Genomic DNA, 554,346 nt, shown 5'->3' with positions numbered 1-554,346 from the left:
AAACAAATAGGCAAGCTGAGGAATTGGAGGGGCAAAGATGTAATTCTATATAAAGAAACAAGGAACAAAAGGATGAGAGAAAGAGACCTGGGAGAGAAGTAAGTTCCAAGTACAGAAAGCAGAAGCATAAAGATCAGAAGATGCCTGTTAAAGGCCATGTGAGGGAGTGTAGCTTAGAGCATGTAGATTCTGTTATATACGATGCTGAGTCAGGGGCAGGAGTTGCTCTGAGAAAAGAACTTAGAGAGGAAGGCGGAAACGAGGTCATAGAGCACATGATATGGCACAAGAAAGAGCTTGGACTTGATCTACTAGGTGATGGAGAGAAGATGGAAGGTTGAGAGCATGGTGTGACACTGTGAGGTTTCCCATTGGCAATGATAGAATGGACCCTGCATTGTAAACGGTGACACTGCACAAGAGACCAGCTCATTGACTGCCTTCCATCCATTCACTCATGCATTCAACTATCTACACATTCATTCTTTAATTCATCATCTATCCATCCAACTCTCCATCCGTCTATTCTTTATCCAAAATACATATAGGCATTCATCGTTTCATTGCACTTTGCAGTGTTGTGCTTCACAGATACTGAGTTTTTTTACAAATTGAAGGTTTGTGTTGAGCAAGTCTATTAGCACCATTTTCCACAGCATGTGCTCACTTTGTGTCTCTGTGTCACATTTTGGTAATTCTCACAATCTTTCAAACCATTTTATTACAATACATACATATGTACATGCAATTAACTAATCTGTCTATTCTTTAATTTCAACATCTTTCCTTCCAAATGTCCATTCATCCATCTGTTCATTCAACTATCTAGTCACTCTTTAATTCATCATCCGTCTACCCACTTATTTTTCCACCTGTTCAACTGTTTACCCATCCATTCTTCAATTCATTCATTCTCAGTCCTTCCATTCATCATGTCTCTATTCAATAAACACTTGTCTATTTATCTTCTTGGCACTCTGTTCAGAACACAAGTGCATAAAAGACATAATCCCTATCTTGAGTAGTTCAGCTTCTAAAAGAATTGAAAGTTGAACAAAAACAAATTACATTAAGTGTGATAAGCATCAGGATAGAAAAATTATCAGGAATAGGAGGAGATGTGGTTGAAGGAGGCACATTAGCAGGATACCTAGTTACCCAGAGTGTGAAGTCAGGCAAGACTTCCTGGAAGAGGCAATGCCTAAACTGAGTAAAGTTGAGTAGGAGTTAAAAAGGCAAAATAAGAGAAGGTTGGGAAAAATGTTCCAGGTAGAGACTACACTTAGAAGCATTAACAAGCCTGATGGGCTCTGGAGCTTTTCAAGGGAACCGTAACAATAAGATAAACTAAGCAAGTTGCAGAAGTTACCATCCATGTACCCACTAGAATGTCAGCTCCACAAGGGCAGAACTTTGCCTCATTCATGGTTTTATCCCCAGAGACGAGAACAGGGTCTGATACATAGTGAGTGCTTAACTAACAGTGATTGATTTAATAATGATGAAAATGAGTGGCTGGATTTGAAAATTGTTAAGGAGGTAGAGTCTACTGGACTAACTCAATCTAACATGTGCAAACCTGTTACTGATTTTCTTTTCCTTAAGAATTCTCACTTTCCTCTGTTATCAGCTCCTTCAACCGACTGGGGGAACTGTTATCTCACTAGTCCGTGTAATTTCTGTCAGAGCTGTCTATCAGATTATCTCCCAATCCACAGGAGTGTCCACATGACTTAAAACCACTGTAAATCGCAGAACGGTGGCCATATCTCCCCACAGGTTGATGAGAGAACTAGATACTGTCTAGAGTCTCTTCTCTTTGTGGCAACAGTGTCAGCCTGAAAGTTCAAGATCTTGTCACCTTAATTGGGGAAGAGAAGGTGAGACTACATCCTCTTTGCTACCCTGGCCTCCAAAGTCATGCTGCATCCCTCCTGCCACATCTCATTCACTGAAGCAATCACAAAGACTGACCCAGATGCCAAGGCCCTGGGAAAAAAAGACTCCGTGTCTGAATAGACTTTTTAGGAAGATCACATGGAACTGGGAATTACATTGCAGGCTTTTCTTAAGAACTCACATCTTGTAGTATATTACAATCTTCGATTGTAATATAAAGCCTGTGAAATAGGATGGCAGGATTATAATTTCTCAAAAAGCAAAACTGTGACCCATTTAGATCAATTAGTTTTTCAAGGACCACACAACTAATAGGTAACAGAATGGGAAATAGAACCTCAATATCCAAAGTCATAAACAAGAGAATCTCTTCATTACCAAGAGATGGTAGAGATGGGATTGTTGCCATTCATGAGGGATCTGCCCCCATGATCCAAATACCTTCCATCAGGCTCCACCTCCAATATTAGGGATTATGGTTCAACATGAGATTTGGGCAGGGACAAATATCCAAACCATGTCAGGTGTGATCTCCAGAGTCTTTTTAAATAAAAAATGACAGGGATGACATTAGCCAGGTCATAACTCAAAACAAGGGTAACTTTAAAGTTCAGTTTCAGCCCTCACAGTCCTCAGAACAGGAGCCCCAAGATGTGGGGAGGTTAGGCAAGCCTGGGACCAGATAGAAGCCCCTCTGACTAAAGCTGGGCCCTCTCCACAACCCCATTGCTCAAGAGACCACAGACCACCCCAGTGCTGGAGGATTGGGCTTCTCTGGACCACCCAGTCCACGTGTCCTTCTTATGCAAATGTCATGGTCAATCTGCCCTCTCTAGGCAAGCGAGACACTGCAAGGAAGCAGACAGGCTGAAACCAGCAGTGAGCATTAAGGGTTCCAGATACAGAAAGACATTGATGTGGTGGGTACCTGGCCAAGGGGAGGGGCAGGGGGACACTTTACGAGTCAGTGAGGAATGCAGGAGAGGCATCTCCAGAAGGAAGGGGGCTCTCTCAGGGAGGGAAACACTGGGGAACACACTGGGCCCTGCCTCTATGGCTCTATTCCAGCAACATAGGGGGCCCGCAGCTGTGTGCTGGGACAAGCGGCTGACATCCTCTCATCAGTTCCCAGACACCAGTGCCTTGTGTGTCAGGCTGAGGTCTTTGAAAATCTGGAGACCAAGGATTGTCAAACAAACAAACAAAAAGGCAGTTTTGTGGTTTTTTTTTATTTTTTTATTTTTTTTTTTTTGAGACAGAGTCTCACTTTGTCACCCAGGCTGACGTGCAGCAGTGCAATCTGGGCTCACGGCAACCTCCACCTCCCAAGCTCAAGTGATTCTCCTGCCTCAGCCTCCCGGGTAGCTGGAACTACAGGTGTGCGGCACCCTGCCTGGCTAATTTTTGTGTTTTTAGTAGAGAGAGGGTTTCACCATGTTGGCCAGGCTGCTGTTGAACTCCTGACCTCAAGTGATCCACCCACCTCGGCCTCCCAAAGTGCTGGGCGTGAGCCACCATGCCCGGCTGGTGTTTTTGTGAAACTTATGTATGATTTTTCTTTTAAGTTCAAGCAATACTGTAAAGAAGAAAGAGATCGTAAAAGGTCATCCAAAATCCCACCACCCAGAAGAAAAACTGTTGTTATTTGGTAAACATCATCGCATACAGTTTATGAATGGACCGCAAGTCTTTCCTACCCCGGAGACCCCACAGCAAGAGCGCCTGGAGAGAGAACGGCTGTCTGCCTTCTTCCCTGAGGCATCTCCAGCATCTAGAACAGCACACGGCACAGAGGAGGTGCCGAATACATAGGCGTTGAATTAATAATAGAAGTACTTTGACAAAAATGAGATACTCTAGATCACTAGAGTATCCCTTCAAATTTTAAATTAAAATGAAGAAAAGGAAATATCAATGAAATTCAAGAGAATGCGGAACTTGATAAAAATTTGTACAGCAAAAGATGCTATTTTCTGAATATTTTTTCTACTAAAAATATATGTCAATAGGAAAAACATTGAGGTTGCATTTCTTTTTTCTTTTCTTGATTTTGGCTACATGCTCCAATGTCAAGCAGTGGCATTAAGTTCGCACTACGTAAAATGAGAAAGCCTGTGCCCCTACCTATGTTTATAATATTCCTCTGTTTCCATCACCTAGTTATTGTACTTTTTATTAGTGATTTTTAAAATTACTTGCAGTCTGTTTCCGAGCCATGAGTCTCACGTTTGTTTTGAACTACTTCAACATTTGAATGAACTCAGTGTTCATCATTAGCCTATTTCTGGCGTTCTCTCCACCTCTATGTCCTATGCTGACAGTTGCCTTTCCTGTGTCCCTGGGGTAAGATATATGAGGAGCTAAGAATGTTTACGAGGCTGCAGCAGAGCCAGCGAGAGGTGTGAAATCTTAGGTTGAGCTACCCAAGAATCAGACTCTAACACAGGGATATGTGGCCATAGTTTACTCAGGAAATGATCTCAGGAAGCACCAGGAGCAAGAAAGTGAGGCAGGGAAGAGAACGCCGATGCAGAATGCACCAACGAGCAGTCACAACTGTGAGCACCATGGCTCAGTCCTATTGGGTGTCTCTGGGAGACAGCAGAGAGCTTGACTCAGCACTGGTGGGTGAAAGAGCTGGACGTGTATCCACCAAATCCTATCTGTCATTGTCTACGGGCTGCTCCTGGACTCCAGGGCTCCTCTGGTCTGCTCTCTGCACAGGACGAGCAAGCTTCTGCTCAGACATACATGCAGGTGCTTTGGGAAGGAAGCAACAGGCCGCTGAGGGCATCTAGACAGGACATTGACAGCATCAGCTGCAGGCAGGATGCAGAGAATTTTTCCTAGGTTGCTGTTGCCTATGGGTGAGCATCATATGGGCCCTGATGGATTGCATATCATCCTGTCCCAGCCTCAAAACAACTCTTCCACTTCTGATCATTTTGGATGCAATGGGAAGAGTAACTCTAGCCTAATGGGCTCAGAGACCCTCCCCCCTTGCTAGGTGATGGTTTTCTGGGAGGAATGCTCATTTTTCAGCTTGACAGAGGGAGCCCTGAAGCCAGCTGCCACTGCAACCATGTCCCACTCATGCAGTTCCCCGTCAGTGCAAGTGGATGTCTGTCTTTCTCCTCCATTTTTATGACACTAGAAGTAATCCTTGCCAATTAGGTAAAATATAGGAAACATAAAAATATGCAAAGAAGGAAGAAAATGCACCTGGAATCTCATCAGCCAAATATAAACATTGTAATTATTTTTGTAATTTATCTTTCATATTATTTTTATTGCACATATGTTTTACATGATTGAGGTCATTTTGTACATACAGTTCTCTGCCCTATTTTTTTAACCTAATGCATCTTTGTTGTTGCTGTTATACAGGTTGAACATCCCTAACCTGAAAATCCAAAATTGGAAATGCTCCAAAATCCAAAACATTTTGAGTGTCAATATGATGCCACAAATTAAAAAATGCTACACTTGACCTCATATGATGGGTCACAGTCAAAACTCAGGCACACAACACATAGTTTCTTCAGTGTCCCCAAGGGAAAAAAGATCCTCCCAGCCCTGTTTAGCCATGATGTATCTTTTCTGAGTATGCCCAGATTTTCTCATGAAAGCAAGCACACAAAGGATAATTACCTGACATGTGTGCAGGCTGGAGGCACCAGCAGCAGATTCTCCATGATGCACCACATGGGGCCAAGACCATCATGCATTACTCATGGTTTATTTGCTTATTTTCTGCTCTGTAGTGTAAAGACATTGATGAAAATGTCAACAAGGCCTCCAGATACCCCTATGGATAAGAATGATAAGAAAAAGAGAAAGCATTTATGCTTATAGCACAGAAAGTCAAAGCTGTTGGAGAAACTAGACAATGGTGTAAGTGTGAAACGTCTTATAGAAGACTGTAGTGTTGTAATGTCCACCATATAGAACCTGAAGAAACAAGATGATAAGTCATTAAAGTTCTATGCTGAAAATGATGAACATACATTAAAAAAATAGAAAAACACTAAATTTTTAGCATCAAGCTGAAAATGAAGGTCTCAGTTATGTTTTGAAAAAAGTGGATCTCTCAGCATTGCAGTGAACACATGCCACTTAATAGTATGGTGATCGTGAAACAAGCAAACATCAATCCCAGTGAACTGCAAATCGAAGGAAACTGTGATAATTCAACAAAATGGTTGCAGAATTTGGAGAAAAGACATGACATTAAATTTTTAATGATTTGTAATGATAAAGCATCTGCTGATGATGAAGCAACAGAGAAATTAATTGATGAGTTTGCCAAGGCCATTTCCAATAAAAACCTGATGCCAGAACAAGTCTGTGAAGAAGAATATACTGAAGAAACATCCTGGTTTTTGTGTTATTGCCCAGAAAAATATTGACTATAACTGATGAGACAGCCTCTACAAAAATTAAGGATGCCAAAGACAGAATAGGTGTGTTGAGATGTGCTAATGCAGCAGGCATACATAAATGTAAACTTAGTATGATAGGCAAAAGCTTGCATCCTTGCTGTTTTAAAGGAGTGGATTTCTTACTAGTCTATTATTATGCTAGGCGCTTCCCCAGTTGAGCCTCTGATGAGAACACAGCCAAAGTCACCTGGATTTCAGCTTCATGAGAACCTGAAGTAGAGAGCCCAGCTAGGCCATGCCTAGACTCCTAACTCACAGAACCTGATGTAATACAGGCATGTTAAGTTGTTAGGTTTTGGTAATTTCTTATACAGCAATAAAAATTGTGCATAAAACTTCCAGCAATTTACCTTGAAGGGAAAGAGTGCCCCTTCTCACCTGCCCCACCCTGTCGTTGATGTGGAATGTGGATGTTATCAGTAGGGCTTAGAACAGTGCTTAATACATGTTTCACTGGAGCTATATAAGCTATATAGGCCATCTTGGGCCATGACACCTCGAAGACAGAAGCTATATACTGAGGGAGGCACACAGAAAACAGAAACTTGGGCTCCTGGTGAAACTGCTGTGTGGCCAGGCCAGCCTGGGCTGCATTCCTCTGGGCTTCATTTGCATAAGAGAGAAATAACTTTCCTCCTGTCTAGGAAACTACAACTTGGGGTTTTCTGTTACATGCAGCAACCCCTAATGCTAACTGATGCAAAGGTGAGGTGGGTTAAAAACTCAGTCTTGGAATTGGCTGACCTGGACTTGAATCCTGGTCTGCTATTTTCCATTTGGGTAAATTTCAAAATTCCCTTTACTCCTTTGAACTTGAGTTTCCTTATGTGTAAAATAGAGATAATCATAGTCTCTATTTTGTAAGTTTGTGGTAAGAATTGAAATAAATAATGTAAGTAAAGAGCTGCACACTGCACCTAGTCCAAGTGTTCAATAAATATTAGCTACTATTATTCTCATCTATAGTGTTTGTTTAATAAAATGCATGGAGTGGCTGCTAAATGCCAGGCACTATACTAAGTGGCTGGAGAAATGGCAAAATTCCTGTTCTCAAAGAGCCACAGACTTAAATGAAATATTGAGATTAAACAAATACAACAGTCTAGTAGCTCAAGTGCCATGCTGGGAGATGTGCAGGCTCTGAGGGCACCAAGAGCTCTCACAGTGAAAGGGATGGTTAAAGAAGGTTCCACATAGATTAAACTCCCTAACCAAAAGACATAGATGGACCGAACAGATATTTTTAGAATAGGATCTAATAATATGCTGCCTATAAGAGACTCACTTAAGCTCTTAAGGACACACATAGGCTGAAAGTAAAAGGATAGAGAAATATATTTTATGCAAATTGTAACCCAAAGAGAGTAGGGATAGTTTACTAATATCAGACAAAACAGACATTAAATCAAATATTGACACAGGAGAAAAAAAGAAAGACATTATATAGTGATAATGGGGTCAATTCAGCAGTAAGACATAACAATTATAAATATTTGTGTACCAAACATGAGCGATTCTAGATATATGAAGCAAACATTGGCAGAACAGAAGGTGAAATAGCAGAATTCAAAGAAGTTTCCATGGAAGAATTAACATTTGAATGGAGTTTTGAAATACCGGAAAATATTTTCTTAGCTAAAGAAATGAGATAGCAACTAGAATATCATATAACACATACCAGGCACTGTTCTAAGACCTACCTATAAAAATTCATTTAAACTTACCCCTGCCCTTAAGAAGGAGGTATATTATTTTCCTCATCAGAGCAATGATGAAACAAAGGCCCAGTGAGGTTAAGTCATGTGTCCAAGACCACACTGCTAGGAGATGGAAGAACTGGGATTATGACCATTAACGCGTGCCCATGTAACCATTGCTCTCTATCATCTTCATGGGCTTGGCATGGTGGGCAGAGGAAAGGGTTGGAGGACAGGAAATCCAAAGTGGATCAGGAGCTAGAGACATCTCACGTGGCTGGAATAAGAGGGGATGTCATGGGCCCATTGTGGGAAAGGGCATGGATGGAGCTGGGAAGGCCTGGTCAGTCATGCTTAAAGGCTGAACGTTTAGCCTGAGATCAATAGAAAGCTTTCATGAATGTAAAGCAGGGGAGAGTTAATGTTCAGCAGCCTAGCTTTTTAGATCACTCCTGTTCCAGAGGAGAAGAGTCTGGAGGCCAACAGAGAAGGGTACAGGTAAAATGTAAAGATGGTGGCTGGGTGTGGTGGCTCATGCCTGTTGTATTCCTAGCACTTTGGGAGGCTGAAGTGGGAGGATTGCTTGAGCCCAGGAGTTTGATACCAGCCTAGGCAACATAGGAAGACCCCATCTCTACAAAAAAAAAAAATTAAAATTAGCCAGGCATGGTGGCACATGCCTGTAGTCCTAGCTACTCAGGAGGCTGAGGTGGGAGGATCACTTGAGACTAGGAGGTGGAGGCTCTAGTGAGCTGTAATTGCACTACTGCACTCCATCCTGGGTGACAGAGCAAGACTGCCTCAACAACAACAGAACAACAACAACAAAATGAAGATGGTGATGGGTGAAGACAGGAAAACATGATTTCCAGAGATATCTGAGTTAAATAAATAACTGAAGGCTCAGACCATTAGCACTAAGAATGCTTTCGTGGAAATGAAAGCAGTAACAAAATCAAAGCTAAAGGGAGCGGTCTTTGCATGAGCTCTCTGTATCACACACGTTCTGCTCTCTTCCAACCCTGAAGTCATAAATGGGGTGGCCTCTATGATCTATGAACTACCATGATGCATACAACTGTGGCCAACTTTCTCAGGAGGATTCCAGGCTCTGCTCATCTTTCTCCTGTATTTTCTCTAACATTTTCTTTTTTTTTTTTTTTTTTTTTTTTTTTTGAGACGGAGTCTCGCTCTGTCGCCCAGGCCGGACTGCGGACTGCAGTGGCGCAATCTCGGCTCACTGCAAGCTCTGCTTCCCGGGTTCACGCCATTCTCCTGCCTCAGCCTCCCGAGTAGCTGGGACTACAGGCGCCTGCCACCGCGCCCGGCTAATTTTTTGTATTTTTAGTAGAGACGGGGTTTCACCTTGTTAGCCAGGATGGTCTCGATCTCCTGACCTCGTGATCCACCCGCCTCGGCCTCCCAAAGTGCTGGGATTACAGGCGTGAGCCACCGCGCCCGGCCTTCTCTAACATTTTCTTAAAGGCAGCTTAAGGAACCTGAAAACTTGCATTTGTTACATCCAGCATAATATTCTTCCTCTGAGTGTTTGCAACAAGTCCAAACAAACATCATCAACACATGCCTTATCAGCTATTATGAGTCAGAACTGCCAACCTAAATGTGAAATAAACAACCAAAGGAGCAACCATGTGGAGCAAACAGCACCACACAGGGTGGAGAACATGCTCCGCTGGGGAAAGTACAGTAGAGCAGCTCTTCAGTGGAGCATGGGCAAAATGCAATATCAGGAATCTTGCAGAATCAAAGAGAAGGCCGGACAGGCAGGCTCAGGAAAAGGCTGGAATCAGGAGCTCCAGGGCTTCAGTGCCGATGTCTCATCAGGGCCTACATTAGATTCCCCTTGCTGTTGTAATAATTACTGCAAATTTGGTGGCTTGAAGTAACACAAATTTGTTCACCGATAATTCTTCAGGTCTGAAGTCTAAAATCCAGTTGTCAGCAGGTTTGCTTTCCTTTTGAGGGCTCCACGGGAGAATCTATTTTCTGCCTTTTCCAGCTTCTAGAGGTTGCCACATTCTTTGGCTCATGGCCCCCATATCAAATGCCCTTTTCGCCCTTGCTTCCATCATCACATCACCTTCTTCTAGTTCTGACTGTGATCCTCCTGCCTCCCTCTCCTAAGGACCCTTGTAATTATATTAGTCTACCAGGTCAATCCATATAATTTCCTCAACTGCTATAGTCTGAATGATTTTGTTCCCCCAAAACCCATGTGTTGAAACCTACTCCGTACAGTGGTGGTAGTAAGAGGTGCAGCCTCTGGGAGGTGATTAGATCATGAGGGCTCCATCTTCATGGATGGGATTCATAAAAGAGGCTTGAGCAACCTGTTTGCTCCTTACACCATGTGAGGAGACAGCTAGAAGTTGCCATCTATGAATCAGAAAGCAGACCCTCTCCAGACACTGAATGTGCTGGAGCCTTGATCTTGGACTTTCCAGCCTCCAGAACTGTGAGAAATACATTTATGCTGTTTATCAGTTACCTGGTATCAGGTATTTTGTTATAGCAGCCCAAATGGACTAATACATCACCTCAAATCTTAACCTAATAACATCTGCAAAAATTTTTTGCTGTTTATTTATTTTTATTTATTTATTTTTTTTTTGAGATGGAGTCTCGCTCTGTCACCCAGGCTGTAGCACAGTGGCATGATCTTGGCTCACTACAACCTCTGCCTCCGAGGTTCAAGTGATTCTCCCGCTTCAACCTCCTGAATAGCTGGGATTACAGGTGTGGACCACCACGCCTGACTAATTTTTGTATTTTTGGTAGAGACAGGGTTTCACCATGTTGGTCAGGCTGGTCCCAAACACCTGACCTCATGATCCACCCACCTCAGTCTCCCAAAGTGCTGGGATTACAGGCATGAACCACCGCGCCCGGCTTTTTGCCATGTAAAGTAACATATTTACAGGTTCCAGGGATTAGAAACATGGATATCTTTGGGGGCTGTATTCAGATGACCATGGGGCCAATCACTGGAACAAATGACCTCTGTTCATTCCTCCATCTCATATATTTCTGCCAGAGATTCAAAGTCTGGTAAGATAGTGTAAAGGGCCTGGCTTTGGCCAAACACCGACAGCTCATCCAGGGGTGTGTATCCCATCCTGACTTATATCCCACCAAACTGGCCCACAAGTGAGGGAGAATAACTCTTTAAACAAAATTCTTCTTTTTTTTATCCTCAAATGAGTTATGTTTGCCTCACGCTAATAACTTTCACTCAAATTAGAGCAGTAATCTTCCATACATAAGTATATTCCCTGCCCAATAATTCAAAGAAAAAAAATCCAAAATGATTAGTAAAGAAAAATATAAGAATTAACAGACCCTTTACATTTGTTTTAAAAAGTGTTTAAAGTTTGTAATTCCTAGTAGTAAAACATTATCTGAATGAATACCCTAATGGCAAACCTAATGGCAAACTGTAAAATGCTTCAGCTGTATTTGGGGGAGAGGGGTAGGGATTATCTTAAAGCACCCCAGCTCTCTTGATGAGAAGGTACATTGGTTTGTATTATTGTGACATCCATAAGGTGATCTAGGTTGCTTTTCCTTCAGCAAGGGCTTTATTTATCAGAAGGGCATTACACTTGACCTCCAAATTTGGCTGACAATTTACTGATGAGATTCATAACCTTTGGGTTGCTCTGGTATTTTGACACATTTGCTGGGTTCTGAGCCACATCCTGGAAGGCCACCATAACTTCTGGATCCTGCATGGCTGCAAGAACCTCTGGATCACTAAGAATTTCATTGAATCCAGGCATTCCAGCCATTCCAGACATGCCCCCTCCCATTCCAGGCATTCCTCTGGGAAAATTACCAGGCATTCCCCCAGGAAAGCCACCTGGAAAAGAGCCATACTGAGCTCCTGACTGTCGTCTGGCTTCTTCCTCCCTCTGGGCTCTCTCATGCTCTTTTCGAGCCTTCTTAACTCGTTCTACTCTTTCTTTGATCTCTCGCTCTTCATGTTTTCGCTCATACTTTCTCCGATGTTCTGCAATTTTCTGTGCCCTATGTTGAACTTCTTTCAGCATTGCACTAGCATCTTCATCATAATCCAATTTACAGGCAAGGGCAAGATCATGGTCTGCTTCTCCCCAGTGGCCTAGAAGTCTGTGTGCTTTCCCCCGCCACTTGTGAGGCTGAGCTGAATCAGGATTTATTTCAATGGCTCTGTCACAGTCTTGGGTGGCAGCATTTGGCTTCTGTAATTTGACGAAAACACTGGCCCTCTTGGCATACAAAATGGCCAAGCGAGGATTCAGCTTGATGGCGTCTGTCAATAACTCAATGGCTTTCTGGAGTTCACCATCATTTAGGGCTTCAATAGCAGCCACTTTTTTATCATTTGCCTGATCCATCATCTCCTCCGTTATCTCCGCATTTTCATCTCCCATTTCTTGAGGAGCATCAGTGTCTGGTTCAATCACACCTTCTTTATCAATTTCTAGATCACTTTCCTCACTTGATGGTTCGTCTGCCTTTAAGTCTTCCTCCACCTTCTTACTATCAGGTTTTTCTTCCTCGGTATTTTCTTCTGATTTAGCTTTCTGAGTAGCAGGTGGTACTTTACCTCCCATGCTCTCCACCCACTCCCTCAGGAAGCGCATTTCCTCGGTGTGCAGAATGCTCGGATCCTGCTTACACATTTTCACAAAGGCCCGAAGCTCGTTCACTTTGCAGGGGTCCATGGTAGGGAGGCGGTGGGCGAAGCTGGGGGGCTGCGGCCCGGTTCCAGGCCCAGGTGCTGGCTTGGCATGACCACGCAGAAGAGGGCGGCTGCCGCGAGGCAGAACAGACTAGAACCTCCCTGGCTGCTGGCTCCTCCCACCCAACGGTCTCGTGACCCCGAGTCCTCCGCCTGCTCATTCCTACTCCCTCTGCGCTGCTCCTGTGCGCTCCCTAGAATCTTCTAGAAGCGTGGCTGTTCGTGCTGTTGCCTGCCTCCCTTTGCATACATTCTCATATTCTTAACTAGGAACCAGCTCCCTGGATGGGGCAACCCCAGAAATGGGCGCCTTCAAGGAGGTGGGAGATAACATCCCCTCTAGGAAGCCACGTCCAAAAGCATATTGTGTGGCTGCATGCACTGAGCAGAGCTCAATGCCCGGACCCTCTAAACAAAATTCTTGTCAGACTCTAGGGGGAATGGATACTGAAGAGCCAAAACATGCGCTGCCTCCATTTGGGTTGGAGAAGAGGAGGTTAACGTATGAGGAGAAGGACGTTATAGCTTTCTGAAAATATGCAAAGGCCACGCTGGCTCTGAGGATGTCACAGCTGAACAACCCCTCAGAGGTCACTAAGCCTCTGCTTGTTCAGGGGAGAAAGTTGTGGCCCAGAGAGACCAGCAAGTGAGCAGCTGAGCAATCGTGTGGAGAAGAAAGAGAACTTTCTGGATGAACACAGAAATAGGGCTAGAGCCAAGAACTGTTGCAGGAGACACTGTGGCAGAGTGTGAAAAAGGCTGTCCACGGCAACAACAACCAGTTCTGTCATACCGTGACCACTGACGTCATACCAAGAGCTGTGCTGCACGCTCTCGGGCATGGCTCACTCGCCCTTTAACACAGAGCAGGAGCTTCATCACTGAACCCATTTTACGTGCAGGAAATGGGGAAACTGAGCTCAGAGGGACTGAAATATCTTACCCAGGAGACCCAGTAAGGAGACAGCGAAGTGCAGAAACCCAGCTTCGAGAGACTTTAAAATCCATGCACTAACTAAAGCAAATGTTAGGCTACTTTGTTTTTTTCTTCTCTATTTTGTTTTCCATGAAATTCAAGGCTGGGTGGGTAAAGAAAGGAATTTGATAAACTTGCTCAGGCCTGGAACTTTTCCCAGATCCCTGGGGGCAGAGAACCAAGTTGTGTAGACACACCCTCTTGGCCAGAAAGTTCTTTCAAACAGCCATTCCAGCCTGCTCAGTTCCTGTTTGTACCACTAGGAAAGGACCGCCTTGAGTTTGAAGTGGAATGGAGGAAACTGGCTTGCATGGAGGACTGTGCTGCTCCTGACTCCAGGCAGGGTGTGTCTTCTCTTCAGTGCATCCCTGAGCTGGGAGTACCAGAGACTGCAGAGAAGTTAAGCAACCCACCTGAGGTCACACAGCAGGGAAGAGGGGATCCCAGGACACAAAGTTGATTCTTCCAGACCTCAGAGCCCGCATAGCCTGCCTCCTGAAATGACTCTCAGAACAGAAGTGGCCTTGGGATCAAGGAGCATGAACCAAGGACTGGATCTGGGGGGCTGGAGGAAGACACCCTCATTCTACTCCAGACCCAGAAAACATCTCTTTTCTCTGGCTTGCGATGGCCTGAAGTTTAATGACTCAGAGGGGCCCAGAAAGAACTCTGCCCCAAGAGATCTCAGCTTGTGAGCAAAACAAGAGTCTACACAACACATTGTTTTTATTGTTTTGTTCCCAAACCAACAAAGCAATGTTGAGCCGGCAGCCCCAGCTTGCTCGTTTGTAGAATGAGAGCTTTTGGACTGGGAGAACTGCGTGCAGGGGCTGTTGGCTAGAAACAGCGCAGGATACCTGTAGGAGTCTCGTGGCTTGGGTCTTGACTCTGCTACTAACTCACTGTGCGACTTTGGCAAGTCGTATCCCTTCTCTGAATCCAGCATCCTTACGCATTGGAGAGAGGGGATGGGAGAGGGTTCAGGAGATTGTCCTGTAAGTGGAGTCTTCTCAGAGTCCTGGTCTGAAAAAGCCTGCACCTCTGAAGAGGTCAACTCTGATTGTCCCCATGACCCTTTGTGCCTTAGCATGAAGGAGTTCATTGTGTCTCCCTCAAAAGCATGTTTTGATCTGGGAAGATAGGTAGGGTCTGCCCCTCTATGGGACAGGTCACCAGATAGAAGTGAATCCTGGATCAGGGGCTCCTGCTGTTCCAGTGGGTATAGGAAGGTCTCCCCCAGCCCACCCAGCCCACCTGTCAGCCTCACCCAGGGTCCATGTCACGTCTGCCACAATAACTTCTTTCAGTTTATCAAACTACTTTCTCACCTCTGGGTCCTACTCCAGGTAATACAAAAATCCAGAGTCCCAGTCCCTAGCCTCCTCATGTGACCCAGGCCTCAGTTTCCTCACCTGTTCATGGGGCACTTGGGCGAGCTGCAACTACACCATGCTCATATTAGAGGACCCCATTACCCAAGGGGAGGAGGCAAGAGAGAACGCAGGAAGCTCCTGCAGTCCCTGCCCTTCCAGTCCCTTCTGCATGGTGGCTCGCGGGGCCCAGCGCAGGAGGCACCATTCTGCTCTCATTACTGCTGTGACCTGTGATGTGTTTGGGCAGAGTCGCCAAGTGAGAAAAGTCATAGGGCTCAAGCTCCAAGACTTCCTTTAGGAGTCTGGTGAAACCCATTGACCCTGTGGGTCAAAAATATAGCTGCCTGGAACCTCATATGGAAAGATATAGCTGCCTGGAACGTCATATGGAAAGATACAGCTGCCTGGAACCTCACTGGAAAAACCTTTATTTGGAAAAAGTATCTTTGTAGATGTAATGAAGGATCTCATGATGAGATGGTCCTGGATTTAAGGGTGGGCTCTAAATCCAAAGTCAGATCTACTTATAGATGAAAGGAGAGGGAGATTTGAGGCACAAAGAGGGGAATGGCACATAGAGATGGAGGCAGAGATTAGAGTGGGTGGGCTGTGTGTGCAGTGTGGTATGTGTGTGTGGTGTGTGTGGGTGTATGTGTATGGTGTGTGCAGTGTGTGTGGGGGTATTTATGTGGGGGGGTGGTGTGTGGTGTGTGTGGGAGGGTATATGTGTGTGGTGTGTGTGGTGTGTGCGTGGTGTGTGTGTATATGTGTGTAATGTGTGCATGGTGTGTGTGGGTATATGTGTGTGGTGTGTGTGTGGGGTGTGTACTATGTGAGCATATGTGTGGGGTGTGTGTGTGGTGTATGGTATAAGTGTGGGGTGTGTGTGTGGTGTGTGTGGTATGGCATGTGGGTATTTATGTGTGGTGTGTGATATATGTGTGTGTATGTGTGTGTGGTGTGGTATGTTGTGTGTAGTGTGTTGTGTGACTATTTGTGTGTGGCATGTGTGTGGTGTGTGGATATATGTGTGTAGTGTGTGATGTGCGTGTGTGGTGTGGTGTGTGTGTGGTGTGTATAGTGTGATGTATGTGGTGTGTGATCTGTGTGTGGTATGTGTGTGGTGTGATATGTGGTGTGGTGTGTGTGTGTGTGGTGCGGGTGTGTAGACTGAGAAGGGTGGAACACAAAGGGAGGCCCAGCTGAAGCCCCGTCTGTGCTTCCCCCACCTCTCCCTGCCCCCATCCACCCACTGTCAAGCAAAACACTCAACCACAAGCCTGGACATTGTCACCCATCAGTAGCTGTCACAGGGGACAGAAACACAGTCTGAGAGAATAGAGGAGAAGAGTGTGTTTGCACAGCCCCATCCCAGGCCCTGAGCCTTGCTGGCCTCTGGTCTTCATGGGCACCATACAACACACTATTTTTCCTGCAGGCTTGTGGGAGGGAGGACTGAAACCCTAGCTGGGACACCACTGAGGATCCCAGAGTCTGGCCTGGCCTGGCCTTGGTGTCTTATGAGGACATCTGAGTCACTCCAGCCAGCCCTGGGCCTATGTCTCCTGCCCTGCTGGAGCCTGGCAGGGGTGAGCAACTGCAGGCAGCTTTCTGGTCACCAGCTGCCCCTACTTGGGTCTCTGCAGGATCCAGAGTGGGGCTAGAGCCCGGAGAGGTGCCTATGGCCAGCGTCCACCTGACCAGGGCCTCAGCCAAGCAGGAAGAGAGGAGTGTTTATTGTACTGTGTCAAAATTACCGTGGGGAAGTCACGCTTCCCTTTCTCTGAGGCAGCCGTGAGGCCTGGCATGAGCCTTGACATCTCTGGAGCTTATGCCCAAGAACAAGGGATGTGAGCAGCTTGCTGCACCGCCCCCAGCCCAGCAGGAAATGGGAAGCTTCCCAGAGGACTCCATTTCACATCCCTGAGCACTGGGGGGGCCCAGGTGCCTCAAATAAGCCCAAGCCCTCTCCACAGGCTCTGAGGCCCTGTGGCCTGGCCCCCTCCTCACACCATCCTCATCCTGGGGAACCCTCCCCTTTCACTTCTCCCTGCTATGTGGCCTCCTTTTACTTCTGCAGTGAGCCAGCGCTTCCTTCTCTGGCCCTCTTATACTCTGTTCTGCCCTCTCACACACTGTTCTACCTTCTCACACTCTAGTCTGCCCTCTCACACACAGTGTCACTTTCTCATACACTGTTCCACCTTCTCACACTCTGTTCTGCCTTCTCACACACTGTTTCACCCTTCTCACACACTGTTCCACCCTCTCACACTCTGTTCTGCCTTCTCACACACTGTTCCAGCCTTCTCACACACTGTTCCACCCTCTCACCCTCTGTTCTGCCTTCTCACACACTGTTTTGCCTTCCCACACAGTTCCTCCCTCTCACACACTGTTCTGCCTTCTCACACACTGTTCCACCTTCCCATACACTGTTCCATCCTCTCACAAACTGTTCTGCCTTCTCATACACTGTTCCACCCTCTCACACTCTGTTCCGCCTTCTCACATACTGTTTTGCCTTCTCACACACTGTTCCTCCCTCTCACACACTGTTCCAGCCTCCTCACACACTGTTCTGCCTTCTCACACACTGTTCCGCCTTCTCGCACACTGTTCCGCCTTCTCGCACACTGTTCCAGCCTTCTCACACACTGTTTCATCTTCTCACAAATTGTTCTGCCTTCTCACACATGTTCCAGCCTTCTCACACATGTTCCAGCCTTCTCACACATGTTCCAGCCTTCTCACACTCTGATTCACCTTCTCACACACTGTTCTGCCTTCTCACACTCTGTTTCGCCTTCTTAAACTCTGTTCTGCCTTCTGACACTCTATTCCAGCCTTCTCACACACTGTTCCACTTTCTCACATGCTGTTCCAGACTTCTCACACACTGTTTTGCCTTCTCACACACTGTTCCACCTTTTCACAATCTATTCCACCTTCTCACACACTATTCTGCTTTCTCACACTCTGTTCTGCCTTCTCATCCACTGTTCGACCCCAGGATGCTTTGCTTTTGCTCCCAGGCTGCCTCAGCTGTCTTCCTTCCACCCTCCATGTCTTGGCTTCCAGGCTTCCTTTCCAGAGAGGCTTGCCTTTAACCACGTGATCTGCATTGATTCCCTTCTTTCACAATCCCTCTCATTCCTCATTTCTTTTTCACTCCAATTCTTTTCCTTCACAGTACAGATCATAATTTACATGCTTATAAGTATACATTTATTTGTTCACTTGTTTTGTATTTTGTTCTCAAAAGACTGTGAGCTGACCAAGGGCAAGGATTGTGCCTTTCCTGTTCACTGATTTATGCCCAGTGGATAGTCTCTGGCACATAGTAGGGGCTTGTATCTGTCAGGATATAACAAGTTATGATGCAGTAATAAATAGTCCCAGATCTCAGGGACTTCAAGCAACAAAGGTTGTAGCTCTCGCTCATGCTACATGTGCAACGTGGGTGACAGAGGGCCTAGGGGATGGAATTTGATCATCCCAGTCATTTATGGACTTGGGGTCATGGAGGCCCCTGTTGTGATCCTCTGCTATCCACAGTAGAAGGAAGGAAAAGAAGAGAATCACACATTGGATTTTTAAGTTTTCACCCAGAAGTGCCGTATTTCATTCACTCTAATTTATTGACCAAAGCAGCTCACACAGCCCTAAAGAGCCAGACAGAAATAGAATCAAAATTTTTGAACAGCCTCATGGTAAACTATAAAAGTGACTACAATTGTCCAGCCCTCCTGCATCCATGCCTTTTGGCACTGGGATTTTGTTGTTGTGTCCATCAAGAGGTAGAAGCTATTTCCCCTCTCCTAGAATCATGGCCAGCCTTGGACCTTGCTATGGCAAAAGAATGTGGTAGAAGTGATGTGGAGCTTGAAACCTAGGGCTCAGAAGCTTTGAATCATTTCATCTTCTCTTGGAAACTTTTCTCTACCATGTAAACAAGCTTGGACTAGCCTACTGGAGGGTGAGAGATATATGACCCAGACACCTTTGTCACCACAGCCCACAGCAAGCCAACTGCAGGACATGAGTGAGGCACTTTCATGCCAGCCACTACCAGCTGATCTGGCACAAAACCCAGCCAAGATCTGCCAATCCTGACTAGATGACCACAACCACCCACTGAAGGACCCATAGACTTGTGAGCAATAATAAATACTTTACGGTTTCAAGCCACTGAGTTTTGGAGTGGTTTGTTACACAGCAATGGCAAACATTACAAATTCTAATGACAATATGGTTTTTAGTAAATAATTTTTGAACTAATGGAGAGCAAAACAGCTTCTTTCCCTACCTTGGCCTTTCTACCAAGCCCAGGCTCAGCTCCCAGGAACTAAGAATCATGATTTGAAATATAAGGACTCCTGGGAGTTGGTGGGAAAAAACTGTAAAGTGGAAGGCCTAGGTTTCATTCTAATTCTTTTACAGGCTCACTCAAATAGATCCTTAGCTAAGTCCCTTTTCCTCTGTGCCTCAGTTTCCCTGGAGGAAAAATGGGCCAGGTGTGATGCTTTTCGATGACCCTGTCAACACTGTAGGCTAGAAACTTTGAAACTATTCCCTGCAGGCTGAGATCTCCTGGAAGAAGGACCACTGAAGGATGAAACTTTCCAGTGGTGCGTTGGGCAAGCTGAATTAAATTGGAAGCCATAGCTTTATCCAGGGAGGTGAGTATATGTTGCCCTTGCATTAACCCAGGAGAAGGAGATTTCAACTTCTCTAGAGGCTTCATCTACCCGTTAGTGGCCTCACAGCCAAAATCAAACTCCACTAACACTTAAGCAAGCCTCTCCACTGAGCCACTCCTGGGGTTAGCCCCCCACGGTACAGAGATGGTTATTCCCAGTTCCCAGATTTTCAGGAGCCATTGTTATACTGCAGGAGACAAAGGAGATTAATCCTGAAGTTAGGATTATATTCCACTTCTGCTGTTGAGCCCATTGGTGGATGGGGTTTTTATGTAAGTTTTTATAGTTTTTCATTCTAAAATCTCCATCTGATTCTTCTTTATCTCTTTTACTTCTGTTAATCCAACAGCTAGGCCTTCTCTTCAGTCAGGATGCTCCTGCAGGGGGCTTAATATTCTGAGTATTGGCCCTGATACTTATCATGTTTATGTAGTTGGATAAGAAAAAGTCTTTAAGCTACAGTCGAGTGGAGTTAAATCAATAGGTACACAAATAGCCATTTAGCAGAAAAGTGGTGATGAGGTATATTGGAGAGATTCCGAGTGTGACGAAGACCTGGGGAGGAGAGAGAGGGACTGTCAGGAAGGAAGGGGAATTTCGAGGGTGAGTTTTGGGTTTCCTGGGCTGGGGGATTAATTCATGCTGAGTGTTTTGGGAGGTAAACTACTTCCTCCTCCTGGTTTGCTGGGTTTTTTCCAGCTGTGTGTCAGAAAAAGTCACAGAAGGTCTTGGAGCAGGGGTGGGAGTGCTCCAAGCTGCCATTAGCAGGGCCCTGCAGAGGACGGGTCAGCAGCAGGAGAGGCCATCGCCAGCCATGTCAGCCAAGGGAGGGAGAAGAAAAGTGACAGGAGATGAGGCACAGACAGGTGGGCCAGAAACATGGGGAGAAGGCAGGATGGGGGAGACGGCTGGTCCAGAGGCAGGCCAAGGAAAAGAACATGACGGGAAGCCAGTTGGCCAGTTGGGGAGGAGACCCATTTGAACATGCGGGGTCTGCAGGGTCTGCAGAGCCTGCAGACATGCCAAAGAAGATGGCAGGAAAGTGCCAGGTCCTGGAAATCTACAGCTTAAGAAAGCCTGGGCGGCTGCTTACAGAAGAGGGGTTCAGGGCTGCTGGTAGTCCCTGGCTTCTTGGCTACATCAAGACCTGGACGCCCAGCTCTGTGTCTGGCCACAGCAGCTGGAAGATGAGTGGTCCCCAGCCCAAGGCAGGCCCAGCCACCATTTCTGGTTGTTTCCCATGGGCCCTGTCAGCTCCTGCTCTGGAAGCTAACCTGGCTTAGACCCTTGACCTGTGGGAGCCTTGACTTCTCATGGATACCAGTTTTTGAGTCCTTATTTGAAGGGTTCCTCTATTTGGTCTACTTCCCACTTTTTCCCCTTACCCTTGACTTCCCCCTACCTCAGGCCTCCTGGACTTTGTCTCCACTGAGCCCTTGAGGAAAGACTTTCTGTGATTACCACCAGTAAAGACACATGCGTGGGTATGTTTATTGCAGCACTATTCATAAGAGCAAAGACATGGAATCAACCTAAATGCCCATCAATGATAGACTGGGTAAAGAAAATGTGGTACATATCCACTATGGAATACTATGCAGCCCTGAAAAAGAACAAGTTCATGTCCTTTGCAGGGACATCAATGGACCTGGAGGCCATTATCCTTAGTAAACTATCATAGGAACAGAAAACCAAATACCACATATCCTCACTTATGAGTGGGAGCTAAATGATGAGAACACATGGACACATAGAGAACAACACACACTGGGGCCTTTTGGAGGGTGGAGGATGGGAGGAGGGAGGGGATCAGGAAAAATAACTAATGGGTAATGGACTTAATACCTGGGTGATGAAATAATCTGTACAACAACCCCCATGACACAACTTTACCTATGTGACAAACCACACTTGTACTCCTGAAATTAAAATAAAAGTTAAAAAGAAATAGTAGTTGCCATTTAATGAGTGCTCAGTTAGAACAGATTTCTGTCAAGCACTTTATCGCATTAGATCATTTAATCATCACAGCAGCTGTGTGAGTGAATGAGATCATCCCCATTGACAGATGAAGAAAACTGAGGATTCAAAGATGAACTGGCTTATTGAGGGTCCTGATCTCTGTCCTCAAACAATTCATGTAGCGGCAGAAACAGATACATGAATACCTACAAGGTCATCACATTCCGAGTGAATCCAAACCCTGTGATTTTGATGTCATGCAATGTAAAATGAGAAAACATTCTCAGTGTGCAAAATCTGAAGTATTTCAAATTTCCCACTCCAGCCCCACCATATATGAATCACATAATTTCAAAGTTGGCACGTGGAGTGTGCTATGAGCTGTGTTTATGCTGCCCCACATGGCTGTGCTGCCCTAGCTGGGAACCGACATGCTCATCCCCACTCTTTGCAGCACTGCTCTTGAATTCATTTCCTATGTTTACAGTTATGAGTGATCTTGACGAACACATCTCTCTGATGATATCTTGGCAATGAGTGCTGCAGGTGTGCTGCTCTGTGTCTGCACAGGCCATTGTGGGTGGTGGGAGAGTGAAACCAGGCCTATCTGGGAAAACTGGGGAACAATGTTAGCTAGCACTTACTGAGTAATTAGTATGTATCTGCTCCTTTGCATTCATTTTCTCTTATAAACCCTTCCCCAGCCCTATGACTCGAGTGTTACTGGTATTTTATAGATGGAGAAATTGCACTTCAGCTAGCAAAAATGACTAACTTGCTCTGCTGGTTTTCAAATATGTCCACAAATTCTTTGATCCTCCTTTCTCAAAAGGTGGGGCTAATTCTCCTCCATTTGAGTGTGGGCTGCCCATGGTGACTGTAATGGATAGAATACAGCAGAAGTGATGGTGTTAAAGACGGACTCATAGGAGGTGCTGGGCTTCACCTTTGCTCTCTCTGCTGGATCTCTCAGTGTGGGGATGGCAGCTGCCATGTCATGAGGACAGCCATGCAGCCCTATGGAGACGTCAACATGGTAAGGAACTGAGGCCTTTTGCTAACAGCCATGTGGATGAGCCTTCTTGGAATCCATGGTCAAGCTTTTTGGTGACTATAGCCCCAGCCAATGTCATGATTACAGTTCATTCCATGAGAGACGCTGAGCCAGAATCACCCAGCTACGCTGCCCCCCAAATTCCTGACTTGTAGAAACAGTGAGATAATAAGCACTTGTTCTTTTTAGCCAGTAAGTTTTGGGATTATTTGTGACACAGCAATAGATAACTGATATACTTTTGCTAGGTCACACAGCTAGGAAGCTATGGCGCTGGGGTTTCAGTTCATGTTTATAGGCCTCCAAGTTCATATCTTGACCTCTATGGCAGACATGAGTTGCCCTTCAATATCCATTCACCCCTTCTTTTAGAATTGCAGAATTTTTACCTAAGCAGAACACTCAGCTAAAATATACATTTCCCAGAGTCCTTTGCAATTTGATCATGGGACTAAGTTCTCATTCATGGGATATGAGGGGAAATATTATGTGCAACTTCCTCTTTCCCCATGCGCATTAGATGGAATGAGAATATGATAGATGGAACTGAAGCAACCATCTCTGATCATGAGATATAAGTTACATATTGAGAATTCTAGAACAATGAGACAGAAGAAGCTTGAATGCTGATTACTATAGAGTCACTGTATGAGCCCTGGGTCACTTGCCCAAACTTTTTTTTTTTTTTTTTTTTGAGACAGGTCTCACTCTGTTGCCCAGGCTGGAGTGCAGTGACATGATCATGGATCACTGCAGCTTTGACTTCCCAGGCTCAGGTGATTCTCCCACCTCAGCCCCCCAAGTAACTAGTACTACAGGCACGGGCCATCATGTCCGGCTAATTTTTTTTGTATTTTGTTTGTTTGTTTGTTTTGTTTTGTTTTTTTGGTAGAGACGGGGTTTTACCCAGGCTAGTCTTGAACTCCTGACATCAAATGATCCTCCCAGCCTCCCAAAGTGCTGGGATTACAAGCGTGAACCACCATACCTGGCCCACCTACCCAACCATTATGGGAAAGATAATTAAATTTAAATTTCTGCATTATTTAAGCCATTATTATTTTAGGACTTTATGTTACAGCAGCCAAACTGATATGTTAACCAACACAATCAGTATGTTCTACTGACCTGTGGCTAAGTTTGCCAAAGCATTAGAGAGTAGTGGAAGGGGTTCCTAAAGCCATATTCCACCTGGCATGGCATGTACACTAAATGAACATTTTCTCACACAAAATGTACTACCGGTTTTCAAATATACATATGTATGACTAGTCAAGCACTAATTTATGTAGAAGTGCCACTGAATTCAAAAGTCTGCAAGAGGAGCAGATGAGAAAAATAATGTAAGAAAAGCACCTGGCATAGAATAATCCTTCAATAAAGAGTATCACTATGAGAATATAAATAATAATGCTTCCCAATCAGCATTTGGTTCCATATGAGGGTTAACAAAGTGTATTGGTAACAAAGGTAACACAGCCACCTTACTCCAAGGACTAGGGCCGCTGTATCTAGGCCTAGCTGTTGTAGACATCATCTGCAAGAGTCTCGGTTGTTGCAGACATCAGCTGTTTATCTGAGATCTTCAGTAACCCACACTCACCCGAGCAAGCAGAGATCTTACAACCTGGAATCCTCCTGCTTTGCCAAAGCAGAGATCAGGCTGCTAATTGATCACCAGCATGTGATAGGCCAAGCCCATGGGGGGGGGGGGGGGCTTAGGATTCTCATAAAAAATAGAGCAAGACCTTAAAAGGCAAAGGTACAGCCTGATGGGGGCTGAGGTAGAACAAGGGCCGCCTAGTATTCTCTCCACAAAGCAAAGGCAAAAAACTCAACTCCCTGGTGGTCCCTTAGATGGGCTATTCTCACCACCCATGCAGTTTGTCCCTATGAAACCTTTACATTGTTACCACTAAATAACTTTCTGAACCGCTTCATTGTTGCATTCCATAGAATTTGTGAAGAATTCTTCAGGGAGGCAAGAAGAGGGTTAATACCCCCATTTTACACAGCAGGGACCTGATACTCTGGTTAACTGACTTGCTCCAGGTCACACAGGTCACCAGAGGCAGAACCAGGACAAGACCTTAGCTCCCTCCCTTTCCTCCCCCACTTTTTTTTCCTTAAATCCATTGCATTTCTCCTGTCATCTATTGACTTATGTAAAGTGCAGTCAGCCATATATATGATAGAAGAACCCAACCTGTGGCCCAGACCCCCTGGCTTGGTAACCTTACGGGCCATCTATGCATCACGGGATTTGGGCAAAGGCCCAACACAAACTGTCCCAGTCAATTCAGGTTGCTATAACAATATACCTTAGATTAGGTAATTTATAAACAACCAAAAATTTATTGTTTATAGCTCTGGAGGCTGGGAAGTCCAAATTCAAGGCATGAGGCTGGGCATGGTGGTTCATGCCTGTAATCTCAGCACTTTGGTAGGCCAAGGTGGGCAGATCACCTGAGGTCGGGAGTTTGAGACCAGCCTGGCCAACATGGTGAACTAGTGAAACCCCATATCTACTAAAAATACAAAAATTAGCCAGGCGTGGTGGTATGCACCTGTAGTCCCAGCTACTCAGGAGGCTGAGGCAGGAGAATTGCTTGAACTCAGGAGGTGGAGGTTGCAGTGAGCCAAGATCACACTACTGCACTCCAGCCTGGGTAACAGAGCAAGACTGTCTCAAAAAAAAAAAAAAAAAGAAAAAAAAGAAAACACACCAAACGAACAAAAAAAAACCACAAATAAATTAAAAAATTCAAGGCACTAGCAAATTCGGTGTCTGGTGTGGGCCCATTCCTTATCAATGGAAACTTCCTGCTGTGTCCTCACAGAGTGGAAGGGGCAAAGGGTCTCACTTGAGCCTCATTTATAAGACAACTAATCTCATTCATGAGGTTGGAAGCGTCATGATTTGATCACTTCCCAAAGGCCTTAACTTTTTCTTTTTTTTTTGAGATGGAGTCTCGCACTATCTCCCAGGCTGGAATACAATGGCATGATCTTGGCTCACTGCAACCTCTGCCTCCCAGGTTCAAGAGATTCTCCTGCCTTAGCCTCCCAAGTAGCTGGAATTACAGGTGTCCATCACCATGCCCAGCTAATTTTTTGTATTTTTAGTAGAGACGAGGTTTCACTATGTTGGCCAGGCTGGTCTCAAACTCCAGACCTCTTGATTCGCCCGCCTTGGCTTCCCAAAGTGCTGGGATTACAGGCGTCAGCCACCGCGCCCAGCCAGGCCTTAACTTTTAAAACTACCACATTGGGTATTAGATTCCACTATATACATTTTGTGGGGACACCAACATTTAGACCATAGCAGACACTTTGGACCCCTGAGAACTGTGTAGAGTTTTGTGCCTTTTCTGATCCACATTCTTCATGTATTATTTTCTGAAAATTAAAGCAGGACCTCAGCCACCCAACAAAAACAGAGAGAATGTTCTGTGTATGTGCCCAAACTATGGCAAGTGGAAATACATTCAAGGGGAATGTCCACAGGCACTTGCCACCTCCAGTGGGCTAAGCACTTTATAGAAGTTATTTATTTTATTTTATTTACTCTCTTGCAGACACCTTTTATGTAGGTACCATTCTCTCCTTTTTCTACAACAAGAAAATGAAGCTGCAAGGAGAAGTGACACAGTCAGATTCCCCAGCCACAGGTGACAGAGTTAGTATTCCAACTCAATGCCCCCTGCTTTATACCTCATGCTTTTTCTACACCAAAGGACTGCCTGCTTGCCTTTTGCTGTTTAAGATTTAATTTCTATAGATTTCAACCATTCATTTTTTTAACTTTTATTTTGCCACCAAATTACCTAATGTTTTAATAAGAGGAAAATTTAATTGCTGTAATGTCTCTTAGTAATGACCAAGTCAAGCAGACTTTCTTAGAATGTTGGGAGGGAAAAGCAGATAGAGCCTGTGCTCTTTCAGTTTCTTTTCTAAATTCTCTCAGAGAGAGAGAGAGAGAGGGACTCATGAGAATGTGACTTTTTGTGCTTTTGAGTAAGGAGTATTTCCAGAAAAAGCAAATCACTTATAGCAGAATTGATTTCTTCCTTTGGGTGAGAACAGGCTGCCCTCTTCCTCATCCAACTTTATTTCCAGTTATTTCTCTCAAATGACCTTTTAGCCCCACCAGCATGCTTTCCTCTCCTCCCTCCAAACATCCCCCTCCCCCCTCTGAACATTCCTCAAGTAGTGCCCTGTGGCCATTATTCTGGGTTCTCAGGTCACCCCAAAGCTGAGTTTGTCAGAGGATGAGCTACACCTCTGTGAGTTGTCCCCCAAACCCTGGATAGTAACTACCTTGAGGTCAAAGACCATGTCTTATTCTTCTTTCCATCCTCAGACCCATGCTCCTTGCCTAACCAGTAGCATACACTCCACATGTGAGAAGTGTGGAGCGCCCCAAAGAGACAATCCTCAATGCCTTTATCACCAAGTGCCTGCCTTCGTGAGTCCTACCTGTCCTTTGGGGAAGTAGATCAGTTCTCCAGTACCCCAGAAGTCAGAACAGAGACTAGCAAGTGGAAGTTTCAAGAAATTAGATTGCAACGCAATGTAGGAAGAACATTCTAGCAGTTGATACTCTCTTTTTCATCAGATATGTTTAAGCAGAGTTGGTGGAACAGCTTTTAATAGAGATTACTAGCATATTCTTTCAACAAATATTTACTGCTACAAAATACAGGAAAATAGGGGTGTGGACCTCAGATTCTAATCAGGAGGATTCTGGAGGCATTGTTGGCTTTGTATTTCTCTGTTGTCTTTGGCACACCATCTTTCAGGACCTCTCTTGCCTCAGCTACAAAAGGAAGGGGTAGAGGAGACGTAAAAGTGAAAAGAGCTACTCACCCCACTGTGGACGTCTGTGCTAAAAAATAAAAGCAGTATTGGCAAGGCTATTTGTACCATGTGTCTATTGTAGCAAGGTTTATGTTAGCTGAAAAACAACTAGAAACCTTCTCAGTACAGCAATAGGACAATTATTGAATGAATTACGATGTATAATTGGCTTATCTGTATTTTAAGAGGAGATGGGACCTAAATTTCTGGTCAGTTCTTTCATTACCATTTGTTGGAGTTCAGGTTTTCAGGCTCTTTCTGGGCTAGAGAGTTCTTTCCCGGCTATCTTGCGGCAATTTGAAAGTCTGATATCAGTTTCCGCTGGGTTCCAAAGATCCAGGAGGAGCTTAGTGCTGTGTCTAGATTGCCAATGGACCCATCACAGAAGTTTAACCCAACTTTGATCCCAAAGCCTTCAAAAATGCTCACTGAAGAAAATTCCCAGGACAATTCAGGGCCTCTCATAACTTCTGCTCCGAGACATTGATAAAGAACCTTAAACTTGATTCTCAGCTCTGGTATCAAATTCCCTTCCTCTCTACCAGAAGGTTCACTCCAACAATAGGAGAAAAGAGAAATGATCTTCCAGGACATCAGAGATGGCTTACCTTACAGGAGGAGGGAGTAAGAACATTGCTGTCTGTATGGAAAGAAATGATGCTAAAATGTAGATACGTGTCACTTAGCAGGCTTCCTAGGCTTGAAAGAAAACAAACACTGGGCTTAAGGGAGTTCAGAATGATCAAGAAGTGAACCATTCAAATGTGGCTGTGGTTTCTATGTGTATCATAGATGGGATTCTTCTGAGAATGCTAGAATAGGGAATTATGGCACTGAGCCAATTCAGCCAGAAAGCTTATTCTCATACTTTTCTTTCTTGCTGGCAATTTTATGTAGCAGGTTGAGAAAGCTACTCTATGCTAGAATGGATTGTATACAAATAATTTTGATAATGAGTTCTATGATATATTTTTCTTCTTTTTTTTCCTTCCTACCATGAAATCAGTAATGTATGTAGTGTATGTAGTTTGAATGTATTTGGATAACCTCAGTATACTTTACCTTTACTCACTGTTTTGACCCGAAGAAATACGAAAAGGACATAAGTATTCCCATGTATTTTAGAAGGCTAAAGTCAGTGAGATGAAACCCAATATCAAGAATTTGATGCAAAGTAACTTGTGGGGAAAGAATGTAATGAAAACATTGGGTAGTTTGGCTAGAGCATAATAATTAGATTTTCCGGTTTTCAAAAATTTGGATACCAATGAAAGGAAATTTGATGTGCTATTTTTTTTTTTGCAATATTCAGTATCAAATAAATGTGTGTATAGAGAAACAATAAAATTGACATATTTGAGTAACTTAAAAAAAATAAACTACGATGCATCCATACTATAATTTTATAGCCTAATGTTAAAAGGATTAGGTTAGAAATCTACATACCCTGATCTGGGAATTTTACCTTGATATGTATATTACTAAGCAATGAAAAAGTATGGTATAGAGCATGATACCATTTTATACAGGTGTGTACATAAAAATATCTTTGCTATGAACATAAAAAAACGTGTAGAAAAACGCAATTGTTAATGCCTGTTATGTCAAGAGGGGGGACTAGAAGGAAAAGACGTGTCATCAGTTATAATTAGATTCAGGTTCCTACAACAGAAATCCCCAAAATAAGTGGCTGAGTAAAGAGGAAGTTTAGTTTTCTCTTGTAAAGGAAGTTCAGAAATAGATGGTCCTGAACTAATATGGCTGTAGCTCTAGGTCATCACTCAGGCTCTGTCTGCCTTTCTATTCCACTGCCCTTAACCACGGCCTTCCATCCTCAAGCCACCTGTGGTCTAAGATGACAGTCAGTGCTTGCAACATCATGCCCGGGCAGGAGCATGGAAGAAATAGTTTATGCCTCTTTTAGGGAGCTATCCCAGAAGTCCCACCAACCACACCTAACTGCAAAGGAAACTGGGAAATGTAGTTTTATTTTAGCTGGCCACAGTAACTGTGTTACATTGTATTGTATCATGTTGTATGCTACAGCGTTTGGGCAGCCCAGATAATATAAGAGTTTTATTACTAACCCAGAAATGGATAATGGATGTTGGATGGCCAAATAGCATTCCCTGCCACAAAAAGTTTATCAACTTTTTTTTGAAACAGACTTTCTACTGTTTAGCTAAATACAATGAAAAGTATTTCACAATTTAAAAAATCCAATTAGGAAAGTTTCTTAAAAGAGAGGAAGGAAATAACTTTGTATAAAAGCACTTATCATGAGCCAAGCTCATTTCCTGAGCATTTCACATGCAATCTCATTTCACCCTCACATGATCTCATGGAGAGGTGTGACTGCTCCTTCCCTTTCACAAGAGGAGGAGCCAAGATTCAGAGGGATGACACGGCTTTCCCAAAGTCTTGTCACCAAGAAGCACAGCCAGTATTGAAATCCAGGTGCGCGTGATTCTAAATCCTGTGGGGGCAATCTCTAGGGTCATTTTCAGGAGGGAGGAAAAAAACAGCAATTCATGTATGATTCTAGAATCCCAGATTTGATGGAGGCTATATTCCCTAACCAGATCATTAAGCTGAGAACAGGAAAGTGAATACTGGTGCTTCTCCAGCTGCCTGATCTCTGATGGATATTATCCAGTGGGTAGGCTTACCATGCCAGCCTATTTTTCTCCTTAAGATGTATTCATTTCCCAGCAACATGAATCCATCTTTCTTTCCTTTTTTTCTTTCTTCCTTCCTTGATTCATTTTGTTATTTTTCATGCAAACATACTTACTCATGCAGAGAAAAGGAGATGAAATTTTTTTAAATTCTTTTTTCTTCATTTCTTAACTAATTTAATCTAACTTCATAAGAGGAAGAAGAATAAGCTCAGGGTCTTACATAAACACTGAGCTCCTCTTGGATTTTCATGAGGGTGAATTTATGAGGAAATCATGGAAGGAACCTACAGAATAATATTATCCCAATCAAGATGCAGTCTGCTGCCTGCTGCCTGCTGCCTGCTGTGTGGGGAAACATGAGTGCCTTGGGTATTTTCCTTACAGCACTTACAATTTTAGACAGGACAGAAACAGATGCAAGAAGATATTGCATTCCTTCGTCCTGAGCTAACCTGGGGCTGGATTCTTAGTCTCTCTATACCACCAGAGATACACTGTAGTCCCTGAAACACAAGCTTTTCTCAGAAATACATGAGCTCCCCTCCATGAAGTCTGCTCCATATTAGATCTCTGTTTGTCCCCTCTAAATCCCAACCAAGGCTGTAGTCCTCTCCTCTGGAGTCGCAGAGAAGAAGGCAGAACTTCTTCCCCTCAAGGGTCCATCAAATATTAGCACACAGCTGTCATGTCTGCCAAAGTACATTCTCTAGTGGCTTGGGAGCGTGGAAAGGAGGCAGCCTGACCTGGGGTAGAATCCCAACTTTACTCCCTGCCTGTGGGACCTTGGGTCGATTTCATGCCTCTCCTGATATTTCATCATCTGTCAAAAGGAGAAAGTGAAATTATAGCTTCATTTTTCCTTCTCCAGTAGAGCATAAGTCCTTCAAGGGCCAGGGAAGCTATCTTACTCATCTCTGGACCCATATAAAGTTGCTTTGAAAATTCAGAAAAATAATAACATTGAACAAGGAATGTTTGTCTGTTAGTATCATGAAAAATGATTCCCTTAACCACAGAAGAATTGGCTAGAGACTGGCTTGTGGGAGGCAGCAGGGAAGGAGGGTTACTAGAGAACACTATGAAACCTGAAAGCCCAAGTTCAAACCTCACCCATCTCCACCACCAGCTAGCTGTGTGACCTTCAGCAAATTATCTGACCTCTCTGTACCAGTTTCCTCATCTACAAATGGGAATAAGAATAGTGATTATCGGGTGTGGTGGTTCATGCCTATAATCACAGCACTTTGGGAGGCCGAGGAAGGCAAATCACTTGAGGTCAGGAGTTCAAGACCAGTCTGGCCAACATGGTGAAACCCTGCCTTTACCAAAATATACAAAAATTAGCTGGGTGACAGAGTGATACCCTGTCTCAAAAAAAAAAAAAAAAAAGAATAGTATTTATCTTACCCAGGAGCTGACTCATGCAAAGTGCTTAAAACAGTCTTAATAATAGATTTTATCATCATAGGCTGTTGTGTGTTATTATTCCTGAAGCTGCTGAGGGAAGAATGAGGTCTCACTCTCACCACATTCTCTCCAGGCAATAGCTACTCCCAGAAAACATGGTGCTTCTGTGGCCAGAGCTCAGAGTTTCAAACCAGTGAGAAGTATTGCCAGGACTCGGCCTTCCCCTCCCAACTGTGCCTATGGTGGTACTTCAGGCTCAGACAAAACATCAGTTGAGTAAGGCAAACAGCCTTTCCAACCATTTTTCTCAGTGGGAAAGATGTTCTTGGACTGGATTTTCCGCCCCTCCAGGGCTAAGTCAGGACACTTGAACTTGATGCATTTATTGAGCATTCTGTGCTGTTGGATTATGTATGGCTTTATCTCAAGAAAATCTGCCAAAAGCCCTAAAGGGCAGCTCCTTTGAGGAGCTACACACTATTTATTAAACTCCTACTGAATACCATACCCTGTGTTAGGTTCTATATATACATCACTTTATTCAATTCTCTCAACAGCCTCAGTTGAACGTTGAATTCCATCATTTGATAAGTAATTCTGGAACACATGTAGTACCAGTGTAGTGGGGTGGTTAAGCTGGCGGGTTCTGGAGGCGTCAGCCTGGCTGTGATTTGATGGCCACCATGTCCTAACTCCATCTGGGGCATGCTGACTTCCCCTCTCCAAGCCTCTGCCTTGTCACGGGTAAAATGGAGATACTAACTGGGCCAGGGAGGGTAACATGAGAAGGTCCTTGCGGGGTACCTGGCATGCACTGTGCACTCAACAGTGCCAGTAAATGGGGTACCTGGAATGGCCCAGGCCCTGGGGATAGGGAGGTGATGGAATTGCAGTCTGCAGTACTTAGATGCTCAGAGTTTAGGGGGAAAGGTGGTGAAGTGAGCCTGAAATCCCAGTGCTCTCCGTTCACCAAAGAGGATCTTGAGGCTTAAAAGCCTCAGCAGCTTGCCCAAGACTATCCGCACCCCCAAGTGGAGTACTAAGTCCTACTACCCTTGGAGAACTGTATGCTGACCCCGTCTTCCCTCATGAGCCAACCCTGGGTCCCCAGTTACACACATTCTCCACCTATTCCTGCCCTCCTCCCCCACCCCAGAGGGAGAGCATCGCATGTGCAGAATCTCCTTGGGAGACCCTGCCTGGTTGAAGAATATATGCTTTTCTGGGCATGCTTCTCTCTGAGTCTGGGCGAGCCCCCAGGGTGTGGTCAAGGCAACTGGAGAGGCCTTGGCACATTTGCCTTTGATATAGGAGATGGAAAGAAATTATTTAGGCAGATAGTAAGGACAAAAGAGTCCCCAGCAAGGTTTCTCTTTTAACAAAAAGCAGCCCCCAAATCATTTCTTTTCTAACAAAGAGCAGCCTGAAAAATTGAGCTGCAAACGTAGATAAGCAAGCTGCAAACTTGCACAGGTGAATGCCGGCAGCTGTACCAATAAAAAAGGGCTACCTGGAAGCCAGGTATGTTCAACATGGAGGCTCCATCTTCCCTTTTCTTTGTCACCATATGCACAGTAAAGGAACAGGCAACATGGCACTGACCAGGTAGAGAACCCATCTACACAATGAAAGATTAGGCTGGGGTGGCCAGCTTCTTTGTGTGCAATGCAACGGCACACCTAATCCTAACCAGTTTTTCATGCACTTTGCAAATGGCACACCTGGTCTGACCAATCTTTCGTGCCCTATGTAAATCAGACACCTCCTCAAGCTCATCTATAAAACCTTCTGCATTTCACTGCCAAAGTGGCAACCCATTTCTCCAGGACCCCTCTCTCTGCAGCAGAGAGAGCTCTTATCTTTCTTTCACCTGTTAAACTTCCACTCTGAACATCACTCTTTGTGTGTCCTCATCCTAGCTTTCTGTGGCCTTGAGACAAAAGATCTCAGGATTTATCCCAGACAACGATGCCATTTCACCTTAATCAGGAGGCCTTCTGTTTTGCACAGCACAGTGCTGGCAGCCCATAGCCCCACTGCTTTGCCTCATTGCTTTGGAAGAGGGAGGGGTGGGGGATGGGAAGACTCCATCAGAAGAAAGCAATCAGTGAGGCTGGCCTTGTGTGGGAACAGGAGAAGGGGGCTCAAGAGAAATGGAGAGGGATAGTTTCTAGTGTTCACTGATACTTGGGCCACATCAGCCCAAGGCTTCTGAGTGACTCAGGGATGCTTGCTATGTTGGTTTTGGCAGGGAAACAGAAAAGAAGGCACAGGTGCTGGCATCAGGACTTCCTCAAACTCCCTCAAAGTCTGCAAGCCAACCAAGTACATCGGTTTCCCCTTTGAGACATCTTGGCACCCAGCCTTTCTCTGCTTCTGGTCCTCACAAATCTGAATGTGTGGAATCACATGAAATTCTCCAGCTTCCTGATTTCCTCTGGTCATTATCCAGGCTACATGACTTCCCAGCTCTACCTCCATCCCATCTGGACTCCAGTGTGGGACCTTGACAAGAAAGAGCCAACCACCATGCCAGCTCTAGTTCCTAGCAGTGAGATGCCCTTGGGCAAGTTACCTAATTTCCTTGCATTTTAGGGCCCCACCTGTAAAATGGGAATAACAGCAGCATCTCCCTGAGATGTTCTTTCAAAGATGAGAAAACATGAACAACTGGACTCTCTTGCCCAAGCCATGGTCTCAGTGTTTCCTAAGATTTAAAACATTTCATCCTGAAGACAGACTCTGAGGTAGGTAGGATTGTTGGTGTCTGTATTTTACAGAAGAGGAGAGTGAGGACCAGGGAGCATAGGAGCACTTAGGTGCCAGTGGTGTGGTAGTAAATAAAAGGATGATGGAGCTGGAAGCTGAACTGGGAGGTGTAGGTACTGATTCTTGATCCTCACCCAAGGAAGGAGGGTACTGAGCCTGGATCCTTACCCAAAGCAGGAGGGTACTGAGCCTGGATCCTCACCCAAGGCAGAAGGGTAGAAAGTCCAGGGGTCAGATTCAACCACTGTAATTGGAAAGGCACTGAGCTCTCTATGCCTCAAGCTCCTCATCTGGTGAGCAAAGTGGAGCCTTGAAGGGCTTGAAGCTAGGTGGGGGACACAATGTTAAGTGTGGCTAACTAGCCTGGCCCTGAGGGACTGTTGTGAGGATTATCTGCCTAAGCCCAGCATGGTGCCTGGTCTTTGTTAAGGGCTCCCTAAGGTCGGTTCAGCAGACAGGTTGTTTTTCCGAGTGGATTTGGATCAGTTGAAGACCTCCCTTCTCTTTTGATCCCCAGATGCTCTCTGCACTTGGCTGGAGGAGAGATGAGCAATGCTCTGGAAGTGCTGAAGCCCTGGGCTCTTGGAGCTGCCTGCCTGAGGCTGAGCTGTGTGGGAGGAGAAGAAGAACAGCAACAGCCTGGGGAGACAAACACACAAACAAACCTACAAACAAGGGATGTGTTTGTTACTGAAAGAGAAAGGGCCCATTCAGCTCTAGGCCCTAGATGCTCAATGCTTCCTCCAGGCCTGGAGCCCAGGCAGCTGTCACATTTATCTATCCCCAAAGCCACCTGTGACCCCTGGCTGCTGCACGGGAGGTCCCTGGGCCTGCAAGGGTGGGGGTGGTGACCCTTTCCCTCATGGCTCATGGGTTGGCTCCTCAGGCCCTGTCCCATGGCCTGGGTGGGGTCTCCTTCTCCTTCCTCTTCCTCCACTCGGTGGCTCTATTCTTATCCTTCACCTCTGAAGTCCCAGGGACAAACAGTGGGGCCCTCTGGATGAAGAGAGGGCTTGAAATGCTGATGGCTGGAATGGAGAGAATTATTCAAACCATCCTGGGGTGAGAAAGAGGAGAAGGCAAAGTAACATTTTTTGAGCACCTACTATGTGCTTGACACACTGCTGAGCCATTTCATCTAATACTTCCAGCCAAAAGGAGTGGCGGCTCAGAGCTCGAGCAGCTGGCTCTGACTGACAGTGCATTCCCTTTCCAGGAAAAGATCCACCCCATGGGGCTGTGATGTTAAGAAACAGGACAGGGAAGCATAAAGGCTACAGTGAGTGAGGGAGTAGCTGACACACAGTAGTGTTCAATAGATACTGTGCCCCCATCCTGAGTCCCTATGCATTTTGTAGAAGACTTGTTTAATGGAAAGGAAAAAACCATGCTATAACTGATCCATTTATTTTATTCAATAAATATTTACTGAGCACCTACTGTGTGCCAGAAACTGTGTAGGGGCTGAAACACATCAATGGCCAAGATGGAAACTGGGAAAGTGCCCCTGCCCTTGCGCAGTTTACATTCTAGTGGAATGGCCAGGAGAGGGACCCTTCACGTGCACTTGTCCAGCACAGCTGTGTTGAGTGCTGACTATGTGTCGGGCTCTGGTCTCTGCATGGTGTTCTTCAACCTGAGTGTCAGGCTAGGAAGCAGCACTGACTGCCCTGGGCTGTACTGAGCCTCCATGGGGATTTCAGAAAAGGTGCTCTTTCTTCTGACATCTGCCAGAAAAATGTCTCTAATCAGTATGCAAATTGATAATGATAATAACATATAAACACCAACCTCTGGGGTTGTGCAGTGAACAAACTACCCAACTGTCCCCAACAGGGCTGCTCAGAACCACCCAGGAGCCCCTCCAACCCTGCGTGTATGTCCCTCCAGTGTTCTTCCACACACTGCAATAGCTCCATCATGATGCGTACGAATTGTGATGAATGAAAATAAGAGCTTCCATTGGCTGAAGACTCACTAAGTTTCCATAAACCACTAATATTCCAAATTCCCAATTCCATTCAGTCCCCGCATTCCCCTATGAGGTAGCATTTATGGGTTCAGTCACGTGCCCCCAATATTCATATGTTGAAGTCCTAAGCCCTGACCTCGGGATGTGACTGCATTTGGAGATGGGGTCTTTGAAGCTATAATTAAGGTAAAATGAGTTCATTAGGGTGGACCCTTATCCAACGTGGCTGATTTCTCAAAAGAAGAGATTTGAACACAAAAGCGTGCAGAGGGAAGACCAAGTGAGGACACAGGCCAGCTACAAGCTAAGGAAAGTGGCCTCAGAAGAAACCAGCTATGTAGGGACCATCCCTTGATCTTGAACTTCTAGCCTATAGAACTGTGAGAGAATGAATTTCTGTTGTTTAAGCCACCCTGTCTCTGGTACTTTATTGTGGCAGCCCTTGCAAACTAATACAGATAGATTCTATTATTTCCCCCGTTTTTACCAATAAACACACTGAGTCAGTGAGAGGTTATGTACCATGTCCAAGGTCACGAGCTAAGAGGTAGGGACGTGGGGTTGGAACTCAGCTCTGATTCCACACCCATGCACTTAGCCCCACTGCACTGCACAGATTTTTCCTTTTTAATCCCTTTTTGGCCCCTTCAGAGGGGCATGTCTTAACTGGATCTCTGCAGGGTGAGCATGTCAAAAGAGAGGTTGGCACTGAGACTCCACACATCCACAAACCCTTACCCTGGGCCAGCCCTGCAGAGCCCTGGGCCATGGGCTGTCTGCCCAGGCATCTGGGACAAGCTAAAGAAGTTCTCTACTCATTCTGTTTTATTTTCTAAACATTATTGGTCTTTGGAAGTAGTGACCTTTGAAGAAAGAAAGAAAAATTCCAGATATTCCAAAGATAGTGAGTAATCTCTGCAGTCAACCCTAGACCAGGGAAGAGCAAGGATTCTCTGTGAAGAGCCAGACAGCAAACCTCCCAGGCTCTGCTGGCCAGAAGCGTGTGGCAGCCACTCCACTCCACCACCTCAGCTCAAGACCGCCATAGGCAGTGTGCAAATGAATGAACACAGCTGGCTTCCATTATAGCTTTATTTATAGACACTAATATCTGGATTTTATATCATCTTTCCATGTCACAAAATATTCTTCTTTTGATTTTTTTAAACTATTTAAAAATGTAAAAACCATTCTTAGCTTTCGATCCTTACAAGAAAGGGCTTTGGGCTGGATTTGGGTTGGTGTAGATTGTTGTATTCATCATTTCTGAGAAGGAATTTTTAGACTCTCAGAGCTGGGAAGGCCTAATGACCCAATGAGCCCTAGTTTGGTTTACAGATGGAGACGCAGATGCTCAGAGCTCTGGTGACTTCAGGATCATGAGCTCTTGAGGGCCATGGTTCCACCTCCAGTCTCATGGCTCAATCCCTTCTTCCCACCCTGAGAACACAGCCCCACCAGGAGAGTGAGGATGTTTCTTTCCAAAATAAACTCTAAACCCAGGGGCCAACTGGCTCAGCTCCTATCTGACAAATTTCCTGAAGCAGTCCACTACTAAGGCTGAAAGGCAGTACGTTACAGCAGGTAGATGCTCAGAGTGGTGCGAGATGCACAGCGTGTCCTATGTTCAGGTTTGTGGTGATGTCAACACAGTAACTCAGGCTGAACTCACAGCCCACGCTGGGCTCTGCACAAACACCTTCTGGAGCATTATTGCATCATCACCATTAATCCCCCTGATAACCCTACAAGGTGAGTGATGTCTGTTTTACAAATAAGAAGATCGAAGCTCAGAGGTTAAGTCACTTCACCAAAGACACACAGCTAACAAGTGGCAGCCCAGGCCTCAAATCCAGGCCTGACTGGCTTTCTTGCTGGGTGTTCAGGGGTGACAGGACCAGGCCCCCCTCTGCCCTGCTGGCCCCAGGAGCATATTCCTTCATGTCAGACCACCAGGCCTTCTGTTGGGGTTGGTCATGTGGTCACCCTCGCCATGGGGCTGATGCAGGTGGCATGTTCCCGGTGTGTTCACAGGGATATTTCTCAGAGAAGATGAGTCATGCAGAACTCCATCACTGAGACGCCCCTACAGGCAGTAGACTCAGAAGCCAAGATGACATCACCACCATCTTCCCTCTCTCCTGCCCAGACTGTTTAAAACTGATCCTGACAGATAAACAGTCACGTAGGAAATGACACGCATATGGAGATGCCTGTTGTTGTGTTGTGTCTGAAAGCAACAACGTGAAATTAACCCAGATGCTAAAAGAAGGGCTGAGTTTGATGAATGATGGTCTATTCAAACGGCAGGACAATGCACAGCCATTAAAGTGTTCCTAAGGAATATTTGTATTTATTGCCCTGGAGCAACAGTGTATCAAGAGATGAAACTGATTATAAAATCATGTGTCTGGTAGAATGTCATTTAAATGAAAAAAGCATGATATATGTGCATAGAAAGTAACTGGAATTTGACCAGGCATGGTGGCTTACACCTGTAATCCCAGCATTTTGGGAGATAGAGGCAGGCAGATCACCTGAGGTCAGGAGTTCGAGACCAGCCTGGCCAACATGGCAAAACTCTGTTTCTACTGAAAAATTAAAAAATTAGCTGGGTATGGTGTCGGGTGCTTGTAATCCAAGCTACTCCGGAGGCTAAGCAGGAGAATTTCTTGAACCTGAGAGGCCGAGGTTGTAGTGAGCCGAGATTGTGCCACTGTACTCCAACCTGGGCGACAAAGCGAGCCTCTATTCCTCACCCAGCAAAAAAATAACTGGAATTGTATACACCAAAATGTTAACACATTATTTTGAGTGTATTTATTCCTTCATTCACCCAACTAACATTTATTGAGTTAACAGCCCATTTATGTGCCAGGAAGCACACTAAGTGCTAGGAACAGAGTAGTAAATACAACCAGGGGATGGGATGATGACTGATTTTTTTATTAGACTATTTTGTAGAGCAGTTTTAAGTTCACAGCAAAGCTGAGAGGAAGGCACAGAGATTTCCCATATACTCCCTACCCCTAAACATGCATAGCCTCCCCCATTATCAACATCCCCCATCAGAGGGTACATTGTGACAGCTGATGATCTTACAGAGACACATCATCATCACCAAAGACCATCATTTACATTAGGGTTCGCTCTTGGTGTTGCACATTCTATGGATTTTGACAAATGTATAATGACATGAATCTAGCATTAGAGTATCATGCAGAGTTTCACCATCCTAAGCATCCTCTGTGCTCTGCTTATTCCTCCCTCCCTCCGCTCTAGCCCTCGGAAACCACTGATCTTTTTACTGTCACTAGTTTTGCCTTTTTCAGAATGCCATATAGTTGGAGGCATATGATATGTAGCCTTTTCAGATTAATTGCTTTCACCTAGTAATATGCATTTCAGTTTCCTCCATATATTTTCAGGCTTGTTAGCTCATTTCTTTTTAGTGCTGAATGATATTCCACTGTCTAGATGAGCTACATTCTATTTATTCATTCACCCCCTAAAAGACATCTTAGTTGCTTCCAAGTTTTGGCAATTACGTGTGAAGCTGCTACAAACGTCTGCATGCAGGTTTTCGTGTGGACATTCGTTTTCAATCCTTTGGGTAAATACCAAGGAGCACAGTTGCTGGGTAGTGTGGCGTATTAGTTCATTTTCACACTGCTATACATACCTGAGATTGGGTAATTTATTAATAAAAAGAAAAAAGGCTTAATTGGCTCACAGTTCTGCAGGCTGTTCAGAAAGCATAGCGGCTTCTGCTGGGGAGACCTCAGGAAACTTTTACTCAATTTTGCTGGCAAAGGGAGAGCCAGCATTTCACATGGCCAGAGCAAGAGGAAGGGGGGTGCCACACTGTTTTAAACAATCAGTTCTCATGAGAACTCACTATCACGACAACAGCACCAAAGGGGGATGGTGTTAAACCACAAGAAATTGCCTCCATGATCCAGTCACCTCCCACCTGGCCCCAGCATTGGGGATTACATTTCAACATGAGATTTGGGTAGGGACACAGATCCAAACCATATCATATGGTAAAATTATGTCCAGTTTTGTAAGAAACTGCCACACTGTCTTCCAACATAGCTGTACTATTTTACATTCTCACCAACTGATATGGTTTGGCTCTGTGTCCCCATCCAAGTCTCATCTCCAATTGTAATCCCCCCATGTGTCAGGGGAGGGACCAGGAGGTTGGTGATTGGATTATGGGAGCGGTTTACCCCACGCTGTTCTCGTGATGATGAGTGAATTCTCACGAGATCTGATGGTTTTAAAGTGTGGTTCTTCCTCATTCTCCCACACACTCCCTCCTGCTGCCTTGTGAAAAAGGTGCCTGCTTTCCCTTCACTTTCTGCCATGATTGTTAAGTTTTCTGAGGCCTCCTAGCCACACTTCCTGGTAAGCCTGCAGAACTGTGAGTCAATTAAACCTCTTTCCTTTGTAATTACCCGGTCTCAGGTGGTATTCTATTTATTTATTTATTTGAGACAGAGTTTCACTCTGTTGCCCAGGTTAGAGTGCAGTGGCATGATCTCTGCTCACTGCAACCTCCGCCTCCCAGGTTCAAGCAATTCTGCCTCAGCCTCCCAATTAGCTGGGCTTACAGGTGCCTACCATCATGCTCAGCTAAATTTTTGTATTTTTAGTAGAGACGGGGGTTTCACTATGTTGGCCAGGCTGGTCTCAAACTCCTGACCTCAAGTGATCCACCTGCCTTGGCCTCCCAACGTGGTGGGATTACAGGTGTGAGCCACTGCGCCCAGCTTCAGGTGGTATTCTTTATAGTGTGAGAACAGACTAATTCACCAGCAACGAATGAGAGTTCCTTTTGCTCCACACATCCTCTCCAGAATTTGGTGTTGCCAGCCAGTGTTTTGGATTTTGGCCATTCTAATAGTGACATCTCATTAGACTTTAGTTTGCAAGTCTCTGATGACTTATGATGTTGAGCATTTTTTATATGCTTATTTGCCATCTGTGTGTCTCCTTTGGTGAGGTATCTGTTCAGGCCTTTTGCCCGTTAAAAAAAATTGTATTGTTTCTTTATTAAATTTTAAGAGTTCTTTGTATATTTTGGATAACAGTCCTTTATCAGACATGTCTTTCGTAAATATTTTCTCCCAGCCTGTGGCTTGTCTTCTCATTCTTGTGATGACAGGTGATTTTAAATTTCTTCTTCTTGATTATCTCATTTTAATAATTGTTTTGCAATACGTGTGCATCACTTGATTATTGATTTTTAATCTTTTTAAAAAGAATTTAAAAGTTGAGCTCAAAGCAGGAAAGGGAAGCTTTATATGTATGCCATTTAATAATATTTACACTAGCCCTGTGAGGCAAAAATATACCACTCTCATGTGTGTGTGTGTGTATATGTGTGGGCACATGTTCATGCATGCACAGGTGCAGAAAACCAGAGTCTAGAGAGGAAAAGTACCTGGCTCCAGGTCACACAGCTCGGAAGGGCCACCGGTAGATTTGAACGTGGCCCTGTCTGACTCTAGAACTTGTGGTACTTGTTTTACACAGAAGCGCACTCACAGAGGAGATATGGCTCTGCTGGCCCCTCTGTGGCACAAGCTGCCCCTTTTAGGACTCTGTGTCCACCACAATCAGCTTGGCATTGTCTTGCCTCTTGCATCTCATCACTTTCTTCTCAGCTCTAACTCCTAGAAATGATTCCGGATTCTTTGCAGTGACCAGCCCAGCTTCAAATCACTGATGACTGTCTCCAGGGCAAAAGGGGAAGCTCGGTGGGGTATGGGAGAAGCAGACAGGAATGGCCAGCACATAAAATAGGCCAGGAAGCCCCTCCCCTCCTTGCTCAGGGCAGCTCTCCCTGCTATTTCTGCCAACAGCCGGGCTAGCCCGGCCTGCAGCAGGCAAACCTGCTCATCACCTTGCTCATGGCCTTGAGCTGAGCTTAATGTGCCTCACCTGAGACTAGCCAGATACTGTGACTTAGCAGACAATGTTCTCGCCTGAAACCTCTCTAAAGCTCTAGCCCAGGGCTGGTCCCTAGCAGCCCCCGAATGCATGTCACATGCATGACACCCGGTGATTGGCTGGCCTCACAGATGCTTCCTCACCTCCTTCCATGGGTGCCACGTTATCACTGTTGCATCGTTGCTTTCTTGTTGCCACCCTTTCGTTCATTTATTGAACAGAAACGTATGGAGCACCTGCTATATGCCAGGCACAATTCTAGACTCCAAAGGTTCAATGGTGAACAAGAAAGTCCAAAACATTCCTTCTCTCATGGAACTTACTTTCCAATAGAAGAAGATAGACTTTAAGCAAAATAAATTTGTATCTTACATAAAGCTGCATATGAAACCCTGATCAGTGCCACAAAGGAAGAGAAATGGGAAAGAACAGGGCATGAGGTGTGTGGGAGGTTTGCAATTTTAAATAAGTAGTTCCTTTAAATAAGTATTTTTTTGTCCTGTTACCCAATAAAGCTACTTTTAAGCCTTCTTCAAAGTTAATCATACGTCAGCCTTTTACAAGCAGAATCACCTGACGCTTTTTATTTGTTTTCCCTTTAGGTTTTTGTCCCTCTCTTAAAGTGAATGGTCACAGAGCCATGAGCAGGTGGAAGATGCAGGTGGAGGCATCTTCCCTGTCACCGTTGGTATGTCTGGTTGAAACCTGCAACAAGGTATGTTTGGTGTTCTTGGTTGGGTAGGAGGCTGCAGTTGCAGCTTGGAGTTAAACAGGGGGCCTCAGGCCACCAAGGACAGAGCCATGTGGAAACCCTGTGCCCTGGAGCCTCCTGTCTGCAGTCTCTGTGTCCTCCTGCTGGGTCACCGGCCCTGGGCAGCAGCCTGCTGCACCATAGGGGGCTCCACCCACAGACCCCGCCTGTTCCTCACCATGCACCTTTGCCTCCAGCCACATTCTGCATGGGCCTTCTTGTTCCTCCACGTGGCAGTGCGGCTGCCGCCTGGGATTCCGGGCTGTGTCCCTTCCCTATCTGTGCTGGGACAGCATCCTTGCACAGCCTGACTTTGCAGCCAAGTCCTTTAACTAGTCATTCTGTTTTTTCCTTTCTGTGGCCAGTGCTTGGCTATTGAGCAGTCTCCCCCTGCGCCGCCTGTCCTGAACTCACCCCAGCTGTCCCTCCCCAGACCTCAGCAGAGCCCTCTCCTAAAGTCCCATGGTCTGAGCTTAACACCTCCCAGTGGCTTCCCAGTGCTCAGAGACTCAGGCGTCACCCAAGGTGCTCAGCGACAGGAGCATTGCTGACTCCACACGCCCCACACACCACTCAAAGGCCACTCACGTAATAACAAAGGTCGGAGTCCAGCTCCAGAACCTCAAATGCAAACCCCAGCTCTGCTGATTTCTAACCAGGCAGCAGTGGGCAAAGAATTCAGCTTGTCTGTGTCTCCTCATCTTAGAACTTTAACACTGGTGTCCTTTTCCCCTAGGGAAATGGATGGAATCATTGAGGTAATGCAGGCATAGCACTGAGAGGTGGACCTGCCATATAAGCGCTTGCAACTGTGACTAAAGCACAAAGTGGAAAGGGATTTGGCAGACAGTCAGGGTGGCCAGGTTCTCTGGCATTGCCACTTCCTGGCTGTGTGATCTTGGGCAAGTCTCTTGACCTCTCTGAACTTCACATTCTTCTGGAAAGTGGAGATGTGGGTCTTGGTGAGTTTTGAGAATCGAAAGAGCAGATGGAGGCTATAAACTGCTCTGCAAGTGCTAAAGCATGGTGCAAATGATGCTGTATGTCTTGAAATATATCAACTGTAGACAGTATTGATATTTTACATTTAAAATAAAATCAAATGAGATATTCAGTTTCTTTGTCACATGTCAAGTGCCCCATAGCCGCATGTGGCCTGTGACCATCACGTTGAAAGAGCACACCCAGCACCTACTCATTCATTCACCACACATTCCTAGGGCAGGGAGTCTGTCCCAGTGTCAGCCACAGTGCCCTGGGGACACAGAGAGCCACCGTTCTGTCCTAGGACAACATTATGCTGGTCCCTTCCCTCCCCCACCAGTCACCTCCCTTCCCTGTGCCTCAGTCTTCCCTCCCACTCTGTAAAATGCGCAAAAGGGGGTAGAGTTTGTCAATGATCCCACTCAGCATGGCTCATGAAAGAGAAATCACACAGTCTTCAGGGTTAGGCTGAGCTAGGTTTGAATCTCGGTTCCTTGCATAAGTCACAAACTGTCTCTGAGTCTCAGTTTCCCCACTTGGCCTGGCAGGATTGCAGAGAGGATTGCAGGAGGTAGCTTTTGTGGCACCATCAGCACAGCAAACTACCAGTCCTGCGTTTAATGCCTGTAGAGCGAGGTGAGGGTTGAATGGAGGCAGAAGGAACATGTGAGGTCCCCACAAAGAAGAAGAGAGAGATTGGGAGGGAGAGGCAGGGGCGGCTCTGTTGCTGCAGGCTGAGCTGCTGCAGGGGTGCACGTGGCGGGTGGCACGTTCCCTCCCCCCACTGGGCTCTGCATCTGGCAAGAGGTGGGGCACAGCTCGGACAGCTTAGCTCACGTGTTGCTGAGTCACCTCTGGGCCTTGAGGGATTCCTGGGAGGGGCGTGAGGTGCTGCACGTCTCCATGTGGGAGGAAGATGGGAGGTGGCTTCCAGCCTCAGCCCTCCCTTGCCTTCAGCCTTCCCACTGCCCTCCCCTTCTCCAGCCTGGAACAGTGGCCTTGGGATTGTGCCAGGCAGTGACAAGCACCCATGGCCTGGGCAAGCCCCGACGGGGAAAAGACCCTGGTTTCCCAGGTCCCAGCTAAGGGCCCACTTGGGGTTTAGGAGTTGAACCCAGGCCCTGCCCCAGCCCTCCTGGAGCCCAGCTCAGTGGAGGAGACAGGCCTATAATTCTACCCCAAGGTGCATGGATGTGAGGTGCCAGGCCCTGCCACCAGCAACGGTAACCCTGGGTGGGACTCTTTGCTCTCTGAGCCACAGCTTGCAGGTCTGAAAAATGGATACGAACACCTGCTCTGCCCAGTCTCTTCTGGACCTGAGGGCATGTGCTGTGCAGATGGCAGGGCCTCCGTGAAGTCAGAAGCTGAGGCTGGCTCAGAGGAGGCTGACTGCAGCGGGCCAGCCTGGAGCAGGGAGGGCACCTGATTCTCGCTGGGGAGAAGCCTGGCTTTGCCATGCAGAGGATTTGGATGATGGAGGACTTGGGACCTCATTTAATACCCCCGGCTTAGTTTCCTTCTCCCTCTTAAGGCAAAGTGTGTGCTGAAGGTGAGGAGAGGATGGCTGTGAGCAGCAGGGGCTTCCTGGGTGCCCAGGTGGCTTCCCCCTTACATGGCAGGTGCCTGGGTAATCTGTGGAGTCATATGGTTTCTCATCTGGCTACTGCGTGTCTCCTGTCTAGACTGTCAGCTGCCTGAGGGCAGGGCCCTTGAGGCCCCGTTTGCAGCTATACCCCCAATTCCTGAGCCCTCAGGAAATGCTTGTTGAATGAATAAAAGGGAGTGGATAGCAAAAGGCATGCTGAGAGTAGGTACACCCTCACCTCGTTGCCCCAGGAGGTCTTGTGTTTCCATAGGGGCAGTAACAAGGGTTGCTGTGAGACCCCAGCTGGGCACCAGATCCTGAGAAGGTGAGTGAGAGCAGAAGGTGGGTGAGAGCAGAAGGAGAGTGAGAGCGGAAGGTGAGTGAGAGCAGAAGGTGGGTGAGAGCAGAAGGAGAGTGAGAGCGGAAGGTGGGTGAGAGCAGACGGTGAGTGAGAGCAGGTGAGTGAGCGCAGAGGTGAGTGAGGGATCGGAAGTTTCTAGCAGCCTAAAAGCACTGAAAAAAAGAAGAGACTCATGTTTTCTCCCCAGGAGGCCCCAAGGAGTAACTGTGACATCGGGCGGCAGGGGTGGGGGGGGCAGTGCCGGTGAAGGACCCACCCCTGCCTGCAGAGCAGGACACTGGGCCAGCTCAAAGCAGTCAGAGCTGAGGAAGGGCATGGCAGACAGGCTTGGGTCTGGCTACATGACTCTGCCTGTGCTCTGCACCTCACCACGTGGGCCTCAGTTTCCTCCTCTGTCAAATGAGTGAAGATTGAGATGAATGAATATTATTATGGCACAGAGAAGACAGCTAATTGGGTTCAAATGGCAGAGTTTTGCTGCCATGAATTATCCCTTCAATAACTGCTGTTTAATTGAGGAATGACTCACCCAGAGAGAAAAATGCACAGAGTGTGTACATCTTAAGTGGATGTACATCTTAAGAGTGAGAATTTTTTACATATGTATACATCATGAAGCAACCACTGAAGTCAAGACAGAGAACATTCCCCGGCTTCGCAGACTCCTGGTGCCCCTTCCTGGTCAATATCTAGCCCTTCTCTGAGAAGCAACCCCAGCCTTTCTTTCCATGAGCTTGTTTTGCCTGATCTTGAACTTCCTACGAAAGGAACCCCACAATGCCTCTGTATCTTTGTGACTTCTGCCTTCTTTTTCGCCAGCCCATCTCCTACCCCCCCTTTCTTTGGTAAAGGGGCTTTGTTTGCCTTTGGTTCCTGTCCCTCCTTCACACTCAGTCCATCTAGTTTGGGGGACTCTCTCTGTCCCCCAGCCCCACCTCCAGAGATGCACACGTGAGCCAGCCTGGTTCATGAGCTTCCCACAGCTGCTGTAACAAATTGCCACAAAATTAGCAGCTTACAATACCACCAGTGTATTTTTTCTTTCTTTCTTTTTTTTTTTTTTGAAATGAGTCTTGCTCTGTAACCCAGGCTGAAGTGCAGTGGTGCCATCCCGGCTCACTGCAACCTCCGCCTCCCAGGTTCAAGCGATTCTCCTGCCTCAGCCTCCTGAGTAGCTGGGATTACAGGTGCGCCAACACTGTATTTTCTTAGAGCTCCAGACATCAGAAGTTTCAAATGGGTTTGGCTGGATCAAGAGGTGTCAGCAAGGCCAAACTCCCTCTTGGAAGCTCTAGGGGAGAATCATTTCTTTGACCTTCCCAGCTTCTAGAGGCTGCTTGCATTCCTTGGTAAAGCCGTTTCCTCCATCTTCAAACCATGGCTCAAACTATGCTTCCAAGGCCACCTCTTCTCTCTCAACTTCCCCTGATAAGGACTATTGTGATTATACCAGGGCCACCCAGACAAATGGGGAGAACGTCTCCATCTCAGGATCCTTAATTTAAATCTATCTGTAAAGCCTCTTTTGCCATAGAAGGTAACACATTCCCAGGTTTCAGGGATTAGCATGTGGACATAGGAGAAGGGGATGATGGTGCGTATACATTATTTAGCCAACGAGTGCATCTGGCCATGGCGAACATTCCTTTCCCTGGTCATTGTGACTGACTCTAATTGGACCATGACCCAAACCAGTCCAGTGAGAGTTGCCCAGAGGGCTTTTGCTGAAACTCTATAGGAAATGGTAACTGGGTAGGATACAAGCCTGAAGCTGCTGCGAGACCGAAACTTAATCATTGCTTGGGAAGTTTGCCTGACATTGAAGACAACATAAAGGAGAGCAGAGCCATGGCACATGGACATGGATACATGCATGAGCACACGTGTGCACACACAGGCACACACATGCACGCACACACATGCACACACACACGTACACACACACACACACACACACACATGCTATTCTGATGACAATGTCTAAATATCTGAATCCAGCCCTGCCTGAAGCTCGCAGCCCCTTCAGAATTTTGGGCCACATGAGCCAGAGTATTTTCCTTGTGTCTTAAGTCCATTTGAGTTGAGTTTCTGACACTTGGAATAGAAAGACACCTTAGAAACACATACCTATGATTCTGTTTCCCCAAAGACTCTGGAATTCAAAATGGGAACTTCTCAGACTGTGGCACTAGCCACATCATCTCTGATGCTCAGAACTTTCTGCCATGCAGTTTTAGGCTCCCTGGTTTATGGATTTCTCCCCCGTACTCCCCATTGCCAGAGCTCCTTCCTGCTCTACAGGTCACAGGATCACCCAACAAATCCCATCAGTTACACAAGTCCCGGCAAGAGGAACTGCACGTCCTGGGCTGCATTCACACATCTCTGAGCTGTCACCATGCTGCTCACAGGAAAAGAGCTACCATTTTCCTAGCTCCCTCCCACCTTGTACCCCAAACTCTGCTTCCATCATTTCATTTAACCCTGATAAGTTCCCTGTGGCTTGGGAATTACTAGTCCTGTTTCATGGTGGAAGAAATAGAGGCTCAAAAGGTCCTAGTAGCCTGCTCACTGTCACACAGCCAGCTGGTGCCAAAGCCAGCCTCAGAATCTGGGCCCACAGCTAGGCTGCCCATCACAGTGTGGTACCAGACCCTAGGCAGGTGCAGGTTTCCACCAGCAAAGAGCCTACTGGAAACAGCTTCTCCATGGCCGACTTGCATCAGCCACACAAGAGCCTCTCTGTGGGCCTGGAACAGGGGCACCTGGAAACAAGGCCCTGGGAAGCCAGAGCTGAGCTGGAGAAAGACCTGCCCGGGGAGGCACATTTGAACCTCAGTCAACCCTGTTTTCACTGTGCATTTTATATGCATTAAGCTTCCTCCTTCCTTTCTGCTCTTCCTCATTCTTTTCCTCTTTCTCCTCTCTCCCTCTTCCTCCTCTTCCTTTCTCTCTTTTCCTCCTTCCTCCTCCTCCTGCTTCCTCTTCTCTTCCCTCCTCCCTGTCCCCAACTTTCCCAGGCTATGGCAATCCCCTGCCCCTCTCCCTCAGCATGTTCCCCTCCTGCCTATGCCCCCAACCTGTGGTTTGGAAACTGTCAGCCTCAACCTAGTTGTGGCTAGGAAAAGTCTGGCTAATAGACACAAAAATGGTTTTTAAAATATTTTAAAGTGAGGACAGCCCGCTAGGGAGATGAGGCAGAAACCTAAATGACTGTGACCCAGGGCAGAGCGAGATAAGGTCTGAAAGATAACAGATTTGCCTCTCAAGTCAAGGTCTTGGACTTTGGGCAGCTCCACATCAGGGGAATGGAGACATAAACAGGTAATTAATGGTGGTTTTCCAAAAGGCCATAATAGAGCCACGTGCAAGGTCTGCAGGAGCTGAGGGGAAACCTAAAACTCTGCTAGGACCTACAGGAAGCCCTCTCAGGGAGGACCCTGTGAACTGGGGCCTGCAGGAAATGCTGGAGCTTGAACAGCCAGGAAGGACACTCCAGGAGCAGCACCATGGGATGCACGGATATGTCTGGAAATGGCCCAGGCACCATGTCTGTGGAACCGAGAGGCTTGGACTTCATACTTTTTGCTGCTGCATACTTTCCGGGTGGCCCTGGACACACTACCTCTGTGTCTATACAACTGGGGAGGATAATAGCCCCCTCAAAGCTACTGCTGTAATAAGGGCATGGGGGCTGAGTGTGAGGCGTGCGTGCATGCAGGTGAACGTGTGGCCACAAGGGTGTCTACATTTTCAGTGGGACCAGCTGTCTCCCTGCAAAGGAGCAAGTTGCTAATACCAGGGCCTCCTGGCCTGTGGGATGCCAGCAGAGATACCCTATAATGTCAGAACTTTCCAGAGCTCTCAGACCTCTTCATGTCTTAAGGAATGATGACAGTTAGCATTTATTGAGCACTTCCAGTATAGAGGGAACTTTGCATGCCTTATCTCTGACCCTCACAGTAACTCTGAATTCTCACTTTGTAGATGAGGCACAGAGATAAGCTATGTGTCCCAGGTTGCACAGCTGGCGAGAGACAGAGCTGGGAGTGGAAGCCAGCCCCGTCTTTGCCTGGCACCCAGGGGCACTCAGCGAATGCTTGCAGACTGATTGGCAGTGAATAAACAAGGAGGTAGACACCGAATTCGGGCATTAGACCCTGTGAGGTTGGAGACTGGAGGTTGGCTGGTCCCAATTCTCCCTGACCATCTCTATCTTTCCACGGTCGATCCTTGATTACCTTTAGTGATGGGAGACTCAGTCTGGAAACCTACTTCCAGGCCTGGTGGGACCTGAGGGACCTTGAGGGAGGTCCCTTTCCTTTCGCATCTGAGGCACTGTGGTGAAGATCACTCCAGTTATCGGGCCCTGCCCTACTGGAATCTGGGTGTGAGCAAACATGTTATTGTGGGCAGGGTACCTATGGCCGAGGTTATCAAGTCAGCAGCCTGCTTTGGCCCTGGAAAGTGGGTCATGGGAGGAAGGAGAAAGTGCCTTTTGTTTCCTTGCAGGTAGGGTGGAGCAGGGAGGGGAGGGTGCAAAGTGCTGAGAGGCGGGTGCAGGGCGCTCATGTGCAGTGTGAGGGGCAGGCAGAGGGGCCTCCGCTGGGTGCTCAGGTGGCCAAAGGCTTGGGGTTGGGGGATGGTTCAGAGAAAGATGCCCCTGTCTCTGCCTGGCATGGAAACTTCTACAAGCTCCCTGCTATAGGGAGGAGGCCAACTTCCTCGCCTCTCTTCCTCTCCTTCTGCTCCTTCCCGTCTTACTTTCTCACTCTGGCAAAACCGAAATTCTGTGCCTCTTTACCCCCACACCACAGGCATGGGGCTTCCTGTTCCCACTCCAGCTGTTGGGCTGCCTGGGACACGTCCTCTCCCCTTCTGCCCCTGGTTAGTCCTCCTCTGTCTGCCACTTCCTCCAGGAAGGAACCCGGGCCTCCTCTGAGCCTCCCCATCCCCTTGGGCCTCCATCTGTCAGAACTTTGGCTCCCTGCAACTGAACTGAAGTGTGTGTGATGTCTCCCTCCCTGCGGGCTGCATCTCTCTTCCTAGGGGCGGGGCTGGGCTGCCCCAGTTCTCTCTGAATGTCCAGTCCCTAGCCAGTGCTAGGGAACCACTGCCAAAGTAACCCATGGACACAGAGAGCAGGGGGTCTCCATGGCTCCCACTGGGGAAGTGGTCCCTTCACCACAGGGACCAAGACACACGTGTCCAAGAACCGTGGAGTCTCCTTGCAAACTGTGGGAACTGGCCTCAGCTGGCCCATATGGCATGAGAAGAAAACCAGCAGGGGAATCACTGAGTTCAGGGAGCCTGTGCCAGTTTCCTGGGTTTTCCCGGCAGTGCTGTGTTTCTTGTTTAAGGCTAGAGTTTAAGGCCCAACAGCTGTGAAGTGGGAGGAAGTTGAAACCAGCTTGGCAGAGGAGATTCTACATTGCCATGGGGCAGGGGGAAGCCTCATGATGAGGACCCCTTGGACTCAAACCCTGCCCATTTGCCTGTGGTTGCTGGGCAGAATGGGACCCAGGGGACATTGCCGAACATATGGCATCAAGGAAGTTGTACTTTATGCAGCAGTTAATTTATAACTGGTTATGTCGAAGTCTTGTGTAATCAAAATTACCCTTGGGAAGCTTGTAAGGTGCCCATGCCATGCAGCTGGGGGAAACCATGCCATGCAGGGATTGCCCATGTCTGTTCTTATTGCCTCATGACTACCTCTCTGGGCCAGGCTGCCATCTTCCCATGCCTAGGGTACTGCAATCGCCTCATACTTTGAGTCTTCCTGCCTCTTCTCTTTTGTCTATTTCCTGATTGTAGCATGGAAATTCCCATATGCCAGGAATCGTCTCCATCTGGTACAAACTGGGTCAGCTGGTTACTCTACACTACATCTTCTCAGGGTTAAAACCAAGTCCTTTCATAGCCCCTAAGACCCCAAATGCACTGATGCCATCAATGCCCCATGGCCAACCTAGACCCTCTCCAACCTCACCTCCATACCTTTGGCCTCACATCTTCTGCTCCAGCCCCACTGGACTCCCTGCTGGTCCTCAGTTATGCCAAGTATGTTTCTGACTCAGGGCTTTTTGCACCTGCTATTCCCTTTGCCAAGAATTTTGTTATTTTTTGAGATGGAGTCTCACTCTCTTGACCAGGCTGGAGTGCAGTGGTGCAATCTTGGCTCACTGCAACCTCTGCCTGCTGGGTTCAAGCGATTCTCCTGCCTCAGCCTCCCACGTAGTTGGAACTACAGGTGCATACCACCACACCCAGCTAATTTTTTTTTTTGGTTCTTGTATTTTTTTACAAGAGATGGGATTTCGCCATGTTGGCCAGGCTGGTCTTGAAATCCTGACCTCAAGTGATCCACCCACTTTGGCCTCCCAAAGTGCTGGGAATACAGGCATGAGCCACCATGCCCAGCCTGCCTAGAATTCTTTCCTCCCACATATCCATATTGCTATCTCCCTTACTTTTTTCTGGCCTTGCTTTATGTGCACCTTTATCAGTGAGGCCCCCCCCTATATAAAAGAGTGCCCCTCTGTGTGAAGGATAGTTTCCAACAATGGCTGCCTCCAACACCTTCCCTCTTTGTATGTGCATGTCACTCCTTATAGCAAAAGGCAGCAAGATTTTTCCCACTCTTTGACTCTGGGCTGGATTTTGACTCCGCCCACCAGGACATGTGGTGGAAATAACACTGTACCTGCCCGTGTCTCACACTGACAGCTTCCCCTTCCTCCCTCTTGAAATCCAGCTGCCATATGAGAAATCTGCCACTCCTGAGACCACCATGCTGTGAGGAAGCCCTAGCTAGCCTGGTGGAGAAGCCACTTGAAAAGAGATGCCCAAGAACCCCCAACTGTTCTAGCCATCTCAGGTTAGGTGCCAGAAATGTAAGAGGAGATGCCCACTCGGTTGGTGTAGCACCAGCAGGCTCCACATGGAGCAGAAGAACCACTCAGCTGAGCCCAGCCCAGATGACAGAATTTCAAAAAATAATAAATTGGTGTTGTTTTAAATGATTACATTTGGGTTTTGTTATGTGGCAATTGATAACTGAAACCTCCCTTCAACCTGACTCACCAGATCTCCCTTAGTCTGCTTTATTTTTCTTCTGAACTAACTTCCAACTAACAAGCTGTTTAGTTCCTTATTTCTTGTGTTGCCTGGCTCCCCCTGTTAGAATGTGTGCTCCCTAAGGACAGGGTCTTTGCCACTTTGTTCCCCCATAACTGTTCAATGGCTCTGCACAGTTATACACAATACATACCAAAAACAGTTTATGCCACATTTTATCAAAACACACTTGGCTAAATCCTGGAGCAGCACTGGTGTTGTGAAAGGTCCCACACCATGTGAGCACTTGGAAACTTAGGGAACAGGCTCTTGTCTCCTTTTCACACCCACTGGGGGCACACTCTCATGGAGGGAAGGAAGAGCAAGCAAAACCACCCACATAATTCAAGTGGCAAGTGTGGATTATTTTCTCTCCTTTTCTTCTATAGAGCAGGTGTTGTTTAGGTTATTTTAATGCGTGTACACTGTGTCTTCACTCTACATATGCAGATGAAAATATAGATAAAAACTTTATATGCCCAGACATTGTACCCATCCAGCCTTCTTCCTTGGAGATTTCCTTTGCTCCCAGCTTCCCTGGGTTCTTCAGTGGTAATTGTCTCCCAGGCCTGCTGGGAGGGCCAAGCTTGATGTTGATGATAGAACTGGAGCTCCCCAATCACATGCATCACCTGGCAGCTTGTTAAAAATGCAGCTGCCCAGGGCCTACCCCCTAAACATTCCGGTTTTGTATTTCTGGGGTGGAGCCTGGGAATCTGAATTTTGGACACACATTCTAGGTGCTATTTCAGAGCAGTAGACTTTGGGAGGCTGGGTGTTCTCTCATGAACTCTAAATGTGCTAGGCGATGCTTGCATTCATTTTCTAGAGCTGCTGTAAGAAACTACTACAAACTGTGTGGCTTAAAACTGCAGAAATGTATTCTCTCACAGTTCTGGAGGCTAGAAGTTTAGAAATCAATTTCACTGTGCCAAAATCAAGATGGCTTCAGGGCTGTGCTCCCTGCAGAGGGTCTAGGGCAGAATCTGTTCCTGGCCTCTTGCAGCTTCTTGTGGCTGCTGGCACTTTATGGCATGTGGCCGCATCACTCTGATCCCCATATCTGTGGTCACATTGCCTTTTCTTCTCTGCCAAATCCCCTTTGCATTATAAGGACACTTATGATGACAATTAGGGCTCACTTGAATAATCCAGAATGATCTCTCCATCACAAAATTCTTAGCTTGGCCACATCTGCAAAATCCCTTTTGCCATATAAAGTATCATTCACATGTTTAAGGGCTTAAGACCCAGATGATCTTGCGGGCCATTACTTGGCCTAACACAACCCTTTTCCCCATTCCTCAGGAAGAACAATGGCTCAGAGAAGCTAAGTGACTTTCCCAAGGCCACACAGCTATTCAGAGACCCAGTTTGAATTCACCTTCATCTACACCACAATCAATTCAAATGTGACTGAATTTATAACCCCAAGGTATTTTTGTGCAAGATTTCAAAGATTATGCAAGCTGTGTATAGCAATGGAATAATTCACAATAAAGGCTGATAAAGTTAAGGCATTATCAGAAAATAAAATATATTTTCATTTTCAATAAAAGAATATGAACACCAAAAGTAATTACCCACCCACCCTCAAACAAAAATAATCATCATTACAAAGGGACTAATGCTTCCTACCCTTGGACAAAGTGAAGGATCACATTCAGACCAGTGTGCATGTAGCTGACTCTTGAGAAAGAGATGACTATCTCCAGGGTTCACGCTTCACCCAATTCTTGCAGAGCCATGTGAAGTTAGAGCTAATTTCAGTAATCACCCCATCTTAATAATAAGATGTCCTACAATCTTTGGCAGTGACTCAGAGAAGCAGCCAAAAAAATAATAATAATAGTAATAAAAATAAAAAGAGAAAGAAAAAAAGCAGAAAGCTTATATACTAGCACCACTGACTGCCCACCCCAATCAGCTCTACCTTCAAGAAAGTAAAAAAAGGTTAGATAGCCCCCTCCATAATACTGAAGAAGGCTAAGGATTTCTGTGCCCACTTAAGACCATCCATGGTATTCATTTTAACTTGATTTTGTCTATATAAAAATGCTGAGGGACAGATGTGTTGGTGGCATGCATGGTTTTCTGACCCTGGCAGTCTCTAGGGCATATGGTAGCTAACTTGAGCATGTATCTTCTATGTTCCAGAACCTACTATAATATCTCACAAAAGCTACAATGGTTTTAGCTATAAGAAACAGCATATACATACAACAACCAGACTAAATGATGAAGGGAATTTGTTCGTGTAAGATCTGAAAATCTTGGCAGTTAGAAAGGGCTTCAGGAAAGGCTTGATTCAGCATCTCCATGGCTATCAACAAGGCCCAGTTTCTTCCATGTCTCCATCCTTCCCTCCACTGTGTTGGCTTCATCCACAGGCTCATTCCCCTCTGATCACAAAGTGGCTGCCAGCTGCAATCTGGGCTGCATTCTTCATCTTTCACAACCAGTGGGGGTGAAGAATCGTCGTCATCTGGGGTAATACCCAAGGTTCGTTCCCTCGTGCCAAGGAAATCAAGGATGTGGACACACAAGGAGTGAGGTTAAGAGCAGAGGTTTAATAAGTGAAAGAAAGAGAAAAGTTCTCTCTCCTGCAGAGAGAGAGGGGCTCCTGAGTGGGTCTTCCAGTCTGTGGCAAAGTGCAAGAGGTTTTACAGATGAGCTTGAGGAGATGGTGTCTGATTTACATAGGATACAAAGGATTGGTTGGAGCAGGTATGCCATTTGCATAGTGAGGGAAGAACTGGTTTGGACTAGGTGTGCCGTTTGCATAGCTTGCGAGGAAGCTGGCTGCCTCACCCTAATCTTTTATTATGCAGTTGGGTTCTCTACCTGGCTGACGCCATGTTGCCTGCTTCTTCACTGTGCATGTGGAGCCTGAGGGGAATGTTTCAAGGAAGAGGGGACAAGCAAGTCAGCATCTGGAGGAATGGGTATGTGAACAGGGATGCAGGGAATCAAAGAATGATTCTGTCTTATCCCAATAAAGGGTCATTTGGGGTATTAACCTATAAACACAGACTATTAAATGGATGCATATACATACATAAATAAATACAGAAAACCCACTATAATTAAGGGCATACAGCCTTTGTAGAGGGAAGTTAAATTACAGCTCCAGATAACCACCAAAGAATATCTTTTGTTTCCCCCCTTCTTTTTGACATTGCTGTTTAAACCTATCTTCCTTCCCCTCCCACTACAGAGAAACTTGCTGTGGATTGCATCTTCACAGTACACTTGGTGATCAATTATCAAAGAGTTGACACCTGAGGGCCAGTAGGACGGAGGCTCCATTTCGGAGGCAGTGTGGCAAGCACTTGTGGATGCTGAGTGTTTATGTCAGGCCCAGTTTTTGTGCACCCAATACTCAACATTTCAATGCATACCTTTGCACACCTCCTGTTCACTATGGCTCAACTTTCAGCTCACTGGCCAATAGCCGAAACCTAATACTTTAAGGGAAAAGAACTAAACCTGGGCAATGAGTGGGGGCTTTACAAAATTCCTGATGCTTCAACCCTACCACAAACAAATTAAATTGGTTTTTCCGGCAAAAAGCCTGGAACATCAGTATTAAGAGCCTCCCCTATCTTCATCCTCACCCCTCCAGTGATTCTGCTGAAAAGTTAGAATTGAGAATAATGGATATAATTCTAGAAGGTTTGCAGAGAATTTTGATGGGGTAAAATAATTGTCCACAAGGAAATATCTGTATCTCTTCAATAAAAAAAGGAGGGAGGCAAGGCGATGGAGTAGGACATCTTAGAGAGAATGGCTACACAAAACTTACTCTAAAAGAATGAAGTAAAAGAGGATAGATTGCATTCATTAAGTGGCTGGGGTTCAGCTGAATACAAGACTGCCAAGAATAAAGATGACACATCCCAACCTCTATTGCAGCCAGCTGAGGCCACAGGATGGTTTTAGTCTGTGGTTTGTGAGCAGAAGTGAGGTGCACAGCTTCCAGGGTGAGCCCTAAAAGGGAAGGGATGTCCTCTTCACACTCCTTTCCTGTTTCTCTCCTCACAGAGGCAGCACTGTGTTGCATGGCTCCAGAGAACACCACTCTCTTTGTGTTCTATGCAACATGCCCACGAGTTATGCATTGCAGCACCTGGCCATAAATCATCACCAACCCTATGGATGAAGCAACACCCCAGGGAGGGTGGAGAAGTACAGGGGAAGGAGCCAGGGCCCCCATGAAACAAACATTTCTTCCAGGAATTTCCCAAGCCCAGACCATTGCATGAAAAGAGAAATAAAATACTCTTTTGTTTCCATCACATTGTTTTTGGTCTCAGTTGGAGCAGCAGACCCTATATTGCAACAAACAGACTCAATCACCCTCATTATTAGGAAAGTCAGCTCTGCAGCAATTCTTCCCTTAAACACCACAGGGTGTTTTGGGCGTTAAAGGAAAAACCTTAGAAAAACTAAATGTAACAGAATTTAATTGAGTGAAAAATGGTTCTTGAATTGGGCAATCCCCAAAACAGAATAGGTTCAGAGATGCTTCCAGGCTACCGCGTGGTCGAGGATGATTTATGGGCAGAAAAAAGAGAGTGACATATGGAAAACAGAAGTAAGGAACAGAAACAGCTGGATGGGTTCTAGCTTGGCGTTTGCCTTCTTTGAACATGGTTTGAAGAGTTGGCTGTCTGTGATTGGCTGAAACCCAGAGATTGGTACTAGAGTTGGTTATAGCCTGTTTACACATCCAGTTAGGTGATAGTTCACTATGTATGAAGAAACATTTAAACCAAACTGAATTTAACATGGATAAGACAAGGTCTTTCGTTAAAGGGCCATGAGAGTGAAGGCAACTTTCACCTCCAGAGCCCCTGCCTTCTGTGCCTGGATGCCCAGAGGGTCATCAGCCTGTGTCATCACGTGGAATGTCATCCATCCTCCTCTGAGAGCCTCAGCAGGGTAAAGATATGGCAAAACCCAGACTGTTGTATTCATCGCTGTATACCTAGAGTCCATCACTGTACTAGCACACAGTAGGGCTCAGAGGTGCTGCTTGCTCAGTAAAGGACTGAATGAACACATTGATGGCTATAGCCAGTGAGTGATGCACCAGATGGGTGCTCACATTCCTCCATGCTTTGGCTCCATCCAACCTATCTGCTTCCTCTACAATGTCTTCTTCCCATGTGGACCAACAGCAGCAACAGCACCTGGGGACTTGTTAGAATGCAAACTCATAGGCTGCTCTCCAGACTGCCCAAGTTGGGAACTCTGGTGCTGGCGCGGGGTGCAGTAGTCTGTGTTTTAATGCACCCACCAGGCGATTCCAATGCTGACTCGAGTTTGAGAGCCGCTGCTCGCCATGAGTGTTTCACAAATTGCATAGCACAGCCATTCCTTTGTTGTTCCCTCTACCTGGGATGCCTTTCTCCCTATCTCTGTCAGTAGCAGACTCACTCATGTTTGGGGGACTCTGAACACGCCACCTCCTCCAGAAAGTATCCCCAGATCCCCACAGTCTGGAGGAATAACTCCCTGGGGATACTCACAGGCTGTGCTTGTCTCTTCAATCCCTGGTTTATTCAGGCCAGAGCTTCCTGCCTCCCCAACTGGGATGTGAGCTCCTTTCTGCAGTACCAGGTTTTCTTCAACTCCCCAGCCCCTGGCTCCATCGAGCCAAACTTACATTGGTATTCAATAAATGCTGTTGGTTTGGTTTTTTTGTTTTTTTTTTTTTTTTTTTGAGACGGAGTCTCGCTCTGTTGCCCAGCCTGGAGTGCAGTGGTGCAATCTCCGCTCACTGCAAGCTCTGCCTCCCGTGTTCATGCCATTCTCCTGCCTCAGCCTCCCGAGTAGCTGGGACCACAGGCACCTGCCACCACCCAGCTAATTTTTTGTATTTTTAGTAGAGACAGGATTTCACTGTGTTAGCCAGGATGGTCTCGATCTCCTGACCTCGTGATCCACCCGCCTCAGCCTCCCAAAGTGCTGGGATTACAGGCATGAGCCAACATGCCTGGCCTGCTGTTGGTTAGAATAATACCACAGAGCATCAGTCTAGTCCACTCCTAGATATAGACTCACAAAGAAGAAAGCCAGGTGGCACAGTGATTTCTGTCACATTCTCAGGAGCGACCTCTTACGAACGCATGTCTCTTCAAAGTGCATTTCTGAAAAAGAAACAGATAAAATTGCTCCTAACAGTGAGGAAAGGAAAAAGATTAACATAAATCAAGCATTGCCCATCTGTCAGCACTGTCTTTGCTTTTTTCTATCTTATTATTCCTCACCACTCAGGTGGATATGTGTAATTATTCCTCTTGAAGACAGTAATACTGAGTGATGATAAGTGACTTGCCTGATGTCACACAGCCCAAACCCAGGCACCTGTCACTGCAATGTTCTTCCAACATGCCAGTCCACATAAAAGGGATGGATACAGTAAGATGAGGAAAAAAAGAGCTTTTGGGAGGCTGAGGCGGGTGGATCACGAGGTCAGGAGATCGAGACCATCCTGGCAAACACGGTGAAACCCTGTCTCTATTAAAAATACAAAAAATTAGCCAGGCATGGTGGCGGGCACCTGTATTCCCAGCTACTCGGGAGGCTGAGGCAAGAGAATGGCGTGAACCCAGGAGGCGGAGCTTGCAGTGAGCCAAGATCGCGCCACTGCACTCCAGCCTGGGAGATAGCAAGACTACATCTCAGGAAAAAAAAAAAAAAAAGCTTTGCAGGAATTGACTTTTTCTACCCTTGTTTATGTCATCCCCAAACTACCATCTCTTTTACAAAGGGGCAGTTTCAGCCAATGGGAGGCATCATATGCAGCCATTGCTGGCTAACAGAAATGTTTGTCATTCCATAGGCTGTTTACTGGGTCGGGCCTCATCGGGTTAGACTCCAACTCGGTTTAAAAGTGAGAGTCACAAAACAAGTGCTGGTGAACAGTCTGTTACTCATTTGGCATTAAGTAAACTCTAGCAACATTATAAACAGTCCAGGGGCAGACAGCCCAGGGGGAAAGGACATGGACCCAGGCAATGCCTGCCCTGAGTCTGCATTTCTGAATTCTTATGTAAACACTCCAAGTTCATGGGCTGTGCTGTGTCATGAACTAAATGGTCAAATCTAGCATTTACACATGTCTGCCGACTCACCTGGGTTGAAAATCCACTCGCAATGCAGTTCTTGTGTTTGGAACTTCAGTTTTCTGATCAGGTAGCTGTGATGACAGTAACAGGATCTACCTCTGGGTGGCTGTGAGGATTTGGGATATGCATTAATGTACCCGTTCCACTGCCTGCCCTGGGGCAAACTCAGTGAATCTTCACTGCTGATGTCTATCTAGTACCCAATCTGAGCTAGGGTTTTTACACGTGCTGCTTCCAAATTCTCATAGCAAAACCATTACTGAAGTGCGATTCCTGAGGCTCAGGGAGAGAACACAGACAGAGGCAAAGCTGGCAGGTAAACGCACCTCTTCTGACTTCATGCCACTGCTCTTTCTCTTTCAGGCAAGGTCTTCAGGCCAGTGAGGGTTGGTGTCATTTGTGGGACAGAAGAGCCCAAATCAAGCTGAGTTGAGGCAATAAATATGCTCTCCTGCTTCCAGATCAAAGTCCTTATTTAAAATGCATATGCCATGTGTAGTAAGGCAAAGCCTGCCACCTCCAATGCTTCTCCTGTTCCCCCAGCAGTGCTGTGAGAGAGGTGGCAGATGTGGCATGGTGGCCCGCATACACATTTGCAAGCTTGAGTTCTGATGTCAGCTCTGCTCCTTATCTTCTGTATATCCTTAGGCAAATGTCTGCACCTCTGAGTTTCCACTGTTTCCTCCCCTACAAAATGGGCAGAAGAAGAACTAAGCTTCCTTGTTCGGAGGATCCACAGGTGCAGAGCAAGGCAAAGTAGACACTCAGTAATGGTGGCCAATTATCCCCCAATTCATGCTAGGGAGGGAAAAGAAAAGCAGAGATGTTAAGTGCCTTACCCAAGGATATTGGCTTAGTGAGAGGTGGGACTAGAACTAAACCCTGGAACTGGTCCATGATAAAGCCTCAACTCCAATGTCCCCAATCTCACCATCTGCCAATGCTCCCACCCCCATTACACCAACCTCTGCCTTTAGGGAGTTGCCAGTCTCCTAAAGAGAATAGAAGTAGCTCACAGATGGTTGAAGTACAAGTGGAATCAAAGCACCTGCAAAAAAGGCACAAGCTAAAAGATGTGAGAGGTCTTAGGAGGGAATAATCCTAGTTTGGAGAAAGGTTCTAAGCTTCCAGGAGGAGGTGGTGCAAGTGTTGGCTCTTGAATGAGCAAGGTTGGAAGTGCAGGAATGCTGGCCTGGCATGTGGGAGCCTGCCAGGGGCTGGGCATTGGGACGGCCCTGGGGCAGGCCTTGGAGAGTTTGGCAAGGCTGCACTGGGAACAAAATGTGTGCTTCTCTCTGGATTCTTCCACCTCCCACCTCCCTCCTGGGGAGTGACCCAAACCCTCACCTTCCATCCTGTGCTGAGTCCTAGTGCCCTGAGTTGGGAGAGAAACCAGTATCCACTGTGCAGTTCCTTGCCAGGGACACTGCTAGGTCTCCAACATAGAAACAAACCTCTGCACAGTAAAGATCAGATCGGCAAAGGGAGTTGCTTGAAGTCACAAGGATGGAAGGGAAAGAAGCCGGGATTCCAGCTCCATTATCTCTGGTTCCCAAACCCAGCATCTTTCCATTAAAATGTGCTACCTTGAAAGCCCAAGGAAGTCTTTGTATTTGGAGAAAAATAAAGCCTTGGGGCGGAATAGTAGGGCCTCCTTAAATAATGGCACAGTAGGATTATTAATTGCTTAGTAGCAAACATCTATGGAGTGTTTATTATATGCCAGGTACTCTTCTAAGGGCTTTTGATATTTTAACTTAATTCCTCACTGCTGCTGCTGTGCCCTATAAGGGAGGCACTATTATTATAATCAGCTTCTATTTCACACTAGGAAATTGACACACACAGTTTAAGTAGCTTGTCTAAGGGCATATGGTTAATAGGCTTTAAAGATTGGATTTGAGTCCAGGCAGCTGGGATCCAGCTTACAGCTCTAACTAGAATAATGTGCGAGGTTGGTCAGGCTGTGCACTGCACAAGGGCACCTGGCCATGGGGGCACAGAGAAGCTGAAATCCAGCTGGGATTCTGCTCCCTGGGGCTGCTTGGAGGAAGAGGCACCACTGTGTAACTTACACACAAGAACTGCCAAGCCACGACTAGCCTCCTGGAAATGCCAGCTGCTGACTGCACCGTGGCTTTTGCTGATAGCATGATTGATTTTTTTTTTCCTTTTTAGATCATGACCTTCCCAAAGCCATCTAAGAGTACAGATAAAAATGCACAGTGCATGAAAACTGTGAAATGGGATCCCGCCACCAGCCATGGTGGGGAGGAGCCTTTAAACACCACCCGGCTCTGACATTCTTTCTTTAGGTGATGAAAATGAGCCCTGGAAGTCTTTGCATGGGGCGCTGGGCAGGTATGCCAGGGCATGCAGGTGCACACCACTGACCCAGCCATCCCTTTTCTAGGAATCAGTCTTCATGCAACTCTCAGCAACCTCTACTGAGATCTCTGTTGAAGCATTGTTTGCAAGAGCAGATAATCAGAAACCACCCAAAAAATCATAAAGAAGACATTGGGCAAATCAACAATGGTATGCTGAGATTTGGATTGCCAAATTGACCTTGAAGTGAAGGAGGCAGATTTGCTTGTAATAACAATGAAAGCGATACAAGATCTTCTATTTGAAGTGCAGAATGTCCCATTCACCATGAGACGCTGGTAAATAATGTTTTCATGTAAGTATATATATTTAATCATTAGGTTGAAGGCAGCAAAGAGTGTGGTTAAGTCCAAGTGTTATGGAATAAGACTGCTTGGGTGCATACCTTGGCTCCTACACTAGCCAGGTGAGGATGGGGGAGTGACTGGACTAATTTTTTTTTTTTTTTGAGACAGGGTCTTGCTCTGTTGTCCAGGCTGGAGTGAAGTGGCACAATCACGGCTCACAACAGCCTCAAACTGCTGGGGTCAAGCAATCCTCCCACTTTAGCCTCCTGAGCAGCTGGGACTACAGTCATGCACCACCATACCTGGCTAATTTTTATTTTTTTCTGTAGAGATGGTGTCTCTCACTATGTTACCCAGGCTGGTCTTGAACTCTTGGTCTCAAGTAATCCTTCCGCCTCAGCCTCCCAAAATGCTGGGATTACAAGCCTGAGCCACCATGCCCAGCCATGTTTGACTTCTTCCCTCTCAGGATTAAGGGCTTGGAGGGAGCCTGATATCCCGGGTTTGAGTCTTGGTTTGCTATTTCCTTCCTACGTGATCTGGACCAAGTGACTCATTCTGAGTGTGTCTCAATTTCTCTGCGTGTAAGCTGGACACGCAGATGGTACTTACCTTAGTGAGCAGTTGCATGCTGCCTTCTTAGGAGGTCTGGGGCACGGTAAGCCCCCAGGAGTGTTAGTTATGCTGAAGCCTGCAAGAAAATGCTGAAGAAATGCACACAGCCAACATTGGTTATCTCTGAGGAATGTTTACTGTTGGACTCACACATTTCATAGCATTTAAGATTTCTGAAAGTAGGAATAAGTGAGTCTTGCAATTAGGAAAAATAATCACGAATTACAAAAGAATACCTTTGCAAAAGGCCCTCTTGGAGAGGTAACTATGTCCTTCTAGCACATTCCCTAGAATAAAGGGCCAGTGCACTCAAGCAGCCCGGAGGCCACCCCTCTGCGTCACCATCTCTACCCTACAGTGCGCTGGGCTTTCCGCTGTCACTGTTCTTACCCCTGGGGGCTGTCCCTTGATAGGTCAGCCTCTCCCACAGTCCTGGGAGCTGTCCAAGGACAGGGATTATAGCTAATTGATCCTCTCTGCATCTCTTGGGCCTGGTGCAGTGATTGGTATACAGTAGTAGGTGCCTAATGAAGGTTTGCTGAGTACTTGAGGGATTACTGAAGGAAGTTACTTGTGTAGCCTGACAATAAACACCCTCCCTTCTGACTCCTCAGGAATGCTCTTGGCACCCGTTCCCAAGTCAGGCCCTAAAAATGAACACTGTGTTAATGACACAACAAAACAAGACATTCCAGACTCAGCCTCGGGCGGCTGACTCTTGGGGCTGCCATGCCTTTGGCCAGCAGCTGCAGAGGCTGTCCTCAGGGAGGGGACCTCCAGCCCTTCCAGTCCAGAGCCACAGCCTCCCGGGACAGGCAGCAGACCATGAAAATGAGGAGTGCAGCCGTGGCCACAGATTCACTTTGTATATTAACAGGAAGAGTTTTCCTTTCCATACATGCATCAGTGTGCCCTCCCCCAAAACAAACAAACAAACAAACAAACAAGCAAAGATAAAAGAAAGAAAAGAGGAGGGACAGAGGGTGGGACATTAGAGGGAGGGAGGAATGGAGGGAGAGAAAGGAAGAGAAAGGAATAAAGAGAGAGAAAAAAAGAAAGGAGAAGGAAAGAACAAGGGAGGGAGAGAGGGATCAAGGAAGGAAGGAAGGAAGGAATGGAGGGAGGGAGGGAGGGACATGTACCTTTTGTAGACAGACCCTCTATCTGACTCCCCCTGACATTACTTTAGAGAGATTAAATAATGAGAATTATTCCTCTTTTGTAAAAAACACCAGGACAAGCTTGTGGGCCATATGATGCCTGCGAGTTCAAAATTCCTGAAGCTCTTTTCCATTTTACAGATGAGTAAACCGAGGGGCTACAGTTTGCCCAAGGTCATTGGGAGTGAGTAAGTGTCCAGCAGAGAGATTTCTGATTTCCCAGTCCAGACCCTTCCCTCTGCTCTGGCCCCTTGAGGCCAAGGGTATGAACATCCCAGAGGCAGGATCTCTCATGGGAGGAGCCCGGCCTACCTGCCTCCTTCAGATCCCCAATCCCACCTCTTCCCAGGAGCCCACTGTCATCATGGGAGTCCACATGGCCTTTTTAACAGATGCTGCTAAATACAGTGCTTCCAGCCCCAGGAGGGAGATTAGGGGTGAGAAACTCAGGTTACTGCAGAGATAGTGGGGTCAGGGAAGACTGGGGCTTCTCTGAAATTGTAGGTCAAGGGCAGGGATACTGATGCTGATGTCAGCATCGGAGCCAGACCAATGCGAGTGGGAATTTCAGTTCTTTTTCTTCTCAGCTGGGTGAGTTTTGACAAGTTATAGAACCAGTCTGGGCCTCAGTATACTGAGGTCTAAAATGGGCTAACACACAAGGCTGTATGCAAAGTCAACTTAATATAAATGAGGCCCTAGCTCCAAGTAGGTACTCCTTGGCACGTGGCTTTTGTAGGAGAAAATTGAGTTCTGTGGGTTTAGGAGGTGAGTCAGCATTTGGTTGTGGGTCAGTACAAGGAGAAGTTCCACCCTTCATGTCAAGACAAAGGTCAGCTCAGGCCTTATATACTCAGCTACCCAGATGAGCAGGGGAAGGAGAGGGGGGTTTGGGGTGAGGGGTTTAGGCTACAGTTCTTTCTAAGAACATATGCCCAGGAAACAAGGCCTCTGGTCTTGCCTGTACCTCAATTAGCTGTGTGACTTTGGAAAAGTCACCCAACCTCTTTGAAACCCAGTTTGCAGAACCATAGCAGGGAAAATAGCATCTCACAGGCTGCTTGTGTAGAGTAACTGGTTGTGTACAACGCTAGTGCGTAGGGAGCCCATAACAAATGTGACTCCCTCCATCGGCCCAGTTCCACTGAGTATTAGCTGAGAGGAAGCCCCTTCCAGGGCCTCACTTTCTCCCTGCCTGGATTCCTGTTTGTGTCCAAGTAATGTTTCCCAAATGGTAGTTTTTTGTGTACCACAATTATGATTTTTGACATAATCCAAGTGCACTTTGTAAAACTCATTCCTCTATATTTTTGAAAATTTAATGGATCCCTTTGTATAAATTGAAATATAAAAATTAAAGGATAACCAGTGTATAGCTGTTCTGAGTGGAGAAGCAGTTTGGCTGGTCATAAATCAAAGGCCTGGGTAAAAATAAACACAATCAAAAGCAAACAAGATATTAACTTCCAGCTAGGTCTAGCTGCTGCGGGAGGTGCCCAGCCCAGAGGCTGCTCTTTCCTGGTTAAAAGGAGAGCAGAGGAGGTGTTAGCATCTGCCCTGGTGCGAAACTGAGGCCTGCTCCTCGATGTAACTAGAAGGATGCAAGGAACTAGGATGAAATTTTGTCTGCTGTGGCTTGATTTTATTTAACACCTTATGCATGTGCCTCAAAAATGATGTTGGGGAACCCCAACTGCATCCTCCTAAGGCCCCTCTCTGGGATATGCAGGCCTTGGTGGTCTTGTTGGTCATTTCCTGTGTAAAAGGTGAGTGGGTCTGGAAGGGCCTCTTATGGGGTGGGGGGAAGGGAAGGCAGAGTGGAATGGAAGACATAAGGGGTGTGTGGTTGGTAAGGTGGGGTAGGGACCACCTAGAGTTCAGCCCCTTCCCTAGTATGTCCCAGTTGGCAGAGAGTTTCCTCTCAGCAGAAGCCCGTGGGCCAAGCAGAGCCTGATCCCCATCCAGTCTGTTCTGGGCGGCCATGATGCTTGGCTGAGGGCGGCAGGAAGTGAGTGGGCGTCAGGCGGAAGTGGTTCTGAAGGGCTGTAGGGTGGTGTCGATGACAGCCATAACTCACGGTAACAAGAGTGGGACAGAAGCACTGAGATGCTGGTCACATGAAGAGTGTGCTCAGGGAGGAGATGACTAGGACCCCAGCAAAGATAATAACCACAACCAATGATCCAGCCAATGCCTTCAGTGGTGGCATAGGCATGGTCCAGGAAATAAAACTGTGAGATCCACCATATCTGTTTTTCCCCATCCTAAAGCTTGCAAGAAGCCTCCCACACAAAGTTTAAGTAACTTTTATTTTCTCACAAATAGATTTTGATGTTAAAATTGTTGCCCTTTATTGGGTCCTGACCGTTGTATGAGCTCATCTTGTTTATTCTTCACGGCAGCCTGTGATTCGATTATGATTATGCTTACCTTATGTCTGAGGAAAGCAGGACCCCAAGAGGTGATGTGACCAGCCAGGATCACACAGTGTCTAAGAGCCAGGGCTGGGATTCAAACCTCCAGGCCAGGCATGGTGGCTCACGCCTAGAATCCCAGCACTTTGGGAAGCTGAGGTGGGAGGATTGCTTGAACCCAGGGGCTCAAGACCAGCCTTGGCAGCATGGAGAAAACCCGACTCTACATAAAATAGAAAAATTAGCTGGGTTCAGTGGTGCACACCTGTAGTCCCAGCTATTCGAGAGGCTGAGTTGGGAGGATAGCTTGACTTCCGGAGGTTGAGGCTGTAGCCTGGACAACACAGCAAGACCCTGTCTCAAAAAAAAAAAAAAAAAAAAAAGCAAATACAAATCTCCAAATCTCTGACTCCATGGTATCCTGCCACAGGACAGGAATACAACAGGGGGCTCCCATACCCGAAGGGACAGGTGTGATGTGGACTTGCTTTGGTGACTCAGAGAGATAAAACTGAGAAATAAGGGTGGACATTGCTGAAAATCTAACAGAGCATCAAGGTGTTGGAATGGACTCCCTGGGAGGCACGGGAGATACCCCTACAGGGAGTGGATCACCCCCAACGTGGATGTCGGGCCCAGTGTCTGGCCTGGGGGGCATATATCAGATGCTCAGCATCACTACCCATGAATGCGCCTCCACGGAACACCTTCCACACATTACTTCCCCGTCTGCCAGTGAGCTGTGCCTCCTGATTCAGATTTTACAGACATCTCAGCAGGACCCCAGAGACATGAAATCACCTCCCCAAAGTCACCTCACCACCATGAGGCTGAGCAAGATTTGAATCCAGTTTTCCTTTATGTCTTCTGTCTCTCAAATCCTCCATCCATCCACTTGTCAGCAGGACTGTCATTTCTATCTCTAAACTTACCCCGCTCCAGCCACTTCTCCCCACCTTCCCCAACCTGCCCTGGTCTGGCTACCATCATCTGTCCACTGGGCCACTCCAAGGGCCTCTTCTTTGTTTCAACCCTTAACCCCCTGGAAGCTGAATCACCACACAACAGCCATGGGGATCTTTTTCAAAAGCAAATCTGGTACTTTATCTTTTGGCTGAAAGGCTTCTGCTGGTCTCGCAGCAACTTGGAATAAGGTCCAAACTCCCTGGGGCTCTGCAAAGCCTTCCAAGGCCCTGCCTGTTATGGGATAAACTGTGTCTCCCAGAAACTCCTATGTTGAAGTCCTAAACCCCAGGACCTCAGAATGTGACTGCATTTAGAGAGAGAGTCTTTAAAGAGGTAATTAAGATAAAATAAGGCTGCTAGTGTGGGACCTAATTCAATATGACTGTTGTCCTTATAAGAAGAGACTGGGACACACACAAACAGAGGGAAGACCCCATCAAGGCACAGGGAGAAGATGGCAAGCCAAAGAGACAGGTCTCAGAAGAAACCAGTCCTGCTGACACCTTGGACTCAGACTTCCAGCCTCCAGGACTGTGAGAAAGTAAGTGTCTGTTGCTTAAGCCCCCAGTCTGTGGTACTTTGTTACAGCAACCTGAGTGGACTAACACACTGCCCTGAGACTTTCCCTTTGGTCTCTGCTCCAGCTACACACTGGCCTCCTCCAAGTTCCTAGTACTGACTATGAACACTCCTGCCATGAGGCCTTTGCATGGGCTGAACCCTCTACCTACCTTACCCTCCTGTACACAAACAGAAAGATAACTCTGGAAGCAGGATGTGGAATGCATTAAGAGAGAAAGTTAAATAGATTTAATAAATATTCCCTTAGCACCCGCCTTAGGCCAGGCACTGAACCAGCTCCAGAGTTGCAGAGAGAGATGAAGAGGTTCCTGAGCCCCTGAGGAGTGTGCTCAGGACCCAGGGAGGAGACAGACTGATATTGACAATAGAGTGGGAGGGGTGGGATGGAGATTTTGCAGTTGGGTGAAGAACCAAAGACGCACAAGGTATAACCCAGTCTTGGGGAGTGCAATGGACTGAATGTGCCTCCTCCAGATTTGTAGGTTAAAGCCTGAATCTCAATGTGACGGTGTTTGGAGGCGAGGCGTTTGAGAGGCAATTAGGATTAGAGGAGGCCATGAGGCTGGGACCCTTGTGATGTAACTGTCCTTTTAAGAAGAGGAAGAGACACAAAATCTCTGTCTCCTTCATGTGAGGACACAGCAAGAAAGTGGCCACATGCAAACTGAGACGCGAGCCCTCATCAGACACCAGATCTGCCAGTGCCTTGATCTTGGACTTCCCAGCCCCCAAACTTGTGAGAAATGAGTGCCTGTTCTTTAAGCCACCCAGTCTGTGGTATTTGTTTATGGCAGCCCGGGCAGACTAAGCTGGGGAGGATAAAGCCCACAACTGGCTGTCAGGAGACTGAGTTTACATCCCTATTCTGCTATGGTGACACTAGGCAAGGGTTTCCCTTCTCTGGGCCTCAGTTTCCCCATCTGTAAAGAAGAGACAATAAACCTTCCCTCTAAGCGTTTATGCCCTGATTGTAGAAGATTTCTTCACCTCAGCTGTTCAGTGCTGAGGGTCTGGAGAAGTTTTCTTTCCAGCAAAAGATGGATCCTGCACTTTTCAGGCTTGCAGCTGCTTGGAGACACCCCCAGACCACAGTGGTAGGGGACAGGGAGGCAGATTCAGGCAGAAATCTCACACAGCACTTTTTCCAAGTACCTGGGGTCATCGCTAGGGCTGAGTCGTGCAGGTCTGGGGAAGCATGGGACCTACCCGTCCCCTCCCTGGTTAAATATTTGCCAGCTTTGGCCCCGTCTCCAGAGGAGTTCGACCAACCAGCCTAGCGAATCCATCTGGATATGGCCTTGTGCGCACGAGGGCTTAGGGCTTAGGTAGCACCTTTGTTATTTGAGCTTTTATTTAACTAGAAGAGAAAAAAAGCAGATACTGGTTCTTTCCCTCCCATATCCCCCACCTCACTGCCCAGCTGACCTTGGCTCCTCTCAGGCCCAAGGTTGACCAGGGCTGGCCAGGCAGCCCCTGCAGAGGAAAGAGCAGCAGTTTTTTGCTTGTTTGTTTGTTTTGTTTTTGAGACAGAGTCTTGCTTTGTAACCCAGGCTGGGGTGCAGTGGCGCAACCTTGGCTCACTGCAACCTCCGCCTCCCAGGTTCAAATGATTCTCATGCCTCAGCCTTCCATGTGTCAGGTGTGTGCCACCACACCACACCCGACTAATTTTTTGCATTTTTAGTAGATACAGGGTTTCACCATGTTGGTCAGGCTGGCCTCAGACTCCTGGCCTTAAGTTATCCACCTGCCTCAGCCTCCCAAAGTGCTGGGATTTCAGGCATGAGCCAGCACACCCAGCCAAGAACAGCAGGTTCTCATGCAGAGAATGCTGGGTCAAAATTCTTGCTCTGCCCCTGGGTTCATGCATCTTTGACAATTCCCTTCACTTCTCTGGGCATTGCCCCACCCTGAGCTAATGGAGGCTCCAGGCGAGAGCCCTTAGGTCTCAATCCTCCCCCTCTGCCCTACCATATCTCACCCTTTCCCCTGCTCTGCCATGCTAACTGCAGCTCTGATGGGCTGCTCTTCCCCTTCTCAGCTTTTGAGTTTCTGTCTTAGTTGCATCTGCCCCTTCCTGATTGTCTGATGGTAGTGGCTGGACTCAGCATCAGGCATCTGGGTGCAGATCCCATCTGCATCATTTTCTTGTTAGGAAAAATTACCCCACCTCTGTCAACCTTGATACTCTGTCTGTAAAATGAGGGCTGAGAATTAAATCTTGTTGGAGTTCTTAGGAGAATAAAGATGATGGTGTATATGCTGTATTTTCATGAGCAGGAACCTAAAGACCAGCACTTCTATTAATTAGACCATCCTGTCCCCCTGCCCCCTTCCTTCCCTTCCCTCACACTAGGTTGGTTAAGATGCTGACCCCTTATTCCCCCAGTGCCATACCTGGCTCTGCAAAGCACACACCACTGTGGGCATTTAGCGTCATGCTTGTTTGTGTTTGGCCAGAAGTGTCTAGAGGGCAGAGACCAGGTCTCACTTATTTTCCAACCCCCAGGTCAGCAAGCACTTGATCAGAGCATTTCTTGAGTGAGTGAATGCATGGGTGAATGAATAAATGAATTGCCAATGACCTTTTCTGCCCTGTGAGGAAATGCTCTTGGTCTTCACCAATCAATAGTGATCTATGTCCCAGTTTCTAAGTCGTGCCCTAGAAAACGATTGCCGGGCTTCAAATGCACGATATAGTGTTGAGTAGACTGGATGTTGGCAGGGTAGGGAAGGGAGGTCACAGAGGTGGTGTGGGCCAGCCTTGGCACCCTGGATGCTTCCCGTGGTGGGAGAGGAACATCACACACACATGTCTTTTCACACCCACATGTCTTTTCTTTCTGCCCACCCTACTAGTGGACTTATGGCACTTCCAGCCAGAGTTGGCCCTGTCCCTTGGAGAGGTTCCTTAAATTACATCTGAGGGCCACCCCGCATATGTTTGTGTGAATCACAAGACCTAGAGTTCAGATCCCATGAGAGAGAATACTATACCTAGGCCACCGACCCACTTTGAAGCTCAGCTCTGGAATGGGCCAGCACCCTGTAGTACCACAAGGTCGACTGGCATCTTCTTAAGGAGCTTAATAAAATTCTAAATTACTAAAATAATAAGAGGATTCCAGGAGATTATATCTAAAAGCACAAACAGCATCACAGAAGTTTCCAATCAGATTTGTTTTTCTATTTACTCTTTCCACTTGAATTTGTACAACCCATATTTCCCAAGGGTCTACTAGGAGCCAGGCACTGAGCTGTGCTCTGAAGATACACAGCCCAGTGAGACTCAGCCCCTTGGTGGCCAAGATACCTCTTAGGGGAGAGGGGGATGCTGCTGAGGCCAGCCCAGAGAGAAGAGCTGCCCTGGGGCTCCTGCCCTGAGTCTTCTGAGTTACTGGGTCCCCCTTGGGGCCAAGCTCTGGGCCATGAGCTACAGCTTTTGTCTCCTGAGTTCCCACAGTTACTTCACAAGGTTGAGAGCAAATGAATCTTCTCCATGAGGAAAATGAGGCTCAGAGAGGTTAAATAACACACCCAGCTTCACACAGCAAACCCATGGCTAAGTCACCAGGAGCTCAGATCCTGGCCAGTTTAACTCCAAATTCCATGTTCTTAACCCCAATATATGTGGCCCAGAGAGGACAGAAGTGTTGAGTGAGGGAGGGGTCATTTATTGGTCCTCTCAGGTCTGGAGAAAATTTCACAAGAAAGTGGGGCAGAGGGCAGGAATCTTATACCATTCCCAGTCCATACAACATTCTGAGTATGTTGGTGTTTCTGTTGACATTTTTTGGAGGACAGTTTGGTGTGGGAGTTTGACATAAGACAGTTTTTGGTCTGAGCGTCTGCTCTGCCATTTTCTAATAGGATGACCTTGGACAGGTGACTTAATCTGTTCTAACCTCACCTTCTTCACCTGTAATGTTTAATGATAAGGATTCCTAAACGCTGGGAATGTGTCACAGATTAACTGCTATATTAGTTTGCTTGTGCTGCCGTAAGACATAACACAGACCTAAACAACAGAAATTTGTTTATTTTCTCACAATTCTGGAGGCTGGAAGTCCAAAATGAAGGCTTTGGCAGGGTGACCTTCTTCTGAGGCCTCTCATCGTGGCTTGCAGATGGGCTGCTGATAAAGACATACCTGAGACTGGGCAATTTACAAAAGAAAGAGGTTTAATGGACTTATAGTTCCACATGGCTGGGGAGGCCTCACAATCATGGCGGAAGGCAAGGAGGAGCAAGTCACATTTTACATGGATGGTGACAGGCAAAGAGAGCTTGTGCAGGCAAACTCCCCTTTTTAAAACCATGAGATCTCATGAGATTTATTCACTGTCACAAGAACAGCGCAGGAAAAACTCGCCTCCATGATTCAATTACCTCCCACCAGGTCCCTGCCCCAACACATGGGAATTCAAGATGAGGTTTGGGTGAGGACACAGCCAAACCATATCAGATGGCCTTGGACAGGTGACTTAATCTGTTCTAACCTCACCTCCTTCACCTGTAATATTTAATGATAAGGATTCCTACATACTGGGTGTACATTAAGGATTATCAGCTATATTAGTTTGCTTGTGCTGCCGTGAGAAAGTACCACAGAACTAAACAACAGAAATTTATTTATTTTCTCACAATTCTGGGGGCTGGACTTTGAAATGAAGGCTTTGGCAGGGTGACTTTCTTCTGAGGCCTCTCATCGTGGCTTGCAGATGGGCTGCTGATAAAGACATACCACAGGCCAGAGCTGGCTCTGAAAATGACCATGTCCGAGCCCAGCTGGAAACCAACTGCAAGTGGTTGAGGAGGCGGCAGACGATTCTAGAGGAGACATGCTTCAAGACTTCTGGCTTCTCTCCACCAGGACAAAAATACAAAACAATCAAGCTGCAGGCTGGAGACATGCCTCCAGGTTAAAAGAGACTTACAGTGCATCACGCACAGAATGTACTGTATGAATCTTTCTTGGATCTCACCTTGATATCTAACCATGATAGTTAACTTCTGACAGTTAACACAAATCTTAATCTGTAGAATTCTTACACAATGTAAGTGTTTTGGTTTTTTAATGGTAGTTTGGTGTGTAACAAACTACCCCGAACTAGTGGCTTGAAATGACAGTTGTTTTACTTATTTGCTCTTGATTCTACAATTTGGACAGGGAGTGGCACCTCAGGTGGCTAAGGGAGGCTGGGGGACCCTCCTCTGAGATGGCTCACACACGTGGCTGGCTGGGAGTTCAGGCAAGGCTATTGACTGGGACGTCAGCATTCTCCCTCGTGGTTTCTCCATGTGGCTGCTTGGGACTTCTCACAGTCTGGGGGTGTGAAGGTAGCTGGGCTTGGTATATGGCTGCTGGCTTCCAACAGAGCAAAGGCAGATGCTACCAGGCTTTCTGAAGGCTTAGCCCTGAAACTGTCCCAATGTTACATCTGCCACTTTCTGTCAGTTAGAGTGGGTCACCCAAGCAGCCTGGCCAGATTCAAGGGGGAATGGAACAAGGGCACACACACCAGGGGACGTGGTTCATTGGAAACCCCACAGTGACATTCTGCCAGGAAAGAACTAAGGCAAAATCCCAGTGGAAAAATGGGCCATGGAAATGAACAAATAATTCACATAAGAAATACAAATGGCAACACGCATGTAAAAGTATGCTCGACAGAACTAATAATTGGGGAAACACATGTCTACATTTCACATTTTTCCCTGCTCAAGGATGGAACAAGGTATGGCAAAGATTCAGAGGTCCCTGTTGGAGTGAAAATATCTGCAAATCTTCTAGAGGAAAAAATCAATCATATATATATCAAAAACTTCTAAAAACAGTGAATGTTTTGATTCAGCAATTTGTCATTTAGGACTTTCTAGAGCTATTTCATAGGAAAATACTCGGAAAAGTACACAGCATTGTTTATAATAGTAAAGGATTGAAAGGAAGTTAACCAGCCATTAATAGAAAGTGGATTAAATGAATTGTTTCATTGATTTGGTGGAATATAATGCAGGAAATATCTTAATCAATTGGGCTTTTAAGCCACTGACCTTGCTTCAGAAAATATTTGCCAACCCTTCCCAACTCTTATCATCCAGGTTTGAGCACCCAGATATTCATTTACCCATTCATTTCAGACATGTATTTAGTGCCACGTGAGAGCAGTAATTGTGTATGATATTGTCCCTGTCTCTGAAGTATTTTCACCGTGGTTGGCAAAAGTATTTAAAAACATTAATTATTAAGTAAACACAAAGCAAATAGAACAGTTGAATGCACATTGACTGACAACACCATCTCTTTCATCCAGAAGTCACCAGCAAGGTCCAAAATGAATAAAAGAGTACCTAATGCTAGGGAGGATGAAGGCTAAGAAGCCCTGGAGTTGAGAATATTAATTGGCATGTCATCCTTGTCTTCCAATAGAAGCTTGGCCAAATAAACTATTATACATACGTAAAAAGGAACTCCATAACTCTGAACAGAAAATGGTGTGGAACGATCTCCATGATATTGTTAAAAGAAACGAAAAGATTTCTTTTTATTTTATTTCTTTTATTTGAACAGTTTGTGCAGCATGCCTCCAGTTGTGTAAAGAATGTAAAAGGGAAATGTCTCAAAACAGAAGAAGACGCCTGTGGGCAGCACCTTCTGCAGAGTGATCCTGGGAGCTGGAAAGAAGACTCACTTTTCATTTTACAACCTTGGGCACTGTAAGGATATTTTGGGCTTGGTATGTGTGTTTTGTTGTTGTTGTTTTTTGTTTGTTTTATTATACTTTAAGTTTTAGGGTACATGTACACAACGTGCTGGTTAGTTACATATGTATACATGTGCCATGTTGGTGTGCTGCACCCATTAACTCATCATTTAACATTAGGTATATCTCCTAATGCTATCCCTCCCCCTCCCCCCACCCCACAACAGGCCCCGGTGTGTGATGTTCCCCTTCCTGTGTCCATGTGTTCTCATTGTTCAATTCCCACCTATGAGTGAGAACATGCGGTGTTTGGTTTTTTGTCCTTGAGATAGTTTGCTGAGAATGATGGTTTCCAGCTTCATCCATGTCCCTACAAAGGACATGAACTCATCATTTTTTATGGCTGCATAGTATTCCATGGTGTATGGTATGTGTGTTTTATAAAAATAACTTAATGAAACATTTTTAATGTCTCAGAGATAGTGTGTTCATGACAGTTCACCTCACTAGCATCTTCTGAATCCACTCATTTATTCATCCATTTGTCCATTGATTCAGCATTTTGGTGGCAGTCATTTTAGGAAGGAAGATATGAAAGCAGAGAAGACAAGGCCCCCACTTCCAGGACAGGATCCTCAGAGTCTAAGGGGGAAGGCCATGGGAGCAGGTGCTGAGAGGAGGAGGGTCTCCCCAGAGCTGAGGAGGGCTCAAGAGGCAGTGACTGACCTCACCTAGCTGCATGTGTGCAGTGGGGGCATGGCTGGGCAGCAGGGAGGGTCCAAGAAAAGGGGCTATCTAAGCTGGGCTTTGAAAGGCACATGAAGTTGGGTCAGATGAGGAAGGCCAGGCAGGAACCTTGGCATCCACTAGAGCAAACAATTAATGTTTCCAACTCAACCGACCTATTTGGCAGGAATGAGAAATTCATGAGCCAAAGGGGAGAGAGAAGGAAGGAGGCATTCAGACTGGGAGACTATGAGAGAGATTTTATGGTTTTTCATGGAAGAAATCACACCTCGTTTTATTATTTTTGATTTTTATTACGTTTACAAAAAAAAATCTGTACCCATCTTCAGTCACATGGCAACCAAAGACCCTGCTGCTCAGAGCAGTGAACTTTGTCTCTCCTCTTCCAGAGTAGCTCATGATATTACAGGGTCCAGTCCAGGGCTGCCGGGAGGACAATGCAGTTTCTCTTAGACACTGAAATACATTTCAATGACACAGCAGCAGGCCACTGAGAGCTTCTGGTAGGGCTTCTCAAACTTCTGTCATTCAAGGTCCCAGTTAATATAGGGCACTTGTAATCATAGCTGGATTCCTGGAGGTGTGAACTTGGGCAAGTCACTTTCTCTCTCTGAAAATCCAACATCCCCAACTTTCAGGATTGACACAAAGACTAATGTGACATTGTCCTACATCAATTGCCCATCATCATCTTATATCTCAAATGCCTTACATTTATCCTCTACGTGTCTGGGCAATATTCCCTGCCCAAGGACTTGTTGATAGCAGCCACCCAGGCTGCCCTCTGATCTCCCTTTTCTCTTCTTCCTCCTATAGTATCTTTCAGATCAGTCTTGCATTGACTCCCATAGACACAGTCGTGGTTCAGTTTTCATTCTGCCTCGCATTTTCTCCCTGACTTGGTGTTTCCACACATAGTGGAAGACATCAAGGTCTTTTGAAAATACAGATCTGATTATGTCAACCTCCTGTTTCTAATTCCTCAATGGCTCCCAATTGCCTAAAGGCAAATCACGACTACTCATGAGAGTATACAAGGGCCTTCCTGGCCAGCCTCTATCTACTCAATCAGCCTCAATTCTAGATTTTCCAAATCCCCTGTTTTATGCCCAACAGATATGATTATTAATCATTCCTAAAACCCACCGCATTTTCTCATGCTTCCATGCTTTTGCACAGGCTGTTCCCACTGCCTGGAACTACCATGCTTTCCAAACTTTCTCTTTATCTAGAAGTATTGTGCCTCCTTGGCATTTCCCCAGACACCTACGTTCCCTGGCTAGGTTAGGTGACTCTGCTCTGTACTCCTTCCTATAGTTGTCTGAGCTACCTCAGTCATCACAGTTAGCACAGAGCCTGGGCTCAGCTTTTCTCTGTACCCGCTTCTTTTGTTGACCTAGAGTGGCCTAAGTGGTGCATCCAGCACGGAGCATGGTTAGAGAGAACAGATGTGAGTCAAATGAGAGAATGTATGTCTCTGGTGCTAACCCAGGGTATGAGTGACAGCCCTTTGCCTGTGTTTCAGATACAATGTCCCTTGTCTGAGAGCTTCCACGGTATGTGGAAATGACCACCGTCACCTTCCACTAGGAGACTGTTTCTTCCAATGCAATTACCAGACATGTGGAACAACTGGGGCTTAACATCTTTCCATCATTAGAATAGAAGGTATTATGGCTCTCCAAAAAAACAGAACCAATAGGAAAGACATATAGATATATAGATATAGATATAAATTAATGAAAAGATTGTGAGGAATTGACTCATGTGGTTGTGGAGGCTGAGAATTCTCACCATCTTCTATCCACCAGCTGGAGACCCAGGAAAGTGAGTGCTGTAATTCCAGCCTGAATCCAAAGGCCTGACAACCAGGGAATTTGACGCTATAAGTCCCGGTCCAAGGGCAAGAGAAGATGAGATGCCCCAGCTCAACCAGGCATGCAGGAAGCAAAAGGGATGAATCTTTCCCTCCTTCCTCTGCCTTTTTGTTCTATTCAGCCCCTCGATGGATTGGATGGTTTCCACCCACACTGGGAAGGGCCATCTGCTTTACTAAGTTCCCCCACTTGAATGCTAGTCTCATCCAGAAACATCTGCACAGATACACCTGGAAAAAATTGGTGAATCAGAGCATTAACCCGTTGGCCCAGTCAAGTTGACACAAAATTAAACCATCACAGAAACTATCTCTTCTGAATAAATATATTTCTCCTTTCCATGGACAAATCTACCTTTAATTAATTTTACAGGGCTTCTGTGGGCAAAGGAATCTTAGAGTTCATCTAGTTAGTTCTGCCCCTGTGCCTGCTTTGCAGATGGGGAAACTGAGGCTCAGAGAGCAGACCTGAGTCCCAGGGCCTGCTGTGGGGCAGAGCTAGTCTGAGCTCCTTCCAGCACGCCTTGCTCTGCAGTGAGCCTGATTTATTTCCAGGGGCTGTGGTCTTGGCCCTCCTGGGCCTGCTGCCTTGTTTTCCCGTGGCCCCTTACAGAGCTCAAAACACTCCCCGCTCAGAAATGAGGTGATTACTCTCACTTTTGCAGATGAGGAAACAGAGGCCCAGACAAGTGCAGTGTCCCGAGGTCACCAGCAGAAGACTCAAACTGAGGTCCTCTGTCTCCTAACCCAGTGCTGTTTCTTCTAAAAAAAAACAAAAAAACCCAAACCCATTGGGATACAAGGACCAAGAAACGTAATTGTTTCTAGATAATTTAAAAGGCAAAGATGCATAGATACTGCCTGTGTCTTAGAAGCTGGAAGAAAATACAGTTCAGAAGGCTAGGGAAGAATGATAGAGGAGCATAGGGTAACTTCTCTAAATGCTGTTTACATACCTGGAATTCCACCACACCCTCTGCCAGTGCAAGCTTCCTCTTTCTGACCCATTTATTTCCTAGAAAAGAACTAAAACTCATGACTCCATTCCCCTTTGTAAAGTAGATATTCTTTACTATCTGAATCCAAATTATAGATCCTATGATCTCCTTACATATGTAATTTTAAGACAATAGATATGATGTGCTTTTACATATAAAGGAGAAATGGAATAAAAATGATTTGTAGTATATTTCTAAATATGCAAGTGCTTGGGCATGACCACACTGGAAGACATGATGAAACAATCAGATTCCCAACACCTATAAATAAGGAACCACTGTGAATGCACACTTACAAACACAGACCAACTTGGGTGTGTTTTGCTGGTGATTCAGAGACTATGAGTAGAATTGCTGAGAGTGTTGTAATTTTCCCAAACAGCAAGTGACTCTTGAAAGAACTCCAGACCAAACAAAGCACAAGCTTCTCTCACTTTACACTGTAGTTGCTTCCTAGAACATTTAGGAAATATTAACAGTGTGCACAAAAGCCCGTCTGAGTGTCTATGTAACATGTAGCTAGGTTCTGAGCTTAGATCATCATAAACGACTGTTTTACTTGCATGAATGTCCACCGGCACATTTTTTTCATACCCTTAGCTTGACTTCAGTAGCACATTTTTAAGTAGGGTGGGATATGAAGTAATTTTTGTACAGTAAACAAATGATGGATGCAGGGTAGGGTAGTACACCTATGTAACTCACACTAGCCAGACCGTGGTTAATACAGGGTTTGGCGGGAGATAGGTAGATAATAGTAAATAATGATAATAAAAATAATAGCTAGCACTTGTATAATTTGTGCCAGGAACTTTTTTTTTTTTTTTTTTTAGACGGAGTCTCACTCTGTCACCCAGGCTGGAGTGCAGTGGTGCGATCTTGGCTCACTGCAACCTCTGCCTCCCGGGTTCAAGCAATTATCTGCCTCATCTGCCTCAGCCTCCTGAGTAGCTGGGATTACAGGTCCCTGACACCATTCCTGGCTAATTTTTGTATTTTTAGTAGAGGCGAGGTTTCACCACCTTGGCCAGGCTGGTCTTGAACTCCTGACCTCATGATCCATGTGACTTGGCCTTCCAAAGTGCTGGGATTATAGGCGTGAGCCACCGCGCCAGGCCATGTCAGGGACTTCTAAATGCTTCCTATATATTAATGTATTGATTCCTCATAACAATCCTGTCAGATTGATGGCAGTATTATTCTCATTTTACAGATATAGGAACAGAGACATAGAGAGGTTATAGGACTTTCTGGAGGTTACACAGGTAAAAGGCATTTAGTTCAGCATGACAAATGCCCAAGAATACCTCCTACCTGCTGTCTGCAGGGGCAGTATGGAAACTGATCATGCTCTGGGTCCACAGGAGAGGGACCTAATACACACACACACACACACACACACGCACACACACACACGCATATATATGGAGAGAGAGAGAAGAAAGGTTTATTATGAGAAATTGGCTCATGTGATTACGGAGGCTGAGAAGTCCCATGATCTGCCATGTGAAAGCTGAAGACTCAGTGGATCCCATGGTATAATCCAGTTTCAGTCCAAAGGCCTGGAACCAGGGGAGCCAATGATGTCAATCCCATTCTGAGGGCAGGAGAAGGTGAGATGTGATGTTGCAGCTCAAGCAGTAATGCTGTAAAAATGGGGGGAAGTTCCCCATTCCTCTACCTTGCTCTATGCAGGCTGTCGATGGACTGGATGGTGACCACCCACACTGGGGAGGGCCATCTACTTCACTGAGTCTGCTGATTCAAATGCTAATCTCATCCTAAAACACCCTCACAGACAAACCCCGAACAAATGTTTAATCTGGGCATCTCGTGGCTCATTCAAGTTGACACTAAGACTGACCATCCCAGATCCAGTATGGGGCCATGTGTTTACTTCTGGCCAATGGACTGTGAGCAGAGTGGCTTTTGTCAGTTACAAGTCAATCTGCTGCCTCCCTTTTCTCCTGTTACAGCAGCCTTGCAGGCTATGTGTCCTGATGGCAGAGGTACAATATAGAGCACAGCCACATGACTCAAATCTGACTCTGATCTGAGCACCAAATAAATCCATCTTAGCTTAGGGAATTTTTGTTGTTGACTAAACTAGCTACACCTGACTAATACAATAAAATGTATCCATCTTTACCCTGAAAAAAGAAATTTCTAGGGGTTAAATTGTAGACTTTGTGAGTTAGGTCATTTGGGGTTGGGTGGTATCAGTCAGGGCACACTAGATTATGCTTCAAGGAAAACCCAAATCTCAGTGACTGTAACCAATAAAAGTTTATTTCTTTCTTTCCCTATGTAACTGTCATGGAGCAGGTGAGGGCTCACACACTTGTCCTACCTTTAGGGCCCAAGCTGGTGGGGCCGCCACCATTAGGAGCATTATTGCTCAGCGTTGCAGCAGGAAGTGGGGAGCGTGCAGAGTGGACACTGGAGATGCCAACTGCAGGTGCCACCAGTCACTTCTGCTTGCACCTTATTGACCCATTGGCCACGCCTAGTCATGTGACATGGCTTCAGGGGGCCTGTGTACCTGGAGCCTTGGAGGAGAAGGGAAAATTCTACCTGGGGCCTTGGAGGAGAAGGGAAAACTATGGGTGGCATTAAGAGAGAGTCTCAAGTCACCTAAGAGGGCACTCTGTGTTTTCTCAGCTTTCTCATTTTGACTTGAGCATTCCAGACAAGCTTCTTTAGACCAACTGCCTCCGTTTCTCTAACTCTATAAAGATTTCTTTGGTTGTTAGAAACCCCACAAATGTCTTTCCACCTATTGCCATCAGGGTGAAGCTGTCCCCCATGTTTGCCTCCATTGCTGGACTGTGAACTCCTCAAGATCATGGACAGCATCTTATTCCTCTGTGTCTGCATCCTTCAGACAGGAGGGATGCTCAGGAAATTACTTTTGAACGAATGAGTTCTTGTTGAGGGTTGGGCAGAGGAGAATGCTTCCTGATAGCCAACACTGGAGCAACCTGGGTAGTCCCAGAGACAGCTTTGAGCCACCATACAGTAAAGGATGCTGCAGCATTCAAGGGGCTGTTTTGAAAGACAATGCTGCAATTTTAGTAACAGGGGTGTGAACGAAAAGGCCAGTAAGAATGACCTTCTGACAAATAAATGTGATTCTAAACTTTCTCTGCAGTCCTGGTACCTCCCTCTCCTTACCTCTCCTTGTGGCTTGGGCAGGTCTTGCTCCTCTGCAGATCTGGGTATTTTCCTGAGCAGCAAGGAAATGGACTTACTTATCTGTGGATGCTCTTTTAGTTTCCACCAAGCAGGAGCTGAGCTCCAAATTCTTCTACACTAAGAAGGTCAGGCAGACAGCACCTTCTGAGGTATCTGAAGCTATGTGCATCTTCCCTCCCACAGTTTATTCTCAGCTCCCTCCAGAGCTCTGAGCTCCAGGAGCTTGGCCTTATATCTAGACCTGCTCCAAGTGTGTGCTCCCCAAGCAGGGTCTTTGTGGCCAATAGGCCACCTCCCCCTCCTCCGTCTCTGTCTTTGAAGACACTCAGCCCTAAGTCACAGAGGGCTGTGACTATAGCTTTGCTCTGACGGGTTTTTGTTTGTTTGTTTTGTTCTTAAACTGGGGCAGAATTATTTGTGTATTTATTCATTTCATGTGCAAAATATGTATCGAGTGCCCATGATGTTCTAGGCAGTGTTTTATGCACAAAGAATTCTAAGACAAACAGGGCCCCTTTCCTCCTGGTCTTACACTTTGCGGGAAAGCAAGCAACAGGTCAGCTAGCAAAGACAGAAACGCCATCATTCTGAGTGCCATGGTGAGCATGAGACAGATTCATGCGATAGAGGGAGAATGGGAGGTAGACATCTTTGAATAGAGGTGATGGAGAGCCCTGCGGTACAGCCAAGAGTTGACATGAGGTCTGAAGACCACTGTGTCTGCCACCACCTGCCACCTAGCTCCTGATTGAGGAGGATTGGAATGCCCAAGCTCCCCATGGAAATTAGATTTCTAAGGTAGGAGATTTGTAGGGTAAGAGAAAAAAAAACTAACATTGGCTGAGTACTTATTATATACACATTTTAATGTGTAATTAAGTATCCTACAAAATTAATGATGTAAGGATGAGTTATACCTTTTTAAAAAAAAATTTATGAGACAAAGTTTTGCTCTTGTCGCCCAGGCTGGAGTGCAGTGGCGCAATCTCGTCTCACTGCAACGTCTGCCTCCCAGGTTCAAGCGATTCTCCTGCCTCAGCCTCCCGAGTAGTTGGGACTATAGGTGCCCGCCACCACACCTGGCTAATTTTTGTGTTTTTGGTAGAGACGGGGTTTCACCATTTTGACCAGGCTGGTCTCAAACTCCTGACCTCAAGTGATCCACCTGCCTCAGCCTCCAAAAGTGCTGGGTTTACAGCTGTGAACCACCACACCTGGCCTGATTTATGCCTGTTTTTAAAGACAAGAAAACTGGAGGCCTGGGTGAGCAAGTAAATTTCTCAGCTGGTCACCCAGGTGGGAAATGGGATTTGAGATATGATCTCACTTGCTGAGGTAACACACTGAGTCCTTAATCATTAAGATCTCACTGTTGCTTTATGGATCAGATCACTTTATTGACAATGTGAACATAGTTCTTTGTTAAGGGGGTTGCCCTATGCATTGTAAAATATGTGGCAGCATCTTTGGTCCCTACCCAACAGATGCCAATAGCCCCTCTCATCAATTATGTTAGCCAAAAATGTCTCCAGATATTGCCAAGTATCCCCTAGGGGCAAAATCATCTTGGTTAAGAACCACTGGTCCAGAACTTTTATGACCATATCTTAGGAAATACATTTCTAATCTACGGAAGGTAAAATATGTGCCCTGCTTTCAGATGCCACCTACAATATACTGATCACTCCAGATCAGATATTTTCCTGCTCCAGAAATATGTTACCAATCATCTATTGGACATTTCCAAGGTGTTTCCTTTGCCATGTCCCCAAGGCATCTGAACTCATCTGACACCAGGCCCACATCTTCCCTTGTGTTTCTGGTCTCTGTGAATGGCTTCTCCAGGCTCATCCTTGCTCAAACCAGAAACCTAGGGAGTCATCTTAACTTCTTCCTCTTCCTCATCTGTCTCAGTCAACCAACTGAGTCATGCCATCCTTTGTCTTAGAGCTGTTCACTCTTCACTCCACTGGGACCAAGGGTTCAGTTAAGTACACGGTAGCCAGCAAAGGGCACTTAGCTTAGGGGCAGTGGGGCTGGCAGGAGCCCTGATCCACATAGATGCCGATATGGTTTAGATCTGTGTCCCTGCACAAATCACAAGTTGAATTGTAATCCCCAGTGTTGGAGGTGGGGCCTGGCGTTAGGTGATTGGAACATGGGGGTGGATATCCCGCTTGGTACTGTCCTTGTGATGGTGAGTTCTCATGAGTTCTGGTTGTCTAAAAGTATGTGGCACGACCAGGAGCAGTGGCTCACATCTGTAATCCCAGCACTTTGGGAGGCCGAGGTGGGTGGATCACCAGAGGTCAAGAGTTTGAGACCAGCCGGACCAACATGGAGAAACCCCGTCTCTACTAAAAATACAAAATTAGCCAGGTGTGGTGGTGCATGCCTGTAATACCAGCTACTCGGGAGGCTGATGCAGGAGAATCACTTGAACCTGGGAGGCGGAGGTTGCAGTGAACCGAGATCACGCCATTGCACTCCAGCCTGGGGAACAAGAGTGAAACTTCGTCTCAAAAACAAAAGCAAATAAACAAACAAAAAAAGTAGGTAGCACCTCCCCCTCTCTCTCTTGCTAGGGCTCTGGCCATGTAAGATGCACCTCCTTCCCTTTAACCTCCCACAACCGTGACTGTAAGTTGTCTGAAGCCCCCCAAGAAGCAGAAGCCACTATGCTTCCTATACAGCCTGCAAAACCATGAGCCAATTAAACCTTTTCTTTATAAATTACCTAGTCTCAGGTATTTCTTTATAGCCGTGCAAGAACTGACTAACAGAGAAAATTGGTACCAAGGAGTAAGGCATTACTAAAAAGATACCTGAAAATGTGGAAGTGGCTTGAAACTCAGTAATGGACAGAGGTTGGAAGAGTTTAGAAGGCTCAGAAGAAGACAGGAAGATGAGGGAACATCCTAGAAACTTGTTGAATGGTTGAGACCTGAATGCTCATAGTAATATGGACAGAGATGGCCAGACTGATAAGGTCTCAGATGGAGATGAGGAACTTACTGGGAAGTAGAGTAAAGGGCACTTTTGCTGTACCTTAGCAAAGAGTCTGGCTGCATGGTGCCCCTGCTCTAGGTATCTGTGGAATGTTGAACTTGAGATTGATGATTTAGGGTGTTTCTCCACCTCCCAGCAAAATACCCTAAATCATCATGTGGTGTGTGTTTACACGATGAAAGCACACACCACATGATGACCACACATGGGTATTTAAGGATAAGGTGTGTGACTTACCTATTTTTGGCATTACTTTGTGCTTAACTGAGAGAAGGCACTCATTCAATACTTTTAAAATAGTAATAATAATAATGGTAATTTTATTTCTGAAGATGAAATTAGACACTGAAACATGTGGTTCCCATGCATTAGCACAGGAATCTTCACAACCACCCTATGTGGTAGAAACTATTAAACACAATTTGTGAATATTGAGATTAACTTATTTATTTTCCTCAAATAAGAGAAGACTTGAATCTATATATTCAAAGGGTACTGTATATCAGAGAACACTGATCCAAAGTAGTCAATACTGATAATATATGCCGATAAAGTTATTGAACTAAAGGTAAAGAAATAATTATTTGGCCAGCCAGGCAAAAAGCTCAAGTCACATATAATAAAGGGTTAAAAATCAGTCTGATTTTCTACAGGCCACAGCAACTCAATATCAGAAGATTCAGTATCAGAATATGAAGTGGAATGACACAACACCACGATACCTTCAAGAAAAGAATGTGTGAGACAAAGATTTATACCCAGCAAGGCTGGTCTTAAAGACAAACAGGTTTAACAATACAAGAACTCAGGAAATGTTCTCATGAGTCCTTTTTGAGGGAAAGAAGTACTGAAAGATGAACCTCATTTCAGCTCACCAAAATGTCATGGAGAACTTTGACAAAAGTTGATTGTGAGCATGGATATATTTAAATATATTTAACTGGTAAGTTGAGGCTTAAACAAAGACGGAGTTTAGGTGACAGAGCTGAATGCAAATATAGCTAACAAAAAGTGGGATGGGAAGATTGTAATTTTGCTGATCTGCAATAGTTGCAAGTGTAAGAATTGTTGTTAACAGTTGACACATCAAATAGTAGAGTTCTAAGCATAGTTAATAATTAAAAGGTACTGCTAAGAAAAATAATAGTCTTAACTGAAATCTGATCAGGGACTGTGAATTTTATTATTACTTATGGGAGTGAAATATAAAAGAAACTAAAGAAATAGACCAAGATATAATTATGCAGATAGGTATTATAATAAAAATATTAACTTTCCAAATTTTATAAGAATCACTCACACACACACACACACACACACACGCACACAGAGACCACCTGTTAAATTTTTAAACTCTTAAAATAGAAAAGAATACATAAAATCATATGACAAAAAAAGACTAAATGTTATTTGTCTTATCAGTCACTATAAATGAGTTTAGCTTGCCTACTGAAGGAAGAAGTTCCCAGACTGAACTACAGAGAAAAACTCGATGTGTAACGTATCACATTTAGACATATTTAAAATAAAGTGGTTCATACAAATTGAAAATGCAAAGATGTGCAACATTTGCAGGCAAAAGCCACCAAGAGAAAGTGGTGGTCACAATCTTAATATCAGACAAAGTGGAATTCTTGCAAAAAAACCATTAAATAAGACAAAATTGGAAACCTATAATACTAAAGGGTATAATTCATGACAAAAATTAAAGTTATAAATATTGATAACTAAATATAATAGTAATAATAGCCATAAAGTACAAATTATAGAAGCTAAAAGGAGGAAGAAACAAAAACACACTGGTTATTAGGAGAATTTAATTCATTTTTGTTTAAGTCCGTGACAGATCCAAACATTCAAAGAGAGAATTTAAAATATAATGTATAAGCTATATTTGGCATATATTTCAAATGCCATACCGTGAAAATAGAATATATTCCTTTTTTATTTTTTAGATTTTTTTTTTTTTTTTGAGACAGAATTTTGCTCTTGTTACCCAGAATGGAGTGCAGTGGCGCGATCTCGGCTCACTTTCACTGCAACCTTCGCCTCCCAGGTTCAAGCAATTCTCCTGCCTCAGCCTCCCTTCTTAGATGTTTTTAAAACATCTACAACTGAACATACTAGGCCAAAAGGAAACCTTAATAAATTCCAAAATGTCAAAACAATACAAACCATTTTCTGACCATAATTCAATAAGACTAGAAATTAATAATAAAACTATAGGCTCTTTTACTTGGAAACTCTATAAAGTGTTATCTTCTAAATAACTCTTTGGTCAAAAAGGAAATACAAACCCAAACTGCAGAATGTCTAACAGCCGAACATATGGATAGAGATAAAAAGTGCTCGTAGAAAAATTCATAGACTTAAATAATTATGTAAAATTAAATAACGTATGCATTAGACACAAAAGTTAGAAAAAGAACATTGAAATATATGACTAGAGAGAAGTAACTTTAAAGACAAAAGCAGAAAGCAAACTAATAAGTGAAACTAACATGTATTGATTTGAAAAACAGTAAGATAAAATAGATGAACTATAATCCAACCTGCTTAAGAAGAAAAGGAAAAAAAGTCAATAAATAAGAAATGATAAGTAGGAAATAATCATGAAAAGAGAGAAAATTCATGAGACCACGTTGCTCAACTTTCAAATAAATTTGACACACTTCTATTTATAACGTACTCTTAGCCAAAAACAAACAAACAAACAAACAAAACCTGAATTTGATCTAGCCTCCAGATGAACCAATACAGGGGAAATAAGAACATTCTAAATGATACCTAAGGAGAAAATCAGCACATTTCAGAGTATAAAAAGTCCACCAGGAAGTCCAGGTACGGTGGCTCATGCCTATGATCCCAGCACTTTGGGAGGCCGAGGCGCGTGGATCACTTGAAGTCAGGAGTTCAAGACCAGCCTGGCACACATGGTGAAACCCACATCTCTATTAAAAATACAAAAATTAGCTAGGCGTGGTGGCATGCGCTTGTAGTCCCAGCTACTCAAAAGGCTGAGGCAGAAGAATCGCTTGAACCTGGGAGGTGGAGGCTGCAGTGAGCCGAGATCATGCCACTGCACTCCAGCCTGGGTGACAGAGTGAGACTTCATCTCAAAAAAAAAAAAAAAGTCTGCCAGGAAGATGACCTTGTTTATTCAACAAATAAATTTTGAGGAAAGATATCTGGGAGAGGAGGAGGTGAGATTTATAGAAAAACCTATAAATGAAGAGATTTAAGACACATATCCAGCAGGTGTAATTGTCTAGAGCTTATTTGGACCCTGATTTCAACAAATAACTGAATGACTTCCTGTTTAAAAAATAATACTTATGGGCCGGGCGCGGTGGCTCACGCCTGTAATCCCAGCACTTTGGGAGGACGAAGCGGGCGGATCAGGAGGTCAGGTGATCGAGACCATCCTGGCTAACACGGAGAAACCCCATCTCTACTAAAAATACAAAAAATTAGCCAGGCGTGGTGGCGGGTGCCTGTAGTCCCAGCTACTGGGGAGGCTGAGGCAGGAGAATGGCGTGAACCCGGGAGGCGGAGCTTGCAGTGAGCCGAGATTGCGCCACTGCACTCCAGCCTGGGTGACAGAGCGAGAATCCGTCTCAGAAAAAAAAAAAAAAAAAAGAATACTTATGTTTTAGTGACACAGCCTGAAAGTTCTGCAAGCAAAAGAATACAATATCCCAGGATTGCTACAAAACACTCCAGACTCAGGAGGAGGGTGGGGGGAAGTAGGGTGGGATTCCACATTCAATAGGAGTGATTGTGAACCGATAGTTGCTGGGTCCTGGGTAGCTGGAGCTCAGTATACTATTCTTTCGTAACTTTATATATGTCTAAAATTTTTCATAATACAAATAAATTTGTAAAAATGTTTGGAACCCAGTTGAAATATAAACCTTTCCGGAAAAAAAAATTTATGAAATTTGACCCCAGAAAATAATGAAAATTCAAACTTTGTAATTACCAGAGAATAAATATAAAAAGTTGCCAGAAAGTTAACCTTCTCTTTTTCCCCACCTCCCAGCAAAAGGAAAAAGATGTTTTCACAGAGGACGTCTTCCAAATCCTTAGAAGGTAAACAGTTCCAACGCGATTTATATTATTCCAGTACATAGAGAAAATGGAAATTCTATGATTCTTTCATGAAGTGAAAAACACATCAGCACCAAATATCGAGAAAGATTTCACAAAAAAAGGAAAAAACAATGTCTCCCTAATAGATGTTAAAGCAAAAATTTTAAATAATATATTAACAAATAAAATCTAGCATGACACTAAGAAAATTAAACATCATGACCTGGTAGAATTTATGCAAGAATTCAAGAATGTGTTCAATATTATAAAATCTGTTAACATAATTTATTACAATAATTATATAAAACACAAAGGTACACTTGAACAAAGGAAATTATGTAATCTGTTCTCGGTTAGGGAAATTCAATCGTGTAACAATGCCAAATCTCTCTAGGTTGGTTTCTAAATTTAGTGTAATCCTAACAAAAATATCAAGTTTTGGTTTTGGTTTTAGAAGTAGACTAGATGGACCAGGCACGGTGGCTCACCCCTGAAATCCCAGCACTTTGAGAGGCCGGCAGAGGCTGGGGGATCACCTAAGGTCAGGAGTTTGAGACCAGCCTGACCAACATAGTAAAACCCTGTCTCTACTAAAAAGACAAAAAATTAGCTGGACGTGGTTGTGGGCACCTGTAATCCCAGCTACTTGGGAGGCTGAGGCAGGAGAATTGCTTGAACCTGGGAGGCAGAGGTTGCAGTGAGCCGAGATCGCACCATTGCACTCCAGCCTGGGCAACAGAGTGAGACACTGTCTCAAAAAAAAAAAAAAAAAAAAGTAAACTAGATGATTCTAAAGTTTATATTGAAAACAAACAAGGACAAATCTGAACAAAAATAACAATGACTAGGGGTCCAGTCATATCAGATATTAAAATATGTCATGGAGCTCAATAATTAATGAATTTAATTAACCATTAATTAAATTAGTATTGCACTATTACATAAATAGTCTAATGGAACAGGAGAGAAAGTTGATTAATACAATGAGATACATTCTGTAATGTAGTATAAAATAAGATAAAAGTGGTATCTTAAGTCAGCAGAGAAAAGATATTCAATAAAGGATAGCAGGTCAACTGAATATCGGTCTAAACATAGCTCACTTCATACACTAGAATAAACTCCAAATAGATAAAATAGTTAAGTACAAAATTTCAAACTATAAAAATATTAGAAGAAAATATGGAGTAAGAAGGCTTATTTAGTTACAGTTCAGAATCCAATATTTATAAAAGAATTGATTGATAAATTATATGATAAGCAATTTTTAAAAATTTCTACCTAGCATAATAAAACCATTAGCAAAATCAAAAGACAAAATCAAGCTAGGCAAAATATTTGCAAGTCATATTACAGATCAAGCTTTTAATCTTCATAATATGTAAAGAGCTCTTAGAAATGATAAAAAGAGTAATAACTAAAAAGAAAAATGGGCAGAAGATATGAATAGAAAGTTCACAGTAAAAAACATAAATGGTTTTTAAAATACAGAAAGACACAACATAAGAGATAATCAAATTGAAACAACACTGAGATGCCATTTTTCATCTATCAGGTTGGTAAAAAAATTAAATATTGACCACACATTGTGTGTGTGAGGTTGGGTAGAAACTGGTAAATTGCAGGAGAGAGTGTAAATTGGTACAAACTCTATGGAGGGCAATTTTGGAATACTAGCAAAGCCATAAAAGCATATATACCCTTTGAGCCATCGATCTCATTTCTGGGAATTTACCCAACTGATAAGCTTGCTCAGTTACTAAGTGACAAATTATTGCAGTATTGCTTGTAGTAAAACCTTGGAAACATACATAATGTCCCTCAAGAGGAGACTAATTAAATAATCCTAGTATATCCATTCCGTGGAATATATGCAGATGCCAAAAAGAATACAAATATTTTTATATATTATAAGAGATTCGGGATGTATTGGTACTTGAAATAGGACGCAAGAGGTGTTTAGGTATGCTACTTTGTGTGATGGAAGTGCGTGGTGATAAGCATATACCTTTATACATGTTTGTTTTCTGTAGGAATCTCAGGAAGATAATAAAGGTGGTTATTATGGCGGGGGTGGGGAACTCAGTGGATAGCAGGCAAAAATGGGAATAAGAACTTTTCCTGTGTGCCTTTTGAAACTGCTTATTTTGTAAGCTATTGAAATGTATTTCCTATTCAAAGTTACTTGATAAGCATTGAAACCTTTGCAAAGTTAGCACAAAGTCACTGTGGAGATGGAGGGGTGCAAGGCAGAGGGGAGAAGTGGCTCCGGTTCTCCAAGGAGGAGCCTGGATAGGCCCCTCAGAGTCTCTGCTCACAGGTGAGGGGCTGGCCAACAGACCACAGGTCATAATACTCCCAGTTGTGTGAGAATGAGCAACCCCAGACCATCCAGGCAGCCCTGAGTCAGCATCCAGGCCTGCCTCTGCATGCAGAGAAGTGGTTTTCTCAAGGTGAGTCCATGAAGAACGTGCTTCTGGCCTGAGTTATCTGTCTGGGGCAAAACGCAGGCTTTACCAAACTTTCCCAACTGGAGGACACACCCAGCTGTCTGTGGCGAAAGCCAAGGTTGTGTCCCACAGTCGAAGCCAAATAGAGGCCCGAGGAGGCTGTCCAGAAAACCCAGCAATGGCAGAGGAAAAAGAGAGCTTCCATCAGCCATCACCTAGTCAGACGGTTCACTCCCTTTCCTTCCTGAAAACACAGCGTAGCCCAAGGAAAGACAGTGTGGGTTTCTGTGTTAGATAGGGGAGCAGCTTCCAGCTCTGATGCTCAACAGTTAAGGGTAACTCCGGACAAGTCACTGAAGCTCATGAGAACTCAGTTTCCTATCTATGGAATGGGTACGCTTGTGCCCAACTCACAGAATTCTTGGGAGGATTAGAAATAATGCATGTAAAGTGCTTGGCATTTTGTGCTCAGTTCAGGGTAACCACGTGGGATCCATGTGTTAACATATCTTTCACTTCCAGCTCTGCCTAGTGGAGACTTTCACCGGGGAGAGATCTCTGAGCAACTACCTAGCTATTATCTAGCCTCATTAGATAATTGGTTATGTTTACATAGTCTAGGTTTAGCCAGATGGGGCAAAGGGACTAGTTCAGGAATGGCAAATACCCTGACCATGTGTACATGTCATATTTCTACTCTATGCCTAGGGTAGACATTGCTAGTCTACCCTAGACATTTCTAGTCTACCCTAGACATCACTAGTCTACCCTAGACATCGCTAGTCTGCCCTAGACATCACTAGTCTACCCTATGGCATGGAGAATTCTTCTCAATGCCGTGTTCCAGACAGCCATTGTCCATTGACTGCCGTGCAGAAGAGGTGAAATCCACTTAGCAATTCTGGATAGATATCTAAAGCCCCATCACAATCTTGCTTCCTCTGATTTCTCAGTTTCTATCAAAAATGACAATAAAAAACACTTTTAATATTTAATTTTAAAGAACATTAAAATAGATGACCACTTTCACATTATTTAATTAACATCAAAACATTTGATGTGATGTGGACCAGGTCACAGGCAGAGCTTTCCCGCAAGGTTCTACTATACCTGGAGGGACTGTCACCTGGCATGAACTCAACCCCTGCCTGGCTCACCTTTCGTCAGGAGATTCTGTAGGACCAACACATGTTCTTCTGCATTCGCACTTTTTATTTTGTTTCTTTATTTTGGAGACAAGATCTTGCTGCGTCACCTAGGCTGGAGTGCACTGGCACAATCACAGCTTACTGCAGCCTCAAACTCACAGGTTCAAGCGATCCTCCCTCCTCAGCCTCCTGAGTAGCTGGGACTACAGGCATGCACCACCCCATCCAGCTAATTTTTTTGTATTTTTTGTGGAGACGGGGTCTCACAGGCTGGTCTCAAACTCCTGGCCTCAAGCTATCCTCCCACCTTGGCTTCTCAAAGTGCTGGGGTTGTAGATATGAGCCACCGCACCCAGCCTACATTTACACGCTTGAAATAAATTCTGTGTATCCAGTTCACTCGGCACTAGTTCTCTAGGCTTTGTTGTGGTGGACCTGCGGGAAAGGGAAGGGACAGAAGATATTTATTTAGTACTGACTGTTTGCTAAACAATCTATTTAATCTTTTCTTTTTAGTCATCTTTTGAGGTAGATGTTACTACCCCCATTGTACAGTGGTAAAATTAAGGCTCAGAGAGTTTAAATGGCTTCTTCCCAAGGTCTCAGAGCCAGTAAGCTGACTGAGTAAATTTCTTGCATGTTTAAACAACAGTTATGAGGCAGAACAAATCCTCCCAAATAAAACTTGTCTGGATCTGATTTCTGTTTGTTCCTTAACTTGAAGTGTTGGAACATATCTGGGGCCATAGAGTGGTAGAACTGTTTAATTTGGATGCACAGTGTACATGGTTTCACGATTATAGCTCGTTTTGTTTTGTTCTGATTTCTGCAGCACTGTGGAATAGTCAGCCCACATCCCTATGGAACCACCCACCTTTCCAAAAAATCCTCCAAGCTGGTAAAGGCTGGATTGTCAAGGAAGTCCCCCACTGTGCCTTTTTCTTTCTGGCAGCCCTCTGCTCCATTGATGAAGGTTCAGCCAGGAGTCCTGGGCTGCCCCTCCATCAAGACCAAGCTGGCTCACGGTCACTTGTGACAATAAGTAAAGCATCCCCATCATCATCATCAACTGACAAAAACTGATCCCACCCCAGTCCCCATGCTGGGGCCTGGGTGCTAAAGACAAGATCTCGGCTGAGCACGCCACTGCCTGGGCCTCAGAGTGAGCTATGCGCTTGTACTTTATAAGATGTACCTCCGTTTATCCACACCATGGATTATACCAACTCATGGGATAAATGCTAATTCTTTTGGCAGTTTTTACAGTTTTATTTAAACACAAACGTGCACATGAGCTGTCTACTCATTTTCTTTGCCACGCTGCCTGGCATTAGGGTTGGTGACTCTGATGGCTAGCTGGGCGGCTCTTTCCATGTTGGCTTTGTGGTTCTTGGAGGCAACATTGTGAGCGATGTCAGCACAGTAAGATTTATTGCACATCAGCAGCACTTCCAGCTCCTTGACATTGTGGACCAGGAACTTCCAGAAGCCACTGGGCAGCATGTGCTTTGTTTTTTGGTTGCTCCCATAACCAATGTTGGGCATCAAGATCTGGCCTTTGAACCTTCTGTGAACCCTGCTGTCAATACCTCTGGGTTCCCATCAGTTACACTTAATTCTGACATATCAGTCTGACTGGTGACGGATGAACTTCTTGGTTCTCTTTTTGACGATCTTGGACTTCACAAGGGGTCTAAGGGCGGCCATGATGCTGAGGAGATGGCTGCCACCTCATAGGCAGCGCTGAGGAAGAGGATAAATGCTATTATTAAACCCATTGTACGGATGAGGAAACTGAGACTCCAGAGGGTGAAGTAGCTTGTATAAGGTCATGTCCTTAGCAAGTGCATCTGGATTTACATTCTGAGCTCTTGACTAATCTATATTGCCTCCAATGGGCTCCTTCATTAGAGACTTGTAGTAGTTAGATTATGTCTAATTATGAGTAATAGAAAAAAAACCCAAATAACAGCAGTTTAAGCAACATAGACGTTTACTTCTCTGTTGTGTCCAAGGCATTCCAAGGAGCTGTCTGGGCTGGTATGGAGCCCCAGAGTGTCAATGAATCAGGTTCCTTCTCTCCGTTGTTCTGTGCTGCATTGGTTTCATGCCTAAGGTCACCTTCTGGTCCACAGTAACTGCTGGAGCTCCAGCCATTGCATTTCACTCTTGCCAGCATAAAGGAAGAAACAAATTAACTTGTGCATGCTTTTTCTTGAAGCATATTTTCTAGAAGTTTTCAAACCCTTCTAATTAGATCGCTTTGGCCAAAACATTGTCACATACCAGGGAAACTGGGAAATATCTATTTAGGCTGGTTATCTGTTAAAATTTGGTGTTCTGTTATGAAAGATGAAGAGGAGATTGAATACAACCCATTATTTCTTTATTTGAGGCCAAAACAAGGGCCTGGGCTGGGAATTAATGTATTCATTGTTGAATAATTTATTTATTCTTAAAACTAATATGTAGGAAGGGTTTCCTTTGTGCTCATCTGATTCTCCATCCTGGGGACCCAGGGTAACTAAGACAGACACAGTCTCTGCTGCCATAGTCTTGCAGTTCATAGTCACACAGTTAAAGTCATGCCTCTGACTTTAACACGCTTTGTGACTCCAATACACCACGTCCTTCTTTGAGCGTTGGTTTTGTTATCTACAGAATTGTTGGATCCTGTAACTGATAAGCACTTTCTAGCTAGCATATTCCCTGATGAGGTGTCTCTGAGATTTAGGAGAAAGGTCAGATGATAAAGAACCTGGCTTCCATTTTCTCCTTTGGGATAACAATCACTAACTTGCTGGGTTATTATTTAAATTGGGTGGGTCCGATGGGGAAGTGCCCAGAAAGGTGCCTGGCAGAGAAGGGGGTCTTTTGTTTATATGTCTCCCTGTCTCTTAAAGAAGAAGGAAATTCCCTGGCCATGTAAGGAGAATGCAATTGGAACTTCAGGACATCCAGGGAGTATGGGGTGCCCAGGGTTTGGAAGCTGTCGGGGGAGGTTGGAGGGCACCAACAGTCTCCCACTCACTCCCCACAGTAGCCTGGCTCTGGAAAATTTTCTCTAACCCTAGGGTAGAGGATCACTGCAGCCTTTTTACCCAGGATGGGGAGTCTCTCTGAGAGGCAGCACGTGGATTCTGGAGCCTGTCAGCCTGAATTTAAATCCTGACTCTGTCACCTACTAGCTTATAGTATGGGCTAAATTGTGTCCCACAAATTCATAGGATGATACCCTAACCTCTAGTACCTCAGGATGTGACTGTATTGGAAGACAGGTCTTTACAGAGGTCCTCAAGTTAAAATCAGATTACTAGGGTGGCCTAATCCAATGTGACTGGTGTCCTTAGGAGAGGAGAAAACATGGGCACAGGTACAGAGGGAAGACCATGTGAAGACACACAGAGGAGACAGCCACCTACAAGCCAGAGAGACCTCAGAAGAAACCAACCCTGCCAACATCTTGATCTCAGACTTCTGGCTTCCAGACCTGTGAGACAATCAATTTCTGTTGTTTGAGCCCCATAGCCTGCAGTTGTTTATTATGGCAGCCCTAGCAAACTGCTACGAGCTCTGTGATGTGACACCTTTTTCACTTAAACTTTCTGTGTTCACTTTCCTCATTTACAAAACTGGTAGTACAGTAACATCTCCCTCATAAGAATGTTCTGAGGCTATCAACATGGAGAGTACTTAGAACAGGGCCTGGCACAGGATTTGCTCTCAGTAAGCATAAGCTACAATTATGATGGTGAGTACCCGCCCACCTCCTCTCCAGACCTCAAAGGCCGAGGTTCCTGTCTATGCCCCTCCCTCTAGCATTCAGTGGAATTGGGGGCTGTGCTCCTAGTAGGGAACACTCCTGGACAAACCAGGCCTGAGCTGACTCAATGCATGATGAATGAATGAATGCAGCCTTGAACGTTTACTGGAAACAAGTGTTTCAATCAACACCGGTGGATATCTTAATTGTAAATGCTTAAAGGCAGAGATGAAACTGTTGGTAGTGGGTACGGTATGTGAGTGCCCAAGGGTGAAAATAGGGGATTTCTTTTAGGGGAGAGGCAGTGATGCTAACAGTCACCTACCCGGCAGGTGAGCCAGGCCAGAGACACCGGCCCCAGGCCAGAGGCTTGCCTGTATTTTGGGAGGCTGACACAGCTGCCTGGGGAACGCGGCCGACGAGGAGGACGTGACTGAGCACGCGGGCAAGTGGGTGCAAGGTGGCAAAGCTGTCGGAGAAGCTAGGGAGACACCCGTCGGGCTGGGCCACCTGGCAGAACAGCGCTCTGCACCAGCATCCTGCAGAGAAGCCCCCAGATGCTGCCAGCAGAGCCGACAGGGGCTGAACAAGGCCCTTGGATAGGGGGTCACCCGGCTGCCTGGCGGGTCGCCCAGGGCAGGGCCTACCCTCCAGACTTGGGACTGACTCCTGGGCCTGGCTCCTCCTCCTGCCCTGCCCCAGGAAACTTTATAAAAGGCTTCTCCAGCACCTATCTGCAATGGAATTTCTGTTGTTTGGATATAAGACACATGTGAAATATTCCATTGTATTCTCCCTGCACAAATTTTAAAAGATTCTGAGCAACACAAATAGGTGTTACCTGGTACTTACTTCCCCCCACTGCTGGGGAAACCCCTGGACAGAAGGGCCTGTCCACCCCCAATGTCCCCCATGAGGCTTTCTTCTTCTGCCTTGTCTACTGAGTTTCTATCTGAGCCCTCCCCTTCCCAACCTTCCCCATTTTCTGGTTATGGATCGTCAGTTTTTCCACCTGTTATACCACAACCCATTCTGGGAATCTAGGAAAGCAATCACGGAATCTAGGAATACCATGGCGCCCAGAGTTGGGGATTGGAGTCCACAGAGATGTTCTGGAGAAGATGAAGTTTACACCCAGTTTTGTTGGAGGTCAAAGGCAGCCGCCCCAAGTCAGCCTGCCATCTGCCAACGTGCCCATTCATCTCATCAACACTTATTAAGCCTCTACTGTGTGTAGCCAGGCTCTGGATGCTGGGGATACACTGGAGATGTTTCTCAAAGAACTAACCCCCACAGAGGAGAGATAGGCCTGCAAACAGAAAATGGGGCTTACACGTGACATTGCTTTTCCAAAATACCTTTTTTCAGAGTCATCACCATGAGGGGCTGGGACACGTGGGCAATGGAGACTTGGCTGGAGAGGCCAGCCTGGAAGGTCTCCAAAGGAGGGCCCTACAGATGTGTTTCGAGGAACAAAGTGTCCACAAACTTCCTGTGCCTGCCAGGTAGAAGTTATTTGCACACACATCCTTCCTCCGCACAAATTGTATCCACCCCCATGCATAATTGTAGGCCTCCTCCTCCACATTGACTGTTAGGAATCATTAAAACTGTCCCTGAAAACAGAGGTAATCTTCACCTGTTGTGCAGAGGGTAAAGAAAGTTTTTTTCCAGTGCTTTTTGGGGAATTGTTCCGTGTTCCTTACTCTAGATGGAATTGTCTAGACAAATAAACCGGTAGACCAATAGAACATTCTGCAGTGATAGAACTGTGTGCTGGCCAGTCTCCGTAGCCACTGGTCACAAGGGTTATTGAGCACTTGAAACATGGCTAATTTTTAATTTCATTTCCTTTGAATGAATTTAAACACAGACCTGTGTGGCTACCGGTTGTTGTATTAAACGGCACAGGTCTAGCCTTCTCCTTCGCAGAACTGCAGCCACTGTATTATCATGGACATTTCTTCTCAAGACCTGTTTTCTACATGGGAGCTTCATGCACTGTTGCTCTGGCCCTTGCAGTGAGGCAGAGGTCCCAACACAGGGGTGGTGGGCAAAAATCTGAGGTCACAAGTTCAGGTGTGCAAGAAATATCCATTTTTCTTACTTTTTTTCAGTCCGTGGGGACTTGCAGTCCTCATTCCGCTGGCTCAGTGGGGAAATTCAGTCTCTGTCATGAGCGGACACCCAGTTCCCCTGCACCAATGTCAAGCAAAGTTTCACGGGTTGTGTTACAGAGCAGGCAGGCATTGGGGAACTCAGGGTTTCTTCAGAGCAGGGGTTGCTGCCTGGGCACCAGGCTCTCCAGAGAGGGTGGGCTGAGGACATAGCAGCCTGTCTACCTCCCTAGGGCAGGAGCAAGGGTCCCTGCTGCTAACAGAACCCCAGACCCTGCCCCCAGCTCAGGCAAAGTGTTCTTCCTTCTCCAACTTTAAGTTTCTCTCCTTCCCTTCTGGAATTCTTGATCAAATATTTTCATGCCTTAAGTTTTATCAAAACAAAAGCCAGCAATGACTGTGTCTTGCTTTAGGCCCAGTCACCCTGACCCCCAGGTAAAGTGGGCTCAAATGGCCAGGTTTCTTCCCAAGAGCCCTGCTGAAAAAAACAAAAAGAAGAACCTCACTCTCTAATATTGCAACACATTATTCTTCCCCATAGGACCGTCACTCCCAATGTGAAGAAAAGGGGGAAAGACCTGGAAAAGACATTTGCAGCAAAGGAACAGTTTTGTTAGGGCCTGTGGCCCGCAGGTTCCAGCGTGGCAGCCTCCGAATGGTACTAGTCACAATGGTGGCAGCTTCCTGAATGTCTGCTGTGCAATCATCTCCATAAGTCCTCATGAGAAGTTGGATGTTGGCATGCCCATTTCAAAGATGAGGAAACTGACGTCCCAAGAGGTTAGACAATATAGCTAAGGTCTGCAAGGATTAAACCCAGGTCTCTTTGTCTAGAAGCTTCAGTTCCTGCAGGCAGCCTGGAAACAGATGATGTAAATGAGTGTAAGGAGAGAGGCAAGGCAGCAATTTGCCTTGGGAATGGGGTGTCTCAGAAGTAAGAAGCCAAGCCCTCAGCCAGGAGATGAGTCAAATCATTCAGATGACTCCAGAAACCAAGAGACCAAGCCAGCCTGGCATCCCAAACTGCTGGCCTGTTGCTAAACACGCACACCTTCTCCAGCTTCTATTAATAATCAGCCAGGAAGCCTCCCATGGTTACTCACCTAGTGATTAAACCATGATCACTGTTTCAGAGAGAGTCCTGGCCCACCACCACCGAGGGGGCAGGGAGGAGGTGAGATCAGCAGCAATGCCCTTTCTCCCTTTGAGTAGAGGCAGTGTGGGCTGGATTGTGGTAAGACTGGATCTGCAGTCATAAGACCTGGGACCTAGAGCCAGGAACACTCTCTCTGGGTGTCAGGTTCCTCAGACTACACAGGAAGAATGTTGACTTCAAGCATTTCCCCACCAACCTTTGCATTCAGAAGACACTTGGTTGCTTAGGAAAAAGAAACCATGGAGGTTTGGGGTCATCCAGATAATGGTGGTTAGGGACACACTTGACTGACTGCCTGGGTTCCAATCCCAGCTCTACTGGACGTCTTCGGCAAATTATTTTTTTTCTGCCTCGGTATTTCCATTTATACAGTGGGGATGTTAAAAACAGTACCTTACCTTTTGGAGATGTGTTGAAGACTATGGTTATTACATACAAGTGGTTTATAACCATCCCTGGTACTTATATGCTAAATAAGTATTAGTTCTTCTCATTCGCCATGAACACTTGGTCCAGAAATTTACCTGCCTGAAGCTTAGCTTCCCCATTGGCAAAATGTGGATATAATAACTCCTACAGTTGGAGTGCTAATTGCATGAAATGATGTAGGTGAAGTCCCTGTGTAGGGTTGACATTTAGTCATGGCAAGCCCTCTCTTCTTGTTCTTTTCTTCTGAAAGGTCTTCAGGTTAACTCTGAGTTTTCATCATGGAGGGCTTCCTGGACAGGTGAGACTCAGAGAAGCCAAGAGGTGAGGAAAGTGGTGGTAACAGGAGGTGAAGACAAAGAACAGAGCCAAAGGAGGGATGAGCCTCCTCTCATTCTTGCAGAGCTTAACTAAAGTGGGCCCTGAGCCGCGGAGAGGTGTTCCAGCAAGGAAGAGTCCCCACCACATTCTGGAGGGGTGCATGGAAAAAACAGCAATAGGACCAGCATAGGGGAAAAAAGGGATTCCCCAAGAACATTTCTGATAAGACATGCTCCAGACACCATTTAATGATAGTCATTCCATATGCCTGTCCAGAGATGTTGATGGCACTGGGTCCTCCCAGAAAGAGCAGATTCTTGGGAATCAGCCAGGCCTGTTAGTCTTCCCAGCGGTGGGACCATGGGCAAGTCACTTCACCTCTCTTAGCCTCAGTTTCCTCATGTGTAAAATGGAGATTATAATACTTGCTTCACAGGGTTGTTACAAAATTCAGAAATGAAGAACGCAAAGTATCTATCACAGTACCTGGAATATAATAGATGTTCAACATATATTAGTTTATTAAAGTTAGAGTTCATAATTCTATTCCACTTCCACGTTTCTCTCATTTGCTAAGCCTTTGTCAGCTGAGGCTCAGAGAGGGGAGTGACTTAGCCCAGTTCCCGGTAGCTGCTTATTAGCACAACCAAGGACTTTGCAATGAGGTCAGGTTTGGCTTCAAGTCTGGGAGCTGATAAATGGTTCCAGACGTGGAGTGGGGAAGAGAAAGGGTGGGGTGGGATTTTTATTACTTATGGGTGGACATAGAGACAGGACAAGCTCTTGAGATTATATATTTTAATAATAGGATCTCTCACTGGTAATTCCTGGAGGACAAATATAATTACATGACATAAATGATGTCATCTCATCAACAGAAAAGATATGCAAATGCATCAAGACAATGAGATACTTTCACCTATCAGATGAGCAAACATCCACCAAGCTGAAGGCCTGGTGAGACCCAACCCTCCTACTGCTTGTAAAAAGGCGGCCAGGCGCGGTGGCTCACGCCTGTAATCCCAGCACTTTGGGAGGCTGAGGCGGGCGGATCACGAGGTCAGGAGATCGAGACCATTCTGGCTAGCACGGTGAAACCCGTCTCTACTAAAAAAACACAAAAAATTAGCCGGGCATGGTGGTGGGCGCCTGTAGTCCCAGCTACTCAGGAGGCTGAGCCAGGAGAATGGCGTGAACCCGGGAGGCGGAGCTTGCAGTGAGCCGAGATCTCGCCACTGCACTCCCGCCTGGGTGACAGAGCGAGACTCTGTCTCAAAAAAAAAAGGCAACTCGCAACAATGTATCAAAAGCCTTAAAAAATGTGTACACCCTTTGAACCAGAGATTTCCCTTCTATGACTTTACCCCCAAAAAATCATTGAGAGACACAAGTAAGTATGCGGAAGTACCTATGGAACATTCATTCCAGCAGAAACCAGAAACACTCAAAATGCCCAACAATTTGACACATTACATTAAATGAACTGTGGTTCATCCATGTGGCAGAGCAAATATTATGGGTTCTTAGAAAAGATCATGTAGCCTTATGGGTGGTGGTGGTGGTCCTGGAGGGAGTCGGGAGCCCCTGTGGAGTGGCCGTGTTCTCCATCTTATCCCAGGTAGCTGCTGTATCCTTCAGCGTTCATTTTATATTTATTCTGTTATACTGTATACTTCAGTTTTACGCATGTTGTATTTTATAAGAAAGTTTTTAAAAAATGTGGTCAGATTTTTAAAAATGCAAAGATGTTCATCATGTACGGTTATGGGAAAAAAGAAGCAGGTTATTAAAAAGTCGATATAGTATGAGAGCATTTTTAAATGCTGTCATCAAAATACCTATTTATGGCCGGGTGTGGTGGCTCATGCCAGTAATCCCAGCACTCCGGGAGGCTGGGGCGAGCAGATCATGAGGTCAAGGGATCGAGACCATTCTGGCTAACATGGTGAAACCCCATCTCTACTAAAAATACAAAAATCAGCTGAGCGTGATGGCGTGTGCTTGTAGTCCCAGCTACTCAGGAGGCTGAGGCAGGAAAATCGCTTGAACCTGGGGGGCAGAGGTTGCAGTGAGCCAAGATCTTGCCATTGCACTCCAGCTTGGTGACAGAGCGAGACTCCATCTCAAAAAAAAAAAAATTCTATTTATACTTGAATACTATCAATATATTTTAAATATATATTTACACACACACTCGTAGAATAACATCTGGAGGGATAAGCATAAAAATATTAACAGTGATTATTTCTGAGTGGTAGTTTATTTTAATTTTTGTGATTTCCTTTTTTGATGCATGTACATATATATGTATATGTGTATGTATTTTGTGAGTATCTGAATTTTCTAATAGTTGTACATGAAGCATTTCTTTCTAAAAGCTTAAAAATAGTTATTATGGGCCGGGCGCGGTGGCTCACGCCTGTAATCCCAGCACTTTGGGAGGCTGAGGCGGGTGGATCATGAGGTCAGGAGATCGAGACCATCCTGGCTAACAAGGTGAAACCCCGTCTCTACTAAAAATACAAAAAATTAGCCGGGCGCGGTGGCGGGCGCCTGTAGTCCCAGCTACTCGGGAGGCTGAGGCAGGAGAATGGCGTGAACCCGGGAAGCGGAGCTTGCAGTGAGCCGAGATTGCGCCACTGCAGTCCGCAGTCCGGCCTGGGCGACAGAGCGAGACTCCGTCTCAAAAAAAAAAAAAAAAAAAAAAATAGTTATTATGACAGTAACAATCATTTCTATAGCTTTTCTTAGTTTACTATCAGCTCAAGAAAAAAACTAAGTCTAATAGCTGGGTGTGGTGGTGGGTGCCTGCAGTCAGTTCCAGTTATCCAGGAGGCTGAGGCAGGAGGATCACTTGAGCCCAGGAGTTTGAGGCTGTAGTACGATATGGTCGTGCCAGTGAACAGCAACTGCACTCCAGCCTGGGCAACATAGTGAGATCCCATCCTGTCTCTTAAAAAAAAAAAACTTGGTCTACTTACACTAGATGCTCATGTGCTGAAGATAAAGTCTCTGTCTACCTGGCCAAATATAAGTATTGACCTGCTATAAAACTACGGATGGCCCATTTGTTTTAGGCAGATGTGCAATTCAGAATCCACCCTGTCCTCAGCTTCGTCCAGCTGGCTGCTTGGGCAGCTGTAGCCACGTTTTCTCTTCTCCTGGTGCTCGCTGGCTTTGCTTCCTCCTCCATGGTCACAGCCACTGGTTGCATGTTTCCTTAGGGTCCAATAGACTGCCCATGTCACCAGATCCTGTCCAGCAACTATGCAGCCCCTGGGTCATTGGGACCCCTTTCCCAAGCCTAGGCCAGGAGTTGGATTTCTTTTTGGTGCTAGTCAAGTGTGGCTTCAGCTTCCTCATCTGTGAAATAACAGGACAGATGGGAATTCCCTCTGAAAACTCCCTGTGCTCTACACTTGTAAGGAAAATTATTAGGTGCAACCTCCCCACCTACTCAGGTGAACTCTTTGAACCTGCTTAGGTTTAAGTTAAGGGCATCATCCTTAGGTTTAGGTTTAAGGTAAGGGCAGAGTTTGCAGTGAGCCAAGATCACGCCACTGCACTCCAGCCTGGGCAACAGAGCAAGACTGTGTCTCAGAAAAAAAAAAAAGGCTTAAAGGCAACCAACTGAATAAATCAAATGGCCATGGGGAATTAGGTGAGAATAACAGAGAATAACAGAGAGGGAGACTTTCTAAAATAAAATATCATTTATTTGCGACCGAGCATTGTGATGGAGACGCATGTGTCACGGTAAACTATGTGTGGATTCACGGAGGCAAAGAAAGATGAAAGTTTTTAAAGGAATAATGAGGAAGACTATATAATTGTTTTAAGATCATTGTTCTTGACTACAAGGATCAATAAGAAGGATGGAATCAGTCCAGGGTTGGACAGGCAGTTGCTAGACAGATGTCCTAGCAGAAGCATTCTTTTGTGTAAAGTTGCAATGGCTTTGGATAAGTTGTGTTTTTTTGTAGAGACTTTTGTGATAGTTTTTGTTATCAGGCATTTGTGCATGAGAACCCTTCCTTTATGGTTTTCCTCAGCTCTACTTTTTAAGAGTTTGTTTAACACAAGTGACTCCATTTTGATTCTGACAACTTTCGTATTTCTCCCTTTTGATTAAAATCTTTTTCCAAAGCTGGGTGCAGTGACTCACACCTGTAACACCAGCACTTTGGGAGGCTGAAGTAGGAAGATTGCTTGAGCCCAGGAGTTCAAGACCAGCCTGGGCAACAAGATGAGACTGTCTCTACAAACAATACACCTGCCTGTGGTCCCAGCTACTCAGGAGGCTGAGGAGGGAGGATCACTTGAGCCAGGGAGGTCAACGCTGCAGTAAGCTGTGATTGCACCACTGCACTCCAGCCTGGGCAACAGAGAGAAAGACCCTGTCTCAAAAAATATTTTTTTTTCAAAGGTGTCACTGATGAATCATCCTGCAGTTGTGATCTGATTGCTCCTCAATGCTGTGATGGACTTGTCCTGGGTTGTTGGTCTTAGCCACATTTGAGCAACAAGGCATCTAAGGTTTGGAGGAAGTGACATTTAGGCTAAGTCTACCTGAAGTCCACTGTTAAGTTTAATTTTGTCTGTTCTGTAGTCTTTGGGCCATTATCTCAAAGTGCAGGGACAACATCATTTTGATAGGAATCATACTTTTGCAGAAATTAGACAAGTAACACGTACAAAGTTTCAAAGAAAAATACAAAGTAACATTTAGTATGTCATAGTAATATGACAACTCCAGTTCGTTTAATAGTTTTGAGCTATAATAATAGACTTAAAGGCGGCTGGGCACAGTGGCTCACGCCTATAATCCCAGCACTTTGTGAGGCTGAGGTGGGTGGGTCACGAGGTCAGGAGTTTGAAACCAGCCTGACCAACATGGTGAAACCCTGTCTCTACTAACAATACAAAAATTAGCTGGGCGTGGTGGCACGCACCTGTAATCCCAGCTACTTGGGAGGCTGAGGTAGAAGAATTGCTTGAACCCGGGAGGCAGAGGTTGCAGTGAGCTGAGATCATGCCACTGCACTCCAGCCTGGGCAACAGTGCAAGACTCTGTCTCAGAAAAAAAAAAAAAAAGGCTTAAAGGCAACCAATTGAATAAATCAAATGGCCATGGGGAATTAGGTGAGACCTATCATAACCATGTGGCCTGCTTTTAAAACAAATTTTGTGTATTGGGTCTCAGCTTTCATGGAGGAATGTATCCGGGTAAAGCACGAGAAAGGTAGGCATAAGAAAGAAAAAAATAAGAAGGACAAGACTGTCATATGAGGGGTGTTGTTCTGTTGTCTTGGGAAAGTCATCCACAGCATGAAGTCATCAACTACTTGTGTCTGGTTATGACATCAGGTTTGGTGAGCTTCTTGTGTGGCCCATATATTAGGCATGAGACTTGTCCCTTGAAATTTATATTAAGTTAACTAGCTTTAGCATTCAGGACTTTAAGAACAGAGCAATTTTTGTTCTTATTGGAGAGTTGTGGCTGAATATTGGAGGCAATCAAGAAAATTCAGGATCTACGTCCACTCTACAGGTAAATGAGAATGTGGAAACCATGTACAGGGTTGCAATCTACGATATGTGTATTATAGCTTTTTCTTTCTTTCTTTTTTTTTTTTTTTGAGACAAAGTTTCACTCTTGTTGCCCAGGCTAGAGTGCAATGGCATGATCTCGGCTCACCACAACCTCCACCTCCAGGGTTCGAGAGATTCTCCTGCCTCAGCCTCCCGAGTAGCTGGGACTACAGGAATGCACCACCACACCCGGCTAATTTTGTATTTTTAGTAGAGACAGAGTTCCTCCATGTTGGTCAGGCTGGTCTCGAACTTCTGACCTCAGGTGATCCGCCCGCCTCAGCCTCCCAAAGTGCTGGGATTACAGGTGTGAGCCACGGTGCCTGGCTTAGTTTTTTCTTTAGAGTCAAACTTTTTTTCTCTATAGACATCCTGATTTTTATCAATCAGAGTAAGACATTTGTTTTTTAGATAACCTTAGTTTTAGCAAATGTTGTCTGTGAGAATAGTGATTTGACCACATATTATTCTCAGATTTAAAAACCTTTTGAGGGCTGGGCACGGTGGGTCATGCCCGTAATCCCAGAAGTTTGGGAGGCTGAGGCGGTCGGATCACCTGAGTTCAGGAATTTGAGACCAGCCTGGCCAACATGACGAAACCCCTTCTCTACTAAAAAAATACAAAAATTAGCTGGGTGTGGTGGCACACACCTGTAGTCCCAGTTACTCAGGAGGCTGAGGCAGGAGAATCACTGGAACCCGGGAGGCAGAGGTTGCAGTGAGCTGAGATTTCGCCACTGCACTCCAGCCTGGGCAACAGTGCAAGACTCTGTCTCAGAAAAAAAAAAAAAAAGGCTTAAAGGCAACCAATTGAATAAATCAAATGGCCATGGGGAATTAGGTGAGACCTATCATAACCATGTGGCCTGCTTTTAAAACAAATTTTGTGTATTGGGTCTCAGCTTTCATGGAGGAATGTATCCGGGTAAAGCACGAGAAAGGTAGGCATAAGAAAGAAAAAAATAAGAAGGACAAGACTGTCATATGAGGGGTGTTGTTCTGTTGTCTTGGGAAAGTCATCCACAGCATGAAGTCATCAACTACTTGTGTCTGGTTATGACATCAGGTTTGGTGAGCTTCTTGTGTGGCCCATATATTAGGCATGAGACTTGTCCCTTGAAATTTATATTAAGTTAACTAGCTTTAGCATTCAGGACTTTAAGAACAGAGCAATTTTTGTTCTTATTGGAGAGTTGTGGCTGAATATTGGAGGCAATCAAGAAAATTCAGGATCTACGTCCACTCTACAGGTAAATGAGAATGTGGAAACCATGTACAGGGTTGCAATCTACGATATGTGTATTATAGCTTTTTCTTTCTTTCTTTTTTTTTTTTTTTGAGACAAAGTTTCACTCTTGTTGCCCAGGCTAGAGTGCAGTGGTATGATCACTGTTTGAGGCTCACTGAAGCCTCAAACCCCCAGGCTCAAGGGATCGTCTTGCCTCAGTCCCAGAGTAGCTAGTATTACAGGCAATTGTCAGTATGCTCGGCTAATTTTTGTATTTTCTGTAGAGATGGGGCTTCCGCATGTTTCCTGGGCTGGTCTCCAACAAACTCCTGGTCTCAAGCAATTGGCCTACCTTGGCCTCCCAAAGTTCTGGGATTACAGGCATGAGCCACTGTGCCCAGCCTGCTATAAATTATAGGTAGTTTAAGACAGAAAGTTTTCTTAAATCTGGAAGGCAAAACATTTAAATAAAGAATCAGCATTGTGGTCGGGTGTGGTGGCTCACTCCTGTAATCCCAGAACTTTGGGAGGCCAAGGCATGCGGATCACTTAAGGCCAGGAGTTTGAGACCAGCCTGGCCAACATGGTGAAATCCCAACTCTACTAAAAATACAAAAATTAGCCAGGCATGGTGGTGGGTGCCTTTAATCCCAACTACTCTGGAGGCTGAGGAAGGAGAGAATCGCTTGAACCTGGGAGGCAGAGGTTGCAGTGAGATCACGCCACTGCAGTCCAGCCTGGTCAACAGAGGCCATAAAAACCATACTTTTTTCATTAGTTCAGTTAGTTTCATGTAATTAATTTTGTTGTACTTGAACTTAGTTAGCAGTTTCATGAATTTATCAGGTCTTTTAAAAACCAGAATTTAAAAAATTTTTATTTAATCCATTGATCTTTAAGTTTTTAGAAGCCTGTATTTAAATGTACTCATTAGAGGTTTTTTTTCATGAATCTGATTGCAGATGCCTTTAGAGAACTATTTTAAATAATAACTGTAGATACAAAAACTTAGAATAACCATGGTTAAAAACCTGATGAAAATTTATCAGAACCAGAAATTGACAAGGAAATTTGGTTATTTTGTGGCATACAGCATAATAACCAGAATCAAGTCTGATAAAATATTTTTAAGAGTTTTCTATAATTTTAGAACATTTATATCAATAACATACCCATATATGTAATTAAAAGAAAATCTAGCATCACTTATCATTTGGCAATGTTTCTTCCAATGCAATCTACAAAATAAACCTAATTATTTAATATCTCTACAAACTGAGAGATATATCCTTTCAGATTCTCCAGGGCCCCAACTGGAAAATCTCAAAGTTAATTTTAGGTCAAAATGACTTAATTTAGAACTTGGTCCTGGAAAACCCTGTCAGAGAAGTCAAAAGTTTCAAAACATTTGATCAAACAAGTTAACAGGTCACGGCAATAGTAGTCATTTATTTAACCAGAGTGACAATCAAAGACTTCAAAAGCAATACAGAAAGTTACATGGATATTAAAAAGAAACCATAACCCTTATAAAGCTTAGTTTTTTAAAGTAATCAGAAAAACTAATAAAAGCAACATGAAGCAAAGGAAATTATAAATTCTTTATTTTATAGGCCAGTTACCAAAAGGTAAAGAAAAAATGTACAGTGTGATCGTTTTGCATTAGGGAAAGTCTGCTTAGATAATCTGGAAGTTAAACCTGGTGAAAAGGTACTTAACTTTAATCAGGCACAAGAAAAGTTTGTGTCTAAGGTTAACGTTTACACTATATCATAGAAGAAGTAAACAAGAAAACTACTGCTTTAAGCAGAGGAGTACATGGCTCTTAAAAAAAGTAAAAGTGTGTAAAATTTCCTGCTAAATGGAACAATCAAAACATACCAAGAAAAGTCAACAGTACAGAACCAAGTTATACTGGAAGAAAGTATTGCTTTTTTAGGCCTTTAAGACAAACATTTTCACACTGGGCCATGCCAACAGTTAGGACCAGAGGAAAAAGTTACTGCAGCAGACAAAAAAAGTTGAAAGAGAGTGTTATCACCCCAGCCAAGCAAAGAGAATCTGTTTAAGGGGAGAAAAAGGAAGAACAAAAGGCAATGATGTATGACCTGTAAATTCTGTGTTGCGAGATACAGCAAAATTGAATTGAAAAGTTTATAGAAAAACACTCTACCTCTAGAAATGAAATTGCCTTTTTAAGTGAAGAAGACAGTATTGTTAGCCTGAAACCAGGGACATTAAATGGAGACTATAAAACAAATAAAAGCTGTGGTTCAGATGATGGCTGAAAATTTTCAGAATTAAAAGTCAAAACTTGTAACTTCTTGTAAATATTACTATAGAAGATCAATATTGTAAGAAAACTTTGTAGTTATAACATAGAAAACTTGTATCTGTGTGTGTGTGTATGTCTTAATCTTTAGAAAGACTTATAAATAATTTTCTTTTACTCAACTTGATTAAACACAAGTTTTTTTATTTATTTATTTTTAGTTTACTTTAAGTTCTGGGATACATGTGCAGAACGTACAGGTTTGTTACATAGGTATACATGTGCCATGGTGGTTTGCTGCACCTATCAACCTGTCATCTAGGTTTTAAGCCCCAGATACATTAGGTATTTGTCCTAATGCTCTCCTTCCCCTTGCCCTCATCCAGGAACAGGCCCCAGAGTGTGATGTTCCCCTCCCTGTGTCCATGTGTTCTCATTGTTCAACTCCCACTTATAAGTGAGAACATGAGGATTACACACACATTTTTAAAAATAAATTTATCCTTTAGGAATCTTCATGACCTGTGCAGATCTTTGACAATAGGCTTAAGTCTTTAGTTTTGTTTCACTTTTCTTTTATAAATAGCCACTCATTTTACCATAGAACAAATTTTTAAATTATTGTTTTGAAAATTCCTTTTTTCTTTTTAATTTTTCTTACCAAAAATACATTTTTGTATCTGTAACAGTTTTTTTTTTTTTTTAACCTCTCTCTCTGTGTTACTTATTAGCTTCCTTATGTCTTGGTTTGATTTTCTTTTTAAATTCATACTTTGAAATAATCTTTAAATAATTTATGAATTAGAAAAAAAGGTTTTTTTTCAATAAAGAACATGTTTTATGTCCTTCTTATTACTTTTCTCATTTAAAAGATATTTTACTTTTTTGGTATACTTTGTATACAGTAATATATATAAATTAATAGAATTTTAACTCGGCCGGGCGCGGTGGCTCACGCCTGTAATCCCAGCACTTTGGGAGGCCGAGGCAGGTGGATCACGAGGTCAGGAGATCGAGACCATCCTGGCTAACACGGTGAAACCCCGTCTCTACTGAAAAATACAAAAAAATTAGCCGGGTGCAGCGGCGGGTGCCTGTAGTCCCACCTACTGGCGGCCGGGGGCGGGCAGGAGAATGGCAGGAACCCAGGAGGCGGAGTTTGCAGTGAGCAGAGATCGCGCCACTGCACTCCGGCCTGGGAGACAGAGCAAGACTCCGTCTCAAAAAAAAAAAAGAATTTTAACTCTTAGTAACCTTAAATTTTAGTGAAACATAGGAAGTAAGAAAGTTTGAACTTTCTGTCACATATCAATATTTTATAGATGAGAATCATTTTATAACATTAGAAACATATTTCTCCATAACATAATTTTCAAGGAGTATTAATAGACATAAATTTATTTGGTCTCTTTATAAAATTTAAAAAGCCAGGAACAAATATATTTATGTTTAGCAATGTATGTTTTAGTATTTGATCTTATTTGAAAATGACCCAGATGCTTAATGAGTATTTATTTCTTAATTTAATATAATTTTGAGATTTAAAGTTACCAAAAAGATTTTTTGAAACTATGAAGAGTTTATAAACATTTGTGCCATTTACGTTTACCTAATTTATTTATTTTTCACAATTATACTTAGATTATTTATGAAACCTGAGATATTAGACAAGGCTAGTCATTATCGTAAGCTATTATTTTGTTAACCATTTTTATAGCCTGTGAATAAATCAGGCGTTTATCACCCAAGTAAGGACCTTAAAGTTAAATATTTGAGCATTTTGTGGATAACTTCAAAACTATAGCTGTTTTCATTAAATCAATAATATTAAATTAGTTTTAATTACCAAAGACTTACATAAACAAAGATCATTCTCTTTTTAGGCTGGGTTTATCGTTTTATGACCTTAGTGTTAAACCTTGCCTGACATGTTAAAGCATCTAGCAAAGACAAATATAAAATGATCTGATCACTAAACCCAGGGAAAAACATATGTTGGCAATTCTGAAGACATTTCTATTTTTATTTTACCAACAATTTTAAAATTATTTTATTTACCAAAGATTTATCTAAGTTTTATGAACTTAAAACCGAGTTAGTATATTTTTGATGAAATACTTGATTTAAGTACTTAAGGTTTCAAGTCAATTAATTAATTAAGGCTTTGTAATATATTTTGGTAGAAAAATATACAAACAAAATGAAAACAGACAGACAACACAAATACACAAAAGCAGATTCTCTACCAGTAAAACACAGCAATATAAATTCACTGATTTATGCAAGGACAGTTGGATCCAAATGATATTTCTGATAAACTGGAACCTGTTTTTCTGGCTACATTTTACTTTACTCCGTAGGTAATCTCACGAAGGCTGTGTACCAAAGCTTCAAGTAAAGAGGTTTTCATTGCAGTTTGCTTTTTAAAAACCTCTTTTTATCATTTTTTTTAGCTTAAATGAGTTCAGGGTTTAAATATTTAAATGTTTATATTTCAGTTATGACTGGCTAAATTGTACAAGGGAAAAATATCCAGGTGGCCTTGAATTTTAGCAACACATTTATCTTTTTGTTTATAGGTCTGGTTTGCTTGATTAGTTGATGTGGGCAGGGAACATTTTAGAGAAAGATGTTTATAGTTTCGGGGTTTTTTCCTTGGCTTTTGCTGGTGTATGTGTGGCAGACAAAGCAAAATTTTTACGCTGGATAGGGAAACCTTATATTATTGTTCTGATCTCAAGACTTTGACCTGTTTGATCTGAGAACATAACTTTTATAAACATGCTGTCTTGTTGTTTCTCTTTTAGATTATCAATCTTTTAATTAACTGTTCCATCACACTAAGTGATTATAGCTCAGTAAACCTAAATTTGCATTTCCAAAAGGGATGGCTCTTAGGTGTGCAAGGTTAGGTTGTTGGTTATCATGGAGCTGTTGTAATTTCAAAGCACTCTCTCGCTTTTAAAGTCTTGGCTGAAGTGCCCTAAGAAAAACCTTTTAGTGTTTTTGAAATTAACAACAGTAGATTATCTTAATAACAGTGAAAAAGAGAGCAGATTTAAAGCAATGGGAGAGGAGGTTAAAAAAAGGGAAATAAAGAGAGATAGATCAATTAAGAGCTTTTACGTGCTGGCATTTTATTTTAACCTTATAGTTGCAGTTTTAAAATTTGGTACCAAGGAAAACAAGCTTGGGGAGTTCTGATGATTCCTATGAGGGCCACTGATTTAAAAATGTGCATGAGGAAAAGCCATGTAGCTGGATGGAGTCCCAGAAAACTGGCATGCCTTAATATTTGAGAATCCCATTTCATTTCTTATTCTCTTGAGAGCAGAGTAAATCCTATAAATCCTGTCAGGGAATGTCAAGAGTTTAGACCAGTGTTTTAGATGATGGCAACCTCCCCAGTGGCTTTTAATTGGTCATCTCACATCCACCATTTAGAATGTTTATTTTTGTTCTCAGAAAACGCTCAGAAACAAGCATGGGGGAAAATAATCCAAATTATATATAGACATGCATAGCCAAACTAAAATAAACCAAAATCAAAGTGTTTACAAAAATCTTAAGCCAGGCACGCAGATCAAGCAAAATATTAAACCAGGTATGCAGAAGGAATCAATAGTGAATGCACCAGTAAAGGCATGCCTCACTAACAGAACATAAGTTCCATAGAAACCAGAAAAGTATACCCATCAGAAAGACAAGATCACTTTGTACTAGAAGGGACTTGTCAGAAAAAAACAAAAAAAATCTTATTTTTCCCAGGAGGAATGCAAGGTCTTTTATTTGAGTTGGGCTTGCCCAAATCAGGTCTCAAATAAAGTCAAAGAGCTTTTACCAAAAAAATGGAGTCTTGGCCTAAGAGAATGCTCACCAGGGATGAAAAGGTGAGCTGTGGAAGAAAAGAGCTCAAAGGACTCAGATGTGCTGACTGCACACCACTTCCAAGAATCACACACTTTCTCCAAAGATTATCGGGCTTCAAATCCCACTTCTGACACCAGTTACGTTATCCTAAATAATAGAGAGGGAGAATCTCTTAAAGAAAATTATATTTCTTTGAGAATAAACATTGCAATGGGAATACATGTGTAATACTAAACTATATTCATATTTAGGGAGGTTAAAAAAAAGCCAAAGACTTTTAAAGGAAAAATGAGGAGGACCACATAATTGTTTTTGGTAATCATCCTTGGCTACAAGAATTAATAACAAGCATGGTATCTGTCCAAGGCTGGGCAGGGACTTGCTGGGAGGATATCCTTGCAGAGGTATTTTTGTGTGTGTGTAAGTTTGCAATGGCCTTTGTGTAAGGTTGTGGTTTTTGTGGTCTTTTGTGATACTTTTTATTATCCGGCATTTTTGCATGAGCACCTTGTCCTTATGGCCTTCCCTCACTCCATTTTCAAATTTTTTTTTTAACACAATTGACCCCATTTTGATTCTGACAATTTTCACAAAAGCCCATTGGTTTCTCCTCTCCTTTTTGCTTAACAACAGGGCAGCTGTGCTTTGGTCTGTCTTGTAATTTGAAGATAACATCAGCTCTTCTGTGCTGCAGCCTGTCATTCCCTGTGCATATGTCTGATTTTTTTGCAGCACACAGGGTGAATAGTCTTCCCTGTGTTGCCTAGAATTGGGGTGAATTTCCCCTCTCTTCTTGCATCTTGTCCTGGTGGGAGCCAAAATTACACATTGCTGGGATGCCTGGATGGGGTAGACGTTTCAGTCTCTTTCCAGAAAGCGGGAGCAACAGGCTCCTACAGAATCAGTGCTGTTGCTGAGCTGTGGGTTAGTAGGCTACATGTCAGGAATGAATCTAAGAGCCATTTAGACTTTAGCTTCAGAAAGCATTACAAGTGAACAAATAAAAGGCTTACACTTGCATTTCTAATTCTAATCACATTGAGCAGGATAATTTATTGACCAAGATGGAATGTACCTCCAGGTCCAGCAAAGGTATGTCCTACTTGAAATTTAATTATGTACAAAAAATGCAAAGTCAGGTGTCATTATCCCACAATCAGGTTAGGGAATAAGTTGAATGATTGCTACAAAATCCTTTTGCAATGCTTAAGCCAGATCCCAGGTGATGGCGGCAGGGAATCATCAGTCAAGAGCCAGGTGGGAGATCCAGTGAGGCTAAATCTAACTTTTCTCTCAGTAAAGACAATCATTCTCTCTACAATCATTCTCTCTCAGAAAGTCATTGAGCCCCTCTCTTAATAAGGTAAATGCAGCCTTGGAGGCAGGATAAAGCTTAGAAAATGCCAAAGAACCATCCTGTATTCTAATCCTGGATGAATGAGGGTAGTTTTAAGCCAATTGTCTGTATATTAGACTGAAATCTATCTCCCTTCCTTCCTTCCTTCCTCCCTCCCTTCCTTCCTTCCTTCTCACTTTCTCCTTCCCTCCCCTCCCCTTCTCTCCCTTCCTCTCTTCAACCCTCTCTTTTCCTTCTTTCTTCCTCTGCTCCCTTCCTTCTTTCTTCCCATCTCTCTCTCTCTTCTTCTTCCCTCCTCTCACTCCTTTCCTTCCCTTTAGTTAACAAAGATCACTTCAGTCTTATCCATCCTATGTAAGGTATTGTGTTTCCAAGATAGAGGAGCCTTTGCCCCCCAACAACGAGTTCCACCCTGCAGAGGCAACAGCAAAGGCACAAAGACATGAAGTTGGCTGGCCTGATGGAATGAGGCAGGCAGGCAGTTTGACTGGAAGGTGCAGTTGGTGGTGATGGTGGTGGAGGCAGATGATCAGGGGAGGCAAAAAACATGAGTAGAGTGTGAAGGGCCAGTAATTTCAGAACAAGTGGCTGCCAAGTATATAAGAAGGCATATCAAAGCTCCCCCAAACCTCTCCAAAAATGAGGAAAAATTTTCAGGGATCTACTTTCCTCAGAGATGAGGTCCCTAATTAATTGACCTAATACAACCTGACAGCCTTGTGATTTAATCTAGAAAGAACCTGTCAGAGAACAAAGCCAAAACCAAATAAGACTAACCTGGGTGATGCTGAGATCTAGAGACAGAGTCCTGGTGATATCAGCCCTGGATCCTCCACGCTGAACCCGCCTCTCCTCTGGACCTTACTGCTGCATGAGCCCATAACTACTCCCTGCCCCCCTTTATCGCTCAAGACATTCAAAATTATATCGATGCCAGGTATACATTAACGAGTTCTTTTTTTCTCTTTTCTTTTTTTTTTTGAGATGGAGTCTCACTCTGTCACCCAGGCTGGAGTGCAGTGGTGCAATCTTGGCTCACTGCAACCTCCGCCTCCTGGGTTCAAGCAATTCTCCTGCTTCACCCTCCCAAGTAGCTGGGATTACAGGCATGCACCACCAAGCCCAGCCAGTTTTGTACTTTTTGTAGAGATGGGGTTTTGCCACGTTGGCCAGGCTGGTCTCGAACTCCTGACCTCAAGTGACCTGCCTGCCTCGGCCTTCCAAAGTGCTGGAATTATAGATGTCAGCCACCACGCCCGGCTGCATTAAAGACTTCTAACTAATACAAATAAAAATACACAATACTCAGGAGATCTGAAGGTGTTAAGGTCATGCTCATCCATGAGGGCTTTTCCTGACTTTCCAGAGTAGGTGAGATTCTTGGGTTATATAGTCTTCACTTGCAACAATTGCAATTATATAATTATGCCATTTTTTTGGTCTGATGTGGCTGTCATGAGGGTAGGGAATATGCTTTTTTTGTTGCTTATCTGTTTATTCTTAGTATCTCACACAGTGCCTGCTGGGATATGAATTCTCAACAAATGTGTACTGAATTTTAAAAAAAGAATTTCATTGCAGGAGAATGAGAGGTTAGCTGGGGGAGCTGGCAGTTTGCATGGGCCCTGGAGGATGGGGATCAGTCAGGATGGGCCATGTTAAGCTGCAGTAACAACCTCCCTCATAATCTTAGCAGCAGATGGAAACAGGTTTTCTTTCTTTCCTGTCTACTGTTACAAAATATTATAACCAGAGTAGCTTATAAACAGCAGAAATTTATTTCTCATGGTTCTGAAGGCTGGAAAGTCCCAGATCAAGGCCCTGGTGCCTGGTGAGGGCCTGTTCCTCGTAGACAGTCATCTTTTGACTATAATCTCACAAGGCAGAAGGGTAAAAGCATCTCTCTGGGGTTTCTTTGATAAGAGCACTGGTCCCATCCAGGAGGGCTTCACGCTCATGACCTGATATCCTTCCAGAGGCCCCACCTGCTAACACCATCACATTGAGGGTTGGCTTTCAATATGTGAATCTGTGGGGCAGTGGGGACACACACATTCCTGCCTTAGCAACTGCCACATTACATGTCCATTTTAGGTCAGTTGCAGGCTCTGCATTGTGTTTCCTTCCTCCAAGCCCCAGGGAATGGAGCCTCCACCATTTGGTGTTTGGCTAGTTACAGCGGCAAGAGTCAGAAGAGCAGCTGAGTCACACAGTGGTTACAAAAGTTCCCACCCAACAGTGACACAGGTCACTTCCACTCATCATCCATCGACGGTGGAGGACATGCCCGACTTCAAGGAGGGAGGGGCAGGAAGAAGGGGAACGGAAATGGGTGGTGATCAACCCTGCTGTGTTTCCAGGAAGAGTGAATGAGTGAAGTCACCATAGGTGAAGGGGGTGGCAAGGCTCTCTAGGAGGAGAAAGCAGCTTAGTCAAAAGTTGAGAGATGTAGGTGAAGATGAGTATTTTCAGGAAAAGCAGTGAGTGACTGGCTAGAGGAGAATGTGGGGAGTCAGACACAAGCTTGGGCTCACCGAGGAATATCCCTATTGCCACACCACGGATGGCGTGGTGAACTTGGCAGGCAACAGGATCAATGAAAGCCCTAATAAGGCAGAACCTATGATTTAGATGGATCAAGATGACAATGGAACCGGCCATGTGATCAAGTGCATGGGAGGGACAGAGAACAAAAGGGGGCTGCTGTGGGATCCTACGACTGCAGTGTTGTCATGGCTGCTCTGAGCAGCCCCTTGAGTACATCTCTCAGCAAATATGGAACAAATACTTGCTAAATCCATATTAGCCATGTATGGGGTTGAACAGTTTCTCTCCAAAAATTCACGTCCATGCAAAACTTCAAAAGAGCCTGGTGTGGTGGTGCATGTCTGTAGTATCAGCTACTTGGGAGGCTGAGATTGCAAGATCTCTTGAGCCCAGGAGTTGGAGGCCAGCCTGGGTAAGATAGCAAGATTCCATCTCTAAAAAAACAAACAAACAAAAATTACCGTATTTGGAAACAGGGTGTTTGCAGAATATAATTAGGTAGGTTAAGATGAGAGGTCACAGAGAGATGAGAGAGGAAGGAATGTGCTGACAGAGGCCGAGATTGAAGTGATGCATGTATAAGCTAAGGAGCAGCAGGGACTGCCAGTAACTACCAGGAGCCAGGAAGGGGCAAGGAAGGATTTTTCCCTGAGACTTCAGAGGCAGCAGGTCCCTGTCCACATCTGGAGTTTTTATTTCTAGCCTCCAGAACGGTGGGAGAATACATGGCTGCTGTTGTAAGCCACCCAGTTTATGGTGATTTGTTATGACAGTCCTAGGAAACTCATGCAAGCCAGGAGTGAGGAGAAACTGATTTTCTAAGGGCCAAACATTGCACAACTCTTCATTTATGTTCAAAGTAAAGGATTTATTACACATCCTGAACATAGCCTACCCTTCACCCTCATTTGGAATTGTTTTCCTTTCATGGTTTTTTTTTTTTTTAATTTTCATTGCTCACAACATGATATTACAGGCCAGGCATGCTTGCAGATAACTGGGATAATTTACTTTTACTTAAGTAAAAATCCCAGATGGCAGTCCCTCCACCTGGGATCATGAAGCAGGTAGGATCCCCTTTTCCCTCCTAACAGAGTCCAAGCAGTAAGACCGAATAAGATGGGATGAATTCAAAGAGAAACATCTGCATTTGCTCAGTTCTTCAACCAATATTTACTGAACTTCTCTACGGTCAGGTGTGCAAGATGCCAGGAGGGATGAGACAAGATGATGATGATGATGATGATGATGATGATGATGGTGATGATGACAGTGAGGATGAGGGTGAACACTTTAATGAGAGCCTTCTATATGCCAGGGACTGTTCTAGGCACTTTACATATATTAACACATATATTTATCACAATGACCCTGTATTGTTATGTGTATCTTATACATGAGGAGGCAGAGGAAGGAAATGAAATAACTTGCCCAAGAGCATAGAGTCTGCAAGTGGCAAAGATAAGATAGAAATAATTCTCCAAGAGCAGAGAGTGGTGACTTCTGGGGATAGGGAAGTGGAAAAGTGGGGAGACAAAGGCTGTTGTTTTTCCTAACAAGTTTTGAAGACTTATTTGACCAGGTTCAAGAAAAACTTGATAATCACTACAAAGTAAAAGGAAGAGGAGATGAGGTGGGCCTTTGGGTACAGATGCTTGTTTTGGAAAGTTTAGGGAGGAAGGGGTGAGAGGAACTGGGCTGCAGTACAGGAATGGGGGACTTGGGAATCAGAGGGGATTGGTTAGGGTGGGTCATTGATTGCAGTGAATGTTTACTTGTTGATTGGGCTGCAGTACAGGAGTGGGGGGCTTGGAATTAAGAGGGGATTGGTTTAGGGTGGGTCATTGATTGCAGTGAATATTTACTTGTTGATTAGTTTGATCCAGAAGAAAGGGAGAGATGGATGCTGGAGGAGAGAGGGGGTCCCGAGGGAGCCCAGGACTGGAGGTGGGAAGACACTTTTACGGACACTTTTTCATTTTGACAGACAGAAAAGATGATGGTCTGCAGCAGTAGACCCATAAATTGTGATTGAAAGGTCTGATGGTTTCTCTCACTCGTTTCCTCCATGCACAGAGAGGTGGAGTAATTTGCCCCAGGTACTACAGCTCATAAGTGGTGAAGTTGGAGCTGGGGGCCACAGACCACCGGGTTCTTCTCCATGAATCCCTGCTGCATCTTGGTCTCTCCCAACCCCGAGTACCCATGAGTTTTAAGAAAGACAGTTGGGAACAGGTGATTCCTATGGTCATTTTTGGAACATTTGGTTAGAATATTCTAGTATAAAATCTAAGTTGTTGTTAAGTAGAAATTTCCAGTGGACATTAGTCCAGAAAATCCAATCTCATCCTGTGACGGATTTGCAGCGCGTGTGCATTTACTAAGCAAATCTGATTCTACTGCTGACCAGCGAGAAAGAGGAATAATGTAAACAGTCAGTGCAATTGCACCCACATTCAGCTCCGTGAGCTTCTGCCACCTCAGCTGGCTGCGGTGGGGGATGTGGAGGTGCATGCAGCTCCCAGGTCCCAGTGAGGGGCCTCTGTATAGGGTGGGCGTCCTCTATGCTTTATGTGCATCCAGGCCTGTACTAAAGACAGTCTTTCTCCTGCAGCGTGACACTTAGCTAAGAAAACTACTTCATCTGGTGCTCAGCGGAAGAAAACATCCTTTTCAACAGGGAAGGAAAATTGGCTGTGTTGGGCTGAGGGAGGGGAGTGTGGAATCCAAATGGTGTCTTCCTCAGGCCTTCTCCAAGGTGATGTGGACTCTGATTTTAGAATGCCATCACTTGGAAAATTGTGTTCCATTGCTCAAATTCTTGCCTCCCTTCTCTGCTCTTTTCTCTTCACTCCACTCTCCTTCCTCTGTCTTCTGACCTATTCAATGCTAATGGTCTTCCAGAAGGTTAGGCTTCCCACACAAGCCCAGCCTCCTGCCAGGCAACCTCCTCGGGGTTTCAAGCTGCAAATCTGGGCTGCTCTTCGCATTCTGTCCTGAGGACCTCCTCAAAGAGACAGGCAAGGGCCTCCCCTGGCAAAATGCCCTTCTAATTCCATGCACTAGTTCCATTTGTTACTGAAGAAGTGGGCCGCCTTCCCTGCGCCTTTGAACTTGACATTCCTTATCTTGACACTCCGCACTTTTGAACTTGACACTCTTGTATCTTTAGCAGGTAAAAAACCAAAGGTGCTCACTCAATAAATCGCCGCAATGGGGAGCCTATGGGAAAATGGGTATGTGTAAGCTGGCTAAAGGATAACAGGCACACAGGCTGCTTGATCTGGGAGGGTCTTTAGACAGCAGGATGGCTCCCAGAGATGCACTTTTGTTGTTGCTGTTGTTCATGATCATGTCCCCAGGGTCTAGAATGGTGCCTGGGCATAGTAGGTCCTTAATATAGTTAGGGAATGAATGAGTTCATCTCAACCACGCTGTATGGATGGAGAAACTGCGTCTTGGGGCTGTACCATGCTATGCACCTGTAGAAAATGTTTTTGCCTTTTCAGTCCTTTCCCAGTGGCGGAGTACAGGACCCAGCTCATAAGAGCAGCTCAATTCTGTCATTTGTGGAATGACAGAATAAATAAGTTTCAGGGCCTAGGGAGGCAAGGCTCCTGCCTTAGCCTCCCAAGTAGCTGGAACTACAGCTGCATGCCACTAAGCCCACCTGATTTTTTATTTTCTTGTAGAGATGATGTCTCATTATGTTGCTCAGACTTTTCTGGAACTCCTGGGCTCAAGCAATCCTCCCACCTCTGCCTCTGAAGTAGCTGGGACTACAGGTACTTGCCACCAGGCCTGGCTAGCTTTCATCTTTTTTGTAGAGATGGGACATCACTATGTTGTGAAGGCTGGTCTCAAACTCCTGGACTCAAGAGAGGCTTCTGCATTGGCCTCCCAAAGTGCTGGGATTACAGGTGTAAGCCACTCTACCTGGACACAACATTTTATTTGAAATAAGAAAAATTTTCCCTCACTGGGAATGCTGCAGTTGAACTAGTTCAAATCCATAAAGAATGGAAGACTGCCCAGTGGTCATTCATTCACTTATTAATTCTAGATGTTAAATTTTCTAGGGTGGGGGAATGTGCTCCTACATTCAAGGCATTCTTGAATGTAGCCAAACTTTGTAGTTTAGCCAAACTTCATAGCTAATAGCCAAACTTTGTAGTTTAGCCAAACTCTTCTAGCAGCAAAACCCATGACACTGGAACTCTGTTCTTCACACTGGTCATTTGTAATAGAATAACAGAGCTTTAGCACTAGATAGGTTCTGAAAGATCATTGAATCTAATCCTCTCCCTTTGCCAGTGAGAATTCTGAAGCCCAGATTTGTTGATTTGTGATCGATAGTGTCAAAGACAGGCCTGAAACACAGATGTCCTGGGTCCTAGAGGTGCTGTTTGCCCCTCTCCATATTTCTTTTGTTCCAGAAAACCCTTCTCCAAAACTGGCCCTAATAATCAGAGGGGAAAGCCATGGCCCCTGCCTTGGGGACAGCATGGGTTGGCACAGAAAAGAGGTTTACAATTCAGCAGGAAGTGTTGTGCGTGCGCGCGTGTGTGTCTGTGGAGGCGCAGGGAGGGTCACCTGAGCTTGCCCTGGGTCTGGTCCTGGGCTCAGTGGCAAATTCAACGCTGGGCAGGTGGCCTGAGGACAATGACGGTGCCAGCTGTGAGTCAGACTTCCTTTATTCATAAAATCATGTTCCTCCATGCAGTGCTTCTCAACCTGGCTGCACGTCAGGAGCCACCTGGGTAGCTTTGTAAAAACCCCAATGCCCAGTTGGTTTGCACCCCCTGAGATTCTGATTAAACTGTTCTGGAGTCCATCTCTCTCTTTTTATTATCTATCTATTTATTTATTTTTTAATTTGGCGGCTCCTCTGGGACTTCTCATATGCAGTAGGGGTTGAGAATTGCTGGTTTCTTTGGCCAGATGGGAACATGCAGGCCAATAGTTACGCACAAACAGAGCAGCAGAGCAGGACGGTGCTAAGGTTGGAAAGGGTGAGTCATGAAAGTTCAGGAAATCAGAATAGGAAGGGGTGAGAATCCTCTCATCTGGGCTTGTGGGGCAGGAGAGAAGAGCCCAGTGGGCAAGGTCCAGTGAGTGTGCTTAGAACTGGGAAGATGAGGGGAAGGGTAAGCGCTGGGCGGCGGTGGGCAAGATGGACGAGATTAAACGGGAGCGAGGATTTCAGCGAGAGCTTTGGCGACACGGAAGGCTGAGAATCGGAGGGAGCCTGTCGGGCGAAAGCGAAGGCGGCTGCTGGGCAGGCAGCCGAATCCGGCTGGAGAGCCGAGCTGGTGAGACCTACAGGAAGTGAAGGGAGTCGCTCAGGGCGTGGCGCAACGAGACTCTTAGAAGAAACTCTGAGGCAGAGATGGGGGGCCTCCGCCCATACGGAGACACAAGGAAGTCCACATGCACACGCACGAGCGCGCACATGAACACGCACAAGCACACAAACGCCTCCTCCGGGCAGGGCACACGCGCCCGCTGCACAGGCCGAGGCCCTGGACTCGGAGGGGACTGCAGAGCCGACCCACAACCCGGGCCCCGATGCCCCTCCCGGCCGCGCCCCTACGACTGCTTGCGCAACAGGCGGCGGCTCCAGTGGGCGCCCGCCGCGCGCTGCCGGAGCCCAGCCCAGCCCGGCGCGCCCGGGAGGAGGGAGCAGGGAGCGGGGAAGGGGTGTGTCCCGGCTGCGTGCTGGGACTGCGAGGGTCTGGGAGGGGCGAGGCGCGGGGGCGGGGCCGCGGCGCCTATAAAGTCGCCCTCCGCCCGGACGTAAACAAACCTCGCCTGGCTCCCAGCTGGTGCTGAAGCTCGTCAGTTCACCATCCGCCCTCGGCTTCCGCGGGGCGCTGGGCCGCCAGCCTCGGCACCGTCCTTTCCTTTCTCCCTCGCGTTAGGTAAGCCCGCGCCCTCTTCTCCCAGGCGCGACGCGGAGCAGAAAGGGGCCGCCCGTGCGGTGCCGCTGGAGCGCCAGGACCGCCCTTTGTAGCCCCGCGTACTCCAGGAGTAAGCGCCCCGGAGCTGCAAGTGCGCGGTCACCCCGGGGCGCGGGCGCGAGGGGGCTTTGGGTGCAGACACCGCTGAAGTGGGGGGTTCAATTACGGAAAGGGAGGAAAAAAAGACAGGGTCCCATTCATCTCCCCCCTAGCTGGGGATTGGGGTTCTGGAGGTCGGGAAGGGGGCGATGAGACGGTCCGAAAAAATACCAGGATAGCGTTTCCTGGCGTCGTCTCCGAATCCCAGCTGGCGCCGCTGGCAGGGGTGCGCGCTGGACGTGGGTGCAGAAGGGACTAGGTGAGTGTGTGTGTGTGTGTGTGTGTGTGTGTGTGTGTGTGTCTGTGTCTGGGAACGGAGAGATTGCGCGCGAGTGTGTAGATGAGGGGTTGGTAGAGGTGAGTGGCGCTGGCAAGGAGGCTGGAGAGGGGGGCGTGGGTGTGTCTGGCTTGCAGACTGGGTCGGGAACGGGTGTGGATCCGAGAGGCTGGTGGCGCTTCAGTCCCGTAGCACACACAGGGCGGTGTGCATGTGTGAGTGTAAGCGTGTGTGTGGGGGGAGGGTCCAGGGTGTGTCACAGTGCAACACGCGAGCCGGAGCAAGTGTCTGCGAGCGCCACTGGGCAGGGTGCGCCCCCGGAGGAACCCGGGATTGGCGCATCGGCGGCGTGGGAGAAGTGACCTGGGCGAGAGGGGTCTCGCGGACATTTGGCGGCCCCTTGAGCTGGCTGGAGCTAGGAGTGGCGTCATTTTCGCCTCCGCCCACCCTCCCCCGCTTTCCTCCCCTCCCCTGCCTCTGGTGCTGGCCGCTCCTGCCCTCCACGGGGGAAAACAGCTGGAATTACTTCGACGTTCCTGGGGGATCCGCCGCGGTCTCTGATTCAGCCTCGGGAGGAGATTTCGGGCTGGGCTTGGGGAATGCGGCTGGTTCTGGGGGAAACACGCTGTCACGCCTCTGTCAAATTAGTAGCTGGAGCTGGGATTTAGTGGGTCGGTTCCTTACCCACCCCTCCCCCATATCCCCCGCCTGTTGTCCCTGCTGTCCCTGGGGGTCCTGAACAGCACGCCTCTGTGGCTTGGAAGTGGGAGATGCCTGGCAGTGGGTGGGGGAGGCAGGGCCCTTGGTTATCTTATGCCCATCCAAGAACACCCCTTCCTCACGGACGCTGGGGGCACTTCAGTTTGTTTGGTTTCTTTAAGCTACTGGGAAATATCTAATATTCAGAAGTCAGCCAGTGGCCAGGCAGGAGGGCGGTAGACATCCTTATAATACCCATCAGCTGCACGGGACCTTCTCCTAAGCTGCCTCAAAAGAACATATCTAAATACAAACCCCCTGTTCTTGCTGCAGAAATGTAGTTTCAAGGCGAATTTTTCAGTCTAGACTCTTCCTGTTGAGAAATTCTGGCGTTCTTATTGAGTTTCACAAATGTGATTGAAATAAGCAAGGTACAGAGGGGGCAAACCCCAGCGCCTTTCTTGGAAGGGCTGCCTTCTGGTGGGGAAGACACACGGCTGGAGACGCAGACCGGTTCTGTGTGGTGTGTGTGGCGGCAGAGCCAGCCCCAGGCTGGGGTGGCACAGTGTCGGGGATGAAGGAAGGTGTAAGGGAGAGAGAGGGTTTTGGTGTGGATGGAAAACTGGGTGTTCCCCTGACCTGTGACTTCTTAGCTTTGTGGGACCGTGTCTCCCACTGCATCTGGGCAAGGAGGAGGATTTGCCTGCCCTGCCCTGTAACCTGGCCCCTGGCCCAGCGCCTGGCAGGTGGGAGGAGTTGAAATATGCACATGGGATGAAGTGGATGGCTCTGGGTCTTCTGCCCCATTCTCCTGTGAACCAGCAGGTTGAGTTTCGGGCGAGGTAATAGACTGTGCATGGGTGGAGGTGTTGGCTTTTGCTTTTGAGGGATCCTGGAGTGTCTGTTTGGGTCTCTTGTGAGGAAGTTCTTTTGGAGCAACAAAGTTTGATCATTTGGAATGGAATAAAAAACTCACACAGGACCTACCTAGTCCAACTTCTTTCCATTTTACAGATGGAAAATGAGGCACAGGGATGGGGAGGGATGTGCCCAGGCCGAACTGAGCTGGAGCTCAGCTTTGTGAGAGGCTCCTGGGTGGGACTGAAGGCAGTGGAAAGGGTTCCTGGCAGGATTTTGCCTGCCTGCTATGGAGGGGCGAAAGGAAATTGCATCTTCATTGAATTTCTGGTGAGGAAACTTTTGAGGCCAAAGGGGCAGAGCGGAATGATTTTTTTTAAGTGTAAATCAGGTGTTCTTGAGAGATTAGCAAAGCCAGCCTGAAGGGCAGGGGCTTAGAGGCTGCAGCCCCCTGAGTTGGCCTTTGACTGAATGGGGCTGCCCCCCCCCCATGACAGAAGACAGATCTCAACTGAGCTGAGGGCCCCCCTGGGTTACGTTGAAATCCGCTGGCCTGAACTTGCCTCCTCATGGACCTGAAAGAAAGATAGCATTGTGTTTTTCGGGTGGCCCAAAGCTGCAGTTCTTCCTTGGGACCCAACCCCAGAGAATCCCATTCCAGATGTGACTCAGAGGCCTTGTCCTGGGAGAGAAAGCGTGATGACTCAGCATCTGAGACTCAAGCAGGGTTCAGGTTTGACTCAGCCTGGAAGGAAGGCCAGGGAGGGACACGACATCTCTCTCCCTCCAGAGCAGCCACTGTCTCCCTCCATCTGCCTTCATCCTCGCAAGAACGTTGCCTGGATCGTATTGCTCCATTGAATGGATGAGGCAACTGAGGCCAGGAGAGTTTCAGGATTTGCCTGTTGCCATATGGCTCAGGTGGGAGAGCCAGACTTTGAACCCGGACAGTTGGACTTCAGAGCCTTTGTTTTTTTTCCATGACAACATGTTGGGGCGCCTGAAGAAATCAGGCTCAAATGAAAAGGCAGTCAGGAGCTCCATGCCTCAGTTTGCTTTTCTGTAAAATGAGAGTAACAGACATGATGCCATCAGAATGTGTAAATATTAATCTGTGTAACCTGAGAACAGCACTGAGCATGTGGAAAACAGCGTGTAGGTGTTTGCCGTCAGTAGCACCCGCAGAAGACATTCTCAAGGCATCTTCTTGGCAGGCAGAGTCTGGGACCCTTTGTCCTAAACCTACCCAAGGCTGTGAAAGTGCCTGCAAATGCTTGACCTAGGTATTGCTTTTTGCTAAGCTTATGTAGGTTGCATAATAGTGTCATGAAAATCTTGTCTGAAATGCACATTTCCAGGCCCGGTCTCCTGCGATTCTCTCTCCATCAGGGGATATGCTGTTGTTTCAAAGCTCCTTTGGCTGGGTTGGGAATGGGGTATCCTGCAGGCAGACAGAGTTGAGAACCTCTGCTCTGGAATGACAGGGGAGAGAAGAAGGAAGGTGTAGTCATACATGCCGCTGTACCTTCAGGCCACCCTGTGTCCACAGTGCCAGGGAATTAGTGAGTGCTCAGTAAATAGCTCTTGTTTGCTATAGTGCCTTGGAGGTTCAATGCATCACATCAGCTAACTGAGGTAGAAGACATTCTTTCCACCTCTCAGGTCAGAAAATTGAGGCTCAGGCTGGTGACTCTTCTGTCCAGAGTCCAGTGAGTGGGGTTCTGCCCAAGGTGAGCCTCCTGAGCCCTTTCCACCCTCCAACATTGCGCTTGGAGGCCACCCACACCCTCTGGGCCCACCTTTTGAGAAGGAGCTTGTTTCCTGGATCCACCCCAGGCTGTTGTTCCTGCCTCCCTTGATGGCTGTGTGATGGAAGTACCGCGTGTCCACTTGCTTTTTATCTTTCAACTTGGAGATAGAGGCAGGCTAGATAGCGGTCTTGGCTGAGAACTTAGCCCAGGCAGGTAGGCAGAAGGGCTGGGGACACTGAGGCCCCACAGGAAGGCGGCTGCAGAGGTAGAGGGCCATGAGTAGGTGCCAACCTGGAGCCGTGTTCTCGGGGTGGGGGCCATGTGAAAAGAAACCTGGGCTCCCTCGGGTGGGGCGTAAGCCCCAGCACTACAGAATGGGAATGGATTACACAATCGGGGCCATAAGCAGGTCTCTTTGACCCAGATCTTTGACTTTCCCACCTAACATTGTTTGCAGACCTGCCTATGCCCTACCTGCCTGGGCTCCATCTCTGACCTTTTGAGTCCAGCGGGTTTTCTTGCAACTGAGCTGGTAGAAAGTGAGGCTCCTTAACAGTCTGGGGGCCTTGAGTGCCCTCCCCAGCAGTTTAATCTTTCCTTTCTTTAAATCTGTGGGGAGACTTTCTGCAGCTATACATTTTAAATCTGCATAGAGTTCTGTTTGAAGAGAGGTGGGTGGGGGCCCAGGTCTCCACCTTGTTCTCCTGCCTTCACCCTCTGCCCCACCCCCACGGAACCTAAGAAGATTCCAAGTAACCCTCTTCAAATATGGATGTGAGAGGGCCATTTAAGAGGTGGGTCTATGGCCTCTCTCAGCTGGGAATGCTTACCATCTCTCCTTCCTCCTTTTTAATCATGGAACTCTCCTCCTTTCTCCAGAAAGGCCTCCTTGGCTGTCCTCTGCTGGAGGGGAGGCTGGGTTGGGTCCTTCCTGGGACCTGTCCATGTCTCCCATGAAACCTGAGAGCCTGTCCTTAGTAGGTGTTGTGTTAGTGGTGGTGGAAAGGACATCTCCACTGATTAAGGAAGTAACTTGGACCATCTTGCATAGACAAGATCGGAGGCCCATTCCGGAGGGTGGAAACTGCAAGACCATTCTGGGGAAGGATCCTGTTAGCGTGGCTAGCATCCCATCTCGGGACAAAGGGTTCTGTATGAGGAAGCCATTTCCTCGTCCTCTGCTAACACTGGCTCCGTTTGTGTGATTTCCACAAATTATCTCAGACCATCCAGCGCAGCTCATGCCTGTCTTGCAATTTCACAAAATAATCCTCTAAGGAGACCAGTGTCCTCCTTTGGACTTCCAGTTATTCACCTCGTCCCCTCAGACGGTCGTCTTCTGTCTGCCAAACAAATTACTCGTGCTGCCAAAACTCCACTGAGAATCTCCAGGAAGATCTCGGTTGTATTGCAGAAAAGAGGTGGGCCCTGACGAGATTCCTGACACCTCCCTCTTCCTGCTGTTGTGTTTGGGACACTCTTGCTGACCTCCCTGGTGCTGTGCTCAAGTTGAACACACAGCAGTTCAGTTTCAGCTCCAGCCCCTCTGGACCCACACCCAGGGAGTGAATGCGGCTTTGGCTTGTTTGAGAGGGAGACAGTGGGGTTCACCTTCTTAGTGATCCCTTTTTCATTCCTTGAATATCAAACATCACTGATGCCTCCTGGGTTTCAGGCTCCACTGCAAAGTACAGGGGCCCTCGAGGAGTTCCTACTGTGGTTTTGTTCTCTGACATTTGTACTGTTTCCTTGATTCTGATTGCTCTGATACAGTTCCCTAACCTCTAAACTAGGGAACTTTCTTGAAGGTCCAGTGAATCCACCCATATTGTTTGCTGAGTTGATTAGTTAAGAAAGACAGTTCGTGAAGACTGCCAACTTCCTCACCCTCCCCAGGGCCTTGAGTTTCAGAAGGGCCAGAAAACACCAAGAGAGCCCATGAACTGCTTTGTAGCTTGACTTCAAAATCTCTTTGGGCAAAGAAATGACAAAGGATTGTATCCACAGTAAGGCAGGGCTATCCAGGGCCTATCTCAAGGTGGTTTTCCTTGAGGTTCAGGCAGAAATGGTGCTGTTCTCGGCAATTTTCTGGGGAAGTTGCTACAGCAAACAGCCACAGCACATGTTGATTTTTTCCCTCCTTTTAAAAATCTGTTCTATAAAGAGCACAATGTGCTGGAGAGAACACTGGCTTTCATGTGGCCTTAAAACCAGGCATGTTACAGAGGGTGGAATCTGGGCCAGTTGCTGTTGGTGACAATCGATGCTACCCTTGTCAGCAATTCCCGCCTGCTCTCCCTTTATCTGCTTCACTGAAGGCCTCCAGGGGACTGTTGTCCGCCCTCCCCCGAGGGAATGAGTGCCACACCTGCACCCACAACAAACCAGTGAGTTTTTCACCTTTCCCTCAGTAGGGAGGAATCTAGACATGTGGCCTTTGGAAGTCAAGTGGGCCTTTGTGTTTGTTTTTGAGCCTCAGGTTACCCATTTGTGAACTGGGTATAATACCCAGCCTCTCCCGGGGCAACCTCCTTGAGGAGCAAGTGAAACAGTGTGCTGAGTGAATGCTTTTCCAAAGCATTGAGTTGGCCGTCTTAGGAAGGTACTATGGGGGAGCTGAAAACAGAGAACCTTCTGGGTGTTGTGAAGGGAGAAAAGTTCAAGATGCTGGTTTTGCCAAAAGCTCAAGCCTGCTCATGATGGCTCAGTGGTGACTGCAGGGTGGAGGAGAGGCATGTGACTGTCCCAGCTGACCTCCACACGCTGAAAGCCTCATGGTCACGTGCAGCCCACCTTACAACGTTGTATCTGGGCCACGGGTGGTGGTGAGGACTGTGGATATATTTAGGGCAATGTGAGATCATTGTCAACATTCCCTTTAAGGTTGCTTTAACCTTAAAGCAGCCAGCTTGATGCTTGCTGACTTGGGGCACACATCTTAACCTCTTGATGCCTCAGTTTCCCCGTCTGTTAAATGGTGACATGCTGGCACCTCCCTCCTAGGGTTTCTGTGAGGCTTAAAGGAAGTACCGGGTTTAGAGTCCAGTTAGTGCCACAGATACTGTTCCTGGTGCTGTTTTTGTGGTGTGTCTGTGTAGGGTTACATTGTTGCCTTCCTGTGGCTGCTCTTCCTGGTGGGCGGAACCTGGAACTTCTAGAACAGATCATGGATGTTTCTCTGCTGGATACCCCTTCAGCCTCACCCTGTGGGAGTTGTGGCGGGGCCCAGGAGAGTTTGCTCAAGAGGGTGTGCAGGTGGGTGGCAGAGCTGGAGCAAGGCACTAGTCTTAACAGACAGGAGTCTGAGGCTGGCAGAAGTGGGGGCCTTGGTCCAAGGTGCGGGGCTAATCTGGCCAGAGCTGAGCCTGGCAGGGCCTTGGTAAGACCCTGTGGCCCTTTTGTCTTGGTGAAGCACCTTCCTGCCTGGGTTTCCATTTGCCTGTAAGTTTGTTGTGGACAGCGTGATCTCCATAGACGTACACTGTGCCTACTTTACAGATGGAGAAACCAAGGCCCAGAGAGGAAGTGACTTGCTCAGAGTCATGGAATAGGAAAGTGGCAGGGTCCCCATGCCCTGATTCCTAGGCCAGCGTTCCTGCTGCCCCACTGAGGTTTTTGGGAATCACAGGCTCTGTGTGTCCCCCTCAGTCCCCCAGGGGCTGTTGAACAGTTCTCAAGTGGTGTCGGATTACTGAAGATGCCTCTGCCCACTGCCCTCCCAGGTCCCAGGGTCACGGGTCACGTTCTTTTCTTCCTCGGGCAGATCCTGGCCTTGGCTTTGCCTGGCACCTGTGATCCAGCTCTCCTCTGACTCTCCTGGGTCTGCTGGACTGGAAGGGTATTTGTGTAGCCCCTCTTGGGCCCTCATTACTCATTGACAGACAGTGCTGGTGGAGAGAAGGGCCCCAGTGGTGACGCACTGGGCCTGATAATCAGAAACCTTGGTGGCATTTGCTGAGCATTTTCCATGTGTCCCTCTCCTCGCTGGGACTCTAGGACTGAAACCCAGGCCACATCCTCACAGATGTCCTGGCATCTCCAAGGCAACCCTGAAAGGAAAGTATGTTGATGAATTAAGCAACTGTTTGCTTAATTCTCCATGCCATTCTTGAATTTAAGCCCCACTGCTGATCATTGGGAGCAGGAGTTAGCATGCCCATTGACAGACAAGCAAACTGAGGCAAAGAGGTTAGATAGCCAGGCATGGTGGCATATGCCTGTAATCTCAGCTACTCAGGAGGCCGGAGTAGGAGGATCACTTGAACCCAGGAGTTTGAGACCAGTCTGGGCAACATAGCAAGACCCTGTCTCTCTAAAAAACAAGATGAATAATACATTTTTAAAAAGAGATTCGATAAATTATGCAGGATCACAGAGCTAATAAATGGTGACACCATGGCCTGCAAGCCTTCCCCCAGCTCCTGGCTACCTTTCGCTTCTCTGGCATTGGTCTTCTCGGAATTCCTCCCAGGCAGGTGGATGGGAAAAGAAGTGAAGATACAGGCTGGCAGCTGGTGCTGTGACCTGGAGCCCTGTTTTTGGTGCTAAGCTGGGTTTTAGCTGAAGGAGACCTGCTGGAGGGGTTTCTTCTGTGCTTCTTGGGGAGCAAAGATGGCCTTGGAGATGGAGACACGGTTTGTCAGTCCCAAGCCACTCCAAAGGTGGGGCTGGTGGGCTAGGAGTCAGCCCTGGTTCCCCCGCCATGCTGTGTGTGGCCCTGCCTTGCCACCCCACCTGCTGGAGGACCTCTTTGATGCTTTCTAGTGGGTCCCAACATTCTGTGATTAGGACTTTGCATGAGGCAGAGGGAGGGCAGGAGCTGGAGTCCAGCAAGGACCTCAAGCCCAGGGACAGGCTCCACCTGCCACACTTGCTAAGCCGTGAGGGCCTCAGGTGCCCGGGAGGAGGGAGCAGGAGTGGAAGCACCAGCTCGAGCCGCCAAACCAGGTCACGTATCACCTGCCATTTCCTGCTGGCAGAAGGAGATCACAGACACCAGAAGACAGCAGCTTCTGCCAGAACTGGGTCCTTCCATGATTCTCAGGTGGTGACTTTGAATCCCAGAAAAAGTGTTTTGGGGAGAGTGGAGTGAAGGAAGAGTGTGAACATTGGATCTGACTCCACTCCAGCCCCTGTGCTGCAGCCAGCAGGGTGAGCTCAGGACAGCTGGCAGCCGCTTGGGCCCAGCCCCCTCCTCCGTGAATGAAGGTGGTGGGGAGTGCACGTGTGCGTGTGAGTGCGTGTGAGTATAAATGACTGTGGATGTGAGAGTCCATGAAAGTGAGAATGTATCAGTGTGTAAGAAAGTGTGAGTATGTGAGAATGAGTGTGTTTGTGAGAATGTATGTATGTGTGAGTATAAGTGTGTGAATGTGAGAATGTCTGAGTGTGAGAATGAAAGTTTGCAAGTGTGTCAGTGTGAGGGAATGTGTGAGTGCATTTGAGAGTGTGTGTGTGTGTGTGTGCGTGTGTGCACGCATGCACTAGATTAAATAAGAATGCATCCAACTGACATTTTCTGGATACTGTTACCTACTAGGAATTACTAAAATCAGCTATTCCAGAGGAGGGTGGATGTCGCACCAGGGGACATTTGGCAACGTTTGCAGATTCTTTTGCTGGTCGCAGCGTGGGGTGTATGCTGTGGGCATGTGGTGGGCAGAGGCCAGGGATGCTGCTGAGCCTCCTCCCGTGCTCAGGGCAGCCCCTAAGGCAGAGGCTGCTTGTGGGGCCCAAATGTCAGCAGTGCTGAGCTGAGGATCTCTGTCCAGGAGGCACAGACGCTGTCCTGGATGCTGTCCAGACAGCATCTGCTCTGCCCTCCAGGGGGACAGACAGACAGTGGACACAGCCCAGATGCAGCCTGATGAGTGAGCCCAAGGGAGTGCCTGTCCCCTCGGGACTGTGAGCTCCGTGGGGGCAGGAACTGGGTCTGTTTGCTCATGATCCCCAGATGAGTCCCATAGCCAGTCTCATCACCATAGCTGGTGTTATTTTTGTTCTGAGCTCTGTGTTGGGCACATAGAACCTAGTGGGTAGAAACCTCTGAATAAATCCTGAGTTTTCCATCCTGCTTCCGTGAACTCAGATGTTCTTTGAGGGCCAGCCTGGTGGCGTGGGGGCTGGGAGTGGGCAGATTGTAGGGAGCCAAGTCCTGGGGTGGAGTGGGGTTCAGGCCCCTTTCCCTGGCTTGAGCCGAAGCACCTTGGCTTTTTAAATTTTAAAATTTTTATTTTTTAACATTTTTATATGTTGAACTTCCTTACATGATTTCCTTTGGATAAAAGCTCCTGCAAAAAAAGTTTGAAAAGTTTTTTGGTTGAGGCATCAGGGACAAGGTAAGGGCTGCTTGATGGGCCCAACTCGGGAGAACTGAGGTGAGGGAGCCGCTCTCCTCCCACCCTACAGGCTGGCCAGATGGTGGACCGCCAGCAGCTGGCTGGGTCAACCTGCAGAGAGCACCTTCTGCAGTCCTTGGTTCATGCGGCCTTAGTATTGCAGGACGCGACCAACATGCAGGCTACCCCGAGGCCTGCAGCCCCCACAGTCCCCCCAGACTAGTGCAAAGCTTTATCCAGTCTCCCGGCAGACTTCAGAGTCTAGGACACTTCCTAAATGGTTCAAAATCAATGGAATCATTTGGGGGACAATAAATAATGTCACTAGACATTGCCAAATGTCCCCTGGGAGAGAAAATCCCCCCTAGTTTAGATATACCCCGTGATCATCCTCAGCAGTTTTATCTCTGGACTTCCCAAAGGCCTTTAGCAGTGAGGGGGCTGGGTCAGAGAAGGCCCCACCAGCTCCCAAAAGCAGATGCTCAAGAACTTGATATTTCTAGGACACACAGCGATTTTTTTAACCCATTGCCTCATGTGGTCTGGGAAGCTAAGCTGTAGGAATAAAAAAGGTGCCGGGTAGGGTAAAGAGGTTTCACCAGATAGAGGAAACGGGGAAGGTGGACATTTCTGTCTTTTCTGTTCTGGAGAACGAGAGAGCTGGTGGAGACTGACAGACACTATGTCCTAATGTGATCACGGTTTCTGGAAGCCAAAGAGAACTGACCAAACTGGGCTGAACCACAGCATTTCTCGAGTCCTTTTAAATGTAGAATTTGTTTTCCAGACATTGCACTCTTGGGGTTTAGCAATGATTTAAAAGTGAATTTTACTGAAAGCATGCTGTTGAGCTACATTGCTCATTTATTCAGAGAGGGAGTTGCAGCCTGACTTTCTGCCTAGGAGAGTCTCTCGTGCTGGGAGCTAGAGGTAGAGAAAAGAACAAGCTACCTGCTTGATGAAGCTCACAGATAGGACTGCTTGAACCCACCTGGTGGGACAGTGAGAGCCCCCTGACTTCACCCTGGCGCGCTTTGCTGAGCAGGGTATGCTAAGAAGCTCCTGTGAAATGAGAAGTCCTTTCACTCCCAGAATGAGGGGTGGCGTTGGCAGGGCCCTGGGTTTCTGGAAGGCTCCCTAGGCCATGTAGGCGAGGTGTCCCACAGGCCAGGGTCTTGGGACCACGAACCTGCTGAATTAGCAAGGCTAACAGACGCGGGCCTTTCATGCCTCCTGCCTCCAAGCTGGCAGCTGCCCAGGAATGCTCACAAATATAAAACCGACTTTGTTTTCAGAATGTTCTGGAGCATAGACTCCAAAGTCTGTATAAAGCCATTCTTGTGGGGCTGGTTATCTACTGGGGAAAATCATGCTGGGGCCCCAGACCAGAGCACCCCAGTGGAGAGCAGGATCTGCCCACGGAATGCCATGTGTTGGCACAAGGGATGGACCCGGGGTGGATTCGGGGTGGCCCGCACTTGCCGGCTGACCTCTAAGAGGTGTTTCACCAGGTTCTTGGGAGTTCCTGGGTCTTCAGAGGAGCCCTAGGCAGGAATTTCAGAGGCTTGCATTCTCTCGACCATTGCATCCGAGGGGCCTTGGGCAGTGCGGGGCCCAGGTTCCCACTCTGAAGCTGGCTGTGTGAGGGCTTTGGTCAGGCGTTTTCCATTCAGAAAGTCTGGATCTGTGAACTGGGTGGGTGGCCTGGGCTCTTCCCTCTTGTCACTTACTTCTTCTCCGCCGGTCCTCTGCTGCTGTCTGTAAGACTTGACCTTATTCTGCATTTTTTATGCTTCACCCCAGGGATTGATGGGCATTTAGTTTTTCTAACTTGACTACTGATCTAGAAGAATACATGCTTATACTTCTGGTTTCTAGATTCAGCTCTTGGAGGCATGCTTAATAGATAGCACCACCTGCCCAAGCCTTGCACCCCAGGGAGTCAGTGGCAGCATTCCAAGTCTTCCTGGGCTGTGCTTCAGTCTGGTTTTGCAGCCCACACTTCTGCACCTGCCCTGTGTTAGAGCACAGGTAACCCCTCTGGTCCATCCCCTGCTTTGATCCAGGAAGTGCTTTCTGCCTTGGAGGTCTTTTTTCTTACAAAATTGTACTGTGCGTTCAAATGCCTGCCAAACTCCTTGACTTAAGGTTTTCCTCTGCCCCTCTTCCCTTTTAGCAGGCAGCCGAGAGTCCTGCACCGTGGGGTGTGTATGTGTGTTCACGCGCATGCGTGTGCCTGTGTGTCTGTGCGTCTGCATCACCAACCTTCTGTTAGGGCTAACTGTGAGGCTGAAGCTTGCACTATGCCTATACGTGGTAAGCATCGTGTGAGCTTGTGTTCCCCTTTCATTGTCACACGGGGGCTGCCTGACTTTGGGATCAGCAATGCAGGTCCCCTTCTAGAATGCAGTGAGCTGCATCCTGGGTATGGTGGGTGGGCCTGAACTTGGTATGGGGACCTGTTTGTGAGGCTGATCTATCCATTTCATTGGGAGGGTGGTGTCTGTGAGCCTCAGTATCCTCTCCCAGGAAATCCACTGCGCTGGCCCCAATGGGAAGACTGGGTTGGGTCCATGGGCTGTGTGTACAAGGGACCTCCTCATCCCCTGCAGTGCATCACGAGGGAGGTGAAGCTGCTGGGCAGAGCGCAGGCCTGGCCTTCTTGCCATTGGTCTTGGATTTGCTTCCTTTAGGAAACCTCTCAGCAGGAAGTGTTGACCTTTTGGCCTTTGTCTCCTTGCAGGCAGGTGACAGCAGGGACATGTCTCGGGAGATGCAGGATGTAGACCTCGCTGAGGTGAAGCCTTTGGTGGAGAAAGGGGAGGTGAGTGGAGATCTTCCTGGCTACCCCATCACAGGCACATGTGCACATAGACACACACAGGCACACCGGAGCTCACACTTGTACTTATGGGCATGCAAACACTGCACAAATACACATGTATACAGCATACACACGGCATACAAACATGCTGCACACACATGTACATAGCATACAGACACACATGCGTACACACATAACACATTTGTCCACTGCTTCCTTGAAATGCAAAGTTGTGAGAGGCTCTGGTTCAAGTCCCATAGGATCGAGGGCTGGGCCCCTTGCCCACTTCTCTGGGCCTTTCTGCTCTCATTTGTAAAGTGAAGACATCGAACCAGAGGTTCTCTCAGCTTTCCCGTCTCTAACATTCTGTGGTTATAGAACATGCAACATGGGGCCCAGTTGCCCATAGGGACTGCCTGCCTCAGCTCTCATTAAAGCCACATACTCTGGGGCCGCACTGTCTGGGCTTAAATCCCAGCTGTGACACTTTGCAGCTTGGTGTCCACTTGCTAACCTCTCAGTATCTTCATATTCTAGTTCTTCATCTGTAAAATGGTGACATTAGGACTTACCTCATGGGGCCAAGTGAGGATGGAGTGACCTAATTCATAGGGAACAGTTAGAACTTTGCCATAGAGGAGATGGGCAATGCATAGTCACTTTTTCACTTGCTATTATTATCTTTTTGGGCAAACCTCTTCTGTCAACAGAGCTCTTCCTGTTGGAAACAGAAGCCCCTGTCTATAGGCTGGGCTGGCAGGGCCCAGCCTGGGCTGATTGTTCTGAAGATGAATGAACCTTTACATTTGCACAGTTGACACCGTAGCTTCAAAGCATGTTTACATCCCAATTCTCACTTAGCCTCATAACTGCCTCTGATATGTCTTTTTAAAAATGTGGAAGCTTTGGTCCAAAAGTGAAGTTAGTCTAAAGCCAACTAAATGCTTTTAAAAGTGATAATTACCATGCACTAACCACATCCTGCATGCCTGCTTCTCCGCCGACCGTATTTCAACTTTGGTTCATGCAGGTCCCAGGTTCTGTGATCGTACTCATTTTGTAGAGGAGGAAGTTGGGTCTTAGGGAGGTTAATTTGTCTTCTTTGCATAGTTACAAAGTGTGGGACATGGAATCAAACCCAGGCCAGCGGACGTTGGTGAATAGACTGTTCATTTAATTTCCTTATGACTCTACATGTGGCTGCTCTGTTTTAGGTTCATAATTTCATAGACTTTTCTTTACAAATGTGTGAGGCAACCATCTCTTTTCCCCTTTTGCAGATTTAAAAATAAAAACAAACTGGTCCTAGACAGGAAGGGGATTGGTCAAGTTCATCCAGATAGCTGGTACAACTAGAGTTAGAAACCAAGCCTGGGGAGGCTACAGATGCTTGCTTATCATTCCACACTAAGGTCTGCAAACCTTTTCTGCAAAGGGTCAAATAGTAAATATCTTAGGCATTGAAGGCCACATGACCTCTGTTGCAACTGCTCAACTTTGCCATTATAGCAAGAAAGCAACCATAGACAGTATACAAGTGAATGTACTTAATGTGTTCCAACAAAAATTTAAAATGTGGTGAGGCGGATTGCAGTGTGCCAACCCCTACTGTATACTATGCAATTTCTAAATCTGTGTCCTCTAAACTCTGGGTCTGTGACATAGTCTTCTGAAATAGTCAAACAGAAACTTCTAGATAGAACAAATACATATCACCATATTCTTATTTCTCCCTTTTAAAAAACCCTGTGAAAATAGTATCCCACACTTTGCTTTATTCACTTGACATTTCTGGGAGATCTTTTCAACATCAGTCCATAATCCACTTGCTTTTCTCTTTTTAGGTACATAGTATTCCACTACATGTATTTGCCCAGTGCCCAGTATATGAACACATGTGTCTTTCCAGCCTTTTGCTATTACAGACAGCACTGCAAGAAATTTGCACCCTTGTATCTTTCATGTGTGTCATTACATACATGTGCAGGTACAGCCCTAGAAAAAAGTTCTCAGAAGTGGCATCGCTGGGTCCAAGGGTAAATGCATTTAAAACAACATTTTTTATTTATTTCGGGCAGCCTACTGGAATCCTTAGAACATTTTATGTATGAAACACATGTCTAAGAGCTTGCCCATTCAGGGTTACATGCCAGTGCATCTCTCAGTGAATATTTACCCTTTCTTTCAAGGTTTAGACGGAAATAAATTTCTTTCAATTCCTTAGATTGACTCAGCAAAGTATTTAGAGTTAGGCTTGACTATTGGGAAGTTCTTCCTTGTGTCTGTCCTCAATCTAGATTGCCACTATACTCTGATGACGTTTTGAAGGTTGGTGTTTGCTGTACAGAATGGCTTTCCCCATTCTTTCCCACCAGTACACACTCACATGCACATATACACACACAGGGCAATGGTATAGGTGCCAGCCACGTTTGTTTCCACTTGAATTTACCCAAAGTCCCTGATGTTCTTGCCCACAGCTCAGGGGATGTGGGGCTATTTGAATCCCCAGCACGAGGGCCTGTGTTGTCATCTAGTCTTCCAATCCCTGCCATCTAATGGGAGCTCCATTCCATCATCCTGTTCCCCTCATCGCTTTTGCATTTCGCTCTGCTGAGCCGTCTTGTTTTCTGGGGGTTTGTGGTGGGTGAGGCTGGGGCTCAGTTTTCACAGTGTTGGGACTCCATCTCTGGGTCAGTAGGAAAACATGCCAGCAACATCTCTTAGAAATGTTGGCCAGCCAAGACTCCAGTTGGTCCTCCGAGTCACACTTTCACCAGGCCAGAGGGGACACAAGACTTTTCTCTGTCTTCCTGGGCCTGTCCTGCCATGGACAGCTCTGGTAAAAGATAGAATTTGGGCTGAAACTCAGATTTTTTTTTTTTTTTTTTGAGACGGAGTTTCACTCTTGTTGCCCAGGCTGGAGTGCCATGGTGTGATCTAGGCTCACTGCAACCTCTGTCTCCTGGGTTCAAGGAATTCTCCTGCCTTAGCCTCCCGAGTAGCTGGGATTACAGGCATGCGCCATCATGCCTGGCTAATTTTGTATTTTTAGTAGAGACGGGGTTTCTCCATGCTGGTCAAGCTGGTCTTGAACTCCTGACCTCAGGTGATCCCGCCTGCCTCAGCCTCCCAAAGTGCTGAGATTACAGGCGTGAGCCACAGCACCCAGCCTGAAACTCAGAATTTTTAGATTGAGGGAAATGCTTAGAGGTCTCCACTGCCTCTTCTACTCACAAGAGACTGAAATTTAATCCAGGTCCAGATGACAGCAGCCATGGAAAAAATGTAAGGAGGACCATGATGTGGTCAGGTTTGAGTTTTAAAAGTATAGCACATGGGTGGAGCCGGGGAGACCAGTTAATAGTCAGATATCACATTTCTGTATCTCTCAAGCTTGTGATCAGCTTAGACCTTCAGCTTTTTATCTATCAAGGCTATTGTCAGAAAGGAGTCCAGTTAATGTGTCTGCTTTTCTGCTGGACTTCTATTTTGAGATGAAAAGGAAAGTCTCGGCTGGGCACAGTGGCTCACACCTGTAATCCCCAGCACTTTGGGAGGCCGAGGCAGGTGGATCATGAGGTCAGGAAATCGAGACCATCCTGGCTAACATGGTGAAATCCCGTCTCTACTAAAAATACAAAAAATAAAAATAAAAATAACTGGGCGTGGTGGCGGGCACCTGTAGTCCCAGCTACTCAGGAGGCTGAGGCAGGAGAATGGCGTGACCCTGGGAGGCGGAGCTTGCAGTGAGCTGCGATCACACCACTGTACTCTAACCTGGGCGACAGAGCAAGACTCCGTCTCAAAAAAAAAAAAAAAAGAGAAAAGGAAAGCCTGCCTTTGTGAGGAATTAAGGAGACCCCACAAAGGAGGAAGTGTAGGTACAGATTCAGGTCATAGAAAGGCCCATATGTCCCAATATTATTTCTCTTACAGAGAAAACAGATGAAATTGACAATTTTTTTTGTCTTTTCACAGACCATCACCGGCCTCCTGCAAGAGTTTGATGTCCAGGCAAGTAGAGGATGTGGCTTTCCTTCCCCTTCCTCATCCCGTCTTCTCTTTTTCCTTTTTCTTTCCATTGGTTTAAGTAGATCATTGTGCAAACATTGCGGGCAAGGGGAGAGAAGGCAGTGGTCTCAGCTAGGTCCTCACCCTCAGCTGCTGCTCCCAGACAGAAGCTGACTTGAGTGCTGGCCAAAGAATCAGGAACCAGTCACTTCCCACGAAAGCAGGACAGAGACACCGCCTGTTTCAGTCCCAAAGAGCTGGCCAGAACGGTGGGGCGTGTGTGGGGAAAATGGTGTGATGCTGGGCTGGCTTGGGACCCTGTGAGGGGAGGGAACGGAAGCAAAAGCTTGATGTTCTTGGCTCCACTTGGGAAACTGAAACCAGCCTTCTCTGTGGTTTACTGGCCCAGAACTGAAGTATCTCCATTCCCACTCAGGATTGCAGGGTGGGCCAGGGGGTGCACCTCAGCTGTGTCCAAGAATAGGCTCTCAGGAGAACGGGCTGGGCTCTCTCAGCCGAGGGCTGGGTCAGAACTTCAGGAAATCTAAGTCCTGGACTCGTTAGCCCCAAGCTGGGGTGGGTCCCATGCTGTGCTGGCCTCTGGAGGGTGGGGCAGAAAGCCTGAGCATATGGCGAGCTTGTGGTCTCCTTGAAGGAGGAGAGGCGCACTCCTGGACCAGCCAGAGAGCCAGAGGTGGCTGAGGTGTTCTCACCTGAACCGCTACCCATGTGTTGCACAGGTGTCCCCAGTTTGGGACCCATTCTGCACTCTGCATCTCACTCCTCTATTCTACCTCCTTACCTCAAAACAACTCCGCTTTTCCTCTTGAATCTCTGATTTCATGAATGCTCCCCCATCCATCCCGAGGCGAGGAATCTTGCACTGTCTTTGGAAGGAAAGGAAAGGATGGGAGAGGGGCTGGAAGCATTGGCTAGTAGATGATCGAGGCTTTCTATACCACCACCAAGGTGTGTATTTTCTCATCATCCTGGTTGTGTCAGGCTGTCCCTAGAGATCACCCTGACCTCAGTGTTTAAGAAGAAGGGCCAGATGCAGTGGCTCATGCCTGTAATCCTAGCACTTTGGAAGGCCGAGGCAGGCAGATCACCTGAGGTCAGGAGCTCGAGGCCAGCCTGGCCAACAAGGAGAAACCCTGTCTCTACTAAAAATACAAAAATTAGCCAGGCATGGTGGTAAGCACCTATAACCCCAGCTACTTGGGGGCTGAGACAGGAGAATTGCTTGAACCTGGGAGGCAGAGGTTGCAGTGAGCTGAGACCACGTCGTTGCACTCCAGCCTGGGCAACAAGAGTGAAACTCTGTCTCAAAAAAAAAAAAAAAAAAAAGAAGAAGAGAGACAGCACTGGGAAGTGACTTGCCTGGGGTCACTCAGCAGTGATTGGGGAAGTGGTGCCAGACTCTGGGCCTCACCTCTTCCAGCCCTGAGTGCTCCCCTTGCTGCTTGTGTAGGTTTTAATGATGTTGGTGAGGGCTTCTTACCTGCCAGGTGCTGTGCTGAGAGCTTGCCAGCCAATATCTCATGTAATGCCTCAATATCTCATGATAACAGGAGAGGCACCATTAGCTTTATTTTTCAGATGGGTATACTGAGGCCAGAGTGGAGGGACTGGGAGCCACACCTAGCTCTGCCTGACCAGGAAGGAAGCCCATGTTCTTCCCGCACCACTCATGTGCTGAGGTCCAGGCTTCTCCCATGCCCTGGCCAGAGCTCCATCCCGTTCCTCTCTATGTTGCAGGACGCTGGGCATGCGAAGGTGCTCCAGGAGGGTGGGAGGTGAATGTACTATCTTGAGGTTTATCAAGTCCAAGCCTTCATTTTACAGCTGGGGAACCTGAGGGACAGAGAAAGGGGGAAGTCACTCATTGAGGGTGGCATGGTGGGGCAGCTAAGAGTTATGGTAGCAATCCTCTTTTTCACCCTCCTGAGAATGGGAAAAAATGCACCCAGGGAAGTCAGAGCTGCAATAGATGCAGTGGCTGTGGCACCAGCACCATGGCCTTGGTTATTTGACTGGTTCTCTGAGCTGAGAACAGCTGGAAGTTAGCCCCAGGGGTCATCTGCTCATTCAGGGATGGGCCGGGCCACCCCAGCCTCCCTCAGCCTGATCGAAGCTGCCCTTGCCAACCTTCCCTGTGGCTGAAATGTCAGCTCCTTGTGTTCCCCAGGGGAGCGGCTTGCTGGCACTGAGGTTGTATCTTCCTGCAGTGGGGATGTGATTGTCCATCCTCCTCAGGTGAAGGCCCCATTCCAGAGCCAGGAAGAGTGAAGCGCAAGCCCCATGGGTGCCCTTTCCTGGTGATTGACCCTTAGCACAAGATGCTTCACCTCTGTTTCCCCACCTGTGAAATGGAGACAGTGCTCCAGGCTTGTTAAGTGGTGGTGGAGAGAGGACACTGACAAGGGCCAATGATGTGGTGCTTCCCGCATCAGTGCCGGGCCAAACATCACACACCCTATCCACTAACTATCATGGAGTGTTTTCCCGAATTATTTTTGCTGTTGTGGAAACATACACGTAACATCCAATTTACCAACTTAACTACTTTTAAATGTACAGTTCCGTCATATTAAGTACATTCATATTCCTGTGCAACCATCACTATCGTCCATTTTCAGAACTGTATTTATTTATTTTTATTTCTGTTTAGACAGAGTCTTGCTCTGTCATCCAGGCTGGAGTGTAGTGGTGCGATCTTGGCTCACTGCAACCTTTCTTTACCTCCTGGGTTCAAGCAATTCTCATGCCCCAGCCTCCTGAGTGGCTGGGATTACAGGTGCCCGCCACCACACCGGGCTAATTTTTGTATTTTTAGTAGAGATGGGTTTTTCCATGTTGGCCAGTCTGGTCTCGAACTCCTGACTTCAAGTGATCTACCTGCCTCAGCCTCCCAAAGTGCTGGAATTACAGGCTTGAGCCACTGTACCCCTGGAACTTTAAAACCTGCAGAACTGAAACTCTGTCCCATTAAACAACTCCTCATTCTAGCTTTAGGCAGTCATCCTTCTATTTTCTGTCTCTGTGATTTTGATTACTCTAGATTTTGATTCCTCTAAGTACCTCATACAAGTGCAGTCATACACTATATTATTATTATAAAACTGTATTAATTTGCATTGATTTGTTCTTTGCCAGTGTCTGGCTGGTATAAGTTAGCATCGTGTCCTCAGGGTTCATCCCTGTTGTAGCAGGTGTCAGCATTTCCTTCCTTTTTAAGGCTGAATCATATTCTGTTGTATGTATGCCCCACATTTTGCTTATCCATTTGTCCGTTGGTGGACACTTTGGGCACTTTGGGCTATTGTGAATACTGCTGCTGTGAACATGTGTACAGATATCTCTTTGAGATCCTGCTTTCAGTTTTGGGGGACATATACCCAGAAGTGGAATTGCTAGAGGTATCAGTCCATTCTCAAGCTGCTATAAGGACATATCAGAAACTGGGTAATTTATAAAGAAAAAGAGGTTTAATGGACTCACAGTTTCACATGGCTGGGGAGGCCTCACATTCATGGCAGAAGGTGAAGGAGGAACCAAGGCACGCCTTACATGGCGGCAGGCAAGAGTGTGTGTGTGCAGGGGAACTGCCGTTTATAAAACCATGAGATCTCTTGCTCTTTATAAAACCATGAGATCTCTTGAGACTCATTCACTATCACGAGAACAGCACAGGCAAAACCTGACCCCATGATTCAATTACCTCCCACTGGTTCCCTCCCACGACACGTGGGGATTATGGGAGCTACAATTCAAGATGAGATTTGGGTGGGGACACAGCCAAACCCTATCACTGGATCATATGGTTATTTTGGATTTTAAAATCTTGGTTACCAATTCTGAGAAACCTAGAAAGCATAGTTTATCTGCTCCCTGCGAAGATAATTCCTCACATTTTTGTTTCTCTGGAAAGTCTGCAAAACACTTTTACATTCTCCCATCTCAGGACACAGGCAACTGACCTACTCCCAGGGAAGGTCAACCTATGTGGCTCAGGCTGGGGTCGGCTAAGGCGCTGCCCCTTAGGACATCATTAAAGTGGGGGCCACACAGAGAAGCCTTTGGAAGGATAGAGCAGAGGTCAGGATAAGATTTCCCAGCATTGTGCACCAGCCTGGGCTGAGCCGTCTGAGTTAATTCCCCAAGCTGTCCTATGAGGTCGGAGCATTTTCCCTATTGTGCCTTCCTTTATTTCTTTAACAAATGCCCACTTTGTGCCTGGCATTAGTTTAGGTGCTGGGGATGCAGTGATGAGCATGACAGGCAGTGACCTGTGTTTTCAGGAACCTAAATTCTGGAATAATAGCTCAGCACTGCCGAGCACAGAATGTGTCTGGCAGCATGCCAAATGTGCCCCACGTGTGCTTACGGCGATCCTGTCCCCATCCTACGGAGAGAGAGGACCTGAAGCACAGAGAGGTTAGGGAACTTGCCTGAGATCGCAGAGCTGGAAAGGGGACCTCAAGCCATTTGCTTCCAGGGCACATATTTGAAACCAATCCCGATTCCTCAGAAGAAAGAGTCAAACAAACATACAAACAAGCAAATGTGAGCATTCCAGCTTCTGTAGGTGCTTTGAAGATAACAGTGAAGGGTGATATGGAGCCAGGTGATGGGATAGGGCATGGCTGGGGTGCTGTCTTAGGTTGAGGCTTTTTTTTAAGTGGTGACATTGCACTGAAGTCTAAAAGATAGATAGAGCCAGTCACGTGACAAAGAGACTGGGGATAGATCATTCCAGGCAGAGGTAACAGCACAAGCAAAGGCCTTTCTGATCTGAATTCTGAAATTTCCAAGGGCAAAAATGTGTTATTCCTGTAAGCTGTTAACAGGCTCAGTGTTCCCAGTAAGTCACAATATTTGAGCTGAAATCTGAGTGTTGAATGACACTTTTCAAGGTTGTTACCAAAAGAAAATCTTTGTCTAAAACTGTATTCATTTAGATTTGGCTTCTTAGATTGGAAGGTGTTAGGGACTCAAGAGATTGATGAAAGCGTCCCCCAGATTTTCAGCAGTCTCCAAAATCTTGGGTGTAGGGTTGCTGTAGAATTTCCTTCAGAAGATGCAGTGCAGTGTGACGACGGAAGCTCTCTGGGGCCTGATGGGTTCCAGGGCCAGGAACTGAGAAGGACAGAGCTTTGGTCAAGGGGGCCTACAGGGCGTATCAGCCCGGGGACTGGTCAGCATAATCTGACCTCAGATTCACATGGGAGTTGCAGCAAAGCGACAGGACAGCACCTGTCTGCCATGCACTTCAGTGTCCTCTGATGAGCCAGGCCAGCACTGAGGGCCTCCCACGCCCTCTTGCTGAATCTTTGGGGACCTGTACCATCATCCTTCCTTTACAGATAAGGAAACTGAGGCTTTCCCAGGGGCGGCAGCTGTGAAGTGAGCCACATTGAGCCCAGGGCTGTCTGACGTAGACAGTTCTCTCAACCGTGATGCTTGAGTATAGCCCTGTTCCTGGAAAGGCTGATCAAGCCCTTATGGACTAGATTGTGGTTCACCTTTGACACGTCTGCTTGTCAAAAAATCTAGCCAAGCAGATAATCTAAGCAACACTTCATTGGGCTTATGTTCAGCCTACTGACAATGAGTTGTTGTAGGACTCAAGAGTTGCTGTGCCTTAATGGCAAATGAATTTTATCTATTCATTTAGTTGGTTTCTTACCTGCTTGTTAAAATAGGGCTCCCTCCTGGGCAGTTCTTGCCCTGGGCATAGCTTCCCTCCTGGTCCAGTCTAAGGAGTCTGAGTCGCTTTATTTTGTGTATCTGAAAGCAGCCGATGTCATTCCTTGAAAAATAATTACTGCTTCAGCACTTTGACTAACTCAGGCAGATTCCTACTTCCTTTACCAATGTAGTCAATAATTTAGGCTTTTATTGTTTTTGTTTTTTAAATGAATCAAAACACACACACTGAGCCCAGAGCTCGGCACTGAGGAGCTGCTGGCGGAGTCTGCATTGAGCTGCTGGGTGGCCTGTCTCTGGAGACAGCTCGCCTGCCAGAGCAGATGGCATCAGGCCTTATCTCTCCATCACTGGCATCGCCTTTAGGCGGTCTCTTTGTTTTGTCCTGGGTGATGTTCGGGCAAAGTGATTGGTGATTTGCATATGAGGTTCTGCCAGCGCTGTCAGGCCCCCACCTGGCTCTGGTTCCTGAAAAGATTCCAGAACCCTCAGGGCACGGGGTGGGCGGGCTGCTGGCCTAGGTGTCCGGGTTGCAGGAAGGACACGGTCTGATCTGGCTCGGCTGAGAGGCCTCCAGCATCAGGTTTTAGGCAATTGTGTTTGCAGATTTGATGAGTAGGGAGGGGGGGAGTATTTTGGGTTCCAGCTTATTTTCTTTGGCTAGAATTCTAGAGTCCAAGACTTCTGCTCCAGTTGGAGAGCTTTGTGGAAGGCCACCTGGGGGAGGGAAGAGGAGGAAGAATGAATATTTGCATACTCATTGTCTCAGGGCTTCCCTGCTAAGGTGAGGGGTGTTGGCCTCTTTTGCAGATGAGAGACCCATTTGAAGATGTTAGGGAACTTGCCAAAGGGTACTGTAGAGATAGTCCTAGACTTAGATCCATCTGCTTCCGAAAAATGTTATAGTCATGGAAGTCGTAATGGCTGGCCTCTCTTGAGCTCTGCTGTACGTCAGAAACCGTGCTGGGCTATTTTCCTGCATCCGCTCATGTGATCCTCATGAAACCTTGTTGAGGGAGGTATCCTTGCCATCTATCCTTGCCATCCTTGTTTTATGTTGAAGATACGAGGCCCAGAAAATCTGGAGGGATTTGCCCAGTGTCACGCCATGGTGAGATAGATGGTGAAAGCTGATTCAATCCACACGTCTGGAGCCAAAGTTCATTTAACGAGTTTTGGGGAAGGGACAGCAGAGTTGACTTCATCACCGATAAATTGTACCTCGTGGGCCGAGTGACTTTCTGTGGCTTCAAATTGCTTTTTCTGTTGGATTTGCTGCTTCTAATTCCCTCCACCTGGATCTTGAGTTATTCAGATGGTTAGATTTGATTTGGTTTCCATGGGAATCTGTGTTTGTGTGCTCACCAGGGCTCTGTGGGAAATGAGCTGATGTGACCCACAGGGCCTCCGTGTGGAGTGGTGGAGGGGGCTGGGGCAGCACCAGGGCCGGGCAGGGCTCTGGAGGTCTGGCTCCCGTTCTGCTGCAAGGCCTCTTGTTCAGCAGAGCTGAGCTGGTCTTAGGGATGTACAATCCCATTCGGTGGGGGGGCTGTTTTCCCTCCTTTTCTTGGAAGCGGACCAGCTCACAGGGAAAATGGAAATGGTGACCTTTTGCTAATTTCTCTCTTTCCACACAGTTGCTTCTTGTTTTCATGCCCCATGACTGAAGGTGGGCAGAACTCAGACAGAAGCCTGGAAATCCTAAACTCACCATTTCCCATTCTCGCCCTCCCCCAGCCCTACTTCCTAGCAAAGCCATTGGGACTTAGAGCAAACCCTTAGAGTGACAGATGGCAGGAACGCTCATCTGGATCAGCACAAAATGAGACTTTGGAAAATAAACACAGCATACTTCTGCAATTCTGCTGTGGGTTTCCTAGGAGCACCCTCCAATGGAACAGGAGAGGTGGGGCTCATACCCAGGCCTCCGAGGTGTGTCCAGGCCAGGCTCTGCCAGGCTGACCTCACTCATCTCCTGGTGTCCCAGAAAGGGTGCAGTGAGCGGCAGCGAGTGCAGACCCAGCCCTGTCATTTGCTACTCGCGTGTCCTTGGCCACTCGCTTGACCTCCCTGGGGCTTAGTTTCCTAATCTGTGAAACAGTGGGGAGCATCGCTGTCCCTGAGCACATTGCAAACACTGAATGCACACAGCAGCGGGCTCAGCTCACAGGTCTTTGTCGCCCTCCCCTGCTCCATGGATGATGGGGTCTGCTCCATCTCTTCACCCTAATCCAAACAAAGATGTTCTTCCTAATTCTTGTTTCCTTGGAGAACTGAGGTCTTCAGCGTGGGTTCCAGTTGCATGCTGTATTCCCAGGCTGACACCTTCTGCCCACTGCAGCCTGTTCCCTGACCCTCTGTAACTTTGTTTAATTCTCTTGACCTGATGTCAACATAAAAGAAGACTGGGGAATGAAGCGAGAAGTGACAGGCCCAGCTTGACCTCTTGAAGGTCTTCCATTGTGTGAGGCTTGCAGGGGAGTCTTGGCTTTGGAAGCCCAAGGACCTATCTATCTTGAATCTTAATTCTGTTATCTCATTGGGCACCTATACTTCAGCCCCAAAGGCTGTTCAATGGCTGTCATGATATAGCACAGGAGACAAAGCTGGCTTTATCAGACTTGCTCAGTAAGTGGGTGGCTGTCTTTTTATCGTGTTCCTCCTGGCTACACACACACCTCCCCTGGTTATCTCTGGTACTTTATGTGTTCTTTACTCCTTTTTTTTTTTTTTTTTTTTTTTTTTTTAGACAGGGTCTCCCTTTGTTGCCCATGCTGGAGTGTAGTAGTGTGATCTCGGCTCACTGCAACTGTGACCTCCTGGGCTCAAGTGATCCTCCTACCTCAGCCTCCCTAGTAGTTGGGACTATAGGCGTGAGCCACCATGCCTGGCTAATTTTATTTTTTGTAGAAAGGAGGTCTCATTATGTTGCAGATGCTGGTCTCAAACTCAAAGTTACAGGTGTGAGCCATCACACCTAGCCTATGTTTGTTACTTAATGGAATGGATCATTAAGATGAATGGCACTGCTGTGTCTCCACCTCCTCCTCCATGGGCATAGGCGATGAACCAGGAAAATATAGGGGGAGGAGTGTATCATTTTATGAAAAGATGGTGGGGAGGGGGCAGGCCCCTGACATTCTCTCTTGAGCCTCTGTTCCCATGATTTGCCTTTCTTGCTGCCATGGGCCTTGACTTTATGCTGATGAGCCATAGTCAGCTTCCTGGACAGCTGTTCCAGAGGGCACCGTAACTGCTCTGGCCATGCTTGGACCCCACTTGCTAGACTGAGGGAGGGTCACCAAGCCCACCAACTGACTTAGATCCTGGGTATGCGGTGATCCTCTTAGAGCCTAGAACGGTCGGCATCTGCCCAGGGCCTGCTGGGAAGGAGGGGATTACCAGGGGCAGCGGGGAGACAGTCACAGCTGGCCTCCAGAGCCCCTCCGGATCATCCAGAGAGTTGACTTAAGCCAGTGGGGCTGGCCCTGGGAGCTTCACACTAATCATCTCTGGAGCGGTTGTCCATAACAACTGACATGGAGGGAAATGCTGCAGCTTGCAAAACACATTCAGGTCTGTACCATGGTTTTAGTCTTGGGAGCATCTTAATGGAGCAGGAGGCCTTGTCATTGACCTCAGCTTACAACTGATGGCAGGGATTGTCAGAGAAGGCTGATAACTTGGCCAAGGGCACGTGGTGGTTATATCATTAGGATAAGTATTGCTCAAAAAACAGTGCTGTGCCAAGGAAATGTTTGCTATTCTCACCAACCTAGAAAGCTAACACCCCAGCTATGAATGTCACCCAGCCCAGCTGGAGTTAGTCCTTACAGCTTCCTACTGTCACCTGAGCATGCGGCTTTGGTCCTCAGATTGGTAGGATAGCCACCGAACCCCCAAGCATCTCATCCATGTTCCAAGTAGGATGCAGGCAGGAGGGTGAAAGGACAAGAATCAAAAGGTCAAGTTTGACCCTTTTTAAAAAACTCTCCTTGAAGCTACAGGAATTTTCTGCTGGCATTTCATTGGCCAGAACTGAACCTCCTGACCATCTTTGGTTACAAGGGAGGTGAGTAAGGAAGGGGACCACTTTATCAGGCACTTTGCTGCTTAGTACATCAGTTGGAATTCTATCCTCAAAAAGAAGGGAACAACAGATGTTTGGGATGCCAACCAACAGAGTCTGCCATAGTTTTAAAGCTCCCAAGCCAGGGTTGACAGCCAAAGAGATGAAATCTTTAAGGCATGCTTGGTGTTAGGTCCTGTTTCCCCACTTGACAGCTTCCAGGCGGTGTAGACCATAGTGGTACGTGCCATGGTTGCTACTTGCCAGCATATAGGCAGTGTAGACTGTAAATCTCTAAGTGTACCCTCCGGGCCAGACTCTGTCAATTGGAGAGCCAGCCTTTCCCTCTGGGAATTGGCGGCCTGGCTGGGGAGGCAGCTGTTACACATATATTTGTAATTGTGGTCGTGCTGCAAAGAAGAGAACAGGGTTTGCATGGCATGTGTATGGTGGGTAGCAGGAAGGAGGAGGTGACGTCTCATGTCTGTGCTGAGGTGTTTCCAGTGTTGGCACACTTCCTCACAAAGACACACATGCGTGCAGTTTGGGGGCAGGTGCCTGTTTTAGGAGGATGGGAGCAGCAGATATTATTTCTCGATTCTGTTTGGTAGTGGAACAGCCTGTGCTGCATGGATGGCCAGTCCTTGGAGACGCTGGGGAGGTACGAGTGTTTTGCAGTCAAATAAGTGTGGGAAATCTGACTTGCTGCATCCCCTTTAGGGAGTCACAGTGCACGTTGCAGAGAAAGGTTTCCTTCCCCTCTTCTGCCCGGCACAGAATGTGAAACAGGATGTTAAAGAGAACAGGCTTTGGATGCAGACATTCGAATCCAAGCTTGGTTCAGATCCTGCCCCATTATTCCAGCTGTGTGGCCTTGGATGAAGTCCTTAATCTCTCTCAGCCTCAGCTTTCTCATCTCTGCAATGGTTGTTCCGTGTATTTAATGAGAAAACACGTGTGAGAAACTCAAAGCAGGCATGGGGTAAGATGCAGTGGCTGTTTATTACTGCCCCCATCCCTGCCATCACCTCTAGACTTGAAAGAGCAGCTTTCTAGACTCTTCCAGAGCAGGTGAGAGGAAAGTGTGTGCAGCCAGGTTTTTGTCTTTTCATCCTCTTGTCTGGATCAGGCCCTGTGAGCAGGGTCTTCTGTGGCCTGGTCCTGAACTGTGGAAGAGCTGGGTGTGGGGCTCTGGATGGTGGAGGAGTTGTGTTTGTGTTGCCAGCCTTGTCCCAGCCAGAAGTTGGGGGGTCCCTCATGAGCTTCGAGACAGGCAATTTGCTCTCTCAGGCAAGAGGACGAACAGTGCACCTTGCAGTTCTGATGTTCTGGGTTCCTTGTGCTTTCTCTTTGGGAAAACATAGAAGACACGGGATGGGTTCCTCTCTCCAGAACACTGAGTGATTGATCCCCGCAGGGACAGAAGGACAGAACATTCCTTTGGGACTGAATAGGACAAAGGCCTGTGTTTGTGAGTGTTGTAATTCTCCCATTCAATCTCAGACAGTCTTCTTGACTGGCTTAGAACCGCGTGCGTGCACGTGTGTTTGTTGGTGGGTGTGTTTGTTGTGTGTGTGTGTGTGTGTGTGTGTGACTTAGGGGATGGGACTTGGGTACAGGGAAGATGACAACACTTGCTTTTTTCCTCCTCCTCCTGTGTGTGCTGGGGGGCCAGGAACTGAGTGGAGGACCGATGGGGGCCAGCAGACCCTGGCACAAAGGAGCAAGGGCCCAGCGGAGAGAGTTCGAATCCTAGTTCTACCACCACAAACCTATGACCTTGGGAGAGTCCCTTCAACTTCTTTACCTATAAAATGGGATTGATGGGCCTCCCGGTGGCATGGAGGTCTGATACCCTGCCTTACTCTTCGTAGGCGCTTAGCAAATGTTCTCCCTCACCTCTGCTCACCTATGCCTGGGAAGCAGCCCTGCCCCTGTGTGACCTTCACCACTTCACTTCCATGTTCTCAGACGGGGTCTTTGTCCTTCCCACCAAGGCTAGCAATGTCGAAAGCCTCTTTTTTGAGTCCTGCTCAGGCTGAGGTTTGGGGCAGTGATGAGGCAGCAGCCAGGGTCCTGACACTCATGAGCTGGGGTGAAGTGTTAGTGCTCTGTGAGGCTCTCACCAACCCTGGGGGTCTTATCAGGAGGGAGCTGAGCATCTCATGGCCAATCCAAGAGCAGAGTGGGGAAGATCCCAACATGGATCGATGCCCTTAGGAGAGAAAGTTCCTTTCTAGGGTGTAATGCTCACCATCATCTGTCGGGATCAGATCTCTTATCCAGCAGATACCGGGTGCCCACTGAGAGCAGGCAGCTATGCAGAGGCCTGTGGACAGAAAGTGAGTGAGACCTAGGCAGCCTTTCCTTCTTGGACTGAGGAATAGATCCTCCAGTTTAGTTCTGGTTCCATGGCTGTATAATTTTAAGACCTTCAAAGAGATGAGTCAAAAATCTGCTACCCACTCGCAACTCCGGGGGCTGCCAGGGACATTCTTGATGCCAGCTGGGGTGGCGTGTCCCATACCTGCTGCCACATTAGTACCCTCTGCTGCCTGCACCGGGAGTCCCCATCCTGCCTGGTGCTGTGCTCTGGGCTCCGTGCAGGTGACTCCTCTCCTGCTATGGAGTCTGGGGTGCAGGCGGCCCTCCCAGCTCAGGGGTGAGGACCTGGAGGCTCGGAGGTTGGGGAGTGGTAGGACTTGGATTTGAACTCCGATGTCCGTGGCGGTGGGGACACCGCCTGCCCTGGCCTGTCTTTTAGAGGGAGCCATGTGGGTCAGCTGGGGAGACAATGAAGAATGTGCCCCCACAAACAAATGGACCTTTGTTCCCACAGTGGCTTCAGGGCTGGGCTGGGCCCAGCAGATGATCTCCGGCCCCCTGGAAGCTGGGCCACTGCTCCCTCATCTATGGATTTTTCCAGTGCCTGTTATGGGCAGGAAAGAAGTGTTGGGCCCTGAGGGGCAGAGAGGGGAGAAGGGAGATGGGGCTGAGCTCTGTGTGCCAGGGGACTTAACGGTGTTGGGGGCTAATGCAGGTGCCAGGATGACCCCGTGCTGGGCGGGCCCGGGTGCTCCCAGGGGGCTGGGCCTGGCCCTGTACAGTGCCTCTTTATGTGTCACCACCCTCACCTGGTAACCACTGCTGCGTCCCTGTGCCATTCAGGAACAGGGAACTTTTAGGTAACCTTGAGGAGGGCGGAAACCCAGGGCAGGCGAGTGAAGTGGCAATTGAGAAAGAGTCACGACCACCCTCTGCAGGAGTTTAGATGAACATGGCAGGTGAGAGATTGGTCCATGAGTGAGCTGGGGTGCTTGTCTCCTTTCTGCAGAAGCACGATGGTGGCCTGGGGCTGGCTGGCTTCGGGGTTCTCCAAGTGAGTGTCGGGAACCCCTGCACTCCTCCGCTGGGGAGGGGGAGGTGGTGAGTTCTTGTTGGAAACTCAGTACGGAGCTTTCATACGCTGCGGGGGAACCTGGGAATTGGATGCCATTTTTCTTTATTTTTGAACTTGTTCCTCAGGTTGAGAATCGTTGGTCTTAAGGGATTCAGGAGGCTTTCCTGGTCCCATTCCCAGCAACCCCCCAGTGGGTTAAATCCTCTTTCTCCTTTCTCAGAGGACCCAGAGGAACTGCAGCCCCCCGGGGCCATTTCCACTGCCCCCACTAGCTTGTGAGTTGTCACCCACTCGTCCCTGCGGGGACAAAGGGGACCTGGCATACAATAGGTGCCTAATGAATGTTTCTCAGATGAAATTGAACTGCCTTAAGTATCAGGGGTAAGAAGTAGCAGAGGTGGAATCCGATCACCAGCGGGTGTGGATGGCGTGGGGGTGGCTGCCTCGTACCACTTCACGGGGGGTCACTCACAGATGGAGCAGCCTACATTCTCTGGGCCTTCAGCACCTCTAGGAGGTAGGAAGGGCCAGGCTGTTCCTGTTTTAAAGATTCAAGCTGGGGAGGAGGTGACTTGCCCCCACAGGGTGCCTAAGTGGTGATCTGTCCCATCCCTTCTTCTCAAGCGTGAGTTTGTGAACGCTGACCTTCCTCTCTGCTGCCACACGGCAGTGATCTGTATGGGTCGCATTTCTGCCAGCTTCTAGAAGCAGGTTCAACAGCATTTAGAGTGTTCTGTGTTCCACTTCACTGCCTCATTTAATCTTTGGAAAATCAATGCAGCGTGCTGAGCTGAGGTGGCCTCGTGAGGCCTGAGTGTGCGCCGCTTGCGGGCGGGTCAAGTGCTGAGAAGCCTGGGGCCCCGCGGAGGCTGATTGTCTGGGGGACCTGCCTCTGTGCTGCCTGCCCGTGTGACTCTGGGATACTGACTTCACTTCCTCAGCCAGCTGGGTCACATGGCTCTGGCAGGGCTCCTGTGAGGGTGAGGACATGGAGGGACATGGTTCAGCACTGCCTTGACACCTGGCAGGTCTCAGCAGCCTGATGGCCTTGCCTCCTGCTCCCCAACTGCCCTGTGGGAGCAGAGCCCAGAGTGGGGCACTTCAAAGGGGAGGTCACTGCTCTCAGATGTGGAAATTGCTCAAGGGAGATGAGTGACTGGGGTCCTCGGGAACTTCTGGTTGACCTTGAGGAGGGCGGAAGCCCAGGGTAGGCATGGGGTGAAGGGTGAGTGGAAGTGACAATTGAGAAAGAGTCACGACCACCCTCTGCAGGAGTTTAGATGAACATGGCAGGTGACAGATTGGTCCATGAGTGAGCTGGGGTGCTTGGAACCAAGGCAGGGTGCCTTTTTTTTTTGTTTTCCAGAGGAAGAAAGGTGAGCAGGTCTTCAGCTGTTAGGAAGGTTTGGTGCGGAGAGGTGCAGGGATGACTGGGAGTAAGCTGGCTGGGGGTCACTGGCCGAGCTGGAGAGTTGGCCTTGACCCAGAGAACCATCTGGCTCAACAAGAAGGAAGGGCAGGAGGGAGGATGGGCATGGTATCATTCAGAATCTTTTGGTCAACTCAACATGGCTTACATGGGATTGGAAGTTGGTGGGCCGTGTAACTGAAAATCCCAGGTGGTGGATGCCATCCCCAAACCGTCTTTCACTCTTTTCCATCCCTGGGCTGGCCATACTTTCAGGCAGGCCCTTGCCTCACGGTGACAATGTGGCTGCTACAGATCCAGCCCTCCCAACCTTGCTCCATCAAGTCCGATCCAGTTCCCCAATTACTAGAAATAAGTGCAGCTGGCTTTAGTTGGCCTGAGCCAACCCATGTGTTCTTTCCTGATCCAGTCCTTGCAACTGGGAGGTGGAGTGCATGAATTGGCCTTGACTTGTGAAACGTGGGGAGGGGGGTCACTGTCAACAGAACACTTAGGACTGAGGGTGAGGGTTGGGTGGGTTCCTGAAGGAAACTGAGGGCTGTTCTTGGAAGTGGGGAGTGAATTCTGTGTAGCCCCAAGCCAGCAGATGTTAGTCACAGGTACAGTAACCTGTGGGGCCAGTGGGGCCTGAGGGCAAGGAAGCAAGGAAGCGCAGGCTTGATGGCCTGTTTTCCAGATGGAGCAAACAGTCCGGGGCAGAGATGGTGGCGGGCAAGCCCTTTCCCCAGCATTTGGTGCATTTAACAGCGCAGTCTGAGCCAGGCCTCTGTCCCCTGCCTCCTGGGAGTCCCCTCCTAGCCCTGGTCCTTGGAGTGGCTTCTGGCCAGAGAGAGCTGCTGCCCGAAGCCGGGGCTCTTATGGCCAGATGAGAAGAGAGCTTCCTCAAAACACAGTTGGAAACAGGCTGGCTGTCTTCAGCCACGCGGATGCCATGAACCCCACATGACCAGCCCACTGTCTGCTGTGTCTCCTCAGGAGCAGGACATCGAGACTTTACATGGCTCTGTTCACGTCACGCTGTGTGGGACTCCCAAGGGAAACCGGCCTGTCATCCTCACCTACCATGACATCGGCATGAACCGTAAGTTCTGAGGAGCTCTGATTCCCTGTCAGCCGGTTCCCAAGAGAGTGGCGGAAAAAGGCAGCCGAGAAGGGCTGATGGCCGGGAGCTGGTGGTTTCTTTTTGCCTGGGACTTCCTGGGGCTGTTCTGGGAAGAACTCTTGCCACAGCCTGGAAAAGCCAGAAATGCGCTGCATGTGGGCACGGAGTTGTCTGTGTGCCCGGAGGCGCTGGGAACACAGGAAGCTGTTTGCTATCTGTGGCAGTGACTTCTATATTAATGCACGCATATGGTTTTCAGTCTTTTCACAGAATTGTGCAACGATCAGCACAATTTTGGAACATTTTCATCCTTCCAAAAAATCCTGTACCTTTTATCTGTCACCCCACCCTCAGATGACTGACCCTTCATTGACTTTCCTTTTCTGTGAATTTGCCTGTTCTGGAATTTTGTATACATTGAATCAAATAATATGTGATTTTTTTTTGGTAACTGGCTTCTTTCTTAGTGCTTTCAAGGTTTATCCAGGCCATGCATTAATATTTGTATTTCCTTTATTCCTTTATTGAATAATAATATTCCATTGTATGGATTTACCACACTTTATTCGTTCTTTTTTCTTTTTCTTTCTTTCTTTTTTTTTTTTTTTCTGAGACAGAATCTCGCTCTGTTGCCCAGGCTGGAGTGCAGTGGTGCGATCGTGGCTCACTGCAATCTCCACCTACTGGGTTCAAGCAATTCTTTTGCCTCAGCCTCCCAAGTACCTGGGATTACGGGCACCCACCACCACGCCTGACTAATTTTTGTATTTTTAGTAGAGACGGGGTTTCACTGTGTTGGCCAGGCTGACCTCGAACTCCTGACCTCAGGTGATCCACCCACCTCCACCTCCCAAAGTGCTGGGATTACAGGCATGAGCCATTGGGCCCGGCCATCTATTCTTCAGTTGATGGGCATTTGGGGCATTTTCACTTTTTGGCTGTGTGAGTAACTCTGCTACGAATGTTTAGACTGTGAATTCCAAGATTACCAGGAGGGTTTTCTTAGGTGGGTTCCCCATTTTTCATAGATGAGAATGGAATGGAAGCTACTGAATGTTGAAATTTCATGGAATAGAGGTGAATTCTTCTGTGAGGAATCAGAAGACACAGGTTTCACTGGTCCCGTAATTTTTATGAACTTGAGTATTGCAAGCTTGCTTGATTTTTGACGATGGACTGCCTGATTTTCATTTGTTTCTATAAAGCTTATTAATACCTTATTAATACCTTGAGGCTGGGGATGGTGTCACTGAAATCCACTGAAAACACTTTTTCACTTCATTCTCACCTTCTTTTATCTCACTTCTTCCCCTGTCTGTTTCCCTTATATCCATTTTGTACCAGGTCCATGCTAGGTATTTTGATTTACACTATCTCATTTTATTGACTCTGACAAGGAACTGGAATTGCATATGGCAGCGTCTCTCCCCATTCGGAGAGGCTCATTGTTGGTTTATAATAGGCTTACCACTGTAACAAAAGATGCCAAGCCCTCTGTGGCTTAACACAGTATATGTTTTATTTCTCGCTCATGTAACAGTTTAGTGGGTGTTTAGTGGGACATGTTCTATTTGGCAATTCAAGGACCCAGGCTCCTTCTAGCTTGTGGGTTTGCCATCCCCTGGGGCTGCAGAGCCTTCTGCTGGAAACTGTGCTTCTGGCAGGTAGATGAGAGAAGAGAGAAACTTAGAGGATCTTAGAGAATCTGGGTGGCAGGTATGGTGAGGAAATGGTGACGGTCACAGGCTATCGGCCAGAAACAGATCACATGGCTGCCTCTCATTGCAAGGGAGCTTGGGATATACCGTCTAGCTGAGTGCCCAGGAGGAAAAGGGACAGGAGGTAGGGTGAGCAGCCCGACTTCCTTAGGCTTCAGCAGTGAGGAGACTCATCCAGGCCACATGAAAGGAGGAGGCACGCCTCACCTCCCATGCTCCTCCTCGTTTGAAAATTATGTGTGTCCTGGACCAGTACCCCAGATGGGAGGGTATAGTGGACCCAGATGGAAAGAGAGGATCAGGAGGGCAAAGCCATCTCATGCCAGGGCCATCCTGACCCTGGCTGACTGGAGGAGCTACAGGAGCCAGCCTGGGAACCCCTTCCAGCACCAACTGCAAGACTCATCTGCCAGCTACCACTCCCTTGCCCCATGAAACTTACTCTTGCTTTTTATCAGCAGAGGAAAGTGGGCATGGGGACAAAACCAAAAAACAAAAAACGCCAACATCTGTGTTCTTCTAAGTTCACTTCCTACTTCTGAATAGGAATGAAACAAAATGAATGTGCTTTGCCACCGAGACACCTAATTTTTTTCTCATCTTACTTTTTTCTCTTCTCTCCCTCACTGCTGTTCTTCAGACAAAACCTGCTACAACCCCCTCTTCAACTACGAGGACATGCAGGAGATCACCCAGCACTTTGCCGTCTGCCACGTGGACGCCCCTGGCCAGCAGGACGGCGCAGCCTCCTTCCCCGCAGGGTGAGAGGCCTCTTGCCCTATGAGCTCTACAGGGTGGAAACTGGGTGTCGGGGAGGGGTTCAGGTGCTTTGCTCTTTTAAATACTTTTTAACTGTGGTAAAATATAAAACGTATCATCTTAAGCACTTTTTAAATTGTGGGAAAAGATACATAACATAAAAGTTAGCACTTTCACTATTTTTAAGTATATAGTTCAGTGGCATTAAGGACATGCAGACATTGTTGTGCAGCCGTCACCACCATCCATCTCCAGGACTTTTTCATCTTCCCAAACTGAAACAACATACTTATCAGATACTATCTCCCCATTCCCCCAGCCTTCCTGCAAGGCTGGCGTTACGATAGGTGTGCTCAGCCTGGACAGGACTTCAGTGGAGGAGGACTTGACACCACCAAATAGTGTGAAGAAAAACCTAGAAGTCTGGGGAGAAACAGAGAGGGAGAGAAGTAACATTGATGGAGCCCTTCCTGTGGGCTAGGCTTCATCATTTGTGTCTAACACTGGGCTTAATCCTTACAGCTAGCTCTGTGTGGCTGCTGTTGTTAGCTCCATTTTCCAGACAAACATATTGAGGCATGGAGGCATTAACTACCTTGCTGAAGGTTGCACAGCTGAGGCCGGGCATGGTGGTTCATGCCTGTAATCTCAGCACTTTGGGAGGCCAAGGTGGGCGGACCACCGAGGTTGGGAGTTTGAGACCAGCCTGGCCAACATGGTGAAACCCTGTCTCCGGCCAACGTGATGAAACCCTGTCTCCACTAAAAATACAAAAATGAGCTGGGCGTGGTGGCGGGTGGCTATAATCCCTGCTACTCGGGAGGCTTAGGCCAGATAATCCCTTGAACCTGGGAGGCAGAGGTTACAGTGAGCCAAGATCGCACCACTGCACTCCAGCCTGGGTGACAGAGCAAGACTCTGTCTCCAAAAAAGAAAAAAAGGTTGCACAGCTGATGACTGGGGAGTTGGCTTTGATCCTATCTACTGAGACGTGTATCCTCTTTGGAACATCAGGCTGCCTTAGTTGAGAGTATTTGCACTGCCTGGCCCTTGTCAGCTCGTGATCTGTATGGGCATGGCCTTTCAATTTCCCCTTGTGCAATTATGGTCAAGCTTGTTGGATCCCCCAATCAGCATCATGTGGGGGTGGCAGACCTCAGAGATAACCCCTCTTGTCCCTGCACCTGACCTGTGTTTAAACTAGGGCAGGAGCAGGTTCTTGGGCTTAAAGTCTTCCAGAAGGGGCCTTCTTGGCATTTATAAATAGATATCCTTTTTTATTAGTGTTCAGAATTATCCTTAATAATTAACCTTTATCAGAGAGGAAGGGAAGGGACAGCCAACCGTATGGGGCCAGGACCAAAAATTAAAAGTGTATTAAAACAGTGGGACGTGGTTAATTGTTAACCAGCAGATAAAGCCAGAGGTGTGTCCGTAAATCTTTGGTTGGACCAGTTGTGTGAAAGACTTGGGGGAAAGCAGAGACTCTTAGTTCCCCCTGGTGAAGTTTTACAAATATTCTGAGGCCTGAGCCCCACCCCCAGGAATTTTTATTCCGTTGGTCTGGGTATTACAGCGCATTTTCCCCCTAGTTTACTATGTGGTTTTCGTGTGCATCTGGTGGGACCCACTGTCAGAGTGGGACCTGACTTGTTTCTTCCTCCTGGAGTAGGGCAGAGGAGAGTGTGGGGCTTGGGAGGGGTGAGGGAGCATCTCCCAGGCCCTTTAAGGGTGAGCCCCCTGTATTCTGAAGCCGAGACAGCAGAGCAGGGTAGGGGATCCCTGGCTGGGCTCCTCCTGGCCCCGGTGTCCACCACCTACACAGGAGGGACCTTGGAAGTAGAATTCTGCTGCTTCCTCGCCTCACACCAGCCCTGGGGAACAGGGAAGAAACAGAGGGCCCTGCAATTAAGTGGCTTCTCCAGTGTCACACCTTAGGAGCTGCTGGCTCCAAATTGAGCCATGGCCATTTCAGAGGAGCTTCATGTCTTTGCCGCACTTCTGCCCTGCGGCTTCTCAGCTCAGTGGCTCTGTTGATGTGGAGCCACACCATACGGGCTCTTTCTGGCTCTTCCCAGGGCGTCCGCATACACTGCTTCCCTGCCCACACGCTTTACTCATCAGGTTCCCATGACCCCTTCAGCGTCACTTCTTCCAAGAAGCCCTCCCTGATCATCTGAGCACGGCAGGTCTCTGTTTCGATAGGCTTTGTTATGAGTAACACCCCCTGTTTCTGTTGACTCGAGGGCTGGCTCCTGTCCTGGTTTGCATCTGCTTTGCTCACAGACCCCTGCCATTGCCTCACCAAGAGCCCGGCATGTGTGAGGATCAATCACTGCTTTGCGGATGGAACTCATTCATGCCTGTTTTAATTCCTTCTCCCTGACATTGGAATTGTGAAATGCCTTCTAGTCAGTTTCTGCAACACCCTAGACCCAAAACCAGACAAACACAGTGAGGACATGTTTCTGGCTAACCATCTACTGCTCTTGTGAGGCCAAGTGTCTCATCTCTCAGCCTCAGTGATGTTTATAATCTTGCTATGAGGGGAAATCCTAGCAGCCTCCTAGAGTTATTGTGAAAATTGAATGAGCTAATTCCCAGAATGTGTCCATGGGACCTGGAGCGTAGGAAGCAATTGATAGAGTGTGCTGCAGGGGTCTTGGAAGGAGGATGCGAAGGGACTAGACTTGGGGGTGGGGGGGTCTGGGTGCATGGGGCAGGCTGCTGCATGGTCCCCACCCTTCAAGCGTGTCCCTGTTTGGATTACCCGTTTCTGTCCGGGCGCTCACTAATGGCTTCTCTGTGTCATCCCCAGGTACATGTACCCCTCCATGGATCAGCTGGCTGAAATGCTTCCTGGAGTCCTTCAACAGTTTGGGTAAGAGCGAAGGATCAGCTCCTTCTCTGTCTGCAGAGAAGCCTGGTTTCTAGCATCTTCCTGCCCCTTGGCTTTGATCTGGACTGACCACTAAAATTAAGGTTGCAATTTAGAGATGAGGCAAGAAATTAGCTCGTCACTCTGTGAACACTGTTCTTCACACAGTCTCTGAGCTCTAGTCTGTCTCCTCTAACTTCAGTTTTCCTCTTGCGTGAATGTTATATTGCATGATGGCAGCTGCCCCACCCATTTGCTCTTGCCTCCTGTTCTTCCATTCCCTTCTCTTTCCCATGGAATGTTCTGGAATGGAGTTGCCTGAGTCCTTAGCTTTTCTCTCCACACCCTCATTTTTCCAGTGTTCCTCTCTGTCTTGAGCTCTTCAAAGAATGATAACTTCATGGTTCTTGCTCAATTTGTTTTCATTCCAAGTTTTAGAATCCAAAATAAAGCTTAAGAGTGGGAAGAAATGATGCCGTAACGGGCCTTCCCGTAAATGTCAGACGGTCTCTCAGAGCCTGGGTGGCGGCCAGGAGGGAAGTGAGGAGAAGGGGCGCGGCTCTCCAAGGTCGAGGTCTCTGTCCAGTCCTAAAGCATGGTGACCTCAGAGCTGTGCAGGCAGTTACGGCAGCATGCTCCCGCATTGCCTAGCCAGGCGGTCACCCTCAGGAAGTTCTAAGTGGGTCCTTGGAGGCTCCCGTCACTCTGTCCTTGTGTGACATGCATTTGTATTTTTGCTTCCAGGCTGAAAAGCATTATTGGCATGGGAACAGGAGCAGGCGCCTACATCCTAACTCGATTTGCTGTGAGTGCTTTGGCATTTTTTGAAAATCGCATTTTAAATAACATTTTAAGATGAAGGAAGACATTGGAAAAGCATCAAAAACCCAAAAGGGAAAAAGAAATGACCCGTATTCTCCACAGTTGTGTGTGTGTGTGTGTGTGGTGCATGGGTACTCGTATATATATATACTCACAGCCTTTTCTCTTCCTCCACTCAAGGATGATACTGGACACATTCCTTTGTCATGGGCTTTGTCCGCTTAGCCATCTAGTGAGGACGCTCCTCACTCACTGAGTACTCTGCTATGACACTGCTTTGTAACAGCTGTACAGGTTTTTGTAGTCAGGGCACTCCTGGGTCATAACTGATTCTAAACTAGAATCAGACACGGGAAGTTTTCATGACAGTTGTCATTGTTATTTCTCTGGGCTCAGGTCAAGAGCCACTGTTCCTTTGTATCCTCACCGAGCAATTGTGTAAGAATGCAACAATACTCATTTTGTACATCCATTGGTATTTTGACTACCTATTATTTGCTGGGCTTTGCTGGAGGTTGGGAATACTGACATGATTCTACAACATCCATCTTACAAAAAAAAGAAAGGAATGCTGACATGAATACAAAATGGTCTGGCCATATAGGCTCTCAGCAAATTAAAAATGGTCTCAACTGTACCCCAGGTGTACATATCTATATCTGTATGTATCTGCATCACATAATGACATTTTGGTCAATGACAGACTGCACATTTGACAGTGGTTCCATAAGATTATAATGGTTCATTTTTACTGTACCATTTTTATGTTTAGATTTGCTTAGATACATCAATACTTAGCATTGTGTTGCAATTCCCTGCAGTATTGGGTAGCGTCATATGCTGTACAGGTTTGTACAGCAAACCTAGGAGCAAAGGGCTGTTCTATACAGCCTTGGTGAGTTGTAGACTATACTGTCTAGGTGTGTGTAAGTATACTCTGAGATCTTCACACAATGACAAAATCTCCTAATGATGAATTTTCTCAGAAAGTATCCCTGTTATTCAGCGATGCATAACTCTGTCTCTCTCTCTGTGTGTGTGTGTGTGTGTGTGTGTGTGTGTGTGTATGCATGTGTTTATCCTGGAAGTAAGTAATACAGTTGTTACTGCCACAACTAGAGAGCATTTGTGCTGTGCGCCTTGTTTGATTGATGAGGTCGATGGTGTGTTACACCCATTTGATAGCTGGAGAAGCTGAGCCTCCGTGGGTTGAAGTGACTTGCCCAAGGCAGGCCTGCAAAGCAGCGGGCTTCCTACTTCTCCTGCACTTCCTCTTTCTCCTTCCCACTCTCTCTAGGACCCGATACCGTGTCTGCTGTGCTGGAACCTCAGTTTTGCATGGGGTGGGGCCGGGGAGCAGCAGCCTGCTCTGCTGCCCACACTGCCTTTTTCTGGGTACTTCTCTCAAGCTTTGGTTTGCCTTGGAAAGTTCCTAGTGTTTCAGATTGCTGGGATGTCTGTCTCACTTTGTGTCTTGAATTGCAGCTAAACAACCCTGAGATGGTGGAGGGCCTTGTCCTTATCAACGTGAACCCTTGTGCGGAAGGCTGGATGGACTGGGCCGCCTCCAAGGTGAGGTGGGGGCCTGTCAGGCCGGCGGGATCCCTGCAAGAAGAGGGACAGGTGCACACAGCCTCTGCCTGGGGGATCCCTGGAGCTACGAGCTCTCTCTTTACCCACTCCTCCACTACCCTCTACTGCCCACTCCAGTTCCCTCTGCTTTACTTAGAACAGTACACATGACCTCAGCCGTTTGCCATTCAGAAGACTTAAATACCACCAAGCTGTCTAAGCCAGGGAAAGCACTGGGACACAGGTCCCTGAGGCAGCTTGGAGAAGCATTGCTTGGATTAATGAGTATTAGCTGGGTACATAACTTGTGCCAGGCTTTGGTCAAGATGCTGAGCATCTTGAAGAACAAGACTTCTTGAGATGAACAAGACAAAAGCCTCTAGGAATGAATCTTAGGAATCCATTCACATATTATTAAAGAAAAATAAATATGTATTTAGTACGGACTGTGCCACAGAATTTTACGATAATAATTAGCTAACGTAGATTGAGAGTTTACCATGTGCTAGTTTCATTCTACGTTGCTGTGTGTGCATGATCTCAGTTAATCTTCATAGTAACTCTAGGAGGTGAGAATTTTTATCACCGTTTCAGAGGTAAGGACTCGGTGTGGCTAAGGGGATTGTCCAGGGTCACATAAAGCTAGGCAGTAGAACGGGGACTGGATGCAGCTTGCTTTGACTTTGTGGTTCGTGGACCTGACCACCCGTGCCCCTGGGGCTCCTGTCCAGGGTGGGAGACAGGCAGGCCTGGCAAGCAGGGTAGGCTGCCTGGAGGAGAAGGGACCTGTGCTGTCTTGGGAAGCTCTGTCCTGGCTGGTGTCCTAAGGTTCCTTGTTTATCTTTTAAAAATTATCATTGTGGTGTTTTTGTTTTTGTTTTTTTCCCTGTAAAGGCCTCAGTGTTGGCCAAGGAGAGGGGGAGGTCATTCCAGTTGAAATAGGACAGAGTCTTTCAAGCTGAGGTGATCGCAGCTTCTCATTCTGCAAGTGCATTTTTGCCCAATTTTGGGTGGCTGCCAGGGACCGATGGTTTGAAGGGGCCCTGCCTCTTGCCCCATCCCCTGCCCTGTACCAGCCACTGTGATTTTGCATTTGTTCTTTGAACATTCCTCCAGAATGCAGGAGCCCTTCCGTCCAGCCTGTATGACGTTCTGGAGTGGAACACACTCCCTGTTTTTTATTTGATTTTCCAGCAAAGGAAGTGACATTCCAGTCAACCCGCTGGGCTTCATGATAGCTGTCCTGAGTGAGACTCGAAGGTCTGGGGATGTCGACCACTGGCTAATGTGAAGCCTGAGGATTGTCTTTAATAGCTGTACTATTCCCTTCAGTACAGCTTTAATAGCTGTACTATTCCCTTCTTTTTCAACTCCAGCCTTTCGATTACCAGGCATTGGTATTAGATACTGTGATGTGTGCAGTTACTTCTTGCAGTCCTTCCCTTGACCTTGTGGCCTTGAAGTTCCTGGCACTCCCAGTTCCAGATTAGAAGTCTGAGACCCAGAGGTATGCAGACTGCCCAGTGCCACACAGCTAGGCTGTGGCAGGCAAGGGCCAGCCAAAGACCCTTAGGTCTAGAGCTTCTCTCCTACTCATTTTTGCCTAATGCTTAGGTCAGCACACATTTATGGAGCTTCTGCTGTATACTAGGACTTATAGAGCTCCTGCTGCAAACCTAGTCACTGGGGAGAGGTAGGAAAAGAAGATTGTCAGTGTCTTTGGTAATATCAGTATACTTAGAAAGGGGAAACTGGCTTGGAGATGAGAGAGGAGGGATAGTTGGGAGCCAAGCATATCTTGGGGTATAGACTGGGGAGCTCAGTGTGTTTTTAGAAGAGGTGAATGGATGGCCCTCTTTGCTGAGGACTTGGTGAATGTTTGGAGCAGGGTAAGCTAGCAGTAGCTGGGTCTTTATTCAGCACTTATTTGCTGTGCATCTTGTGCATGGGCCTCTGAAAATAAGGAACTGGATATAGTCCCAGGCCCTGCATTTGGGGGATCAGGTCCAGGAGGGAACTGGAGACAGGAACTGAGTTTCTATCAAGGGGGATGTCCTTGAGGCCTGCATGTAGGGGGGAGTCCAGCAATGCCACCCTGCACCCAGGGAAGTGGGGTTTTGCTGACCTTGTTAACTACTGTTAGCTCCTGGTTTCTCATCCACCCACTTTACTCCTTTCCAGATCTCAGGATGGACCCAAGCTCTGCCGGACATGGTGGTGTCCCACCTTTTTGGGAAGGTGAGTTGCGTGGTCTGGCAAATCTGTTGTTCCTGCTGAGCAAGGCATTGTGTGGTGCTCAGCACAGGGCCCCATGTGGGGGTGGAGAGAACAAGACACAATCAACTGGGGGCCACCGAGCTGGTGCTCATGAGATAATGTGACATTATTCATTCATAAGCAACAAGTCATTCATTCTCTCTCTTTTTTATGTGTCTTTTAAAAACAGCTGATTGAAGTACAATTAACTGCACATATTTAAAGTGTACAATTGACATGCATATACATTTGTAAAACCATCCCTGTAATCAGGAGAATAACGTCTCCATCACTCCAAGAGTTTCCTTGTGCCCCTTGATAGTCCTCCTCTCCCTCCTCCTCAGGCAACTTCTGATCAGCATTGGCCTCTATAGATTGCTTTGCAATTCCTAGAATTTTATATAAATGGCATTATATAGTAGGTACTCTTTTTTTTTTTTTTTTGGTCTGGCTTCTTTCCCTCAGCATAACCATTTTGAGATTTGTCCATGTTAATGAGTGGATCAATAGTTTATTCCTAGTCGGGGTGCAGTGCTCATTCCTATAATCCCAGCACTTTGGGAGGCCATGGCAGGAGGATTGCTTGAGCCCAGGAGTTCAAGACCAGCCTGGGCAACATAGTGACACCTTGTCTCTACAGAAAAATTAAAAATTGGCCAGGCATGGTGGTTCTGCATGCCTATAGTCCTAGCTACTTGGGAGGCTGAGGCAGGAGGATTGCTTGAGCCCAGGAGTTTGAGGCTACAGTGAGCAGTGAGCTGGGATAGCCCACTGTATTCCGCCTAGGTGACAGAGAGACCCTGTCTCTTAAAAAAAAGTTTATTCCTTTTTAGTGCTGAGAAGTATTCCATTTTATGTATGTGCAACAGTTTGTTTTTCCATTCACCTGTTGATAAGACCTTTGAGTTGTTCCCAGTTCTGGGCTGTTATAAATCTGGTCAGTAGCAAACATGTCCGTGGAGTTAGCTGTGTGCTGGGCTGGGCTCAGTCCTAAGAGCTTCACAAGTGTTAACTATAGGAATAGGATTCCACCCAGGTGCTCTGTGACCTGTGTGATAAATTCTGTTCTCATTCCCAGTTTATGGAAGAGGAAACAGACCAGAGAGGTTGAGTGACTTGCATAGGGTCTCAACCAGGGAGAGGTGGGGCCGGTATTAGAACCTATGAATCTGGCTTCATTCTGGTCACCACAGCAGGATGGCGGCTGCCTGTGCTGCTGCCTGGCTCTGAGATGAGCTGCTCTTCTGCAGAGTTACCCCACTAAAGGGGATTGAGCCAAGCCCCTCACAGCATGCTAGAAGTGAGCAGTCATCTTATCAGCCCAGCCTGCCTGGCCCCAGACACTGGTTTTGTGTCTCTAGCTGGGGCCAGCTACCCTCGGGAAGGGTATGCCATGGGCTTGGTTGCAAGCCCAGGGTCTGGAAAACCCCTTGGTTGCCTGAAATTGCAGTGACCTGCTTTGCTTACATACCACTGTCTGCTTCTGAGCTAACATGTGTGACCATCTGACACTCCCATGAGTCCTGGGGACACAGCCTCCACTCTGGAGCTGGCGAGTACACCAGGGGAACAGACGCCCCACTCTGGAGTTGACGAGTGTACCAGGGGAATAGAGGCCCCACTCTGGAGTTGACGAGTGTACGAGGGCAATAGAGGCCCCACTCTGGAGTTGGCGAGTGTACGAGGGGAATAGAGTCCCCACTCTGGAGTTGGCGAGTGTACGAGGGGAATAGAGCCTCCACTCTGGAGCTGGTGAGTGTACGAGGGAAACAGAGGCCCCACTCTGGAGCTGGCGAGTGTACGAGGGGAATAGAGGCCCCACTCTGGAGTTGGCAAGTGTACCAGGGGAACAGAGGCCCCACTCTGGAGTTGGCGAGTGTACGAGGGAAACAGAGGCCCCACTCCGGAGTTGGCGAGTGTACGAGGGAAACAGAGGCCCCACTCCGGAGTTGGCGAGTGTACCAGGGGAACAGAGACCCCACTCTGGAGTTGGCGAGTGTACCAGGGGAACAGAGGCTCCACTCTGGAGTTGGCGAGTACAACTGCTAGGTTTGCCTGTTGTGTTGGTTTCCTGTGGCTTCTGTAACAAATTACCACAAACAGGATGGCTTAGAACAGCGAAAGTGGGATGAGCAGGGTGGCTCACACCTATAATCCCAGCACTTTGGGAGGCTTAGGCGAGTGGATCACCTGAGGTCAGGAGTTCGAGACGAGCCTGGCCAACATGGTGAAACCCCGTCTCTACTGAAAATACAAAATTAACCGGATGTGGTGGCACGCGCCTGTAATCCCAGCTACTCGGGAGGCTGAGACAGGAGAATCACTTGAACCTGGGAGGCAGAGGCTGCAGTGAGCCGAGATCGCGCCATGCACTGCAGCCTGGGTGAGACAGAGGGAGACTCTGTCTCAAAAACAGAGAAAAAGGAAAACAAAAGTGTATTCTCTCACAGCTCTGAGTCTAGAACTCCGATGTCAAGCGCTGGCAGGGCCGCCCCTCCGCCACAGGCTCCAGGGGAAATTCGTCCTTGCTTCTTACTGCTCCAGGTCGCTGTCGGCATTCCTTGGCTAGTGGCTGCTCACACCACTCTCTGCCTCTGTCTTCACATGGTCTTCTCCTCTGTGTCTGTTTTATTTCTCCCTCTCCTTCCTCTTTTAAGGATACTTTCCATTGGATTTCATCCCGGCTCATGTAATCCAGGATTATCTCATCTCAAGATCCTTAATTAATTACACCTGCAAAAACCCTTTTTCCCAGCAAGTTTGCATTCCCAAGTTCAAGAGATTTGACATGGACATATCTTTTGAGGGCCACAGTTTAGCCCACTAGAGTCCTCTTTCCCCTTTTACGATTCATTCCACAGCGTGTGACACATTTTCCCTGTCCTGAGTGTGTAATCTGAAACTGATAGGAATTGGGAAAAATTCACAGCCACTGTCTCTGTTTCACTGGAGGAGGGATGTCAGACATAGCGTTGAGCATCTGATCTGATTATACCCCAAGTTATTTGGAGACTGGTTGGTCCGGCCATGGTGTCTGAGGGTACCCCCAGATCGCTATAGTTGGTTTTGATCTGAAATCCCAGCGTGATTCCTGACTATTTTTTCCAGAGTTTGCTCTTAGTAGCCAGTTGACCTCCTTGCTGCCTAAATGATCCTGGACTGTTTGATGCAGCTCAAGCTTGACACCGGCTTTCTTTGACCCCCAACTCCAACTTCTCATCTGGTTGCCACTGGTCATATCAGACCCTTGTGTGAAACCTACAGTGTCTGCCCTCGTACAAATGAGAAACAGAGCAAACAAGTTGTTTGTCGCAAATAACATTCAAAAAGCACCCAGAGACGGGGAGGCTGAGGCCGACTTCCCCAAGGCTCTGGTTGGCCGTGGTGGGAGTTGCAATTGCCCTTCTTTTCAGTAACTTCCTGTGGCATGAGTTGATTTTGCTTTTCAAGCATGAAAAACTTCTTTTCAGCTCTTCCCATTGGAAAACAATTACTAACATTTGCCTCCAATTTTTACTGTTAGTAGAGGTGAGAACACAACCTCCATTAAGTCCTACAACCTAGTGAAGTAGGCAACATTCTCTCTCTTCCCTTTTTTTTTTTTTTTTTTTTAAGAGATCTGAGGCTCAGAGAGGTTGAAAGATTTGCCTACGAAAGGGACAGTGATGAAGCTAAGCTCTAGATCCAGGATGTCTGACTTCAAATTGAAACTCCCAAAGTAATGAGTTTGGAAGGGTGGGGTGTGGCCTTTCCAGGATGGGGGTCTTTTCTGCTCCCAGCGGATAGTGAAACCCCTGTCTGCACCTGGTTGGGCGTGTTGCTTTCCCAAAGGTTTTTTTTTTAGGTCCGTCGCTGTCTTGTGGATTAGGCATTATTATCTTTACTTTGTCTCCAAATAACCTGGAGAATGGAGAGAGTAGTGACCAGCTCAGGGCCACAGTGCGATGAGGACCATCTTCTCACCTCTCTAAATGCAGGAAGAAATGCAGAGTAACGTGGAAGTGGTCCACACCTACCGCCAGCACATTGTGAATGACATGAACCCCGGCAACCTGCACCTGTTCATCAATGCCTACAACAGGTATTGGGATGTAGTTCAGCCACATCATTGCTATTTATGAGGTGTCTTCTGTAGATCCGAAATGTGGGACAGATGAGAGGGAGAGTATAAAATGAGCGGAAGAGGCAGGCTCTGAGTTTGAGCAAATAGATTAATAGGACAGGTGTCCCCAGGAAGGACACCTGGCCTGTAAGCTGGTTCCTGGCATTCAGCTCGCCTTGCAGGGATCTGAACAAACACTCCAGACCACTGGGGGTGCAGACGTGAGAGGGACGCAGTCGCACACTCAGAGGGTTGAGAGTAAATATGTGTGCCCGCTGCTGACCTTCACGAAAGGCCAAATGTAAGAAGAGCTAAGTGAGAGAGCAGCAAAGCACTCCTGGAGGCCGGGGATAATCCAGGCAGGCTTCTGGGAGTTTGTCATTCCAAGGATAAGGAGGACCTGAACATGGCCTTTGCCTAAGGCGTGGCCCTCTCAACCAGCACTAGGTGCTTATCTGGAGCTCAGCTAGGGGAGGAGACAGCTCAGGGCCATTGGTGTCAGCCAGAGACTCTGTAATCTTCCAGGGAGCTCGCTCAACCTGCTGAGCTCGCTCTGCCACGCTCGCAGAACAGGAGATAGAAATGAGCCTCATAGTGTTTATCTCTGCTCAAATGTTAATAAAGTGACTTCTTGAAATTAACATTTGTAACAGAGCTTAGTATCTGCCTCCTTTTACAATCCTGCCCTCATCTCAGTGGTAACATCCTCACTGTGGATGTGACTGAAGAAACCGAAACCTGGCAGTGCGGTTCACTTAGTAAACACTTTCTGAGAACTGGAGCGAGTCAGGCATTCGGCTGGGCGCTGGAGACACAGAGGAAACCAGCACAGCCCGCAGACTCCACACTGTTAACTTGCCCGTGTAGATAGCACCGTAATTAACTGACCCCTCTCCAAATCCCACTGTGAAGGTCCTGGAATTACTGTCATTTCCTGTTGAGGAAGCAAAGGCGCAAAGAGATCCTGTGTTCTCCCCAAGGCCACACAGCTAGAAAGTGGCAGAGCATGATTTGGATCCTGCTTGTCTAACTCCAGGCTGTGAGCTGGGAAAGAGCTTCTCATGTTGGGAGCTGCAAGATAGCAGAGAGGGTGGGTGGCTGCGTGCAGGAAAGGTGGTCGGCACTGGGCTGGACCCACACTGGGCCTCACACGAGTGCAGTGGGAAACCACCACAGGGTTTGAGACAGGGAATGGAAAGATGAGGCCTGAGTTTTAAAGAGATCATTTGGGTGCTTTATAGAGGACTCAGAGTTGGTGAGGCTGGGACTTAAACTAAGAGGCTGCGAGAGCATTTGGGAGGTGGCCCCTCTGTCAGGTGGGGGCTCTGACTAGGGGGACAGGGAAGGCGGGGACCCTCTATGGTGGAGAATCTGACTTCTACTCCTGGAAAAAAAAGCCCCACAAATATTTGTGACAAAATGAGGGGGCTCTGCTTGAAATGCATGTGTTGTGCTGTCCCTCTAACCAGGTCTGTGGACACCAAGAGGGTGTGGAGTCCTGAAAGCCACAGGGCCTCTCTCAAGTTGGGGATGTGGGTAGCTTACCAGAATGGCCACTGGCAGGACCTCCTGGGCTTGGCTGGATGGGAGTGGGAGATTTCTCCAGGGGAGGGGTCCTCATGCTAATGATGCATTTGTTTCCTGCAGCCGGCGCGACCTGGAGATTGAGCGACCAATGCCGGGAACCCACACAGTCACCCTGCAGTGAGTGGCTTTTCTCTCCCCCAGCACTTGCAGTCGGGGCTGCCCACTATAAAGGTGGCCTTGCTGGCAGGGCCTTCTTTCTGAGTGTGGCAGGACATTGTGTCAGTGAGACCTGGATATATTCCACCCAGAGACTGAGCATTACCCAGCCTGACTTGGACTTCTCCCTGTGCCGGTGGCATCCGTTTCTAGGGTGTCCCCATGACCTAGGCCTTTGATCTTGGAGAAGGATGGTTGATTGTACTTGGGACAGCATTTATTAAGCACCTACTACATCAATAACTGTGTGAGGCTTTGCTCCATGAAGCCTAGGGATGGATAGCACAGGACCCAGCCTTAAAGTGCTCCATACACCTAGGAGGAAAAGACAGTCATGGACAGAACTAACTGGGTTTCCACCAGTAATGATGGTGTCTTTTTGTGGCTGAGTGCACCGCGTTGTGTGACACTTGGGAACCTGGCACGTCATTGCCTTTGTCCTTCATGCTGTTCTTGTTTCGGTCTTGATTGCCAGCTAAGTCCTGCTTAACCATCCTTGAGGAGAAGATGCTTTAAAACAAAAGCACTGAGTCACAGAAATTCCCTGGCTGAAATTCATACTAAGTTGTGAATGACTAGTAACCAATGTTATCCTAAGATCAAAGGAGAATGAAGTAAAAGAGCAAAGGGTGTTGGGGAAACCAAAATGACATTGTTTGTAGAATGCAGGCCCCAGCCTGGCAGGCCTGGGAGTGGGACAATCTTTAAAGGAACCTTGTGCTAATTCTCTGCTCTATCCCTGACCCCAGGTGCCCTGCTCTGTTGGTGGTTGGGGACAGCTCGCCTGCAGTGGATGCCGTGGTATGTAGAAATCACAGCTGATTTCTGTGTTTAATTCAACAGGCAAAGTCTGGTTGACTTTGTTGAAGTGGCCCTGCCTGCCCCTCCTCTCCTCTGCCCCATCAGGGCAGGTGATGTTTTTTGAAATGCCATATTGGCCTTTGGGCAGAGGGCCCAGCCACTCAGTCTCTTTCCCTGGTGGCTGCCAGCCCTGGTTGCTTGGCAGTGTCTCCTCTCCCAGGTCCCCTCACCCGCCAGTCTGTGTCCCATCGGCTTGTTTATATGGGCATGTTTGCCACTTGGCTTCCTGGCCAAGAGACTCACCTCTTATTTGGGAAGCAGCTGGATCTTTCCAAACTGACTGGTGCCTGATGAGCTGGCAGGGGAGAGAGGCACTGGGAGGCAGGGCTTAGCAAAGCTTCCTGACTCCTTTCACCCCTTAACTCCCACCTGCAACTTTGTGGCAGCAAAGAGAGGAATCTGCCTTTCAAACAACCCCACAGCTGGGGAGATGGAAGACTTAGGGGCTATGGATCAGAGTCCTGCAGTACTGCCATGCTTTGTGCAGTGATCTGCAGAGTGACATTTGCAAATGTTCATGTAGTAAATACCTGGCATGCCTTAGTGAACCATGAGTTTCTTACGGGCTGACTGACTGGAGATAATCATGGGATACATCAATAGAGATACACTGTTCAAATCAAGGGAGGTGATAGTTTTACTTTAAGCATTTTGAACATCCTGGGTTACATATGGGTATTCTGCCCAATTCCAGATGCCCCTTTCAAGAGGTTCACTGACAAAATGAAGAGAGAAACCAGTGTGATTTTACATGAAGAATAGTTGTTAGATCTGGGAATATTAAACCTGTAGAATCTCTGGCAGCTGCTGGTTAAACAAGGATATTTATTTAGCAGGTATTTCTACAGTACTGTTTACATTTCGGCTAATCTTCATAATAACCTTTTGAAAAAAGATATTAGCTCCATTTTATTGATGAGGAAACTGAGGCCCAAAGAAGTTAAATCACTTATCCAAGTTGTCACAGCTGGTAATGGCAAGGCTGGGATTTCAAGCCACATCTGCTGAATCCCAATAACTCCACATACTTTCTTCTTTGCCAGCAGAAATACTGGAGTTTCTGGTGACGGTGGCAGAGTGGCGGAGAAGGGGGAGATGTTTTGGCTTTGGCTTCACGTAGAAAATTAACAGATTTCCTCCCTCTTGTGCAGGTGGAGTGCAACTCAAAATTGGACCCAACAAAGACCACTCTCCTCAAGGTACAGGGAAAACAGTGGGGGTTCGTGTTTGTTATTTCTTAGAAACTCTCAGACGTTTTCTGCAACATTGAGTTAGGCTTGAAAAAGGCAAGGCACACGATCAGAAACTATAGAATTAATGATTTAATCTATCTGTTTATGAACATATATTGGGTGCTGACTGGTGATCTGAGGCTGCAAAGATGAGGGATCCTTCTCTGGGACTGCAGGAATCAATAGGCTGCTGGTCTGGGGGCTTTGGGGATAGAGGGACCAGGGATGGCTTGGCAAGGGCCCTCCATAGGCTGGGGCCAGGACATTCCTCCAAGAGGGGCTCTCTGCTTGTCACAATAAGAAGAGACGTGTCCCACAGCCGGGGAAGGTCAGGACTTTGTCCAGCAAGTTCATCTGAGCACATGGTGAGCCAGCTCACTCGCAGCTGGATTTGAGTGTCTGTAGCAACCTCCGCCAGTCCTTTGCCAGTTATGACTGATTGCACAATGCAAACCACTGGCTGTTTGTGGCGGCCTCGTCCGGAGATGCAGCCCAAGAGTGGGAACCTTTCAGAGGGGCCTCTCAGCCGGGGTGCACCCCTGCAGGGGCAGATGACCAGGCGGGACCTGGGTGGAGATGAGGCGGCTCCCTCGCACTGGGGGAAGGACAAAGAGGTGGCATCTGTAGGTCACCGTGCCCTCAACTTCCCCCATAGAAGTAGAATGCCTTTGAAAGGCATGTAGGGGGTGTCCGATACTTATTGAGTGGGAGGCTGTTTTCCTGTATTGGGCTCTTTACATAGATTTTCTTTCAAGATTCCCTCAAAAGGAAATTGCAAGATTAGAAGCTGCTGGGCGTCAAGCTTGCATAATGCCGTACTTTGAGGGCGGTTGTCACAAGTATCACAAAATGGGTGGCTTAAAGCAACAGATATTTATTCCCTTTTAGTTCTGGAAGCTAAAAGTCCGAAATCAAGGTGTGGGCAGGGCCGTGCTCCCTCTGAAGGTGCTAGGGGAGAATGCTGCCTGCCTCTTCCAGCTTCTGGTGGCTGCTGGCCACACTTGGTTCACCTTAGCTAGTAGACACATCACTCCAGTCTCTGCCTCCATCCTCACTCAGCACTCTCCCGATTGTATCTCTGCGTCTATGTCCAAATTTCCTTCTTCTTTTAATAACATCAGCCGTTAGCTTTAGGGCCCGCTCTAATCCAATATGACCTCATCTTAACTTGATTTTACCTGCAAAGACCCTATTTCCAAGTATAGCCACAGTGATAGGTACTGGGGTTAGGACTTCAGTATGTCTATTTTGGGGACACAATTCAACCACAACCTACAGCAAAGGGTAGGTGGCCTGACTGAGGTGGGGTGGCCGATTTGATGGTAGATCCAGAAACAGAACTCACTTAGGCCTGATTCTGGAGACTTCCACAGCGTCAGTCTAATGTGCTGAGTGCCCCGCCTGGAGGAAAAATTCGGGCATCCTGCTCCCTGCGTGCTGGTTGAGCTGAGGGCTGCCCCAGGTCAGTGTCGCTTTGTGGCTAGTGTTGGGGGTCCAGACTTGAGGCGCCCTGGGCTGTAGGATGCCCACAGCCTCACCACTCCCATGAACTCCTCCAGCCCCGTTTCACCCCAGGCCACCCTCCCCGCAGCCTCCCCCTGCTCCCTTGCCGTCAGCGCTGCCCATTTCCAGGCTGGCTGCACAGTCTCACAGCCTGCAATGGCCTCTTGCGGTTCGGTGATTTCACAGGGACTTTGAACGTCCACCATTTAGGAAGGGTACTGGTCAGCTGAATCCGGCCTGAAGACCCAAATTCAACCACTTCCTTTTGAGGGAAACTTTCAAGGGAATATATGAAGAGGGTCTTGTTTATCAAACCCTTTCGGGTCAGAGAGATCCTGGCCTGGAACCTTGCGAGTCCCTCAAGCTCTTCCTGGCCCAGTTTCTGCCTGTAAAATGGGACAGCTGTACCTTCCATGGTTCTTGGGGAATGGAGTGAAATTATCTGTAGGGCCTAGCATAGTGCCTGGCACGTAGCAAGCTGCAAGTGATGGTTGCCACGGAGACACCAGCAGCCTTGCCTGGTGGGGCTGGAGTGTTCCCTACCCACGGTCCACCCTGTTCCTCCTTTGTAAGGCAGGACAAGGCAGGGCAGGGCAGCGGGCGGATGGGCATCCTTTCGGAAAAAATTCATAGAGCGCAGAGGGCCTTGGCTGTGGTGTTTGGCACTAACGAGCTTCCCTCTCTCCTAGATGGCGGACTGTGGCGGCCTCCCGCAGATCTCCCAGGTGAGTGCCATGTTGGCTTTTGCATTATACAGCTGTCGCTTCCCCCTGGGTGGAGTGCATGTGCCTCTGTGACACCTGTTCCCTCATTACCTTGCTGTGACATCGGATGACAGTTTGTGGACTGTTGGGAAAAGGTGCTATATAGGAGGACTCTGATTCCCTAGGAACCAACCCCTGTGGAGTAGGTGATACTGCGGTTCACAGAGGTTGGGGGATTTGCCAAGTAGACACACCTTGGTCATCATGGGTCAGAATCTGGGTATGTCTGCCCCAAAGACCACGGGCTTCTGCTGGAGTGAAGGGCCGCAAGGAGCTCCAGCCCAGAGCAGAGGGACATGGAGGAGATTAAGCCAAATTGTGTGTGTGTGCATGCATGTTTCTGTGTGTGCATGTGTACACGTCTGTGTGTGTGCATGTGTACACATGTCTGTGTGCATGTGTAAATGTGTGTGCACATGTACAAATAAACACATTGATCAACGTAATGTGTTTGCTACGTAACTGATCCCTTCAATTTCCCCTCCTATAAAGAATCTCACCAACCTAACAAGTAAACTTTTAATTTGTTGTCTTATAATTTTATATCCTGACAGTTTTGTGTTCCATCTTAAAATGAAATAGAGTTTTTTGTCATCTTTTTTATCCAAAACCTGCCCTGCCTCCTTTCTTCCTCCTTTTTTTCTTTCTCTACTTAAAATGAGAACAGATGTAACCCTGGTCATAATTAAAAGAATTTTCAGAGCTTCAGAGGAGTGCAACGAGCACAGGCTTCGAGGACACCAGCACAGGGGGGAGCAATTCCTGTGTGACACTGTCGTCCTCATGCCGTTGCAGGTTGGGTGTATGTTTACACAGGGTTTTCCCATCCTTGATTAAATTAGGTCCTTGCAATAGTCCTCAGAGGTGGGAAGAGCAAGCATTTTATCCCAGTGTCACAGAAGAGGAAACTGAGGCCAAAAGTTGAGAGAGATTGCCCATGATTACTGGAGCTAAAATTGGGCCCAAGTGTTCTCATTCCCAAGCGTGTATTCTTGGTTCTCTCCACCATCTCGAACACAGGCGTCCCTGTTCCCTGCAGCCCTGACCTGCTTCTCTTGTCTCTTTCTTCCACTGTCACACAAATTCCAGAGGGCAATTTGAGCATAGCCGCTCTTTTAAATGTCATTTGGCTCTTTGTGGAATCCTGGCAGGAGTTAGTGGAGAGCAGGGAGGGGGGTCAGCCCAGCCTCTACCAGTGCCCTCTCACTGCCTCAGGAGAATAGGACCCAGGGCACTGGATAGAACAGTTGGGATTAACTGAAGAACAGATACGCCTTGCACGTATGCCCTTGATATTTGAGCATTCACCTCCAAGTTTACATTAAATGAACTGAGAGAACTGGTAGAACTGGATGTGGTCTCAGCATTCCATACGCATTTCACTTAAAGTAGCCCAGTTAGTTGTTAATTAATTGGTTTGTTTACCCATCCAACGAACCATCCAACCATCATCCATTCATTCTTCTTCATATCCTTTCTTCCTTTTATTTGTCCTTCTTTTGTTCATATTTCTCTTTTTTTCTTCCTTTTGTCCATCAATTCTTTTTTTAATCCATCTTTCCTTCCTTCCTTCCTTCTCTTCCTTTCTTTCTTTTTTCCTTCCTTCTTTCCATCCATCCTTTTCTTTCCACCCATCCATCTATCCATCATCCCTTCTTTCAGCCAGCCTGCTATTGAGGCTGACAGTGATTTGCCTCAAGAACAAGTGTTTTAGGTTTGGAGAGCCCTGGGTTAATGTACAGGACCCACCACTTACTTGTTGTGGGACCCTGAGTGGATTTACCTGTCCAAATCTGTTCAGCTATGAAATGTATCTAAGGTAGCACTGACCTCGTGAGGGGTTGTCAGGAGTAAATGAATGAACGCAGCAAAGCCCCTTGCATTGGGAGTGGCTCATGATGCCGATGCAGTTATGTTCCACTTGCTGGGTTAGACATGTCCCTTTGTGGATGGTAATCTCCTCAGAAACACACAGAAATAGCTGTGATACTCTGCCCTGTATTACAGGTGAGGAAACTGGCTCAGACAGGTCATGTAACTTGTCCAAGTTCCACAGCTGTGGGGTGAATTTCCCATCATTGTCCCATACTCTTACTTTTGTGTTTTGTCCTGTCAACACGTGATGGCTTTTGTCTTGAGCCAAACTCTCAAATGAAGGTGACCACAGGCACAGCCCCCCATGGCCTCGGGTGATCTGGCTCCCCAGCAACTGACTGCATTTTCTCTCCTTGTCTCTCGCAGCCGGCCAAGCTCGCTGAGGCCTTCAAGTACTTCGTGCAGGGCATGGGATACAGTGAGTATGGCATTCCCCGTGTGCAGTGGGTCGGGGCATGTGTCGGAATTGGAAGTGCTCTGTCCTGAGCCAGGTTTGGATGAGCAATTCTGTGTCCCCCTGGCCAGCTTCAGCTTTCTGGGAGGAAACAGTTAGGTGTGTGGAGGGCATGTGGCAGCCTGGAGGATCTAGCCTCTCATTTATCAGTGAGGCTCATTTTTCCTCCTTTGTTGAATAGAAGTTGTTTCACACCAGGGATTTTGGGGGGTTTAGATGAGGACTGTCCCTTTAAGCACCAAGACAATGACCAACAGTGAAACAATAACATTTTTAAAAATTTTGATCACAAGTTTTAAGAGACCACTAGCTACAGTGATGATGAAGATGGTGTCGATGATGATGAAAGATTACTAACACATTATTTTATCTCACTGAACCATCACAGTACTCCTTTGACATATTCTTAGCCCATCTTATCAGTGATGAAGCTGAGGCTTCGGGGTTGTAAGCAGGGAGCAGAGGGCGGATCTGTGGAAATTCTTTGAAGACTGTGAAGCTCTGTGGAAGTGGCTAACAAAGTTGCTTACATTCAAGGTGGAGCATGCCATAGTCAAGTCATGAGCTTTGGGAAGTGGAGGATACATTGGAAGCATCATTCAGGAACTCACTCGTTCTTATTTTGCAGTTATAGTTTGTTAGACACATACAGCCTTTTTTCCAGAAGTGCTGTCCCAGGACTAGGACAGACCCTGGCGAGTTGTAACTCGGCTGAACAGCAGCCACACTCAGTGCTGTGGGCCTGTCAGCCATGGTCCGGCCCTGACATGACTAGTGGCTCTTCTGACCCTACTGCTTGGAACTATAATTCGTGTGTCCTCCCTTACTAGGAAGTTATTGAACTTCTGATCCCTTTTATCATTTCCTTAAACTGTTTGCCCATGTATAGTAAGAGTATGCTTGGTAAGCTGACTGCAGTCCTAGCATTGGCCTTAGCCATGATTAGCTCTAGCAAGGCGAGGCTGGCAGGTTTGATTTCCATGCCTCAGGCTCAGGCAGGATCCACATCCCCAGGTGCCCTCTTCCAACAGAAGCTATCTGCTAGTGGGGCTCCTGCCTTTCTAGCCTGCTTTCCCCGACGGAAGTTGCAGGCAAAGGTTGTCATTGGAGACAGCCATGGAGACAGCCGCGGGGCAGTCCTGCTTTACCCTGCACGGTGTGAATTGTGGCTCCCATTTGTCTTGGTCCCGCCAGGGTTTGGATTTCTGCTTTGAGAGTGTGTTCTGGAGAGAAAGGAAGTGAATGCTAGACCTCATCTTTCTCCCCAAATCGGCTTCTATTACCAGAAAGCTGAAGCCTCCTGCAGGTCTTGGGGGGAAAATAACAGGAAGAGCTATGGTCTCAAAGGCATCAGCCAAAGAGAAGGAAAGGAACCGGTCACTGGCCTTCTGCACACCACGGGGTGCTGGCTTGATGAACCCTTTGCACACCTGGCATCAGTGCTCACTGTACGCTTCTCATCCTGCTCAGTAGACATCCCAGATTTGTGGGTGAGAAGTAGGGGCTCAGAGAAATATGTGAGCTGCGGATGTGGCATTGACCCCAATTCTTTCTGAATTCAAAACTAGCTCTTTAAGACAATTCAGCAAGGATTAATTCTGTTTGGGAGTGCCTGACATCAAAAGCCCCTCCCTGTGCCTATCAAGGAGATAACATAAGCCCTGCATGCTTGGTGTGGATCAACTGCCCCTGTTTCTGATGTCTGACTCAGTGTGGCCTCCTAGCCATGATGCTTCAGTTGGGTGGAGTACTAGTTTCCTAAAGCTGCCGTAACAAATCTCCACAAACTGGGTGGCTGAAAACAATAGAAATCCATTCTCTCAAAGTTCAGGAGGCCTAAAGTCCAAAATCAAGGTGTGGGCAGGGCCTTGCTCCCTCCAACGCTGCTGTGGAAGAACCTTCCATGCCTCTTCCTGGCTTCTGGTGGCCCCAGCAATCCTTGGCTTTATGTGGCTTGTGGCTGCATCACTCCAATCTCAGCCTCTGTCTTTGCGTGGACTTCTCCCCTGCATATCCCTGTGTGCTGTTTCTATAAGGACATCACAGTCATTGGGTTTAGGGTTCCCTCTCAACCCAGGATGATTTCATCTCAAGATCCTTAACTAATTACATATGCAAAGACCCTATTTCCAAATAAGGTTCCCTTCTGAAGTTTCAGGTAGGTGTGAATCTTCCGGGACACTGTCCCACCCGGTACAGGTGGGCAGGATTGTTCCTCCTCATTCCACCCCATCAGCACGTGCTACCCCATCAGCATGTGCCACTTGCACGTGCCATGTGCAAGAGCATTTGAGGTCTCAGAGAAGATCCCAAAGAATAGACAGCGCCCTTGTTAGCACCTGGGCTGACAGGCTTCTTTGGGAGAGATGACAACGAATAGCCATGCCGGGAACTTGCCGTGTGGCCCCTCTCCCTTTCCCCACCTGTGATGTGCAGGGCCACTGACCCCAGGTGTCCTCCCTGCTCCAGTGATCATGGACAGCATGGGGTCATGGGCGTACACACAGGTGCTGATACCAGGGGTCAGTATTTAACATACTTGCTTTACAGATGGGAACAGGGAGGCTCAGGGGGACACTCTCAAAATTACACAGCTTTTAACAGGTGGCAGAATTGGGGTTCAGACCCAGATCTGGGTTCAAGTCACTCATGGTGTGATTGCGGCAGTTCCTTCCCGCATCTGGGCCTTGCCATCTCTCTCTCCGAGTGGACATGGAGAGGACGGGGGCCCAGCAGCTGGATGGCTGCAGGGATCAAGTCTTCTCTGGGGCTGGCACGTAGAAGAGCATGTGGCTGGTGGACGGGCATGCCTGGCTCCTCACCTGGCAGTCTCCTGCCCTCTAACCGGCTGTCTCTTGTTCCCCTAGTGCCCTCGGCTAGCATGACCCGCCTGATGCGGTCCCGCACAGCCTCTGGTTCCAGCGTCACTTCTCTGGATGGCACCCGCAGCCGCTCCCACACCAGCGAGGGCACCCGAAGCCGCTCCCACACCAGCGAGGGCACCCGCAGCCGCTCGCACACCAGCGAGGGGGCCCACCTGGACATCACCCCCAACTCGGGTGCTGCTGGGAACAGCGCCGGGCCCAAGTCCATGGAGGTCTCCTGCTAGGCGGCCTGCCCAGCTGCCGCCCCCGGACTCTGATCTCTGTAGTGGCCCCCTCCTCCCCGGCCCCTTTTCGCCCCCTGCCTGCCATACTGCGCCTAACTCGGTATTAATCCAAAGCTTATTTTGTAAGAGTGAGCTCTGGTGGAGACAAATGAGGTCTATTACGTGGGTGCCCTCTCCAAAGGCGGGGTGGCGGTGGACCAAAGGAAGGAAGCAAGCATCTCCGCATCGCATCCTCTTCCATTAACCAGTGGCCGGTTGCCACTCTCCTCCCCTCCCTCAGAGACACCAAACTGCCAAAAACAAGACGCGTAGCAGCACACACTTCACAAAGCCAAGCCTAGGCCGCCCTGAGCATCCTGGTTCAAACGGGTGCCTGGTCAGAAGGCCAGCCGCCCACTTCCCGTTTCCTCTTTAACTGAGGAGAAGCTGATCCAGTTTCCGGAAACAAAATCCTTTTCTCATTTGGGGAGGGGGGTAATAGTGACATGCAGGCACCTCTTTTAAACAGGCAAAACAGGAAGGGGGAAAAGGTGGGATTCATGTCGAGGCTAGAGGCATTTGGAACAACAAATCTACGTAGTTAACTTGAAGAAACCGATTTTTAAAGTTGGTGCATCTAGAAAGCTTTGAATGCAGAAGCAAACAAGCTTGATTTTTCTAGCATCCTCTTAATGTGCAGCAAAAGCAGGCGACAAAATCTCCTGGCTTTACAGACAAAAATATTTCAGCAAACGTTGGGCATCATGGTTTTTGAAGGCTTTAGTTCTGCTTTCTGCCTCTCCTCCACAGCCCCAACCTCCCACCCCTGATACATGAGCCAGTGATTATTCTTGTTCAGGGAGAAGATCATTTAGATTTGTTTTGCATTCCTTAGAATGGAGGGCAACATTCCACAGCTGCCCTGGCTGTGATGAGTGTCCTTGCAGGGGCCGGAGTAGGAGCACTGGGGTGGGGGTGGAATTGGGGTTACTCGATGTAAGGGATTCCTTGTTGTTGTGTTGAGATCCAGTGCAGTTGTGATTTCTGTGGATCCCAGCTTGGTTCCAGGAATTTTGTGTGATTGGCTTAAATCCAGTTTTCAATCTTCGACAGCTGGGCTGGAACGTGAACTCAGTAGCTGAACCTGTCTGACCCGGTCACGTTCTTGGATCCTCAGAACTCTTTGCTCTTGTCGGGGTGGGGGTGGGAACTCACGTGGGGAGCGGTGGCTGAGAAAATGTAAGGATTCTGGAATACATATTCCATGGGACTTTCCTTCCCTCTCCTGCTTCCTCTTTTCCTGCTCCCTAACCTTTCGCCGAATGGGGCAGCACCACTGACGTTTCTGGGCGGCCAGTGCGGCTGCCAGGTTCCTGTACTACTGCCTTGTACTTTTCATTTTGGCTCACCGTGGATTTTCTCATAGGAAGTTTGGTCAGAGTGAATTGAATATTGTAAGTCAGCCACTGGGACCCGAGGATTTCTGGGACCCCGCAGTTGGGAGGAGGAAGTAGTCCAGCCTTCCAGGTGGCGTGAGAGGCAATGACTCGTTACCTGCCGCCCATCACCTTGGAGGCCTTCCCTGGCCTTGAGTAGAAAAGTCGGGGATCGGGGCAAGAGAGGCTGAGTACGGATGGGAAACTATTGTGCACAAGTCTTTCCAGAGGAGTTTCTTAATGAGATATTTGTATTTATTTCCAGACCAATAAATTTGTAACTTTGCAGCGGCTTGTGTCTTTTTTCTGTCCCTGAGAGATTGTGTGTGTGAAACATTGCAGTGCAGGGATGGCTGTTTCACTGGGGGGTTGCCCGTCCTTGACACCTAGGGGACCCCAGCCCCTCATCTCTGGAATTCTTTCCTCGGAGCATCACGTCCAGCAGAAATTTAAGTCAGCTCATATGTTAATTCTAATTTCCCAGTGGCCACATTTTCAAAAGTGGAAAGAAACAGATGAAATTAATTTTAATAATACATTTCATTTATCTCAAGACGTCTAAAATATTACCACTTCTATAAAAACTATTGACCAGGTATTTTGCATTCTTTTTTCATTCTAGGAACTCTAGTGTGTTTCACACTCGCAATGCATTCAGACCAGCTGCATTTCAATTGCCCAGTAGCTTGGGCAGCACAATGATGAGGATAAAAAACTTTCCAACCTATAATTCGAGGAAAACAGCTTTTTTATTTTTAATATTTATTTTTATTTTTTGAAACGTAGTCTCACTTTGTCACCCAGGCTCAAGTGCAGTGGCACAATCTTCGCTAATTGCAACCTCCGCCTCCCAGGTTCAAGCAGTTCTCGTGCCTTAGCCTGCTGAGTAGCTGGGATTACAGGCATGCGCCACCATGCCCAGATAATTTATTTTTATTTTTATTTTTAGTAGAGATGGGGTTTTTGCCATGGCCAGGCTGGTCTCGAACTCCTGACCTCAAGTGATCCGTCCACCTAGGCCTCCCAGAGTGCTGGGATTACAGGCATGAGTCACCGTACCCAGGCTACATTTTGTTTGGATTACAAACAAATGTATGTGGAAAGATCATTCCTTTTCTCATGCCCAGTGACAACCATTGTAATGCTTGTTTTCTACTCTACATTAAAAAAAAGAGATTTTAGTGTAACCTCTTATTTAAACTAAGATTAGTTTAAAATATACAGACAGTTGCAAACAATACAGAGAGTTGCCATATAGCCTGTACTTAGTGACCCCTGTCACTAATATCTGACGTTACTGCATACTTGTCACAACCGGGAGATCAGTTGGACGTTGCTGTTAACTAAGCCCTGGACCATATTGAGAATTCACTGGGGTTCCCCTAATGTCCTCTCTCTGTCCAGGATCCCATCTGGGACACCCCATTACATTTTGTCATCATGTCTCAGCTTCCTCTGGTTTGTAACAGTTTCTCAGATTTTATTTTATTTATTTATTTATTTATTTATTTTTACTTGAGATGGAGTCTTGCTCTGTCGCCCAGGCCGGAGTGCAGTGGTGTGATCTCGGCTCACTGCAACCTCTGCCTCCCAGGTTCAAGCAATTCTCCTACCTCACCCTCCCAAGTAACTGGGATTACAGGCGCAGGCTGCCACGCCCAGCTAATTTTTTTGTATTTTAGTAGAGACGGGTTTTCACTGTGTTGTCCAGGCTGGTCTCCAACTTCTGAGCTCAGGTAATCCACCCGCCTTGGCCTCCCAAAGTGCTTGGATTACAGGTGTGAGCCACCGCGACCGGCCAGATTTTCCCTTTTCTTCAACAGCGTTGAGAAGCACTAGTCAGACATTCTGTCACAAGTCTCCCCACTGAGGTTTGTAAGTAGTTTTTCTCACAGTACAACTTGGGGCTGTGGGTTTTTCGGGGAAACCCACAGAGGTGATTTGTCCTGCTTCTCACATCATATCCAGGCCACACGCTATCACTGTGGTTTATCACTGATGGGATTAATGGTGATGGCGTGGCTGGGGTAGTGTTTGCCAGATTTCTCTATCGTCAGGTTACCCTTTCCACTTTTCCATATTCATTCTTTGGAAGTGTGAACCCCCAAAATTTGAGACAGGTCTCTGTTAATTTAGAAAGTTTATTTTGCCAAGGCTGAGGACAGGCGCCTGTGACAGCCTCAGGAGGTCCTGACGACCTGTGCCCAAGGTGATCGGGGCACAGTTTGGTTGTATACATTTTAGGGAGACATGAGACCGCAATCCATACATGTAAGAACCATACAGCCGGGTGCGGTGGCTCACGCCTGTAATCCCAGCACTTTGGGAGGCCGAGGCAGGTGGATCACGAGGTCAGGAGGGAGGGAGGAGCATGTTGGCTTGTGATTATTCAACAAACATAAGAAGTGCCTTTCCTACTTTGTGTCCTGTGTGAGTCGGGAACTAAGATAAAGCGGGTGGTGAAGGAACTGGCGAGGAAGCATCACAGCAGGGGGGCTGTGCCAGCTTTGAGGAGTCAGTGTGGCACAGAGACTTGCTGTGGTCTGGCTTCCTCGAGGAAGGAACTGTTGCAGGTGTTCACATGTATCAGTGCTATTTAGAGCTACATGCCCAAAGGCTGTTTGGCCAGCTGGGGATCTGATTCTGGTCTCCTAGCTGCTTGTTTTGGTTTCAAATCTCCTGACTCTTGGGTTTCAGCAGCATCTGGGAGGCCAAATGCGTGCTGAGATTAGCATGTGCAGGGTCTGTCCTTGGCCCTTTCCATAGTTTCCCTAAGAGAGTCATTAGGTTGACCCCTAGATCTGGCCTAAATCCATCGGCTTACGTATTTATATTGGGCTTCACAGGCTGCATGGAAACCCTTCGCTAGCGTCCCACATGGAATCCAAGAGCAGAAGGTGAGGCTTGGCCTTATGGGGTGGGAGACAGGACTGGGGAGGAGTTAGCCTCCTCCTTTCTAAGATCTGATTTTTGTGTAACTCTGAAGCATAAAATGGTGGCCCTAACCCAAGGGCTACCTGACCTTTTGGTTCTTGAACCCCAAACTAATCAGGTGTTTCTGTCTCTTAAGGGGAAGAATCTCATCGGTCCAGCTCTACTCAGGTGCCACTCCCTGTCTAATCAACTGTGACTGGGCTCATGTTACTCCTGCCCCCTTCCCCCCACATACATGCTGCAGGTGTCTGAGTAATTGATGTAGTTGTGGTGGTGAATTGAGTGTATCTGTTGCATGATTGAGCCCATTGACAGCCAAGCTCACTGTGGCAGAACATGCCCTTTCTCATCCCTGCTTTGAGAAGTGTCTGCTGAATGCCCAGCCTGCCCCACGAGGCAGGCGCCACCCTGCAGAGATGGGACATCTAGCATTTGTAACACATGTCACTGTGGGTGTCCTTTCTCTCGCAAACTAGGGATTTTTTCTTCTTCTTCTTCTTTTTGTTTTTTTTTTTTTAGATGGAGTCTTGCTCTGTCACCCAGGCTGGAGTGTAGTGGCGTGATCTCGGCTCCCCACAACGTCTGCTTCCCGGATTCAAGCGATTCTCCTACCTTAGCCTCCCAAGTAGCTGGGACTACAGGCGTGCCACCATGCCTGGCTAACTTTTTGTATTTTTAGTAGAGACGGGGTTTTGCCATGTTGGCCAGGCGGGTGGGATTTCTTCTGTATTGACAGGGCCAGCATAGAGCAAGGCACATAACAGGAGACTTTTGTTAAATTAACAGATGCACACTTCCTTTAATAATATTTAGTGTGCTTTATAGATTCTTCCCCGTTTTTATTATTTATTTGTGAGGACTTGTCCTTGCTTCATAGATGAGAAAACCCAGGCTCGGAGAGATTAAATCGCTTGCCCAGCCATTTCTAAAATGGATTAAATCCCTTGTTGTCTTGTTGTCTTTTGAAGCAGTTCACTGAGCACGTGACTCATGCCACCACCTATTGATGTCTTGGGATTCTGGAGCATCAGTAAGTTCCTGGGACTAACTAAGACTGTGGATGCCCGTAAGGTTGTTATTGACTGCGGCGGGTGTTTGTCCCTCTGTTATTAGATAGTCCCACTCTGACTTGGGTGACCTGCTTTTATATCTTTCATCTGGTTTTTAATTTTTCCACCTCCTCCTCTGCTGCCAGGCTGGCCTCTGCTATCAATAAGCCTGCTTCGGGCAGCTTCCTCTCCCTTTTTATGGAATGGACTAAGAAATCTACATGGTTGGGGTTGTGCGAAAATCAAGAGCAGTGAGGTTTAGGCTGGAGATCTGGAGACATTCGTTACAGAATAAAACATATGAAACAGTGCACGGGCTTTGTGACAGCTTGTTTGTCTCCTCAGAAGCCATTTTTGCTCAGTCCTACATTTAGAAAGAACCCAGATTCAACTAGAAATTGGCTCTCTGAATACAGAGGATGCCTTTGAATTCCGATTTTGTCAGTAGGGGTGATGGAGAACACTGGCATCTCTGCAATATGCTTTTGAAAATAAAATGCTTCATAATAAAATGCTCTGGCCGTTTCCCCTAAATCCCATTTCCCCCCCCCAATTCAGCCGCCTGACGTCCTAAAACATTGCCCTAACATCTATACATTCATCTTAATCTGAGGCACCCACAGGACTCCACGATCTAAGTTCCAATTTTGAAACCAATATGCTTCAGGATAGAGGTGTTCCTAGAAAGAATTCGTGTGACAATTATATTTTTATTGGAATGGAGCCTCCCCTTGACTCTTTATACTCTCATCATGTGTTCTGGGGGCAAGTAGATGAGAGGGATTTGGCCAAGAGGTATCAAAAGAGGCATTCACTTAATGTGCCCCAGCCATCTGCACATCTGTTCATACAGCTCAGCATATGCTGTGTGCTGTGTTGGGCTTGGGAGACACAGAAAAGTATAACACACCCTTCCTGCTTTAGAGAAGCTGGGTTTCAAATCAAGTTACAGCATAAAATGAAAACATAAAAAGCAAAAATTTAAGGGGCTAAGCAGTCTATGGTTGAGGTAAAAGAGCATTCAACTGAGTATAGATAGTGACACTATAACTGAGTACAGATAGTTTTCTTTACATTTGCTATTTTAAATAAGGGCTACGTAAAGTAAATATACAAACACACACGTTGACATTAATTCTTACTGTTGCCTTGCTGATTACCTCCAGTTTATGAAGAAACTCAGCTAATAGTAGATGTATTTAGTAAGTGTTTAATGTTCTAAGTTTATTAAGTGCTTAGTATTCTAAGTTCTATTTTAAAATTTTGTATGCAATACGCATCCCACTGAGGGGTAGGTACTATCATTTTCTACATCTCACAGCTGGAGAAACTGAGGCTCAGATGGGCCTAGTCAGGAAAAAGGTATATCAAGATCCACTTGAGGCCCAAAGTCAGGATTGTTTCCATTGCATCTGTACCCTCCCTTAGGCTTCTTTTTCCTCCTCTTGTTTCCTGAGGCAGCTGGCAATAGATACTCTGTCCATCCATCCAGTCCTTGCTTACTCAGTTCTTGACATGCGCCTGCTTCTGAGCTAGGCTCAGAGGACGCAGTTACAGTCCCTGACCTCATGATACTCAGTCTCGCTGGGGATGTAGACAGACAGTGAATATGTGAGTAAGTGAATGAATGAATGCCAAAAATTTCATTTTATATTTACATGAGGTGTCTTCCAGCCTGGATACATTGGCAGCCCTTGTCTTCTCTGAGTTCTAAAATTTGTGTTTCTAAGCCCATTTCCAAACTTTTTTAGCCATTTTAATTTCAGTATATAAAGTATCTGGGACCTCGTTTCCACCATCTGCACATTTATTGAACATGCTCAATGCTCCATCATTGTCTCATAACAACTGCCTGTACAAGAAAAGCCACCAACTCCAGTATGTGACTTTGCTGATGGTTTATTACCTTAAGGAAAAGACTTACACAGAGAAATTGAGCAATGAAAACCCTTCACATTGAGCAAACACATTCCACGCTACACAAATCATGAGAAAAATGAGAACTGTTGTGAAACATGACAGATTGCCCAAGTGTTATTTTTCCTCTATTGGAAAATTCTAAGACGTTTCCTCATGTGTAGTTTTTCAGTCACAAAAATGGCAGTAGGAATATTTAAATATTAAATCACAGTTTGAAAATAGATACATACATACATATATATACACACACAGGGATACATAGTTGACTTATGATTCCCAGATATGCAGGGTTATCATTGTGACTGCTTTGGATCAAGACAAGTTTGTAAAAAGCAGCGACATAGTTCAACATAATAGTCAGGAGCTAGATTACTTCCCTGTAATTGCTATGCACACACAGTACAAGGCTAGCGAGATTATAGACAATCATGTCATTCGAATCTACTATCTTTGATAATTCTGAATCATTTTCAAAGTTAAAATTGCAGCTATTGTCAGTAAAGCGCCTCTTATAAAGGTCATGCCTTTTGATTTGGGGGACAGAATAACTAGGCGTAGCACAAGAAGAGATGGCTCAGGTATCAGACTATCCTGGGTTTCCAGTCTTGGTCTGCTGTTCACTAGCTGGTAAGACCTTGAGTACACGACTAAACTTCTGTGAGACTCAGATGATAATGCCATATTCTATAGGTTTGCTGTGAGGATTAAATGAGATATGGCAGGAAAGCACCTTCCACAAGGCTTGGTGTATGCTAAGCGCTCAAAAAATGCTTATGATAAGGTTTAGCAAGATTTAACTTGGTGAATTCAGGTCTCCTTCCCTTTTGCACACCTAAGCACACCTGAGTAATTCACTCTAAGTATGAATGTAAATTTCCTCAGCAAAGGTTAACTAACCCTTAGGGTAGCTTTCCTTTGTCTCAGAACATATAGTTAACAAGGGACCACAGAGGTGATGATCTATTTGGTCTGTTTGAAGCCCCTTGTAGATGTAATTCTCCAATAGGTGTCATTCAGGTCTTTTCCAGAGGCCTCCGCAAGAGCAGGGGCTGGTAGAATAAGCTGCTGTTTGAGCTCTAACTTTTTGGGGGCACTTCTCTTTTCCACTTATAAAATAGTGAAAGATGCATACTCAAAATTGCTGTAACAATTAAATAAAATAATGAACAACTTAGCATAGTGCTTGGCACCAAGTAAACACTCAATCAGTGGAGATTTTTTTCCATTATATTTATTATTCTTAATTTTTATTGAATCAGGCCACACCATTGCAGGGAAATTCTGACTTAGAAAGCGCTTCATTACATTGGATCCAAATTTCCTTCTCCATGGCTTCAACCCATGGGTCTGAGACTTGCCCTCCGGGCTCTGCATAAGATAGTTCCGTTTCTCAAAACCAATGGCGACTGGGTTATTCTGACCACCTTCCTGCACCCATTGCCAGAATAATCCCTAGTTTCTCCAACCAGACTTCCTATGATCTTTGAAAGCTAAGTTCAGTTTCCCAAATTGAGATGCAAATTCAGTAAGAACCTAGCTCTTGGGTTTCCACTGAATTTCAAATGGAGTGAGCTGTTATCCAGCCTTGTAATTTGTAGATGGCAGGTGTTTTCACTCTCAGAAAATCTAACATGATTCACACTGACTTACAGAAGAGATCATTCATGGAGTGAATTCTCTTTATACAAGAATTCTTGCATACGCATACACAAATATATGTATACATACATATGCATTTCTTTGAAATATTAAATGTCTCTTTTGCTAAGGCACTTAATATAAAATTTTGACTGTTAAAATTCTATTTTCATGTAGCTTTGGAAGAAGAGAGCTTCGAATAAAAGTAGGAACACATGCACAGCTTCCTGTATTCATCAAGTATTTAATGAGCACCACTGTATACCTTGCACTGGACTAGGTTTTGGGGAGGTCACAGTAAGGAGGATGTATTCCCAGTCCTTTTCCCGTTTAGGAATCTCTCTGCACACTGCACAGAATTCCCTGTGAATAACTACACAACATTCAATATGCAGCATTGGGTAAACAGAATCATCTTTTAAATGTGTGATGAGAGCTGGTTCCGATGGGAAAGAGGGAATAAGCTACAGGGGATTCCTGGATTTTTGTGTGTCCCATGTATTTTGGATGCTTAAGCACCTAAATTATCAGAAAATCAGATATTCTCGTCTTTTGAAAAGGAGCTAGAAAGACTATAAGAGGGAAAAATGACATTAAAAAATCAAGCCATTTATTGCAATGTTTTCCTATTCTGACACATTTGGAAGCTCTAAAAACAGGGGGAAAATATGGGTTATAAAGACAGTCCAATTTCGATCTGAATCCTAACTTTCCCAGTCACCAACTGGGTGACTCTGGTTGAGTTTTCTCACCTCTATGAGCTTCCGTTTCACATTTGTAAGAACAGAAATAATAATGGGAACTTCTCAACATTGTCGTGAAGATTCAGTGAGCTAATACATGCAAAGCACTGAGAGCAATGTCTGGCACAGAAAAGGCCCTAAATAAAAGAATTCTAACAGTAAATATTATATTTTCCTAATACAATAAATAATAGCCTGATATTCATTAACAACAACCTTTTCCTTTTAGCTTCAACCTCTTCAGCTTTAAACCTTTATTAAGTCTATTTCTGTTTCTAAACAACCGGTAAACCTCCATCTTCCTACCAGAAAACTGGCCATTTGGTCAGCAGAACGAAAGGCTGTGAAATGAGTCTCTGCAATAGATGTGTCCTGAACACGGGGGCCCCTGGAGTCCCACAGCCTCCAGCTCTAGAGGTCACCCCAGGCTGCTACCAAGGGCACCCACTTCTTGGTTTGACCCACACCCCTACCTGAACCTGTCTTGGTCATTTCAGTGGGTCTGGCATGGTCTGCAGCTGGGTCTCTCAAGGCTCTGTAAGAGTAGAGGAGTGTTCCAGGGCACCACTCTCAGGGGCCAGACAGGCCAGTCCAGAGGCCTTACCAATTCCTATGAACCCCAAGCAGGACAAGGGAGAAGATTCAAGGAAGAGCCTGGCCAACTGCCCAAAGCCCTGCCAGTCAGCAGCTGATTCAGTGTGAGAGTCAATTGGTCCTTCTGAAACGGGCTGACCTTTCCCTGTCTCTGGAGTATTAACTGGGGGCTTTTCCCATCAACAGGAATGTTTATCAAATTTTATTTCTGACTGGGACAAACCTAATCTGTACCCTTCACAGTGTAGGGGTGAAGAGAAACTTAACCTCAACAATGCCCAGGTTAATGGATACAACTTTCCATTAAAAATCAAAATTAAGCAACTATTCAACTCACTTGGCAAATGTTTGATGACCTTGAGGTGCATACATATTTGGAATCAGGATAGTTTTGGTGCGCTGACGTCAGAATTACCCATTACAGTACCTCTTGGCAGGCTCCAAATAATAGATTATTCTATTGTTCCAAATTCCATCTATTCATCTGAATGGACCCAAAGAGTCTTGTGGTTTGGCATCTAAAGAAGAAATTAGTGATATTAAAAGTCTACCTGATTCCATTTCTTGGGATTTAGGCAAGATCCAGCAGGACTTCTAGTGACTTGGAAAGGCTGGATCAGGCTTGGGTGTAGTCCAGAACAGCTAGAGACAGGCATTTTTCTTTAGAGTAGATGCTGAATGATATCAAGGAGAAAACTCATAGCATGGGCCTGAGCAGCACCATCAGGCGTCATTTGAATGGTTAGAGACAGAAATGGAGGCCAAGGGTCCAGATCAGGGTAACTAAGGCTCATTGGTGAAAAGTTATTGGCCATAAGGGCTGACTGCTTCACAGGCATTGGGTTAGTCCCCAAGACCCAAGATTTGTGCCTGCCTAGTTGGCAATTTCTGAGAAGTCAGGGTAGGATTCCAAGTCAGCAAAGATGTCATTGGGATTCCTACAGCTCAGGTTACAGAAGCAGGCATTAATCCATAGGACCTGGCGGGAGAAGCCAAGCCCATCAGGACACTGGAAGGACACGTCGATAGTCTTAGACTTGTAGGGGATGCAGCACCTATTGTCCATGCAAACTCCACAGTACTTGGGTTGATAGGAGCGTGTGCTGATGCAGCCCGCAAGTGTGAAGTTCATGGATGCCTCTGGCTGGTACACAGCCAGACACTTCTTCCCTGCCTGAAGGAAAGGAAAGGAGCTTTCAGTGGGAGTGCTCAGAGAATGGACAACCACCTTCTTCCCCTGAGCCCCCAGTTTTTCCCTTCTCACTATGTGGGAGCATTCCACCTTACTTTCAGCTTCACAGCATCCTCAAGCAAGGAGGGACAACAGCAAACACAGTGAGATCCAGCATACCGCACAGGGGTAAATGGAGGACCACAGAGAAAAATGTTTTGTTTGGGTTGTATCTCACAGCCTGCAGTTTCTCTTTTGTCCTGCATTTTTGTCTTGCCTATGGCCAGTCATTCATCATGGTTTCACCAACATGGGGAGCCTATGTAGCTCCTTCATCCAAGCAAGTTCCCCTGGCTAGCTAGTGGCAGAACTGGCATCGGGACTCCACACTCAGGGGACACGCTTTGCCCTAACCGCCCCTCCTGCCTTTGCCTCTCGTGGCCTTTCACACATACCTTTAGTATTCAACGTATTCAAATGGTTGACATTAAAGGTAACGCTACCTTCCACTGGGCTATGGGCCACTTGAGATTTACTGTTCTTTCTGTGTTTCTGTGGTATAATTCCATGCCTAGTACAGAGTAGGCACTTACTAAACCCATTGGATTGAGGGTTCTCAGGGTCTACTGTGTAAATAGTATGCTAGATCTAGGCTGTATGGCGGCATGAAGCTTGCCCAATTTGGGAAACCCTCTGAGGGCACATAATTCTGGAAAAAAATTGGTTGGAAATCAAAATTGGCTTGGACTTGCATTACGTGGTCCAGTAATGGTAGAGCCATCTCACTCAGCTAACGACCTTTGCTGTCATTCCTCTGCAGCTGGTACCTTTTCCATGTACGTTTTCAGTTAAGAGATGTCTATGGAATGCTTACTGTATACCAAGCGCAGAAAATACAAAAGCTAGTATTACAGGGAAAAATAATCAGAGAGGAAGAAGAAAGAAGAGAAGAAGGAGAAGGAAGAAGAAAAATGGATCCAGTTGATCAATATATAGATGACTGGAGAAGGTGTCTAGGGGATGAGGAGTGATGTTGGATGTCTGAAGAGGATCACAGGAAGCTGTGCTGTCTTTTCTACATGGGAGGCAACCCTGTCCTCAACATCCCTAAGAAACCATCAGCATTCCAAAAATGGAATAACTGTTGAATTTTTTGTTTTGCTTTGTTTTTCCTGTGACAAAAGGCTGACCACTCCTAAGGCATGAGTGAGGAGGACTTGAATTAGATAAATCAGATCCACTTTTAACTCTGAGACTGGGGCTCAAACTAATGTGGCCCAATTTTCTTTGATGCTTTATTTTAATTATCTTGGACTCTTAAAGCTGAAAGGGATTTCAGAGATCAACTCCAATATGTTAATGATGAGGGAATGGGGGCTCAGTGATGAGCAGAGATTGGCCACAGTCACATGCAATTAATGCAAGCAGACATTTGACTCTAGGGGTCCTGAGCCTCATTTAGTGCTCTCTATATCACCCAGTGTGGCTGCTGTGTGGGGGTGGGCTGGCACAGGAGTGAAGGGAGGATGGAAATTGGTAAGGATCCCTCAGAATCATTATAGAAGACCACTCCTGAGGGTCTCTGAGGTTTCTCTGGAGTGATCCTGATTCTAATAATATGATACCTACCAAAGCTTCCATTGACTGAAATTCACAATGCACCAATCTGGTGACCTGCATTATCCGAAATAGCTGTTACACCAGACCTACCAGGTGAGCTTAACTATTCCCACTTTACAAATGCTCCCCACGAGGAAGTTCAGGAGCCAGGCTCAAACCCATATTTGTCTGCTTGTGAAGTCTAGACATCCACACCTGCTCTGGACCCACCTTAATGAGTGTATGGATGTCCACATCGCATGGCCGCAAGTTGCAGAGGCGGCTCTCTTGCTCAGGCCAGCACTGGGCGTTAACATTGGAGATCCGAGTGGAGACCCCCAGGCCGCAGCTGGTGGAGCAAGGGCTCCAGGGGCTTGTGTAGGCTATGCAGTTCCTGTGCCATGCCTCCACCTCACCCACAGCATCTGTGTGTGGGGAACAGAATCTGCATGAATCTACAGCTCCCACCAGCCCCCAACCCTCACTTTCACCACACTAAGGTCTGCGGTCCCCAGAACTCAGAGGAACACAGAAATTGGCTGTACCTCCCCACAGGACAGCAAGTTGGCTTCTAACCAGCAAAGGTACCCAGGGAGTGGAGGACATGTTCTCAGCTCCTTGTATGTTTCTGATCAAGAGAGGCAGTGTGGAAGCATGGGAGGAAACCCATCTTTAGAGACAGGTGGATCCCAGTTCAAATTCTGCTCTACCACCTACAAGCTGTGTGATCTTAGATAACCCACCCTGGGCCTGTCTCCCTATTAGAACAATAACACCTGCCTGTGCGGCTGGCAACACAATAATAAGGCCTAGATTTTTACTGAGTATGCATCAATCATCTTGCTAGGTGCTGGGAATGGGACTTTTTTTTTTTTTTTTGAGACAGAGTTTCACTCTTGTTGCCTAGGCTGGAGTGCAATGGCACAATCTCAGCTCACTGCAACCTCCGCCTCCTGGGTTTTAAGTTATTCTCCTGCCTCAGCCTCCCAAGTAGCTGAGATTACAGGCATGGGCCACCATGCCCGGCTAATTTTGTATTTTTAGTAGAGATGAGGTTTCACCATGTTGGTCAGGCTGGTCTCAAACTCCTGACCTCAGGTGATCCACCCGCCTCAGCCTTCCAAAGTGTTGGGATTACAGGCATAAGCCACCACGCCTGACCAGGAATAAGAGTTTTAAAAGACATTCTCCTGCCTCTGCAGAGAGAAAGTTTATTTGGGGGAAGTTCAAAGGCAAGTAGCTACATGCCAGCACCTAACATTTTGTCGCAGTGATGCCGAGGGCATAGTGGGTAAGAGGGCACACAGGCTTCTTTGGGAGGCCAAAGCAGGTGGATCACTTGAGGTCAGGAGTTTGAGACTAGCCTAGCTAACATGTTGAAACCCCATCTCTACTAAAAAATACACAAATTAACCGGGCATGGTGGCATGTGCTGTAATCCCAGCTACTCAGGAGGTTTAGTCACAAGAATTGCTTGATCTGGGAGGTAGAGGTTGCAGTGAGCCAAGATCGTGCCCGTGCACTCCAGCCTGGTCTAAAAAGCAGGATTCTGTCTCAAAAAAAAAAAAAAAAAAAAAAAAAAAAAGGACTTACGGGCTTCAAATTCAAATCACCAGGGTTCAACTGGCAGCACTGCTACTTGCTGGCTATGTAACTTCCAATAAGCTAGCTCACACCTCCTTGCCTCAGGATCCCCACCTGCACATGGGGTTGGCTATAGCATCTCTTTCTAGTGCCATGATAGAAAAGATGACTTCACGCCTATGAAAGCACCCAGGCTGTCCCTGGCCTTTAGTAAGCTAAAGCCCTTAGTTAATGTGAGTCTGTGTGGTCATTTGACTGTCAGCCAACTCAACTACCCACTCTTGGATGTTCCTATTGATGCATGTATCTCCCGCATCTAGAAGATAGTAAGTGCTCTCTAACTATCTGAAAAACGGAAAATGGTGGTGAGCTCGAGACCAAAGCAGGTTAAAAGCTGTTAAGACAGAACTGCCCACAGAAAGATGGAACAAGATGCAGTGGAGAGGAGGCCTGTCCCATCCAAACACACATGTGCATGAGGAGAGGAGGGAACAGGCAGACAGGGAAGGGATGGAAAGACAGATGGAAGCTCAGAGAAAAGAGAGAGAAAGAAGGAGAGGAGGAGAGAGAAAAAGCGTGTGTGTGTGTGAGAGAGAGAAAGAAACAGGAGGAAGGTAATAAAAGTAATAAAAAGAATGAAGGGAGGGAAAGAGAGGCAAAAAGATAAACACAGAAAAGAAGAGAAATCTAACTAGGATTAGAAGGATAAAGAGGAAAGGTAAGTCAGTTCCTCTAAGCTTATAGGTGTGCTGGGAACATTGATGAATGAATGCAGGAATCACTGAGTGAGAGAGGGAAAGACCTGAAATGGGAGGCATCCAAGGACAGGAGGGGCAGGGCTGACAGGAGCTGGAGCTGCAAGCATCTTGGGAGGTGGTGGGGAGGGAATTGCCCAGGAGGATAAAGAGGCTTTGGTTTTTGGGTCACCTCGGCTAGGCAGGGGCTCCGCTTGTGCTCGGTCAGAACAGGGTCACTGGGCCAGACACAATGGCAGACAGCTTCTGCCTCCCTGCTCCCCCCGTGACCCTCGTGTGGCCCTCCTGGGGAGGTGGTGGTGGGAGAGCTGCCTTGCTGCCCTGGGGCTGCTGGGGACAAAGCTTTCCTCCACGCCTCCTCCTATCCTCACAGGACTGCTTCTCCACCGAGCAATTTTGTCTCCTAGGGTGTATTTGGAAAGGTCTGGAGATGATTTTGGTTGTCACATCTCTGAGGGAGCGGGCGCTTCTGGCATCTAGTGGGTAGAGGCCAGGGATTAGATTGCTGGGATTTAGTAGTCATGCATTAGATTGCTACTAAACATCCTCCAGTGCACATGACAACCCCACCACAAAGAATTCCTTCATCCAAGATGTTGACAGTGCCGAGCTTGAGAAACCTGCCCCACACCGTCCCTGAGCAATCTTTAGCATATATAATTTTTTTTAAAAAAACTACCAATACTCTTAGAACTCCCACTCTATTGCCATTTTTCTACTGCTCTCTACTGCTTGCCTCGTAAGCACTTTCCTCTAGAAATGTCCTCATCTGCTGCCTGCCATGGCATCAGATGCTCCTGGTTTTCTTCATACATCCCAACCCTCCTCTCTGTTTCCCCATGCCTCCTCTTATTCTGCTCACCCTTCACATGTCAGCATTCCCAGACCTCTGCCTCAGGCCCCCTCTGTCTCACTGTGGATGTTACCCTCAGGCCATCCCAGCCATCACCACCAGCAGCTCCAAGCAGATGACTTCAGAGCTCTCCTATTTCGTCTCCTTCCTCCCCATAAAGAGAAACTGGAAGCTTCTCTTAAGATCCCGTGGGCAGGGCACTCTGCCTTAAACTCAGTCTGTTTCAAACAGAGTAGATCTCCCTTGGCCCAAATGTGCTCCTTCTCTTGTATTTGATCCTAGGCAATGACAAGCCCTGGGAGTCAGCCTCTGTCCCTCTTTCTTCTTCACCCCATGCATTAGATTGACATTAAGACCTTCAGTCTTACTCAAGCAATGCCTCTTGTGTCTGTTCCTTCTTCACTGCCTCTACTCCCACTGCCCTAGTTCAGATCCTCATTAGCCCATCCATCTATCCACCTACCCACCCATTCATCCATCCATCCATCCTCCATCCATCCATCCATTAATTGATCCATCCATCATTCACCTATTTGTCCGTCATCTATCCATCCAATCATCCATTTATTTATACATCTATCTACCTATTCATCCACCCATCCATTCAGTTCATCCATTCATCCATCCATCCATCCATTCATCCATCCATCTGTCCCCTCGTCTACTTATTTATACATCTATCCATCCATCCATCCATCCATCCTCCATCCATCCATTAATTGACCCATCCATCATTCACCTATTTGTCCATCATCTATCCATCCAATCATCCAATTTTTTATAAATCCATCTATCTATTCATCCATCTGTCCATTTATCAATTCATCCATCCATCCATTCATCCATCCACCTGTCCACTCATCTAGTTATTTATACATATATCCATCCATCCATCCATTCATACATTCATCTGTCTATTCATCTATCCACCCATCTACTCACCCATCTATCTATTTATACACCTATCCATCAATTCATCTATCCACTCATCAATCCACCCATCTATTCATACATCCATTTATCCATCCATCTATTAATCCACCCATTCATTCATCATCCTTCCATCCATCCATCATCCACCTATTCATCCGTCATCTATCCATCCACTCATCTATTTATACATTCATCTATTTATCCATCCATCTCTTCACCAATCCATCCATCCATCCATCCACCCGCCCATCTATCTATTCTTCATCCATCCATCTGCCCACCCATCAGTATGACAAACATTAATTGGATACCTGCTAAGTGTATGGCACTGGGCTAGATTCCAGTAAGCAGCAGTGAAACAATTGGGCCTGTCCCCACTCTTCTTTTCCAGGGCTTCCTCTTATCTGGTTTACCTGGCTGAAATCTCACCTGCCCACCCATCTTCATAGCAAGGGGGAAGCCCCAAATCATCATGAAGCTTCTACTAGACCCATCTCCTCTTGCTCATACCTCCTCTCCTCAGGTACCCACATACCTACCCTTCTTCCACCACCCATCCCTAACTCTTTAGTAGGATAATAATGGATTGCACTTTTAGGGCTTTGTTCTTTACAAAGCACTCCTCATTTTATGCTGGGAGGATCCCACAGGACAGACTAGACAGATGGGATTATTTCTGTTTTACAGATGGGGAAATAGGGTCTCAGGGGAGGTATGACTTTCTCAAGGTCACAAAGCTAGTAGGTAGTGGACTGGGGAATGAGTCATTCTATGGTGGTCAGAGTTCCAGGAGGGTCCACAACCCATTTGTAGGGTCCCACCCCCAGCCCACTCGGGCCCACACCCACCGAAGGCTCCTGTGTCACGGGGTGCGGTCTTGCGTGGCCTCTTGGCGTCGTCCTCACATACCCACTGCTCACAGCAGTGGCCAGGTATGCTCACGCGCCGCGGGTGGGGGCACCAGAGACGCGGGGGGCGCACTCGGAGGCACAGTGGTGTGCAGCCCACCGCGCCGTCGATGCACGTGCAGTTGTACTTGCAGTTAGGCTGGAAGGACTGGCCGTTGTTGTAGCGCACCCCATCCAGGACGCAGCCCACACCGACCACCTCTGCAAACACAGGTGGCCGGTCAGGCCCAGTGGCCTTGGTGCCCCTGGCTGGCCCAGCTGCCTTTATAGGGGCTCCATGTGGACCATGCCCCAATCCCGGGGATGGCTCCCAGCATGGAGGAGGAACAGAGGCACAAAGGCAAAGGCAGGGAGGTGTGAGAGTGCACAGGGCAGGGCTGAGTGTTTGGTGGAACTTCAGCAAAGGGAGTGCAGGAGTTCCTTTATAGCTTCAGCCAGCACCCAGGGAGTGGAAGGACGCAGCCTCCCGAGGGACTTGGCTGGTTTGCTCCCTGCAGGGTCCCCAGCACCAGGCACAAAGCCTGGTACTGACAAAGACCTGCCATTAGGGCTCATGGTTCTGAAGGTGACCGACTTGTAAAAAAAAAGCCAGAACACTTCGAAACACGTGTTCCATTCATTCCATACACATTCATGGAGCCTTCTATGTGCTGGGGACTCAATAGTGGACAAAACAGACAAAAGACATGCCCTCAAAGAGCTTATGCTGTGGAAAGGTCATATGGAATGTTGGCAGTTACAAGTGTCTGGGAGAAAAGTGGAGCAGGGAGGGGGAGTTGGGCGGGGGGAGACAGTTGCAAATTTATTAATAACCCTTTCCCTGTTTAGAAAAAAATGTTCAGCTAGCTGCCAGAGCTCATTTAATTTTACATAAACACACTTTTTGAGGTTAAAGCAAATCTGACTGATTTTCCATGTAAAAATAAAATATAAAAACTGTTTCTTGGAGTTCTTTCTAAACAGAACTAACATCAGAATTGTCTGAATCATCAGAATAATCTATTTCAGAAAAATCAGATTCATCAAGTGAATCCCAGCCAACTGTTGAAGAACAATTATGCATAGGAATGCTGGGTTTTCTAGGATTTGACATTTTCAGTGATCGAGAATTACTATATTTTGTAAATGGAAATACCACTCCTAAAAAAACACAATGCTGTAAATAGAATGATATCTTTTGTTTTTCAAAGTTGGTATTCTAGAATGATGTGAATAGAGTAACAAAAGTGAGATATTTTGTGGCAAAATTATTTTGGGGTAAATGCTGCAGCCTCTAGTGCTGCTGGTGAGTATTCTCAGCGCAACTGGGAATAGGGTTAAATCAGGTGGATGGGGAAGGCCTCACTGGGTGATGACGCTCAGCAAAGCCTGAAGGAGGTGAGGAAGGAAGCCCGCCCAGGGGTTGGGGGAGGAGCTTTCCAGGTAGGGAGGGGCCCACTTAAGTAAAAAGACCACAGGTGGGAGCAAGCCTGGGCTGTGGGAGAGGTCTGAGGAGGGGAGACAAGAAGGAAAAGGGAAGGAGAGGAGGTCCGAGAAGGCTTCCTTGTAGGCTCAGAGGAAGTGCAAAGCTGTTAGAGCCTAGCACATAGTAGGTGCTCAGTAAGCAACTGCTGAATGAATGATGAAAAGTATGCTTTGCAAGAACACTCATGGTGCTGAGTTGAGGACATGAGAACACTCACGGTGCTGAGTCAGAGGGCAAAGGTAGCATGGGGGACCACCCTGAGACCCAGGTGGGAGAGAGCGGTCTGAAGCCAGAAAGAGAAGAGCTCGGCTTCCAGACAGATTTGGAAGGAGAGCTGCCAGGACTTACTGACAGAGGGGCTGTGCGGGGGAAAGGAGAGGAGTCGAGAAGGAGGAAGATGCTCTGTCCTCTTTGGACAAGCAGGGTTTGGGTTGGGTGGACTCAAGTGTTCTCCATTATGCGTGAGATGGCTGGTTGACAACCAAGTGGCCATGTGGAGTTAGTTAAGCCAGTTTGGAGTCAGGGAGAGTTGGGGACTTCTGGACCAGATATCACCCTTGATACCATGCTCTCTCTGGAGGACAGCTTCTGGAAATGCAGGTAAAGAGCCCCGGACATCATGAGTGGCCACCCAAGGAGAAGCAGTTTGGAATCTGCAGTGGGCCAACAGTTCTGTCCTTCAGGGTTTGCCCGAAGGTGGCTGTTAATAATAGCAGTAATCCTAATGTCTAGCAGGCATGAAGGTTTTCGAAGTACTGTCTCTGTTATTGGATACTGGGTCTCCTCTGTATTGTGCATTGCATTACTTATTTTATTCTGTACAGAAACACTATCACATTATCATCTTTGTCTTTATATATAGCAAAACAAAGTCTCAGCAAGGTGAAGACACATAGCGTCCAAGGTGACCACAGCGGGAAGCAGAATCCCGGTTTGTGTGAACCTTGCTGCGGCTATTGTTTTTTTTGGGGTGCGGTTATCCGTGCAGGAGGTGCAGAAAGGAAAGATGCTAACATCAACTGACCCTCTGATCTAGTGCCAGGTATCATCTGATACATTATCTCATTCAGTTCTCCCAATGACTTCATGAAGAGTTTTATTTTTCTCCTTTGATGGACAGGAAAGCTCTCAGAGAGGTTAAATGATTCGTTTGTTCAAGGTCACGAAACTGTTGAATGATACAGCTGGGACTCAAACCCAGGAGACCTGACTCCACAGCCCATTTCCTGCCACCAGACACCAGTGAAGGAGGGGACAGAGGAAGGCAAAAAAAGCAGAGGAAGCGCTGGGTGAATCACTCATCTTTGCATTCTGAGTCACCCTGCCTCTGCCTGCACGCTGTCTCTCCAGGAAGAGTGTGTGTGTGTGTGTGTGTGTGTGGAGAAGGGAGTGGGCTAAGCCCGGAACTCTGTCCCTGCATGTGGAGACTTTGGAGGGAGAGGTCAGTGCTAGATGCCCGGAGTCCCCAGCACAGTGGCTTTCCCTACCAGCTGCACAGGGGAACCCCAGGGGAACCTGGGGAGCTTTTAAAAATTGTGATGCTCATGCCAGGCCTCAGAATATGGGGGTGAACCTGGGTGTCAGTATTCTTCTTTTGTTGATCTCCGTATTTTAAAAGTTCCCCAGGTGAATCCTGTTTGCAGCTAAGGTTGAAAACCAGTGCAACTAGAAGGCGCGCCAGTCTCTCTCCTTGGGGCTTTGGGTGGGGAAGTGAGATGCTGCTACTGGCTCTGACCAGCCTGCCCACCACAGGCTAGTGGGATGCATGACGGCTGCAGATGGTCCCTTCAGCTGACTCATTAAGTTTCTAACTAATCAAAGGCGAGATGGTGAAGACAGTTGGGTTTCCTTCACTACCTCCTATCTAATCTCAGATCTGCAAGTGCAGGTGTGATCGAGTTAGCTTTCCTCTTACTGAAGCACTTTCAGGAATTCAAGTCAACTTGCTCTGCCATCGGGGCCTTCCCTCCCTTCACACCTCCCATGGACTGTCAGCTCACGCTGTCAGCAGGGACAGTGGGCCATGCCTTGTTGTAGCTCTGTTTGTTTTTGCTGCCTCACTTATGTTTATTGTGTGAAGAATCAATGGAGGGATGGATGGATGGGAACTGGGGTGAGCTGTACTCTTTATTCAGCTCCTGCCATGTAGCAGGCACTTGACATTCTAACCACCCAGAGATATAAACTTTCTTTGTCACATTTTCCTTGAAGAAGAAACTGAGACTTAAAAGGCTAAGTAGTTCGCCTAAAGTCATAGTAATAGTGAGTGATGATGCTGGGATTCCAGCTGGGTTGTCTAGGTCCAAAGAGCATGCATGAATTTACTACTCCCTCACTCTTCAGTATGGGGGATCTAGGCCAGGAGCTAGACCTGCTCCCTCCTCTAAAGGTGGCCGTGAATAAGACTGAGGTAACTTTCCTTGCAAGGCAAGCCAAGAGCAGCCAATTACTTTTATTTTTATTTTTTGACATTTCCTTATTTATTTTGCAACAAGCATGTGAGGTTGGTTTTATGACACTCCTTAAGTGATGTGCACATGGTCACGTAGCTAGCAAGTGGCAGAGCCAGGATCTAAAACTCAAGTCTGTCAGCTTGTAAATATCATAATCCTTCCACCAAACCACACTGACCTCAGGCCTGACCCAGCTTCATTTAAACGTAGAGTAGTGTTTGTGCAACTGAAATAGCCAAATGATGTAACTCAGAGGTCACCCTCTGCCCACAGATGTATTTAGTTTGGCCCACAGAGTGGTTTTAAAAATATTTTTGAATGTATTGCCAATGTTTACAAATCATACACAAATCTATGTACCTGGATTCTCTTGAAAACTAAGCATGCTGAACAAGACCTAGCTTTTTTCTGCTTGGCCAGAGTGGCTGGGCCCAGTAGGGTCATCTCTGAAAGCCAGGGCTTGCACACACCAGATTGCCATTGTCCCCATCATACTCTGTTTGAGTTATATAAGCCAGGGTTGCAATGGCTCATTTTTATTACCTGCCTTGTTCTGGTCTAATTACATGCAAATCTTTAAGGACAGATTTAGCCTGTCCTAGGAACTGTCCATTTGCTTAGCTGACCATTTGTGGAAAGATTGTTTCTTAGAGGAACCGTTTGTTCTGTTTACCCTCTGGCCCAGAGGTGTATTCTTTTGCAGACCCCACACTCTCTTCTTTCCTGCATTAGGGTCTCATGAATTCAGACACTATGGTAGCACTTCCGGGAACATGTTCAATAGAGCACTAGTGAGTTGTGTTTGTGCATGTGTGGGCACATATGTGTGTGATGTGTATATGTATAACTGTGTGTTTGTGTGTGTGTGTGTGTGTGTGTAGTGTAATGGGTGGGTAAGGAACTATCTGACTGAAAAAATTTAGTATTAAATACATCTAAAAAATTTATTATGAAGCTTATGATACCTCTCTTTTGGAATTTGGCAATGGACATGAAAATTTGAAGCCTCTGAGAATTTCTATAGCTCCTGGTTAGCTTTATTTATCTCAATGCTTGTAAAACTTCATGACCAGGGAACCACTGGTAGGCGTAAAATCTATTACAATCTCCTTTAGCCTACAGTTTTTGTTTTTTTCAAATAAAAGGAAAGGAAGTACACAGAAGCCCATGGTGTTGGGAAGTTAAGTGGCTGTACTGGGTCAAGGCAGGACCTAAGATGCAGAGATAGGGGGTGAGGAGGACAGGGAAGGGGGTTTTCCAGGCCACCGGTGGGGAAGGCAGGCAGGACAGGCAGTTTCTGGGTTCACACAATCTTTGGATCCATGACAGAACATCTATAAATGAGTGGTGCCTGGCAGATGACAAGATCTCAATACAGCTTTAGAGATTAATGCAATGGTAGTGAAAAGAAGTATCTTTTTAATGACCTTGAAGAACAGTTTTTACTGGAAGAATAAATTATGAGACAAGCTCATATAACTGGAGGTGGTTCTAGTGTAAGAAGTCCAGGCCAGGTTTCCCTACCTGGGTTATGGGGAGGGAACAGATGACTGAGTATATTAGCAGCAATTCTTGAACTTTAGCATGCATGAGAATCACCTGGGAGTCTTGTTAAAGGACTAGATCCTCATTCCCACTTCCAGAGACTCTGATTCAACAAGTCTGGGGTGGGGCTCAAGAATAACATTTATAATCAACATATCAGATGATTCTGTGCAGCGGATGCTGCAAGTTCTCTTTGAACATACCATTTATGTGGCTGCTAATGAGTTTCAGTAAAAGAAGAAAAATTAGAAAGATGGGAGAAGTGGGATGGTTATTCACAGAAAGCCAAAGACACAAGGATTCGTGTGAAAGTTGAAGCATGAACCAATGATAAAAGAGAAGAAACTGTCATAAATTAACCATGTGGTTCAGATAAAATAAAATTGTCTGACTGCAAATGATGTACATAACCCTCATGGACAATCCACCTCAAAAAATATAATGGTTAGCTGAGGATGAGAGACTACGTTGTGTGTGACTATGTGACGGGGTGTATATGGAGTCATAGTTAAGGGGAAGGCTTGATTCAGCACTAAGGGAAGAAGGGAGTTTTTGGGTTTATGAGACTTTGTGGAAGTTTTCAGAAGTTAGGCTGCTGCATCATAATACCTAGGTAGCTCTCTTAATCTGATGAGTCATATATTTTGGGTAATGCTTACACAATTCAAGGGAATACAAGTCCGGACAGAAGCAGGGGGTCAGAAAGTTTCATAAAGGAGGTGTCTTGGAACAAAAAAGGATAGAATACCCGTGATGGAGCACTTGAAGACCAAAGAAAACAACAACTAACAACAACAACAACAACAACAACCACCTCCAAACAGGAGGATATCAGAATACACCAAGAATAAAGAAAAAGCAAAGGCCATTAGAAAGTCCAGGAAAAACAAAAGCATCATAAGGAAGTGAATTAAAGCCAGTTCCTGATCTCATACTGCAGTGAACAATATTTACCTGGTCATAATATTATAAGTACTGATGATTGTATAATCAAAAATTATGGCAATGTCATTTGGAAGGTAGGGGTTATATCAGGTGGTTATTGAGGAGCTAAATCATCAGCTATCTTAGAATATTAATATATTATCCAAAAATTGATATATCAAGGCAATTAATATATAGCAGAACACATACATTTTATAGTAGCAATTATATATATATAGTAGTTATATATAACTACTGTTATATAGTAGTTATATATAACTACTATATATACTATATATAGTTTATATAACTACTATATATAGTGTATATATAGTATGTATAACTACTATATATAGTGTATATATAGTATGTATAACTACTATATATAGTGTATATATAGTATATATAACTACTATATATAGTGTATATATAGTATATATAACTACTATATATAGTGTATATATAGTATATATAACTACTATATATAGTGTATAGTATATTTAACTACTATATATAGTGTATAGTATATTTAACTACTATATATAGTGTATATATAGTATATTTAACTACTATATATAGTGTATATGTAGTATATTTCCCCCTGTGAAAACTGTTCTTCAAGTTCATTAGAAAGATAATATTTATAGTGTATATATTATCTTTATATTATATTTCTATACTATATAGAATATATAGTATATTTCTATAATATACTATATTATATTTCAGAAGAAATAACTAGAAAATTTAAGTGACTGAAGTAACTGAGAAATGTAGGTAGCTGGTGGGAAGGGATGACTGCAGGCTGCTGATTTTCATTCTTTCAAGGCTACTGGATTTTTAAAACCATATTTTTTAATTTACAATATTACCAAAATATCTGGAGTTCTGCAGTATGCTGGTGTGTCCTAGTAGGCCATGGACATTTGTTAAAAGATCCTACCACTAAGAGAACAAAACCAGGCTTAGGTATTTCATGGCGTCTCCCTCTTCCCTGGGGACAGCCATGAATGTGCCTCCAGGACTGAGAATAAAGCAAGAAGCAAAGTTCTGGAGGCGAGAAGAGTGCAGGCATCCTTGCCTCCCCTTCCCAGGAAGGACCCAGCCTCTGGCCTCTGATCATGGGGTGTATCTCCTGCTGAACGGAAGCCTGGCCAGGTGAAAGGCTGTGGGGGTGCCAAGGGAGAGGGGTTTGGGGCCAGAGCTGGGGGTGCTCAGGGGCTGGTCAGAAGGTATGGAGGACTCACTTACGTGCACACACTCCTATTGCGTACCTCGGGCGGTCCCCGCTGTAGTCACAGTAGAGGCCCCGGTGGGGGTCACAGATGGCAGCCTCCGTGCAGTTGTCCCCAAGCTGCTGAGCGCACATCTTACAGCACTCACAGCCATCTGTGATGAGGCTGACCCCCAGCGGGCAGCGGGGTGGGGATGGCGGGCACTCACATGGCCACTTGCAGAATTGGGGGCGTGAGGAGGTGTCCTCCAGTGGAGCTGGGGTAAAGTCCATGGTCGTAGGGGCTGGAGAGAGGGCCTGCGGGGGGAGGGCAGAGGGAAAGGGGGGCTGCTGAGACAGGGGTTTCAACGCCCAAAGGGCCCTGCCATTGCATTCCTGTCCTCATGCTGTTCAAAAGGTTTTCATAAAATTATTTTTTCTATCACGCTTTTGATAGCCAAACATCTCCTTTATTCTCAGTAAAACAAATAGAACAGAGGAGCCCAACATGCAGCGAAGTTAAACCAATTGCCCGAATCCTTCCGCTGGTCAGCGGTGGGGCCCAAATTCCACCTCAGACCCTGCTCCTTTCCTTTCTTGAGTGATTGTCGCTGCAGCCCCGAGGTAAGGGAGGTGGCCTCACTTTACAGGGAGAAAGCCGAGGCCCTGAGCAGGTGGAAGCTGGCTGTGAGTCATGTGGCTGCGCGGGGCTCGGATCCCATGGCTCTTCTGTGACGACCTGCAGGGCCAGTTCCTTCACTCACCGAGAGTTCTTAAGGCCTCTCTGAGTCAGAGGACTCCTACTTAATACCGGTTTCGGCCCGCTGACCTATTATTATTTTTTTCCCCTCTGAGCATCCGGAAAGGGCTGGCGTGGTGCAGCGGCAGGTATTCAACTTTATAGCTCCTGGCAGCTACATGGGCCCCAGCCCTTGGGGAGTGAGTTGGCGCTTCCTTTGCCAGCACAAGCCCTACATGGAGGAGCCCTTTTATTTTGCTGTCAGGGCAATGAGACCCCCCACCCAACACATACACACTCCACTCTACCAACCCGCACTCCTCCCCAGCATCCCCATTCCCATCCCCCAGTCAACAGCTTCATCTTTATTTTGGCAAATATGATGGACACAAGAGGCCAGCTGGGAAGGGAAACCAAGGCCCTAAGAGCTGCCCAGGCCTGAGGAGCGGCAGATGGAGATGCCTGGGTGTCTGAGTGCAGGAGCTTCAAGCTGCCTGTATCTCCAGCACCCAGTCACCTGCTGTCCCATCTGGTTGCCCCCCTGAATCCCATCTGTGCCCTTTGCTCTATCTCGAAAGAGACCTGGGCCTGCAAGAGGAAGAGAATCGCCTGAGGACACAGGAGCGGGGACGGGAGCCAGGCTTTGAGTCAGTCCTCCCTCTCCTGGGCAAGCCATGGATCATCCTGCCCAGCACTTCTCGTCCTTGACGGCTGAGTTCTGAAGTAAGCAGAGGAGAATCCAGGGCTTCTGTGGGGCTGGGACAGGGGGCTGGCTGGGCTCTGGGCTGCTCCCTCCATCTGGAAGCAGAGGAGCCTGCTTTGTGGGATCACAGATCTGCTTTCCACTCGGAACACCAGGCTCCGGTGCTGAGCTACTCAGACAAATTCTTTCCTCCTTTACAGGGGAGGAAGGCAAGACCCGAAGAGACAGATGGACACTCCCAGGATGACACAGTTCACAGCAAGGCCAAGATGCAAATTAATCTCCTAACTCTCATTACAACAGCTTCTACTTTTGCCTCTTCTGGGTTCTTTCATTCACTCAACAGACATTTGCAGAGTTAGCTCATAGTCTCTCTTAAGTTTTAGATATTTGAAGATAAGCGTTAAAAGTCCCTATGATTGGGGAACCCACAGCTTATGGGAGAGGCAAGTATTAGAGGTGATTTACTACAACTCGAGGGATTTACTGCAACTCGAGGGATTTACTACGCAAAGTGCTGGGCATTCCAAGGAGGCATGGAAGCTCTCTGAACACCAGGGCAGTAACTGCTCTGCCCAGGAGAGTGGGGTCCACTCTTGCACCTTGAAGGACCAGGGATGAGGAAAGTGGTTCAGATGAATTTCTGAATTAGTCTGACTAGGCTCTGAACCTGGCGCACAATAAATGTAGTAAATATTGATGCAATAAATAAAGCCCTTGCAAGTCAACAGACAAAACCCGACTTGAAGCTTTCATCTCCCATAGGCTTGATTTCAGAACTTGGTCAAATCCACCCTTTCCCTACCTCAAGGCCGCTGCGATGCAGTTCCCTGTGGCTGAGAGGCCCTTCCTATCTTTTTCACCTGGGGCCCCTTTCTCTGGGCGGACTCTCCTGACTCGCTGACCTGCGTGTGTCTGGCTTTCCCTTAAGCCACTAGGCAGGCTCAGAAATTAGACATTTGTGTGTGTTTGGAGGTTAATGCCGGTGAACTCCATGGGGTGAGGGCAGGATGGGGCAGGCCCCCACAGAGTGCCTGCACATTGCCAGTCTTCACTGGGGACATATGGGTGACTTCTCTGTTATGGCCCAGACAGACACCAGAATGGCCAAAAAAAATCTTGCCTGCAGCCCCCTGCAGGGAGGAAGGCTCTGTGGGCGATGTGGCCTTGGAAGGCCTTGCTGGTAGGGAACAGAGAGCTCTTGGGGTTGGCAGTTCTGGGTGGTTCACCGAGGAGGCACTAGTTAGCCTGCCCTTGTTCATATTTCCTCAAAAACACAACAGGATGCAAGAAAACCCTACATATCCGAATCAGTAAACACACACACACACACACACACACACACACACACACCCCTCTTTTTGACTTTGGGGAGAGACATTTCCTTGTTAGGCCATGATTCTAGAAGCCTCAGAGCCTCATGAGCACTAGCAGACCATCTCTCAGAGCCACCACACTCAGGACGTGCTCTTGGCAGAGGAAATAAAGATGCCCTCTCCTCCAGGAAGGCTTCCCTGCCCTTACCTCGCTCACTGGAATGTGAACTTGGAAAGGGCAGGGCCCGGGCCTTGCATCTCTCTGTGCGCCTGAAACACAGCACAGAGCACACAGTAGGGCTTCATATGTGTTGACTGGTGAAATGGATGGATGGGGGATTGTCGGCTAAAAAGGCTTGGATATCTATGATATTTAAGGCATCATGTACTGGAACCTCTCCTCTGGGCCCTAAGTTTGAGTGTCAAGAAAAGAACATGCAACCTGAGACAGTCCGACGTACGTTCTTTCCGTGTGGCCTTGGAACAGCATCTTCATCTTTCTGAGCCTCAGCATTCCCATCTGTGATATGGGCACAATCACACTCACCTCCCTTTGGGGGCAGTTGGAAGGGTGAAGGGGCATTGTGGATGTGGCAGCACTAGGTAGGGCCTGGCACATGTCACATGGCACACAGAAGCCTGTCTCCTCTTACACCCATTTGGTTGTGTGTCCTCCCTGACCCCACTGTGCCCAGAACAGAGTTGGGGATCTGGACACTTTGAGCTGAGCTGGAATGGGTTGGAACCGGGTGGGTATCCCACTCCTGGGATCACTATCCATCCTCCTGTCTCCATCCCAAGTTAAAGATGCCCAGAAGGAAGCTTCCTTTCTAAGTGCCTGGAGGTGCCAGGGCACACAGCTGGTGAGGGGAAGCTGCAGAGAAGTCCTCCCTTGGACAGGGGAACCATTTATGGCATCCCTGGGCAGAGGAGGGAAGGGCTGTGGGCAGTCGGCTGAGCCAGCCTTTGCAATTGGCACCATCTAGTGGTAGAAAATCTCCCAGACTCAGGAGAAGGTGCTGGACAAGATCTGTGCAGGGGAAAACCCTCTGGACCCCAGGGCATGAGGACTGCTGGGTTTGGTGTGTGAGCCTCTGAGTGCCAGCTGCCTTGTCCAGCACTGACACATACCTAGGGTATGTCCAGCATAGACGCTTACCTAGGATTTGGGTCTGCAGGCCACAAGTGAGTCCTGACTCGTGATAATCGATCAATCCTCACCTCTCTGTGTGAGCACGAGGGAAAGCAGATGACTGGCGCAAGGGCGGTTTCCGCCCTCCAGCACTGACAGTTTAGCTGGGGATGTGCACGATGACTGAGTCATTCTAGGGACCGAGGATTATTGAATCCCTACTATGCACAGGATTTGTGCCAGGCTGGGAGGAGACGAAGGTGCCTAAGACAGAGCCCCTGACTGGCTCCCCACCTAGTGAGGCCAACAGACACATAAATAATGATTGCAATTCAGTGCAATCAATGCTATAACAATGGCATCCACTCATTTATTCATTCTCCCTTTCATTTATTTATTCAACACACCTGTAGTCAGCTTTTATTTTGTGCCAGGTGCAGCACTAGGTGCTGGGGATGCAGTGTGAGAGCCAAGCAGACCTGCCTGTGGGATGACAGGGGAGTGGCTGGGCTGTGTGTGTGCTGGGGCTGAAGAGGGCTTCCCAAGACAGGAGGCACTGGGAACGGGTTTTGAAGAGGGGGTGGGAATAGATCAGTGAGGAAGCAGGAGAGGGTACCCAATGCGCAAGGACCCTCAAGTGCACAGGCACTGAGCTGGCAACATGTGCCAGGGCCTGGGGCCTGCAGAGCCTGGTGTAGGGTGCAGGGTGGAGGCAGGAGGAGGCGAAGGCTAGGACGGATGAGGATGGGTTCAAGGCACAGCATACATCAAGGAAGACCTTGAATGCCTTGGTTTGGGCTGAGGTCTGGAAGAATGGTTTATTGAAGGATTTTAGCAGGAGGATGGCAGGGTTAGATTTGTGTTTTAGAAACACCACACTGTATCCAGTCCAGGCTTTGTCACTGTTCATGTTACTCTGGGAGTTCACTTTCTGAGCCTGTCTTCTCCTCTGTAAAACGGCATTGCTACCATCGCTTAGCTCGCAAGTGACTGGAAGTGAGCATCATATGAGGTCACAGCTGGAATTCCTCCTGCTGGTACATCCATTGCAAACCATCACTCTGATGACCACTTGGGGACTGTCTTGCCCTAGCCCTCAGTGACTCTGGCTGATCTCATTTGTCTTCTGCACAGTGACTGGTATTATTATTCCCATTTAACAGATCAGTAAAGTGGCTTGCTTATGCCCAACACCTAGTAAATGACAGAACTTGGATTTGAATCTGGAACTGTTTCAGTTAATGTTTTTCCCACTACTGTACATGAGGGAGAATTTTCTGATGAAAAAAAAAAAAAACAGCTGAAAGGTAGTGAGTGCACCATCAGTGGAAGTAATCAAGAAGCAGCTAGACAATTATTTGGGCTGGCAGTTGTAGAGGGACATCAAGCCTCACAAAGCCTGACACATAGTAGGTGTCAATAAGCATCTGTTGATAGGGTGAATACATGAGTGAATGTTCATTTCCCCAACCAATCTGCCATCCTTTGAAGGCAGAAACCACATGCCGCCCATCTGTTCCCCTGCATGCACAAACTCACAGGCCCTTATAATCAACATACCTAAGATCTGAGTGAGGGCTCATTCTATATGGAGAACTCTGTTTGCACTATCTCATATAATCCCCTAACAAATCACAAGGCAGGTCTGCTAATGTTCCCCTGAGCAGTGAGAACACAGAGGCACAGAGAGGTTAATGTCTTGTGCAAGGCCACACAGGTCAGGTAGTCAGGGATGGAACCAAGGTCTGCCTTGTCCAGAGTTTTCGAGCCACTAACTCTTCTGCCTCTGATCACTGCACAGGGAACACCGTGCACATGTGAATTTTGGGGACATGCTCCCATCAGATCTTGAGCAAAACAAATATTTCATGGGGGCTGGGAGCTCAAGGAGAGGCTTTGGGATCCTGGGACATAGCTGGATCCCCATGTGGGGGTACCTGTCCCTTCAGGGTTCTTGTTGCTGCCAAAAATGAGCTGATAACGGCCCACTGCCCTGCTTCTCCCCTGAAGTCCAGCCTAAGCTGCCATTCGGGTGGTCTAGTGCATGAGCACTCAGCTTCCAGAGACAACAAATGATGCTCATTGCTGAAGAGTGAGGGTTGGGAGGGGCCTCATGGCCAGAACTTCTCCTGGAGAGCCGGTGAGTCTTAACGCTGTGAGTCATCTTAGAACTCCTTTACCCAATCTGTCCCTGCATGAGCAGGGAACGGCAGAAGGACTCTAGTCTGAAGTGCTTGACTCTAAGCCTGTGCTTACACTCTCCACCTCTCCCTGAGTGAAGCCATAGTTTCCCCCCCGCCTTCCTGCTCCACTCCAAAGCTGCTCTGGGGCCCTGATCAACTGGAGGTGCATGGTGCCATGGCGGCTTTCACTCCTCCTGGGCCGGTGGCATATACAGTGAATGATACCAGCTTCTAATGAAAAAGCCTGTCCAAGAACCCCCTGGCAGTGGCTTGGAGTGTAGGGGTGGCGAGGTCACATCTTAGAACCTCCCAGTTAGTTCTGGGACCTTAATTCCAGTGTGATCCCTGGCACCTTGTGCCCATCCACTGGCAGCCTCCCTCGGCCCCAGGCAGGCTGAGGCAGCTCATCCCCTGAGCATCCCTCGAAGGCTACTCACTGGGGCTTCAGCTGCTTGGAAGGCCAGTGTAGGGTCTCTCTCTCTGTCTCTGTCATACACACACACATGCGCACACACCATCAGCCTCCTTCAACATCCAGGATGGCATGACATCTCTACCTGTCCTTTGCTTTGGTTCACAGCTCTTTTCACTGAATGGTTCTCTTTTTCCACCCCCCAAAAAAAGGAGTGGGGGAAGCATCTCAGCCAGAGAAGGGAGATGAGAGTTTCCCACACCACCTTCTGTCTGTGCATCCTATGTGGGCTCTCAACTCCTCATTCCTTGCACATCCGCTTGCGGAGTCATCCAAGGGCCCAGGTACCACCAGCCCCACCCTTTCCTGCTGTCTGGGGACCTCCTCAGTGCACCCAGGTCTGTCATGATGGGGAGTCACTGGGGGAATATCTGGGGCACGTATGTGTGTTGACCTTGAGTGGTTGGTCTGGGGCCTTTCTGGGGGTGTCTCTGTTGGTCCAGAACATCAACACATCCTGAAGGAAATGTGTGGCGCCTCTGGGTCAGAGCTGTGGCTCCATAGGTAAACCAGCTGTATCATCCCAGCCTCTAGTACCCTGGTTTGGCTGCTGGTGGGACTCCCATGCCGCACCTGTGGTGCTGTGCAGTGAAGAAGCCCGGGAGCTCGGGCCCCTAAGCCACACCTGGCCCTTATCTTTAGTGGACAATGAGAGTATGGCCTTTGTCAAAATAAAAACGATAAACCCATTTCTGTGTAAGCAATGGGTATTTGTGCAAAACAAATACCTATTTGCTTGGCTTGCCTGGGTTTGGGAGAGAGAGGTAATTAGTAGAATATGAACATTTAGAGGAATCTTTTTGCAGCTAAACAATACAAAAAAAGGCCTGCACATTTTCCAGAGGCTTCTGTAGGATCTCAAAAATAGTGCTTTCCTTCTGGGGGCTGGGGCTCATCCTCAAACCCCAGGATGCTTGCTTGGGCCCCTGGGACCCTCTGAGGTTTCTACCAGGCTTTCATTTTCCTTGGGGATTGGAAGCTATTCCTGTTTTCCCCAGCCACAGGCAGGAGCCTGCCCCATATCCTATCCTGTAGAGTCCCCAGAGAGCCCTGACGGCTATCTTCTTACCCACCATGAGCTACCTGAGCTGGGGTGCCTGGGCCTGTTCTGCAGATGGAGAAAATGATCTTTGCAAACACACTGTCATATGGAGCCTGCATCATTCTGTCCAACAACAGAAGCCAAGAAGGCAAAAAGGAGAAAAGATCGTAAGTCAAGGAGAGTGTTGTCTAGGGAAGGCCAGAGGAGGGGGAAAAAAAAGACAAAGACAAAAACAAACAAACAAGAACAACAACAAACCAAAACAGCCTTGGGATTTCCAAATTGCAGATGTTCACATAAAAGTCTCTTTCATGATGTACTTCTGGAAATAGACTCTGCAGATAACACTATGTTTATGGGGAAGACAGAGGTGGTGGCCACTCTGCGGTGCTTCTGCTGGCAAGATGCCCAGGGCTTGCCCAGGCACAGCCTGGTCCTGCTCACTTCTGCCTGCTGCAGCCTCTGAGCCCACCGGGCCCCACCTACCCCACTGAGACTCCTCCTGCCATACCCCTCCCTCCTCAGCAACCCCTCCTAGCTACCCAGGTACTATGATGATGATTTCCAAACTTTACTGCAAAGTACAACTACCCTGGGGCTTTAATGGACACTCTACTCAGAGATCCCAACCTAAGGGGCCTGGGAGGAGCCTGGGCATTGGGATTTTTTCCAGGTGGTTCTGAATGCCCCAAAGTTTCAGAATCACTGGCCTGTGAAACTTGTTAAAATACAGATTCCTCAGCCAGGCATGTGGTTCACACCTGTAATCCCAGCTGTTTGGGAGGCTGAGGCAGGTGGATCACTCGAGGTCAAGGAGGTCGAGACCAGCCTGGCCAACATGGCAAAACCCTGTCTCTACTAAAAATACAAACATTAGCTGGATGTAGTGGCACATGCCTATAGTTCCAGCTGCTCAGGAGGCTGAGGCAGGAGAATTGCTCGAACCTGGGAGTCAGAGGCTGTAGTGAGCAAAGATTGCACCACTGCATTCCAGCCTGGGTGACAGAGTGATAAAAACCAGATTCCTAGATCCCTCTTTGAATATTCGCCTTAAGTTTCTCTAGGCTGAAGCCTGGAATCCGTAGCAGTTTGACCAGCAACCCTTGGGAATTTTTATAGAAATAGGAACCACTGCCTTAGAACATTGGGCAGGGATAAGAGAAAAGTGTGGAGATTTTAGACCATCTTCCTTTTTTAACATCTGACTTTTGTACAACCCACACCCATGTTCATTACCCACCGACACTGCTAAGCTGCTTTCACACAGCAGTTCACGCAGACCTGCAGAACATACCGCATTCTGTGATTCATCAGGGTGACACAACTGCTCTGTAAGCAGGTCTTGTGCAGTTAAGTGAAAATGATGTATTTTATCCTTGATATTTTAAAATGACTGAAAAATGGGAGACAACCAAAAGGAGTATCTCCCGATGATAAGACCCCTAAGTCCTTAACCCCACTGGACAAACAGGGTTATCAGTAGGTAGGTGAACAGTGATGAAGTGATCCCTTCAATCATACTTATTGGACAAACTTAAGCTGATTAAAATTGGGAAGGAAAAAAAATAAAGCCCTGGAGGAAATGTTTCACATGTATTTTTGAGATAATATTTAAAGGTGAGTGGTAACTGATTATTATGGTGTATTTCAGCTCTTTGAAAGTGGACTTGGGAAGAGGTAAGTCTATAATTTGACGTTTGCATATCAGTATTCATTTTTACAAAAATGCTTAGCAATAGGCATAGGAGCAGAACGTGGGAGGCTAGCAGCGGTGGGGTGGACTGCCCAGGATATCTGAAGCGTCCCGTTTGATGAAGGAGATAGATCCCTTTCTCTTCTAAGAGTGTGTGCAGTTTATTGTGAACAGGGCATGGAATTTGCAGAAAGGGCACGTCATCTGCAATGAGGGGACCCCATTTGACAATTCCCCAACCTCCTGCCACTCCCAGCTTTGGGATCTGGAGCCGTGCTCACCTGCTCTGAGCTTGTTTCATCATTTGTAAAATGATGGTGATGTCAACATCCTCCAGCAGCCTTAATGAGCAGTTATTAGTGTCATCCCTAGTTCACAGATGAGGAAAATGAGGCTCCAAGAGCTCAAGAATCTTGCTCAAGATCTCGCAGCTGGAAGGTGGTCTATTGACCCAGAGTGTCCCTGCAGAACCCTTACTTGTAATCACCTTGCTGCACGGCTCCCTCATTCATTTGTTCTTCCCTCCACCCGCCCATCACACACATGTACCAAGCGTCTACTATGTGCCTGCTGTTCAGATGAACAAGGCAGGGTCCTCACCCCCTGGGAAGATAGCAATGGAATTGAGCCCAGGTTGCCAAGGGCCCCCAGAAGAGGAGTGAGGAGCCCTTGTGGGGATTCTCAGGGACGGGTTGCCCTTTCCCGCCTCCTGGGTGCCCGGCACTGCGCCTGGCACACCCTGGGCAAGTGCTCCGTGAGCAGTGTGGACGGTCGGAGGCCTTGGCTTGCCCTGTTTCGGAGGCCGCACCTAGATACTCCACCAGGGGGCAGGGTTGAGGCAGGAATGGCCGGAGCCGGCCCTAGCTGGGCCCGGGAGCTTTCAGGACAGGGTTGTCCTGCTGGAAGCAGCTTCTGTTCACTGCTTTGCTGAAAAGAGAAGCCCTGGGGACCGTGAGAGAATACAGGCCTGGCCGGTGCCCATGTCTTCCCCACGCTTGTTTCAAAGCGCATCGGGTGCCTCTGAGTCAGCCACAGGTAACAAACACCTCTTTTCCCAACACCTCCGGCACTTGCACCCCTAGGCACCTGTATCCCGGGCCCTGGTGGGGGCTCCCCTTCAAGTGGGGCCTGGGACAGTGGTCCTGGGTAGATCACCTTTGAAAGCTCTTAGCTCCAAACCCGTGAAAGGTGTATGAGCCAGGTACATCCTCCTCCTTCCCCCACCGCACTGCCCAGAAACTCCCAAGGGTGGTTTCCAGAAAGTTGTTGGCCAGGCTGCATGTTATGGGATGTAGAAGGTTTTCGAGATTTTCTACTAATTGGTTTTATAAACATGCAGGCGGGGAAAGTCAACTTTACATGATGAGGGTACAAGGGGCAAGAAGCCAGGTTTTTTTTCCAGATAACGAGCCCTAGTCCATGTGTTCACTCATGCATTCACTCATTTGTCAATCTGTATATAAAGCATCTACTAAGTCCCACATGCAGTGGCCAGTGTCAGAGACAAAGCCTCTGAGAACGTCCAGCCTCCAAGGAGACAGGAACGTAAAACAGGCAACCGCATTATAAAGGTCAAAAACTACAGCCCAAGAGCCATAGATGGCTCATGACATTTTTATAAGGGCCTGCCCACTATATGATAACCCTGTTTGTCCAGGGAGGTGAAGAACTTAAGGGTCTTTTCATCGGGAGCTACTCCTTTTGGTTTTCTCCCATTTTCAGTCATTTTAACAAAACATCAAGGGTAAAATACATCATTTTCATTTAACTGCACAAGACCTGCTTACTGAGCAGGGGAAAGAATGCTGAATGTTCTCACAGTTTTAGAGAGTAGTGAGAAAACCACAACAAAAAACACTGAATACTGTACACAAATTTAAACTGTGTTCTTTGCTAGAGACATATTTAAATATTCACCCACGTTGAGAGAATAATATAACGAACCCTACATACGCATCGGCAGCTTTGATAATTATCAACACTTAGTTGGTCTTGTTCCTTCCATTTTCCCCACACATGTATGGGTTTTTTTCTTTTCTTTTCTTTTCTTTTCTTTTTTGAGACTGAATCTGAGTGTATCGTCTAGGCTGGAGTGCAGTGGCGTGATCTCGGCTCACTGCAACATCTGCCTCCAGAGTTCAAGTGATTCTTGTCCCTCAGCCTCCCGAGTAGCTGGGATTACAGATGCCTCCCACCAGGCCCTGCTAATTTTTGCATTTCTTAGTAGAGATGGGGTTTCACCATGTTGGCCAAGCTGGTCTCAAACTCTTGACCTCAAGTGATCCACCCACTTCAGCCTCCCAAAGTGCTGGGATTACAAGCATGAGCTACCACACCTGGCTGTATGCTTTTTTATTCTTAAAAATCTAGCGAATCCTAGACAGCCTGAGATTTTACCTGAAATTCTCCAGTGTGTCTCTAAATTATGAGGAATTTTTAGGAAAAATGTAACCCCCATGCAATTATCACACCAATAAATTAGTTACAATTTTGTAACTTTCTCTAGTTAATACCCAGTCCACATTCAGATTGCACTCTCCCAAATAATTTTTTTTAACAGATGGTTTCTTTGAATCAAGATCATCTACATTTTAAGTAAGTAATTTAATCCTTGTGATTATCCTAAGAGGCAGGCTGCTGTTATTATTAGCTTCCTCATTTGTTAGATGAGCAAACTGAGTCACAAAAAGGTAAAGGTCAGATAATTTTTCCAAAGCCACTAGCAAATGGCAACGTTGAGGTTTGAACCTCAGCCCTGGGACTCAAAGCATCCGTTTCTTAAGGCTTCACACCTAAGGGCCACACTGTAAGGTAACTTAGCATAGTCTAAGTAAGGGCTACGAGGATGAGATGAAGAGGGGAAAGGGCATGGGGTTGGGAATAGGACCACAGAGTGCTCCCTAGAGGAGCAGACATTTGCACTGAATCCTAAAGGATGAGTGGAAATTGATGAGAGGGAGGGCAGAGAGGGCCCTGAAGCTGGGGATGACATGAGCAGGGGTGTGCAGGCAGAAGCAACGTGGCATGACACGTGATGACCAGTGGGCCATGTTGCTAGGGCTTAATGTTCAAGGACACGGAGATGGCAGTCAGGGGCCCGGGACAGAGGATGCGTGCTCCCTCCCCTGGGGAAGGCAGTGGTCTTTCCTGAAGTCAGTTTCCTGATCATCAAAACAATCCCATGAGGTCAGCATTGATGGCCCCAATTTGACAGATGGGAAACTGAGACCCAAAAAGGTTGAGACACAACAAGAAAATGACACAGTCAGCTGTTTTGACTCCAGGTCCTATCCTCCTCCAGCTACCTCTAAGGCACCTTGTTCTTGCCCACTGTCCAGTTCATTCAAATAACCATATGTAACCGAGGGCCTTTCATGTCCCAGGCCTGGGCTTGGCGGTGGCTATGGGGAGACCACGGAGGGGGCCAGCCCTGGAGCCACAGCGAACACAGACACGGGTGGAAGAATGAAGCTCTTTGCTGTCATTGAGCTCGGGCTTGTTCCACCTACAAGGGCAGAGTGGGCATCTACCCGATGGGGTAGTGGGGATCGTCTTCCAGTCTCCTGAGCTCCTTCCCTGGAGGGGAGAGGCCCTGGGCTCCAGTCCCCATGCTGAAGCTGGTGGCCTTGGACAAGTCACTTTCTCTGTAACAAGAGCAGGCTGGGATGAAGGGATCACTGTGGGCCTTCCACATCTGGCAATGGTTCGTGGATCAGGGAAATAAAGCAGGGGATAAAGTCTATCTGTCCTCCCTCCACCGCCCAGAGCGTGACTCCATCTCCCTTCCCTCCTCCTGCACTGGATCCCTGGCTCAGATAGGGAGAAACAGAACTGGCCTAAGGGACTGACACACAAGGATACCCCTAGGAGCTGGTCTAGGCAGCCTGCTTGGGGCACACGGTGGTGTTCTGAACCTTGCATGCCATGGAAGTGCGTAAAACTCTCGGCGCCTCAGTTTTCTCCTCTTTAAAATGAGGCTGATAGGAGCTCCTGCCACATAGGGCTCTCGTGAACATCAGATGAGACCTGTGGGAAGGGGCTCGCCGTGGGCCTTGGCTCACACTAAGGGCCCAACAAGGGCTGGCTCTTTGATCATCTAAGAGCCAAAGTTTGCAAGCATCAGGACTTGGCACTGGAGCACAAGGCCAGAAACAGCTGTCAAGGAAGTCAACTGGCATGCGTGCCTGTGTGTGCGTGTGTGCATGTGTATGTAGGCGACAGATTTAAATACAAATAGCATGGCTGGGAAGACAGGTGGCTGCAATCTCACTCCACGCGCGCCTGCCAGCTCTGTTATCCATGAGCTCCCAAAAGGACCATGAGACAACACTGTCTAATCTCAAAGCAGCTTGATATTCCCTGTCTAATTATGGCTCCTCCAAGCCCCTTCTCGACACATGCTCCACACCCAACCTCTTTCTAAGTCCTCTTTCTTAGTCCTAAGGTCTCTGTGACACGGGCATTTACATCCATTTTACAGATGAGAAACTGAGACCCAGGAAATTTAAGGGCTTGGGGCTGGGATGTGGTGGAGCTGGCTCTTGACCCAGGCTGTGTGCTGCCCGCCTCCTCTTCACCACCGCACTACCCTGCCTAGAGCACAAGCCTGAGCAGAGGGGCATTCTTCTTGTTTCCTTTTTCACATAAAGACATTGAGGCTCAGAGATGCAGGCAGAGCCTGCAGAGACCCCAGTCTCCTGACTCCTCGTTCTGTCCTTGCTCCAGAACCAAGCCCGTAAGCTGCCGCTTGCCACTCAGTCCTCTTAGCAGTTGAGTCCAGGCCCTCTTGCCAAATTCCCTCCTTTTCCTCCCCAGCATGAAGCTTCTACTTCAAAAAAAATCAGTGGTGTTCCCTCCCAGCCTCCCCCATCTCCTATACACATATTCTCCCCAGCCTATGCCAGGTCTGGTTCTTGCTTTAATTCATCCTATCAGGAAGTACACTGTGAGCACCTGCAATATGCAGGCATAGACAGTGACAGAGCAACAGAGCAGGGAAGATGTATGGGCAAGCCTGGTAGAGGGCACAGCATGTGCAAAGGCCCTGGGGCCTGAGGGCACAGGTGGTCAGGAAGCGACAAAGGGCTTGGCTTTGCAGGAGGGTAGGGGGAGGAGGGAGGGTGGCTCAAACACAGGGCAAGGCCAGCAGAGAGTCCCAGCTGGGCGACGTGTTTCCCTCCACGTGGGCAAGAACAAGAACCCATGGGTGCCCACTGGAAGATGTCTGCAGCTCCATTTGGAGGAGGCCACCAGTTCAGATGGCTTCAATTTCATGAATCAGAGAAGCATGGGGAAGGCATTTCAGAGCAAAGGAACAGCTTGGCCACGTGCACAGAGGCGGAACTCAGGAGTATTTGACAGCAAGGCTCATGAAGTAGAAAAGAAGGTGAATGGGAGAAGAACCAAAGGAAGAGACTGGGAAAACAGGCTTGTGTAGGAAGAGCAGGGAGAGGGCCTAATTGGGAAACCACTGAGATGGTGGGACCCCTCGGACGTCCAGGTGCTGATGTGATTTTCAGTTGTATGAGGCTGCTGTGGGCCAGAAACACAGCTACACTTTGAGGATTGACAAAAGAGACGTGGGCTGAAAGGAGAATATTTTTGGACACTGTAAGAGGGACAAAGCACATCTAAATAGACACCTAGAGCAAGGGACATACATTTTGGGTGCCGACAACCCCTTTCTAGAGAAGCAGCAGCGTGAGCTCCCCTGCTGCTTGTTAAATGATGGATCTGCCCGATGAATGAATGAGTGGACTCTTGGAATATATGGCAGCTCCAGCTGGAAGCCAGCTTTGGGATCAAGTCCAATCTCCTCACTTTCAAGATGAGAAAGTGAGTACAGAGAAGGCAAGTGGCTTGCCTAAAGCCACACAGCAGGAGCTATTTCCCCCTGGTCTTCTAGCTCTCTAGGCAAGGAGTCTGCTGTTCTGCTCTGAGGGCAGGGGTATGAGTCCCTGCTCTCTCAGGATATTCCCCTACTCTTAGAATTACCCGCCTTCATCCCCTCCCAGCCATGGGCAGGCTCATAGCACACATGCCTTTCTCCACTCCCAGACTCAGAGCAGGATTCCTAGAGCTGCAGGGTGGACCCCTCCCTTCCTTTCCTTTGGGCCTGGGCTTTCATTTTCTCTCACCCTACCCCCTACCCCTAATCAAGACTTAGCAGATCCACACTCAAAGCCCCAAGCCTGAACTTGCCTCCAGATTGGAGACGGTGGGGTGGGCGGGCTCAGATTTTATCGCATCCCCTGGAATGCCCATCGTTCACATTTGCGAGGCAGTCTCTTCTCCCTCGACTCTGTCTCTCTTCCTTCTTTCATAGAGAGGAGGAGGAGGAGGGGAGCTGACTGGTTAATGGAATGTCAGAGCTGGGGGGGAGACTAGAGTCTATCTCGGTCACTGGTGTTTGAAATCAAGTATACATAAGAATCATCAGGGTGCTGGTTAATGTGCAGACGTGTGAGGGTGAGGTCTTTCTAGGAATTCTGGTTCAGGGTTCCAGAACATGTTTTTCACCATCTCCCATGTTCTCCGAGCTTCCCCCTCTGAGTCCTAAACATACCCCTCTCTGCTAATATAAACCTCTGTTCCACACTGGAACCATCCTCCAGTTTAAACACAGAGAGACCACTCACCACCACACCTCTAGAAACTGGAAGTGGCTGGGCATATAGTTGGGTCTGTTGGGGTCCATGGAAAAAGGAAATAGGCTCAGAAACTCACAGTTGGCATTGAGGGACATCCTGACTCAGGTTAGTAAGATACACATCTCACCTACAGGCACCACCACCACCACCACCACCACCATCATCATCATCATCATCATTTCTTTCTCCTACACAATAACCCAAAAGTGTTCACTGACCCTCTAAATGTGCCAGGTAAGCTGGCCAGGCTATGGAATCTGTGGGATCTTTAGAACACATGCCCAGCACTGAGCCAGGACAGCCTGCCCATTAGTCTGCCCCTCAGCCTGCCCCTCCTCCTAGCCAACTGGTGCTGAGCCTGAGGTCTTTATAAACCCCTGCTCATTGGATAGGGCCTTGCCTGCAGCTGGTGCATCCACTCAAGTTGGAATTCCCCTGCCCTGCTATTGGAACAATAGAATCCTTCCCTTGGGTGTTCTGGGGCCTTGTGGGCTTTGTCTCTGCTTCATTCCCCATTCAACACCCTTAACAAGCCAATAGTACTAATGTTAATATATTCCTTTATACAGAGATGATCCTGGCTCAGAAAAGCTGGGCTACTTACCTGAGGGCACAAAGCCTGTAAGTGGAGACACTGGGATTAGAACCCTTGGCATTTCTCCCTCCCTACCTGTTATCATAGCCTTAGGCACACTTGTGTCTTTCTAGGCCGACACCATCTAGTAAAATACAATAAGAGCCATAGATGAAATTTTACATTTTCTAGTAGCGGTATTAAAAAGTAATACGAAACAGATGAAGTTTAGTGGAATAATAGATTGTGTTTAACCCAGTATATTCAAAATATTATCATCTCAATATGGAGTTAATATAAAAATTATTAATGGGAATATTGCGCTCTCACATTCATACCATGTCTCTGGAATCAATGGTGTATCTTATGCTTCCGGAACATCTCAGCTGGGACCAGCCTCATTTCAAGTGCTGAGTGGCCTCCTGCCACACGTGGCTACTGACTGGCTGGTCTAGATTACAGCAACACCGCTGCCTCATAGGTGTGTGCAAAAGGGCACTGTGCCCAGAGTAGAGTGGGCACATGCTCAGTGTGAACCCTTGCCACCATCCACATCACAGGGATGCAGGGCCCACCACAGTGTCCTTGAATGAGGGGACAGCTGTGCTGAAGCCTTGCTTTGAAACCTCCACGGTGACCCTTGCTGGCTCGCTTTGCTTCCTGGTTGTGGTTGGCACCCTTCTCAGCCCCTCCCAGGAACCCACCTGGACCATGGCTGCTTCGCCACCCTTGCTTCCATATCAGAGCCCACCTCCCTTGGAGTTTGCCTCCCTGCTGCCCAGAGGATGGCTGAGGTTCCTGGGAAGATCCCTGGGTTGCTGTTTATACAAAGCCAAGGGCAGCCTCCTGGCATGTGGGTGCTTTGCTGGCACAGGGCCGGAGCCTTTTCTAAAACCTGGGGGTGGTTGGTGGGGCTTGCTGTGGAGCCAGGAGTGCTGCTCAGCCCACAAGGTAGCGTTTTGTCTCTCAAGGAGCTGGTTGGGCGGAGGCCTGTTCCCGTGCCCACTCCTTCTCCAAATGCCATGCCGAGGGGGAAATGCCTTTCAGTGCCGTCCTCGTGCCAGCCTCCAAGATAAGCTGTCGGCTGGAGGGGCCCTGAGCTGGCAGCAGGGGCTTCAGGGAGCCCAAAGAGGCTCTGGGTGGGGAGTTGGGGGTGTGGGGCCTGGATGGGGTTTGAAATCTTCACTCAGATTCCAACTCTAAACAGGAGGTGTGAAAAGACATATTGTTCACATTCTCTGTTTTCTAAAGGGGATATTTTGCCATACACTTGACCCACATTATTCTGCAGTTGCTTCTGGAAGCAGAGAATGAGTTTGTATCTCACACCCAAACACAAGGTTCACACACACACACACCACACACGCAAACACAACACATACACACTCAACACACACACACCACCCACACACTACAAAAACACACCACATATACACTCAACAGACACACACCACACACATACACACACCATACACACACCACACACACACCACATACACAAACACACCACATACACACTCAACACACACACACCACAAACATGCTCACACCATACACACACCATGCACAAGCACCACGCACACCACACACACACAAGCACACTACATACATAATACACACCACACACATACACACCATGCATACACACGCATACCACACACCACACACACAACACACACACAAACCACATACACACTCAACACACACACCACACACATACACAGACACCACACACACACCACACACACAAACACACCATATACACACTCAGTACACACACCACACACATACACACACAAAAACACACCACAAACACACTCAACACACACACCACACACCACACACACACGTACCACACACACCACACACAATAAACACCACACACACACACCACACATCCCCCCCACACACCCCAGGCACATACCCCACAAACACACCACACACACACTACACACATCCCCACACACACCACACACACCCTCCACACACACACCACACACACACCACATCCCCCACCACACACGCACACACGCACACACCCCACACACCCCACACACACTACACAAACCCACACACACACACCCCACACACCCCACACACCCCTCCATACCACCACCCCCCCACACACACCACATACACACCACACACACCCCCACACACACCACACTCATGTTCCACACACACCACACCCCCCACCACACACACACACACCCCACACACATACCACACACACACCACACACACATACCACACACACACCACACAAATCCACACACACCCCCACACACCACACACACACCCCACACACACACCCCCACACACCACCACCCCCCCACACACACCACACAGGCACACACATACACACACACACCACACACACACACCAGACACACCCCACATACACACCATACGCATACCCCCACACACCCTCTCACAAACACACCCCACCCCACACACACACAGTGCAGCTATGCACATCCCACATGCACTGATACAGGAGGGAGGATGTGGGTTTTACCTGTAGACCTATACATAGACCACCACAGGCCTAATGCTTGCCCAGGATTTTATCACTCAGCTTTCGTTTGCTGAATTACACACTTCTGAGAGGTTTTCCTCAGGCACATTTTCACGTTCAGCAGCAGGGAGCTTGGTGTGGTGAGACAGTTAGTCCCAATTAACAAACGAGGAAAGTGAGGTCTGAGGTGCAACGGGACTTAGTGCGGCCGACACAGCCAGTGGCAGAGCCTGATTCCAGCCCCTCTACTCTGGCTGACGTTACCCCTGTCACCTGCCCCACTAGCCAGTAAACTCTGTCGGGCAGGGACTACATGCCCCTGGTTTCTGCCCTTGGACCAGGGAGGCAGGAGGCTACATTACCAAGAGCTGGACCAAGGTTCAAATGTCAGCTTCCCTGATTACCAGCTGTGTGACCTTTGACAAATTACTTAACCTCTCCGAGTCTCAGTTTTCATATCTGTTAAGGAGGATAATTGCACTTGCTAAATAATATTGTTATGGGAATTGTAGAATGTGCCTAATAAATGTTTGTTGGGTGAACTGAGGTTGGTCTTATACATGTGTTGGCTCAGTGCTTGCTAATGCACATTAAATGGAGTCCCTTTCTCTTAGCACATGGCGGACATGCTCAACAAATGCAGAAGAAAAGAATAAAGAGATGAAAGCATAAGTCATATTTGCAATACACCTTTAGCACAGATTAAATTCCCAAATACACTCGGCTGTTCCTGAGATCACTCCAGTGCCTTCCTCCTTGGCTGATCTCCTTCTGGGCTGCCATCTTCCTCCTTCCACTGCAGAATCTTTACAGAGTGCTTTCATATCTCCCAGAGAAGTCCCCCTTGTAACTCTACTTCCTCAAAGTTTTCTTGGCAATTCTCACATGCATTTTCTTCAATATGAACATTTACAACAATTTTTTCCATTAAGATCTCACTGAGACCCTGGTTGGACATGTGCTCCCTTTGCATATTAATTCGGGAGGATGACCATGTATGGAATTTGGCTATGAAACAAGGCTGGTTTCCAAATGGAGTCCAGCTCGTTTCTATCAGTCTCACAGCCCACACAGGGGGCGGGGCTTTCAGGACATCCTGAGAACTCCAGTGCCGTGCACACCTCTGTCCCAGAAGCATCTAAATCATGAAACAAGCATGGGGTGGGTGGTCTGGGTTCCCCAGGCAGGGGCTGCCTAGAAGAGAGGTACCTTGTGCTGGTCCCGGGAGCCTTCCCTCCAACCTGCTCCCTGGGTCCCTCCACACGCTCTGCTCCTTTGCTGGTCTCCTCTGGCTGAGTCCTCGGCTCTGTCCTTCACTCCTCCTCAGCACCGGCTGTTCTGGGAGCTGACTGGGGCTCCAGAGTACTTGGACTCATGCTTAAACCTCTCGCCTCCTCTGCCCACTCAGACTTTGGCTTCTCTCAAACGCTCACCTTTTCTCCATCCTCTCCCTGCCCTCCCAGACATAGCAACCTGCAAAGCTATACCCAAATAAAGGCGCAGCCATACCCAGAGCCGAAATAAACAGCGACTTAGCTCCTTCTGGGCACTCCTGTAGGACACAGTCAGCTTCCCCTAAGTAGGAATGGTTAGAAATTGGCATCAGAAGATCTAAGTTTGGGCCCTGGCCACTTATTAATGAGGAGCTCCTGGGCAAGTCCTTTACTTGCTCTCACTTTCCATTTCTTTCATTTGTGAAATGGAGCTGATAACTTTCTGGTAAGGTGGTTCTGAACCAACTATAGTCAGGCACCATGCCAGGCGTGAGGATTTAACCAAGATGAAACAGACCCACTCCCCGCCATCATTACACACACCGAGGCATTGAGAGGAATTCCTATTTCCCAGGTCTCAGTTTGCTGTCGGCTCTCGGCCTCAGTTCTGGCTGAAGCAGACCTAGAGTCTGATTCTGGCAAGTGGTTTAACCCCAACACACGGTTTCCTTATCTGTGAAGGGGGCTTCTTAACCCCCAAGGAAGCCATCAGTGTCATTTGGGGATAAACACTCTTTTGCCATCACCCCTCCGTCTCTAGGCTGTTCTGCCAGGAGCAGGTCCTGCCCTGGGCTGTGGAATCTGGGGCTCAGAAGCTGCCAGGTACCCACCTCCTGCCCTCCTTGCACTGCCTGCCTCTGCCTTTTCCTCACCATGCCTGGCCCTAGCAGGCTGGCTCTACACGGTCACATATGTGACTCCCCTGGCTTTTGGAGGTGCAGACCTTTGTCCCTTCCCCTTGGTGTACCCTGGGGTGCAGGTGGAAGAGAGAGAGACTCTGGGGTGCCCACATCACCCCCACCCTGGAACAGCAGGCTTCATAGGCAGGACCCAAGTATGGACACTCTGCAGACTGCAGAGGGCTGTGCAGACCGGAGGTGACAGCAGTTGGGGTTAGACATCACCCTGAGCACTGTTTGCTCAATAAGGAGCTTTTGTTGAAAGCTGGCATTTTTCTTTCCAATTTTTTTTGGCTTTTTCCATCTCCCATCTTCGCAGCATCTCCAATGCTTGGAGTCTTGGAGTTTTCAAACTCAGAGACTCTAGAAGTCACCTAACAACTTCGTCGCTTTACGCTGCTCCTGGAGGGTGAGTGACCCACCCGAGGCCACACAGCCAGGTTAGGCGAAGACGGGTCTGGAGCCCGGGCCCCTGACTCCCAGTTCTGCTGAGGGCCCCGTTCTTTCTGCACTGTTTCAGGTGGGGAGAGAGGGCAGGCTGGACCTGTGCAGTTTGTTTCCCCAAGTGTCGCACCGTCCTCCTCACCCTGCCAGCTTCAGCCAACCTGGGCAGCTGACTCCTCACCCTGGGCTCTGTCCTTGCCCTGTAAGTGGCCACCTTCCAGCCCCAAACCTTCCTGGCCCTTTTCATCCTGCCCACCAGCCCCCATGTAGCAGGACCCAGTAGAGAAGGGAGCTGGGTCTCCCTCTGAGCCCCTCCAGGCAGGACTCACCGTGGCCAGGACGGTGCTGGCGGCTGCTGCTGTCACTGCTGCCAGCGTCCAGGGCAGGAACCACCTCATGCCTGGACGTCAGTGGCACAGGCATCGACCGAGCAGCCCAGAGGATCCGACCACCTCTCGGGGGAGCTGGGCCCAGACTGGCCGGCCCATCAGGAGCACCAGATATGCCTCTTCCGCAGCCCTTGGGGGGTTTTATTAAAGCAAGATCTGACGTCAGGGTGAAGGACAAACCCTGCATTTTCCTCTGAAAAAACTTTTCCTGCCTCTCTCTCTTTTTTTTTTTTCTTTCTTCCCTCTGTCCCCACCTCCAGCCTGAGCTTGGCCAGCCTCCCCAGCTCTGACAGTTCTTAAAGGGAAAGTTACAAGGCTATGACTTCACACTAGGGTGTGAAATTCTCACAGAGGAGCTGGGGTCATCCTGCCTAGGTCTTTCACTACTGTAGGGAGGGGGGAGCATGGGAGGGTGCAGGATGTCCGAGGAGATACTGTTACCCCAGGCAGGCGGGTGTGTGGGCTTTGAGAGGGCTCCCAGTGGGAAATCAACTCCCTGTCATTTCTTCAGGCTGCTCCTACTTCTGGTTTTCTTTTTCCTTTTCTTTTTCTTTTTCTTTTCTTTTCTTTTTTTTTTTTTTTTTTTTTTTTTTTGAGACAGAGTCTCGCTCTGTCGGCCAGGCTGGAGTGCAGTGGCGCGATCTCTGCTCACTGCAACCTCTGTCTCCCAGGCTCAAGCAATTCTCCTGCCTCAGCCTCCTGAATAGCTGAGATTACAGGCATGTGCCACCACACCCAGCTGATTTTTGTATTTTTAGTAGAGACGAGGTTTCACCATGTTGGCCAGGCTGGTCTCAAACTCCTGACCTCAGGTAATCCGCCCACATCAGCCTCCCAAAGTGCTGGGATTACAGGCGTGAGGCATTGCGCCCAACCCTACTTCTGGTTTTCATTTGCCCTCTTGCACTCCCCTCTACCTAGCTGCAAGCGAAAGAGGTGGCTTTCAGTCCACCCATCTAGAGATGATAGGAATTCACAAATAAAATGAGCTCTGAGGCTCAGGTTACAGCATCACCTTCATGACACGTGAAAGCCACGGTAACGCATTTGCTGTTTGCCGTCTCTGCTCATTGGTCAGAAGCCGTTTGGTGCTGGAGCTGTCCCCACGTGTCTCTGGATGCTTGCTATCCCTGGGGGGTTGGGTTTCCTGGCCTGTACCCTTATTGCACTGCTGCCACTGAGTCTCTTCCTTGGGCAAGAAAGGAGATGGGATGTCTTCTATGGGCTGTCCTAGTCCAGCCCTGTGCTCCCCATGGGGACCGCTGCCACAGCCTCCTGACTGATACCCAGCCTCCCTGCCCACCTTCTACCATCCACACATCTCAGAGCAATCCTTGAACTAGCGTCATGTATAGATCATCTTCTGGATACAACTGTCCAAAGCCTGCCCATCACACAGCACAGAGTCCCCAGTCCTGGCGTGGCCCCTGGGCCAGCCAGCTCCCTGTACACTTCTTCCTCTCTCCCTTTCGTGCACCATGCCCAACCACAATGGCCTCCTTGCAACTCCTCTCACACCTTGGCAAGTTCTCAGCATCTCCAGGTCTCAGTAGGAATACTCGACACTGAGGTTTAAATGACAGTTACTCCTTCTCTTCTCTTTTCCTGTAGCTTATTAACAAGGGATGCTGAAGCATGTGTGGCTGCTTGGAGGTAGCAGCAGGCTTGTGTTCATGGAAGAGGTTTATGATCCCTATAGACATGACCCCAGAAGAGATGGTGCTCATGATTTCTCCATTTACTGACCTGGGGATGTGCCTCTGATCCAATTCCGGCCAATGAGACATAAGGGAAACCTGCTAGGGTCTTCTAGAAAAGATTCCCTTCCTCAGGAAGAGAATGACCATCTACTCATTCTTTTCTTTCCTTGTGTGCAAATGTGATGGTTGGAGCTGCAGCAGCCATTTTGGGTATATGAGGCTGAGAATAAAAAGTCAACAAATTGAGGATGGCAGAGTGGAAGCAAAAAAAAGGTCTGAGTCGTTGGGACTTCATGTTGTTGTTGGAGCCACCATTCAGACTTCTCATTACATGAAATAATTTAATATTTTATTGTTTAAACTGTAGTTAGTCTGAATTTTCTTTTGTTGGAGTCAAGTTGTATACTAATTGATACATGAGGATTACTAAAATCATATATGTAAAATTAAAGGGCAGGGTATGTGGGGGGCATGTAAGGACTGCCCAATAAATGTCAGTCATTTTCTTCTCATTAATTTATTGATGCTTAAAAACAAATCCCAGGCTGGGCACGGTGGCTCACACCTGTAATCCCAGCACTCTGGGAGGCCGAGGCGGGCAGATCACAAGGTCAGGAGATCGAGACCACCCTGGCTAACACAGTGAAACCCCGTCTCTACTAAAAATATAAAAAATTAGCCAGGCATGGTGGCGGGCACCTGTAGTCCCAGGTACTCGGGAGGCTGAGGCAGGAGAATGGCGTGAACCCTGGAGGCAGAGGTTGCAGTGAGCCGAGATCGCGCCACTGCACTGCAACCTGGGTGACAGAGCAAGACTGTCTCAAAAAACAAAACAAAACAAGCAAACAAACAAAGCAAAAAATAAATCCTAGGAGGCCAGCATTGTTGACAGGTGTCATTAATAAATAACCCAAGGTGTTAGGGGCCAATCTAGGCTCACTTGGCTTTTGATGAACACTAAGTATGAACGGGCTCTGTGCTGTAGAGCATCTCATGACTACAAGGCAGACAGTGTTATGAAATAGGTGGAACACATCTCAGAGATGCTAGATGGTTTCAGAGCACACGTATGAGTAGTAGATCTGAGGCTGAAACTAAAGTCTCTTAACCTCAGACAAGGCACAGAGTCAGGACCAGACATTTCCAAGCCAGCTTGACCTGCCAAAGCCTCTCAATGTTAAGTGTAACAAGAGCCTGCAGAGCTGGAAGCCATTGAACTCCACCATCATTTTTAGGAAATCCAATTGTCTCGAGCAATTGAAGCAGGCACCCCAAAACATGATCAAAGTGCTGACCATTCCACCTGTGGGTGAAACCTCACATGACCCGGTGAGCCTCATGGGCACCTGCCATTCTTCAATGTCAGTGAAACTGAAAACAAACGGCCCAGTGACCTGGCCAGGATGGTAGATTTGGAGGCAGAATGCCAAGGTGTCCCCCAGCTCTTCCATTTACTGGGGGCCTCGGACAATCAACAACCTCTCTGTGCCTCAGTTTTGCTTGTTTAAAGAAATGATGTTAGTGTCTACCAGATAGGGTCCTCAGGAGGCCAAAAGGGGATAATTGGTATGTCCCCACTTTCCTGATTAGAGGAGCCAGTATGGGCCGCAGCCTAGGCTGCTACGATTGGGTTGTTGTGTGTCCATCCCCACAAGAGCCGGGCAAACACTAAGTGTCTGGCCAGTGGACCAGAACAATAGTTGCTGTGTTCCAGGTGACACCATCTCACCAAATCCTCATCTCAATTCATTCTCACAACCAGTCTCCCATTAGACATTATTATCCCCATTCGACAGATGAGGAAATGGAGGCATGGAGAGATAAGTAACATTTCCCTGCCATTCGGCTAGTACATGGCAAAATTGTGATCTGAACACAGATCTGTGCAGCTTCAAACAATTTTTTTCCCCAAGTAGAGCCAGCTTCCTCATGTGTTGAACAAATAAATGAATAAGTAAGGAATGAATGAATTCAGTAGATGATGGACGGATGGGCAGAGGGATGGAGGCACTCAAGTATGGGGAGATCATACCACTGTTTGGAATGTCCCATTTCCCAGGACTTCCAGGGACAGTCTTCCGCAAGGATGTCCCCCTGTCCTAATCACTTCGTCTAAATAGGCCCTCCGGGCTGGTCTGTAGCTCAGTCACCCACTTTCTTCCTTCATGGTTCTAGCCCTGTGTGCCATTGTTTGTTTATTGAGTATTGATCATTTCCCACATAGATTTTGAGGTCCAAGGGTGAGACCAGGCCCACATCTTCTTATCTATACTGTGTCCACAGCATCAGCACAGAGCCTGGCATGCAGAGGGTACTTGAGACATATTTTTTAGTGAATGACCAAATGAACCAATGAAGAAGTAGATGAGTGAGGTGGTGAAGGGATGTATGGGTTGAAGAATGAAGGGAGGAAGGAGGAAATACTTGGAGGAGAAGACAAATGTGTCCACACATGCTCCTCAAGAGCCAAACTCTGCTCCCTCAAGGTGCTGAGAGGAAGATGAAGCCCATTTCAGGTCTCCAGGAACCACTTATGGAGGGAGCATCAAGGCGTAAATGAAAGACGGAGGTGGCCGTCATCCTGGCTGAGCCCAGGTAAGAGTGTGCAGGTTGCAGGTCCTGGGGGTGATCTTCTGCCTTTTCTCCAGGAGTCGGGCCCATAGGCATCACACAGGGTGACTTATTTTCATTGTCAATGGTGATTTATTGGTACCGGTGCTGCAGAGGGTTCATGGCATGCTGCCAAGGCTACACAGGGTCCCTCTCTGAACAGGGTCCCTCTCTGAACAGGGTCCCCTCTAAACTTAATTTACCAATGTTCTCCCTTGATCCTAATTCCCCATGCCTCTCCTCTGCTCCCCACTGACAACAGGATCTGCATCCCTGAACTTGGATGATTTGTCTGCACGTGTCCTTGTAAACACTGTGAGGTTGTTCATTCAATAATCACATATGGAGTACATACTATGTGCTAAGCACCTTTGAGATAGGTGCTCAAACCACGTCCTCCTTATATTTGAGGAAATCAAGGCACAGAAAGCTAAAGGAACTGGCTCCAGGTCTCACAGCTAGCAGGCATTTGACTACAGACTGGAGCCAGAGAGTGGGCTCCTGAGTCCTGCGCCTTTGTGAGTTTTTAATATAGGTAGGTGGTGGGTGCTACAGCCTCCTTCCATTTTTCCTCTTTTCCACTGAGTTCTATATTTTTCAGATCTGTCTGGCAGCCCCTTCCTAGTGAGTGGCTCCTGACTGCTGCCTTGGTTTCCCCAGTGTGACTTCATCCCATCCCCCATGAGGGACCCTTAAGTTCCCTCCAACTCCCACCAGCAGACCCAGCCACTGCTACTTTCAGGCCTGTTAAGGAATTCCTCTGGGATTCAGGGCTTGCCACCTTGGCTGATGTCATTCTCATGTGGCTGATGGTTCAACGCTGTCCACACAGGCCTGGGTTGAACTTCTACCTCCTGCTACTTACTGCTGTGAGCCCTGGGAGAAGTCACATAACCTCTCTGTGTTCTGGTTCCCTTGTCTATAAAGTGGAGATGAGAGAGGTACTGATCACTCTTTTTTTTTTTTTTTTTTTCTTGACGGAGTCTTGCTCCATCTCCCAGGCTGGAGTGCAGTGGCGCGATCTCGGCTCACTGCAAGCTTCGCCTCCCAGGTTCACGCCGTTCTCCTGCCTCAGCCTCTGGAGTAGCTGGGACTACAGGTGCCCGCCACCACGCCCAGCTAATTTTTTTTGTATTTGTAGAGACGGGGTTTCACCGTGTTAGCCAGGATGGTCTCGATCGATCTCATAACCTCCTGATCCGCCCGCCTTGGCCTCCCAAAGTGCTGGGATTACAGGCGTGAGCCACTGCGCCCGGCCAGTACCAATCACTCTTAACTGCTCCCGGCACTGAGTAAGAGATGTAGAAGGATTTATTACACAGCTTAGCACATGGTACGTGCTCAATAAAACCCCACATCTAGGATGCATATTCTTGTCACTTGCCCTTGCACCTTGAAGTCAGGGTCCGGCTTGGGTCACTTCTGTGTCCCACATTTGGGCCTGGCACATAGTAGGTGCTTCTGATGTGTGTGGCAAGGACAGGCGAGCCCATGGTGGGGACATTGTTTGGGTTCCGGCCTGCATTTAACCTTGCACTGGAGGTGGGGCCTCACACTTCCTCCTCTTTGGGCCTGGGATCCCTGCATCCAGCTCTGAGCAGGGCTTCCAGGCAGGTCCTGCAGCAGATCTCTCAGGGCAGCTGTAAATAAATTCCAGAGAGGGGCTGGTGGAGGGGGCTCAAGAACAGAGGCCAGGCAAGAGCATTCCTATACCAAACAGTAAGACCACCTTGACCACAGACAGATGCACAGAAGATTCCAGAGGCTGTCTCAGGACCAGGCACCCCAGAGTCCCCTGCAGCTCCCATCTGCACCAGATTTACTCATAGCCTATTTGTTTGCCGTTTATTTGTCCCATGAACATGCACAGAGCCCACACTGTACAGAAGGCAAGGTGCCCGTTCCTGGGTGACTCAGATGCACACAAAGCATTTCTGCTGAGCCAATGCAGTTGCTTTGGAAAAGCAGAGGGGGGTGGGGATGGGTTCTTCTTAGACCTTTGCCTCCCGGCAGTGCAGATGTGTGGCCCAGATGAGCCTCTGCCTCTCTTCTTGGGGCCCAAGCAAGAATGGAGGAACCATTGAAGGGGCACCCTTGACACCAGGCCTGCCTAGAGGCCAGAGGGGCCGAGGTGTGTCCCTTATGCCCTACCTTAAACAGCTAGGTCTACTCTGGGAGGCTGGCAGCACTAGGAAACCCCTGACTGGCTCCCCTTCTTACCACTCAGATCCTGAGCCACAGCTTATTTGGGCGGAAACTCACCTGTAGCCCCAGTCTTGGCCACAGGTGAGGTCTCCCAAGCCTCCTCAAGAGCTTTGGCGTCAGGATGGCCTCTGCTAAATATACAAGGAAACCCTTGCTGCATTGCATGACAGCTGGGAGATCCTGGAAAGGCCACTGTCCTCTCGGAGATGCGGCAAGACCACATCTCTACAAAAAAAATTAAAAAGTTAGCCTGGCATGATGGTGTGCACTTGTAGTCTTAGCTACGTGGGAGGCTCAGGCAGGAGAATTGCTTGAGCCCCAGAGGTTGAGGCTGCAGTGAGCTATGATCATGCCACTGCACTCTAGCCCAGGTGACACAGTGACACCCTGTCTCTAACAAAGAATACTATTTATTAAAGTATAACTTACATTAAAATGCACACATCTTAAGTGTACAGCTTGATAAATTTTATACATGATTTATGAGAACTTCTATGTGTATCACTCACCCAGTTCAAGATAGGGAGTTTCCCTCATGCCTCCCTCCCCGCAAATTGCAATGACGACTTCTATCACCCTAGATTCACGCTGTCTGTTCGTGAACTTCACACAGACAGAAGCGTACAGTACATGCTCTTTTACATTTAGCTTCTATGGCTCAACATGGTGCCCGTGAGATTCGCTGGTGTGGCTGCTCCAGCCACAGTATTTTGTGTTTTCAGGGCTGCAGTGGGAGAGTCCACTCCTGCTGTCCAGTTCTGGTCTGCAGTGGGGCCTCAGACTCTAGCCTTGGGACTTTGTCCTTTCCTCTGCTGTGGGGGACTCAGCCAGGGCTCTGTGTCCAGATTTCAATTTCACCCCTGTTGCCCCAGGACCTGGACTCCAGCCACATAGATCCCCAGCTGGATGTGAGGCTCCTGCTGTGGGCCACCATGGCCACATCGTGCCCTTTCATCTTTGTGCGCCCTGTGGTCTGGCCCCATGACTTGCATGCAGTGGGTGCTCAATAGATGTTCAATGTAAGAATAAGTCCTGCTCACCCTCTTTTATAAAAAGAGGATGGTGTCATCTACCTCATGGGGCTCTTGAGAGTTTTAAATCACAGAAAGTGTGCACCTCTCTGTTTCTCAGATCCCTGTGGCAAGAGCACTGCTGGCTGCTTCTAGAATACGTGCTGGGGGCTCCACCAAGCCCTCCTTGGGTTTTGATTCTTTAATGCAGAGCCACAGATGAGGCAGGTGTTAACATCCTCCCCATTTTACAGAGGCAGAAACAGTGTTTCTGGGTTCACCTTTGGGCTCACAGAGGTAAGTCATTGTTCAAAGTCACGTGCCAGGCAGGGGCCGGGATCGGATACCTGACTGTGGTGTTGCCATTGCGCAGGTGTGGGCCTCTCTGAGTGAGAAGCACTCAAGGTTCCAGAGCCTTCCAAGTGTTCCTAGGAGGAGGAGAGTGTGGGTTGGAGTGTTTGGCAGACTTGGTGGAAGATCTGGGTGCACGTGGGGCTTGGAGGCTGCACTGGTTTGGGTTGGCAGCGAGCAGGAAGCAGGCATTCTGGGCTGGGAAGCAGTGAGCAGCTGCCATGCGACTCTGCCACGGGAAAGGGAGTGATATTGTGCTTGTCCTGGGTGTTGAGCGTTTCCAAAGCACCCGTGGAGAAAACGGCAGAGAAGCGGTTTCAAAGCCAGACTGTGCCAGGAACCTAGAGTGACCCCAGCCCCTGAACCATGCCTAGGGAGCCACCTGGGGGCCTGGGCCGGGGGTTGGGGTGGGTAGCGATGAGAGTGTCTTCATTCTTGAGCTCCTAGGGCTTAGCAGCTGGCCCACATCAAATGCAGCACATTGTGGAACGGACGTTCTCAAAGCCCTGGTGCATGGAATTCACCTGGAAGCTTTTAAAACATAAAAATTCCCAGGACTGTGACCCAGAGGTTCTGAGTCAGTGTGTCTGGTAAGGGTTTGCAAATTTGCTTTTAAACAAACACCTCCGGGTGAGTCAGAGGAAGAGCATCCTTGGAGCCTGCTTTAAGAAATACGGCAGAGTGGAAAAGTGTGTGCTGTGGATCCAGGCAGGGGCGGGATCTGACTCCACTTCCTGCCAGTGTTTCATCACAGAGGAGCTATTTACCTTCTCTGAGCCTCAGATTTCCCATCTGTAAAATGGGCTGATAATATGTTCCATTGCAGGTTGTGGGGATGGAATGAGGCAACTGGATGAGTTTCCTGGTGCTACCATAATGATTTCCATAAACTCAGTGGCTTAAAACAACAGAAGCTTGCTTTCTCACAGATCTGGAGGGTAGAAATCAGAAATTGGGTGTTGTCTGGGCAGCACGTTCTCTGAGAGCTCTAGAGGAGACGCTTGCCTTGCCTCTTCCAGCTCCTTGTAGTTCCAGGGGTTCTTGGCTTGTGGTTGCATCACTCTAATCCCTGCCTTGGTCCCGCCTTTTCTCTGTCCTCAATGTGTGTCTCTTATAAGGACGCTTGCCATTGGATTTACAGTCCACCCAGATAATCCAGGATGATCTCACACCAAGATTTTTAACTTAATCCCATCTGCAAAGAATTCTTTCCCAAATAAAGTCATGTGCCCAGGCTCTGGAGGTTAGGATGTAGACATATCTTTCTGGGGCCACCATTCATCCTATTATGGCAACATGCATGAAAACTCTGAGGACAATGTCAGGGGCATAATAGATGCTCAGTACATATCAGTCTCCTCCATCTGCCCTTTCTTGTTTATCTGTTATTAAATCCTGTCATCCCCACCTTAAAATGCACAATTTGATCATTTATCACCTACACTACCACCATATAGGCATTGTGACCTACACCCAGCAGGGATGGTGTCACCCCAGGAGAGTGGCCACCCTGAGAAGAGCTGAGTGGCTTCTCTCATGGCTGAGGAACCTGCTGAGGCTAGAGGCATAGGTTCAGGGCAGTGGCCATGGTGGAACTCAGAGCTTCACCAGATATAGGGATGGAGCCTGGCTGGCCCTCGGGGAAATCAGGATTATAAGAGTCAGCCCAAGTGCCCAACAGTTCCTGAGGGGCAAACAGTGGCAAATGGTTCCTGAAATTGGGCAAATCAGTGGCCCCTCTGGGCCTCAGAACCCCATCCATGTGCTGAAGAGGCCACCGCTCTCTGCACCTTCCCAGCCACATAGCTCTCTATTTGAATGACTTATGTCTACTGTATAGGCAGGAATGGTTCAGAGAAAAGGGAGATTAGGGAGGACTCCAGCAGAAAGTGGGGTTTTCTAGATGTGAGAAAACAATTTCCTTACTCTTGTACCCCAGACCATCTTGGACTGCCTCCTGCCTCCTCTCCCACCACACCCACTTCTCCTTCCTCTCAGCTCAGATAAGCCTGGCCAACCCAGAGTTCCCGCAGGACCGGTCTCTGCCTATGACCTGACTCTTCCTACAATGCCCTTCACCACATGCCTTGCTGCCAACTCTTGCTCATCCTTCAAGATTCTGCTCAGACTTTTGTCCTCCGGGAAGCTTCTGTATCACTCAGGATTCTACGAGACAGGAAGAGTCACCATAAAGGGACACTGGATTCCATTTATTCCACATGGCCATTTATTTATGAAACTTATTCCATATGGGAATTTTAGGCATTCAGGCTTACACAAATGGGAAACAGGGGCAGTGAAGATCTAGGAGGAGAGAATAGGGGTGGAGTCAGAGAACAGCCATTAATCAGTCTACTGAATTTTTATTTTATTTTTGCTGCCCATTTCGGTACCCACACCCTCCTGATCTCTTGCAGATTTCAGCCTGGGACTTCATCATCTTCAGCGAATTCAGGGAGCCCATTTAATGGGAACACATCCCACTATAACCATCAGCTTGCAGAGGATGACCCCAGCAGAGGCCTTCATGGTTGCTGGTGCTCTCTCCACCATTGTATCCCATAGGCTTGGGAAAAGGAGTGTCCTCTGGACCTTCCTGGGGGGTATAACTCAGCTGTGGGTGAGCAGATGGTATGAAAACTCATGCTAGCAATCTGACCTCCCTAAGTCCGTTATGGAACACGAAAGAAGTTCTGTATCTCAATCTTACTCCAAAGTGGCCACTTTGGGGTTCAGGTTTCAGTGAAACTACCAAACAAACTGTTAGAACTATTCCCAGTTGCTTGAGTTGATTGATGCATTAAATCCGGGATCTCTAGCTAGTGAGCCCATGTCAATGGATATGGCCTGTGCCAACATCGTGTTCCTTTTACCCTGATCCAACATTCTTAGGATTTATTTAAATTCATGTGCTCCGAGTGTCTGTTGATGCAAATTAGCAAAATTTTGTAGGTGGTATATTGTATCCCCTGGTGCTGCTGAAGATTGCATCTGGTGATGTCTAGATGAAATCAGAGGCTATGGGGTGCATTTTTAGTAGGATTAGCTCCCTTGCAAGGCAGCTATCTCAGGATGTTTCATAATATGTTCTATGGACATGGAGAACTCAACCTCTCAGATAGGGAAGAAGGGTGGTTTCAACTGGAAAGAAAGCTTACAGAATTTGGGAGTTCCAGGTCCTCAAATTCATTTGGAATCTGCTCATATGTTCCCAACTCAATATTGAGGGTTCCACTCTCCCAATTCCTCCTTCCTTGCAAATTTGTGAATTCAACTTGCATTATAATTCAGCCATCTCAGGACGTGGTGTTGTGTTTGGCTTTTATAAATGTCAATCCTTTGGCTACAAAAGACAAGGATTTCTTTCAGGACCACAGTAGAAGCTTTGTGGTTCAGTATTCAGATTTTGAGCTGGGAACTTAAAGTCTGAAGATCAGTTTCTTTCCTTAAGTTCTCCAGTGTACTGGAGAGCAACCAACCGACCCTAAAGTACTTAGATTCTTTGTTACTACTAAAATATTGTAGGAGAGCAGGTGCCAGGACCTTTAAAGTTTTGCATGTTATCAGTTCTTGACCCAGGTAGAAGTTAAAATAGTCATGTTGATCTTCTAGAGTTATCACTTCATCCTTACTTCTGTCCTTCTAATCTCATTCAAGTTTTACTTTTGGATACATCTATTTGGAATTATACAGAGAAGGGGGTTCTAGTTGTTAACATTCTCAACCTCAGCCAAATTGGCACATGCAATCCAACTCACCTTTGGAGACCCCAGAGACAGAGTTAAACGCTCTGTCTCAATCCTTTCACTTAACTGTTATTGTATTAGTTCATGGCATTTTTCCATGTCCACTATGTATTGTTCACCCACCTAAGTTCTCCTGCTGTCTTACCTTCCCACAATGAATTGTATTTGTTTCCTTGTTCTTCATCCCTTTTTACCTATAGAAGTAAAGGCTGTAATCCTTGTTCTTGTCATAAATACTAATATTAACTCCTATTTACTTAGAACTTACCACGAGCCAACCCTGTTCTATGTTCCTTTTATGTGATAAGCCATGTAATTTTAGAAAAACCTGATAATGTAGATTCTATTGCTATTATCCTTGTTTGGCAAGAAAGAGATGTGAAGCACAGAGGGGTTAAGTAACTTGCCCAAGGTCATCCAGCTAATAGACAACAAGCTAGGATTAGAAGCCTGGGAGGCCATGCTGGGTTCACTCTACAGTGTCTGTAGTCTCCATCATTGTGCTGTGACTGAATAGCACGGGGATGGGGAGATGGATGGAGGAGAGAAGGGAGGGTAAGGAAGGAAGAAAAAAGAGATTGGGAAGAAGCTTGAAATTTGATTAATGAGGGCCAGAATATCCTAGATGGGTATATGGTGGAGGGCTAAGAAAGGGCCCAGCATTGAGTGCCTATTGTCCTGTCTGTAGGGACAAGTCCAAGTAGACAGTTTTTCCCTATTCCACATTTAGGTGGAAAAATGTGTACTTCAGTATCCACTCCTTCCTGAAGGTCTCCAGTCTGCAGGCCTGCCCTATGGATTTTGGACCTGCAAGCCCTCATAGTAACAGAAGTCAATTATATATAAATCTGTCCATATCTCTACCTCTATCTCTAAATGTATATGTATATCTATATATCTCCTACTGGTTCATGTCCTTGCTCTAGGGAGAAAAACATTCTAGGCACATGATATTCTATTATAGATCCAGTTCTCCCAAGCTCTGGATGGGAAATGTGGTATCTGCCATGGGTGGTCTTGTTTGTCAAGTGCTGGATGCTTGGGACCAAGGGCTGGGATTCATTGCTTTCTTAAAACCACACCCTCTCACTCCCCCTGCTTCCTGGAGATGACCCACTAAAAATGGGAAGCCTGCATGGCCACACCCCTCCTCCCAATGTATGTTGGGCAGCTCTTCTGCAGAACAATCTAGCATTGCTTAATAAAATGAAGCAATCATGTGCCCTATGGCCTTCTGTGTGTACGCCCCTGAGACATTTTCCCAAGGACCATAAAAGGACATGCAGGAAGATACTTATCCAGGTATTGCTTGCAGTGACAAGGAGCAGGAGGCAGCCTAGGCATCTGATTTGAAGGAAAGGAAAGTAAAAGCAGCCATTCAAAACAAGAGATGGATGTGCATAGAACAACAGGGAAACAGTTGATACCCAGAGCTGAATGAAAGAAGTAAAACGGGGAGGAGACCTCCAGTCAGCACCAGTGATGTGAATTAGAATCAGATGCACCTCATCCTGCAATGTACATGTACATGTTCAGAGACACACATGTTAGAGATGCTTCCTATGGCTGTGAAGGAGAGGATTGGAGAGGGACTGGGGTGGAAGGGCAACACAGGAGCCAAAAGGCGAACAAGTGCTGCATGGATGATAACGAGCTGTAGACTGGAAAATTCAGTTAGCCTCACTCCTCTGCATCCAGGACAGTGCAACAAATTTCAGAGAGGTTGGAAAAGGAGAAGGAGCAGGAGAGGAGGGGAAAGAGATGTAGAAGAGAAATAAGAGGAAAAGGAGGAGGATAAAAGAGGAGAAAGAAGAGGAGAGGGAGGATGAAGAAGGAGAGGAGAAAGAAAATGAAAAGAAGAGGAGAGGGAGGAGGAGATGGGGGAAAGAAGACAAGGGAGAAAGAGGAGGAAGGAAGGAAAACTTACGTCTGCCCAGAAACCTTTACAGGATCATTCATAGCAGCTTTAATTGTAATAACCCAAAACTGGAAGAAACCATGATGCCTTTCAATGGGTAATTGTTTAAAGAAACTTTAGCATAGCCATGCCATGGAATACTATTCAGCAATGGAGAAGAACAAATTAAAAATTGGTCACAGAAAAGAAAGGGAGAGGAACTGAAATTTGGGGGAAATCTCCCATGTTCCAGGCACTTTTAAGTTTATGATTCATTCTATTTTCAAAATAATCTTACAATATCAGGTATTATGATGCCCATTTTACAGCTGTGAAAACAGGAGATCAGGGAAATAAACTGAGGCTCAGAGAGATTCCATGCTGTGTTAGTTTGCTAGGGCTGCTGAAATGAAGTAGCACAGACTTTGTTGGCTTGAACAACAGAAATTTATTTTCTCACAGTTCTGGAAGCTTGAAGTCTAAAATCAAGGTGTTGGCAGGATTGGTTTCTCCTGAGGCCTCTCTCCTTGCCTTGGAGATGGCTGTCTCCGCTCTGTGTCTTCACATGGTCTCCCTTTTGCACGTGTCTGTGTTCTAATCTCTTCTTATAATGACACCAATTATATTGGGTTAGGGCCCACCCACATGACCTTGCTTTATGCAATTGCATCTGGAAAGACCCTACCTGCAAATACACATTCTGATGAACTGGGGGTTAGGACTTCAACATAAAAACTTTGAGATGGACACAATTCAGCCCATAACAGATGGCTGAAAAGCAACAGAGCTAGAATTTGAAACCAGACATTTGGGTTAGCTCAGCCCTTTATCCACCCACAAACAAATGTTGATTGGCACCATCAGGATTTTTTTCTGGGCATGGTGCTAGTATGCACAGTGTGCAGGGCACCTGCTAGACAATCAGAGCTATAAATCGTGATTCAGAATCTGTAGTCACTTGGCCCCTTCGGGGAGATTGTAAAGCTGGTGTGCTGTACACACAAAGTGGAGATCTGACCCCTGGACCCCCGCCATCCTCACACACCTGTTGGATTTGAACGTGCTTGAGCCTCTGGACTGGCACTCTGGCTCTCTGCATGCGCTCTCGCCAAATTCCCTTAAGTCAACCACAAGTGCAAATTCTCCAAGGACTGGCAAGTGGATGTGGGGCAAGGCAGGGTGGAGGTTAGACCAGGCTTGACTCAACCCAGAAGAGTGTGGCCTGAGGTCTGGGGAAGCCTGGTCGCCACTGGGTTTCTGTTTCCTCCACGGAGCATGGGGAACATGTTCTGGGTTGACAAATGACAGGTCTGTGGCAGGATTGTGACAAGGCACTCTCTTCCCTGAGCAATGATGCTCAGATTGCCTCAATATTAGGGGTCAGCCGCTGGAATCAGACATAAACTCTGAATTTGGCCAAGGGCTCTTGAGTTTCGAACACTAAGAAGGCCTAAGAGTCAGACAGCATCTGTGGCTTGGAGTCTTTTCCTGCCAAGACCATCTGGGATTTTTGGACATGGCTGTGATATCTCCCCAGTTCATCTGTGCAGCAATGTTCTCTGGGGTTAGGGTCATTGAGTGCTGGATGCCTTCAGAATTCTTCCCAGCTCTGTGTTTAGCTTCCATGTCACAGATAAGATGCTGATGTCACTGCGATGAAGCGATCTGATGGCCTCTTGTCCCTCAGCACCAGCCCAGACACTTGCCTCTCTAGTGTCTACTCTTTCACTACTGTTAGCATAAGGTGAGTCAATTTAACTCAACAAGTGTCAGCAGACCCAACAGTCCATGCTGGTACAGAAGGGATGCAAACATGAACAAAGCGACAAACTCAGGTCCCAGCCACTGCAGGGCCATGGGGGATCACAGCAGGTCCACACACAACTTCTCCATAGGGCAGACTGGGGTGGACCAAGGAGAGAAAACCTAGAAAGGTCATAGAAGGGCCATAAAAGGCATATAAAGGATGAATAGGAGTCCGGTATCTGGGTAAGGGGATATGAGGGGACTCAAATTTTAGGTGGAGGAAAAAATGTGCACATTCACAATACAATGTAGCATTTACCAAGCTGTTTGTATGTACCAGGTGTTATTTAAAGCACCTCACACGTAGTCATTCACTAATCTTCACCATGAAACAAAACACAGCTTTCCTTCTTTCAGCTCCATTTGGTATGTGAGAGAACAGAGATGCAGAGAAATCAAATCACCTGCCCCAAGTTCCATGGCTGGAAAATGGCTCAGAGTCCACTCCTCAACTCTATTCTGGTCTAGCTTTCTATAATGCTGATGGTGAATCTCCCATTTGTCATACACAGTTCACTGAACACCTCCTATGTGCCAGACACTGGAAGGAGCTGGGATTACAGTGCTCAAATAATTACAGTCTTGGCCCCCAAGGACATTAATACATAAGCAAATAGTCAAGTTCAATCCTATGCCATAGGTTTGCAGTTGAGGCAAGCCCAAGAATTATGAGAATACAGGGAAGACCCTTCACTCAGCCAGGGGTAGCCATGGGGTATGAAGCCAGAGGTGGGTGAGAGTTTGCAGATGAAGGAAGCTGAGACTTGAAGCATAGAATTAAGTTAGGTGGAGAAAGCAATTGTGGCTTTCCAGGCAGAAGGAAGAGTAGGTGGTCCAGGGCGAGAAAAATTGCCACTTGATTGTGGGGCCAAAGGAGTTCAGCCTGGCTGGGCAGGACACTCTGGGAAGAGGGAAGATAAGAGAGCCACAAAGGGATCAGATCCCAAAACCCCTATGAAAAATTGTGGCATCCCTCTGGGGGTTATGGGAGTCACTGAAAGGTGTCAACAGGAGGCTAATGTCAGATCTTCTAGAATATTCCCTAGGGCTACCTTAGGGAAGGGGCATGGTGCGGAGAGGGTTGGCATCTGGGAGTCCAGGTAGGAGGCTGTTCCTGGGTGGGGTTTGGAAGTGGGGTGCAGCAAGGGTGGCTGGGGCTCAGGGCACATGAGAGAATTAGTGAAATAGAGGCTCCACTTTGAAAGGAGACAGTGTCAGGACAGAGGTGGACTTCATCCTCTGGGTGGTGGATCTCCAAGGGCTTCTGTGCAGGGATAAAATGAGCGATGGATGAATGAAGTCATCAATGCAGGATTGGATGAATGGATGTGTGGACTAGTCGTGTTGGAAAGAAAGAACAGAAGTGGGGAGACAGCCTACTGGCCTCCGTACTTCCATATTTCCCAGGATAACAGCCTGGAGAGGTGACAGCTGATGAAAGCTCACCTCTAACAGCTGCTGAGTTGATTGACTTAATAATCTGAACATTCTGCCCATGTGGGCTCAACGCTGCATCTGTGAGAAAAGTAGGTGTGAGTGGAGAGTGAGAGGAAAGATGAATAGCTCAGTTAACTGTCCAACAGTGTGCTTGGTGCTGGATACAGTTGGGGAACAAGTCAGCAATGGCCCATGTCCTCATGGAATGCACAGTGCCTGGAGGAATGATGGGAGCAGAGATTCCGTATTGAAACCCAAGGCAGAGTTGGGGATAGATGACTTCTCTTTATTGGGTTTCTATCATAATTCCAAACGACATGATCCTGAAGGTTGAAATCCCAAAGGATCAAAATCCCTAAAGATCAAAATCTCTAACGTTTAAATCCCTAATGTCTAAAACTCCTAATATCTAAAAGACCAAAAATCACAATCACAGGATAACTGCATGGTGTTACGTGGAACTATTGCCTTGTTATTGTCTTTGTTTGGCTTTGTTATTGTCTTTGTTTGGAAATTAAGTGTAGTATAAGGAGATGTGTATGGATGACAAGTTGACAAGCAGTGGACTTAATTTTAGGTGCCAACCTGACTGGATTAAGGAATACCTAGAAACCTGGTAAAGTCTTATTTGGGGGTGTGTCTGTGAGGATATTTCCAGAGATTGATTGCGAGCCTGAGTGGACTAGGTGAGAAAGATCTGCCCTCAGTGTTAGTGGGAGCCTGGAGGGAAGAAATATAGAGGGTAATTGATCTCTTTCAGAGCTGGAATGAATTTTTCTTCTGCTGTCTTGAACATCAGAACTCCAGGCTCACTGGCCTTTGGACTCCATGACTTACATCAGAGGCCCCACTGGTCCTAAGGATTTTAGACTCAGAATGCAAGTCACACCGTCGACCTCCCCCGTTCTGAACATATAAACCTTGAAGCTTCCTCAATAAATGAAGAGATTTTCTTTTTGAACATGCAAATTTATGAAAGATAAAATTTCTCCAGATCTCAGCTCTGGGCAAACACCTATACAGCAGTGACCCACTGTGGTTTTTGATTTATCTCATCAAAAGACTCAGGTTGTTCATTCTGATATTTCAGTTGACCACAGTTGTAAAGCTGGGTGCATACAATTACCAACCATAATGATAGGCATTTTTACATTTTGATTTTTACTGATTTCTTTACAAATATGGCTCATCTGCTCAAAAACATTATACTGTGAGACTGTCATTAATACACCTGTTTATGCTTGCAAAGATATGTATGTTTTGCCTTATTTTGTTGTGTAAAGTGGCCTATGAAGTGTTCTGTCATGTTTTTATGTTTCTCAAATAAATCTCCTTTTATTTATTTTTATTTTTGTAGAGATAGGGTCTCTCTCTGTTGCCCAGGTTGGTTCTGAGCTTCTGGCCTCAAGTGATCCTCCCACTTCAGCTCTCCAAAGTGCTGGGATTATAGGCATGAGCTACCACACCCGGACAAAATCTCCTAAAAATGTAAGTAAGTGTCTTTAAAATAATTTTTTTTATTATTTTTTTTCAGAATTATATTTTTGGGGTTTTGATATCTTGGGATTTCAGTATTCAAGATGATGGCATTCAGGATTGTGTCTTTGGGATAACAATTGGCTCCTCCCTTCATACAACTTTCCTGCTGCTTTGAATGCTTTTAGGTCTTCTCATGTCCAGTGTGTCTCCTCCATATAGGTTTCCCCAAGCCTCTAGCCAGAGGTTTCTCTCCTTTTGATTCTTGTAGCATTTTGGTTTTCTCTGTACAGTTCAAATGACAGTTACAGATTTCATACATAAAATATACATGTGTCTCACATGTATTATAATTATTTGGATGTACTGTCAATTCTCTCAACAGATCATGACCGATCTGAGGACAGAAACAAGGGTTCATTCACCTGTGTATCCCCTGTGCTGTATGTCTGACCTGTGTTCAGTTAAGTGTTTACAGGAAGGAAGAGGGGAATGGAAAGAGGAAGAGAGTGGGCAGAGAGGAAAGGAGAAAAGGAACAGAGAGCATAAATAGCAAAAATAAGTATAAAAAAAAGAATAAATTGGGAAAATAAATATATGGATAAATGAATGAATGGATGATGGATGGATGGTGGATGGATGGGTGGATGGGTGGATGGATGGGTGGGTGGATATAAGGATAGATGAATAGTGATTACATAGATGAGTAAATGAAGGAACACATATCTGGGAAACTGAAAAAGATCAAATTCTGAGGTTTGTAAACCAGGGGATGGCAGGGCCTGCCCTACGATCTATGCTCTGGGGGTCTCAGAGAATGAGACGGTCACTTGGCTGCTAGTTTGAGGACCCAGGCTTAGAGACTGACTCCTGACTGAATTTATGAATATTTCTACTTATGAGTTTTTGTGTGTACAAAGACAGTAGGGAAGACCTCAGTATTCCTGCTTACGTGCTCCTGGAGCAAACTGCATAATCTGTCAGCACTCGGTTTCTCTTTCTGTTAAATGGGCACACAGTGCTCATCACCTGGGTGTGCAGCCTCTGGGTGAGCAATGACCTGTGCACCTCACCCACTGCTGGTTCCCTGGTTCCATGGTGCCTGGTATAGAGTCCATGTGCCTTCCTTTTGGATCCAGCTGATGCGGTGTTTGGGTTCTGCAGCACACTTGTGTACTGCCTCCCTGTGGGTCCCTGGGCTGGTCCCTTACCCTCTAGACCTGTTTCCTATTCTGTAAACTGAGGGGTTGGACAGACTCTCTAGAAGACCTTCTGTCTCTGGCTCTCCCTGACTTCGCTGCAAACCTCAGGTGGCTTCCCTGAGTTGAGGGGAATCAGGGACAGCCTCTTATCTGGCTGTGGCCTTTGGCTGGAAGGCACCAAAGGCACCTGATCCATTTGCCTTTGCAGAATCCTGGGGCATCGTTGACTCTGCGTGGGCAGCCTTTCCAGGGGGTTGCCAGGTCTGCATTGTCCCCAGTCTGCACGCCTCTCCAGGGCACAATGCTGACTGTCTTTCCTTTTCAAGATCTGGGTTGGATAAATTGTCTGCTTTCTTCTCCTTCCTTCTTTTCTATGAGTTTCAACAAATTCTGCCCCCGACAAAGCTGCCAGGTCAGTGAGAATCTGGCATTTGTCAACAAGCCGAGCTCAATGTGATCTTCCACAGGAACAACAACTGAGACTAGTTTCCAAAACAACTCACTCCACCCACGGGCTCACTCAGCAGATGTGGCAGGTTCCTGGGTATGAGGTGTGTGGTGTGGGGAGTGGGGACTCAGGCTCAGGGCTGAGCACCTCGGGCTTGAAGAGAAGTGAGGCTTAGGCAGAACTGAACTGACTCAACTGCTCAGTTGCTGGGTGCCTTTAAACAAGCTCCTTAACCTTCAAGTTTCTTTATCTATAAGTGAAAATTGCTAATAATTAGCCAAAAGGGGCTTTTGTGGAAATGAGAATAAAACATTTATAGAGTCTGGCCAAACATCTGGCACATGGAGGCATGCTGGCTATTTTTAATACTGATTTATATTTGTGTGTGTGTGTGTTTAGGTACATCTGTAAGCATATGCAAATGTATATATTTATATATATATAAATAATATTTTTTTATCAAAGAAACTTTTTTTTTTTGAGACAGAGTTTTGCCCTTGTTGCCCAGGCTGGAGTGTAGTGACACAATCGCAGCTCACTACAACCTCTGCCTCCCCAGTTCAAGCGATTCCCCTGTCTCAGCCTCCCCAGTAGCTGGGATTACAGGTGCATGCCACCATACCCAGCTAATTTTTGTATTTTTAGTAGAGACAGGGTTTCATCATATTGGTCAGGCTGGTCTCGAACTCCTGACCTCAGGTGATGCACCTGCCTCGGCCTCCCGAAGTGCTGGGATTACAGGCGTGAGCCACCGCACCCGGCCCAAAGAAACTTTTTAAAGAAAGAAATCAAAAGGTGCCCATAGACTTATTCTCAGAGGTAAGTGCTGTTACATTCTAAGGGACTTTCAGTATGTTTTCTGTATATATGTATATATTAGATGTATATTTAGAAAGTGGAGTCATGGTACTTGTATTTATTTGCTTTTTACTTAACATTATAAACTAAGCATTTCTGTGCCTTGAATACCCTGTGGGTGCTTGGTTTGAAATGGCTGCATGGTGTCCCATGTATGGACCTGCTATGATTTGTGAGAACGGTCCTCTATTGTTGGACACTTAACTTGCTTCCAGCTTCCCACCACTTTGGCAGGGAAGGCTCAGGATTTAAACCCAGTTCTGTCTGAGTCCAAAGCACATGACAATTTAGTTACCCAGGAGCCCTTCCTATAGGGCTAAGGTGTCAATATCCTGTCAATGTATCTGAAGTTTCTCAAACTCTATCTCTGCTTTTTGTTCATTCCCCCCGTTCCCCATACAACTGTGGTGTCTCTCTGGGCCTTTTTCCAGAAACGTAGTAGCCAGGTCACCACCCACATCTCACTAAGGAGCTATAGATGTGCACTTTTCAGAACCTGCACCCATTCCCTGCCCACATGGCCTGCCTGGATGGGAGGGGAGAGGGAATGGGGCTTAGGATACAGTGGGCAAGGCCACAAAAGATTGGGCAAGAATCTTTTTGTATTTCTTGAGAATCTTTGTTTTTTGATCCCTTAGGGTTTGGCCCAGAGCATCAAAGCACAAGTTCAGACATTTCTCTTGTAAACCCTCAAGTCTGTTGTTGTTTTTCTAAGTGAAAAAACCCAGCACCATGTGTTTCTCATTCTATTTACTCCACAGTTAAGAAAACATTGCAAAGGATGGGGGAGGACTCAGGTCTAAACAGATCTGGGTGCTGGATGAAGCCCCCTTCTTTCTCCTGTACACGGACAGCTCCCTAACATGAATCTCAGGAAGACTCAGCAGGGCTGTCATGTAGAGGTCAGAGCATCCAAATGTGCACCTTTTTTTTTTTTTTTTTTTTTTTTTTTTTTGAGATGGAGTCTCACTCTGTGGCCCAGGCTGGAGTGCAGTGGCATGATCTCAGCTCACTGCAACCTCTGCTTCCCGGTTCAAGCAATTCTCCTGCCTCAGCCTCCTGAGTAGCTGGAATTATGGGCACACATCACCACACCCAGCTAATTTTTGTATTTTTAGTAGAGTTGGGGTTTCACCATGTTGGTCAGGCTGGTCTCGAACTCCTGACCTCAATTGATCCACCCACCTTGGCCTCCCAAAGTGCTGGGATTACAGGCATGAGCCAGCATGGCCAGCCCAAACACGCATCTTACAGCAAACCTCTCTTTGCTACCTTTGCAGGAATCCTTCTCTAATTCATTCTCTCCCAGCTGCAATAGTGATTGGTCTAAAATAGACATCTGATCATTTTACTCTCTTTCTTAAAATCCATAAAAGTTGTTTTATTTTCTTCCATTATAACACAAAGTCCTTGAGCTTGGTTCCCAAACTCCTAAGCCCCTATGAGGTGCATCCTCTGCTAAGCCCTCTGCTCTCGTGTCTTCTCACATTCTGTGCCCCACCTGAGCAAGTGGGTTCCTGCAGATTCTCCATTCTGTCTTTTCATCTGGACTCATCCATCCCCTCCTTTCAGCCCAGAAGATGCATCCCTGATCTTATATTCTGTAGTGGGTGAATAGCATCCCCCCAAAATTCATGCTTATGTGGAACTTCAGAACATGACATTACTTGGAAATAGGGTCTTTGCAGATGGAATGAGTTAAGAATCTCTAGGTAAAATCATTCTGAATTTAGCTTGGGCCCTAAATCCAGTGACTGACATCATTGTAAGAAAAGGAGAAGACACAGAGAGATGCAAAGGGAAGAAAGCCAAGCGAAGACGGGCAGAGATTGGAGTCATGCAATACAATCAAGCCAAGGAATGGAATGAACAAGCCAAGAAATGCCAAAGATTTCCAGTAACCAGCAAACACTTAGAGAGAGGCAAGGAACAGGTTCATCCTCAGAGTCTCCAGAATAAGCCAACACTGAAAATACTTTGATTTTGGACTTCTGGCCTCCTGAACTGTGAGAGAATAAATTTCTGTTGTTTTGAGCTACCCTGTTTGTGGTATATGCTATGGCAGCCCCAGATAATGCATCTACTTTCTCTTCCAAGCCTCTTCACCTGGCCCATCCTAAGAGTAGCACTACACAGTGCAGGCCCTCGATCAGGCAGCCTGGGTTCTACTCCTGACTTCGGTTCTACTCCTGACTTCACCAGCTTTTATGCCTATGGCATTTGGCAAGTTACTCAACCCCTCTGAGCCTCACTTTCAGAAACTTAAAATGGGGCTAATAATTATACCTATATCATAGGTATACCCTATCATATTATCGGGCTCCAGGGGAACTTAAGGGAGTTACCACATATAAAGTGCTCAGAACAGTGTCTGCCACCTACAAAGTGCTTGGTGCATGTTAGCAAATCCTTGAGTTTGGACCTCACTCTGTGGTCAGATTAATGATGGCTGTAAATTCACTGATACTTCTCCAATGAGAAATGGGGTCTAATTCTACTTCCATTGAGTCTGGACTGTCTCCATGACTATTTTGACTAGTAGAGTAAGGCAGAAATAACTCAGTTCTGACTTTAGACTTTAGAAAGACAAGTAGCTCCCACCTTGGTCTTGGAATCTTACTGGAGAGGTACTAAGCCTATGTGGAGGACAGAGGTGCATGCAGGCCAGGCTTTCCAGCCATCTCTCCAAGATGTCCAGATGAAGCAGCCATCTTGGAAGTGGGTGCTCCGACCTCAGCTGTCCCAGCTGATGCCACGTGGATCACAGATGAACCACCTAGCTGAGCCTTTCCCAGCTTCTTGAACCATAACATTGTGAGCAAAAGAAAATGATTGTTTTAACACACTGACTTGTGGGTAGTTTGTTATTGCAGCAAGAAATAGCTGAAATGCCTCCTGTAATGAAGCTGCCTGGATTTTCCAAGTCTCAGATTTGTGGCTTTTCTGTGTGCTTAGTGCTGCTGGCTTGCTTACACAAGACTCAGTCTATATTTAATAATAGCACCTATGATAATAATAACTGATATTTAGCTGAGTGGATGGTTCAGTTCTTTCTGAATTGAAGGGAGGGGTGGTTTGAATTTTCCATGGGATTCACATGGAGGCCTTGCCCAGATAATAGTTGGGCTTAGAGAAGCCAAGCAGAATGCCTACTCCCAGTGAAAACTCACTCTCCAGAGGAAGTGGGCAAGAACTGCATTGAGCATGTCCAGGCTTTCCTCCCTGGGCAGGACGTACGAGGGGCCAGGGAGACCAGGAGTGATTTCCCATAGGAGGAACAACCAGGAGTTCAGAAGGACTCTTGTTCTACCTGCAGCTGTCACCTCCTTCTGCCACCACTGCACTTTTTTTCTATATTCTACAAGTTGTCCTGGCATGGACTCAAATTTGGAACACAGCCCTTTTCTTCACCAAACATGCTCACATACACATGCATGCACACGCACACACAGCCTCTGTTTGTAGCAGAATTTAGTATAAAGCTTTAAGTATATGGAAGAAAAGTTATTCACAGTAAGACAAACAATTTAGAATTGTAGTTGTCTGGCTCTTTGTCATGATTCTTTGTCTTTTTTTTCTTTTCTCCCCACCCCTCAGTCATGAATCCATCTTTATTTTTAACACCTTCTGATTTATTGTGTCTTACTTATGTCCTCGATATTCCAATACCAATCTCATGTTGCTGATCAAAGTCATTTCCTTAAAAATCATCTCTGCTACATGTTACCTCAGTAGGCTTCTTGGACCATCATATCAAAAATGACCAATTTCCCCCTCTCTACTTCTTTATTTTATTCCAAGCACCAATCCTTAACTGATATTATACATATTTTATGATTTATAATTGTCTTTCTCTGCATCAGAATGCAAACTTGAGTAGGACTGGAACATTGTTATCTTTACCGTTAAATCTGCACAGCCCAAAAGAGCACAAGCACATCCCAGGGGCTCAATAGATGTTTGTTGTAAAAATGAATAAATGAAGTGAAGAGACTCTGGTGCCAACTATTAATATCTTTTAAAAATTTATTTTGCTATATAGTAAATTATGAGGAGACTGCTTATTACTAAAAATTGAGTGTCCGCAGGCTGAGTCTGAAAGCTGAGTCAGAATTAGCAGGATCAGGTCTGTGTAAGGACCGTGGGTGAAGAGCAGTTGGGCCATGGCACCCCTCCTGCATCAGCCCCTGCCCACCACTGCCCCAGTTCCACAATGAGATACCCTTTTCTCTCCCTCTCCTGCTGCCTCCCCTGATGTCAGCCTAACCATGGTCAGGGCTGAGGTTTGGCAGATAATGCTTCAGGGCTTTTGCATCTTTACAGCAAACCCACAGGCCAGGGCTATTCAATGGATCTGTAAGAGGGAAATTCTGTCTCGTGGCTGGACAATGTGCTGGAGCAATCTGTGCTGGTCCTGTGGTACCCACAGCTCACCCACATGAGCTCACTCATAAGCCCTGCAAGACCCCATAAATGTTGAGTAAGACCAGCCTGCCTCGGGCTTGGGATAGATTTGTGGTTGATTAGAGGCACCCAAAGCCAACACTGGAACTCAGACTTAAATCTCCTGAACCTCATGTTCTTCAGTTGTTGATTTTGTTTCCCTGCCATGAAGAACCCTGGAAGGATGACCAGATATTCCAGGACTTGAGTGAAAACCTGCCTCAGTCTTGATTGTCCTCACAGCCCATCCGTGGACCATAGACTTGGAGCTGGTAGGTTTCAGACACTATCTAGATGACTCACATATTTCACAGATGGCAAAGCTGAGTCCAAGAAAGGCTAAAACCAAACTAGCAAGAAAGGCTGGCTTAGAGGTCTATTTCCACAGGCCCAATGTCAACTTGAGGCGAGGTGGAGGGGAGGCCTCAGCAGTCCTGTTAGCATTGGACAGAGCAGGGGCAGATACTGCTTTGCCATTTTCAGTATGAGTGACTTCCAGGGGTTCAGTCGGTTGCTCTGAACATCAGTATTCTCATCTGTAAAATGGGATGAAAACACACATTTCAAAAGAGCTTGGGAAGATTGAATGAGAGAACTGTCAGTATGAAAAATCCAGTTGACTTTCTCAACTCCAATGCCCTTTCCATCCCCACTTCCTTGAAGAAAAGGCTGCTGTTATTCCCATTTCACTCAAAGAGGTTCAGTAGGTTGGGCAAAACACACAGCAAATATGGGCAAAACAAGAATCTGAAATTCAAATTCCCCCCAAAGTACCATCTCCCCCAGTATACAATGAGTGGTTATTAAACATTAGTTCTCATCACTACAGTTAATAACCGCTCAACAATGATTTATTAAGTGCCTACTCTGTGCCAGGCACGTCTCACACTGAAGATATGATAATGTCAAAGGCAAACTGAGCTGCTCTTACAAAGGAAATTCAGATCATAAATATCTACCAAAATCAATAAAACAATGTGAGGTCTTATTAAGTGCTGTGATGGCAAAAAAAATAAGGGAACGTGGTAGAGCATGGCTAGGAGGCAGCACATTCCTTAGCTAGGTTCAGGGAAGACCAGGCAAAGTGGGTGCCCTTGAGTTGGTATCTGAATAACAAGAAAGAGGCAGAATGAGATAGTCTGGGGGAAGAGCACTTCATGCAAAGAAAACAGAGGACACTAAGTCCTGAGATGTGAGTGTGGGATATTTGGAGACAAAAGAAAAGTAGCTGTGGAGAAGGACAGTGAATGGAGGGGATGTGGAGTAAGGTGAGGAAGGGGAATTAGGCAGGATCCAGATGCTCAAGGGCCTTGCTGACCACAGAGATAGCTTAGGTTTAGTTCTAGGTAGAATGGGGACCCACTCAAGAGCTCTACACATGAGGGTGACATAATCCACTCACTTTCACAAGAAGACTGCCTTGTGTGTGGAGAAAATAAAGAGAACATTGTTTAACCCTTGCTCTTGAGACACTGAGCTGAAGGATTTTAGGGGCTGAGCCTGGTTCCCTATTTCCATATTAACCCCCAGAAGGCAGAAATACAGAATGGAAATCCAGAAGGGTTTTTCTCCGGCTGTCCCAGTCATCTCAGACACCTGAATTCTCTGAGTTCTCTACTGGAGCCCTAACTTTTGGCCATAACTCATTGTATTTATCTATGTGTGCACTCAGTGATGCTGCTCTTTCGGTTTGAGAGGCAGGATCCAGAGCCCTGCACCCCACTTGGAGAGGGGCACATCCAGTGGAAACTGAATGTTGCAAGAGTGTGGCCATTTGGGGACAGGGGTGATCAGCTCAGCCCTTGATGTCTCTTTTGGGGGAAGCCCATGGTAGGTAAAGAGATCACCATCAAGGAGTGAGTGGTCTTAGGAAATCAAGAGGCCTCAATTAATTAGTTAACTAAGACTTAGTGGAAGACCTGGTGCTTAATTCTGGGGGTCTAGAGATGAGCAAGACCTGGTTTATTAAGGATCCCACAGTCCCCTGAGGAAGACAGGCAACTAAGCCAATAGGAATGATCCCCATGTGCTGGGCGATCACCATGGGTCCTATAGCTCCTGCCATGCAGAGTGGCCCACCCTCCACAGTCCAGCTCCTGCCCCATTCCAGTAGGACCGTGCCCTCTTCTAGCCCCCTTCACAGAGGTGAAGTGATGCCGTGTGCTATTGCTGGGTCCCTGGTGCTTCCACATCCCTTCTTTACAACTCAATCAACTGTCCCTCCATGGATGCCTCTTCAAGTCCCCTTTGGACATGCTTCCTATTTCCTTCAGGTATATTGCCTGATGTGTTCGGGGTCAGGCCTTGTGGGAAGCACAGGAAGCAAAGTCCAATCAGATCCAGACCCTACCTTCAAAAAACATGCAGACAGGTTGGGGGTGCAGCTCATTCCATTACAGAACAGATCACAGGGTGAAAAGGGTCAGGATAGCATAATAATGGGATCACAGAGGAGACAGCATAGCAATCAGAGATGGGGTGGCGAGAAGGGGAGGGAAACAGGGAGGGATAAGAAGGTGTAGCTGGACAAAGAAGGTGTCTGGGCAATAGAAACAGTGTGTGGGCAGAGAATTAGAGGAGCTACTTGAACCTCACTAAGATGAAAGAGAAAGTGTAGGAGGAAACTGGGGAAGATTAGACTGGGAAACCAGGTAGTAGCCATGCCACTGAGACCCTTAGATAGCTAAGGAACTTGGAAATTCTTCTGAGGGAATGGGAGAAGGCTGTTTGGGTTTTATGGTAGAGACAGAATCAGATTTGTGATTTGGAAAGATCATATATGGAAGGTAGATTTTGAGGAGTTAGGAGGAATCAGATAGTGAGACTCCAGGCAAAGAGAGACAAGCAAGGATTAGTGGAAGCTTGGGCTAAGGTAGTGACAGAAGATGAGGAGCGAACAGCCATGAACAGAGACAATAGAACTTGGAGACTGATGGTCATGGGCCACGGAGATGGGGAAGGGATCTCTGTTGGTTATCCATCTTTTCCTTCTGATTCAACAAATTTGATGAATGATGATTTTTATTAACAGAAATTAGGAAAGTTGAATAAGAGTCAGCATTGGAGAAAAAAAAAAACATCAAAAATCTTGTTTTGGACATAGTAAGTGAGAAGAAGCCCACGAGACAACCTGAGAAGGAATATCAAGAAGACAGTTGGTGACATGGGGTGGCATCTGTTCTGGAAAAGAGCTCAAGGGGCATGAGAGGCAAGGCTGAGGAGAGCTAGTTTCTGCAGCCACGCTTTATCTGAGCAAGGGGCTCACACCAGCTTTCATCCTCTGTAGCAGAAGACAGAATCTTGTAAAATCCATAGTCAGATAATTCACACACTGACAAACCTTATCTGTCCTCTCCAAAGCCCATTCCTATTCTGTATAGGCCCTCATCTTGTGAGATAACAGAAAACATAATTTCTATGCAGCCTCATAGTAGAGTTGGAATGAAAGGGAGGGGAGAGGGAGGAGGTGGGTCACGGGGCCTGGCACGGGACCCTTGGAGGAGATGTGGTTTTCAAGCTGGCGTAGCGTCTTCCTGTGAGCAGACCAAGGCCTGGGCCAGCAGCATCACTCCTGCAGCCAAAGACGATGAGGGGAACCAAGTGCCAGGGGAAAAATTCTTCCAAGTCATTTATTTTCCAAAATCCTCAAGGATCTGAGTATTTTTTTTGGAAATAACTGCGTTGAGTTTTGAACTTTTTAAGGGTCTCTTCTCTGCTCTGGTGACCTCATACATTCCAGTGGTTTTAAATACCATGGGATGCCAGCAACTCCCAAATGTGTACCTCCCACCCAGGCCTCTCCTCTGAACCATAGACTCATATGCCCAACGGATGTGTCATGGACACCCCAGGGACAGCATGTGCAAAACTGAGCTCTTGGTGGGATCTCCAAAATGTTCCTCCACAGTCTTTTTATGTTAGTCAATGGTAACACCATCCGCTTGGTTGCTAATGCCAGAACAATGGAGATGTTTCTTCATTTCCTTATCTAATCTCTTAACAAATCCTTTTGACTACAAGATCCTCCTTGGATCTTGAGTCTTGTAATTCCTCTCCTTCCCATTGCTGTCACCACTCTGGTCCAAGCTTTCTCTCTACTCCCTGCAAAATGCCAGCACCTGCTATTCCATCAGTCTGTTTTCTACACTTCCCCACCTTCAACCTACATTGCACCCAGCAGCCTCTGAGGTCTTCTCCTGCCCCACCATGGTGATCTTTCAAAAACATAACTGTAGTCTTGTAACTCCCACATTTAAAACACATCAAAGGCTTCACATTGCTCTGAGAATAAGGTCCCCACTGCTGATGATGGCCTGATTCCTGCCTGCCTTTCTTCCCTTCTGGCCAATAATCACCCCATTTGCTCACTTTGCTGCAGCTGCCCGAACCTCATGAGTCAAATCTTCAGGCAGGTCAAGCTCCCTGCTGCTCCAGACCTGCATCCTGAGATTCCTTCTGCCCAGAGTGCCTTTCCTGGCCAACACTTTTCCATTCTTCATATCTCTATGGAAATGCTGTCTCCTCCAAGAGCCTCCCTGACCAGCCGGTCTGCTGAGGACCACCCCCAAGCCCCACTGTTGCCTATTACAGCTTACTTCTGACCACAGTGTAAAATCATTCACTTCCCTGTTTATTTCCAGTCTTCCACAGTGTACCATGGGTTCCACAGGGCAGAGACCATGCAGTCTTGTCATCACTGTCATCTCAGTAGACTTCTTGCTAGCCATGGTGGGCCAGAGATCTCACTCCCCTTTCTCTCCCACCCCTACTATTTTATTGGTTATATTTAATTAAAAATATAATATTTATAATATCATAAGGTTTAAAATTAAATATTTACAACATGTAGAATTTAAAATATTTTAATTTTTAATTGTTTATTATGATTAGAGCTTTATATATTATCCACTTCAAGCTACTATTTTTAAGCCATCGTATTTACATGGGACCTATTTATTTTCCACTGTGTAGAATAAGAAAATCAGTACCCCAAAACTTTCCCTTATTTTTCCTCACTCTTTCTGCTTCTCTCTCTCTACTTCCTCACAACTTCTATTGGTCATTCTATCACAGGAAAGGGTTCTTTTTTTGTGTTTTTCTTCTTCTTCTTTTTTATTTGACTTTAAGTTCTGGGATACATGTGCATGTGGGAGTTTTTTGTGTTTTTAATTTCACCCTCCCAGTGGTCTGCCCCGCCTCCAGCTCCTCTGAGTACTGGCTGCCCCAGGCCTGTGTCTTACTCATTTCTTTGTGGGGCTGTCCTTTCCATGAGGCGTTGGAAGTTTAAGTCCTACTCATTGCATTTTCACTGTCATTACAATTTTATTTTACTCAACAATGTATAATGTTCATTTATTGAGTCAGTAGGTTATATATCTAATGTTATCTTTTATTTTCTCTGAACTTTTTAATGCTCGTCGATGCACATACATGGGATTATATTGTACATGCTTTTGGTCTCATGGTCCTGCTTTTTGTCTTCCTTTCCTTTTTTACTCTCTTTACCTTCTTCCTGTCATATGATGAGACCCCTCCCCCACCCCAACCCTTGAACCCACTCTGAGTAATTTGTTACCAACCCGACAGTCACTCCCTCTGACTTTTCACTCTGCTTTGCACAAATGTGTGCATCCATGTATAGTTTTTTTATTATTGTTTGCTTTGCCAAAAATGACATCATATGATATAAAAACAATTCTTTGTATCTACTTTTAGTGCTTAATAATATGTTATGGAAATCTAATAATATAATCCAAATACAGTCTCTTAAATAATCACATAATGCACCATGGCATAATGTAGCATTATTTGTTTAAACCTTCACCTGACTGTGTGTGTTTGTATCTTGATGTGCTGATGTTTAATTTCTATGGAATTGAGTCACAAAAGTAGAATTGCTGGATAAAAGAATATATGTGTGTTAGTTCATTCTCACACTGCTACAAAGAACTACCTGAGTCTGAGTAATTTATGACGAAAGCAGGTTTCATTGACTCACAATTCTTCAGACTTAATAGGAAGCATGACTGGGAGGCCTCAGGAAACTTACAATCTTGGTGAAAGGCGAAGGGGAAGCAAGGCACCTTCATCACATGGCAGAGCAGGAGGAAGAGTGAGAGAGCGAAGCGGGAAGGGCCACACACTTAAAATTCAGCAAATCTCGTGAGAACTCACTGTCACGAGAACAGCGTGGGGGAAATCCGCCCCCATGATCCAATCACCATCCACCTGGTCCCTCCCCTGAAACATGGGGATTAAAATTTAAAATGAGATTTGGGTGGGAACACAGAGCCAAACCATATTAATATGTTTTACAGTTTTAATAGATGTTGCCCTATTGATTTATACAAATGCTGTGACAATTTGCATTTCCACCAGCAATATATGCAAACGTTCTTTTCATGGAACACTTACCAGCAACAAGTGTTAATGCTCTTTTTAGGTATGCCAGCTGGATGAATGTAAAATAATGTCTCATTAATTACATGAAATTTATATTAATTTTTATTTCCCTGACTTCTAGTGAATTTAAGTATCTTTTACTATGTTTATTGTTCATTTGGATTGCTTTATTTTACACTTTTTCCTATTTTTTATTGGGTGGTTTGTGTTTTTCCTGTCAATTTGTAGTACGAATCTTTGAATATTACAGCTCTTCATTCTCTACCTGTCCTTATTGTCTGTGGCAGTAAAGTTTGTATATTGGATTAAATTAACTCTCTAGTAACCCTCTGCATTGGTTAACCAAAGAAAAATGCTCTATGCCTCAAATCTATTTCCCTCCCATTTTTCTACCTATACTCGTCTCTATTTTCCTTCACTGTCCTGGGAAGTATCAGGGTAGATAGAAAGGAGGAAACAGACATTTATAAGCACATTCTACTTGCCAGTGAATTAATGGGTAGTTTATATGTTACATCATTTAATTAAATAAAATTAAAATATTTTTAATCACCATTTTACTGATGGGAATACAGAGGCTCAGAGAGGTTAATTTACTTCTCAAGGTTGGGTTAAGGAAATGTCAGAGATAAGATTTGAACCTGTATCTATCTGGTTCTAAAGTGTTCTTTCAGATGCCCTCCTCAGGCTGCTAGTCTCATGGGAGACTCACAGCCACCCTAAGGGACCATGGGGCAGGCTTCCTCATCCTCTTTCCACAGGCAAGAGCCCTGCACTCAGAGCAGCTGAATGACATGGTCAGGGACACAAACTGAGATTGCAAACCTACAGCTTCTGTCTTTAAACCTGGAACTGTTTTGAATCTGGTGTCTGTCCACCTCTTTTCTCTTGAGTTAGGAGCATTGGGGTAGGTTGGCATGGGGGAGCCACTCGGCATCTCATGTCCTTCAGTGAATTCTCTGCTATCCAGAGCCACAGAGGTAGCACATGATTTGCCAAGGGACTGCAAGGACCTCTCCCTCTCTTCAGCAGATCTTCCCCTCTGAGGGCTTCGGTGGGCAGGAGAGAGAGGAGAAACACACATAACGGAGGAGCTCTGAAATCCCCGGGCCAAAAATAACCTCCTTTCCCCCAACCTCCACTCCCACCCTCCATCCAAGGGGAGTGGCGGCAAAGTTTCAGAAACTCTGAAATGACTCAAAGAAACAGAAAAGTGTTCTAGTTGTCCAATATTTACATAAGGAGCTGGTTCAGTTTTCCTTTCCTGCTGTTAACATCTGAGCTGGCACACAGACGTGGACACCTGCCCACATCCACCAATAGATGTGCACCTGGATGCACGTGTGTTGTACATGCAGACACAGTGTGTACGGCACCCATCCCCACACACCTCAGGCTGCAGCACAGCAGTGAGTGGCAGCCAGGGCTGCTGGGAGGTGTCCATCCCCAGGCTCAAGCTGTGTGTCTTTGTTCTTCACACCAGAGTCTACTGTTGGGTTTCTTCAGAAGCAGCCTCTGCAATAAGAATATGAGTGCAAGGGATTTGTAAGGCAGGTGATCTGAGCAATGCCACTAAGGGAATGGGCAGGTGAGGCAGGGACTTAAAGGAAACCAGTCAGGGAACATTGTCAACTCACAGCAGTGACCATGGGCAACCAGGTCACAATTCCACTGTGGTGTTCTGGGAGAAGGTGGATGGCACACCTCAGAATTGCCTCACTCAAGATGGAGGAAGCTGAAATATGCACCAATCAACTCCCTTTCTGCTGTGGTTGAGGATTGCTTCCTGGAGATTACTGTGGCAAGAGAAACATGAGCTTCCATATTACCTTGTATAATGCACAGGGCAAGAACCCAGCCAGGCCAAGAAACATGCTCTTTACATCCAAAAAAAGGCTTCAATCCTAGCTCTGTTTCTTGCCTATTTGATACCTTGAATAATTTCTTCCCTCTGAGCCTCTAATTCTCTTATCTATAAAATGGGTAGGATACTTTCCCCGACAAGATTGGAATAGGGATTTGATGAAATAATGCAGGTCAATGAACTTGCCCAAGATTGGCTCTCAAAAGAGACTGATATTTTGTCTCACCACCTACATTGCTTTCATTGTTTGCTGGTTTCCCTTTATCTTTCGAACCTCTGTTAGGATGCCCAGGGCTCAGTCTTCAGGCCTCTACTCTTGTCTAGGACACATGCCCTTGGCGATCTCATCCAACTTCAAAGCCTTAAATGTCTAGCGTAACCCTCAGCACTCCCATGCTCATGTGCCTCCTTTGCCGTCTTCAAAATAGAACTGGAATGTGACCACAGCTCACGTTCCCTGTCATTGCCCTGGTCCAAACCCTCGTCTTTTGCTTGGATGCTTGCATTAGCTTCCTGACTCTCCATCCTTGCTCCCTGTACAGCTTTTTCTCTACACAAATACCAGAAGCATCCTGTTAAAATCCAAGCTGGATGACGCCACTCTATTTAGTCTGCTAATACCTTCTCATTACTCCTAAAGAAAAAGCCCAAGTCTTTACATAGGTTTACAATGTGACTGGACCCAAATCTCAAATCTCCTCTCCTCCATGTTTTCTTCTGCTCACTCTGTCTCAGCTATTCTCACCTCCTTCTGTTCCTCACACAGTCTAAGCACCCTCTTGCTTCAGGGGCTTTGCACATGCTGTTCCCTCTGCCTGAGTGTTCTTCCCCCAGACATCAACCTGTCTCGCTCCTTCACCTCCTTCAAGACTTAGCTCAAATATTACCTTCTCAATGAGGTCTGCCTTATGCATTCTATTTCAAATTGCATGGCCGTCCCATCACACCTCCCTGTTTTGTTATTCTCCATAGCACTGACAGACATCTACTGTATTGTAACATTTCTGCTTTTTCTTATTCATTGTCTATTTTCAGCTCACCTAACCCCCAGTAGAATATAACTCTATGGGTGCATTGTTTTTTGCCTGTTCTGATCATGGATGTATTCTAGAATAATTCCTGGTAATAGCAAGTACTCAACCATTTGTAGAATGAATGAATAAACAGATTAATTAAATAATTAATTAATTAATGGTGTGGTGATTAAGATCTTGATTTTGGGAATCTTATGTATCAATTCAATTCTTATTTCCACAACTTTCTGTCTGTTACCTTGTACACATTACTCATCTAAGTCTTACTTTCCTGTTCTATGAAATGGGGGAGAGGATAGTACCTAACACTTAAGGCTCTTGTGAAGACAGGTGAGATAAGATATATTAGACATTCAGACAATGACTGGCACATGATATGTGCTCAAAAAAAGACAGATTTTCTTTTTTCTTTTTCTTTCTTTCTTTTTTTTTGAAATGGAGTTTTGCTCTTGTTGCCCAGGCTGGAATGCAATGGTGCCATCTCGGCTCGCCACAACCTCTGCCTCCCAGGTTTAAGCAATTCTCCTGTCTCACCCACCCGAGTAGCTGGGATTACAGGCATGCACCACCACACCCAGCTAATTTTGTATTTTTAGTAGAGATGGGGTTTCACCATGTTGGTCAGGCTAGTCATGAACTCCCGACCTCAGGTGATCCACCTGCCTTGCCCTCCCAAAGTGCTGGGATTACAGGCGTGAGCCATAGTGCCCGGCCAGATTTTCTTTTTTAAGTTTCTCTTTCAATTTCATCGTCAATGGCTTCACAGATATTTTAGTGAAAAACTGAAACAGCTCATGATATACAGCAAATATAATAACCCCCCAAAAAAGGAATGAAAGTATATATAAATAATTAGTGTTATCTTTAAATTTATACACATCCACACATAGAGACAAAAGGCCAGAAGGATATACATCAAAATATTTAAAATGGTTATTTTTGGAATTTTTGTTGGGTTTACTGGTGACTTTCAATTTTTTAGTTATAATTTTTTTTTACATTTTAAATGTGTGACTTTTTAAAATAAAAAAGCAATGAACATTTTTTAAGAAAAAAATAACAAACTTCAGTAAAATGTGGCTTTAACACTGATACACTTATCCCCGTTAAGAATGTTTATTGATTACATTTTAACTTTCATGAGTCAGAGAATTCACACTCTGACAAACCTGATCTGTCCTCTCCAAAGCCCATATTCTTATTCTGTATAGGTTAAGTAGCAGTTTCCGTATGTCAAGCCAAAGCTTTCTTTCCCAGCCACTTCCTTTAAGTCACCCAAAATAACATTGGAAATTAAAATGTATAGCAGCAAAAAATAGTATGCAGCATACAAATAAGTCACTTATAAATTATCTTGTAATAGCCAAAAAACAGTGGTTTGGATTCAGGCAAGGGGCTATAGGTCTTTCTCTCACCACCTTGAGCAGCCTGTGCAAAGCTGTTATTTCCTGGCCACCCAACAAGCAAGGACCAAATCCTGGAAGAGAACATTAACATCAGGTCATGACATTGGCAAACAGAATTCAGATGTCACTCAGTGAGAGAGAAGTCCCTTGACCGTCTATCCCAAAGAGACTGCACATGTATACGCAGTGACTCCATTTGTCAAGAAATGACTAAATTATGTTTTCTGTTATCTGGCAAGATGAGGGCCCAAAGTAGACTTTAAGTTGGACTTTTGTTTGTCTGTTTCTGTGACTGTGAAATTTGTAATCCACTGCATTGATAATCAGAAGTTCCCTCTGGTAATGAGCTTCCCATTTGAAACCTTCCCTTCCCTTCCCTCCCCTCCCCTCCCCTCCCCTTCCCTCCCCTGCCCTCCCCTCCCCTCCCTTCCCTTCCCTTCCATTCCCTTCCCTCTTTCTTTTCTTTTCTTTTTTTTGGACAGAGTCATGCTCTGTTGGCCAGGCTGGAGTGCCATGGTGTGATCTCAGCTCACTGCAACCTCCGCCTCCCAGGTTCAAGCAATTCTCCTGCCTCAGCCTCCCGAGTAGCTGGGATTACAGGTGCCCACCATTACGCCCAGCTAATATTTTGTATTTCTAGTAGAGACGGGGTTTCACCATGTTGGCCAGGCTAGTCTTGAACTCCCAGCCATGGGTGATCTGCCTACCTTGGCCTCTTAAAGTGCTGGGATTATAGGCATGAGCCACAGTGCCTGGCCCCATTTGAGATTTTTCAATGAGGCTAACTCAACCAGTAAGCAGTAACATCTATTTTCCATGGCCCAGCCTTTGCTTCATGGGCCATGTGGAGCTCTACTTTGGATTGCCCAAGACCATAAGGTCCCTAGAACCTGGCAGCAAATGGACTTAATGCAGAAATCAAGGGCAGATACAGAAGGGAGGGACAGAGTAGTGGAAGAACAGAGGCACTAGGAGAGGGGATTTAGGGAGATAGGAGGCTATGTGAAGTTGTCCTTTGACTCTGCTCATGGTCTATTGAGTGCTAAGAAGAGGTGGCTACAGGCATAGATAGAACATTCAGTTTGTCCAGAGGAATTGCTGGCCTGGCAAGGGGGCCTCCAGGGTGTCTTATAGCAGCAAGGTTCTAAATGCATGAGTGAGTGTGCATGTGTGTAGGGGGAGTGTATGGAGGTGGGTGGGAGGGATACCCCCCCCAGGGGAGCATATAAACCATTGGCAGTGGAAGGGCACCAGCCAGTCAGCAGATAACCTATGGGTGTGCTTGCAGGCTATAAATAACCAGTAGAGGTGTGTCGATGCATTCCAGCTGAATATCAGCACTGCTTCTCTTGTCATTAGCAGGACGTACACACTGTGGTAGTGCAGGGCAGCATAGCTCAGGACAATAACCTGCATATAGGCTACAGCTCCAAGCACAGTAGGTAGCACCATCCTGGGAGTAAAGTGGGACCTTTTGAGGCAGGCATTTTCAAGCCACTTCATGATGCATCAAGATGGCTGGGTCTGAATATAAAATGACTGCCCGTATTGCTGCCTAATGTACTCAACAAATATTCATGAGTCTTACCTGTGAGCCCGACCTAGCCATACTCTCACCTCAGGGTTAGGGGAAAGGATTAGGAACAGAGAAATCATCTTGGACAGATGAGGTGTCTGGGGTGCATATTCTATGGAACTAAGAAGCAGACGCTGTAATGGTTTCTCTGTTGGAGATGGTCTCAGTGGTCCCCTTTCCCGGAGATGATGTTGCTTCTACTTGGCTCTGGGGTGATGGGTCTCCACAGCGGTTGTAAGTAGGAGAGACAGAAAGGGAAGACAGAGCAAATACAGCCACAAGGACACTAATGGAACCTTGAAGGCACTCTCCAGGACCTCTTGGGGAGAGTACAGAGGTTTTAATGGGTAGATCTTTGGATACAGAGTCTGAAGAAATGGCAGTGTGAGCTTTGTTCCAGGGAAGAGGGCCAGGCAGGAGGGAAAAAGTAGATGGATGTGATAAAGGGTCTACATGGTTTCTCCCAAGCTTTTGGAAAGGAATACGGGGCCTCAGAGGCACAGTCTGAAGGCAGGGTGAGCAGATTCAATTGTGAGACACATTGTAGTAAGTGGTGGGCCCACACGCTTTCGGAATGAGTCAGGGACTGCCTGCTTACAGTGGTTATTTTCCACCCCAGCCCATATGGGCTGATTCTGAGCTTCAGAGGAAACCACTTGGCAAGAGGCAGCCTGAGAAATCTCAAATCCTATACAAATTTCTTCCTCTTCTGCACGCTACCTGACCTCCAGCCCTAGCACATGTAAGCACACATGTGCACGGCACACACACATCCCTCCCGGAACAGCACAAGGGAGTACATCCACATGCAATCACACACACATGTGACCTTCAACTCCAACACATGTATACCCGCTCCCCTGACACACATGCAGAAATAGAGCATCGACTCACTCACCCCCTCATTCACACTGCGCTGGAGTGAAAGGAAGAAGTCACAGAGCACATGCCCCAGGGAAGCTCCACTGGATACGGGACCCTCTGTTATCATTAGTAGAGTTGGGAGAGGTAGGGAGTGAATCTGCTGAAGTGCACACTAAGGAACTACTAGAATTTTAAAGCCTCAGAAATGTTGTTTTGGTGGGGCTAAAGATGGAAAACAGGGGTGGATGTCTCTTTGATGTAGAAAAATGCCATGTGAGCTATTTGGATTAAGAAAAGCAAACTTTTCTCCCTACCCTTCTCAGAGTGTGAACATAAGCTATTTCTAGATGAAGACAACTTTCCTGATAACATAATCGTAATTTCAGACTTTTTTCTGATGGGAAGGAAAATGGGTGGATGGCTCTTTGGTGTAGAAAAATGCCATGCGAGTCTCTTGGGTTAAGAAAAGCAAAACTTTTCTCCCTTCCCTCCTCAGGGCATGAACATAGGCTAGTCATAGATGAAGACAACTTTCCTGATAACATAATCATAATTTCAGATTTTTTTCTGGTGGGAAGAGGGAGGGAGAGGCCACAATCTGGAAAGAGAAGAGGAAGAGAATATAGGAACATTTCTTAGTAGGAAAGTTCCACAGGCTAGTGGGAGGCTGGGCTTGGGGAGAAGGATGGACACTGTAGTTGTCCAGTGGTATGATGGCCAAGAGCTCAGAATGATCTTGTGTTACTTATCCAGTGTTTCCCTGATCTTTTGTGGGTCATATTTATGACTCGGCCTTTAGGAAGACTCCTACTACTAAAGCAACTGGGTTTGGGAAAAGGAGGGTGAGAATCGAAGCCATGGATGGGGGAGGCATTTCAGGGAGAAGGCAGCAGAGGCAGGAGGCAGACACTGAGTGAGGAGGACTGGAATTTAGAGGGTCACACGCTGGAGGTGGGCACAGGAGGATGGCCTGTCTGGGCATCACCATTGGCCAGGCATCAGTGTTGGAAACGAATTCCAGTGTTGGCATGGTGTTGGTTTTCTTGCTAAAAGGAAACTTCCAAGGCCAGGTTGGCAAGAGGAGAGGACACAGGAAACTCACCCTTCCATCACCTCTGAGAGGCAGAGTGACTTCCCAGGGAAGGGGCACAGCCTCACTATGAGAAAGCAGCCTTCTCAGTGGAGAGGTTAATTGCCAGGCACCTCAGTGCATTTGGGTGTCAGTTGTTTATAGCTGTTGTGTGGGAAACCGGCTGCTCCATGCTTGGATATCTTGAGCACCATGAAAAGTTGCAGTCCCTGCCACCGGGGATGAAAGATCCAGTCTAGCGGGAAGCTCAGCCCAAGTGGAGCCCCTCTAGCTGGGAGGAGAGGGCTCTTGGTCCCTGAAAGTTTATTGTCCAGGCAGCACATAGTGCGTTCCCCAGGCCATTGCCAGACAATCTCTCTTATTGCTCTTTCCAGAGTTCACAGGGAGGGCAATTGACTTCCCAAGGTATGAGAGATGGCAACTGGAGCCATTTATTCTCATTAAAAGAAAAGGTGACCACAAAAAGGACTGGAGAGAGTCTGGGAAAATGAGGTCATTTATACAGGCTCCAGAGTCACAGATATCTGTTTGACACCTTTCAGCCCTTGAACAACTCACCATCCAGAGAGGGAGACAGGTGTGTAACTGATTGCAAGTCGATGTTCTAAGTGGTAAATGGCACCAGTGATATTCTGTAGGAGAGTTGAGAAGCGAGTTCCCAGCTTCCTAGAGAGGCCAAGGCAGGGTTCACAGAAAGGGAGATGTGAAAAGGAAGAGGAGGTCACCAGGGAGAAGAGAGGAGAGCATGCCAGGCAGGGCAGGAATGCCACCTGAGCAGAGGCAGGAGATGTGAATAAGCCTGACCCGGAAGTTGGGGTTGACGTCTGCGAGAAGCTGTTCTGGAACAACATTCTTTCTCAACCTCTGCCAAGCTGAGTGTCTACAACCAGAAACACTAAGATTTCTGCCAGGAGGCGCTGGCTTTGGGTGGTTAATAGCCCAGGTTTGCCTGCTGCCTTCTCTCACTGTCTTTTCAGAGTAGAAGGGGTGGCTTGCTAGTTGGAGGAAATTCTGCATCTTTCAGACAGACAATGAGTTGAGGATAGGTAATGGCTACCACAGCAATGTGACTGGCCAGCGTGGTAGAGAAATGTCGTCACCAGAAGAGAACTCGGTTGAGTAAGTCCAGACGAGTCTGCTGTAACTGGCTGAGGAAGTTGTGTCCTGCACAATAGTATCAGCTTAGTTCCTGTTGGGGAAGAGTCATGGTGGAACTCCAGCCCTTGCTCTGCCCACCAAGCCACAATCCTAGAGGGTGGGCCTCCACAGAGTGGGGGACCTTTTTCTAAGTGAAACACGGGCTCTATATTGATGAGTAAAGGTCCCAGAACCGCTGGCCTGGATCTAGGAGTCCTATGTTCTAGTTCTTCCTTCACTCCCCAGGAGGGTCTGTCCCAACTGGAGAAATGGTTCTACTTCCCCACTGACTTATGAAACACAGTGTGACATAGTGGGTCAGAGGAGGAATACAATGAACAAAAATACGCCGTGGAGTTGATGTCAGATAAATGACTCACAGGAGACCCCAAGGGCCAGCTTTGTGACCCTCGGCAAGTTCCTCTCCCTTTCTGAGCCTGAGTGTTTCTATTTGTGAAATGGGGATGATAATCTGTACCCTGGACAACCTGCCATAGCTGTTGTAAGGTTCAGACAAGTCATGAGCATTCGCAGCCTATGAGCACTCACAAGATGGTAGTGTGTGTGTATGTGCGTCCGGAAGTGGAAGTCTGGTCTCTGATAAACTGTGTGTGAAGTCACTGTGGGGGCAGGGGTCGTATTATATCGTACCCAAGATTCCTGCCAGCCCTGCCAGGACCTCAATTAGCAGGTGTCCATGTTACGCGGGCTGAGGTCGGCCAGGCTCAGCCACTGTCAACCTGTTGGGGGTGCCTTACTCCCTTCAAACTTCAGTTTCCATCTTAAAAATGGGAGAGGAGGGGAAGTGAGATGATCTTAAATGTTCTTTCAAACTCTGACATTTTCCAAGAACTGAATTTCTATACAATTCAGTCTGTGGTGTGACTATTTGGGACCTTCAGAACATCTGTTTAGTTCTCAATGAGGAGGTCAAAATGAGGCTGAGGAATGTCCAGCAAAAGGGAAGGCCCGCAGGATAAAACATGGTGACGTTGTAACATGAATATTTAACTCTACGTGCTAGGTAAACAGTCATGATGCATCAAATACCCACAGATGCAAGCCAACTACTTTTTTTTATAATGAACCAAAGAAACAGGGATCTACTCCCACACTGGAGAAAAAAACAGATTGTGTTAGAGCTGAGAGGCTATACCCTGCACCACAACTGTATGTCTATGGACATAATAGACATTCAACGTAATTTTGACAATCTAGGATTTTCACTTAAGATATCAGAACCTAACTTCCTCCCAACAATGCAGGATTCAGTACTAGCCTAGTATAAAGTGATTAAAAATGGTTTAGAATGGCCAGGCGTGGTGGGTCACGCCTGTAATCCCAGCACTTTGGGAGGCTGAGGTGGGCAGATCATGAGGTCAGGAGATCGAGACCATCCTGGCTAACATGGTGAAACCCCGTCTCTACTAAAAATACAAAAAATTAGCCAGGTGTGGTGGCGGGCGCCTGTAGTCCTAGGTACTCGGGAGGCTGAGGCAGGAGAATGGCGTGAACCCAGGAGGCGGAGCTTGCAGTGATCCGAGATCATGCCACTGCACTCCAGCCTGGGTGACAGAGCAAGACTCTGTCTCAAAAAAAAAAAAAAAAAGGTTTAGAATAATTAATGACATGGTAAATGTCCATATTTTATTTAAAAGTTTTTTAAAAAAGCAGATTACAAAATAATAGCAGATGAATCACTTTTGTTTACACATGAAAATAGTTACATGCTATAGGGATATGTTTTTAAACATATCAAGTCTGTGAGGAGTATAGGTAACAAAAATTGTACCGTATAGTTGCCCGTCGGTATCCATGGGGGAGGGGTTCCAGGATCTCTGCCTATGTGAAAAGTTGTGATGCTTAAATTCTTTATATAAAATGGTGTATTACTTGCATATAAATTACACACAGTGTCATATAGTACTTTCTTTCTTTTTCTTTGCGTTCTTTTTAGAGATGGAGTGTCTCACTATATTGCCCAGGTTGGTCTTGAGCTCCTGTGTTTAAGTGATTATCCTGCCTCAGCCTCCCAACTAGCTGGGATTATAAAGGTGCACCACTGTGCCTACTTTAATCACCTCTATATAAATAGCTGTTCCACTGTATTGTTTTTCATTTGTACTGTTTTTTTATTGTTGTTAATTTATTTATTTATTTATTTATTTTTTGAGGTGGAGTTTCACTGTTATTGCCCAGGCTGGAGTGCGGTGGTGTGATCTCAGCTCACTGCAGCCTCTGCCTCCTGGATTCAAGTGATTCTCCTGCCTCAGCCTCCTGAGTAGCTAGGATTACAGGCATGGGCCACCACGCCTGGCTAGTTTTTTGTATTTTTAGTAGAGACGGGGTTTCACCATGTTGGCCAGGCTGGGCTTGAAATCCTGACCTCAGGTGATCCATCTGCCTTGGCGTCCCAAAGTGCTGAGATTATAGGAGTGAGCCACTGTGCCCGGCCTATTATTTTTTAAATATTCTTTATCTGTGGTTGGTTGAAATGATGGATGTAGAACCCATGAGTTTGGAGTGCTGACTGTACATGGGGTTCATGCTAGATGAGTAGATTTATGCTGCTCTTGCCAGAAGAACAAAAACCAGGTGCTAGATATGTTCATTTGCTTCATGGTGGTGACCTTTTTACTATCTAAATGTGTACCATAACACTATATTGTATACGTTAAATATACACAATGACATTTCTTTAAAACATAAATAAACAGGCCAAGCTTGGAAGGCTATATTTCAAAACGTTATGAGAAGCTCTCTCTGGGTGTTGGGGTTTGGGTATTATTTCTCTCTTTTTTGTTTGTCTGCCTTTTTAAATAATCTTTAATGCCTCTGTAATCAAAGTTATAAGTCAATCCAAGAAGCCATCTGGGGAAGAATTCCCAGAAGGATTCCACGGGGCATGCCAATGGCTGGGAGGAGAGACCATGCTAACCCTGCTCATTCTCCTAACTGCTAACACATGTCAGAGCTATTTGGGGTCCTGATGTCACCTGGCGAGCCAGCTCGGCTGCGGTTATGATGTCATTCACTGCCTGGCTGGCGGCTCTGTGGCCAGTGAAGTCACCAGGGAGGAGAGTTCATGGTGGCCCCTTATTCCCTCCAGAGCTGTCTCCCGGCTTCTGCCCACAGGAAAACCCAAAGAGATACCCAAGGGGCTCCACAGCTGCACGTGGAGCAGCTGACAGGAGCCATGCCTGGGCCTGGAGGCCTGGGGGATGTTTTCTGGCCTTAGGCCTAAGCCTTCTTGGTCCTGCCCAACCTGCTGACTTCCTGCCACTGCACAATCGAGAGACAGTGCTCAAATAACAGCTGAATCGCCTGGGCTTTACAGGAGATTTTCTTGGTCACTTTTGACTATTCCCCAGTGCCCTGGAGGGCTGACCCCTGACATTGCCTCATCCTCCTGACGCCTCTGCCCGACAGCAGCCCCTTGGTGCCCTGCATGGTAACAACCCATCCCCAAGGGCCTGGGCAGATGTCCTTCCTCCTCTGATTGCAGAAGTGGCCACGCTTGGGCCCTCATGCCAGACTGTTTTGGTCTAAATCCCTCCTACAGCAGCATGGCCTCGGGCAGGACCTCTCAGGAATTGGGTGAAACGGATTTTTCACTGTTCATTTCTTGTGGGAATGACATGAAGAATTGTATGTACAAGTAAGTGGAGCAATACCTGACAGTTTGGCTTCTGTCGGGTGATTATTTACTGTCTGTTAAGCAAATCATCCACTTCTCCTGCATCTCAGAACCCTCACTCCTTCTGGATGTTTGGGAGTGCTCTGGCAACTTAACTTTCCTATGTAAACTCTCCCAGCCTCAGCTTCTCACTGGGGAAAGGGGAATGAAGACAGTTATTAATAACAGAACAAATATCTAATACTAACACTAGAAGTGAACTCAGAAAGAAACATTTGGCTTGGTCTCCTTTCCCAGGTGCCATGGAGATGTTTACAGAGGAGGTCATTGAAAAGCCAGGCAGTTTTTCTGGGTTCTTTTTAGCCCCACTGATGGAGCTGGACCATACCTCTGTCTAAACCATCATGCACCCACATTTTTGATCCAGTTTCAATTCTTGCGAGCAAGAAAAGAGGTTGACAAGGAGAAGAGTGGCGGGTTTTGCCTTTCTGGCATGTGGAACAACAACTAAAAGATTCTGACCCCAAAGTGTTTAAGCATGACCTTCTTGAGATGTCCAAGTTTAAGAGGGGACAAGGGACAAGCTCTCTCCAGCAGTCTCCTCCACCAACTCCCAATCACCACCAGCCACGTCATGACCCATGCAACGGATATGGGGTGTCACATGATTGTATGGGGGCATCTGTGGGAATGAAGTTATGACATTCTTTTTTTTTTTTTTTTTTTTTTTTTGAGACAGAGTCTCACTCTGTCGCCCAGGCTGGAGTGCAGTAGTGCGATCTCGGCTCACTGCAAGCTCCGCCTCCTGGGTTCATGCCATTCTCCTGCCTCAGCCTCCCGAGTAGCTGGGACTACAGGCGCCTGCCACCACACCTGGCTAATTTTTTGTATATTTAGTAGAGACGGGGTTTCACCATGTTGGCCAGGATGGTCTTGATCTCTTGACCTTGTGATCCACCTGCCTTGGCCTCCCAAAGTGCTGGGATTACAGGCATGAGCCACCGTGCCCGGCCAGGACATTCTTTTAACATGGAGCTGATAGGATGTTTGGGGAAAATCTTTACTTTGTGTGGAACATGACTGGACTCTCATTGCATGGGATTTGCTTAGTCGCAATACATTCTCCACAGACTGTCCTGGCCAAAAGGCCTTGGTCCTAATTTATCCTGCCTGGCACCCTGGAGGCCACAGCCTCAGGGGCCAGGAGCCTTTGTAGCCTCAGAATAAGATAACTTGAAGGGTGGTCTGTGGAGCCGCTAGCATAGTGCCTGACTCAGCGACACCTATCCATGGTGGTGACGTCGGCACTTCTGGTGTGCTTGGTGAATGGACGTATTTGCCAAAGAGGTGGGTGTTTCTGTCTTCCTCATAATCTGGAGGCTTTGTGTATTACTTTTCTGTTGCCAGTATGAAATATGACCACATATTTAGTGGTTTAAAATAATCCATAGTAGCATCTCACATTTTTTGCAGGTCAGAAGACTAACATGGGCCATACCACGTTTAACTCAAGGTGTCAGCAGGCCTGCCTTCCTTATAGGAGGCTCTGGTGAAAAATTGACTTCCAAGCTCCAAGTTCCAGGTAGAACCAGCTCCTTGCTGTTGTAGGACGGAAGTTTTTCTTTCCCTGCTGGCTATCAGCTGGGGGCCACCCTTAGCTCCCAGAGGCCTCTGCTGGTCCTTGTATGTGTGCTCCCATGTCTCAGATTCAGCAATAATGTGCGGAATCCTTCTCGAGCTTGAGATAGCTGCGCCCTCCCCTTCTGCCTTCCTCTTCCTCTGACTGCTCAGACTTTGGCCAGAGAAAGTTCTCTGTTGTTAAGGGATCATATGATTAGACTGGGCCCCAACTAGATGATTCAGAAATCTCTTGATGTTAAGCGTCCTAACCTTCATCACATCTGTGAAGTGCCTTTTGTCATGTAACTAACAGAAACCATTCATGGGCCGCAGGCATTAGGGCATGAATGCCTTGTCGGGCCATTATTCAGTCTACCACACACCACAGTGAATTTAGTCTCACTGTGAGAATGGACAGAGACTTTGAGCTGGGGATATCTGAGCTCTTCCTCACTCTCTCAGAAAGATCCATCGAGCAAGAAATAGATGTGCCAAGAACTTTTCTAAATGTTTGGGATACAAAATGGAAATGCTAAGACCACTAAGAAGGAGGAAGAGGAAGAGGAGAAAGAGGAACTGACTCTTGAACGTCTATTATTGCCAGACACACTTTCTGCATTCTTTGTAATGCCCAAACGGCATCTCATTACACACATGAGAAAGCTGGGGCTCTGGGGTTCAGGGGTTGAGAAACTGGCCAAGATCATCCAGCTTCTATGTTGCAGTCAGGACTCACCCTTCCTCTCCTCTCTGACTCTCCAGACTTTTGACCATCGAGATACCTCCAGTCCAGTCTACAGAGGAAGCACCACACCTGCTGGGACGAAGCCTTGGCACCTCCCCGCCAGGGTTCATTTTCCCTCTTCCCCCAGGGCTGAGGCTGTCTAGAACTGGAGGCATGTGACTCACCTTGGTCTGAGTTTGTTACCTTCCAAGGGACTCATAGAGGTTTCTGGAGACGTCTGGAAGGAACAGCTGGCTGGCCTGTGGTCCCTCACCTGGATGACCAGAGTTCTTCTGCAGAAGCCAGGGGAGACTTTGCTGACGGGCATGCTCTGGGCCCTGAAGTCTCCTCTGGCCAAATTTACATGTACTTGGCTGTCCAGGTGCATTCCTTCCTCTTTTTAATGACCCAGTGTACTATTTATAGCTCTTCCTTTAAAGGGCAATGAGCTGTGGGCTTCAGTCCTCAGACTAAAGTCTTACAAAGAACTTGGAACAGATTAAGTGCTTTACACACACTGTGGAACAAAGTCAGAAAAGCCATGGTGAAAAGCCAGCAACATCCAGATAAAAAGTGCAGAATCATGAGATTCACCTCCAGTTTCGAATATTCTTCTTCATTATGGCAATCACCTCTAGAGCAGTTGCAGTGTAACAGATACTTTTGTGTGCTTTTTATGTACATTAATTTATTTACTCCTTACAACAACCCTGAGAGAGGGACATTTATATATTTTATCACTAACGTAGGACATGCTCAGAGACGTTAAGTAACTCGTTTTAGGACACAGAGCTAGAAAGGAGCAGAGGCTGGCTTCAAACACAGGTGTGTCCTCTGCCAGTGCTCACTTGTGTTCTTTTCACCAGGCCACACAGAGGGACCAGCAATTCCTCCAAGTCCATGATTCTATTTTTTTGTTTGTTTGTTTTTGAGACAGAGTCTCACTCTGTCACTCAGGCTGGAGTACAATGGCACAATCTTGGCTCACTGCAATCTCTACCTCCTGAGCTCAAGCAATCCTCCCACCTCAGCCTCCCTAGTAGCTGGGACCACAGATGTGCACCCCCATGCCTGGCTAATTTTTGTATTTTTTGGTAGAGATGGGGTTTCACCATATTTTCCAGGCTGGTCTCGAACTCCTGAGCTCAGGTGATCCACCGGCCTTGGCCTCCCAAAGTGCTGGGATTACAGCTGTAAGCCACCATGCCCAGCCCACGATTCTATTTTATTCCTGCAGCAACTCTGTGCAGACAGCAATTTTCTTGTCCCCATTTACAGTTAAACGAACTGAGCCTCAGGAAGGCTCGAGTGCCTGGCCAAGGGGCACCATAAGGAGCCACAGTAAGGAAGGACACCTGAAGGAGGAAGGAATGGAGGATTTGGAGCCTGAACCCAGAGCTTGGGGATTTTCATGCTATGTTTTCCTTCTCCAGGACCAGAAAGGTCCAGACACCTGGACTGATTTCTGAGGTCACACTGACTTTTCCACGCTAATGAGACAGGTGAGATCCATGGGTTTTCTTTCTGCCTAAAGGGGCTGACTTTTGCTTACTTTTCCTTGCTTCCTGTTTTTCTTCTTTTCAGATACCCTTCTCCCAGCTCTTCCACGGCTAGCTCCAGCTCCTCAATCAGACACACAGGGATGTCATCTCCTCAGTGAGGGAACTGGGGCCTCTCCCTCCCCATCATGCCTTCTTATGGCCTGGCACACAATTGGACTCCATGAATGTTTGGCAACAGCTGGACTAGGACAAGGGAGGAAGGATTGTGAATTCGTTCAGATGGTGGGGAGACACAATGAGCTCCAGCCTGAATGAGAAAGAGACAAGGAGGATGGGAAAAATCCCAAAAGTTGGTGATCTTAGAAAAGGACCAGCAAAGGCCAGGGACAAACACAAGCCCCTGCATCATCTTTCAAAGCAGATGGAGCTCAGGTTGGGGGCAGAACATTGGCAGAGCCCAGAATTAGTCAGTTCCCCATGAGTGTTGGTTAGCTGCTTCCCTGCCTGTGTCCCCATTGTGGCCATAACTCTCTTTTTGAAAGGCCAGAATGCCACTCGCATAGGCATCATTAGGGAGTGCAGGGCACTGCCTTAGACCCTGCAGTCTTGTCTGGGCAGGAACCTGGGATCACTGCAGAGAGAAGGATGGACAGGGTCCCAGGAAGTACCCCTGGGAAGATGGGGAGGTGATGGGCAATTTGACATGGACTTCAGAAGGGATCCGGGGCTTTCCCAGCAAGTGGGGGAGGCAGCCACTAAGGCTGTGGAAACTCACCAGATGTTTTAAGGCCTGAAGTGCTCCTAGGCTCAGTACTGGTGCCTACACCACCACCCCCACATCCCCAAATACTCTGCGCCAAGCTTGCTTATTTATTTATTTATTTATTTGAGATGGAGTCTCACTCTGTGGCCCAGGCTGGAGTGTAGTGGCATGATCTCGGGTCACTCAACCTCCGCCTCCTGGGTTCAAGCAATTGTCTGCCTCAGCCTCCTGAGTAGCTGGGATTACAGGCGTCTGCCACCACACCTGGCTATTTTTTTTTTGTTTTTTTTGGTATTTTTAGTAGAGATGGGGTTTCACCATCTTAGCCAGGCTGGTCTTGAACTCCTGACCTCGTGATCCACCTGCCTTGGCCTCCCAAAGTGCTGGGATTACAAGAGTGAGCCACTGTGCCCGGCCACCAAGCTTATTTTTATTTGTCCTTTGGTTTTCAGCTTGGGGTCTCCTCTCTGGAGAACATCCACTAATATGACTTGGGTACCCTTCTTCTGCTCCTGAAGCCTCCCCTTTATTTTATCCCTATTATCACAAGTATTCCACAGAATTGTGATTGGCTCTTTACTTGCCTGCGTCTCCCTCTAGACTTGGGGCTCCTCAAGCATAGGGAGCTTTAATCATTGTGCCTTCAGCACCAAACAAGGGGCCCGGTCCAAAGTGATGAATGAGCTCAACAGAAGTAGATTCTGGTCATGAAAATGTCTTCTAATTATTGTTCACCATTTCTAATTATGCAGAGCATTTAATTCTCTTGCTTTTTAAGAACCTCACAATACTGTTAGGAAAGGAATTAGTTATCTACATTTTCCACGTTAAGCTAATGCCCAGATTGGTGAAGGGGTTTGTTCTGAATCATCCAGTTGGTGAGAAGCTGAGTCAGGACTCAAAGGCCTGTCAAGCTCCAGATATCCATATTCTTTCCTTTATATCCAAAGCCTTAAAGCAGTGATATCACAAACCTGGACAAGACCATCAGGATATTATAAAAACATGCAAATTCCTTGAAGATGTGATAAAGACACAGAATTCAAGGAATTGAGAGAGAAAAAAAGAAGGGAGGAAGGAAAGGAGGGAGAGAGAGAAAGAGGAAAGAAAAACAATTATAAAGTCTAGATAGAACAATAAGATGCAACATAATATTACATATATTATATAATATTACAATGTGATCTTCAGGTAAACAATGTTCCTCTTTAAATGCCCAGGGGTTATAACATGTACTAAGAGAGTACAAACTATGATTTTAACCATGTTGCTTGGCCTGTAAACTATATATGTAACATTGGCAGACCCCAGGTATTAGTCAGTTCCCCATGGGTGTTGGTTAGGATAACAATACATATATATAGCCTTAATACAGCAAATAAGGTTAACTGGCCTTCGGCTGTTGGAACTGACCTGTGGAACAAAGCTCAGAAGGCTGATTTGAGACTGCAGGACAAAGTAAGTCTAAGAGTGTGGACATTAAAGAGAAGGGGTGTTAAGGGATGAGGCCAAAGAGGGAAGAAGGAGGGGTGGGGGTATAAGCATGGTGCCGTAGCTTGAATGTCCCCTCCAAAACTCATGTTGAAATTTAATAGCCAATGTAATAGTATTGAGAGGTGGAGCCTTTAAGAAGCCTTCATAGTAGCCCTCATGAATGGATTAATGCTGTTGTCGTGGGAATTATCCTGAGAGTGGGCTCCTGATAAATGGATAAGTTTGGCCCCACTTCTGTGTTTCTCAAAACTCGCTTCTGCCTTCTGCTAGATGCCAGTGCTATGCTGTTGAACTTTCCAGTCTCCAGAACCACAGGCCAAATAAACTTCTGTTCTTTATAAATTACCTAGTCTGTGGTATTCTGTTATGGCAGCAGAAAATGGACTAAGACAGATATAGGTATGCTCATCATTTATGTAGAAAGGCAGAAAATAATTAGAAAATGTATGGAATACAAAAGAGAATTTTTTTTTTTTAGAATTAAAAAGAAATCTCAAGAAGGAATAAAAATGTACTGTTGGAAGTATAGGAGGTGGGTGGTATAAGTGAGCTAAACCCTCATTTTTCTCCGAAAGGACTCAATAGGTCTAGATAAAGCTGATAAGTCACAAACAGAGGTAAACTCACACTATCTAGACTTCTGGGGTGACTGAACTAAGATGGGAACTGTTAGAAGAAGTTGCTTCTGGAAAATAGATTTATGGCAGACAGGAGGACCACATAAGACATTTCCTATGTAGAAGTATTATTTATTTGAACCTTTAGGTTTATGAGTGCTATATTACATCTATTTATTCTAAAAAATTTGGGAACAGGAATCTGCATTTTAATCAGCTACTCAGGTAACTTTTATGCTCTCAGCCCTGTCTTGGAACCATTGCCTATGGCTTTGGATGGCCTGGGAGGGGCTGTTCTTGTCTCCCCAGCTTCAGTGAGGACCTGGGGAATCTCTGAGCTTTGGGCATTTCTGCTGCCTTTGAAAAGGGGCTTGGAAGCTGGGGAACCTTGCAGGGTTACTTCATAACTTCCCTTTGAAAAGATCACTTGCTTCATCTTCCTGTAATTCCTGGTTGCTTCTAACTCAGGAGGAAGTTGACTCAGTCTCATGAGTGAGCTCCCAGATAATTTCTTCATTTTGTTTCTTAATTCATGCCTTGCAGATTGTGAATATCACTCTGGTTCTCGATGCGAGGTGATGTCTCATTCACCTCTTGACTTTTGGTTGACCCTAAGCTTGATGTGGGTGTACTGTGACCTTCCTGTCCTTTAAAGATGGAGAAAAGAGATTATGACACCTTTACAGTTGCCCTGATGTACACTCATGTTTGCCCATTGCAGTTGGGAATGGGTTATGCAATCCCATGTGACTTCAAGAGGAATCTCTGCAACACATGAAAGATGCAGTGGGAGTCCAGAGCCCAGAGTTCTGGAAGCCAGGTCTGAGAGGGCTGACCGTGGGGCCTGGGGCATTACCTTCCCCTACTTGTCTTAATAGGAACTCTGATCTCCTGCAGCTCACACACCCTAGCTATTGTAGATTGTCTCTTCCGCTGCAGGTTTCTGAAGGTAGTTCCAGGGTAGGACTGTGATCGCCTGGCCTCTGGGTCCCTCCTATTTCCCATCTTTACCTTTCTCATGCATTGGCACATAGCAAGTGCCTCAAATCCATGGTTAACTTCAAGATCTTTGTGAACAGCACTTTGCTGTTTTCTGTTCACATATATTCACACCCTTAGTCACCAGGGTGAATCTGCAAAGTAGGCGTTATTATTATAACAGGATGTTAAAATGGGGTGTTTTCAAAGGCTGAGAACAAAATAGCAGGCGTCATCCGGTGGTGCTAGACCATACGTGCAGGGCTTGCAAAGGGGCGGTCAAAAACCAGTTCGCCAACATTAGCTCATCACTAAACTCTAATGTGAAGGAATATGAACAATTTGTTTTCAGGGCCAATGCTGGTTAATTTAAGGGGTGTTTGTATTATACCAGAGTAGACTTTTTATTATCAGAAAAATCATGAGCTAGGTATATGAGGTTTGGTCCAAGGGCAGGATAAAATATACATCTGCACAGGTATAGTGATGCACTAGTTTTCTATGGCTGCTACAACAAATTTTCACAAATTTATGGGCTTAAAACAACACAAATATACTGTCTTACCATTCTGTTGGTCACAAATTCAACATGAATCTCAAATGGGTGAAAATTAAGATGTCCACAGGGTGCAATCCTTTCTGGAGCCTCTAAGGATGAATAATTTTCCTTTCCTTTTCCACCTTCTAGAGGACACCTATATTCCTAGCTTCATGGTCTCCTCTCTCTATTCCAAAGCCAGCAACATCAGGCCAAATTCTTCTCATGCTGCCATCTCTCTGGTCCTCTTTTCTCCCTCCCTCTTCTACTTTTAAGGACCCTGTGATTACATCAGCATCATCTGTGTAATTCCAGATATTTTAAAGTCAGTTGATTAGCAACCTTAACTCTATCTGCAACTTTAATTTCCTCTAGTCTTAGTTATCCCATCTACCACAAATGGAGAAGGGTGGGAAAGAAACAACATTGCTTCCAGCTTGCACCTTGCTAAGCATTGCTCACCCAATGTAATTGAATCTATTCTACAGGTGAGGAAACTGCAGATCAGGGAGATTAGGAGTGGTGTCCGCTCTTGACTATGCATTGCAATCCCTTAATGCCTGGCCCCATCCTCCAGGGATTCTGATCTAATTGGTCTGGGATATGGTCTGGGCATTGGGAGTTTGTGAAAGTTCCCAGGTGATTCCAATGAACGGTCAAGGATGGAAACCACTGGGCCAAGGAATTACTCCAATTCATCCAAACACCTGGACAAACATGGTACTACAGCCCAGCCTACCTCACTTCAAAGTCCCACTAAGGGGCTGGTGGAGGAGAAACCTCCTACCCTTTTGCTGGAGGGAATTTTCACTTTAACTAAAAACAGACTGTGATTAAAACCAAAGGAACAGAACTTCAGGGGTAGAATATCAAGCACTGAATTCCTGATGGCAACACAAGAACAAGCTTTCCTTTCAGAAAGAAAAATGAGACAGTGTTCAGAGGACAGAACCTCATATAGGGCATGAGACCTTGATAAATGACATTGCTTTTATTTTATTTCTATCATTATTAGGGCCAGACTATAGAGAGGGCTATGCCAGAAGGACCTTCTAGATACCTGAAGCCTCATTCCAAAACCCACAGAGGCCCCTTCCTCTTCCTCCTCTTAGAGAGTCTGATTTGAGGGCTTTCCCATAGCACTGCATCAGCCCAGCCCCCGCCCCTCCTGGACATGCTGTCCAGTCCCCAAGCCCTGGGTCCCATAGTGGTTTACATTGTGACCCCTCCAAAAGACACATCTAAGTCCTAACCCTCAGTGCCTGTTGATGTGAACTTGTTTAGAATTAGGGTCTTTGCACATGTAATTAAATTAGGGATCATGGGATAAGATCATTTTGGATTTAGGGTGGCCCAAATCCAATGACTGGTGTCCTTCTAAGAGAAAAGAGAGGGAAGTTTGATGCACAGAGAAGAAGGCCAGTGAGGACAGAGGAAGGGATCAGAAGGCAGTAATGAGCTAAGAAACACACTGGCCACCAGCAGCCACTGGAAGGTGGGAGAGAGGCCTGGGCTGGATCCTCCTTCAGAGTCTTGGAGTGGGAACGGCCCCAGTAACACCTCAATCCAGGGCCTCTGGTGTCCAGAACTATGAAATAATACATTTCTGTCGTTTCAAGCCACTCAGTTTGTGAAAATTTTGACAGTAGCCACAGACAACTGATAGAGGTCTCATCCATCCCCCAGTCTGGATACCGCAGGAGACCCAAACACAGTGAGAATGCAGAGCACTACCTCCTGGAGCCATGTCTCCTGCCCCTGTCTGAGCCCCCAGATCCTGGAGCCTTACCCTGGATTAAGGGTACACCAAGGAAGCACCAGGGCCATGACTCCTGATTCTGGGAACTCGAGAGCACCTCCAAATACAGCACATGATTTTCAACCCACACTGCACTAAAGGAGTAAAAAGGTGCTTGAGGCCAACTCCAACCCGGGGCCATGCCAGGAGAGACCCAAGGATGGGGAAATGGCCCCAACTGTCATAGTCTTGGGGGCATCCATTGTCTACCCAATAACTGTCTCCTCATTCATTGCTGCTAAATGCACCCCAGCTTTGTTGGGACAGCAATATGTCCTACTCTGGAGGATAAGTCATGCCTGGTATAATTGGATCACAGAAGGCCCTTTCATCCCTCATTGCCAGTGATGGTTTAAAAGGGAGCATATGGTCAGGCGCGGTGGCTCACACCTGTAATCTCAGCACTTTGAGGCGGGATCACTTGAGGGCAGGACTTTGAGACCAGTCTGACCCACATGGTGAAACTCCGTCTCTACTAAAAATACAAAAAAAAAAAATTAGCTTAGCCAGGCATGGTCGTACATGCTTGTAATCCCAGCTACTTGGGATTCCTTGAAGCCGGAGAATCCTTGAACCCGGGAGGCAGAGGTTGTGGTGAGTCAAGATTGTGCCATTGCACTCCAGCCTGGGCGACAAGAGTGAAACTCCATCAAAAAAAAAAAAAAAAAAAAAAAAAGGAGCACATGACTTAGTTCTAGCCAAAAAGATGTAAGGGGAATTCTGCTGAGAACCTCTGGGAAAAAACTTTTCCTCCAAAAAAAGAAAGAAGCACTGGAGGGGAAAGCCCTTTAGCTCCTTCCCCATTTGCCTCCAGCATGAGATGCTGTTGGGGATTATGTGTGATGTCTGGAGCTGTGGCAGCCATAATATGTCAGTGAATTGAAACACCATTCATGCGCTGAAGATGGCAAAGAGGATGGTTGGAAAGAGTCTGGGTCCTTAATGACATCACTGAGACACTGACCAACCCTGGGACCATCTACCTATCGAGTTTCCTTTGGTTAAGGCCTTTTAGTTCAGTATTTAAGTGCTTTCGCTGAACCATCCTAACAGAGCCTATAATGCAGGTTGGAGGCTAGTCAGGGCTTTCAGTGCTATCAGTAGGTTTTGTAGGACACACAACGTGACCCTAGGCCTATATTTTATAGTCCATACAGTGCATGGAAACAGAGAAATGGGAAAACCTGAGTTGGACTCTGATTCTCCTCCTCTTCACCATGTGAATTCAGGTATAGTGTAAGTCTTTCTGAGCCTCACCTTCCACATTTGCAAGATAGGACAAAAATCTCAGCCTACAAATCATCACTAATTTACTCTGAACTCAAATAACATGATGGGTATGAATGCATTTGATGGCATGCCATCTAAGTGAACAAGACTGTTAACCAGCTCCACTTGCTTTTACTTTGGGTGAAGTGTGTGTCCATGTGTGTGTGAAAGGGGGTGGAGAGACAGAACGTTTTAACCAGAATATTTGCCTTAAACGTGTGTCCCTTAGGAGGGTGAACATTGCTTATCCGGGAATCCAAATCATCCCAAAGTTGGGGCAATTCTATCACCTTGCACCAACCCCCTCTCACATTTAATCAAGTTCCATCAGTTCTACTTCCTCCAGGGCCTGTGGCTCTGTTTCTTGCCCCAGCTCCATCCTCATTGTCTTGCTTCAGAGTGCATTGCTTCTCACTGGACCATTGCACCCATTCCAGTTGGTCTTCTACCTCCACTCTGGAACCTTTGTGAGTGAGTCTTTTCTACCACTCAGGTGGGACTATGCCACCTGGGGCCTGCTCTTGATGGATCCCCATTTTTTGTGTCACTGTTTGCCCAGCATTCTCTCCTTCTGGAGGAGCAAAGTCCTTGTTTCTCCAGCACCCAGCACAGGGCCTGGTGCATAACAGATGCTCATAAACATTTGTTGAATGGAAACAGCAGCCTGGGATTCAAACCTTAGAAAGATTATTAAGATATAGTTGGTGTTACCAACGAATTGCCTTGGATTCACACATTAGAGTCAACAATGCTTCACCGCATGTAGATACTTTATTGAAGGTAAGTGGCTATTTTAGAGAAAAAGATGACCATAGTGGGCAGCCTCGGGTGAGGTTTTTGGGGAGCTCAAGGGCTGGTCACTTGCTGTAGGTCTTAGAGCCTGGTTCCTGGAGGCTTAGGAGATCTTCTCTTAGCCCAGATCCAGCCGTCAACTCCTCCTCTTCACTCTCTGCTGACTGCCCGCCCTTGGCTCCATCTGAAACAGAGGGGCAAGGAAGGTTGGTCCAAGCCAGATTAGGACTTCTCTTCTCTGGTCCCTTCCTTTTGTCCCAAAGAGACCCCAGCCTCCAGTGGACATTTCTTGCTAATGCCCTTTAGAGGGAATTTTCCACTGGCTGAGGTGCCAGATGGGTCTCCTGGCTATAGGGACATGCTAAGGGTACAATGGTACTTGGATTTGTTGTCAGCAGACAGACACTCAGCCTTGGAAGCTAAAAGCAGAGTTGAAAATCTAAACTATAGCTGGACAAGATCCCTTCCCTGTTTAACGGACTACTCCCATTTCTCTGTATCTGAAAAACTCCTGTCATTCTAAAAACCACAGCCCAGCATCACCTCTCCTGGGGACCCTTCCTAGAGCCTCCAGGGAGGAGTGAGTCCTCCTTCCTCTGGGCTCCTGCTCACTCAGACACAGGCTTCCATCATGGCTCCAGGAAAGCTGAGGGCCATCCCCTGGGTTGTGTCACTCACACCCGTTATTCCAAAGCTTCCTAAGGGCATTGTGTTTACTCTCTATTCCCAGTGCCTTCATTATAATTTCTTTTCTCTCCTTAACACCTCTGCAACAGGAAGAGGTAGAAATGCCCACTTTTCCCCTGGCTAGAGTTACCTCTCCAAGATTTTCTATCTAGGACTTCAAGGACTGTGAGGATGAGGTTCAAGACACTCCCTTCTCTTCCCATACCAACGTTCTAGGCTGGAAGCCCTGATGTTGGTTCAGCATTCTACCCCCCATAGACCTTCTCTCCTAGTCACCCCACTGCCCTCTTCCTGTGCCTCTCTTTCTTTTCCTTCCAGCCCTACATCAGAACAGGAGGCCCTTGGCAACATGGAGCTCCCCAGACCATGAACAACTCACAGGAAGGGGCTGTGCCATTGGCACTGGTGACCCCTTGGCTCCAATGCGCGCGCAGCACAGGTCTCATGCAGCGAGCACAGCAGATGCTGAGATCAACACCCAGCTCCCTCCACTTGTCCCAGGGCTTTGCTACCTGCAGATGTCTTCAGAGACGAGATGTACTTGGACCAGAAGGAGCAGTCGGCTTTCTTCAGGCCCTGTCGATTGGGGAGCAGCTCACTGAACTCCTTGTAGTTCTCTCCACCAGCACGGGGTACAAAGTCAGGCCAGGGGGTTGCAAATGTGGGTACTTTCCGTGAGAACTCATAAGGGTAGTTGGGATTTCTGGGCAAATGAGAAGAAAGAAATATCCATGAGGGAAATTTGTCTTTCCTTTCATCACCTGAATCACTTCCCACTTGCACTCGGTATCTGAGGGACAATTCATGTATCTGTAGGTGTCAAGGCTGCATGTGAACTCCCTAAATCTGGCTTCTGGGGTTGTGATCTTGACTGCACTGCAAAGCTAGCACTGCAAAGCTAGGCCATTTCTGGGTGAGGAAAGGTGTTAAGGTCATGACCTGGTAGCATTACCCAGGACCTAGCGCTGCCCTTCTGTCTTTGTGAATGGTCAGGAGATCACTGTGCTCTTCTCTTTCTTGATGTCCTCAGATCTAGACACCATAGCTAGCCTTTGGAATGTCCTTGCTTGTCCAAGGCCCGGGCAGGAGGGTGAATCTGTAGGCCAGCTGCCCCATAAAGGGGATGTCAGACCTGTTGGGATAAAGGCTCCTTCCCAAACTTGCTGCCCAGGCCCGTCTTCCGGCATGCCCTGCCATGTAGCCCAAACACCAGCCCTGCAGCCACCTGACGTTTCCCAGATAAGGTGTGTCCTCTCATCCCTGCTGCATTTGCCCAGACCTCCTTTCCTGGAAGTGTCTTCTTCTTCTTTGCTTATATAAATATTCTATTTATCCCCCAAGGCCCAGCTTAACTGTGACTTCCTCAGTGAAATATTTTCTAAAACCCTAATTACAAGAAATGTGTTTTTCTGCTCAACTCCCATAACAAACTGCATAAAGCTTTATTTTCTCCTGCTTTGAATTATGGTTCATTTTTGTGTTTTCAGACTATTAGTAGCTGGTAGCTGGGTCATGACTTTTGCACCTTTTTATCTTTCCAGGGAACCTAGCACAGTTCTAGGTAATCAACTCACATCAGGCAAAAAGATAAAAGGAAACAGGTAAACTACCATGAAGAGGAAAGAGCAGGAACCAATTCTGCAGGTGGGGACAGCGAGTATACTTCATTGGACTGGAGTACAGGCAGGCAAGGAGAGGAAGAGCCTCAAGGTGAATAAAGGAGGGCCCTGAGCATTTCAACTTAAGCTGAAAACCCAAGGCACTGGTATTCCCCTCTGTGGAGAGACAGTGGCTCTCCTCCAAGTGGTTTTCCCTCCAGGGGACATTCGACATGCTTGGTTCTCAAAACTGGGCCGAGGTGGGCACCACTGGCATCTGGTGGACATCTAGAGGCCAAGGATGCTGTTAAACATCCTACAATGCACAGGACACAGCCAAGATTTATCCAGCCCCCGATGTCAATGGCACTAAGGTTGAGAAACCCCGATCTAGAGTCATCAAATGCAGCTGGTATAATTAGAGCTTTTCTTCATGAAGATTAATGTATGCAAAAGCAGTTTTGGCTAGGAGGGGGTGACTGAGACAGGGAGGCCAGTGGCTGGTGATTATAGTGTCTACGGAGGAAAGGATGAGTCTATCGATGCAAATTGGGCCTTTGCGTTCTGCTTGAAGGAAGCGGGAGGAAAAGCACAGTGACAGAATTCTGAACAAGTGGTCCAAAATTACCCTGATCTGATGAAGTGGGAAAAGTACTGCATGATTTTCAGCGACAGGCTCTTCTCCTCCAGAGAAAACTGCCCCTCGTAGGCTGGGTAGAAGGGAAGCCCCAAGGCAAACTGAACATCCGCCAGCAGCTCCAGGCTGAGAAAACAGAGGAAAAGCAGCAGCAAAAGGTCAAGAGAAAGTAAACTACTCAAAAACACAAACACACAAACAAAAATATTTCTTCCAAAACCAAGACTTTCCCTTCTTTATATCATATCCAAGTATCCTGTTTAGGGCCCAGTTGAATGGAGATTTGGCTTGGCCTAAATTTAGTGCAGTGGCCCCTTGCGGGGAGATCCATGGCATGTCTGTTGCTAAAGTGAGACCAACACGGAACACTGAAGTCTCTGGAAATAATGCCTGCGAGAAACCTCCCAACACAATGATTTTTGGGTCATATTCTAACCACGATACTTATGGTATCACTGGATATTGGTGTTCTTCTAGTCACTGAAAAAGCAATAATGAAAGTAGCTTGTATTTGAGCCCATTCTCCGCACTAGCCTGTGTTCATATACAACTCACACTCTTATGACTTTTCAAGGAAGACATTTATCCATGAAGCCCACCGCAGCACAGTACCTGGCAAATAGGAGTTATTCAATAAATACATGCTAGACTGGATTAAATATCTAGGAAGCAGCATCCTGGTGGGAATAATGACTTGGAAGCCAGTCCAGTGGTGTGAATGGCCTGGGCTGGAGCTGGTGCTGAGGAGCCTGGTACATGGGCCATGGAGTGAGCACTGGGAACCAGGGAGAGTGGTAGAGTGGAAAAGCCAGGATGGATTTCACCACTGCATAGTAAAAAATCGGGCTTTGCCCAAAGAGAGGTCTGGACTTTGCCTTTGGCTTCTGGAAGGTGAGTCATACCCCACTGCCGGTCTTGTTGAAGCTGTCTTGTTTCTCAATCACCACACTCCCTCTGCGGTGGCGACAGAGAAGCCAGGAGGCCCAGGGTTAATAGGGGCCCCCCTCCTCTTTCTTCCTCCAGTGATGTCTGGCCGACTTTCTCCCCACTGGGGATTAGTCCTTCTCCTCACAGTGGGATGAAAGGTTCAACAGCCTGTTTCTCGGGAGGCGCTTCTGGAAAACTGGCTGTATTAATTCTCTATTGCTGCCCTAAGAAATTACCACAAACTCAGTGGCTTAAAACAACACAAATTACTATCTGACAATGTCTGGAGTTCAGAAATCCAGGATCGATCTTAGTGGACTGAAATCAAAGGGTGAGTGGTCTGCGTTCCTTCTGAAAGCCCTGGGGAGAATACTTCTCTTGACCATTCAAAGTTGTGAAAGGATTCCGTTCCTTGAGGTAGAGGACCCAGGCCCCCGTTTTCCTGCTGGCTACAAACTGAGGGCCATTCCCAGTCACTAGAGGCTGCCGATCAGAACTGCCTTCCTCCATCCTCAGTGGCCAAGTCCTTCTGATGCTGCATTTCTTTGGAACACTCCCCTGCTTAGAGCACTCATGTGATTAAATTGAGCTTACCAGGATAAGCTCCCATCTCAAGGTCTTGAACCTTAGTCACACCTGCAAAGTTCTTTTGCCATGGAAGGTAACACAGTCACAGGTTTCAGGGTTTAGGACTTGGACATTTTGCGGGGGTATAACTGTTACTACAATAGCCTGGTCTACTGTTTCCTCCAGAGGAAGCTGCATTCCAAGTATTCTAGTGAACAGAAATAAACTTTAAAGGCCAGAGTGCTCTGTTGAAACCCCAGCTCAGTCACTGACTAGTGTGCAATCTTGGACAAGCTGTCTAATGTCTCTGGGTCTGAGTGTCCTCCTCTGTAAAATGGTGACACAATTATGCTTATTTCAGATGCTGAACGAGGTTTAGCAATAAAATATTTTTAATCTCTCTGACCCAGTTTCTGGCTCATATACTTATTTCCTTTTTGATTAACTGAGAGAGACATCTGAAAGCTTAAGAGTGGGAGTCCTTAACTTGTGGGAGGTTGGGGAGGTCCCATTGCAGGGTTTTGGAGAGCCACAAGTTCCCTAAAATTACACATAAAATGCTGTTAAGTGTATAGGTGGATCTCTCTTGAGAGATGTTTCATATCCTCCATCACATTCTCAAGAAGGTCATGACCTGATAAATAATCAGCTGGGCGTGATGGCTCATGGCTATAATCCCAGGACTTTGGGAGGCCAAGGCAGGTGGATTGCTTGAGCTCAGGAGTTCAAAACCAGCCTGGGCAACATGACAAAATCCCATCTCTACAAAAAATACAAAAATTAGCTGGGTGTGGTGCCGTGTGCCTATAGTCCCAGCTACTTGGAGGGGTGAGGCAGGAGGATCACTTGAGCCCAGGAGGTTCGAGGCTGCAGTGAGCCACGATTGTACCACTGCACTCCAACCTGGGTGACAAAGTGATACTCTGTCTCAAAAAAAGAAAAAAGTTTAATAATTGACTCTCTGGGGGAAAGGAAATCCTATTTGTAATACTTGCCAATTTTTACAGTGTAAATACTCCCACCTTAGCCAATTTCAAAGTGATATCACTGAGCATGGTGCTGGGAAGCAATGTGTACCACCAGCTCTCGTGAACTTGTATGAGGCAGCTCCAGGCCACCACTGTCTGCGACCTTAGAAAGGCCACAGAGCACTGCTTTGGGGGAAAGTCCTGGCATTCCAGCCCATCCCATCTGTTTAATTTGAGAGCCTGTTGTGTATGAGGATTTCTGCTTTGTTTTTTCCTTAGCAGAGCTGATCTCTATCAGGATGCAGGAGTTATTTTGAGCAGTTTAAGGGACATCTGGAGGAGGCACAAAGAGTGGAGCCTCTGAAGAGGGAATCTGGGAGTCGAGGACCAAGTCCTCGGTGAATCTGGGCACTGGCTGGGAGTTCCAGGACCCTCTGGAGGAAGAAAAGGGGATTTGGATTCAGCAGCAGCAGCAGAGGAAGACCCAGAAGAACATGCCAGGGTCTGACAAGGTAAAAGAAAAGACTCAACTGAGTGGCCCTGGTGCTCGCAGACTTGGGGTAGGCAGTTCACGTGTGCTCATGTGGCTTCATTGCCCTGCGCTGTGTCTGATCACTGATAAATCATAGGTCCAGACCCGTGGCAGCTGTGTCAGTATATGGTCAGCCTGGAGGCATTTAGCTTTTACTTGTCATCTGCTGTTTTTGGTAATCACATTGCAGTGGAACTTGCCCCTCATCTGACAGCTGCTCATCCTACGCCCAGGGCCAGATCTGAATCTTCTCCTTGTCACATGGAAAGGCAGACTTTGGGCTTGGGAAAGCTACCTGCCCAAGATGGGCAAGCTCTGTGCAAGTCCCACTTCCACTGCTGAATCTCTAAGCCTTGGTTTTCCTGTCAGTAAAATGGGTCTGATCATCTCCGTTCAGCCTCCCATATGGTATATCGGATGCTCATAGATCGAGTGGGTGTAAATTCCTTTAAAAACTGTAAGTTGCCACTCAAGGAAGAGTTAAGGTTGCTGAAGTTGATAAACTTACATTTAACCAGACTGTAGAAAGAACTGACCAGCCACAGAGCTCTGCGGATGACTGTGTGTGTGTGTGTGTGTGTGTGTGTGTGTGTGTGTGTGTGTGTGCACGCCTTTTGTTTCAGTTTCAGGATTTGAATGCCGTCCAGTGAGGACGGTGGCAAATTAGAAAAGGGGTGTTGGGACTAAGACCCTGCTCCGCCCACAGTTGCCGAATGCCTGCTGTGCACTGTCCTCTGGATGGATGCTGAGGCTCAAAAGGTGGCCGTTCTGCTGAGGAGCTCACGTTCTAACAAGAAAGTGCGATCAACCACTGCTTTTCAAAAATAAAATGTTGTGAGTTGTACGATAGATAGGTAGGTATCTATCAAGTGATAGAATTACTTACCAACTACCATAAGAAGAGAGAGAAATGAAATACCATTTATTCCAGGCAAGAAAATGGAAAGGAGTTTATGGAAACCGAGAGAGAGGAGGCCGCGGTGGACTTGTGCTTGGACAGATGAGTAGGGTTAGTGAGTGGATGAGGCGAGGAAGGGCATGTGGGTAGCGACTCAGCACTTGGGCCATCACGGAGTGGGCTTTGTGCTCTGTATGGAGCAAGGAATGACAAGGGGTATGGCTGAGCACAAGGAGAGCCAGGGCAGGTGGGGGCTGGTGCAGCTGGCAGAAAACAGTCCCCAAGGCGCTGGCCTCACAGGTCCTGCTAAGAAGTGCAATTGGAACTTTTTCTAGTCCAGAAAAATCCAAAGTCTGAAAAACCACTAAACTGCATGCTTACTAAGGTCTACTGGAATCTAATTCTTCGAAAGGTGTGACGGCCTAGACCAGAAGAATTGACGGTCATGTTTTAAAAGGGCTGGGAACTCTGGAGGTTTCTTAGCAAATGAGTTGTAAGTTGCATTTCTTTTGGAAGGATTACTAGAGGTGTGTGGGAAGAAAGACTAGAACTGAGAAATCCTAGGGTCGCTGCAACTGTCCAGGAAAGACAGAACCTTTTCACATAATGTCTCCAAGCTTACCTCTCTGCCACACTGCTCATCATTAATCCTGCTGGTGCTGCTGAGGACCTGCAGGGAGGCTAAGCCTGCACCCCAGCGAGCCAAAAGCCTCATTTCAGAGATGATCCATTGCACAAGTTCTCAGCTTCCAGGATCAGGAGTCATAATCCACAAAAGTTTGGGCTTATCAGCAAACAGGATGATGGAGGTACATCCATTCAAAGAGATGCACCTGGCAGTGGATGGAGCTGGGGAGGTGGGTTGAGCCTGGGTTCCCCTTATGATGAGGTGAGGGTGTGAGGAAGGATCTTTCTTGACAGAAATAAGACACTGTTTTGCATGGGGAAGCCATTCTGCTGATAATGGTGTGAAGAGGACTGTGCTGGAGATGGCACAGCACAGATGGGCATTCCGGCCCATCTGAATGGACTGATTTGAGAGCCTGTGCTTGCAGGGATTTCAGTCCCTGCTCTTCCGTCTGTCTGCAGGAAGTCTGTTGACCTCATCCCCATAAAATATACTCCCTTTTTTTTATCCCCAGCCAGCATCTTTCTCCATAGCTTCCTCCAAAGGAAATTAGGGAACGGGGAGGAATGAAAGTCCCTTTGCTTCCCAGGCTTTTGTTTTGTTTTGTTTTTTTGTTTTTTTTTTTAGAAGCTGAGGAAGTATTAAATAACTTATGACTAGAAGCTTATAAGCGTGCCTCTCTTTGGGCAAATCTAATATGCAAAAGTTCAGATTCTGCATGTGAATTAATCAGGAAGTAATTATTTGCTTTCCAAATGGCTTGTGTTTTACAAGAGAATTTGCTATGCAATCCTTTAAAAATAAGCTCCCTGATGTACGCTAAATAGTGCAGTCCCACCCCCGGCCCCAGAGGAGATATTTGCTGTAGTCCCCTAACTTCCTAAAGCTCAGCAGAGCTGTATGATATATTGTTTCACAGTAGACTCAAAACTTTCAACTATCTTGCTAGATTAACCTGAACATTTTATTCCCTCCATAAAGTATGATAACGGCTGTCCAGAAAAAAATGAACTTTGCAGGCCCTAAACATGCATCCTCAATAACTGTGTTGTGTGCTTACCAAGGCCCAACTGTTTAAGTCATTGTATTTGTCATTGTGATTTTACATCTAATTGAATTTATTGAATACCATGCAGATACTCCATTTTCATGGATCCCAGACTGGAAATAATAGATCATGCACTATGTTTATGGTTTTGCAAGAAGTTCAAAGGCAGAACTCCAAACAGCATTTTCCAGCTTAACCCTCTGATCCTGCACCAAAAGAATGGCCAGGTGATGCAGATTTATGTGTTTAAAGTTAAAATAAAATATTTAAGGCATCACACCTATCTTACTCATTTTTCACAAGTTCTCTTCTTAATTGACTTTTCTGACTAACTGACCATCGCATTTGATAACAGTGTTGATATTCTACATTTTATTATTTTTTAAAAAGATAACTGATGTTTCAGTGAGCCGTCCTGGATATGAATGAAAAGACCATTGTGCATTATATATATTTTCTATAAAATCTGCAATGCCTTCTCATCACACTCAAATAAAATACTATCTCTCTGCTAGCCACAGCTTACAAACTCCTATGTGAACTACAAGACTCATTTTTTTCCCTCTGCACCTTCAACCACTCCCCTCCTCTTCAACAGGCTCCAATTCAAGTGCCACAATTCAAGTGTCCTAGCGCGCACTCAGCCTCATGATGAATTTCCATGGAAACTATGAACTCCACAGCTGGCCCATCCCCCAGGCATCTTAAGATGAGAGGCTTCCACGTCCTCTCTGAAGTGGCTACAGCTCCTCATGCAATGTCTGGTACCAGAAACCATTTCAGTTGTGGTTGCTTTCTTCCAAAGACCTGCTGATCTCCAAATTGGATTCTTCCAGCTTAATACACGAAGCAGCATTAGTAATGCTCCAGTTCCCTGGCCTTCTTTATCCTCAAATATGCCAAGCCCTTTCCCACTTAGGGCCTTGGCCTTTGATGATCTTTCTTTTGGGATTTCCCACTTCTACATGAGGATCACACATCTTCTTATTTCTTGGTTCTCAGCTCAAATGTCACCTTTACACAAGGTTCTTTTCTTATTACTGACCATGGCACCCTAGTGGACCTCCTTCCTAGTACTGTTATCCGAACATATGCTGCATATTGATGTGTGTATTGTCTATTCTTTACACACTATTCCTAGATACCCATCAGCCCCACCTGCAACTATAGTCTTTGTCCCAAGAAGGCAGCTCTTCTCTGCCTTGCAGGTTTCTCATTTCTAGGACCTGGAAGGGGATCTGCAGCATAGACGGCGTTAGGTAAATCTCTGTCAAATCAATGTTGAAGAAGATATATAGTGCAAACCCTATTATGTCAAGGAGTTGGAGTGATCAGTTTCAGAAAATGATTTATTTTCATCTACACTGGGAAATAATCCCACAGGATGTAGCCAGGCTGATGGATTCAGTTCAATAATCTATCCACTTCGTATTTTCTTTGGTTTGTTAATTCCAACAAACTCACCAAGACAGTCAACTAAAAAGATAATATTTTGAATCTGGAATGTTAAAAGCCTCTGGAATGCACAGTAGTGTCTAGAACGCAAGTGTAGTGGTGTACAAAATGCCTTGAGTCTAGAATTTACAGCTTTGTTTTCCAGGGTTGGGACAACTTATCAAGGAGGAACATTATTGCCTCTTTAGTCATTTTGAATGTTTTGTTTTTCTCTCTCAGAGCCTCAGTTTTCCTAAAAGGAAAATAACCCTAGCTACCTAACATTGAACATCTGCAATGAGCCAGATGTTTAATGGACATGATCTTGAATATTCATACTACGAAGTAGATATAGCTATACCTATTTTAAAGGTGAGGAAATTGAGGTAAAGGGTTTTGTTTAAATGCAAACAGCTAATAAATGGTAGATATGGGATTAAAACTCTAGTTGATTTAGTCTCAAAGGATGTGCTGTTTCACTAGATTGGGCTGTCTCTGCCAAAATGAAAGACCAGTCTAACATCCTCTATGGGGCGTGAGTAGATGTTTAATCCCAAGAGCCATACCCCAGCCCCCACTCTTCCATTCAAAGAAAAGTTAAATGTGGTCTTGTTGAAACATCTTCCACACCATCGGGATGTAGGAATGACATCCCAGCACCCTGGAGGCCAAGGCCTTCAGAAGAAAGACCCAGATGCAGCACACAATTCAAGTGCCATAGCACACACTCAGTCTCATGATGAATTTCCATGGAAACCATGAACTCCACAGCTGGCCCAGCCCCCAGGCATTTTAAGATGAGAGGCTTCCATGTCCTCTCTGAAGTGGCTACAGCTCCTCATGCAATGTCTGGTACCAGAAACCACTTCACTTGTGTTTGCTTTCTTCTAAGGACCTGTTGATCTCCAATTTGGATTCTTCCAGCATAATACACGAAGCAGCATTAGTAATGCTCACCTAATCAGTGTTCACTCTCTGCCAGGCAGTTAGGCCCACAGGCGAGGCTGTCTGTGTGCCTTGTCTTCTTTAATCCTGACACACTTCATAGTAAGCATAAGTGCTATTACTAGCTCCACTGCACAGATGAGAAAACCAACTCTTAAAGAGGCACATAGAAAGTGGCAGAGCCCTTGAAAGACAGGAAACAGCAGAGAACAAACCGGTGCTCTCTTCTACACTTGCTGGGGCCCAGAGCACAGACCAGGGCTGGGGGTGCGGTCCCCAAACCTGGCCACAGGGTCTGAGTCCTTTGTTCATGAGCAGCAGAGGACACAGATGGGGCTCTTCCTGGGAATGATACCTGGACCTTTAAAGGCCAGTGTGTCCTTTGAAAGGGGCTGTTTAGAGAGGAGGACATCACCGGTGAGTCAAAGAGATGGAAATACCAGAGACGGGCAGGGAGGGAAGGATCCCAGCAGAATAAGCAGGTGGTGCCTTGAAAGGTACCTGGGCAAGTGACAGGAGGCATTAGAGAGAACACAGGAGGCATTAGACAGAATGCCCAGGGCCTCAGACCCGGGAGAGACAGCAGGCCAGAGCCCCTCTGCATGTGAACCTGAAGGCCTGTTGGCCTTCCAGATCAGCTTTGTCACAAAGAAGCACTGAAACCACCCCTCTGTTTCTCTGGCACACTCCATCTGCTTGAGGGGGTTCCAAGGGGCCAGGGACAGCATCTTGGCAGGGGACATCCTACCTTGATTCAGGGGCAGTGTCTGGGAGAGGGGTTGCTACTTCCTTTCAGGTACTGTTAGTAATAACTTCAGTTCTAATAGATTCCAGCAGTGGTTCTCAACCAGCAAGGATTGTGTCCCCAGGGAACACGTGACAATGTCTGGAGGCATTTGTGGTTGGCACAGCTTAGGGGGACTGGGGCTGCTGGCATCAGGTGGGTAGAAGGCAGGGGTGCTTCTAAACATCCTTCAATGCACAGCACAGCCTCCCACAACAAAGGGTTATCCGGTCTCAAATGTCAACAGTGCCCAAGTTGAGAAGCCCTGGATTACAGGCCGCGCTGGAAATCCCACTTCCTAAAACAGAGGGCTCCAGAGACAGACCGTGGGAGAAACTGGCTCAAAGTTTCTTCAGTGGGCAGAGATGAACAGGAGAAAGCTGGTGAGTTTTTTTCTCTCATCAGTAGCCTTGGAAATCAAAGCTGCCAGGTATTGTACATACAGATACACATACATGCATACACTCACACGCAGAGACATTCACACAACCCAGATGCCGGCTCTGAGCTAAACACCATGCAGGCAGTGTCCCCCAAACCCTCCCACAGCCCTATGGAACAGGACCTGTTACTCTCTGCAGATGTAGGTGAGGCTACATGGAGGCTAAGAGAGGTTAAGTGACTTGCCCAAGGCCACACAGATAGTAAGTGGACTTGGCCATTGTAGGCACTCAATAGGGTTTAGGATAACGTTGGAGCAATTGAAAGAAAGCTGGAGAGAGGGCAGGGAACAGGGCATGGCTCCAGACTGCTACTCACTGGCTCAGGGACGGGGAAGTAATCTGCTCACATCCCTGGGCTTTTGTTTCTTTACATGTAAAATGAAGGAGCTAGACGGTCTCATCTTCTATATTCTATGATTCTTTGAATCTGAATCTGAAACTAGAACCTTCTTCTCACACTAGAGATTTTGATTTCCCTCTCTCCTCTCCATCTGTTATGCCTATTCTTTCCCCATAGAAGTTTGCCCTCAATTTCAGGAATGAAAATCTCATCTATAATCCAGGTGCACAGTAAGAAAACCACACTATTCTGTGATCAGTTTACAATAGTCTATAAGAAAGCAATAATTCGTTGTATTTTTTTTCACTAGTTGTTGCCAGGAAAGCTAATATATGCTAACAGAAATGGAGGTACGAGACAGATGGCTGAAAATGTAACACACATATATTTTAAGTATGTAGATTTGAGCCAGAAATAAAATGAGAGATGTGACAGCTCCGGGGCAGAGAGAGAGAGAGAGAAAGAGAGATGTCTTTTTGGGACAATAAGATAAACTTGCCAAAAATCAAATGAGTTAGTTTCTGTGAGTCATTCATTGATTCAATTATCTGCTACATAGATGGCACCATATGTGATGGTGATGGAGAGAGGAGACATCTACACAGGGGGTTGTCAAGAATGCATTCTGATGGCCAAGAAGAACAGAATACTCTTAGCACTATTTGCCTGTCTCTGTTTTATGCAAAATTAATGATCGTCACAACCTTTGAGATGGGTCCTATTATTATACCCATTTGCCAGATGAAGAAATTGAGTCACCAAAGAGGTTACATGACTTGCCTTAGGTCACTGAGCTGATAAGACTCAAGGATATGTTTTTCACCAAACTAGTAGATGCCAGCATCTCTGCTTTTGACCAGGGCATTATTTTGCCTCCATAAGAATAGCAATACCGCTACTATAAAATGTTTCCGTGGATCTGCGTGTCTCTTTCCTCTAAAAATGATAGAACTGAGAACTAAACGATTTCTTTAGGTGACTGGGTCCAGTAGTTTTTCATACTTTCTAAACTGAATAACCTGGAAATGTTACTCAAAGCTCAGTCTGTGACATAGGGAGAAAGGGGCTGGGAGGCTCAGACCTGCCCCCTCCTCAAAGAGGCTCAGGATCCACGCTGCCTAGAACCCAGTGAAGAATCGGTGCTTCAGACCTCTCCGGCCTCCCTACTCCCACTTCACGGGTGGCAAAACTGAGCCCCATAGAGCCTAAAAACTAAAGTAGAAAGGACTCATTCCTGACCATCTATCCTTCGGTATGATTTCCTGAGCACCTACTAAGTCTTCATCTGTGCCAGGAGGGTCACTGGGCTCTGAGGTGCAGAGAGCCACGGAGCCACGGGAGGTAGTTATGAGGGCCTCTGCATGAACATGGCTTGGTTTCATGGGAGGTTCCCTGGGTTGCCGCAGTGGAACCCTGTCTCTAGGGACATGAGGACACTACTCAGCAACAGAGAAACCCACACTGGCCATGGGAGTCTGAGGTTGTGATTCCACTCTGTTAGGATTGCTCCTCTGAGGACCACCCCAATCCAAGGTCCAAAATAGACCACTTTGGGCCATTGCCATTCAAGAGCCTGCTTGACAGGCTCAGTTATTTTAGAGAAAGGCAGTGTTATGGGTTGAACTGTGTCTCCCTCAAAAAGATATGTTGGGGTCCTTACCCCTAGTACCCCAGAATGGGACCTTATTTAGAGATAGAATCTTTATAGAGGTCATCAAGTAAAACTGAGGTCATTAGTGTGGGCCCTAACCAATATGGGTGATGGGGACCTTGGATCCAGAGACTGACGTGCACGAAGAAAGACGACGTAAAGAAATACCGGACGAAGAACACAGATATCTATGAGCCAAGAATCGCCTTAGGCCACCAGGGGCTAAGAGAGAGGCCGGAACGCATCCTTCCCTAGCACCTACAGGGGGAGCATGCTCCTGTTGACAATTTGAATTCATCCTTGTGGCTTCCAGAACTTGAGACAATACATTTCTATTGCTCTAAGCTGCCCAGTTTTGGTGGCACTTTGTTACAGCAGCCTATGAAAGTGATCCAGGTAGGGCCCAAGCACTATTGATTCTCACAGCAATGATATGAATGCTTTCATTTTGTTTTGCTTTGATTGTTTTCACCCTCATGTAGAAGACTCATTTCTTTTTTATTTTGCCACTGTAAATTCTGGGGTCCAACGGTATGTGCATATTTGTAAGGCTTTTAATGAACTTGCTGTGAGAGAGTTACACCTTTCATTGTAATCTCTACCTTACATGTGAGGAAGGCAGAAAACCAGACAAAAGAGTCAGTGGATTGAGGGTGGATTCCTGAGAGCCTTGGCGAGGAGGACACTGCCAAGGCTGATTCTAGGAACATTTCCCATGCTGGGCCTCCCTTGCCATGGGTGGCCATAGACCACTGGATTAGGAGGGCACCTTCATCTCCACCCAAACCACATGGCTCTTGTCATCATTCCTTCTCTCCCTCAATGCCTCCTTCCCAGAATCCTGGCCTGCCACTTATTTTTCTTCTTACAACCTGGAGGCAGTTGCTTGAATCTGTAGTTCAGGCTGAAATTATAGTTCTATGCAGAGAGACCGCGTGTTAGAGTGGAAAGAGTTCTGAGGCTCAGAGAAGCCGCGGGTGGGTTACTGCTAACTAACCAGCTGCTTGTCCTCGAGGGAATCATGTTGAACTCCTTGAACCTCAGACTCTGCTATGCTCTGAATATTTACGTCCCTCCAGAATTCATAGGCGGAAATGGAATCCCCAGTGTGTTTGTATTAAGAGACAGGGCCTTTGGGGAGTAACTAGGTCATGAGGGTGGAGCCTTATGAATGGAGTTAGTGCTCTCATAAAAGAGGCCTTAGGGAAAATGTTTGTCCCCTTTGCCATGAGAGAATGCAGAAAGAAGGTGCCACCTGTGAAGCAGTCAGCGAGCTCCCTACTAGACACCAAATCTTCCCATGCCTTGATCTTGGACTTCCAGCCTCCAGAACTGTGAGCAATAAGTTTACGTTGTTTATAAATTATCCAGGCTAAGATATATTTACTATGGCAGGCTGAATAGACTGAGACACACTTCATATCTGTAAAACAGAGGTAACCATTTCAACCCTGCAGAGCTCACAAGGATTCTGGACATTTTTTTGTGGCGTGCTATAAAAACAGAAGAGTCTGTTTGGAGAAAGCGGATGAATAATGGGTGCTCCGGGGAAATGAGAGCACTTTGGGGACTGCATGAGTTTCCTGCAGCTGCTGTAGCAAATCACCATAAACTTACTGGTTTAAAACCATTGAAACTTTTTTCTCTCATAGTTCTGAAGACCAGAAGCCCAAAACCAGTTTGAGCCAAAACCAAGGTGACAGCAGGGCCACACTCCCTCCCCGTGCTCTCCCAGTTTCTGGCTGCTACTGGCATTCCTTCCTTGTGGCCACATCACTCCAGTCTCTGTGATCACATTGCCTTCTCTCTTCTGTAGACAGCACTTCTCCCTCTGGCTCTCATCTATAAGGATACTTAAGATTGCATTCAGGGCCCTCACGGGATAATCCAGGATTATCTCCCCACGCCAAGATCCTTAACTAAATCACAACTGCCCAGGTTCTGTTTCCTTATAAGGTAATGTTCCAGGTTCCAGGGATTGGGTCCTGATATCTTTCGGGGGCCACTATTCAGCTAAGGTATTTTACTACGGCAGCTCGAATAGACTGTGAGACACACTTCCTCTGTAAAACAGAGGTGGCCATTTCAACCCTGCAAAATTGGGCTCTGAACTTTTTTTGTGGAGTGCTATAAAAATGCAAGAGTCAGGGCCAGGTACAGTGGCTCACGCCTGTAATCCCAGCACTCTGAGAAGCCGAGGCAGATCGATCACTTGAGGTCAAGAATTCGAGACCAGCCTGGCCAACATGGTGAAACCCCATCTCTACTAAAAATACGAAAATTAGCTGGGAATCATGGCGCATGCCTGTAATTCCAGCTACTGGGGAGGCTGAGGCGGGAGAATTGCTTGAATCCGGGAGGTGGAGGTTGCAGTGAGCCGAGATTGCACCACTGGACTGCAGCCTGGGCAACAGAGGGAGACCCCGTCAAAAAAAAAAAAAAAAAAAAAAAAGGAAGAATCTGTTTGGGGGAATCAGGTAACTAATGAGTGCTTAGGAGAAATGAGAATGCCCTTTCTTTCCCGTAGTGGCAGTGAGGTCACCTGGAGAGCATTATTGGGGAATGGCAGGAAGGTGGCCAAATCACTGGCCATGTCAATTATAGGGCAGGTAATAAAGTAGTCCCTGGTGAAAGGAGGACATGGGAAGGAGTCTATCTTGAGGTGGCCATTATTCAGCCTACTTTAGGGGCGTTGCTAATTGTAAAGATAAATGATGCATGTTTATAAGAGTTCCCTTGCCTTGCTAAGTAACACAGGGTAAAGCCCTGTTATGGGTTGGACAACTTATGGTCCAGGTACTGTCAATGCCAACCCTAAGAGGAAAAACTTTAGTCTTATTTTGTAGGTAAGGATATTGAAGATCAGAGAGACAAAGAAAACTACCTATGATGGCACAGCGGGTATATGGTGTGGCTGGACCCCCACCTCTAAAGCTGCAGTCCTTTCACCCAGCTCCCTGTTGCCCATAAAATAGACCATGGATGTGAGTGATGAATGTTCTTGACCCCAGATGGCAGGCCTTGCTCCTATTCTTATATGAAGTAAAACAATAATGCTCTTGCATCTTTTGGAGACATGTGTTCCCTGATGATCTGTTACCTGTGAATGCTTATTGGAGGCTGAGCACAAGGACACCACTACTGTCTTCCCTCTAGAGGAGTAGATTGTCTTGCCAAAGGCACCTCACTATGATCTGATGTGGTTTAATGCACGAAGTCACTGCCTCAGTGGGAAGGGTTCTGGGGTTTTCCCACATGGATGAATGGCTCAGAACTGTAAGCTCATGGGGCAGTAGAACAGATAGCCCCATAGTCCTCCATTCAAAGCGCCGGTCATCCAAGTCCCCAGATACCCTCTTTGCATTGTTCTTTCACTCTGAAGCTGAGATCACGTGCGTCCCTGTCACTCAGTCTCTCTGCTTCCTTTGTTCAGCTATTAGAGCTATGAAACCCAAATCTTTCTTTTCTTCTTCTTTTTAAAATATTTTCCCCAGCTTCTGGGAAACTCAAGGCTAAATTCTATGCTCATTGCTTGGCCCTTCCTTTATGGTTGGTTTCCTTTCACTTGCACCTTATTTCTCTTTCTCATTTTGATGACTTCATTGCACCTGATACTTTATTCTAAGGGAGCTGGAACCTATTCTGGAAGTAAGAATGATATATAAATCAAGCATGAATACAACTTTCATTTGGCTGAAAAGAAAAGCCTTTTTATACTTTGGAAAGTCAATGTCTTAAGCTAGTGCTCAGTCTCTGGAGGAATCAATATAGAGAGTAAATGAAAAAGCCTCCTCTCTCAAGTCAAATTAATCAATTAATAACTAACATTGCAGTTCTAAAGTGTGTCATCATCATTTGCAAAGCCTTTCACACCATTTTTTTTTTTAACTTTCCCCGCCTGCAAGACAGTGAGATGAAGTGGCTACTACAATTATTTCTATTTCTCAGATGAGGAAACTGAGGCTTAGAGGGGTTAAGTGGTGTGTCCCATGTCATCGAACTGGGACTTATCATTCGGTTTTACCTTCCTTTCTCTGCTTCCCTGCAGCGTCTTACCTGCCATGGCCGTAGTTTTCAGGAGCATGGTACATGAAGACGTTTCCTCGGGCCCTCTTTGCCCAGGCACTGGCCATGTCGATTATAGGGCAGATGATAAAGTAGTCCCTGGTGAAAAGAGAACATGGGGGGAGTCTGGTTAAACATGGCTCTATGGGCCATGGTGCCTGGAAAGGGCTTCTCCCAGCAAGGGGCCCCCTGGGCCCCCAACCCACCCCTGCCAGGCCTACAAGAACACCTTCTTCCCATTCCCCAGCAATGCTCTCCAAGTGCCTCCACTGCCACATTGATGGGAAAGCCAGGGTATGGTAGGTACACAGTTCCCTCTGGTAGGTGGTGGGCTCGAAAACTGGCGTCCATGCTGATGTATTTTAGGCATCAAAAAACCTGTGAAATAAACATCTTCCCAGGACATCAATTTCACTTAAAGACATGGAAGCAAAACATTTTATAGTAACGTAAATGCAATATACAGTGGAGTTAAATACAATATACTGTGGAATGGAACATAAAATCATTGTGCATTTTAGAAGACGTCAGAGCCCGCAAAGATAGCTCAAGCATGTGGTACCCTCAGCTCAGCCCAGGGGCTCTCAGCAGGCGAGATTTTGCCACCCCATCTCTACCTCCCCTAGAGAACCCTTTGGCAATGCTTGGAGACATTCCTGGTTGTCACAACTGGGAAGAGAAAGGATTGTACTGGCATCTAGTGTGTGGGGGTCAGGATGCTGCTGAACATCCTACAGTGGAAAAGGGAGCCACATAAGAAAAAAAGATCCAGTCCAAAATGTCCAGATGAGGAAGCCGAGAAATCTCCCTAAGTTATATATTTGCTCTGCCTTTGAGGGTAGCATGAATCGATTTCAGAAGCAGCAGCTTACAAGAGTGGGGCCCTGCGTGTGCTGACGCACAGGCTATGTGCTTAGAGAGGCGGCCCCAGCCAGGCCAAGAGTCAGACAGACCCTGGCTGACCCTGGGCCCACCAGGTTTTCAATCCCATCTGCATTGCAGAGTAAAGGTGAGATACTCAGCAGTTCTTTTATCTCCTTGAATCTCTGTCTTCCCAGCTGAGAAGTGGGGCCAAAGGTCCCTACCTGGAAGAGGTTTTGTAATGCCCAAGTTTAATAACACCCATGGGAGTCCCTCAGCAAAAGGGGTGCCCGTCTTCCTTTCCTGGTCATTGGGATAAAAGCCTTTGGTGAGTCTGCTGGGTGCTTGAGTCTTCCCAGGTGAGGCTCTGAAGTTGGGTGGGGCACTGTGGGCATCTTGAGGGCAGATGAAGCCAACTGAGTTTCCCCCCATGCACCCTGAGGCATTGTGAGCAGGACAGGGACAGGATCAAACCTATGGGAAGCATCACGCACTGGCAGGCCTCGGGTGGGACACTGCCCAGGAAACTGCCAGGGAGATGGGGCCAGGTCCTGAGTCTGTGCCAGAGAGAAGGAAGGCCTGAGCTAAGGTTGAGCTGGAGTCCGTCTTCTGAGTGAGGCCTCCCTTGGTGATATTGCCTTCCCTCAGTCTCAGCTCTCACCCCAGCACGCAGGTTGTCCTTAAGGTCAGATAAGGCAAAATTAAGGCAAGAACCTAGGTTTTTTGATCTCTAGCCCTGAGCTCTCTCTGCAATGTGATCTAGCCCAGTCCTGACTTGATTATAAGCCTCTCAGGGTCAGGGACTGGACATCTGAGAGTTCTTATGGTCCAGCCCAGGGCAAGGCCTCCCAAAATAGCTGTTGGCTGTTTAATCTAAAGTGGAGATCTCCACTAGAGGGAAAATTAAAGCCTTTTAGTCCGCAAGATCCAAGTGGGTGGTACAGTTTTATTCTGAGCCAGTGACCCTCCAGTTGGAAACCACAGGCTCCTGAGTGGAGAGACCAAGCAGGGCAGTGGGTCTCTAACACCTTCCAGCCCATCCCTTCCCAACAGGCTCCAGTTTACCAAAGGATGCTGAGCCTTGACATTGGCTCTGTCCCCAGGGACAACAAGCAAATGGGCCTCCCAGAAGGAGAGAGAAAAGGAGGCACAGAATGTAAAAAGCACTCGCATCCCACCCATTCTTCCCACTGGGACTGGAGAGCCCTCAGAAAACCAAGATGCGTCACCTGTGAGGGGACTCAAAGGTGACCTGAGAGCTGCAGTCCCCACTGTGGTCTCATCCTAAGGAGCTCAGAAGGAAGAAAGGACTGGAGCCCTGGCTATTTTCTTATTTCTATTCAAAAATCATTTCTTGTGCATCTGCTGTGCATTTCTGTAAAAGTTCTCAGCCTCAGTGAGCTCATGCAGTACTAGGAGAGGGAGGCAGGTCTGTCCCGACAACCCCTGGGGCCGGGGGCGTGCTGCAAGAGAGGGACCCTGGGGACAGCAGGGCCTGGGGGCTGCAGCCTTTAGCCATCTTGGGGTGGGGGTTTGGCAGCCTTCCCCAAGTGAGAGAAGCTTGAGCTTGAATGGGGACAAGGCATGTAAGCAGTGGATACAAGAAACAGCGGGCCCCAGAGAGAGGGCGCAGGGCTGTCAGAGCTTGGGCTGTTCCTATGTGGGGAGTGGTATCAGCCACAAAACCTCCCTGCCTCCAGGCCTCTGCTTCCCACGTGCCGGGTGGGCCTGGACTGCAAGGTGGAATCAGCTGAGGGAGCTTTGGAAAATGCTGCCCCACTATGGGCCCTGTGTGTCACCTACCCTTTAAATGCGCTCACGTGTGCCTGATGGGCAGCCAAGACTGGGGGCACTGGGCTCAGTGAATGCAAGGCCAGGAGCGTGGAAGGTTGTCCTGAGCATTTGCTGAGCGGCTGCTTCAGGTGGAGCGTGCACCAGGCACTTCTGGCAAGTGCTTCGTCTCTGCCCTCCGACAGCTCCCTCATGGCCCAGGAAGAGCCAGAGTCACCCCCTCATTTCTCTCATTGGCTTGGGGTTTCCTGGCAGCAGGGTCCACCCTACATGTCCTCCAGGGCTTCCCCTCAGCAGGGACACTCCCCATGCTGTAGGCTGAATGAATGATGCAGAGGAAACCTCAAGCACAAAGCCACGTGCCTTTATTTCTCATTCATGACCTGAACACCAACTGAGTCTGCTCCAAAACATAGCAGTAGGAATCTGCACCCTCCTGCAGCTTAGCTTACCGGGTGGCATTCTCCAGAGCCCGGGAGAAGGAGGCATAGTCATCCGTGGAGTGCTCCAGAGAGTAATACCATGTAGCAGCAGCCTCGACGCGGGCATCTGAGTCCTCGCCACCCAGAGAATTCTGCAGTGCCTGGTAAAAGGCTGTTTTGCTACTGGTCCGGCCTCGACTTTCCTCAAATTGCTAGAAAAAAAAAAAGATACGAAATTCCTCAGTTGGATTCTGAAAGGTCCAAGTCAGTGTCCCTCAAACCCTTGCTCTAGAATTTTCTCTCTGGGAAGCAGTGGGGCATGGCATTAAACACAAGTGGAAGCCAGACTGTCTGAGTTCGAATCCCAGCTCTGCCTCCTTCTAGCTGTGTGTCCTTAAGCAAATGGCTATCCCTCTCTGTGCCTGCCTTCCCCATCTGAAAATGGGAGTGCCTGCCACATAGGATTATGGCAAGTAGTTACAATGGTACCTGGCACTTAATAAGTGCTCTGTTAAGGTTAACCATTGTTGCAGTCTGAGAACAGGTCAAACCCCCGAGTTTCACTTGCTTTCCCGGGCTCCTTGCTCAGCCAACTCATGAGTAACTGTGGTCTGGTCATGTTAGGAGAGCTAAATTCAGTTTCATTCATGGACTCAGTCACTCATCATATGAATGCTTCATGCACACTTTCATACAGATAGTTACGCTTCACCAGGGCCAGCAGTGCCCCAGGCTTGGAGAAACAGCCACAAACATGCCGATCAAGCTCCCTGTCTCTTGGGGCTCACGTTCTAGTGGCAGAGGTGGAAAATGAGCAAATAAATGTATGGTATATCAGGGAACAGGTGCTACAAAGAAATATAAGGCCATATACGAAGGATATGGAATGCTGGGGCTGGGGCTATTTTATATAGGATGGCCAGGAAAGGCACGCAGTTCTCTGGGGGATGTGTGTCCAGATGGGCGCAACTTTTTCTATTTTCTTTTCTCTGTCTTTCTCTTTCCTTCCTTCATGCTTCCCCTTTTCTCTCCCTTCCCTCACCTTCTCTTCCCCTCCCCTTCTCTCCCCTTCTCTCTCCTTCTCTCTCTATTTCTCTCTGAAATTCCCCCCTCTCTCTGTTCCTTCCTTGTTCTGGTGTTGCTGCTGTCTGCACTGTGGGAGTCTGGGGCCATTCACTGCCTTCCCCCAGGACCCAGTTTCCTCCTTTCTGAAGACAATGGGCAGGGGAAAGTCTGGGATGCAGCCCCTGGTGTGAGGCCCAGCCTCCTGGGCCCCAGCACAGTCCTGTGCTATGTGTTTACATATTTCTAGGACCTTATGTAAACGGTGCAACGTGCTTATCAGCACACTCTGGTGTGTTTAAATTGCTTCTCCAAACATTTACAAGCACACAGGACCTGTGATTAGAATTCCATCAATGTGATTAGAATTCCATCAATGAGCAATCCCTCCTGGGTAAGCACAGTCCCTCCTGGGTGGGAACAGCCCCTCCTGGGTGGGCACAGCCACTCCTGGGTGGGCACAGCCACTCCTGGGTGAACACAACCACTCCTGGGTGAACACAGCCACTCTTGGGTGGGAACAGCCCCTCCTGGGTGGGAACAGCCCCTCCTGGGTGAACGTAGCCACTCCTGGGTGAACACAGCCCCTTCTGGTGGGATGGCTGACTCTCCACCCGGCTGAACGAGAAGCAAGGCTGAACCACCCTGTGGACTAACTGATCCTTCAGGATGACCGAAGCCAGGAGGGCATGCAAAGAGGGCTTTGTTCTCATTCTATCAATAACATTTTGATTATTGGGGAAAAAAGTCTGGAGCAAATATGAAATTGGGAGATCTGAATGGTGAATCTGTGAATATTCATCATATCAGCGACTTTTAAATATTTTGACCATGATCATGTAAGAAAGTTATCTTATACATAACAGAACACACATGGACATACACAGACACAGACCTGAAATAGCACTCACGAATAATGTTCACACTCCATACTCTTACCATCTACAACGCATCTGAGAGTTTCCATTCTATTCTACCCTAGTCTAGTCTAGTCTGTTCAAAAAATACTCACCTACAATCTATTTTGTGGACTCTACAACCTGCTAATAGTTTAGGGAAAAAACTGCATTATATTCTCTGTCCTTTTCTGCCTGGAATATTTCATTACAAAAATGATATTAGTAACCCACTGGCACCCCTCTTACTATTTCTAAATTTTGTGCTAAACATTTCACACATATGTTTCGAGGAAGCATCAAAATAACAAGGTGAATTGGGCACGATGTTATCCCATTTTATGAACCATAATTCTGAGGCTGAGAGAACCTGCCTAGCTTGTTTAGGGTCACACAGACAGGATGCATGAGGTGAGATTTAACCCCAGGTCTTACTGCTGGTAAGAGACAGGCTCGTTCCCCCAGTTATAACTTAAGCAGGACCCCACATCAGAGCTGTGGACACTGGGACCTCGGCCCATGGAAGGATGGGTGGTTTTTGCCCATGAAGTGCCTGGCCCAGAGCAGTGAAAAGAGCATTGAGTTTGGAGTCAAAACTTAGGGTTCAAGTGCTAACTGCCAAATTTGGGGGGATCTTGGAAAATATATTTTTTCCTCTCTCTGAGCCAGACATCTTCCAAATGTGAATGTATTGTGTGTATTCATATGGGCCCTGTTTTTGTCTCCTGTGAAGATGAAGTGAACAAAGCAGTCGCCTGCTAAGGATCCCACTCCTAGTCGTGGCTGGTTGTTCGTGGGTGCGGGCTAAGAAGAGCTAGGAAGTCTCAGTGCAAGGTGCAATGGCCTGGAGCTGGCAACCCAGATTTGGGTTCCAGCTCTTGCATTTCCCAGCTGTGTGGCTTTGGGCAAGTCACTTAGCCTCTCTAATCCTCAGGCTTCTCATAGGCAAAATGGAGTTAAGTAAAATCTATTTCACAGCGTTGTTTTGAGAATTAGAAATAACGTTTTGAAGCACCTCACTCAAAGTCTGGCATACGCCCTTAATCAAAGAGACCTACTTGTATCCATCATGGGTTTAATTGGTTTCAATTAGAAAACTGAAGCATTAACACAGGGCCCCAAACCGCTTTATTAGATGAAGAAAGCATTTAAAAAATGCTATGTGTATCTATCTTCATGGAAGAAGGCTCTCTTGCTTTTATTTCTATGCTAATTCCTTCATATAAATAATATGAATATTTGAAAAACTGTGCAAGAAAATATAATAGTTCGTTCCAGTGGCTGTCTCAATGCTGCAGCCTGTTTGCTCAGCTCTGAGCTGTGAACAAGGAGATTGGGCGATGAGTGAAGGCAGGTGGGGAAGGCAGAAGGTGCCAAATTCGAGGGCCAAGTACTGCTCACAGATGCTTTATAAAGAAGGAATCCATGATGCCCCCACCTCAGATATTGGGTGGGTCTAATGCCCCGGGCTGGAGCGGAAGTGGGGAGAACTCAGTTCTGGGAGCCCAGGAGGGTACAAGGACAACGGTGCAGTGGCACTAAAGTGGGTTCTCCCCAGGCTGCTTTGCTACGTGGCAGGCATAATCTGCCTTCAAATCTTAACATGAGGGAGCTATACTGAGGTCTGGGCACCAGGATCTCCAAGTCCCAGCACCCGCTATCTGGCAATCACTGTACAAACTTGAGAGAGTGGCTTTCTCTCTCTGGGCACCATTTTCTCATACATAACATGAGGGGGTCATAGTGAGAGCCCTAGCCAAGATACCAATGCCTCCTGGGCTGCAGAGGAGTAAAACAAGTTCATAAACTGTCTCCTCCCTGTGCAATGCCATTTGCTGGAACTTAGAGGAGACTGCCAAGGGGTGAGAATGATGCTGCCTGAGTCATGTCGGCAAAGGGAGTAGCCGAGGTCAGCACAAGTGCCACGCACCAAGCACCCATTGCGTGTCAGATGCTGTGCTGGGTCCCTGGTGCACCCTCTTCTCATTTGCTCCCATAACCATCCTGAGGGGGTGGACAAGGAAACTGGCTCAGAGAGGCTAAGTGCTGTCTTACACAGCTGAGTAAGTCACACAGGTGGGGAACAAACCCAGCTGTGCTTTGCCCTTGCCACCCAGACGAGCTGCCACTTGGCCTTCAATTTCTGTGACTCCTGAGAACTAGGCTGCTGAAATATTACCAAAATGCCCAGGCCACGTGAGGAGTGCTGTTTCCTCAACACCAAATGTTCTCTCGTACTTTTAAGCCTTTGCGCCTGCTGTTCCTCCTGCCTAAACACCTTTCCCTAGTTTGCCTGGATAACAGCTATTGAACTAGACACATGCTTTTTAATCCAATAAGCGTTAAAGTAGACTGAAATCTTGATAAAATACAGATTCTGACTCAGCAGGTCCAGAGTGGAGCCCAGGAACGTGCATTTTAACAAGCTCCCAGGTGATGCTGATGCCGTTGGCCTGGGAACTTCACAGTCAGCAATCAGATTATAATAGAAAATCCAGGTTTTGCTCAGGGCTCACCTCCTCCAGGAAACAGGACAGATAATGGTTGAAAGGTCAGGCTCTAGAGATAATGGTTGAAAGGGCAGAACTACCTTGTAGTTCCAGGACCCCGAGTAAATTGCTGCCTCTCTCTGTAGCTCAGTTTCCTTCTTTAGACAAGGTGGATAATGAAAAATGCCTATTGCATGAATTATTAACAGATCCCAACGAAACATGCATTAAAAGTGTTTAGCACAGTAGTTGGCACATGGTCAACAACCTTGAGTGATGATTATTAACCTGTCCCGGGCTAAACCAGGGGCCCCCATGGCCCTCAGGACCCAGGTGCTGTGATGTTAGTTTATTTGCCTATTGTTCCAGAGTACTACATGGCAAAGGGGGCAGGGATTGTGTCCATAGCCCCAGTGCTCAGTATGGTGACAGGCATGTCATAGGTAAATATGCATTGAATGAACGACCTCTGTAGAGATAATACAGGTTAGAGGCTGAAAGTAGGATGCTAAAGTCAAACCTCTTGGGTTTCAAATCCCAGAGTTGGAAAGGTCTGGGCTTGGAGGGTAACTGTGCGACTTCTTAGCTGTATGAACTTGGGAAAGTTATATAATCGCTCTATGTCTATTTCCTCATCTGTAAAATGGGCACAACAAATTACCCTCATCATAAAACTGTCATGAAGTTAGATGAGATGAAACCTACAAAGTGCTTAGCACTGTGTCTATTGTCTTTGTTGTTAGATATTTGTAGACTCAGCCTTGAGCCCCATTCAGACAGGCCAGGGAAAGTCCATGTCTTAGAGAGAGAGGCCTGAGCAGAGCTTTGTCCCCACTGAGCTTGAGCCCAAACACTTGGAACCCTTTTTCCAAACCCCTGCTAGATAAAGGAGTGGTCCCCAGGCCGGGCGTGGTGGCTCACACCTGTAATCCTAGCACTTTGGGAGGCTGAGGCAGGCAGATCACAAGGTCAGGAGATCGAGACCATCCTGGTTAACACAGTGAAACCCCATCTCTACTAAAAATACGAAAAAAAAAAATAGCCAGGTGTGGTGGCACACACCTGTAGTCCCAGCTACTTGGGAGGCTGAGGTAGGAGAATGGGGTGAAACTGGCAGACAGAGCTTGCAGTGAGCCACGATCACACCACTGCACTCCAGCCTGGGTGACAGTGAGACTCTGTCTCAAAAAAAAAAAAAAAAAAAGAAGAAAAGAAAAGAAAAAGGACTGGCCCCAATCATGGATGGAGCCTCCTTCATGGGTTCTGCGGAAACTCCTTCTAAGATGAGCTTTTAGGAGTGCTAGGACACCAAGCCCTGGGCATTGCAAAAATAAGTCTCTCTTGCAAAAAATGATCTAGAACACCTTCACAGCCAGGTAGCTGGAGGGATGAGGCCCAGTTTATGCTCCCATGAGACTGAGATTAGAGTTCCACATTTTATGGGGATCTGACACACTAATTGGGTGCAGCCTTGATGACTGGTCAATATTTTGGAGATGACCCAAAAGTTGTCTCCCAAATAGTGGGAGATAAATTCCCAAGCCCCACTGGGGTGCAAGGGAATGTGAAGGGGCACATTTTCAGCAAGACCTGGGACACACATTCCTTCATGATTGGCGAGGCCCCGAGCACAGATGCCATTGCCAGTTTAATTAGAGAGTCAGCAGGCGGGAGTGGGGGCCACCGTGTGACTGCATGTGCTGACTTCCACAAGCTGTAATTACAGGCGGGGTCTGCCTTAGACAGTAGATTTGTTACAGGCAGGAATTACACAAAGGGCTGTCATGAACTGGCCACTCCTTGGTGTGTGCTTTTAAAGGACTGCCATTAACACATCCTAATGAAAAGTAAGAGCCCTTGGAAACACCGAGGGACTGAGCAGGGCCTCAGCATCAACCTGAATGTCTTGGGGCCCAGTGGATTGAATGTGAAATTTGGCATTTGAGAGACTCAGGTTCAAATCTAGCTCTATTCTGTGGCCTCAGAAGATTCACCTCCAATGAACAAATGTGTTCAGTGGATATGCCTGTCTGTGCCTTCATTTCAGGTCAATAAAATGGGGTTGATGTTAGAACGAAATGCATTAATGATTATAAAGAGGCTGACACATGGGAGACAATAAATATGACTTCTCTCTTCCCTCTAGTTAGTAAATGATTAAAAAGAAAATCAGCAAGGCAGGTGAGAAATGCCCTTTAGTTCACGCCGAGTGGTGTCTGAGAGACACGATGAGAACACATGGCTGCAGGCCCTTGCTGTTCATCCTACCGTCCCTTCAACAACTATGCTCGGAGTGCCTGAGTATGCCAGGAGCAGCTCGAGGCATTTGGGACACATCAGCGAACAATCGGGCTGTTCTCTGCCTGCATGGGGCTTCTAGTTCTGTGAGACAGGCTGACAATATACAGCACATCTATGTGATATGGACTGTCCTGGGGTGATAAGGAACAAGATTCGTGCATAGAACAGGAAGCCGGAAAGGGGACGGGGGTGCTGGGCAGTGAGGGTCCCAGTTGTGCCCTAGGGAGCTGGGTTAGGCAGCGTGGAGGATGGTTGAGTCCAGACAAGAGAGGGTAGGGTTCAGACATGCGGACAGCTGGGTGAGGGGGAGCAGCGAGGTCCACGGGGTCAGTGGAGTGATGAGGGCAGAGGAGCAGGGGAGAAGCCAGAAAGAACAGAGGGCTGGGTGGCTGGGAGAGCCTCACCCTACCTTTTGCTTTTTTGCTTCAGGCGGGACCTGGGAGAAGAGCTTCCCCATCCTGGTTTGCAAATGTGACCTGCCAGAGAGCATGGAACACAGAGCAGGCCAGGCTGGGTGTCCTTGCATTGGCCCCAGGCACTGCAGAGCCTCAGTAAGGAGCCGACTGGCCCCTCAGCGCTGCTTCCCCCTGGCCCTGCCTCCTGCTGCAAACCCCAAGGCCAGCGCACTCTGCAGGCCACACTGCCCTCTCCTCAGGGAATGGCCCTTCCTCCTCTTGGACTGAGGGCCCTCCATCTCTCTGAGGCTCAGTCTTTGCTGCCCACAGCCCTGGAGCCCCTCGCTGGGCAAACCCCCCCACTGGCTCTTTCAGACCTTCAGTGTGCAGCTCTCCATGAGTCCCACCCCCACCTAGAGCTAAAGTGCCTGCCTGGCAGTCCCCAACAGGAGGGTCTCCTCCATCTGCTTCATCCAGGTGCTCTCAGCTAGATGTGCACTCCAAGAGCATGTCTACATGGTGGGCTCCAACTGTCCTATAGCCTCTTTACCATATGGCCATCTGGCTACCCCAACCTCCATCAAGGTCACTGATAACCTTGCAGAGGTCCACCAGTAGACGCCCCATCCCCCACCTCTCCATCTCCTCCTCCCAGTCAGCTCTGCCTCAGCCTAATTTCTGGAACCTCGTTCTGCTGTCTCTGACTACTCTTGAAAGCCAAGGCTCCCAGCTGCCACCCTGTCCCCTTTTCCTCCCATTCTGTCCACGAATGCTTGTGGGGTGGGGCCATTTCCTCTCCTTGCTTGAAGAATGACCTATTAAGCTAATGATTCCCAAATCTCTCTCCAGCTTGAACCTCATACCTTCATATAAATGCCTCACATCACCTGGAAATCTCTCAGGCCCCTCAAACTCAACCTAGGCACAATTTATCTTCGTCATCCATATGTGTTCTTCCTCACCCCTAGAACCTTCTTCCCCTGCTATTTCCCTATCCTTAGTGACTAAGACCAGCCCTCAATTACCTGATTAAAACACAGGTATTTCCTGATTGCTCCTAAAATCATTCCCCTCTTCCCCTACATTTTGCTGTAGCCTGTGCCTACGATCTTCATCCTGAGTGACACCTGCCCCCACCTCCGGTCCACCCCTACTGCTGTCCTAGTTCACAGCACATCTCCTCTACCACACTGGGGCAGAAGCAGAGATGTTGCTCTTGGCAGGGGCTTAGGGGAGGAATGGTTTGTACACAGACAGCCTGTAGTCAATTTTTGCTCATTGATAATGCTCCAATTTTTGAAAAATGGTTGTAACATCACAGGTTGGGGAAGAAGGAGACACAGAGCAGAATCCCCACCAGAAAAGTAGGAAGCCTACCAGAGTTCACCTGCTTCTTGCAAGATTATATGAATGGATGAGTGAATGAATACACAAATGCTCCAGAATTCTCTAGAGCTCTGAGGTAGATGGAGACACAACACTCCTTTGTTCATTAGAGGGACATGAATTGAAGACCAACCTAGTAGGAACTGAGGATTCCAAATGGACATGACACAATTCCTGTCATGGAGCAGAGCTTGGTGAAGTCAGTGGGGTCAGCTGGTGAATGAGCAAAGTGCTCTGTGAATCCTGGGTGGCCGTTTGCATCCAGTGGAGAGCATCATTCAGTGGAGACAGGGTGGGTTTGGGAAGCAATGTGACCATGTCCTCACTTCCCCTCTTCCCCCAGCCTATTCCAATCAGCCTTTCCTTCCCGTTACTCCACTGAAATGGCCCTCATCAAGGTCTCCCATGACCTACAAGAGCCCAATCTCTGCCCTCATCTCTCTTGACTCTGTGACATTTGACTTTTGCTTCCTTTTGGAAATGCTTTCTTTTCTTGGCTATTGTGATACCGCATTTTCTTGGTTTTCTTCCAAAGCTGTATCTACAGCCCTGACCTCTCTACTGAATTCCCAACTCATATAGTCAGCTGCCAACGCGAGATATATCCCAAATCTGATCATTTTTTACTGTGACCATGTCTGCAACCCTAATTTAAGTTACTAGCTCAACCCCTGGATTTCCACAATAGAGCCCAATCTGATCTCTACTTCCTGGGTCACACATCTCCTTAGTCAATTTTCCATATAGCTGCCAGAAATGTTCCTTTTTAAAACAGTGGATCAATATAATCACCTTCTATTATTAGCTTGAAACATTCCAGTAACTGCCCACTGCAAGGAGAATAAAGTCACTTTTCTGATGGCCTGAAAGATCTCATAACTGGTCTTCTTCATCCCTCTGACTTCCTCTCCTCCCAGTCCCTCCACTGGCCACTGGATCTCCTAGCACTGACCTCCCTGTGACCCCCAAACAGCCAGGACCACTCCTGCCCCAGGGCCTTTGCACCCACTCTGTACCTCAATCCCCATCGCTGGCTCCCCATTGCTCAGGCCTCAGTCCAGAAGTCACCTCCTCCGAAAAGCCTTCTCTGACTGCCCCTAAAGTAATTGCCCCATTCCATCGCCTCCTCTGCAATGGCCCCACTTCAGTGTTCTTCAGGGCATTTCTAAGATCTGAAATTCTTTATTTACTTACATCATCTGTGTCCTTTCATGAGAACATGAACTCTCCGAGTCAGAAGCTTTATCTGTTTAGGTTACAACTGTGCCCTCTAAAGCCTAGAGAGAGTCCAGCGCACAGAAGCCTCTGAATAATCTATGTTGGAGAGATGCTGCATGGGTTAATGCTTGAATGACTCCTGACTTCACTGCTCCTTATGGTGTTAAGGGACAAGGACTTACTTCTCCATCAAGCACAGCTTGCTCAGGGCCAAGGGCTCACTGCACTTTTAGGAACTCACAAAAGTCTTTTCTTTCTAATTTCTTTTAAAATCAGAAGAAAAAATATAATAATAATGAAAATGTAATAATGAATCCAGCCTGGTTTACATTCATCCTTATAACAATGCAGTCATGAAATACAATATTTTAATATTTTGGGGGGGACAAGTCAGTCCTTCTGATCCTCAGCTTTCTCTGAACCATAATCCCAGCTCACAGGGCCCCTGGGGAGAATTAGACAACGTGACGTGTAAGCGTCAGCTGTGAGGGGTAATGTGGGGCTATAGCTCCAGGGTGGAGGGTTTACAGTGTGCAAGGGCATCCTAGAGCCATGAGACCTACAGGGCTCTCTGGGTGTTGGGAGATACCTCTTTCGCTTCTTATAACACTGCAAGAGACAGACAGGGTGGCTCTCACTGTGTCCATTTGAAGGCTAAAGAAACTGCAGCTCAGACCAGTTCAGCAACTCTCCTACATCGTGTGGCTAAAGCTAAGAATTGTGACCCATTTTTCTGAATCCAGGTCCCCGCGATGCCCTGGGTTCAGACCCTAACACCCTCCCGTCCCTGAGTGCTGGGGATTTAAGGCAGCAGTGCCTCCTTTCAGGAAATCACACACACACTGGAAACTCCTGCATACTCCTCTTACTATAATCTGTCACCAAAGACTGGATATTCCTGTGCTGGGGCTCGTGCCAGCGCCTCGGGCTGCCAGGTGCTGCTTTCCAACTCCCACATGGGCTGCCCTCCCCCTACTGCTACCCACAGGGCCCCCACTCCACCTGCTCCCAGACGAGGCCAACTCCTGGCCAAGCTTAGGGGCACAGCGGAGGCGCTCTGTTTCTGATTTTTCTCGCCTTCCTTGGAGATGCCTGTGCTTGGAAGGGAAGGCAGAACATTGCATCTTGGAACAAATCTGCTTTTGATCATGCAAATGAATGCCTGGATAATGTAGGCAGACTGTCAATTTCACCAGTTAGAAAGAAAGAGAAAAGGGGGAGAAATTCCCCATGACAGCGACTGATGAAGAATTTCAATAGAAAGCTGCTACTTCAGAAAATAAGATCATTTGCTGCGAATGGAGAACATCTCAGGCAGCCCTGATGCTCCACCGGTAGGTTGCTAACTTTGCTGTCATTGGGACCCCCTGGGTGGGCCATAGGTGGCCTGGGGTGGTATGTGGGGGAGGGTCTTCAGAGGGACTTGATGGATCCTGTACCCACCCTCCGTCTTTGGTCTGAAGAAAATGGGTGGGTCTCTGCTGGTGGTGAGTAGCTCCAGGGGGCAGGACTTGGGGTAAGAGGCTCCACTCCTGTCCCTCCGTGACTTCCCTGGGAAGCTGCACTGCATGTGTTTGTGGACTGGGATCCAGCTGATACTTATGCAGCGTTGGCATGAGTAGAGAGCATGCATTTGTGTTTACTACAATTTGGAAAATTGGTCTCAGGTCAGCTGAGGTGGTTCAGAGATTGGACGTTCTTTGTATTCCTGCTTTCTGTGTATAATTATCTGAAGAAGGGATAACAGCTTTGGACACTAATCTTAATATTAAAATTAAAAAATTAAGGGAAAAGAACGAACATTTATTGAAGCCAAACTATTTTCCAGATATTGTTGTGTATTTGAATTTTTGAACATCTTTATGAGGATATTTACTAATCATCTCCCAACTTCACAGATAGGGAAACTGAGGCTCAGACTCTGGGTAACTTGGATGCTCGTGATTGCAATCCAAGGACACCCAGGACACTCTCCCTGCTGTGTTGACACATGACCAAGGGAGCGGGGTCCTGGTCAGTTCCTGGCCATTGTGTCACTCCAGCTGACAGTGCTGCTATGGGGCCCAATGGCACCTGATCTCCACCTCCTGAGGTCTTGGAATAGATGTCCATCTCTCCATATAGTATGTATCAATGGTGTTTCAGTTGTTTGCCTTGTCTGTTATCATCTGACTGCAAGCCCTTCTGAGGGGAGGAATTCAATTTGTATTTTATGCTGAAACACCTGGCCCAGCATGACTAAACAAACAGGTGTTGGTGTTACAAAAACATGCTGGACACCCTGTTTAGGTGGATGTGGCAATTTACTGCAATTGATATGTCCTGTTTCTCAGCCCCAGATGGGGCAGGAGGGGCTGGGTGGGTATCAAAGGACAGAGGATGGAGTAAAAGGCATGGCTGAGATTGAGGCCCTCCAGAACCTGCCATCTTCAGGTCCTCCTTGGCTGATGGTGGTTGGACCCAGGTGCCATGGAGCCTTCTTGGGGCAAACAGAGAAATGCACAAGCCCAACTCTAAATTCAGGTTGGGAGTGGGCTGAGGCAAGGGAGGGCAATACAAGGGCACATTGGGTTGAAGTCCAGAGGAGTTTCCTCACTGTTGGGAGGGTGGGAGCATAGCTCATAACTCAGTTTCCACTTGGTTGTCCACTGTGCCCTCTTGCAGTTCTGTGTGGGGTAGAATCCTGAGGATCTCTCTAGGTGATGCTTGCGTATGGTGGGGGTAAGGTGGTGATAGCGCATCCCTGACCTAGTGTTTATCACAGATAGGGTAATGGGTAGAGCCTGCCACCCGCCACCCTCCCCACTCCTGCCCTGCAATTGGGGTCAGAGACCTGCAGTGGAGACTTGGCTTTCCAAAGGACTAGTTAGCTGACCTAGAGACACCCGGTAAACCTCACTAAGCCTTTCTTTCCCAGAAAAAAAATCGTGTTAAATACTGGTTCATGGTTCCCTACCTCACAGCCATACAGTTGAGATAACGTAAAGTAAGAGCATGAGTTACTTCACTTAGGCTAACCCCTAAGGCTATTGAAATTTTAAAATTATAAATAAATCAATAAATGACTACAGAAAAAAAAGAATGTGGGTAGAATTGGAAAGCCCTTTGCACATAGTAGCCTTTATTCTAGCTGGGTTTGTGTACATTTCAGTACCCAGCATACCGTTGATGGTAGATGGAAGGCTCTCAGAGGAAAGCCTGGCTTTTCCCAGAGTGACGTCATGGGAAGAGGATATTTGGAGGCAGATAGAACTGGGTTTTAATTCTGGTTTCTCTCTGAAAAATAGTAATAATAATCCCCACCTCATAGGGTAATAGTTGTGAGGGTGAATTATTTCATTGAAGACTTCCAGGTTAGGGCCCAGCACATAGTCAGTTCTTCATAATTTCATTCATTCATCCTAGTGAATGTCTATTGTGTGCCTGCTGTGTGCAATTTGTCTAGCAGAACTAGAAACATTTCTAGGCACCAGAGATATAGCAGTTTCAAACATTCTAGTTGGGGAAGAAAGACAACAGACAAATACATAATATGGCAGGAGGTTTGAGTGCTGGGGTAGGGTGTAGGATGTAGGGATAGAGAAGGCTGGGGATATGGCTTCCCTCTGAATCCAAGTGGTCAAGCAAGGTCTTTCTGATAAGCAGACCCTGAAGGGAGTAAGGCAGTGAGTTGTCTGGGAAGAACATTCCAGAAGAAAAAACAGCAAGTACCAGGACCCTGATATGGGATGTGCTCAGCCTATTTGAGAAACTCTAAAGGGATAAACCAGTGAGCCAAGAGGGAACAGCAGGAGTTAAGGTCAGAGAGCTAACAGAGGTCACATCAAATAGGCTCTGGCAGTTCATAGAAGACTGGAATTTTCCTCTGCATGAGAGGAGGCCACTGGAGAGAAGGCTTGGAGCAGAGGAGTAAAATGGTCTGACTTATAAAGGGATTGCTCTGGCTACTGTGCTTCTCATAGATTATAAGAGGCAAGGCAGGTGCAGAGAGAGAGTTGGGGGCTAGCACAAAAATCTCAAATAAAGTGGCTGGATCAGGGTGATAGCAGAAGAGGTAGGGGAGCAGGGTTTGGATTTGGGATACATTTGGAAAATACAGCCAGCTGGATTTTCTGATAGAATGCTGGTAGGGTATGAGAGAGCAGTGTCAGGAATGACTTTTGGTTTTGAGCCTGAGTACAGAAGGATGAGTTGTTTAGTTGCTGAGTTGTTTACTGAGATGGTGAAGACTACAGAAGAACATGCTGGTTGGGGATGGGAGCAGAGGTGGAATCGGCAGTCCACTTTGGGTGTGTTATGGATGAGACACTATGAGACATGTAAGTGAAGATGTCAAGTGGGCCATTGGCTAAACCAGTTCAGAGTTCAAGGGAAAAGTCCAGGAGGAATAAATCTGTGTGCAGACACATGTTTAGGAGATGATTGCATGCAGTGGCACTGAGCTGTGAGCTGGCTTCCAGTCCCACCGTCACTACTCTCCTGCTGCAGGTAGTCCTCCTCATCAATTAGCACCTAGATGAGTTCTTGGCAGGATGCAGGCTCACAAAAGCTGCTCAGTGGCTTCACTAATGCGTGTCCCAAGGGAATGAATGAAGAAGCGAAGCCAGAAACGAACGGTCTAACCAATGAACAAATGTGCTGGGGGAACACTGCCCTGTGATTGGTGTCTGGGATGACCGCCATGGAGCAGGGCTAGCAGCTGCTCTGCTGTGCCCTTAGAGAGGCTTCTCTATTTGGGGGTGCCCAACTTCAATGCTGGCTTCTCCAGCCAGGCCCCTGTTTGGCAGTGAGCCTCCTGCTGGTGGCCCCATCTTTCTTTGCAAGTAAACAAAGTAAGCTTTCCTTAAAAACCTTAGAGGGAAGCTCAATGAGAAGAATGCAAATGCATCCTTGAGTAGAGATCCCAGTCCTCTGGATTCAGGTCTCTGGCTGGACTGGTTAAGGAATTCAGGACAAAGTTAGGAAACTTCTAGACACTCCTGGGACCGTGCTTGAACCAGGGAAGCCCAAGGCAGCCATGAGCCCACAGTCATCCCTCTCACAATGAACGGGCATAATCAGAAAACATGAGCCTGGGCTACCCTCTGAACACCATGGTCCCAGATCTGCCAACAAGAACAACCCCCTCACCCTCCCTGATGGATGGCATTTCCACTGAGTTGGGAGAGGTCTGGGAACTAACCACAGGGCCGCCCTCCTCCCTAGCCCCATCAGCCCTTTCTAGGCTGATCCCAAGGCTCCTGGGAATATAAAATTAGTTCTTCCTCTCTTTCAAAAGTCGAAGATGGCCATGAAAAGTTTTCAGTACATGGTCCAAAGAACCAGAGCTGTGAGGACATGGTGTCTTGTGCACAGAGATTTTGCATCCCCTGTAGGAGGGTATCAAATAAGGAGGTGAGTGGGAAATTGTCCCTGGTCAATGGCCAGCTCCATCCCAGTCTGCCCATGCCTCAGAGTACTGTCTCCAGGGCGGACAGTGTTTAGGGGCAGCAAGAGAATACTAAGACTAGAACTTCCATTTCTTTCTCTTGCTTTAACATTCTTTTGATTCAATAAAGGGTTTATAATAATTCAGGGTATTAGTACAAGAGTACACATGTATATAATTTATACTTAAATAACTAAACTTACTATTTCTTAACTGATGAGGGGCTTGATCAGAAGCAACTTGAGGATCCCTGTTTTAGAGACTACAAACTCTGAGGCAGTGGAGGAGAGTGGCACATTTCCAGTGATTCCTGAATGGTTGTCTTGTCCAATAATAAAATCTCAGCCCCTCAGGGTAAGGGCTATGCTGTATGTGAGTGCTTGGCAGAAAAAATGTTGAAATGGATCAGGTACAAAAGGTATTTTGCCCTGGCTGTGAGTTAGCTAGATGCAAGCTGAGGGTGACTAAGTTTTACTTGACACCCCCCCTTGCAACACACACACACTCACTCATACACCCTCAGAGAGAACTCTATCGCTGCTCACATGCCACACCCACCTTCCAGATAGGAACCTTCAGAAATCAACTTCACATGCAAACCTCACCAGCCCTGCTTCTTTCTCTCTCTCTACATACACACGCACACATAAATATATATAATATGTAACACATTATGCATGTGTGTATATATATACAGCAATAGTAATAATGCATAATATTCTTTCTCACATCTCTACATCTCCAGAGGTAGCCAATGTTAATTGCATGTTGTGAATCTTTTTACTCAGTTATCCTTCTATGCAGAAAAACATACAAATATACACACTTACAAATATAAAGATATATACAGGTTGGTTTTTAAAAATATGAATGCTATCTTAATTTCACATTCCTCTACATGTTTTTTGTCATTTTACAATGTGTCAGAGGCATCACTTAAGCCAGTAGAGATAAATCTAGCTCATTCTTTTTAATATCTGCATAATATTTAATAGCTTGTTTGTATCTTAATTTAGTCAACCATTTCCCTGTTAATGGACATTTGAGTTGCTTCCAATTTTTTGCCACAATAATCAATGCCACAATCAATCAATAAACAATGCAATGCAATAAATACTCTTGTATATATATCATGTAAAACTGGAGCTTTTATTGCTGTAGGATAGAGTCCCCAAGGTGAAATATATTACCCAAAGGAAACAGGATTATCCAAAGGAACTCAGGATCCTGTTTGGTTGCTTTCATGATTTAATAAAATTCCGGTTAGACTGCCTTATATTCAACAGAGCCAACAGAGACCCATGTCATGCATGTGCAGGGGAAGGTGCACTCCACCCACGCCCAGAGTTGTCCTCTCTTTGTGCTTTATGCACACTGGGCTTCCCTGTAGGCTTGACCACCTACAAGGCTTTGGCCAAGAGTAGCTTGTCCAAGGCAGGGTGGGGTGGGCAGAGGAGCATGTGCTCAGCCTCTTCCAGGGTTAGCCACATCCTAGTGAGTGGCTGTAACTTCTGGCGAGAGCAGGAACTGTGCATTCAAGCAGACTGAAGACCTCCCAGCTCACTCCCACTTCACTGTGCCTCCAGCAAGCCACACAAAGCTGCGTGTTTGCCAGGTGCATTGTGCGTGCTCTCTTTACTAGGAAATTTAACTTGGAAGCCTGGTGCTTCAGTGTCTTTTTCAGGATTGGGAAAGGGTGATGATTTAACAAGAGTCCCTTCATCTCCCTGCCTCATCATCTCTCAGTTCTCAGTACAACAAGCATCCTCCATGAAATATGGGTGGCATGGTCCAGAATGTGGGTATTCTAACTTGCAGCCCTGAGCTGCAGAGCTTCTGGGTCAGCTCCAGTTTTCCACAGCGATTCATTCACAGCTGTAATTTGTGGATGTGCCTGTGTTGCTCACTACCCTGCAAGTGTCTAATTTCTAAATCCCCCCATTACCACCTCCTAAACTCACATAGGCATTGCACACAGTAGTTACTCAGCAATTGGTCAATATCTCTTGATCAAGTCAGACATTGAGGTCCAGAGCCCTTAGGAAATGCCCAGCTGGAGACATCCGAGGCCCCCTCCCTGCTTACCTTCACAGCCTTTGCTCTGTTGATGAGCCCGTCGTCCTGAGAACTCCCAATGAGCAGATCGACCTCTACCCATAAAGACCTCTTCAGTGCTCTGGCTGGAGGCTCACGGAGGAAGTGGCCATCGATCACAGGACCCCAGTAGTGGAAAGGGCCACTCACGGCCAGGAGCTGCATTGGATGCAACAATAATCAGTTGTCCTGGAATAATCAGTTGCACTGCTTTGCATAAAGAGGTCTTAACCATACTGAATGCCAATACTGGTTATCCATCTATGACTCTACTGAGAAAAAGTGACCAGGACAACTGGCAGGCAGGACACCATGTGACAAAGTCAGGGGCTGGAGGGTGAATGAATCTCACTCTCAGCAATGATGGTCTCCAGGGGAGCATCCCAGAGGTAACAGCAGATCCCCAGGTAGGGATGGGAAAGCCTGAGCCTGTAGGTGGGTGAGGAAGGCAGGAGGAGACAGTGGTTGAAGAGGAGGCAGTGACTCTGACAGGTGAAATTCACCAGCTCCAGCTATGATCAAATTAGCCTGCACTTAGGGGAGCTGAGAATAAGACCTGCTCCAATTCTGTGAGTCCAGACTCATTGCTAAGGCGATCAGGCCATCAATTGCCATGACAATTATTCCTGCTAATGTCCCCTTCATTAATGTGAAGGCCAGCCAGAGATTTGGTCTGCAAGCAAGAACTTTGCATGCTATAAAGGGAACACACAGCTATCCCATATAAGGGAGTGAAGTGACTCAAATACACTGCCATCTGTGAAGCCATGTCTGCAATACTCAACACATCTAGCTGTGACCTGTTAAGGGTTTGGTCCCCTGCCCACCACGGTCCTGGAGTGAGGCCAAATCCTTCACATGTGTGACTTCATTTTCTCCTCCTACTCTATAAGGTCTGTATAACTATTCCCATGTTATAAATAAGAAAGACAAATTGCAGAGGCATCTGTCTACCCTCAGTGCCCATGTTTGGACTGTTGCAGGCTGTGGCGCATGCACAGCTCTAGGGGCTAGGGAATGTGAGTTCCAGCTCCAGTTGGTCATCAGCCTCATGTGTGGTATGGCTGGGGTGGGTGACACCTCCTTCCTAGGTCTTCATTTTCTATTTGTAAAAGACCAGAGAATGTCCCTTCCCAACTTGCACTTAAGTGCTCACCTTGGTCTGGGCATCATTGAGGACATTGGCAGGCTTCTGGCGGAGGCAGGACACCACTTCTTGGCTGGATGACATGGGGCAACTGACCTCCTTTGCCAAAGCAATTGCCTGCTGCTGAGCCCTCTCATGGCTGATGACGGCGGCCGGGGAGAGTGCGGAGCCTCCCTGGAAGAGAAAGCAGGCTCAGGGCAGATGGTTCAGATCATCTTCAGCCCCTGCTCACCTGGAGTCCTCAGTGCCACATCAGGGTTCTGCATCCTTCCTCCAAGCTTGGGAGTCCCAGGACCCATTCTGGGGCTGCACACAATGGGAAGATAAGGATTGGTCAACAGCATATCAGCATGCAGTGTGATACTGAAGATGTCTCTCTAGGCCTCAGTTTCCTAACCTGTGAAGTGAGGGTGCTGCACAAGGGAACCTTCAGTCTTGGCTGTGCAGATGAATTTGTATATAGAGGCAAAGGGCTGATGGTTCTTTAAGAGGATCGGAGATTGTGGCAAAGTCCTCTGGGAAGAGAACTCTGCAAAGATAGAACCATCTCCCACCAGCACCTCCTGGGGGGCTCCTTAACTAGCAAGCTGCATTAAGATGGAGCTGGACTTTAAAATGGAAGCCCACCTAGGAGGTGACGAAAACACAGTCTTTGTAAGGGTAAATTGCTTCATCAAAATCAGGGTACTCTCTGTTAAAATGACTGGTTTCTCACTTTGGGAGGCTGAGGTGGGCGGATCACAAGGTCAGGAGATCGAGACCATCCTGGCTAACACAGTGAAACCCCATCTCTACTAAAAATACAAAAAACTAGCCAGGCGTGGTGACGGGCGCCTGTAGTCCCTGCTACTTGGGAGGCTGAGGTAGGAGAATGGCGTGAACCCGGGAGGCGGAGCTTGCAGTGGACCGAGATCGCACCTCTGCACTCCAGCCTGGGAAACAGAGCAAGACTCCATCAAAAAAAAAAAAAAAAAAGAAAACGACAGGTTTCTTCTTTCTAATAATGAAAGTGGTAGGAGCTGGGTTCCAGGAAGTTCATCTCTGCCCGGACTTTTGGTAGAATTGGGTCATCCGCCTGGGAGGAACAAATGAGCTGAGTGGGGTCCTGACCAGTGTGCAGTTCCAGGGTGCATCCGCTATGGGGCTCCCCGTAGCTCAGACACTGGCTGCCCACTGAAGAGTCATGGGTAACCAGGGGAGGCAGTGGTGGTGATACCAGTGCCACTGCTCTTACCCCTGCTACTGCCACTGATGGAAATAATAGCAACCACTGTGGATTGAGGGCTCCGACAAACTCACTCAAGAGGTTCCCTATTTCAGCTCATCAGACCCTCACAGCAATTGTATAAGTCGGTTGCTCTTACTGTCCCATGTAACAGTTATGTTAGGAGGCAGGGCTGGGATCTGACCCCAGCGGCCAAACACTGAGCCACTGTGAAGTGGCCTTTCATACACCTGGTAGGTTCCTGATGAAAGGTGGTGGCACTGTTGTTACGATGATCTCTGTTTATTGTCAAGCTCAAGAAGGGACATGTGGCTAGGGTCAGAGGCAAGGCCAGTCAGAATCTCAGCCAGTGGCAAGGAAAAACACAAGTGCATGGAATTGGGGGATCCTGGACACGGCCGCTGTGAGACCTGGTGCCAGAGGAACTTTTGTAATGGCTCTGGGCTTCTCAGAACATGCCTGGCAACTAGGTCCATAGACTCCAGAAAGGGCTGGGAGATACACGTGATTTTCTGTCCTTAACCGCTTAGACAAACTCCGAGTCTCCTGGTCCTGCTTTAAAACAAAGCAAGGCTCCTGGGCTACGTGATCTCCAGCCAGTGGCTCACTCTGCTCTCAGCATTTTTAAAAGAGAGAGAAGAATCCTAACTCCCAGGATCCTCTGATAAGCAGCAGCAATAAAAGTAAACTACTCAGCCAGGCCAAGGCCTGGAATTCAATGACCCAAGGAACAAGCGTCAATATGATTTAGCCTATTGTTGAGTTCTTGTGCCCTCAGGTTTATTTTTCCAACAATGAGCAGGGCAGCTTTTTTTAAGAACCATTGGATGTACTTTAAATTAAAAAAAAAAAAGAAAAGAAAAGAAAAGAAAACACACACACACACACTCAAAATATTCAAGCTCAAAACTCCGTGTTCTGAATAGCAAACAGCAGAAGGGCCCACAGGCAGGCAGAGAGGAGATGTGAATGTCAGGATGGGGCCCCCACTGACGGTTTCAATATTTCCTTCGGCTATAAAAAGCCAGGGATCCTGATATGGTGAGGAAGTGGTTAAAGGCGTGGGTCACACTGATATTGCAAGATGGCTAAGAGAATGTTTCTTTCTCTTAAAGTATTTTGTTTAAATTGATCTTTCTGAAGGAAACCTTTTTCACCGTGGAAAATTGGTGTTTACGCAAGCCAACGGTTGACTCAGCCTTCATTTTAAAGCACTTGATTAGAGACAAAGCACTCGGGGGCAGGAGGGGAGTTGCTGTGCAGAGGTGTGTAGAGAGCATGGGATTGGGGCAGAAGGGCTCGGTTTGAACCCCAGCTGTGTCACTCCCTGATGAAGTGGGCTTGGGCAAGTGACCATCTGTGATGAGAACAATCAACCATACGTTATAGGGTTGCTGCAAAGATGCATGAGGCCAGGTAGGTGAAGAAGCGTGTCCTCTGCACAGTGGGAGCTGTGGCTGCACTGTGGTTAGTGCAGTGACATTCACGGGACCCCACAGGATGTAAAGGGATCAGGTCTTCTCAGTCCACCCAGCCATGCCTGTAGGTCCACAGCCCTGGGCTCCGGCTTTATCTAAATCTGACCTAGCTATTCAATGGCGAGGAGTTTCCACTGGCTGTTGTTTTTTTAACTTTAAAAATAGTTCAGGTCAAAACCACAATTGCTGACCACTGCTTTTTGTTCCTCGGGCCTCCGAACATGGTAAGGTGCCTTGACCTCAGTTAGTCACTGTAGTTGCTTCGGAGTCAGGGCCTGCGCCTGGCCAAGCACACATATCCACACACACAACCACAGATGGAGACACACTCACGCAATCAAGGAGTTTATTGGTACCACTTCTCAGAGGATCCTGGGAGTTAGGATTCTCTTTCTCTTTTAAAAATCCTGGAGATCAGAGTGAGCCACTGGCTGGAAATCACACAACACAGGAGACTTGCTTTGTTTTAAAGCAGCACCAGGAGACTTGGAGTTTGTCTAAGTGGGTTAAGGACACACACAGACACTGACAGAGACATATGCTTACGTGCACAGACACACAGCCACAGATGGAAACACACACACACACAGACGTAGCCACAGATGGAGACACACAGTCATAGATAGAGACACACTCACACAGAGATACACACTTACACACACAGACACTCATGGTCACATAAAACTCACAGGCATACACTCATGGACACAGGGAGACCCACACTTAGAAACACACACAGTCACAGAAACATCCAGCTACAGAAAGAAATATACACCCACACACATAGACACACACTCACATAAGTGCAGAAGGACACACAAACACACACAGTCACAGAGACACACACGCACAGTCATAGACACATACTCAAAGATACACACACATAGACACACCCAGACACCTACAGATAGACTCACACACTCAGACACATACACACAAACACACACACAAAGCTGCCCTTGTTGAAATGGACCCTGCAGCATTTCCCGGGAGGAATCCCTCAGGCAGCCTCCCCAGAGCAGCTCCAAGAAGCAAAGCAACAAGAAGCGGGGTGGGCAGCTACCCGGACAAGCAGGAGGTCTGGCAGCTCTGCCCTGGGGCATCCATGTGTCAGAGGGTCCTCTGGATGGACTCCGCCTCCCTCCTGGCACGCCTTGCACTTCTCAGTCCCACCCTGGAATGTGAATCCTCATCTACAGTGGTGTCTACCTCACATGGAGAGGGGAAGGATGGGAAGCCCAGTAAGCAGGTGCTCAGTGAGCTCCTTATCCATCAGGCACTTCGTGGAATCGAGGAGTTAATTCCTACAAAGCCCTTGCAGCAGTGCCCAGCACAGACACAACAATGAAGACGAGGACAAACATTCAAGTAGCACATCCTGTGTGCCTGGCATTGAATGTGGGCTGTACGTGTAGAAGCTCACCTACCTCTCAGAGCAATCCCAGGAGCTGGGTAACAACAGTATTATTTCAACTTTAGAGGGGGCTCCAGGGTAGAGTTGAAGCCACTTCCCTAGAGTCTCAGAGCTGGGGGTGACAGAGCCAGGATTTGAGCCTAGGCTGCAGGTGCCAGAGCTCCATGTTCTAACCAGTGTGTCATCTCGTGCTTGTGGCAGACAGTTCCTTTCTGTTCCCGGGGGGTGCGGGGTGAGGCCAAAGCAAAGTAAAAAGCTCATGGCTCTTGTTCCAGATAGACTGGGGTTTTAATTCCAGCTCTGCCCATGGCCATTTTGCCAATTTCCTTTGTCTTTCTGAGCTTCCAGTTCCTAACCTGTAAAATGGAGATATTATGATCAGCGTTCACAGAGCTGATGTGCAGATTAAAGGAGACAATGGAGGGAAAATACCTGATGTGTAATTTGCACTCAAAGTTGGTTGTATTCATCATTAGGAATGTTATTATCCATGATTTAATGCCTACAATGTAACTTGATGAAACTCCTCGTTACAACCTAGGCTGATGGGGAGCAAGTCCCTTGCGCTGTCTGACTTGGGGGAAAGTGCCTCTACATGCAAAGCAGCTGTGGGGCTGCCAACTTGCTTCGCTTCCCTGTGGTACCACACACGGGCCAAGGTGCTTTTTTGCTCACTCTCTTGATTTATGTCCTGCCACAGCACTATGAAGTTAAATCAGGTAGGAAGGACTATGTCTTTTCAGGGAGAAATTCTCTGCTGCACAGAACCTGAACCCAGGTGTTCCAACTCCAAACCCAGGGCTTCTCTCTGCTTCTCCTGGGAGAAACCAGATGTGTGACTTCTAAGCCCTCACCAGACCACTGGGCCTCTAGAAACGTGACTATCTCTAGCTGGCTTATTGAATGCTGGCTTATTGAAATCAATTGCCAAATATTACCTGAGAGTTATCAACCTTGTATTTCTTTTGACTCTATTTTATTCCAGGCAAAGTGAGTCACAAAGAAGCATAAGTCTCAAGCCCCATTTAGGCGGATGCTTTTTAAAAATGTGTACTATATCCAGCAGGACATATGTACTGGTGACCTCCAGATGAGCTCTGTCCAGTAATCAGCAGGAGTAAGCCAAGAATTCTTGCACTTTGGGAATTCAGGGGAGGGAGGGATTTCTGGGCACTAGGGTGGCCCAGAAGAAGCTGCAGAGAATCATCAGGACTTGAGTGGGTTTCCATGGGAGGAAATAAATGGGAGGAACAGGGTGGGTGACCATTCCGAGGGGGAGTGGGCAGGGATGGCAGTGGGGTCAGAGGCTGATTACCCAAGGGAGTTATAGACAGGAGCTGGGTCCTAAGTAATCCGACAGCCCCAGGACAGGGCCTGGAACTCAAAATATGTATTGCATGAGTGAGTGAATGACTGTATGAGTGAGGGAGTGAACAAATGAATGAATGGCAGGCAGATGGACCAGTGACTTCTAAATGAAGAGAAGAATTTCCATAGAAGTGTAGTGAGAAGTAAACTTCAGAGGTCATTAAATCCCAGACTAAGTAAGAGATGTGATTTAGAAGGCACCAACCCTGGGACACAGAGCAGGTATCCTTTAGGCAACGGGCAATGAGGAATCCATAAAGGCTTTTAAATGGGGTATTACAGAAAGGGCTTGGGAATTTCCTGTCACTGGGTCCTTTGTCTTTGCATTCTCAGTGCTGAAAATGGTTGGTAGTGCTCAGCAGGCCCTCAGTAAAGGATGGAGCATCAATACCTCCTGAATGTGAGCTTCTGATGGCAGGGGTTGGGAGGTAGTTATTCCTCTATCCCCAAAGCCCAGCACAAGGTGTGGAACACCATATGCGGAACAGAAGAGAACTGGAAATGAATGTCAGGATGGTGGCTCGGCTAGTTGACTGTGGGATGGACTGGAGTGGGGAGCATCTGAGTCAGGGAGCCCATCGGTGACTTGTAAGGTCTAAGGATAAAGGGGTAGTGTGTGACCCAGAGTGCCATGTCTCCACCCTCGCACCGACCTCTCCTGGGAACTCACCCACACCTGGAAGGTGCCACCAAGGTGTCGTGGGCCAGCTGAATTGTGGCATGCTATTGAGCAGCCAGGACAGCTTAGGAAGAGAGCTCTGGAAGCTAAAGCACAGATGGACTTTTTTTAAACATCCAAGTTTATATTTGTATTCTCTTGCATGTTTTCTACACTAAAATCATCTTGTTTTCTTGATCCCTAAAAGCCTGAGTTTTACTCTTATTTGTAACACTTCAGTTTTGGCAAAACTTCCATCACAGGGACAGTAATTAATACAATTCGTCTTGAAATCCCAGTCTTAGGGCATAGGAAAAAAGGCATCAAAACTACCTGTTGGTATAGACATGATCTAGGAGACAATCTGAAATGTAGGATTTGAAGAAGGCCTAGTGAATGCTATTCCTTCTTTTTTGTATAAAAAGTGCGTGTGTGTTTACTTAAAGGAAAGCAGAAAAGAATTAAACATTTATAAGGCACCTTCTAAGGGCCACATCATTTATTCACATTTTCTCTCATGATCTCCAAAACAACCCTCTAAGTGTAATATTAGAATCCCTATTTTACAGATAGAGAGACTGAGGCTTGGAGTGGGTAGGTAATTTTTCCAAGGTCATAGAACTGATCAGTAGCAGGGCTAGAATTATAAAGGTTTCATTGTTCCCCCCACACTGTGCTACCTACCCGAGAAAACAGCAAGCACATCACAGACCCTTATTTTCCATTCCACTCATGAGCGGCTGGTGGATGGCCACTCATCAGCAAGGTTTTTGCAAGGGTGGCTGGGACAGCAAGAGGAGGAGGAGGAGGAGGAGGAGCAGGAGGGGAGCCTGGCTCCTCCATCACAGGAATGCCATAGGGCTCAAAAACACACCATGTTATGTCTGCAGACTGAAAAGGCCTTGTGAGACAAGGGAGAGTCTATCCCAAGTTGCTTTGATTCACATGTACAACCGTGCTGCATTCTGCTTAAGACAGAGCTCTCGCCTCTATTGGCTCCTTTAAACTCCCACTACCATCCTAGGAAGTAGGAAGAACCAATATTATTGAAACCGCTACTTTCTTAATCATTCTTCTGTGTACGGCCCACTTCATTCCAAGAAGAATTTGCGGTACACTCAAGAAAGAGAGTCTAAGAAGTTTAAAATCCTGCCAGTAGCAGGTGAAAGAGGTTAAGACCCAGGTTTTCTGGCCCCAGGTTTTCATTTCCCATGATTCCGTGCTGTCTCAACAGCTGGAGGAGGTCACGTGACATTCACAGGCATCCAGTCCCAGGGTACCTCCTGCTGCCTGGCCCCACTGGGTTTATTTGAATAGTCTGACTTGATCAATCCACAGAGCCTTCTAACAATTCAAGGTGAGTGAATGATGGAGGAGTTCTATTGGCTTTTTATACTTTTTAGACTATTCTAACTTGTCTCCAATGAATTAATGTTACATTTTTAATTAGAAAAAATTTAAATTACATTTAAAAGATGAATTCCACACTAAAATATGACTGATCCTTGTCAAAATGGAAACAGTCATTATAACTTATTGTGTAAGCACATCAGTGGACAAGTGACATGGCCAAGTCCATTTAGAAAACCTTTGCAGGGACAATAAGAGGTGGGAGAGAAATGAGTCCCCTCACACCCCGAGGGAGGAAGGAGGTGGTTCTGGCTGAGATAAGAGGTCCAGCAATAAGCCTTGCTGTCTTCACAGATAGGCACAAATGCAATCCTTTTCATACTCTAGAAAAAGGCTGTCATATACTGCTCTACATCCATCAGTGCGACCTTAGCTTATTTAAAGGGGAAACAGAAAGCCCTCTGCAATTTTTAAAGCAAAAATAGCAGTCCCCAAATAGACAAAACAAGTGAACGAAACAAAGAAAATTAAAATTACACATAATCCTCCCAATCAAAGAAAACCACTGTTAAATGCTATTAGCCTCCAATATGTCTCTTCCGTGTGTGTGTGTGTGTGTGTGTGTGTGTGTGTGTGTGTGTGTGTGTGTGTGTAAACATATATTCAGGAAATCTATACAGCATATTGTTTTTGAGCCTATCTTTTTCACCTAACAATCCATTGTCGATATCATTCTGTATCATTACTTATTTATTTACAAGATTGTTTTCAATGCCAGCATGCTAATTACATTTAGGATTTTAGGTTATTAGGGAGAATGTTATAGACAGGTTAGGGGCACCTGCAGGCAATGAAATATGATAGACTTGGATACAAATCCCAGCTCTGATTTGCAACTGTTTGATTTGAGACTTTCTTCATCTGTAAGGAACATAACAATATTGAGAGCTTCCCCATAGGATTGTTGTAATAAAGAAATGAGAAAGTTTTCCTGTAACAGTATGGTGCATTACAAATTGTAAATATTTAATAAATGATGGCTATTATTGTTTCAGGTTTTATGATGTTACAGACAATACTGCAATGTACATCTTTATAACTAAATCTATTCACATATCCATGATGATTTCCTTATGCAAAGGCATTACTGAGTCAAAAGGTATAGTTTTTTTTCATCAAAAAGATAATAAAAATGTATTAAATGAGTTGTTTCCATGGCATGTTAATAGTTTCTCATTAAATAGGTGCCACATGAACATCCGTATTAAAGAAGAATATTTTTGTTGTATGATAAACATTTATCCAGTATTTCAAACTATGATTCTTGGTATCTATAGCTAACTTTAGGAAATTGTATTATTGTGATATAATTCACATACCACAGAATTCACCCACTTAATTCAATGGTTTTTAGTTATAGTCACAGAGTTGTGCAATCATCACCACATCTAATTTTAGAACATTTTCATTATCCCACAAAGAAATTCTGTACCCATTAGCAGTCATTCCCCATTCTCCACCCTCACTCCCAGCCGCAGGCCATCACTAATCTACTTTCTGTCTCTGTAGAGTTACCTATTCTGGACATTTCATATAAATGGAATCATAGAATATGTAGCCTTCTGTGTCTGGCTTCTTTTACTTCATCCATCTTATAGCAGGTATTAGTAGTGTATATCTTTTCGCTGCTAAATTATACTTAATTGTATAGAGAAACCATATTTTGCTTACCTACTCATTGGCTGGTAAACATTTGGGTTGTTTCTACTTTTTGCCAATTATGAATAATGCTGTTGTGAACAGTCACATACAAGTTCTTATAGGGATGCATGTTTTCATGTCTCTTGAATGTATAGGTAGGGGTGGAATTGCTAGGTCACATGAAAACTCTTGTGTTGAACCTTCTGAGAAGTTGCCAAACTGTTTGTCAAAGTGGCCGCATTATTTTATATTCCCACCAGCAATAAAAGAATGCTTTTACTTCTTCATATCTTCAGTAATGCTTACAATCTGGTTTTTAAAAATTGTTATTATTATAGGCATCCTAGTGTGTGTGAGTTAATATCTCATTATGGGTTTAATTTTCACTTCTCTGATGACTGACTAATAGTGTTAAGAATCTTTTGCTATGCTTATGGGCCCATTTGTACATCTTCTTTGGAGAAATGTCTATTCAGATCCCTTGCTTATTTTCAGATTGAGTTATCTGTCTTTTTGTTACTGAGTTGTAAGTGTTCTTTATGTTTTCTTGGTACAAGTCCCTTATTAGATACATAATTTGCAAATATTTTCTCCCATTATGTGGATTTTCTTTTCACTTTCTTCATGGCATCTTTTGGAGCACAGAATTTTTTAAATTGTGATGAAATCCGATGTATCTATTTTTTCTTTTGCTGCCTGAGGTTTGGTGTCTTATCTAAGAAATGCTTGCCTAGTGCAAGGTCCACGAGTTCTGCCTTGCATTCTATAGATAGATATTTTACAATCTATAGATATATAAAAACTTGTTTTTACAATGGACTGCTAACCTGTCCTAGAGAGAGATTATACCTTGGTATATTTTTATACTTGCAAGCTTAAATCACTCACCAGCTGTGTCTACACACGGAGGAAAGAGAAGGAAGGTACCAAAAAGTAATGCGGAGCTGGTGTGCTCCAAGCACTTTACATGCTGTTCTCAGTTTGTGCTCACTAAGCAGGGAGACACGACTGTGCCTCTTTTATTAAAGAGTGAGGCTCAGAGAGGGTAAATGACTTTGTCCCAAATCACCCACTGCTGGGGAATTGGATTCAGGCCATTTTTCTCCAAAGCCATGACACTACCCACCCTCTATGTGCCAAACAGAATCTGCACTCAACCTGCCTTCTGCAGACATCTTTGACAGGCACGGCAGTCCATGTGGTCTAGCTGTAGAACTGTCCCCCTTGCCTGTGGAGGCACAGTGTGGAGGCCTTCCCAGGCCCCTGTGGGGGAGCGCTCTAAGGGGTCTCTCCCGGGCACTTCTGCTGGGAAATGGAGAGGACCTGAGCCTTGGCTTTGTCTCTTTAGTTCAGAGCAGGCACCTGTCATATTTTCCTACAGGTCTTACAGACTTGACAAAATGCCTTTTTCCATCTGTTACAAACATGAAGCCTAATTGCCTCTGTCACCTTCTGGCTGTCAGAAGCCATTTAAATGCTTGGCACTTGAAAATTTCTGATTTCCCAGGCAAAGGTGTCACACTTTAAAAGTGACACCATGAGTGATAGCCGAGGCAATGGCTGCCCTCTTATTTCAAAGAGAATTTAAAATGCAGGCTCCTGAGCCTCCCTTCCATTGTCAATGAGTACTTCATACATACACATGGGCATATGTTTCCTTTTAAAAATAATTTCATCATTATAACTTGTAAAAGACCCTGACTGCTTCTTTCTAGTCATTTTTTTCTGCAGCTTTGTTTCAGGGCCCAGGAGAAGAGCTAGAGCAGTGGGGACTGCCTAGACAGAGGCAAAGTCTTTTTCTATTTTCCTTCCAGTAGCCCCTAGACTGCCCCTCTCTCTCCATTTCGTCCCTCCTTTCTTTGCTTCCTCCCTCCTTCCTCCAGTAAATGCCATGGGCCAGCTCTTGACCAGCAGAAAGGACTCACCATGCCTGCCCTAGAAAACACAATGCATGCAGAAAGTTCTGAGATGCTGGTGGGTGGGAATGGCCTCATGAGCACAGGAGAGGGAATGGCATAGAAGGTGGGAGAGATCAGGGTCACCTCTCAGAGGACAGTGCCACAGGAGGCATGGCCTGGGCTGAGTGACTGAGGTGGCTCCATGCAGAGAGAGGGGAGCCAGGGGGAAAACTGGGAACCACTGGGTGCAGAGGGACCATCTGAGGAGGAGGTGGCTTCACTAGAACCTGGACGGGGCAGCAGGGCACTGGATGAGAAGGGCACATGTGAGTCCGTGAGCCTGCTTAGATTCTGGAACCCACATCACACAATTCCAACATTATCCTCTTCAAATCCTCTTCAAATAAAATAATTATTATTATTTTAAAGAGATGCAGAAAAAAAATAGAGAGATCATGGGCTTTCGGGTTGAAGAAATCTTACTGACTCTTGCACTGACAACTTGATAATTGGCTTCATTCTCTGGGTCTCCATTTCCTCATCTGTAAAATGGGTATGTGCTATGTTTCAAGGTGTGGCATCAAGAGCATAGGCCATGGGGTCCATCAGCCCAGATTCAAGTCCAACACCCCCTCTAACCAGCTGTGTGTTCTTAGGAAAACTATTTAAAGTCCCAGTGCCTTAGTTTCCCCTAATGTAAAATAGGGATGAGAATATTTACCTCATTCATTTGTTAAGATGAATTGATGAGATAACATGTAAAGTGCATACATGTTTCAAGTTTACAATAAATAGTGGTAGCAATTGTTAAAATCAATTGATATTTCAAAGAGTTCTTGTGAAAATTAAGTAACAGGTTCAAAAAATACTTGATAACTGACAACTGTATAGTGTTTTACAGGTTATAAAGTATTACCAATAATAAATAATGATAACTGACATCTGTACCATGCTTTACAGGTTATAATTATTTATTATTGCTACTCAAACAAAAATAAAATTTTCCAGCCTAAAAATGGTTCTTGGGATTGAAATATTGTTTTGGCCAGAACTATTTCTATAGCAACTAGGCCTGCCTACTCATCGCTCTCCCTCCATGTCTGCCCCACGCCACTAAGTGTAATTAGTTGTGGCTCAGTGGGCATGGAAGCAGGCGCTGACAGATGATTTCACACCCATCTAGTCGGTTATAACTGGATGACACTGTTTTAAATTACATCGAGGCTAGTTTCGAGTTTGCTTTGGCAAATTGCTATCAGCATAAACTGATAACAATAACAGAATCTTATCATTAGAAAAAAAGTATATGCCATGAAAGTATTAAGGCATCATAGAATGAGAACATTAGAGGAAACTGTAATAAAAGTCATCATAATGCTGTTACAGATCCTACCGTCATTTTGTGCTGTTCAAGCACACTTAGAAGTGATTGGGCAAGGTTTAATGGCATTATTGTTTAGGAGGTGAAAATACCAGGGCAGAGTGTTTAAGAGGCCTGACTCCGGTGACGTGGGGAAGCTAGCCGCAAAGGCCTTATTGCTCAATGTCCAGCCGCTGTTTCCACTTTCCCGGTGCCCACAGCCTGCTCTGCTGCAGCAAGCTAGTCGATTATCAGGATAATTCCATGGGCATCTGTGAGCTCCTTCTATGTGCCCAATGCTGCAGGGAATCAAAAACGATTAAGGCCTTAAGAAAGTTTGCAATCTACAAGGAGGGAAAGATTTTTTTCTTAACTTGCTCCCTGTCTCTCCTGCCCTCCGTCCCTTCTTTTCCTCCGTCTTTCCAGTGGACCTTTGCTAGTTGCCCCAGTCATGCAAAGTGCCAAAGCTAGCTGTCAATAACTGGCCAAACAGATACACTCCTGCCTTCTTGGAACTTACAGTTTTTGAAAGTCAGACCAATAGAAAAGATAAGGAAGGTTGGTGTTATGAGACACCCTTGAAAAAATTCCCTTCATGCGGCCTGACAACACCCAACACCACCAACACCAGCACCGTACACCCTACACCATACACCACATACATGGGAAGACTTTGTCTTTTGTCTGTGTCCTTAAACAGAGTTCACAAGGATCTCTGTGCCCTTTGCAGAAGATAGACTCTAAATTGGCACCAAGGGAAGATACAATACAAGGTTTCAACATTCCTGGCTACAGCCCTCTTTGCTTAGAAATGAGATGCCTGTTTCCTCCTCTGCGCTTCTGTTGGAGCTGTGTTCTCTTGAGTGGGGCCTGTGTGACAATCCGTCAGAGGCAGGAAGGCTTACACAGGAGTGCAGCTACAGGAAGTGAGCAAAGCAAGCAACATTGCAAACAACTGAAATTGGGTCCTGCTCAGAGAACTTCCCAACCTCTGGGAACACTGCTGACCTCTTCATCAACCCTTGCATGGCTGAGAACAGTAAGATCTCCCCCGATGTGGAGGCAGTGGGTCTAGGTTGAGCAATGACAGAAGAGAACAGCTTGAACGAATCAACATATCTGTGCAGCTCTTCGCAGCAGACAGTTGTGGTGGACATAAAGCGGCTACTTTTTTTTTCTTCTTCTTCCTGAGAATAATTTTAGGGCCAAAAGACCTCCCGAAGATTCTGATGACATACACATTTAGGTTCCACTCCAGCTGGAGAAATCAGCTCATCCAGATGGACCGCTGATCCAACTTTGGAGATGTTCCAGAAACATAAACTTTTATCTCCAGAGAAACAATAGGGTCTGCTCTCCCCCCAGATGGTTTTCATAGTTAGCTTATTGTCTTCCCCAGAGGTGAAAAGTCACCATTCACAATTTATTTACTTTAATTCAAAAGGCACAACCTTCATTTATTCTTTTACTGAGGGATAGTTACGGATCACATCTTTGGGGATAGCCTCTGTGCTAGGCTCCATGGTCATGGTTAGACATACTCCTGCCTTCCCAAGCTCAGGCTCCAATTTGAAAGGAAAGAAAAGCACCTCTATCTGGTGGGTCCCGTCCTATGCGCCTTGCGCTAGACCAGGAGACCAGGTGGGCTGTACACATTATTATGTATGGACCCTCATGATAAAGTAGTATTAGTAACATCACTGGGCTGAGAGAAAGAATCAGAGAGTCCCACAAGATCACACAACTCCTAAGTACTTCAAATCCTCTCTTGCTCGTTACTCCAATACGCAATGTGTCCCATTCCTAGGATGCAAATAAAACACCAAGTGGCCTTCTGAGAGGGAGCAATCATTGTTGGTTGAGAGGCATCTAGGAAGATGCATGGACATCTTCCTAGATGTTAGCACTGGGTTGGGCCTGAAGGGACCTGCCCCATGCCCTTGCAGGGGGAAAGGCATCCACACAGGAAAGAAAGGGCAGTGGTGAAGTGCATGAGGAAGAGGTGAGGGGCTTGTCTACAGTGCACAGTGGTAGGGGAGTTCCTATGGTGAGTGGGGCATGGAGGCCTTGAGTGCTGACATTGCCATGGGGCTGATAAGGAGGGTGGAGAACAGATTGATGAGCTTTGAATGCCAGGAAAGGGGTGAAGTGGTTCCTGTGGGAAAGGGATGAAGATGGTCCTGAGTTTGGGGCAGCTGCTTGAGGAGGATAGCAGCAGGGCCTGAGTCTTATTTGGAAACACAGGGCTGAAAGAGGATGGGAAGGGAGCATTGGCGGGGAGAGGTGGGACGTGGGAAGACCCAATGGGAGGCTAGTGAAATAGTGACAGCAAATTTCCTACTTCCAGAGCCCATGAGCCTAGGCCTAGTGGTGTCACTCATCAGCTGAGTGACTGGAGGCAACTATGTTAAGCCCTATGAGTGCCAGTTTCTTCAGGTGAAGTCTAGATACATAGAGTGAGTGGAAAGACTAAATACGTAACATACGCAAAGGCCAAGTTGCATTTCCCCAATATTCATTCCCTTTCCTTTCTGTCTGCTCCTTGAACACAAGTATTTCCAGCCCCAAACTTTTGTACCAGTTATGTCCTTTGCCTGGTGTTTTTTCCTCTTGATTTTCATGCCAGAGTCACTCTGGACTCATTTCAAATGTCACCTTTCTAAGGGGAGAGTTCCTCTTACTGTCCCCATGCCTTCAGTTCCCTTCTATGACTTTACTCATTTATTTCTCTAACTCCATACCCAGAGAAATGCCTAACACATTGAAGGGGTTCAAAAAACTGTTATTAAATTATTGTATAAGTGGGTCAGCACTCATCTAGCCATAGAGGGGGCAAAACTTTACTCTCGAGAACTTCTATCTTGTATGCGATCTTGAAGGTCATATGGTTTGATATGGGAATCCCATCAACAGTTTTATAGCACCAAGTGTCATGCCTTGCATTCAATAAGTGGTATTGAACTTCTCTACCAAATGAATTAGCTTACACTTGGTTTTCTCCATCGATAGAAAGCTTTCTAGTTCCCAAGACTGCCTTTTCCTTCTTCCAAACTTTTGAATATTTCTGTTGAAAGAGGAAAACAAATCAAGCTATAAAGTAGGAATGGAAATCTGCTCATACTGGACCAAGCTGTGACTCTGACCCAGCATGGGGCTGCAACATCACATCTGCCGCATGATGCTGAATTGCCTTAGGAGCTCTTAACCTCCTAGAACCTGGAACTCCTCCGAGACCTGAAGCTGGAGAAGTGGCTTTTTATTGCTTCCCCTGGGAAACCCATCAACACATGTTGGAGAAATATAACAACTGGCTCCTGACAACGTGAAGTATGTAAAGCTAGTTTTTACATAGGGGAACATTTCACTTTAATAAGGTGATGACCACAGCGTAGTACTTAACTGAGTGACTCTCAATCCTTGCATGGCTGGCATTGTTATTATTTGCCTATGGTCATTAGTCTGGGCCCCAGTAGTTAATTCTAATTAATTTGCAAAGCCCTCTGGAAATCAGCTGCTTCCTACACAGATGGTACTGGGTGTCTTTTTGAGTCCTAAAGCCTGACCTCCTGACAGTGTCATTCGGCCAGTACAGCAGAGCCTGGCCTGACTCCATGCTTACACTTGACGTCCTTGGTGGGGGCATCACCTGCTATGTGTTTTTGTCTTTGCTTCTTGTGCTGACTCAGTACATGGACCTAGAAGACCAAGCTGCTGGGATGGAATCTGATGTGGTCCCGCCATGCCTCAGTGCCATGAAGTTCCTGTGTGAAACCAGGAGCCCTAGAGGTTTCTTGGTCTCCTCTACTGGCCCCCTCCCTACCGACATCTTTCTTTACACCCTGGGGTTTTGATATGTGTGTCTGTCTCCTCTGCTAGATCAGAAACTCCTTGAGGGCAGGGAGGGATGGAGATACATTCATGCTCTACCTGAGAATTCTCTCCCCGTCTGTCCTCTGAATATAGGTTATACATACACGAAATTTACAATAGATGTTGGCTAAAGTGAGTAATTCAGCAAATACGTAATGAACATTGTTTTGTTCTGGGCCTGGAAAACAGAGAAAAAAGAGTGTTTAGCTTTGAACTCCTTGAGGGTAGGGCCTAGTCTTGCCTGGCACACAGTACAGTTACATGCATAGCGTCTGGCACACAGTGAGTGCTAACAAAATTTGTTGAATGAATAACTGAATGAATGTATGGAGCACAAAATGCATGCTTGAATAAATGACAATATTCTTGGACTCGAGACTTCTTGATGGATTAGAAGAAAAAGGTGTGTGAATCACTGAGGAACAGTATGGAAAATGGTTGAGAGAGGAATGGTTAGGGTGGTGGAGGAGCAGGGAAGACATGGAAGCGAACTCACAATACAGTCCTCCCTGGCTGGGCCTCTGTTGTGAGAAGTCCACCTCCTGCTCTTCCTCTCCTGTCCTTAGGCAGCTCGTGGCTCACATGCTCCCACCCCAGTTCTTGACAGCAAACTGCTCCTCCTTTAAGATGCAGCTCACAGGCTGCCCATACTGTAGCTTCCAAGCCCTAATTCCCAGGGACTCCTGAACAGACCACAAACCAGTTCCTCTTCTTGGGTCACGTGTATGATGGTGGAGAGGAAGGATGGGTGACACAGCCACCCAAAGGAGCCTTGCTACACAGCAGCTTCTTAGATGTGTACCAGAGAGCACAGGCAGACGTGCTGCAGAGCTGAGTCCACACAAAAGCAGGAAAACCAACTGCCCTCAGGGCAGCACTTTACAACCCAAGAAAGAACAACCTTCACACGTGTCTTATTTTGGGATGGGTATGATCCAGTGGTTCTCAACTGGGGGCAATTTTTGCTCCCTAGGGCACATTTGACAATTTCTGGGACATTTTTGGTTGTCATGACTTGGAGGGGTGCGGGGGGCTCCTGCTGTCTAGGGGGTCAGGTCCAGAGATGCTGTGGCACATCCTCCAATGCACAGGTCAGCCCTGCAACTCTGCCGCACACACACACATACAAACACACACACACACACACACACACACACACATACACACCAGAGAATGCCCTGATCCAAAATGTCCAAAGTGCTGAGGCTGAGACCCCGCTTGGGGTTACTGAAAACAGAGGCCTAAGATTTGAGTCACCTGTCTAGCGTGGCATCGGGCTTCAGCCCTGCCGTCTCTGGTTGGGCCCAGGGCCAAAACCTCCATTCCATCCCCCTGCTCTGGCACAGCCCAGGCTTTGGGATAGCACAGTGCCCAGTATGAGGAACACTTTCTCAAACCTACTAAGTTTCCTCGGTTACTCCAGGAGGCGAAAGGGAGGGTCATAAACACCCCGGGCTGGGGGTCAGGGGAGGTTAGCAGCAACCCTTCAGTCACCCAATGACCCACTGGACAAAAACAGAGAAGAGCCTGCGGCCCTGACCTCCAGGGCTCTGCATCCTGCCTTTCTCCTTCTTCTGTAGCTTCTCCTGTGAACGGGACCCCTTGAACAGGAACCCACTCTATGGGCCTCTCTCTTGTCTGCCTCTGCCTCTGACTTGAACATCTTTAGGGCTGATTGTCTTTCCCAAAAACTTTTAAAGCTTGTGTGAAACCAGCAGTCCCTTCTGCGCACACCTCTCATGCCCTGGCTTGTCCCAGGGCTGGCTTCCTTTCCTCCTACAGTTCTCAGCCTAATGATATCTCTAGAGAGAGCCCATCCACCCCACGACTGGCCACCTGTGCAAAGTAGCACATCTGCGCCCCTCGGTCCCATCAACCCATTGAGTTTCTTTGATGGGTCGCCATAATTGATAGTCACATATTCAGTCTTTCCCATAGGACTCCTCCTAGGGGAAGTAGTAGAATCTGCTGTGTAGTACATATTCAAATAACCGCCACCCCATAATGTTCTTTCTAGTTCTTTTCCCGTGACCCACACTTTGCACCAAGTCGCCATGTCTCTGTAGTCCCCTTTAAATTAAGTTAAGTACAGGGAAGGGCAGGGCTTTTGCAGTTGTTTTTTTTTTTTTTTTTTTTACAGCTAAATCCCAGTTTGTGGAATATGCCTTGCTCAATAAAGTTTTACTAAAGAAATGACAGGGAATAAATTCAGAGCTTCATCTGTACTAGATTCTTTCTTGGTAAGTGTCTATTAAAAAGTCATCACAAAACTCATACCTCTGACTATCAGTCTAAAGCTCTTTTACTCCTCTGTGTGAATTTGGGGGAAAATCTCCACTTCTGCATATTTCTGCCTATCCCGTCTTCCCTGTAAAGCAAACTGCCCACTCAGTCTTTTGCAATAGTTCCTTTGTACCTTCCCAGCATGCTCTTCTTGAGCGGGTGTTTTCACAAGTTGTCTAAGGAACCATCTCTCTAGTGCAGAGTGCCTGCCTGCTAAATTTAGAAGCAGCCCTGAGGGTTTTGATTCATCTTTGCAAACTACCCCAAGTGAGGTTTCCAAATGACTGTCCCAGGGTGGCTGTGTCAGCCTCACTGGACTGGGGCCTGGGTCACCGGCCGTAGATTCTGGCCCTGGCTCTTCTTTGGGACTAGCTGTGTGACTGTGGACAGATCACTCAAGTCTCTGATGCTCTGTCCACTCTGTGAGGTGTGAGGGGCTGTGAGGGGCTCTGAGGGCCATCCCAGTGTGGTTACCTGGCATTCCAAGCTCAAGCAGGCAATTCCCAGGCAATCTTGGGGTCAGCATTCCAGAAATTTTACCTGTTTCATCAATAAGCTCTGAAGCCCCATGTGCCTGAGTTTCTCTGCTTGAGACTCACGTACTGTAAGTAGGGAGATTTTATATGCAATATTTACATAATGTATAACATATACAACATACATTTTATAATATATAACATAAAGACACACGTATTTTAACATCAAACTCACCAAAAACTTGCAAGAGTAGAACAATGCACACCTATATCCCCTTCACCTAGGCTCACCAAGTATTAACATTTTGTCCCGTTTGCCTTCTGTCTCCCTCATTCTCTTCCTGTGTCTTGATATATAGATGTAGATGTATTAGGTTGGTGCCACAATGATTGTGGTTTTTGCCATTACTTCTATGGCAGAAACCACAATAACTTTTGTGCCAATATGATGGCTGTAGATATAGGGATGCAGCTTTTCTTTTAACAAACTCTTTGAAAGATATAGCCGTCATGATACGAGACATCCTCTTGGTCACCGCATGTCCCCTAAGAACTAGACGTTCTCCCGCATAACCACACTATTATTACCATGTCCAAGAAACTTAAGACTGGAACAGTATTATCAACTGTGCAGTATATATTCAAACAACTGCCATCTCATAATGTTCTTTCTAGTTTTTTTCCCTTGACGCACACATTGGCACCAAGTCATTGTGTCTCTTTAGTCTCCTTTAATCTCAAAGCATTGCTCTGGGGTCCATTCGGCAGTAACAGAAGGAAGCTGCAAAAATTGGGAAACCGAAATCAGAGAAGCTGCAGCTCTTAGCCACAGCCTTCGTGGGCCCAGAGAGTTCTGGGGATGTACAAGAGCAAATTCACAGCCCCATTGATTTGCCTTTTAATTAGAGAAAGAAGACCAAGCTTCTGAAATTCCAGAATCCAGAGTTAAGCTGGCCATATTCTCAAATGCTTTGTAAAAAAATTAATAACCCATCTATCTTCCCAGTCCTTGCAGAGAGAAGCTTGCTCAGAGTGGTTACTGAAAACAGGAACCTGCCCTTCTGCAAGCCCTGTGCCTTCCTCGTTCCTAGCAGAGGAAGTATGCGGCCAGTTTAGCAACTGCAGTTCTTCTGTGTAGCATGGGCTGCTTCTCCACAACCGCGAGAAGCCCGGCTGCCTGTTTATTCTGGAGCAGCAGCAGTTGACAGACGGAGAGGCAGTGACTCTGCACCCAGCAATCCCTCTGCAGACAGCTCCCACAGGAGTCATGCCCAGTGTGTGAAGGTATTTTGGGAGTATGTGGCAGAGATGGGGTGGGGAGAGACTTCAGGGCCTCTTCAACACGCAGTTGGCAGGGGTTGACTTTCTGGAGTCAGAAAGGAGCTCCCTGAGAACAGGTGGGGCAATGTCTTGAGAGAAGCCCAGCCCCCAACCTGGTGCCCAGCACACTGCAGTGGCTCAGTGGGTGTTGGATGCATAATTCTGTGGAGAGAAGGGCTGGAGGAGCAGGGGCAGGATGCTGCCAGAGGAGACATTCTCGCCAAAAAGGCTTGTACTTAGCAGGCTTCTTACAAAGGATAATTGGGATTTGCCATCAGAATTCCTAGCTGTGCGACCTTGAGGGACTCATTTAAACCTCTCCAGACCTTCATTTTCTCATCTGTAAAGTGACAATGATGGTACCTAATGCACACAGGTATAGGGCAAAGTGAAGAAATTGACATATGCTAGGTGCCCAGGCCAGTTTCAGCATACAGCAGGTGCTCAGTAAACGCTATCAGGCTGGAGTCATGATGTCTAAAGGTGCATGGAGCCAGGTGGGTTGAGGGATTGCAATAGCGCTACTTGGAGTGTGATTGTATGCATCTTCTTTAAGAAGATGCCGAAGATAATTAATAACAATCTGAGCAGGTGGTATGTGTATGGGGAAAAGGAGGAATCAAAGGAAAGGCAAACATGTGAAGTATATAAATTCTGAAAACAGCATGTTAGAGTTGGAAGAGATTTAGGACAACGGGAATTTTCTAAGAAATATGGCACACTCCACATTCTTTTAGGTGTCTACATATGGAGAGAGCCTGGTGTCAAAGAAGTGACCTGAGCTTTGGCCTCAGAATGTCCTCATTTGGGGCTGTGCATGGGGGTGTCAGGAGGTGATATCCACCATCCCGAGTGGCTGGGGAGGAGCAATGCATAAAAAGTTATTTTTCTGCAATCCTCAGAACAATCCTATAGGATTGTGATTGTTATTTGCTTTTGAAAACTGAGGAAATGAGGCTCAGAGAAGTTAGGTGGCTTGTCCAAGTCACGGAGCTGGTGGGAGGTAGAGGCAAGTGAGGGGCTCTAAAGGGTTGGGGGAGCCTCAGCGAGAACAAGCGGATGCAGAGCTGAGGCCTGTGTTTAAAGTGGTGCCCTTGACTTTAGGAAAAAATGCACCCCATAGTCTTTAAATTGTCATTGTGTGGTTTGCTATGAGATGCTGAGCTGCAAGTCTATTAAACTGGGCTGTGGTCCTTCGAAAAGTGGAGAGGTAAGCCCAGGTAAAAATTCTGGCAAATTTGTTGCAACTAATAGTCTCCATTTAGAAGAATGCTATTTAATACAAAAATTAGCTGGGCTTGGTGGCGGGTGCCTGTAATCCCAGCTACTCGGGAGGCGAGACAGGATAATCGCTTGAACCCGAGAGGTGGAGGTTGCAGGTTGCAGTGAGCTGAGATGGTGCCACTGCACTCCAGCCTGGGCAACAATAGCGAAACTTCATCTAAAAAAAATAAGAAGAAGAATTCTATTTAAGAGTGCTTAATATGCTCTGAAAGTATAATAATATTAAAAACCTATGGAATAGACAAATTGAAATCTAATTAGATTCCTTCATCTTAAACAGATCTACAATCTAGATCAGAGCAGCAAGATGGCAACATAGAAAGATTGTGCCGTAATAGCTGCACCTGTGTCAACATTCTGGGTCGGCCACCAAAGAACTCTGTGACTCTGTACAAGTCACTTTGCCCCTTCGAGTATTTTCCTTGTAAAAAGAAGACCAGTTTCTCTGTATGTTTGAAAGAAGTTTACATGTACTATCTAGGAGATAATAGGTACTAAATAGGAGCTATTGGTATCATTTCTAAATCAGACAATTAAAATATATCCAATCCCTTTTACATTTCCTAGGCAGAAAGCTATTAATAAACAGTGTTAAATATGATGGATTAAACAGCTAAAGCAATGAGTGGGGCACTCCTCCATTTTTCTGAATATGTATTTCTGCTTGTTCCTCCCTCTGATATAAACGAAACAGACAGGGGTAGGTTTGCATTGCAGCAAACTAAAGTCGCTTTCCGAATAACACTTTCCTAAGTCACTTTCAGAAGAAAACTTCCCCATTCTAAATTGTGAAATCTGGCAATGTATTTCCAAGGGAAATGAGCCTTTTTAAAGACAGAAATTATTCATTCTAGTGCACCTAAATCAGTGCCCTGCATTAATAGATGCTGCTGGGTTTTATGTTTTTATTTGACATTCATCAAGAATGTATTTCTCCCAGCTCTGAGAGAGGCTGAAACTTAAAGTTCCCATCAAAACTTCCAGCATATTTCAGACCAAACCATTTGGTTCTTGTTAGCAGCCCAAGGGTCCTGTTCATACATTTATCTGTCCATCTATCTATCTATCCATCTATCTATCTATCCATCTATCCATCTATCCCTCTCTTCCTGCAATAAAATATCCATTGAGGTCACATCATGTGATCGACTTCCTCCCTCTCTCAATCTCCCTACAAGTTCCGAAGGAAATAAGTACACTCTGTTCAAACCACTTCCTCCTATCTGAGAACCGCTAAGGGAGGAGGCAATTTGATTATGGTAATTCTAGCTAAGACAGCAATTTTAGGGGTTGGGGGCTCAGTGGTTCTCTTTTGTTGTCAAACAGCTTTGCAAAGTCACACTTCGCTCCTTAGCACCAGGCAGACTGCAACCAGGGCTGGAGGACTTGGTGTGTATATGTGTGTAGAGGGGGTTGGTGAGTGAAGTTGGGAGACTTAAAGAGCTTCCGAAGAAAGTGAGAATTGTTGCTGGCTTGTGCTTAGGGGCAAAATAGCTACCTCAGACGGTCCAGGCTTCCCTGGAAGTGGACCACCTCTTGCCTATACTGTGCCAGGCAGTTTATATACAATACCTTCAGTCATTCATTCTAACTAACTGAGCTTGCATTATGTGCCAGACACCGGCTAGATCATGGCTTTTCATTGAGGAATATAATAGACATGAACCCTATCCTAAGAAAGTTGCCCTGGGAGCAGTAAGCATTTAGAGAAACAAATACATAAGGACAAATCGTGGTATGTGCCGTGAAGGAAACAGAGCCAGGGAGAGAGAAGAGAGGGGACCAAGTGTAGTCAGTGCAGTCGGTTTCATTTAATTCTCCCACTAACCCTGGGAGCTGAACGTGTTCCCTCCAGTTTGCAGGTGCGCCTCCTCCCCCCACTCCTCCCCTCTCCCCGCTGCATGCCATCCAAGTCACATGGACAATCAGCTCAAAATAGGCATCCTCTGAATGCAAGTTCCAAGCACCAGAGTGTGTGGACCCACCTCTCATTGCACCGCTCTATCCACAAACCTATCAATCCACCTACTGAATAACTATGACAAGCATAACCCTCTAGCACACAAAAGAGTACCATAACCTTGCCAGAAAAAAGGAGAGCTCTGCTTTAAGCTGCCCTCCATCCCTTTCCTCAGGCCTAAGGACACGGTAGCTGGGAGCCAGGCTCTAGAGCCAGATGCCTGGATTCCAGTACCACCTCCAGCACTTTCCAGCTGGGCAAACTCCGACACATTATGTGAATGCTCTGGCCTTGGTTTCCCCGGTTAGACAAAAGGCCTCAGCGTAATGATGCATACTCCAGAGAGTTGTGGAGGTCAAGTGGAGAGTACATGTAACACACCTAGGACACACAATTCCTCAATACGCACTGGTGCCCCCTCTCCTGTTGTTGTACACGAAGCCTCATCAAGGGACGGCACCAATCTGAGGTGGACACAGGGAGGCCTCCAGCTGGCTCCCTCACTACTTATAGAAAGGCGAACTGACACCAAAAGAGGAAAGTGACTTGGCCACAATCTCAGGGGAGTTGATTGGCCCACTGTGGGTTCTAAAGACAGAAAGTGCAGAAAATGAAAATTAGATAAAATTAGGGGAAACAATTGAGATAAATTTCCTCTCACAGTCTTGGAGCCACCCATCCCAGTGATTTTATGACAAAGTTGACAACTACTGTCCAGAGAGAAGGGACAACTTCACCACGGTCAGGAGCGGGGGTGCCTGCAGACACGGGCCAGTGTGCACACCAGCTCCCAGGCCTGTGTGCATTCTCCTCTGGTCTTGCCAGCAGACCCAGCTCTTAGAGCATCTGCTTTTAGAATTAAAGTTTTATTAAGCTGGGATGAAGGTATTACTGAAGGAATTAGGAGTGGGAGTAAAAAGACAAAGGATTTACAGGCTAGACCCAGCCCTGAACAAGCCTTGTAACTCTGAGCAAATTACTTACCTCTCTGAGACTCAGATTCCCATGCTGGCCCCAGCCCTGAGCTAGCTGTACGACCCTGAGCAAGTCACTTAGCCTCTCTGAGACTCAGTTTTCTTGTCTATAAAACAGTATGTTCTTGGGGGCATCAAATGAGTCCGTGTATTTTAAACATCTCCTTTAGGCCCTCCGCATAGTGGATGCCCACTTAGATTAGTCTCTTTTGTTTTGAAAACAAATAGAGAGGCCTGTGGGCAACTGTTCCAAAAACAGATGCTTGTTGGGAGAAAGATTTCATAAAGAGTCGGTTCGCTCCAGTGGTGTCTGGATGCGGCCTGTGCTGGCTTATGAGACCGCTCCACACATCTTTTTCCTACTCCGTCCTCAGAGATGTCACACTGGAAACTGGAAGTCAGCATGGTGGGAGTATTTACACCACAGAAATTGGCACACACTATTAGGAATTTTTCCCCCTGAAACATTGATTGTTTGACATTTACTAGCACACCACAAATCCGCGGTCTCCTAGGCCCACATTGTTTCTTCAGTTCCTTTCTTTTCTTCTTTTCTTTTCTTTCTTTCTTTCTTTTTTTTTTTTTTTTTTTTTTTTTGGAGCTGGAGCCTTGCTCTGTCACCCCGACTGAAGTTCAGTGGCACAATCTCGGCTCACTGCAACCTCCATCTCCTGGGTTCAAGCATTTCTCCTGCCTCAGCCTCCCAAGTAGCTGGGATTTCAGCACCTGCCACCACGCCCAGCTGATTTTTGTATTTTTAGTCAAGATGAGATTTTTGCCATGTTGGCCGGGCTGGTCTTGAACTCCTGACCTCAAATGATCCGCCTGCCTCAGCCTCCTAAAGTGCTGGGATTATAGGCATGAGCCACCACACCTGGCCTTTTTCTTCTGTTTCTAACTGTTCCCTTTTATTTCCCTATGGAGCATCTACTGAGCCCCAGCCGAGAGTAGAAACAAACCTGCTGGCTGCTCTCAAGGCACTTATAGTCCAGTAGGGGAGACGGTCACTCACCACTCAGTCACACAAATGACCGTCGAATTGTGACCCACCCTAAGGCAATTGGCTTTCCTGAGGAGCTAAGGAGGGAACAGGAGCTAAGGAGGAGCACATTAATAGCAAATTAAAAACATCATGGAGATCTCTTTAGAGAGACCAAGCCCCATTAGACCAAATGCCTGGGAGCTGTAGAGTGTGGGGTTCTGGGGTCCATGTCCCTGGACAAGTGACTGACAGTGAGGGGAGATCCCAGATCAGGTCACTGGCAAATGCTGTGTCAGGTGAAATGCTGATTCCCATCTTGCTTGATAAGTTTATGAGTAATGCTGTGATTCACATGTACGAATAAAAAGGAAAAGTAACTCTTGCTGGGAAATACGATGCAATAAAGAAATCACGGACTTTATAGTCCCTGTGCCTAGAAGCCTGGGTGACCTTTAGGATGTTCATGAAAGTTTCCATCTACCTCCACCTTCTGTGATGAAACCTGCCTTTCTCAAGTATCCACATTTGAAATGAAAAGAAAAGGCCTGTTTCCTAGTCACTGTTTCCCCATTCTATGTAATGGCTAGGATTAAAATAATTGTCTTTACCACTCTTTCTTCATTGCCAATGTTTGCTAGGCCAGCCTGCTTATATGATCTAGAGGTATCCAGGACCTGGCCTAGGCCAAACCCCATTTATAGCCTGGTTTTGTCAGCAAATTTGTTCTGGTCCAACAGAGCCACAGGCTGACTGGGTGGTGCCCCACCTCACCATCCCTGTGTTGGGGGCCTCTGTGTACAGAAAGTCTATCTAGAAAGAAAGAAATGGGCTCTTTTTATTTCCATGAACTATCAAAGCCACGTCAGGAATGGCTTCTGCTGCCCGCCTCCGTATGCCAGACAGCTCTTCATAAGACGCCCACTCACTGTACTGACACGTCTGGGTCACTGAGCCCCTTGCGTCAGTGTGGTGGTGAGCCACGGAGACTGCAGGGTGTGCACAGCCCTCAACACCTCCTCTTGCCAATCCTTCCATGAGAACACCCAGGAAGGCACATATGACTATGTTCATTAAAGACAAAAACAAAAACAGCAGAAAGAGTGGTCTAGTGACTTAATAAAGAATGGAATTAAAACTTGCCCCAGCATTGACAGGCCTCAAATCTGGCTTCTTTCCATGATATCTTAAAATGACCTTAAAATGTACACTAGGACACCTCCATCCCCTTCTGGTCTTAGCATAAAGCCCAGCCTCTCTGTTAGCCTGAGAGTGTATGAGATCCCCTCCTGGGCACTCAAGGGTAGAGGGGGCCAGCATACAGGCTCCTGGACATGTGGGTCAGGTCTGCAGCCTGGTTGACAGATAGATGGGCATTGCCCCTCCTGCAGGGCATGGAGTGCTGGGCAGGGAGTCATGCATTCATCCAAACTTAATGTGTGACCTTGAGCAGATTGCTTGCCCTCTCTGAGCCTTTCCCTTGTCCTGTGAGAGTGTTGAGTTGCTACTTTTCAAGTGATGCTTTATGATGCCCCAGGATTGAGGTATCCTATCAAGAGTAGTAGAGGGATGAGATGCTGAGCTGAGCCCCCAGCCCCAGGCAGCTACTCCCTTTCATCTATTCTATGTATTGAGCTTCTAGGGAATCCTTCTTTCTTTTCCTTCTTTCTTTCTCTCTTTCTTTCTTTCTCTCTCTCTCTCTTTCCTTCCTTCCTTCCTTCCTTCCATACATACTTCCTTCCTTCCTTCCTTTCTTTCTTTCTTTCTCTCTCTCTCTGTCTCTCTCTCTCTCCCCCTTCCTTCCTTCCTTTCTTTCTTTCTTTCTTTTTCTTTCTTTCTTTCTAGATGGAGTCTTGCTCTGTCACTCAGGCTGGAATGTGCAGCGGTGCGATCTCAGCTTACTGCAGCCTCTGCCTCACGGGTTCAAGTGATTCTCCTGCCTCAGCCTCCTGAGTAACTGGGATTACAGGAAGCTGCCACCACACCCAGCTAATTTTTGCATTTTTAGTAGAGATAGGGTTTCACAACGTTGGCCAGGTTGGTCTTGAACTCCTGACCTCAGGTGATCCACTTGCCTCAGCCTCCCAACATGCTGGGATTCCAGGTGTTTGAAATATCTTAGGTAAGAGGATCCCACGTTCTTCCCCAGGGGTTTCTGAGGGCCTCTGGCTTGGAGTCAGGCCTGAGAAGAAGGCTAGGAGTTGCATGTCCTCTCTGAGCTGGCTGCCTGCCCTTGTAGGTCTTGCCAGTGCCCCTAGAGCCCCTGGTATGCCGCAGCCCTCCTCTGCAGTGTAGAGAAAGGAGAAGCAGATGGGGGTGGGGTGGGAGCAGGTAGAACAGGCCTGCGGCTGCACCTGCCCTAGAGGAGAGCAGGGGACTATGTGGGTCACGGGGTAAGTGGCCTCGGCAGCCCCCAGCCTCGCACTCAGAGAGGTGCACCTGTGAAGTGAGGTCAGGATGTGGTGGGTGACCCCGGAAATCCTGCCAGGGAGACCACCGGATGCTAAGCCCCTGTGCCAGCTCTTATTTTTCCTGAAAGGAAGGGTCAGACCACAGGCAGCACTGAGCAAGTCCCTAGTCAATTGTGCCGGTACTGGGTACAGTCACGGCGGGAAAATGGTTGAGGCAAAAGAGCCATGACCAACTGTTCAGCCCAACCCTTTCCCCATCAGATTTGAGGACTCTTTGGCCCAGACAGAGGAAGGTACTTGCTCAAGCTTGCACAGTGAGTTAGCCAACCCCCCAGCCCCTGCACGGGATCTAGCTTTGGTAAATTTTTAGCTGCCATTTACCAAACATATCTCTGCTTTAGATATGACCCATAATTTCAACCTCAAAACAACCCCATAGGGCATATACTTGTATCCCAAATTAGTGGATTTGAAAATCAAGGCTCAGAGAAGTGAACTAACTTGCCCAGCGATACACAGCCAGTAGGTTGGGAGCTGGAATCTGCACTCAGGCCTGCCTGCTTTGAAAATCTCTTCTTTAAGGCGCCCTCATTCTTTCCAACCTTTTGATTATAAAAGCAATTCAGGCACTTGGGAGAAAATCTGGGTATTTTAGAAATGTGTAAGTAAATAAGAAATTTATAAATTCACATATAAAATCACTACCCAGAGAGAGTCCTTGGAAACATTTTGGAAATTTCTCTTTAATATTTTTCCACGTGTATGCATTTGAGTGGCACATTTTTATGAAACAGAGATTCTAAAAGCACAGCTAGTATTCCTTTCTGTTTCTTTTCTTTTGTTTTGTTCCACAGCAGTAACAGCTTTTTTTTTTTTTTTTTTTGAGACAGAGTCTCGCTCTGTCACCCAGGTTGGAGTGCAGTGGCGAGATCTCAGCTCACTGCAAGCTCTGCCTTCTGGGTTCACGCCGTTCTCTTGCCTCAGCCTCCCAAGTAGCTGGGACTACAGGTGCCTGCCACCACGCCCGGCTAATTTATTTTTGTATTCTTAGTAGAGACGGGGTTTCACCATGTCAGCCAGGATGGTCTCGATCTCCTCACCTCGTGATCTGCCCGCCTCAGCCTCCTAAGTAACAGCTTTTAAAAATAATGCTGTGAAAGGCTAGAAAACATTCCTTGCGATTCACTCCTGCCCTTTTGACCACAGCATGCCTCAACTGGCCTCGCTCTCTTGTTTCTTCTGCTCCCAGCAGCACTTCTGCACCCCTCATCCCCGCTGGAAACCCAGACCCGGGCTTCCAAACACTGCCAAGTGACATCCAAGAGATCCCTCAGGGCCTCCATTGTATTAAAGTTTCCCCCAAAGTTTATGCTTCCTAAGGTTTGTTTTGATGACTTTTATTTTACTTTTTTATTTTATTTTATTTTATTTTATTTTATTATTTTTGAGACGGAGTTTCACTCTTGTTTCCCAGGCTGGAGTACAATGGCCTGATCTCAACTCACTGCCACCTCCGCCCACTGGGTTCAAGTGATTCTCCTGCCTCAGCCTCCTGAGTAGTTGGGATTACAGGCATGTGCCAACATGTCCGGCTAATTTTTGTATTTTTAGTAGAGACGGGGTTCCTCCATGTTGGCCAGGCTGGTCTTGAACTCCTGACCTGACGTGATCCACCTGCCTCAGCTTCCCAAAGTGCTAGGATCACAGGTGTGAGCCACCGCGCCCGGCCTGATAACTTTTAAAAATCACTTTTCTGTTGCCTTCTTGGGTTTGAAAATCTCTTCTTTTCTGTCAGAGGACAGCAAAACAGGGCAGCACTGGTGGCGAGTTAGAGCACAGGTTTTAGAGCCAGGCAGACCTGGCTGGAATCCCAGCTTTAGCTCTTCCTAGCAGTATAACCTTGGACAAGTCACTTAATTTATCTCAGCTATAAAGTGGGGTTGTTCTGAGCAACCCAGGACATACTGGCTGGACAGTACTTAGCTTTGTGCCTGGCAGAGGATGCTTGCTGACCAATTGTGGGATGGGGGTGTTCTGGTCATCACCGTTGTTGTTGGCATTCACATATATGGTGGACATTGAGGCTTCTCCACTTGCCGCACCACACTTCCATGCCTTAGAAGAAGGTTATATGAATGGGCTTATAGCTGTCACACTTTGCAGCAGAAATTTCTAAGAACAAAGGGAAGGTAGCATCCCTAAGTATGTTTTCAAATTAATTCTAACTGTCACCAAGGGTTCAGTTCCTGGCTTTATGACCTGCCTTCCCTTGGTTGGACTTCCTCAATTTGTCTCCCCTTCGGTGCACGATAAAGGGGTTCGGGCTACCCTCCTTCCCAGCAGCAAGGCCAGGCATCAGAAGCACAAGATGGACCAGGTGCATACAACTGTCCTGGGACACTGTCCCAGGAATGGAAGGTTCTGAGAAGCCTCCCCACCTGGATTTATGAGATAATGCAGAGCACACAATGAAAGGACCCAGATCTGCGAAACAGAAACCTATTAAGAGGAGGGCTGCTGGCCGGCATATCCCACGTTGTCGACGGCAACGCCATGCCAGTATGTGACCTCTCCATGCCATGTTTCTGCTCAAATGGCAGCCAGCTGCACACTGACCAGAGTTCCTTACGCTGGAGAGACAGCAGCATGGTCCTGAACAAAAAGTGTAGGTCCTGAAGTCCGGAGATGTGAGGTTTCCAGCTCCAGGACAGTGGGCAGGTGACTAACCCCTGATCTCACACTAACAAAGTGAAAGAGTATCTGCCCTTGGGAATGCTTGTAAGATTAAATACAACAATATCTGCAGATTGCCTCACAGAAGGTGGTTGTACACATTAACTGTCTTCCCTTGATCCTGTAGCACACAAAGGCAAGATTGGGATTCTGTCTAATAGGACTTCATTTGAAAAACGCCAATGGTTGTTTTATTAATAATTTTTAAAAACCATTGAGTCTTGATTGCTAAAATTAAATGGGGTTATCAGGCTCGCTCTTTGGAGATCATCTTTTCTACTCATCTCATTTTTCAGAACAGGAAACCAAGGTCCAAGTTCACACAAAGGAAATAACATTGGTCCAAAGACCGGAGGGAAAATAAGGTAATAGCAGTTACGATTCTATGACCCAGAAACCTAAGAGTCACACCACCAAGGAAAGGGAGAAAGAAATCAAGAATTTGCAGAGCCAGTGTTAATTAACTCATTTCTCTTTTGCCCTTTTCTATTGTTCTTAGAAGCAATTATGTCTCCGGTACCCTCTCTCCCACCTTCAGCCACTGCATAAAATTGTCACAGATTAAATCAAATTGTTCAGCCATTTCATTAGAGAGACTCCAGCTCTCATTCTCTGGGGGCATTTTCACTCTTCTCAAATAAAAGCCTCTTTCAGATAAGTTAACTCCTTCTTGAAGACTATAGAAAGCCACTGAGCAGACCACTAAAGGGCTGTTGAGACCTGATGGTTTTTTTGGTGGTCATATAGCCCGGACACAGCACCTTCTGTCACGGAGACTGAACTCTGACTGGCAAGACAGAACGGGTGGGAGTGCAAGCAACAGCAGAGAAGACTGTTAGCGTAGAAGAACCCAGGCCTCTAGGACTGACTCAAACTTTCTCATCTCATGACCCTGGGTACGTTTCTTTTCCTGGATGAACCTCATTTCTCCAATCTCAACAATGCAAGTTTAAAGGCTTTTTTTTTTTTCTGTAGTGGATTCCAGGAATCCCTCCAAAATAGCATGCAAATGCTTGAGAAGAATGATAGAGCTGTTGGGAAGAGAGAGGATGTTGGAATTCTCTTTGATGGATAGCAAAATCTTGTTCTGACTTGTTTTCTGGAATGGTTGACATAAAGGAGGGGAGAGATCAGACATTGTGGTGGGAGCCTGCTGCTTAGAAGCAGCTTGGGGGAGGGGATGGAGGGGAGGGAAGGCTGGCAGGGCTGGGGGCACCCTGGCATCTGGAGGGGTGGAACTTATGGGGGCGGGGTTCTGGGCACAATCACTAGGTGTTGAATGACAGTTGATGAGTCAGGCTGAAAGGACAGGAAGGCATTGTTGGGACAGTTTGCTGTGTCTGGGGACACTGGAGATGGTGGCAAATGGGCAAGGCCAGCACACATGTGGTTTCAGAGTTAGTTCTGCATGTTGAGAACTTTCCCCAGAAGCCCAAAGGCCTCGGTGATGATAGACAAGGAGGCTGAGGAACCAAGGCAGCTGGCAGGTACCAGGAAGCCCAAGGAGCAGGACAGAGGCAGGCATGTGCAGGACAGCCTGTGCATGTCACATGTGTGTTTCCCAAGGCCTGTGCGTAGCAGAGCAGCCTGTGCATGTCACACACATGCTTCCTGAGACCTGTGTAAGACACCCTGTGCGTGTCACATGTGTGCTTCCTGAGGCCTGTGCAAAGCAGCCTCTGCATGTCATACGCATGCTTCCCAAGGCCTGTGCAGAACAGCCTGTGCATGTCACACCCATGCTTCCTGAGGCCTGTGTACGACACCCTGTGCGTGTCACAGGCATGCTTCCTGAGGCCTGTGCAGAGCGGCCTCTGCATGTCACACGCATGCTTCCCGAGGCCTGTGCAGGACAGCGCCTGTGGCTACAATCCCCTCAGGGCCAGGGAGGCCTGGTTTGCCTCTTCCCTCTTGCCTGACCCGGGCCTCGGAGGCAGCACACTCCCACTACGTGGGTGGGATCCTGACTTCCTCAAGGCTCTAGCCCAGGGCCCGGCACCGGGGAGATGCCCAGGAAGTGTCTGCTGAACTGCGGGGAATGTGGGTTGGAGTCACGCCACCTGCTGTGTTTCTGTAAGCATTTTGGGGAAGCACATTTCTTGGGTACCTTCGCCAGGCTCAGGAATGGAGACAAGGCCAATGTATCCCTGCCCTCCTGGACTGCAGGTGTTGCTGTTAGAACCTGCCCAGCTGCTAGAAAGTTCCTACCAGGGTCAGAGGCCCTGGGATTTTGGGTGCGCATGTTTTTCTGGTTTGTGAGGAGGGTAGGGGCAAGCATGAAGAAAGAAGGGCCCGAGCCTCAAATTTGCAAGGGCATCCTCTTTTCTAGTCACAAAGATCAACAGGATCCAAAAAGGATGGGATTTGCGCTTCACTTTAAACATGCTGCCCGTTCTAGCCAACCCTTCTGTGGTGCACTATGAGTTTATAGCTTTTGCGAGCCTGGTCATTGTCTTCGGAATATTACTATGCATTAGCTTGAGCAGTAAGTGACAAGTTGTTCATGTAAATGTCTAAGATATACGGACTTTTAAACAACTCTCATTTTGGTGTTCCTTGTTTCTTAATATAGTAGGAGTCTCACCTCACACCACCCCTTCCCTTAAATTATGGAGCAGTGCAGACCTCCCTCAACCCGGGGAGGGCCTTGCTCTGAGAGTGTACTTCTTTCCAGAACCTGTACACATAGGGCATGGAGACAGGACTCAAGGCCAGGGTGGGAGTTGGATGGGCTGACTTTTGTGCCCTTCATAAGGTTTGATCCTGAGCTGCAGACACAGGTAGGTGGGAGATTAGTTTCCATTTGGGCTGGAGGCCGATGGGGGGACCCTGTTCCGTCTCTTCTCTTTGACCCCACAAAGCAGGCAGAGCTCTATTTATGAATGTGGCCTTCCTCTCTGTGCTTCCACCATCCAGAGGGAACGTGGCTTCCCTAAAACCCTATTCTCTGATAATCTATGTCCCTTTCCAAAATATTTGTATGAAGGTCCAGACTTGGAAATTTTATCATTAAGGACAATCAGTAAACAGAGTAATAACTAACATGTATTCTATGCCACGCCACGTTCAAAGTGGTTCCCATGCTTTATCTCAGTTAATTTTGTGACCATAACCCAACACTGTTCAATTAGTGTTCCCCAAAACAGTCAGAAAAAGGTTAATGACTTGGCCAGGCATGGAGGCTTATGCTTGTAATCCCACCACATTGGGAGGCCAAGGCAGGTAGATCACCTGAGATCAGGAGTCCAAGATCAGCCTGGCAACATGGTGAAACCCCATCTCTACTAAAAATACAAAAATTAGCTGGGTGTGGCATGTGTGCCTGTAATCCCAGCTACTTGGAAGGCTGAGGCAGGAGAATCGCTTGAACCCGGGAGGCAGGGTTGCAGTGAGCCGAGATCGTGCCATTGCACTCCAACCTAGGCGACAGAGTGAGACTGCGTCTCAAAAAAACAAAAACAGAAAAGGTTAATGACTTGCCCGAAGTCATCTAGCTTGTAAGTACACAGCCAGAATTTAAGCCTGGGTGGTTAACTTGAAAACCGTTATGGAGCAACCCAGAGATTTAGCATCAGTGGTTCAAATCTCAGTTCTACAATTACTTGCCATGTGACCTCATACAAGTCACTTACCCCTTCTGAGACTCAGTTTCCCTCACTGCACAATGGGCTTAAGCATGATGCAAGGACTTTACAATGATCAAAAGTAACAGTTGATGTGAAAGGGCTTCAGCAGCATGCAGCCAGTCCACAGAGTTGTTATGAAGTTTTCCTCTTTCATCCTTTGTTAAAGCATGCTGACAAACTCAAAAGGATGACAAAAAGTAGCAGCAGAAAGTACCTTCTCCTCATGCCTTTGGTTGTACAGACACACAACTCCTGTACTCCAAATTCCTGGCACACAGAGTTGATGGTGAGGGCCCCTGAGTGGAGATACTTTCTGGGCCACCTGAAATGCTGCTTGGTTTCTCACACAAACCCTGCTGTGGCTGCTTACCATCCTCAGCAAGGGTGCGGAGGAATGGAAACTTTTGCCACCAACAGCATTTGCTAGCAACTTCCCTCTCTGTGGTTTTTCTGTCATTCCCTTGATAAAAGAACTTGAGCTGCGCAAAAGTAACCAATCTTCACCAATCTCATCTTCACATATAAACAGCCGCCTTTCAAGAAGCAAGCTGCCAGAAAAATGATGCACGATGCTCTCTAAACTGGGTCATTCTCCACTTGGAGGGCTCAGGGCACGGTTGACTTTCCCCGTCTGTCTCCTATACCACAGGCTCTGGGCATCACCAGCGGCCCCAGGGAAAAAGAAAGAAATGGGAAACAGCATGAAATCCACCCCTGCGCCTGCCGAGAGGCCCCTGCCCAACCCGGAGGGTAAGTCTGGCTTCTCTGGTGAGATGCTTGAGTCTGTGCTACAAGAGCCTGTGGTAAAGACTGGGCGGTGGTGGATGCCGGTAACTACTTAAATGGGGCAATGGGTACCGAAGGGCTCATTATATCTGTCTCTCTAGTTTTGTTTGTGGTTCAAATACTTCATAATTAAAAGACGAAAAGAATTGGGTGCTCGGCGCACCTGAAGGGTGTCAAATCTTTGGCATTTTGAGATGGATCTCCAAGATCAGCTGGTTTAATCACTTTATTTTCCAGATAGGGAGACTGAGCCTCACAAAGGGAATGGGATCCACATCACTGGGCATTTGCTGTTAAATTTCCAATCCAGGCCCATCCAATTCTGAAACCTAGACTCCTGTTTACCAAACTCTGGCAGCCCATAATATAATATCATCCTTATACTTAGCCCCGCAAGAGCTGGATCTGTGTTACTTTTCTAAGCTAGGCACCATCCTGTGACATCTTCCTGAAAACAAAGGAAACCTTATGTCCCATTGGTGGGATTGCAAGGTGACAAGCATTCTCGGGGGAAGAGCCTAATATTGCAGGTTAATCAGTGATGACCAAAGTCAGCTTTTTGGAGAGATGTCAGGTTTGGTTAGACTCCCAAAGCTACAAAGAGTCCCTCAGCAACTGGTCAGAGGCCTGGGAGGGAACACCAGTGAACAAAGGGAAAAGGCTGAACATCAAATCCACCATGCTGTGGACTCAGCTATGCTGGCCCCTTCTAATGGCCTGACCTTTATTTCCTCAGATTCCTAGTCCATAATTCTCATATTGTGGGGTCTTGGGAAAGGGACGGTTAGGGAAGCCAGGGGGCACCTTGGAACACTTCTGCTTCCCACCTTACATGGTAGCATTTGGGGCCTGGTGTCCCATTTCCTCGCAGGGGTGACCACACATGGTTCCCAGCAGCCCCTGCAGCACCGCCCTGGGCGGAGTTCACTGGCGCAGATGGCTGCCCTGTCTGCCGAGCCTGACAGGGAAGTGGACTGAGCCAGGTTCCTGCGCTGCCTCCAGGTACTGCACATTTCATGACTTCTGTGGCTCCCTCACAAAGGAGCCTTCTCACTGCTTCCAAAATGGACAGGCCCAGCTTGTGTGGTCTGATGGCCTCCAATGCCCCCAAGCCAGCATGCCAAGACCCAGCCACCCCACACCCCTTTCAAGTCAGATGCAGAACAATCCTAGTGCTCTTATTTATCTAGTGAAGTAACTCTCCTTCTCAAGCCAAATGCAAGAGGGATAAACAAAAAGAATATTCCCCAGGACCAAGGAGGTGGAACCAGATGACAAGGTGGAACAGAGCATGTGCTCTCAGGACAGCAGCCCTCTATCTCCCATGCGACACTCAGAACAGCGTGCAACGTGCAGGGTGGCTGAGCTGCTGCTGCTGTCAGGAGAATGCCGGGCTCTTTCTCACCCTCTCCAAACTGGCTTTGGCCACAGCCTCCTCCTCTGGTCATAACCACTGCTAGAAAACTGACACCGCAGGGCCCTGAGCCCAGGCAGGCTGGGGAGGCACCCACCCACCGAACCCATCTTGGGTCGTCACCTCTCAGCCTGGGGCAGAGGGGGCAGCATGCTTGAGCGAACCTCATGAAAACATCAGTCTCCAAGGCTTGCTCATTTGCCTTCAACTTTTCAATGCAAATTGTCATGAAATAAGTTGATTTTGTTCCATTATGTGGGTGGGAGGTCACCTCTAGAACAGACATAGAGAGAGGGGTCTCCCCACCCCTCCACCCCCTGGTGAAGAGAATTCCCCTGGTCATACCCCGTTTGTGATCCAGGCAACCACATCAAGCGCTGGTGGGCTGCTTTTTCAACCCCCAGCCCTGAAACGTTCCCCCGATCATTGGTCCTAACGTTGTTTCCTCTTTTCTCTTCTACCTACTTGAGTAAGGGAGGGGAAGGCGGTGCAGTGATGCCGTGTTAAGTAGTCCCCATCTGCCTCATGCACAGGGTCAGAGTTTTTATGGAATGAGCTGCTACTCAGCTCAAGCTCCTATGGCTGCTCATCCGGTTACCCTCAAACAAGTAACCTAGGAGACGGTGCAGGTCTTGCTGGTTGCTTTAGGCCAATGTGCAATTAGAGCCAGCTCCCACATTAGCTTCAGTGCCAGAGAGGCACCACAGACCCTCCACAGACCCTGGCCGTGCACAAGGATCACCCAGAGGCCAGCCTGGACACTTTTAGACAACCATGTTTTCTGAGCTTTTGGGAGATCATTCTTCTCCCAAGCCAGGACAGTGAATGCCTTGGAACATGGCTTTACCCATCTGTTTTTTTGTTTTTTTTTTTTTGTTTTTTGTTTTGCTAAACTAAGATTTCCAGAATATTCTTGATTAGTCAATTTCTCAGGAACTAATGTCTTAAACCTACAAAAGGAAGCAGGACTTGAGGGAAATAGAGCAAGTTTCAGAGGCAGAAGGCCCTCACTGAGCTTCCAGTAATGTTCCGTGGAAGCTGTGTGACTTTAGGTGAGTCACTCGGGCTGCCCCAGAGATCTGGAACAAGTCCCTCCTCACAGCGACAGCATGATGCAGGGCAGGCACCAGCAAAGAAGGGTGTGGAAACTTTTAAAAACTCTGTTTGGGGTTACCTGACTGCACCAGGTTATATCTAAATGGCCATTCCCCAAAAGTTTTAAAGTGGTGAAACTGGTAGTTCTGTAATTTGCTTTCAAATCATCCCAAAGTGTTCATTTTCTCTACAATTCTATACATACTTCTGTACCAGACATGGGCAGTACAGGATTTTTTAATACAACCTAGGGAAGTCCCGCTGTGGTCAGGAAATGGCATATTTCCACCTTAAAATGAGCACTCTGTCTCTCTGCTGTGATCTTTTTCCCCTCTTTGTTCCTTCTCTTCTTATCACCCTGACCTGAAGAGGCACCAACAGAGGCAGCAGCACAGACCCCTTTCTGTCCGTGCAAGGGTAGAAATAATGCTGTTTACATAGTTGCCCAGTGGAAAGAAGGGGGCGGGTGGGGCTCGGGGAAGGAAGAAGGAGGTAGGGACCTCTCAAACCCAGCTTGCAGCTTCTCAGTAAGTGGTCTTCGCACCACCTGCATCAGAATCCCCTGGGAAGTAACTGAAATGCAGATTCCTGGGTCCCACCCCAGGCCCACGAATCAGAACCTGGGGATGGTGGAAGGTAGCCGCCAGCTGAATTTCCTAGGAGTTCCTGGGGACTCTGTAACCCCTAAAGCTTGCAGACCACAGACCAGCTTTTAGTCCTGCCCCTGCACTGACACACAACGAGAGATGAGAAAGAGTTTATCTCCTTAGTCTCTCTGTCCTCCTTTGTAAAACGGGAATGATTAGAGCCGCTTGGTGCTCACAGCCTCCAGACACAGTGCCCAGTGCTTTACATATGCAGACTCGATTCTCACAGCCCCACGAGGCTTCTGCCTATTATCATCTCCGTTTTGCAGTTGGAGAATCTGAGGTACAAGAAGCTTAAATGACTTGCCTTAGGCCATACAGCTCAGAGGAGACAGCTGGGATTCAAAGCCAGGTGGTCTGACTCCAGGGTCCCTCTCCCCACCTCAGTGTGTGCCTGGAAAGGACAGGGTTTCAAGAAGCCCCCATGCTCTGGAAGAGGATGGGCTCGTCTCGAATGAATGAGAATGTGCCTGGCCCCCAGATTTAATGACCCAGATGATCAAGTGCCCTAGCAAGGGGTCCCACAGACAGTGAATCCGTGTCAAATCTTGGACCAGATCCCTTTTTTCTATTTGAATCTAACCTCGCTGCTGGTACATGAGATGGTCTTAGGCAGAACTTGATCATTCAACTTTTACATAATTGTACATTGATGAACATCATAAAATATATAACTAGCCCAAGAAATCCACGATGTCACATTGCTTAGAATAGCACTCAAGTTTTTTTAAGTAAATTAATTTTTAAAAAGACATTATCAAGTAACTAGTGCTGTCAACTATGTCAAAGGAGACCTGAGTGGTTCAAACACAGCCATGCCCTGCCCTGCCCAGGGAGACCTGGTTTTGAAACCTGGCACTCAGCTTCCTAGGTGTGTGCTCTTGGGCGGTCTCTGGACCTCACTGTGCCTCTATTTCCTCATACTCAAAATAAGGTAGTTTCAATCTATCAACCTCACAGGGAGGCGTGAGGACTTCAGGGGTAACCTCGGTACCACCACAGCCCAGTGCCTGATTCCCCCCAGAGCTGTGCGCCCTGCTGCTGCTGCTGCTGCTGCTGCTGCTGCTGCTGCTGCTGCTGCTGGTGATGAGGAGGGGGAGGAAGGGAATGGTGGAATGAAAACAACTGAAGTCTGAGAAGCCCTGGGTGCCCAAGTAAAGCACATTCTGAGTCTATGCAGTCCAAAATATTCATTTTGACTATTTCTTGCTTCTGTTCTGTGCTAGCCCTGCCTATATCCCTCTAGCATCTAAGAGAGTTGAGACTGACCCTGAAAAGACTCAAGGTCTGTTTAGTTCCAATCTGTCCCCACTAACATACGGAAAAACCAAGGCTTGGGCAGAAAAGAGCTTTGTGGGCTACCGGGTCTCAAACACAGCCCTTTACATATGACTAAGAGGGCTCACAAGCCTGGTTCATGGTGACCCGCAGAACTCGGCAGACCTTCTACCAGGCTAGATGGTCCAGCTCTGTGTGATTGGTTAGTTGCATGTATAATCCTGTGTGTGTGTGTGTGTGTGTGTGTGTGTGTGTGTGTGTGTGCGCGCGTGCGTGTGTGTGTCCTGAAGATGACACTGAAAGTCAGGCCTGCTTTGACCCCTGAGGAGACCATGAGTTTAGCCATGACTCCAGGAAATGCAAAACAAGAGGCTGCAATCCCTGGGCTGTACAGCTCCCTACCCACCAGTTGCCCTGAGCTGCTTATGCTAACCCTGACAACTTACCTGGAGTCTGCCTTTGTCTCCCCTGTTAAGGGTCAAGTGTGGGCTGAGGAGAGCTTGAAGATTAAGTGCCAAGGAGAGCCGTGTGGCTCCGTGAAGGACCCTGGGCTTTGAAATCTTCACACTTTCCCCTAGATAGGTGACTAAAACTCTCCCAGCTTTGGCTTCTTCACCCTTAAATAATCACGTATTTTCTGTAGGGCTGGGCAGGGCACTGGAAGTGACAAACGACTAGTTTTATTAGACAGTTATAAGTGGGAGTGACTGAGAATGTTCTCAGCATTTAAAAAGAAATGGTCATGCAGCACCAAAGAATGACAGTTTACAAAAGGGCCCGTCCTCTCTTGACTAAGTCCCGTAAGGCCTGCCTGGGTCCCTCCCCTTTGTGGATTCGTTTCCTATTTTACGCTTTTGTACATTTTGTTCAACTTGACTCATTCTTAAGTTGAGCTATCAGCAAATATTTGGTCTTTTGAATTTCATCTTCTGTTCTCACCAAGTGGAGTTCATTTTTAGAGAGTAAGAAATTATCAAGTTTACTAGTTTGCAAATTTTAGAAAGTTATTGGCTAACACTGGTCTTGAGTTATGGTCTGGTGACCCCGCTCTCCATGAAAATAATATTAGCTTCCACTTACTAAGGCAGGCCCTAAAATGCAATGCATCCTGAATCCTTCACTCAATCCTATGAGGCAGATTTTGGCAATTTCCCTTTTTATTCACGAAGAAATCAAGCTCAGATTAGTTAAAAATAAATCTCCCCCCAAATCGCATCACTGTGTAGTGGCGGAGGTGGGATGTAAGCCAGTTCTGATTGGTTTCAAAGCCCCATTCTCTTTCCCGAAAATTCTCTCTGGGTTTCTTCTTTCATGCGCAGTGCATATGTCTTCACTTAATTTGTTTCCTTATCTTAAGTCTGCAATAATTCCACTGACTTCCTCAACTCTCCTCTTCTCTGCCTCACTCATTTATCTCTGCTTGAATTCAAACGCTGAGCTCTCCATAAAGCTAAGGAGTTCTAGGAGTAGATGATAATATGTCTCACCTTTACCAACAAACTTAAATTTCCTACATTGCATTTATTTTTCTGTAGCAACCAAAGCTCAGGGAAGACTTTGAAGGGATCCTGGCACCAGGCCTTGCTTAAAATGGCCACCCTGCCCCACAGAAGTACAAGCCAAACTGTAATACCTTCCCAGTGACTTTGTCCCGTTTGGCTAATGGTGATGATAAAGAGAGGTGAAATCTCTTGCAAAGGATCAGGCACAGGTTATCTGACCCTTAAGCAAAAGCCCAGATGTAAAGTTTCCTCAGTGATGTTTAAGTGCCATAGCTATCAAAACATCACTATTACGGAAATTCCACAGGAAACTTAACTTTGTTATTGTGAAATTGAAACTCTCCAACACTCTAAGCCTCCCTTTCCCTCATTGGAACAGTGGTTTTTATAATGGGATTTTGCTTTTGTTTTTGTTTCTGTTGGTTTTTGTTTTTAATGTTAGGAAAGACAATTGTTCTGTTCCACAGTCTTAATCTTGAATTTGATATCAAACCTCAAACCCCTCTGTAGACACACCATCTACCTCAAGGTTCTATTATTGTCACAGAGAACACACACTGTGCCTCCCCATTTCAACACGTTTTTTGCAAGGGGCTGGTTCCACAATGGCCACCTACCCAGCTGCCTCCCACAAATCAGGTTTCCTTCTGCCTGGATCTGCTTTAAAACTGTAGCTTGACAGCTGTATTTAAGGGGCATTGCAGCACAGGGACCGCTCTGCACATTCAGTAAGCCTGCTTTGAGCATCCTTTGTAAAACAGGTGTGGCACAGGCTACAGACACAGAAGACACCAGTATTCTGCCCTCCCGGAACTCACAGCCGGGGGTGGGGACAGATGGGCATTCCCCTGACAGTCACACAAATGGGAAAATGCAACCTGGGGTAACCGCTTCAGAGGAAAATCTTAGGGGCCAAGAGGAAGAATTAGTACAGCAGGAAGGCTGAGCCTCCTCTGGAGCCTCTGCAGAGGTGAGTTTAGAGTTGACAAAGGTGGGAACGGTGAAGGAGGGAAGAGCAGGGTGTGTTCCAGGCAGAGGGAACAGCCTATCCGGAGGCTCTGAGAACCAGGGTGCCTGGCAAGTTGGAGAAAGGCCCATCACATGTAGCCGAGGCAGCACAGTGCCATGTTAATAAACGGCCCATTCATATGTGGGGGCCATTAGTCCAGGAAGATAGATTTCCATCTTGAAGGTGTTTTTCAACCTCTCATTTTCCAGACTAGGAAACCCAGGCCCAAGAGGAGAAGGAGGCGTCCCACTCAGTGAGTGGCAAAGTCAGCCTCAGCTTCTGGGCAGATTTGCCAGGAAGCCAAACAAATCATACGCCTGAGACCCCCTTGCTGGTACAGCACCTTGCTGGGGTCTGTCCTTCATTTTGTATTTGCAATTGTGTATTTTTTTCTTAAAGAGGACTGCCAAATTTGCTTAAGCTTTATGCCCTGCCAAATGTGAACCTGCCCTTTGTGAGAACTTGGGACTTCTGGCTTCAAACTTAACACAACTGTAATGCTGCCTCTACTTACTGGGGTGGAGTCAAAGCTACACAGGGAAGAATCCCTTTTTTGAATTCAGCAAAGCAGAATGTGAGGGAGCTGCCCCCACAGGTTTGGGGAAGGTCTGCAGCAGGACAGGTCAGAGGTCTGGCTGGGCCAGCCCTTTTACGTCCCGACACGACTGTTTCTCAAAAGCCCTGATCCCTTTCCATATTGTAAAGCCACTAAAGATCACTCTTGGTTTCTGTCTTACACCCAGAAACTCTTGCTTTTACATGGCTTATTGTCAGGGACTCAGCTTCCCCAAATGAACAATACATTTGACTGCACTGTTCCACCGTGATTACTTGTTTCTAATTTATTTATCAATCGATAAGCATAACCTTTGCCCAAAACCTCACTCATCTTTCTCACTGATTCTAGTATTTAATCTCTCTTTAGACTTAGTCTGCCCAAGAGGCTTATGACTCGGAGGCTGCAAGACATATGAGTTGTAAGAGGCAGGATCTAGAGGTGTGTGGATCCTAGAAAGTGGCTTGTTTGGGCCCCAAAGCCCACATGCCTGAGTACTGGGATTTCTCCAGATCTTGGGGTGAGCGAACCAGGGAACAGTTCCTCCCATGACTATTTATGTATCCTGTAGAACATGAGCTCCGTGAAAGCAGCAAGAATGGGCTTGCTTTTCTCACCTATGCTGCTTACGACAGGTGCTCAGTAAGTAGTTGCCGAATGAATAAACAGGTGATGTTACCCAGAATTTTAAGTTCAAAGTCCCAGCCAGCAGGTGGAGTGATGAAAGTCATAGCAAATAATAACTGTATTTGCTGATACAGAAGACATCTTGTTATTTCCCCCAAAAATGTATCCAAATATTACCCTGCATCTAATGCATCTGAATTACATCAAATCACTAAGGATAGAAGCAGACGTATCGCTCAGTGTCAAAAAGCAAAATCACTGTCTCTCCTCTACAGTCAGGAACCAGACAGCCCTCTTTCCTTTTCAAAACTTCACCAGAATTCCTTTCAATACACTATTAGGAAAAGTACTAAGTTTTTCTTCCACCACCCCCACCCTCAACAAATGTCCCTATTAAATAGATGCCCAGCGTGGGGCCTTATATTCTGCAAGAAATAAGTATTTTGTTTAACCTCAGAGTTACTGCCTCATGGTCCTAATGGGTCCTCAGAACTCATTTTGCCTCACACTCCTTCCCCAAAAGTGTCATAGATATAACAACTCTGAGTCCCAGAGTGGACACCCGAGGCATTGGTAGTGAGAAGGGGGGTTTTTACAGCAACTTATGTGAACGTATGTGGTGTAACATACTCTCATCTCCTCTCCTAAGGACCCTGGAATGAGGTAGTATTAGTCCCATTTTAAAGATGGAGAGGGTGAGGCTAGTAGACTCGTAACAGGCGCTGAAGCCAGACCCCATGACTCATCTCACAGCCTTTGGATCCCATTTCTCAGATGAGAACATGAGGGCCAAGGCAGGCTTAAGAATAGGAGCATGTCACCTGACCCTCAGGGCTCGTACGCACACCCTGCAGAGCCATCTCTGAAGAGAGGACCTTGCTGTAAATTGGTGGTTCAAAACAAGAAAGGTATTTCCTGCTGGAAAATCTCATCTTCATACCCTCCCTCCCAAGCCTACCTTTAAGCTCCTTGTGAATAAAAAGCACCTTGCCCCCTTCCCCCTTGCCTTTGTTTCCCCAGGACTGGATAGCGACTTCCTTGCCGTGCTAAGTGACTACCCGTCTCCTGACATCAGCCCCCCGATATTCCGCCGAGGGGAGAAACTGCGTGTGATTTCTGAGTGAGTCAGCTCTCCAAAACTTGTGCAATCTTCAAAGCAGGATAAACTTGGTTTGGGAGAAAAGTATTTGATTGTTAGCTAGAGTGGTCTAGTTCCACATGAGTCCTGGTCCTATTATGAGGTGAGAAATTTGACCCATACTGCAACCTTCCTCTTTAATGTGGCCAGTGCTCTAGAACCTTCCATAGCTCCCCACTGCCTGGTAGATCAAATTTAAATTCCTTAACTTGGCTTTTGAGATCCTTTATGATCCAGCCTCTTCTCATATTCTTCTTATCTCCCACCACATGTGCAGTGTTGATGTTATGTAGGAATGAAGACCGGGAAGGCAGCCCCCAGGGTCTGGAAATCCTTCGGATGAGAAAAAACAAAAATTTGCCTTCTCTCCTCTTACCTCTGCAGTCTGATTCAATATGGGCTATAGAACATGACAGAAGTTCTAAGCCCCTTTTATTTAGATCTTCACTGATTCAGATATATGAAACTATCTTTGGCTATACTGCAGAGCATAAATCAACATAGTAAACATTTATTTTTAAAAAGCCTCCAACAGTTGGGAACATTAGCTGCTAATCCCTGAAAAGCAGCTATTTCTAGCACATGGGAGGGTTTACCAGTTGGCTTGCAATGGAGGGCTATCCACTGGACACATATCCTTTAAAAAGAAAATTTTCAGATGACGAAATATGGGTTAACGTGGCCAGTGACAGATCTTAAAAGAGGAATGTTCCAAACTGTCCTGGGTTAAATCTGATTACTCTGTTCATTCATCCTTTGGTTTTGCTATTTACCTATCTCTGTGTTCTTCTCTGTTCTTGTTCTTACAGTGAAGGGGGCTGGTGGAAAGCTATTTCTCTTAGCACTGGTCGAGAGAGTTACATCCCTGGAATATGTGTGGCCAGAGTTTACCATGGGTGAGTACATTTCTCAAATGGCAGCAATTAAGCATGATGCGTATGCTGGTGACTCATAAGGTGGAACAAAGATTCCAGCATTCATAGTGGTAAGGAAGGCACTGGGTCAAGAAGAGATAGTCCTGCTCCCAACCCAGTCAATAAGGAAAGGAGCAACCTTGGGCTAACTTATCTCTTCTGCTCTCTGGGACTCAACTTCTCCCTCAGTAAAATGAAGGAAGTTGGACCTTTCAGCTCTAACATGGTGCTCCTGGCACAGAGTGGTAAACAGCTGGGAAATGTTATGGGAGGGCACAGCACAGTGCAGAGACTAGAAGTCAGTGTGTCTAGGTTCAAATCCTGCCTCTGTCACTTACTGGCTGTGTGCCAGTGAACAAGCTTTTTATGCATCAGTTCCCTTTCCTCACCTGTCAAGTAGAGATCATAACATAGAACGACAGGGATAATAATATATGATAATATGATCAAAGTGTAGGGTTGTTAGGAGAATAAGATGTAATGATACATGTGTAGTTCTTGGAGCAATGCCAGGCATTACAGTAAGCACTCGATAAATATTAGCTCTATTCTAATCAAATACCTATCCAGAAACACACAGAATCCTTACTGCCAAAAATGCTTATGTGCCTTCCTTGAAAAATGGGTAAGATAAACAAGAGATATCTTAGAAAACTAGGCTCAACAGATAAGAAAATAAGCACCCTGCTTTCCCCTGTAGTCGTTCCAGTGAGGCCTCTGCAGCCTCCTGGGTGGCTTTGGAGCCCTGAACACCTGGGCACAAATCTTGGCTTCCTTCCTTCCATGTGAGGGTCCTGTAAAAGTCGCTTCACCTCCTGGAGTTACATTATCCTCATCTGTCAAGTGTCGGAAGCTGGAAGTTGGCAAAGAAATGCAAAGCACATTGGAAATGGAAAAGAAAGAAGGAGGCATCCATTGATAAACACTAAGTTACTTCTTCATGTCCAGAGGACTCTACATGCCACATGCTCATCTTGCAAAACAGAGATAACCACCTGAATCCTTTGAAGACTGGAATTCTGCGAGTTTAATTTTAGTATTCATGATCTTAATTGTGAATACCAGATGCCACTTCCATGCTTAGGATGATGAAGCTAAACAAAACTGAAGCAGGAGCTGCCGTGGGAGTCACGTTCTGAAAGAGATGGGAGTCACGTGACTCTCCTACATCAGCTGCTTGCCCTGGAGCCATTCATTCACTAGCAAGCATGCATCAATGCCTTCATGCTGAAGATGTGAGGCTGCAGCTGGCACGAGCTGGGGGTGGTAAGGAACCAGGAGGAGTGACATAATTATGACCCTATGAGGCTACCAATCCAACAGAGGTGATCACATCCCTTAACATATCAAATAGGAAGAGCAGGGCTGAGCACGGTAGCTCACGCCTGTAATCCCAGCACTTTGGAAGTCCGAGGCAGGTAGATGGCTTGAGGTCAAGAGTTCAAGACCAGCCCAGCCAACATGGTGAATCCCCATTTCTACTAAAAACACAAAAAGTTGCCAGACGTGGTGGTGCATGCCTGTAATCCCAGCTACTTGGGAGGCTGAGGCAGGAGAATCACTTGAACCTGGAAGGTGGAGGATGCAGTGAACCAAGGTCACGCCACTGTTCTCTAGTCTGGGTGATAGAGCAGGGATCCATTTCCAAAAAAAAAATTACATAAATAAAAGGAAGAGCAGCAGTGAAGTGAGGTGGTTATGGAATTGGATGTCCCAGAAAAATGCATTCTAATTTTAACTCTATCAACTGCTGACATGGTTTCCTGAGCAAACTACTTAATCACTGGAACCCTCAGTATTCTCATCTGTGGAAGAGAGATGATGCTTCCTGTCTCAGTGGGTTGAGGTGAGGATTAGGTTTCAGGTGCTTAGTACGGTGGGTGGCGCATTCCTGCCTTTCCTGGGGGAGGGCTTGTTCCGGATCCTAATGGCTGTCTTCCTCCTTCCCAGCTGGCTGTTTGAGGGCCTGGGCAGAGACAAGGCCGAGGAGCTGCTGCAGCTGCCAGACACAAAGGTCGGCTCCTTCATGATCAGAGAGAGTGAGACCAAGAAAGGTGAGTGGCCCCCAACTCATCTTTCCCCATCCGGGGCAGACAAGCATGTTTTGCTCCTGGCTGACTCATTACACGGCTTCATTTTCCTTCCTCCTACGTCCATGCAAATTGATCCAATGTAGTTAAGCTCCCTGCAGCCCACACGCTGCTGGGGAGGCCAGTGGGGAAGCAAGGGGACTAGAGACAGGCAGTGGGGAGCCGGCTGGGCACTGCCACGGGCCTGGCCAACATCAGGCCTGATGACTCCTGCTGGAAATTTTTCCAGCAACTGAGAACAAAACTGAACGCAGTGTGTAGGCAGCATGCTGTGCAGATAGAATGTGGCCTTTGGTATGGGCCTGGGCTGTGCTCTCAAGCTCTGTGACTGATTTGTCTGAACTCAGTTTTCTCATCTGTGAAATGGAGAGAACACCTCTCCCTTGTAAGGGTGTGGTGAGATTCAAATGTCATAGTATTTGTGTTGCTCTTGCTGCACAGACAGTCCCGATATCAGTTTCCTCTGTGCTCCGTAACTAAATCAGACAGCTCCGAGAATCACATGTGTCCTCTCACACAGTCACCATCATCACTAGCATTACAATTTCCTTGCATCATATGCATTAAGTACCACAGTAAAAACACAAATAGAGTGAGCTCTTTGTCATGATGCAAAGCAAGGGTCCCAAGTTCCAATTTTAGCCTTACAAATTACTAATTTACTGCTTCTCTCTCTCTAAGCCTCAGCTCCCTGATCTAGACCATGAGATTTACAGTAGGAGAGTACCATGTTTATCCCCAAATACTTAACAGCTAGGGTTTTCCCAGACTGAATAATAATAATAACTTTTTTAAAATTCAGAAGGTATCTTCAAGTTCTTGGCTTGCTTCTTGTACATTCAATATCAAAGAAGAGAAAACACACTATCTGAGAGTACTTCCCATGCACCTAATAAGTGCCAAAGCCACCTGGTGCTAGAGCCCTTCACCAAAATGAGCATCAGCCTTGCTTTCAGAAAGCAGGGACCACATATATATGATTTAAAAAAAATCTGCGATCAACTTTTCTCTAAAAAACCCAAATATGCTGGGGTACAGAAAGATCAATGCAAAAGCAAAACATCCTGTGCCTGTCCTAGAGGTCCCCGGAGGCAGGATGCCCCGACTCAGAAAGAAACTCCTAAGCTGGCCTGGCCAAAGGGAGGAAGAACCCAGGGTGGGTGTCGTAACTCATCTAAAAATAACGATGTCATCAGGCAGATGTGCCATTGTGCTGGGGCTGGGTGGGTGTGGCAGGCCCACCTTGGGTATGCAAAGCTCTGACAGTGTTTCACTTGCTACCCTCGGTCTGCTTACCACACTCCCAGTTCTGCTGACCTTACGGGAAGGCTCATGCTGGGTTGACTCACGGCAGGCCTAGAGCACTGTGAGGGATGTGTGAGGACAAGGGTCACACCCCAGGGTGGCATTTCCAAGCCCCATGCCTCTGGCCATATCCCATAGGGGCTCTAGGCCTCTGTTTTCCCATCTTTAAAATAATTGGGGGCAATACCTCCTATGATCTTTCTGAGAATTAATAGAGATTTCATGGCAATTGCTTAGCCCTGCCCAGCAGAGATAGCAAATAATCAATCAGCTCCCTTTCTCCTCTGTCTCTTGGGTGTTTTCTACTCCTGGAACCCCAGAGCAAGAGAGGACCCTGAAACATGGCCTACATCCAATTCTTTCATTTTGCATTTGAGGAAATCGAGGCACATGGCTGCGGTTCTACTCTTACCAACCCATATCAGGTCATTGCTCTAACGAGGCTTAAGGAGCAATAACCCGCCTTTCACGTGGTTCTTACGGATACCCAGAAAGATGACTCAGCTTCTCCAGATTTCTGAGAAGACTAAGCATAAGTCAGAGAGAGTATAGACAAAGGAAAAGGGGGCATAACTGCAAGGACCCCCTCAAATGTGTGCTGTGGCAGCATTGGTGGGACAGGGGCTGAAAGAGCAAAACAGTAGGGATCACATCTTGGAGAGTACTCGGGAAGGAGTCCAAAAACGACCATGGATCCTGGAGCTACAGGTTGCAACCAAACTACAATCATTCCATTTGGCCTCAGGATGTGGAAGCACCCCAAATGTGTTTGCCTCAAAAAGCAAAGAGGATGAGGCCCGGCATGGTAGCTCAGGCCTGTAATCCCAGCACTTTGGGAGGCCGAGGTGGGCGGATCACTTGAGTCCAGGAGTTCGAGATCAGCCTGGGCAATGTAGCAACACTGCACCTCTACAAAAAATAAAAGAATTAACTGGGCGTGGTGGCGCATGCCTGTAGTCCCAGCTACTCTGGAGGCTGAGGTGGGAGGATCCCTTGAGCCCAGGAGATGGAGGTTGCAGTGAGCTGAGATGGCACCACTGCACTCCAGTCTGGGTGACAGAGCAAGACCCAGACTCAAAAAAAAAAAAAAAAAAAAAAAAAGCAAAGAGGATGAAACCTGTGTTCCTGAAAACCTGTAAGGACCATGTGATGAACATATCTGCTTTGACACAATAATACACTTCTGCAGTCTCTAACGGGAAGCAACATCTAAACAGAGAAGGGTCTAGTGGAGGGAGGGGCTGCATCCTAGCATCACTGTTGTATCCCAAGGGTGGGCAGGTCTCCCTGCCTCAGTGGTGGTGGGCTGGTTAGCTGGGTGCCTTGGGGTGAGGACAGGTGGAGCCCACTGACTTATCCTCCACCTCCTGCAGGGTTTTACTCACTGTCGGTGAGACACAGGCAGGTAAAGCATTACCGCATTTTCCGTCTGCCCAACAACTGGTACTACATTTCCCCGAGGCTCACCTTCCAGTGCCTGGAGGACCTGGTGAACCACTATTCTGGTAAGAGACATACAATATGGAGTGATTGTGATGGTGGGACCCCTCTTAGCTAATTGCTCTGTGGCGCCATCCGTCTGGAATGCAGAGGGGTCTTGCTTACTGCCTATGCTGCCTTCATGATATGCTCTCTCGTTAATTCAGACTGTAAATTTCAGGCTGAAACAGACTGCCTGTGCATGTTGCCTTAATAAGTCAAATGCAGCTAATCTCAAATTTGCCCTCTCTCGAAGTGTACATTAAACAAGTTAGGGTGTGCCTAAATTCACAACTGCAACCAGCTTGCACATCCTTAAGTGGGCCATACATATTCAAGCCTCTGGGGCTTTGTTATAGAGTGCCACTCATTTCCCCTTTTCTGCTTGTCAGAATCCTCATTGGCCTTCAAGACCAACATGAAACGCCTCTGCGATGAAGCTATAGGAGTTAGCAGTGGCTACCTGTCTTCGCTGTGCTCAGAGCATGCCAAGGGTTTCTTTCCCAGCATTCCGATCATGCTTCCCCGTGGCCTGGTTAATTGTGTGCTAGGCTGTATTCCTCAACAGGCTCCTAAAGACTAAGAATTACATTTAATTCATTTTTGTGCCCTTCACAGACCCAGGAGAGAGGTCTGAATTCTCCCAGGCTGATAAGATGGGGAGCATCCACTGAGATAAAGCAAGCATCATGTGGTGTGGTGGCTGGAAGAGTGTAGGATACTGCCAGAGAGAGAAAGTTGAGTTATACTGTGAAAGGCCCAAATGTCAGCTCAGGAATCGGAACTTTACCCTACAGAAAAGGGAGAAATTGTGAACGGTTGGCTAAATGCTACATTTCCAAAAACCCACTCAGGAAGCTCTGTTTCTATCCCAGATCCACTCACTGTTAGCTAGGCAGCCTGAGGTTGGCTGTTTGTGTCTCACTTTCTTCATCTATGCCAGGCAGACACTAGTAGTTCCCCCTCCCAAGGACACCGTGAGGATCCACAGAGTTAGTTCATGGAAAGTGGGGAGGGTGCCTGGCCCATAATCGTGAGCTCCCATTAAATGCCAGCCACTTTTACCCAGCGGAACATTGCCATCCTCCCCACTTCCTCTGCATATTGGAGGGAGGAAAGAAAGAGGTTGCTTTTGCTTTGACAGCATCTTCCCCCTTCTGGGTTCAGGATGCTTGACCTCACACACTGGGGCAACTTTGTTGGCATTCTCTTGCATATGGGCTCTTGAACTGAGCAAGCAAAGTGCATTTCAAGGAGAAATGGGTCCACAGGGCTTTGGTTATCACAGCTGGCCCACGAGAAGCAGTGGGGCATGAGGCAAAAATGGCTGCTCAGGAGAGGCAGGTCCAAGCTCAGATTTGCACCTTGTGAGGCCTTGGGCAAGGTCAGCTACCCCTCAGAACTTGGGGTCCCCATTTATGGGAGGTGGGTGAATATGGGCTCCTAGCAGGTGATTATTAAACACAATCGTTCATGTAGTGCGTTCAGCATAGCCTGTCACATAGCAGATGCAAAATAAATGATAACACATATTACTTGTGATATCCGAAAACTTAGCAGCCAGGTAAAAACGAAAGAGGAAGGGAGTCCTGGAAACAGCCAACTTATATTGGTTATGAGAAAAGGTTGGTTGTGGTATTTGGCTTTTAATAACAACCATCGGAGGGGGTGTGGAGACCATAAGTTTTGCATAGACAAAAGCAAACATGAGAAGGATGCTGTCCTAGCAAAGCTTCTAGGGACCATGAGGCCATGAGGCTACCAGGCCAAAAATACCGAAATCTAACTGCCGCTGCTTGACCATGGGGAATATCTCACCCCAGTGCAGCACTGGCGCCTTCCCGCAGTATGTTCCTGGTCATCGAACCACTCAATGGATTACAGTCATCTGTTCACCTCTGTGAATAACTGAAAAGGGTAAAAACCGGAACTGTTTCCTATGCCCCTTGAGAATCTCCAAGTGGGAGCCACATGGCCACTTTTATCTCCACTGGATTCACTCTAAAGACACAGATGGGCCAGGCATGGTGGGTCATGCCTGTAATTCCAGCACTTTGGGAGGCTGAGGTGGGCGGATCGCCTGAGGTCAGGAGTTCGAGGCTAGTCTGACCAACATGGTGAAACCCTGTCTGCACTAAAAATACAAAATTTAGCCAGGTGTGGTGGTGGGCGCCTGTAATCCCAACTATTCGGAAGGCTGAGGCAGGGGAATCACTTGAACCCAGGAGGCAGAGGTTGCAGTGAGCTGAGATAGTGCTGCTGTACTCCAGCTTGTGTGGCAGAGCAAGACTCCATCTCACAAAAAAAAAAAAAAAAAAAAAAAAAAAAAAAGACACAGAATGAGAGGAATTGTGCACCAGGGGTTTGAATTGACATCTAGCAACAGGTTGCTTATAATTTTCATCATGATGCCTTTAGGCAAATTACTTGGCATCTTGGAAGCTCAATTTTTTTACTTACAACATGGGGATTAAAATGCAATAATTTTCACAGGATTGCCACTAGTCCAGTTAAAAAAAAAAGATGCATGTGAAAAATGTGGCACCTAAAGTATACCATGCATGGTGGTTACTGAGAGAACAGAGTGCATGGGGCATACATGAATTCTAAAATATGGCTGGGAAAATCAAGGGCTGGGGACCTTGAGGGTCTAGGAACCCTTCAATATAGAGCTGTTGGACCCTAAAGGTGCAGAGGAGTGTGCATTCTGATGAGCCATGTAGACAGAGGTGAATTAGACCAGGGGGTCTGAACCCAAGAGACAGCTGGAGGATGTCTTTCTTCTTCATTTAAGAGGCAATGAGTTGCTTTTAGAATGAGTCAATAAGATTGATTTTGGTCACATTTCTACGGCCCTGAGTAAGTTACTTCATCTCGGGATGCTCAGTTTTTCCCTCCCCAAAATGGGTATAAAAACACTGACAGCCGGGTGTGGTGGCTCACACCTGTAATCCCAGCACTTTGGGAGGCTGAGGTGGGTGGATCATGAGGTCAGGAGATTGAGACCATCCTGGCCAACATGGTGAAACTCCATCTCTACTAAAAATACAAAAAATTAGCCAGGTGTGGTGGCATGCAACTGTAATCCCAGCTACTCGGGAGTCTGAGGCAAGAGAATCACTTGAACCTGGGAGGCAGAGGTTGCAATGAGCCAAGATCACACCACTGCACTCCAGCCTGGAGACAGAGCAAGACTCCGTCTAAAAAAAAAAAAAAAAAAAAAAACTGACCACAAGCTGATCAAGGCCTCAATGAGATCCAGGGTACGAGGCTAGCTCAGTGCTGGGCTCATGTTATGTGCTTATGAGTGGTGGTTCTTTTGCTCTTTGTCAAAATGTATTTTTCACCCTGAGTATTAACCTGTCTAAGGAAGGACACTCACGGAGTGTCCCCTGCCTGTGCTGCACACTGCAGCTGATCTCTCCAGCCTTTGCATCTGACTTCATCTTCCTCGCCTCATATCCTGGGAGGTCATTTCAATTTCCAACCCATGACAGGTCATTATTTCAGATTCCCACCCGATTAAATCTCCCTCTAAATTCATGGTCTCACCTCCCATTTCTCCAAGGGCACCTGTGTGGGTGGACATTTGAGTTCACAGTTGAAGTCGGACTGAAAACCATGAAACGAGGTCTTCCTGGCTTGCCCGCCCTGTGACAGACTGAGTGTGCTTCTTCTGCTACAAATTCCTTTTGTTCTTTGGCAAGGATGCCCCAGAGAGCACTCCATAAACCCGATGGGAAGTGGGGCCTGTCAGAGGTGTGACGTGCTGTCGAAAACCTGGTGGTGGATTGGCTCTGAGGCCAGGGGTGGCTTAGCCCTGCCGGAGGCCAGTGGCACCTCACCCCCTTGACCACATCATCTCCCCCCAGGGCACAGGAGAAGCACTGGGGTTTTCAGCCTGAGTAAGACTGTGCAGAATTTCCTCAATCTCTAAGATGGCTGAGTACAGCAGAATCAAGTCTTTCTCATGATAACATGGGCTAGGGAGAAGCCTTCCAAGAGACGGAAGCTACATCGTAATGTGCCTGGAAAGATGGGGGATCCTGAGAGTCAGACATTTTATACAGAGATTTTCATGCAAGAGAAAAAAGAAACGGGTTTATTTAACTTTTATTCTTTTTGTGCGTGAGCTTCTAGAGTGAAAGAGAGATTGTCTTCATTCTTTGTCTGCATTCTCTTTGCCCTCTTTATCTTTGTTTTCTCTTCCCTCCCTTCCTGTGTCTTCTACTTTTTGTGCTATTTTCACCTCCTCCTCTTCCTCCTTCTCCCTCTCACTTTTGCTTTTCCTCCTCGCCCTCTTTCATTCCTCCTCTGCTCCCTCCCTCCTTTCCTTCCTTCTTTCATTGTTTCTTTTATCTTTCTTCCTAGAGATCTATTTAGTCCACCTGTTCCATTGTAAATGCACAACTGGGGGGATCAGCGCTGTATGCAGCCCCATTCTCACACCCTGTGAGGTTAATGGATTGGGCATTTGCGGGAAACCCTGGAAGGCTGCGGCTTCTGCAGGCACTCACTTGTTGCTTCATTTCTTTCATTCTGCAGTTGAAGAAAGGAAAGCTCAGAGACGTTCTTGATAATTTACTATCGGGGTAAAGCTAAAATTCAAACCCAAGCTTGGTTGATACTGGATCTTAAACCTCTCTCTCTGCCCATGCCTGGCTAAGTGCAGAGTATACCAGGGCACGCTTACATTTCTCAAACAGCTGGGCGCGTGACTTTCAGCATTGTCACCACCTACCATGCCCCTTTGAAATCTCAGGCCCAGTTCCCCATGGCAGCAGCCAGGGAGCTGCACTGGAGAGTGTCTCAGGCCTGAACCCCACACTGGCTGAGGCGTCCCCAGGGTCCCTGACCGGCTGTCTGCTTCCCTCCTCAGAGGTGGCTGATGGCCTGTGCTGTGTGCTCACCACGCCCTGCCTGACACAAAGCACGGCTGCCCCAGCAGTGAGGGCCTCCAGCTCACCTGTCACCTTGCGTCAGAAGACTGTGGACTGGAGGAGAGTGTCCAGGTGAGTATGGTGTGTGTATGTGTGTGTGTGTGTGTGTGTGTGTGCATGCAAGTGCTCTGTGAACATGTGAGCACAAAACGGTGTGTGTGCCGAGCACATGAAAACCATGGCCAGAGTCAGCCAGCCCTGCTGAAACTGGGGGGTGAGCACCCCCCACAAGTGTAGACCAAGGGAATCCCTGGGTGCAGGGGCAGCTTCAGGCCTCACGAGGTGTGTGGCAGCTCCCCCTGTTTCTGCAAACATTTACTGAGTCCTTATTCTATGCTAGCAATATACATTCTAGCTGAAATATACCACTTTTCCTTTTCTAATTGTTAGGATCCTAGAAAGTAACACATCCTGTGTAAATTTAATATTATTTAAAACCCACTCACAAAGCTTAAACACATCAGCAGAATCCTACAGTGACTTCTTTGTTTTTTCTAAGAGAAAAAAACTTTCATGGATTTGTTCTGTTTATTCCATTGTCAGCCTGTGAATTTTAAAGGATATCTGTAGTTTGGGATTGGTGGGTTATCTTAATAATTCAGTATCAATCCAGACATCCCATTGGCAAATCAAAGAAAATCAGGATCAAAATTATGCGAGACATGAAGAAAACTGCTCTTTCTTGTAAATAACAAAAATTAATTTTTACTAAAATTTACAGCTGGAAGTGTCAGCCATCCAAGAAAAGAGCAGTTCAGACGGGTTAAGTGATTTGTCCAAGATCACACAGCCCACAAATGTAAGAACCAGAATTAAAATAATGGGTTAGAATAATTGCAGTTAGAGTAGTTAGAGTAATAGGTTAGGGTAATAACTAGAATAGTAAGTTAGGGCCAGGCGCGGTGGCTCACGCCTGTAACCCCAGCACTTTGGGAGGCTGAGGTGGGCAGATCACCTAAGGTCAGGAGTTTGAGACCAGCCTGGCCAACATGGTGAAACCCTGTCTCTACTCAAAATACAAAAAATTAGCTGGGCGTGGTGGTGGATGGTTGTAATCCCAGCTACTCAGGAGGCTAAGGAGGGAGAATCGCTTGAGCCTGGGAGGCAGAGGTTGCAGTGAGCAGAGATTGCACCACTGCACTCCAGCCTGGGCAACAGAGCGAGACTCCATCTTAAAATAAATAAAGAAAAATAATAATAAGTTAGAGAAATAGTCACCAGGATTTTTGTTTTTCTTTTCCTCCTGTTCTCATTCTCTTGCCCTTTATCTCCTCCTCTCTCTATGACTCTCTTTTTTTCCCTTTCTCTACTGCCTTTTCTTCTGGCCCACAGACTGCAGGAGGACCCCGAGGGAACAGAGAACCCGCTTGGGGTAGACGAGTCCCTTTTCAGCTATGGCCTTCGAGAGAGCATTGCCTCTTACCTGTCCCTGACCAGTGAGGACAACACCTCCTTTGATCGAAAGAAGAAAAGCATCTCCCTGATGTATGGTGGCAGCAAGAGAAAGAGCTCATTCTTCTCATCACCACCTTACTTTGAGGACTAGCCAAGAACAGACACAATGGTTCATGCCCAAAAGGAACAGAAGTTCCAACTATTGCCTGGGATCTTGCGAAAAGCGAGGTTCCCTGATCCCTGGGAGCCTCACGTATTTTAGAAGCCAAGAGAAGCCACATGGAGACTCAAATTCGCATCTTCTCTATCCACATCATGACCAAAGGAACCCCTCCCTGGTGTCTGATCAGGGCTGTGGCATCACGAAACATTGGATCATGACATGTCGGGCGATGCTTGGAAGAGCCCAGCATGTATGTATGCACACATTGTGTGTGTGGGAAGGACAAAGCCACTCTCACAAGAAAGGGCACCAGGACTGCTCTCCAAGGAACTGGACCTGTCCAGACAGTTACACTCCAAGGTCATTGGAGAGAACTTCTGTATGGGCAAGCCTGAGAGGGAGAGGAAACAAAAGCTGTGTCCTGGCAGAAGGTCTGGGTTTGCAGATGGGTGCCCTGAATGGAACTACTTTAACTAATCCATAGGGACTTCTGGTATGCTTTCCTCTCTTTTTAAAGGAACTTCGTGACACTAAACATTAGCCCAAAGGACTTCTTAGCCTTCAATTGGGAGATACCTTTGGTCTGCTCCTGCACCAAAGCCATATGGGTGGAAGTCAGTTGGCCTCCCTGGTTCTGCAGAGGGCCAGAAGAATGAGAGAGAGGAAGACTGCTGGCAGGGAAATCGAGGAGGCGAGACTAGAACTGCACCAGCTTCCCTGATGTCTGCAGCCATGGCTTTGCAGCGCAGACAGAGCTTCTCTGGGATGCTGGGATTCTTGCCTGTATGAATGCATCAAGTATTCATTTATTGCCCGAATAGGCATTGCATTAAGTCCTCTGTAAGGTGTCAGGCAAGCCAAAAAAAAAAAAAAGATGCGTAAGTCCTAACCCCCAACAGAGGTGTTCACAGTGTAGACAGGGAAAAAATGTATAAACAAATGTGTAAAAAGAGAAATCAGCTCATGGCTTAGGATGGAATTAGAGACAGGTGAGGGACACTCAGGAGCTCATTTTCCAGCTGCTCTTCAGAGTGGAAGGGCTGGCTGGATCGGGTAGGTAAGAATAGCTGGATTTTTTAGAAAAGAAATGGATACAGTCTAAAGAATTAACTCACCCGGTACTTTATTCTAAGAAGGGTCTGGCATCCATATGAGGAAAAATGCTCAGCTCCAGGAAAGATGGGGAGTCCAAGTGGATTAATGATGTCATGCATAATTTTAAGAGACAAGGGAGAAAACACAATGTATAGCCAGAGAAGGAGAAGCTCCCATCCAAATCCTACTAGGAAGAGAGTGGGCTGCAGATGAATCTGTGACTCATGTTTCCCTGTTTCAAAGGGATCCTGGGGAAGGAGGGGAACATGCTTGCAGTATCTCTCCCTGTCTGTCTGCTCACATAAGCATTCCGTCCATCTGAGCTCATCGTGCTACTGGTATGTGTATGTGCAGTTACACAGTTTTCTGTATCATAGATTCTAGTGTGTTTATACAAGGAGACATCTGTGGTTTCCCCAACCGTTCCAAAAGGCTATTTCAAAGGAACCAGCCAACGTATGAGAAATGAATGTAACACTGTGGACATTGACTTCCCGCATAAGGCAGGGTGACCCCCTGAACTCCAGATGTCTGCACAGTATCTTATGTGTTGTTTTCCGTTGTGACGAATGTGATTGGAACATTTGGGGAGCACCCAGAGGGATTTCTCAGTGGGAAGCATTACACTTTGCTAAATCATGTATTTATTCCTGATTAAAACAAACCTAATAAATATTTAACCCTTGGCACACAGGGAGAGTTTCTGGGTTGAGGAGGATGGGTGGTTCATTCAGAAGCTCAGTGGGTTTCAAATTTTCAAATAAACGTGCAACTAGAGAGAGAGGAGTAAAGATCACCCAGAGAAACCTGGTGCCAGTTAGCAGCTCAGCATCTTCTTTAGGTGTGACCTTAAGAAAAAGCAGATTGTATGACTCTGGGGGGTGTCTTACGAAACTTGAAGATGGGCCTAAGGGATTGAAGGAAACACCAAATTCTGAACGATTGTTATAAAAACGTCCTGCCTAGATTTTCTGCACGTTACTTGTGATAGCTGCGCTATTTGTTCTTCCAAGAATTTCTTTCTGCAGATATTTCTGGACACCTACTAAATAGACACTGCTCAGGTACTGGGGCTATAGCAATGAAAACCAGATGAGGTCTCTGATATCATGGAGCTTGACATCATAAATAAACAAGATGCTTGGTAATGATGGTGATGAGGATGAGGGCAGGCTCCAAGCAGTCACCTGGCAGGCAGGACATCCTTCAGGTCCAGGCTTAGGAAAGGCCTCCAAGCAGAGGCAATGTTTGGGCTGAGGCCTGAAAGATGAGCAGCAAACAGCCTTGTAAAGATCTAGGAAGTGTATGGAGTCAGCAGGAATAATGGGGCAATTCCTGCAGGCAGGAAGAGCAAGACTGCATGCTGAAGGAGCTAAAAGGAGGCAGGGTGGCCAGACTGAGGGAGCTAGGGAAGGAGGGAGTGTGCTTAGGAGGTATCAGGAAGGTCCTGCAGGGCCCTAGAGGGTAGGGGATGGCATAGGGTCCATTCCAGGAGACATGAGGAGCCATTGAAAGGATCCAAGTAGGGGGTAAGACCATTTCACTGATATGTTTAAAAGATCATGCTGTGTGGAGGACAAATCTTTAAAATTCCAGCATTGTATTGTCTATTGACACACAAAGTTTGAAAATAAAGGGGCAAAAAATTTTAATGCAAAAATGAACAAAAGGAAAACCTGTGGTGCATTTTGAGACAAAATGGGATTTAAGGTGAAATAAATTGCATAATGGCAAAGAGAGATGTGCAAAAGGAACAAAACATTAAGAAGAAACAATGATTGCAACCTATGTTAATGGGATGATATAGTTTCAGAATATATTAAGCAACTGAACAGGGACAAATAGATAAGTCAATAATTTTATTTGGAGATTTTAATATACAAATCTCAGAAATTGATACAGTAAGCAAAGATAAGTAAATAAATAAATAGGTAGATAGATTTTGATAACACTATATAACTTTTCTGCCAACAAATGGATAATGTATTAGGTCACAGAGAAAGTACTAATAAATTTCAGAGTCAGAATCTTCCAATTCATGCTCTATGATAATAAAGCAATAAAATTGGAAATCAAATTCCAAAATGATGAATAAAAATTTAAAAATTCTAGGGATCTAAAGTCTAAAAAACAAATCCTTAGGTTAAGAAGAAAATAATGCAATAAATAAAATGTTATAAATAAATGACATATTGCTACTTTTCAAAATTTCATGGGTGTAGCTGATAGAGGGTAAATTATTGCTTGAAATAAATTGATCAGGAAACAAAGAATGAAAGTAATGAGATTAACTTTCAACTTAAGAAGCTAAAGGAACAATAGATAACCAAGGAAACGGGAAGAAGGTAGAAGATAACAATAAGACATCAGTGAAATAGACTTCTGAAAACACAGCCATAGAGAAGATTTTAAAAAGCAAAACATTGTTTAAGTAGACTAATGTGATAAAAATATGAACAAGCATGATCAAGAAAGATGATGGAGAATGAAAGCAAATCAAATGCAGTTCTGCTTGTAACCATACCTAAAGAGGGAGTGTGCCCCTTACCAGCAAAGCCCTAAGACGGCAGGTATGGTCCTCCTTCCTCTCCATCCCCTCCCTACTATCTGGAAGCCCTGGCAGCCCAAACTCAACCCTGCAGATGAGGAAGGCCTTAAGAAATGGCAGAGAAATATCCAGAAGAAACCAGAGCCCTGAGTGATCCAGAGACACCTGGACTGCCCCCTTGGCAGATGTTATGAGAGAGAGAGAGAAAGAAAAAAGAAAATGAACTTTTTTATCCACTAAGCTGCTTTAGTACTGGGTCTCCTCCTTATATCAATTGAGCATTTTGCTTCAATAGGTATAGAAATAAACCCGCCATTATTTGCAGAATAACGAGGAAACTTCATAGAAAATCCAAAGAAACCAACAGGCAAAGCATTAGACGTGACAAAACAGCTCAGCAAATTGCTGAATCCACTTATTTCCTAACACTAGTATTTTCAAACTGGAAAATACAATAGAAAAGAAGACAGCATTGATAATACCAAGCAAATGATGGCATGTGTAGGAACTTACCTCACAATGATTGCACAAAACTTTTATTAAAACATGTTCAAAACTGTACAAAAAGACCTAACAAGGCAAAAATACTACGTTCATGGTTACAGTGTTTACCTGATTCATGAATGCAAGGCTTAACACCATTACAATGTAGTTTTTTTTCTGAAATTAATGACCAAGTCTATGTCACTCCAACTCCCAGCAAAAATATTAGAATAAAACCTCAATAAGCTTATTCTAAAATACATGTAGAAGCATCAAAACTCATGAATATCTTGGTGAATTCTGAATAGACAAGCATAGCATGCTCACACTATGAGATATACTGCAAAAACGATAGAGAACAGTGTTCTGAGTCCAAACCACCATCTCTCTCATCACTTTAGTGGAACTCAGCACTGTCTCTGAACCAAGCGCTGTGCTAAGTGTTAAGGAAACACTAAGCGGATTAAACTCATATAAGTTTTCAAGCACCTAGTCATAGTAGAATTGGAATGAGAGATGTTAGAAAAATAATAAGCATGTAAAATAAGGCACAGTTACTAAGCATTGCTACATATAAGTGTTTTCACTAAGGTGAGATTCTTTCCTTCTGTTTCAAGAGATGAGGAAAGGCTTGGAGGCTTCATTTCAGCTGAGCCCTGAAGGACAGCAGGAACTTTCCAGGTGGATACTGGATATGCTGAACACAGAACAGAGATAAAAAGGCCTGGAGGAAGGCATGGCATTTCCTCAGAAGGGTGATAGCTAGTGAGCCTGGAGTGTAGGATTCATGCAGGATTCATGCAGGAATGGAGTAAAAATCAAGACCAGAAAATTTAGCTTGAGGCTGATTCCTGAGGTCAGGAGTTCACCCTGAGGAATGCAGACTTGGGGCGCTGTCATAGAACAGCAAGGGAAATGTTTTCTGGGTCCGTGAATCATACCACAGAGGACATGACCTTCCCTGTCTGAAGACTGTGCAGGGACACAGCCACAGGATGCATGTTTGCAACAAGTCATCCTTCATCCTCCAGCCTGGCCTCAGGACGGGTGAAATACCCTAGGACATACTTCCATCTGGAGTTGCCTTCCCTTGGCAAGGGAAGAGGGAAGAAGGAGCTTGATTTCTTGAGTTCCTATGTTGTGCAAGATAGTTTGCAAACCATAAGTCCTGATAACATCTCAAGACCTTGGGAAATACAATTCATCACACTGATTTGATGTGATAGGTGAAGAATACAAGGTGAAGTGTTTTCTCCAAGACCAGGATCTTCATGCAGGCCTATCTGATCTTAGGCTTCAGCTCTTTATCTTACACCTTGAGACCCCAAGAGAGTCCCAAATTCCTGGAAAGGCAGCATCACAGAGTGGGGAAATACAGGACTTGGCTTTAGGTTCTAGTCCTTAACACAGCTTCTTCCTTGCTGTGTGTTCTTTGGTAGGTCACTAAATCTCTCTGAGCCTCAAATTTCTTATCTCTAGGTTGAAAAATAAAATAAAGTCCCCATGCCAATCAGTGCAAGGAATCTGTGAGATAAGACACTGAAAGTGCTTTGTGGTCTCAAATGTGCTGAATGAATACAGGTTATTCATTATCATCACAGGGTTTCCCTTGACCAATGTTTCAACAGTTCTGGCCCCAAGATTTGCAGAGAGACTTAAGATTTTATCCCAGAATAAACTGCCAACTCATATTCATTTCCCCAAACATCTGTTGATAAAGAACACATTTAAGAACTGCTAATATATTGAAGTATTTTAGTTCTCTCAATTCCAAATAATTTCACATGCATCCCAAGGACTGCTGGGAGCAGTTGTAAAAGCTACTTCCAAATGACTAAAACAGATGGAAGGGTTTATTTTTAAATACACTGCCATTTGTTAAAACAGATTAGTATTTGAAATTCCCCAAACACTTAAACCCTCAAAAAGAAAAATCTGCTTTCTGAGCCCATTGGAAGGTATTTTTGGCATCTTCTGGGTCCTAATGAGTGTCTGGTTTTTGAAAGGGCCCTGGAGAAATCTCTCCAGGATCAATTCAACGCAGGATAGTTTGTTTTCAACACCAGGAATTGAAAGATGTTTGTGCTCAATTCTCCTGCCACTGAGATGGATCACCTTCGGAGGGACAGATTGCAGAAAACTGGAATCAAAGGACAAGACTCACAAGAAAGGGGTGGAAGGGAGGGAGCTGGTGTATCCTGTGGGTCCTGGGGCCCCGAGAGCAACAACTGAAACTTCCCCCAGTCATCTGCTCATTGCTGCCCCAAAATAATTATGGCACATCCACGGACTCTAAGATGTGCTGTGTGGGGTGCTCGGGGTCCCGTGGAGAGCAAGGCACACCCAGCCCCTGCTCAGCTGGAGCTAGCAGTCTTGTGAGGCAGCAGCTTTGGCACTAAGAGCAATTACTTACTGTTGGAAATCCTGGTGAATGCTGCATAGGAGACGTACAGGCAGCACAAGCCATATAAAGAGGGCTCAGTTCTAGGCTGAAAAGTCAGGAAGGCTTCTCTAAAGGAAAAGTAGGGCAGGCAAAGAGGGGGATGGGGAAAAACTGTTCCATGCAAAGGAAACTGCCTGTATGAGCCAGAACAGAGCATGAACTCCAAGGAACATGAAAGGCTCCTGTGGCTGATGGAGAGAGATGCGTGGCAGGTGACACGGCTTTCTGTTGGCAATGGTGACAATGCTGACCTAGCATCAGTTGCGCCCAAACAATGACACTTCTCCTACCCTCCTAGGATCAAGAGTTTGGATCCCTAAAAGGTTGGGCAAGGCTGAGGTACAGTTAATTGTTCTCCATCTTTCCTTAACTTGAGTAACTTTACAGTATCCTAACTGCTTTCTTTGCCTCCAGCGTTGCCCCTCTTAAATTCATTCTTCACCCAGCTTTAAGAGAGGTTGTCCTGAAGGGCAGCTCTAAGCACGTTTCCTTCCTGCTTAAAGGCCTTCTGAACACCCATGTTCACAGCAGCACTGTTCACAATAGGCAAAAGGTAGAATTCAAATGTCCATCAACAGATGAGTGGATAAACAAAATGTGGTCCCTCTGCGCAAAGGAATATTATGCAGCCATAAAAAGGAAAGAAATTCTGACACATGCTACAACATGGATGGACCTTAAAGACATTATGCTAAGGGAAATAAGCCAGACACATTAGGACAAATCTTACATGATTACACTAATATGAGGCACCTACAACAGGCAAGTGGATAGAGACAGAAAGTAGAGTAGTGGTTACCAGGGGCTGAGAGAATGAGGAGATGGGGGTTGTTAAAGGATACAGAGGTTCTGTTCTGGCGACGGATAGTAGTAATGGTTGCACAACATTGGGAATGTACTTAATCCCAATGAACGGAACACTTAAAATGGTTAAAATCATAAAACAAAACAAACAAGCAAACAAATAAATAATCAAAACCACTCTGAAGGCTCCCCATGGACTCAGGATAAAACTCAAGCTGTTCAGGGCAGTCTGGCTCATCTCTGCTCCACACTGCTGCCCCACCAGGGCTCTGTCCTCCAAGCTTTCCCTGTTGCCAGGACTTTGTCTCTAGGTAAATGCCTACCCAGCATTCAGCATTTGGCTCAGACACTCCCCTCAAGGGATGTGCTGATCCAAACTCCCTCCTTCCCTTATGCTTGGCTGGGGCCTTCTCTTAGGGCTGCCCTGAGATCTTCTTATAAATATCTGCTTTAAGCATTTGTCCCTCAACCCCCAGTAATGACAAGCTTCCTAAGAACTGGGTTATGTATAATGTTTCATGGCATTTCCAGCATCTTGCACAGCATATCTGGCACCAATTGGATGTGCCATGAAATTAGAAACTAATCAATGACAGATCAGTAAATACCAGGGCGTATGCAGTGGCCAACCAGGTTATTTTTTCCATCATAATTATTGTCATTATCAACATCATTGTATCATCACCAACATCATTATCATCATTACCACCATCATCCTCCTCCTCATCACCATCATCATCAGCCTCACGTAGCCGGCACTTCAGGCCATCCAGAAGAATTGCGAACAGTGAGTTCTCTTCTTTACCATCATGCATTGACAAGAGAGATAATTGATGGTTCAGATCACTAAATCCTAATGAACCACTCTCAGGAAATAGAAACACTTCACCATCTAAAATTTTTAGCACTTCAGACGTGAGTGGAAAAAAGTCAGGAGAGCTCTTCAGCATTGTGGAATCACACATACATGGAAAACTCCAAGCAGCATCCACACTCAGGACAAAGGACAAGGGAAACCCAAGCAATTGAAGCCAACTAGACTTTTGCAGCACAGGAGAACCACCTCCCCCAGCCGCATCTGCAGTAAGACTGAAGGTAGAACACACACCACTTACCATCAGCACAGCTCTCCGGAAAAGTTGGGAGTTGGTGGCCCTGGCCGTGAGAAGGTGGATGCTGGCCACATCAGCCCCGCCACGGTCTGCTGCCAGGGACACGCGCCGAGGGTCCCCGCCAAATCCTCGGATGTGGGTCTGCACCCAGGTCAGAGCCGCCACCTGGTCCAGCAGCCCCCAGTTGCCACTCACCTCTCCGGACCCTTCAGAAAAGAGGAAAGCCTTTTATCCTTTGTGACTTTACAACCTTGGATTTGAAAATCATGGTGCTGTCTATGGCAGGCATATATGCGGCCCCGCCAGGGGCTCTGGGCTCTTGTCCTCACAGGTAGAGACTGTGGGTTCCAAATACAGTGAGGAACAGTGGAGGAGCATGGGCCTTGAGACCAGACACACATAGGCCTGAATGCTAGCCAGCTAGGAGACCTTGATCATGTTCTTGTACCTCTCCTTTGCCAGCTAGGAGACCTTGATCATGTCCTTACAACTCTCTGAGCCACAGCTTCCCTGTCATTAGCTGAGGGGAGTTGCTCAGATTTGAGGCAGCACAGCTTCAGGTCCACCACTGTCTTGGCCAATCAGTGGGAAGGAGGTGAACTCTCTGCCCCATGTCTTTGACCCCTTCAGGTGGTTGTCCCTGACAATGGCCAGGCCAGGCTGGAGCTCTGGATCCCACCCTTCCCCTCACCTCATCATCTGAAGCCTTTATTAGCATGCAACTGAATTGATCTCTTTCCTTTTTCATAGAATCCAATTAACATTTGTTGAAAACTCAACACTATTTTTTTTTTTAAATAAAATGATCTAGATACAAACAAGTATAGCAAAAATATGCTCTTCTCCTTAGGTTTTTGAGACACTACATACACTTCTCGTTGTCTTGTGAATTCAGTAGATCCTTGCCAAACTACTCCACTAACTTGTCCTCTTTATCAGACCTTGAAACACCAGATCTCATTCTTGTCTCATCTGAGGTTCCCATTCTTCCTTTCTGACTTTGCACTAAGGAACCTCATCAGGTTCCATGGCCTTCATTACCACCTACATGTTGGTGATGGTCCTGTGTGTGTCAGCGGCCCAGCCCACTCCCCGAGCTCCAGACCCCTCACGTTTCTCCATGAGGCACCATAGTTATGATTCACAGGATTCAGCATCCAGCAAGAAACTACTGATGAGACCCCATATTCCCAAATAGGAAAAAAGAAAAGAAAAAACAGAAAAATCTTGCATCCTGATTCCCCAGTCTAGTAATCACAAAGTTGAAGAGAATACCATGGTCTCACCATGGAGGCAGACCAGCCGGCTGCAGTCCCAACTCCACCACTTACAGCCTTGAGGGGCCCTGGACAAGTTCATGTTCGTGTGCTTTGATTTTCCCCATCTGTAAAACGGGGGTGATAATAGCACTTCCTCATAAGGTTGTTGACTAAATCAGTTAATATTTGTAAAGGGAACAGAACCGTGCTTGTCATAAAGCACTATGGAAGATTACTTTTTCATAAAATAGAACAGGTTTAGGTTCTAACATTATGTTGCTGATGCTCTTAGCAGAGTGTTCTTGTCTGCAGCCTGCCTGAGCACTCCACTTAGCTCAGAGTGCATAACGACACAAATTATTCTTCCAGCTGTGGAGATGTTCAAAAGTTCTTCAAATGCATTTTGTGTTCTGGGACTGGTGAAGCCATTGGTAGAACATGATCCTCGCTGTGAACTTTCTGGATTGCTCATATGATCCATTTGTTAGGATGAATGTGTTTGTTTCCTCCAAGGTCTCAGGTAACCCAGGAAAGCAGGGCACCAACTGAGTCAGACCAAGTCCTGCAAATCTGAAAAGTGACGTCCACAGCCTGTATACCAGGGACAAGGAGGAGAGGAAATGTTCCTGACTCTCCCTTCCCATGTATCAGCTTTTTCCCCACTACACAAAAAGGGTCAATGTTGACTTCTGGGGTCTAGACTTCTGAGAGGTCAGAGGTGAGCATGTGCTCAAGGGGCCACTCATCAAACAAGTATGAATTGGGCTTCAGCTGCTATCAGGCACTATGCTAGGTAAGGCAGAAAGCAAGAGAGATCCTACCTAGTCCTAGGGACACACAACCTCAGAGACAAATGCAGAAGGCAGTTACCAAGCAATTACGGTCCAACATGTCTGGTCCAACCTTTTCCTTTACTGGTGAAGAAACTGAAACTTTAGAGGGAATGAGCTTGTTTACATGCAAGAAGTGAATTTGAGATCAAGTTGGGACTCAAATCCTATTTCACAATTAGAATTCTGTCCTAACATTCAACCCAATTCAATAAACATTTGTTGAAAAATCTATGATGTGCATTAAAAATTTTCAGTGCTTTATTTCTGAAACTTTCTCTGTTCAAAAAGCCTTTATACCTCCCTCATTCCTACTGCATCAAGTGCAAACTTCTTCCTGGCCTTCCTGACCTTCTAAGATGGGCCATGAGGCTATCTCATCAGTCTGGGTCCCCATCACTGCCCAGGGGCCGCCCCCTCTGCTGCAGTCTGTGTGTCTCAGCTCCAGTTCTTCTCATCCTCAGGCCCCACCTCACTCAGTCATACCACAGGCACACTCTTTGCCCCTTCTGATGTGCTTTGAGGCTTGGGCCCAGGGGCAAGACACCAGAGGACTGCTCTCAGCTGCCCACAGGGAGAACTGACCTGAATGGAAGCCCTCCAGGCCTGCACTAACACTCTTCTCCATCCACTGCCACCCGCCCTGGTCTGCCCCGTACCTCCTGGCTCCTACTCCTCTGCTCAGAGCACCCAGCAAGCATTCACCTGCTCCCTCATTGTTGAATTGGCTCTTGTTTGCTCATTCGATCTCTTCAACGATCTGATAGAAGCCCCTTAGCACTGTTCTGGGCTCGCCCTGGTCTTTCCAGAGAACATCAACAAGAGGCAGTGCAGTGTAGTGGCCATGGAACCACACCAGCCGGCTGCAGTCCCAGCTCCACCAGGTACAGCCTTGAGGGGCCCTGGACAAGTTAATGTTCGTGTGCTTTGATTTTCTGCATCTGTAAAACGGGGGTGATAATAGCACTTCCTCATAAGGTTGAGTAAATTAGTTAATACTTGTAAGGGGAACAGAACAGTGCTTGTCATAAAGCACCATAGAAGATTAATTTTTAATAAAATAGAACAAGTGTAGGTTCTAACGTTATGTTGCTGATGCTCCTAGCAGTGTGTCCTTGTCTCCAGCCTGCCTGTGAGGGGGCACCCACTGGGGGAGCATTCTGAGCCTGTTTTGGGTAGAGAGGAGAGCAGACCTGCTCAGTAGGCCTCCGAGTGTCCCAGAGACAATGAGGTCATGGCATGTGTGGTTACCGTTGGCAGCCGGACCTTCTGTCTGGTGTCCTGGCCAAAGCGCATTTCCTCTGCTCCCACACCCTGCAGAGCCCATAGGCCCCTTGTCCAGCCTATCCTCCTGTGTCCCGTCTGATGCCACCACCCCAGTTCCCTTCACTGCATTGCTTTGCCAGACAGAGAGGAACAACAACTTGGTGCCAGATGCCCCCTGGGGTCTGTCCTGCTACAGGGTCCAGGCTTGGGGAAATGGCCTCCCTTCACCCAGCAACTGCTTCCTTTCCAACTGCTCACATCCGTAGGAACCAAGACTCCTTTTAAACACTGGGCTGGGCTTGCCTTTTTTCACCAGAGAGCATGCGTTTGTCTAGTGGGCCTCAGGACTGGCACGAGCTTCTGCTTTCGTTTTCCTCTGGTCTCTTTCACAAAGTACCTCTGGAGTCTGGGGCTCTCAGGGACCGTTTTCACTCTGGGATACAGCAGCAGATGCTGCACATATTTATCAAATGAGATGATGCTCACGAGGGGCTGCTCAGCCTGGCTCTGTGAGTGACAGGGCTGCCACTGCTGAGATCAGGAGGCAGCTCTGTGCCAGGAGGCAGCTAGATACTGGGCCAGGAAATGATAAAAACACAGCCCTGCCTGGGAAGAGCCCCTGTCTAGGGAAGAAGCAGGGAATAAACATGGGTGAGTCCTGGTGCTTGTCCTCACACACTTCATCTCACGTGAGACGCCCTGCAAGACTTAGCATCTTCTGCTTGCAGACAGGCAGCCTGCACTGGGATGGGGAAGGAAGGAGCTGCTCAGAGTTTTGGCCCCACAGAGCCACAGAGCAGCTCTCAGACCCCATCCTGCTCAGATGCAAAGCCACATTCCCTGCAGAATCCTAGGCTGAGGCTGGCATGCAAAGTAACCAGCTCTTTCCAAATCTATGTTCTGAACTGCAATTTTCAATGACTTAAACTGGAAAAAGGGAGAGATGAAGAGGTGGAGCACAGGAAAGTTGGAGGGCAACAAAATGATCCTGTTGGACCTTGTAACGGTGGGTCCAGGACATCAGGCAACCCACAAACCCTAGAGAGCATCCAACACACAGGACGAACCCCAAGGTAAACTGTGGACTTCAGTAAATCATAATGCACCACCATCGGCTCATCAAGGGTAACACATGTGCCCAACCAAAGCATCTTATAAATAGCAGGGCAAGAAGGAGGGGGAGAGGGAGTGTATGGGAACTCTCTGTCCTTTCTGCTCACTTTTCTATAAACTTAAAACAGGTCTAAATAATAAAATCTATTATTTAAAAAATATGAAAGAGGGAACAGTTGCACCAGTGTCGCAGGCTTATTGGGGGATTAACTGGGATCAAGGGCTGGCCCCTTTGTGCTTCAGGATGTGAGCACCTGCTTCCTGTTGGCCTCTGCAGGGCCAGGCTCAGTCCTGTCTCTGAGCTTGCCTGAGGCAGGCGGGAGATAGCTCCTCCATAGCAAGAAGCCTGAATCTGCATCATGGCTCTGCTGCTGCTGCTCTGCCCTTTCCTTATCTCTGTGCCTCAGTTTCCTGAATGATTTGGTGAGGATGTGAATGTCTTTGCTCCCTTCTCAGAGCTGAAGAGCACGGAGGCGCAATGTGAGAGACTGGGAAGTCTGGGAATGTGGGACACACGAGGCAGGCTAGGAAGGAAGGCAAAGAAAATGGCCTGTGTCTCTCTAGTAAAATAATTTATAATCCTGTGGGTATATACCCAGTAATGAGATTGCTGGGTCAAATGGTATTTCTGGTTCTAGATTTTTGAGGAATCGCCAAATCATTCTACGATAAAGACACATGCACACTTATGTTTATTGCAGCACTATTTACAATAGCAAAGACTTGGAACCAACCCAAACGCCCATCACTGATAGACTGGATAAAGAAAATGTGGCACATATACACCATGGAATACTATGCAGCCATAAAAAAGAATGAGATCGTGTCCTTTGCAGGGACATAGATGAAGCAGGAAGCCATCATTCTCAGCAAACTAACACAGGAACAGAAAACCAAACACCACATGTTCTCATTCATAAGTGGGAGTTGAACACTGAGAATACATGGACACAGGGAGGGGAAACAACACACACCACGGCCTGTTGGGGGGCGGGGGGCAAGGGGAGGGAGAGCATTAGGACAAATACCTAATGCATGTGGGGCTTAAAACCTAGATTACAGGTTGATGGGTGCAGCAAACCACTATGGCACATGTATACCTATGGAACAAACCTGCATGTTCTGCACATGTATCCCAGAACTTAAAGTAAAATTAAAAAAAGAAAAAGAAAGAAAGAAAGAAAGAAAGAAAGAAAGAAAGAAAGAAAGAAAGAAAGAAAGAAAGAAAGAAAGAAAGAAAGAAAGAAAGAAAATGGCCTGTGGCTAATGAATGCAAAAGACAGACACTGTTCAGCACAGCTGAAGAACAGGGAATTGAAAGGGCGTGTCCAGCCATCTGAGGGAGCTGCCTGCACTACAGTATTTCTTGTTGTTCCACCAACAGAGTTGAAGGCACAGGATGCCACTTGTGACTGTGGCGATAACATTCCTCAGCCTCACTGAGCTCCGCTGACCCATCTGTGAAATGGCTGCTCCCTGCTGGCCTCAGAGATCTCCTGTGAGAAATAGATGAGGTAATCCAGGAGAAATATCTGGTGAAGACAGACACACTCCATAAGTGTAACTTTCCTTCTCTCTTGCTGATGGTTTTTCCCTTGAGCAAAATGAACAGGCAGGCTTGGTGCACATCAGGAATGAGCGGGTTGGGTGTTCTGGAAGCTTCCGTTTCCTTCCCACAGGCTGCCCCTGCCGGCAGCCAAAATGAGTTTGCCTCTCCAGAAGCACATGAATTCTCAACAAGATTACACTCTGTGAAATCATAATCCCCCGCCCACTGAGGGACAGACGACATATGGAAACTCTCTTCTGTCTAGAAATGCTCTAAGCCAACAAGACAGCCATGTCTGGGAAAAGTTCCCCAGGCCCAGGCTCCTTGGGGCGAGTCCTGATGTCACCACCTCTAGAGGAAGGGGCTACCAATGGCACAAATTATGGTCAGTCTTGTGTTCACACAGAGGAAAGCAAACCCAGGCCAAGAGGTCTCCCTCTTCAAAGAGGAAAATAAACTCACACGTGAATAATTCTTTAAACACTCTCCAAAGAGCTTCCACAAAACCCCAGTTACCATATTCACTTCTTACCACGACATATATGTGAAAGAGGGTGGGGATAATTTTCCTTATTTTACCACCAAGAAAACTGAGATTTGGAAAGGCCAAATGAGGGACCCAGAGTCTCTCAGAGCCAGGAAAGGGGAAGTTATATCCGTCCTTGGATTCCCAGCTGACCCTGCTCCCCATCAAAAAAAATCTGAAATCTGTTTCTCATCCTCATCTACATAGACATCTGGTTGTTATTTGTCTTAACTTGTTGCCCATTTCATAAGTCTAGAATCTTCTTAGCAGCATCCAAGGCCTCATGCCATGTGGTCATCCAGGTTTCTGCTCATGCTGGACGCCTACCCCACACATTCACACACATTCTAGTCCAGCTGGTCATTCCGACCACCTATCTTCCATTCACCCACCCACACTTAGCACGTAGGATATCTCAGATCTTAAATGAGACCCTTGGGAAACAGAGATGAAGCAGTCACTATCCTCGAAGATGTGCAAAACTCAAGTCTCTGAAACCCTTTTACATGTATTACCTCATTTAAGCCTCCTCATAACTTTGGAATCAGGTAAAATTATCCCCATTTTACCGAGGACAAGACTGAGACTGGGTGAAAGGAAAGGTTTTGTCTGAGGGTCCACAGCCGGAGGTGGCCCTGGGCTCTTCAGATTCCTAGGTCAGTGACTCTGTCCCGACCACTGCAGCTGATACATTCCCTGCTGCATGTGGTAGCTGGAGGAAAAGACGTGGATGGAGGATGTTTAGGTTGGTCCAGGGCTCACTTCAGCCCTAGGAGTCAGTGGGGAAGATGGAGGCCATAGATGGGGTGATCAACAGGTTTGTGATGAGGGACAGGCCATTGTTCACAAGTGAGGCCAGTATTAAAAGGAGGTGAGAATCTCCTTATTGATACAGCCCTGATTCCAAATCAGATGGCTTCCCTGTGGGCAGAAGAGCTATGTAACTCATCCCCTGGGGTTGTTCAGGGCAAGTCAATTCTTGGCCCTGCTGTTCCCTGACTGTATAGTCTTAAGCCAGTTTCTAATCTTCTTGGGCCTCAATTTCCTCTTTAAACTACACACTCACACATACACACACATCACAAGATAAGACCTGTAATGGACTTGGAGCAGTGAAGCTCAGACATGTAGTAAGTTATCAATAAATGGCAACTATCATCCTTGTCTATGGGTGTCAGTATCCCCGGAGGGTCTCCCATATGTGCTAAAATTTCCACTGTGTGCCTAGCTTGGCTGGAGGAGGAGCAGGGGCAGTGAGGGGATGGGTCTTGGGGAAAAGGGGCTGAGCCTTGGCTCAGGGGGTCAGCAGCTCCCACCAGAGGCAGCAACTCACCAGAACTCAGGAAGCCGAAGACACCCACTCGGTAGCTGGCAGTGACCACGATGAGGTTGCCAACAGCAGCCAAGAAGGAGCCGTCGATAGCCGGCCATCCTTCACTCTCCTCCCTGTCCATGGTGTTGTGGAAGAACACCAGCACAGACGCGTTAGGGGCCTGTGGGTATTGGAGAAACATGAGGCTAAAGTGTGGGGAGGGCACCTTTCCCATGCTTGGAGCCTGATTCTTGGTTGACACAGGACTCCTCTGGCCAGCTCTGTGGCATACTTAGCCCCATGCAGTGGATGGAGCTGTGTCCCTCTAAATTTATACATTGAAGTCCTAGCCCCCAAGACCTCAGCAGTTCACTGTATTTGGAGATAGTGTCTAATGTGGTAATTAAGGTAAAATGAAGTCACCAATAGGACCGGTGTCCTTATAAGAAGAGGGGGTCAGGACACAGGTACAGAGGGAAGGCCACATAAAGACACAAGGAAGAGAAAAGGAACATCTACAAGCCAAGGAGAGGAGCCTCTGAAGGAACCAGTCCTGCAACACCTTGATCTTGGACTTCTGTCTCTAGAATTGTGAGAAAAATCTCTCTGTTGTTTAAGCCACACAGCTTGCAGTGCTTTGTTATGGCAGCCTGAGCAACTATTAAACCCCATTCATAGAGAAGGAAACTGAAGGTCACAAAAGGTGAGGACACTTCTCCCACATTGCAGAGTGAGCAGGTGTCAGAGATGGCTGCTCCCTGCAGACCTGGAGCCCGTCTCATGGTAACACACAGCCTTCCAGCTCCCAGTTCTGGCCCATGGTTTATTCCAAAAAAGCATTCTGGGTCCTTGGCGTCCCCTTTCCCTTGGATGCTCTGTGACTGGACCCATCTTGGTAACACAGAGCTAGAGTTTAGTATGCACTTACTAGGAGCCAGGCACTGTGCCAAGTGTTTACAATGGGGCCTCAAACAGTTCTGTGAAGTTGGCAGATTCTTATTATCCACATTTGACAGGTGAAGAGGCAGAGGCTTAGACATGTTGAATGGCTTGCCTGAGATCACACAGCTAGGAGGTAGCAGAGCTGAGGGTTTGGAAGTAGGCCGACCCTATTATATTAGAATCGTGTGTCTGAGCTGGGGATCTGAGGCCCCAGTTCAGGCCATGGGGTAGGCAGGCACCCGGTAACTCGTGCTCCATCCAAGGTCCTGACTCCTTGTGACATCACCACTCCACATATGATGGCCTCAGACAGACACACAGATGTTTCTACAAAGGGGCCCCCTCACGTGAGCAAACACTGCCTGAGGACCTGCCCCCGTAAGTGCTGTGCTAAAGGCTCTGCCCTAGAGTGTCTCATTTGATCTTCCACCCAAGGTGGTAGAAGCTATGGTGAACATAAGCACCCCACTCTACAGCTGTGAAAGCAGAGTTTCAGAGCAGTGGAGTCACTCATTGAAATGCCTTTCAGAGAGGAAGGGGCTGACCTGGAGTCTCTTCCTCTCTGACATTCCAGCTCAGATGCCACCACTTGGTGGCTGTGGATTCTTCGAATATGAGGTCTTTTTAAATGCCACAGAGAAAGACCAGCCTGAGTGGTCTTGAGTTCATTTGTCCTGTTCTGTGGGACAGATCAGTGAAGGGGCCCTGTGTCCCCCTCCTAAAAGTGCCCGACTCATCTTTATTGGGTAGCTCACCAACAAGGGAAAAGGCCGTTTGGCTTGTGGCTGCTGAGGCAAGGGCAAGGCACAGAAAGAAGAGGCAGTCCTCAGCTCCCGCCTCAACGACAGCCACAGGAAGTGTCCAGGAGGCTGGCCCCTCCTGTGCAGGGCCTGTCACCTGGAGGCCAGGTACTGCCCATCTGGACTGAGGTAACACTGCTCCTCCTCCAAGGTCAGGATGGGGCCCGGACAGCCCAAGGCAGAAAAAGCCAAACTCTCTGTTACTGGGAAATGCCCTAAGAAGAAAGAGCACTGGCTTTGGAACACGGCGACAGGGATGAGCCTCCACTCTGCCCATCTGAATATCCTTATGTAACTCACTTAGCCTCTCTTAGCCCCAGGTCTGCACCTTTAAGATAAGGGTAAATATATCTCTCTCCATTTTTCTGTCAATCAATTGATTGACTAATCGATTTATCAATCTATCTATCCTCCTAGAGTTGATGTGAAGACCAATAAAATCATAGATATAAAAGTGCTCTTTAAACTGCAAACCACGTCCACAGTCTTCTTCCTGACACTATGGAAAAAGCACACGCCCATGGTCACCACTCACTGGTTCTAGCCACAAGCTCTGAGGACCAACTGACCAAGTCCACAGATCACTCACTAACTGAGTGTCCTTAGGCAAATCACCTAACCTCAGCTCAGCAGGCCACAGAGGAGGAGACTGAACTGTGCTGGCCACAGTGGGGACAGTGGATTTCTAATGGGACAGTCTTCAGGGCAACCATAGCAAGTGCTTTTGAACTCACCACATTCTGAGGGATGAACACATTGAGATACAAACAATCTTCACTGACTCCAGGAGACGTGGATGTTCTGGTGCCTGGCTGCCAGCAGCTGGCCCTGCAGATACAGACTGGGTGACTTCCAAGACATGCTCCATCACCACCCCTCCCCACCCACCACCATGGTCAGAGCCCACTACCCCATTCCAAAGCCTGGCATCCCACCAGCTCTGCAGAAATTAGGCAGCTTCAGGAAATGGGAGTGGAAAGATTCAGCTTCAGTGAATGGAGGGAATGACAGAGTGCCCACCGCTCTCTGGCCACTGGCCTGTGGAAGAACATTCCCCAGAGACAATGCACCAACTTAGAGAAGTCTGCTGATGCAACAGCTTGAGATAGAGAAGAAGACAATGAAAGCCACTCAGGACCTTGGCCCTTCTTTGCTCCAAGAGTGCAGACTCTCCTCTGGAGGGGGTGTCCTACCTGCTTTCTACACCAGTACAGAGTCCTACAGTGCTGGTTTGAGCAACTCCCAGTATGAGAGCTGACTACAGCTGTGACTATGACTAATGGCAGCGCAATGGTCATCTACCCAATGGGTGACTTGGCTCATCACCTAATCCTTACTAGCCCTGGACTACAATGACCCAAGCTCTCAACTACTCTCCACTCAAACCTATGTGACTCCGTCATTTCATCTGTCAAATGGGTACATCCTAACATGGTAAGGCACTTTAATTCACGCATATTTGTTATTTTTGTTTCCCAGCAGTGGAGCAGATGGAAATCCATGCCTTTCCACTCCGACTGCCACCATCCTAGCTGAAGCCCTTATCACCCTTTTCCTGGAGTACTTTAAGAGCCTCCTAGCTCATCACTCTATCTAGTAATGGGCCCATGGACCTGCTTAGCAGCCAGCCATGGTGATAATGGGTATGGAGGTTGCAGCTGCCTGAGGATAGAGCCATGGGGTACCTGTTGGGAAGGAGATTCAGTTGGGAAGGAGAAGAGCAGCAGTAATAAGTGCTGTTTTCACAGATACTCCGAGTATGCTTTAATTAGAAAAAAATCACAATATTGTTCTTCAATATGCTTGCTATTTAAAGTGGTATACACATGGAAAAGAGGAAAAAATGAAATTTTTGATGAGGAAAGAAGATAGGATATGGGTGCCCTAAAAAAAAAAAAAACTTGTAATTTTTTTCCTAGTGGGAAAAATTTCATTAGCTCATTTACTTTCCCTTCAATGCTGTGTCTCCCAGCTTCATTAAGATCAGATATGGCCAGGAAGCTGAGCTTGGCCACTGCAATAGCGGTGCCAGTGATGTGTGAACCCCACTTCCAGGCTTATTCTATGGGAACCTCTCCTGTCAATTATTTCACAGCCTCTCTTCCTGGATCAATGTCCAGGGGACCTTGGAAGATTCATGCTGAAGAAGGCAGAGCCTCCATCAGCCTGCGTCCCTGAATCACTGCATGGAGCAGAGCATACAGGCCCCTCCATCACCTGATGGGCTTTACATGAGCAAAACAGTGTTAAGCCACTGTTACTTAGGAGTTTATCTGTCACAGCACTTAATGATATCTTAGCTAATATATTCCATCCTCCATACATTGCTTTATCCAAAATGCACTGCTCTGCTACTGAGTCCCATTTGGATAGATTAGAATGGAGGAGATTTCTCTGAGCATTTACCAAGATGTGCTCCACTCAACCCATACCTTGGCTTGCTGGCATCCCAGGAGCCTGTCCAGTTCAAGGGCTCTGGTGCCTGGAAGCGCCTCTCTGCCAGGGGCGGGGCAGCATATGGAACTCCAAGGAACTGGTCCACTTGCTTCCATGAGGTACCCACCTGGATGGCCTGGGACCTGCCCAGCAGCCGGCCATGGGTGGAAATGGGCACAGAAGGTACAGATGCCTCATAGCTGAGCAGAGAGATTCCTGTTGGGAAAGGGAAGAGAAAGGGGTGAGGAAGGGGAGAGGCCTCAGTGAGTGCTCTCTCCACTGGCATTCTGAATGTGCTTTCAACAAAAGAAAAATCACGGTTTTTGCACCTTGAAAATGTCAATCATTCATTCAGACCCCTACAGCTTAAATGTAGTCAGGTTTTCAATGTAAACAAACAAAAAAAATGGCAAAAACAGCTGATCTTTATTAGGCACCAAAATGCACAGAATGCAATGCTAATCCCTTCTATACATGGATCCAGGCCCAGGACCCTTTACCAGCACCCTGGGGCCTTTTGAAAGAACAGAGAAGCAAACAGCAAACAACACCCAATCCCCTGGGGAGGTCTGGAGTGCAGCCCCACCTTTAAACACAGCCAACATTTCTGTGGTGAGATGTGTGGGTTACTCATCCTGAGAGAGATGAGTAAAGAATAGAATTTCTTCAGCCACCCATGTCAGATTTTGCTGCCAAATGAGTTAGCTGTAAACTTACCAAAAAAAAAAAAAAAAGACTTTTAGGACTTTTGGGTTTCAGAATTGCAGTGCAGGGGTTGCAGGCCCACATTTACATCTCATTAGTGAGGGAAGAGATGTAGAGGTGGAGGCCTAGGGCCTGCTAGGATCACAGGTGATATAGGGTGATGTAGGATTCAAAGCCACACCTTTCTCAACCCCAGCTCTGACCACACCCCATGCACAAAGGGTTGGGACCAGTTCAGAGCTTTGCCTCTCTCTGCGCCAAGGTTGCCCTGGGTGCCCCAGCTTGTGAGGCCCTCCTGCCCATTTTTTCATGTCCAAATCCCTCCTTGTCCACAAGGCCAACACTGGTGCCGCCTGCCATGCCTCCCACCCTGCTCCATGCAACACTAATCGCCAGCGACGTTCATCAGTTTCTCTGTAGCCCTATCTTGTTTCCTCGACGACATTTTCTTTCATTCATTGATTGATCTGGTAAACTTTTGTTGGGCCCAGGCTCAGTGCCAAGTACTGTTTTCAGGAACTTAAGACAGGCCTGTCTGATGCCACACAGGACTCAAAGCCCTGCACAAAGGAAGCGGTAAACACTCATGGAGAGATACTTCAAGTGTGTGTGAGAAGTCTCTTATTTCTGACACGTAGATTTGGTCTGCTGAACTCCACTCTCGGCTGATTGACAGACAAAGCCTTTCTGCTTTCTCTGCAGATCCTTCTATAAAAATATGTATCTATTGCAGTGGTGACTAAACAAGACAGTGGGGAGAGGAGGCAGATAGACCTGCAGACAGAAGTCCATCTACTCCGCAGGAGCTTTGTATCATATAGAGGTTCTCAACTGGAAGTAATTTTGCCCACAGGGGACATTTGGCCACATCTGGAGACATTTTTGGCTGTCACAGGGGTCAGGGAGAGATGCCACTGACATCTGGTGGGAGAGACAAGGGCTGTTGTTAGACATCCTACAGTAGGCAGGACAACCACTGCTCCCACACATATACAACAAAGAATACTCCAGCCCCAAATGTCAGCGGGTTCTGAGGTTGAGAAGCCTGGGTATCATGTCTGTCCTTGACTTCCAGGTCACTGAGCGTCACCATGGTGAATTGGTTAAGGAGTCAAGCAGATCTGGGTTTTATGCTTATGGAACAGCTAGTTATTGGAAAAACTTTACAGTCTTTCTGCCTATGAAATGGGAACAATAGCATCTCCTACAACAGGAATAAATAATAACACCTGTAATGTTCCAAGCTCAGTGCCTGAAAAATGGCAGAAGTCCAACACATAAGTAAATGAATGAATGAGTGGAAGGAAAAAAGGAAGGAATTGGCAGGGGTGGGGGGACACAGGGAGAGAAAAAAAGAGAAAGAGGAAAAAAAGAGCAAATGAAGCCTTCTCTGTCGCAAAGACATTGGAATATGAGTTAGAACTCAAAATGGAAACTCAGGCTGGAAAGGAACAGTTGCTGTTTTTTAATCTGGCCTCAATCACAAATCATGGCTGATGTCACCCCATAGTTCCTCCTTGCAAAACTTCCTGTCACAATCATAAATCAAGGGGTCTTGGGCAAGCACTCAGGACCGTGGCTGCTGAAGTGCTGGAACCTCATTCTGCTATGCAGGAAACAGCCACATTTTGTATACGTGGCACATCCAAAGGCGGGAGCAAAGCCAGAACAAATATAAAGGCTGAAGAATTTTGGGGGAATGCAGGCCTGCTTTCCCATGGCAGTGGTATTCAGTCTTCCCTTCAGAGGCTGCCCAGTGAATCCCCAACTCAATGAGATCAAACACGGGGAAAATGTTAGATGTGAAGTTATCTCTTTCAAATTCTTTTGCAGAAATGGTAGATTCTTTCTAGAATACCCACAGAGGCCACGTGACTACCTGGGTTAAGAAAATTATCTGTGGCCATGTGTATTAGCTGTAAACAAATAACGTCTGTGTGAAAGTTGAGACACCTGTAGATGCATATGTGCACACATCTTTTGGAAGTGAGCATTTCCCATTGAATTTTAGTCACACTGAAGTAATAGAGAAGCAGTCTAATTTGTGTTTTACAGAACTCAAACCTCAATGTTAAGTCATTTTTCAGCAGAACTACCACACAGATTGCCCACACTGTTGTGAAATATACTATTAAAATCTATAATCCCAGCAGTTTGGGAGGCTGAGGCAGGTGGATCCCTTGAAGCCAGGAGTTCAAGACCAGCCTGGCCAGCATGGCAAAACCCTATCTCTATTAAAAATAGAAAAATTAGCTGGGCATCATGGCATGCACCTGTATTCCCAGCAAGGCATGAGAATCGCTTGAACCCGGGGGGCAGAGGTTGCAGTGACCCGAGATTGTGCAACTGCACTCCAGCCTGAGTGACAGAGTGAGACTCTGTCTCAGAAAAAAAATCTACATAGCCTGACTAAATAATATAAATGTCCAGATAAAGAGAGGGCAAGACTTACGATTGAGGGCCTAACAGCTCATCACCTAGCGATCAAAGCATTCTCAGGTCTGGAAGACACTCTTGTGGTCTGAAGGCTAAGGCTGAGGAGGGGGCAGAAGAGGAAGATATCTCTGGAATCAAGACAGAACCAAAGGACTGTCAATGCTCTAGGACAGCATGGGGCCAAATCTGCTGCTACTTGGTTTTGTAAATAAAGTTTTATTGGAACACAGTCACATCTACTGACTTACATGTTGTTTATTGCTGCTCCCATGCTACAATAGCAGCTGATTAGTGTTAACAGAAAAGAATGGTTGTAGAACCTTGCTCTAGAAGACAAGATGGCAGATGTAGCTAACAACAGTCATCAATTTCATCCAATAAATATGTCTAGTGGGGGAGGGGATTCCCCCAGATGCCCAGTCCCTGTTTCCTGTTCTACAGCTCTTAGCAGTCTTACTTAGTGATGGATTTATGGCTACTCCCTCTTGCCTTGCCTGGAGCCCCAGAACCAACACAGTATCTGACACGTGTTTTAAAACTAAACTCAGCCAGGAACAGCTTCTCTCTCTGAAGTGTTTAGATGCGATAGTTAGGCTGCATGGCTTTGTGGGAGAGGATTGCATCTTGAGATAGGTGATCTGGCTCCAAGTTCCAGCTCCATCATCATTAGCTGTGTGAAATCACAGAATTAACTTAAATTATCTGGGCTACAGCCTTCTGATTTCTAAGACAGGGATAAAGCCCTTATCCTGCCACCACACAGGATTAATGTGAGGACCAAATGAGATAAGGCCTGTGAAAGAACTCTCTAAACTACAAAACCATAATAAAAAGTGGGCTTTTGAATTATTTTACTAAGAAGCTTCAAAACCAAGATGGCTTCTATAACTTAAAGGAATAAATGAATAAAACTGATACAGAAGTAGGAATTTTTTCTACCTTCCTTCAGTCTACCTCAAGTGAGTGCCACCTAGCCCAGAACTTTGGCCAACAAAAGCCACTGTCCTCCAACTCACCAAGTGTTTAAATAGTCCCTTCCCCAGACCCAGTTTCCCAGGATGGCTGCAAAGGCATAGGCTTGGGCTTACCTGGCTTCCGGTAGATGTGGGTGGCCTCTTCACGAAGCAGAAGTCGGCAGTTCTGACCCTGCAGACTATGTGTGCAGCTTTGAGTATCAGCATAGAACATACATCTCACAGCCCCAGGTTGGGTTTGCAGAGTGGTGATGAGACAGGCCTCATGTTGGGAACATTCTGCAGAAAAGAGGGAGAAGAGTGATGCTTGGGCCTCAGAGATGTTACTTCACTCATGCATTCTTCCAGTCATCCATCCAACCATCCACTCATCCACCCTTCCATCCATCCATCCTTCTATCCAATCATGCATCCATGAATCCATCCGTCTATCCATCCATTCATCCATCCACCCATCCACTCATCTACTCTTCCATCCATCTACCCTTTCATCAAATCATGTATCCATGAATCCATCAATCCATCCATCCACCCAACCACTCATCCACCCTTCCATCCATCTATCCTTTCATCCGCTCATGCATCCATGAATCCATGAATCCATCCATCAGTCATGCAATCACTCATTTATGTGAGCACTACAATAAATCCTAGGCACTGTACCAGGGGATGGAAATAAAATGGTAGCAATGAGAAACCCAACCCTCTGATCAATCTACTTTCCATGCAGCATTAAGGTCTTTTTTGTTTATTTAATTTATAAATGTGCTCTTGTTATTTCCCTGCTTAATATATCTCCATGGCTCCCCATGCACTTAAGGATTACCTCAAACAAGGCTCTCCATACTCCGGCCTTTATCTTCAGCCCTGTCTTCCTCTCCTGTTCTTCAATGCCTCCTCAGCTGGCACCATACCCAGTGTTCCACCAGGGACCATGCCCTTTCCCTTGCATGTCAAGTTCTGCACTAGACAACTTAAATTATATGACATTCAGTCCTAAGAACAGTTCTGAAAAAGTGCTGCTTCATTTTATTGATCAGGTTGTTGACAGCCTAAGAGCCCTATTTATAGCTCAATTTCTGTGAATGGTACCACCCAGAGGTGTGCAGTGCATAACCTGCATATCTGTACATGGTGGTCCAATCTGCAAGATATGCATAGCTTTGTGCATATTATTATCCAACCTTGCAGAGAAGGAGATTCATGGAATTCATAGAACCTCAGTGGGGGTTAGAATCTTGGCAAGGGTATAAATGTTATCTGATGTCTCCCTCTTTCAGAAGCTAAAATTCTTTGTAGAACATTCCCATCAAGTGGTTACCTAGCTTTTGTTTAAATACCAACAATGACCAAAAACTCTCTAAAAGAATTATGCATCTGTGGGCAGCTTTGCCTATTAAAAAGTCATTCAACTGCATTGAAAAATGTCTCCCAAAATTTGAGTTTTACCAAAACAATAGCTCTTAGGTGTATCCCACTGGCCAGACAAGTGTACTTCCTCCTCACCACAACAGCCCACCTGCTAACTGAGGTCAGCTGCCAGAGCTGCCACGCATGTGCATCTTTCCTGCCTCAGACTAACCCACTAGATCATTCTTCTGATCTTCCTCTGACCTGGGTTTATGTCCCTCATCTTCTGGCTGGCATATTCCCTTGGACACCTTGGCTGCCCTGTGGGGTAATGAGGAGACTTCACCCAGGTCTTCTTCCCCAGGTTAATCCCTTACTTCCAAGCATCCTAGGTTATCGTAGTGTCTCATGTGTTTTTCTAAGTTGAGAATCTTGAGCAGCACTTGTGTGAGGTTTTGTCCCACCCAACCTGTGGGTTGGAAACTCCCCTTACCCGACAAACAGAGGTCTCGGACAGCAGAGAAATTGCTGGTGGCAGCAGTGCTGACATGGGCAACATCAAAGTGCCTAATGGATGGATCAACAACCACTGAAGAGAGGGCCAGGGACTGCCACGAGTCCAGAGACACTAGGAGAGAAGGCAACGGACAGTCACATGCAGTTGTCACCTGGTGAGTAACAAAGACAGCCGTGTATTACCCAATATCCCCAAAGGCAGCCTTAGGGGCATCCTCCTCTTGGTCTCCATTCCTGTGCAACCTTATAGCTTGATCCATCTTTCCATTCTACAAGTATTTATTGAATTATTTATGAGCCAGATTCTGTGCTCAAGCCTAGGAATACAAAGGTTGAAAACAGAACGAAACAAACAGAAAGCATGGCTGTTTCTATTAAGCAGCTCATAGTAGAATGGGAGAGAAGTTGAGAAGAAAGAAAAACATCATGATATAATTGTTACAAAGCAACAGTTAAAATAATATGAGGTAATGATACTAACAGACATATCAGGTTAATCATGTGGTACTATGCTCAGGTCTTTACAGACACTACACCAGTTGCTATCAGTTGTTTTCTGTAAGGGACACTGTGGGGTGCCATTTAGACCCCCTGCAGTACTGAGACCCCCCTGCAGGACCAAGGCTCTCATTTCCCCAACTGTTGTTAAGCTGATGGCTGGCAGCTCCCAACTGAGTCTCTCTCTAGGAATTGTCTTTGATCTAAGAGAACTGCCTCCCCTTCCCCATGGACAGCCTGCATCCCAACACTGTCCATGGGGGTAGATAAAGGTTCGTACCCCCAGCCTCAAGATGGAACAAATCTGAACGGCCAGCCTAGCTTCAGAGCTCACTGGAAGATCAGTGGGGCCATCATTTGATTTGCATCAAAGTTCTTCTTCCTCTGGCCAATCCTGCCCCTCACTTCCTTCTATATCCCAAGCATGCTCTGCACCAAGCTTCTTGCATGCAAATCTCCATCTGAGAGTCTGCTTCTCGGAAAACCCCAGCTAAGACGTCTTCCTTTATATATGAAGAAAATAAGACACAAGAGGTTAAAATGACTGGCCTGTGAGGGCACTGTTCCTGCTCGGTGGAACAGGATTGGAACTGGCCTTTGTATGTAGTGAAGCTTGTGCCCTCCAACTGCTCTCTGGTGCTGCCTCCCTAGTCCTGTACGTAGGACGTGGCTGTCTCAGCATGGGGGAGGGAAGCACAGGCATAGCAGCCACAGAGATGGCTTGGGCAGAGGTGAGGAGGTGAGCTCGTCCCATCTGGTGCAAGGGCCGTGCCTAGAGCCAGACGAAGTGAGGGTGATCCTGAGTTTCCACTTAAGTTTCCACTGAGACAAAGGACTGTGAGTCTAGGTCAATGGATGTATCATACTTTCCACAAATAACACTGAAGAGCTTGAAAGGCTGCCTCTCAAGATAGGCTTCCATGATCATTCGGGAGAGCTGATTCCAGAACACTCCTGCAGAGATGTTCAGTGGGGCATCAGTGATCATTAATAAAGAAAATCTCTGTCTCTCTGTAACATACACACACCTTCTTGCTTGCTTTTGTGTTTTCTTCTTTCTTGTTTTCTTGCTTCTTTTCCCAGAAGACCACAGTAGTGTGTCCTTTAATAAATATTTGGTAGCATTTACCTTGTGTTAGCAGAACACTATGGCGATCACAAGCATAGCACTTTGAAGTTTACAAACCATATTCACTTCATCATCATGTTTGATCCCGAAAGCACCCAAATGAGGGGTTGGGTAGGGGCTCTAGTGCCTCTTTCACAGAGGAGGAGTCAGAAACTCAGAGAAGTTATATGACATTTTTCAGAACATGGAGCTGGAAAATAACTAGGCCAGAAGAGAATCAGATGTCTTGGCTCTAAGTCAATGCTCCTTCTATCCTGTCTGAGTTTCCTATGCAGCTGAGCACCTTTTCCAGAACATTATCCCCAGGTATGAAAGGGTCTTTGCCTTTGATAACACCCTGTTCTTAGCTATACAGGGAAGTTTATAATTTTTATCTTAAACCTGTCTTTGACAACCAGCACACTGGTGGAGAGTTCACTAAAATTAGACTGGTAAATAAAGCAGCAAAACAATCTAGTGCCATGTTTTGGTTGCTCAAGCTGCTATAACAGAATACCATAGGCTGGGTGGCTTAAACAACAAACATTTATTTCTCACAGTTCTGGAGGCTGGAAGTTTGAAAGCGGGGGGCCAACATGATTGGGTTCTTGGTGGTGCCCTCTTTCTGCTTGATGGATAGCTGTCTTCTTGCTGTATCATCACATGGCAGAGAGCAGAAAGACCAAGCGAGCCCTCTGTTGCCTCTTTTAGAAGGGCACCGACCCCATCATGAGGCTCTGCACCCTGATCAGTGCCCAAAGGCCCCACCTTTTAATAACATCCCATTGGAGGTTAGGGTTTCAACATACAAATTTGAGGAGGATGCAAACATTCAGTCTATGACATGTCTATACTTTTTTACATTAAAAAAAGAAAGAAAAAATAAGAGAGAGAAAAGATTCATCCAGAGAAGTTGCCAAATAACATAATGTTTCACCCAGGCCCGGCAAGAGGAAGGTAAACCTCCATACTCTGTCCTGGAGCAGTGGGTGCCATCCTAAGACTCAGGAGATGTGTCTTCCTGAAGTTGGGACCTGGCTTGACTGCAAGAGATGCTGGGTTTTCATTTTCTTAAGCATCCTCCACATGTTGCTATTTTCATGGTCAATATAAGGGGCATTTTTGCAACATGACCAAACTGAGCTGCATATTTTTAGAGGGTGAGAACACTGCAATTTTAGAGAAGTTCTATGAAAGGGTTTTAGGGCTAGACTCACCAATTATGGTCTTAAAATGGAAGCCTTGGCCATACTCTGTGTTTAGGTTGATGTCTGGGAGAAAGCACTATAATTAAAGAGTGAATTTCATCTCCAAGTGAAAACCAGTTCATCTGTCACCATTCCAGGGCCTGGAGCCAAGTCCTGCCATTCCCTCCACCTGCCACTGTCCCCTGGCCTGCATGAACCCCTGGATGAGTCACTGCTTTTGTGCAGAATCCAACATCTGGGAGGTCCACAAGTATCTCATGAAAATTCTGAGAACAAACTCTTTGTGGAGGCAGAAGGATGATGAAGCAGGAAAGTTGGGGCTCTTGGCAGCATTTTGTGAGAGTTTACTATTTGCTAGGAACTTGCAACACTGCTGCATTTAGTATTCATGATAACCAATGAGGTGGGTACTGTCACTGTCCAAGTTTACAGACAAGGAAACAGACGATCCAGTAATACACCCTTTTGCTTAGCCAATCGGCTTAGCCAGTGTTAGCATGGCTAATTAAGTGGTAGCGCTAGCTAGGGCTGGAGCCAGTTCTTGCAGGTACAGAACCCAGAGTTAGTACATCACAGACTTCCCCTCCAGATGAATGAGGTGGTAGCAGCTTCCAAGCTCACCCAAAGTGTGAGTCTTTTCCTGAAAAGTAGAGTCTATGGTTTATTGATTAATTTTTATTTTGTTTTTTTTTCATTTTTCTATTTTTAGTTCATAGATTGCAATGCTAGTGTCATTTATTTTAAAATATAATCTCTCCTTTAATTCAAAATGCATGCTTATCGCATCGTGAGTACTTATCTGTAAGTGAATTTGTTTTGGTGGGTGTTTCTTCTTTTCCATGAATGTCTTTGCAAATCCTGGCTCTGCCTCCATCCTGCTTAAACCATAGTCACTCTGTATTTTATCATCAAATGGTAAAAGTTTCTCCACATTATTTTGTTTTGTAAAATATCTCCTTGGCTATTCATTCTTTTGGATAAAATTTACCATTTCAAGGTTCAAGAAAGCTTCATTGGGTTACTTGGAATGATCTCAAAGTTAAACATTAATTTGAGAGAAATTTTTTGATTTGAATGTTATTTAATATTAAACTTAATATTTGATGCCATTAAGAATAGAATATGATATTATTCCATTATATTTTCAAAATGGTTATTGTTGACATAGAGAAAAGCTATTTACTTATGTGTTTATATTTTCTAACAGGACAACTTACTAAAATCACCATCAATGAAACTCACAGACATGGGTGAGACAAAACTGGTTCAAGATACTCTATCCTTTTAGTGGGGTATGGGTCCCCTTTACTGACCCTGAGTGGCCACCTAGACTGGTTTGTCTAAAGATTTGACTAGAAGATTCCTAGTTCTCTGCCTCAACACTCCAGGCTCCCTTGACACTACTTTCCTTAAAAAAAAAAAAAAAAGAACTAAATTAGACATATTTCTAATAAATACCTCATTAATATATGCCTATGCCTTTAATTGTCTTTAATCCCATCATAAAATTATAAATTCAAGTCCTATTTTTATAGTCCAAAATTATAAATTAAAGTTCTATCCTTGTCTAAAATTATAAGTTCGAGTTCCGTCCTAAAACAAATCCTGATCAGGGTCAAGTCCCAAATATAATTTAGACTTGAGTTCTCCAAAAATGAAGCTAATACTAAAAACCTACCTCCACTAAAATACTCAGTCTGGTCTAATTCTAGTTTTTGTTTATCTGGCTGGCTATATTTTTGGTCTGTGTAACAATATCTGGCCCAAGAAAAATTAAAGACTTTAACGGGCACAAAAAAAGCCTTGTAAAAAATCCCCAAACTAATTGATCTACACACTCAATGGAAACAAAAGGACTCCATAAACTTAAAAAAAAATTTAAAAACACATTAAAAAAACTTACAAAGTCAACTCTTGTGTTTTCTTCCGTCCCCGCCTCTCCTCCCCCTTCTCCCGGTCTTACTCCTTCCAGCGCCACTCCAGTCCCATGACATTTCAGACTTAGCATAAAAATAAAGTCCATAATTTTAAAGGCCTAAATTAAAAAGGCTCTGTCTTTTGAACTCTGCCTGCTTTACTAAATTCTTGCAATAAAAAATAAATCATCCCAAACTAAAACAACAAAATACCGGACAGCCAACCTCCAGTCAACACTTCAACAAATATCTCCCTGGGTGACAGGAGTTTACTAAAAAAAAATTAACATAAAAATGGCCAAAATAAAATTGTGAAACCTTAAAACGTGCCAGGTTTTCTGAGATTCCAACTGACTACATATTATGGCCCATTCTAATACACATTTTAAAACCACTGGCCAAATCACATTAAAAAATTCAAAACTGAAATCGTGATTCAAAAAACCTATAACTAAAAAATTAACATCTCATCTTTTAAATTATTTGCCTATTTTTTCCTGTTCAAGTCTACTGGCTTTTCTATTACTATCAAAATACAACTGACTATTCATAATATTAATAGGCTCTTTGTTGTGTGGTTACTTTGAAAACAGGACCAAAACTATATTCCGGTCTAGCAAGGATATGCCTCCACGAGGCAGTAGATTGGAAACCTGCGGTATTAACTAAGTCAGCTGTGTATATTTGTTCTTTCAATCATGTATTCATTCAACAACTATTTACGGGCCTCCTCTGATACTCCAGGACTGTACCTGACAGCCAACGGTGGCAGCCTGGAAAAACAGTCTAAGAAGCCAAAACATTTAAGATGATTCTTACCCGTCCATCGTAGTTCTCAAACTTGGGTGAGCATCAGATTCTCTTGAGAAATGTGACAAGAATTCCAAAGTCCAGGCCCAGTTCTCACTTCAAAGAGCTGGGGCCTCTGTAGTCTATTAACTTTCCTGGTGATTCCGACACACGTCCAAGTTTGAAAATGACTGTGGTCTCTAAGATATCCTTTTTGGTTTTGGTTTTGTTTTGGCCATGATTGCTGGAGACACAGCTTAGGCTAGTGAAGAAACAGTTCTGAGTTCTAAACCTCACTCAGCCTGACACTGTGTGTCCTCAGGCAAGTCCCTTAACTACTCTGAGAAACTCTAATTTTAAAGATCTTTGTGTTACGCATTGCCCTTGTTCATGATCTCTAATAAGCATAATGTCTCTCTGTAGATGACACATGGACCATTGCGTTTGTGGGGTAAATTAATCCATCAGCACCTTTGCTCTGAGGCCCTTGGATCCAGGCCTCAGGAAAGGAGTTCTTTTCCTCCAGTGCAGGGAGAAGATGGAGTAGGAGGGAGAGGTGAGCCGAGAGGAAAGCCGGACAGGTTGGCTCCTACACAGTGACTGTCCTGCCTGGTAAGAAGGGATGCCCTCCATGCTCACTGGCATGCTCCCTAGTGGTGCGAGACCACACAGCCCTCTGCACACCTCCCGGGGAGCCAACGCTGGTTAGAGAATAACATCAGGGCCCCCTTATATTGCCAGAAACCAGAGAAGAGTTGAACACACCCAGCAGCTGACACTAACAATTGGCTATGAGTGTATGTCAAAAATGGGACACAGTAAAGCAGCCAGACTACACTGTGTGACTTTGGGCAAGCCACTCCCCTTCTCTGAGCCTCAGTTTCCTTATCTATAAAATGGTGATATTAAATGACTGTCTCTCCTAGGGTTGTAACCACAAATGAATGAGTTACTAGATGTGAGCTGCTGCCCAGGGGAAATGCTCAGCAAACACAGCCACCTTCACCGTCTCTGGGTCAAGCTACTTGGTTCCTGATGCAGTCTGGACACTGTTTTTTCAAAATGATGGGGCTCTCAGCCTGGATGGAAGTACCAGGGGTGTCCTTTAAGGGGCACAGGAGCCCAAACTACTGCCAGTTATGTCCCCACCAAACATCTGACTCCTGACTTCCACCTGACCCCTCCTCCCCTCGCCCCACTGTCCCCCTGTCCCCCTGTCCCAGGGCAGCTTGCTTCCTGCCCAGGAGGGCCTCCACAGCCTCTCACCTCCTGCGCAGTGTGCCTGCGGTGCCATGGGCTGGGCCTCAGTTTTCATGGGAAACTTGCTGCTGAATTGCAGCAACATCTATAAACTTCAGTGTTTCAAGGTTTCACGAGCTTAGCAAGTCCCAAAATGAAGCCATTACTGTCCCCCAGTGCTCCTTTTCACTCGTACACCATGTTCTTTCTTTCCTCAGGGAATGTTTCCACCACTCCCTCCATTGTCCAAACCAGAAATCCTATCATCCTTATCGCCTCCTCCCAGTGGAGTCTACATGCTCAGCCCCTCTAGGAACTGTCTTTTCTTTTCCACCTGGTTCTGGCCTCATCAATTTCACTGCAGTTACCATGCAGGCTCCAAACAAGGGCCTCCTGATCATGAGTCTCAGCCCACTCAGGCCATTCTCATGCTGGTGCTGGGATAACCAAAACCGTTCTAACATCCGCATCTGGTCACAGCACTCACCACCTATGGTCCTCCAGGGTACCAGGCAGATGTGTGGTTGGCAGGGTCAGTCACTCCAGCTGCATTGCAACCCTCCACTTTTACAGGGTGGTCCTGTGTGTCCCCTACTCTCACCCACTCACCAAACACAACACACATTCAGAAGTGAAAACAATATCGATTTACAATGTAATTTCAGTTACTTATGTTAACTCGCATTGATCTTCATAACAGATGGGGACACTGAGGCACTGGAGGAAAGACCACAGGATACTCCCCCAGACCATAGAGACACCACCTAAGATTATAGAGGCATCATTCAAGGTTACAGAGGCACCCCCAAGGTTACAGAGGCAGCCCCAGGTCACAGTGCAGAACTTAGTTGAGGTCCTACCAGCAGGACACAGGAACTGTGCTTTTCTTCTGCTGTGCTATATAGTCTTGGATCTCCTCATTGAGGTGGTAATTGACAGATCAGCCCTCATTCCCAGCAGCTAGTAGGCACCTTCCCAGCCCTTATACAGCCCCACAGCATGGTGGTTAAAGGTCTTGGTGACTCTTTCAGTGAGTAGGAGTAGCTCACCAGAAGGCCCTAAGCCTTGGAGGAGAATATGCCCTTGGAAGTAAGAGGCCTTGCCCCTTCCATGGGCAGAGGGGCAACAGTGGCCCTGAAGGAAGAGAGACTCATTGAGGTCATACAGCCTCTTTCCTCTGTGACCAGATAGACTAGCAATGAGTGCTACTATCTATTTAGCAGGTAAGAAGTGCTTAAAAAGTCATGTAAAGATTAACTGGTTCCATCTAATGGTACTTCATTGAGATGAACTGTCCTAACCCTACTTTATAGGAGGGAAAAGTGAGGTTCACAGAGGGCCACTGACTTGCCCAAGACCAAACAGCTGAAAGGCAGGCAGCAAGTCAGTGTTTGCACCCAGGACAGCCCTATATGGTGATACCCCCTGCAAACCAGAGCTGCTGAGGGGACAAGGGCAGAGGAGAAGGAAGGGTCTGGGAGGGATGATGGGGGCAGCAAAGAGGCAGGAGGTGATGGGGGCAGCTTGGGTCACCTCACAACCTGGAGGCAGCACAGCTGCAGTCTCTGCACAGGCGGGCCTCTGGGTGACATGGAGGCACTTCTATTCCTTTCTAGAAAGCACCATATCCCCTTTTTTAAAGCTTAATTTTTATTTTTAACGGACAGATTATAATTATACATATTTATGGGGTATAATACAAGGTTATGATATATGTATATGATGCAGAGGAGTACTTTTTGAGATCTATTACACAGCACAGTGACTATAGTTAACATATGGCACATTTCGAAACTACTAAGAGAATCAATTTCAAATGTTCTCACCACAAAAAAAAAAAAAAATAAGTATCCGAGGGATGGCTGTGTTCATTTGATTGATTTAAGCATTCCACAATGATTCCCTTTTTTAATGGATACTAAGTAGAAAAAAATTATGCTAGAATATATTTGAAATTTTCCATTGATATGTAGATAATCGTGTTTAATTCTCTTTTCTTCCCTCCTTCACTCTCTCCCTCCCTCCTTCCTTATTTCCTTTCTTCTCTTTCTTTTTTTGTTTCTTCCTTCCCAGACATCAGTTAAAGGAGAAAATGTTTATTTCAAGGTTTATTTTCAGCTGTTAAAAATTGCCAAAAAGCCTTTCAGCTGGAACCACCATCTTCCAGTAATTCGCCAAAATGACAAACACAAAGGGAAAGAGGAGAGGTACCTGGTATGTTCTCCAAGCCTTTTGGAAAACATGGAGTTGTTCGTTTGGCCAGGTACATGTGAATCTGTAAGAAAGGTGATATGGTAGGCATCAAGGGAATGGGCACTGTTCAAAAAGGTATAACCCACAGGTGTTACCATGGCAAAACTGGAAGCGTTTACAATGTTCCCCAGTGTACTGCTGGCATTGTTGCAAATGAACAAGGGCATGATTCTTGACAAGAGAATTAATGTGGGTATTGAGCACATTAAGCACTCTGGGAGTCAAGATAGCTTCCTGAAACACGTGAAGGAAAATGATCAGAAAAAGAAGCCCAAGAGAAGGGTACCTGGGCTCAACTGAAGCGCCAGCTTGCTCCACGCAGAGAAGCGCACTGTGTGAGAACCAGTGGGAAAGGCCAGAGCTGCTAGAACCTATTCCCTATGAGTTCATGGCATAGTAGATGTTAAAATAAAATATAAGACATCAGACTGTAAAAATGTTTCTCTTCATTGAGTAGAAGTGTGATGTCCTCTCCCCCAAAGAAATATTTAAAGCAAATTTTAATTGTGTCTGAATTTATTGTGTAATGTATTTGCTATTCAGATTTAATGTATTTCTTGCTGAAAGATGTGAGGCGGCTTATTGAGCAACAAATTAATCGCTTAGAAAGTGGCCAGATATTATTTATGAAATATTTGTACTGGTTTAAAGACAGTCCAACTAAATCATCATGGAAGAAGTAAAATAATTTACATTAAAAATTGCCCAAAAAATTACACATCACTATAGAGCTGCATGCACCCCACAGGCAGAGGTCTGCCGCTTGCTGGCAGGTAATGACAGGTGAGCTTCTGCTCTGGCCATTGCCTCCCTCATTTGAAAAACAGGCGGAAAGTGCCTCCAAGCATTTTTGTATCAGATCCAAGGGCAGAATGTCAAACCGGCAGCAAATGCCTGACACTCTCTCCAACGTTCAAATAATCACAGACCCATCCCATTTATTGTATAAAAAGATCACATGACTTTCTTAGGACTCATCAAAAATAAACAGTGAGTCCAAGGCATCCAAAAGTCTTCAGGATCCTCACCCTTCTTCCCGCAATCAAAACCAAGAGGAATTTCTTTCAGCTGCTCAGCACTCATCAAGTGATTGCTCCTGAATATGGAATAGCTGGGAAATAGAAGAGGCGGTTTCCACACCTGCACAGGCTGGCTGGGGTAAACCGTGACATTCTGAAACCTTTCAGGCAGGAAAAGTCTTTCAGGCCCCCAGCAAACCTTCATGATCCCTGTGATAAGCAGAATAGAAGTGACTGGAAGCTGCCTTGGAGGCCTGTACGGCCACAGGGCACTTGCTGGAAGGAAGAGCCCAGCTCACGTCTCCCTGTCGTCATCGGACGGAGACAACATTGCATTGAGACATCCTGCTTTCTCACCAGAGACCATCATTCAAGTGAGAACCAGGACATAGTGGCCTATGTTTGTTCTTAACAGCATTTATCAAAGACCAGATGTTCCTTTGATAACAGAAGGAAGGAAGACCAAATAAAGACATCCTTGTAATGTTGTGGTTATTTGCAGAATGAAAATGGGAGGAGAGCTGCTGATTGGTTCAGCATTTCTCCAGGAGAAATTCTTTACACTTGCAGCAGACACTCCTGGGCCTCTTTCAACATTCACAACCCTAGAAAAATACCCAGACATCCTGACCTCTCCATTCAGCCTCCAAATACCTACTGTTGAGCTCTTCAGTGAGCACACTCTTATCTTCGACTCCGCATCTCAGTGCTTAGCAGAGGGGTGACAGTAGGTGTCATGGGTTGAACTGTGTCCCCCCCAAAATTCACACGTTGCAGTCCTAACCCGTAGGTCCTCAGGATGTGACCTTATTGGGGTAGACTCTTAACAGACATAATCACGTTAAAATGAGTTCATTAGAGTAGGCCTTAATCCAATGGTGGTCTGGTGTCCTTGTAAAAAAGGGAAATGTTGACAGAGACACGTGCACAGAGGGAAGATGGAGTGAAGAGGTGCAAGGAGAGGGTGCCATCTACAAGCCAAGGGGAGAGGCTGGGGACAGATCCTTCCCACAGGGACCTTGGAAGGAATCAACCTTGTCTACACTTTGATCTCAGACTTGCAGCCTCCAGAGCTGTGGGAAGATGATGTCTGTTGTTGAAGCTACCCAGTTCGTGGTACTTTGTTATGGCAGCTGCAGCCAAGTAACAAAATAAGTGTGCACTCGGTGACAGCATCCACTCACTGATTTACAGAGGGCCTGCTCTGCCCCAGTGCTGCTCTCTAGCATAAAATGCTCATCATACTGATACTTCCCACCCTATCGCATGCACATAGTCAAATGGCTCATAGGGTTGAAGCATCTCCTGTACGAAGCGGCACAGACATAATGTGATGTGCTCCGTGTGTTGTCTCCTTCCATCCACACGCAGCTGTCTGATGTGACTCTTCCGGTCACTCCTGCTCTAAGAGGTGGCATTGCACATTTTAAGGAAGGACCACTCTGGGGCACTCTGCCTGGCCAGATGCCAGCTCTGCCTCCTGCCAGCTCTGTGACTTGGAGTAAATTATACGCTAAGTCTCAATTATTGGTCTTTTGTTTTAATTTGTGAACAGGAACAGTTTTACCACCTGAACCGTAAAGCAGAGCTTCTCATACAGTGAGAGTCACAGTTTGCTACTGATCTTTCCAGCCTGTGGGAGGGCAAGGGGTGGAGGGAGCTAGGGTTGGTCCCATCTTCCCATCTGTTTACCCCAATGAGTCATGCAGTTGTCATCATCCCCTGTGTGTGCCATAGCATGATAAATCAGGGAGCTCTGGGCACAGGCTGAAGGCTGAATAGAGCCATCCAATGGCTGCAAACTGCTTGGCACAGCCATACTCACTAACATTTGTTAAGGATTTGACCTCCCATACATCAACCTCCAGAGCCTGAGCTCTCACCACTGTCTGCATTGTTGAATGCATGATGGCATCCTTGCTGTCACTTGTAAAACAGGGCTTTTTCAACCAAAATTTAATATTAAGAGTGAATGTTAATAGTAGTGATGTTACAGTTGCTACCCCCTCATCTTCCTGGAAAGAAATGCTGTCACATCAAGATGGTCCCACAGGGGGATGTAGGTCTGGTTGTGTGACCCAGAAGGACCAGAAAAGACCCACATAAAGGATTGAGGGATACAGAAGGAAGGACAGAGACAATGTAAGCCTTCAGGACAAGGATCAGTGACCTTCTGCTCACTGAGAAGATAGTAAATATCTTCTAAGAAGAAATATCACTGAGAAGATAGTAAAGAGCCAGGTAGTAAATATTGTAGGCCTCACCAGCCACATTTGTTCTCTGCTGCATATTCTTCTATTGTTTGCACCCCTTTAAAAATGTGATAGGCCTATTCTTCACTCCTAGGCTACACAAAAACAGGCTGCAGGCTGCAGGCTGCAGTTTTCTGACCTCCAACCCAGAAGGCAGATCTGAGAGAGAGCATGAACCCAGTCGTTATGCACCTCAATGGGTGGGTAGTCCACACCTGGGAACCAAAAATCCTACAGGCAGCTTGACAGGGAGTTTGTATGCTTTTTCCAGGAATAAGGAGGAGTATAAGGGATGCCATCTGGAAGGCAAAATATTGTAATTTTATGACCTGCTGATAGTGGTCCTTCCTAACTGGGGAAATGAATGTCCTTTTGCAAAATAATGAGAAGAATAGATTCTAGTTTTTTTTTTTAATTATTCTTATTTGATAGGATGAAAGGGTGGCAACCACATACCTTCCCCCAATCAAAAAGCAGAATGCCAGCCCGCCTGTCCTCTCTGCACCATCTTGGCCTTTCTCACTCTGGTCCAGACTCCTGCTCGTCCTTCTCTCTGAAACCAACTCACGTTGTTGCACTGCTACCCCCTGAACCTGTCTCATCCTTCCCCAGCCTCCTGTGTCCCAGAAACCAGGGTTCTTACCATGACTGTAATGTCCCCTCCTTCACTCTGGGCTGCAGTCCTGGTTCTTGGAGGCCCAACCCTCTGACAATGAAATCTTCTAGTCCTTCTCATCATCCTTAACTGAGAATGCCTAGTCATTCTCCCATATTCCTCAAGCCCATTGCCACTCCAAATCCTGCTAAAATCTTGAGTGGTTTCATCATCTTAGGGAGAGTAGAAGCCCATTTGAAACTCTGGTCTCAGTTTCTTGTCTGCTTCAATCCCAGAGACCTTCATTTCCACTCCATTCCAGCCAACTGCCTCCATGATCACACCCCAAACCCTGCCAAGGCATTGAACTCCATCACCATTTAAATTGTAGTTTTCCTAAGCTGCACTTGCTGATATGGACCACAGTTTTCTTTCTCTCCAGCACATTCACACTTTAGCCCACTCACGCCAGCTCTTTAATTTCACTGTGATTTCTACGCTCCCACCCACTCCATGGTATCCATCCTCAGTGGCTCATCATCCAACCAAGACCTCCCATTGGTCCATTATCTCAGCTTCCCTTTGAGCAATGTCCTCAATTCTCTTCCTCCCAATGGGACTAACCCAATGGGCTCTCTTTCCCTGCAGCTTGTCTCAGTCTGCTGAGCATGGGCAAAGAAATTTCCCATGGCCACAGCTGAACACACTGGTGCCTTTACAACCTGTGGACCTTCAGCTTCAACTGACCCCCGGCACAGTTTGATCAGTTGGTCCCCTCTCTTCCACCCCTTGCAGCCACTGCTTTCAGTGCTTGCCGCTCTCTCAGGCCTAGACCTCATCCATCCCCTTCTGCTCTCAGCCAGTGCCTGACCTCTGGCCTCCCAGAGCAAAAAGGGGCCATCTGTCAATATCTGCTTCAGCTTCCTTCCCCCTCATCCCCTCTATAAGCCATTTTATCTTTCCCTCTTGATTTCTCCTAATACAGAAGAAGGGTGTCCATTGGAAGTCAGTCCTTCTATCTGTGCTCTAGAGCTCATTCTTCCTCACCCCTTCAGGGGCCTCCATCTATCAATTACCCCCAACCCAGCCCCACTCCCATTCTTCCTTTATCTTTAGTGTGTCCCTCGACACCGACACTTCACTTTTTGCATAGGAACATGCTGAAATATCCCCCTTGTAAGAAAAACACTTTAACCCAAAGTTTCTCATCTCATGGTCTGGGTTTCAGGTGACCCATTTCCCTAAAAAATATAGGCAAAATTTGATATATATGGTGGAACATACTGTTTTTAATTCACTGTCACAAGTAATCTATGACCTAAACATGATTACCAGCTAATGTTCCACAATTCTTTTTTTAGCTGTCAATCTTGTTCTCTTACTTTCATAGCCAAGATGCTTGGGAAAATTTGTAGTTTCTACTTCCTCAAATCACTACTATTGAGTTTCCTTCCTCTTTACTCCACTAAATTTTCAAAGGGCTCTTCATGACTAACTCAATGGACACTTCCAGTCTCCATTTTCCTTGAAATGATGAATCACATCTCCCTGGCCTGGGTTCCATGATAGCAGATGCCACCAGTGTGCCTCCCCTGTCTCCAGCTGCTCTTCCTAGTGTCTCCTCCTCTCCTCAAGGGGCTGCCCTTGACTCTTACTCTTTACATCTGACATTCTCCATGGGTGTGCTCATATCCCTACGACTTCAAATACCACTGACATGCTAATGACCACCAAATACAACCAGGCTAGACCCTCTGCCCAAGCTCCATGCTTATATATTCGGTGCTTCCTGGACACCTCCAAGCAGATGTCCTTTAAGCTCAGGATGTTGAAAACTGAACACATAATCTCACTTCCACCCACAACCACATTCTTCCACTGGTTCCCCTCTTACATTCTTTATCTTGGAATTGGCACCACCAGCCATGGGGCTGCCCAACTCAAAACCTTAAGTCTTGTCCTTGATTGGTGCTCAAGTGGACTGAATGTTCATCTAGAAAGGACATTATACAAGGAAAGTCTGAATAAATATCATTTTAAATATAAATTTCAGATTCTACCATTACAAGTGAATATTGTCCCTGCAGCAAACACACTCCATCTAGGTTTGTAGCAAAACAAACAAACAAAAAACGTAGTGTCTGAGTTTCCCTGAAATCTATCTGATGCCTTCTTGCCTACCTCTCCAACTTCATCTCTCATTAGTCTGCCTCCTACCATCCCACTCTCACACCTGGTGGTCTGTCAACACACTCTGTGTTGTATGACTTTGTACATTATTAGTGTGAACAGCACTATTGACTTACAAAGTTAAGTCAATTTATTTGTAGGATAAATTCATATCATCCCTTAAAACCCAACTCAGATAATCCACTCTGAAATCCCCTTCTACAGCTGCCTCCTCCACCACCATCACCTCTAAATGCCTACTTCTTCTCCTCTAAATGCCTAGATATGTTTACTGTTCCACTAATATACTGCATTGCAATTTGTTTATTTTTAAATCTGCCTGTTAAATCATGAGCTCCTTGAGATCAAAAACTGTGCTTTAGTTTCACTGATTCTCCAAGACCTATAATAGCAAGCAAAAAAAAATTGGCAATAGAAATAGTAATGTAGTTGTAGTTTGCATTTACTAAGTGTTCACTGTGTGCTTAACAGCAGCAATAGTACTATTTTTTTCATAAACTGCCCTAATCCATAAATAGGTATTGAATGAAGTTAATTAATAAAGGAGCAATAGAATGCTAATTTATATCTCCATAAAGATTAAGATTATTATTATTCACATACTACAAAACCTCAGTAAATAATTATTGAGTCAATTAGTTAATAGATTAGTCACATAGGAAGCAAATAATGGGAAGCTGATTTAATAAAATCTCACCTCTACGTGGTGTGTTCTAGTTTATAAAACACTTTCATTTACACTGCAAGAATAACTACATCATCCCATGCCTTAATTACTATCATGCAGAGGGCTGAACTGAGGCTCAGAGGTGCTACATAATATGGCCAAGATCACAACTTGTGACCGGTGAGCCAAACTGCCAGGGACTTCATCCAGACTACTCCCTCTCAATCCCCACTGCCCCACAGCTGCCACCTCCTCCATATGACTCAGCTGCAGCCTCATAAAGTGCTTCCCTGTGGCTTCTCATTGCAGGCAGAAGTTTCCAAAGACGTCTGTAATGGCCCAGCATCTGTTCAGTTTATGAGCTTGTGTGTTGGTGGGTAACCATCTTTAATGCTGCTAACTTCAAAGACGCTTCTAGGGAAATTTCTAACTAAGGAAAAGCCACACACACGAAACCAGACTTGGATCTATATTCCTTCTATGGCCTCATGACAAATTACTAAGTTCATTACGAGCAAAATTCCTAGTGAAATTTCAAAGGCTCAGATTGAATCTGATTTCTCTCTAAGAAGTTTGACTCCTAACAAGTGGACATCCCCACCAACTTCCCCAAACACAAAAGCTACATGGAGAGAGTACAAGAATTGGGTCTCCTAAGAGCATCTGAACTCCTCTTTCATGGGGTCACATGCATGATCCTGGGTGCGTGGGCAAAACGATAGAAATTCTGAGGCACAAATGCATGTGAACAACCAATCTGATCTAAGCAAAGTGAGTCCAGCACCATGGAGGCCTCCTTTGGGGTGCTGAACAAGGGTATGGGTGAACTGTAGGGAACTTGCCCAAGCTCACACAGCTGCCTTGAACACAGACAGACTCCTAAGGCGGCACCGTTGCCCTCCACGTTAGAGACCTGTGTCTGATCTCTGCAGGAGCAGGAGCAGCTGCTGCTCATTCCATTTATCAAGCACTTGCTGTATGTGGTGGGTAGTAGGCTAAGCATGTTACACATAGGACTTTACCCAAATCTCAACTTGTAGGTAATAGGTAACATGGTGAATTCTACCTTAAAGAAACTGGGGCTTAGAGCAGTGCAGTGACTTTCCCTAGGTTATTCATAGAGTAGGAATAGAATTAGAACAGAGACTGAGATCTGCCCAGCACCAGGCTCTGTGCTTCCCAGCTTCTGCTTTTGCCTGGCTCCTTCTGCTTGCCTGTGGGTGAGCGCTCACAAAAGCAGAAGGGAAAAAATCACACGCTACAGCATAACTGAGCCAATGCTGAGAATTACAAAATTTAAAGGGAAATTTAAAAGACATTTAAGCCAACCCCTCTCACAACAAGAGAATCTTCAACATATTTGAATACTCCAGTGACAGGGAGCTCATTACCTCAATCTTACTCCATCACAGCAAGATAACCAATGCTTTCCATCATCTGACCCAGCCCCTTCTCTCCTCTTTCCCCATCTCACCTTCCCATGACACCAGGTACTCCAGTTATACGGAAGCCCTCACTCCATCCTCTTCAGCTGGGTCCCTCTCACCTCCCGGACTTTAAACACTGGGGAGAAGAGGTAGATGCTTCTGTAATAAGTCAAACTGAGTTCCTTCAGGAGGTCAGGGAATTCAGCACACTCAACAAGGGAGAATAAATGAATGGATGACTGAAGGATCATTTAAAAAAAACTTTGTGTAGCACTAGCCACTTGTAACATACTATCACTCTTTTTAATCAGTGATTAAAATTATTATAAGCCATAAAACTAAGGAAATCTTCTAGTGGGTTGTACTCAGGGATGGTCCCATTCACTGTCAGCTATGTAGAAGGGCCTGAGGAGCCCCAGGACAGGCAACCTGCCTAAAATATTTCCCCCGCGTGTTTGGCAAAAGTTTTGAATCTCTGCTCTCAGAATAGAACCGGTTTACCCACTTGTTAAACTGTGAACACCCCTGAAAAAGATATTAAAATATTGATATTTTCACCTTAGTGTGAATAACTTTGTTAATTCCATTTGGCTCAAGAGGCTCCAGGATGGCACTAGAAAATAAAATAATAAATAAACAAGGTCCTTCTATTCTTAACAGTTGCCTGTTCAAGGCAACTGTTCAGGGGTGAGAAGGAAAGAGAAACCACTTTTTCATCACAGTGTCCTGCCTTGGGATTGCCATTCTAGATGAGAATCATGGCTTAAGAGCATGTAGTCAGGAGTTACCCAGAGTGGGCAGAGGGGAATTATAGAGAAAGAGGAAGACAGGGCAGTACCAAACGCCAGCTCCCTCTACCTACGGCTTTGATTGAGGTCATTTTTGATTATGTGGTTTCTGACTGATTCTAGGCTGAAGGATATCTTCCATAGCTAAGAAGGATATTTAGAAGAAAATATTTAAAGCTAAAGGCTAAATAACCAAATCCAAATGGTAGGTTTTCTGTTGACATATTTTGCTCTTGGCTCCATATCCTTTAAATATAATTAAGCAAATTTTTGATGGACCAGGTACAAAACTGGTACTGTATAGGGAGAAAGTTACTGTAGAAAATCCATATATTTTCCCCATCTTCTAAGACTCTAAGATCTAGCAAGAGTTTAAGACATAACCATTCAGCAAACATTTGTCAAGTGCCTCCCAGGCTCACTATGTACAGCTGCACAGGTTGTGCATAGCACAACTGCAGGGGTAACATTTACAAAGATTACCTGTGAAAGGACCCCATTAGAACTGGTAGTGCATGACCTAACCCAGCCATGCCACCACTGCCAACCTTTACTGAGCATTGAGTACAGCCATTTTATGTATAATATCTCTTTTAAGCCTAAAACAACCTCTTTGAAGTGGTATAATCATCTCTATTTTACAGGTGAGACAATTGAAATGCAGAAAGATTCTTTAAACTGGCCAAGGTCACATACTTAAGGAGTGCCAAAGGGAGGGTTCAAAACTTGGCTGCCCAAACTCATATCCCATGTGGCTTTCAATACTCCACAACCACCCTCTCCATTCATTCGTTTTTCATTCTGTTATTCATTCATTTCTTCAACAAAAGTTAGTTGATCACTTTTACCTTTAAATACTGACTTAGGTCAAAGTGGAGACTTATATCTATTATTTAAAACCAAATAACTATAAATAAAATAATATTGAGCATCTACTCTATACTGGACATTTTGCTAAATGTGAAGAACCCAACCATGAATTACAAAATATCTGCCCTCTGGGAGCCCAAAATCTAACAAGCAAGCAAGAAAAATCCATTCATTCATTCGGTAAATATTTACTGAACACTGACTCCCACAGGTGCTGGGACTCCCACAGTCGCAGTAAATGAGACAGATAAAGTCCCTGTCCTCCTGCAGCTCCCATTCCAGAGAGGGCAAGCAACACTCAACAAGTAAACAAATGACAACAATTCATAGCGATGGTTCCCAGAGGCAGTACAGCAGGGTGAAGGGATGGAGAGTGCAGAAGGGAGCTACTTTGGATGGGGTGGTCAGCCATCCCTTGGAGGAAGTGACCTGGGGCTCAGAGCAGAGGAGGAACAAACCCTATAGAGGTGTGGTCTTTTCCCAGAACAGGACTGACAGTGGTCTCTCTGCCAGCAGCACCCACAGCCACTGGGGTAGAGCCCTTCCATCCTAAAGGGAGTCTGAGAGACCCCACAGCACCCTCCACAGTGTCTATATACTTTAGTCCAATGTGGGACACATCTGAGGGTGGAATGAGTGCTATGAAACACTGTGCAGGCTCTCCAGCACCAACCCAGGAGCACTGTCTTCTTCCTATTAGGTGGGTGCAAAAGTAATCGCAATTTTCCCATTACTTTCAAAGGCAAAGACTGCAGTAACTTTTGCACCTAATACTATAGCTTTCTATTGAACTGATGGAGCACATTGAAGCCACACAGAATTGATTCTTCATCCTTTTTGTCCTCCGGCCAGAAGGCCCAGGTGAGCAGGCACTGACTCCAAAATTGTTTAATGCTTGTATAAAACCTAAATTTCCTATCCAAATATGCACAGAGCTTATGCACACACACACAAACACTCCCAAAGAGGGAGCCTATGGTGCATCCTCTGACACACTCATGTTGCTCATTTACAGCCGTACCCCAGTGCTTAGTGCCTGGTACAAAGTAGGTACCCACCAAATGCTTGTTGAATGAATAAGCAACTGAACAAAGGGGAAAGGCAGCCAAGGCAGATGAAACCATAACTGAGTCTTAAACCCAGCACTTCTCCATTGGCTAGTGGCTCCCTCCTGCACCTGTGGAGAGAAGTGAAGCCTTCCAGGAAGGAAGGGAACTGGGAACCAGTTTCCTCACCTTTCTCAGTTTCCTAAGACCTACTATCATTGCAGCACCAGTTTGCCAGCTGTTTCTTTTTCCTTCTCAATCTCTCGGTCTCAGAGAGACAGAGAAGAGGTCCAGGGGGCTGCCAGATGTGAGGCTGTGCCCAGACCATACTCAGCCTCACACATTACAGCAATTATAGTCACCCAAGCAGCACAGTCCCTGGCAGATGTGGATCCTGGCTTGGGAGTGGAGTTCCCGCGTGCTGAGTGTTGCAGCTGCTAACAACATGATTCATTTGGCACTCTCAACCAAAGTGAGGAAACAGGGTGTGCTAACCGGCATGTCTTGCTGGCCCCTGGGATATAAAACCTATCCCTGGACAACTTTTCTGATGAAATAGTGACAGGGTATGCACCATGAGCTCCCTCAAAATGGCTTGTGTGCGTGTGTGCGTGTGCACATGCATGCATAAGCTCTGTGCGTATTTAGACAGGACATTTAAGTTTTATACAAACACTAAACAATTTTGGAATCAGTGGCCACTCACCTGGGCCTTCTAGGCTGAGGACCAAAGGGATGAAGAATCAGTCCTGTGTGCCTTTAACACGCCATCAGCCCAGTGCCTATAGTAGTAAGAAAACAGTGTGCCTGGGTTGGTGCACAGCGTTTAAAGGCATGCATTCCACCGTCAGACACGTCCCAGTCTGGATTATTAGAGTGCAAAGCCACTGTGGAGAGTGCTGTGGGGTCCCTGACTCCCTCCAGGACTGCAGGGCTCTACATTAGCAGTGGTGGGTGCTGCTGAGGCAGACCACTGTCTGCCCCCTTCCAGGACTGCCTCGGCTGAAGGTCATGCCCTGCTCAGGGCAGCTCATGGTAATGAGTGACCAGCGTGAGGCCATAACAATTTTAAAGGTCATCCCAGCTTCAGCATCCCTAAAGGGCCATCTGAGGCCTCCACCGAGACAACACTAAGGTTCAACTTCTCCCTCAGCCCAGTCCTGGGCCTTCCCTTGCCTCCTAACACCCCTGTTGGTAGAATTAACTTTTTGCTAAAAAAAAAAAAAAAAAAACTGGCCTTCCTACTAAACTTCATCTCAGAGTATGATTCCCGGGAAACTGGAGCAGCGACAGCCACCATCTTCGCGGGGAGACTCTGGGTTTACATCCGGGTTGAGTACAAATTTCAGCTCTACAAAGTACTGGTTATGTGAGTTTGGGCCTCTCTGAGCCTTAGCTTCCAAATCTGGAAAATGGACACAGTTGTGCACACCTTGTAGGGCAGTTGTGAAGATTAAAATATAGAAAGCATTTAGCATGGTGATTGGCATATTCAGTCATTCCATGAATAGGAATTTTTAAAATATATGATTGTGTGTGGTCATTAGAGGTTGGGAAGATCAGAGGGAGGGGGAGGAGACAGGGAGGTTAGTTAAGGGTGTGCAGTTCCAGGGGGACGGGAAAAATGATTCCCACTGCTGTGTAGCACTGTAGTGGGAAGATGGCTAACAATTAGTGTATATTTTCAAAACTCTAGGAGAGAGGATTTGGAATGTTCACAACACAAAGAAATGATAAACATTTGAGGCGATAGATATGCTGATTGCCCTGGTATGATCATTACACATTGTATACATGTATTAAGATACCACTCTGTATCTCATAAATGTGTAAAATTATTATATGTCAACTAAAAATAAGAGCAAAAAATGATAGAGCTACTAGCAAACTCTTTACCTTAATAACAGTTATCCATAAAAATGTGTGTGTGACTGTATACATGGGTGTGTATACGTACATGTATATTATATATATATATATATATATATAATTGTATAGCTCAGCTTTAACTGGTTGTCATGTGGGGAAGTCACACTCTCTCTCTGCCTCAGTTTCCTCCTCTGTAAAGCGGTTTGGACTTGGGAATTATTGCTGACGTTTCTTGAACACCCACTCTACAGCAAATTCCATGCTGAGCATTATACTTTATCTGCTCTTCAACAAAAGCCTGCTAGACTGATATTGCTTATATTTCACCATTATTCTCACTTTACTGGGGCAAGCAGGGGCATCAAGAGGCTGTGAAATCTGGCCCAGATACTCAGTGAAGCTGCCCAGGTGGACCTCAAAGCCCACGTGCTGCACCGTGATGTCGCATTGCTTCCTCGCTTAGAGGGTGTACATGCTTCCCGCCGGTGCTGACACTTTTTAGGATCACAGGACTCTGTTTCCAGCTTAATGAAAAACATTTGCAGAAAAGATCAAGTGAATTCCGTCAACCCACGGGCACAGGCAAAGGCACAGGATGGAGGCCAAGCAGACAAAGTTGATTCCTTTTCATTGTGTGGTTCAAAAGCTGTTGGGGCAGCCACTGCTGTTTCCATCTGCCCTGAATTCAGGCTTTGTCCCTGTCACTGAGCTCCAGGATGAGGTCAGGAGAGAGGTGCTGGAAAGCTGAGCAGGACAAACTGTAACGAGACATCTCTCTTCGCTCCACCTCGCACCTCTCAGCTGCAGCCTTCTTCACAGTCCGCTCTGCCAGCAGCAACCTGTGCTGCACCCATTGCTCAAAAGGGCTCAAAGTCAATGGCGGGAGCATTTTCCAAATGGTATGTTGAAGTATTCATGTGAAACACACATAGAATGGAGAGGACAAAATCCTAAATATTCTGTGTTTACCCTGGCTTTCAATCCAAATAGTAAATTTAATTAAGTAGCATCTTGATATGATTTGGCTCTGTGTCCCACCCAAATCTCACCTTGCAGCTTCCATAATTCCCACGTGTTGTGGGAGGGACCCAGTGGGAGATAACTGAATCATGGGGGCAGGTCTTTCCTGTGCTGTTTTCATGATAGTGAATAAGTCTCAGGACATCTGACGGCTTTTAAAAATGGCATTTTGCCTGCACAAGCTCTCTCTTTGCCTGCTGTCATCCACGTAAGATGTGACTTGTTCCTCCTTGCCTTCTGCCATGATTGTGAGGCCTCCCCAGCCACATGGAGCTGTGAGTCCAATTAAACCTCTTTCTTCTGCAAATTGTCCAGTCTCGGGTATGTCTTTATGAGCAACGTGAAAATGAACTAATACACACCTCTAAGAGAAACATTTCTGAAATAGAGAATGGCAAGCTGAATGCTCGTTGTCCTGGGAATAAACCCTTAGGAGATCCCACATTTGGGAAGCAGGGAAGGGGTGCGACGATCACACAGGCAGGCTCCAACACTGGAGAAGATAACTCAAGCTAACCTGCAGCAGCCTTGCTGGCTTGGTTGGTGTAAGCCTTTTAAGATGCAATGTACATTTGTCTGACAAAGAAAATATATATTTACTATTTCACTTGTTTATAAAACAATTTTTATCCAAAGAGAGTACAACTATACACTATACACCGTTGATATAATTGTCCTCACTTTCTCAAAATCTAGCTAGTCATCCACCAAAACACTCTCATGATAGTGCAAAGTAAAGCTTTTACATAGTTTTAAAGATCATTGTTCCACTGCTTCAAGCCCTGCAAGGATCTGCAGTATCCAATGCACTTTACGCTTTGGCCCCGGTCCTCTTCTGCACCTGTTGGTCCTGCAACACTGAGCTACTTGCATGGTCCTGCCTGAGCCTTGCTGATGCATGTCCCCATGCTTCCACACATGCAGTGCCCTCTGCCTCAGACACTATCCATTCTCCTCTTGGCCATCTGACAGATGCACACTCCTCCTCCAAGTCACAGTTTGGTCATAATATATTTGTGGTGCTTTTCCTGCCTGTCTATGGTGAATCTGGGGGAAACTTGTCAGTATCCCACTGCAGCCTAGGAACAGTTCCACTGTGCAGATGGACTTTCGAGTCTAGACTTGTCTGGAGACCTAATTGCTTAGCTTCATTTCGTGTGTGTGTGTGTGTGTGTGTGTGTGTGTGTGTGTGTGCATGTGTATGTACAAGCTGCCCATTCAAAGTCTACTTCAAAGAAAGAATTCTGCTCCCCCGACTGGTCAGTGGGGATGGTGTGCAGATGGAGGAGACTTCTGAAATCTCATGCACCTGTCTTGAGTACATACTATGTGATAAGGGCTGCTCTAAACACTGCATTTCTGTTGCTCTAGAGAAGGTTTCTAACACACTAGCTGGTTTGAAGGCACCAGTTTAGCAGGCAGGTGAGTTTTAGAAAGTCTTTCCAGAGAGAATGGTTTGCATATGCAAAGAATTCTTTCTTTGAAGTAGACTTTGAATGGGTGGCTTATACACACACACACGCACACACACACACACCACACACACACACGTATAAAAGACATGAAACCAAGAGATTAGGTCTCCAGACAAGTCTAGACTCAAAAGCTCATCTTTGCTAACCTGTTTCAGAAACTCAACCAAGTAACCTTATCTAACTCTGAAAGGGTCCATACAGATGTGGGTTCAAATCCCAGCTCAGTCATTTAATTTCCGTTTCCTTATTTGAAAAACAGACCATGCTATGAACCTAAATTTCTTGTGAATATTATATGATTTATAAATATTTGATATTTAAGAAATATTTCCTTTTCTCCCTGAATAGAGAGTACATAAAGATGAATATTTTACATATACACAGTGCATACGTGCCTGTACACATACACATACACATATAGACACATCCTCACAATCTATGTCAGAACCATACAATGACATTTCAACACCCTGAAGGCAGAGTTATCCCCTCCCTCTGATTCACATCAAAGGAACATGCCAAAATTCTTAGTTCTAATTTGGGAATTTTAACACATAGATAGGATGTTGGCTCTGACATTTCTATGCTTTTAAATCATACTTGTTAACAAGACACTTACAAGCACTGTGACATCTCATTCCACCTTGGAAACACCTACTCAGGCCCATAGGCTGTGTGTATATGTGAAAGGACATGCTCCATGCTCCATCTTTTTTTTTTTCTTTTGTAGGTAATTCACATGTCAGTAATACAAATGTTTAGCAAAAATAGAGTGGAAGCATTGTAAAATCACCCAAAGAAGTTATGCTTTGGTTTATGCATCTTTAACAATAGTATTTGACATCAAAACACTCTTTATCTATAAATTTAATAAATAATTTTTTAGTGATAAAACTTAAGGATCGCAAGTATATCAAAAGCCGAAAACCACTTTAATTTACGGCTGGTAAGTATGCAACTAGCAACAACTGTTTGAGACTAATTTGGCAATATAAATCTAGGGTCTTAAAATGTAAATTTCTCAAGCCCAATAATTCCGCTTTGGTCAATCTTACCCCAGGAAATAATCTGGTCTTCTGGAGGGAATTTTAGGTACCAAGTAGTTCACTTTGCTATTTTTATAATGATGAATAATAATAAACAATCAAATGACCAAAAATAAAGAAATGGACTAATGAACTGGTGGAATAACAGGACAGCTATCTCTGTTAACAATATTGTTGCTCATTTGTTGTTCATCACTAGAAGGTGAGCATCGTGAGAGTAGGAACATAGAAGACTCAATGAATGAGTCACTACGTATATACATGCCTGCATGAATGAGTGATTTAGACAGATATGTAACAATTTGGAGATACATACATATATATATACACATACATATATATACACATATATACACACATATATATACTATATATACACATATATACATATATATACACACATATATATATACACACACACACATATATATATACAATGCAATATTAGGTAAAAACAACCAAAAATGCAACATTATACATAGAGACTACAATGATATCAGACCATACAGAGAGCCTAAAAAGATTGAAAAAATAAACAAATGAATTAACTGACACAGAGTAACTTCTAAATAACTGTGATTTTCTTTCTATATTTCTGCTTTGTGTGAATTTTCTATAGCTAACAAATATTATAATAGGACCTATCGCTTGAGGTTCATATGAAGTTTAAATGCTTAGCACAGTGCTGAAGACAAAATGAGTTTTCATTAAACGTTAAAAAGTTTTGAAAAATACTATAGTATTGTTTTGAATTAAATACTGCCCTTTATCCTCTCTCCCTCCACAACCCCCTGCAAAATGAAGTAAAAGAATATAAGCATCTAAACCCACAAAGATAACAAAAAAAAGAACAAGGAAAAAAGGAAACGCAAGGAGCAGACAGCAGATGAGGGACTTCAAACACTGTTAAGTGAAGAATGGGAGATGGAGGCATGTTAACTGACTTGGCAGAGAGGAACAAGCAGTGCCCCAGTGCCTACAGAAGGAAGCACCCACACGATCTGCAGCTCCCCAGGCCTTTGATGAGCAGGAAGCAGGTGCTGCAGAGGGCAGGGGTACAGCAGGGATTGTGTGTGACAGCAGGATAGCTGAAAATCTTGACAATTGTAACAGGATGCTACTGTTTCTCTTTGGGGCTCTGTGGTGAACCATATTTACATGGCCATAATAATGATTTACTCTTGTTTCAACCCCAAATCTTGATATTAATATATTTTGTTGATAAAGGAGGAAAATTGTAAAAGGGTAGTGATAAAAGAGACAGAGAGCTAAGTCTCCATCAAGGCAAGAAGTGAACAGTCACTTCTGAAGTTGACAAATCAAGGAATAGTGGGATTCTATGGGTAACTGGTTCCAGGACCCCTCCCACCCATGGCTACCAAAATTCACAGATGTTCAAGTCTCTTATACAAAATGGTGTGGCATTTGCATATAACTCACACACATTCTCTGTATACTTTAATCATCTCTAGATTAGTTAAAATGTCTAATACAATGCCTACACACAGCTTTGTCTGCATGGATTCAATGTAGTACTTGACGCACAGCAAATTCAAGTTTTGCTTTATGGAATTTTTTGGAATTTTATTTTCTGATTATTTTTGATCTATGTGTCGTTGAACACACGGCTATGGAACCCACATAGAGCAGGCCAACTGTAACTTAGAAACACGGAGGCCAGGATGAGAAAAAAAGTAGTTAGAAGAGTTGAAATTTGGGGCTACTAGGAGTGGGAGTGGCAGATGAGCAGAGATGACATAGATGACATAGGGAACTCATTTGTTTTGCTTTTTTTTTTTTTTTGAGATGGAGGCTGTGTTGCTCAGGCTGGAGAACAGTGTGATCTCAGCTCACTGCAACCTCTGCCTCCTGGGTTCAAGAGATTCTCCTGCCTCAGCCTCTCTAGTAGCTGGGACTACAGGTGTACGCTACTATGCCTGACTAATTTTTGTATTTTTAGTAGAGATGGAGTTTCACCATATTGGTCAGGCTGGTCTCGAACTCCTGATCTCGTGATCCACCCACCTCAGCCTCCCAAAGTGCTGAGATTACAGGTGTGAGCCACTGCACCTGGCCTGTTTTCTTTTTAAACCATAAATCTTTTGGGACTTTTTGATTATTTCAACTGTGTTTGTACACTAACTTGATAAAATTCAAAATCAATTTTGACCAAAATCTGGCTAGCACATGTATTATCTGTTTGGTCTTGGGCAACCTTATCTGTCTCTAAGCCCTACTCCACCATCTGACATGGCAATAACGATGCCAACCTTACAGTATCTCAGGAAGCTAACGTCTATCATGAATGCAAAGTGCTTAGCATACACAGTTTCTATAGAAGGCTCAACAACTTTATATATAATGTGTTCTCCAAAGTTTGCTATTTTAACTGACTGAGGGAAACTAATAACATATATGAGTAAAAGACATTTTTATACTTTTAGCCACAGCCCTGGTTTTAAATAATTTCCTCCTACATGAGCTATATTCTGTCTCTCCAGCCAGGGCCATAATAGCCATAATGACAGATTTCTAGGGCCCCTTAGACATCATGTCACAGGACAGGAATTAACATCGCTTGGCCTCTTGGCTGAGCAGCGTGTGGAGCCCAGGCTGAGCCTCTCATTTCCTGACAAAGGGAAGCAGAAAAGGGGACGGTGCAGTGAGGCCCATGCTGTCCTGACCCCTCCACCTCACCCCCATCTAGAGCATCCAGATGTCTCTACTGCACCCAACCTCTCTGCACTTTCTGCTGACTCATGCCATGAGTGAGGAGGATCAGTGGGATGTGCAGGAGCAAGGGCAGCCTGGGTCCAGGCTATGTTACCGGGCACCTGGGCACCTGGGCTCCTGGACTCAGGGCCAGTGTTTCATCATTAGATGTCACAGTGCTGCCCAGTGTGGCCGATAACTGTAAGCTCCAACTCTTTTGCACTAATAAGGAGCTGACTTCTTTCCCTTTTTGGCCATAAATAACACCATTCTTGACATTGCCTCCGGATTGTGTGTGTCTAGTCATTACTCGATAGGGCGAAATAATCCTTAAAATGAAAACTGGGAGAACGCGACTTAGGTCTTACTCTGCTTCAATCAGCCACATAATTTCCACAAATCATTTCATTCCCGTGAGTCAATTTTCTCATCTGCAAAGTGGGCATGTTGCTGGTACTCACCCCACTTATACATGTGTTTAATTCATAGGAGCTGGAATTAATGCGAGTGATATGCAAGCTATCAACTTCTGTACAAAAGCAAGGGGGAAGAGGAGAAAGAAGATGAATGAGGGGGTACTCTCATCCAAGAGATAAAAAGACAATGAACTTACCTTTCTCTGTGAGGGAAGGCAGAACAACCAAAGGGCAAAAACTGGGAGCATTATTTTGAGCAACTGAAAAGGAAAAAGCAGTCTTTCAGTTCTTTTCTACCCCCATGGTATCATCGAGTTCAGAAGGCATTAATATAAGTATAAGATGGTGATTGTAAAATTGGACTTGGAAGGCAGACAGATTGTCCCAACCTGTATCGGTCAGGGTGGGCTGGATGATGCTGAGCTAACAAACAATCTCAACATATAAGTGGCTTAGAACAGTTCAGGATCCCTCTCCTTGTACCACCTGCCTACTGCAGAGAGGCTGGGGGCTTTGCTCTATGTTATCGTCTCTCAAGGACCAAGCTGAAAAAGGCAGCTTCTTGCCTCAAGTTTCAATAATTGCCATGCAGGGCAAAGCGAATGCAGCAGATTTATTTCAGTCTTGCTCTTAGAGCTTTTGCCTAGAAGTGACACACATCATTTCTTTTCTCATGACATTGACCAAAGTTAGGTTATGAGATCAAGGGTGAGGAGGTGCAGTCCTACCCCGTCCCAGAGAGCAGAGAGTCGAAACGTGTGGGAAACAACACAAATGCTAGCCACTATCACTTACTGACTCTGTGAACTGGGCAAGGCACTTATGCTTTCTGGGCCTCAGTTTTCACATCTGTACAATGAGTTTAGTACTACCCACCTAGAGAATTATGACAAAATTACAGGAGATAACACAATTTATTACATTTGGCACTGTGCCAGGCATAAGATACCAGCTCAGCAAATGCCAGCTGCTAATAGCAAGCAGCACAGCATGGTGGCAGCCTGGACTTTGAAGGCAGACAGACTGGATATGGACCTCATCAGACCACTTGGAAGCAGCGTAGAGTAACAAGTCCTCTAACTTCCTCTATTTTCAGTTTCAGCATTGATAAAACGAAGATGATGTAAACATTAAATGAAGAACCATTCATACCCAGTATGTGACACATAAATGCAAATTATCTTCTTCCCCTTTTTCTTCCTTTACTGAATAAATCTAAATCTTCATTACTCTTTTCTCTCCAGTGGCCCAAACTAGGACGGTACATGGGATCTCCTTGCTCACAGGGAGCTGCGGCAATGTAGCATGGCCAGCAGTCAAAAGTAGGGGCTCCCGGGTCAGCAGCCCCAGGCAAGATTGGTTTGCCACTTTTCTGCTGTGTAACTTTGAGCAAATTACTCAACCTCTCTGTCCTCAGTTTCCTTGTCTATAAAATGGGCATAGTAACAGTGCCTCTCATAGGGTTGCGAGGTTTAGATGAGCTGATACTGGTGCAGCTCTGATCATATAGTAAACGTTCAATACATCCTGTGTATGATTCACTCTTAATACTGCCCTTTAACAATAATATACTCTTGCCATGTCTCTTGTCCCTGTGTGTCTCCATGAAAAGCCATGGGTCAGAGTCATGCTGTGTTCTGGTCCCAAAGTCCTTGCGTGGGTCGCCTCACATCCACCTCCTTCTCTGCCTTCTTCACTTTGGTCAGATATGCCAAGCCCCAGCCTCTTTGCATTCTAGAGCCTTCAATCCTATTATGTCTTTTCCCCTTGGCATCATCTGCCTGGAAGCACCTGCTACTATCACTCTAAGGCACCAGATCTCAAACTTTGGCAGACTTCCAAATTACCTGGAGGGCATGGTAACACACACCTTGCTGGGTCCCACCCCAGAGTGTCTGATTCCGCAGGTCTGGGATGGGATCTGAGGTCTACATTTCAAGCAAGTTCCCCAGCGCTGCTGTTGCTGCTGATCCACGCTGAGCCAAGGCTTCTGTCATCTCACGTTCTGGGAGCTCCTAATATAACTCATAATTGCTCAGAAGTACCCCCATGTTCCTCTATATCCAGCTGGCCAGCTTGATACTTGTCACCCTGTTGTCACTTGTTTAAAATGTCTGTTCTTCCCAGAAGAGACTCACAGAACCAGGCTCCTGAGAGTGCAATCTTCAGAGAATAATTTGACTATCTATGTTGAGGGCATTCAAACGTCCACACCCTTGGGTCCAGTAATTCTGCTCCTAGAAATTTACTTTGAAATTCAAAGCAAGCTCTGTTTGCAAAGGAAACATCTCCCAATACTGATTGAACACTGGCAACTACATAAATGCTGAACACTATGAGAATGGTGGCGTGAGCTACAGCACATCTACTGGGGGGATTACCATGCATCTCACGTCAGCAGAGCATTTGCCACACAGTCTGCTGCGTTGCTTTACTTTCCTTTCACACCCACTATCAGTGAGAAAAAGTAACAGGCATTATAAGTCTTTGCGTGGGACCTTCTTTATTGTACAGGACTGAGATGAGCCCTGAGAATCCTCAGCTTCCATATGTAGGTAGCAATTTACGTAGAATCTATTCTTTTTCATCATTCACATCCTATGAACAGCTTCTTAACCTTTTAATAAGCATAAAGTCTTCTGCTGGCACTAGGCTAGCATTTGGCATGCAGTTATCTCATTTAATTCCCTAACAATCTGATGAGATAGGGCCTACTCTTACCGCATGCAGTGCTGTGCTGGCAAATATGGTACAACTGATTAGGTGGGAGTAAGAGCTATTTTTACTCACAACATTTCTGATACCACATCTGTCAGGTTTTTTGCCCCCACACCAACCAATTCTTCAACCCTCTGGACCAGTGATTCAATTCAATCCAGACACTAACTACCTGGATTTCAAGTCAGACCCCACAGGTTAAGTCTCAGTCCCAGAAGACTGCCCCCACTTCAGATACCAATCACAAGCCCTGAGCCTCCTGCACTTCTGACCATATAAATTGGGGGTCTCCATGACCTCCTCCTTGGGATCAATAATTTGCTAGAATGGCTCCCAGGACTCAGGGAAACCACTATCTATTAAAGTTTTATTATAAAGTATACAACTCAGAAACAGCCAAAAGGAAGGGGTGCATAGGACAAGAGGGCCGGGGGGGAGCCTCCACACCCTGTTTAGGTGTCCCACCCTCCCAGCACCTCTGTGTGTTCACCAACTCAGAAGCTCTCCAAACCTGGTTGTTGAGGGGACTTAAGGAGGTTCCATCACATATGAGTAATTGAGTAAGTCATGGGCCATTGGTCAATGCACTCAATCTCCAGCTGTTCTCTTCTTCTTGGAGATAGGGGAGGGGGACTGAGAGTTTCAATCTTCTACTCTTGCCTTGGTCTTTGTGGCAGCTAGCCCTCCTTCTTAACCTGTCTAGGGGCCTCCAGCCACCAGTCATCTTATTAGAAGACAAAAAGATACTTTTGTCACTCTAGAGATCCCAAGGGACTCAAAAGCTCTTGACTTAGAGGCTCCTTCCCCAGCCCCCTTGTCCTATGCACCCCTTCCTTTTGGCTGTTTCTGAGTTGTATCCTTTATAATAAAACTTAATTAGTAAGTGTTTCCCTGAGTCCTGGGAGCCATTCTAGCAAATTATTGACCCCAAGGAGGAGGTCATGGAGACCCCCAATTTATATGGTCAGAAGTGCAGGAGGCTCAGGGCTTGTGATTGGTATCTGAAGTGGGGGCAGTCTTCTGGGACTGAGACTTAACCTGTGGGGTCTGACTTGAAATCCAGGTAGTTAGTGTCTGGATTGAATTGAATCACTGGAACAGAGGGTTGAAGAATTGGTTGGTGTGGGGGCAAAAAACCTGACAGATGTGGTATCAGAAATGTTGTGAGTAAAAAATAGCTCTTACTCCCACTTCATCAGTTGTAACATATTTGCCAGCACAGCACTGCATGGGGTAACAGTAGGCCCTACCTCATGAGATTGTTAGGGAATTAAATGAGATACTGCATGCCAAATGCTAGCCTAGTGCCAGCAGCAGACTTTATGCTTAGTAAAAGGTTAAGAAGCTGTTCATAGGATGTGAATGATGATAAAGAATAGATTCTACAGTAAATTGCTACCTACATATGGAAGTTTCTATGTGGGTTGCAGAGACACATAATTAGAAGAGCTTGTCATTTCCTTTCCAGATTCTTACATCTAGAATTGCAAGAGGGTCCAAAAACATTTGCTTAGCAGAAGACAGGAACTGTGAGGCTTCAACTCTCTTTTCTAGAAGTCACATTTGACTTTGTAAACAGATCTTGCCCCACTTGCAGACAATGCACAGCTGCAGATAAGATGGGCAGCCCTAGTTCTCTTCAAAGAACAGAGAGTACCAATGCCACAGAGGCCCACCCCTTCCAGGAAGCCCTGGGCTCTGGGGTACTGCTTAACCACAGAGCAGCCCCTTATTCCACGCACCACCCCCTCCTCCCCTCAGCACTTATACCCTTGTCCTCTGGAGGCTTAGAACAGTTCCTCTCTGGCTCTACTGCCAGGAAGGGGCTGCAAACAGTCTCATTTGCATTCACATTGCTTAGCCTGAGACTCTGCAATTCTATGCTAAGATGCATGGAACTTTCTGCTCACTTCTGAACTCTGCTCATAGCAGAATCAGAAGGCCCATGGCTGCAGGCTCTTTGGACTCTCCTTTTGGTGCTCTGCTGCACTAGGTCTGTGCTTTTCTCTTTCTGAATGCTAGGAGACTCTGCTCCATCCTTTGATCTGTGACCACAGCCCTCTAAGAAGGTTATGTTTCAATTGTCCATGTGTGCAGGTCTCTGCCTCTGAGGCTGTGAGATCTGTAAGGGCAGGGACATGCTACCTCCTCTCTACCTACTGCCTATGGCTAGTCAGTGGCCACTGCTCCTTCACCCCACTTCCCTTTCTCTATATCCAGCTTTCCCCCAGAGTCACTTTTGTATAATCCCTTGCAGAACAGAATTTCCTGTTCCTCTCTCATGCTCTGAAGAAGCACCCCCAACACCCTACCTCTCCCCTGGGATTCCACTACAGTAATACAAGCCACATCACGGTGTAATTCTCTGAGGCTGGGGAGGAGAACAGCACCCTCCTCCCAGAGGGGTGTGAGTTGATACAAGGAATGCCTTTAGAGTAGTGTCTGTGACATGGTTTGGAGGTGTGTCCCCTCCAAATCTCATGTTGAAATGTGACCTCCAGTGTTGGAGGTGATCCTGGTGGGAGGTGTTTGGGTCATGGGGATGGATCCATCATGAATGGCTTGGTACTGTCCTCGCAGTAATGAGTGAATTCTCGCTCTATGAGTTCACACAAGAAGTAGTGTTTAAAAGAGACTGGCACCTCCTCTCTTGTTCCCTCTCTCTTTCTCTCACTGTCATCATGTGACAGGTCTGCTTCCCCTGCACCTTGTGCCATGAGTAAAAGCTTCCTGAGGCTTCTCCAGAAGCTGGGCAGATGCTGGTGCCATGCTTGCACAGCCTGCAGAACCATGAGCCAAATCAACCTCTTTTCTTTATAAATTACCCAGTCTTGGATACTCCTTTATAGCAATGCAAAATGGATGAACACAGTCTGACATACAGTAATGCTTAAGAAAGGTTTGTTTTCTTTAACATCTGTCTCCTTAGCCAGACTGTCAACCCTTTGTGGGCAGGGACTTCTACCCTCTGTGCTTCCAAGGTGTTTGGCATATAGTAGGAACTCAATAAATCTCAATTCCTAATTGATCCTAGTGGCAATTCCTCAGAAACAGGGGACCTAGTGTGATATGGTTTGGCTCTGTGTCCCCACCCAAATCTCATCTTGTAGCTCCCATGATTCCCATGTGTTGTGGGAGGGACCTGGTGGGAGATGATTGAATCATGGGAGTGGGTCTTTCCCGTGCTATTCTCGTGATAGCGAATGGGTCTCACAAGATCTGATGGTTTTAAAAATGGGAGTTTCCCTGCACAATTTCTCTCTTCGCCTGCTGCCATTCATGTAAGATGTGACTTGCTTCTGCTTGCCTTCCGTCACGATTGTGAGGCTTCCTCAGTCATGTGGAACCGTAAGTCCAGTTAAACCTCTTTCTTTTGTAAATTAACCAGTCTTTATCAGTATGTCTTTATCAGCAGCATGAAAATGGACTAATACATAGTGTTAATGGGCTCATAGTCATCACTCAGTATAGATGTCACTATACTAAATGACCAAACCATGGACTTGAAGCAAGGCCAAAATCTATTATTGAAAATATTCATCAAATCCTTGGTAAAAATGTTTGTCTCATGTGCCAGTGCTGACAGAGAGGTGAAGGAGAGGATCCTATCCATCCTGCAAGGCTCAGGCCCAGAGATTCCTGTCTCTAGGCAGACTTTCCTAGTCCCATAGAGGCTACTTCCTACTATTATGTATGCAATTACCTAATACAAAGCTAAGAGTGGGGAGAAAAGTAATGACAATGTCAGCTTCAGTGCTGGGATTTTACATCAGTATACTGGTGTGGTTTTGTTTACTAGAGAAAATAGAATCCAATGTACTAATGTTCAGAACTCAGCTAATAAGTGTGTTTTGGCTCAAACTATATCATAAATCAAAAGATGGTTTCTTACTGGTCCACATGGCCCACCTGTGAGAATACTGTAATTTATTAAACCAGTCTCCTTAAGTAAGGTTACCCTTCTCAAACTAGGTCTTAGGAGGAAATAATCCACAAAGTCTTAAGACTTATCCCACCACCCACTTCTGTTTGATGAAGACAACTTAAGGGAGAAAGAACCCTGTCCTGCTCTGCTGGAGAGTCAAATCACACCATGTCAACACAACCTTGTGACAGCCAGTCCTCCTCCTTCTGTTCTGAAATGAGAACCACGGAGCCACTCACACCAGAATGCCCATAAGCCATGTGCATCCCATGGTGTTTTCTGTTCAGGGGCCATGGATGGAAGAATGAGAGTCTGATGACATTGTAGCACTTTTTCTTTCTCTCCCCAGGCACCCAGACACTGCAAGCAGGCAGTGCACAGTGTGAAAGACCACCTGCTTGGGGAGAGGAGATTGCAGGAGCTGGGCCTTAGGCCAAAAAGAGGGCCCATAGGAACCTTCCAGCAACAGGCTTCCACACCTCCTCTATGGTTTCATCGTTTGTCCCCTCCAAAACTCATGTTGAAATTAAATTGCCATTGCAACAGTAATGAGAGGTGAAACCTTTATGAGGCAGAGCCCTCATGGGTGGGACTAATGCCATTATAAAATGGCAAGTTTGGTCCCCTTTCTTTTCTTTGCTCTTCTACCTTTCCCCATGGAATGATGCAGCAAGAAGGCCTTTGACAGATGCTGGCTCCTTGATATTTGACTCTCCAGTCTCCAGAACTGAGAGCCAATACATTTCTGTTTATTATAAATTACCTAGTCTGTGGTATTCTGTTATAGCAGCACAAAACGGACTAAGACACCTCCCAAGCACAATTTCTTTCTCCCATGTTTCCGTGACACTTTACTGATAAGTGTTCTAGTATTTCATTTCTTCTGCTATATTTAATCATATTTCCTCATATTTTCCTCACTACACTGTGTCTAAGGAAAATGAATATATCTTATTAATCTCACTTTCCACAGTGCCCAGTACAGTATATAACTGAAAACAGACACTCAGTAAAGTTGAAAAACTTATAGTAAGAGAGACCCAGCACAAGAATGTTGTATTTATTTATAATCTTTAACTCCTTCTTAGACTGTGAGTGACTGCAAAACAGAAATCATGGCTTTTTCACCTTCAATCACACAACATAGTGATTTAGGGTCAGAAAGACTTGTGTCCAGATTCTAACTCTGATTTACTTTCTGGTGACCTTGAGTAAGTGACAACCTCTCTGAGCCTCTACTTCCTCATGATACATGGGTGTGAAAATTAAGTGAGATAGTGCATGCAAAGTGTTTGGAATCCAGCCAGGCACACAGTATGAGCCCAATACATAGAGGTTATATTGGTAATGCCAGAGGACCCCCAGGTATGATTAACGCTCAGTCAATGTTGGTTGAATAAGAACCCCTCTGTGAATGTTTAATTCCCTGCTCTAAGTTTCTGGTCAAAACTCCTGAGTCGAGTCCCCAGACTGACCCCACAGAATATATGCTGGAAAAAGTTAATGATCTATGCAGTCAGATGAAAAGAAAAAGAACAGATGGAATGAGTTGGGACAATGAGTACCTTGATTCCTTCCCCTGCCAACTCCTGTCAAGATGTTGTAACACTCTGGTCTGATTCTCATTACTTCTGAACAAATGAATTACTTCTTAAGCTTCTTTTTACCCGATTCTTCCATGAGTAATATGAAGATGGAAAATGACATTTTTAAGACTTTGGTGAGGTAAGGAGGTAAGAGGACAGATGGGGCAAGGGGGAAGTGAGAGGTGAGAGCTCAGTTCTGAAGTCTCCCAAATACCTAGTGCTGGCACTGGGTCTCCTTTGGGGTCAAAGACCTGGGCAGGTATTTTCTCCCTTCCTCTATGAGTTAAAGCAGGGAAACTGTTATATATGGAACATTATTCCTTTAATAGAAACCCACTGAGGATATTTCATTATACAATCCTGATGTTTTTCTTAAAATAATTTCAGATGTTAAAATAAAATAAAAAGCCAATAGAGTCAATTCAGATCAAATCACAGGATGCTGAAGGTGGACACCAGCAGGAAGATTCCATTCAAACTGGTAATAATTAACTCCAGAAACATCTTCCATGAAGTTGAGGCACACACAGGGAATGGGTAGGCTCATGAGCAAGGGCCGAGCACCAGATACTGCCTGGGAGCTGCATCTGGATCTTTCATGTTGGATATGGCTATGGAACAAGGCACCAAACCACCAACTGGTTTGATTTGTTAGTTTATCAGTATTTATTCTTTTTAATCTGTTAGTCAATTTCTTGTTAATCAATTGAGTTGGGGGAAGGTCAGTCAGGAAAGGTATCTAGACATTTTCCTGTCTAGTCATTTTTGGGATGTGAAAGACCTGCCAGGAGGCAACATCGTAAAGGGAAGGAGAATAAGTTTGGGGTCATCAGGTCTGGGCCTGAAGCCTGCCTCTGTTTCCTACCAGCCGTGTGGTTTGGGTCAAGCAATTCAACTTTCTACGCTGCAGTCTTCTCACCTTAAAATGGAAAAAACAATACCTACTCTGCAGGAGTATTATGAGTATTAAATGGTATAACCCACGTAAATCCATCATGGTCTGAAACGGCAGGGACGTGAAGAATGTAATTTCTTCTCTCTTTGCCTACTTTGGACAAAGGGTTATATTGGGTGAAATAAAGAATGTGGCTGGGTGCGGTGGCTCACGCCTGTAATCCCAGCACTTTGGGAGGCCGAGGCGGGTGGATCACCTGAGGTCAGGAGTTCAAGGCCACCCTGGCTAACATGGTGAAATCCCATCTCTACTGAAAATACAAAAATTAGCTGGGCATGGTGGTGGGGGCCTGTAATCCCAGCTACTTGGGAGGCTGAGGCAGGAGAATTGCTTGAACCCAGGAGGTGGAGGTTGCAGTGAGCTGAGATCGCGCCATTGCACTCCAGCCCGGGTGACAAGAGCAAAACTCCGCCTCAAAAAAAAAAAAAAAAAAAAAAGGAATGGTCAAATGTAGGGATCTCGAAGACCCCTTCCACATTTCCAGATCAGACAGTCCATGGCTCTATTTTCTAGGGCAAGTGCTAAGTAAGAGCCAGAATTCCCCATATATTTACTCTGAAACTAATAAGGAAGCCACTAGTGGGAGAAGTTGGAAATACTAAACCTCTGCTCAGCCTCTCTCTAATTTGACTCCTCCTAGTTGAACACAGGGTGTTCCATCTTTTTGGATCTGGGACATCTTTGTGAATTTGCTTCTGGGACACAGGATGAAGATGTCTAGTTTCCATGTGGCTGCCCACTATTCCCCAAATCTATCCATACCATAAACACATGTGATGTAAGCGGTGACAGAATCATAGTGAGTCTCATTCGCTGTTTTCACCAATGGAAAAACTGAGGAAGTGGTGTGACTTTCCGAAAGACAAACCCATAGTAAGTAGATGGCAGAGTTGGAACAAACCTAATGTCTCCTTATCTGAGTCCAGGAGCTCTTATGCCACACTGTAAATGCCATTCATTCCTTCATCAATTTCAAATTGAGCTCCTAAAACGTGCCACATAGATATAATCAGAATCATACTTTAAGGACCCATGTTGGGTCAATGCTGCCTTGGCCCTGAAGTCCTAACTCTATATGCATTGTCAAATACACATTGGTTGTCCCCGTTTTCCTCCATGGGACTACCATGTGGTACATTGTCTTGATTGTCAAGGTAAGAAAACCAAGGAAATGTGCCAGAGTCTATATCTATTGATTTTGCCTGTCCAGCAACAGTGCCTTCACTACTGTTTGAGGAACACCCCCTATCCTAGTGCATACCATCTTGTTAGGACCGTCAAGCTGTCCCACTCTCCCTCTGGCAGCGTGCTGACTAAGCCCAGGTGGGACCAAACTCTCCTCCTTGAATTTAAAGGTTGAATATAACCACTAAACCCTATGGAGCAGATTAATGATGATCATGGCACACTGAAGAAGTTGCCTATTTGTTCTTGTTACATACATCCATGGAAATGGTCCATTTCCGTCTTTACTGAGACCTAGTTGCTCATCCTTCCTTTGAGTCAATGAGCAAACTTTCAATAAGTTTCTTGTCTGCTTAAGTTAAACAGAATCTATTTCTGTTGCTTGAACCCAATGAGTCTTCATTAATCTACTCACCAATCCAAGAATATTGTCCTAATGCATGGCTGGGAAATAGTTAACTAAAGACGTCCATATAGCTGTCATGAGAAGGGTACTTACTGGGCTTCTGGTACCATCCGAAGGGATAGGTGTGGACTTCAATGTCAGGAGAGCCACAGTCCAAAATGCGCCAGGCTCCTCCATTCTCCTCACTGCACATCTGAATTCCCAAGCTGTTCAGAGTGAGACATGTCACCTCTCCTCCTGGGGTGGAAAAAAAAAAAACAAAAAACCACAATCAGGAAACTGAGTACAATGGAAGAGTCTAATAAATGAGAAAAATTCTGCAAGTACATTGTTCAGCAGACATTTGGGATACACCACTATATTTCAGATACTATCTCAGCCACTGCTGAAAAACCTGGTACCTGAACTCAAGGAGCCTCTGATCTAAGAGCAAAGGGATAGAGCTACTTATCAAGCACCTAACATGTGCTTAGGGCTGTGCTAGGTCTCTGTTGGTATCACTTCACTTGGTCCTCACATAACCTTACGAGGAAGGTAGCTTTGGTAGCCCTATATACAGATGAGGAGGAAACAGAGGCTCAGGGAGATTAAGTGACTTTTCCAGAATCACACACTAGTAAGGGAATCAACCAAGCATTAAGTACACATCATGCAAATGGATCCAAAGTTCGCCAAGCTGCTTGGCCTAAGTGTTGAAAGATGAACAAAAGATATCCAAGCCAAGAGTAGAAGGAAGGAAGTTTGGCCAGGTAGAACTGCACATGTAAAGTGATGATCACTGGACTAGGAGCCATGTCTCAGCTACCACATTTATTAGCCAGTTGCCCTCTCCAAGCCCCCATTTCCTTATCTGTGAACGAGGATAGGAGATGCTGAGGATTTGTAAAAGCATAGATGTGAATGTGTTTTCTAAACTGCAGAGTACTGTGCGCAGGGGAGAGGAAGTTGTTACCATTATTACCTTTTAACTGGGAAACATTTAGAAATCCAAAGCCAGTGCAGCATGGGTCCGCATCGCACCGTCGTTCACATTCAAAGAACCTGGCATAGGAAGAGAAAGAGCAGGCCTGAAGGTTTTCACTGGTGACCCAGGACCTACTGGGTGGGCTGATGGTAGTCATTCTTGCTTTGGGGAACTAGCTTATTTTTTTACCCCCTACTTAAACTGGGGGTGCTTTGGTCAATATGCATGAGTGGATTCTTAGCTTTGAGGTTCTTTCTGAAAACAAAATTCTACTCCTCTCAGGAATACTGTCCTGCCATTAATCATTTATTCACCCATTCATTCATCATGCATATATTCTGTGCCTATTATGTGCCAGGCTCCAACCAAGCTAACCCAGGATCCAGAATGTACTCTTTCAATCCTTTCAGGTAAGCAGAAGGTCTCAGCTTTGGACACTGGGAAAATAAAGAAATAACAGGGAAGGCATTTCTAGAAAGAGGAGAGTCCATAGGCTTACAGTCAGGGTGACCCAGCCAAGGGCCTGTGTAAGCAGCCAGAGCCGAGCCTGTGCTCCCCTTCACTTCCCCTCTTACTCAGTGTACAACGTGGATAATCACTCTCTACCAATGCATTTCGGTTTACTGGGTCAGCCCACCCAGCCAGGCTCTCTCAAGACTGACCTTCTTATCCACTCAATAACTAAGCCCCACCCTCAGCTTCTAGGGCTATTCATGGCAGGAGGGACTTAATGGCTCCAAACCAATGTTTCTGGGGTCAATTCCAAGTTTCCCCTGCCCCGACCACTCTGCTCCAGTCTGACCACTCATTCGTGACTCCTGAGAGCTTTCTCAAACACTTAGCCCCTTCTTGGTGAGGGGATCCTGCCTCGTATTGCCATTCTCCTTCCCTGAACCCAAGCCACATCCCAGCGGTGATGCTTTTACCTGCTGGGCAGCATCTCCAATGTTGGCAGCATCTGTGCCCTGATGCCTGCAAGTCACCTCTCTGCTTTTCCATCTCCTAGTTCTCTGCTAACCTGTCCACTTACTGCTTCCTTTTCCTATCTTGGAAGCTCATTTCTAAGATCCAGTCTGGACCATGGATTTTCCCAGCCAACTACATTTTCCTGAGTCCAGACGCACAATCTACTCCCCTAGTTCCCATCACAGCTCCGCGGTCAGGCTGATCCCTGGTTCCAACCCTCCTTTTCATCCACCACTCCCATCAGCACAGTGGTGTCCAGCTGAATCTCAAGACAGACTAGCCTGCCTCATCTTTTTACCCCCATTTTCAAAAGTAGATCTTAAGCACCAGCAACATGATTCAGTCATAACTCAAGAGCACTTCATAGATCAATGGTTCATGAATGGATGACACTTGAATTTTTAAGTATAAAAGAATCACCAGGGGAAGCTTCCTTAAAGGTCAGATTCTTGAACTCCATCCCAGGAAATGCTGATTCAGCAGGTTTGAAATAGGACCCAAGGATGCAGTTTATAAATAGGACCCAAGAATACAGATCTGTGGATCTCACCCATTAGAATTCACATTCAGCTCTCCGGGTGATTCTAATGGGTAAGATCCACAGACAATACTAGGAGAGACATCATCTTCAATTAAAACAACTAAATAATGACTAAGCAAATAAATCAATCATAAAATAAATTTTAAAAATAAAAAATAAAAATTATTTATATGTATATGAGTCTGTTAAAATTTCCACTTGCTCTCCAGATTCTGAGCACTGCAATGTGAGGTTTTGACAATCAAATTTAGTACCATACTTGATAATTTATATTAAATAATGCTCGGTGGCTCTTTCATCATCCAGCGAGTAGTTCAAGGCTAAATGTTGTGTTTACTATCAGTAACTTACCTTAGCTGAGGTTTTCAGATATGGTTACCTCCTTATTATCTTTTACCCCCTTAGCTTTGGATTTTATAGTTTTTTGTGCTTTTTTTTTTTTTTTTTTTTTTTGACAGAGTCTCGCTCTGTTGCTAGGCTGGAGTGCAGTGGCGCAATCTCAGCTCACTGCAACCTCCACCTCCTGAGTTCAAGCAATTCTTCTGCCTCAGCCTCCTGAGTAACTGGGACTACTAGCATGTGCCGCCACCATGCCCAGCTAATTTTTGTATTTTTAGTAGAGACGGGGCTTCACCATGTTGGTCAGGATAGTCTTGATCTCTTGACCTCGTGATCAGCCCAGCTCGGCCTCCCAAAGTGCTGGGTATGCTTCTGTTTTTAGCTGTGATTGTGTCATCTTCTTTGAGGAAGTATTATTCATAATAAACATTAGGGGTGAGACACAAGTAGCTTACCCATTAGAAATAGATTTTTCAGACATGGGCACTTTATTTCTAATGGATATCCCCATCAGTTTTTGGAACGGCAGGCGAGTGTAAAAGTTCTTCACTTTATCTTCCAGTATAACTTCATAGAGGAAGAAAGAAAATACATTACTTAGAGATTTGCTGTAGTCATGAAAATATGAGGACAAATGAGTAAAATACAGACTGAAAGTTTCCAATTAAAGATGACATATTAAATTCATATTAAACCTCATTTCCTAACTCAAATCTCACTAAAATGATGGCAAGTCCACAGGGACAAAGATTTTTTTTAAAAAAGTGGAGACACAGCAACAAAATGTTGGAAGCTAGAAAGCATATGGAGAAATAAAAATAGGCCTAACAGACCAAGAAAACTACTCAACTTTTCTGTGGAAAGAACAAAGAAGCAACGCCATCTGCCCTCTGGAATCCCACAAGGTTTAAGTATGGCAGCCCTGGGGGTGAAGGTGGCCCAAACAGAAGTACTGGCTGGAATTTCTTTAAGAAGCTATTTGGCCTCTAGATGCTCTCCTCTCCTCTCCGCAGCTGACAACAGCCCTCTCCCCACCACGGAAGAAGATAGAAGGTTCGTTCTCTCAGGACGACAGAAGAGAGGATCTCTTGGGTGCATCAGATACAAACCATGGCATGAGCACTTCACAGAAAGTAGGAGATTCTTTCAAGTCAGCCTGCATAATGAATATTGAGGTGTCCCCCCGACATTTTCCAGATTTATTTGGTGCCCAAACCACCAGGAGCCAGGTTCGTGCCCCAAGGCCAGGTGTTGAGAAACTCCTCTGAAGGAGGAACCTAAAAATACTGGCATGAGGAATTCCCCAAAGGGCAACCCAACAGGATTATCCCTCAAAGAAACCTAGAGTCAACAAGTTCCCACCACACATTTGGGGCTGCCCAGTCAGCTTGTGGACCCCTTTGACATTCGAGTGGAAAAATAAGGGTCACTGGACATCTGAGAAAGACATCCAACAGAGAAGATAGAACAGTAAATGAAAGGTGACAACATCTGGAGAAAACAGACTGTATGGGGTTAAAAAAAATCTCCAAAAATATGGCATCATTAATGGCCTGGGAGAGAAAATCACCTTCTATCTTGTTAAAGTCACTGTTGCTGACATTCCTTGTAATATACAGCCAAATGGGATTCTGATGCATGTATTAAAGGTGGCTGTCTTAGGAGAGGATTATTTTCTATTGTCAAATTGATGCAGTTCTAAATGGCTTCACATCTCTACAAGGAACATGAATAACTTTACTTTTAAAAGAAGAATAAATTAGTTTTAAGTGTGAATAAACATTTTGGGTTTTATTTTTTTAAAGCCCACTTCTGCATTGAAATACTGCCCCCAAATAACCCTTTTTCATATTTTTTGTTTAAACTGAGACAATTACGTAGTAGTTTATTGATTCTAACCGTGAAAGTTTGGATCCATGTTCCCATCTTCTTGAAACCAATAAAAGTATAAAGAAAATGTTTTTTAAATAAGAAACTAATGTGGATCTTTCTAAAACCACAGAGCCAGCAGAACATTGGAAATACAGTTTATGCAGATCTCTCCAAGTGCTCACCTTTCTTCCGGAACAGGGCCTTTGGCATCTGAGGCAGGATCAGTCTGCAGCCCTGGGCATTGGACTCCATGATGTCATCACACACCTGTGCCTCTGGGTAGAGGGTGCAGGTGAAGTACAAGGATGCACTCTCTGTTATCTCTGCGAGCTGACAGAAAGAGTGCTCCTGCACACAACCTACAGGCAAGAGAGTAGTGTGATTTTAGTTTTTGTGGGGTCTACAGGGGAGAATAATCTCTACAGGATTCTCTGGGTGGGGAAATGCCTGGTAGAGATCCCTCCTAGTTAGGGCAGAGGCCTGAGACTGTCATGATCATCCAGTCTGGAAGGCCCATGCAAAAACGCTGGGGTTCTGCTAGCTGGGGAGGGGGCCGTGTGCTCCTGAATAAAGGCAGAGTTGAAGGCATAAGGGACAAACCTCAAACTCAGCAATACAAGAGGCAAAAGAGTAACATTGCATTGGATCTACCCATGGCCATCTCAGAGGAAGTCAGGATCTGCAGACCAGAGGTCACAGGACTGTAAAAACTGTGAACTTTGTGAATGGTCTCCCTGCACCTGTGCCCAAGTCAGCCTGTGCCCCTGGTATATATGAGCTCCCCAAGGGCAAGGAACATGGTTGATTTGATTCATTTTGGGTGTTCTCTTTCTTCTCCAAAATCAAACACAAAGCTTTGAACATAATGCATACTTAATAACTGCCAAATGGATGGATGGATAGATGGATGGATGGATGGATGGATGGATGGATGGATGGATGGATGGTTGGATGGGATGGATACATGGATACATGGATGGATGGATGGTTGGATGGGTGGATGGATGGATGGATGGATGGATGGATGGATGGATGGATGGATCGAATGGATGGATGGATGGGATGCAAAGATGGACGGATGAATGGGATGGATGGATGGATGGATGGATGGATGGGTGGATGGGATGGAAGGATGGATGGGATGGATAAATGGGTAGATGGATGGATGAATGGGATGGATGGGTAGATGGATGGATGGATGGATGGGTGAATGGACGGATAGATGGAGAGACAGGTGGATGAAGATAGGTTATGGAAGCAGAGTAGAGATTAACTACACTGTAACCTTCTTGAAGATATGGGTTATGTGCTATCTTTCTTTTATATCATCCACAGTGATCCATGAGTTATGACACAAAATTTGGCCTTATCTGTGTCTCAGGAGTTGCCAGACTTGGCCTGTGATGCCTGACTACAGTGTCTGGAAGAAGAAGAATGAGTTCTAAGGATACTTACGAGAAAGGCACCATAGGTTTGCCTGCTGGGCTGAAAACAGGTGCTTGAAAAGCCAGTGCTTCTGGCTGGATAGTGATTGATTTCCATTGACAATGACCTGGTTGAGGTCCACAGGGGAGAAAAGTTCTGTTGTCAAACCTGAAAAAGAAGCAGGGAGTCAACTTCCTGCACCTTTAACTCTAGTGAATATGAGAAAAACACAAGAAAGAAACACACACACACACACACACAGAGAGAGAGACAGAGAGAGAAAGTGTCAGAGATAGAGACAGAGACATTTTTATGCTGTGTGAAACCAGAGCAGGATTGAAGTCAGTAGAGCTGGGAGTTGGGTCAGACAGGAATAGTTCAGAAGGCCCCAGGAAGTCCTAAAAATTATGGGATGGCAAAATCTTAGACTCTGGGTTTGGATAAAGCCTTGGAAGTTATCTGGTCCACCTTTTCACCTAATGCAGAAGTTTTCCCCTGGAGACTTCTGTCTAATGCCTCTATAGCTCCACATGACATCATTGTGCTAACCACAGCAGCCCACTCCATCATTAGGAAGTTGTATAGTCAAGTCCTCTTTTTGTAACTTTGAACCACTGATCCTCTTTTTGTCTTCTGAAGCCACATGGAAGTCCAGCCTCTCTCCAAAATGGTAGTCTTCATCTACAAAGTCAGCTTTCAGCTCCACTTAACCCAAACTTGAAAGTTTTAGCTCAACCATTCCCTGACTCTGTCTTCAGGTATTTACATGCCATGATCCCAGCTCTTCCTGGAGTCTCCACTGCCTACAGAAAATAAGTCCAGATTCTTTTCTTAATCTGGGCTCTACTTGCATTTTCAGCCTCAACTCGGATTGTCTTGATTTGCACTTCAGCAACACAACAGCCCTGCTAACTCTAGCTCATCACCACACTGTTTGCAGTCCCCATGCAATTGCTCATGCTCTTCCCTCTGTTGGCTCAAGCTCCATTACACCTTCCTCCACCACCCAGCTAGTGCAGCTTGTGCTTTGAGGATCAGCTTTGATCCCTCTGGCTCTGATGTCCTGTGACTCTATAAAGAGGTTCTATAGGGCCAAGGACCCCAACACCCAGGCCCAGTGGGGATAGCTCTGTAACCTTGGAGGGCTCTGTCTTCCAGGGGGATGTACAACGATGGCAAGATGCAGATCAGGGAGATGAGCTGGGGAATGTTTGCAATGTCCATTCATTCAGGGCTCTGTATAAGGGGCACTACATCCCATATATACCTCCACTTTGCTGTGGACTTGGGCCCTGCACTTTCCTTGTAGTGCTTGTCAGCAGCCATTTTCCACACTTCATAAAGCAGGCTCAAGGAGACTGAGCTTCTTCACTAGAAAGAACCACTGGACAAGGTAAAGGCTTTATGAGTACTTGGAAAGGTCAGAAGTTTAGTGCTGGCAGAGACACCAGAGACCATGTCACCATCCCAGCCTGCATCTCATGTGATTGTATGATGGCCAGTTCCCAAGCCTGTTTCCTCACTGAACCATGCCTGGCACAAGAGGACAGAGACCTCAGAGATCATATTGCCTCCCCAGCCTTCATCTCACATGATTGTATAATGGCCAGTCCCCATGTGGGTCTCCCCATTGAACCATGCCTGGCACAAAGTAGGAGCTCAGGGAAATCACAGATTGCCCCTCAAGAAAGCAGAAAGAGAAGAGAAACAAGGCAGCAGGACTGAAGGCACACCTGCTCTCAGAGCCTTGGCACAGGTGTTCCCCTTACCTGGAACACCTTTTCTCAGGTATACCTGGGAGCATCTGGCAGATCCTTCTGGCCTCCTCCGAGAAACCTTTCCTGGCCCCTGCAGGCTGCTAGCATTCCTTCTCCTGCATTCTCACTGCAACCGACACCTGTCCACATTGCATCCCTTGCCACACTGTCATGCAGTGGCTGGCACATGGAATTCTCACTAGCCTGTGAATGTCCAAGGCCACAGCCACATGTGCTCAAAAATGTCTGGTTGGATGAAAGAATGAATACTGTAGCCACTTCATCTTATACCTGGTTTACGTGCCGTATTAGATTAAGCCATTTCCTATTTCTCTTAAAACTATGTGCCCTCCTTAAAAGCAATGAGACCAATCACTCTCGTTGGCTTCCTGGGTTTGTCTCAAACATTCAGACTGATGGGAGTAACCTGATACACAAAGGGGAAGATTCCTCACTGTCCTCTGAATCAGAGAGGCCATTCTCATGGACCCTGAGAAGCACCGTCTGAGTAAACGAGCCCACGTGGAGATGCCACTCGGCCTGGACTCAATGTGATTTTTTTCTCCAGGCACTTTATCTACTTGAGCCCAGGAATGCAATCAACTGAGAAAGGGAAAACTGAGCTGAGCCTTGTCTATTCACCCTGACTCCCCGCAAGGTCTCCAGTGGGGGCCAAGCTCCCCTTCTAGGGGAGAGGGAAGAAAGCAGGGGGCAGGGGGAGCATCTTGTGTGAATCATGTGAGAGTTTTGCAGATGCTGCCCTAAAGTAGCCCTAAAGTAGTGTGTGATGATGGATTTGACAGAACCTTCTCAAGTGCCACTAACTCACACACATTTACATTATCACAAGCTGTGTGGCTGCCCCTCAAAGGCACTGCCGAGGTTGAGGATCACAAACACAACGCCTGATCAAGCAGGGGAGGGCAGGGTGCTGGGCATTTTTTAGGCATGTGTTAAGTACCAGGCACTGTGCCAAGTGGTTGCTATCTAACGGGATAAGAGGTAGACAAGATTCTTTTACACATGAATCCAGGGATCTTAGCAGGGAAGCAAATTACCCATGGCCGTGCACTAAGGCATGTAGTCAGTGGCAGAAACATGGTTCGAGCTCTAGTATCTGCTCTGTAGCATGACGTTTTTTTCCCCTGTACCATGCTGCCTTCCTGTGCCAGCAGTCTGATCTGGCTCTCCCTCTTCTTATTCCCTTCTCCTTCCTTCTTTCCTTCTGCTCCTACTCCTATTCCTACAGTGCGTCCATGCATGCAAATACACACACACACACACACACACACACACACACTGCAGACCACATGCAGATGTCTTGTCTCCTGGTCCTTGCTGAGCCCATATTGAGCAGCTGATCTCCCTCTCTCTCTGAGTTTCAGCTCCACCTCAGTAATAATAATCACAGACTCTGGAGGTAGAGAAGTCCAGACAGTACATACGTACTGTTCCTATTCATGTTTGGAATCACAGCTTTCACTGTATGCCATGACATGCAAAAGATTCTCACAGACATGTCATTCATGAAACAATTTCAGAATATTTACACTTTGTTTATACTTTTCAGGGCTGACATAAGTGAAGCCCATTGGCCACAGTCAGGTGAACCTTGCTCTTTGTTTCTTTTTTCAGGTTTTATTATTATGGTTGTCTTCATTTCCAGTAACACTTATGAATTTGCAGTGATTTTGCCTTACTTTCTGTGACAATTGCCCATCTGAGGAGCTTCCCATATTTATGAGCTGGATAATTGGGTTAAAAGATTAAAGGAGAGTCCATGGATACAGAATAGAGTGATGTCAATACGTCCGTTCATTGATTAAACTCTTGGTGCACCCATTTAGTCTCTGCATTCAGACACCCAAGTGTGTAAGAAGGTTTGGGGGTCAGTACCTGCTTCTGTTGGAGATGCTGGCCTTGGCACTGTGTCTTTTCTACATCCCATAGACTCAGGCCGAGACCCCATGTCAGAATCTAGGAGGAAAAAAAAGAGTTGTTGCAATGTTGGGGAGAATGGGTAGTACTCCACTGGTCAACAAAATGGTAGTAGCAATGTGAGAAAAATCAGGCCCTAAAGCCAGGTGACTTAGAGAAGATCTGCAACAGATGCCCTGACATGGATCTGCACTCTTTTTTATATGGAACATCATCCAACCTCTCAGTGATAGAACATCATTATCTGTGATATTGAAATTATTAACATACGCAAAGCCCTTTCGAGTTAACAAAATATGCTCATAAATATTGCTGTTTATAACTCCCTGTGTAGGTAGGGAACAAGATTTCCATTTTACTCTTGAGAAAACTGAGACTTAAAGAGGCAAAATAATTTATCCCAGACCACTCAAGTGGCCAGTAAATGAATTAGAAATTTTAACAATTTAACTAAATGTTCAAGTCAGGAACAGGTCTTCCATGAAAGCGAGTGAGCCTGTGGCAGTGCAGGTATCAGGCAGGCCTTAAGGCACTTCTCTGTAGTGCGGCAAATGTCCTGGAGAAATGTAAGTCCCTCATTTTTCATCAGCTAACACTTTATCAGAAATTTCTGATAACTAGGAAGTACTGGACTTGGGATCTCCTACCAGTGTCTGGTTTCAACCCCAGGACCTCCCAGGCATACCATGGGCATTTCACGTATCCTCTCCAAGTCTCATTTTCCTTGCCTGGAAAATGAATAAAATATCACCCCCTCTTTAGGCCTACATTATGGGTATAATTAAATGAGAAAAGAAGTACATAATCTCATTTTATCTCTTTAAAATGAAAATGATGGTAAACACCTTCCTTTTCATTTTCTCCTCCCCCTCCTTTTCTCCTCTTCCTCCTCCTCCTCTTCTGCCTTCCTTCTTCACTTCATCACCACCACCCCCACCAACATTACTCAGCATGTATGATATCCACAGCATTGTTTTGTGCATTGATGTATTATTGCTCAGGCAATTCTGAGGCCAGTGGCGTCTGTATCGCACGTTACCCATGGGGAATCTAGGCATGAGGGGCTGGTCCATGGGCTCCCAGGCACATGAATGGGGATTGATAGGAACAGGATTCACATCCCATCATTCCAAGTCTGTGCCTTCCTGCTCTTTCAGTTTATCAGCATGTAGAAGCAAGTCGCCAATCCTCTCTTGGGACACTGAAGATCAGCGAGGACAGATTAGGGGAACAGGAAGGAAGTAATATGGGGTCAGAGGCTTTTTCTCATGCCTCTCACCCAGCACATATGGCCATGACCTGTGATGGGCCACTGCTCTATCTGCTCCCTCCTGAGGCCGGAACCCTTCAATAGTCAGGGCTGTGCCTCTCGTCTCTCCCCTAAATGCCTTTCATTTTCCCTGGGTCTGAGTAGGCACTTGGTCAACATTCAGAAAACGTGAAGGAGGACAAAGAAACAGAAGGGAAGTGCCAAGCATACATGTTGTCAGACTCTCCATTTTTCCCACACTCTGTCCCACACACCCAGAGTAGCATTATCTCTGAGCAGGAGATCAGGGCACTACCTGCCTGGGGTCCTGTCCCCAGTCCCTGGGCCTCAGGGTGAAAGGCACATGGGGCTGAGTCCACTTGGACAAATGCCTCCTGTGCTTTGCAATGGCCCTGAACTCCCCTCCTAGGAACAAGGGTGTCTTGTGGTCAGCAAGCTTTATCTCGCGGGAACCTAGTGCTTCCTCTATCCATCCCTTCTTGGGTTTCCACAGTATTCATTTTTGTTTTAGACTTTGGCATCTTATCTGATGAGTTGGAGCCCTTCTATTCCACAGAAAGTATGCATTTGGAAAGTGACTCTCTACCTATTCCTCTACAGAAATAGAGTGCCCTGTGAATGAGAGGTGGTGCCAGACAATCTCATGTAATCAGCGTCCTGCTAACCCCCTCTTCCACCACGGAGCTCACCTTTCCAGAGATAAACCTGCTGAAAATTGGTAAAGGTGTCTTGAGTTCCTTCTAAGGGTGTCAGACCTGCAAAGGAAGATGTTTATTTTTATGAGCTTGAGTGTGCTGTCACTGGGTACCCACCATTACTGCAATAGCCCCATCTCCCTTGACACAGGCTCTTCCTAGGCCTGAAAACTCTGTTTCCCACGTAAGATGTAACCCAGAAGCTTCTTGCAGCTCTATTCCAGCTCCCTAGTACAAAACCAGAGCTGGTCAGACATGGGTGTCATACTCAGGGCACCAAAGGGACTACTTCCATGAGGGGTTGTGAACCTATGACTCGGGAGAGTCACTTAAAGAACTGGAGATTGGCTTGAAGAAAGTAAACCTCCTGGGACACTCGAGGGCTGTGTGAGTTTCCCACATCACTTAACTCCTCAGAGACTCTTGCCTCATTGGTAAATGTGGACAGCGATTTTGAGAATGGGAATACTGTGTATAAACTATCCTCTGCAGTCTTCAACATTTGATAGGCAGCCACTTGTTGGCGGCTGCCACAACTCAACCGATTAATAATATTATCCGATTTTCCTTTCTGGCAAACTGTTCTCCCCTGGATCCCACTCTGGATGACACTAGGCTTGCCACACCATTTCCTGATGGTCAGTGCTGCCTCTTTTGCCCCTGCTCAGTCTTCAGTTCCTTTCAAATTCCCTGTGACATGGAAGGTGAGGGAAATAGCCCAGATAGCAGAGTCTGGAGGCAAATAAGCCCCATGCTACAGGAGAGGGCTGGCTGACAGCCTGGGACATCGAGATATGATCAAATTTTGTTTTTAATTATTATTAGGAGCTAGTCTTTTTATACCTTTATTTAAATTTTTATTTTATTTTACTTTAAGTTCCAGGATACACATGCAAAACTTTGTGCTGGTTTGTTACATAGGTATACGTGTGCCATGGTGGTGTGCTGCGCCTACCAACCTGTCATCCAGGTTTTAAGCCCTGCATGCATTAGGTATTTGTCCTAATGAAGAGCTAGTTATTGATAAACAGTTATTACCATTTATCCAACACTAGCAGCAGTGTCTAAGGGAGAGAATACAGTCATGGGTTCCTAGTTTCTGTTTCTGGTTGGGCCAGTAAATCCCCTTCCTCATCACTCTTTTCTGCTTATCACTAAAGACAGAAACTAAAAACCATGGTTTCAGAATACTAAAAACCTAAAACAAAACAAAACAGAACAACAACAACAAAAGGTGGACTGGACAAGCTTGCACAAAAACCTTCCTTATATTACCCAATTTAAAACTCACAGGCATGATATAAAGTAAGGTCCCTGATTTCCAGATAAAGGAATCAAAGTCAAGAAAGGTTAATGCAAGAATTCAAACCCCATCTATTTGGCTTCAAATCCCATACTCCTTCCTAATCACCACACTAAGGAGAGGATAATATACAGCCATGCATCTCTTACCAACCAGAATATGTTCTGAGAAATGCAATTTTGTTGTTGTGTGATCATAGGGCGTACTTACATAAGCCTAGACGCTCTATATACTTTTATTTACATATATTTTTCATACAAAAAAAGTCCCAGCATCATTAATGAATCTTAATCATTTCCCCTACTTGATCTGAAATGTCAGTATCAAGTGCTATGTATCAGGTTTCTATTATTATCCATTATAATCTTATGCATTAATCTTATAATCTTATTCTCCATTTAATCTTATGGGACCACCATTACATACATGGTCTTTCATTGGTCAAAGTGTCTTTTTGAGGTGCATGGCTGTACTTCAGAATTCTGTCCATCTGACATGGCAAAAATGTTAAAGGTGTTTGTGTTTAAAGAGGTGTGAACTGAACTCTCTGGAAAACGGCTCTCAAAGTGACAAGTCTCCCCGGGGCTACCATGTTCTAGGACACAAAGGTGAGACAAAAAGACTGAGTTGCACTTTCATTTGATTTTACTTCTGAAATGGGAATAAACAATGGTGCTAGAACTTCTCAGACTGTGCAATATTGAGATGTTTCTCTAAAGGATCTACTCAAAATTCTGTCATAGCCTTCTTTAGAAGGTAAAAGTTATTTATAACAATTTGCGCAAGTGAACACCTATGGCATCTGAGAGATGTAGACTTGGATCTCTGCAATTACTGGATTTGTCCTCCTTGTCCTCCACACTGCAGAGGAGACCTCACCATATACTCCTACTGCAACAACACAGAACCAGTGGTTGCGCACCTGCTCAGTTTGTGTTCCGTTTTCACTCTCTCCTCATGATATCATCATTTGCTTATTTCAAAGCTCAGGCTATGGGGTTTTAGACTTTGTCACAAGGGAAATCAGATAATTTTTTTGAAACTTTTTTTTTTTGAGACAAAGTCTTGCTCTGTTGCCTGGTGCAGCAGCACGATCTCGGCTCACTGCAACTTCTGCCTCCCAGGTTCAAGCAATTCTCCTGCCTCAGCCTCCCAAGTAGCTGGGATTACAGGCGCCCACCACCACACCTGGCTAATTTTTGTATTTTTAGTAGAGACAGGGTTTCACCATGTTGGCCAGGATGGTCTTGAACTCCTGACCTCGTGATCCACCTACCTTGGCCTCCCAAAGTGCTGGGATTACAGGTGTGAGCCACCGTGCCCAGCCTTAAATCTTTGTATACCCAAATCTATTGATATACTGATTCTTTAAAGATAGATAGATAGATAGATAGATAGATAGATAGACAGATAGATAGATAGATATGCCATATGTAGATACATATAGAGAGAGCTATAGATATAACCTATATACTCATATAGGTAATACAGATGTAAAGTGAATAAGGTTTTTAACATACTTTTGGTCATGCATTATAATTCTTATTTAACCTGTAAAACTTAAAGAAACAACATTTATCTCTAGAGTATTGTATTGCTCTCAAGTCTAAGGCTGAAGCCAATGACCCCATTAAGAAGCAGTTTACCATGAAATATATTTGCAGCGACCTGGATGAGACTGGAGACTATTATTCTAAGTGAAGTAACTCAGGGATGAAAAACCAAACATCAGATGTTCTCACTGATATGTGGGAGCTAAGCTATGAGGATGCAAGGGCATAAGAATAATACAATGGACTTTGGGGACTTGGAGGGAAGGGTGAGACGGGAACAAGGGATAAATGACTACAAATAGGGTGCAGTGGACACTGTTCAGATGATGGGTGCACCAAAATCTCACAAATCACCACTAAAGAACTTACTCATGTAACCAAACACCACCTTACCCCAGTAACGTATGGAAAAATAATATATACATACGTGTGTGTGTGTGTGTGTGTGTGTGTGTGTGTGTGTGTGTGTAGTTTACCATGAAATCACTGGGGAATTTGGGTTACAGTCCCTCAATACAAATACAAATTCAGTCACATCCCCACGCCTGCCCCTTCCTAAGAGCCGTAATCCTTAGGAAATGTCAAGAGGAAGGTCTTTACCTCTCAGCAGTCTCAGTGTCTGACTTGCGGTGAATTGGTGGTGAGTATTTCACTCTCTCTGAGACTCTTATTTCTGTCGGTGTGTGTGTCCTGTTTTACATAATGTCAAAAATTATAGATGCTTTTCACCACTCAAAGACAAATGGGTGCTTCCCGCAGGTGCACATCAGTTTGGGACTGTATTTTTGGCCCAGAATGTACTGAACTGTGATAGGAAGCTGACACCTTATACACTCTGTCCATCTCAAGGCAACAGAGCCCTGGGTCTGCCAGCCTGGGAAATATGCTGTCTTAAGTTCATCCTTGGTTTTTGCCTGTTTCAACACAATTTAATCCAATGGAATTCAACTAAATTCAGCACATGTATGTAGAGCACCTTTGTAGGTCCAGAAAGTCACCTGACCAGCACCTACAGAGATTATTGTGTCCTGGGAAGCACCTTTGTCAATCACCACAAGGAAAGTTATAACCCCTTGGTGGTCTTCATTGTTAATATGATTGCCAAGTCTCCATAGGAATACATAGAGAATACTGGGTAAAAGAAAGAATGTTTCCCTTCTTTCTCTTATCTTCCTCATCTCTCATTCCCATCCCTACACCCAAACTCACTTCCTCCTGCTTTCTAAATCAGTTAATAGGACCATCTTCCTCTTGGGTCGTCCTTGACTCCTTCTCCATCAGTCTCCACATGCATTCAGACTAGTCCCTAAACTGTTCTTTAATCCTTCCTCTCCTCCAAACCCTTCCTCTCAGCTCAAGCCTTACCACAACTCCTAACTCCATTAGGTTTAGCTAATCCCCACCCAGGCTTTGACCTTGGCCCCTTCCCATCCCTCAGCCACATAGCCCCCAGGTACTCATCCTGAAAGACAAACCTACCTTTGGTCCTGCAGGAGCTACAAGGATGTCAGAATTCAGTTCCTTGCAATCTGGCTCATGACAGCTGAGCAGCCTCATGCCCTAATCTGTCTCCAAAGTGCCCACCTCCCGAGTCACACTGAATGCTTGCTGTCAGGCCTCTGCGTCGTTGCATGCCTTTTTCTCTCTGCCTAGAACCCTGTTCTCTTTCACTTGATTGACCTCTACTCATTCTTTCAGAATCAGGTTCTGCATCACTGCCTCCTGAAAGGCTTCCCTGAGCTCTCCAGCTGGTCACACACCCCCGTCCTCTGAGTTTGCAGTATTCAGAGATCTTCTCTTTCTCTCCCCTCATGCCTGGTAGTTACTGTCCAGATTCCTGGATACACTGTAAGTCCCCTCTTTATATCACCCACTCCCCCAGCACAATTCTTGGCACAGAGCTGGTGTTCAGTATATAAATAAATGCAAGGATAAATGAAGGAGGGAGAACAAAACAATGAATGATACACAGAGCCCACCAAATAAACACAGAACATTGCCTTCCCACGCATCAGAAGGTTAGCCCCAAATTAGTTTTTCTAAACAGACTTCTGACCCTTTACTCCATTCCCCAAAATTTCCCTAATAGAATAGAATAAGAAGGTACACAGAATGCAAGCAAGCATCATTCCACCTCTTCCCTGATAAATGATCACAGTTTTGACTGCCTAGAAAATACTTTCATTTCTTCCCCAATAACTGAGTTAGAATATCCCTTCTACACATACAGGCCTCCAGCCCCTGAATCAGGGTCGCTGCCCCTGTGATCAAGGCTGAAGGAGCACAAACACACTGAGAACTTGAGGGTCTGGGCACAGAGCCCATTCTCCAGCATTGCTGGGTGTGACGTGGTCTTTATTCAGAAAACTTCTGAGGAGATCATGCGCTGCATCTGCGGCAGTCAATTTTAATCCACACCCTCAGATTAAACTGGACAGGATCCTAAACGGAAAAGCACACTCTAGGAGTGGTCACATGGCATGGAAAAGCTGCTGTCCAGGAGCCCCGCCCTCCAGGAAGCAGTCACAGATACATCAACTCTTTATCCCAGTTAACACCACCACCACCGGCCTTTGTTAATTAGCCTACTGAACGCTGGAAATAGGTACATATTTATTGGTCAGATTCATAGCATTCAAAACATATGGCTTGGCTAAATGTATCACAGTGTCACTCCTATGCTGGCAGGAAGAGATTGTGACAGATTCCTGAGCCCAATAGCCCTAGAGCCGTGGCTTGATTCAAAACGGGTCTGTGATCAGTCACGGATCTGAAGGATTCTTGTTCATCTGATTTTGACAAGAAGGTGAGTTGAGTTCAGCTGTGAGAATAGTATTGGTTCTGTCTTAAATAAACCTTTCCAACAAGGTGCCAAGGATAGCAAGATGGGCCTTCACTGGGGCCACTGAACAGGTGACAGGTTGCGACAGTTTCTGGGCCTGTTTGCTAATAACTGCTTGGATGTGTGGCAGAATTTGGAGACTTGCTTTCATTACAATCCACTAGTGACTTGTGGGGGGAAAGACCTCCAGCCACCAAAGATGACCATTATGAAGAATCAGCTGACAATCCTGGGCCTCCAGTGTTGGTTAGGTAGGTTCAGAATGGCTGCTGTAGGTCCTGGAGGCATTGATATAAGGATGGAGTCTCCCAGGGTCCTTCCCAGCAGATGGTGCCTAGCCTCAGGGGAACCAAGGCCTGCTCAGCTGTACCAATACAGTGGCACTTGCCTCAGGAGGCCATGTGTTTCCCTTGCCCCTCTGCTAGACAGTGAGCTTCCTTAACAGGAGGCAGATATCAGGATCTCTACATCCCACTTCCCAGAGTGAAGCAGATCTGAATAATGATCATATGATCGTGGAATAAAGGAAACCCAAGCTGTGCTACTGGTGAGCTGAATAACCTTGAGGAAGTTCCCTTGAGTCCCTATGCCTTACTCTCCCCCTCAGTAAATGGAGAAAATGCCATTTCTCTCCAGGTCTTAGATGATGAGTGGAAATGACGTATGCAACATGAACTGCTGTTCTATGCCCAGGGCTCTGAGGGAGCTGCCGAAAGCCACAGCTGCCCTTGGCACAGTGGCAGGATGGAAGGGTTGGGAGCTGCTGTCCTCCCTGCAATTGTCAGCCAAGTCCTCTGCAGCACCACTGGGTACACACCCTGTTCCTTGGCCTAGCTGGCGGGGTCATTCTGAAGTGTGTTTTGCACTGATCCAGGGAATTAAGTACAACTGGCCTCAGAGTCCACCCTTTATTGGCTGTTGTGTCTTCTCTGTGTTACTTGCCCTGAGACTCTGTTCATATTCCTTGTCCTTCCTATTTAAATGACACTCCTGAATCTTTGTCTCATGGTTGATTCTGGGGGAATCCAAACTATAAACTAAGACACAAACATAGCACTAAGCACATGGCAATGCACAACCTGTGACAGCAGTAACTAATAACTGTAGGGCCCTTTTTAAACGACTCATCCTATTCCTAGGCATTCATCAGCCATCTCATCTAGATGCGTCTGATTGCAATGAGTACCACAGGTGTACTGTAACTTTCTCCACTGAGGTCCTGGCACCCCAAGATAATGACAATCACTGACATAAAACAGACCCCTATAAAGTGAACACCAGGCATCAGGCAAAGCCTCACAATCACTCAACATCAAGCCTTTTGGATTCAGGATGAACCCAGTAGTATTTCTGCCAAGGCTTTTTTTTTTTTCTATCAAATTTTACATCTGTGTGGCATTAGGGGACATTTAATCTGCCTTTTTTCCATTCATTTGCACTTCAAGATTTGTCAAAAACTAGCCATATGCAGCCCCAGAGCTTTCTAAGATGTTTTTCTGACAAATAAGAGGGTTGACCCAGCCAGCAGCAAATAGTTGAATGCACTCAGAAATGCTCATTGGAAATTTGGGAGATCCAGATCCTGAGTGGATTTCTCTCTGGAGAACACATGTCAACCCAGTTACCAAGTGAAGCAAAATCTCATATTCTCAGCCATCACTCATTGCTGATGGCAGGAAAGAGAAACCTCACAGCAAAAGGTGCTGTGTCTCCAAATTAGATAAAAATAGCCTCCAGGTGTTTCGTGGGATTAGTTGTTTGGGGTATAATTGTTTGTTTGTTGGGGGCTGGTATTAGAAGTCAGTCCTAACTTCTGTGTGGCAAGTGACCTGAATGAAGCTTTTACCAAACAGAAAAGGATATGCTAAGGAGACATTCTGTGTTCCTACAATCCCTGTCAGTCCACTAAGGTGGGCAAACAGGAGGCCTGCTGTATTTAATAATCTCTGTATCTCTCACCCCATCTAGCCTGTGAGCTCCTTAAGAACAGAAGCCACTGTCCCCATCTTTGCATCTGGACTTGGCCAGGTCACCTCACCCTCACATCTACCCAGCAGCTGCTCAGGATATGAGGGAGGGAGGAGGAAACACAGGGGCTGCTCCAGCCTGGGGAAGGGCTCCCCACAAACTCACCTCCTCCAAAGGTGTTTGCACATCTCCCAGCTCCCCTCTGCAACTCACAGTTGACCCTACAGCTTTCCTGAATCTTCTGTTCCCTTCTCCCAACAGCCCTGTAAAACCCTTGAAGTAGAATATCCCATTAGCAGGCATTAATACCCAATATCTGGAGCATAGCTGGCCCCAAAGTGATGTCTGAGGAGTGACACTCTCAGTTACCGGAGACCCCTTAATTTTTCTGGCACAATAACAAGGAGAACTCCAAAGCACTTTCCACTTCCAGTAAATTGCACATAGGATGGTGGAAGCAGAAGGCGGCAGCCAGGAGTGGGTAGAGAGCTTCCACAAGATAGCACTGGTCTCCTAAGCTGAAGGCTTGAGCCCCAGCCATGGCACTAATGCAAAGATTGTTTCTTAAAGTGTGTCAAGTCACAGCTCCAAACTTCACTCTCATGAGTGAAATTGTGATATAACCAACTGCCTCACCAGAGTGCCCAAAGGATCGATTGAGTTGTACGTGAAAGTGCTTTGCATAATACAGTGCAGATATTAATATATTTACTACTTGAATTTGTGTTCTTTTGGGTTGTGATTTCCTACACCTGGCAATCAATTCATTTGTGCTTTAAAAACAAATGCCAATTCCCCATTACCCAGATCATGTGTTGAACCATAGCCTGATAGTACCCGTGAATTGATCAACGAAAGCAGGTGTCTGCACCCGAAGTCCCATAGGTGCCTCTGTTGGGTGTGCTGTTAGGGAGCCAGGGACCAGAGAACAAGGCATTCTTCGACAGCCTGGGAAGCCTGCCAGCACTTCACTCAGTAATCTGTGAACGAATGCGCCCATTGCACAGATGGAGGCCCTGAGGCTGAAGGTGGTCAAATGTCTTGAATAAGGTCACAGAGCTAGGGGAAAAGCCAGGCTCAATCCCAGGCATTTTCACTCCCAGCCCTTGTGCCGTATCTCCAGTGTCCACCGCTAGCCTGCTGTGCTCAGCACCACTCTGCTGCTCCACACACATTCTTCTTTAATCCTCTCAACTACCTGGAGAGTCAGAGTCCACCATCATCCTCACTGTGTAATTGGGAATACCAAAGCCTAGAAGGGCCACACATTGAGGAGACATTCACACTGGAATTCAAATTCCAGGGCCTGATTCCAGAGTCTGTCTTCACAACCATCTATCCCGTTGTTAAACTGGGATGAAGAGGCCAGTCCCCAGTCAAGTTTAGTGGAGATGGAGTTTGTCTTTATTGTCCCTAGCACCCCCTATGTTCTTTCAAATCATTCCATGCCCTCCCCTGCAACTGTTCCTGTACCCAGAATCCTCCTCTTTTCCTCCATCAATATCTGTTGTTAGAAAAGGGTATCTATCAGTTCTTCACGCTGTAGTTAGAATTTAAATTATTACACTCCCTCCCTCTCACCTCCAGGGGTTAATCGTACTAAAAGACTGACCTCTTATTTTGAAGAGGAAATATCTGTGCCCTGTTGCCTTCAGTTGGAGGTAGCCTCCTACTCAGCCTTTGTATAGGGCAACCTCCAATTTGGAGTATCAAGGCTGCCTGAAATCCCTATCATAGTGCACACTTCTTAAAGCCTTGCCCTCACCCACAATACACACACACATATAGGGCACTGAAAAAAACAAACATTTCAAAAGTCTTTTGGTAACCGCTACTCTGGGAGGCCAGACAAGGGCACAGTCCTCATTTCTTGGGCACATATCAAGCACATGCTCTGGGTTGAGCAATTCACTCTGGATTTACTGCCATGAATATATCATATGTCTTTCTTGAAATGCCTGTATTCACCCTGTGCTACCTCTTGGAGTAATGAATACCATATGTTTACTACTCATCATATAAATAAGCGATTTGATTTTATTGACGCCAAAAGAAACTATTTGTGCTTCATGGAATTCCACCAAATTCTGTGATATTTTATTTTCAGAATTTGGTGACCATTCACTCACAGATATATATATCTTTTTCTATGCCATCATTATAAAGCATAGCTCAATGGTGGTAATCCAGAAATTAATGAAACACAATTCAGTTTTTAAAATATGACAGAAAACAATGACAAATTGAAAAAATAATGATAACATCATCTAATATCAATACCACAGATCAGGAACTCTGCTAGTTCTTGATCTGCAAGGGCCCATACAGAGAAGTGGTTAAGAAAGGCAGTGAGAGAGCCAGAATGCTGGGTTTCAGATCCCAGCCCTCTTATTTACAAGCTCTAAGACCTAGGGAAGTCCCCTAACTGCTATGTGCCTGAGTGTCTTCAGCTGGCAAACCGGGACAATGATAATAAGAGTGCCTCCCTTGAAGCACTGTGTTGAGGACTTGTGAGTATAGGTCAAGGCCTCAGAGCAGGGCTGCCTCAGAGGGTGTGCTACATAAGTCATTTCTATTATCCTTATTTTTTTATTGTTATATCCTCTCCTTTTATCCTCCCAACCCCGTGAGATGGGTACTGGTATTACTGTCATTATATAGACAGGCAATTAGGCCTGAAAACATTCATTCACCTACTCCAGGTCACACAAGTGGTGTCCAAAGCTAGGATTTAACATCACAGACAAACTTTCCACAGACAGGCAAATGCGCAATTGCGGCACGCTGCTGACTGCACTGCCTAACAAAGGAATGGGCAGAGCATCCATGAAGCTCTGTAGTCGAGGAAGCACTAAGCCCTGTGGGTAGTCAGGGAGGGCTCTTGGAGGAGGTGACATGGAATGCTCTGCCATTGGAACCCTGAGAAATGCAGGATATAAAGGTGTGAGTCTCAGAAGCTTCCCTGGGAGGCAGGAGAGAGTCTCTGCCAGCCTTTGGGAGACCACTTCCTGCAGCAACATAAGCACCCAAGGGTTCCCACAGAAAGAATCCCACTGACCCTCTCACATCAGGTGCTCAGTCTATCTGGTCAGCACCTGCACATGCCTTCACTGCTCTCAACTCAGAAGGTGGAGTGGAAGCATGGAGGTGCTTTCCCAGTTCAGGTTCTGGCAGATAAATAGACAACGAGGAGCAGGGCTTCCCCTCAACCTCACTCTGGAGCTGGAAGAACAAAAGGAACAGCTGGCCCCATCTTCATCATAAGTCAGACTCTCAGTGATGGAAGGAAACTTTCAAGCCATCAGTGCTACATAAGCATTATCTGGACCACTTGTTAGAACACAGATTCCTGGGACCCACCCTGAGGGCTGGGGTGTGGCCTGAGACTCTGCATTTCTAACCAGCTTCCAGTGATGGTGGTGCTGGTGGTGCTGGTCCTGTCTTTCCTGATCACATCAGTGGTACATGGTTGGCCAGTCCCTAGCCCAGCACAGAGTGGGCATTCACTTTTTCCTGATGGGGGTCTGCTGGGAGAGGCAGTGCAGGGCTGTGAAGGTGATGCCACTGGCTGGGGGGCCTCAGGCACTAACTGCCCATCTCTGGAAACTGAGAGGCTGGGGCAGATGATCGCAGAGATGCAGCCTCACTATAGTGTTTATATGTTTGTAGAAAAGAGCTTCCAAGAGAAAGAAGAGGAAAGAGAAAGCCCAGTGGTTATTTCTGTTAGTTGAGTCCATGCAATGGAGCCCATGGTCCCCTGCACCCATCACTAGAGTGGGCAGTACAATTGGTAAACTTGGAATTTCTTAACTCATAGAGGGGGAAAATATGCCTGGATGGGCATTAGTTTGGGGGACAGATTGCATTTCAGGCTCCAGTTTTCCATCCTTCTTTGTAGTCATACTATTTGCACATGACTTGGCAGTCCCCCCAACTAAAGGAGTAGAGTCTATTTCCCACCCTTTGTCTCTTGTTTAGCCATGGGATTTGCTTTATCCAATAGGATGAGGCAGAAATGGTAACGTGACAGATCTGAGCTCCACCAACAGAGGCCTTGCTTATTTCTCCTTTTTCCTGCTTCTGCCATCTACAGAAGAGTACGTTCCTCCAGAGGAGGATGAGAAACTCATAGAGCAGGGCCCAGATGTGCCAACCAAGACTAGATGAGATCCATCAATTGCCAGCTAACCCCAAGATTCTTGAGAGCAGCAGACTTGCCCTGCTGGGCCATCCTGCCCACAGTCCACCTGCAATCTGAGGAGCTAAATGGATGCTTCCCATAGAGTTCTGCTGAAAAGCTAGGGTTGTTTCCATCCAGTATGATTGGTAAAGTTTTTTTTTTTTTTTCAGAAGTATAAGCTCCTCAGGCCACAAGGAGGGCTCATAAGAAAGTAGCAGAGGGCCTTGCTCGTGTGAAGAGTAATTTTGAAAGAATATGGACAAATGGCAAAGACTTACTCTTGATGAACTCCTGGTCTCCAAGACGCAATATCACCTGGTGGCTCTCCTGGTCATATGTCACACCAGGACATGTAGCATTAGCCCAGGCTTCAGAGGGATCCATCCAGTCTTTGACATTACAAAGCAGGACACTGGGTGAGCTCAGCAACCCACAGATGATGGCACCTGAGAATCACAAGAGGTAGGAGAGGTCAGTGTGATGGAGGGGGACCTTTAGAGACTCTTCTCTGTCCCCTGAGAGCATTTGCAAATAAAGATAGGTGACAGCGTCTCAGGAGAAGACATAGACACTAGAATTCAAGAGCCTGGTTTTAAATTGAGACAATCCTGCCTGTGATTCCTGCAGTTGTCTTATTGGCAAATTTCCAAGGGGAGGGCCACCTTCAAGCCTACTGATCCTTTCCCTCCCTATGAGAGCTTTCCTTCATGGCATCCATAGCACTGACAGCACCTCCAACTTCCTGGGGGCATCACTGCCAGAATCCTCAGTCACCATGGTCTACACCTGCTGAACGGGGTGATTTTCCTGAGCTGCTGCTGCTTCAATTTCCTCTTCCTTTTTCTCCTCCCCTTCTGCCTCATTTCCCATCATATTCACTCTCTCTCTTTCTCTCTCTCTCGCTCTCGCTCTCACTCTCGCTCTCGCTCACTCTCGCTCTTGCTCTCGCTCTCTCACATGCACACACACACACAAGATCAACCTTGAAGGGTCTCATAAAGGAGTACTTAGATTCAAAGTAAGAAACTTTTTTTGGGGGGGGACGGAGTAAGAAACTATTAAAAACTAAGACCTATGCACCAATGACACATATTTCCCTGTTAGGAAGTGAGCTCCTCGTCTTTGGACATATCCAAGCAGAGACTGTGTGTCCATATGCCTAGGATGTGTGGAGAGAAATCTGTAACTAGGGGAGATGACATTGGACTCTTTTATCTTGAATATGTCTCCTGACTCTGAATTTTAAAAAGCTACCCAAAAATTATGACTTTGTTTAGCATCAGAAAGACCTACTCCCAAGGTAATCGAATTTGATAGTGATTTTAGCTGGATACATTCAAGTAACTCACACGTTTTTTTATATCTGCTATGTGCCAGCCACTGTGGTAAGTCTTTAAGTATATTAATTCCCTTAATTCTTATAGACATTATTATCTCCATTTTACTGATGAGGAAACTGAGTCTCATGTAAGTTAATTAAGCTGCTTGAGGATATTCAGATTTATAAATTTATATCTATGCCATTTGGATAAATAAACCTTTTAGGGAGTAGAGTTGTTCAGACTCTCCTGGAAAAAAAAAAAAGGGCAATATATTATCCCACAACTCCTACTCCATTCCTCATTCTAATTTCCTAATTTATGTCCAATCTGGATCTAGTTCAAAACAATTCTATCTCCAAAATTTCCCCAGAGTAGGTGACTCATGGATGTCTGGCTTAAAAATTTCACATTGTGTCCTTTTCTCTTCTGCTGGCCACTGTTAAACTGCAGTAGTTAAAAAACCAGCAGCAGTGAATCTCTGAATTTTTTTAAGTGGCCTTCCAGGTCATCTCATATGGTGGTTTCTGAACAAGGATGCTTAGACTGATGACATCAGAAATGCAGGGAGGGTTTTGAAAATGCTCATTTCTAGGTATCAACCACAGAGTTTCTGACTTGGTAGGTCACGTGTATGGGGCGGGGTGCATTTGGACATACATGTTTGTAAAGAGCACCATGGAGAATCACTGACCTAGTTAGACCACCTCGTTTTACAGATGGGGAAACCGAGGCACAGAAAGGAAGAATGGTTTGTCTAGGAGCTAAGAAATTGTGGAATGGCCAGCAGGCAGCAAGAGCCTCAGCAAGGTGCAGGCTTGAGGGCCGGCTGTGGAACGTGAGGGCAGCACCAGCAAGGGGCACACTCAGAGCCCAGGAGAGTTCGAGGAAGGCTGATCACTGTGGTCTGGCTCACTTGAAAGCCAGGAAACAGAATGATGGAATTAACAAGAGGCAGAGTGCGTTTTTCCTTTTGCTCTCAGACCTCAGTAGAGAAACCCATGCAGCTTTCCTCTTTAACTAGTGCCAAATGTCCCTGAGAAGGCTGTGCCTGAGAGGTAGGGGCCAGGGAGAGGCTGGAAGTCACTTTGCTGGTCATACATTGCCAGCTTAGCTTCAGTTGCACTCCTGTGACCCTGAGGCCATTCAAGGCCCTCAGAGCCCCACTTCCAAGCAGTCTCCACTAAAATGTAGTTCAGAAGCCCCATGAATTTTCATTAATAACTCTCAGTGGAAACAAAGCCTTAGAGGGGTGGAGATTGGAGGAGGCTAGAGACTTGTTGGGAGGGGAGAAAGGAAAGGAGGGGAAGGAGGGGAATCCACCAGAGCTAAATGACTTTCCAGACTGTGGTAAAGGATGTAGTGGAATTCTGTTCCTGGTCGTCAGCAGATCCAGCCAAATCTTCATAAGTTAAAACTCCAGATTTGCCCACTGGACAAGACTGGGGAAAACATCTGCCCGATACTTTATGTGTATCTCAAAGAAGGCTTGACTTTCAGCACTGCGAGGTGAGTGTTTAGTTCAACATAATTCACAGATCACAGGTTAAACTTGGAGGGAAAAGCAAGCAAGCTGCCAGCCAGAAATATCATGGAAAAAAAGGATTTTGTGGGCTTACCACTCCATGGAACAAAAACATTCTTCCATATATGATCCTAAGGAAAACGAAATCAACCTTTCCAGCTTGAAAAAAATCATATGGTCTGGTGAGTCATTGTGCATCTGGGGAAATTGTGGTATCTTCAGAAAATACATTTAGTTCAAAGAGGAATCCTGGATTTGAGTTATGTTGTTTCTAAATATAGATATACATCAAGACAAATATAGGGTGTGTGTGTGTGTGTGTGTGTGTGTGTGTGTGTGTAACATATTTTTCCTATCTAAACACTAACAGGAATCCACATCACATAATCATAGAACATTAAATGTAGAAGGAATTTTAGGAATCAGCTCATTCCAATCTGTGTTCCTGCCCCACCACTCCAACAAAACATTCTCATTTTAGCCACCTCAACCACTGTGAGCTAAACTCAGCATTTTTCAGGAATCACCTTGTTTGAACTCTCAGCAGCACTCAAGACTGTTGACAACTTCCTCACCATGCAACGCTCTCCCACCCTAGCTTTCGCGAGGATCCACTATCCCCATCTCCTTCTCCCCCTCTGGCTGCTCCTTCTCTATCTCTTTGCATATTCTCTACCTGTTATGTAGCTGTTCATCAAGATCAGCTCCATCCCCCTTTATCTCCTCATTCTGCACCCTCCTCCTAGAAAACTGCATTCATATCCACACATTTGATACCACCTCGAAGCTGTAATTTACACATTTATATCTCCCATCCACACTTCCCTTCTGAGCTCTCGATCTTTGCATCTAAAAACTCAGCTGACATTTTTTGGATGTCTCAAAAGTCACTTCAAACTTAGTATACCCCACATGGACCCACGGCCTTCCTAAATCTCCCTCTCCCATCGCCAAATTGGACATCCAATCTCTTTCATTCTTTGCCACACAACAGGTGAACAAGCTAGATACCCAAGAATAATCATTGACACCTCTTCCTCAACCCCCAAATTCAAAGTCTTATTGAATTTGCCTCCTGGGGATGCTTTAAATCTGTCTTCTATTCCCCCTCTCCACTGCAATAGCCCTAGCCCAGGATACCATACCTTCTACCCTGGACTACTGCGACAGTTTCTAACTCATCTCTGCATCTACTCTGACCCCTAGCCACAACCTTCTCCACATTCAAGCCATGACATGACAAGCGCTCACGTCAAAGTTCAAATCTGATCATGACACTTCCTTGCTTAAAACATTCAGTGGCTTCCAGTCGTTATTAGAATAAAAACAACTATTCATGCCGCCTACAAGGTTCTCCTCACTGTGGCCTGGCCTCTCCCTCCCGCCCCTTAAACCTCTGGCCTTGTACTCTCTGCTCCAGGGACCACGGCTTCCTCTAGGCTTCTCTTCTTTATCCTGCACCCTCTTCCCACAGGGACTTTGCATATGCTATTCTTTCCATTTAACATCACCTTCCCTCTTCTCTTTATCTCATTTAAACTACACATGATTCAAGATTTCGGAAAGTCTTAATTTATCTCTCTGAATGGGGCAAAAGACTTATTACATGTTTTCAATGCAATATTCACTTGTCTTCAGAGTCTAGCAATTAACAATTATCCTTTTCTCCCTCTGGACCTGAGAGGAGGAGGTGGAAACAGTGGGGGTGGGAGGGGGAGTAGAGCACAAGTGTCTATGTCATAAGTCAGGAAAGCCAAGTTCCCTTTGCTGACCACTGGAACACGGGCATCTGGCAGGTCACTTCCCCACTTTGGGGTCTGCCCAATTCAGCAGCATTCCTCTGCACCTACAGTGAGCATGGCTGTCCTAAAGGCTGAGGATAAATAACTCTTTCATAGCCTGGGGAGTTCGAATCCACCAGGGAGATGGATATGTGGACTTGGATACAAAAAGAAGGGACAAAATAGTACTCCAGGAGGAGGAAATCACAAGGAGAGCCTAAAGTTGAATAGGATGACTTGGAGGATGGGGAATCTAGTCAAGTAGTGGGGGTTGGTGGTGAGAGGCCAATTAAGAGACTGGTACAGGTGCCAAGAAAATAATAATACAGGCTTAAATGCAGACTGAGGTGACAGGGATGGAATACACCTCGATCTCAAACAAAATAATAAGAGAGCAACAGGAAATTGGAGTGACAGCTTCACAGAAGGGAAGAGGGCTGTGGGGCATTCAGCATGATCCCAGGTCTGTGGCTCAGGTGCCCTTCACTGAGATCGGCTGGTTTAGGGTAAAAACTATCCATTCATTTGACTTTGAGATTCCTAACGGATGTCCAAGAGGATATATCTGGACAGCAGATGCGTGTATGGATGTCGACCTCTGCAGAGAGGTCACACCCAGAACACAGACCCACAAGAGGTGGAGGTGGGACCTATCAATATCTAAGGATTCAACCCAGAAAGCTGAAGGAGAAGAGAAGGCACAGTTTAAGGAGCAAGAGAAGGGCATCTTGGAGGTCAGGAGAGGAGAAGGTGGAAATAACTGGACAGCAGGAAATAGTGACAGCTGCCAGAGACAACAGGCCTTCAGAGGATCAGAAGATGCCCCTGGTGACTGGAGAGCTGGTAGAAGCAGTTTGGGGGTGAGACAGGGTCTCAGCTTGCAGGGTCTGGCTGTGGTAGAGAAGGAGAGCAACCGGAAAGGCACTCGAGGGAAGGTCGGAGGTCATGGACTCTGTGGTGCCATGCACATGTTGGATTTTAAGAAGGGAGAAGGGCTAAGAACAATGTATCTGCCTTCTGCTGGGGAGCCCTGGAAAACACTGGGCTGGTGACAGGTGGAGAGCAGGGAGGAGGGCAGGGGCATTGTACTTGGCTGTTCTAGCAATGCTATAGAGAAATACCTGAGGCCGGGTAATTTATAAAGTAAAGAGATTTAATTGGCTCATGATTCTGCAGATAGTACAAGAAACATGGTGCTGGCATCTACTGCTGGTGAGGCCTCAGGAAGCTTACATTCATGACAGAAGGTGAAGGGGGAGCAGGCATGTTACAGGAGATCAGGAGTTAGAGAGAGGGGGAGGTGGCATATACTTTTAAGGATCTTGCAAGAAGAACTCACTCACTGTCACGAGGATAGCACCAAGCCATTCACCCCTGTTACCCAACACCTCCCACTAGGCCTCACCTCCAACACTGGGGATCACATTTCAACATGAGATGAGGAGGGACAAACATCCAAATTGTATCAGGCATGGGCCTGCAAAGGTAAGACAAGGGGCTCTTATACCCAGGAGGCAGGGTTAGTCCTTCTCAGAAGGAGACATCCTCTACCCTGAGCCTGGTGGGGATATTGTGCAGATGCTGGAGGCAGCAACAGTCCTCGAGGTGATACCAAAAAACACCTGCTTCCTGATCAGCTCCATGTCTCAGTTAATAGCCTTCAGAAAACCTGGGGTCTCTCTGTCTCTAGCTCAGCTCACAAGGACACCCACTCTGAACCAAATCCTCCCACTCTGTCATCTAAGTACTGCTCATCCCACAAAGCCTGGCCCAAGTTCCTCTTCTTCCTGGAAGCCTTCCCTGACCTTCCTCTTGTTATCCTCTTCCTTCACACTCCAAGACTTCTACGTCTCTACCTCATCAGGCATTTGCATCGCACACTGCCTAGTTCTCAAGCCTGATGCCGAGTAGTGCTCCAAACATGTTTGCTGAACGCCAGCAGCGATGAATAAATGAGTAAAGGCCATTTATTCCCCTTTCACGGTGCACACTGCCTCTCCCACCAGACCCAAAGTCCTTTTTATCTGTTTGTAATGCCTAGAACATTCCATTGCACATATATGGTGATCAATTGGAGTCTCCTGTTGACTTAAGTGAGAACCATAACAAGATATATCAGACTATTTCAATTTTTTCTAATCTTTAGAATTTTTCATAAATTTAATGTGACCAGTCACATAGTGGCTTACAGTTTGATGCTGCTAAGGAGAAACAGGATTGGTTTTCATATAAAACAGTTAAGACTCTCTTAGTCAATCAATGGCACACCAGGAGCCAAATCTATACGCAGCATTTTGCACTCATTATCTTTATAACAAGTAGTCCAGTAGAAAGTATCATTATCTCTATTTTATAAACAAGGGAAGTGCAACTTCATTAAGTAACTTGTCCAAGATCGCACAGCCAGAAAGTGACAGCAGTGACTAGAACCCAGGTCCATAACACCAAAGTCCCTTCTCAACCACTAGGCTACACTGCTGAGTACATGAATTTATTTCCATAAACAGAAGGGCACCTCCATTGCTGAGATACTATTCAAAATGATAGGCCTATTGATCACAGGACCTGGTATGCAGTGGGCACTCAATAGATCATTGTTGAATGAATGATGGTGGGAAATGGGAATGAGCTGACATTTTTGGACCAAATATGTCCAGTCCTGGCTTCACAAGTGACAGTAAGGTGCTGTGGAAGACACAACTTGGGTCAAATCCTGGCTCTATCACTTTTCAAGGTGTCTGAACATGAGCAAATGATTTAAATTATCTGAGCCTTAGTTTCTCAGTGTGTAAAACGGAGCTTGCAATATGCCCCGTAAAGACAGCAGAAAGGAATAAACCAGTATTACAAGGTGAAGGGGCCAGCACAGTGTGCAACATGTGGAATGTGAATGTGAGTATCATGTGTGTATTGTGTACTTGACTGTCACCTTCTCTTTGGGTGTAGGCACTCACACTGTACTCCCCATGCAGCTCCATGTTGTGTGTCCTGGCTTCTGCATCCCTGTGTGCTCCCCATCCCTTGTTAGGCCCTGGCCCTCACTGCCAACATTACCTCCTTGAACCTGTGTGAGGACGAAGCCATCGCAACACAGATCACGGTCGCATGCAAGAAGACAGAAGAGGTGAGCATCGGTTAGATTGGCTCCTGAGGCTGAGAACACAATGGGGTTGTACAATCCAGAAAGCATGTTTTGGAAACCAGTGGGTTCAAAGCGTTTCTGAAGTGTTGTGGTGGATCCTTGGCCTGGGGGAAAGGCAGAACAAAATTTTAAAAGACCTCAAAACATGGCAGAGTTGGACAGAGCTTACTGATCTCACAGGACAGTTTGTTGACTTAGCTGCAACAGTGCTCCAGGCAGCGTGTGGGCCAAGATGAGATGCTCTCTGTGCCACAAAGCTTCTGGATGTGCCTGTGCATGAAGAGGGTGGGGCCAGCCAAGGCCATGGCCCCAAACCCAGGAGATCGGGACAAATGCCCAACACGTCTTCAAGGGTCCAAAGGGTATGTGTAGAAAATGGCCATATATTTTTATGTTTATTATTACCAGCAAATATGTATTGCACTGTAAGTATATACACAGACCCTGTGCCACATGCTCTACCTACGTGGTTTCATTTGATTTTCACCGCCTTGCTCTGCTATCACAAGTGTTTCTGTCACACAAATTAGTTTAAACATGTGGTAGGGAAGCTTGGCCACTGTAATGCTGAAGTCACATTGCTTGCACTATCTACAGTTTTCTGAGCATGTCATTGCCTTGTGCCACCAAACATCATTAAAGGAATGCTCTGTAGACAAATGCAGCTGAATGCAACAAACTGCAAGAACTCAGGACTGTACACAATACCCATGATCCCACATTCTTCCTCTTGCCTGAAACTGGCCCCACCCAGGGGCTGTCTTCAAAGTGACCATTGCAGAGTTTTCCCTTCCCTTTGTGCAAGCAGCCCTTGTCTCCATAACTCAGCAGCCTCAACCCTTCCTTACACCCTCCCCATCAAGCTACCTTGCTCTTTTACATTTTCAGAAGCATTTCTTTATTATGAATTCAAAACATCTTTTTAAAAACTGTTCTAGCATTTTTAAGTAGAATTGTTAATGTTTTTTTCCATTGGTCTACCTAAAAGTGGCACGGTTTGGGTTTCCCGTCCCTAAGTCTAGTTTTCAAATCAGCCCTGTTAATTTTAGAGTGTCACTTTGCAAACATGAGATTTTTCAGGGATAGATATATAGAGCACTATAGCCTAAATGTCTGCCCCATTCTTATGCCCATTTTCCATTTGAGGAAAAGTCTTGACATGCGAACTGTCTGGCTCGGGTTTACACAGCCAGTGAGTGGTGGACAGAACACCAGGGCCTGTGCCCTTCACCACTCTGACCTCCCGTCAGTCTGGCAGATCACCCCATCTTATTTGACTCACACAGCTGGACGTCATAGAGAGGTTTTCAGTGTGAGACCCAAGAGCACGAGCTTCAGATCAAACAGATCTGAGGTCACCCTGCCAAGGAAGTCCCTAATTCCTTGGATCCTCAGCCTCCCAAGCTTCCCATCTGTACAATGAGGATGATAATAAGTAATCCTCAAGGACATTGAGCAGGTAAAAAAAACATATACTGGGGCCGGGCATGGTGGCTCATGCCTGTAATCCCACCACTTTGGGAGGCCAAGGTGGGTGTATCACTTGAGGTCAGGAGTTCAAGACTAGCCGGGCCAAATGGTGAAACCCCGTCTCTACTAACAATACAAAAATTAGCCAGGTGTGATGGTGCACGTCTGTAGTCCCAGCTACTCAGGAGGCTGAGGCAGGAGAATCCCTTCAACCTGGGAGGCAGAGGTTGCAGTGAGCCGAGATCCTGCCATTGCACTCCAGTGTGGGCAACAGAGTGAGACTCCATCTTAAAAAACAAACAAACAAACAAAAAAAAAAAACCCCATAGACTATATATAAAAGGGCTGAACAACAATGAGCCTGCCACTTAGCTTATGCTCAGCAGATGTTTTATGTATCTCCAAAAAGCCAGCGTCTTCTCCCTCCAAGCATTGGCTCACTCAGCCCCTTCTGCCTCGAATGCAAATCCACTCTTCACCAAAGCCCAGCTTTATTTGAAGGGTCCATCTCTGCATTTGTACAGTTAGAATTCATCTCTCTCTCCCTTGATCCCTCATACATTCTTTTTGTGCCTGTACTAAACCCTCTACCGTCCCTCTCCCTGTATTTAAGCTACTTGAGAGAGTCGGCCTCCCCTACAGCATGTGATTCTCCAGTGTTTGATGCCGTAATTATAGCCTTATGTGACTATTTAAAAATCAATGTCAGTTAATCAAAGTTAATATTGCAATAGCAACCTTCCAAATGCTCAATAGTCATGAGTAACTAATGGACAGCACAGATTTGTAGACCGTTTCCATCACTGCCAAAGGTTCCATTGGACGGTGCTGCTCTGGAGTCCAGGGCCACATCTCAGCTCCCCTTGGTATCTTCCACATAGGGCACCTATCCTGAGAGCTTTGCATGGTGGGCTGCTTTTTTTTTTTTTTTTTTTTTTTGAGACTCCTGCTGTTGCCCAGGCTGGAGTGCAGTGGTGCAATCTCGGCTCACTGCAAGCTCCACCTCCTGGGTTCATGCCATTCTCCTGCCTCAGCCTCCCGAGTAGCTGGGACTACAGGCGCCCGCCACCACACCCAGCTAATTTTTTGTATTTTTAGTAGAGACAGGGTTTCACTGTGTTAGCCAGGATGGTCTCAATCTCCTGACCTCGTGATCTGCCTGCCTCGGCCTCCCAAAGTGCTAAGATTACTGGCGTAAGCCACTGCGCCTGGCCGATGGGCTGCTTTTCATCCTTCAGATCAGAGTTCCAATGTCCCCTCCTCTGTGATTCCTTCCCTGACCACCCTGAAGCAGCTCATACCCGTCTTTACCTCCTCGTCCTGTTTCATTTTCATCCAAGCACCTACTGCCCTCTGAGATGATCTTATTGCTGGTTCTATTCCCCTATCAGTGATTCTGTTTTGCTCACAGATGTATCCACAGTGCCTACAAAAGTGCTTATTGCACCGCAGTGGTAGAAGCCTAGACAATGAAGCAGGCCAGGAAGGCCTTTCAGACTCAGAGGAGGTTCCACTTTGATGTCACATGTAGTAAGATGGTTCCTTTTCCTAGACCTCATCTGTGAGATGAGGGGTTGGGCTAGATAATCTCTAAAGAACCTTTGGGCACTGACATCCTTTGATTCTGAGAGACCCCACGACTCATCCCCCAAGTTGAAGGCCACAGACATTAAGTGGGAGTAGGCAGCAGAGGGTATTGGGTGACAGATCAAGCTCTGGGACTCAGGCCCTTTCTTTAGTCCCACTGAAGGTTACTGAAGGTCAGAGATGGGAATGGACATGATTAACTACCTACTGCGAGCTGAAGATGTGTGTGGGTGACTTTCAGAAACTGTGTCCTGTCCTCCTCGGTTGTGACACAGTCCCATTTTACAGAGGAGAAACTGAGTTTCAAGTGAAATAAAGAAGTTGTTCCTGATCAGAGACAGAGCCAGGAAGAGGGAGGCGGGAGTTGGAAGCCAGACCCAACTTACTCCTCCTCCCCTCCTCCTCCACTCCACCCGGGTCTAGAACGGCTGCCGGGCACATCTTCTGCTTTAAACCAAAAAGGAAAACAAACCAAAAAAAGCAAAACATAGTTCTGCCCTTGATTTAGTTTGGCAACAAGGAATTTTCCCAATTTCCTTTGTAACTTTCCCCCAAAGTACAAACTTTCAGGAGACAAAAAGGAAAAATAAAAATAACAAACACTAGGACTTTCTGTGTGATGTTGAAAAAAAAAATAAACACTTAAACAGAAATACAATTGCATTTTTTAAAATGTCATAAAAGGGTAAGTCATGATTTTAAAGGACATTTTGGGTAGGGGTTACTGTTCTATTTTGATTTTTATTTTTAGAAAATAATCCCTATGTTTTGTTATTTAAAAAGAAAAACAGGACAATGAAAATAATTGGAATAAAGATTGCAGCAGAAATTCTAGTGACCCTGGTCACTAGATTAGAGAGATCCGAGTGACCCTAGTCACTAGATTAGAGAGATCCGAGTGACCCTGGTCATAGATTAGAGAGAGCCGAGCTCTGCCAGATTCCAATCTCCCAGGCAAACTCTTTGTGAAGTGGGGATGAAGGCATTAGGTGAAAGAAGGACCACAGGGAAAAATACACAAACACTTGTCCCTGCTGTGGGCTCGCAATTGCTACCAAGGTCAGGGCAGCTTTGGGCCTGGGCTGTGGCATCGTCTCCACTTGCTGATTTTCCTGGCACAAGTCTGAAGCTGCTGGAAGCCCCGAGCCACTTGCCCTGAGTTACGAACCTCAGAGAGTGACACCTGTACTCCCCTTCTCCCAACCCCCAAGTCCCAGGTCGAGCCCCCTTTGGCTGTCATCTGGTGCACAGCCATGGCCTCGGGCCCTCAGGAAACTTTTTAGCAGGAACAAAGATGATTACAGAAATGTTCTACACTCGCTGAGCTTTCCCCATGAGCCCAGCCCTGTCCTAACAGTTTCACATGTGTCACCTCATTCCAATCTGCCGATGACCTTGGTCCACCATGACTCCTGTTTTACTAAGGAGGAAACTGAAGCTGAGAATGTCAAGGAACAGGCCCAAGACCATGCAGCTCATATGTGGCAGAGGAGGGGTTCCACACAGGCAGGCGGGCCCCACCGTCCTCCCTTGCTCTGCAGCCCTTAACAGCTATGAAGGAACCACAGGTCACAGGTCAGAGCCTGGCCATGGCCCAGAGCGCATGGCTCAGAGCGTGCCTTGCTGGCATGTTTCCTTTCCACCCCACCGGAGAGGAGGCAGGGGGTGAGCAGGGTGGGGCAGAAGAGCGAGCGCAGACCTCAGGATTCCAGGGAAAGAGTTCCTGCCTCTCCCACGTGCCAGCAGCGGCCCAGAGGACTTCCTTATGTGTACATGGGGATTGGAATCCCCTTTGTGCCTTTCTCCAAGAGTTTCCATGAGTGTGAAATGAAAAGATGAATGAGAAAGGAAGTCATAAACTATACAGTACGACACAGCTTGCTACTCAAAGTGTGGTCCCCGGACCAGCAGCACTGGCACTCTCTAAGGGGTGATTAGAAAGGCTAGATCTCGGCCTGACACCAATGATTTACTAACTCAGGTTTGCACCTTACAGGGCCTGGGTTCACTGGGAGGAAAACGTCCTGGGAGGGTAGAGATTAAGTGAGGAGAAGGAGAAGCTCTATGAATCAGAAAGCCCGGGAGGAGCAGCTGCTGGGAGCCCGGCACCCAGGCCCCAGTGAGCAGTTTGCCCAGCCTCTTGGGCCGCATGGGCCTTCCAGACGGCACAGGCTGAACTCAGCGGGTTCTGCCAAGATCCTTCACTTCGTAGCTTTGTGTCCACTCTGCAACTTAGCTCTGCCTGCAGAATGAGGCTCTCAATCCTTGCTAGATTGCAATGGGATCAAACCTGAAGGCACAAAGGAGAATGATGTGGAAATATCTTTGCAGTCCCAGGGGAGATCAGTGCCTGCCTGAGGAGCGTGCTGTGCTGAGTCTGCCAAAGGATGGAGCTCAGAGAAGCCAGACTGAGGGTGTGGAGTGGGGAGCGGGACAGTCTGGCTCCTCCTCACATGCACCTGCTGGAAACCAGCTCCAAACATGACCGTGTGAAGCCACCGCGGGCCTAAGCCAACCAGCCTGACCAACCTACCCTTTTTCAAATACACAGCTGGAGAATCTTGACCATGGCTCCTCACTTTCACCTGGCAGCGAAGACTTCCAAAGCTGGTGGCCTTTGAGTTCCCCAGTGCATCTCGTTTCTGGAGATGGAAAGATGCTGCATTATTATCCTGCAATACTTTATAATTCAATCCAACAAACATTCATCCAACCCTAACCATGGCTAGGCACCAGGGCTACAAAGGTAAGTTAGTTGCTCCTGGTCTATTGGAGGAGACAGATGTGTAAGCAGTAACTTGCAGCCAGGAGTGTTAGCTGCAAAGATACATATAATTAAAGAAGAGGTAATTAGAGAGGAAGGAGCAATTGATTCCATTCAGAAAGAGAAGCTAGAAAAGTTTCCCAGAAAAAGTGAGTCTGAGTGAGGTTCTGAGATATTAATGAGTTTGCTGGGCTGGGTGCAGTGGCTCACACCTGTAATCCCAGCACTTTGGGAGGCCGAGGCGGGTGGATCATTTGGGGTCTAGAGTTCAAGACCAGCCTGACCAACATGTTGAGACCCCATCTCTGCTAAATACAAAAAAAAAATTAATCGGGTGTGGTGGCGTCTGCCTGTAATCCCAGCTACTCAGGAGGCTGAGGCGAGAGAATCACCTGAACCTGGGAGGCGGAGGTTGCAGTGAGCCTAGTTTGCACCACTGTACTCCAGCCTGGACGACAGAGTGAAACTCTGTCTCAAAAGAAAAAAAAAAAAAAAAGAGTTTGCCAGATGGAAACAAGAGAGGGCTGATTTTAAGCAGAGGAAACAGCAGACTCAGGGACCCAGAATTTCATGGGTGTTTTCAGAACTAGGTTCAGTAATTCAGTAATTTTTGGACTGTCAGTTATGAGAGGGGAGTGACGGGAGAGGAGAGAGAGGCTGGAGCTGGCTATGAAAGACCTTACAGGCACTTAGTTTCTATCCAGGGAGTATCTAGAAGAAGGTTCTTAAGCTCGGAGATGGTGAGGTCAGACTTCCAGAGATCTTGCAATTCTTGGCCCTTTCTGATCTCTCTTTCTGACTTACTTTCAGCAGTCTTGCTATGTGGATGAGGTAGGATAAATTGGTGTGTTTTGTTCCCAGTATTTTGCCTTCCCCCGCAAGGCTGCCAAATTTTGAGTTTCCTGTGGGAATTTTTGGAGGACAGGGGCTACAGCAAGGCTGTTTGAAGGCAACAGCTCTTCTTGCTTTGCAGAAAGCCTGAACTCACTGAAGAGGCAATGGCCTGGGGAGAGGAGGAAGAGCCTTGGAGAGCAAAAAGAAAGAAGACATTCCCGCAGACCTGAGAAGAGCTCGTGTTTATGCACGAGCACGTGTTTATGAATTGGGAAATTAGGAGACAGGAGACTCCTGCTTTCCACTGGAGGAGGACAGGGTCTAATTATCCTAATTTGATGGTACCACATGAAACTGACAATACTCTATAAGCTTTGACTCACAGAACAGCAATGTTATGTGGTTCTAATATTTAACTTGTTTTCCTTTTTAAGCCACAATTATAGGTTTTTTTGTTTGTTTTTTTGATGGAGTCTTCACTCTGCAGCCCAAGCTGGAGTGCAGTGGCGTGATCTCAGCTCACTGCAACCTCCACCTCCCGGGTTCAAGCGATTCTCCTGCCTCAGCCTCCCCAGTAGCTGGGATTACAGGTGTCCACCACCACACCCAGCTAATTATTTTGTATTTTTAGTAGAGACAGGGTTTCTCCATGTTGGCCAGGCTGGTGTCGAACTCCTGACCTTAAGTGATCCACCCGCCTAGGCCTCCCAAAGTGCTAGGATTACAGATGCGAGCCACCGTGCCCTCCAACCACGATTATGTTTTATTTCTACAATGGAAAGGCATATTCGGGTCTGGGACCCCAAGGGGCAGTGGTGTTTAGGGCCCCCTCACATCTTGCCCACACTGCCTGATGGGGCAGGTGGTTCTCTCCTGACTGACTCGTCAGGAAGCCACAAGGCTCAAGCAGACGCCCCTTACTCCAGCTTCATCTTGGGTCTGTCTCTGGACTATCACAGCTTCAATTTGCCAAAGTCCCATTGCTTTGAAGAAATGGAGGTAACAGAGGATCAGCTCTCGACAACCTCATTCCATCGCCTGGCCAGCCTGCTGCCCGCTCCTCAGAGCACATCTGATCCACAGCGGATGAGGAGCAGAACCACACGTGGCTGCCCCACCTCACCTGGTCAGAAGTCATGCAGGCAACATTGTCACTTGTCCAAGCATAGAAATCACAGGAAATCTCTGGCTCCGTCGTGGACACGGTGAAGAAGCTGCAGGCCTCGTCCTCTGTGCAATCTGCAAGCACCATGGGACGGTCACTCACCTGGCTTTCCCGGGGGATGCTGAGGGCAGAGCAGACACATCCCCCTGCCCCTGCCCCACATGCCCAAACACACACACACACACACACACACACACACAAATATGCAGATACACAAATACACACACCCCCCTCCAAATACACAAATATACACACACACAGGCACACACACCTCCAAACACACAAAGACACACAAATATACACCTAAAGACACACAGACACACACAAATATACACCAAAATAAACACATACCTCCAAATAAACACCCAAACACACACACAAATACATAGAAATACACATTCAAATACACACACCTCCAAATACACACACACACAAATATACACCCAAATACACCCCCCAAATATACCCCCACAAGCACACATATAAGCACACATTTATTAAGTACGTACCATGAACCTCATGCAGTGTTAAGTGTTTTCTGTGTATTGAATCATCGATCCCCCATCTTACAGTTAAGGAACTGAAGCACAGCTCCGTTCAGGCACTTACTCACGGAGGTCACAAAGCTACCAAGTGGCAGAGCTAGGATTGAAATCTAAGTAGTCAGACTTCAGAACTTGTACAGTTACTAAGCTGTATCTGCCTAAATTAAACCTTTTATACATTTTAATTGCTTCTATTCTATGAGGAGCCAAATCTAGGTATCCATTGAGATCACAACTTTGTTCAAGGCTATGTCCCATTTCCATCAGGAGCAGACAGCAGCCCTGCAAGGGATTGAATGATAGAATAGAATCCCCACTTCCTACAGTGAGTGCCCTCTCAAGATGACAGGAGGCCATGCGCTTAATGAGGGCAGGGACCACAGCTGCTTTCTGTGGACACTGTGTGATAGGCATGAAGCATTCAACTGTGTAATATTCATGAGTAACGATGGCAATTAATGATTTAACAGGGATAGGAGGTTTTGGTAGAAAATGTAAATTAAGGAGAAAAAGCATACACTTACACATTTATCATTACAAAGCACTTTCACATATATTATTAATACTGATTTTTGCATTAGGTAAGAGGTAAATTTAGAGATGGGAACACCAAGACTAAAAATCAGCACAGTCTGTGGCTGATGGGAGCAAAGCAGTAACTTGAATACCTTTGCAATCCAATTCCTGAGCCCTTCCCCCTGTATTTGCCCAGCTGAAAGGCGAGGGAAAGCCACTGGTATCTGGGATAGAGATGTCTTCCTTTTCTCTAACAGGACATCTCACAAACTGCAGCTCTATTGAGATGACATTCTTGGGTGCAGAGGTGGTCTTCTGGGGGTTTTCATCATCTCCTGATTTTCATCTCAGCATTGTATGGCTGTAATGTCTTTTATGAACTAGGCACTGAGAGGTCGATGATGTCATTTTACCCAGAAACTGTGTGGCTTATTCAGAACACCCCCCCCAAAAAAATAATTCTGTTTTAAAATATTTTTTGAGACAGGGTCTGGCTCTGTTGCCCAGGCTGGAGTGCATTAGCACGATCTTGGCTCACTGCAACCTCTGCCTCCTGGACTCAAGCCATCTTCCCACCTTAGCCTCTCAAGTAGCTGGGATTACAGGTACGCACCATCACGCCTGGCTAATTTTTGTATTATTATTATTTTTATTTTTTTGTAGAGATGCAGTTTCACCACATTGCCCAGGCTGGTCTCCATCCACCTGCCTCGGCCTCCCAAAGTCCTGGCATTACAAGCATGAGCTACTGTGCCCAGCTCCAAAGAAAATAATTCTTACTGGTCCACTGGCTCATGGCTCTAAAGTTCTCCTGTCCCCTTAACTGAACTAACCTAATCTTCACGGCAAGCAGATCCCTGCTTCGGGCTCAGGGACAAATTCAGTCAAGAAAACAATTAAAGTTCTGAGTCAGTGTTAGAAGGATGAGCACCCTAGACCCTGGCTGGTTAAGTGCTGAACTAGAACCAGGGTTCCTACCATGACCCCAACCATAGCTTCCCCTCACACCCCCAACAATCCACATTTCTCTCCTATTCCTGATCATGCTACTTAGTTCTCTAGATGCCTTGGTTTTCTTACCAGTCTCCCCTTTCCCCACCAACAATGATATCCAACCCTTCATTGACTCAGTGGCTTTATTTTCCTACCCCTTAAATGGCCCTTCGATCTACCGTAAAACCACCTTGATTTTTCATTATGGGCTGAATTATGTTTTAAACTCACAATTTGTATCATGTAGTCCTTCCCCAAGCACCACAGAATGTGACTGCATTTGGAGTTAGGGTCTTGAAAGAGGTAAATTAAGTGCATAATGAGATCATTAGGGTGGGCCCTAAGGCAATAGGACTGGTGTCCTTATGAGAAATAAAGATTAGGATACAGACACATACATAGGGAAGACCAAGTGAAGTCACAGGGAGAAGTGAGTCACCTACAAGCCCAGGAGAGGGGCCTCAGAAGCAACCAACCCTGCCAACACCTTGATCCTGGACTTCTGGCCTCCAGAATTACAAGAAAATCCATTTTGTTGTTTAAGTCCCCCAGTCTACGGTATTTTGTCCCAGCAGCCCAAACAGACTAACACAGTGCTGGATGCCTGCCTGGACCTGTACTCAACCTGCAAATACTGCTTGTCTTGGATTGCTCTGCTCTCGTTTGTCTGATAGGATGGCATCTTGCTGGACCTCCTTGATGTGGCTCTCTTTTTTCTAACTGTTGTCTGTTTTCTCTCAGCATATTTTAGACACTGAACTCAGTGGCCCAGTTGGCTAAACCATCTCTGGACATGAACAGATGGACGTGTTTTCCCTGCTTGCCTCACTCCCTAAGATTCTGCATCCTCTTTTGCTTCCCATCCCACCAGTTTGCCCTTCCTTTTTTTTTTTTTTTGACGGAGTTTCACTCTTGATGCCCAGGCTGGAGTGCAATGGAGCGATCTCGGCTCACTGCAACCTCCACCTCCCACCAGGTTCAAGCAATTCTCCTGCCTCAGCCTCCTGAGTAGCTGGGATTACAGGCACCCACCAACATGCCTGGCTAATTTTTTGTATTTTTAGTAGAGACGGGGTTTCACCATGTTGGCCAGGCTGGTCACGAACTCCTGACCTCAGGTGATCCACCCCCGCTCAGTCTCCAAAGTGCTGGGATTAGAGGCGTGAGCTACCACGCCCTGCCTGCCCTTCTAACTTAAGCTGTGTCACAGTGCACGCACACATGAGCAGGTATATGACAATCCCTGTTGAGACAAATAACTGCCAAAGCTGTCCCTCAAGTCTGCCATCCTCATGCTGATTCCTCACATCTACTCATTTGACCACTTGGTTCTGTCCCTCCATTCCTGTCAATATCTCTCATTCTACAAATATTTCCTCCAGCTTCTACTTCATGCCTTGCACTGTGTTTGTGAAACAAACTATAGTGTGCTCACCATAACCAAAGCTGATATCCAAAACAGATTCACACTCAGAGTGTTAATTACTTAATAACTACATCACATGTGGGTACTGAGGCAGGCATAATGCAGTGTTAAAATGGCAAAAATAGACACTGGGGACTACTTGGGGGGAATACAGAGAGGAGCACAGGGTTGTAAAACTAACTATTGCGACTACGCTCACTACCTGGGTGAGGGACTCAATCGTACCCCAAGCCTCGGCAGTATACCACATACCCATATAACAAGCCTGCATGCACACCCCCTAAATCTAAAATCAAAGATGAGATTATTTTTTAATATTTTTTATTTCAATAGCTTTTAGGATGCAAGTGGTTTTGAGTTACATGGATGAATTGTATAGTGGTAAAGTCTGAGATTTTCGTGCACCCCAAAGATAAAATCATTTAAAACAAAAAAAGACTGCAGGCTTTGATGTTGTTACTTTGGGTTTGAATTTAAGCCCTGACCCCTTGCTGGTTCTATGTCAGTGAGCAAGTCACTTACACTCTTAAAACTATTTTTGTCTTCTGTAACTCAGGATAGCAATGGCCAGTTTATGGGTGGCTTTGGGATTGTGAGATAATCCTTGTAAACATACATTGCTCAATAAATGGCAGCCTTTATTACCACCTCTCTGGCCCCACTGTTAAAATAGGGAGATATAGATCCTGACCTGGACACATAGATCTATGCCAAACTAATTTTGTTCATTTCTACTCCTTAACATGTGCCATGTGGATAGCATACAGTAGATAAACTGTCAACTCTGCAATTAAGTTATGAATTGAATATGCATTCTGGAAATCAATTCATTTATAGTGTTTTTGATAAAGTATGTTTTTAAATTATAGTTTTAATGGTTTGATTTGGTTTGTCTCGACAACTCTCAGCAGAGCTTATTTCCACACCTTCTTCTGAGTGCATATCTCCCCACCACTCCTCACCTGTCAAGCACTGCATCACGGGGAACTCAGAATCAGGAACTTTGGATCTGACAGCCACAGGAGCATTGGCGTCGAAGATCACCTTTGATTCTGGAACCTTCTCAAACTTCTGCATCACTAAAAATAAAGCAGATTTAGTAAATCTGACTCAGAAGGGTGTAGGGCATCTGCAGAGAAGCCATAAAGACTGTTAGGTCAAGCAGTCAATACCCATTCGTAGCTCTTGGTAACACAAATGTCCCAGGAAAAGCAATTCCTTTGTAAGGTAGCTCCAACATACTGCTCCATATCTAAAACTGAGAGTTACAACTTACCAGCTCTCCCTGCTTCTACCTCATTGTCACGAAGTGAGGCGGAAATTTAATGTTAGTCCTTACAACTATTTTCTTCTCATTAACATTGATAATATAAACTTATATTTCTCTGTCCCTATCCTTCAGTGCTAATTACATCATATAACTATTTTACTGGCATTTTCTTTCTGTAAAACAACTTGAATTCTTTCCGAAATGAGGTAAGTTATTTTTTAAAAGACATGTGCATATGTATTTAGGTAAATCTGAAGACATGTCATGTGGCTCAGGCATTTTTAAGATTGGTTAAGTGATTTATTAGCATCTGTTTTCCTAGCTACCATCAACACACTTGAGTTCCATTTGATAGGAATAACAGTCACAAGCTCATAAAACTAGACAAGTGAGGAGGAAGAAATATAATTTCTCAGGGCTATGAGAGTTGGAACTTTTTCTTCACCAAGCAAAAAAGAAAGCATGGAGGCTAACTCTCAAGGAATGAGATTCACCTTCCAAGCCACAAATTCCCAAGAGTGTCAATATCTTGCAGTCTTACGGGTAACTGTCAAAAAGAAAAACTTATGTACAACCTCAAAGGCACATGAGTATTGGTTTTTTGCAAACATAATTATAAACATATATACAAGCACTAATTATGTACATCCATTGCTTTATTAAAAAAGACTTATATCTAGATGGGTTTTCATCAAGTCAATAAATTCAAGGCCATCCAAAGTGATTTTTTCTCAGCTTTCATAATAAGTGCAGAAAAAAAATGTTTATTCCTTTTGGGATTGGGTTGAGAGAAGTGAGCATTAATGACATGCTCGGCCAGGCGCGGTGGCTCAGGCCTGTGATCCCAGCATGCTCTAAGCCTTCAAAAGTGTTGATAGAGAAAAGAATTCTGATTTTACAAACTGGCCCATCCATGTTAATTGCTGAAGTTGCCAATTTCACGTGCTCTGCCCACACAAAGCCCTTCTTCTCTCATCTCTTTTTATATTTTTATACCCTTTAGTAGCTCATTTGTAGAGACTGCAAGCTCCAGTCCAGCAAATGCCATGTTATAATCATCACAGTGTCCCTAAGTCTTGATTGGTACAGACCAGATGCTCAAAATATTCTAGGAGACTAAATACAATTTGAAAGGTCTTTCAGTTTCTAATTAAATTCTGCCAAAAATACAGTAAATTTAGCACTTCAGTTAGAGAATCTGCTGGTTTTCAGAAAAGAGACACCTTGGTGATAGAGATCTTCACATTTCAGCATTCTGTGAAGAAGCTCATGGCCAAGCAGAACAGAAACAATCCATGAACCAATTTGCCAATGAATTATGACAATGGAGTCAGTTTGCATATTTATACATTCTGTTGGTATAATTTCCCATTTATCCAATTTATACTTAACGGCTATTTACAAATGTCTTAAGGAAAGCATAAAAGGTTAACATTAAAGCACAGTATATATTAATATTTCATCATTTTTGCATAGTTTATTGTGGCTACTTAGGTTCCCATCTCCTTCCAGGGCAAAGGCAATATTCTGATCATATTTGAACCCTCACTAGCCAGGATAGTAACAGAGAGACTACTTTCCTGTATATTGAATGGATGGAGGGAGGGAGGGAGGGAGAATATGAGGAAAGGAGGGATAGGCAAATGAATGACTAACAACATCATCACAACACCAGGAAACCAGGAGATAACATTATGATGGCACAATTCCAACGTGTACACACATATGCACACACAACGTGCACACACATATTGGAACAGAGGTATGTAAATACCTCTGTTCAGGCACTTGATGTGGTATATGAAATCTTCAGCATAGGTTGACAAAGATCAGAATTAGGAAAATGAACCTAAAGTTAAAGGGAAGATGAACTGGAAATATTTCCAGTGAGCAAGGTGGAAATATTTTTTACTAACTCTGCAAGTAAACAAAGGAAACAGAAGATCAAAGGGAGTGCCAGGAAGCTGCAGCAGGAGAGATTTCAGAGAGAGAGGCAGCAGGCAGTCAGGGAGAGGCACCAACTCAGGAGTGAGCCCTCAGCTCGAGTCCTGATGCCACCACCAGCTCTGTGTCCTTGGACACCTTGCAACCTCTGAGAGTTTCAGTTTTCTGGTTGTGAGGACTAAATAATATAGCATGGAATGGTATATGGTATATGGTAACCACTCAGTAAGTGCTAAGTCCCTCTGTCCCCTGCAGAACACCTTTCCTAAGTCTCAGGGCTTGTAAAATTGACCACAGGAATTGAGGTGGTGGAAGAATCTCCTTCCCTGAAGACCTTTAGGAAATAGTTTCAAAGAATCCCAGACAACTAGAGAAATTTATTCATTCTGTCAAAGAGTACCTATGGCCCTGGAATAGAATAAGAAATAAGATACAATTCTAGCCCCAAAGGAACATATGGTCTAATGAGGTTAGAGCCCAGAGGGGAGGCTGGGATACTGCAAATGGTGCTTTATCCCAAGAGCAATGAAGAACCACTGAAGAGATTTAAGGGGCATTGCATAGGCAGAATCTCCTTTTAAATAACAGCTCTAGAAGCATCATAGAAAAACTGTTGGACTGAAGCAAGAAGATGAGTTAGGCAGGTATGGCAGTACCATGTAGGTAACAGCAGAAGCCTGAACAAAGGAAGTGGCAAGAGGGCTGAGGAAGGAGCAAATTCCTCTCAGGTAGGTACCTGTCTGGGGAGGTATAAGTCCCTTGCTTAAGGACCTAGCCTGAAGGACAAAAGCCTTAAACATTTTACTCCCGAAGAGAAAGTTCCTCTCAAAGGCAATTCTGAGAAGAGATGTGTTGACATCCCAGTGAGGGCCCAGCTTAGTGGCATAGAAATCCCCAGGCATATCCAGAAAGGGAAACTTAAGCTCAGAGCTTTGCATAAGAAGCCAAAGATGCTGAAGCTCTATCTGGAGGCTATTCAGAAGCCAGCGCCTCAGGGAGGCATCATCAAAGTTGTCAAAGCTCAGCTGTGACTCGTGAGCACTTCTGGTGCCACTGTTTAAACTGTTCTTTCTGCCCTGAACACTGGGCAGAATACACCATGAAATGCCCTACAAACTGCATAAGACAATCCTCAAGGCCAACCCATTGACAGAGATGCAAAGAGAGCTCAGAGCACGTAAGACAATAATCCCAGGACTGATGGTGATCACCAGGGCCGCAGGGCAAGTTGTATTCTGTAAAGACACAGTCTCCTTCATTTGTGAAGCATCTGGCTAACTGATCTCTCAAAGCACTTTCCTGCTGTACTTCCCCTGTTTTTTTCTGCCCAAGAAGAGGGATGTTGGGAAAAAAATAAGACTTTCATTGGATTTGCAATTTATTCAAGAACACACACACACACACACACACACACACACACACACGCACTCCTTAGGACTTGTTAGCACTTCACTAGAGAAGGGAAATGATTGCTCTGAGAATTAGAAAATGAAAATTTCTCACTTGGATTTTCACTAATGTTTTATCCCATGAGCTGTACCAGCTTCCCTGGAGGACAGGTAGGCTATGCATGCATATGTGTGTGTATGTGAGGATATGTTTATTGAGGAAGCAGGTAAATCTAGGTGGAAACAGATTGGTAGAATGAAGAATACAAAGGTTTGGTGGTTTGACATACACCAATTCAAATTCTAGGTATATTCTATCCTAACTATGGAACCAAGAGAAGTGCTTGGACATTCTTTGCCTCAGTTTCCTCAGCTAAAATATTGGCAATAATATCTACCTTTTAGGACTACCATGGATTCAAATTTGATAAACACATAAAACACCTGGCACACAGTAAGCCCATGTATGTTAGGCCCTCTCCTTCCACAGAAATACTAAGAGACTGGCTTGCTTGGGCTTGTCAAATGTGCAAAGGTTAGCCACAAGACCTCAAGCAGAGGCAGGTGGCTCCAGGGAAAGGTGGAACAGAGTCATAAAGATTGAGAAGATATCAGGATTAAGGGACCTTGCAGACTGTTTCAGCCTCCCTCCAAGTTTAACAGATGGGGAAACAGGGCAAATACTGTTTCTGAGCCTTCTTATTCTGAGACATTTACTACCGCTGGTAGGTAATGCCATTGCTAAGGCACTCAACACTCTTACAACGGGGGAAACTGATGTCTCCATTTTACAGACGAAGAAACTGCTGAGGGTGAGTGACTTGCTTAAGACTACACAGCCAGTAAAGGCACCACTGGGATTAAACTACTTCTGATCCCACAGGACATACTCTTCTCTTCTGTTCCTCTGGTTCCCATCACACTATATATTGTAGCATATCTGATGGTTTACCTGGGACTTTCCCATCCAGTATCTCACTGAGGAACTGTACGTGGTACAGGGTAGAGCTCAATACGTATTTGTTGACTTTATAGGTTCATGTTGATTCTCAGGAAATAGACTGAAAGCCACTGGGGAGACTGAGGATCAGAGGGATTGAGCAACTTGCTCTAGATCACCCAGCAATTAAGATATGGAACAAGGCCTGGCACACAAGTCTTCTACAACAGAAGTCCCCAACCCCTGGGCCATAGACTGGTACCAGTCCATGGCCTGTTAGGAACTGGGCCACGCAGCAGGAGGTGAGCATTGGGAGAGTGAGCATTACTGCCTGAGCTCCGCCTCCTGTCAGATCAGTGGCAGCATTAGATTCTCACAGGAGAGCAAACCCTATAGTGAACTGTGCATGTGAGGGATCTAGGTTGCATGCTCCTTTGAGAATCTAATGCCTGATGATCTGCCACTGTCTCCCATCACCCCCAAATGGGACCATCTAGTTGCAGGGAAAAAAGCTCAGGGCTCCCACTGATTCTACGTTATGGTGAGTTGTATAATTATTTCATTATATATTACAATGCAATAATAATAGAAATAAAATGCACAATAGATGCAATGTGTTTGAATCATCCTGAAACCATCCCCACCCTGCCACCTCTGGTCTGTGGAAAAATTGTCTCCCATGAAACTGATCCTTGATGCCAAAAAGGTTGGGGACTGCTGCTCTACAACGTCCTACTGAGGAAGAAATGCTGACTAGATTAGTGAAGTCAAGCTGCCTAGAAGAATGGAGGCCTCCACAGATCTTTTAATATAAAAATTCATCTCTTGTGCATGCTGAAGTACTTAGAAGTAAGGGTTCCTGATATCTGGAATTTACATACCAAATGATTCCAAAAAAGAGAGAGTGAAATGTTAACAATTTTTGGATCTAGGTGATGGGTATTTGTTCATTTTGCGGTTCTTCCAACTTCTACACAGATTAAAATTTTTCAAAACAAAAAGTTGGAGACAAATGCACCTCCAGCTTCTCTCCCTTTCTAAAAAGCCCTTGAGACTACTCCCCAGTCCCCAGGAACCATGACTGATTTCACCCCCAGCACCTACTCAAACACTGTGAGTCCTCAAGAGGGGCCTCTGTTTCCCACCATGGCAGCCTCCGCCCCTCGCCGTCCACACAGAAGGCCTTCCCACTGCCCCTGTCCTTCTGGCTGGCTCGATACTGGCCATTCTGGTCACATTGCAGGCCTGCTTCGTTCCTCTGACAGTCAGTGACACCTAGAACCAATAGATTGACATAGCCGTCAATAATGGGCCTCTGGAATCCCCTGACTCCTACTCCCAGGCTCTCGGTCATTGACAAGGTGTCCAAGTCACACATCTAACTCAGACATTCCAGCTTAAAACTCTTCAGTGTTCCCACTGTTCTGATCAATAAGGCCCCTGTGATTTGGCCGCCACCCACCCTAAGTTCTGCACACATACCCCATGCTTCACACACCACCTGCTTCATTCCATGCCCTGAATACACCAATCTCTCTGATACCATTTGCTCCAACACAAGCTTTACTCATCTGGGCCCTCTTCTGGCCCACAGCTCCCCCAGTCTTTGCTGCGCGAACTCTCCACCACTCACCTGTTTTCATCCCAATTCTCATTGTCTCAGGAAAGCCTTCCTACTATGGTCTAAATCTATGGGTGCCACCTGCCAAAATTCACATGTGGAAACCCAGTGCCCAGTGTGACGGTATTAGCAGGTGGTGCCTTTGGGAGGTGACTAGATCATGAGAGTGGAACACTCATGAATGAGATTTGTACCCTTTAAAAGAGGCCCAAGGGGGCTCATTTGTTCCTCCCAGCATGTGAGGGCACAGTGAGAAGGCGCCATCTGTGATACCTTTATCAGACACCAAATCTGCTGACAACTTGATCTTGGACTTCCCAGTCTCCAGAACTGTGAGAAATAAATTTCTGCTGTTTATAAGCCACCCAGTTTATGGTATTTTCTTATAGCAGCCCAAATGGACTAAGACATCTCTGGACGTCCCAGCCCAGTCAGGCCCAAATGTTACACACTATCCCAGGGACCCACACCTCTCCTTCACAGCAGGGCACACTGTTACAATTCCCATTTTCCTGTGTGAATGAACGATTGATGACTGCCTGCCTCCCACTCGATAGACGTTCCAGAAAGGCACAGACCAGGTATGGTTTTGCTCATTATTGTATCCAAATGCCTTGCTCAGTGTCTGACCCACAAAACAAGCTTCTGTCCAAAATCAATAAATGCTAGTCAAATCCATGGATGAATACCTCTATATCCATGTTCAAGCTGTTTCTTCTTCCTAGAAGGCCTTTCTCCACCGGGCCCCCTAGCTAATGTCCCCTTGTCCTTCAAGACCTCTCACAAGCTGCTATAACAGTATCTAATATGTACCTCCATTATACTATTCATTACATCACATGGATATGCTCACACGTTTCTTTTCTCTGTCAGACTCTAAACTCCTTGAGGACAGGGACTTTATCATTACTTGTTTTATTTAATATATACCCACTATACAGTTGGCAGAAAGCAGGTACTCAATAAATTTTGGATGAATGATATTAAAAGGGAATGCCTTCATTTGGTTCTCCAGGTCTGGGAAGTAGGTGAAAGATAATATTTTATGGCAGCCCAGAGATTTCATAACATCTGAGTTTCTATATTTCCAGACTATTGGTTATGTGATTCACCATTGATTAATAAGAACTTTTTTGTGGGAGGTTACAAAGGCTATTTTTAAATAGAATACTTTGCATGTCCTGCATGCTATACATGAGTTAATACATCAATAAACAAACAAGTAAATGAAGAGCTACTTCTGCTGAAGAGTTATCAGCAGAACCTCAAACATGGTCCAGTGAACCAGCTAAGTTATAAAATGTAGGAGAAAAGTATAAGCAAGATCAATAATAGAGACCTGAACTATATAGAGGAGTTGGGATTCTAAAAGCTAACCTAACACCAAAAGGAAATCAAAGAAATATTGTAATCTGGCATTATTTAAAACTTGGCAGACTCTTCTGCCCTGTGCTTCTCTTCAGTACAATTCCATCTAAGAACACAGGCCTGGTAATTCAATGCGGGTTAATGAGTCATAGAGAAGTTTCTTAGGTATGAACAGATCCTTAGCACAGACTCCAACCTTGATCCTAGAGAACCATTCACTAAAATCTCTTTCACTGCTCAGGGAAGATGTTTGGGAGAATGGCAATGATTCAATACAGCTCTCTACTACTGCATGAAAATGCAATCAATGCTCACCCCCAAAATGGGTGGGGAATAAATGCTTATTGTTTATGCTAAACATTTTGATTCCACTTTGCTACAGACTGATTGTTTGTGTCCCTCCCTTACCAAACTTATATATGGAAGCTCTAATCCCCAGTGTGATGGTATTTGGAGGTGAGGCCTTTAGAAAGTAACTAGGTTTAACTGAGGCCATGAGGGTGCAGCCCCCACGATGTTGTTAATGCCCTTATTAGAAAGAGAAGGACAGGAGATTTTTCTCTCTTTTTCTCTGTGTAGGTACTAAGCAAAGACCATGTGAGGACATAAACAGAAAGAGAGCCTTCAACAAGAACCCAATCATGTGGGCACACTGACCTCAGACTTCCAGCCTGTAGAACTGTGTGAAACAAATGTGTTGCTTAGGCAACCCAGTGTATGGTAATTTGCAATAGCAGCCTGACCTAAGACACCCTTTATTACCACCCTGTGAGTGAGTTATCATTGGCTCCACCCAATACAGGAGGGAGCTGACATTCAGAAGAGGAAGGTAGCTTTGTCTAGGTCACAGTGCCAGTAAGAAGGGAGAGTGGTGATCAAACCTGGTCTGGCTGGTGCAAGCCTCAACCTGTGTCCTCTATTCCTGCCATTTCTGTCATATCCCCTCCATAAACAAGGCTCAGCACACTACATTAATCTTCTTTTAAGAAAGTGCTTCTCTGGTATTTTGATAGCACTTCAAGTCATCTCAAACTACAAGTACTCAAGTCATTGTGTACAAACTGAGGGTGATGCCCAGATGTCAAGGACACTCTATTTTCCCAGTGAAGAGTTTATTCTCCAGGAAGAATGCCAGACTCTCAGCCTATAAAATTCCTTTTACTTTTATTTTATTGGAATTACTGTTCTATTATTACTGCTTTCCTGACCAGGAAACTGCCCTGAGCAAAGAAAGTATCTTGATCTTTTCTGATGACTTGTTTTAAAAATTCTAGAAATTATTTGGATTGTAAGCACAACAGTTTCCTTCACATTGACACAGTTTCAGACTAACAAGAAGAGATGCACAACAAGGCAAGTTATGGGTCCTTGCTAGGAAAAAAACCCAACAATACCCAGGGGACTATTAAGTAAGTAGGTCGAGTGAAATCACGTGACATATGGGAAGGCCACCCATACATACAGTCCTGGCAAATTCATGCAGCAGAGAAGGAAGATGAGCTACATAGCAGTAATGACTATAGGTGGAAAATATCTTCCATTTTTCAATCTGATAAGGTTGACTTACAAAAATCAGAAGTTTCAGAATCAGATAAAACCAAGATCAAAGACCAGTTACATCATCCATTAGCTGAGTGACTTTGACTAACTTTCTTTTCTTGGAGTCTTAGCTTTCTTATCTGTAAAAGCTGGGCTACTAATATTGGAAGAGGTATTGGGAGCACTGAATGAGGCAACACAGGTAAAATGCCTGGCCCAGGGCCTAGCAGTAGGTAAGTATTCAAAGATGGCGGCCCCTTTGATTATTATGTTGTGTACCCAATAGTTCTCACAGGTAGGCAATTTTGCTCTCCCTGCCATTTCCACCCAAGAGACATTTGGCAATGTCTGGAGACATGTTTGGCTGTCACAACTTAGGGAGGAGTGCTACTGGCATCTGAGAGCTACCAATGCTACTAAATATCCTACCAAGCACAGGCCAACCCTGCACAAAGAATTATCTGTCCCAAAATGTCAATAGTGCAGAGATTGGGAAACCCTGTTGAGTTCCATTTCATTGCAGGGCTTTTCTTTCAAAGAAGCACTCCACAGAACTTACAGTGAGTCTGGCTGAAAGCTCCAGCAGAAATGGTCGTTCTGCCCACAGGACATGGGACACAGGCCAAGCTCCCTGCCTGTTCTTGGTAGAATCCAACAGGACAAGGAATGCATTCCTCATCTTGGGAATAGCTTCCTTCAGGACACTTAACTAGAAAAAAACAGAGAAATGATGTTAAAAATCAAGACACATGCTTCACAGTTACAATCCCAGAACACACAGGGTAAAGAAAATCCTCAAACCAGTTCAAGAGCTCATTCATTTAACAAATGTCCACTGAGAACCTACTGTGTGTCAGACTCTAAGAAGCAGGGAAGCAGCTGTGAAGAAGTCAGGCGAGCTTCCTGCTGTCCGGGAAGTGACATGCTTGTAGGAGATGAGAGGGTCAGACAGGGATTTCAAATAGGGGTAAAATAAAGAGGGGGGTTGTTTTACTTTGTTTCATGGTTCAGAGTTGTGTTCTTGAGAATTTGCCAAATAACTTCCAGAAGAAGTGAGCTTTTACCAAGTAAAAGGTGAAAGCTAAAATCCTGCTCACTACTGGCAGCACTTAGTCTATCGCCCTGTTACATACATTAATACATCACACCCATGGAAAGTCTGTATTTTATCCCCATTTCACAGTTGAGAAAGCTGAGCCTCAGACGTCCATGCATGACTTCTTTGTATGCTTTTCAGCAAAGGTCAGTGGGAAATTAAATTATAGAATATGCCATGCACTGTGCAGATATTTTAATCCGTTTTTCTTACAACCCTATGGGGAAGTTATCATCTCCATATAAGACTAGAGAGAACTGAGGTTCAAGGTTAAGGACGGCCAAGCAGTGAGGTGTCAGAGGTGAGATTTGAGCTCCATTCATTCATCTCCAAACCAAAGTCTTTGTTCCTTCCACCAATCCAGCCACCTCCCTCTGGCAGAGAAGTCAGTACCAATGAGTGGGACGTGCTGAGATGGAGCCAATGTTGATTTAGCAACTACTGTCTCTGGTCTACGTGTGTAGTTGGCATTTCTGAGTAAATTAGAAACTCGAGCCACATCTTGGAAACTGAACAGTGTGTTTTTTGGTCTGCCCAGAGCAATTAATATCCTCCCTCCGAGAGTGGAGTTTCATTACTTCTATGAGTCAAGTTGGTGATGATTATCTCTAGCATTTCAACCCCAGAACTGTGGCCTTTTTTCAAGTGGCCTCCAAATTCACCGCTGAAGGAAAACAAAAGCCTTTCGGCCAACCTGCCTTGCCCAGCCTCCAAAAGCCTAGGTGCGGGCAACTAGCAGAAATGAGAGAGCTAGAACTTAACTTCCGCTGCAAATCCCACAGGTCCCAGACTCTTGTCTGTGCTCAGGGAATGCACACGCTGTTTCCTCCCACCGGTTCTCTCCGTCTCTGACGTCAAGTCTTTTCCACCCAAAAGAGCACGTTTCTAAGTCAGAATGAGACCACGGCTGCCTTACTGTCAACCTTCCCTCGGGAGAAGGGGCTCTCTCAAGACCATTGGGTCCACTGCCACCAATAGGTGCTGACCCTCAGTTAAATCCCTCAAAATCACTGGAAAATCCTTTAGCCTCAGACCCTTCCTTAATATTAAGCTGGCGCAAAAGTAATTGTGGTTTTTGCAATTAAAAAAAAAAAAAAAATTGCAAAAACCGTAATTACTTTTGCACCAGCCTAATAAAATAAGACAGTTATACCTATTTGAGTTTGAGAGTCTCACAGAGCTTTAGGGTCAGGCCACCCCTCCTGCCAACCCTTGTCCACAAACCCCCCAACATTGACAGCCGCATTTCTGCTGAAGAAAGACATCTGTGAGGAACCGTAAATGTCCTTCACCCCTTCGGAAGGTGGCTCAAGCCCGCACCTGGTCCTCTCTCTCTCCAGCTTAAAATCCTTCCATGGTCCCATCTCCAGCCCACTCCCCTTGCTGTGCTCCAAGGCCTCTCCTGGCCTGTCCCTGTCTCTCTGGCCCCACTTCTTGTCACGTTTCCCACACACCCCATTCCCCAGCTGTACAAATTATGAGCACTGTTTCCAAAGAGTCAGCAACTTCTTGACTCCCTGCATTTATACCAATCTTTCTGGAATGTTCTTCTTCACTTTAGCACCCTCAGCACAGGTATACACACACACACACACACACATATACATGCACAAACATGCACTACCTTCTGTCTGCTCTTGTCTGAGCAACGATTCCTCCTCACCTTTCAAGACTTCTGCCAGCATTTCCTACCCCAGCACACCTGCCCTGACCACCCTGGCTGTGATGTAACAGGCTTCTTCACAGGATGGTCTAGCTGAATACTCACTGATCTCTCCCCAGCCAGGCTGTGAGTGCCTTGAGATTGGAGCTTTGTTTTTTGCCTCCCTGAGTGTGTAACATGGCATATAATATTTTGAAAGTTCGGATGGATGACAGGAAAGAAGAAAAAAAGGAAGTAAGGGAAGGAAGGAAGGAAGGAAGGAAGGAAGGAAGGAAGGAAGGAGGGAGGGAGGGAGGGAGGCATGGAGGGAGGAAGGGAGGGAGGGTTGGAGGGAAAGAAGGAAGGAAGGAAGGAAAGAAGTAAGGAAGGAAGGAAAGTAGGTAAGCAGGCAGGCATAATTCCTTCAGCAAAAAAAAAATCCATAGGGAACCAGCTCTATTAGAAGAAATTATAGTGAATGAGTGAAAGTTAATATCATCCAGAATGGAATATGAAAAATATAGACAATTTCTCAGTTATTCTCCTTCATAAACTAATCTGCTATGAAGGCTGCCAGCAGGTAATTTCAAGGAGAAGCCATATGGCTGGCCTTGAGGCAAAAGGGGGAACAAAACTGACTCCATCAGGGCTGCAAATAAGGTCTCTGCTCCCTGGCCGTCACCAATTCCCTGGATCAAGGCTGCTGTGCCTACACGAGTCATGAGCAATGGACTTTCCTATTGGACCTCTGAGTCATTGCCCTCCAAGGGGGCCATCCTGATTAGCCCTCCTCCAGGATGACACAGAGAATCCTGCTTTATTGCCACAGGACAGTGCTCTGCCTTGTAACATCAAGGCCATGTCCCAGATATGTTTTCAAGGGAAAAGTGCCAATAAGAATAGATACAAAAATGAGAGGGTGTGATTTCACCAAGAACCTCCTTGTTGAGAAGGGAGACGTGTGATGCAGAGGACAGAACAAAGAACTTGGAGGCAGACAGAGTTGGATTTAGATCTCAGCACTGCCAATTTTCACAACAAACCATTCGCCAAGAGTTTACTAAGTGCTGTGCTCTGCATTATTTCATGCTGTCTAAACAACAATAGGTATTACCCCATGCAATAAGTATTATTATCCCTATTTTTCAGAAGATGTCTAGTGAGAATAATGGACTTTCTCCAGGATCCACAATGAGAAAGTGTTGGAGCTAGGACTCGAACCCGGGTCCACCTGACTTCACAGAGCACTTTCCTGAAGCTGTGTGGCACTATAGGCCCCTCGGTTCCTCATGCATAAGATGGAATTAATAACACCTGAGTCTCTGGACAGTAAAATGTTAGTAAGGCCACACGAATATCAAAAACTCAGTGAGCGACAGGTACTAGAACTGATGCTGAAGAAAATTCAGGGCTTTTGGTACTGCTTTTGAGACTTCCATTCTGGATCTTTCCAACCCTTTGGAGTAAGAGGATGGGGCCATGTGGTGTGATTGACAAGTCTTTGTGAGTCAGTTAAAGGCTACAGCAGCTGGAAGATAGAGTGTAGGTTTATCTAGAGCAAGACTGGCAAACCACAGTCCATGAGCCAAATTCAGCTCACCTTCTGTTGTGGTAAATAAAGTTTTATTAGAACACAGCCATATGTTTCTCCCCACAATGGCTGAGTTGAGTCACTGAGACAGAGACCATATGGCCCCCAATGTCTAAAACATCGCCATCTGGCCCTTTACAGGAAAGGTTTGCTGAGTCCTGTTCCAGCCCAGGTGTGTCCTGGGCAAGGTCTCCCATGCAGTCTCTTCCCTACGCCCCATCCTGTGGCTCCCACAGCCCCTCGGAAGCCCCGTGCCCTGACACCAGCTGCTGATTCCCAGGCCCTACTCTTTCCCCTTCAGGCAAAGTTGAGCTGAGTGGCCCCTCCCATCTTCTTGTTGACAGGAACTAATAATTGAGCTTCCTAGAAGGAATCTTGAAACCAGGTTTCTAGGCCAGCCCCTTTATTTTACCTGTGTGTTGTGGGGGATGGAAAGGAAGACAGTCAGAGGAGATAGAACTTCCTTGAAGGCACAGAGTCAACACAGGTTCTCTGCCTTCCCTTTACCTCCTTCTCTGGCTGCAGAGGGCACCCCTGAGGCCAAGGAGCCTCCTGGGGCTGCTTCCAGACCCATGTGGTACATCACCTGGGGCAGCTATGAAAAGCAGGCTCCTGCAGCCCCTGCTCCCAACATGCACACACACAACATACACATGTGCATACACACATAGACACATCACACACATGCGTACGGACAAAAACACAAACACACTCACACATATGCATATGTACATCAGACACATGTATACACACCACACACATACACTAATACACATACACACACACACTCATACACACACGCCACATACACCAGTACACCCCTGCTAGTTCAGCATCTGGCGTTGAAGCCAAGGGCTCTTCACAGTAAAGTCTGTGAACATGGGGCAGGTGCTCTCTCTGTGACTCTCCCTCTCTGCAACCCTATCTCACCCACCCTGGGGTGGCACCATCCACTCCTGCTTCTGTTTCTTGTCCCCTTGGTTTGGGCAGCTCTGATGGAATAGAAAGAAAGATCACAGGCTCTGGTCCCAGAGGACCTGGGCTTACTCGCCCTCTATTAATCAGTTAGGTGAGCTACAGTCCCTCCTGTGTGTCAGCCCCACCCCAGGCATGACAGATGCCCCATCTCATTTAATCTGAACCCCAGCTTCTTTGTCAAATGAGGAAAGGATCTGCCACCAGGGGCTATTGTGAGAGTTAAATGTTTGTGCAGGTGCACTTGAACTGCAGAATTCTCCATAAATGCTAGTGGGAAGTGGTTGTCTTTCTGTTTTCTGTGTTAGGATTTAGCTGCATCTTAAATCCAACGTGGAGTTTACAATTTGGCATAGATTTCAGAAAAGGAAAGGCCATTTGGCTTTTATGTTGCGACCAACATAAATAATTGAAAAAAATAACTGAGAAACATCTTCTCTTTCTTTAGCGCCATAAAAATGTCTTTCTATCTCACCCCACACAGGAGGAAGGCTTCTCATCAGGAGACCTTTGAATCTTCAGTGGTAGACATGACAAAGGTCCCCCCAAAGATATCCATATCCCAGTCCTCAGAATCTGTGAATATGTTAGGTTACATGGCAAAGGGAAATTACCTGTGTAGATGGAATTAAGGTCGCTAATTGGCTGACCTCAAAATAAAGGAGTATCCTGAATCATGCAGCTGTGTGTAGTTCTAAGGTCCTTGGAGGTAAAAGAGAGTCAGAGGAGATGTGACCAGGGAAGAGGGGTCAGAGAGCTGAAATGTTGCTGGTTTGGTGAGCAAGAAAGGAAGCCACCAGCCAAGAAATATAGACAACCTCAAGAAAGTGGAAAAGGTGAGGAAACAGATTTCCCCAGGGGCCTCCGGGAGGACTGCAGGCCCTGCCAACAGCTCAGTTTTAGCCCAGTGATGCCCGCATTGTAATCCAAACCTATAGAAATGTAAGATAATACATCTGTATTGTTTTCTGCCACAAAATTTTTGGTCATTTACTATGGTAGCAACAGGAAACTAATGCAACTTCCATTAAAGGAATCTGCATCACTTTCCCATTAAAAATGGCCCCCAAACTACTCACAGGCGAGGCAAGAGCAACCCAAGTGAACCTCAATCAGGAACCATTTTCCCTGAGTTTTAAAGCCCTGGGCTGATGAATGACCATTTGGAAATTGTGGTGAGTAACATTGCCACAGCCAGACTGAGAAATGTGCGCCCAGGATACAAATGTATGTTAGCCTTCATCACAATGACAGGGCAGGCCAGGCCCAGGGTCCAAGCTTATCAATAACCAACAGAAAGAATCACTGCAAATATGGGGCTCCTTCTGCCATGCCACCTAGCAGATGGAGACTATACACCCATGCATAGTAGATGATTGAAAACTTTTGCTCGTTAACTAAATGGATGGTTCTCAGCCCTGGATGTCCAGAGTAGCCTCTCTCCAGTGCTGAGGTGGCCTTTCCTAAAGCCTCACATGGCTCCACAGGAGATATCCAGGGAGAGAGTGGACCTACCGCATCCCAGTCCGTCCTGACTGGCCTCACTTGTCAAGACTTGGTAGAATCCTTCCGAGCACCCAAACCATGTCCTGGGAGAGGTGCCAAAGTGGTCCCCTTGGAGGAAGCGGATGGTTTCCGCTGGGAACGTCTTGGAGTCCAGATGAAGCTGGAATGAGCCACTCTGGATCAGATCTGTGAAGCGCCCAAGGAGATCCTTGCCCACCAAGGCTCTCTCTGTAAGACACAGGATAAGGTAGAGGTCACCCCCACTGTACTCTGCTAGGGCCAGGGAGGATTAAGCAGGGCAGAGATGCCTAGAATATCCAGACTGGAATGAGACATAGGCATCATGTGGTGTCTCATTTTACAGAGGGAGGAACTGAGGCCCAGAGAAGGGGATGAACTGGTTCAGGGTCACCCAGGAATCAGAAGCACAAGTAGGGACTCCAACCCAGATTTCCTGGCTCTTGCCATTTCTGTGGCACCAATGCAACCCATGTTAACATAGGATATCGGGTCTTCAGTCACTAGTCTAAGGTTCAAGATTCAGATACTCATCCACCTCAACCTTCATTGAGGCACTGAACACCTCTGAGCCTTAGTTTTCCCACCTGAAAAATGGCTTGGGAATGGCTCTCTTTGCAGTTGGTAAGGGTCCTAGGAGAGAATGTGTGTGAAGTGGCCACTCAAAAAGAAAGCAAAGACTTGAAGAGGCAACAGGGCCTTCTGCCTCAGTGTTTAGCTAAACACCGAGAGGTCTCCAGGTGTCAAATGATAAGTAGTTCCTAGGAAGAAAGCAGGCGAGCACCATGCCAGGAGCTGGGGCAGATCCGTGCACATAGCAAACATTTTGGCTGTAACAGGCTACTGTAGAGCCAGCCCATGGTCTCCAATCACAGTCTCGCTGCCTCACCATTGAAACAAGCAAACATCTCATGTTTTTGCGGCTCCAAACATACCCACATTATCCAGGCTCTCTTTGGAGAAAGATGGAAGGGGACCCCTAATTCACAATGCTGGGGCTCCTGGAGAATTCACAATTCTTCTGAATTATTATTTAGAGGATTACTATCCTGAGAACTAGTGAATGACAGAGATGCAGTCTCCTTCCTGGCAATGTTTTCCAGAAGTTCTTCCTCATAGAACAGAGGGCAAACTCCAGCCAGTCCTGCCCCTGGATGTTTGGCCACTGGATGGTGGAAGAGAAAATGGACTTGCCTCCCATTCTCTGGTCAGAAATGTACGGGCTCTTTCCTATCCTACCAGAAAGCTCAGAGCTGAACATGGCACATGCCCACAGTAGGTATCATAAAATCCATTCTTCTCTCTCTCCTCTGTTGACTCATCCATATCGTGACTGCCCTGTTTTAAATGGTGTAAGTGGTCTGAAATGTTTTACAATTAGAAACAGACGAGACATAAGTTAAAAACCAATAAAGACTTCCCCAGCCCACCCTGCTATCCCCTTCACACATTCTGTTTCACCTCTCTGCACGCAGAAAATCAAGAGAAGTATTAGCAGATGTTCACGACACAGAACCAGGCTCTTTGTTGACATTATTTAACTCTAGTAAACGATTGGCAAGAAGTCTATTGATTATTATATGTTTTTAAATAATTAGCTCTCCCCATAGTCTTCACAAGAAGACATCATGGGCTTCTTCACCAGCTCCATTTGGCAGATGAGAAAACTGAGACTCAGAGAGGCTGCATAGCTTATTCTAGGTACTACCACAGAAAAACATACCAATGTCATGTAAGTCAGGAAGAGAAGCCACTGGGATGTCCTCAAGCCGTGATTTCCATGTAACATTCACTCCTAAACGCTCCCTGGTCAGACAACCCACCTGCACAGAGGAGTTGTTGCAGACAGGAATGGAAACCAGGGTGCCAAAAGTCTTCACCTACAAGAAGACAGACACTTTCAGCTCAAGAACACAGAGTAGAAAGCTAGTTTTGTTGGGTCCACACCAGGAACCAGAACTTGGCTTATGTTACTTCCTTCAATCCTCCACCAACCCTACTTCAGGGGGTCAAGGAATAGTGACCCCCTTTTCCACATCTGAGGAAAACAAGTTTCAGAGAAGTTAAATAACCTGCCCTGGTCACATGGTGTACAGAAGTATAAGTGGAGGAAGAGCTAGGCTCCATGCATCAAAAGCCCAGTCACCATACTTCACTGGTGAAACAACTTTAGCCAACTCTGCAAATGTCTTCACCATACATATATTCAGCAGGACATCTCCGAACCCCTATAGCATCCACCAGCTCCTCAATGTTGGCTATGCAGCCTGGTCTCTCCTCCCAGCCTAAGTGTGGCTGAGTTGTGCCCACTGAATTTCTGTGAGTGATGTACTGCAGGCTCCTCAGGGTTGGGGAGAAAGACAGACGGTTGTGAGGCCTGTTAGCCCAAGGATGGTGCCAGGCTTTGGTCCAGGGTTGAACACAAGCTTCACCTCTCCCTCTTCATATCAGCCCCTTTCAAAGGGTGTCTTAGTGCATTTGGATGAACATTACGAAATACCACAGACTGTGTGTCTTATAAACAACAGAACTTTTTTTCTCATAAGTTCTGGAGGCTGAGAAGTCCAAGATCAAGATGTCAGCCATGTGTGGTGAAGGTTCTCTTCATAAATGTCTGTCTTCTCACTGTGTCCATGGTGGAAGGGGCAAGGATCTCTCTGGGTCTCTTTTATAAGGACACTAACCCCATTCATGAGGGCTGCACCCTCATGACCTAACACAAAGTTCCCTAATACTATCATGTTGGGGATTATGGTTTGGATATGAATTTCGGGGGGACACAAGCATTCAGATGATGGCAAAAGGTAACATTCCAAGAGAGTTTACATAAAGCCCAAGGGGAAGTCAGTTTATCAAAAGCTTGGGTGCCTAGAGAGTGACTGGAGGGTTTTAGAAGGAAAGTGAACTCTGTCACCAATGAGTAATTCAGAGTTGACGTGGCCCTGGCCCTCAGCCTTCACCACAAAAGGCCTCAACTACCTTCTTCAGAATGCAGACAGGGCCCTGAAAGCCAGCCCCAGGGGTCCAATGCATATGAAGCCTGAATGTAGCATGCCATCCATCCCAATGGCCCTGGCACCCAGACCTTACTGTGTGCCATACCCAGTGCCACACCCCTGGTGAAGGTGAGAACGTGGATGTGAGTGTTCATATAGTTGTCATTTAATGAGATCCTACTGTGTGCCAAGGGCTTAGTATTCTCAGAAGGCACTGTGGCACGATTTTTGAACATGTGTTATTCATCAGGCCCTGTGTGAAGTGCTTTAAACATATTAGCTAGTTTAATCTCCAAAACAAGTCTATGGAGTTGGGACTCTCATTACCCCACATTACAAATGGAGAATTTGCCTCTGAGAGACTGAGAAATGGCCTAGGATCCCACAGCCAGTAGGTAGTAGAGCCGGGATTCAAAACTCCACTAACCCCAGAACCTCCTTAGCTCTCAGCAGAGGATAAAGAGAAAAAGCTTTGGATTTGTACGTTATCTCACTTAAACTGACTCTCCAAGGTGGGTTCTCCTAAACCCATTTCACAGATGATTGACTGAGGCTTACCAAGCCTGGGAAAGGCCCAGGTCACACTGGTAGGAGTGCTGGAGCCAAGGTTTGAAGCCAGATCCATCTGACTTGAAAGTCTATGTATCATCTCCTCCTTCTGAAGAATAAGACTCCCTTCTTAGAAGCTCTGACCTTAGAAGCTCTCTGTCTCATGGTCATACCCTGACACCTTGTTTAGGAAGTCATTAGGACTAGGTCCCTGCCCAGCTTCCTCCTGACCCTATCTCTGTCTTCAGCATGGTCCTCAGCTCTCTAGTCCCCTGGATTCCAGAACATTTTACTCCTTTCTGCATGGGATTTAATTTCCCCATGTTTGAAACACATGTCTTCAGCCATTCCCTGCATCCAAAACCTTAGTCATCCTCAACACCTCCATCTTCCCATGACACATCAACTACTACCCAGTCTTGTAGGCTCTTTTGTCCCAATATGTCAAGATTCCTGCTGCTTCTCATGTTCTGCACTGCCACCTGGCCCCAGGCTGCAGTGAGGACCCCTGCTCCTACCTTGAACCCCTCAAAGCCTACCCTCTACACAGCAGCTGGAGAAGACTGTAAAACTCCCATCATCCTGTCACTTTCTCAACTTCAGTGATGTCCCATCACATGCAGAATAAAACTCACCATCCTAGCCACAGCCAACAAGGCCTTGAGCCATTTCCAACATGCACACCCCAATTTGCAGTTCCCTCTTTTGCTCTGCTCACTCATACCGGTTCCCTCAATTTTATGGCTCACACTAAGTATGTGCCCATCACAGAAACTCTGACCTTCTATTTCCTCTGCAGGGGTTCCTCTCCCCCAGAACTCACAGGCCCTCAGCCTTACCTCACTCCCGTCCCTTTCAGTAGCACCTCTTGGAGGCCTCTTCCTGACCTTTCTCTGTAAAAAACCCCTCTCATCTCACCAGCGTCCCTCTCAAGCAAGGCCCGACCTGCTTTATTTCCCCTCTTAGCTCTTACCTTTACCTGACAGGTACTTGTTTAGTGTCATCTCCCCAAAGAGCAAAGAGGTGATCTCGTTAACTGCTGCATCCTGAAGACTCTGTCATGAACCAAACTCTAGCCAGGCTCCTCTGAGCCCTCTACTAGACCTCAGCCTTGACATCAAAAGACTTGAACAAGCACTAACATTGTTTCTAACAGCTTAAGGCCAGACCCCTGGGAAGACCCTAGCCCCTCTTAAAGTGGCTGTCTAGAAAACTCAAGGCTGCCAAGAGAATTCACTATTAGTTCCAGCAAACACTTGAAGATGGGGCCCCTGTCTCCAGCCTCTGTGTTAATGTGAGCCCTCAGGTTTTCTGACACCGTAACCCTGAGTTGAGTCCAAGCCCTCACTGTGGGGAAGGCCAGGCATGTACCTGGATCTGGCAGAAGCCGCGGGCTGTCAGCTCATCCAATATGAAAACCTGGAAAGTCTGCAGCAAATCCGCGTAGTCAGCACTGCACATCTTGCCCGGCGGGAGCTGGAGCTGAAAGTGCCCTTGGGTCTGGATGGTCTGCCACAGCTGGGGCCCTGCAGGCAAGCACCAGAGATCAGCAGAGGCAATGGGCCTGTAGAGTTATTTTCTTTGTTTGGGATTTCCTCTGCAAAAATAACCCTTCCTCATTGAGCTCAAAACACATAAGCACTGCCATTTTGCATTGTCATTCTGAGTCTAAGTACTTTCCAGCATAACAGCTTGTCTCTGAAATTACTGAGCACCCTCACAGAAAGCTCAGTCCTGCCTCATCCTCCAAACCAGGGTGCTTTATATTTTGAGGTCCTGGACATTCTCCTTGGAAAATCTTCCATGCCATCTTGCATACAGACAGGGCCACTCTGTATGGTTTTTCAGGTTAAGAATAGACATCATAGATGATGGGAATGAATGGTATTCTCTAAGGTTGTTCAGTGCACAACCTGAACAATCATGCACAGCAGCCTGTATTCAACTTCAGGAGCTCAAGATTTGTGCCTCTTTTCCCCAAAGTCCTTTGCTCTAGGGTCAGTTGTGACCATCCTGGTCTTGATTTCAACATAGTCAAAGTGACAGGCCATTATTTATTCAAATCACATTTTGAATTTTCTGGATGGGGACCCTCTATAACCCAGAGTGCTTTGCAACAAATGCTCTCCTTGACACTCTGGCATCCACCCAGAGCCTTGTGACAGTCCCAGAATCTTGGTCTCTCTCCCAGATGCCCTTCCCACTGCACCGGGTGGACCAAGTGCCAGGTCCCAGAGTGGGTTCAGTGTGTGACAAGGCAAAAGGAGCTCTGGTCAGAGCACTAGGAAAGGGGGCCGAAACTTACACAAGTTCCAGCAATCAGGACTGATGCCCTACCTGGAGCAGAGTCCAGGGCCTCCTGCTAAGCCAGGCATTAGCCCTGGAAGTCCAGGTGGTCTTGGGGAGAGGCTGATGGGGCAGGGTCACTCAGAGGCTGGGAGAGCAGCTCTGAGCATGTCAGAGCTGCTGAGCATGTGAGCCACCTATCCAGCTGTTGAAGCACTGACCTGCCCAGTATTTTTCCTGAATCCAAGACATCCCAAGAAAGTTGGAAGAATGGCAATTCTCTCAAGGAGCAGATGGTTCCAGAGAAGGGACAAAGAAAGCCTAACTCCAGGAGTCTGTGAAGGACATCTGCTCCTTCTAGAAAATGCTCCATGGGACTCTCTCCCATCTCTTGGTGCCATCTGGCATACCACCAGCGTGCTACATTTGGGTGGGGAAATGGAGCAGCCACGCCTCCATATCTCGGTCCCAGCCCTAGCCCTGAGAGGGAGCGGGGTGCAGGATAGATGCTCTGATGCCACTCACGTTGGCAGGCCCGGGGCTGAGGCAGCTGTGACTCCCAGCGTCCGCTCTCCAGGCTACATATCAATGGCCCTGGTGGAAACACGCTCCAGGAGCCCTGGCGGCACAGCAATTGGCACTGCTGCATGGCAGAGCCTGTGGGGCCCGAGATTGTCTCACACAGGATTGTTCCACCAACCACCTCCGACGCGTTGAATGGCAGCGGACACCGCGGGCCTGGGAGAAGGAAAGTGGAGCCGTGGTGGGCACCTGCCCAGCCTCGGGACGACTGAGCATGCCTGCTTGTGGGTGTCTCCTTCTCACTCACACTGGGCCCTCCTCCTCTCCCCTTCCCTGGACCTGTCAAGCTCTCAGGGCCTGGCCTGGGCCTGCTCCCCTTTCTCTCTGCCCTGCCCTCTACTTGGATGAGCCCATCTGCTCTCAGTTTTAACAGACACCTAAGCATGAATGTCTCGTGTAGCTTGATGTCCAGCTCAGGCACTCGAGCTTCTTCTCATCTCTAAAGCCAATTAGTTACCACCTGGTCTCTTCACCTCAAAGCCCACCATCCAGGCCTGAACTTAGTATCTGCCACCCCTGCCTCAGTCCCCCAGGCACAAGGATCAGTACCACCAGCCACCCAGCCATCCCAAGCCAGCCACCTGGTGGCCTTCCTGCAGGGTTCATCTCCTCTGTCTTGGTCACCATTCACACCTGCTCCATGTCTCTTCGTCCCTACTGCCACCTCCCTCATTTAGACATCCTTCATTTTCTGCCTGAACTGCCAGCAAATGCTCTTTGCCAGGTTTCTGCATTTAGGCCTCACCTCCTCCTGCCTTTCTGCTCCCACATCCCACTCAGTCCCCACTGCTGGCAGAGAAATTATGCCAGAGCCGAATATCAGCTCTCAACTCCCTCCTGTGCAGGCTGAGCCTGCCTTCCTCTTCACTCTCATCTCCTCCAGCTCCCCAATGCCTCCAGGAATATCTGTTACTCCCTGAACACACCTCCAAGCCTTCCTTCTGCCTGCTCCTGTCTGGAAGATTCCTTTTTGACCCTCAAATATCAACTCAACACGTTCTGTTTTCTACCACTGTCATGGTTCTCCCAGGCAGACTTAGGTCTTCTTTTTTTTGAATTCCCAGGCCACCAGGTACAGACCTTCCTTTTGTCAATTGTTAGAACCTCTAATCAGTGGCATGCTGGTCACCCCACTGGGTTGAGTCCACAGGGAAAAAGAGGGCACCTCTCCTCTGTTCACCCAGGCCAAGGCACACAGCTGCCCCAGACACAGCTCAATGAATATGAGTTAAGTAAATGGGAAAATGAGTAAATTAAAGAGCAAACACACTCATCGTGACAATTTCACACCATTAGAGATTTTGTTCATTATCAGACTCAGGCACAGTCTTTTGACCAGTATATGACTTAACATCTGCAATCTGTAAGGAATATGAGGGTATTCAGGGGCTTCAAAGAGGAAGAATGACCTATTTTGATCTCCAGAACCAAACCTGGTCTTTTTTGTGATAAGGGCAATGGTCCCTGGCGAAGATTTTGCACTGCGATTTGCAGTAGGCTCCTTGAGTTGTCTTTCACCAAGTCCCAAGTGTAAGTGGGATGGCAAGAGTTCACCTATGAGCTCTGGACCAGCCTGCAGGCTATGAATCCTGGCCCTAATATTCACTAGTTCAGGGTCCTAGAGCAAATTAATTAGTGTCTCTGTGACAGTTTCCTCACCCATAAAATGGTGAAGATGGCAATAATGCCTACCTCCTAGTAGGAGTATTTATTTAAAAACTACTATGGGATGTGTAGTATGTGCCAGGTACACCATTAAGAGCTTTGCTAATATCAGTTCATATAATGTTCCCCACAACCCTATGGGATAGGTCCCATTATCCCTATACAGACGCCAATACTGAGGCACACAGAGGGTGAATGCCTCTTCTGTGGTCAGATAGCTAGTAAACAGAAAAATCAGGATTTGAACCCCATTATCTTTGCCCCAGAATCCACATCCTCCACCAGTGTGCTAGATGCATGTGTGTACATAGGTAAGAAGTGGGGTGTCAATGAGTGTGTAAGCATCCTTCCCATTTCAGTGAATACAGGTTTCCCCTCTTATCCCACAGGAATGATCTGCACCTGTGGTTTTTCTGTTTTTGTTTTTGTTTTTTTTACCCTCCCTTGCCTTTTGGAAGTGGGCCAGTGAGTGATCTGATTCGGCTAGAAAGGGGTTTTCCTCCTGGGGCCACAAACATCACCTAGGACACTGACGCTTCTCTTGCCAGGGCACCTACCTTCCCTAGCAGACCTGTTTTCCCACAGCCTTATTCCCCATGTCACTGAAATGAAGTTACTCCCTGGCTATGGAACAACCCTGCTGGCCCCCACGGCCAGGGAGGAGTGGCTAAGGAGAGAAGGAAGAAGTGCAGAAACTAAAATTAACTGAATATCCACAGTGGGCCCAGCCCCAGAGAGTACACTTTACATCTTTAATTTCATGAAATCCTTCCAAAATTATACCACGGGGATTCTTACTGCTACTTTAGAGATGAAGAAAACAGAGGCTCAAGGGAGCTAAGTGGCTCGCCTGGGGACATGTGTTGGTGATTGGACTAGAAGCCAGACCTGCTCGCTCACACCTGCCATCTTACAAGAGTTTGTGAGCACTGCCTGTCTTCTGCATGCCAGGACTGCCCAAAGGCCTCCCAGGCGTTGACTCCATCTTCACAACAACTCTGTGGGGCTGGACTGTTATCAGCCACGTCCTGCAGATGAGGCCCCTGAAGCCTAGAGAGCTTAACTTTGCCACCCAAAGCCCAACACCAGGAAGTGTTGTGCTCTGAGCTACCAGGCTAATGCCCACTGGAGGCAGGATTTTGCATGAACATGACATTGGATGCAGAGAGAGGCAACTTGGTATCTGAGCAAGTCCATCCCCTAAGTAATACTGGCAAAAATAGTAATAATATGTATTAAGTGTATTAGTAATTCCAGTGCTCAACAGTTTACAGAGATTGTCTTAATTAGTGCTAATAATGACTCAAATAGCTACTATTCTCCTTTCTCATTTCACAGATTGAGACACTGACATCCAGAGAGGTTAGGGGACCAGCCCAAGGTCACCTGGCAAGTGAGTGGTGGAGCTGCCATTCAAGCCTGTCTGTCTGCCGCCTGCCTCTCCATCACAGTCTGCAGTGAGTCAGCAGAAAGAGGTTTGGGTGTCTCATGTTAACGCCATCCTCCTGGTGCACTGAGCATGGCCAGCCTCTGGCCTCAACTCCAGGACCCCAGGACTATTCCACTCTCCTGTGTTTAAATGAATGGTGTTTCTTGGTTCCTGATCACATGACCAGGAACCTGGTCACTTTAAGACTCTCAGGAAACCTGGGCAATGTTCCAAATTACTGTCTATATTAAATCTCTCAGCTTTTCCCAAACTCCCTTGCCCTGCTGTGGAATCGGAAGAGGCCAATGCTGGCTGTTCCCACCACTGCCCATTCCATCTGCACCTGCATGGGGCAGGAGTGGCCTGCCAGGCCCGGCAAGAATTAGGAATCTTCCTAGACTTCCAGCCCAATCCCAAAGGCCGGTGGCGTCAGAAGAGCAAGTGAGCATCTACCCAACCGTCAAACCCATGATGAAGCCTTTACAAATGTTAGCTCCCCAGTCTTAAAAACAACTCAGCCAATGAACTGCTCCCTTATAAGGAGAGGAGGCCAAAGTTCTTCCTTTGGACATATTTATCTTTTTTCTTTCTTCATTCAATAAGGCCAATAAATGACCTTCTGGAGCCTTCCTCCTGTCTTCTCCTAAAGCCCTCACAGCTGTACAGCAGAGGGTTTCATCAGCAGGACTCCGGGTTAAATCCTGGCTGCTCCACCTGCTAACCGTGTGACTTTGGACATGTTCATGAGCCTCTCTGAGCCTCAGTTTTGTCATCTGAAAAATGGGGAGATAGGAGAGCTCTATCTATTTACCTGCATTGTTGGAAGGCAAAAATGGGATAAGGGATGTGAAAAGCACCTTTGAACAGGTAATCTGTACACGGGAACTGTATCATGGAGTCCTACATGGCCAAGCCACATACAGTCTTCCTAAGCGCTAAAGGAGCTGTGCTCCAGACCTGTTCCTGGAGGAGGCCACACCGGTCTGTGTCCTGGGTCTCAGTGCAGACCACTCCTAGATGACCTGGAAGTTGGATGTTGATTGTATCTGACTTAAGGTGGACCCTTCACTTCTCTCCCTATTTCAGAAGCACAGGGCAGGCAGTTGCATGCATACATATCCACGGAGCACCTACTGTGTATCCTGCATAGTGATAGCAGATGATAGAGAGTCAAGATGCGGATGAAGCAGGGCCCCATGCAGAGGGCAGCAAAACAGGACTTGGGGGAAACGGTGTGTGGTAAAAGCCTTGGACACAGCACAGGTTCAGGGCAGGAGGGAGTACAGACAAAACTGGAAAGCAACCCCCGCAATGAGAGTGGGGGGACTCTTCCCTCCCACCCCTGCTTCTGAGGCTCCTCCCATCTCTTTACAAATATCAACCAGAAGTATCACTAGACCCAATTAAATTTCCCTGCAGTTCCAAAATGTTGCTTAGAGATTAGAAAATAAGAATAAGGAAAGAATAAGAACATCAAAAGAAAGGCAACTGTGGCTAACTCAGAATCATTTAGCACAGTATTTTGCAACTCTGCCAGACCCACCACCCCAATTGGTAATAAGTATTTTGTAATGTCTCCATTTCCTGCCCTGAAAGGAAATTCACAGATAATCTAACCCACCTACTCACATAACTTTTAAAATGACTGTGATGTCCTGTGACTTGAGAGATTGGAGAAATAAAAGGTTAAAAATCAATAATAATATATTTTAATATTTAACAATATAGTTCAATATTCTATATATTGATGTGATGTACATTTCAATATTTGACATTCACTAAATTTTTAAAACTTGAAATAAAAATAAACAAGTCAACACCTCCACAAATTCCTGAAGTGCCTCAGTGAGGATGGAACCATCACACTGAGATCCTGCAACCACGGTCCTTCTCCCCATCTGAAGACACAGAGAATAAGACCCAAAACTCCCGGGCAGGACAGCCCCCAAGCTTCTTAAGGTGTCAGTTCTGGGGGTTCCCTGCCCAGGCTCTTTCTGACTTCAGTTCCCAGCAGGAGCGTCTTCAGGAAGTAGATGTAAGTTTTCACACGAAGGGACTCAACCACAACTACATCCCTCCTGCACTTCCTGCCTCCCCTCCCACCCCTGCCTTCCCAGCTTCTCTAGTACTTCACCCAGTCTGGATCAAAGAACAGATATGCAGGCCTCGTCGTCCCCCCAGGGGGTCATGACTTACTCTCACAGGCGGGCTGGCCCCCGGTCACGCGCGTCCCAGGCACCTCTTCTCCGCTGTCCATGACACACCAGCAGCTGCCCTGGGCCTGGTCACATTGCACTGGGGAAAAGCCCCCATCCTCTGCCCTGCAGGCTGGGACATAGCCTGGGCTGACTCTCCTGGAGAGGACTCCACTCTTGAGCACATTGCAGAGGCTTGGGCCTGACACAGAGACAAGCCAGATGGGCTGGGGAATCAGTGCCCACTCCCTGCTCAGATGCCCAATCACCCTCCTCACCACCCACGGCCACCCTCAGCCCACCTGCCTGCAGGGCCTTCCAGGGGTCTGGGGCTGCCTCCCCACCAGGAGGTTGAATGACAACAAGGCAAACACTGGACCTGGCTCAGCTCTGTACTCTCTCCCCTCCACTGCCTGCCCTCAAGCAGCTTAGAGTCTTAAAGGAGAGTTAACAAGTACGTGAGCAGGTACAGTTCTGTGAAATAAAGGCAACAATAGTGCAGTGTAGGAGCCTACAGAGGAAGAGAGAGGCCAGCAGAGGCTTCCTGGAGGGACAGATGTGTGGTCTGAGCAAGAATTTGTCAGGTGGGGAGGGGATAGACGGACATATTGCAGGTGGCACAGCCAGAACGCGTGAAGGCACAGGTGGAAGAAAGCGTCTTCCTTTTTCCAAAGTCTGACCAGAATTTATCACAACTGCACCCTGAAGCACAACTGATGGAGAAGAAAGAGAAGTCGAAGAAGACACACCAGCACCAGATGCAAAGGGCCCTCGAGCCATTCCAGGGAGCTCAAGCACGGCCCCGAAGATGATGGGAGCATTTATGGTGTTTAGGCAGAAGAGGGACATCTGCACATTGCCCTTTGGGGACATCACCTGGGCTTCACTGCGGAAACCAGACGGCAGGGCCACACATCCGGCCAGCCCTCCAAAGCCCTAGGGCCCCCTTTGATGGGGATCAATGCTGGTTTGCACTTCTCAGACACAAAGCACAGCCTACTCCCTCCCACGTTTGCTTCTCCCAAGAAACTGCAGAGATGGGGGAATATTGCCCCGATTTCATAGATGAGAAAACTGAGGCATAGTGAGGTCAGCAGCTGTGCCCCCACAGCTATGGAAGCAGTAGAGCTGGGACACGAAGCCAGCTCTTTGGACTCCACGCTCAGTGCCCCACAGAAGAGGTGAGAAGCCATGCCAGGAGGGGCTGCTACTCACACTGGGCACTGCTGCTCGAGCCAGGCCGCAACTCTTCTCCTGATGCAGGGTCCACACACCAGGTGCCAGCCCCCGATGCCTGCAGCCTGGCATACTCTCCTGTCTGAGACAAAGCCGGGGTCATGTCAGTCACTGTGGGCAAGATGCTCTAGTGGCCAACCTGCTGCTGGCAGATGTCAAAAGTGTCCCTTCCAAAACAACAGGTGATGGCTTCTCCAGACGGAGAGATGTGGAGGTGGGGAGAGGTGCTCTCCTGTTCCCAGCCCTTTACGTGCATCATTTGATTGACGGCTACAACAGCCTCATGAGGCATGGACCACAGTTCTCCCGCTTTTGGGTGGGTGAAACTGAAGATCTCTCAGAGAGGGAAAGTGGGGCAACAACTCACAGCTGGTGAGTGAGAGGCAGGTCAGGTCCAGGCCCAAACCCATCTAGACCCAAAGCCTAGCCATGCTCCTGGACCAGCCTCACTAATTCCAGAAATGATTTTGACAAGTACTAGAGTCCTCCACAGGAACTGGCCTTGCAAACCACACCTCAGAGCGCCTCTAAGCTCCACTCTGTAATCCCTTCTCCCACCATCGGACATTGTGGCTTCTACCTCTCCTTCTCTCTGTGTAAGCATCAGTGCCCAGGAAGGAGAAGCAGAATTGCATTCCAACAGTAGGTGCTTTCCAGCCAAGATTAAAAAACTAAACAATAGTGACTAATTTCTCTATGAAACTATGCTTAAGTGGGTCCATGTTTACAGTACCAAACAATAATAAGGAAACTTTTGCTTAGTACTGTACAGTTTCATGAGTTTCAACACTGCTGTTTCATCTGCTTCTCATCAAGTCTTTGGAAGCTGAGCAGAGTGGGTGGTGGTGTTCCTACCATCCTATTTTAGAAAAAGGACACTAAGCCCAGAGATTTCCCTCACTTGGCAAGTAAGTGGTTAAGTTCTGGGCATAAATTCGTTCTCTAGGAGCTCTACATCAGTACTTCGCTGAATTATGAATTGTTACAATCACCCCGGGAGCTAGGGAGGGAAAGAAGCTGGTGTCCTCTGTGTGTGTTGAGAACCTGGGACACTGTAAGCATAGGGCCTTGGCCAAGATGCCTTTAGGAAAAACATGATAGCATGTTTTGTTTATTTTTCAAAGAGTTCTTATGAAAGATATTTTCTTGGAGTCTCAAAACAAACCTAGCATTAGCTAGGACAAAATGTGGCCTGATCTTATGATTAAACAAAACAAACTGGGACACAGAAAAGGTAAGTAAATAGCCCAAGGTCACAGAACCAGGTTCTAGCAGGCCCAGACAAACACCCAGGCTGAGAACATCATGTGAGCTTTTAACTAAGCTGAACGTATTGAACAAAAAGAAAAATCATCTCTGACCAGCGGGGACAAGTCCCGGCTCCAATCCTGTGCTTCCAGACCCTTACTTCTAGGCAGGCTGGGACGAACAGGTCTTTTGGAGATGGGTTTTCTTGGGATCTAGCCTGTTTCCAACTGGAAAGCAGCCCACTGGTTCGAGATTTCTCGCAGGTTGTCGGGCCTGTGGGAGAGAGAGGTGCTTGTAAAGGACTGGTCGTGGGAGCCAAGAGAAAGAGGGGATCCCAGGCTGACCCCACCTTTAAGGGTCATGAGCCTGGGTGAATGCAGGTGCTCTTCATAGAGAGGTAGAATCTCTGAGGACAAAGACTCATGTGGGACATGCCAGCTTTGAGATGTCAAGTGGACTGTGGATTACACATGGCTGAGCCTCAGAAGAGGGGTTGGGGCTGCAGGTTCAGAGGCGAGGCGGTTGCTGAAACTACAGGAGTGGCTGAAATTGCCCAGCAGATGTACAGAGGGGGAGAACCAGGGCTCCTTCAACAGTCTCAGCTGTTTCCTTCCACCTGCAAAGCTGGGAGCCTTCCAACTAGGAAGTGCCAAGGTCAGCGCAAGCTTGCAGGCCTGGGGACTTGGGAAATGCGTCTGGCTGCACCCGGGACCTGGCTGAAGGGCTGGGCCATGGAGTCTCCAGCGGTTAGGCAACCACAGCTGACTAGACCAGTGATGCCCACCAAGGGGGGTCAGGAGGAGAACTCTGCAGTCTTCACTTACACTGTGGAATCTGCAGAGAGCGGGCAGTCAGTGAGCCAGGGATGAACCCTCCTTTCTCATCTACACACCAGCAGTGCCCTGGAAAAGAGCCAAGGGGAGAACATTCAGGAATTGCACTAGGGACTTACCCTGGAGTGTCCCATAAACAACTTTCCTTCTTCACTCATAGCAGTGCAAGCCTGGTCGCCTTCTGTCCCCAGTCTAGACCCCCAGCCGGACATTGTCCACAATCACTCTGATGCCCCCAGCAACCACCCACTTGTCTTTCAGGCTGGTAGAAGTTTCCTGCTCCTGTTACACAAGTGAGATAACTGGAGGCCCGAGAAGCTAAGGAATTTTTCACCAGCTGCTAAAGAGGAGCCTAAGAGTCCAGCTCACTTGCCTCCCAGTGTGGGGCTCTGTCCTCTAAAATAAAAAAGGGGTGTCACTTGGCCACCTGAAGGTGCCTATCCCTCCTTACCAGTCCCAGCGTGGCACTGCACAGGCTCCCAACTTCCAAACGCATCACACTGTGGCATGTAGGGGCCCGACCGCAGAAGGGCGGATGCTCCAGCCGAGTCGTCCGGGGAAAAGCGGCGTCTCTGATAGAAGCTTAAGGCTGGAGTCAGGGAAGGAGAAAAGCAGAATATGACCACCTGCTCTGTGTGGGCTCTGTAGCTGAGAACAACCACGTATGTCCTGGTTCCAACATAAGGAGGCCTTCTTATTTATTTATTTGACAAACATTTCAACCCACAGTATTACAAAGGCTCCTTGCACAGTAGGCAGGCACTCAACAGATTGTCCTTTAAGAATAACACTTAGGCTGAAGCTTGAAAGAATATTATAGTAGACCTCTACAATAACTTCCATACAGAAATCAGTAGGTCAGTGAAGTGTCTTCAGGCACATGAGATAATAGTAATAATAGGTAGGCTCTATACTCATATGTTATGTGTGAGGCACTAGCTAAATACATACCTTAATTAATTTAATCCTCACAGCAATCTGAAGAAATGTCATGTTATCCCATTTAATGGATGAGAAAACTGAGACACAGATGGATTAAGCAACTTAACCAAGGGTTCACAGACAGAAAGAAGAGAGGTTGGCCTTGGAACACAGGAGGGCGATTGACATCAGCTGCCCTCGTAGGTTTCCCTACCAAACTCCTACAGTTTAGTTTTTAACCCCTTTGAAACTTGGATATCCACAAAAATCATATCAGATCTTCACAGCAGCTCCATGAAGCCAGAACTTTTACCCCAGGTGAGGACACAGAGGCTCAGCGAGGGAGGTTATATGATGAACCACTGGCCACCCCACTAATGAAACTGCATCTGTCCTCAGCTCTTGCAGTCCCCGACCCACTGGGCTTTGCACATGGCTTTCCCCACCACCAACATAGTACATAGTGTTCCCATTTATTGTGTTAGATTTGTCTCCTCCGCACTAGCATTTAAGCTCTTTGGTGCAGAGATTTGTGTTTATTTTGCATGTAGAGGAGTGTCTGGCTCATAGTAGGCACTCAAGAAATCACCGATTGGGAAAAAAGCGTGAATGAATGCATGAGGGGGAGAGGAAGAAGCAAGGGTGGGCAGCGGGTGGGACACACATCAGTTTGGTGTGGGTCTTACCAGGCCCAGTCTGATTTGCCACAACCACCACCCTCCTCCTAAGTGGCCATGAACTGTCGCCTGAGCTCTTTCTCCACTCCTGCTGGCACTTGGGGCAGGTTGGGGCTCCTCACCAGGATCCTGGAGGGAGAACGGGAATATCTGTGGCAGCACCATTGGCAGTCACCTGCAGTTCATTGGGACAGTTCTCCCCACTCCCCACCTTTCAGAAACAGGCTTCATGGCTCCAGACGAGAGAGCTTGCAGATACAAGGATGCCACCAACTCACAGTCAGAGCCCATCTGGGGACACCAGGACCGACCTCTGAAGCAGCCCCATACAGTGGACAGCGTTCTGGAGTCTGCCAGGCCTCCTTCTGAATCCCGGCACTGCGCCTCCTAACTGTGATCATGAGCAAGTTGCCCAACCTCTCTGAGCTTCAGTTTCCTCATCTATGGAATGGGTCTAACACTCACCTAACAAGACAACTGTGATATTTACATCAAAGGAGCTGATAGGTGTTAAACACCAAGTGCTTGCCAGACACAGCGGTGTGCATTTCCTCCCATGGCCTTCGCCACGCTCATTAGGCCCTCAGACATGGCTACCATGTTCTAGTGGCCAAAGGCACTTCGCTCTGGGCCCTCAATCCCCAGACTCTCAGGGAAAAGACCAGGCCTGGTCCTCTATGGTCCCTTCCTCTTTCCTCTACAAGCTCAGACATGCAAAGCGGAGCATGTGGCTACTTGGAGAGGAACTTCTCAGCTCGACTTCTGAAGAAAATGCCAACATGCCATTCAATGACTAATCTCAACAGCACCAGCAACATTGCCTCCCCTTTCTCGACATTTCCCTCCCTGACCAAAGTGGTCACAACTGAAGGAGCACCAATCCCACTTCTCTCTTTGATTACCTCAAATCCTGTCTTTGTACAAAAATGTAAAACAACATGGTTCTTCCCAAAAGCAGAAGTCTCCCAGTCTCTGAGGAACAGAGAAAAGCAGTGCCTAGGCATAGGGTGAGGGTAGTGGACGGAAGAGAGAGAAAGAAGGGAGGAAGAAAGCAATAAGGATGGTTAACCACCAGCTACTCAGCTCCTTGTAGGTGTCAGGCACTGTGCCACGCACCAGGGATATAGAAAGAATAAGACACAGTGCCTTGTTCTCCAAAAGAGATGTCTGGTGTGAGAGAGAAGCAGGAAACAAAGATGGCACACATGAGATTGTCACGTGGTATTAGGAGAACAAAGATCACTGAGACCCAATCCCACGCTGGCCATAGACACCCTGGAGTGCCTGCTGGCGTGGATGGGAAGGCAGGGAGCTGCCCTCCTGCTGGAGGGATTCTCTTTGACTTGGAGCAGATGTTGTCAGGGGAGGACTGTCTTGCTGTTTGGTGACTCAAGCCTAGAAAGCTAGACAGGGAATCAGCTGAGACCATTTGACAGGGATGGGGATCCTGAGTAAGATTCAAAGACAGATTAATCATTTGTCCTTGTCAAGTTGATGTGGGGTCAGTGAGAAATCTTGGAAGGGACCTGTTCTCCTGCCAGAGCAGCTGTGAGGTTATGGAGGAAGAACAAGGGCTCTAGGATGAGGCAGAGCTAGGCACTGACCTCAGCAATACCTGGAATCTGCCTGGCAGGGAACAGGAGAGATGAACTGGAGGACCAGGTCTCTGGGCTTCCCATCCAGGCCCACTGGTTATCACTTGTGTGAATTCGGGCAAGTGACTTAACCTCAGACTCCATTTCCCCATTTGCAAAGAATTGTGGATGGTGATTATACCATCATTCTCCTGGAGCTGTCAGAGGATTAAATGTGAAGATCTGATAATCTACTTAGCACAGTAAGTGCCTGCTCAAAGGTGAAGTTAGAATATTGTTTAGCTGGTTAAGGGCTGTGACTCATGCCTGTAATCCTGGCACTTTGGGAGGCCGAGGCAGACAGATCACTTGAAGTCACGGGTTCGAGACCAGCCTGGCCAACATGGTGAAATCCTGTTTCTACTAAAAATGTGCAAATATTAGCTGCATGTGGTGGCACACACCTGTAGTCCCAGCTACTCAGGTGGCTGAGGTGGGAGGATTGCTTGAGCCCAGGAGTTCGAGGCTGTGGTGAGCTATGATTGTGCCACTGCACCCCAGCCTGGGTGACAGAGCAAGACTCCGTCTCAAAAAAAAAAAAAAAGCATACTGTTCAGCTGTTATTATAGACCAGAGGACTGCAGGCTCCCTGAGCTTATGCCTCTGTCGCATGCAGGTAGTAATTCCTGCTTTTTGGAGTTACTCTCAGGATCAGATGAGATCAATGTGTCATAGTTACTTAATATCGAGGCTTCCTCTCCCCTCCTGCTGTGTGGTGTTCCTGAATCCCTGGAAATGGAGGGAAGCTTTGGAGCAGGCCGTAAGGGGTGTTTGAGCATTCACGGGCTTGGGTCCCTCGCATTTTAACAAGAATATTGGCTTTGTGGGAGCGGCAGGTGCCATCTGAAACCTGCCCTAGGGTAGATTCGCTGGAGAATTAAGGAGCATTTTAGAGATGCGTGCAGCATTCCAGCTTTGACTGGTGCCCCCAAACCACTTTGCCTTTTCCTTCCCAAGAACCCATCAGTCTGGGGAAGCCAAACCACAAAGTCCTAAGGATGACTGAGGAGAGACGAATTTAAGCTCCTGCTTTTCCAAAGCGATGCAGTAAGAAAGCTGAAGGGCACCACACTCACTAGACTGAGCCGCCAGGCGAATGGCGTAATCACTCCCACGCAGAAACTGCTCCGCGAAAGCCTCCCGGGGCGGGAAGAGCGGAGGAAGGCCGAGGTCCTCATTCCTCAGCCGGATTCCCTTGGCCACCAGGAAACTCTCCCCCAGAGGGAACCGAGAACTGTTGGAAGCTGAAACAATCTCTTCCGTTTCCCTAATGAACTGCAGTACACGGAGCTTTGCTTCCTCACAGGAGCCAGGACCTAGGGGAATAAAAATAACACAGATGGACTCACTCACCACGTGGACTTCCCTCTGACTCCCATGAAGCATGTGTGCCCTCACGCACACACATACACACCACACACACACCACACACACACACCACACACATACACACCACCCCCCTACACCACACACATACACACCACCCCCTCACACACACTGATACACACCACACACACACCACACCACACACATACACACCACCCCCCATACTACACACATACACACCACACACCACACACATACACACACCACACCACACACATACACACCACCCCCCCACACTACACACATATACACCACAGACACACCACACACACCTATACACACCATACACACAGTATGCACATACAGATCACATACACCACACGTACACATACACACACACCACCCCCGCAGACACCACACACATACACACCACACACATACACACACACCACATATACACACCACACACACATACACACCACACACACTCACATACACACCACACACACACCACACTCACCACACATACACACAAATACACACCACACACACACCCTCCACACATATACCACACACATACATGAACACCACACACATACACCACCCACACACATACACACACCACTCAAGACACATCACATACCATACACACATACCACACACACACACACCACCCACATACACACCATACACACAACCACACACATACACACCACACAGTACACACACATGCATACACACATCACACACAGTACACACACACCACACCACACACACATGCACACAGGCATACCACACACACATGCACACACGCATACCACACACACATACACCACACCACACACATACACACACACCACACACATAAACACACACACCACACTCATACACATACACACACACCTATGCACATACCACACACATAAGTGCACACACCATACACCCATATAGAAATACACAAACCCCATAAACACACACCACACACACATACATAAACACCCACCACAGCACACACATACACACACTACACAATACACACCCACACGTGAGCACATTTTTGCCTCAGCTGTTTTCTTCGCAGCAGCTCTTTCCACAACCTGGAATGTTCCTTGTTTTGCCTCCACACTCCCATTCAGTCACCATTTGTGGAGGAACCACTGCATAAGATGAGTAATAGCTCATACTCGCTCCATGCTGGGCATCATCCTGAGCACATCTACGCAGACAATCTAATTGATGCAACAGCCCAATAAAATATTCTTATTCTCATGCTACAGATGAGAAACTGAGGCATGGAGAAGTCATATAATTTAAACGAGTTCCCAGCTAGCAAGCAGCTGATTCAGAATTTCAATCTAGACAGTCTCACTCTGGGAATAGTGATCTTGACTAGCTGTCTCTAATGAAGGATAGGCAGATGATGGATGGATGGATGCATGGATAGATGGTTGGATGGATGGATGGATATCAAAAGTTGAAGGGAGGCACTGTAAGTTAGCAGAGAGTTATTCCTGTGAAGAGGAAAGACTGTGGCACTCAAAGACCTTTGTGTTCAATTTTTGGGTCATTTATTAGTTGTGCGACCAGGGATAATGCACTTAACTTCTCCGAGCTTCAGCCTCCTGATCTGTGCAATGGGAAAAATTGGGGCATCTAGTCCATGGGGTTTTGTAATAAGCCTTTTAAGTGTTGCAGTTGAAGTGCTTGGCACAGCATCTGGCACATGCTGTCCTTGGCAGTGTCACTTAGCAAAATCCACCCTCGCCAAATTTACTTCAAACATCACATTGTGAATTCAACAGTGGGGGTGTCATTGGATTCTTTTGAGAGCATGGGATCAACAGAAAACTTTGACTTCCAGAATTTGAAGTTATTGTTTTTTTGTTCAAAAGGATATTATCAAATAATTTATTCTATTAATCCCAGGGATTTTGAATGTCCGAAGCAAAAACTCACATTTAAAAACCTCAGCTTGCTCTACATTTCTTCCAGGATAAAGTGAAAATCTACAACTGGGCACATAAGATCTTTTCAAATCTGTCCCCAGCTGGATGCAGTGGTTCATGCCTGTAATCCTAGCACTTTGGGAGGCCAAGGCAGACAGATCACTTGAGCCCAGGAGTTCAAGACCAGCCTGGACAATGTGGTAAAACCCCGTCTCTACAAGAAATGCAAAAATTAGCTGGGCGTGATGGTGCATGCTTGTAGTCCCAGCTACTTGAGAAGCTGAGGTGGGAGGATCGCTTGAGCCTGCGAGGTTGAGGCTGCAGTGAACTGAGATCATGCCACTGCACTCCAACATAGGCAACAGAGCAAGACTGTCTCAAAAAAATTATAATCTGTTCCCAATTTACTATCCGCCTCTTCTTCTTTCATTCCCTCCTGCATCCCCTCCCCTCCTACGTCTATAACCTTTCCTCCACCTCACTCACAGCTTCATTGACTCAGTGCATGCTATTTCCTCTGTCCCAAAGGGCCTGCCACATCTGCAACTGGACAAACTCCTCTCAAGAATCATCCCAGTAGTTGGGGTCAAGCTAATCTTTACCCCAATCTTCAATGAGTTAGTAGCCCCTTTCTCTGAGCGCCCTCCACCGCATTTTCCACGTACATACCTCTGTTCCACCATTGCCATTTATTACTTTCCTGATAACATCCTTGGTTTCCCCACTGGTCTCTGAGCTTCTCAGAGCAGACACCATCCTTCACCTGACTGTCTTCCCATCATACAGTACAGTGCACACAGTAGGCAGTTCATAAACACATATTAAATAAAGCAAGCAAAATTTCAAACAGGCCAGAGATAGCAATGCAGACTCAAACTCCTAGAGGCCTGAGCCATCACCCGTGTGGGTGATGCATGTAGGAAGTTATTGGTCCCTTCGTTACTCACTATCAATTGTATTAATCCAGCCATCACTTATTAAGTACTTCCTGTGTGCCAAGTCTAGCACTTTACATCTATTACTTTTAGTAATTCTTCCGACAAGCCTTTGAGGCAGTTATGTATTGTAACTCAGATTTTACAGATGACTCTAAGACTCAAAAGAGCCTCTCTTAGGTCACAGAGCAGTAGATGGTAGAACCATGGTACAAGACAGCTACTGTTCTGTCCTCCAGGCCAGTCCTCCTTAAGCTTTTGGCTGCATTGAATTCCCCTGGGAATATTGTAGAAATGCAGGTTTTGATTCAATAGGTGGGGTCTGAGATACTGAATCTTTAATGAGTTCCCAAGGTGAATGCCAATGCTGCTGGACCACACTTTGAGTATCAAACCCTTTCAATTGCATACCCTTATCAACAAAAGAGTTTGAATATGCACCCCCCCCAAAAATGGGTATTTCTTTATAAGGCATATACACATACTACTAAAATAATACACTACATGAAGATTTTTAGCTGTTTCAGCTGTTAAACATTTAATTGCAAAAATGAAAATATTAATAGAAATGTGAAGGGAAGATAGGAAATACTGAATAGAGATGGAAGTTCTAACATTTTCTCCCTAATGGATGATCTTGTATCCAGTCTCTTGTTACTCAATTAAAAAAAAGCCAATTACTCTAAGTCTAGTTCTAACACTCTATCCAGCATTCAGACTAAGGTAAGACTAGTCACTAAAGTAATCCCAGCACTTTGGGAGGCTGTGGCGGGTGGATCACCTGAGGTCAGGAGTTCAAGACCAGCCTGGCCAACATGGTGAAACCCCGTCTCTACTAAAAGTACAAAAAAAAAATTAGCTGGGTGTGGTGGCAGGCACCTGTAATCCCAGTTACTTAAGAGACTGAGGCAGGAGAATTACTTGAACTTGGGAGGCGGAGGTTACAGTGAGCTGAGATCGCTCCATTGCACTCCAGCCTGGGCAACAAGAGCGAAACTCAGTCTCAAAATAAAATAAAATAAAGTTACTAGGTACTTTTGGTATCAACAACTCATGCTCCTAAAATTGCATACAAATAGGACCAAATTTAGTCTTAGATAATTTAAAATTATAGGAATGTCCCCATGTAAGAGACCTGACCACTGGTATGGAGAATGATTCTACAAATACCACAAAAATAAATAAGACTTCTTATCTAACAGTCAGGCCAAGATCAATGTGTTAACCTTGAGGGTTCTATTGCTGGAACTTGACATTTGATTGGAGAATCCTTGCATTGTCATCTCTGGGCTGTTCAAAATGCCAAGGGTATTACCGTTCTCATCACATGGTACTTTCACCCGACATTTTAAAAACCCAGTTGCTGCTAAAGCCTAAAATTTGGCTAATATCAAAATAGTCTAATGGATTTTAACATTACTCAGGAAGGTCCAGACAATGTTAAACTTGCAAAGAATGAATTGAGAGATTTTACTGAACAGCTGTCATATCACCTATAATATTAGCAATGGCTGGTTAGAGAGATTTGGATTTGGTGATAACAGTGTTGAACATGTCTGGTTGTTCTTTCAAACTGCTGGCACAGCTGAGGGGGATAAGGCATTTTAACTGAAACTCGTGTCAGCTTCATTCTATTTATGGCTTGTATATCATAGCTTTCCCATAAGTCTGCCACAAAGCTGAATGTATAGACCTCAATTACCGGCTCTCCAATCAGTCCCTTAGTTAAATCCTTCCAAATCAATTAAAGCCACTTCAGGTGGCACTCTCCTGAGGCCTGCATATTTAGCAGCATTCTGTGCAAGTAGCAGGTTCACTGTAATATTCATTGGTCAATTAAAAGGTACACCTAACATAGGAGCGATTACTAAACATTAACCATAGGAGGACGAGGGCCAGGTCATCTCCACTTTTATAGCCTTCATCAGCTCTAAGATGAAGATGCTTGCACACAGAAGACATCCAGTAAAAATCTAAGACACTGATTGAAGTAATCAATTATATGAAAGTTTTAAAATATACTCTATCAATCTTGCCAACACCTGACTGTGTTGATACAGGGAAGTCCCTTCCCCTCTGTGAGCCTTCGTTTTCTCAGCCATCTCTAAACTCCATTCCAGCTTTGACACTCAATACCCTCCCACTAGACATCCTTTTTTATATGTTAAACACACATACACACACACACACACACACACACACATTTAACTCTTCATATGCGTTAGCTCACATGTTGGGAGCTTGCTTGGCTCAGACCGCATTCCTTCCAGTTCTTGGCCAGCCTCATCCACACACCAGCAGTTCCGAAGATCAAAATGTGCCAAAGGAGTGCTGAAGTCTGAGTAGGACCCCGGGTATTGGCTGAGTTGGCCATTTAAGATCTGCCAGAAGAGGTAGGGCTCCAGGAGGATATTCTCCCTGGGCTGGGGCCGTTTCCCTTCCAGTGCTGCTAGTGGGACATCTTGCAGAGAAGGGTATTGTGACAGCACCGGGAAGACATCTTGCTGGCCAGCCTCATACAGACTTTGAATAAAGAGACTGAAGTTTCCGGAAGCTGCTTCTCTGTAGCTCATGATCTTCACTAGCAGCTTGGCAGGCGTCAGATCCTGGCCCTTGTTCTGAGCCTCCCATCGTTGGTACAACTCGAAGACCTGCTCAGGAGGCCCATTGCATTGCACTTGTCTCCACTGCCCATCGGTGCTGCACTGTGGGATGTAGGTGTCGGAAAGGGTGGGTAGCATGCTGGAGTTAGAGAGCAGGGCCTGCACCGTCCTGAGGAAAGCTTGCTCAGACTGTAATTGACAGGGCGTGGGGCCTGGGGAGGAACAATGAGCAGGTGTTTCAGTTTAAGAAATTTAACAAACTGGAAAGACCAAGATAAAACCACTTAACTGTCCAAACTCCGTCTAAAACCTTATATAGCCATAGAAATACCATGAAGCTTAAATTTGTAAATAATATCTAGATAGGCATTGCCCCATGACTAAATCAGCACCATTGACATCAGTTGGTGATCAGCACTGCAGAAATGTGGCAGTTCTTTAAGGCCAGACAAATCTCCCCATTTACTCCTAGGTCTGATTAACATTATCTAGGCATTCCTGGATAATTTTTAATATAAGCAGTCAATTTTGTCCTTAACTGAAGTGTAAGCATTGGCCAGGAGTGGATTTCTATTACTGTACTGCATTGGGTCAGGGCCTAAAGAGAGACTCAGGGAACCTACAGATTGAATACCCAACAGACTTACATTTCTTGGGCTTCCCTATTGCACTTCGAGTTCCAGGAATGGCCTGACCCTCAGCATCAACACAGTAGCACTCTGAGTTGAAGCACTGGACAGGCAGGAAATGTCCCTCACTAGTACAAGCAGGGACAAACAAGGTGGAGCCAGCAGGCTGGCTGCCCATGAGGCTTTGCATGCGAGCCCTTTGCTTTTCACAGTCTGTGGGGCACCTTGGCTGTCCACCTCTGACTCTTGAGCCTGGAAGCTCTTTGCCCCAGGAATTCACACACCAGCACTCTCCGGAAAAGCATTGGACATCCTCATAGCTTCCTTCTGTCGTGCATGATGGGACAAATAGCCTTTCAGGTGTCTGCTCACAGGTCTGGGAGCTGAGTACCGTTTCCATCACATCACCTAAATCTCTTGCCACATCTTCTGGCACAGAGATAGCATGTTGCAAGAAGAGAAGGAATTCTGGAAGCTCCAGGAGAGAAGCAAGGAATTTGAGGGCATTTTGGTTCTCTTGTAGGTTAATTTCAAAGCCAAAGCTGCCCACAGTTGGCTTATTCATAGTACCATCCTTCTTAGCAGCTTCAGGGGTTCCTGTGGAAGAATTTGAATCTAATCCCACAGAGAGTGGCTTGGCCAAATCTTCTTGTCTCCCTCCATTCAAGAAGCTTGCAAGACCAAGTTGCTGGAAAAATTGACTGAAGTTAAATGTGCCTCTTGTGCCAAGGGCTCCAGACAAGTTAAACTGGCCAACATTCACCAAAAATTTCCCTCCAAAAAGGTTTTGCTGGAGTCTCTTTGGGTTGGTGGTAAACTGAAGGGCAAGACGAGCCAGCCCTCGGGAGGGAAAAATTGCTCGGATGGCTTCTTTGAGAAGATTTTCTGAGACAGAAAACTGTTGGCTCTGTCCCTCCACCATTGGGCGGAGAAGCCCAGAGTCCACAAAGAGCTCCTTGATCGTGGGTGGGCAGGATGTGGCAAATCTGGCTACTCTTGGAGAGGCCCATCTTTTCTCTGGGGAAGAGAACAGGTCGTGCTGGCTGAAGTAGCCTGAGGTCCCAAAGTAGAGTCTGGACAAGGCCTGCTGCCTTTCGGAGGCACAAGATTGGCCTTCAGCTGCATGAGACAAAGTGAAATGGGAGAAAAGGTTTTAATGTCACAAGCAATCCTGAGACAGCTCCTCAGATCCTTTAGGTAGTAAGAAGCCAGAACATTCAATCAAGGACACCTACGTTTGAAACCACTTTCTTCTCTGTGTCATTTTATTTTTTCCTTTCCCCTGAGCTGCCTTTGTGGGGCCATTTTGGAAGTGTGACTTTTCCAGTTGGCATGACCACTCCACCAGCTCTCACTAGAGGTTCATCCCTTCTAAGGCAAGTCTTGAAAATACTGGCTCACTTTCTGAAAACCTGACCTCACTTGCCAATGGTACTCAGGTGAATAGTGTCCCCCACCACACACAGACATGATGTTCATGTCTACAGGGAACCTCAGAATGTGGTCTAGAAATAGGGTCTTTGCAGATGTCACCAAGTTAAGATGATGTCATACTGGATTAGGGTGGGCTCTAAATCCAATGACTGATGTCCTTATAAGAAGGTCATGTAAATAAACAAAGATGCACACAGGGAAGAAGGCTGTGTGAAGACACAGGCACAGATTGGAGGGAGGCAGCCACAAGCCAAAGACACCAGGGATTGCCAGCAACCACCAGAAACCAGGAAGGGGCAAGGAAGAATTCTGCCATAGAACCTTCAGGGAGAGCATGGCCCTGCCCACACCTTGATTTCAGACTTCTGGCCTCCAGAACTAGGAGGGAATAAATTTCTGTTGTTTTAAACCACCTGGTTTGTGGTGACTTGTTGTGGCAGCTCTAGGAGACTAGTAGACCAACACATTCCTATGCGTATTTAATGAAATGTTGTCTTCCAGCATTCTCTCGTTGGAATTCTCAATAGACTTCAATGCTTCACTATGTGATTTTAGTGTGGCTAATTCCTCCTTGGGAGTAGTCTTTTCTAGGCTAGCTATGGTCTCCTTGAGGGCAAGAACCATATCTGAAATGCTGTTAGTGGTTCCTATTATAAGAAATATTTTCCTATATTGTAATATATATTATAATATAGGAAATATAATACTTCCTATAATATAAAACAATAATGCCTACCCAGTGTACACACTTAGAACATTCTTCTGAGCTTCTTGACCTTTCCTAGAAATTACTAATTTAACAGTGATCAGCTCAGCCAACTCTTTGCATGGTCAAGTCATTCTATCTGAACATCCTAGGCTGACTGTAGCCACATTAAGAGAGAAAAAATGTAAAATTCAAACACCAAGGGGCTGTCTCAGTTACATAGGTGGATGTAAAGTAAGCTCCATTTTTCTCCATAAAATCATAACTCTTACCTTTTAACCACCACGCCCCCCCCCCAACTTTTAAAATATTTTTTTCCTCTTGATTCACATAAATGCCAAAAAGAAAGTCAGCCAATTTCCTTCTGTAACCAGGCAACAGAGAAAGAACTGGAAAATGTGGTGGGAGGGGAAAGATTGGCAGCATCAGAGCACGTAACATCCCTCAACGAGGCCATGGCCTCTTTTAATGGATATTACAGGAAGGTATGGCAGAAATAAAGTTTACTGCTTTGCTTAGTCTTCTTCCAAATTAAGAGCTTACCCTTTCTCTTTCCATCCATTTGTTATGTAGTGTTACCAAAGCAAGGAAATTCAATTACTGTTTCCATGTGGCATTTGTTTCCACAGAAATAGGACCTGATATACCAGACAGAAAAATTGAAAATATATGATCTATCTATGCACTTGATAGAGCCATTTATGGCCTTTAATTTGGAAAGCCATAGTTCTTCATTTCCACCTGGAAGTTGGATGGCATAACATTCTCTAGGTTTTAGTAGAAATGAAATGTGATTGTAAATACCTTCAAGAAAGTGTCTCCAAATTTTCTTTTTCGACATTCTCACACTTAGCAGATAGAATATAACCACATACCATGAAGAATATTCAAAAGGTTAAGTGGGACAAATGGAATGATTTAGCAGGAATTATTGAATGAATGTTAATATATATATTGAAGCTATAAAAAACCCTGCATTGGTGTATCACTATTCCAAATCTTTTAAAATCTACCCAGCTTCCCCAAGTTGGAAGCCTAGGAATGCTCCTGGTTCTTCCCTTCCTCATCATAACATCCTTCAAAATTTCACCAGGAGGAGAAAATGGGGTCTGGCTCGAATGCCTAATAAGAGTTCTCACTGTCTCCCACTGTTTCTGCTTTAATGTTGGCCCCATACTGGGTTGAATAGTGTCCCTCAAAATTCATGCTCTTCCCAGAACCACAGAATGTGACCTTATTTGGCAGGAAGGTCATTGTAGATGGGATTAGTTAAGATGATGTCTGACTGGATCAAGTGGAGCCTTAACCCAACATGACTGGTCTCCTTGTAAGAAGAGGAGAAGACTCATAGACAGACACAGAGGGAAGATGGCCACGTGGCAATGGAGGCAAAGACTACAGTAATGCTGCCCTAAACCAAAGAATGCACAGATTGCTGGCAGCCACTACAAGCTAGGAAGAGGAAAGAAAGGATCCTCCCCTAGAGCTTTCAGAGGGAGCACGGCCCCGCTGACACCCTGATTTTGGACTTCCAACCTCCAGAACAGAGACAATACATTTCAGTTGCTCTCAGATGCCCACTTTGTGGTGATTTATTACCATAGCCCTAGAAAATTAATACAGACTCCATCAGCTCTGGAACATGGCAATGACCTTCTAATTAGCCCCGTTGCCTCCGGACTACTGCTTCTTTGAGTCTCTCCTCCAGAATTTCTTTGCCTTACGTGCAAAACCCACGATGATACTGTCCAACTTAAAACCTTTCACTGTCTTCACCTGACCTCCAGGATGAAGCCCCCAAGCCTTTGTTAGGATAACAAAGACCTCATTGTCTTACCCCTGCCTTTCTTCAGAGTCCGGAGCACCACCCTATTCATACTCCAGCAATTTTTTCTCTATCCTTCTTGCAGATTAGATGATCATTAGCATATCAATGCCTATTATTCTGTCCTTCTAATTTTGCTTCTCCTGCTCTCTATATAGAGAACACCTTTCCTTACTCCTCTCCTTCAGGAAACATCTTCTTAGAAGATTCTGATCAAGTATGGCCTCTTCCATGCATTCTTCCTAAATGCCTCCTTCCCATACCTGCTGCAAGATCGAATGCCCACCTCACCATGCTCCTTTAGTTATGTGCATGCTCCTGTCTCACCGCACATGGGAACTCAATTCTCTTTTATTTTTCTTCATCTATGAGCCTCCTAATATTCCCTGAGCTCCCTGAAAATGCAACGAGGTCTGACACAAGATGAGAAACATGTTGGAAGTTAATGATGATAAACTGGTTCTCAGACAGGTTGAGCTTGAAGGGCCAGAGGGGCACACTAGAAGGCAGTTGAATTAATGGGGTCCAGAGAGGTTGGTCTGGAGGACCGCCAAAGTAATATGATCCGAGGCCGAAAGAGGAAGCCCCCAGAGGAAACCCACCACAAGATGGCGGCTCCCCTTGCTGCCGGGTTCCATGCATTTCCTTCCCCTGGGCGTCCACACACCAGCAGGGCCCTTCCGTCTGGCACTGCACCGCCTGATAGTCGCCATTTCGGCGGCAGCTTGGAACATAGGGGTGACCAAAGCTGGTTGCTGTAAACCGCTCCACTTCACATTTTGTGGGGCCTAGAGGAAATCCACACAGTAAAGAAGACAGTGTCAACAATGCTTGGTGTCTTCACAGCATGCACTGCTGTTTGCTCTTAACGATTCTTTTCATCTCTGCCCTCACTTTGGTGGAGCAGCCACACACACCATAGCAACTTTGAAACCCAAGAGGCGTCCCCCTAATGGAAACACGCACATTGTTGGCAGTTTATTACTTACATCGGAATCTGCCAGAGATGACTGATTGAACTGCGAGGAACCGTCTCTGCAGTATCCGGTACAGGGTGGTTTCAGTGAAGGTGGAAGGAAGGTCCAGGCCAGCAAAAATGGTGTCATAAATTTCATCCAGTAACAACTCCAAACCTGAGCAAAGACAGCAAGACTTTCAGAGATGGTCTCATTCAGAAAGGAAGCCCTGACCTTGTTGTGCAAACAGATACTGAGAGAGACAGCCTTCACCAGCATCATTAGGCAATAAGTCTGAACAACACTTTAACAGTTTCCAAAGTCAGAGCTGCTGTGGATGGTTGTGCAGGCTGTTCATAGAAACAAAGGAGCAGTGCTTATAGAATAAGAGATTAAATCCATCCTGTGCTCCACTCGCCAATTTCGGGGCTGCATCTGCCCAGAGCGGGGCACTTCTTTCCAATGTGCACAAAGGCACTATGTGGGCCAGCAGCAGCTGCATTCACCATACTGCAAGATGACAGTTTGCTAAGGTTGTGTCCTCCTCAATGCCCACAGCAGCCTGGCAGGGGGCAGGCAGTCACTCTAGCTGTGCTTTACAAGCAATGTTATCCAGGTTTTCAGACCTGAGGAATCACACTCCCTCCCTTCAGATCACCTGAGGGGTATCACTCACCTGTCTCAGCCAGTTCCCGCCCTTGGCTGTCAGCACAGTGGCAATACCCAGATACCTCAGGGAACCTCCTCTGGAAGGAACTGAAGGTCACAAATGCATCTGGAAACCTTGGAGAGAATGAGATTTACGGTCACCATTCATAAAGGCAAGTCATCACAAGCTTTTCCTGTAGAAATAAATGTGGCCAAGTCCACGCCTAGTGAAAAGGAATGTCTACTTTCTTATCACATGACAGTTGCTTCATGCTTCCTGCAGTAAATGCATTTCCTTTACAAATTAGTTTAACCTGGCTGGAACCAGGCTGGACCTTGTAAAATAAAGCTGTGCATAGCTGTCGTCTAACAATTAGCCGTTTTCCTCACTTATGGCATTTGACCAATTTATGCCCATGCGTTTGTCTCATAGGGCAAGGCAGAAAGCAGTCAAGGAAAATCGCATTAACTGGTTCCTTTCCTGGAATACAGCTCTCGAGACTAAAGGCCAAGTCTGCTTTACAAACATATGGTACATTGGAGATTATCTCATTTTGGGAGATCAAATGACTTCAGGCCCCTTTACGACTTTTCAAAAGCTTGAAAAGAAGCCAGCTGCCACCACAGGAAATCCTTAAGAAGGAAATGTATCCAGTCCCATAGTTGAAAAAAAACACAAATCAATACAGCATCACTAACAAGGGCTATCCATCTCTTTCCGTAAACTGAAGAAAGAGATTCTCTAATCACATCTGGCCTGGCAATTGTTATAACGAGCTCATCAACTGGGTTCCCTTTCTTAGAAGTAATAGAAAGGTAAGGTATAAAAAGCCATATTGAGGAGTTCTACCCCTGTGCAATGATTTAGCAACCAGAGAGGAACTGTTCATCTTTTATAACATTTAGAGATTTGTTTTCATGCCCTATATAACTATATAACTAATATATGAGGTCCAAGCATAATGTGTTTCTACCTATGTCTGAAATATATCTCCCAGCAATAAGTTAACGGAAGCAGCAGCTGTGTACAATGATAGGCCAATTGCTGTGCAATCTATTCTAGCAAAATATTGAAAAGAACCTTAATGTCCAATAGTAGAAAATTAAGAAGTAAATTATAGTAAATGCCCTAAATATAATAAAATGCTATGATTGAGGACAATGCTTAAAAATTCTAGCCAAAAGGGAGTGTGTATAACATTATGTAAAAAGGTTAGATTATAAAATGCCATATACATGTATTGCAATTACAACTGTACAACTGAATCAGTATTGGAAGTCAATGTGTGGTGTAGTAATTGCTGAGAGCCTGGCTTTGAATTTCCATTCAAGTTAATAACTATTATTTAATTTGAATGGAAATGGATATGCAAAACAAAAGCTAGAAATGCACTATAGGATTATGGATGAGGTTTTTTTCCATGCTATTAATCTATTGTTCTGTGTATGTGTGTTAAACAGAATGTTACAGTAAGCGTGTTGCATAACAAATATTAAAAACTCACTTTGCTTAGTTGCCACTAATAGGGAGGTAGGGGGTATATAATAAAAGTTCATTCATCAGAGCCTAGGATAATTCAATTTTAAAAATACTCATAATAGTATAATAATAACTTTTATTTACTGAGCACTACTTTGTAAAAGACTATCTGCAAAATGTTTTAATACACATTGATTCATTTAATCCACCTAACACTCCTAAAAGGAAGGTGGTACATTTTAATCCCCCTTTTAGAGATTAAGAAGGTGAGGTATATGGGCCACTGTCTTGAACTAGTGGTGAGAACTAGGGTTCAAACCCTGGTCTCATCCACTACATGCTGCCTATCTCTGCCAGTGGTGTTATTCAGTGTGTTTTTGGCTGCACCTGGCTTCTGTCCTACATCCTGCCCTGCAAGGCATGTGACTCTGTCTGACACTGCTCCATATGCCCAGCACCTCGCTCTTCCTGGCATCTCATAGATGTTGATGACACAAGTGCTGGCCCGAGGTGGGTTCTGAAACACATTCCAGCGTGAGGCACAAGTTTAAATCGTTTAAATCACTCTAGTTCCATGCTTCGCTAATTCAACCCAGAGACCCACCTCAACATCCTGGCTCATGGCAGACATGACCTCCACAGTCTTTGAGCCATCTTCATCCTACCACTTTATGGTCAGAGCCCCTCTCTGGGGGTTTCTGGTCTTATAAACTGCCCAGTACCTGGACCTACCAGTGTTTTTTGCATGGACCTCACTCTTGATATTCCTGCTTCCCGCACATTGGAGATCACCCTGTCTTCAGCTCTGGAGAGGGTCCTCCCACCCTCCCAGTAAGATCACCCTAAGGCCAGTTACTGCCTTCTGGGCTCTCTAGGGCTGTTCTTTGCTGACCTCTAGGACAGACACCCTGTGCTGCCATCTTTAATCCCTTCTTGCTAATTCTGTATATAGTGAGAAGAGCTAATATGATTGTTGCTATTAATTACTATTCATAAAATAATCACAAGTGATATGTATGAACAATCAGACCAAACACTCTCCATATTTGTCTCATTTAATTCTCACAACTCTTTAAAAATCTCCACTTCCCAAATGAGAAAACTGGGATTCTGCATGGTGATGTGACTGGGTCAAGATCATCCAGCCAAGACCAGGGGCCAAGAATCCCAAGTCCATTTCCAGTGCTCGTTCAACAACAGCAGGTGGCCAAAGGGTGAGACTACCACTCCAATAGAGCACAGTCCTTTGGGGGCCCTGCCCTGCAATCACCAGTGATTTCAAGCTCTGAATCTTCCCAATTTCCTGTGTGCCCACAATTCCATTTGATACAATTTGATTTCTGTGGCTAATTTCTGAAATGATATCACCATCTATGCATTTTGGACTCCTTCTCCAAAATAATAATTAGCACCATGAAGATTGTTTAGCTGTTATTCTGCTACTGTCAGTAGTGATTCACTGTCATCAGGGAACAGGGGTTCTGTCATGCTTTCAGCCTCCTCCTTATTAGATCTCCTGCCCCACATCAACCAAAAGAAGTCAAACTACTGAGACCGAACCCAAAGCCCTGATGAAAGCTGGAGAGTCAGGCTCCATCCCTAGCCTTGGGCCAGCTGGACCAAAGAATGTCCCCAAAGGAGGTGAGTTTGAGTGGGATTCTAAAGCCACGAATGGTGATTTGACCAGGAGATAACAGAGGAGTGAAGAACATATCTAGAAGGGTCGTTTGCATGCCTCCAACTTCAAGGTGGGAGACAGAACCAAGGTGTGGGCAGCAAGGAAAACTGAGATATTGGTAGTCACCGAGGGAGGTACAAGTCTGGTAGAGAATGCCAGGACCCAACATTCGCAGCCTCTGAAATACAGCACCTGGAGACACTTTTTGTTTTTTTTTTGTTTTTTTTTTTTGAGACAGAGTCTCGCTCTGTCACCAGGCTGGAGTGCAGTGGTGCGATCTTGGCTCAAGTGATTCTCCCAGGTTCAAGTGATTCTCCTGCCTCAGCCTCCTAAGTAGATGGGACCACAGGCACCCACCACCACACCCAGCTAATTTTTTGTATTTTTAGTAGAGACGAGGTTTCACCATCTTAGCCAGGATAGCGTCAATCTCCTGACCTCGTGATCTGCCCGCCTTGGCCTCCCAAAGTGCTGGGATTACAGGTGTGAGCCAGCGCGCTGGACCTGAAGATGCTTTTTATAGGCATTGGCCTTTGGAAACCACTGGTCCTTCAGCAGCAGGACATTGTCAAGTCAGATGGTCCCCTGTGGCATACAGTGTTCCCCCCTTCATGAGGACCCGAGGAACCAAGTTCCCTCCATCATCAATAGAAGAAAACATTGTGACCCCTGAGAAACTCTTATTTTTATCTTGTAGAAACCAAGTAACTTAGACTATTTTTTTCTTTTCTTTGGTTACAGGGATCCCAGAGCCAAATATGCAGCCCCTCACATTTGTTAGGACTGTGTAGAATGAGTGATGTGGGCCAATCTTTGCCTTGCCTTATTCTGATTTTCTACTTTTATTTTGCCTTCCTCATGATTCCCTCTAATTTCCATTTTTATCCTGTTTTGGGCATATCAGAAGAAAGGAGGAAGACAAAATCTACACAATATTTAAAAATTGAAAAATACCATATTTTGGACTACCACTCCAACAGAGCAATCACCAGTGAGTTCAAGCTCAGAATCTTCCTAATTTTCTGTATGCCCACAATCTAGTGGAAAAGGATGTTTGCCTTTTGTTGAATAAAAAGCAAAATCTCAGGGTGGCCATAGAAGAATCCTCAAGAAAGCAAATGCTAGCAGAGGGGCAAGGGGTGGCATTTCTGAGTTTATGCTCAGATTACAGCCAACCTAGACAGAGAAATTACAACCAAGGCTCAGAGGAATGCGAAATTCTGGTCTCCACTGGGCATCTGGTCTTGTTCATTCGCAGAGTACGATTCCTGCCTCCGGGCTCAGTCAGATTCTCTAACATCTCCCACAGGCAGTTCTTTGGAAATCTAAACACTGACTCACAAATGAGCCATGTATTTCATTCTGTCCTGCACTAGGGAGGGTGCTCCTTAAAAGAGCGGGCCGTACCGGGCATGGCTCACACCTGTAATCCCAGCACTTTGGGAGGCTGAGGTGGGTGGATCACTTGAGGTCAGGAGTTTCAGACCAGCCTGACCAACATAGTGAACCCCGTCTCCAGTAAAAACACAAAAATTAGCCATGTGGGGTGGCGCATGCCTGTAATCCCAGCTACTTGGGAGGCTGAGGCAGGAGAATTGTTTCAGCTTGGGAGGCAGAGGTTGCAGTGAGCTGAGATCCCATCACTACAATCCAGCCTGGGTGACAAAGTAAGACTCTGTCTCAAAAATAAAATAAAATAAAATAAAATAAGAGGGGGCCGTAGCCTAGCAGAGCGCCTGATGCATAGCCAACCACCACAGGTGTCTGTAATGAGGGTGATCTGGTGCTTCCCCAGTGAGGATTTCTCCATACAGTACCTTCCACATTCTGGTTACAATGCCCCTTTACCATATATTAAGACACATCTGATCCTTCTTCCCACTGGGCAATCTGGGTAGCATGGGTGGCTAAGGCATTTGAAGTTAGACTGGTTGCTAAGAAGTTTGAGTGTGTTTAGTCATTAAGGACAAGGGTTAATAAAGAAGCCAATTAACTCAGATCATTAAGGCTTTGACAATGGCATTAGCCCTGCTTGAAGGCTCTTAAGACCTTTACTTATGATCTGCTTGGTCAGAATGTGTGTCCACAGTTACTGGTTGGGCTAGGGCAATATAAAAGATGGGGCATGAGTCAGAAGGACCAGTGAAGCTTGCTCCCCATTACAACATGGTTCTTTAAAATTTTCCAGCCAAACAGATATTGTAAGCAGTAGCCTTCTTGAAGGGCAAAAGGACCTACTTCAGATGGGCAAACATCATTGCCAAATTCAAGTGCAAACCATCACCCAGCACATAAATAACTCACAGCAGCAGGTCAGCGAATGAGCTGCCCACAGGATTCCAGCCTTCTGGTGGCCCCAGGGAAGTAACTGCCTTCTGCCACTTCTCCATTTTAATTTTCAAAAAAAATCCCCTTAGATTCAACATCCCAAAACAAAGCTTGTGGCTTTTCCTTTTCAAATTTATCCTCAAGAATCCATCCAGAAACCAGACCTAGGAGTCATTCTTGACTCCCCCCGACCCTCACCTCCATATCAATTCCTTCACCAAGTTCTGTGGATTCCACCTGGTAAATATTCCTCCAGTCTCACCCCATCTCTTGGCTGTCCTCTCCGACACTTGCTCCATGTCAACGTCGTCTCTTGCCTGGACTAGTGCAGTAGCCTCCAAACTCGGAGGGCTGCCTCCTTGCACTCACTCTGCTCTCCCCTCACCCATTCCATTTTTTCAGAAATCCAAGTCCAGTGGTGATTATGATATACCCTTCCCCAACCCCAAGCTTCACATGCTTGCTGCAATATTGAAACATACTTACACTGAAAAAAAAAATTACTCTTTGCTATCTGAAATTCAAACGTAACTTGCTGTCTCGTATTTTACCTAGAAACCTGAGTCGCTAAGCTTAGGCCCTCTATATGGCCTCCAAGGCTCCTTCCACTGTGCCCAGAGAAGTCACTGGGCCTGCGACTACCCAGGTCTACTTAAGTATCGGAAAATCCCTGATTACAGCTGGGCTTCCAGTAACCAACCACCCAACCCTTCCCATGACCTTTCAATACCATAATTTACTCAGAGACATGCTTTCTTACAAAATGAAAAGGCTCCCATTTCAGGAGTAAATTTTTGTGTTTCTTTTAAACAAAGAATGCTTATTCTGAACTTTTGCATTTAACTCGACTGCCCTCTTGTGGAAATAGCTGTGAATTGTGCCTCAACCTCAGTGTGGCACACACCAGGGTCTTGGATGCATTCACCAATTCCTTAAGCACTGATTCCAGACCTGCTGTGTGCAAGGCTCTGTGCCATGCACTGTAGGGGAACAGAGATGAGTTACATTTATGTGGGATACTAAAAGGAGCCAGACAGTTCTAGCACCTAAGCTTACTAGGGTGAGTTCCTTAACCTCTGTGTTTCAGTAATCATTTGTATAGTAATGACTATAATTATCTAATTATAAGTATTAAGGTAAGTTAAAGGATATAAAATTCCCATTATATAGTAAGCACTCAGGTGATCTTGAACTGAGAACACATTGGTTTGCAGCAATAAGTACTCAATAAAACTGGCTGTTTGAGATTTATACTTGCTCTCAGGCAGGCCAGGCCTGGAGGGGGAAATTCTAACCTACATTTGCTGAAGCTGGCTGATGCATGAGAATTACCTACAGAAGTATAGTAATTTACAACTTTGTAAATTTGCACCCATGGTTTCATAGATGAGGCCTCATCAAATCTTCACTATGGTGTAATGAGCAGGGGCTTGTCTTCCATTTGACGGATGGGAACACTGAGGCTCTGAGAGAGTAAGTGGCCAGGTCGCTGTGCTAAGCAGGGGCAAAGGCAGAAGGCAGGTCCCAAAGGCAAATGCTACAGGACCAGGCAGGTCATATAAATGGATGAGGTAGGCAGTGGTGTGGCAACAGAGCACAGAGGGACCCGGAGCACAGAAGGGCGTGTCCTTGGTCTAAAAAGAGCAGTAAAGCCAGTGTCTTGATGCCACCAGTGAGTGCGTGCGTGCAGCCTCTCACCCTTGTTCTTTAAAATCAGAAATTCAGAATTGTGTGTTTTAGGTTGAACATGTGAAACTTCTCATGTTCAACTATTTTTTAACCTACAAAAATAGAAATTTCATGGGGTTCAACCTAATAAAAGTTTCCAGTTTTTAAAATATGATGCAGTTCAAATAAAGTCTGCCTGTGGGACAGTTCTGCACACAGGCTGCTAGTCTGAGATTCCTCCTGGCACAGCCCATGAGAATTTCCTCCCTCACACATGGAAAGAAACTGGTTGTTTTGGAAACCAGCCAAAGAGAGGCTCAAGTTCTCCAAGAGAATTCATATCAGTCTTTGCAGACTAGTATTCATATTTCTTTCTACTCCAAATGGTTCAATTACATCTAAAGTCTGCGTGAACCCTTTACAAGAAACCAGTGGCCAGTGTGGATGACCAGAAGCTACTCTGGCTATTTGGGTCAAGATCTATAATGCCTCTCTCTGTTTATATTCATTATTTACATTTTTAAAGTTATTTGTAAGTGCACGTATACACACAGTTTACAAAAATTCACAAATATAATGATATCCATGCTTTTGGGAGTGCTGCCTTTTTTCCTCTCCTGCAGATCCCCTTTCTGCCTCCTCTTGATTTATTTTTTATTTTATTTTTCTTTTGAGATGGAGTCTCACTCTGTCACCTAGGCTAGAGTGCAGTGGCACAATCTCGGCTCACTGCAATCTCTGCCTCCTGGGTTCAAGTGATTCTCCTGCCTCAGCCTCCCAAGTAGCTGGGACTACAGGTGTGCACCACCACGCCCGGCTAATTTTTGTATTTTTTTTAGTAGAGATGGGGTTTCGCCATATTGGCCAGGCTGGTCTCCAACCCCTGACCTCATGATCTGCCCACCTCAGCCTCCCAAATTTCTGGGATTGCAGACATGAGCCACTGCGCCCGGCCTTCTGCCTACTCTTTCTTCTGCAGAGCAGCCCTGGCCCTAAAGCAGCCCAGGATAACCATGCACTTTATGCTCCTTCCTCTTACCCTCTGTGCTCACATAGTCTTATATAGAGACCTGCATAATAATATAGTCACATAAGCACAAATAAAGAATCTTTTTGCTCATTTGTTCTTTAAAAATTTAAGCATATTATATTATATTATCTGTGCTTTGTATCTTGTATTGTATTATCATAATATACTGTGGCCTCCTCTCCAGATCAAATGTTCTAGCAGCTCTAACGCAGTCTTTTTAATGGCTACATAAATATTTATGGCAGATTCACATTTATTCAGCAAGCCACGTTTTGATGATCACTTTGCTCCCGGTTTCCTGCTACAATGAAAAATGATGTAGTAGGCACCCTAGCCGATATGTCTTCACATTCTGATGTTTTACATTTCATTGGCCAGAGGGCACATCTATTTTTCATTAAATATCAATTGCCAGTTTGCCTTGTTAAAAAACGCCGTGGCACTTTAGATGCCCAGGACAGCTCATGAGAATGAGGCAGCTCTTAATTCCTTATCATGCTGCACATATGACACATGGAGGCCCCCAGCTCAAGGTGAGTGTGGGCTGCGTCAGGTGATGGCCCAGTGACTGGCACACCCCTGCTCCCCTTACCTGTTGTAGCTGTGGACCAGATCAAAAATCATCATGTCTGTGGTGTTGACAAATTTGCACTGGACAGGCATAAACTCTCCCTCCGCAGAACACTGGGGTGGTGACTTATCTCCCACCCCGTGGAGAAGACGACGATTTCTTATTTCACAGCTCCTTGGACCTAAACATTTTCACGAAAAAAAAATCCTTATATATGAGTAGACACATATTTCTGCAGTCGAGCAGCATATGCACTCGTGTCCCTTAGCAATGGGGATGAGCTCTGAGAAATGCATCGTTCGGCGGTTTCATTGTCGTGTGAACATCATAGAGTGTACTTATGCAGACCTAGATGGTTTGCCTACAGCACACCTGGGCTATATGGTCTAGCCTAGTGCTCCCAGGCTACAAACCTATACAGCATGTTATTGTAATGAGTACTGTAGGCAATTGTAAGACAATGGTGAGTATTTGTGTATCTAGACATACCTAAGCATAGAAACGGTACAGTAAAAATACAGTATAAAAGATAAAGAATAGTACACCTGTATGGGGTACTTACCATGAACGGAGCTTGCAGGACTGGCAGTTGCTCCGGGTGAGTCAGTGAGTGAGTGTGAAAGCCAAGGACATTCATGTGCACTGTTGTAGACTTTATCAACACTATGCACTGAGGCTACACTAAGTTTATAATTTTTTTCTCTCTCTTCAGTAATAAGTTAACCTTAGCTTACTGCAACATTTTTTTTTTTTTTTTTTTTTTTTGAGACGGAGTCTTGCTCTGCCGCCCAGGCTGGAGTGCAGTGGCGCGATCTTGGCTCACTGCAAGCTCCACCTCCCGGGTTCACGCCATTCTCCTGCCTCAGCCTCCCGAGTAGCTGGGACTACAGGTGCCCGCCACCACGCCCGGCTAATTTTTTGTATTTTTAGTAGAGACGGGGTTTCACCGTGTTAGCCGGGATGGTCTCGATCTCCTGACCTCGTGATCCGCCCGCCTCGGCCTCCCAAAGTGCTGGGATTACAGGCGTGAGCCACCGCGCCCGGCCAATATTTTTACTTTATACATTTTTTAATTTTTTAAAACTTTTGACTCTTTTATGATAACACTTAGCTTAAAACAGGAACACATGGTACAGCTGTACAAAAATATTTTATTTCTTTATATCCTTCTTCTATAAACTTTTCCTTATTTTTAATTTTTGTTTTACTTTTAAACTTTTTTGTTAAAAACTAAGAGATACACACACACATTAGCCTAGGCCTGCTCGGGGTCAAGATCATCATTACATCACTAGGAAATAGGAATTTTTCAGCTTTATTATAATCTTATGGGACCATCATCATGTATGTGGTCCACTGGTGACCAAAACATCCGTATGCAGCACATGGCTGTGCTTATACTATACACGTGACAGTTAGAGACCCATGCAGTGACTCAGGTCTGCAACAGGAGACTCACAACGTTCAATGAAATCCTGTTTATGTTTCTAATGATCAGCCAGTGAATATGGCTTGTCTACCATATGGAAATATGAGAATAATAAAACCTTCCCTTTGAAGCTTTCATTTTCCCTAATGAGGGCCTGGTTCTCTGCCCACTTCGGCAGGAAACCCTAAATGTGTTGGATCGCAGTGAGGAAAGCTTCAGCCCCTCCCCAGCTCTAGGGGTGCAGGCGCTCAGTGAAACTCACATCGCTTTGGCCTCCCCAGCTGGCGGGTCCCATACACCTCCATCCCCTCTGCGTCCACACACCAGCACTGGACCTGCTGCACATCACACTGAACAGGCGCGTAGTCCCCTGAATCCTGACACTGAGGGAGGTAGGAGGTGTCTGTGCTGTTAATGTAGCCACTCAGTAAGATCTGCTGTTTCTGTAGCTGACAAAATGACAGACCTGTGGGTACAAGGAGCAATGTTAGATAGAACTGCAGGGAAATTTCCAGGGGGCAGAGCCCAGGAAAACTCATGCTCCCTTCCCAAGGGGACACAGCTGAGAGGGGAATGACCCGCCCAAGGACACGCAGTGATGGGGTGGCAGCCACAGAACAGGCCTAGCTAGTATCCTGTGGACTGAGTCAGAGAAGGGCTGATCTCGCTGGTGCCACATCAGTCAGGTACCCCAGAGCACGGTCCTGTGGAGGGGAGATGGGATCAGAGTGCAGGCCTGGCATTAACAGAGCTTTTCTGAGTCCAGTTTTCTCCACGGGCTCTCTGTGTGATCCTGGGGAAGCTGCTTCACCACTCTGCTTGTAGGCTAGTGACATTAACTGCTACAGTTTCAGCATTTGTCCCCTCCAAATCTCATGTTGAAATCTGATCCCCAATGTGGGAGGTGTTTGAGTCCTGGAAGTGGATCCCTTATGAAGAGATGAATGCCTTCCCTCGGAGTGAGTGAGTTCCAGCTCTATTAGTGTCCATAAGAGCTGAATGTTAAAAAGAGCCTGGCACCTCCACCTTCTATCTCTCTAGCTTTCTCTCTCACATGATCTCTGCACAGATGGTTCCTCTTCCCCTTGTACCATGAGTGGAAGCAGCCTGAGGTCCTCAGCAGCAGCAGAAGCTAGTGGCATGCTTCGGCACAGCCTGCAGAGCTGTGAGCCAAACACATCTCTTTTCTTTATAAATTATCTAGCCGCAGGCATTTCTTTATAACAACACAAATGGACTGAGACATTAGCAATGATCACCCCTATTGAATACCTACTATGTGCCTAGTGTTTACACGTGTTCTAAATCCTCACATCATACAAGGCAGATGCTATATTCATGTTACAGATGAGGACCCATAGCTCAGTGAGGATGCCTGACTCAGCCAAGCTCACACAGCAGGAGAGTATGGGGCCAGCGTGCCCCCATGACAACCATACTAGATGCATAAAACCAGTACCCCAAACAGAGCTTTTAATCCGTCAAAGGATAGTTTTGGTTTTAGGCTCAATTTCCTCATTTTGAGGTGGTTGGCTTAAGTTAACCATTGTTTTAGAGTTATGACATGCTTTAAATAGGGACTGTGTTTCTTTGATTACTCACTATAATAATTATCTTAACTGGATAGCTTTGACCCAAGTCTTAAATTTTAGAAACTCCTCACACCACGGGTGAGAAGGCACTCATATTTTTCTGGTCACTTTCTGATTTCAGGAGATGTTGATGTCTGTTCACCATTGTCTTCTCAGCATGTGGCTCATGGGAGGAACTGGGTAGATATTTATTGAACAAATGACTGGACTTTCACAGTGGCCCTGCAGGAAATAGGGCCTTCCATGGCTTGCAGGGATGATTCTTATTCACAGAGGAGAAGCCAGCAGCCCAGAGGGAGGACCTGCTCAGTCACCCACCCAAACCCAGTGCTCATTCCTGGAAGTGAGTTGTCCTAGCAGGGTCCCTCCAAGGGACGTCCCCCACTCCCACTTACAAGCCACAGGCCGTCCTGGCTGCCTGCTGCCCAGCACTTCACTGCCGTTGGCACCCACACACCAGCAGGAGCGGCCGTCGTTCTGGCACTGGACAGTCCTGAGGAGGAGACACAGACCAGGTGACCCTGGGATGGGCCCCCAAAGCCACATGCCGGCTCCCACTCAGGCTACTTTTCTTCTTCATTTCCATTCTTGCAAGTTTTGGTTCGTTTAAATTAGGGAGAGAGTGGAGTGGAGAAGGGTGGCTGACCTGGGAAAGGAAAGGCCCCACTTTTCCTGCCTGGCTAGCACCTGCTCTGCCTCCTGCCCCAGCCATTCATTCACCACCTGTCCAGCCTGCCAGCCCCAAAACAAGTGACCCACCCTGGAGTGCAGGGCTTCAGCCACATCCACCAAGTGTCCTCAGGCATTATGAGGCTGCAGAGGGTAAAGGCAGTGCCCACATTGTATGGATAGGGAGTGGGGGCTTGGGGGTGGGATGTTAGTGGGATCAGGGGCCAGCAGGGTATATTGGGAAGCACATGGGTGGGGTCAGGCCAGGCCATAGAGTTGACTCCCCAGAAATGATGACTGAACTGAGACCTGCAGGATGGTCAGAGGTATAAGAAGGTAAAAGATATTCCAGGTAAAGGGAACAGCATATGCAAAGCCTCCTGAAGAGAGGCCAGGTTTGAAACTGCAAGAGGCCAGAACAAGAGAGTTGGGAATGGGAATATAAATAAGGCTGGTGAAAGTGAGACTTCCTCCTTAACTCCTTCCTTGCTGTTCCAGAATTCCCAGTGATCTAAGCAGGGACTGCTCTAGCAGCATCTCTGCACACTCGTGGGAGGTTAGGCACATTAAGAGTGTACATAAGATAGCAGCAGGGAGGGAGGTTTCACAGACATTTCCCAGAACGCAGTTATATAAATGGAGTTCCCCTGATTCAACATGACTGGAATAGCACAAGGAAATTTCAATGCATGCACATTGCAAAGGATTCCTGTCTATTCTGCAGGGAAGAATTGTCTAGATTATTACCACACTCTCCACAGAGAGGGTCTCAGGCCCCAAGTCTGCATTAGGGCAGCTGGAGAAACCCCTTTCAGAGAGCAGCTCAATGTGGAGACAGCGACCCAGAAGCCCAGAGGCAGCCTAGAGAGCTAGTCCGGGCAGGGTCGGTGGCAGCTAAGGACTAGGAAGTCAAGGCAGCCTCTGCTTCCACCACCCCAGCTTCTCAAGAGGATACTTGGAGGAGGGAGAGGTCCCAAAGCACAGATCATTTGACACTCTCCTCAACCTGCCCCACTCCCCACACGTGCCGTTTATTCAAGCCATCACAGAAAAAGTGATGGCAAGAAGAGAAGGGAGGGCAGTGGGAGGATGAAGCATGGATTGGGGTTCACTTGGTCAGATTGTCCAGTGTTGAACAGCTTGGGGAACTGAAAGGCAGGCACCTCCAAATGACAGTGGAACTGAAAGGCAGGCACCTCCAAATGACAGTGGCCAAGCCTCACATGCACAAAGGAGTTGCAGGGCAGAGCTCAGGAAGAGGGGGGAAGGCACAAGATGCTTTTTATGGCATCTTGGACCTTGAGAGTTCGCTGCTGACATAAGCCTTACTGGAAGCTGCCATCCTCTGCACACTGGGGCACGTAGTCTGCTTGCTTCAGAAAGGCCGTTTCCCTCTGCAGCTCACAGGGACGAAGGGGCTGGGCATCCACCTGGTACTCTAGGAAAAGAAAAGTGGTTCATCAAAGAAGAGTGTGGACTGGGCTGCCAGGACAGAGACGGGCTCTCATAAGCACAGATGCTTTTCCAGGGTCATCATCATTACCTATGACAGCCTATTTTAAAATTTGGCAGCTAAGCACACTTTCTTACAAGTATGACATTAGCTCATTTAATGTGCAACATTCTCCTAAGAGGTGACAGGCAATATATCCTTGTCACTCATGAGGCACCAAGTCTCAGGCAGCGAAAGTCGTCTGCCCAAAGTCACGTAACTGGCAAGTGAAGGATCCCAAAATCAACGCTGGGACTACACGTTCCCCGCCCGCCCCCACCCTGCCGCAATTCCCATGAGGCTATTTGGAGTAAGTTAGAGAACCGTAAGGAAGTTCTTCTTGAATCTATCAAGCCATGCCCTGCAGATGTAACATGTTCCAGATAAACATTGAAATACCAATTAATTAATAATGTACATGACTTATTTTTCCATTGAGAACTCTTGTAACACATAGGGTCCTACCCAGAAATCACAACCGCATCATGAGGTGTGTGTTATTTGTTTACTTTTTAAATGAAAAAAAAAAAAAAAAAACAGAAGCTTGGCACTTTGCCCGAAGTCATATGGGTAAGTGGCTGAGCCAAAGACAGAACTTAGGGCTATTTCACTTCATAGGTAGATTTCTTTTTCTACTGCTTCTAAAATACCTGTTATGGATGACACAGACTTTGGAATAGCTAAGGGGATAAAAACCCAAGGTCAATGCCAAAAGTTTGCCAAAATGGTGGGGTGAGGAGGACCTAGAATTGAATTAGGAAGATCAACCACATTTCCCATTTCTGCTCCATCAATCACTAGCTCTGTGACCTCAAGTAATTCAGTTCGGCTCTCTAAATCTGCCTCTTCATCTGAAAAAAAAAAAGCAAATCACTGACATGTGGGAATTTGTGAAGATTAAATTAGATCGCACCTGTTCGAAGGCCCAGGGCAGAGCCTGGCTGACACTGGAGCTCCCTCCCCACCGCCTGGCTCCATGGCCTCAGAACTTACCGAAGATATTGGCCGACACCCAGCAGATGGAGGCCAGCAGGGTGAAGATCTCCAGGACCAGGGCCATTTTCCTGGCCCTTCCTGGGAGGAAGGAGGAGAAACCACTGCTTGCCCTAGGTCCCCTGGCCAGGGAGCTTTTATAGAGCTGCCGTTGGCACTTTCCTTCCCACCCCCAGGTCCTCAGTGAGGCAGTGCCCCATCCTGTTTTCTCTGCTGGTCAAAAGGAGCTCCCTCCACCTGTGTCTACTCCTCCTGAGGGCACTCGTGTGGCCAGTGGAGCATGAGGATCTTGTCTAAACTGTGGGGGAACAGAACGGGGTGGGGTGACTTCAAAATCCTTTTTTATGGGTAAAGACCAAAGCTCTGTATCTTTGGAGGGAACAGGCTCAAGCCCACAGTGAGGGAAAAGCAATCCTTTGTTCTTTCCTTCCCCACCCTACCCTTTCTCCTTCTCCTTCCTCCTTCCTTCTTTCCTTTCTTCCTTTCTTTCTTCTTTCCTTCCTTTCTCCCTTCTATCCTTCTTTCCTTTCATTCTTCCTTCTTTCTTTCCTTCCTTCCCTCTTTCTTTTCTTTCTTCCTTCTTTCCTTCCTTCCTTCTTTTCTTTCTTCTATTCTTTCTCTAACAACCTCTTAGAGCTCCACA

The 554,346-nt window shown here is 46.3% G+C and overlaps 4 protein-coding genes, 6 long non-coding RNA genes, 1 other non-coding gene and 4 pseudogenes across 50 annotated transcripts, besides 24 other annotated features; 7 read left to right on the top strand and 8 right to left on the bottom strand.

Moving 5' to 3' along the window:
* Positions 11,246 to 13,107, bottom strand: ST13P6 (ST13, Hsp70 interacting protein pseudogene 6; annotated as a pseudogene).
* Positions 12,374 to 12,925: an enhancer, noted in NCBI's record as "H3K27ac-H3K4me1 hESC enhancer chr8:134420089-134420640 (GRCh37/hg19 assembly coordinates)". NCBI's record gives its function as "activates a minimal SCP1, AML or CMV promoter by ChIP-STARR-seq in primed H9 embryonic stem cells {active_cell/tissue: H9 hESC(primed)}" and the evidence as "EXISTENCE:reporter gene assay evidence [ECO:0000049][PMID:30033119]".
* DPPA3P7 (DPPA3 pseudogene 7) lies at positions 28,081 to 28,560 on the top strand (annotated as a pseudogene).
* Positions 29,545 to 29,764: an enhancer, noted in NCBI's record as "active region_27995". NCBI's record gives its function as "activates an Ori minimal core promoter by ATAC-STARR-seq in GM12878 lymphoblastoid cells {active_cell/tissue: GM12878}" and the evidence as "EXISTENCE:reporter gene assay evidence [ECO:0000049][PMID:35858748]".
* On the top strand, positions 43,103 to 76,016 carry LOC105375771 (uncharacterized). 2 transcript variants are annotated; one of them, XR_001746096.2, is made up of 3 exons: positions 43,103 to 43,215; positions 62,850 to 63,119; positions 75,420 to 76,016. It is a non-coding gene; the product is annotated as an uncharacterized LOC105375771 (long non-coding RNA). The 2 variants fall into 2 exon arrangements; XR_007061117.1 differs by lacking the exons at positions 62,850 to 63,119; positions 75,420 to 76,016 and adding exons at positions 56,132 to 56,245; positions 57,345 to 57,598 and having other exon boundaries at positions 43,122 to 43,215.
* Positions 45,022 to 45,101: an enhancer, noted in NCBI's record as "active region_27994". NCBI's record gives its function as "activates an Ori minimal core promoter by ATAC-STARR-seq in GM12878 lymphoblastoid cells {active_cell/tissue: GM12878}" and the evidence as "EXISTENCE:reporter gene assay evidence [ECO:0000049][PMID:35858748]".
* Positions 54,813 to 61,614, bottom strand: LOC105375772 (uncharacterized). Of its 3 annotated transcripts, XR_928672.4 has the most exons (4): positions 61,402 to 61,614; positions 60,763 to 61,234; positions 60,443 to 60,542; positions 54,813 to 59,455 (listed from the first exon to the last, which is right to left on the bottom strand). It is a non-coding gene; the product is annotated as an uncharacterized LOC105375772 (long non-coding RNA). The 3 variants fall into 3 exon arrangements; XR_928671.3 differs by having other exon boundaries at positions 60,443 to 61,234; XR_928673.3 differs by having other exon boundaries at positions 59,247 to 59,455; positions 60,443 to 61,123; positions 61,402 to 61,599.
* On the bottom strand, positions 94,319 to 94,821 carry RPL32P20 (ribosomal protein L32 pseudogene 20; annotated as a pseudogene).
* Positions 123,189 to 123,638: a silencer, noted in NCBI's record as "silent region_19562". NCBI's record gives its function as "represses an Ori minimal core promoter by ATAC-STARR-seq in GM12878 lymphoblastoid cells {active_cell/tissue: GM12878}" and the evidence as "EXISTENCE:reporter gene assay evidence [ECO:0000049][PMID:35858748]".
* Positions 123,519 to 183,596, top strand: NDRG1 (N-myc downstream regulated 1). Of its 8 annotated transcripts, none has more exons than NM_006096.4 (16): positions 123,519 to 123,637; positions 136,442 to 136,522; positions 140,504 to 140,539; positions 156,119 to 156,224; positions 158,604 to 158,724; positions 161,541 to 161,603; positions 162,345 to 162,405; positions 163,908 to 163,994; positions 166,176 to 166,232; positions 170,228 to 170,331; positions 172,000 to 172,056; positions 172,845 to 172,896; positions 174,108 to 174,155; positions 176,381 to 176,416; positions 178,697 to 178,748; positions 181,652 to 183,596. In NM_006096.4, the coding sequence occupies exons 2-16, from the start codon at positions 136,460 to 136,462 to the stop codon at positions 181,891 to 181,893; spliced, it is 1,185 nt and encodes a 394-aa protein (NP_006087.2). In that variant the 5' UTR covers positions 123,519 to 123,637; positions 136,442 to 136,459; the 3' UTR covers positions 181,894 to 183,596. The 8 variants fall into 8 exon arrangements, with proteins under 8 accessions (NP_006087.2, NP_001361773.1, NP_001128714.1 ...); NM_001374844.1 differs by having other exon boundaries at positions 163,908 to 164,045; NM_001135242.2 differs by having other exon boundaries at positions 123,519 to 124,034.
* Positions 125,835 to 127,034: an enhancer, noted in NCBI's record as "P300/CBP strongly-dependent group 1 enhancer chr8:134305980-134307179 (GRCh37/hg19 assembly coordinates)". NCBI's record gives its function as "activates an origin of replication core promoter dependent on BRD2, BRD4, P300/CBP, MED14 and CDK7 cofactors, with strong dependence on P300/CBP, by STARR-seq in HCT116 cells {active_cell/tissue: HCT116}" and the evidence as "EXISTENCE:reporter gene assay evidence [ECO:0000049][PMID:35650434]".
* Positions 135,072 to 135,572: an enhancer, noted in NCBI's record as "H3K4me1 hESC enhancer chr8:134297442-134297942 (GRCh37/hg19 assembly coordinates)". NCBI's record gives its function as "activates a minimal SCP1, AML or CMV promoter by ChIP-STARR-seq in primed H9 embryonic stem cells {active_cell/tissue: H9 hESC(primed)}" and the evidence as "EXISTENCE:reporter gene assay evidence [ECO:0000049][PMID:30033119]".
* Positions 154,608 to 155,108: an enhancer, noted in NCBI's record as "H3K4me1 hESC enhancer chr8:134277906-134278406 (GRCh37/hg19 assembly coordinates)". NCBI's record gives its function as "activates a minimal SCP1, AML or CMV promoter by ChIP-STARR-seq in primed H9 embryonic stem cells {active_cell/tissue: H9 hESC(primed)}" and the evidence as "EXISTENCE:reporter gene assay evidence [ECO:0000049][PMID:30033119]".
* Positions 154,711 to 155,005: a silencer, noted in NCBI's record as "tiled region #3770; K562 Repressive non-DNase unmatched - State 20:ReprD". NCBI's record gives its function as "represses a minimal TATA promoter and a strong SV40 promoter by Sharpr-MPRA in K562 cells {active_cell/tissue: K562}" and the evidence as "EXISTENCE:reporter gene assay evidence [ECO:0000049][PMID:27701403]".
* Positions 160,226 to 160,725: an enhancer, noted in NCBI's record as "H3K4me1 hESC enhancer chr8:134272289-134272788 (GRCh37/hg19 assembly coordinates)". NCBI's record gives its function as "activates a minimal SCP1, AML or CMV promoter by ChIP-STARR-seq in primed H9 embryonic stem cells {active_cell/tissue: H9 hESC(primed)}" and the evidence as "EXISTENCE:reporter gene assay evidence [ECO:0000049][PMID:30033119]".
* Positions 163,735 to 163,824: a silencer, noted in NCBI's record as "silent region_19561". NCBI's record gives its function as "represses an Ori minimal core promoter by ATAC-STARR-seq in GM12878 lymphoblastoid cells {active_cell/tissue: GM12878}" and the evidence as "EXISTENCE:reporter gene assay evidence [ECO:0000049][PMID:35858748]".
* Positions 171,946 to 173,145: an enhancer, noted in NCBI's record as "CDK7 strongly-dependent group 2 enhancer chr8:134259869-134261068 (GRCh37/hg19 assembly coordinates)". NCBI's record gives its function as "activates an origin of replication core promoter dependent on BRD2, BRD4, P300/CBP, MED14 and CDK7 cofactors, with strong dependence on CDK7, by STARR-seq in HCT116 cells {active_cell/tissue: HCT116}" and the evidence as "EXISTENCE:reporter gene assay evidence [ECO:0000049][PMID:35650434]".
* Positions 185,689 to 185,758: an enhancer, noted in NCBI's record as "active region_27993". NCBI's record gives its function as "activates an Ori minimal core promoter by ATAC-STARR-seq in GM12878 lymphoblastoid cells {active_cell/tissue: GM12878}" and the evidence as "EXISTENCE:reporter gene assay evidence [ECO:0000049][PMID:35858748]".
* Positions 189,081 to 229,732, bottom strand: CCN4 (cellular communication network factor 4). Of its 8 annotated transcripts, NM_003882.4 has the most exons (5): positions 229,558 to 229,732; positions 207,628 to 207,907; positions 199,930 to 200,190; positions 195,188 to 195,381; positions 189,081 to 193,360 (listed from the first exon to the last, which is right to left on the bottom strand). In NM_003882.4, exons 1-5 carry the CDS (start codon positions 229,624 to 229,626, stop codon positions 193,061 to 193,063), a joined length of 1,104 nt encoding a protein of 367 aa, NP_003873.1. In that variant the 5' UTR covers positions 229,627 to 229,732; the 3' UTR covers positions 189,081 to 193,060. The 8 variants fall into 8 exon arrangements, 7 of the variants coding, with proteins under 7 accessions (NP_003873.1, NP_543028.1, XP_024303087.1 ...); NM_080838.3 differs by lacking the exon at positions 199,930 to 200,190; XM_024447319.2 differs by lacking the exon at positions 229,558 to 229,732 and having other exon boundaries at positions 207,651 to 207,839.
* Positions 197,532 to 198,033: an enhancer, noted in NCBI's record as "H3K4me1 hESC enhancer chr8:134234981-134235482 (GRCh37/hg19 assembly coordinates)". NCBI's record gives its function as "activates a minimal SCP1, AML or CMV promoter by ChIP-STARR-seq in naive H9 embryonic stem cells {active_cell/tissue: H9 hESC(naive)}" and the evidence as "EXISTENCE:reporter gene assay evidence [ECO:0000049][PMID:30033119]".
* Positions 201,869 to 203,068: an enhancer, noted in NCBI's record as "P300/CBP strongly-dependent group 1 enhancer chr8:134229946-134231145 (GRCh37/hg19 assembly coordinates)". NCBI's record gives its function as "activates an origin of replication core promoter dependent on BRD2, BRD4, P300/CBP, MED14 and CDK7 cofactors, with strong dependence on P300/CBP, by STARR-seq in HCT116 cells {active_cell/tissue: HCT116}" and the evidence as "EXISTENCE:reporter gene assay evidence [ECO:0000049][PMID:35650434]".
* Positions 204,078 to 204,167: a silencer, noted in NCBI's record as "silent region_19560". NCBI's record gives its function as "represses an Ori minimal core promoter by ATAC-STARR-seq in GM12878 lymphoblastoid cells {active_cell/tissue: GM12878}" and the evidence as "EXISTENCE:reporter gene assay evidence [ECO:0000049][PMID:35858748]".
* LOC102723635 (uncharacterized) lies at positions 207,784 to 209,768 on the top strand. 2 transcript variants are annotated; one of them, XR_428405.3, is made up of 3 exons: positions 207,784 to 207,872; positions 208,907 to 209,051; positions 209,232 to 209,768. It is a non-coding gene; the product is annotated as an uncharacterized LOC102723635 (long non-coding RNA). The 2 variants fall into 2 exon arrangements; XR_928668.3 differs by lacking the exon at positions 207,784 to 207,872 and adding an exon at positions 208,396 to 208,477.
* Positions 207,796 to 208,995: an enhancer, noted in NCBI's record as "P300/CBP strongly-dependent group 1 enhancer chr8:134224019-134225218 (GRCh37/hg19 assembly coordinates)". NCBI's record gives its function as "activates an origin of replication core promoter dependent on BRD2, BRD4, P300/CBP, MED14 and CDK7 cofactors, with strong dependence on P300/CBP, by STARR-seq in HCT116 cells {active_cell/tissue: HCT116}" and the evidence as "EXISTENCE:reporter gene assay evidence [ECO:0000049][PMID:35650434]".
* Positions 224,244 to 224,743: an enhancer, noted in NCBI's record as "H3K4me1 hESC enhancer chr8:134208271-134208770 (GRCh37/hg19 assembly coordinates)". NCBI's record gives its function as "activates a minimal SCP1, AML or CMV promoter by ChIP-STARR-seq in naive H9 embryonic stem cells {active_cell/tissue: H9 hESC(naive)}" and the evidence as "EXISTENCE:reporter gene assay evidence [ECO:0000049][PMID:30033119]".
* Positions 228,613 to 228,860: a silencer, noted in NCBI's record as "fragment chr8:134204154-134204401 (GRCh37/hg19 assembly coordinates)". NCBI's record gives its function as "represses an EF-1alpha promoter that drives an FKBP-Casp9 reporter gene in an ReSE screen in HepG2 liver carcinoma cells {active_cell/tissue: HepG2}" and the evidence as "EXISTENCE:reporter gene assay evidence [ECO:0000049][PMID:32094911]".
* Positions 237,380 to 238,579: an enhancer, noted in NCBI's record as "P300/CBP strongly-dependent group 1 enhancer chr8:134194436-134195635 (GRCh37/hg19 assembly coordinates)". NCBI's record gives its function as "activates an origin of replication core promoter dependent on BRD2, BRD4, P300/CBP, MED14 and CDK7 cofactors, with strong dependence on P300/CBP, by STARR-seq in HCT116 cells {active_cell/tissue: HCT116}" and the evidence as "EXISTENCE:reporter gene assay evidence [ECO:0000049][PMID:35650434]".
* Positions 255,257 to 276,518, bottom strand: LOC105375769 (uncharacterized). Of its 2 annotated transcripts, XR_001746095.3 has the most exons (4): positions 276,346 to 276,518; positions 265,522 to 265,583; positions 262,599 to 262,723; positions 255,257 to 255,342 (listed from the first exon to the last, which is right to left on the bottom strand). It is a non-coding gene; the product is annotated as an uncharacterized LOC105375769 (long non-coding RNA). The 2 variants fall into 2 exon arrangements; XR_928667.4 differs by lacking the exon at positions 265,522 to 265,583.
* Positions 275,448 to 275,949: an enhancer, noted in NCBI's record as "NANOG hESC enhancer chr8:134157066-134157567 (GRCh37/hg19 assembly coordinates)". NCBI's record gives its function as "activates a minimal SCP1, AML or CMV promoter by ChIP-STARR-seq in primed H9 embryonic stem cells {active_cell/tissue: H9 hESC(primed)}" and the evidence as "EXISTENCE:reporter gene assay evidence [ECO:0000049][PMID:30033119]".
* On the bottom strand, positions 285,872 to 553,813 carry TG (thyroglobulin). Of its 13 annotated transcripts, NM_003235.5 has the most exons (48): positions 553,704 to 553,813; positions 552,548 to 552,656; positions 550,945 to 551,042; positions 549,220 to 549,423; positions 547,550 to 547,709; positions 538,802 to 538,908; positions 538,159 to 538,302; positions 537,772 to 537,957; positions 533,223 to 534,323; positions 532,203 to 532,787; positions 526,842 to 527,081; positions 522,985 to 523,122; positions 522,525 to 522,602; positions 521,861 to 521,973; positions 520,432 to 520,534; positions 519,218 to 519,418; positions 513,871 to 514,083; positions 512,431 to 512,585; positions 509,238 to 509,394; positions 507,506 to 507,724; positions 501,246 to 501,395; positions 497,263 to 497,433; positions 491,579 to 491,695; positions 487,095 to 487,210; positions 484,907 to 485,015; positions 479,229 to 479,420; positions 471,828 to 471,995; positions 459,698 to 459,763; positions 457,697 to 457,777; positions 454,074 to 454,211; positions 452,801 to 452,977; positions 451,202 to 451,313; positions 448,898 to 448,977; positions 448,030 to 448,173; positions 437,359 to 437,421; positions 408,736 to 408,870; positions 407,007 to 407,171; positions 402,774 to 402,993; positions 401,076 to 401,169; positions 398,621 to 398,780; positions 390,748 to 390,950; positions 325,563 to 325,727; positions 324,398 to 324,565; positions 307,168 to 307,349; positions 304,055 to 304,162; positions 288,825 to 288,959; positions 287,111 to 287,301; positions 285,872 to 286,095 (listed from the first exon to the last, which is right to left on the bottom strand). In NM_003235.5, exons 1-48 carry the CDS (start codon positions 553,768 to 553,770, stop codon positions 285,977 to 285,979), a joined length of 8,307 nt encoding a protein of 2,768 aa, NP_003226.4. In that variant the 5' UTR covers positions 553,771 to 553,813; the 3' UTR covers positions 285,872 to 285,976. The 13 variants fall into 13 exon arrangements, with proteins under 13 accessions (NP_003226.4, XP_016869283.1, XP_006716685.1 ...); XM_017013794.2 differs by lacking the exon at positions 288,825 to 288,959; XM_006716622.4 differs by lacking the exon at positions 437,359 to 437,421.
* SLA (Src like adaptor) lies at positions 318,169 to 384,043 on the top strand. Of its 9 annotated transcripts, none has more exons than NM_001045556.3 (9): positions 318,169 to 318,218; positions 345,641 to 345,918; positions 360,571 to 360,671; positions 369,856 to 369,955; positions 370,783 to 370,869; positions 372,838 to 372,941; positions 375,656 to 375,787; positions 380,641 to 380,773; positions 382,034 to 384,043. In NM_001045556.3, exons 3-9 carry the CDS (start codon positions 360,611 to 360,613, stop codon positions 382,245 to 382,247), a joined length of 831 nt encoding a protein of 276 aa, NP_001039021.1. In that variant the 5' UTR covers positions 318,169 to 318,218; positions 345,641 to 345,918; positions 360,571 to 360,610; the 3' UTR covers positions 382,248 to 384,043. The 9 variants fall into 9 exon arrangements, with proteins under 9 accessions (NP_001039021.1, NP_001039022.2, NP_001269894.1 ...); XM_047422107.1 differs by lacking the exon at positions 318,169 to 318,218 and adding an exon at positions 356,795 to 357,191 and having other exon boundaries at positions 345,744 to 345,918; NM_001045557.3 differs by lacking the exon at positions 345,641 to 345,918.
* Positions 363,004 to 365,812, bottom strand: PTCSC1 (papillary thyroid carcinoma susceptibility candidate 1). Its single transcript, NR_146773.1, has one exon. It is a non-coding gene; the product is annotated as a papillary thyroid carcinoma susceptibility candidate 1 (long non-coding RNA).
* Positions 370,560 to 371,759: an enhancer, noted in NCBI's record as "BRD4-independent group 4 enhancer chr8:134061257-134062456 (GRCh37/hg19 assembly coordinates)". NCBI's record gives its function as "activates an origin of replication core promoter dependent on BRD2, P300/CBP, MED14 and CDK7 cofactors, and independent of BRD4, by STARR-seq in HCT116 cells {active_cell/tissue: HCT116}" and the evidence as "EXISTENCE:reporter gene assay evidence [ECO:0000049][PMID:35650434]".
* Positions 374,190 to 374,290, top strand: MIR7848 (microRNA 7848). The gene has a single exon (NR_107002.1). It is a non-coding gene; the product is annotated as a microRNA 7848 (primary transcript).
* LOC105375768 (uncharacterized) lies at positions 403,185 to 407,000 on the bottom strand. The gene is made up of 2 exons (XR_928666.1): positions 405,935 to 407,000; positions 403,185 to 404,403 (listed from the first exon to the last, which is right to left on the bottom strand). It is a non-coding gene; the product is annotated as an uncharacterized LOC105375768 (long non-coding RNA).
* Positions 403,962 to 404,091: an enhancer, noted in NCBI's record as "active region_27992". NCBI's record gives its function as "activates an Ori minimal core promoter by ATAC-STARR-seq in GM12878 lymphoblastoid cells {active_cell/tissue: GM12878}" and the evidence as "EXISTENCE:reporter gene assay evidence [ECO:0000049][PMID:35858748]".
* On the top strand, positions 417,656 to 418,194 carry RPL21P78 (ribosomal protein L21 pseudogene 78; annotated as a pseudogene).
* Positions 537,348 to 537,847: an enhancer, noted in NCBI's record as "H3K4me1 hESC enhancer chr8:133895169-133895668 (GRCh37/hg19 assembly coordinates)". NCBI's record gives its function as "activates a minimal SCP1, AML or CMV promoter by ChIP-STARR-seq in naive H9 embryonic stem cells {active_cell/tissue: H9 hESC(naive)}" and the evidence as "EXISTENCE:reporter gene assay evidence [ECO:0000049][PMID:30033119]".
* Positions 537,848 to 538,349: an enhancer, noted in NCBI's record as "H3K4me1 hESC enhancer chr8:133894667-133895168 (GRCh37/hg19 assembly coordinates)". NCBI's record gives its function as "activates a minimal SCP1, AML or CMV promoter by ChIP-STARR-seq in naive and primed H9 embryonic stem cells {active_cell/tissue: H9 hESC(naive and primed)}" and the evidence as "EXISTENCE:reporter gene assay evidence [ECO:0000049][PMID:30033119]".

The sequence above is a fragment of the Homo sapiens genome, chromosome 8 (genome assembly GCF_000001405.40).
Source record: "Homo sapiens chromosome 8, GRCh38.p14 Primary Assembly".
NCBI classification, from domain to species: Eukaryota; Metazoa; Chordata; class Mammalia; order Primates; family Hominidae; genus Homo; species Homo sapiens.
The sequence above is the reverse complement of the archived record's forward strand: the minus strand, read 5'-3'. Positions and strand labels throughout refer to the sequence as shown.

What these genes read in the sequence shown, in the direction of transcription:
- SLA (XM_047422108.1), top strand. Translation starts at nt 360,491, where the DNA reads ATGCTCTCTAAACTGGGTCATTCTCCACTTGGAGGGCTCAGGGCACGG. An exon ending in AAACTGCGTGTGATTTCTGA is followed by an intron (nt 369,956 to 370,782) that starts GTGAGTCAGCTC and finishes TTGTTCTTACAG; the next exon opens with TGAAGGGGGCTGGTGGAAAG. An exon ending in CCTGGTGAACCACTATTCTG is followed by an intron (nt 375,788 to 380,640) that starts GTAAGAGACATA and finishes TTCCCTCCTCAG; the next exon opens with AGGTGGCTGATGGCCTGTGC.
- CCN4 (NM_003882.4), bottom strand. Translation starts at nt 229,626, where the DNA reads ATGAGGTGGTTCCTGCCCTGGACGCTGGCAGCAGTGACAGCAGCAGCC. An exon ending in CCAGCACCGTCCTGGCCACG is followed by an intron (nt 207,908 to 229,557) that starts GTGAGTCCTGCC and finishes CTCCCCCCGCAG; the next exon opens with GCCCTCTCTCCAGCCCCTAC. An exon ending in CGCAATAGGAGTGTGTGCAC is followed by an intron (nt 200,191 to 207,627) that starts GTAAGTGAGTCC and finishes CTGTGTTTGCAG; the next exon opens with AGGTGGTCGGTGTGGGCTGC.
- TG (NM_003235.5), bottom strand. Translation starts at nt 553,770, where the DNA reads ATGGCCCTGGTCCTGGAGATCTTCACCCTGCTGGCCTCCATCTGCTGG. An exon ending in GCCTTCCCTCACAGAGAAAG is followed by an intron (nt 408,871 to 437,358) that starts GTAAGTTCATTG and finishes CTTCTCTCCTAG; the next exon opens with TGTCTCTGGACTCGTGGCAG. An exon ending in TCAATGATGCCCAGACCAAG is followed by an intron (nt 324,566 to 325,562) that starts GTGAGCACTTAA and finishes CATCCAATGCAG; the next exon opens with CTCCTGGCCGTGAGTGGCCC.
- NDRG1 (NM_001374844.1), top strand. Translation starts at nt 136,460, where the DNA reads ATGTCTCGGGAGATGCAGGATGTAGACCTCGCTGAGGTGAAGCCTTTG. An exon ending in CTTTGGTGGAGAAAGGGGAG is followed by an intron (nt 136,523 to 140,503) that starts GTGAGTGGAGAT and finishes GTCTTTTCACAG; the next exon opens with ACCATCACCGGCCTCCTGCA. An exon ending in TGCAAGAGTTTGATGTCCAG is followed by an intron (nt 140,540 to 156,118) that starts GCAAGTAGAGGA and finishes GTGTCTCCTCAG; the next exon opens with GAGCAGGACATCGAGACTTT.